This window comes from Microcaecilia unicolor, chromosome 1 (genome assembly GCF_901765095.1).
Source record: "Microcaecilia unicolor chromosome 1, aMicUni1.1, whole genome shotgun sequence".
Taxonomy (NCBI): domain Eukaryota; kingdom Metazoa; phylum Chordata; class Amphibia; order Gymnophiona; family Siphonopidae; genus Microcaecilia; species Microcaecilia unicolor.
This window is the reverse complement of record NC_044031.1, coordinates 601,215,404-601,702,098: the sequence shown is the minus strand read 5'-3', so window position 1 is coordinate 601,702,098 and position 486,695 is coordinate 601,215,404. Positions and strand designations below refer to the sequence as shown.

Genomic DNA, 486,695 nt, shown 5'->3' with positions numbered 1-486,695 from the left:
TGAATCCAGAGTCTGCTGGGGTTTGTTTACAAATTCTCTGAGTTTTCTTGAGTCCAAATGATTTCCAACATTCATCTCCAGAGCACAGGCACAGTCGAAGACCAGTCACGGGCGTTCCAAGCATTTCTGGACAATCCAGCATCCATGAAGACTAATGAGTTTCAAATGTTAAGGCATGCTTTCTATTATTCAGTCCCCAGAATTTGTACATATAGGCTTTAGCTGGAGCATGCTACATACACATCCATGTTCTTCTTTTATTTACTGTACTGTATGGTATAATTATGACTGTATTGGTAGGTGAACACATTGTAAACCCACTTATTGTGCTGTAGTTTTTCAGTAGAGAGAAGAATAAATAAACATCTTCATATAATATACTTGTGTATTTATCTGAATTTCTTGTCCTTGCTGTGTATGATATGTTTGTGTATTGCCAGAAAAGACTTTAACAAATCTGAAATGAAAAGACCAATTTTGTAGGAAGTGAAAGCTTTATGAGAGACTATTTATAGTCTTAATACAGCAGGCTTTGAAGAGCATCCGCAAAGAGATAATCTCAAATAAACCAATTTGAATCTATTTGTTTAAGGGTGCTTCTGCCAATTTGACTGTTCAGTGCAGTGAGGGTTCAACAAAATGTTTGTGTGTGTGTGTGTGTGAGGAAATTACTATAACGATTCAATCCATCTTCATCTATCCAGAGGCAAGATAGTTCTGCTAAACTGCACCCTTGCCCTACTTTGGGGGGAAGCTCCAGCATGAGTCATGCTAATTATACTACTAAGAATGGCAGTAACTGAAAATCTCTGGGGTTGAAACTTCTCTTCCATGCAGATGACCACAAAAGCAGTGGTACCACTGCTTTTATGAGCTGAAACGCCTCTATGCAGGTTACCTTTTATTTTCTTCCCCTCCTCTTGCCTCCAGGAACCATTTGTGCTTTTTCCCACTGTTTTAAATTCTACTACTAATATGTGATTATTACTACCTCTTCTGGAAGGGCATTCCAGGTATCCATTCTCTCTGTAAAAAAAAAAAAATACTTCCACAGAACTGCAACCACCCAAGCTAATTTAACATTTATTCCCTTAATGTTTTCATATCTAACTGTAAATGAGTCATAAAAGTTCACCTTTGGGTTTTATATCTGGAGTTCTGATGTCACCATATTGTGATGTTAAGTGGAACGTGTGGTTACAGCAAAAAGATGGGCATTATCCAAATGAATAAAAGGACTACTAACTCTATTCTGAAAGCAGAATACAAATTTCTAGTCTTAAGGAAAATAAAACATGATTAGAATATATATCTATATATATAAATATATAGATATAGGGTAAGACAAAAAAACAAGTAACTCCCTAGAGTTTTTTGTCATTTTCTCTGTAACCGTTTTGAATTTGAACAAGAAATGGTATGTACTTATTTAGTCATCACACTTATTTATTACTATTAAACAACATTTAATTATCTTAAGCTATATTGATGATACTGACATTTTAGCATTACTACCTAGCGATTTTTGCGCATTAAAAATGTTCGAGCTAAAACACAGTAAAATAGCATCATTCAAATGATACAATTAAACAATGGGTCAGAATTTTGCAGTCATTGTGAATGCTCAAAGTGTCCACCCCCAGCTTTAACACAGGCTTTCAGTGGCTTTGAGAAGTTCTTAGCAGCCTTGTCAATTTGTCCCTATGGCTGGCTGTCCTAGATCATCTACAGCACTTCCTTGAGTTCGGTGATTGACTGTGGGTGGAGCTTCTGATAGGCCTCCAACATTACTGCTCAGACAAAAGTCTACATCATTGTGATGTCATTAACAGTAAGCTGGTATCCCATTTTTTCCCAAATAATGGTTGTTTTACAGTGCAAACATTTTTGAACATGCGAAAATCACTGGGTGGTCATGCCAAAAAGTCTATAACTTCCACTCAGCACATAAATGTAGATACAAGAAATAAAGATGTAAAATTTCATGTTGATACTCCAAGCAGTTTATTTATTTACTAGGATTTATTTACCGCCTTTGAAGGAATTCACGCAGGGGTCCATTTACCAAGCTGCGGTAAAAAGGGCCGTGTGCTAGTAGCAAGGGCTGTTTTTGCAGTGGGCTGCAGCCCTTTTTACCGCAGCCAGGGCCACTGAGAGGCCGGGCCTGGGACAAGGCCGCCCCCTGGGCCCCGCCCCCACTGCCCCTCCAGGTTGTTGTCACACCCCCCTCTGAGGGGGGCCCAGTGCCACAGTCCCACCCGCCTCCGCCACCGGGCTGGGCCCCTTCCACCCAAACCCCTGCCAGCAGAAGTGCTGCCTTCTGACTCCGGCGTGCGCGGCCCACACAGACGCGCTCCTCTCAGCTTATCTTCGCTGCACTCTGCAGGGCTTCTGTGTGTGTTAGGGATCAGTCCAGCACCTCTCTCCCTTCCCTTCAGACCCCTCCTCCCCCAGCACATCTCTCCCCTCCAGCCACTCTGGAGACCCAGTATCTCTCTCTCTTCTCTCTAGCACGCCCTTCTAGAAGTCTAGCATCTTCCATCCAGTCCCCCTTCCCGTGGGTCAGCACCTCTATCCTTTCCCTCCAGCCCCCCTCCTTCTCCTGCAGGTACAGAACTTCTCTCCCTTTTCTCCGGTACAGCACCCTTTTATCTTCTTCCAGCTCCCTCCCTCTTCCCAAGAGTCTGACATTTCTCTGCCTTTTTCCCCTCTCTAACCCCTGCCGTGGTACTTCTACCTCATATTACTGGGCTGCCCAGCAGTGATTCACACAGGCCTGCTCTGGGGCCTTCTCTCTGCCGCATCCTGCCCTCTCTGATGCAATTTCCTGTTTATGTGAGGACCCTGTCTATGTAAGTTTGCGGATACATTGGAACCTACCAATGTCCTTCCTAAGCTCCATCCCTGTGTAAGTCTCCTTTGCATTTATGAACTAGGTAAGTTTGGTGCACTGTTGCATAAACTATTAGGAGTTCTGATTGATTCAGGTTTAAAATTTTGAGCTACATGTGAAGACTTTGTCTAACAAAAATGTTTTCGGATTACAGCAGCTAAAGCAATTCATTCTAAGCTCCAAGATAATTTTAGAATAGTGGCACAGACAGTTTTACGTCCATACTTGGATTACTGCAAATCACTATTTATGGGTCTTACAAAGGCTGCAGTTTTTGCAGAACACAGCTGCAAGATTGATCTATGGTGGTTGGGAAAAATATGAAAGAGCATCCCCCTTATTAAAAGAATTACGTGGAGGGGCATAATCGAAAGGGACGTCCAAGTTTTGATGAGCATGTCCTCGCAAAACGTCCCGATGAAGGAGCGGAGAAACCCGTATTATAGAAAAAAGATGGACGTCCATCTTTTGTTTCGATAATACAGTCAGGGACGTCCAGATCTTGAAATTTGGGTCATCCATAGAGATGGTCATCCCTAGACTTGGTTGTTTCTGATTTTCAGCGATAATGGAAACCAAGGACGTCCATCTCATAAACGACCAAATGCAAGCCATTTGGTCATGGGAGGAGCCAGCATTTGTAGTGCACTGGTCCCCCTGACATGCCAGGACACCAACCGGGCACCCTAGGGGGCACTGCAGTGGACTTCATAAATTGCTCCCAGGTACAAGCTCCCTTACCTGTGTGCTGAGCCCCCAACCCCCCCTAAAACCCACTACCCACAACTGTACACCACTACCATCCCCTTTCCATGTGCAATGATGAAGATAGTGTTAAACTATTATAGGAAGAAAGCTTTTCAATAATATCACAATACAACCAAAAAGAGGAGAAAAACCATGTGCTCATATCTCTGCGGCAACTGTTACATTTTGGGTTATTTATATTGTTCAAGTCTTTTGCATTTTTGATTTTCATTTTAATATATACATGCTAATGTCTTCTGACACCAGTTCAGTGTGCGTGCTAAACCATGATTCTATTTTTAGTACATGATAAACTGTTGTATCATATGCGCTAAACTTTATTGCATAGGAGACTTGTAAGGCAAATCCAACTCATTTTTATGATCAAAAATCAAGGGGTCAGTATTCAAAGACTTAGCTAGTGCATAAAGATAAGTGCAAATTTTATCCATTTATGTTTATGTCTGTGGTCCTAAATATAAATGGATAACTTACACATTTAAAGTTAGAACTGCTATTTGTGTGATGTCTCTAAATAGATAAATTGATCTAGACATTGGCTGAATTTTACCACCACAAGCATAAGCATAGGCCCCATCCCCACAATGCTCTTGGCCGTTCTGTTTCATAAATGGAAAACATTTGGACAGATACTGAGTTGTATGTCTAAAATGTATCCATTTTGTGGCTTCTAATATTTTTAGAAAAACATTTCTGAAGTCAGCATCTACATCGTGACTCTGCCTGTGCTCTGATACTCTTTGCTGAACAGACTTGACAGGAATGCTAGAGGCCATGAGCTTGTACCAGAAAGGCTCAGCATAAAGATATCTAATGAGTTATAATCCTAGTGCTCTGACTGACAGTAAGAGAATATTAATAGAACCACATTTAGAACTTATATCTTTCAACTCACCTTTATTGCAAGGATGACACATAGGAAGACACCTTCAGCAATTCATCTCTACAGATCACAATGGCTTTATCTTCTTACTGATCTGAATTTTTCCATTACTCTTATTGATAGGAATGCCCATTAATTTGAAAACAAAAGAAAAATGCAACAGAAAAGGCTGCTATGTTTTGTTTCATTTTCTTTTTTTTTTTTAGTTCTCACATTTTATTGAACATTTTTATATAATGACAACAGAACAAATAAAAAAAAAAACAACAATCAGCCAACTTCGATAGATGAACCATTGAGAGGCAAACTGCAGGAGGGATCCACAATCAAACTGAATCATACAATTCTAAGCACGGAAACAAAGAAAGCAATAACAAATAAGTTACAGTTAGCTCATTTATAGCCTACTAATAACAATAAAATAGTTCACATTGGGTTACAACAGAGATACTAGATTAAGAAAAAATAAATCTAGGATGTAACAATTTTGTTAAGTTTGTCATAAACCAAAATAACCAGATCAATAATAATCTTAACATAACAGCTTGCATTGTACTGTGATTACTTTCTTAGTACCTATTTATAAAATGACTTCAGATCTTTCTTAAAGCTAGCATAACTAGGAATGCGCCTTAATATGGGTGACAAAATGGGCCATAGGCTTGCAGCCTGATATGAAAACAAGTATGTAAACAAGTCCTTTGAAGTAATTCCTGGAGGACTAGGAAAAGAAAAGGAAAATGAATTATGATATTGTTGAACCGAATTTGAGTAGCATACTAAGGAAAACATATAGGGCCTCTTTTCCTAAGCTGTGTAGGCACCTAAGCGCACTCAACGTGCACCAAATTGGAGTTACCGCCCGGTTACCGCATCACCCTTGCGGTAATTTCAATTTTGACGTGCACCCACTACACGTGTCTGGAAAATAATTTTTATTTTCTGGTGCATGTAGCGGACACGCACCAAGCGGCATCTGACACACGTAGGTCATTACCGCCCAAATTCTTTACCGTTAGGTCTTTGGCTGGTGGTAAGGTCTCAGACCCAAAATGGACACACGGCAATTTTGATTTTGCTGCACGTCCATTTTTGGCAAAACTTTTTAAAAAAGGCCTTTTTTACAGGTGTGCTGAAAAATGATTCTGTGTGAGCCCAAATCCCGTGCCTACACTTCCACAGGCCATTTTTCAGCACGCCTTTGTAAAAGGCCCCCTTATTGAGGGATTAAACCATAGACAATCTTATATAATAAGCACCCAATTTAAACAGCACCCCCTAGCCTCTAAAGGAAGCTGATGCAACTTGATAAAGAATTGAGTGGTTCAATCTGATTTCTTAAGAGAGATTAGATGTACAGCTACATTTTGAATAGGTTGAATCTTTCTCAGAATCTGTTTCGATAAGCCCAAGCACCATACAATGTTGCAGTAGTCCAATTTACTAAGAATCAGTGACTATACTACCAGTCTAAACAGATCTTCTGATAGATATTTTCAAATACTTCTCAGTTTTCTCAACACATGGAAAGAACTTCTTACTAATGAATTGATCTTTTTTTTCCATGGTTACCGTAATTTCTCATCCAATACAACACCCAAGATTTTGATTGAATGAACTAACAAGATTCTCCATCAACAGTAAACTTTAAATCCATAATTAAACTGCCTAGTTCCCAACAGAAATGTAGTTTTTTCTTTACTTCATTTAAGATAATGAGAAGCCATCTGATCTGCAATGATTGTGACACAATGAGAGATAGTATTATGTATATCCCTCAGATCTACCATAATTGGGAAAATTATTGTTATATTGTCAGCATAAATATAAACAGAATAGCCTTCCTTTCCCAAACATGAGAACATTAAACAGAACTGAGGCACACATGAAGGCAAAGATCAACTTTCTGAAAGCAAATCATGCATCTTTACACGATAATATCTAAACATCAAGAAACCCTTAATCCATGATAGAACTTTACCAGTAATACCAAAACCATCTAGAATTTCAAGTTAAACTTTATTATCAACCAGAAAAAAAGAGGGATCTAGTTGCATGATAAGAGCTTTCTGGTATTTGCTCATAAGATGTCTAATATGGTTCAAAAGTGTAGCCAGCAAAGTTTCTATTTTATGGTTAGCACAAAATCCAGATTGGGACACATGCAGCAATTCAAACTGTTCCAAATAACTAATAGCCTTGTCACCAAGGCCTCCATTATCTTAACAAAATAAGGTATTGAAGCAACATGTCAATAATTAGCTGTATCACATTTAGAGAGTTTTTCAATGTTGGAGTAAGAATAATCTCGGAAAAGTCCTTAGGAAAAATACCAAAAATAAAAGAATCTTCGATCCAGCAAAGCAAAGACTCCTTAAATGCGTTGGGCACTGTTTTCATTAAGTATGTGAGACAATAATCAAGATAGTAATGTGAATTAGCAAACTTTATACACAATAAATTTAATTCATCCACTGAAACTCTAGAGATGGAGATCAAGAACATCAACCATCATGAATGTGCTGCCTGACATGAGATCAAATGTTATCAACAGAGTATTGTCTACGAGTAGATTCAGGCGATCTTCCATTCAAATTTATGCTCCATTAAAATAGTGCCACCAAAAAGTGATGATCAACTGAGAAGCAGATTTCCAATTTGAAAAACCATTTGAATAGTTAGCGCAATTAAAATATTAAACAGACAAGAGACAAGGATCAAAAAATGAAAATTTCACCTGATTCTATATATGTGCCAATATTTGGGCACCAATCCAAGGTGCACCCAACTAATTGGCACCAATTTGAATTTGCTCAGACATCTTGATATGTGCTATTCTATAACAGTGTGCACCCAAATCCCATAGCGCACAACTCAAAAGAATGTGTGGCCATCGGTGGGTCAGGTTCATTCCTAAAATGTGCAGTTTTATTGACTAACAGGGATGTGTGCCCAAATTGGGTGCTGGGAATTACACCAAGTTTCAGCAGGTGTAAGTTCTGGCACCCAAATTTGGGCACTGTCCAGCATTTGACCCAGTGGATGGATCATCTCCAGCACACTGGCGCACCACAGGTTGTGGCTTCTAAACCTGCCATAGCTCCACCTGGTTTTGTCACTGCTTCTGGAGCCTTGGGATTCCGTATAGCACCCCCTTCAAGGTTCAATGGGAACACAAAATCCTGATCCACTACCAAATAATCTTCAAGTAAAGGACTTTGTTTGTGATAGAGCCAGAGTGGCATACATCATCTCACTGTTCACTGGTCCTGCTGTCACTTGGACTTTGCTTATCTGGGAACTAAATGACCCAATATTGAATATCTCAAATGAGTTCCTGGGTCAGTTTCAAAGAATCTTCAAGGAACCAGGGAAGGCATCCTCTACAGGTTCTGAGTTGCTTAATCTGCGGCAGTCGCAAACATTGGGCAATTATGCCATTTGGTTTCAGACCTTAGTCTCCAAGCTGGAGTGGAACAATGAGAGCTTAGTTGCTGTCTTCTGACAGGGCTTGTCCTCCAAGATCAAAGATGAATTAATGGGGCAAGACCTCCTGAGGAGCCTAGATTACCTCATTCTTCTCTGCACCTGAGTGGACATCTGCTTCCGAGAGCAAGCACAGGAGCAACAAGCCAGCCACAAGCTACTTCAGTCAGGTCCCAGTTTCCAGCACAGTTCTTTATCTCCCTCTAAGCCCTCCAACTCAGCTGCGGATAGGGAACTTATGCAGCTTTACTGATCAACCATCTTGGATCAAGAAAAGCAGTGGAGGTGAACCCAGAACCTATGTCTACTCTGTGGGGAAAAAAGTCATTACTCCCTCAGGTGTCCTAAGAAACTGAGAAACCATCAAGACTAGCTCTGGCTGTGGAAGCAGGACTAGGTTCTTCCATATGAGTTCCCCAAACACAACTGTTGGTTCCTGCCACTATAGAATTAGACCAAGAGTTTTCCACTGAAGCTTTTATCCACTCTGGAGGCAGAGGAGACCCTTGTCTGGCACCACAACATCCCTGTTAAAAGGAAGTGGGAAGTGGACCAATGACTCCAGGGAGACAGGATACTGATGTATAAAGTACCATTTTATTCACAGACTCGACACAGTATCGTGTTTCGGCCACAGGCCTGCCTCAGGAGTCTTAAATTATTCTGATACTAGGAATCGTCTGAAAGTTAGGTGGTCTTGAAAAAGACCTTTGAATGATTGAAACAGATACAGTACTTTAAAGTCTCTGTGTAGTCTGTCAAAAGTAAAACAGCGTATGACTGCTTGTGACTCCCTGGAGTCATTGGTCCACTTCCCACTTCCTTTTAACTGTTGTTTTCTCGTGGGAGTTAGTGTTCATCCACCTCGGTGGATCACCTCCACCACAACATCCCTGTCCAGGAACTATCAAAGCCTGTACCAGTTTTATCTGTATATGGGAACACACAAGGGCACATAAGACAAAGATGGTTCCCCTATGTTTGAGGATTGGGGTCCTTTGTAGAGAACCCATAGTTCTGTATGTTCTCCAGACGGCAGGCCATCATACTAGGCCTCTGGTTACAGAAGCACAATCCCCAAATTGACTGGGAGCAGCTGGAGCCATTTGCCTGGAGTAAACTTTGTCTACATCATTGTTTGACTCTGTGCTTCCCTCCATCCCAGTGGCTGCTATCAAACTAGAGGGGATGGGGGATCTACCCCAGGCCTACCATGATTATGCTGATGTATTCTCCAAGAAATAGGCTGAGAATCTACCTCCACACCAGAACTATGATTGCCCTATTAATTTGATACCCAGGAAGATGCCCCCGAGGGGTAGAGTCTACCCCATGTCTCACCCCGAGACCAAGGCAATGTCAGCTTACATTAAAGATAAATTACAGAGGGAGTTCATCTGTCCTTCCATATCTCCCACTGGGGCGAGCTTCTTCATAGGCAAGAAGGATGGGGGCCTATTAAACTCTATCACCATCAAATACAAGTATCCACTTCCACTCATTTCTGAATTATTTGACCGGCTTCAAGGAGCTCGCATATTCACCAAATTGAATCTTCAGGGAGCTTATAATTTGATCTGCATCCGGGACAGTGATGAGTAGAGGACAGCCTTCAATACCAGGGATGGACATTATGAATATCTAGTCAAGCCCTATGGTCTTGCCAATACCCTCACTGTCTTTCAAAACTTTGTCAATGACATCTTTTATGACTTACTGTTCAAATGCATTCTGGTATATCTAGATGACATCCTGATATTCCCCTGCACACTAGAACAACATCGAGAACATGTCAAGGTGGTACTACAATGCCTACACCAAAACCAGCTATGTGCCAAGTTGAAAAAATGCGCCTTCAAATGCATTGAATTACCTTTTTTGGGGTTTATCATCTCTGTCTAAGAAAAGACAGCTGAGGGGAGATATGATAGAGTTCTATAAAAGAGTGAAGTGGAATGGGTAGACATGAATCACATGTGGATAAAGGTGAGCCAGTTGATATTGTGTCAGGGGCGTAGCCAGGCACCCAATTTTGGGTGGGCCTTGGCCCAACATGGGTGGGCAGAACTCCGCCCTGTCCCACAAGTGATTTGGTCTCTCCCTCTCTTGCCTGCATGCCATATGGTCTCTCAAACATTCCTCCTCCCCCGCATACCTTTTAAGTAGCAGATTTTCACCGGCAGCGAGCAGCAACTAATACACACTGCTCATATTGGCCCCACATCCTTCCCTCTGATGCAACTTCCTGTTTCTGCATAGGTGGGAATATATCAGAGGGAAGGCTGTAGGATCGGTGTGAACAACATGTATCAGTCGCTGCTCGCTGCAGGTGAACATCTGCTATTTACAAGGTATGCAGGAGGGACAGTTGTTGGGAGTTTTTGGCTGGTAGGGCTTGGGGATCCCTGCCAGCCACTTCATAGGTGTGCTGCTACTGGGTGGGCCCAAGCCCACCCTTGGCTATGCCACTGTATTGTGTATCTAGATTTTTACAGAAGGCGTTTGACAAAGTACCTCATGAAAGACTCGAGGAAATTGGAAAGTCATGGGATAGGAGGTAGTGTTCTATTGTGGATTAAAAACTGGTTAAAAGATAGAAAACAGAGAGTAGGTCAGTATTCTCAATGGAGAAGGGTAGTTAGTGGTGTTCCCCAGGGGTCTGGGCTCGGACCGCTGCTTTTTAACATATTTATAAATGACCTAGAGATGGGAGTAACTAGTGAGGTAATTAAATTTGCTGATGACACAAAGTTATTCAAAGTCGTTAAATCGCAGGAGGATTGTGAAAAATGACAAGAGGACCTTACAAGACTGGGAGACTGGGTGTTTAAATGGCAGATGATGTTTAATGTGAGCAAGTACAAAGTGATGCATGTGGGAAAGAGGAACCCGAATTATAGCTACGTCATGCAAGGTTCCACGTTAGGAGTCACAGACCAAGAAAGGGATCTAGGTGTCGTCATTGATGATATGTTGAAACCTTCTGCTCAGTGTGCTGCTGCGGCTAAGTAAGCAAATAGAATGTTAGGTATTATTAGGAAAGGAATGGAAAACAAAAATGAGGATGTTATAATGCCTTTGTATCGCACCATGGTGCGATCACACCTCGAATATTGTGTTCAATTCTGGTCGCCGTATCTCAAAAAAGATATAGTGGAATTAGAAAAGGTGCAGAGAAGGGCGACGAAAATGATAAAGGGGTTGGGACGACTTCCCTAGGTGCCCCCTTCACCCCTTAGGGCTATGGTAGTGGTGTACAGTTGTGGGGAGTGGTTTTTTTTTTTTTGGGGGGGGGGGGGGTTGGGGAGCTCAGCAGACAAGGTAAGGGAGCTATGCACCTGGGAGCAATTTGTGAAGTCCACTGCAGTGCCCCCTAGGGTGCTCGGTTGGTGTCCTGGCATGTGAGGGGGACCAGTGCACTACGAATGCTGGCTCCTCCCATGACCAAATGGCTTGGATTTGGTCATTTCTGAGATGGGTGTCCTCGGTTTCCATTATCGCTGAAAACCGGGGGTGACCATCTCTAAGGACGCCCTAAGGACGACCATCTCTAAGGTCGACCTAAATGTTGAAATTTGGGCATCCCTGACCATATTATCGAAACGAAAGATGGGTTTCCCCACCCCTTCACGGAGCCATCCTGCGAGGATGGCCCCAGCAAGAATTGGGCGTCCCGTTCGATTATGCCCCTCCATGCCTCCCTAGTCACAAGTGCAACCAGCCTTCCCAAATCAAAAACTGGCGGCACCACAGCAACAGAGAATTTGAGAAGCCCTTCTATCTTTGCAGTGGTTTCTTCTCCTTCCTTCCACTCATTTTGGGGTTGGCTTCTCTCCTGCTTCCTTGATTGCTGCCAGTAGCGGTACTGCAGTGATTATAGCAATCTGCCTCAGAGCCTCGGCCTTCCATACCACGAGTCCCACCTATGTGGAACAGGAAGTTGCATCAGAGGAAGTGGGACACATGGTAGGGAAGGCAGAGACTCTGAGGCAGATTGCTATAATCGCTGCAGTGCTGCTATCAGTAGCGATCTTGGCAAATGTATGCAAGGAATGATTGGACCATGGGGAGGCAGGGAACGGGAGAGATGCTGGAATCATGTTGGGGGGGAGAAGGGGAGAGATGCAGGATTTGCAGGATGGCGGGAGAGAGGTGTAGGTACTACTCTGCTGGACCATGTGGGGAGTGGGATGGACAGCAAGGAAGAAGTGCTGGAGGGGGAGGGGAGTAATAGATGTGGACCAACTGGTGGGAAGTTAGAGAGAGAGAGTGTGTGGCTGGACAGGGGAAGGGAAAGAGAGGCGAAGAGACACTGGACCATGAATGGGTGTTGGGAATTGAGAGAGAGAGACAGTGACCCCAGGATAGGGGATGCAGGAGAAAAGGAAGAGAAAGAGAGTGTCAGGTAGACAGAGAAGAGATACAGAGCATGGAGGGAGCATAGGGACAGTGACACAAAGGAGCTGTATTGGACAGAGAGGTGATAGGGACAGAGGGGCAATGCTGAGCATGGGGGGGGGGGGGGCAGATAGAGACAGAGAGGCAATGCTGAGCCTGGGGGGGATAGAGATATAGGGACAATGCTGAGCATGGGGGAGGGGGATAAGGACATGAAGCAGTGCTGATTACAGGGGAGGAAAGGGTCATGGGGCAATGCTGAGCACAGGGTGAGGGAAAGGGACACAGGGGCAATGCTGATCATGGGGGGTTGGGACACAGGGACAATGCTGATCAGATGAGGAGGATTAGGGACATGGGGGGGATGCAGGATAGGTGAAGGTAGGAACATAGAGGGGAAATTCTAAATATAGGGGGGATAGGGACACTGATAGGGCAGATGCTGAACGTAGAGAAAGGGATAGGGACAGAGTCACAGAGGGAAGATGTGGATGGACAGGATGGATAGGGACTTAGAGAAAAGATAGATGGTGGACATAGATAGAGAGGAAATGTCAAATGGACAGGAGATCCTGCAAAGACGGAAAGGAAAGCAGACGAGAGATACTGGGCCCAAAGCAAATAGAAAAATAAAATGCTCAGGCAACAAAGGTAGAAAAAGGTATTTTATTTTGAATTTTTAATTGGATTATGTTAGCTTTTGGACATATGCATCTCTGATATTTTGCATTTAAGTTTCTCTCTGTTAGTGCTGTTTGCAGTTCATTTTCTTGCCTTCATATCATTTGTTGAGGATCTGTCAATGTTTTGTGTTTGTGCCAAGGAGCAGTATTCTGCTATCATGAAGAGCCTGTGTAGAGACCTTGTTGCAGTCCTGCTCCCCCCCCCCCCCAATAGGTAATGCATTAGTGCTTTAGGGCTTGAGGTAATATTTACAATACTGCATTTTCTTGTATAAGGTTGTTGCTGTTTCAGTCCTGAAAGTTAGTGCTTTCATGGTATGGTTCCAAGTGTATTATTGCACAAAATATGGATATAGCGTTTTGCAGTGGAGGGATTGTGTGATGGCCTTACTGAGGTGACACCCTTATGGTTAGAGTGCAGTGGTCAGAATACCTGGGAAACCAGGTTCAATTCCCACTGCAGCTCCTTATGACCCATGATAAGTCACTTAACTCTCTATTGCCCAGGTAAAGAAATTACAAAATAAACCACCTTTGATTGCGAGCCCAACAGGGACAGAAAAAGTAAACTGTTTTGATTGTACCACAGAAAGGCAGTATATTAAATCCATTTCCCCCTTTATAACAGTGCTACTTCCTACATATCCTAAATATATATTTATGAACATGTCCTGAATATACCCTATTATCACAGTAGCTGTTCAGCAAAGCCTGCGTATCTTGAAATATTCACCCTCCAGGATCATAAATGACAGAATCCAGTTCAATACTATTAAAATACTAATTCTGAGTACCAATGTGAACTTTGAGACTAATTATATGCAAAGTAATTCATTGGGAACTGTTTTGTAGGCCCGAACCATTACCAATGAAGCCTGTAATACTGTATATGCAATCAGGGTAGCTAGAACCGAAGAGATATATAGCACTGCAAAGGTTAACTTGAAAATCTCAGCTCTTACAATAATTTACATTGAAATTCTGAGCAAACTGCAGCATCATCGTTTCTTGTATCATCCTGAGCAGCAACATAAGGCACTGTTCGCTTCATGGTTGACTTTGTGCCACCTGGAACTTTCACCTTGATTAGAGAAAGTGAATCCACATTGTTCAAGCCTGGTCAAAGACATCAGTATCTTACACACACAAACCACTGTTCTGCTGGCTATAATGAATATAGAAGCAAGTTATAATGATTCATCTGGCAAGCAATAAAATATATGTGGATGTAAGCAAATGCTTCACACACAAACTAATCTGGTTGTTTAATGCAGCGTATTAATGTACTCAAACAGCTGCCTGTGCTAAAATGTTTTGTTATGAATATGTGGAAATGTGTATAAGGTCCCAAGAATCAGGCAGGCATGTGGTCTGCTAGGTCCTGAAGGAAGGACACTGTGGAAACAGACACACAGGAACCTCCCCCCCCCCCCCCCCCCCTCCGGAGCTAGGAGGTCCTGTATTGCTCACCATTAAGGTCTTTTTAAAGACCTGTTTTATAATCACTGTAGCAACCTGATAAGTGTTATACCTCAATATATCTTGGATACATCTATATCTTATGACCCCTGAAGAAGGCACTCCATGTCGAAACATGGTGCCATGTTGGGCTTCATATATGTTTACAGGTACCAGAAATAAAAGTGGTTTTGTCATTGATGGCCATCTTGTGTCCTTGGCTCATGTCAAGTCTTCTCCACCTACCCACTGTCGTTTGCTGACTAGGCTCTATGTTGGATTCCTTTCAGTTTTCTTTTTGTTTGATGTAAATCCCTGACATGATATGGTCAAGATTAAGCCCCTGAAACAGCCCATGTAGGGTGAAACACAGCTATGTCAGGCATTATTTTAAACTACTACTAATAAAGATTGTTAAGATTTCATCTACTCTTGATCATGTCTGCCTCCACAATTTCTTTCCTTCAGAAATGTGTATAAGGACAGTTGTAGTCTGTGAGGCACATTGCAATCTCCTGCCTCACACTTGCGTACCTTTATCATTATCTTTATTAAAACTTTTCTGTACCACTTAACGAAACAAAAAATGCCTGTTCAAAGCAGTTTGGATAAATCACACTCACAAATATAAAAACAAACAAAACACACTATAATTCATTTATTTATCACAAAATTTCTATTCCACGTACACCTAGGCAGATCACAAATCACAGAGGTATTACCACTGCCTTTTTTCTGTTGGTTATGCTCTCTCTCTCTCTCTCTCTCTCTCTCTCTCTCTCTCTATATATATATATATATATATATATATATATATATATATATATATATATATATATGCAGACTAGCATCCTTCTGGCTTTGGCCATTGCCTTGTCCCATTCTTTCACTACCTTGAGATCCTCTGACAGTATCACCCCAAGGTCTGTGTCCTCATCCATGCATATCATCCTTTCACACCCCCCCCCCATCACATGCAGCTCCTTTGGATTTCTGCACCCCAAGTGCATCACTACTTATCATTTCATTAATGATACTAGACATACATCAGGTGTGGATGCTATTAAAAAATACCATCCTGGGAGCCCATGCCAAATATATTCCATGTATTAAAAAAGGCGGAAGGAAGACCAAACGACAGCCAGCATGGTTAAAATGTGAGGTGAAGGAAGCTATTAGAGCTAAAAGAAAATCCTTCAGAAAATGCAAGAAGGAACTGACTGAAAATAATAAGAAACAGTATAAGGAATGGCAAGTCAAATGCAAAGCGCTGATAAGGAAGGCAAAGAGAGACTTCGAAAAAAAGATTGTGTTGGAGGCAAAAACACATAGTAAAACTTTTTTTTAGGTATGTTAAAAGCAAGAAGCTGGCAAAAGAATTGGTTGGACTGCTAGATGACTGAGGGGTAAAAGGGGCAATCAGGGAAGACAAAGCCATAGCGGAGAAATGAAATGAATTCTTTGCTTCGGTCTTCACCAAGGAAAATGTGGGAGAGATACTGGTGCCAGAAATGGTATTCAAAGCTGATGAGTCAGAGAAATAGAATGAAGTCTCTATAAAGTTGGAGGATATCATGGTGCAATTTGACAAATTGAAGAGTAGCAAATCTCCTGGACCGGATGGTATTCATCCCCAAGTACTGATAGAATTGAAAAATGAACTTGTGGAACTATTGTTAGTAATATGTAATTTATCTTTAAAATCAAGCATGGTTCCGGAAGATTGCTGGGTGGCCAATGCAATGCCGATTTTAAAAAAAGGTTCCAGAGGTGATCCGTGAAATTATAGACCGGTGAGCTTGACATTGGTGCTGGGCAAAATGGTAGAGACTAATATAAAGAACAAAATTACTGAGTATATTCAAAAGCATAGATCAATGAGACAAAGCCAACATGGATTTAGTGAAGGGAAATCTTGCCTCACGAAGCTATTACTTTTCTTTGAAGGGGTGAACAAACATGTGGATAAAGGTCAGCTGGTCGATATTGTGTATCTGAATTTTCAAACGGCATTTGACAAAGTACCTCATGAAAGACTGCAGAGGAAATTGGAAAGTCATGGGATAGGAGGTAGTGTCTGCATTACTGTGAAATGAGTTACCTCTTCAAGTTCATTTGCAATACATTTACAGTTCTTTCAGAAAACATTTGAAAACTTATTTTTTTTAGCAAATATCTTAACATTCAAATTATTTTATATTATTTTTATTGTATATTATATCATATATTTGTCAATTCCTTGTGAAACTTTTGTAATCTGCTTTAAACTAAGGTGTTTGCAGAATGTAAGTTCTATATTCTTCTTCTTATAATTATTATCATTATGATGATGATGATGATGATTAAATGGATCTGGCACAAGGAGGGCAATGGGAAGAGCTGAAGACAGACCTAATCTTGTGGAAAAGGAGTTAGAAAGGCTGGTTCAAGCAGAGCCACATACTCTGATGTGGGCAGATTGTCACTTGATCATAACCCATCCTACACATCCCATCCCCCACATGAACAGCAGTGACTTATAGGCTGAGTCAATGTCCTATGCCATCAGCCCTGAAGCTTGCTTGGAAACAGAGTCCATGAGGTGACGATCTGCAGCATTGGAGAGGCAATCTGCTGAGGGACCCAGTGGAGGCCGGCAACAGGGCAACAGGGTGGAGGCCGGCAACAGGGTCCTACCCTATTCAGGACTATCTGAGTGAATCGCAGCCCTTTAAAGTCAGGCAGTGGTCAGCATCTTATATCATATGAGAGAACATAATCAGTTACCACTCATTTGTGGTGCTTGCCAATATGCTGCAGACAAATATGGAAAATCATAAAGTGGTACCAGGAAATCCCATAATTGATCCATTACTTTCAGTAAGCTCTTTGAGCAGGGAATGTCTTTTTTTTGTGTGTATGGTGTACAGCACTGCGTATGCCTTGTAGCGCTATAGAAATATAAGTAGTAGTAGTAGTAGTAGTGGAAAAAAAACCTTCCTTAGGCTCCTGCAGTTTGTTGGCAATTGGCACTGTGCCCTGTTACAACGGTGACAACTTTGGAAGAAATTTCTAGTAAACTACCATCCTGGCACCCTTCATTAGTTTGAAACAATTCCCAGCCTAGGAGGAATGAAAATAGAGTTCTTAGCACATTTTATATTTATGTGGGCAGCCAGTAATATGCTATGAAATAAACATTACTGCTGAGATTTGCTTTAGCAGAACAAAAGTAAAAGGAAAAAAATTCTAGCTAGAACTTGTCACCAAGCCACAAAATATATTAATGTTTTTAATATTCCCAGTTTTTATATTTTATTATGCATCAGTTTATCCAATTTTCTGTCCCCAAACTATATCAGGGCTGCCGATAGGCTAGTGAGAATTCTACAATTGCACCAAGGAGGAGATGGGTTACCAGTGGAAGGAGAGGGTACAGCCGTAGCAGGAATGAGTAGCTGCTGTACAGTTGACTCCCATGTAGGGCTCTTACAGGAGTCTCCATTAAGAAACTGAGGGGCTCTTATACTAACAGGGTTATTTTCGAAAGAGAAGGGTGCCCATCTTCTGATACAAATCGGGAGATGGGCGTCCTCTCAGGGTCGCCGAAATCGGCATAATTGAAAGCCAATTTTGGGCGTCCTCAACTGCTTTCTGTAGCGGGAATGACCAAAGTTCTCGGGGGCATGTCGACACCGTAGCGAAGGCTGGACTGGGGCGTGATTAAGAGATGGGCGTCCTCGAGCAATAATGGAAAAAAGAAGGGCGGCCCTGACAAGCACTTGGCCGACTTTACTTGGTCTATTTTTTCTTGCGACCAAGCCGTGAAAAGATGCCCGAACTGACCAGATGACCACCAGAGGGAATCGGAGATGACCTCCCCTTACTCCCCCTGTGGTCTCCCTCTCACCCTAAAAAAAAATTTTTTAAATTTTTGCCAGCCTTTATGCCAGCCTCAAATGTCATACCCAGCTCCATGACAGCAGTATGCAGGTCCCTGGAGCAGTTTTAGTGGGTGCAGTGCACTTCAGGCAGGCAGGCAGGCAGGCAAACCCAGGCCCATACCCCCCCCCCCACACCTGTTACACTTATGGTGGTAAATGTGAGCCCTCCAAAACCCACCCGAAACCCACTGTACTCACATGTAGGTGCCCCCTTCACCCCTTAGGGCTATGGTAGTGGTGTACAGTTGTGGGGAGTGGGTTTTTGGGGAGGTTTGGGGGGCTCAGCTCCCAAGGTAAGGGAGCTATGCACCTGGGAGCAATTTGTGCCCCCTAGGGTGCCCGGTTGGTGTCCTGGCATGTCAGGGGGACCAGTGCACTACGAATTCTGGCTCCTCCCACGACCAAAGGGCTTGGATTTAGTCATTTTTGAGAAGGGGGTCCTCGGTTTCCATTATGGCCGAAAACCGGGGTCGACCATCTCTAAGGTCGGCTTAAATGTTGCGATTTGGGCGTCCCCGAACGTATTATCGAAACGAAAGATGGATGCCCATCTTGTTTCGATAATACAGGTTTCCCCGCCCCTTCGTGGGGCCATCCTGAGAGGATGCCTTCATGAAAACCTGGGCGCCCCGTTCGATTATGTGCCTCCATGCCGTGTAAGCGTCTATGCATGACCAACACACGCCAAAATGGAGTTACCACATGGCTAGCTCTTGCGGTAATTTCATTTTTGCCACACATCCGATACGCATGGCCGAAAAATAATTTTTATTTTCTGACGCGCATATCTGACGCGCATCAAGTGGCATTTGGCGCACATAGGTCATTACCGCCCAGTTACCAAGTGAGACTTTACCACTAGGTCAATGGCTGGCGGTAAGGTCTCAGACCCAAAATGGATGTGTGACAATTTTCATTTTGCTGCACGTCCATTTTTGACAAAAATGAAAAAAGGCCTTTTTTACAGGTGCATTGAAAAATGATTCTGCGTGCACCCAAACCCACGCCTACAGTACCGCAGGCCATTTTTCAATGCACCTTAGTAAAAGGACCCATGAAATTCTTAATGGAGACTCCTGTAAGATACCTGTATTTTATACACTCCCTAAGCTACATAAGACTTTGGTGGATCCTCCAGGGCGGCATATCATCTCGAATCGAGGGTCGCTTTTGGAGCCACCGTCAATCTATGTGGATACCATTTTGCATCCTTTGGTGTCCCATGTAGGGCTGACAGGACGCTTTCAGAGATGCCAAGTTACCCAGGTCCAGGCTGGAGACTTTTGGCCAGTTCTGATTTTGAACTTATATTCCAAACCTGTGTGGAATTTGTAGTGCCTGATTCTGCCCATTGCAATCAGTGCTACAAGTCCCAATTTTAGCAAGAAAATATCTTGGAATGCCAGCAGCAACTGTGCCTTGCTAACATCTATTTTCTGTGGCCATTCACATTATAGACAAATGCAGGGCAACCCTTACTCCAGAAAATGCTAATGAACTGCAATGTTCGAATAACTGGTTGAATCATGATTAGAATAGAGGCTGCTTTGTGCTGCTATTTTTTTAGTTTAGTATATTCTACATTTTTTAAGCAGCAAATTTAGGGGCTCTTTTACTAAGCCGCATAGAGCGGCATAATTGAATGGGGGCGCCCCTCTCTAAGGGCGGCCATCTCCGGGGATGGCCCTGGGAAGGGGCGGAGCCAACCATATTATCGAACAAGATGGGCGGCCATCTTTCGATAATACGGTCGGAGCCGGCCAAATCTCAACATTTAGGTCAACCTTAGAGATGGTCGACCTAAATGTTGAGATTGCCGGACTTAGAGATGGCCGGCCTCGGTTCTCGCCAATTATGGAAACCGAGGCTGGCCATCTCAAAACTGGCCAAATCCAAGTCGTGGGAGGAGCCAGCATTTGTACTGCACTGGTCCCCCTCACATGCCAGGACACCAACCGGGCACCCTAGGGGGCACTGCAGTGGACTTCATGAATTGCTCCCAGGTACATAGCTCCCTTACCTTGGGTGCTGAGTCCCCCAAATCCCCCCCAAAACCCACTCCCCACAACTGTACACCACTACCATAGCCCTTATGGGTGAAGGGGGGCACCTACATGTAGGTACAGTGAGTTTTGGGTGGGTTTTGGAGGGCTCCCATTTACCACCATAAGTGTAACAGGTAGGGGGGGTATGGGCCTGGGTCCGCCTGCCTGAAGTGCACTGCACCCACTAAAACTGCTCCAGGGACCTGCATACTGCTGTCATGGAGCTGGGTATGACATTTCAGGCTGGCATAGAGGCTGGCAAAAAATGTTTTAAATATTTTTTGAGGGTGGGAGGGGGTTAGTGACCACTGGGGGAGTACGGGGAGATCATACCCGATTCCCTCCGGTTGCCATCTGGTCAGTTCGGGCACCTTTTTGAGGCTTGGTTCTGAAAATAAATGGACCAAGTAAAGTCGGCCAAATGCTTGTCAGGGCCGCCCTTCTTTTTTCCATTATCGGCCGAGGGCGGCCATGTGTTAACCACGCCCCCATCCCACCTTTGCTATGCCTCTGACACGCCCCTTTAAACTATGGTCGCTCCTGCAATGGACTGCAGTTGAGGGCGGCCAAAATTGGCTTTCGATTATGCCGGCCGCACCTGAGAGAAGGGCGCCCATCTCCCAATTTGTGTCAGAAGATGGGCACCCTTTTCCTTCAAAAATAAGCAGGATAAGCACCTACACGTGCCCAACGCGTGCTAATTCGGAACTACCGCCCAGCTACCACATGGCCTGGGTGGTAATTGGCATTGTAAGCACACTGACAATTACCACCCAGTTAACGCTAAGTGAATCAGTGGTGGTAAGGTCTCCGGCCCAAAATGGACGCGTGCTGATTTTCATTTTGCTGCATGTCCATTTTCGGCCAAAAAAGGCCTTTTTTTGTAGGTGTGCTGAAAAATGGACCTGCACACATCCAATACGCACATCTACACCAGCGCAGGCCACTTTTTGGTGTACCTTAGTAAAAGGACCCCTTAAGATTTATCAACTGCATTTGATGGAAGAGAGGCAGAAGGATAAAGCTGTGATGGGAGGGAGGTGAGGGAGGGAGGGAGGGAGAGGGCTAGGATTGTGATGGGAGGGAGGATGGGGGCTGGGGCTGTAATGGGAGAGAGGGAGGGAGAGGTGTAAGGCTGGAGGTGTGATGGGGGGGGGGGGGGGAGAGAGGAGCCAGGACCTTCAGGGAAAGAGTTTTTGGATACAATACTGTAACTAATCCCCCCCCCCCCCCCCCCCCCAGACAGGGTTATTTCCCAGAAATGTGGTTCCAGGACAGCGTTGTTATAGTCGTGACTGCTGTCAGGAAATACACTCAGGAATAGGGGACTAGTGCAGGATACTATCCTCGTCTTCCGCTCTCAAAGAACGGAAGAGGAATTAAAGCTTAAGTTTAGGATTTTTCTGATAAAGGAGAACAAACTCAGTTTTTCTTTTAAATATAGTTAAACAATTTTAATATTTCAGCTTAAACTTTTAAATTAAACATTAACTTAACTCACTATTAAAGATAAACAACCTTTGGTTACTACCCTTTTAACAAAACACCTAAAACCTTCTCTGTAATATACCTTTTGTTAAAACAAACATCAACTTTTATCTATAGCACTATCAGATAAGTGTCCATTTTCTTTAACTTCTTTTTACGGTAGTACTAGAGTTACTGCGTGTCATGAGTATGTATTTTACCAAGAATTTGATTCTTTGCTCTGTTTTTTTTCCTCTCTCTCCACAGGTTTCCAGTAACATCTTCTTCACAAGGATGGTAAGTATATGTACAACCTTATAATCGAAAGAGAAAAACGCCTATATTGCGACCCAAATCGGGAGATGGGCATCTTTCTCCCGTGGGCGCACAAGTCGGTATAATCGAAAGCCAATTTTGGGCATTTCCAACTGCAATCCATCGTGGAACGGGTAAAGTTGATGGGGGCGTGTTGGAGGCGTGGTGAAGGTGGAACTTGGGCGTGGTTATCGGCCGAGGAGAGATGGGCGTCTTTAGCTGATAATAAAAAAAAAAGGCGTTTCACCGTGATTTTGGGTCACTTTTTTTGGACCCTTTTTTTTCACGAACAGGTCCCAAAAAAGTGCCCCAACTGACCAGATGATCACTGGAGGGAATCGGGGATGACCTCCCCGGATTCCCCCAGTGGTCACTAACCCCCTCCCACCAAAAAACCCCCCACTTTACAAACTTTTTTTCCAGCCTCTATGCCAGCCTCAAATGCCTACCCACCTCCATGACAGCAGAATGTGTTCTATCCTGTGACAGCCTTTCCCTGGTTCTGATGTGGCTCTCGGGTGAATGTGACACCTTTTCTGTTATGCGCACTGCAGTCACATCAGCAATGCATTGTGGTGGGTGTAGTGTATTGGGCTCCGTGATTCCACTAGCTTGTGGCAAATGCTCACGATTTTGGTAGTTGGTAGGCTCTACTCCCATGGTGCTTTTCCCTCTGCTTACTGGGTCAGAGTGTGCCCTGTTTTGTTTCCGGTAGTCCATGAGGTAGTGGCCATTTTTGTAAGCCAGTTTTAGATCCCTTTCACGTGTTAGCCACGTTACAGAACTTAGTTCTTCCCTTGAATGTGGCTGAAAGAGGGCATTGTACACCATTCTGCCAGCTCTGACCTACTGCTAATCTCAGTACCAGAGAGACTCGTTGCCAGTGGGGCACAACCTCTGATCTGCAGTTAACTGTGAGTAAGCGTGCTTATTCCAATAAAGGACGTTTTCGGAGAGATTAGTCTTCAGGTGTCAACTGGTGTGCCAATGTTACATAGCAGCAACAAGTCCTAGAGGCCTGCATGTATGCAGGTCCCTGGAGCACTTTTAGTGGGTACCGCAGTGCACTTCAGCCAGGTGGACCCAGGCCCATCCCCCCTACCTGTAACACTTGTGCTGGTAAATGGGAGGCCTCCAAAACCCACTGTACCCACATGTAGGTGTCCCGTTCACCCCTAACAGCTATGGTAGTGTTGTACATTTGTGGGTAGTGGGTTTTGGGGGAGGGGGGTTGGGTGCTCAGCACCCATGGTAAGGGAGCTATGCATGTGGGAACATTGTCTGATAGCCACCGCACTGACCTCTAGGGTGCCCAGTTGGTGTCCTGGCATGTCAGGGGGGCGAGTGTACTACGAATCGTGGCCCCTCCCACGACCAAATGGCTTGGATTAGGACATTTTTTAGCTGGGCGTTTTTAGTTTCCATTATCGCTAAAAAAAAAAACCGCCCAGCTGAAAAACGTCCATTTTTTTGAAAATACTGTCTGTCCCGCCTCTTCACGTACCTGTTTTCGGACATAGACGCCCATGGAGATAGGCGTTCACGTTCGATTATGCCCCTCTTTGTAACCTTCACTCATGTATGATAGTGTGAGTTTCTTACTAATTTTCTTTTGCTTAAAGTCACCAGTTACTTAACTGTCGTGGTTTCCTCTTTCCTTTTTCCCGGGTGCAGACTTGCTTGCATTGGAGCTCGTGAGTTGTCCGGTTTTCTTCACTTTTTCTATGGTCTTCCTCCTACACCTCTCTCTTAATTAAAATAATTGGAAGGAAAACCTTACTCTTCCTACTTTCTTCTTTTAATAATCTTTAACAGGGAGTTCTGTCAACAGCAGAACTGTGGGCTCTATTTAAATAAAATCAAAATAAATAAAGGGCCCTTACTTTCCAGCGCCTATGCTATTGATTTCTCTTCCCTACTCTTAATCAGTGCGTTTGGTCTCTCTCAGTGGTGCAGCACAGCTTCAACATTCCACCAGCAGCACAGCTCTCAACATTCCACTCACTGTTCCCACCTTACATACAGTTTTTTTTTTAAATTCTTTTTCCCTTACAATGTATAATTTTCCCCCAAAATGTATTAAACCTACTCCCCCTCTACCTAACCTCCCTCTCACATTCATTAAATTTTAACTAACCTCTTACACAAATCTTTCACACACTAACCCCACCAAAAACACTTCCCTCTTAAAACAGACATTTCTCCTAGTTCTCTCCCCACCTTCAATTATCCCAACTACCTTTAAAATTATTTTTCCTTTCTTTTTCCACTCACATTACTCCTCTCTCACTCACACACAACCAGTGCAGCGCTTCCTTTCCCTCTGAGACCCAAACTCACTCTCTCAACTCCCAACTGACCAGCAAGCCGTTGCCAAGGCGACCAGGACTCAGCTTGCTCAGCTGTTGTCCCGGGGTGATGTCACTATAGAACCTTGATGTCACTATAGAACTCTTATTGTTTTTCTCTGGAGGAGCTCAGGAAAGATTATTTTAACCCCTTAGGGTTACAATACACCACTTATGCTTGTTCATAAGAGTTGTTGTAGTAAATAAATATTAACTTCCTAGACCAGAGAATGGTTTTGAATTATATGTTATGGCCCAAATGCATGCCATAGTAAAGAGCGCTTAATCACGTGATTAAAATTTTTTTATTGCTGCTCATCCCTAATACAGTTATTAAGAATAAAGGAAACCACTCTAAATACTGACATCTAGCACAAAATGGCTGCAGACAATGACTTTAGATGCTAAATACAACATAGACAATCTGTAGCTTTAAAATCTGTTTTGTTTCATGTGTGTGTTATTAAATATCAGTCAAAAAATAATGAAACAGTGGTTACAAACTTTTGACCATGACTGTAATGCGGTTGACTGAATCCTTTTTGCTTTAGCCATGTGTTGAATATGGTTGTGAAGGGGAATTCCATTTCATTTCAATCTGGATTGAACATTTTAAACCTATGGGAGATTTCCAGATTTTGAGCAATGGTTGTATACTTTTTGCACAATTTTTTCAATGTGGAACTCTTTTTGATATCCTCTGTCTGGAAACTTAGCTATTGATATGTGATGGAGTTTTATTCAAAAGAGTCGTTTTTTAGTCCATTCCATTTTGTTCTTTTTTTTTTCTCCATATTTAATGGGAAACTGGTGATATGAAAGGTGTCTCCATAAAGGATTATCTTACCATACCATATCTTATTGTTGCTTGAATTTTGCATTATTCCACTTGTAACCACTCGCCTCCAACTACCCTCCTCTCTTCCTTCCCGTACACATTAATTGATTTGATTTGCTTACTTTATTTTTTGTCTATTAGATTGTAAGCTCTTTGAGCAGGGACTATCTTTCTTCTATGTTTGTGCAGCGCTACGTACGCCTTGTAGCGCTATAGAAATGCTAAATAGTAGTAGTAGTAATTCCACGGAGGATTCAACATGGATAACAATAGGATAGTATCTAAAAAACTAAGAGAATTACAAAACAGACAAAATAACATAAGAAAAGTTATTCTATATCATACTTAGGTGGCCCTTTAACTAAGCCACGGTAGACACTAGCATGTGCCTACCATGTGCCAAGAAGCACTGTCACAGGATGCGCTAAGGCATCTCATGCAGGGGCAGACTGACCATTCAGGCAACTGGGCAGTGCCCGAGGGACCAGAGGCTCTAGGGACCCAGAGGCTCTGCCCAGATGCCTGCCCTCCCCGGTCCTACCTTTAAATGTGTGCCACTGGTGATCTATTGGCCTCTGCGGGGGGAATATGTTCTTTCCTGCCCATTGTGCTGTTGCTATTCCCCCTGCCCAGCACCGCCATACTGTAAAAAATGGAGGCTGAGAGTCCCTGCGGAAGTCTCGTGAGACTGTCGAGAACCACAAGACTACTGCGGGAAGCCTTGGCCGCCATTTTGAAAACATGGCACGCTGGCAGGCAGGGGAATAGCGGCAGCACAGGGGGCAGGAAAGAACATGCCCCTCCCCTGTAGAGACCATAAGACCACCAGGGCCCTTCAGGTAGGATCAGGGCAGTGGGAGGCGTCTGCTATGGTGGTAGAGGGGGCAGCAGCACGGCAGTAGAGGGGTGTCGGGCAGTAGCTGGGCAGGGGGCCCAGACCACTCTCAGTCTGTCCCTGGTCCCATAGTAGTGTTCCGATTTACATGTGCTAATCCCGTGCTATTTTTTAGTGGGGAAGGTGTGTTTATAGGTGGAGAGTAGGACTGCCCTGTGTTAATCGGGTAGCACAGGCATATTGCTGTGCACTGCCTGATTAGCGTGGGATTAGTGTGGGAGCCCTTACCGCCTAGTAAATAGGTGGGGGTAAGGGCTCCTGTGATAATGGCCAAGGTGCTAATTGGGAAATTAGCATGTGGCCATTATAGAACAAAATACAAATGCGGTCATTTTAACGAATGCTAAAAGTGGTTGCAGCATATGGTAAACCCACATGCTACAAGCAGCACTGGCCACGTTTTAGCCCAGCTTAGTAAAAGGGCCCCTTAGTAAATGGATGTATTTTAAAATTTTTGTGAAAAAGAAAATAAGAACTACATTTCTGAAGATGAAGAGGCAAGTTATTCCACATTTTTACCCTATAATACCTACAAGATTGTACCAAGTATTTCTGTGTAGTCATTTCCTTCAAAGAGAGGAAAGCCAATATCAGATTACATACACTATGAAAATCAATTTGTTTATTTAAAAGATTGCAATGCAAGATAGAACTATCACCATTTTGCCCTGACAGCGATTTAAAAGTCAGACAGTGATTTTAAATTATATCCTAAGGTTCATTTTCAACCAGTGGAGATCTTTTATATGAGGAGAGATTCTCTCAAATCTGTTCACCCTACAAATCAATCTAACCACAGTGTTCTGAAGAAGCTGCAATTTCTTTTATAAATTTTACTGAGTCCACTATATAGTGCGATTCCATAATCTTGATAAGGTAATAAATTTGCTTGAGCAATCATCCAAAAGCTTAAAGAACTTAGGGGCCCTTTTACTAAAGGGTTGCCATGCAGCAACCCCGAACTACTGCCGGCCCAACATGGGTGCCTGTGTCAGTTCCACCTCCAGTGCGTGCCATTTCCAATGCTAGCGAAAATATTTTAAAAATGAAACCACTGGGGTTACCTGGCGGTAATCAGGCAGCATCATGCACTACCCAGTTTCTGCCACCTCAGTGGGTGTGGTAAGTGCTCCATCCCCAAAAGGCCAAGCAGCAAGTGCGAACTTACTGCACGGCCATTTTGTTTCTTTTTTACTTGCTGCTGTAAAAGGGGCCTGGCATGCAGCAAAAACAGCCTCTGCCACTAGCGCAGGGCCCCTTTAACCACAGCTTTGTAAAAGAGCCCCTCGAAGAGGATCATATTGCATTTTTTAAATTAAAGAATTCATTTGAGCCTCAAACATTAATCCCGAGTCTAGAATCATTCGCAAAAATTTTGATTTATTTTCAGTTTGCAAGGTCTCTTCTGTAGACAGTTTAAAACTCTTATGCGGAATTGAGTTATAGTTGCCGAATCAAACAACTTTAGTCTTTTGTATATTCAATTGTAAAAAATTACTTGCCTCCCCATCTCATCTGCTCGCAACCTCGGTGTCATCTTCGACTTCTCCCTCTCCTCTGCACATATCCAGCAGATAGCCAAGACCTATCGCTTCTTCCTCTATAACATTAGCAAAATTCACCCTTTCCTCTCTGAGCACACCACCCGAACTCTTATCCACTCTCTCATTACCTCTCACCTTGACTACTGCAACCTACTCCTTACTGGCCTCCCACTTAACCACCTATCCCCCCTTCAGTCCATTCAGAACTCTGCTGCACGTCTTATCTTCCGCCTCGACTGATATACTCATATCACCCCTCTCCTCAAGTCACTTCACTGGCTTCCGATCAGGTACTGCATACAGTTCAAGCTTCTCCTACTAACCTACAAATGCACTCGATCTGCAGCCCCTCCTTACCTCTCTACCCTCATCTCCCCTTACGTTCCTACTCGTAACCTCTGCTCTCAAGACAAATCCCTCCTTTCAGTACCCTTCTCCACAACTGCCAACTCCAGGCTCCGCTCTTTCTGCCTCGCCTCTCCCCATGCTTGGAATAAACTCCCTGAGCCCATACGCCAGGCCCCCTCCCTGCCCATCTTCAAATCATTGCTCAAAGCCCACCTCTTCAGTGTCGCCTTCGGCACCTAACCACTACACCTCTACTCAGGAAATCTAGACTGCCCCAACTTGACATTTCGTCCATTAGATTGTAAGCTCCTTTGAGCAGGGACCGTCCTTCTTTGTTAATTTGTACAGCGCTGCGTAACCCTAGTAGCGCTCTAGAAATGTTAAGTAGTAGTAGTAGTAGTAAATATCAACCAAAAGGATATTATTATTTAATAGTTTTAAGGTTCTATCAAAACTATCTTGTGCAGGAGAGAAGAGAAAGATGTCTTCTACTTAAGTCAGTACAAATACTCCTAATTTAGTCAAAACATCGCCTAGAGATTTCATATAAATGTTAAATAGCAAAGCGGATAATGGTGGACCTTGAGGAACACTACATAAAAAGTGCCAGGAAGCTGAGGTACAACCATTTTTTGCACTTTATAAGACCTTTTCCTTAAACCCCCACCCACAAACCATTTAATAACTGTGCCAGTAATTCCTAACTCACTAAGCCTAAATAACAACAGGGAATGATCTATTGCATCAAATGCGGCTGAGATATCAAACTGAAGGAGTATTTCTGTTTCCCCTTTCTTAAAAATGTTTTAATTTCAGGTGTCAGGGTTAACAATAATGTCTGTGTGCTATGTGATGGTTGAAAAACATGCTGTGAAAAACGTAAATAGTCATGAGAGAAGAGGAACTACTACTACTTATCACTTCTATAGCGCTACAAGGCAAACGCAGCGCTGTAACTGAGAAAGTTGATCATGTACTATAAACTTCAAAAGCTTGGCCATCCAAGCCACTGGTCTACAATTGTCTACCATTGTGAGAACAGCTCCGACCAAAAAGGTTTAATGACAGGAGATAGGCAAGATGTCACAAGACTGAAGCTGGTCTCCACTAACTCTATCCAAGGAGGTTTTAATTCTCCCCAATGCAGCCTCCACCATCTTGGTATACCCAAAACAATATAATTGATAGGACAACAAGCTCCATCTACTGGCTTCAGCCCACGTAATGGGCCAGATAAGCTCATGCTGTCTCCTGTCATTAAACCTTCTTGGCTCTGACCACTTTAGGGATAGGGGTCAATGCAATTTCTGTGATATCATCTGGATAACATCCTTCTATCATTGTGGAATTAACAAATCCTGTTAGCCAGTGTATCATATCACTTGGGTTTGTTTTATGTAAAAAAAAAATCTCAACTAATTGATTCCTTTGATAGACCAGACAAAATAGTTCTTAGTGAATCATTTGTTATTAACGCAAATTTATCCCACAATCTATCTCCTGGAATTCCCTCTTTACAACGTTAGCTGGTAAATACAGACTGATATACTCTGTCAATGCAGGGTTGAATGACTGCCTAGTTTCATTTACTTTATGTTGGAAAAAACGGCAAGGCTATTAACTTTTGCAGTTCATTAGAAACTGAACGAATATTATTAGTTTTACTTAGATTATTAAAAATCTAAATAATATTTTAAGAAAATTTTCTGCTTCTGATATGTGCTTTTTAAAATAAGCTTTTTTCAACCTAATGAACCTGGAAGTTGTGCTTGATGTGACAGGAAAGGCGAGTCCCTTCGTGTTTGATCTCTGAACTAAACACGAAGGGACTCGCCTTTCCTGTCACATCGAGCACAACTTGCTTTGAATCTATACAGATTGTTATTCAACTTGATAGGAAAGAAGTTTCTGTCTTGAAAAACACCAGACCCCTGACACAGGCGCTAGGCGCCAAAACACGGCCCGTGTCGGGTCTATCTTGGAATATCAACAGTTGCTAATAAAGAATCGTGTCCCATTTTCCTAAGGCTCTTTATTTATTTATTTATTTATTTATTTATTTATTTATTTATTTATTTATTTATTTATTTGTTGCATTTGTATCCCACATTTTCCCACCAATTTGCAGGCTCAATGTGGCTTACATTTGCCGTAATGGCGGTTGCCATTTCCGGGTAGCAGAATTACAAATGGTATTGCATTAAGGTGCGTACATACGTGGTAGTAGGCATGGAACATAATATATATGGAACAGATCATGGTATCTATATACAACATGTGCATACATTCATGGTAAAGAGAAATAAGTTATGGTAGTGCATGAAGGTTCTTGTGTAGTAAATTGGATAGTAACATACATTAGGTCATCGACTAAAGAGAGACCCTATTCAGCATAAGGTTTAAAGTAGTATTGCTTAATCATTAATATCAAAGAGGTTAATCAGTCATGTGATAAGAGTTCGGTTTTGTATAGGTCGTGTATAGTTTTGTTACTTAGTATTAAGATGGATGCTTATGGTATGCCTTCTTGAAAAGATCTGTTTTCAGTAACCTTCGGAAAATGGTTAGGTCTTGCGTTGTTTTTATGGCCTTCGGTAGTGTGTTCCATAGCTGCGTGCAGACGTATGAGAACCTGATCGCTTATGTGGATTTATATTTTAGTTAGGATAATGGAGATTAAGGAATGTGCATGATGATCTTTTTGCATTCCTGATAGGCAAGTCTATTAGGTCTGACATGTAGGTCGGAGCTTCTCCGTGAACGATTTTGTGGACCAGGGTGCAAACTTTGAACACAATACGTTCTTTTAGTGGGAGCCAATGTAGTTTTTCTCTTAGGGGTTTGGCGCTTTTGTATTTCGCTTTCCCAAATATGAGTCTGGCTGCTGTGTTTTGAGCGGTTTGAAGCTTCTTAATGATTTGTTCTTTGCATCTGGCATAAATTGCATCTGGCATAAATGGCATTGCAGTAGTCTAGGTGACTGAGCACCATTGATTGTACTAGGCTACGGAATACTTCCCTTGGGAAGAAAGGTTTGATTCTTTTGAGTTTCCACATTGAGTAGAACATTTTCTTTGCTGTGTTTTTCGCATTGGTCTTCGAATGTGAGATTTCGGTCAATTGTGACTCCCAGAATTTTCAGGCTATCTGAGATTGGAAGGGTGTAGTCTGGGGTGTTTATGGTATTGGGTTTGTTTGTGTTGCATTGTGAGGACAGGATGAGACATTGTGTTTTTTCTGCGTTTAGCTTTAGTTGGAATGCATTCGCCCATGAGTTCATTATTTGGAGGCTGTGTGTGATTTCATTTGTGATTTCAGCTATGTCTTGTTTGAACGGGATGTATATCGTGACATCGTCTGCGTAGATGTACGGGTTGAGTCCTTGGTTGGATAATGATTTGGCTAGAGGTGTCATCATTAAGTTAAAAAGGGTTAGTGAGAGCGGTGATCCTTGTGGTACTCCGCATTCAGGTTTCCATGGTGTTGACGTTTTTGAGTTAGAAATCACTTGATAAGTTCTTGCTGTTAGGAAGCCTTTAAACCATCTTAGTACGTTTCCTCTGATCCCGAAGTAGTCTAGGATGTTCGAGAGTATTTGGTGGCTGACCATGTCGAACGTGCTGGACATATCGAATTGTAGGAGTAGCACATTGTTTCCAGTTGCAATTAGTTGTTTAAATTTGGATATGAGAGTGGTTAGCACTGTTTCAGTGCTATGGTTGGATCGAAATCCTGACTGTGAATCATGTAGTATTGTGAATTTGTTTAGGTAGTTGGTGAATTGTTTGGTTACCATACTTTCCATTAGTTTTACTATCAGGGGGATGGGTGCTACTGGTTGATAGTTGGTTGTGTCATTTAGTTTTTTCTTTAAGTCCTTGGGTATGGGTGTGAGTAATATATTTCCTTTGTCCTTGGGGAAAAGTCCATGTTGTAGCATGTAGTTCAGGTGTGATGTGAGGTCTGTTATGAAGCATTTGCGGGCAGACCTTATTAGGGTGCTGGGGCAAATATCCAGTTAGGAGTGGGTTTTGGAGAATTTGTTGAGTGCTTGAGTTATGGTTTCTTCGGTTAGCAGGTCGAAGTCATTCCAGGTTCGATCTACTGGGTATTCCCCGGGAGTGGGGTCCAGGCAATCCATACATTTTTCGTGATCAGTGGTGATGAGTGGTAATGTGGATCGAAGTTTTATAATTTTCTCATTGAAGTATTTGGCAAGTTGATCTGCCGATGGGGTGTCTGTGCTGGCTGTGGTAATCGGTGTGGTGTCTATTAGTTTATTCACGAGTTGGTAGAGTTTATGTACGTCTTTGTAGTCTGGTTCTATTTTGGTTTTGTAGTATGCTCTTTTGGTTTGTCTTGGTGCTTCTGTGGTTTTCTGGACAAATACTCAAAACATGGGAGAAGTTTAAATCTGGAATCCAAGTTTCCAAAATAACAGCAACCCCAACCTTAGAATCACTAATCAATTCTTCAACTATCAATGATCTGTTACATACAGAATGGGCATCTGAGTAATAACATTCAATATACATGAAGGTATCATCCTTAGGATGAACCTCTAATGGAACTTGTATACATTTCTAATTACATTTGTTGTCTGAACAATTCATTTCTTGTATTGAGTAGGTCTATTGCCTACAATAACTTTGGGGATAAGAGAGAGGAGGGAAGTGCAATCTAGCAAATTACTAACATTATGAGAATTAGTAGAATAAAATTTATGTCACTGGTAATGATCAGTAGGATTTGAAATGTAGGATGCTATTAATAAATTCAAATCATCTGTTAAATGTGGTTTTTTTTTATTGTTCTAACTTGCAGTCTTTATTAACAGCAAGAGAATCTTGGCATCCTCCTGCATGGGTCCCTCAGGAGGACATGTATTCACTGACACGAGTTTGAACTTGGCTCACATTATTGCTTGATGTGTTATGTCTGCATACTGTTTTCTTTTCATAATCTCTTTGGAGCCACATCCTAATCTTGGGGAATTTATGTTATCTGGCAGTTGACTTTTCTGATGTATATTGCTATTTTCTATTTTTCATTTCTATACCTTGATACTTTTCTATACAAATGATTTACTTGATTATTTCATGTTAAAAATAATCTGGGAAAAGAAGAGCATCAGAATATCTAGAAATAAGGCACTAACCACCCTGTTTACAAAGCCACACTAGTGGCTGTCGGTGTGGTAAGGCCGACATAGCCTATTCAGTTTGAATGGAGTGTGTCTGCACTGCCGCACAGCTGCTAGTGCAACTTTGTAAATAGGGGGTAAGGCAATTCTAAAACTGGGTGCCTCCATTTAGATGCCCAATGGCTAGCAATAGGAGCCTATTTATTTATTTATTTGCAGTATTTGTATCCCACATTTTCCCACACACAAGCAGGCTCAATGTGGCTTACAAGTCAATAAGAAGTAGGGTCAGCTAAGGGAGGGGGGTACATGTGTAAAATAAGGTACAAAATAATAAGGAATAAAATGGTCCTTTGAGTCAATATAATGCAGAGTCTATTGAGTAGTATTAGTAGGGTAGGACTTACAAAACAGATACAGTGGTGGAAATAAGTATTTGATCCCTTGCTGATTTTGTAAGTTTGCCCACTGACAAAGACATGAGCAGCCCATAATTGAAGGGTAGGTTATTGGTAACAGTGAGAGATAGCACATCACAAATTAAATCCGGAAAATCACATTGTGGAAAGTATATGAATTTATTTGCATTCTGCAGAGGGAAATAAGTATTTGATCCCCCACCAACCAGTAAGAGATCTGGCCCCTACAGACCAGGTAGATGCTCCAAATCAACTCGTTACCTGCATGACAGACAGCTGTCGGCAATGGTCACCTGTATGAAAGACACCTGTCCACAGACTCAGTGAATCAGTCAGACTCTAACCTCTACAAAATGGCCAAGAGCAAGGAGCTGTCTAAGGATGTCAGGGACAAGATCATACACCTGCACAAGGCTGGAATGGGCTACAAAACCATCAGTAAGACGCTGGGCGAGAAGGAGACAACTGTTGGTGCCATAGTAAGAAAATGGAAGAAGTACAAAATGACTGTCAATCGACAAAGATCTGGGGCTCCACGCAAAATCTCACCTCGTGGGGTATCCTTGATCATGAGGAAGGTTAGAAATCAGCCTACAACTACAAGGGGGGAACTTGTCAATGATCTCAAGGCAGCTGGGACCACTGTCACCACGAAAACCATTGGTAACACATTACGACATAACGGATTGCAATCCTGCAGTGCCCGCAAGGTCCCCCTGCTCCGGAAGGCACATGTGACGGCCCGTCTGAAGTTTGCCAGTGAACACCTGGATGATGCCGAGAGTGATTGGGAGAAGGTGCTGTGGTCAGATGAGACAAAAATTGAGCTCTTTGGCATGAACTCAACTCGCCGTGTTTGGAGGAAGAGAAATGCTGCCTATGACCCAAAGAACACCGTCCCCACTGTCAAGCATGGAGGTGGAAATGTTATGTTTTGGGGGTGTTTCTCTGCTAAGGGCACAGGACTACTTCACCGCATCAATGGGAGAATGGATGGGGCCATGTACCGTACAATTCTGAGTGACAACCTCCTTCCCTCCGCCAGGGCCTTAAAAATGGGTCGTGGCTGGGTCTTCCAGCACGACAATGACCCAAAACATACAGCCAAGGCAACAAAGGAGTGGCTCAGGAAGAAGCACATTAGGGTCATGGAGTGGCCTAGCCAGTCACCAGACCTTAATCCCATTGAAAACTTATGGAGGGAGCTGAAGCTGCGAGTTGCCAAGCGACAGCCCAGAACTCTTAATGATTTAGAGATGATCTGCAAAGAGGAGTGGACCAAAATTCCTCCTGACATGTGTGCAAACCTCATCATCAACTACAGAAGACGTCTGACCGCTGTGCTTGCCAACAAGGGTTTTGCCACCAAGTATTAGGTCTTGTTTGCCAGAGGGATTAAATACTTATTTCCCTCTGCAGAATGCAAATAAATTCATATACTTTCCACAATGTGATTTTCCGGATTTAATTTGTGATGTGCTATCTCTCACTGTTACCAATAACCTACCCTTCAATTATGGGCTGCTCATGTCTTTGTCAGTGGGCAAACTTACAAAATCAGCAAGGGATCAAATACTTATTTCCACCACTGTAGGTCTTTAAAGAGCGCCTAAAGTCTTGATGATCATGCAGCATTTTCACTCAGTTCAGTGATGCATTCCACATCAGCGTTCCTAAGTAGGAGAAATTAGACGCGTAGGTGGTTTTATATTTAAGACCAATGCAACTGAGATAATGACAAGCCTAAGTGCCTAGGTTCCATTGCAAAATAACCCAGTATTGGCATGCCTAACATCTAGTTGGCCACACCAATAGCAGCCATAGAGATAGTGTAAGTACAGGTGTCTAAATATGGCAGGGATGTGCTTCACTTAGAGTGTTATTTAAGTTATGTACATAAATAGGAGATGCACCTATGTCTCACCCATGCTGCTCCCTTGCAAATACTCGTTATGTAAGTTAAGAAGTTATAGACAGAATAACACTTAGGAGTGATGCTGCACCCGGGGGTGGGGGAAGGGAGAGATTGATGCTGGGTACAGGACACCGTGGTTCATCAGCAGGTGGCCCACTACCATAAGTACAAAAGTACATAAGTATTGCCATACTGGGAAAGACCAAAGGTCCATTGAGCCCAGCATCCTGTTTCCAACAGTGGCCAATCCAAGTCACAAATACCCGGCAAGATCCCCAAAATGTACAAAACATTTTATACTGCTTATCCTAGAAATAGTGGATTTTCCCCAAGTCCATTTAATAACGGTCTATGGACTTTTCCTTCAGGAAGCTGTCCAAACCTTTTTTAAAACTCCGCTAAGATAACCGCCTTTACCACATTCTCTGTCAACGAATTCCAGAGTTTCATTACACATTGAGTGAAGAAACATTTTCTCTGATTCATTTTAAATTTACTACATTGTAGCTTCATCGCATGCCATTGGGCTGCCCCTGTTTATCATAATACTTCTCCAAGTTAGGAGACTAAATCTTTGAATATCAGGTCCTAGATTCATACCTGTGTTAGTACCTCTTATAGATGGCAGAATAGGCTCTAGGTGCTCACACGTTACATGTGTAAATATTTTGACTACAAGCAGTTATATGCATATGTGTGCCCATACCCATCAGAGTGTTCACAGGGTGCCTAGGTGCAATTCTGCAAATACCAGCACAACTTATATAGCAGGATTTGCAAGGAGGTGTGCACAGGGGAGGAACCTGGACAGGACATAGGCAGGTCTCAAAGTTACACATGTAACTTGTATAACACAGTAAAGAGTCCTTTTACAAAGGCGCACTAGCATTTTTAGTGCATGCTAATAATTAAGCATGCACTAAATGCTAGAGACACCCATATATTCCATGGCTGTCTCTAGCTTTTAGCATGTGCTAAAAACGCTACTGCGCCTTTGTAAAAGTCCCCCTCAGTTACCCGAATCCCTGCCACATAAGTACATAAGTATTGCCTTACTGGGACAGACTGAAGGTTCATCAAGCCCAGCATCCTGTTTCCAACAGTGGTCAATCCAGGTTACTAGTATCTGGCAAGATCCCCAAAAAAGTAGAATACATTTTATGCTGCTTATCCTAGAAACAAGCAATGGATTTTCCTTAAGTCCATTTTAATAATGGTCTATGCACTTTTCCTTTAGGAAGCCATCCAACCTTTCCTGGTTGGTGACTACTAATGTGGAACTTTGCATTACGAAGCTATAATTCGGGTTCCTCTTTCCCACATGCATTACTTCGCACCTGCTCACATTAAAAGTCATCTGCCATTTAGATGCCCAGTCTCCCAGTCTCATAAGGTCCTCTTGTAATTTTTCACAATCCTTTTACGATGTAGCAACTTTGAATAACTGTGTATCGTCAACAAATTTAATGACCTCACTAGTTACTCCCATCTCTCGATCATTTATAAATATATTAAAAAGCAACAGTCCCAGCACAGACCCCTGGGCAACCCCACTATCTACCCTTCTCCATTGAGACTATTGACCATTTAGCCCTACTCTCTGTTTTCTATCTTTTAACCAGTTTTCAATCCACAATACAATATTGTCTCTTATCCCATGACTCTCCAATTTCCTCTGGAGTCTTTCATGAGGTACTTTGTCAAACACCTTTTGAAAATTCAGGTACACAATATCGACCGGCTCACCTTTATCCACATGTTTGTTCACCCCTTCAAAGAAATGTAATAGATCTTCACTAAATCCATGATGGCTTTGTCTCATTAATCCATGCTTTTGAATATGCTCTGTAATTTTGTCACAGACTCCATCCAACCCTGGGTAATAACCCCATTCACATTCACTTGCTTCTCTCTTAGCAGTTCTACCTTCTTCAGTGCATGCAATCCCTGGGCATCTACAGGATGCAAATTTCTGAGCTATGGCCATTCCTTGCTTCCCTAGGACTTCCCCACAGGTACTGGAGCTCAGCCACCACTTTGGGAGAACTCCTTCCCTTGGAGCTTCTCTTCTGGGGACACCTTCACTTTGGACCTCTCCCCCTCAAGGTCTCCTTCCTCGGGGCCTCTCTGAACTGCTCTGCCCCAGGGTATTTAACCACCTCTTTGCCTGAGCCCTGCCCCTTTGACTCAGATGATAGCGCCACCTGCCATAAGGTGGTTTAACTTCCACAACAGTGAGGGAGTGTTCTTAGGAGCACCTGCCACTATTCCACTCACTCCCTCACAACATTTGATCATGGGGCCAATTCAAATTCTGTCAGACAGTATATTATATGGAACTCATCTTCAGGGCACTCCCTATGGTTAGAAGGTTTCATTTACTTTTTAATTTCACAATTTATTATACTGCATTACATTCTCGGTTGGAGGAAGAGCGATATGGTTTACAATCATAACATTGACAGAAAATGGAAAAGAAAGAAACAGTTACCATTTAAAAAGAGGAAATTAGGAAAACAGACTAGTCTGTGGTTCTTAGACAGTGTTGCCTATGTCTTTAAAGGCCTGGGGAAATAGAACTGTTTTCAAATACGTCTTAAAGGAATCATATGATTTGAGGTTCCCTCTCCCCTGAGCTTGTGGGAAAACTTGACATGGATTCTCGCATGGGGGAGGGGGATTAATTTACTCCGAGATGTAGTAATTCTTTTTCACAAAGACACTATGGACATGAGTATGCTGTTCTAAACACAAAATTATCTATTGAATAAATTGTTTTCAACTCAGAATGATAATATATGAGCTCCAGATGCAGTAACAGCAGCATGCACCAGAAAAGAAGATTAAGATTAGACCCTTAACTTTTCTTATGTCCTTTGCCTCAGGGACACTCTTCTTCCATTGCAAATGACTTTGCACTCTCTTTAACTCTCTGAATGAGTTATCTGAACCCCAAGGACCTTTTTTGGTACCAGATTCTTCCAGTCATTGAGTCTCTCCTGAGCATTCGTCCCCTTCTTTTGGAGTCTTGGATTAGCAGCAATGGGTTGTTTTAGCAATTTTTCTCTGCATAGACAAATACATCAACACACAGTTCTGCAGGACAACAGCAGCCTCAGGCAGACACTTCTGCTAGGTTCTCCACTTCCTTGATCTATATGCCTATTAGGAGTTGGAACCAGAGTAAGGATGCTTCCTTCTGAACTCTAATCACTTAAGACTGACATGTTCAGTGTGGGGCATACACAGATAACAGCTTTTGGGGGTGTTATTGGGGGAACCTGACACTTAGTATACATTATAAAAGAACTAGTAAAAAAGCCCCGTTTCATTTGCATCAGAAACGGGGGCTAGCAAGGTTTTCTTCTGTGTGCATGTGGGAGTGTGTGTGTCCCTGCCCTCTGCCCTCTCTCCCTTCCCCTGTGCTGTCTGTCCCCTCTGCTCTCTGTCCCCTCCCCCCTTGGAGTCGAGTCCTTCAGTGTTAAGTTTCCTGCTGTGCTGTGTTTGTGTTGCAGAGATAGTGAGGGCTTCTGCCCTCTCTCCCCTCCCCCCTCGGAGTCCTTCACTGTTACAGAGAGAGCGATTTGATTTTGTGCTTTGCTGTGTTTTCCTTCACTGTTTGTGTTACAGAGAGAGTGAGGGTGGGGCAGACACTCATGAGGAAACCGGATATCTCTCCCCCTTCACACTTCCGGCTGGAGGCTTCATTTAGAACGTTGGTGGTGCCTTTTATATATAGAGATGAGTCTCTAGCAATACCAGCATTAGTCAGTGAAGTGTCAGAAGCAAATGTGTTCTCTCTGATCTTTATATGTGATCTCACAACACCCAACTAATAAAGAACTAACTTATTTATTTACAATAGCAGCAAAGAAGACAAGAATAAAGACATGGGAAGTCTTATCATAGAAACATCTCAGAGTAAACGCACATTTCCCTAGTTGGAGTTCTACTACAGTCCGGCTATTCTATCCCCACACAGCACTACACAAGCACATGGCACATACAACCTGATGCAGACTTCTAGCAGGTGGAAACGTGTTCATCAGATAGTCAAATGCAATGCAGGTATGCTCCTCAGATTGAATGTCAACACATTTTCCTCAGATAAGAGCCCCTTTATATATAGAAATCACGAGCTGCAGCTGGGCTAATTCTTATTTATTATTATTATTTGTTGCATTTGTATCCCACATTTTCCCACCTATTTGCAGGCTCAATGTGGCTTACATAATACCTTGGTGGCAGATGCCACTTCCGGTATGAGAAATACAGAGTGGTAATTGATTCAAAGTACATGAGTTATAGAGTGAATTAAGTGGTTAGGAGGAGAATTTAAATGTCCTGGTTTGGTAGCAAGTTTCGTTGTGTTGCATGATTTGGGTGTTTAGGTTGGATTGTTGGTATGCCTTCTTGAATAAATTGGTCTTTAGTGATTTCTGAAAGATTGTTATGTCATATTGATTTCAGGCCGTTTGGTAATGCATTCCATAGTTGTGTGCTTATATAGGAGAAGCTGGTTGCATATGTTGATGTGCATTCTGGTCTTGGGGTTGATGCACACATAACCTGGTTTATCCCTAAACGTTGTAGCTTCAAGGGACCCAAGATCATCTCACTGACACCACATTGAAGGGGTCAGCTTGACAAGTAGTCGAGGTTTCTTAAACAATGTGCAATTTTGCCAGCCACAGCATCTTTCCAGCTGCAAGGGAGATTCCAAGAGTCCTTGGCTAATCTGGCCATGAAGTCGGTGAGGATCACTCTTGTTCTGGTACACTGATGTCCTTGGCAGCATTATTTTGTTTGCATGCAAGGTCGAGGCTCATTAAACAGTAGGCTTTGCATTGAAAGATGGGATAAGTTTGACTGTGCATGTTTGAAGTCAGGTAATTAATGTTGGATATTGCCATGCACTATAATCCCACATATCTTTGTTATATAGGAACATATATAGTGCTGTATATAGTGCTTGGATTGCTCCTACATTCAGGAACCAGGATTTAGACTGTTTGGCCCAAATCACCCTCTTGGGATGGCATGCTAGAGGGACAGAAGCTCACCTTGCTTCTTCTTTCTCTTTCAAACTGACTGAAACTTCATGTGGACACTCTATAACTATCCCTAAAACTGGAAACAGTCCTAGAGGGGAGTCTCCTGACAGAGTTGAGCCCAGAATCTATAATCTCCTACACTTCCATGATCCTTGTACTGCTCTGTGGGGAATCACAGATTCTGTTCCTTCCATTTGCACCCTTACATAGAAATCCTACATCCATGATGTGTTAGAGGGGGTTCCTGGGAACTTCTAGGAACTCCTTATTCACCTGTTCACCCCTTATTCACCTGCTCAATACCAATGTAAATGTAACTCCCTAATCCCTCATTTCTCCTGTTTTTCTATCTGATAATAGCGTGCACTGTCGAGAAAGACGGTACACGATGTGCAAATAGTGCAAAAGAAAAGTGCACACCTAACAGTATCTATTTTGAAATGAAAACACCAAAAAAAAAACTATATAAATTTCTGGCTGTCCTTGTCTTGAATAAAATGTAAGCTTTATTAAACAGGGACAGTCTCTCATGTGTTCATCTTTATATGTCTACTGGTGCTATAGAAATTATGGGGTCCTTTTACTAAGGTGCGATTTAGCATGCACTAATGAATTAGTGTGTATTAAGAGGCCCTTTAACAAAGCAGCATTAAGCCCAATGTGGGCTTACTGTGTGCCAGTGCATGCCATTTCTCCTGCCGGGGGAAGTAGGGCTCAATTTTTTTTGCATGGTGGTTAACTGGTGGTAATTGGGCACCACCGAGCACTACCCAGTTACTGCTGGGTTAGTGCGGGAGCCCTTAATACCACCTCAATGGGTTGCGGTAAGTGCTCCCCCTCTGCATGGCCATGCGATAACAACAATCTTACCGTATGGTCATGTATTTTTGCAGTCTTTATACATGCTGCGGTAAAAAGGGCTTCAGTTCATGGCCAAAACAGCCGCTGCCACTACCATAATGCCCTCTTTACTGCAGCATGGTAAAAGGGTCCCTAAGTGCCATGCACACAATAGGTATATATTGGACTGCGCAGCATTTAGTGTGCACTAAATCTGTTACAACATTTTGGTAAAAGGACCCATGTAAGTATCAGTAGTAGAAGATTGTTTTCTGATCATAATTTTGGGTTCCTTTTGCAAAGGCATGCTAGCATTTTTAGCATGTGCTAAACGCTGGAGACACCCATAGGAATATATGGGTGTCTCTAATGTTTATCATGCGCTAAAAACGTTAACACGCCTTTGTAAAAAAAAAACTTAGTTTTGCATCTAGGGGAGCAGAACTGACCAAGCTCCTTCAATAGAATATTATCGTATCACTGAACCACAGGGAAGAGGGAGATATTGGTAATAAAAGCTAAATTAGCCAATCAGGTTGATTGATTTGAACATTTCTGGCACTTAATTTGATTATTAATAGGATTAGATCCACTAGTTTTGCACCATGCTTTTATCCACAGTGTTGTAAGGGGTAAATTATGCAGTGAACAATATGAGCTTAATGGAGGCCCTTTAGTTCACCATTAGAAAGATGAATTTCTCCCACACACCAGCTCTGCGCAGAAGAATATCCAAAACGCCAGATGTGAGGGAGAAGTGAAGAGCAGAGACAATGGGAGAGAAGGGCAGGGTCAGGAAAAAGGATAGATGTTTAACAAAAAAAAAAAAAAGCTAAACGCTAAGACTCAAAAAAGATTGTGTGTGAATATGTGTGCATGACGGAGGAGGGGAGATCATATACTGCGTATTGACTAACTGGAGACAGGTGTTATTTTCCACTTAAAAAAAAAAATCAGTGTAACAGGATCTAAATAATGAAGTCTGAACTCCCAGAGCACTAACCACGAACAGGCTACAGAAAGAAAAAAAATGTCATCAGATTGAACCAGGCACAAAATAGAACTCTGCAGTAATGTGCTCATACTCCCTCCTCATCCCCCCCTGCTCTTTGTCATGATTAATTTGAATATAAATTATGAATGAATGGATGGTAGGTAGCACAGTGTTTCATCCCTGGATGGACACCCCCTCCCACACACCTCAAAGGTAATCAAAAGTATTGTGGTTCTATGGAAGTTCATTATAAAAATTCATTATAAAACAAGCGTTTTGCAAGAGCACGTACAATCCGTTCTCCCCTCCCCCAGCACAGACTCCCAGTAGGCTGCAGCACATTGAATAATGCATGCACATTGGCAACCCAGTGGGCTCCGGCAGTGGAAATGGGAATGAACCATGCTGTATGCCTGGATTCCTTTGTTCATTCATCTTCTTGCTTTACTCATTCAGTCAGCCTGTTCATTCATTCATTTACTCATTCATTCTTTCAGTTCTCCATTCACTGTGTTGAGGGGAAGCTTGCTTTTCTGTGTGTGTGTGTGTGTGTTTCATTTCTTTAAATGAAAGCCAGATTGCTGGCAACGCTGGTGTGGGGGATGCTGTGTTTTGTGTCTGTGCTCAATGCCTTAGACCTCAGAAGATCCATGGATGCGGCGTTGTGCTTTCATTTTGCTTTCATAATTCCTTAGGGCAACCAACTGCATTCATACAATTCAGAAAACAAATTTGTCAATGAGCCCTTTTTTATACAAAGAGTTACTGAGCACATACAGTATGAGGGGCTCATATGACCCCTTTTTATATAATTCTGCTTAAATAAGGCAGGATGTGGGTTGACTGTTGCTGAATGAAGCATTATAAAATGTCTTATATGGACAGAAAAGAATAGTAAATGTGATTAAATAGATATCTATGCTGTATCAAGCACCCAACTATTATGGACAATATTGCATTATTGATTAGAACATGAGAACATAAATGTTGCCATACTGGGACAGACCAAAGATCCATCAGTATCCTGTTTCCAACAATGGGAAATCCAGGTCACAAGTACCTGGCAAGATCCCAGAACAATATAAGAGATTTTATGTTGTTCATCCTAGAAATAAGCTGTGGATTTTCCCAAGTCTATCTTAGCGATGGCTTAATGACTTTTCTTTTAGGAAATTATCCAAACCTTTTTAAAACCCTGCTAAGCTAACTGATTTTACCATATACTCTGACAACAAATTCCAGAATTTAATTACATATTTAGTGAAGAAATATTTTCTCCGTTTTGTTTTAAATGTAGCTTCAACACATTTCCCCTAGTCCTAGTATTTTTGGAAAGAATAAACAAGCAATTCATGTATATCCGTTCCACTCCAGTCACTATTCTATTAGACCTCTACCATATCTCCCCTCAGCTGTCTCTTCTCCAAGCTGAAGAGCCCTAGCAGCTTTAGACTTTCTTTATAGGGAAGTCGTCCCATCCCCTTTATCATTATCGTTGCACTTCGCTGTACGTTTTCTAATTCCACTACATCTTTTTTGAGAAGGGGTAACCAGAATTGCGCACAGTATTCAAGGTGCAGTCGCATCATGGAGTGATACAAAGGCATTACAGCATTCTCATTTTTGTTTTCCAATCCTTTCTTAATAATTCCTAAAATTCTATTTGCTTTCTTCGCTGCAGCTGCACACTGAGCAGAAGGTTTCAACGTATCATCAACGACAACACCTAGATCCTTTTCCTGAGCGTTGATTCCTAATGTGGAACCTTGCATCATGTAGCTATAGTTTAGGTTCCTCTTTCTCACATGCATCACTTTGTACTAACGTTAAACATCGTCTGCTATTTGGATACCCAGTCTTCCAGTCTTGTAAGGTCCTCTTGCAATATTTTACAATTCTTTTGTGATTTAACAACTTTGAATAACTTTGGGCACATTTTACGAAGCTGTGGCAAAAGGGGGCCTGCGCTGGTGTCAGCGCATGTTTTTGATGCAGACCGAGGCCCCTTTTTACCATAGCGGGTAAAAGGCAAGTCTTTGCTTTTTTCAGAAATGGCTATGCGGCAAGTGAAATGCTGCACAGCCATTTTGTGGGGAGCACTTACTGCAACCCATTGAGGTGGCAGTAAAGGCTCCTGCTCTAACCTGGTGGTAACTGGTCAGCGTGCAGCACTGCCTGATTACCGCCGGATACACACCGGTGCTACAAAAATAAAAATATGTTTGTAGCACTGGAAATGACTCGTGCCGGGGGTGGGAACTACTGCCGGGCTGCTGCAGTAGCCTAGCACTACTTTCCTTTTTAGCGAGCGTCGGTTTGTAAAAGGACCACTTTGCGTCAGCAGCAAATTTAATTATCTCACTAGTTATTCCCATTTCTAGATTATTTATAAATATGTTAAAAAGCAGCAGTCCCAGCGCAGACCCCTGGGGAACCCCACTATCTACCCTTCCCCATTAATAATACTGACCATTTAACTCTACTCTCTGTTTTCTATCTTTTAACCAGTTTTTAATTCACAATAGGACATTACCTCCTAGCCCATTACTTTCCAATTTCCTCTTGAGTCTTTCAAGAGGTACTTTGTCAAATGCCTTTTGAAAATACAGATACACAATATCGACTGGTTCTCCTTTATTCACCCCTTCAAAGAAATGTATTAGATTGGTGATGCAAGATTTCCTGTCACTAAATCCATGTTGGTTTTGTCTCATTAATCCATGCTTATGTATATGCGCTGTAATTTTGTTCTCTTCCACAGGAGATACCACAGGAGTCACCAACCAGTGGTATCTCTGTGCTACAGGTTTCTGACCCCTGTGGTAAAGGACTAATGTTGCCTATGAGCCACCTAGTACACAAAGTTAGTCCATCAGTCTGGGAGCATTGGCCCACCATGCCAAGGCCCGATACTCCTGGGATGCTTCTGAAAGGGGACTGTGGTGTTGTCTCCCTCCCGGTAGCACCTATACCCCTGATCTATGATCCACTGCCCAATCAAAAGATCCCTTGATCAAAGATTCTCCCACCCCAAATGACCCCTTCCCAAACACCAGCTCCTTGTGACTCTGGGCAAGTCACTTAAGCCTCCAAATACCTGAATATATGTAACCGCTTTGAATGTAGTTACAAAAACCTCAGGCGGTATATCAAGTCCCATTTCCCATTCCCTATTTGAGATTCTACATGGAATGTTGTTACTATTGGAGATTCTGTTGCTACTATTTGAGATTCTACATGGAATGTTGCTATTCCACTGGCAACATTCCATGTAGAAGCCTGCCCTTGCAGATCAGCAACGCGGCCAGGCTGGCTTCTGTTTCTGTGAGTCTGAAGTCTGCGCGGCCGCACTGCTGATCTGCAAGGGCATGCTTCTACATGGACTGTTGCTAGTGGAGGAGTAGCCTAGTGGTTAGTGCAGTGGACTTTGATTCTGGGGAACTGAGTTTGATTCCCACTGCAGCTCCTTGTGACTCTGGGCAAGTCACTTAACCCTCCATTGCCCCTGGTACAAAATAAGTACCTGAATATATGTAAACCGCTTTGAATGTAGTTGCAAAAACCTCAGAAAGGTGGTATATCATGTCCCATTTCCCTTTCCCCTTCCCTTTCCTTCCCAAGTACTGGAGTTACTGTTTAAGTACCGCTAAGTTTTGTTTTGACTCCATTCTCTTTCCATATAGGCATCCTTTGTGTTTATCCCACATATTTTAAAGTTTGGTTACTGTTTTTGTTTCCACTATTTCCAGAGGGAGGACATTCCAACTTACACCTATGGCCTTGTCCTCCCTTAGAGCTCCTTTTTACGCTTTAATCATGTAATGGTTCACCTAACTCCCTCACAGGCTTCTTGTTTTGAATGTACCTGAATAAGTTTTTATTGCAAATTTTTGCCATTACAGTAGGCTTCTTCTCAAATTCACTTTTATCCGTGTTTTGCATCTAATTTGCCAGTGCTTATGCAGTTTCAAATTTCTCTTCATTTGGATCATTTCCAATTTTTGAAAGATGTTCTTTTGGTTCTAACAGCATCTTTCACCTCACCTTTAACCATGCCGGCTGTCATTTCATTTTCCTTCTGCTTTTTTTAAATGAATGGAGCACACTTTCACGATGGTATTTTTAAACAACATCCATGCCTGATGTAACCCATTAACCTTTGCAGCTGCTCCTTTTGTTTTTAATCATTTTTTTCCATAATTTTTCTTTTGAAAGTCATGTGCAGTGCAGTAGATTTCCTGAGTCCTCATTCCAGTTAGTGAGTCATATTTGCTCATGAAGACAAGAGAGAGAAAGGAAAGATAAAGAGGAAGGATAAAAGGAGAAGGGACAGAAAAGAAGAAAGGGGAAAAAAGAAAAGAAAAAGGAAAATTATTTTCCATTAAAAAAAATTATTAGTTAGTGAGTGATTGATTCTTTTCTTCTTTGATGATTGTGTTCTTTTCTGTCATAAATGAAATTCCTTTCTTATGTAATTATTTTATTAATTTTTAAACTGTGCACCGCTCTGACATTTTCGAAGAAAGGGCAGTATATCAAGTCTTGATTAAATTTAAACTCACGTTATGACTATTATTCTCAAGTGGTTCCAGTACCATTATCTCTCACACCAAAACTTATGTTGCACTAAGGACTAGGTCTAAAATTACTCCCCTTCTTGTCTGTTCCTGAACCAGCTGTATGTTCTGGCCAGACAGATGGTTGTATACTGCCCCCCCCCCCCCCCAAGAATGAGTTTGATTTTTTACATATGGACCATACCATTGTACTTGTAGAAGGAAATTCTATAAACTGGTGCCTCAGTCTAGGTATCCCAATGTTGAGCGCATACCCCTAATTCTATTGAATAATGAGTTAATTAGCACCATTAATTGGCTTTTTAACAAGCAATTATTGGCACTAATTAGATTTAATTGAAATGAACATGTGTAAATTTAGGCACCAGTGAAAAAAGGGAATGTGGAAATAGGAGGGTTATGGGCCGCTCGGGGATGTTCCTTTAAGTTATGCAAGAGAAATTGAGAAGTAGTCATTCTGTGGTTGTAGATTGTGATACGGGATTAGATGGAAATGAAGATTTAGTCTTCTGTTTCTGAAGTAATTATATATGTAATAGAGTTATTGAGTACAAAGGATAACTGACCGTATATTAAAGTTGATAAAGATATTATATCGAATCATAGTGGATAGCAGGATGATAGTGAATAGTTTTGTTTTGAGTGAGCTCTAAGGAATTTGTTCTCTTATTTTTATTATAGGTTTTTAAATAAAAGTATTTAAGAAGGGGAATTCCATCACCCCTTGTTTTTTAGGTATGTACATATATATATATATATATATTTTTTTGTTACATTTGTACCCCGTGCTTTCCCACTCATGGCAGGCTCATTGCGGCTTACATGGGGCAATGGAGGGTTAAGTGACTTGCCCAGAGTCACAAGGAGCTGCCTGTGCCTGAAGTGGGAATTGAACTCAGTTCCTCAGGACCAAAGTCCACCACCCTAACCACTAGGCCACTCCTCCACTATTTTGATCATTCACCTCCTTTCTCCATTAGTTTTTTTGACATTTGTGTTTTGATTATGCATGTTTTGATGAATTTTTACATGTGTTTGATTTTATATGTTATAACATGACAAATTTCAATTTTTTAAATTTGATTAACTTAGTTGAATATTCATGTATATTTTGATATCAGTTCATTTATATATATTTTAAATTATTTATTGTCATGTATTTTTGAGCTAATTTTTGCAATAATTTATGACATACATGAATGTTTATCATGATTGACACATATGAGTTTTTTATATAATTATTTGATATTCATGGTTGACTGTATATCTATATAGATGTTGTTTGTTATTTATTTGAAATTATAATGATTCATAATGAAAGCTGATATATATGAAGTATGTTTGATGATTTGATATCTATGTTTTTATTTCTTAGTTTTGACCCCTGACGCAGCCTGAAGGTGAAACGTGGCCACGTTGGGTTTGTTTTTTGATTCACACCAATAAATTACTTCATATGTTTGTTTTCTATTAGTCTACCTTTTTTACTATTATTCTATCATAGTAAGGAGACTGTTGCCTTTTTTGTTTGTTTTTGTGCCCTGTGTTATGCCATGTCAATAGCAGGTGTAAGTTGGTGTGTCTAGGAGTGCCAAATGTGGCGCATAATTTATAGAGTTCAATAAACTACAAGCGTAACTGGAAGGCATGCCTTTGGCCCACCTCTGCTCCGCTCACATTAAGCCCCCTAGCAGTTGGGCTCTATGGCAGTTAGGTGCTTTTCTAAGCCCTGTCAAGCGAGCAGCACCCCCTGCTGCCTGGGAGTGAGTTTGACGCTGTCGATCCTGTTCCCCATACCTCAGTGTAGGTGGATGGGAGTTGCAGAGAGGGAGTTCAACTTCGGCTATGACTGAATTTATTTTGCTAGTTTTCAAGGGAGGCCTTCACCACATTAATTTAACCTCCAGTGCTGCGTTTAATATATATATTCAGCACCACAACATGTATGCCTAGTAGCATTGAATATATGTAACATAGTAGATGATGGCAGAAAAAGACCTGCATGGTCCATCCAGTCTGCCCAACAAGATAAACTCATGTGTGCTACTTTTTTTGTATACCTTACCTTGATTTGTATCTGTCATTTTCAGGGCACAGACCGCATAAGTCTGCCCAGCACTATCCCTGCCTCCCAACCACCAGCCCCACTTCCCACCATCAGCTCTGGCACAGACCGTATAAGTCTGCCCAGCACTATCTCCGCCTCCCAACCACCAGCCCCGCCTCCCACCACCGGCTATGCCACCCAATCTCAGCTAAGCTTCTGAGGATCCATTCCCTCGGAACAGGATTCCTTTATATTTATCCCACGCATGTTTGAATTCTGTTACCGTTTTCCTCTCCACCACCTCCCGTGGGAGGGCATTCCAAGCATCCACCACTCTCTCTGTGAAATGATACGGCCTCCAGAACTGAACACAATACTCCAGGTGGGGCCTCACCAACAACTTATACAGGGACATTAAAACCTCTTTTCTTCTGCTGGTCACTCCCCTCTCTATACAGCCTAGCAACCTTTTACTTAGGGCCACCGCCTTGTCACACTGTTTTGTTGCCTTCAGATCCTCAGATACTATCACCCCAAGATCCCTCTCCCCTTCGGTACCTATCAGACTTTCACCACCTAACACATACGTCTCCCGTGGATTTCTACTCCCTAAGTGCATCACTTTGCCAAACCTTAGACCATTCTTCTAGCTTCCGCAGATCCTTTTTTATGTTTTCCACTCCCTCCCGGGTGTCCACTCGGGTGGTTAATGTGGTAACTGCTGCCATTTCTATACCTTTATTTTAGGCTATTCAACAGCCCTGAACTAAATGCACTGCTTTTCCAAACTGTGGCTGAAAATGGCCTCTGTCTAGATAATTTTGTCAGCTTGCCCCAAACCCAACACCTCACTATGGGGTCCTTTTAGAGAGTGGTGGTAAGCCCAACATGGGCTTACGGCGTGCTCTTCTGGGACTGCCACCGGCCCAATGTGGCCATTGGCGAAAGTCCCGCCCTGAGCATGTGCCATTTCTGGGGGGAAAAGAAAACCCTTAGAAATGACTTGTGTAACGATAACCTGGCAGTAATCAGGCATCGCTGCATGGTTTACCACCAGGTTAGTGCGGGAGGCCTTATCGCCACCTCAATGGGTAAAAATGGCCCTGGTGCATAGGAAAAACAGCCCCTGCTTCTAGCATAGGGCCTTTTTCCCTGCAGCTTGGTAAAAGGACCGCTATATGAATAGTAGTGACCCTGCTAGAAGGATATTCAGCACAATGCTATCCATACAGAGGGTAATTTTAGAGCAGTTCTCCTATGCATGAAGGCCAAATAAGCATCTCTTTCAATCCTATTTTATAAAGGATCATTGATGCCTATGTCTATAAAATTACCCCACCAAACCCACAGAAATCATGGCTAAAAAGAAACCACGGACATTTATACCTGCTCAGCATCAGATGTAAATGTTTCTGTGTCGTGCGTATATATGAGCATAAATTGTTCCCCAAATACATAAGTACACAAGTACATAAGTATGTAAGTATTGCCATACTAGGACAGACCAAAGGTCCATCAAGCCCAGCATCCTGTTGCCAACAGTGGCCAATCCAGGTCACATATACCTGGCAAGATCCCAAAGAAGTACTAAACATTTTATGCTGCTTATCCCAGAAATAGTGGATTTCCCCCACTATTACACCTACACCTCAGTTGCATAGTATAAGCACATTCTTGTAATCATGGGTAGCCCAGGGCTAATTACATAAAAAGCATTTCCTTCTAATTCTATAAATTGAGTGTGCAAGTTAATTGAATAACAAGCTAATTAGTACCACTAATTGGCTTTTCAACAAGCAATTATTGGCACTAATTAGATTTAACTGGCTTTCACGCTCATAAACTTAGGCAAAAGTTCGTGCCTAAAATGTACATATGATCTGAAAAACGGGGTGTGGAAATGAGGGGGTCATGGGTATAACGGGGGTGTTCCTAAAATTAACACGTGTTGTTATAGAATAATGGGGATATGCACCTACTGTGGGCATGTACTTTTGCACCATATTTCTTTCAGTGCAAATGGCCTTGCCTAAAGTTAGATGCGATTCCCAGACGTAAGCGCTATTCTATAAACCGTGCCTAACTTTAAGCATAGCTTATAGAGTAGCACTTTTTTTGTGCCTTATATAGAATCTAGCCCTTTATGTGCATAACACAGGATTTCCATTAGAGTTGTGTATGAGAAATCCACAGGAATCTGCAGTATTGGTGACCAGTGATCCATTTATGCTAGAGATGGGGTGGGGGTGGAAAAGCATCGACTGGGGATGGGTGGAGATGCACCTAAATTATATCCTGAACTTTCACAAATAATTTCAAAAAGCATTTATGTGAATGAAGCGCATCCCCGCCCGAGCATTCCTATTAGGTAGGCATGAGGTAGGAAAGGAGCAGACAAACAATGACAGGAGTCAAGGAAGAAAGAAAATACATCCAGAATTGTCTTATAATATCTGCTTGTTATACTACTATCATGTTTTATTACTATAATGTTACCCAAGATCCTTCTGTAATACTAAATGTCTATTTTCTTATATAATTCCACTATTCATGATGTATTGTAAGCCACATTGAGCCTGCAAAGAGGTGGGAAAATGTGGGATACAAATGCAATAAATAAATAAAATATAAAACAAACTAAAACAATCCCAAAACATTAAATTCTCGTTCCCTCTCAGGATCAAGAAGTCATAAATAGCAACAAACATCTTAATGATTAGATTATTCCAAGTGCTGACTTGAATTGCCTGAAAAATATTTATGGCAACTTCTGTCACCTGAAACAAAACCTAGAAGCAATGGCTAAGAGTGGAGAAAGTGACAGCAGTGTGATGACCTGAAGGTGTCTCCAGCAGACTGCGTGCCTAAAGCCCCGATGTGGGATGACAAGCATGTTCATTTTATTTTGTTGTGGTGGCAGCTTATAAATAATTAAAACAAAGGAAAGAAAAACAGGTTTTCATTTCCAATTGCTGATATCTTTCTTTCTTTGGAAAGGAAAAAAAAAATCAAAGCTTGGAACATTTATTGGGCTTATTTTTTTTTTAAGTTGTTCCAAACGTGTGGCTAATGTGCCAATTTATTTTTCTTTTGTTTTTGAAGGTCTGGAGCCATAGGAGCTCTGCACATTTACTGGTAGAGGGTAAAGTACTCTCTGCATCTATTAGAAAAGCATTGTGTACAAATGTTGATACATTTTGGGGTTTTTTATATAGGAGCTTTCATCTAGTACAGTTTCATACTGCAGAAATATACAGGCAGCCTTCCAGTATGCTTTGAACTGAAATTTAGGGATGTAATACATTAAAGAGGCATGGCTCAATATTCAGCCGCAGTGGTCAGCGTTTTTATTAACAAGCCAGCTGTGCTTGGCACTGGACAAAAAAAATATCCAGATATTTAGCACCACTATCCAGTTAGTGGCAGGAGCTGAATGTCTGGCTAAGAAGTGCCGGAACTTATCTGGAGAGTGGCAATATGCAGTCTGCTGTCTGAATAAATGATTGGGATAGCAAATTGAACATTACCACTATGCAGGTAGGTTCTGTCTCCAGCCCTGCTCTGCCCTGGCACTGTCTGCATGGAGGGCAATTAGATGAAGAGGTGGTTACATTTAAGTGCCTAAAGGGCTCTTATCTGGAGCCTATTCTATAAAGGAAAGGTACCTACTTTCATTTCTAGAATGCTAGCATAACCAGGTATATGCATATATGTGTTTAGGTGCACTTATGGCAGCTATAGAACTGATGTAAATGTTGATGCCTAAATGTAGGAGATATATGTGCAAAGACTTTATCATAAAGACACTTAAGTTCTAACTTGCTGAGCCTGCAAATGCAGGATAAGTAGTCGCTTGGAGGCCCTTTTACTAAGCCGCGTAGGCATCTATGCGCGCTCAACGCATGTCAATTTGTAGTTACAGCCCCTCCCCCCCCCCCACTGATCTCAGTATTGGCAGTAGCTCCCCACATTATTACAATAATGTCAGTCACTGCAAACCCTACCCACCTCCAGAAAAGGCTCACCCATTGCCAGTTAAACCCTGCCCCCATGCCTAACCCTCTATCAATCTATTACTTTTCTTTGAAGGGGTGAACAAACATGCGGATAAAGGTGAACCGGTTGATATTGTGTACCTGGATTTCCAAAAGGCGTTTGACAATGTACCTCATGATAGACTCCAGAGGGAATTGGAGAGTCATAGAATAGGATGCAGTGTCCTAGTGTGGAATAAAAACTTGTTAAAAGATAGAAAACAGAGAGTAGGGATAAATGGTCAGTATTCTCAATGAAGAAGGGTAGATAGTGGGGTTCCCAGGGATCTATTCTGGGACTGCTGCTTTTTAACATATTTATAAATGATCTAGAGATGGGAGTAACTAGTGAGGTAATTAAGTACAAATCCACGTATGCATCATCCTTCAACTTTGGAATTCTCTGCCGAAATCCATAAAAACCATCTACAACCACCTAGCTTTCAGGAAATTGCTTAAGACCTTGTTATTTGGATAAGCTTATCCCAAGGACTCAACATGTGTCTCCTCTGCTGGACACTCATCAATCTAGAGACAAATTTTGGACATATTTACCTTTCCCTCCTCTCTCCTGGTTTCCCTACTCCTTCCGTCCCTTCCTCATCCTCCCCACTATTTCTTGTGTAGGTTTTCTGCTGTATTAGCTTTACTTTACTACATTGGCGTCTACCTCTGTGGTGCGTTGTAAGCCACACTGAGCCTGACGCTGTTGGGAAACTGTGGAGTATAAATGAGATAATTAATTAATTAATTACATTTGCTGACAAGGCAGAGTTATTCAAAGTTGTTAAATCATAAGAGGATTGTGAAAAATTACAAGTTAAGAGACTGGGAGACTGGGCATCCAAATGGCAGATGACGTTTAAAGTGAGCAAGTGCAAAGTGATGTATGTGGGAAAGAGGAACCCGAACTATAGCTATGTAATACAAGGTTCCACATTAGGAGTCAACAAATGGATCTAGGCTTCATTGTTGATGATATGTTGAAACCCTCTGCTCAGTGTGCGGCGGCGGCGGCCGCTAAGAAAGCAAAATGGAATGTTAGGTATTATTCAGAAAGGAATGGAAAACAAAAATGAGGATGTTATAATGCCTTTGTATTGCTCTGTGGTGCGACTGCATCTCGAATATTGTTTGCAATTCTGGTCATTGCATCTCAAAAAAGATATAGTGGAATTACACAAAAAAGATACAGTGGAATTAGACATGATAAAGGGGATGGGATGACTTTCCTATGAGGAAAAGCTAAAGCAGCTAGAGCTGTTCAGCTTGGAGAAAAGACAGCTGAGGGGAGATATAATAGAGGTCTATATAATAATGTGTGGAATGGGTAGACGTGAATTGATTGTTTACTCTTTATAAAAATACTAGGACTAGGAGTCATGCAATGAAGCTACAAAGTAGAAATTTAAAACAAATCAGAGAAAATATTTCTTCACTCAACGTGTAATTAAACTGTGGAATTCATTGCTAGAGAATGTAGTAAAAGCAGTTAGCTTAGCAGAGTTTAAAAAAGGTTTGGATAGCTTCCTAAAAGAAAAGTCCACAAGCCATTATTAAAATGGACTTGGGGAAAATCCACTGTCTATTTCTAGGATAAGCAGCATAAAATGTATTGTACTGTTTTGAGATCTTGCCAGGTACTTGTAATCTGAATTGGCCACCGTTGGAAACAGGATGCTGGGCTTGATAGACCTTCAGTCTGTCCCAGTATGGCGATACTTGTGACCTAAGAACTAGGAGAACTGTGATTGATTCCCACTGCAGCTCCTCGTGACTCTGGGCAAGTCACTTAACCCTCCATTGCCCCAGGTATAGAATAAGTACCTGTATATAATAAGTAAACCACATTTGAACATGAAGAGACAATCCCTGCTTGAAAGAGCTTACAATCTAATTAGGACAAACAGGACAAATAGGAGATAGGGAATTACTAAGGTGGGAATGAAAAGTATGGGTACTGAACAAGTGAGTAAGGATTAGAAGTTAAAAGCAGCATCGAAAAGGTGGGCTTTTAGCCTAGATTTGAAGATGGCCAGAGATGGAGCTTGAAGTACTGGCTCAGGGAGTCTATTCCAGGCATATGGTGCAGCAAGATAAAAGGAACGGAGTCTGGAGTTAGCGGTGGAGGAGAAAGGTGTAGATAAGAGAGATTTACCCAGTGAACAGAGTTCCCAGGGAGGAGTGGAGAGGTACTGAGGAGCTGCAGAGTGAATGCACTTGTAAGTCAATAAGAGGAGTTTGAACTGTATGCGGAAACTGATAGGAAGCCAGTGAAGTGACTTGAGGAGAGGGCTAATATGAGCATAACGACACTGGCGGAATATAAGTCGTGCGGTAGAATTTTGAACAGATTGAAGAGGATAGAGATGGCTAAGTGGGAGACCTGTGAGAAGCAAGTTGCAATAGTCTAAGCGAGAGGTGATAAGAATGTGGATAAGGGTTCTGGTAGTGTGCTCAGAAAGGAAAGGGCAAATTTTGGTGATATTATAGAAAAAGAAATGACAGGTTTTAGCAGTTTGTTGAATATGTGCAGAGAAGGAGAGGGAGGAGTTGAAGATGACCCCAAGGTTACGAACTGATGAGACAGGGAGGATGAGAGTGTTATCCACAGAAATAGAGAATGCGGGAAGAGGAGAGGTTGAACTACCACCGGAGGCTGTGTTGGGCCAGTGGTAGTTCCGGTTTGCAGCGTGACAACCCTTTAGTAAAAGGGCCCCTTAGTTAGCAAAAGTCAGTTTAGAATGGTTTAGACAATAGCCTTTTAAGTCTCTTTTGGGGTTTTATATAAATTGTGTTTTAGAGTCTAGTTTAGTATTTTTGATTGCATTTTAGGAGTGGCCTAGTGGTTAGGGTGGTGGACTTTGGTCCTGGGGAACTGAGGAACTGAGTTCAATTCCCACTTCAGGCACAGGCAGCTCCTTGTGACTCTGAGCAAGTCACTTAACCCTCCATTGCCCCATGTAAGCTGCATTGAGCCTGCCATGAGTGGGAAAGCGCGAGGTACAAATGTAGCAAAAAAAAAAATTTAGAGCTTGGCATTACATTAGTTTAGAAGAGTGTTTCCCAAGTCTGGTCCTGGAGTACCTCTTGCTAGTCAGATTTTCAGGATATCCACAATGAATATGCTTGAGAGAGATTTGCATATAATGGAGGCAGTGCATGCAAATCAGATTCATGCATATTCATTGTGGATATCCTGAAAACCTGACTGGCAAGGGCTACTACAGGTCAGGACTGGACTTTGGAAACACTGCTTTAGAGTACAGATACCAGTTGAGGGAAGCTTCTGTTTAGTGTTTAATTCCTTCCCTTCCATCAACCCCAAGGCTGATCTTTGATTTATAGATTCTCCAGCCAATTAAGAGGTAGGCATTGTAGATTGAAGTAGATTTTATTTTTTATTTTTTGCAACAAGTGCTGTGCCTGATTTTTTTTTTTTTTAAGAAACAGGTTTATTTAAATTCTAATTTTATATTGGTGGGGAAACTGTTGCATTATTTTTTTTCTTATCTTAGTAGACAGGACTTGTTTAATTTTCTCTTTTAGGAGCTTCTTTACTTGGTTGCTCCAAGATTTCTTTTTTACCTCTATTTCAAAAGGAGAGGTAACCTAAATAATCTCTTTTGAAGTCCCCGCACTTCTGAGGGTTAGACCTTACACAAAAGAAGACAGCTGCTACTTTTAGCCTACATGACAGCTGATGAAGTTAGGGACTTTGGTAGGGCTTTTTCTGTTTTCTTTCTACAGGTGCAAATACTTCTGCAACTGCAGTATGATTGAGGAACATCATGTCACCAAAGCTGTTGCCCCAGTTACAGCTTTTGCCTTTGTGCAGATGGAAAATGTGATCTCAGGAGAGGGGCTGGTTGCAAGGTTGAGAAGCATCCACAAAAATGAGAAAAACATTGATGAAATGCTTCATGAAGCATCAAAGATTTCCAGCAGTGAGGAAGAAGAAGCTGTGCTGAAAGAGGACAACTGGACTCAGATCACGAGACCTTGCAGGGTCGACACCATAACTCCACCAGCCCTTGAACTGAAGAACTGATATGCAGCCCTGAAAGTGGAGGAGGTGAAAGCATCCCCAAGAGAGAAGGAATTGGAGCTTGAAATCCCCACAGTTGCTGAGACTCATCAAGCCTAATGACTATTATCCAGTGCTGCTCATCCATGTTGGCACAAATGATACTGCTGGGTACCCCTCTAACCATATCAAAAGTGACTTCATGGCTCTGGAAGAGAAGGTGAAGCAGACAGGTGTGCAGGTGGTTTCTCGTCAATCCTATATGTTGAGGGTAAAGGCCAAGGCAGAGAAGCTTGCATCCTGGAGATGAATATGTGGCTGTGCAGATCAGGGGCGTAGCCAGACAACAGATTTTGGGTGGGCCTAGGCAAGAATTGGGTGGGCACCAAGTGTTCTACCCCCGCCCCCCCCCAAAAAAAAAATTATCTCAGCTGGTGGGAAAACGCTTCTTTCCACCTTGGCAGCAGGCATGCACTGAAAACTGAGCATGCGCAGGTGCTGTTGTCATGGAGAGTAGTGTTTTTGTTACCATCAGGGGAAAATCTTCAGCTGGCAGAGCTTGGGATTCCCTCCAGTTACCACTAAACATGTGCTACTGTTGGGTGGGCCTGAGCCATAAATGGGTGGGCCCTGGCCCACCCAAGCCCACCTGTGGCTACGCCACTGGTGCAGATGGTGTCATCAAGAGCATCTTGTCATCCTGGACCATGGGATATTTTTCCAAGGGCTGCTGATCAGAGATGTTGTCCATCTATTAAAGAAGGGTTTTGCATCAGCAGACTGGCTAACCTACTGAACAGGGCTTTAAACTAGAATCATTGGGGCAAGGTGATCAAAGCCTCCAGGTAAGTAAAAGCCCTCAGGTAAATGAAGCATTAAATAGTTCTACACAAATGGGAAAAAGGAACAACATCTGGAAATCAGTATCCATTAAAGCCTGAAGTATGGGAAATAAGGTTTTAGATTTTGAGGCTGTGATGGAAGAGGCTGATTTGGATTTAGTGGCAATCACAGAGACATGGTTCACGAAAACCATGACAGGGATATAGTTATACCGGGATATAATGTGTTCAGGAAAGACAGGGTAGGAAGAAAGGGAGGGGAAGTGGCAATATATGTTGAAGAAAATATTAAAGCCACACAATTTCAGGACCCATAGGGCAAGGAAGAGGCACTGTGAGTCAATCTGGAAAGAGGGAATGGCAAATGCATTTACATTGGTGTGATATACAGGCCTCCTTCACAGACAGAAGAAATGGACAGAGATTTAATTGAAGACATTCAAAATATAGCAACGAAAGGTAATTTTAATATATGCCTGATGTTGATTGTGGTATCCTTATTGTGGGGTCTTTTAGAAGCAGGGAGATCCTGAATTCTCTACAAGGGGAACTATTCCAGCGATTGGTAATGAAACTCATGTGGGATGGGGTCATACTGGACTTATTGCTTACTAATGGAGAGAGTGTTTCTGATGTTATAGAAAGTGATCATCTCGCAACCAGTGATCACCAGATGGCGTGGTTTAATATTAAGGGGTCCTTTTACTAAGGTATGCTAATGGATTTAGCATGCGCTAAACAATAAGATGCCCATTATATTCCTATGGGTGTCATCATTTAGCGCATGCTAATGATTAGCACACACTAAATCTGTTAGCACGCCTTAGTAAAAGGACCCCCAAGATAGGTATGGAAAAGGCTTATTCAAAAGTGAAGGTTCTAGACTTTAAAAAAAACTTTGTTCAGGTGGGGAATTACCTCATGGAACTGCTGTCTGGATGGGATCATCTGGAAGAAGTTGGAAAGCAGTGGTCAAAACTGAAAGGAGCTATTGTAAGGGCATCAAACCGTTTTGTAAGGAAAGTAAATAAAAGTAAGAGGAAAAGGAGATTGCTTTGGCTCTCAAAAGTATTAGATGAAAAGGTAAGGAAAAATAGGTTAGCCTTTATAAACTACAAGAGATTGCAGAAAGAGGAAGACAGGCAACAATATCCAGAAAAGCTAAGAGAAGTTGTTAGAGTAGTCAGGAAGGCAAAGATGCAAATGGAAGAAAAAATAGCCAATATGGGGGACGAGACAATTTTTTTAGATATGTTAGTGATAGGAGGAAGTGCAAAAGTGGCATTTCGAGACCTAAAGGTGAAGGGGAGGAATAGGTAGAAGGTGATAAAGATAAATATTTCTATTCTCTGTTCACATCTGAAGTGCCAGATGCAGGACTGCAGAAGACAAACATAGATAGGAATGGAGGGGTGGTAGTACCTGAACGATTTTCCAAGGACTGTGTTCGTGAGGAGCTGGCTAAACTAAAGGTGGACAAAGCGATGGAGCTGGATGGCATACATCCAAGGGTACTGAATAAACTTAGGAAAGTTCTAGCAGCTCCACTGGTTGGCCTATTCAATGCTTCTCTGGAGTTGGGAATAATCCCGGAGGACTGGAAAAGATTTGGTCCCTCTCCACAAAAGTGGAAGTAAAGAAGAGGTTGGGAACTGTAGGCCAGTAAGTCTGACTTCTGTGGTAAGTAAATTAATGGAAACCCATTGGATTCCAAACACTTTACTACTATCTGCTTTAAATGTATTATAGGACCCAAGGTAACATGGTTTCACTAGAAGCAGGACTTGTCAGACAAATCTGATCAATTTCTTTGACTGGGTGACCAGAGAGTTGGATCGAGTAAAGGCTTTGACACGGTTCTGCATAGATGACTAATAAATAAACTGAGTGCCCTCGGTATGGGCCTTAAAGTGACAGACTGGGTTAGGAACTGGTTGAATGGAAGGTGACAGAGGGTAAAAGTAAATAGAGCTCATTCTGAGGAAAAGGATGTTACCAGTGGTGTGCTGCAAGGTTCGGCTTTTGTCCCAGTTCTTTTTAACATTTTCGTAAGTGATATTGCTGAAGGGTTGTCTGTTAAGGTTTGTCTCTTTGTGAATGACACCACAATCTGCAATAGGATAGACACTCCTCAAGGTGTAGAAGACATGAGGAAGGACTTAGCAAAGCTAGTGGAATGGTCTGGAATTTGAGAGATGAGATTTAATGCTAAAAAAATGCAGGGTCATGCATTTGGGTACAAAAACATGAGGGAATGGTACAGTTTAGGGGGTGAAGAAATTTTGTGCACGAAAAAGGAGCAGGATTTGGGTGTGATCATATGTGATGATCTTAATGTAGCTAAACTGGTAGAAAAGGTGACAGTGAAAACTAGAAGAATGCTTGGGTGCATAGGGAGAGGATTGGCCAGTAGAAAAAGGAAGTGATGATGCCCCTGTATAAGACTCTGGTGAAACCTAATTTAGAATATTGTGTAGCCCATTGGGTTATATATATTTTTTCCTTTTTTCTTTAGTACCTGGGATCCAGGGGCAGATGCATTGGTGGCCAGTGCTGTGGCTCTGGAAGTGGTCCTGGGCTTGTGGAGTAGAGCCGCACTGCCCAGCCAGAGTGTGACCTTTCCCAGCTGGGCATGAGCTGAAAAATGGCTGGTGTCAGCCTGTGCAGGAGGCTCCAAGCATGCACAGCTTTTCCTGCATACATGGTAGTGCTCCAGGACCAGCACTAGGCCTGAAATGAAGTCGGGGCCTTGATTTTTGAGGTGCCCCGGCAGGAGTTCCACGGCTAGTGCAGTAATTCATGGTGGTTTTTCTTGGCTGCAGAGGGACCTCCAGGACCTGGACTGGAGGTGGAGGTCAAGTGAGGACCCTTCTGGGGACAAGGTAAGGGGTCTGGTGGCCCAAGAAATTGCTTAGTTTATTTTTTAAATGTATTTTTTGTCCCATTGGGCTAGCATTTAAGGGGTTACCTTTTGAGGGATTCTAATGGCAGTTTTGGATCCCTGAGAACCTCTTTAGGTGGCCTAGTACTTTGAATTTTTTAAAAATTATTTTTATGATTAAATGATATCATCCAAAAAAATTGGGACATCATTCAATCTCATGATGTTTTTAGGAACTCTGGCTTGCAGATAACCTTTTCTAGGGACCGCAATCTTAAACAAATATTGTGTCTGGTAAGCAAATATTGTCAGGAGATTTTCCCTTGAAAATGGTGCTCACAGAAAGTGTGGGTCGTGTACTTATTGTGCCATGATGGTTGAATGTGATGAATTCTCCTACCGGGTGGATGGGAAGATTTATAAGCTTAGGCATCAGACAACATGCAAATCAGATCACGTAGTTTATGTTCTTCAATGTCCGTGCAGGAAGCTATATGTGGGCAAAACGGATAGACGACGATTAAGTGTACGTTTTAGTGAGCACAAATCTTGTGTTTTCATTTTAAAGTTGGGGGCACCTTTGGTATCTCACTGCAAAGAATTTCAGCATGGTTTTGATTCGCTCAAGTGTTGGACGATTGACAGTGTAAAGGACCATATACGCAGGGGAGACCGCAGCAGGAGGTTATTGCAAGTGGAACAGTGGTGGATCTATCGTCTAAAATCGCTGGAACCTTATGGTCTTAATTCCACAATGCATTGGGCTGCCTTCCTATAATTCAACTATGATTTTATTTGTTTTTGTTGCATTTTTGGACACTTTTTTGATTGACATCCACCGCAGAGTTGTGTGGTTGCTGCACGATTGGTTATCTTGTCATCAGCTGAGGATGATGTGATCATCTGTGATTGGATGACTAACGTCTTAAAGCTAACTTTCTTCCCTGCCCCGATGTTTGTGAGTGGGGCAGTAGGAAGCTTACTCTCCAGCGCTTTAGAAGTTAGTATGAATTATAGTGACTGTTGCAATTGAAGGTTTTTGGAATTCATGTATTAAGTTATGTGTTTTTGTTTTTATTGTTTTTATAGCTTCAAGGTTTTGCGGTGTGGTTCCCTGAAGAAGCAGTGCGAAACGGGACCGTTGGGACCGCACTTTAACTGTTTTACAAGCTGGAACCTACCATTCTGCACATAACTGAACAAACGAGTCTAAGATAAGTCCAAAAATTTTTCCTTCACCTGAAGTACGTTGTTATATAAAGAATATTAAACAGAGAAGTTGATATTTTAATGTATATATATTTTTTGTTTTTGGCTCAAATTCGTATAAAAAAATTAAAAAACAATTTTTGGGTTTTTTTTTTGCCTATGATTACTTTTTGTACTGTGTGCATTGAATAATTGATCCTTGCCACAGATTGATGAGACATTTTCCCCTTATTGACCAGCCACTTTTCACTGTGTGTGGTTCTTAAATTAAAGTTTGCCAGTGATTTCCTGCACTCTCCTTTTTTTCACTGATCCCTCAATGGGTTTGTCATCCTGATAACATATTGTTTGTAGCTGAATGCTGTAATGTGACGTGCTGTATGTAAACAGGTGTGACAAGTCATCAGAGGAGGCCAATTTCAGCATTAGAAACAGATGGCAGTTAGGTACTTTAGAAAGATTGTTTTCTGATGGCTCAACAGAATATGCAAACAGGTTATGTTAACCCCGTGAAACCCACTGTGTGAAAAAAAATGACTACTGTATACATTCATGTAGCCAAATTTCTCTTCCTAGTTTATATCATATTCATTTTACAAAATATGAAGCACTATTTTATACAGAATTTGGGGATTGAGATGTCCAGGTTGAGACATACTACTACTACTACTTAACATTTCTAGAGCGCTACTAGGGTTATGCAGCGCTGTACAGTTTAACAAAGAAGGACAGTCCCTGCTCGAAGGAGCTTACAATCTAAAGGACGAATGTCAAGTTGGGGCAGTCTAGATTTCCTGAATAGTGGTTAGGTGCAGAAGGCGACATTGAAGAGGTGGGCTTTGAGCAAGGATTTGAAGATGGGCAGGGAGGGGGCCTGGCGTATGGGCTCAGGGAGTTTATTCCAAGCATGGGGTGAGGCGAGGCAGAAAGGGCGGAGCCTGGAGTTGGCGGTGGTGGAGAAGGGTACTTAATTCTGGTGGTAATTTAGAAATGATTTGCCAGCGTAGAACCTTTTCTGAAATACAAGTCCCTCCCTGGTGTATCTTACAGGTGTCCCCAGCACCTGTAGTGATTCAATTATTGCTGCCTGCACCAGCCAGAGGCGTAGCCAGACTCAGTATTTTGGATGGGCCCTTCTATACACATGTGCCCCCTCCCCCCAACCACACACTACAAATATCTTACTGCCCCCCCTCGGCGCAACACCCAAGCCCCTCCGCCCCGGCGCAGCACCCAAGCCCCTACCTCCCCCCTCTCGGGCACATCAACTCCCTTGCCACCCGCAGCTGCCAATACTAACGCTGTCCAGCTGCTGCTGCTTCTCCTGTGGAGCAGCAGCAGCCGGTACAAAAAGAAAAAAGCCAAAAAAAGATTTTTAACTTGAAACGCGGCTACATAGACAGCCATCTGGCATTGGCTGTCGTCACTGCAGCCGCTCCTCCTCTCCCCTCCACTACTACTACTACTACTATTTAGCATTTCTATAGCGCTACAAGGCATACGCAGCGCTGTACAAACATAGAAGAAAGACAGTCCCTGCTCAAAGAGCTTACAATCTAATAGACAAAAAATAAATAAAGTAAGCAAATCAAATCAATTAATGTGAACGGGAAGGAAGAGAGGAGGGTAGGTGGAGGCGAGTGGTTACAAGTGGATACGAGTCAAAAGCAATGTTAAAGAGGTGGGTTTTCAGTCTAGATTTAAAGGTGGCCAAGGATGGGGCAAGACGTAGGGGCTCAGGAAGTTTATTCCAGGCGTAGGGTGCAGCGAGATAGAAGGCGCGAAGTCTGGAGTTGGCAGTAGTGGAGAAGGGAACAGATAAGAAGGATTTATCCATGGAGCGGAGTGCACGGGAAGGGGTGTAGGGAAGGACGAGTGTGGAGAGATACTGGGGAGCAGCAGAGTGAATACATTTATAGGTTAGTAGAAGAAGTTTGAACAGGATGCGAAAACGGATAGGGAGCCAGTGAAGGGTCTTGAGGAGAGGGGTAGTATGAGTAAAGCGACCCTGGCGGAAGATGAGACGGGCAGCAGAGTTTTGAACCGACTGGAGAGGGGAGAGGTGACTAAGTGGGAGGCCAGCAAGAAGCAGATTGCAGTAGTCTAAACGAGAGGTGACAAGGGTGAGGATGAGGGTTTTGGTAGAGTGCTCGGAAAGAAAGGGGCGGATTTTACGGATGTTGTAAAGAAAGAAACGACAGGTCTTGGCGGTCTGCTGGATATGAGCAGAGAAGGAGAGAGAAGAGTCAAAGATGACCCCAAGGTTTCGAGCTGAGGAGACAGGGAGAATGAGAGAGCCATCAACAGAAATAGAAAACGGGGGGAGCGGGGAGGTGGGTTTGGGGGGGAAAATGAGAGGGGAGAGGAGGAGCGGCTGCAGAGATGACAGCCAATGCCAGATGGCTGTCTACGGAGCCGTGTTTCAGGTTTAAAATCTTTTTTTGGCTTTTTTCTTTTTGTACCAGCCGCTGCTACTCAACAGGAGACGCAGCAGCGGCCGGACAGCGTTAGTACTGGCGCCTGTGGGTGGCGAGGGGGTTGATGTGCCCGAGGGGGGAGTAGGGGCTTGGGTGAAGCGCTGGGGGGGGAGGGGTTTGGGTGATGCGCTGAGGGGGGAGGGGAGGGTTGCTGGACAAGGGTGGCTGGAGGGGGGCAGGGGGAGGGGAGGGTTGCTGGACATGGGTGGCTGCAGGGGGAGAGGAGAGTTGCTGGACATGGATGGCTGCGGGGGGGGGCAGGGAAGAGGGAGGTGGGGAGGGGGTCCTGAGACCAGATGGGTGGCTGCAGGGGAGGGCAGGGGAGACAGAAGGGATGCTGCAGGGGGGGCAGGGGGAGAGGAGGGTCGCTGGACATGGGTGGCTGCAGGGGGGCAGGGGAGAGGAGGGTCGCTGGACATGGGTAGCTGCAGGGGGAGAGGAGGGTTGCTGGACATGGGTGGCTGCAGGGGGGGCAGGAGAGAGAGGTGGGTCGCTGGACATGGGTGGCTACGGGGGGCAAGGGGAAAGGAGAAGAGGGTCATTGGACATGGGTGGCTGCAGGGGGGCAGGGGAGAGGAGGGTCGCTGGACATGGGTAGCTGCAGGGGGAGAGGAGGGTTGCTGGACATGGGTGGCTGCAGGGGGGGCAGGGGGAGAGGAGAGTCGCTGGACATGGGTGGCTGCAGGGGGAGCAGGAGAGAGAGGAGGGCCGCTGCACATGCGTGGCTACAGGTGCAGAGGAGGGTTGGTGGGGAGGGGGTCCTTAGACCAGATGGGTGGCTGCAGGGGGGGCAGGGGAGACAGGAAGGACGCTGCGGGGGGGGGGGATTACCTTGCTAGCGCCCGTTTCATTGCCTACCGAAACGGGCCTTTTATACTAGTTTTTCTATAAAACTCACCATTCAAAATATGGATGATTCTGATTTCATCTCTGTGTCAAAGAAATACAATGAAGTAATAGAAAACCCTATAAAATCACTCATGACCAGAATTCACAGGAGGAGTTTTACCATAAAAGGGCAGACCCTTGAGTATTGCAATGGGCTGTAGAACATCATAAACCTACTGGAAAACTGAACAGACTGGATTACTTGAGATCCCTACATAGAAACTCCATGGTAACAGAACAGCTGGCCTTAGAACATAAGAATAGCCATACTGGGTCAGACCAATGGTTCATCTAGTCCAGTATCCTGCTTCCAACAGTGGCCAATTCAGGTCACAAATACCTGCCAGATTCTCAAATAGTAGCAAGATTCATGCTTCTGATCTCAGGGACAAACAATGACTTCCCCCATGTCTATCTCAATAGCAGACTATGGACGTTTCCTCCAGCAACTTATCCAAACCTTTTTTAAACTCAGATACACTAACCGCTGATACCACATCCTCTGGCAATGAGTTCCAGAGCTTAACTATTCGTTGAGTGAAAAAATATTTCCTCCTGTTTTAAAAGTAGTGCCATGTAACTAGTCTTTGTATTTTTTGAAAGAGTAAAAAATCAATATATGTTGACCCATTCTACACCATAAGTAATTTCTAGACCTCTATCATATCCCCCCTAAGCTGTCTCTTTTCCAAGCTGAAAAGTCCTAACCTCTTAAGTATTTCCTCATATGAGAGGAGTTCCATCCCCTTAATCATTTTAGTTGCCCTTCTTTGAACCTTTTCTAATTCTGCTATATCTTTTTTAATATACATGCAGCGACCAGAATTGCACACAATATTCAAGGTATGGTCACACCATGGAACGATATAGAGGCAATGAAACAATGAACACAGATAGACTTCTATCAAGTACAGAGTAAATTACCACAAACTATCTGTCTGTCTGTCTGTCTCTCTCTATATATATACATATATCTACTTCTATATAGATATAGATATCTATAGATATATTTTTAAATATATAGATATACGCACCCAGGTACTGATATATAGATATAGATATATATAGATATAGATATATATAGGTACCCAGGTACTGCTTTCTAAACATGCAAAGCAGAAACCTTAAGAGACTCTACCAGGTTAGGAGAGTGTGAACTTTTGACAGAATACTCTCATAGCTTCTAGAACAGAAGCCTTGCTATACTGCGTCTGATGGACAGTGGTGGGTGGAGACATCCTTTGGAGGGAAATTGTGTTGTGTTGGTATAAATTGCAAACCCAGTGGGAGTAGCCTTGGCTGTGTTTCAGGCTTTCACAGCTATTGCAAGTTTACTTTACTATCATCCCCAGTACCTCTCCATCTGATGAAGAGAAAGATGATCTTTGGCTACTGTGGCCAACTTATTTAGAAAGAGTAGGAGAGTAATGCATTTAACAGAGCCCACACAGCTGCTGCATTTGTACAAAGTGAGAACTGGAATGGGGAACTAGCACTGCGCCCTTCCTATACAGAAGTGAGGGGAGACAGATCAAGATCAAGCCTGAAAAAACAGGAGAAGACCAGAAGAAGGACTCCGGTGAATCCACAGGACAGAGGACCATAGCAGTATACCCACTGGGAAGGGACCATTTACATGAAGCTCAGAGAACCCTACTCCCGATAGAGATTTACAGAGCAGATCTCCTCTGGAGAATGGGTCCTGGGAGAGTAAAGATGTAAAGGATTTCTATCAAGAACCTCTACCAACCTACTCTCGGGGGGGGGGGGGGGGGGGGGAGGTGCTCTCAGAGAGCAAAGAATTTCCCAGGCAAAAAAATTCTTTAGGCTGTCTCGGGATCAGGCTGGAACTCAGGGGAATATGGAAGATCTGGCCTGGCCCTATGAAGGGAATGGTGTTCAGCACTCAATATTCCCCCCCCCCCCAAGGCCAAGGATCAATCTGCAGGCATGGGAAAGAGTACAGAGGAGGCTCAGTTTTCCTGGTTACCATGCAGCAAGGAAGTTTGATTGAGTACAGAAAACGGCATGACGTCAAAACGTTGAAGCACTTAGGTTAGTCTATGTTTCCCCTTCCCCGCGCAGCTGTCATTCTGCGTACACTCAAAACAAAGCAAACAAACCTATGAGTTGCTGCATCCACATTGTCATTATTTATTGTTGGTAGCATTTTTATTTAATCTCACATATTTTTAAACATGCCAGCTTGTGCAGCATACTCCTGCTGCCTCGGGTTCATGTACAAAGCTGCCCATCGGCCTAGATGATACTGAGGCTGAGGCTTTCAACAACAGATGCTGCACTCCTTTGTGTTTCTTCGCCATATAGTAGGAGAGGTAAGGAAATGAATAATCGAAGGAAAACAACACTGTGACGGAGCTCAACATCAGAGGTCCGCCATCTTGGAACGCCCCCCCTTAAGATTGATTTTTTTTCCTTGAAACATTCTGATCATTTATCTGTTTATTATTCTAAAGTTCATTGGTTGTCAGTGACTGCAAGGGTCTTATTTAAATTTTCATGCCTAATGTATACAGTTTGTTGAGGTTTGACTCCTTTTTATTTAACATGTTTTATCATTTCTAAAACAATTCGGGTTTTTCGAATGTTTAACCTTTTTTCCTTTCCATCTCTGAAGGGCAAAATATGAAAGAGGTGTATAGACTCTTTGCTTTCTTTCAAGGCTGCTAAAATAGGCAAGGAAATTTCTTCCTTGATAGTTCAGGCATCAAGCTATGTACACTTTAGAGACGCCTGCTTAAAACATACTTGTTTCAGAATTATGGAAGGAGATGAACATACTAGTTTTAATTGATGATAATGTTATGCTGTAATTCCTGGTTTGTCCAGTCTCTTGTATGTAACCTGCATAGAACTGCAAGGTATTGCGGGCTATAAAAACAAAATGTTATGTTATGTTACCCAGAATGAAAATCCTGGCAAGTGGGTGGCAGACTGTGGGCATATCTATATACCAACCTGTGACCAAACACTTGTCTGCTTTGAATTGCTACTGCAAGGAAGAACTGTGAGACATTATTTAGAAAATGGAGGGAAAAGGACCCAGTGACTGAGTTTTATCCTTCCTCAAAAACTGTATTCCTAGCCCTAGGACTGTGGACTTTATTACACTCTCTATCTGGATTTGGAGGAGTCTTTGATTGTTTGGACTGTATGATTTTTGCAAGCTGCTTAGAACCTGAAAACCCAGACCGGATTGGGAGATTGATTTATATTTTGTGTTGTTTGAGTGGTGAAGCAGCCAACCCAAGTAACCCAGACCATGCCAAATTCCCACGTGACACCACACTATTAAAGATTGTAAGTGATTGAACTACTTTATTCTACTACTGACCCTATATAGTTTAAACAGAAGTTGCCTCATATGTTTAGCTTGCCTCATTCATGTTTAACTTAACCTTTTGGGCCAGAACTGTAAATTCTAGCCTGGACTGGCTTATTGGATAAAAGAAGAATGCTGAGAGGGTGGGTTGCTGTGCCTTTGGCCTTCCAGCTCTATCTAGATCTTGACCTGACCCCACAAACTCTACACATTACTAAAAATAACCCATCTAATGCTCACTAGACAAACAAGGATAAAATATAGATAAAAACTGAAATCTCAAGAAGCCACTCTATTAATGCAGCGCAACATTTGCAAAATATAAATTGTACAGGGGTAAATGTATTGCTAAATATAAAAATAACATATGTAAATTCCAAAAACTGGCATATTCTAATCACTTAATTGAAAATAAAATTCTTACTTTTTGTTATCTCTCTGTCTTCTAAAAGTGCCTTGAGATCTTGAGTGCCATTAGACATTTCCTCTGTCCCTTCCTGTTTTCATTTCTTGTCTTACACCCATTTCAGATATTGATCTTTTACTTTCAATCTTCTTCCATTTATTTGTCTGCTTCTCTGTCCACTCAGATTTCATCTTTCTTCACCATTCAGTCCTTAATCTCCCTCTTTTTGACTGAATCTACTTGCAGTTTTCCATTTCCCATATCCAAAGCCCTCCAATTTCCCATCTCTGTCCCTGTTTCCCCATCCTCTCATTAACTATTTCTCTCTCTCCATCACTCATATGCCCCATGTTCAACATTTACCCTTCTCTTCATCTTCCTCGATAGTCCATCTCTCCTTCCTTTCGTAGTCCCTTTATGTCCAGCATCTTTTCTCTCCTTCCATCCCTAGGCCTTCTCCATGTCCAGTATCTCTACTCTGCTTCCCTTCCTCCCCTTGGGCCAAGCATCTCTCCTTCCCTTTTCTTCCCCTTCTTCTAGGTTCAGAATCTCCCCTTTCTCTTTTCCTTACCCCTCCTAATGTCCAGCATCTTCCTTCTTCCTTCACCCATACCAGGCCTAACTCCTTCTTTTGCTAATGCCACCTTAAAGCACTTAGCACAGTGTGGGGCCTTTCAGCACATGCACATACTCAAGGCTTGCCATGTCCCACTCCTGATGAAAGCTTCCTGTGCTGGACAGAGCAGGACAGAGCAGGCCTTGAATGTACACATGTGCTCAGAAGTCTCTGTGCCATGTTGGGAGATTTTCTGCACTGCTCAGTTGTTCTGTGATGCTGGAGCTTAATTATACTGTACCTAGTGGTAGAGTCTGCCCCGGGCATTTTATTTCAAAATCAGGCCTTATACCTTCTCTTTGCTATTCTGTAAGTTATTTCTATTCTTTCCGCCCCTTTACAGTAAATAATTAAAAACCAGGGTTGCAATTCAACTCAACTTTACATAATAAGATATAGAACAGTTAACATGAAACATGTGTCCAATAAACACAAATACAACCAAACAGATATAAAAATATAAAGAACCCTTAACTTAAAATGCAGTCCCTATGGTGACTAAGAAAAAAATAGATCACGTTATTTCCAGTAAAAAGTTTAGAATGAATCCAAGGGAAAAAAAAGAACAGATTCGAAAAGCTCTGTCATTGATGGGCTTTTATCCCTGGTTCCAAGAAGTAAAGCTTGTAGTACAAATTTTAGTCTTTAGTTACAGATTTAGATAGGAAAAATCTAAATCACTGGCTTCTGGGTGAAACTAGTAATTCATCGTTTTTACAGTCCTCTGAAGAAAAGGTTCCTTTCAGTCCTAGAGTTAGAGACACTTAGAGAGGTCACACAGCTATGCAACTTCCTGTGGGGGTTAGATGCAGCACATGCAGCACATGGAGCACATGGAGCTCATGTTCTCTCCTAACCTGAGAGAATCTATGGTGGTGTGAGCATCCATTACCATCTAAGCACATGGAAGGAGCTGATAATACAAATGTATAGTAATATGTATATATAAGCCTGTCTGATTATAATCTAACTGCAAACTGTGAGTAAACAGATGTTTTGTTACTTCAACTTTAAAGTGACTCAGCAGTGAATTATTCAGGGGTGAATGAGAGAGAGATGAAGAAAGAAATTAACATTTCTAAAGCTGAAGCTGTGTGTACTAAAATCTGCTAATTATTTACTACAAATAATCCAACAAAAAGGGTTATGGGCCCAGGGCTCAGGAATTGAAAAAGAAGAGAAATATTACCAGGCAGAAAAAAAGGCCACATTTTTCTCTTAAGTTTTAAAGGAAAGATTCAGTCTGTCTCTCTCTCCCCCCACACAGCAGACAGAAGGCTAAGAAAATGGCTGAGGGAAGAAATTCACCATTGTTCTATTCTCTCAAGGTGCCTAGATTAACTGAGTTTAATTATCAACAGTGGGAACTAAGATTCATATGTCTCCTTCGAGCAAAAAGATTAAATATATGCTTAGACCAAGACAGAACAGCTGAAAATATGGCTGAATGGGACAATGCAAACTATTATGTGAAGTGCATGCTTTTGGAAGCTCTCTCAGAGAAACAAGCCATATTAGTGGAGGGAAAAGATACACCAAAGGACATTTTATGTAAGCTGAGAACTATGTATGCAACTACATATGCAAAGCAGCAACCAATTTGGTTAGCAGAGTTGAATGAAACCAAATTAAGGGATAAAAGTAAATGTAATGATCACATTATGCATCTTATGTCTTCATTTCAAAAGCTAGAACTTTCTGGAATTCCCATGTGTGATGCATTGAAAAGAGCATTTCTTTTTACCTCACTATCAAAAAAGTTTGATGTTTTTAGGTCTGTAAATGAGGCCATTGAAGGGCAATCTTTGAACAGGCAACATCAAAACTAAGGCAGGAATGCATAATAAATGATTCTGAGGAGATGTGTTCTCAAAGCAAGTCAGAGAGAAATGAAACAAATTTCTTGGCAAAGAACAGAGGAAGGCGGAGCTATGGGAAAACTCCACCCAAGGGCAAGCTGATTTGCTACTCATGTGGAAAGGAGGGACATGTATCTAAATGGTGTAAGGAAACACAAAACACTCCCTCTAGCTCACCTAAGCCAATGGAACTAAAGAATTTTCAAACCAGGAAATGTATGAAGGACAAAGATAAACACAAGGGCTTTCTAATGGCAGAAAAATCTTTGACTATGGTAAATAATAATTCAAATGAAAGTACTTGGATTTTGGATTCAGGGAGCACATGCCATTTAACCAATTGTAAGAATTTCTTTCAGGAAATGTGTCCAGAGGAAGGTATTCTTAAAACTGCAAACGCAGGGACTGCTCAGATCCAAGCAAAAGGTATTGGATTCTTAAAATGCAAAGTGTCTAATGAAGTTAAAGAAATTCCTGTAAGTGATGTCTTGTATATTCCCCAAGCAGTTTGCAATATGCTTAGTGTATCTACATTAGATAAGAAGGGATTTGTGATTCATTTTGAAAACAGTAAGTGCACAATCTCTAAAAATGATGAAGTGTATGCTGAAGCTTTATGCATAATGATGTTTATAAGCTGAACATTTCAGGTGAAGCCTCACATATGGCGCAAGTAAGGAAGAATGATGGTAAATGTAGTCTGGAAATCTGGCATCGCCGCCTGGGACATCGTGATTCTAAGGTGATCCAGGATCTTTACAGTAAGCAACTAGCCACCGGCATTCAGATAAGTGCAGATGCTGGTAAAATGGAGAAATGCATAGACTGTGTTACTCAAAAAGGTGTGAGACCCTCATTTCCTGCATACACAGGAAATAGGAGTAATAAAGTACTGGACTTAATACACAGTGACTTATGTGGACCGTTTAATATCCCATCATTGGGAAATAACAGATTTGTGCTAATATTCTTGGATGATTTCTCTAGATACTGTGTGGCCTATTTGCTGAAAGAAAAAAGTCAAGTCACAGACATGCTGAAGAAATACGTAGCCATGGTGAGCAATAAATTTGAAAGAAAACCAAAGGTTCTTCAGACCGACAATGGTGGTGAGTTCACTTCACAAAGCATGCGCACATTTCTAGAACAAGAAGGCATTCAGCATATCACAACAGTAGCTTATACACCAGAGCAAAATTCTGTTGCAGAGAGAAAATTTAGGTCACTTGTGGAAATGACCAGATGTATGCTGTCAGATAGCAATCTCCCTAAAAGACTATGGGGGGAAGCAATTCTCACAGCAGTGTACCTACAAAACAGAATGCCAACTAAAGGCGCTGAGCGCACACCACATGAGACATGGCATGGTAGGAAGCCAAACCTGTCACACATAAGAACATTTGGAAGTACAGCATATGCTCATATACCAAAGCAAAGAAGGCGTAAGCTGGATTCCACAACAGAAAGGGGCATTTTAGTTGGCTATGCTCCAGGACACAAAGGATATAGAATTTTGAATCTGAAAACTGGCATTGTTGGCATAAGACATGTTACATATTTTGATGAAAACAAAAGGGTTGATAAAGGCTGGATTATCCCAGATGAGCCTTATCATCCAGAATATGAAACTAGAACCATAATAGACATGCCAGTGTATATAAATGCCATACCAAGGCAGATGTCTGAAAGCAACTCATCTGTATCTAACGAGGAACAGGCAGAGGAAACAGACACAGAAAGGATCATTGAAGAAGACAGTACAGTTGGAGAAGGGGAATCAATTGGAGAAGGACTCTCAGATATAGAGGATGCAGAAAGGTCAGACCAACCTGTTGTCAGACGCTCATCCAGGGAAAACAAAGGTGTTCCACCCCCAAGACTGTCTTACCTAACAAAGTCAGCAGAAGCTCAAGAGCCCTTAACATGGGATGAGATTGAGAAAATGCCAGCAGAAGAAGCTGCTGAATGGCATAAAGCTGCACAAGAAGAAATTGATGCATTGGATAAAAATGATACTTGGATTCTTACAAAATTACCTCCTGGCAAGAAAGCTATAGGATGCAAATGGGTATTCAAGTTAAAAAGGAATGCACAAGGAAAAGTGGAAAGGTATAAAGCCAGATTAGTGGCAAAGGGATATCTTCAAAAATATGGAGAAGATTTTGATGAAGTGTTTGCACCTGTAGTGAAACACACGACAATCAGAACACTTCTGAGCATTGCAGTCTCAAAAGGCATGCAAGTCAACCACATTGATGTGAAAACAGCGTTTCTTCACGGAGATATAACTGAAGACTTGTACATGGAACAGCCAACAGGTTTCATAAATACAAAACAAAGACAGCTAGTGTGTAAATTAAACAAAGGTCTTTATGGATTAAAGCAAAGTGCAAAATGTTGGAATGATAAATTGCATGAAATATTGACAAATTTAGGATTTAAGCAAGGTGAAGCAGATAAATGTTTGTACACTAGGTGCACAAATGGACAATATGCATACATTTTAGCTTTTGTTGATGATCTGCTCATTGCAAGCAAAAGTGAGCAAGAGTACAAGGACATTGTAAAGTGTTTAAACCTGAATGTTGAGATAAAAGAACTTGGTAATGTGTCATACTATCTTGGTATAGAAATTGAGAAACAAAATGATGGTTCTTATCTTCTAAGCCAGAAGCAGAAAATAAATGAGCTTATTGAAAGTTTAGGTATGCAAGATGCCCAAGTTGTAAGCACTCCCATGATCACTGATTTTCTGAAGGATGAAACAGTAAGAGAACCTTTACCAGATAACATCCAATATAGATCAGCCATAGGTAAGCTTTTATATCTAGCTACCACATACAGGGCTGATATAGCAAATGCAGTAGGAATTTTGAGCAGAAGGGTCAGCTCACCTACCAAATCAGATTGGACTGCAGTTAAAAGGATGGTAAGGTATTTAAAGGGTACCATTGATTGTAAATTAAAGATTTCAGCCAATAGTAATCCAGAACTAATATGTTACTGTGATTCAGATTGGGCAGGGGATCATTCTGATTATAAATCCACAAGTGGATATGTGTTTATGTATGGAAATGTACAAATTTCATGGGCCAGTCATAAACAAAGTATTGTGAGTTTGTCTTCTACAGAAGCTGAATATGTGGCAGTATCGGAAGCGTGCAGAGAACTGATGTGGATTGAAAAACTTTTGCTGGATTTTGGAATAGCTGAAAAGAGACCAATCCAGATAATGGAAGATAATCAGAGCTGCATCCGACTGTCACAGAATGACAAGGTTCAGTCACGCACCAAGCACATCGCAACGAAATACCACAACGTGCGAGAGTTGGCAAAAGAAGGGGTCATCAGTCTACACTATTGTCACACCAGTGAGATGACAGCTGACATCATGACCAAACCGTTACACAGAGAACATTTTGTGAATCTGCGTATAAAGCTTGGACTTTGTATGAATAAATAATTGCATGACAGTTATGCATGAGAAGGGGTTTGTTGGAATGTAATTGTATTTTACATGCATTGCCTGTCACCTATTATTTCTCTGTGATTACTCTGTGACCTCTGATGTGAATTACTTAGAGAGGTCACACAGCTATGCAACTTCCTGTGGGGGTTAGATGCAGCACATGCAGCACATGGAGCACATGGAGCTCATGTTCTCTCCTAACCTGAGAGAATCTATGGTGGTGTGAGCATCCATTACCATCTAAGCACATGGAAGGAGCTGATAATACAAATGTATAGTAATATGTATATATAAGCCTGTCTGATTATAATCTAACTGCAAACTGTGAGTAAACAGATGTTTTGTTACTTCAACTTTAAAGTGACTCAGCAGTGAATTATTCAGGGGTGAATGAGAGAGAGATGAAGAAAGAAATTAACATTTCTAAAGCTGAAGCTGTGTGTACTAAAATCTGCTAATTATTTACTACAAATAATCCAACAGAGACACCATCTCCTTCCCTTCCACATGTGTTATTTAGTTCTGATCTGAACAGGGGCAATGGGGCTCAAAGCAGTTTCCAACCTTCCTGCCAGGGAAGTTGCACATAACCTGGATTTAAAAGTGCAGCAAATCTCTGATGTTTTTAAGGACTTGAACTGGAAGAGATTCAGACTAACATATTTGCTTCTTGCGGATGTAAGTGAATTATTTAGCAGCATAGCTGTACAGACAGAATAGACAGTTATCCCCTGCTGAATATTTCCAGTTAGCGCCCAGGAGATAACCAGCTATATCGGGCAATACAGCTGGCTAACCCCAAATATTCAATTCATATCCAGCTATTGTAAGTGGCCACTTAGGGGTGCTTTAATAGCTGGTATATCTTTAGCCAGTTTAAAGTTAACTGGCTATCTTCAAATATCGACCAAGCTGGTTAATTTTAAACCGGCTAAAATAAAGCAGATATTCTATGCCTGCCAGTCACCGGAAACGGCCTAGCTTGCTGGCAGTAGGCGGAGTCACAAGTACACTCAAAACAATAGCAAATGCTATTGAAAGCAATAGTAAAAGATTATTAGAAATAATGGAATGCCTATGCATGATCCATCTGTAAAAAGTCAAAAGCTGTTCCAGTTGGATAGGCAGTGCCTTAAAAGGTGGAGGATGAAAGATATTTATTTTAATTTTTACTTATTTGGCAGCTTTTTAATTTATTTGAAAGCATCTCATATGTAGATATAAATATTATGAAATCAAAACTGAATATCACTAAAACAACTTCAAAAATGATTGTAGCTGATGGAAACAGCACTAATAAAGGCTGTATTTTGTGCTCATTTTTCTGACCGCAGGACTTAGCCGGTCCCAGTATTATATATTATGTCATCTGCCTCCATGCAAATTGGGGGCAGAACACTCACCCTGTATAGCACCAATATACCTTCTACTGAGAAACAAGAACAAGATGGACTGTTAAAGATTCCTACACAGGCACTACATGCTAGCAGAATCCTTCACCCCAGTTGCATATGCAGAACATGGGCAAACTCTCAACTGCTGTAAAATAAGGAACTACAAAAAACATGTAGATGAAAACTATAATGGAGACTCCCCTCCCTTCCCTCTGCCTAAGAAAGCCAGACTCTATAAGTTGTGCAATGCTGGTAAAAGGAAACGGAAATGTGTTTTCTTCTGTAGTAAAAAAAAAAGAAAAGAATTGAAAAGATGTATATTTCCCAAACCAGGTGCACTTCAATCTTTAAAAAATATTAAATAATATTTTTGTGTTCTATTTTTGTTTTTCTTCCTAATTGGGCTGGTCCCAGTTTCTTTTCCACTTTCCTTGTGTTAGCCTATACCAGGTTTGCCTTTCCATTCCTTCTCTCTCTCTTCTTGTCCTTCTTCCTTTAGTTCTCTACATCTTCTTCCACTGATCTTTCCTTTTTATGTGTTTTTTTTACAGTTTTCTTTTGTCTGTGTTTATATCTGCCCATTTGATTTTACCCTTATTCGTCCTTTCTCTCACCCTCTAGTCCTTAGTCCCCTTTTTACTTCATCTATCTACCAGCTTTTCCAATCTCCCTCTGTTTCCTCTCTAGCACTCCTATTGCCGCATTTGTCCCTCTCCTTCCCCAGTTTCCTATCATCCCACCTCATCTTTCACCCACTCCCTAGTCCTGCATTTCCATTCTCTCAACAGTCACTTATTCTCCACTGCCTTTCATCTCCTCAGCAGCCCCAGCTCCATTCCTGTCTCTCATTCCTTCCCTTGCCTCCAGGCCATTTTTCTTACCTTCTCTCCCATCTCCTATTGTCTCTCTTCCACCCTTACTCAACCCCTTCAGAGACCCATCTCTTTTCAATGCCTTTCATCCTCCCTCAGTATCATAATATTGGCACTTGCATCGCATCCGTTCCTGACACACACATGAACAAAGAATACTATGACAACCTTATAAATTGGAAAAATATTTTTGACCACAGCTTTATTAACCAATTCAAAAATTCATAACCAACACAAATAAAAATGTTATTATCAATATTTCAATGCAACCTTCACTTTTCTTATTACCTTTTATAAAGCTAGTCGGTGCCAACCTGGCTGCACACATTTATTTCATCAAATGTGTTAATACTCCATGAACTATCTTGTAAAGTGAGACCTGCGGTGACGTCAAGGCCTTCTGCTTTTGGCGGTTTTGCACACAAGCAGATTGCACTGTAAAATCCATAAAGCCAGTAAATTCATTGTCCTTAAATGAAGGCTGCTTGAAAAATTCTCATTTAAATTATCGCAGCTGCGACTAAAACTACCCCTTTTAATATCCCTAACCATCACTATCCCAACTAAAAAATTACCCAAGATTCCAATCTCAACCCTCACTCTTCTAAATTGCGTTCAAAATCTGTACCCTGGTTCATAAAATTATTCACGGTGAGGCCCCGGTATACATGGCAGACCTCATAGATTTATCAATCAGAAACACAAAAAGGTCAACACGCACATACCTAAACCTCCACTTCCCAAGCTTCAAAGGACTAAAATATAAATCAACCTATGCATCCAGCTTCTCCTACATAAGCACACAACTATGGAATGCACTACCAAACGTCATGAAAACAATGAATGACCTAACAACTTCCGGAAATCATTAAAAATGAACTTTTTCAAAAAGGCATACCATAACGATCCAACTTAAACACCTGAACACTGAAACACAACAAAATTTATACCAGAACTGGACAAAACTTAACTCTTCCTCCTTGATTACCTATCTACTCTGTCACTCATGAACTCTAACGCAATGCCACAATGTATTTCTCATACTGGAATTGGCGATCACCATCACGGTAATATGTAAGCCACATTGAGCCTGCAAATAGATGGGAAAATGTGGGATACAAATGCAACAAATAAATAAATAAATACATTTTAGGTGGGATTAAATTTCTTGCTTCAGTTCCCTCAACTAGCTTTCCTCCTTGTTGCCCATCAATTCTCCTCAGCCCAAGCCCACCAATTTTCCGACATTCTCATGCTCTTTTGCTCTGCCCCCAACCTTAAAAGAAAATCAAACCAAAATTTGCATACCCTTTGAAGTCACCATTCTTTCTGCTCTAATTTGAATGCCTTACTAATCCTCAACATCTCTTCCCAGTAATGCCTTCTTATATTGTTTACCCATTTTTGCTAATTAATTTGTTAATTAATTTAATTACATCAATATTTCATTAATTTTAATTTTAATTTCCTAAGTCTTTATAAGACTCCCATTGCAAAATAATTAAATTACCTTCTTAATAAGTATATATCTCCCTCGCTACCACCCATTTTTCTTTTATCCCTTCACCATACCAAATATATATAGTCACTACTGCAGCAATACCAATATTAACCACCCGTAATTGATTTTATTTATTTATTAGGATTTATTTACCATCTTTTTGAAGAAATTCACTCAAGGTGGTGTACAGTAAGAATAGATCAAATGAGCAATAGGCAATTACAGCAGTAAAAATATTCAAATAACAATACAAAGTTTGGCATGGTAAACTACTTACAATGTCAACACAATATGTAATAGAACATTTTAATTGGTAGTGAACGGTAAAGCAAAGATGTAACATATAGATAGGTAAGAGAGTAAGAAGAATTAGAAAGTATGGTGACTGATTTAAAGAAAGTTGCACACGAGGTCAGAGAGATGGTTAAATATTATCTCAGCTAGGGTAGGAGTGGATAAACATGTCCTGCTGCAGTATGTGCAACCCGAGTCACTCCTTGTGTGTGTGAGTGAGACTAACAAGTTAGTTACTTCTTCCACTAAAAGGCCTGGTTGAAGAGCCAAGCTTTCACCTTATCGGATTTCTGTATCAATTTATTGTTTATATACTGCTGTATCCCCCAAGAGGATTCACCACAGTTTACAACAATTCAATACAAAACATCCTCATTATAAGATAGAACAAAGAAACAGTAACATGAATAAATCATTAATCATCAAACAAAAAAGTTTTCAATCTCTTCCTAAAAAACAATATAAAATATCTGTAAATGTAATATAGGATGTAGGGAATTCCAAATCATTAATCATCAAATAAAAACTTGTCAATCATCTCCTAAAGACACTATAAGATGTCTCTAATATAGGCAATCCTAATAACAAATATGGTGTCTCAAACAATAATAGTCAACTTTAGACATAATACTACAACATGACTTATCAATAATATATCATATAATATAAAATCATATAATATAAAAAATTAACAAAATATGAACATTGATAAAAACTCTGTTCCAATAACAAATGATGCTATCTCCCTTGAAATCAATCATTAAGTACCATGAATCTGACACTCCTCATGCTGATGTAGACATAAAAATTACTAAACTATACTTCTAGCACCTTTTCATCATTGTCCATTAGGTGCATAATCACAGTTCTTTCCAACAATGTCCCTGAAGAACTGTTCTGATGTGATATACAAAGAGTTTGCATCTCCGTGGATATTGCAATTGTATAGATTAAGCAATGAAGGACAGAAAATGATTCTATGAGACTGAGTATTGTGGAAAGTATATGTCAATTTAACAGAGCAACATTTGGTGTGCTTTAATTGGAAAAAGCTGGTTTGGAAGAGCATCATCCATCTAAAGTCATGTTATTTTGATAGCACCTGGGACATTGTTGGAAGAATCTGTGATTAAGCACCTAATGGACAATGATTAAAAGGTGTTAGTAGTATTAAAAGATGTTGTAGTATTAAACATCATATAGAAGGTAAGGCATTCCAAAATGGAATGACCATAAAAGAAAATAAAGAATTAAAATATTTAAAAAAGCAAACACCCTTTGCTCTCTCTAGTCTTCCAGGTCACTCAGACCATATCTCAACCTTTCTCCCTACTTCATTCCCTTCTCTTACCCCCATTTCACACCCTCATTTATTCTCCCAACTCATCAACACACCCTACTCATATCTACCAATTGCAAAGTCTTCACTATCTCCGCAAAATTCTCATCTTCTCTCCCATCCATAATTCTCTGTTCTGCCCCCAACATTTTCTCATTTAATTATCATGTCCTAGCCATCTTCTGCTCTGTTCTCCTTCTCGCCCACCCCTAGTCTTTTTTCTGCTTTGTTCCCCCATTCTTGAATGCCATCAATCTTCTGCTCTTTCCAGAGTTTCCTGTTCATTTGACGTTTTTTTCTCTCCATGTCCACCATCATTTCGTCTGCATCCTTAGCTTTCCTGTCCAGCATCTCCTCTCTGTGCCTCTGACCCCCTTCCAATGTTCAGCATCTGTGTCCATATCCCTCTGCTTTGTCTAGCATCACCCCTCTTGTCCCTGCACCTCCCCATATACAGCTTTTCCCTTTCCCTAACCCTCACTTCAGGGCTAGCATCTCTCTCCCTCTCTCCCATGCCCCCTCCCCATGGTACTGCAAATCTTTATTCCTCCATCCGGGAATTCAGGACCTCTCCCCCTATATTCCTCACCCATCCGAGTTCTCTCTCTTTCTTTCACTTCCTCTCCAGGATAAGGGCAGAGCCAGTGCTAGCAGAGCTAGAAGCTCAGCTGACACAGAATCCATTCACACCACACTCTTCTTGCAGTCAATAAACTATGACCTGCAACATTTCCAGCTGGAGCTGATGACAGGAGTAGGGACTAGTTATGGAGATTAAGTATTTGACTTCCTGGTTCTCATTTCTCCCCAACCCACCATACACTACTACTACTACAAATCATTTCTATAGCGCTACCAGTTGTACGCAGCGCATACACATGTTAAGAAAGGCACAAGGGTTCTGTCTGCTAAATTTTGGGTGACATACCTCCCAGGTTTTGGTGGAGGGATTTCTGGTATGGATTTGGAGAGCTTTACTCTGTAGCTCCTGCTGGATAATATAACATTTTTTTGTCTCTTTCCTTTCTTTGCTCCAGTCAAGCAGTTGTGGAACATAGGGTCCCCATACTTCTCCCTGAAACTGTCCAGCAGCTTTGAGTTTTGAGGCTGAATCACACTCCTGACTCTTTAGGGTCAGAGAATGTGCTAGTCCAAGACCTTTTACTGGATTAGAAAAATGCTGTAGCTTGCAGGTTGGAACATATTAATCTCATTGCATTGATGTTAGGGAAATGGCCAAGGACCTGATACCAAACCCTGGTTCCCTTGCATAGATGGTGCACTGGCCAGAGAGCTGAACCAAAGACAATGACCCTCATCCTGAGCTATTTTGTACTAGCTTTGTTTGACTGGCAAGGTAGGAGGATCCAACCCTTGGAGGAACAGTCATGGAAGATGCAGCCCATATTCTAGAAAATACAGGGGTTAGTAAATATAGAAAGATAGAAAATGATGGCAGATAAAGGCCATATGGCTTATTCAGTCTGCCTATCCATATCATCTGCTATCTCTTCTCTCCCTAAGAGATTCCACATGCCTTTTCCCATGCCTTCTTGAATTCAGATACAGCAAGTAAAAGATCTGAAGTGTCTTTTTCTGGTAGGTTGTTGAATGTTCTGGTACTGCTGCTCAAATAGAACTTTCGCTATCTCTATGCTTTCAATATAGGAAATATTCTTATTATAAAATAGGGAAATACCCTGATGATTACAAGTGAAAGCTTATGGTGGCACAGACCAGTAGAAGCTGTTTCTTATTAAACTGGAAGCCCAAAGAAGCAGGCAGAAATTGTTGAGCCTAAAAGAAAAAAACAACAACTTTTTTTTCATGTCTTGTTTTCATAATCTTATTTCAGTGATCCTGCAGCAGAAAGCTTTTTAAAGCCCCTTCCCTGACTGGCAAATCTGGTGAATGCCCTCTGCATTTCTTTACACCATTTGCTTCAGTACTCAGTCTTTCATTTCCTCTCTTTTCACCACGTTACACTAAAACTAGATCTTCTAAACTTATGGCACATTTAAAGATTGAGCTTGTTTTGAATGGTGGAAATAAATCAGGCACAATGTATGAGAAAGAAGTAAATGAACACTGGGAATGTGGCAAGCTGACGGGGCTGGAGATTCACCTGAGGGTGCACATACAAAGTGGCAGCACAAAACAGTATTAGATTTTAATAAGGTTGGCTGTGGGTGAAGTGCAGAATATTGGATGGAAAACTGATTGAAAAACTGGCACCAAATAAGCAAAGGTATATATGGGATAATTAGGCAACAAATAGTCCTCATTTATCCCAATGAAATGTGAAAGTCAAGAACAAATGATCATGTAAGAGTAACAACAGAATACAAAAGAGTAATAAATGTAACAAATTGTTATAGAAATAACATATTTAGGAGGGAATTCTAGAACAAGGTGCCACAATAACATGGGTAATGCGCCCCTTCTATAAGGATACTTAGGGCTAGATTCTATATATGGTACCTGAAAATTCCATGTGGAAAAAAACCACACTTAGGCGTATTCTGTAAAGTTTGCCTAAATTTTATAGAATAGGCTTATAATTCCACGTGATATATAGAATGTGCCAAGCGCTGGTTCACATGACTAAATTTAGTTGCAGTCAATTACGCCAACTAAAACCTGGTATAAATCCCAACACCTAAATTAGGTGTGGAGAGGATATATTCTATAAACACACATTCAGTTTAGAAATGTCCATGACCTGCCCATTCTATGCTTATAACCATGCCTACTTTTCAACTATGCAACTTAGAATTTATGCATACCACATTACAGAATACACAGTAGTGCATGTAAATTCTAATTAATGCCAATTAGTGCTCATAATTGCTTGTTAACATCCAATTATAGGCACTGATTAGCTTGTTAACTAATTAAGTTATGCACATTGTTATGTACATAAGGACATAAGCGGTGCCATACTGGGACAGACTGAAGGTCCATCCAGCCCAGTATCCTGTTTCCAACAGTGGGCAATCCAGGCCACAAATATCTGGCAAGATCCCAGAACAGTACCATACATTTTATGCTGCTTATCCTAGAAAATGCAGTGGATTTTCCTAAGTCCATCTTAATAATGGCTTATGGACTTTTAGGAAATTATCCAAACCTTTTTTAAACACTGTTATGCTAAATGCTTTTATCACATTCTCTGGCAATGAATTCCAGAGTTTAATTACACATGGAGTGAAGAAATATTTTCTCCAATTCGTTTTACATTTACTAATTAGTAGCTTCTTTGCGTGCCCCCTACTCCTAGTATTTTTGGAAAGAGTAAACAAGCGATTGATGTCTACCTTCCACTCAGTATTTTATATACCTCTATCATATCTCCTCTAAAATTAAACAAGGGATAAGAATGTGAGTGTTTGCAACAGACACATAGCTTAAAGATGCAGATAGTTTGATTGTAATACAATTGCCATTACAGGTTTTTGGTATTCTTAACAACCTGGAATGAATAAAAATGGTGGTGGTGGGAGGGTTGATTTTATAGATATATTATTAGTTTCTTAAAAGTGACAATAAAAAGACCTCCAGAATATATATTAATTAAAGTCCCTGAGGCTAGAATGCCACCTTTTTCAGTGATTTATCAACCTACACAGTGCAAGACAATGAAGGGCGATGCATTAAGTGATTTTTTTTCACTGATTTATTTCTTAAGTAGCCCAATTTAGTCATGATAGAAAATATGAATACACATTTGGATATACAGGAATATCTGTTTACTATTACATTGCATTCATTATTCAGGACACTGGATCTTTCTCTTTTGATTTCAGATACAACATATTTAAAGTGTTACCTGTTGGATATGCTTTTAATTAATTGATGTCATCAAATGTTAGTCCCTCAATATGATGAATTATAAATAGATTTTATAAGCAGTTGATAATTGAATCAATTAAGACGTCATTCACCTGCCTGACTATACAATGTTATAATGTATTTGTGTCGACTCACTTATACAGTTTAAATCTTATTTGCATAGTTGCATCTGATAGGGACACGTCAGCTGGTCTTTAAAAATTAGCCTTTGAATGCTCACCTGCCATCTTGACGACTTTGAACTATAACAGTCAGCAACCATGGCAGGCATCTAAAAATGGTGTTTTACAAAATTATTTTTAAGATAAGTTAAAAGATATTATTTTTTCATTGAATGCTGATGTGAAAATTTGTTTTCTGTCCAGGAGGCTATCTTTGAAAAAGCCACTTGATGGCGAAACATGTTGGACTGAAGAACCCTCTGCAGCCAACTTTGTTTAACATTAAGCTAAGTAACATTTTACAATATTATATTTAAAATTCAAATAATGAGTTATTCATTCAAGAAATTGACATGATTTAATGTATAAAATGACAATACACTATCCCCCCCAAAAAGGGCTAGTGATGACATTGGGTATGCTATTAGTGGCATTTGAACTTACTGACTGCTAAACACCCAAACTGAGGTCCATTTAATTAATTGATGGCATCAGTGCACACCCAGTACCCTGGTTGGATCATAATCTAAGGGTTATCTGTTATAAAAAGTAATATAGTGTCTTGTACTATTAGGGGAAGGGGAAGATTTTCAGGGATTTTATGGGATGCAGTCTTTGGTTTTGGATCAGATGTTGATCATAATGGAATGAAAAATGCCTTGAGGTAATAACTCATAAATCAATATACTGCAAAAATGTCACAATTGTTTTTAATCAAACTATATGAGGAACCATCATAAAGTCCCAAACATTCTCTTTAATCCCAACAGGGAACCCCTCTCATGAACTTTAATCATTGCACATATTTAGGTAACAATATTTTCCACTTTAATATATATTTAAACAATTTCAGCTATTGTACATAAAAAATGTACTTATCTGAAAAAACTCACAACTTGCCCAGCTTCCAGGTCCCAACAGATACATTATGCATTAGAAGTCTGTCGGCATTGGCCTTTTAGTTGAAAATGAATGCCAATGCCAGCCAAACCTCTACAGTCTGTGTAGATTTGGCAACTCCAGAAGTTAAGAACAAAGGCCAGATAGACTTCTATGATCTGGCAAAAGACAGATGAAGATCATGTCTGCATATTGTAGATCACGTTATTATCATATGCTTCAAGTCAGGGTGCTATGCATCTCAAGGGGGAAGGGAAGACATCTTAATGGACCTTAGGCCAACATTCCACAAGAAGCAGCTGTTCATATTATTCAACAACACCTTATACAGTTATCCATTACAGGACCACATGCACAGTTTATTGTTAGTATAGCTAGGTTGGCCCTGTTTTGTGTTTGATCAATGTTTTTTTCATGCAGGTTATGGGCATAGCAATGGGGACCATTATGTACCTTTTTGTGTCGCTTTTTGGACACCCTTCTCTTTCGAAAATGAGCCTGATTTTAACATAGTAAATGATGGCAGATAAAGACCTGAATAGTCCATCCAGTCTGCCCAACAAGACAAACTCATTTTACATGGTATGTAATACTTTATATGTACAAAATTCACTATTAGGCTAAAATTCTTAAATTGGTTGCACTTAACTTTTATACCCCATCTTAAACAACCGTTTCAATTAATTGGCTATCTTTATTCAATAATATATATCAAAAAATCACAATGTTATCCATCACTCTTTTAAAACATTTACCAATTAAGGCATATCACACCCACACTCTCTCACTTCACTATCTCACACATACCCACACACTCAAAAATTAATACAAAAAGTATTTTCCAAAACAATATCTTAAACACTTTATAGTTCAAATGATATATGGTCGTTATTCAAAGGGAAAGTTCAATCTCTAATATCAATCTTCTGTTCATTAACCCATATAATCAAATGTTCATTTAGTAAACATAGTCCACATAGTGGCAGTCAGGGCTCAGGACATAAATAGGCATGTGCTAGTTTTAATATTAGTGCAGACCCATTTCCCAGCCCTTTAAAAAAATTGCCTTTTTCCCAGCCATAGTAATTATGGCCCAACACACACCTAAAAGATACACCCAGACTACTGTAGGCCATTTTCACTGCGGCTTTGTAAAAGGACCCCTGAATGATATGCTGGCATCGGCCATTTTGAAAAAATCTTGAAAGAGAGGGAGTATGGCATTTTCAGAGAGTTCAAAGTGATTGAAAGTTTGAGATACCCTCTGTTTTGATGTCTCCAGTTATTTTGAGTGGAATAGTGTGTGCATATGTATACTGTTTTAAGTAAGGAATGCTTGTGTTCATATTATATAGTATGAGCTTGTCCCCTTTTTTCTGAAATTTTAACTTTTGTAAGTACAATAGTTGAAATTGTTTAAATATGTATTAAAATTGAAAATATTGTTACTTGGATATGTGCAATGATGAAAGCTTATGAGAGTGGTTCCCTGTTGGGATTAAAGAGAATCTTTCGGGGATTTATCATGGTCCCTCTATTATCTATGAGCACATATCTGTATGCATAACTTTTGTTAAAGATTTTTGTGACATTTTTACAGTATATTGATTCATGAGTTATTACACTGTGGGTTTTTGAGGTAGAAGTTATATGACTGTATCCCCCAGTAATTAATGCAGTATACCCCTTGATTTAGTTTGGTTAAGGTAATAGAAGACATAGCATCTTTCAAAACAATTAGAGATTATAGAAATAGGCTTGACATTGTTTTATCAACGGAGAAAAAAAATTAATGTGGCCAGTTTGTAAATTTGAATGGCAAAGGCAAAACATGGGTTTGCAGGAAGTTAAAGACCTGTGGCAAGAGAAAATAAGGATATAGACAAAGGATTAGTGCAAGAAACCAACTCTTTTAAAGAGCTGCTGGCAATGATAGAAGATTCAGGCTGCCCTGGGAAATAAGATCTGAAAATGTTGGCAAAACCTGCTGACAGTTTATTTCCAGGAGAAAACTGATGTGCTTCTCAGTTTGCTTAACAGGTTTTCAAGCTCTGCAGTTGCTAAGGGTAGGATTACAAGTAGTTAGGCAGAAAGTTTTGGATGAATTTTTCCCATCAGATTTGGGTAAGGTGAAGAAACCGTTACAGCAGTTTGGTAAAAGGAAATGTATATTTGATCCATGGGATGCTTGGTTATGTAACATTCTTCAGGTGTAAGTCTTTCATTTTTAACAGAATTGGTAGGTCTTTTATTAGCTAAGGAAAAATTCCCACAAGTGTTAAAACAAGCACAAACCCTCCTCCATGCATGAGTTGGTGGACCCAAGTTTGGCAGCAAGTTATCATCCAGCTTTAAATTACTAGTACTTTCAAAAAGCATTGGAGCTTGGTTTACTGTCCAAATTTCTGATCCTTTAGAATTTTGGGAATGGTTAGATCCATGCAATTAGGATTCAAGCTGGGATTTAGTACATCCACTTGGCATAGCTTGATGGGTGGATCACGGGAGATCAGGTTTCCTATTAGACATTTCAGCAACATAGTAACATAGTAGATGACGGCAGAAAAAGACCTGCACGGTCCATCTAGTCTGCCCAACAAGACAAACTCCTATGTGCTACTTTTTGTGTATATCTTACCTTGATTTGTAACTGTCATTTTCAGGGCACAGACCGTACAAGTCTGCCCAGCACTATCCCCGCCTCCCACCCACCAGCCCCGCCTCCCACCACCGGCTCTGGCATAGACCGTATAAGTCTGCCCAGCACTATCCCCGCCTCCCAACCACCAGCCCTGCCTCCCACCACCGGCTCTGGCACAGACCGTATAAGTCTGCCCAGCACTATCCCCGCCTCCCAACCACCAGCCCCGCCTCCCACCACCGGCTCTGCCACCCAATCTCGGCTAAGCTCCTGAGGATCCTTTTGTTCTAAACAGGATTCCTTTATGTTTATCCCACGCATGTTTGAATTCCGTTACCGTTTTCCTCTCCACCACCTCCTGCGGGAGGGCATTCCAAGCATCCACCACTCTTGCCGTGAAAAAATACTTCCTGACATTTTTTTTGAGTCTGCTCCCCTTCAATCTAATTTCATGCCCTCTAGTTCTGCCACCTTCCCATCTCCGGAAAAGGTTCGTTTGCGGATTAATACCTTTCAAATATTTGAACGTCTGTATTATATCACCCCTGTTTCTCCTTTCCTCCAGGGTATACATGTTCAGATCAGCAAGTCTCTCCTCATACGTCTTGTAACGCAAATCCCATACCATCCTCGTAGCTTTTCTTTGTACCGCGTCGATTCTTTTTACATCCTTAGCAAGATATGGCCTCCAAAACTGAACACAGTACTCCAGGTGGGGCCTCATCAACGATTTGTACAGGGGCATTAGCACCTCTTTTCTCCTGCTGGTCACTCCCCTCTTTATACAGCCTAGCAAACTTCTACTTACGGCCACCGCCTTGTCACACTGTTTCATCGCCTTCAGATCCTCAGATACTATCACCCCAAGATCTCTCTCCCCGTCAGTACCTATCAGATTCTCACTAACATTTCATATGGTTAAGTGCAACATTCTGCTTCTCATTGTCAGAAGTGTGTGTAAACATCAGTATCCACACCTAGGCACTATTTCTAGTATTTAATATAATAACACAATAACTGATGACAAATAAAGACTAGCATGGTCATTCTAGTCTGCCCAGCAAGGTGCCTAGAGTTGCACCTGCTGCTCTGTGCGTAACATGCAGGCTACCTCCTCCATGTCTTTATTTAGGATTGTACCTGCCATTCCATGCAGGTTATACTTCTCTCTGTCATTTGTTTTGCTTTGATCCCATCCTCTTGCTAGATAGGGTTCCTCTGAGTTTATCCCATGCCTTTTTGAATTCCATCACTGTTTTGGTCCCATCTACCCCCACAGGCATGCACTACCCTTTCTGTGAGATTATGGGGCATGCAGCAGGCCAGAAAGATGTTACATGCTTTTTTACTGGGGTGTAGGGAAGTTCTCCCAAACATGTCCAAATACCTGAAGTGGGATTTTAACATGTCAAATGTCCACTCTATGACAGCTCTGGTCTTCCTATGTGCCTCTTTGTATCTCTCTTCTGTTGAGTCCTCCGTGGACTATGGGGGTGTGACCTCACTCTCAGTAGTTTAAACTCACCCTACTATACCCGATAAATTACCTCAGATGAGTTTAAGCCAAAACAGGAGAAAAGACACAGTTAGTACACTAACTCCGTACTTCTGTTTCTAAAATAGAGTAGGAAAAATTCTAAATTAACAGAAACATCAGTTGACTAATAAGAAAAATCTAAACTTTAATACATGTTTGTTTTAGATAGAATCACAGGCAAACTACTACTACTTTCAGATAAGTATTAACACTCTATACTAAAAAAACATATGAATTCTATCTCTAATCTCATAAAACTTCAGAATCTAACAAGTAGTTGATTCTTTGCATTCATATTTTATTTCACAGAATTCCTTTGGAAAACTCACACCAAAGGAATTCAGGTAAGTTCTCCAGTTTATTTATTATATATTTTTTTTCTTAGCTGAGGTTGAAAATTTTCTTTTCTACTCACGACCAGATTTGCAGCTTTACTTCTAGCGTGGGGGCTGGCCCAAGGTTGATTTTTTTTCTTTTTCTTTGATGCTGACAACGTCTCCTCAGGAATCTTGTTTCTTCTTCCTACACCTCTCTTACTTAAAATAAATGAGGAAGGGAAACCCTGTCTTCCTGCCTGTTCATAAGTACTAAATAAGTGTCATTAATAGAACGCAATACTGTGGCCCAACTCACTAATAAAAATAAAATTAACCTGTAGGTTTCTAAACTTCCAGGCCTAAGCTTCAACTTTCACTTCCCTAACCTAAAGGGCACCTGAGCATGCACTAGTACTTGCTTCCACTACAGTACTCAGTCAATATTGCAGTTATCATTCCAACATACAGACTCACAATCCATTCCCACCCGTTAGCACTCACACTCTTTAAATGCTTTCTGATACTATATCAAAATTTACTGTTGATTTAATATTATAAATAGTATCAGTTTGTTTTTATTTTTATCACTATGTTTAGAATTCACAATTCCTTTTTTTTTTAATGCACTCAGCACTTTCACTAATCAGTGATACAGAACTTTACCTAGCCCTGCTCCTAGGATCTTTCATCCAATCACACTGGATACACAAACTTTTGTTCAGTACACTCAGCCTAACTTATTTCCCAAACGTTTACTGACTTCTTTGAAATTAGCTTTACTGAAGCTTCACTTTCCCAGGCAGTCATAGTGATCAAATCCACAAACATTTTTTTCCCCTTTACCTGAACTCATTCATGCCGCTGTTCCCACTTAAAACAATCTTGCTCCTCTAATTAGTACACAAATCCCTTTCAGGATTCTTTCAAACTTTTTTTTTCTTTTACCACCTTCTGACCACTCTCACACTCAAAAACACATATTCTCTCTTCATCTGCTTCTGCCCAACTCTCAAATGACCAGCAAGCCGTTGCCAAGGCAACCAGGTCTCAGCTTGCTCAGCTGTTGTCCCATAGTGATGTCACTATAGAACCCTTATTTTTTTCCTCTCTCTGGAGGAGCCCAGTTAAGATTATTTTAACCCCTTAGGGTTACAGGGGTCATCAGTCATATTCTGGAAAGATAACCTTTGCCACCTGCAGTGGAGAGTTAAGAGGGTACATGAGTTACATCACAGCCTTGATAATTCCAAAGAAATATAGGGCTGGTTGTTGCATGTGGAGGGAGACATCTGTAGGTACAGCAAGAACAAAAGTTGTGAACTCATCTAGCAGCCATCTCCCAGTGATCTTCCCACTCTCAAAGCAGTCATGGATGCCAGACTGTGACACAATATAGGAATCATGACAGGAGCCCGAGTAAGAGGCACATACATCAGATATTATATCTGAAGCATTACAAACCTATATCCTACCATTACAAATGTTTATCCTACCATTACCTGCTTATTAAGGGAATGGTAGGATATACATTGCCTGTAAATCACATCCTTCCCAGCAGGTGGTCTGATGGCAATGCATGTGAAGTCCTAGTACTGAAGGGAAATGTTCCAGCTGTTGCTCTTGTTCAGCGAAAACAATGCACTGAGTGTCTCTCCTTAGAACAGCTTGTAGAAATTGAGCTATACAGTGTGAAGTGGCTGGCTGATACCTGCTGTTGCCCTGGGTGTCTCAAATGTTCTGGTGGCCAAAAAAGCTAGGGCTGTGCTGACTTTCGAGTGGAAAGGCAGGGCTTGTCCTCTCCATACAGTGGACTCTAGATCCTCCTCTAACAGATTGCACAGGTACACTATAGTCTCCTTATCAAACCTGCACTTGCACATTGCTCTTCTGTCATGTCCGTGAACTGGGTTCTGAGACTGTATATAATCAGCACAGGGAGCCTCCACAGGAACATCAATGCTTGTACTCACCACCAATTGCACCCTGTCATCACAAACAATGGCATTCAGTGACAACCACTGATTGTGGTACAAGACTACACCCAAACATGCAGCAGAGGCATGGCTAGGTGGGTCACCAGGAGAGTGGCCATTCCCTCAAATGGACTTCCGATGGCGACAGAGCCTATTTTTAATGTGATCTGTCACATTTAAAATACGCGTCGGTGCTGTCGGCAGTCTGTTTTCCGCTCCCCCTGCTCTGTCAATCTGGCTACACTACTGACATGCAGACATGCATAGAGGCACGTGTGTGCGCGCACACACACACACACACACACACACACACACACAGAGGGTTGGATAGACATAGTTAGTTACAGACACATCGATAGTGGTAGATGTACACTCCCAGTCACTTCATTGTCAAATGCACAGAGGTCTGCGGTGATGGGGCTGAGACAGGAGGGGGATTGAAGAGAGGACAGGTGTTTACAGGGTTGGAGAGAATGTTTGGACAAAATGGAGCAGAGTTGAAGGCACTGTGGCTGTAGAAGGTTAGGTGAAAGCAGAGAGGTAGCAAGTTAGAGGAAGGATGAAGATTGACCATGCATGAGGTGTCAACCAACACATTAACCAGTGTTTCAGGTCAAAATAGACATTTTCTTTGCCATTTGGTGGCCATTTATTGAGATATACATTTGGGCACTTTTTTTTGCCCTATTTGCAAACTCATTTATTGAATACTTCCTGTACACTTGGATGATGGTCCCACCCCACACCCTAAATGTGCTTTCAGGGCATGTACATGTATGCAACATGCTGAACAAACAGTATAACTAGTGTACAAATTCTGGAGTCCAAATCACAATCTGTCTTATATCCCTCTAAAAGGTTTTTTGTAGACTTCAGTAGTGCAACTCAAGCTTTAACTCTTACGTTATGAGAATTAAGCACTCATTTTTGTTATCGGTCTATTTCATCTTATTACTTTAGTTGAGAGAAGAGTGTGCCTGATGTAGTATTTCAAGTTGGACATACAGTCCTGTATATGCATCTGTTTTAGCTTTATAGAATACCGCTAAGTGCATTGCTGGCTTTAGGGCAGCCTGATGTTGGTTTTGCACATTTGAATGGTACTTAACTATTATAGAATTAGGGAGTCAACATTTTAGGTATCTGTTGCTTTCCTGAATGGTGAATGTGGCCTACTAAGTAGACTTGGCTATATGAGTGCCTCTGTTTCTGCAGGATTTCTGTTTCCACAGTACTTGCAAAATCCAGTTGATAGTGTTATTGATTCACCTTTTTTTTTTTGCTACTAAGGATTCTCTGTGCTTATCCCTGCTCTCCTGAAGTCAGTAATGGACTTCAAAGAGGTTGAGAGATCAGCGCAGAAAAAAAGTGAAGAGGTAGCAGAGGAATTGTGAGCTGCACTTGTTTGTCAGGCTGCTCTTTCACCCTTCTCTTCCTCTCTGTCCTCTAGCTACTTGGCAGAAATCTGAGGCATATGATTTTGGTCTGGCCTTTTATCTCCCGAAAGACACCCCTCTTTAACTTCCTCTTGGGTTGGGATTCTTGTAGTGTTTCAGCACTCAGGGGAAGAAGTAGTAAGTATACTTAGTGTATATACACTATTCACTGCAGCTTCGTCAAAGCAACACAATCTGTTCATGCTATTTAGTCATTGCATTTCTGAGTTAATGTGCGTGAAAATAGCAGGAAAATACTGCATAGTCTGTTAAGTGGAATTTTAACATGCATTTTAAATGTCTACTCTGCCCGATATTTAAGACCATTTTACCAGCCAGGAACAGCTCCTGGCCTGTTAAATGGCACTTAACCGGCTATCTGGCAATATTCAGCAGCAGATCACTGGCTATCTCCTGCTGAATATTGCTGGTTAGCGTTTAGTGGATAACCAGTTATATTGCTCAATATAACTAGCTATCTACTAATAATCAACACATTGAGGGGCATAATTGAACGGGGATGACCATCTCTAAGGGCACCCATCTCTAAGGACATCCCGGTGAAGGGGTGGGGAAACCTGTATTATCGAAACAAGATGGGCGTCCAACTTTCATTTCAATAATACGGTCGGGGACGCCCAAATCTCAACATTTAGGTCATCCCCGGTTTTCAGCGATAATGGAAACCGAGGACGCCCATCTAAAAAATGACCAAATCCAAGTCATTTGGTCGTGGGAGGAGCCAGCATTCGTAGTGCACTGGTCCCCCTGACATGCCAGAACACCAACCGGGCACCCTAAGGGGCACTGAAGTGGACTAACTGGTGCACTAACTGAATGGAAAAAGGCATGTAGTGGTCACTAACCACCTCCCACCCTAAAAAAAAGAACTTTAAAAACTTTTGTCTTTTTTTTTTTAGAGTATGGGTGAAGGATGTCCTTCGCTATGTCTCCACAACGGCAGTTGAGGACGTCCTTTGCTATTTATTTATTTATTTAGATTTTGAAGATGTCCAAAATGTGGATGTTTGTGAGAAGGATGTCCATGCCTAGATGTTGTGAGCAGGACGTCCATGCCTGCTATGCCTCCGACACCCCCTTTATTTATTTGGATTTTGGATCACAAGTAGTAACAGTGGGATTTGAACCGGCCACCTCTGGATTGCAATACCAGTGCTCTAACCACTAGGCCACTCTTCCACTCCAAGCCACTCCCTTGAAATTTGGCCATCCCTGTGGGGTGGGGGGCAGTTGAGGACGTCCAAAATGTTTGAAAGAAGGACGTCCATGCCCTCTTTATGCCTCCGCTGACACACACATACCTCCCCCCCAGGGACCTGCATACTGCCCCCCCCCCAGGAATGACCAAATTTCAAGGGCGTAGAGTGGAGGAGTGGCCTAGTGGTTAGAGCACTGGTCTTGCAATCCAGAGGTGGCCAGTTCAAATCCCACTGCTGCTACTTGTGATCCAAAATCCAAATAAATAAAGGGGGTGTCAGAGGCATAGCAAGCATGGACGTCCTTCTCATAGAAACATCCAGGCATGGATGTCCTTCTCACAAACATCCACATTTTGAACGTCTTCAACTGCCGTCGTACGGACAGAGGCATATTGAAGGATGTCCTCAACTGCCGTTGCAGGGACGGAGGCATAGAAATATCCAGTGTACTTGAATGTAACTCACCTTGAGCTACTACTGAAAAAGGTGTGAACAAAATCTAAATAAATAAATAGCGAAGGATGTCCTCAACTGCCATCGCAGGGACGGAGGCATAATGAAGGAGGTCCTTCACCCATACTCTAAAAAAAAAAAAGACAAAAGTTTTTAAAGTTGTTTTTTTTCAGGGTGGGAGGTGGTTAGTGACCACTGGGGGAGTAAGGGGAGGTCATCCCCGATTCCCTCCGGTGGTCATCTGGTCATTTAGGGCACATTTTTGTGGCTTGGTCATAAAAAAAAGACCAAGTAAAGTCAGCCAAGTGTTCGTCAGGGACGCCCTTCTTTTTTCCATTATCACTTGAGGACGCCCCTCTGTTAGGCACGCCCCAGTCCCGTCTTCGCTATGCCTCTGACACACCCTCTGGAACTTTGGTCGTCCCCACGACGGGAAGCAGTTGGGGACACCCAAAATCAGCTTTCGATTACGCCAATTTGGGCGACTCTGAGAGAAGGACGCCCAGCTCCCGATTTGTGTCGGAAGATGGACGTCCTTCCCTTTCGAAAATAAGCTAGATTGCCAGCTAAGTTTGGCAGCCAAATTAGGCCACCCAAATTGCAGGTATATCTTTGGCTGGTTTAAACAACGCTGAATATTGGCTTGGCTGGTTATGTTTACACCAGCCAAAAATAAACCGTGTATTCATCAGAAATGGCCAGGCATTTAATATCTGGGCTCAGTGCCGACTACAGAAACCCAGCTAACTCCTGCAGTCTGAATATCAGCCCCTACTGACTCATATGATACACTTTTTATAGTTGCACAGAGCCCTAAGGGTATCTTCCCGTCTAGATACAAAATTCACACGGCCTCGTTAGCATTAATGAGGGTAATTTTATAAAGGAGGTTTTGCATGCAAAGCCTGCCTTACATGTATAAAATAGGATGGCTATATACTACATATAAGTATATGTGCCATACAACATAGAGATCAGAATAGAGACGTCCAGGTTAGGAGGTTTTTAATTCCAGTGGTTTATTAGAAAAGAGGAAGAGCCTTTTCTAAGATACTTGCAGGAGTGCATGTGTATTTGCCAGCAAGTACTGCGAGGGCAGCCATTTTACAAAGATACATGTTGAAAAAATGAGAATCCCGGGCCCTGTGGCTTCCATCTCCCTATACCTATGAAAAGGCCCTCTGAGGGGGTTGACTGATGTAATACTTGGTCTGGAATTGGAGGAATTAACTGCCTTCCTAGAAGACACATAAGATGCTGTTGCCTCTCATGCTACCTTATTAGTAACTACCTTATTAGTAACTTTTTTGCAAGTGAGAGAGAAACGTTGTTAGTATCTAGGCTGTAACTTAAAGTTAAAAAAGATTTGTGGGCAACTGATACAAATTTTTCCAGATGTCACACGGGCTACTCAAGAGCGTAGGAAACAAATTTTGGCATTGGGGGCTACTTTACTTCAGTTCCCATGTAGATGCCTTGTGCACTATAATGGGAAGAAGTATATTTTCTTTGAATGTATGCATTTGGAGAAAATTTGTTAAAAGAACAGGAAAAACATTACGATTTAGGGGTTTTGTAGTGATATAAACATGGGTTATGAGAGTATTATTTCCCGTAATTGTCGTTAAGTATTTTTCTTCTAGATAGACTTTTGACTTCTTCTCTTGATGTGGACTTCAGGATTCGATATTGTTTCTGTTAATTGCTTTACATAATGTTGACTGCAGGATTACTTATTTTTTTCTTTGGTTATGTTTATGTACATATAGGACTTAAGGGCCCTTTTACTAAGGCACGTAGGCACCTACGTGCATCCAACATGCATCAGATTGGAAGTACTGTCTGGCTACCGCATGCCGCAGGCGGTAATTCCATTTTTGATGTGCATCCAAAACGCATGGCAGAAATGTTTTTCTATTTTCTACTGAATGGCGCTAACCGGTCGGTAATCGGCAGTATACGTGCACTGATGCTTACCACTCAGTTAGCGTGTGAGACCTTACTGCCAAGTTAGTGGGTGGCTGTAAGGTCTCAGGCTGAAAATTGACACGTGCTCATTTTCATTTTGCCGCACGTCCATTTTCAGCTACAAAAAATGCCTTTTTTTCCAGGCACGCTGAAAAATGGACCTGTGTGCGTCCAAAACACGTGCCTACACCAGCACAGGCCACTTTTTGGCACACCTCAGTAAAAGGACCCATTAATTCTGTAAATATGCCCAAATTTGGGTGCCCAATAAAAATGCATTCTAAGTGCTATTCAATAAATGGCATTCGAAGTTGGGTGCTGATTAGGATCCGTGCCCAATTTTGGGCATTAGGATTTAAGCCATTTGAACACTAGTGTAAATCCCTACACCTAAATTAGGCATGGATCCCCTGAATTCCAATTCTATAACACTGTGTGCAAATCCTAGAAATGCCCTGGACCCGCCCATGCCCCCCATGCCCCCCATACCCATGCCCCATTTCAGATCTGCACAGAAAAGTTTACGCTTGCATCTTTACAGAATAGCGACTATAAAGATGCATGTGTAAATTCCAATTATTGCCAATATTTATTTATTATGATTTATTTACTGCCTTTTTGAAGAAATTCACTCAAGGCAGTGCACAGTAAGAATAAATCAAACATAAGCAATAGACAATTACAGCAGTAAAATAGTCATATAACAATACAAAGTATAGCATAGTATGCTACATTACAGTGTCTACACAATCTGTAATAAAACGTTTTAATAGACAGCGTAGGGCATAAGCAAAAATAGAACACATAGATAGGTAAGATAGAGTATCAGGAGTAAGAAAATAAGGGGGCTAAATTAAAGAGAATTGCACATGAGGTCAGAGAGGTGATTAACTATTATCTCAGCTAGCGTAGAAGTGGATAAGCATGTCCTGCTGCAGTATGTTCAGCCCGTGTCACTCCTTGTGTGTGTGTGTGTGTGTGTGTGAGACTAACAAGTTAGTTACTTCCTCCATTAAAGGGCTGGTTGAAGAGCCAAGCTTTCACCCAATTATTGGTGCTAATTGACTTAAGTAATTAAATTGTGCACATAATTTTGAGCACTGTATATAGAAATAGTGGGATAAAGTCTAAATTTTCACTAATAAAAAAAAATAATAAAGTACATGCATATACACATTTTATAAAAATGTGTAAAATGTGACTCTGCCCATGCTCTGCCCATATTTTGCCCCTGAATATACCTACATGTGGGTCACTTGCACAGTGCATAATTTTACACCTATAATCTCTGGAATAATTTTATAAAAACCATTTTACTCATGTAAAAAGGCCTTTATACACTACAAATCCTTTATAAAATTACACCAAAGTGGGCAATTTTCAAGTAGACCCTTTTCATAGGTAAATCTATGGAATGGCTTTGAGTGGCCTAGTGGTTAGGGTAGTGGACTTTGGTCCTGGGGAACTGAGGAACTGAGTTCGATTCCCACTGCAGGCACAGGCAGCTCCTTGTGACTCTGGGCAAGTCACTTAACCCTCCATTGCCCCAGGTACAAATAAGTACCTGTATACAATATGTAAGCCGCATTGAGCCTGCCATGAGTGGGAAAGCGCGGGGTACAAATGTAACAAAAAACAAAAATTGCCCTCTATTGGAACACCCAAGAAACTTGGCTATTATATCCATCACACCCACTTGTTGAGACTGTAATGATTCTGGACACATTTATATCTACTTGGGATTTAGGAAGAACTAAATCACATGGGCTTTGTGGAATTATACATATAGCCTCAGTGGGTCGCGGCTCTGAGATGCAATACTTGAACAAATGAAACCTAAGTACTCCGGAAATTTTCTGGACCAAGTCTGGGTCTATAGACTGCTCCATGTTACATCATCTCAGCCTTGTTCCTAAGTGTAGGGCCAGTCTCTCATCCACAGAGCAATGATGGGTCTACAGTACTGTGGCAATTGAAAGGAAATATAATAAATATTCTCTGAACTGTCTTTTGTACAATGAGCTTAATTAGAAACCATGCCTCAGTGATATAAAATAAGAATGCTGAATTGATATAATTAGACAAGGACCTAGAAGGAAAGGGGAGTCTGATGTTCTTAACGAGTCCTTATCTAATTAGATCAATTCAGCATACTTCATTCATATTATTGAGCTATGGTTTATAATTAAGCCCATTGTACAAAAGACATTTCAAAGAAAATGTTTCATATTTCCTTTCAATTACATACCACAGCCTGAGGTATGTGCAATTCTTCATTGCTCGACTTGCAGTGACTAAGATGAAAATTATAACTTCTTTCTAACGCTTATTTTCTTCAGGCAATGTTACCATGCCAAGTTTGGAAACCCAGTAACTTCCTTTGAAGGTGGATATTCCAGACCACTTGAAGTATTAACAACTTATCGTAATAGAAATAGATTTATTTATTAGGATTTATTTACCGCCTTTTTGAAGGAGTTCACTCAAGGCGGTAACATAAAGATAGGTAAGAAAGTAGGAAGAGTTAGAAAGTAAGGTGACTGATTTAAAGAAAGTTGCACATGAGGTCAGAGAGATGGTTAAATATTATCTCAGCTAGGGTAGGAGTGGATAAACATGTCCTGCTGCAGATTGAAATGTGAGAGGAAAATGGTGAGACACTTGTGGGAAAAGGGGATGAATATATGTGGGAAAAGACAGGGTAATAAAAGATAAAGGAGGAAAAAAGGAGAAGCTCCTCTGAAAATCATGGGAAGTTTTAGTTGTTCTAACCTTCCTGGTAACCAAGGGAGCAAAACAGCCTTACGAGCCTGATCCCAGTGACGTTTGATAGAATTATTAGAAACATCAGATAATAACATATCGGCCATCGTAGGCCAAAACATTTCATTATTAACTTTACCAAGGGAACAAATGACTTTGGAGTATCTCTTAGATGTAACTTTAGTTAGATAGATATTCAAAGAAAAATCTAAGAGAAAGATGATCATACCATGGAATCTGCCAAACTGGAAGGAAAAACAGCCAAAAAAATTCTAAGGAGTGACCCTTCTCATGAGTGAGTTTCTCCCCTAGCAGGGTTAAATCATAAGAATTTTAAAACAATTTGAATGTTATTCATATCCAAATCATCTTCTAAATGAGGATTCAAATCTTCAATTATTAATAAACTTGAAAACTAACTGCCAGGGAAAATGCTTCCATTAATAAATGTACTATGTTAGACCGGAAACCTGGAGGTCTATAAATAAGCATCATGCTTACAGAATCGGGAGAAGGTAAGAAATCATCCTAAAGTTTACATATCATAAATTCTAAATCTGAACACATACAAAGAAAGCTTAAAGAAAGTCCTATACATCACAGCCAGGCCTCCACCCCTTTTGCCCAATCTAGGAGCCTGAATAATATAATAACCAGATGGGCATAGGTGAGAAAACAAAGGACTATCTTGTTCAGTCAACTAGATTTCAGAGATAAACATAAAGGGCTAGATTCTATATATGACGTCTGAAAAATCATACCCGAATAAATTTCCGCCTAAGAGTATTCTATATGTGGTGCCTAGGTATAGGCGAGGTATATAGAATATGCTTAGTTGATTTCCCAGTGCTTAGCACTACATGAATCCATTTACACCAAGGGAAATGTGGCATAAATAACGTCACGTAGCTTTAGGCACAGAGGAGCATATTTTATAACAGTGCACATCAAGGGCTCTGTTTACTAAGCCGCATTATAGGCATGTTAGCATTTTTAACGTGTGTTAAACATGTATGTGCGTTGTTTACATGCCTACAATATCCCTATAGGCGCCTACACGGTTAGCACGCACACTAATTGTAGGTGCATTAAAAATGCTAAAGAGCCTTAGTAAACGGTGCCCCACATTTGGAATGCCTACAAAACACCCATTTCCGTGGCTATAACCATGTCCCTTTTTGGCTCCGCACATTAGAATTTAGGTGCTGTGCATTACAGAATATGCTTAGCAAGTTATGCACACAAATTCTAATTATTGCCAATTAATATTCATTATTGCTTCTTAAGTGCTGTTAAAAATGCTTATTGGCTTGTTAAGCCAATTAAGATACACACATTGTTATAGAATATGCTTGGATTTCTGCACGGAACACTAGGCGTGATATATAGAACCCGGCAGAAAATCTACATCAGGATTAACTGAAAGATCATTCCATAATAATAGCTTGTTCTTTATTGATCTGGCATTAACATATATCGAAGGAATGGGCATGAGATCATTACTAACTCCTAACAATAAGTCAATCTTTATTGGTTGAACATAAGAATGACCTTTATTTTTAGGAAATGATTGCGATTTTGTTAATTTTGTATAAAAAGGACTTCTATAACATAACCACTGGTAATACGCTCCATTATCTGAAATTACCTCAATCGTCTGTAAATCTAATAAGGAACAATCCAATAGACACTTATTATTGAGGGAATGTACTTGCTGGTTTTTAGGTTTCCATGAGGACAAAACATAAAAACAATAGCCAAAACATGATAGCAATTTAAAAATACAAGTTTAAAATCCAATCCCAAGTTGCTCCCAGTTGCGTACAAAGGGGCGGAGCGTGCCTCATTGGCTCTATGCCTGAGGCGCAATATCTCAGGATCTGGTGTTGATTTTATAGCCGAAAGGTGAATCATCAGCATCACACACACAGACACATATGACATGCATGCAGATCACTGGACTCTCCACGGTATATGAGTGCTTACATTTTTTACAGTATACATGCCTATTCTGTAAAGGGCATGGCTGCCTGTTCACCCCTAGTTGAATATATAGATACTGCTATTTAGACACACCCCTATTTAACTGAGTGCCCTTTATAGAATTTCCCTTTATCTCCCTCATTCCATAACAGGTCACTTGATTTATGCACCAATTGCATTTGTAAATTTATAGAATACTGCCATCCATCGGGGTAAGTGTACACCTAGCTGCATTAATGGCAACATTGCTCCTAAATGGTAAAAATTCATGCCTATTTTTAGCTCGCTGATGCCGGGTTATGCTAGTATTATGGAAAAAGCACAGAAGATCTGTAAGGGAGAGGAAAAGGTTGGGCAGCCTGGATAGGTGATATGACCTTTATCTGCTGTCCTTTGCTGTTTCTATGACTTATTGTGTGTCTTTTGTGGTGACAGAGGATGTAGAAATTGCTGCTGGTTTTTTTTTTTTTTGCTCTAGCTGCTTCTGTTCTGTCATCTGTTTAGGTATTTTTCCAAACTCTCTGCTCTTCCCCTAAGAAGACAGAATGAGACCCTCCAAGTGTGGCTTAAAAGCATCAGTCCTTCATCTACCTCCCCCCCCCCCAACCTACAAAAATGCAAGGGAGCAGTATGGTGCAGTAATTGTGGTAAGTTTATTTGGAAGCCCATAGTAAAGCATCCACTTTGGTGTAAATAAGTAAATAGTACACAAGTATATAGCTTCTTCCATAGAAAATGGGATAGTTCTGACCCACAGAGCTAAGCTAGAGAGTCCAGCCTGTGAGATCTACCCAGCAAAAGGATCTTGGAGTCACTGTGCATAATACGTTGAAATCCTCAGCTCAATGTGTGGCAACTTAAAAAAAAGCAAATAAAATGCTAGGAATTATTTGGCAAGGGTGGAGAATAAAACATAGTACTATAATGCCTCTTTATCGATCTGTTGAATAACTGTACATTGAGTCCTATGTGAGCTTTAGGTTGCCTCATTTCAAACATGGTATAGTGGAGCTACAAGAAGTACATAAAAGGGATGAAATGACTCCCCTATGAAGAGTATCTAAACAGGTTATGGTTCTTCTGCTTGGAGAAGAGATGGCTGGGATATAAGTCTATAATAAGATCACGAGTAAATTAAAATGGATAAAATGGCCAAAGAAAGGACTGCTATTTAGGTGGTCTGATTTGGCCACTAAACTTAGCCATCAAAGCACTGAATGATCACAGCTAGCCAGTTATATTGCACAATATAGACAGCTAGCCACTAAGGGGGGGGGGGGGGGTATTCTATATATGGTGCCTAAAACATCTATGCGGAAATCATTTTTGCCTAAGTGTATTTTATAAGCGGTAGCTAGATTTAGGCATGGTATATAGAATACTCTTAACTGATATCTCAGTGCCATTCATTTACACCAACAAAAACATGGCGTAAATCCTGGTGTGTAAATTTAGGTGCAGAGGGCCATATTTTATAACCATATGTATAAATTTCAGAACACCCATGAAATGCCCATTTCCCCACCCATAACCATGCCCCTTTTTGTCTGTGCACATTAGAAGTTAGGTGCAGTGCATTATGGAATACGCCTAGCGACTTAGGCGCCCCGTATAAAGAGGCTTGGGGAGCCTAAGCCTCCCCAGCCCGCCACTGCCCCCCCCTGCCGTACCTTTAAATATTATATTTTTGCTGGAGTCGCGGGCAGCGCCGGCATTGAAGGCGGTTCCAGCAGCCTTCCCTCGCAAGTCGGATGATGGCTCCGCCCTCTTCTGACATATTTCCTGTTTCTACGAGGGCGGAGCCATCATCCAACTTGCATAGTGTTTTGCAGTTGAGCGATTGTGGTTAGTATATGCTTTGAGCAACCACTTTATTCTTTGACATATGATACATAACTAATATCTAAATTTAATAAAAGGTATTAATTGTGACATTTATTTATTTATTTTCTGTGTGTGATCAGACAATTATGGATTTAAGCTCCACCCCTGGCCCCACCCCTAACCCCGCCCCCTTTAGCCTCCCCAAACAGTTGGGCCACAGACTGCCTAAGCCTAGCGAGTTGTGCATGTAAATTCTAGTTATTGCCAATTAGTACTCATTATTGCTTGTTGAGTGCTGTTATGGTAATTAGCTTGTTAAGCCAATTAAGTTATGTTATGTGTGTTGTCATAGAATATGCTTGGATTTTGGCACAGATCTCTAGGCGCACTATATAGAATCCGGGGGTAAGTGCTAATATTCAACAGGGGATAACCAGTTATCCCATGCTGAATATCATCACTTAGCCAGCGAAATGCTACTTAACCAGCCAGGAGCCATTTCTGGATGATTAAATAGCGCTGAATATCGGCCAGTATGTCTTCATGCATACATCTAGGTATGGGCATGTACACTAGTTAGATGGCTAGTGTAAGTGGTCAAACCTAGACTTAGGTGTGTTCCCTACTTTCTTTATAGAACAGGTATAAAATAGGCACCATAACTATGGGAACTTTTACCCACAGAGCTGCCAAAGAGTATTCAGAAGTGCAACATATGCTTGTGCCAATGTTTGCACTCATGGAAAATGTGTAAAATGTGGAAATCATTTCAGTTGTATTTCTCTTTTAATTGTGATCAAAGTTTTGGATAAGATATTGAGAACAAAGCCTACAGACCTGAAAAGACAGTGCAAACATTTTTTTGAATGTGACTAAAATAGCTGCCAATATGAAAAACTAGTATATTGTTTGCATGGGATAGTATACCGGGTACAAGTGAGCACCTGCAGCTAATTGTCAGTGAGAATATAAAAAATGTTTCTGGTCCTACAATCAGAATGGGATCAGCACAATAGTCATCATGAGTGCTGACCTAGAAAGATGGGGCATAAAATTGAGTTAATAAATAATAAACAAATACATTTTACACAACAGTGTTCACTGGTAAAGTGTACAACAGAAATAGGGTGGAGAGGGCCCAATGTCAAGAGATCAGTCACCACACACAAGGGTAAGATGCTCCAAAAAACCTTTAATCAGGACCCAACACAGTCCGTGTTTCGGCAATATCAGCCTTCCTCAGGGGTCAATCAATTAAGATTCAGCAATACATCAACTGAAGGAGCACTTAATAATTAGTAATGATCACAAAAACCCTGACTAGCACTCCATATATTGCACACTGACAAAGCTTGAAAAAAATGGAAAACAGACGCAGAGAAGTAACTGGTCTGCTCTGTGAGCGTCCTCAACTGCTCCAAAGTCAAGTCTGACAACTGGTTCCCAAAATCTTCCCCCACTAGTGACCCAGCGTGAAAACTGGGTCACTAGTGGGGGAAGATTTTGGGAACCAGTTGTCAGACTTGATTTTGGAGCAGTTGAGGATGCTCACAGAGCAGACCAGTTACTTCTCGGCGTCTGTTTTCCATTTTTTTTCAAGCTTTGTCAGTGTGCGTTATATGGAGTGCTAGTCAGGGTTTTTGTGATCATTACTAATTATTAAGTGCTCCTTCAGTTGATGTATTGCTGAATCTTAATTGATTGACCCCTGAGGAAGGCTGATATAGCCGAAACACGGACCGTGTTGGGTCCTGATTAAAGGTTTTTTGGAGCATCTTACCCTTGTGTGTGGTGACTGATCTCTTGACATTGGGCCCTCTCCACCCTATTTCTGTTGTGTCCGATTGCTGTGGAGAGTGTGAACCCCGCTTTGTCTCACTGGTAAAGTGTTCCACACGTTGATGCTTACTAAAAACAAAAATCACTACTATAAAGAAGGTGGAAGTCAATGGCCCAATATTCAAAGGATATGCTCTTTGAAAATTATGCTCATAAATTGACCTCTTTAAAAAATTTACTAAGGCTGGGTGTACAAATTTTTACTCAAAATTTCACTAAACTCTTAAATTTAGGAGCATAAAACGTGGGTGGCAACAGGAGTAGATTTGGGGCAGGGAAAAGAAGCTAGGAGCATAGTACTGATTTTCAATACTAGGCTCTTAAATCTAGGCAAATGAATGAAGTGCTATCCTAAAAAAGCTATACGGCAATCTTATCTGTGGGCATGAATTGCACAAAGGGAGTTGCTGCTTAGGGAAACAGAAATTCAGAAGAGTTATGAATGTGTCCTCCCACTTTCTAATTTGGCACATAAATGTGTTAATATCATAAAGAATCATTGGCATGTGATTCAACTTCACCCAATGTTTATTGATTTAATAATAGCATATCAGAGGGGGAAGACTATATGGGAAACTTTGGCATGATATCATTATGACCCAGGTCCCATGGGTTTTGAAGAGTTTGCCCATGGGGAATGTGGCCATTGTCAATGGTGCCAATATGCAATAGTGGCGGCAGTTTGGAAGGACATCAATACACTAGTGACAGTGACTTCTAGTCATAACACTGCTTGTGCTAGCTCAAATGTGGTATATATTATTTTACGCCCTTGTAATTTAGTATATGTGGGGCGTAGTAGTCGGCCTGCTCATTTAAGGGTAAATGAGAATAAGTGCCATACAGTGACAGGAAATGTACAGGCTCTATTGGTTCAGCATGGGGTGAATGAAGGATATACAGTTCAGGATTTGCACTGGAGAGTAATAGATCAGGTCATAGTAGGGTGGGAAGGTATTGAGAGATGTTTGAATTATAAGAAGAACAATAGATTTTTCTATTTAATTCAGTAATTCCATTGGGGCTTAATGCTGTGATAGAATGGATGGCCTCAGTTTGAACCAGGGAATGTGATTGGAGGTTTAGAGTCAGGTGGCTTGTGTCAATGTTATATAATGTGGAGCATAACACTGTTATTATTTTTGAACAATGAAAGTTAGCTGGCCAGGAATGATGGCATCAACATTGTGAGGTAAACTCTATTTATTTTTTATTTGTTACATTTGTATCCCACATTTTCCCACCTTTTGTAGGCTCAATGTGGCTTACATATAACCGTTAACGGCATAAGCCGATTATGGGCTGAACAAATACATAGTATAAATGAGTACAAAGTGATATTGAGGTATAATGAGGTATACGTATGGTAGGAAACAGTTGGGGGGGAACTTAAAGAGGGAGAGGGGGAAGAAGAGTCGAGTAATGTCCGTTATGGTCCTTGGTTGTATTGTGTCGCAAGTGACCGATATTTTTATGTTGGGTCAGTGAGGTATGCTCTTCTGAACAGGTCTGTCTTTAGTGCCAGGAATGATGGCATCAACATTGTGAGGTAAACTCTATATTATATGACAGAAGTTTATACCATGCCATTTGTTTTAGAGAATTATTTTTATATGGGGAAGAGTGCATTATAAATAGAATGTTTTTATTATAGGGGAGACTCCTTGAGACAGCCTATTCAGCAAAACATGAGTCCTATCCGATGTTTCACCCACCTAGCTGATTGAAGTTAAGTCTGTGTTGCCAACACAGTAGAGATGAGTATTTTTCAAAAATGTTTTGAGTGGTAAAATGTTTTCAATTATTATGCTATCAAGTTATAATTTGTTCTTAAAAAAATTCATAATTGGACCAGTGATGAGGTGGGTGTGAAAATCTCATTAGTGATCAAGTGTAAGCACTTCAAGTGGCACCACTGAGATCCATTTTTTGACCATTGAAATAAATGGGAATGTGGAGTGGTTATGATATTGGCCTAAATTTATGAGCATAACTTTTAAGCTCCTAAATTAAGATGAATTTTCAGCTGAAATGTAATGTTCCTAAGTTTGAATGAAAATAAGGAATACATTTGGGAAGCTAATTTCTAAGAGGAATATGTAGTTGAATAACTGTACAACATCTATATGAAGAAACATACACTCAAAAAAAAATCCTCTTTCCCCTTAATTACATTCTTCAAACTTCATATCAAATATATGGGATCGATGGCAATTTTTAATGGAAGATGAAAGCCTGACATAGGTGGCTAGGTGCCAAGCATTAGGTACATTTTTAATCAAACTGGTACCTAAAGCCTGATTTACTAAGCTTGTTCCCCATAGACACAGAATCGGAGACTAGTGTTAGTAAATTAGGTCCTCAGTGGCTTCAATCTGCGTGGAATGCCTAACTTACCTTCCTGACCTCACCCCACACCTGGTCCATTCAATTTTTAGCTACCTAGTAAAAATAGGTTATTAAATATAGGTGCACAGTAGGGGGAAAACTTTCATTTAGGGAAATCAGGGCGCATGAATAATAAAGTTAGGTGCCTCAGTTTGTCCTGTGAGTCTTACAGGAGCATAACTTTGGAAAGCTACTTTTAAGAGACAAACAAATTGTTTGCAAATTATTGCTGTTAGTTGGACAGGTGAGTTAAAGCAAAACACATCATCTGACTCAAAACTGTGTCTTGTATACTTTCCTTCCAGAAATCATAGAGAATATATTTCTCTGGGAAACCCTATGCAACATCCTTTAGGTACAGTACTTCAGGACCATGGCCAGCTCTAAAGTACTAGGCAGAGTGCACATTCTGTTTTTTTTCCATTGGTACATATATGCAATGCGAATCCTTTACATATATATGAGTAGGCTAGACAAGTTTTGCTGCATATATGCTCACTATTCTGTGTACTACATGGTATCTGTTTTTAAAATAGTGACTGATCCTGACTTTTCCTTCACACTAGTAGGTTTTAGTGATTTATTAAAATGCACATTTTAAAATGCACAATATTCTTTGTCCCAGGCAACTATTTCTTGAAACACAATGCAACAGCAGAGTTCTCACTTCAGAGAAACTTTCATAGATAGTTCAGCATACTCCCAACATATTTTCACACATTTTCATAAATTTTTATAAGGATCATCAGAATTCACAGCATCAAAGTTGCTATCCAGAGTTTCAGAGCTTAACTATTCATTGAGTGAAAAAAATATTTCCTCCTACTTGTTTCCATTTAAATTCATTGAGTGTCCCCTAGTCTTTGTTCTTTTTGAAACAGTAAAAAATTGATTCACTTTTACCTGTTCTACACCACTCAGTGAGAAACTGGATGATGAATGGTGATGATAGTGGGTAGAAGTGGGCAGGATGCATTGCCTGAAAGGATTAGTCTGGGTGTCGAGATTATTCCAATACAAAAGGAGATGAGGCTGTTAGGAGTTCATTTAGATAGTGCACTCAATATGAGTGTTCAGTTATGTAAGGTCCAGGGGAGTGCATAGAGCGAGATATGTGACTGCAGGATAGATGACTGTATTCAAGCTAAGCACGCTATTTTTTGAAGCTTTGCACTGAGTTGAGCACATGGAGGGGCATTTTCAAATGGGGATGACCATCACTAAGGGCACCCATCTCTAAGCACATCCCGGTGAAGGAGCAGGGAAACTCATATTATCAAAACAAGATGGGCGTCAATTCTTTCGTTTTGATAATACGGTCGGGGATGCCCAAATCTCAACATTTAGGTCGACCTTAGAGATGGTCGATCTAAATGTTGAGATAGTCAACCTTAGAGATGGTCATCCCTGGTTTTCGGCCATAATGGAAACCCAGGACGCCCATCTCAAAAATGACCAAATCCAAGGCATTTGGTCATGGGAGGAGCCAGCATTCGTAATGCACTGGTCCCCCTCACATGCCAAAACACCAACTGGGCACCCTAGGGGGCACTGCAGTGGACTTCACAAATTGCTCCCAGGTGCATAGCTCCCTTACCTTCAGTGCTGAGCCCCCAAAACCCACTCCCCACAACTGTACACCACTACCATAGCCCTTAGGGGTGAAGGGGGGCACCTACATGTGAGTACAGTGGGTTTCGGGTGGGTTTTGAAGGGCTCACATTTACCAGCACAAGTGTAACAGGTAGGGGGGATGGGCCTGGGTCCGCCTGCCTGAAGTGCACTGCACCCACTAAAAACTGCTCCAGGGACCTGCATACTGCTGTGATGGAGCTGGGTATGACATTTCAGGCTGGCATAGAGGCTGGCAAAAAATATTTTTAAATTTTTTTTTTTGGGTGGGAGGGGGTTGGTGACCACTGGGGGAATAAGGGGAGGTCATCCCCGGTTCCCATTCGGTGGTCATCTGGTCAGTTCGGGCACCTTTTCGAGGCTTGGTTGTGAAAAAAAATGGACCAAGTAAAGTCGACCAAATGCTCATCAGGGACGCACTTCTTTTTTCCATTATCGGCCGAGGATGCCCATCTCTTAATCACGCCCCAGTCCCACCTTCAATATGGTGCTGACACCCCCCGTGAACCTTGGTCGTCCCCATGATGGAAAGCAGTTGAGGGCACCCAAAATTGGCTTTCGATTATGTCGATTTGGGCGACCCTGAGAGAAGGACGCCCATCTCCCGATTTGTGTCGGAAGATGGGCGTCCTTCTCTTTCGAAAATTCCCCTGATAATGTGTCTGCAGAATAGACAACTATAGTACCTTGAAGCTTGGAGCTGAGGATGTGTTTGGGAACATGGATAGTTGCACATTTTTGCATCTTTTGAAATTGAATATGGAAGGATACAAGAAGGTTTTTTAGCCGATGATGAGGAACAGATCATATTGATCATAGTACAGGTCATTTGATCGACCGCAGCTGTCTAGACTCCTTGAGGCTTTTCCCTTCTATTAATTATAACGTGTTTTGGTTTCACATACACTTGCTTGCTGTTATTGTGGGTCATTTATATTTAAAAATTGTTATGTAAGGTAGTTCAGGCTGTCTTTTTTCACCTTCATCTTTTACACAGGCTAAAACCGATATTGACTGCTTGTGATTTTAGACTTGTGCCCTGTGTCTTGATATAGCATCTCCAAGACTTAGGGCATTGCAAGTGGTCCAAAACATGGCAGCACAATTGATTGTAGGTATGAATAACTTTTCTCATGTATTGCCAATTCTTAAGACTCTACATTGGCTGCCAATTGCTCAGCAAATTCAGTAAATGGTACTAACCATTATTCATCAAACTATCTATGCTGTGGCTGCTTTTTACTTTCAACAAGTCATAAGCACATAAGCATTGTCATACTGGGACAGATCAAAGCTCCATTAAGCCTAGCATCCTGTTTCCTACAGTGGACAATCTAGGTTACAAGTATCTGGAAATATCCCAAATCAGTATAATACATTTTATACTGCTTATCCTAGAAATATACACAACGTCAATTTAGACAAAAACTGTTATATTGCAAATAACATCGAGAATAACTTATATAGGCTGTAGAGGTAATCTCATATCATTTTAGGACATTGCATATCAACCTATACAGTGGCTCCCAGGTCAATGCAAATTTCTAATCATCGAATACCTCCAGCCAACCGGTAGTGTTTTATACTGATACTCTAATTGCGTTTCAGCTGTAAATAGCTTCAAACATCCTACCGTTCAAAAAATCAACATTATTGCAATGTAAAAGCAAATAATGCACAGGTATAACTTAGCTTAAATGCTCCCGCCTTGGTATATTGTCTTCCGTGGCTGGGACTTAGCTGGTTCCATCAAAATTCTAGTGAAACCTCATTGGCAACACCGATACTGTGATTAGCCCGACAGGACCCTGTTTCGCGGTCTCATGCTTTGTCAAGGGCATCAATCTAGCAACAGTACTTCATCCCTAAGGTATCCTAGAAATAAGCAGTGTATTTTTCCCAAGTCCATCTTAATAATGGCTTATTGACTTTTCTTTTAGGAAGTTATCCAAACCTTTTTAAAACCCTGCTAAGTGCTTTTACCAAAGAGATCATTGAGATCTCAAAATGATATGCGGCTGTCTCTAGACTCACTAGTGCAGGAGCATTATATAGAGACCAGAATTTCATCATTTAATGTTGCTGGCATGCAGTTGTGGGGTGCCCTTAAAAGATAGCTGCACCTATGTGGCAATGTGATCCAATTTAAGAAGCTTCTCAAGACTCAGTTGTTTGTAGCATTGTTTTATTAATATTTTGACAATGTAATACCGGTTTGGTCTTATTCTAGTATAACCTAAGAGTTTAAATGTAGAGCTGTGACTGTTGTATGTTAGGTGCTGTTTTATTGTTGTTATGTATGTTGATTGGAAACCACCTAGGTGATTAGGTGGTATATAAATTATTTAAAATAAATAAAATTTTGTAGACCTCAATCATATCTCCTCTCAGCCATCTCTTTTCCAAGCTGAAGAGCCTTAATCTCTTTAGCCTTTCCTCATATGGGAGGAGTTCCATCCCCTTTATCATTTTGGTCATTCTTCTTTGAACCTTTGCTGCTATATCTTTTTTTGAAATAAGGTGACCAGAATTGAACACAGTACTCAAGGTGAGATAACACCATGGAATGATAGAGAGGCATTGTAGTATTCTCAATCTTAGTTACCCTCCCTTTCCAAATAATTCCTAGCATCCTGTCTGCTTTTTTTGGCTGCCACCGTACACCGGGCAGCCAAAAAAATTTAAAGATTTACGTATATTGTCTACAGTGACACTTAGATCTTTTTCTTGGGTGAGGACTCTCAAGATGGATCCCAGCATCAGGTACCTATGATTTGGAATATCCTTCCCAATGTGCATCAGTAATTTATCTTTGGCAATATGAATGCATGGCTTGTGCAGATGTAAGCTGTCTTATGACTACATTCAATGTGATTTCTTTTCTAATACTTAGAGATGCATGGAACTATAAGCAAAGCTGTATCCACTGAAACACCAGGTCACCATGGTGACTTGAAATTTCCCTAGTGCTTGAGATTTTTGTGCTTTACTTTTTGTTGCCACTCCTGCTGCCTCTGGAACCACTGCTACCAGAGCAGGAGGTTCCTCCTCTTTGCACTGTGCAGCTCAGTGGCTTAGCCACAGGGGGGGGGGGGGGGGGGAGTGTCCTTGGGGACCTGGGACACCAAATTGGATTCATGCTCCCAAGGTCTGCTGGCTTGGCTGGTGGGTGTCCCTAACCCCCGCCAGCAGAAGCCTTCCTCCAGCGCTGTTCTCCACCGCTTTGCATGCTCTGCCTCCTCATCCCCCGCATGCATGCTTGGTTTTAGTGAAATTGAGCATGCACAACACGTTGCGCATACTCATTGCACATACTCAATTTCATTAAAACTGAGCGTGCAGGACACGAGGGGAAGCAGGGCAGGCAGAGTGGGAGTGAACAGCATTGGAGGAAGGCTTCTGCTGGCGAGGCTTGGGGACCCCCACCAGCCAAGGTATGTGGGGTTGCAGTGGGGAGATGGGGCAGAAAGTTCCCCCACCCACTTTGGGCTCTGCCCCCCCCCCCAAACATTGAAGTCTGACTACACATCTGGTGCAGGTCTGTGTGAGTTTCGGGCCTACACTGCAAGAACTCTCATGTTGGTCTCAACTGAGGTAAGACCAACATGAGAGTTCCTGTACTACAAAACAACTAAAAGCTGTGTGGTGTAGAGAGGAGGAAGCTCCTATTCTGGCAGTGACCTCAGGAAGCAAGGTAAGGTTTAAGATCAGCTGACCTAAGGGGATGGAAGGGAAGTGGCTTACTCGCTTGTGGGTAGGAGGTCTGGTGAATCTGACTGGTTTGCTAGGGTGTAGAAAGGGGGTGGGAGTAGGGTCTGGAGGGGCTTATTGGCTTCCTAATTAGTGAGGACTAGCTGGGCCAGTTGGGGTTGGCTGACTGACTTGGTTGGGGGCTGACTGCCTTTCTGGATATTGAGAGGTAGGTGATCAGCTTGCTGGGTGATGGTAGGGATTGGGGAGGAAGGCACTGGCCTGCTACAGGGGGGGTGGGGTAGCTGAGGTGGGGTGGCTGATTTAAGGGAGGGATGGAATGGTGGAATAGAGGAGGGAGACTGTTAGGGAGGAACAGGATAAAAGAGAGAGACTGGGTAATGACATGGTGTTGTAAGAGAGAGCAAGACTGGGTGATAACAGGCTGGAATGGGGTAAGAGAGAGACTGGGTGGGAAGGAGGGCTGCTGGCTGTGTATTTCTGCCAGCAGGCTGCAGCAGTGTATTAAGTGGGTAATATCTTTTTTCTCACATGTGACCACATACTCATGTAAAAAGACCTTTAAAAAAATACTGACGTGCATACTTTAGCGGTAGGCATAGTCAGGGCTGCTGTCTGGGTTGACAATGAACAGAGTTCACAAGCACACATGATTATGAAATATTTTAATTGGTGCCAATTAACATCAATAATTGGTAGTTGGCCTCTAATTTTTGCTCGTTAATAGCTCATTATCCCGTTAACTTGCACACACACATCTTGGACCAGCGCACAAATCTGTTGTGCCATTTATAGAATCCAGGAGATAGTGACATGTTGAAAAAATACAGAGGGATAAACCCATTTGTCTTCAAAGTCAGACATAAACAAATTTGCTAAATTCAGAGCAAAAGAAGCTTCGATAGTGATTCCAGATTGCTGCAAATTCATTTGATTGTCAAAAACAAATGATTGAATTGAATTGCAAAGCAATAGCAGTAAGCTCTAATATGAAAGAAAATAAAATAACATGTGGATGCAGGCATTATTTCATTTTTTTCTGTGCACTGTGTCCAATGTGTCATCATGTGATATATTTTTGTACAGTGCTTTAACATCTAATGTCACCAACTAAGAGGAGGAAGGAACATTCATAATTTCTTATATGTGGTTCAAAAAATGAAAAGTGTCATGCATGTATGATTTCATATGTACCATCAGAGGTTATAAATAATAATCTATAAGCTGTCTCACTCTTTCTAATAAAGACCCTCTCACCGAGATGATTGGACATCCTGGAGGGATCTGGAGATTTTTATGTATCTTGGGCAATATATACAAAATTGGAAGCTTAGGACATTTCAAATTCAAAAACTTAAATTCAGAGACTATAAGAAATTTCATTTCTCTACCTCTTTTTATTGGGATTTCTGAAGGATCATCTTCCAGTTTCAAATACATGGAGGACTGTGAAAGCTGTCTATACACTTCTTCCATGTATTGTTCCTTGCTAACAAAACATTAGCTCCTCCTGTATCAAATTTTTAAAAGTAAGCAATGCTGAATCCAAGGGTCCTGAAGGTACCCAAGCTGATTTGTCTTTCACTATAGATTATCTAAACATTCCTCTTCCACATTAGAAAAATGTAACTGAAGCTGTAACTTGTTAAAAAAATGTCATAATCCACTCAAACTTGCTGGGATGCAACAAAAGGTAAACATAAGACAGACATTTCAGCATTGGATAATGTGATAAGGGGGAGTGGACAAGATGGCGACATGAAACTGGATGGCTGAGCTTGGCTTAATTCGGAACTGCATTTCGAAGGTGTTACTTTTTCTTTTTTCCTCCCTAGGATCAATGTCACATATGGAGAGGAAGGGGATGGTTAAGACTGCACCCTCAGTGGCCAAAGCGACTTCCCACATGCAGCAGCACAATAATCAGGTATGCTGCCAGACCCTCATCCGGAACCAGAGATGTTTGCCCCTACTGTTGCCATAGGTGAAGGAGTGTTGGAGGCCGAGGGATTGGAAGTAACACTATCTCCTCCGGCATTCAATCATCTGCCATGTCCGGCAGACCCCGTGGGAGAGACAGGATTTCCCTATTTTGCGGAAGTTACTGGTCAGAGGGGACCAAACAAGGGCATTCAACCCATGGGCGGAGCTGTGCAAGAGAGGGGAAGGGAAAGCCACTGCTTACCCTAGGATTGGTAGCATGGAATATTGCTACAGTTTGGGTTTCTGCCAGGTACTTGTGACCTGGAATGGTCACTGTCGGAAACAGGATACTGGGCTAGAAGGGCCATTGGTCTGACTCAGTATGGCTATTCTTATGTTCTTATGCAACAATTCCGGAGTAAGCACAGGAATGGCTGCTGGTGTTAAAAGAGCATTTGGCAGGCACTCAGAAAACTGGATTCAATGGTTGCAAATTGCTACATTACTGAGTAAAGTTGTTACATTAGTGAGTAAAGCTGACTGATTTTCTAAGAATTTGAATGAGCTAAAACTTGAACATTCTGCTCAAAATTCAACATATTCAAGGAGAGGTTCAAACTTTGCAAGACCTTACATCATCTATTGTTTAGGATAAATTAGTGTTACATTGTCAGATTGAACAGACAGAAAACTACAATAGAAGACATGGAAGCTCATTTTCAAAGCACATAGACTTACAAAGTTACATAGGTTACTATGGAGCCCATTTTCGAAAAAAGAAAAAAATGTTTAAAAAGTGCCATAAAGAAGCATTTGGACAAAAATCTTCTTAAAATGCCCAAATTGGTATTTTCAAACCTGTTTTGCAAATGTCTATCCAAAATGAAATTCATATGCAGTGCATCCATATCACAAGGGAACATATTGACGTGTTTTGAAGGTGGGATTAAGGCAGACCTAGGGCGTGCCTAACACTTGGACATTTTACAGCCATAATGGAACAAAATGATAATGTCCAGGGTGAAAATCTAAGCGCTTGGGTCTAGACCTGTTTTTAGAATAAATAAGGCACAAAAGGTGCCCTAAATGTCAAGATCACAACTGGAGAGATTCAGGGATGACCCCCCCCCCTTACACCCTCAGTGGTCAGTAACCCCCCCACCCCAATAGGGTAAATAAAATGGTACTTACCAACCTCTACGACACCCTCAGATGTTATAACCAGGTCTAATAGAGCAGCATGCAGATCCCTGGAGTAGTCTAGCGGGCAGTGCAGTGCACTTTAAACAGGTGGACCCAGGTCCATACCTTCCCCTACCTGTTACACTTGTGGTGGAAACTGTGAGCCCTCAAAAACTCACCAGAAACCCACTGTACCCACATATAGGTGCCCTCTTCACCCATATACACCCCAGGATACATGACAGACCTCATAGGCCTGCCAACCAGAAACATTACAAGATCAGCACGATCATACTTAAATCTCCATTACCCAAGCACCAAAGGACTCAAATATAAATCTTATATAAGCGCACAACTATGAAACACACTTCCAAAAGCAGTAAAAACTACGTTTGACCACCTAAATTTCCGTAAACTACTAAAAACCAACCTGTTCAGAAAGGCAAACCCCACCCCGACCCAACATAAAAACCTGGACACCTGCGACATAATAAAACCAAAGACTGAAATGGACATTTATATCTTTTCCTCTTCCTTCCCTAAGTTCCCCCACTATACTTAACATACATGAACACTTACCATACATGAACCTATTCTACCACAATATCATCTTGCATGTGTTCATACCGGAACTGGCAAAGACCGTAACGGTATTATGTAAGCCACATTGAGCCTGCAAATAGGTGGGAAAATGTGGGATACAAATGTAACAAATAAATAAATAAATAAGGTATATTATATGTGCTTATTCTAATATACGAACAGAGTTCACTCAAAAGGTTAATTTAGAAATAGCACTTATGAGAGGTTTTTTACAGACTCATGAGGACGCCCACCAGCAGCAGTACAGAAATCTAGTTAAACAGCGGCTGAGTGGAGCGGTACTTTTCACTAACTGAATGAAATAGTACCGGGTATCTGAAGTGTGTGTGTGCGCATTCGCGCGCAATGTGCGCAAACTGGTATACCTGGAGCTCCGGTAGGCCTCGCGAAGGCCTGAGGCTAGATTTTTGAATGGTCCAGCCAGAGCTCCAGAGAATCGGCGGTTTTTGGGCTGGTTTTTATTTCAGCTCCATTTTTGTATCCAGACCTCCGGAACAAGGTAAGGGGTTATTTGCCCAAACTTTTATTTAGTTTTTATTAAAATTGTGGAAGTTGGGATTTTGATTTTTAAAAAATAAAGGGTTAATGGAATTTGAATTTTGTTTGTGGATTTGGGTTCTGGGAATTTTACTGAATTTTTCTAGAGGGTTAAATTTAAGATTTAAGTATTTTTAGTGGGAGTTTTGGAAGGGGAGCTAAAAAGGAGTCTAAATTGGGGTTTAAATTGTAAATTTGACGCTGTAAGTAGAGGATGGGTTCATTTAATTTTTGATATTTATTTTCATTAAATTTGGGATTTTTAAAGGGGTTTATTGGAGTTTATTATGGGGTCAGCCATTAACAATAATTATTTTTGAAAACTAAAATCATAATTCAGTAGGGAGTAATGGTAATGGAAAATTTGGTGTAGTTTAGGTTAAGTATGTATGTTTTTTTGGGAAGTAATTCATTTTCTCCATTATTTCCTATGGGAAAAATTAAATAAAAATGGAGATTCAGTTTGGCTTGGCAGGATTCCGTAGGTCAGTGGAAAAAAAAGGAATTCTGAAAGTGTTTTTTATTGGCTGAGGGACCTCTGATGCACCAGCCATGGTTCCGTTGCCTGGGCAACGTTGCTGCTGGCAGTTGCCAGAAGGAGCTACAGCTGAGAGAGAGAGAGAGAGAGAGAGAGAGAGAGAGGATGTGAGAGCTGGGTGTCTGTGGCGGATGGATTGAGGGATTAAGATTTGGTAATCTAATAGGGGAGGGAAAGAGTTTAGAATAAAAAGGAAGAATTTTAAATAGGGTTGGAGTGAAAATCTTGAACTAAAAGGGGAGTAGTAGTTTGGTATGTATGGCAGAAGTGTGACAGGTGAATTAACTGTTTGGTTGTAAGGTCTTGTTACTGCTGGGAATAAGAAGATAATCAGAGGCCTATATGTAAGAGTGGAGAGGGAAGTAAAGCTAAACAAATGGAATGCTCTATGTGTGAGTGAGTTGTGGGACCGCTCCTTTAGATTAGGGACACAATAAAATAGCATAGGATGTAAAGAGAGGGAATTTTGTTTATATTTTGTTTCAGTTGAAGCTGGGCCACAGTCTTGATGTTATTAAATGTCACTGAATAAAGGTAACCTGGAACTGTAGGGAGTTAGGGTTTTGCCTCCCATTTTATTTATTTAAGGAAGGTGTAGGGAGAAGAGAAAGCCTGAAGATTACCGTCTGGACAAATTTCCGGGCCCCCATGCAAGCAAGACTTTGTTATGTGCGTCCAGGGACACTGAATAATAATTTCATGGAGCTAAGTGATGTTGAGACTGGATTTGTTTTAGAGGGGGAGGGAAAAAGAAAAGAGAATACACTGATCCGAGTTCTCAATTTCCTGAGAAGAGCTGAAGTTCTGTAAAACAAAAAAGTTGTGGACAAAGGATCAAATTCTTCACATGGTTAAAACAAACAGAAGTGAAGAGGTCCTAAATTTGTGGACATAGATGAAAATGCATGATACCAAAAAGGTACTTATCTGATAGAGATGAAGGGTTGAGTAGGATCCTGCAAAAAGGAATGCATAGGCACTCAAATCGCTACATTCTGAATCTCCATTATTATGCACAGAGAATTGTTAGTCAAAGATTAGAAACATTGTTGTTCATTCACGGTTTAGACATAAATGCTAATGAGTGACAGATTCTAGTACTGAATATATAAAGTTAAGTATTTAAACATTAAATGTTTCTTATTTAACTGAAGTGTGAGCTGGTGTGTTTTTATAAAAATCTGGGAAAAATCTACTACTACTTAGCATTTCTATAGCGCTGCCAGGGTTACGCAGCGCTGTACAAGTTTAACATGGGGAAGGACAGTCCCTGCTCAAGAGAGCTTACAATCTAAAGGTTACAAACTATGTAGTCAGTTTAGGTATCAAGAATGGGGAAGGTGGTTAGGCACCAAAAGCAAGGGAGAAGAGATGGGCTTTGAGTAAGGACTTGAAAATGGGGAAGAGATGGGGTTAGTTTTTTTGTTCCCTCTCCACTCCTGGATACTGAGTTCCTGGTAGCCTGCCACGACTACTAACAACGGGCGAATTAGAACCCAGTGCTTACCATACATCTAACCTAGGCGTGAGGGAGGGGCAACAAAATTGGCATGGTTGGCAGGATTTTTTCCTGATTTGGGGGGACTCAAAAGGTTTTATTGTGAAATTTATTTAAGCAACCTTTGATTTGGAGGGTTTATTACAGGTTATTGAATTCTGTTTGAAAAAAAAAATCTGCTGATAAAGGCGGCTGTACAAATAAAAATTTACTGAAGAAGGATTGGGGTTTATTTTGGAGTGTCACAAGGGTACTTGCATTTGTGTCTTCCTGAGAATTTTGTTTACGGGGGGATACCAGCTTTCCTTTCGTACAAGAGGATGGACGGTGAAGCTTCAGGAAGTCATGTGGTTCCTCAGATTCTAACTCATACCGTGGTAAGCCCTCAAGACCGAACAGTTCCTGACTTCCATGGGTTTCCGAAGGGTCCAGAAGATCTTAAAGTGGAGGATTAGATCGATAAGATGAAGTCGCAGCTGAGAATTCTATGGGTTCCGGTGGAAGATCAGGTAGAGGTAGTTAGAGACCATCTAAGAGGATGATGGTTGGATACAATTACTCACTTCCAAGAGACTGTTCTGTGGAGGCAATATATGACCTACTGAGGCAAGTTTATGGAGACAAAGTTGCTTTAGGGATCCGGATTCAAAAATTCTATAATTATCGTCAAGGGGAAAGGGAGACCATTCAGGGTTTTGCATACAAGCTGCAGGAGAAATTGGAGGCTATAATGAAAAGAGACAGAAAAAGAATGGGAAACCCGGATGAAACCCTGAAAGAGCAATTTATTATTGGGTTATGCGACGAAGTCCTGAAGCGTGAAGTTTCAAAAGGAAGCGAGGACAACCCAGTGATGTCATTTGCTGAGTTGATTCAGGCAGCAATTTGGTGGGCTGGAGAGGAAAGGGGGTTAGCTCAGTGGGAATCTTCTCCTAAAAAGATTTTGCAAAGGAATAGAGAAGATGCAGGTGATCACGGGAGATCTGAAGAACCTGTCACCGTGGCAATGCTGCATCAGATTACTAGCATGTTCACCAGAATGTGTGAACGGCAGGAAGAAGAATGGGAGCGACAAAGGAGGGAAAGAAATAGTGTGAGATATCCCAGTTCTCGGGGAGGATATTCAGGATACAATCAGAATTGGAAAGCTTCAAGAACTCCTGCAGGGGAATTGATTTGTTTTAGATGTCAAGAACCGGGACACATAGCACGTAATTTTCAGAGCGAGAAGTTAAATCATAGCTACTCTGGAGGAGATCGGGATGATTCAGAAGATTTAAGGGCTCATGGAAGTTATCAGAAGAATGGGGACACGCGTGCAGAGATGGCGGGACCTTCAAAGGGAAATGATCCCAAGACTGTAATACGATTGCAAAAACATATTAACCAGGAAGAATCTCAGGAAGAGGAACTTTTTGGAGAAAGTGCAATTGGAGCAAGTCCATTGTTAAAGGTTAAAATAGAAGGTGTTGAAACACTCTGTACAGTGGATACGGGCTCCAATGTGTCGACCATTTTGACCAGCTTCTTTTATAAAAATTTTGAAAATTCTGATTGCTTAAAGGATGCCAGTAGACTGACCCTAGTAGCGGTGAATGGTACCGAGCTTCCAGTATTAGGATACATCGAAGCTGACGTGCAGTGTCTGGGACAGGTGGTACCTAAGCATTGTATCTTTATAGTGAAAGATAATTTTTGGGATGGACAAGTTGAAAACGTTTCTATATAGGGAATCATTGGGATGAACGTTTTACAGCACTTAGAAGGATTATTTAGAGATCTTTCTTGCTTCACTTTAGAGCCTATGAAGATTGCTGGTATCCTAATGAAAATTTCTCAGAAACATGTTGCCAGGTCCAGGGAGTCCGAAGGTTTCGTGAAACTGCAAGGAAGCGTGGGTCAAATTATACCGGCCATGTCAGAGAGGATATTAGTAGGAAAATGCCAAAAAGTTAGGAAAACGTCCGAGGCTCTTTTAGTATCTGCGTCCAGGAAAATTAATCTACCGATTAAGATAACGGTAGCTAATACTTTGGTTACTCAACAGCAGGGAAATGTATTAGTGAGAATGATTAATATAGGAGTGCGAGATGTGATCATTCCTGGAAGAAACCAAATCGCGGAGATACATAAGCTGGAATCGATAGTGCATTCTAAGAATTATGAGGTGTCCAGAGAGATGGAGGATAACTGGGAAAAATATTATCAAAAATGAAAATAGATTGGGAAAATTTATTACCCAAACAAGTCAGAAACTAAGAGAACTTTTATGGAAACATAAATCGGTATTATTGGCTGACGATTCTGACATCGGCTATTCAAGCCTCGTGTCTCATAAGATTAATACTGGGAATGTGAACTCCATCAAATAACCTTTTAGAAGAGTCTCCCCACACTTATTTGAGCAATTGAAAGCTCATGTAAACGACTTAGTGGGTCAAGGTATTTTAAGAAGACGTCATAGTCCGTGGGCCTCACCCGCAGTCGTGATACGGAAGAAGGATGGGAGTCTGAGATTTTGTTGCAACTACTGGAAGTTAAACGCTGTAACCATCAGAGATGCATATCCGCTACCTAGAATCGATGAATCATTGGATGCTCTGGGATCCTCGAAGTGGTTCTTTTCCTTGGATATGACCTCTGGGTATTTCCAAATGGGAATGTTCCCTAAGGACATGGAGAAAGCTGCTGTCACAACTCCTTTCGGCCTTTTCAAATGGACACGCATGCCATTTGGCTTGTGTAACGCGGGGATGAACTACAGGTCGTGGTGCCGAATGAGTTAAAGAATGAACTTTTAAAGACTTATCACGATCGAATGGGTCATTATGCCATGGAAACTACATTTAAGAACTTGCGGAGACATCATTTTGGGTCAATATGAGAAAAAACGTGGAACAGTGGATCAGGAGATGTAAAAGATGCTGCTACTCCAAAGAGTTATTCCCGAGGGAGAAGGCTGAACTTGGTTGTTTCAATGTGGTACGTCCACAAGAAGTATTGGCGATAGATTACACAGTGTTGGAGAAGGACAGTGCGGGATTTGAAAACGTACTCATGATGACGGATATGTTCTTCAGATTCATGGTAGCAGTGCCAACTAAGAATCAGACAGTGAAAAGGATAGCCAGGGTTTTAGTTGACAAGAGGTTTGCAGCTTATAGGGCACCTGAGAAGTTACATTCTGACCAGGGTTTAGCGTTTGAATCGTCCTTAATTAAGAAGTTATGTAACTGGTATGGGATTAAGAAGACTTGAACAACCCCTTATCATCCTCAGGGGAATGGAAGGTGTGAGAGATTCAATCGGACTGAACATCAGATACTCCGTACCTTCCCTGAGCAAAAGAAAAAATGTTGGTCGAAGTTTCTCCCGGAGCTAAATCAAATTTATAATAGCTCCATACATCTCGCAACTGGTTTCACGCCTGCATTACTCTTCCTAGGTAGAGAAAGTCTTGTGCTGTATGATCAGTTTGTGAAGGAAGATGAGGATGGAAGAGATTAAGGTTTAATTGGGAATTTAGAAGACTGGATGACTTCCCATCAAGAGAAAATAAAATTTTCTTATGAATTGGCGAGAAGAACAATGGAGCAACAAAGCGAGAAAATGAGGAAACAGTATAACCAGAAGACGGGGACTGAGCTACTCTGAGTGGGGGATTGGGTGATACTTCGGAGGCAGAGGTTCTCCGGGAGGCACAAATTGCAAGATTTATGGGAAACGCAGCCATATGAGATAATAGAAATCTTTGGTAACACCTCCAATGTGATAAAAATTAGGAATTTAATGAATGGAGAAAAAACTGTGCATCAAAATTTGGTAAAAAGATATGACTTAGAGGTGTTGGAACCTGTAATAAATCAATTTCAGGATAGGGTGACAACAAAAGAAAAAGGGTCTTATGTTTGTCAAGTGGATACTGATAATAATAAATGTGGATATACATTATTTACGGAAGTCATCATAGATCCTGTTAATTTAGAACATAATGTGTTGAATGCTGAAAATGTTAGAAGTTCTAACCGATGTAACAAGGGTATCTGTGCTACCTTTCTTAAAGAAAATTTTGTTTTGGATGACTTTACCTGGTCCCTTTTCTCTAATGACCAAGCCACAAAAATGTGCCCTAAATGACCAGATGACCATTGGAGGGAATTGGGGATGACCTCCCCTTACTCCCCCAGTGGTCACTAATACCCTCCCACCCTCAAAACAAATAAAAAAATATTTTTCCAGCCTTTATGCCAGCCTCAAATATCATACCCAGCTCCATGACAGCAGTATACAAGTCCCTGGAGCAGTTTTAGTGGGTGCAGTGCACTTCAGGCAGGCAGACCCAGGCCCATCCCTCCCCCACCTGTTACACTTGTGATGGTAAATGTGAGCCCTCCAAAACCCACCAGAAACCCACTGTACCCACATGTAGGTGCCCCCTTCACTCCTAAGGGCTATGGTAGTGGTGTACAGTTGTGGGTAGTGGGTTTTGGGGGGGGGGGTTGGGGGCTCAGTACACAAGGGAAGGGAGCTATGCACCTGGGAGCAATTTGTAAAGTCCACTGCAGTGCCCCCTAGGGTGCCCGGTTGGTGTCTTGGCATGTCAGGGGGACCAGTGCACTATGAATGCTGACTCCTTCCATGACCAAATGGCTTGGATTTGGTCGTTTCTTAGATGGGTGTCCTCGGTTTCCATTATCGCTGAAAATCGGGGATGACCATCTCTAAGGATGACCATCTCTAAGGTCGACCTAAATTTCGCAATTTGGGCGTCTCCGACTGTATTATCAAAACGAAAGATGGACACTCATCTTGTTTTGATAATACAGGTTTTCCCGCCCCTTCACCGGGACGTCCTGTGAGGACGTCCTCAGGAAAACTTGGGCTCCCCTTTTGATTATGCCCCTCTTAGTGTGTTATGGTGAAATAATGTGCTTTTAGGTGCAATTAATACCATATAGGGTTTCAGCATATGTCAATTGCTCTTTTATATATGCTGTTGCCATAATGCAGCTTAGTAAATAGACTTCTAAGTGTATTGAGATTGGAGGAGGGGAGTTATAAATAAGGAGAACATCTCGTATAGTGGTAAATGAAGGCTTTTATCACCAAATCTCAGACATGGTTCTGATTGAGTGGGGGGGGGGGGGGGGGGGGGGAAGAACAAACAAAACTGTGTAAATAGTGGCCAAGTACCTTTTTTCTTAATAATAAGAGAATTTCAGAAAATCCTGCTTTTTAAAAAAATTCTTATTTTTATTAATTACAATATGCTTGCAACATATTTTCAAATGTTGTGGGGGGGGGGGGGGGGGTGGTGAATTGACCCTTAAATATGTTTATGCTGTAAGATGTACCAGATCTTGTGTCCTTAATCAAACACAGTGGGTTTTTTGTTGTTTTTTTTAAAGGAAGTGCTGTGCTCTTGATCAATAATAATTTACAGGCAAGCATTTGCTGTCAGGTAAACCATTCCTCTAAAAATAGCTGCAAAGATGAATGATTCCTGGGGACATTTTCATCAAAGCTAAGTTGGGGTTGAAGACCTGTCTGAGTTCTAATTTTAGAACAGCTTATTTGCTGTTATTGATCTCAGTCACCCGCTGTTAATTGGATGCAAAGCGCACAGCACTTGCAACTCATTTATCAGTCCCCTTCACTATCATCCACTGCCGCTCCTCCCCTCTACCCTAACTGGAGAGGAGTAGCCTAGTGGTTAAAGCAGTGGGCAAATAACCACATAAACCACTGCTTGTGATCATAGACAAATCAGTCAACCCTCCATTGCCTTAGGGATTTATATAATAGGTATGCACGACTGCTTATATCTAGAGTTGTCTTTCTTTTCTGATTTTAACTTTAGATTGTAAACCACTTTGACCTGTTTTTGGAAAGAAGGTATAGCAAACCTCGTAATAAATCATAAACCATACAAAATTAGGATTCCTTTTACTTAAGTGTGATAACGAGATTAGTGCATTCCAAATGCTAAGAATTCCATTTTATAGCTATAGGCTTCTTAGCATTTACCGCACGCTAAATCCATTAATGCACCTTAGTAAAAGGACCCATTAGATTGCAAGCTTTATGGGGTTAGGAAATATGTACATGAATGCAACTTGGTGTGACCCACTAGTGAAAAGTGTGGGCTAAACCCTAAGTAAACACCCTTCAACTTTTCCTAGCTACTTGGAACCTTGCTGGAATCACTTTATTGTTTTATGCAATCAAACTTATTATGTTCCATAAGATTTCCTACTGCAAACTATTATGTGTATATAAATAGATGTTCTACCCCGGAGGTCCTGGGAATAGTGAGAGTGAGACCAAATGACCTATTTATAAGTGTGAAATTAATGAATGAGCAGGGCTGGCTCAACCCTTAAGAGAGTGCAGCAGTACAGACTGCTCTTCTGCTGGTTTTGGAGGACATAAATCAGACACAAAAGTCCTTTCTTATCTTTGTCGTCAGACACAAAAATGCAAAATTGCCTGATATATCAAGGGCAGAGAGGAGCATCATTTCAACCTCAACACTGAGAAGGTAAATGCTAAAGTAGAAGGAAATTGAGGGGTTGCCAATGGCAGCAGCTTCTTGGGGGGGGGGGGGAGTTAAAACAAAATCATAGGTCCTGACAGCCATCACGATTGTTCTGGGAGGGGGCTGTGTTGGGGTGATCATGATTGATGAGGGGGGGGGGGTTTAAGGGGCATAACAGTTAATAGGAGGGGTCAAGGTTTACCTTGGGCATCTCATATCCTTGTACTGGCCTGAGAATGAAGCAGTAGAATGTGAGATTTTCTCTGGGCCCCCCCGTCTGCAGGTGCTACCAATACCAGACATGGTGCTTTTACCAAGCCGGGAGCCTTCCTACTTTTGCTGTGCTACCCAGAAGGCTCATTTCTCTGCACCCAGTATCAGGGTACATCAGTGCAAGGTACTGGAAAGACACCAATTACCTCTTGATGATTATATTGAGAGTCTGCCATTATTATATTTGTAAGGAAGGGAAGGGAATGGGGCTTGATACACCGCCTTTCTGTGGTTACATTCAAAGCTGTTTACATATTATATACAGGCGCTTATTTTGTACCTGGGACAATGGAGGGTTAAGTGACTTGTCCAGGGTCCCAAGGAGCTGCAGTGGGAATTGAACCCAATTCACCAGGATCAAAGCCCACTGAACTAACCAGAAGGCTACTCCTCCACTGTCAGGGTACCATACTGAAACTAGAGCATCAGGGGGTTAATTTACAAGGTCCACCTTGACGGAATGACAAATTATAGAGCCAGCTCTCCTCCTTTGCTTCACCCCCCCTCTACAAAGGGTCCCGTGTCTTCCGGTAATAATAGGAAGCTCCTAATCCCTTTCTAAAGATGGTAGGAATGGTGTGCTAAATATAGCAACAGCAGGGCTGGCTTACAGCAGCTGGAAAGAGGAGCTTATTAAATAACTGTCTGGAGGAAGAAGGATACGTTTTTCCAACACATGGATTTCCTCTAGCCTTCTCTGACCGTGTCCTGCAAAGAGTTAAACTCAAAGCCGTCCAATACTGTCACCGGCCAGCTGCCCTGGAAGAAAGTTTGGTCTCGACAAGGGAGCTGCCCAACCACTTCACCCCTTCCTGCTGAATTCTATCCTCTTGCAATGTGAGGACGGGTGCTAGAGGATGATCTGTCTCTTTGCTTGTTTGCCTGAGATCTCCTTGGAGACAAGGGCAGAAATCTGAACAGAGTCTCATCCCAGGGCTAAAAACTGTCCGCTAGATACAACACACATGGAAACAAGTGGCTGCTTGACCTCCCCCACTCTCTTACTTTCCCTTCCCTGGATTAGCACCCTAACTATGGGAGAGGAAACTGAATCTTGGGGTGTGTGTGTGTGTGTGTGTGGGGGGGGGGGGTGATTAAGTGTTAAGGTTTACAATTGTCCTAATGTCATATTTTTCTAGCGTTCCTCTGTTTAACAATAAATGTCTGGAGTCACTGTATTTATAGGAGGTCGGGATCTCAGGCGAGCCCGAGACGTAATATTTCAACCTAGCTGATTTCTTGGAGAGAGAAAATTGCCGACTTCTGCCCTGATCTATTATTTCACTCGGAGCCGTATACAATTAGCGCACAGGGGGGAAACGTTCCATTTCAATACTCGTGTTTGCTCACTTCCCTGCTAAGTTGTGCTGAGTTACTGAACACATCCATTACCTCGCTGCAAAACCCAAACAAGTACCCAGTGATTCCTCCCCCCCTCCCCTTCCCTTCCCCACACTCCTCTTTGTTCTTAGCAGGTGCTTAAACGAATGGAAATATTAGTAAAGTACTCCAGGTGGAAAAGCAGAGCTGCAGCCAAAAGGGAAAGAATTAATTACAAAAAAAAAAAGTGTGTGTGTTTGTGTGGGTAATATAAAGAGCTAGTATTGTTACCAGCAACGCCATTATGTTCTATCAACCGTACTTTAGTAACAACTGCAGGAGGTAAGGACTTAACTTTCCATCTTCCCTTCTGTCTCTGCTACTTGAAGCCAGATTCTGCCGTTCAAAAAGGGCAAATACCCCAGCAGCAAATTAGATGCATTTCACTCCAGCACCTCATGCCAGAGAGACAGGGAACCGCAGCCTACTGCAGATAAAGTGGAAGGATTTTTTTTCTTGCTTAATTTGTCCCCCCCCCCCCCCCCCCCCGATGCCATTTAAAAAAATCTCATATTGCTTAGTGGCTATTTTAGAAGGTATGTGACACAGATCCTTTAAAGTGACCTCTTCCCCCCCCCCCCCCCACTTCTTTCGCTCTTGATGGTCACAGATTACACAAGGGACCAAAACCTGCCTGCCCTTCAACCACGTGGTATAATGGCTCCCAGAAGAATGTCAATATTCTTCCAGGTGGGCGTGGCCTTGGGAGGGGGCGGGGCGGCTGGCAGAGCTAGCCGGAGGGAGTTTGTGAAAGGGGTAGTAGTGGGGGATATATTTGTTAAGAAAGAGACCCGCGGGGAAGGAGGGAGAGAGGAAGAGAGGAAGAAAGAGGGGGAGGGGATGGGCAGAGAGACAAAGCGAGAGGGAAAGGGAAATCCGAGCAAGGCGTCAGAAGATCGAACATGCATTCAGCAACAGAAAGTGCCATGGGGAGGATCAGGTTAAAAAAAATAGAACATGCAGCAGCTCTGTCTAAAACTACCCACTGCAGGATCCTAAATTAGGACTACCGTACCCTGTTGAGATGATGATCTGGCACACTGCTTGTGCCTGATTTCTTCCAAGGATGCTAAGTGCTTTTGCGATTTTTTTTTTTTTTTTGATTCATTGCTTCTTATCGGTAGTTGAACATATCTGCCCAGGTTCAGGCAAACTATAGTGTAAACTGGTTGGCAACCTCTTGCTTTCCTCTCTGCTTTTATCTTGTACCTTCTCAGCGCAAAGGTTGGAATGAGGCTCCTCCGTGCATTGACGCATCCAGTCCAGGACCTAGACAATTTTGCATTCTTGTGTTTGATGACAAAGATAAAGAAAGATATTCTTTTTGGTCTGATTTTTTCCCCAACACCTACAGGAGAACAGTCTGTACTTCTGCACGCTCTTATCCGGGCTAATGTTCTACTTCTCCCACCCTCTTTCACGGTATTTTGGGAGAAATCAGCGTCTGTACTCGGAAGCACAATCCTTCAGTTTCTGGTATGCTACCTAAAACTCACAGATTAACGTTTGACAGGGTGCCACTCACAATCGGACCCGACTTGCAAAGATTTGTAATGAGCATCGCCAATATAACAGCAGCCACGTTTAAGACTGTTTATTTGTTTTTAAAGGAAGTGGTTTTATCCTGAAGAACAATTAGAACTGTCTCGTTTTACCGTATTCAGCATCCTGCAATCCATATATGATGTTTGTTTATTTTTTTTAACGCCTGCGTCTAAATACATGCACATATATCCAGTATACAAATATATATATATATATATATATGCATGCATGTATAGTATATATTTAGCCATGAACTTCGTTTAGAAGAAAGATCAGGGTCTGCTCCAAGCCATTCGTTCATTTGAGTCCAGTTCTGGGTGTTTTTAAACTACAAATCTTCAGGAGACATTGGGATGATACTCGTGGCTATGAAAGAAGAGTTCCAGTTATCATGTTTTTAAAATCGGTTTTATTTGATTTCATACCTCATCTCACAAGTTGTTTTTCCATCAATGTTTGGAAACCCTCGTTCTCCTTCGGCGTCTGATCACTGTTGCCCTGTTTTCAGGAGCCCGTGGTTCTTCACGTTCCCCTCCTAGCTGAAAATCAAATGCTGGAAAAACTTACAAAGGGAAACTAGAAAGAGTGAAAACCCAAGAGGCGAAAAAGGAAACTAGAAAGAGAAAACCAAGAGGCGACAAGGGTCCTCCTCAAGATCTGTGTATGTGCTTGCCTCGGCTTCAGTTACGAACACAATAGGGGGAGCTAGCAGGGCTCCAAACTTTTGGGAATCTGGACCCCCTCCAGTGTTTCCAAGAGTCAGCACTGAGGGAATTATCTGTTTCTTTTCCCTAACCCTCCATTTGTGTGTGTGTGTGTGTTTTTTGAAGGGGGGAGGAGGGGACGTTGTTGGGTTGAATCCCCATTCTTGGATGAGTTTGGCCAAGAGGAAAGACCAGCGGCAGGAAGGGAAGGCGTTTTGTCAACAGGGGGGGTGTTGTTGATGGCACTGCGCACCGGGGCGACTTGGCTTGGGCAAGTCTTGCGCAGAGTCTCCAGGCTGCAGGGCACCTGCTCCAGGCGCTCCAGTAGCCTCCTGTGCCTGTCTTCCTCCCAGGAGCACGAACAAGGCGTGGGGAGAGGAGAGCACCTCTGTATCGCCCATCACCACCTCCAGCACCCTTCCAGCGCCCAGTCCAGCCACTGCTGTCTGCAACTCCCCAGCTGCTGCTGCGCCCTCTTGGACAGGACGGGGGGACATGATCCCGTCACTAGCCGGTTGCTGGCGGCCATGAAGCGGCAGAACGTGCGGACCCTGTCCCTCATTATCTGCACGTTCACCTATCTGCTGGTTGGGGCGGCCGTTTTCGATGCCCTGGAGTCTGATTTCGAAATGCGAGAGGAAGAGAAGCTGAAAGCCGAGGAGATCCTTCTCAAGGGGAAGTACAATATCAGCACCGAGGACTACCGGAAGCTGGAGCAGGTGATCATGGAGTCAGAACCCCACCGGGCCGGGGTCCAGTGGAAATTTGCTGGCTCTTTTTACTTTGCAATCACTGTCATCACAACTATAGGTAAGTTTGTCCTCCCCCATCTCCCCGCCCCTTCTCCCGACTGGGTAAAGAGGAGGATTCTTGGGGGGGGGGGGGGGGGTGAAAGAAGGACGGTGATCACGCTGTCTCTTGTGCCAGGTTCTGCAAAGGGGCCAATGTGACGTAAACTGTAGACCCGGTAGTAGGTTCCGAGTTGCAGTCCAAAGATCACGTGCGCCACGGAACGCAAAGAGCGGCAGCTCCGATCTCAAACGTGTTATATAACTTCTTCAGCTTAGTTTTCTTTGGACTCTTAACACGTATGTGCAGGGGGGTCTGAGGCTATTTTAAACTGCTGGACAGGATGGACGACTGCTGAAAGGGTGAAAAACCCAGATATATGCAAAATGTACGATTTATGGGCAGGGGCTCAACAACTGGGCTAACTATAAAAGTAATTGAAAAGCCCCGGGATAGTGTGGTTGGGGGTCTTGTCTTTTTATCGGCTCGCATGCTTGTTCCCTGCATGAATAATATACTAATGTACACGTGTGTCTATATACACAGTCTTCGTTCTAAAAACCTGCTGGAGGCACAATATGGGACCAGGGATTAGCCATGAAATATCAGCAAATGTTCATCAAATGATGGGTAGATTAAACCCCCATCAAACACTAACCTCAGATTGACTAGAGAGAAAATGCTAGAGCAAGTGGTAGGAAGATGACAAAAACGTGCATAAAAAGCTAGGTCAGCACATTTGGAAGCCCCCCTCCTCCTCCCCAACATCCTTGCCACTGCAACTGATAACTTTTTATAATAGAATCTATTCCTGGTACATGAAAGGTTAATCTTTCCTTCCACTCCAGGTGAGGTTAACCTTAAAAGAAAAAAAAACCCATCACCAAAAAAAAAAACTTTAAATCATTTCCTCATATTGTGTTTAACCAGCAAATGGGCATATCTGCAATATTAAAGATAGAAAGGTCGCCCTTTTCCTGTGTGCTTTGACGTCCTAGATTCATAGATAGAAGTGTTTAACAGGTGTTCCTCTTGCATATAGCAAAGTCACTCAGTAAGCAAAACAACCCCTTACAGTTTTTCTCTCTGTATTTATCCATATGCATCTCTTCATATATATATATATATATATATATATATATATATATATATATATATATATATATATATAGACAGATAGTGACGTGTATGTGTGAGTGTATGTGTGTGTGTATATATATATATATATATATATATATATATATATACACGTCACTATCTGTCTATAGTTAGGTAATGATGCATATATAAAGAGATATATCGTACGATCGGAGTATATCTTCATTTACTTTGGGATATTACAGGTATAGCTCCTTACATCTTTGGTGACCAGCCCAGTTTTGCTTACGTCAGCTTCTGTGGAATCGAATTAAGGAGACCCAGCTAATAGATATTTTTCAAAGGCTTGATTGATTTTTTTTTCCCCCTCTAACATTTGTACAGATCTGAAGATGGCATTTTACAAGCAGGTACACTGGTGGTATGGCCTACGGAACGTGACCAAAAGCCAGTAATCCTAATGCAGGCTTGTTGCCATCCTAAGTGGAGGTACAAATCATTGATACACAGCGAGCCGCTTAGTGACATCCTGTTTAATTTGATTAAAAAATAATAAAAAAAAGGATGGCAACTTATACTTAACTTTTTGACTTTTTTTAAATATACACGACTTTGAGGCATATTTTCAAAGCATTTTGGGAGGCTAAGTTCCATAGGTTTCTATGGAACTTTGGGAGGCTAAGTGCTTTGAAAATGAGCCTCCAGGTGTACCAACACGTCTAAAGATCTGTGCCTAGGCTGTGACTAAGTGTTTTTACAGTGGAAATGATCATAATACCTCTATGTTACATTTTAGTAGTAGCACAGTCTATCCATGTGTTGCATGTGATCTATATTTGTCATGCATGTGCATGCATAGGACAAGACCCACCACACAAGTATCATAAGAACAAAACTTTGAAAACCCCTCTGGGAGCAGTGAAATTACACTGGTGTGGTGTGAATGGCCAGGTATCTGAAAGGTAATTTAAACACACACATGTTATAAATAATTACAAGCCCCACATATTGCACTTAATAGAATTCTTACTCACTTGAATATTTTTTTCTAGTGGTTTAGCAAAAGGCAGAACAAATCCTTACCTAGAATCACAAAAGAGCCAGCGTTATTAAAGAGGGAGCTCGATTTGTGCTCAGAAAAAGGTCTTATGTTTTCATCCTCTCAGAAAATATGAATTGGACACGATGAAAAACTTTCTTGGGTCTTTGCTTGGAACTTTCGGGGCTTCTGTAATTTTTGAAATAAGAAAACATTTCGAATAGCAAATAACATTAGCTGTATTCACAGGAAAGTAAGACTTAAAATGTCCACCTCACTGAAAGTTTTTTTTTCCCGGTATTGCCTGCGGCAACATTTTTTAAAAACCCCACAAAGCAGAAAGGGGGACTACTTTTGATTAAGAGATTGATGTCATACCACATATGTGCATTTCTTTTAAATAATTCTGAATTGTCTGATTTCTGTGAACTTTATGGCCCAAGTAGTGATGCTTTAACTCAGATTTAATGCTAATGTGCTCACGGCTTAGCTTGAAGAGCAGAAATAGATCTGATAGTTATTCTCTCCTGTTGCTAAAGCGAATGTAGTCCATCTGGCAAAGCAACAGAAAACAACTTGAGCTCTCTGGTTTTGACTGATGCATTCACGTAAGGGGTTCGAAAGCACTGAAAGTAAAGCGGGTATTAGTACTAAGTACGTCTTTGTGCCTCCCGAAAAAAGGGTAAAAAGCTGTCATGTAAGGGAAATAGATAAAAATTCTGATGTGGTTCTGAGTGTAACGTCTCTTGAGCGCTGATTTTGTGTTTGCTGGTAACCTATTTCTATTTCTTTCACATTTCCTTTACCCAGATGATCTTTATGCATGGATATTCTTTTATGATCTGTCACTATAGTTCTTTATTATTTTTCTGTTTTCTTACATAATCCAAGGCGATTATTTTAATTATAAAAAAAAGCCTGTTGCTTCTTCAGGGAGGACATACACACCAGTCAGTGCACCTGTCAAGTACTCAGGCCATGTGTGGTATTGCTCCGCAGGTAGAAGCTGATTATTAAGTACTCTCTAACTTTATTTGTTGGCGTACCTGTGTTCCTAGTACTTCAGAAGAGTTTTGCAACTATAAGGATTAGAAATAATCTAATGTATTTGCTGAAAGCTTTCAACCAAGAGCTAGTATAAACCCGTTGCAGAATGGACTAATTAAAAATATGAAAGACCTTATTTTTCTCTTCTTTCAGTTTAGTAGGAAACTGTTCTAAGCTTTCTCCCCCCCCCCCCCCACCATTATAGATACAATTAAGAGACAAGCCCTAATCGTGAAGTCTCTTAAAATATGTTTCTGAGGTTATTTTCGGTTAAGAACATGGTGCTGAAGGGACAGCTCCCGGGAGCACGCTGCCTTGCCAACTGCTCGCCTAAGCAGAAACCACCCAGAACGGATTATTTACTGCAAATTGGCTGAATGGCCCTTAACTCCCTTTTCATCCGGGCCATGTACAGGCCTGATTCTAAGAGCAGTCAGAATGTACAAATGAAGATGGTTCTAAAGGGTATATATATATCTCCTGATAATGGTTATTGTGGACAGGCTGTAAATCAGTAATGTGTGGAAGACTTCATGGACAGTGGGTTTGAGAACCTCTGCCTTAGGGTACTAAAATTTGTAGGGCAATGCTAAGATACAAGATGCAGGGGCCCTTTCCCCTATGAACTGATACTCATGTGTATTATGTATATGTGTGTGGTCGTAGTGATGGAAAGGAAATGGGCACATTCAATGACATGTGGATTGTCATGCATTCAGTGGCAAAGATTTTAGTCAAACCTTTGTCTCCAAGATCCACCTCTGTCCACTGGGTTACACTGCTACTAGATGTGAATATAAACTGGTAAACAATAATGATTGGTCTAGTTTTTAATGTAATCCAGTTATTACTACTAGTAATCATTTTAATACCACCACTACACCTATGCAGTGCTGTACATATTATATGCAGGTACTTTCTCTGTCACTAGCATGTTCACAATATAAAAAATATATTTTTGTACCTGGGGCAATGGAGGGTAAAGTGGCTTGCCCAATGTCACCAAGAGCTGCAATGGGAATCAAACCCAATGCCCCAGGATCTCAGCCTGCTGTACTAAACATTAGGCTACTCGTCCACTTCAATTTTCAGCCTTATTTCAGGCTGCCAACTGGATCCAGATTCACAGGACAGAGTTGATCCCATCCTGGGTTTACCCCATTGCATGCAAGGACTTGCCCTGAGAAAAGCAAAACTACAAGACCCAGCATGCTCAGGGTAAACCCAGGACTGGATCAACCCTGTCCTGTGAATCTGGATCCAATTGTCTTCTTCCTCTGATTAGACAGAAGTCTATTTTCAGTCAGGAATGTGCATGAGAAAGTAACATAAAAATACGCAATAGACGTGACTGAAAATGTGCTCTCTCATGCTGGGAACAGTAAACCTTTTATGCAAACATTTATAACAGGTAATCCATTGTTTCTTGCTAAAGGTGTATGTTAAAATTCTTGCAGTAATAATGATCACTTTTCAGAGGCCACACTTGTATAAGGGTGAGATTAAGGAACTTTATTAGTAATTCATATGATAAGATAGCCTAATGATTTATTACCAAATCTTAAAGTATTGTTAAGACATCATACATTTCAGTTACTGACCACTATATAGCATCTTGTGCAAACATTCCTTTTTCACAACCATGTCTAGAAACACTTGCAGGCCCCCAAATCCTGCCTTTATCTGTGTAAGCCTTCCAATAGTTTCTGGCCATCCTATTAAGGTGGTATAAGTATGACATGGAAGCTTGAATTTTGGATAAGTTCATAGCCACAAATTTATTTCTTAACCTCAGTTCATTCATTATGCATCTCTGGGATTCATCCTGGTTTCTGCATGCAATTATATTTCCTTGATTAATGTCTTATTGTGGGAGGTGACATCCCACCTACTGAAGGGGAGAAGTGGACCCATCCTCTCTTTGACTTTTCAAATGAACAGTGATTGCTTTTTGCTGATAAGGAGGACTCATTTAGCTGTTGGAGCTATGATTGACCAGTATTCCCTCAATTCATATTTCCTTTACAATGTAAGAAAGTTTTGCCTAAGCCATGATAGCAGGTGATGAGGTTGTTCACTTTAGTGATTCACAGTGTGTCCAATCCTCCCAGAAAAGTGCAAGAACATGTTCTCATTGCCTTATACCATCAAAAATATTTTTTTATTGGAAATTAAGAGGCAGTATCATAATAAAAGCTACTGTACTGAACTATACATATACTCAGATGAACCTCAAGTGTTTGTGAGAATGCATTATCTGTGCCTGACTTCCCAAGCCATTCCTACCTATGGGGACCCTAGTTCTCTCCTGCCAAGTGTCATGAGTGGGATATTGTAATAGTAGGCAAAGAAGAAAAAGGCCAAGTTTGTACATGATAGCCCCTTTAAATATACCATTTCCTCAGCTTTAGCCAGCAAGTTCCCCAGGCCACCATAGTTCACCCCAGCCAGTTTAATCTTTTACAACCTCTTGCAAGAGTCATCAAATTGGTTGTGGATTGTGAACTGTATGGTGCTATTTTATCAATGTGAGTTTGTTATTGTTGCTGTCGTAAGTGTTTTAATTGCTATGTTGCTCATGACTGAGAACACTTTTAGCCATGATATAAGCAGCCATGGTGTTCTGTTAGCTATGGGATAGATGGAGCTTTGGAGTCTTTGTCACTAGAACTTTGCAAGTGTACGGCTAGTGCTATCATGGCGTGCTTGCATTATTTCAGCTATGTGAGGAGTGTCTGGTTTTGGTCTCCTTTTTAACAATAACAACAACAACAACAACACATTTTTATGTTTATTTTCAAAACAGAGCAAAATAGATGCTTGTGTAATTGGCAGTAATATGCACATATCTCAGTTATGTATGCATTTAGTTTTTCACATGGCATGAAGGGGCACTAATAAAACCAAGCATTTTATGATCTGAAATAGAGCCTAGATAAGGTTAGAACAATTGTCTTATAAAGATTTACAATTCAACCTGCTAAAAACTCCTTGACCAGTGGAGCCATGGTAGTTGCAAAGTTGCCTATATGCAAATTGCTGGAAATTCTCATCAGACAGAGTCTTGGGGGGGGGGGGGGGTCAATATTCAAAGGATTTATGCTCCTAAATTGGCCTCTGAAAATTTACTAGGACTGAGGGGTCCTTTTATTAAGCCATGGTTAAAAGTGGCCTGTGGTAGTGTGGGTGCACGTTTTGGGCATGCGCTGGGCCATTCTTTTAAAATGGCTGGGAAAAAGAGCGCTTTTTTTTTTAATGGGCTGGGAAATGGGCATATGCTGAAATGAAAACTAGCATGCACCTATTTACGGCCTGATCCCTTACTGCCACCCATTGACCTAGCAGTAAGGGCTCACGTGCTACCCAGGCGGTAACCATGCAGCACGAGACAACTGCTGGTTACTGCCGGGAACGCCCTCCAGTGGAAAATAGCAAATGTTTTATCTACCATGGGATTTGGTGAATGCCAAACTCAGAATTACCACCAGGTTCACACACTAGCCCGGCGGTAGTGCCAATTTGGCACATGCTACCCATGTGTTAGCCCTCCCATGCCTTAGTAAAAATGCTCCTTAGTGCCTAAACTCAGTGGGTTGACAACAGGAGTGGATTTAGGGTGAGGAAAAGATTTAGGAGCTTAGCTCTGATTTTCAGCACCAGACTCAAACTAAACTCATAAATATGGGCAAATGAATGGCCGTCCTAACTATATAATTATAATGTTTAAGCTCCTAAAGTAAGACGAATGTTCAGCTGAAAACATAGAAGGGCATTTCTGATATGACATCCAAATCTGATTTTGGATGTTTTGCAAAAAATGTCCAAAAAATCCAGTGCCAAACATGGTCATTTTTGGACCAGAAAAACAACTATTATCTTTCTGGTTTGAAAATAACCTATTTTAGATGTTTTTGTGCTTAGCGTGTATTTCTTTAAGGGTCATTTTCAAACAAAAAATGTCCAAGGGGAAAAATGCACAGAATCAGGCACTGGGATGTCTGGGAGCCAGCAGTCTTACTAGACTGGCCACACAGACATCCCAGCAGAGTTGTGGGGCAGCCTAGGAGGCACTGAAGTAAACTTCACATAAAAGGTCCCAGGTACACATCACATCATAACTCCCTTATATTGTATTGTGAGCCCTCCAGGAATTGCAAAAAATATACTGTGCCCAACTGTACATGCCTGTGGATATCACTTATATGTGGGTTCAGTAGGTATTTTGTGGGTTTTGAGTCACACTTTCCAACACAAATATACCAGTTATGGTGGGATATGGGCCTGGGGCGCCATCTCTACAGTCCACCGCACCTACCACTAGGCTATTCTAAGGACCTGCTTGCTGCTCTATGAGGAATAGCCATCTGCAGCTGTCATAGAGCCTTGTATGTACTATAATTTTCACCTGGGAGGGGGTCAATGACCACTAGGGGATTAAGGGGGGGAATCATGCCTTTATCTCTCCAGTGGTCACCTGATCAGTTTGGGCATATTTTGGCACTTAGTCATTATTGAAACAGATCTAACTAAAAACATTCTATTTTTTTCCCTTGGACATTTTAACAATGTTCCATTATTGTAGAAAACCATCCAAATTGTAAGGCCACCCTAGTCCCGCCCAAAACATGCCTCCAAGAAGACCCCTTTGAGATTTAGACAAATTGCATTGAAAAACATATTAAGAAATCAGTTTAAAAATAGTGATTTTGATGTTTTTGTGAAAAAAGGTTCATCTGCTTGCTTTGTAATATTTTTTCTGTTTTGAAAATAAGCCCCTTAGGTTCTAAATTTAGCTGAAAATAGCTCTCAAATTTAGAAGCCTAACTTTGGAACTCAGCTTTGTTGAACATTGTGCCCTTGGTCTTCACTACCAGTCCTCAAGGGCTGCCAACAGATTAAGTTTTCATCCTAATCTCTCTAATGAATATTCATTAGGGGTATCCTGAAAAATTGCCATGCTGGTGGTGACCAGGAGTGAAGACCATGCAGTTAGTGTTTCCTATCATGCACAGGTATCACATAATAAGTTATGAAGGTAGTGTAACCCAGGGGAAAAACAAGCATTTGTAATGAATTAATGAAATATAAATTTTATTTAGATTACAGCAAATACAGTTTTTCAACTGAGAAACCAATAATGAGCAATGACCGTACTTCAATACCTCTTATCAGACCAACCAAAGACCTATCCAGAGATGTCATTGCATATCACCTTTTGAGATGATGTAAGTCCATCATTCACACTGAAGCTGCTATTTGAAGAAGGCACCCATGTGAAGCTTATGCACAGTTACATCTTTGGGCAATTATTATACCGACCTATTGAAATCTTTTATAAGCTTCAAAGAATCCAGTTTTCCCCAGGACTAACATAGCTACTTTGCACTCGTGGAAGTGAAAATGAAGGAACCGATTCACAGTAGTAGAGCCAAATAGAGAACTCCAGTTACTTAGGGGCTCTTTTTCAAAGGCAATGCAAGGGCCTACGTTGCATCCAGCATGTGCCAAATTGACATTATTGCTCAGATACCGGCATGCCCCAGGCAGTAATTCTGAAATTGGCATGACAGAAAAATACACAGTAGAAAATATTTTCTATTTTCTACCGTGGGGCGCCTACCCGGCAGTAAATGGCGGTGGCGTGTGCTGCATGCTTACTGCTCAGGTAGCGCATGAGACCTAAGTCAATGGGTGATGGTAAGGTCTCAGGTCAAAGGTGGACATGTGTCGCTTTTTTATTTTGCCGCACGTCCATTTTCTGGTTCATTAAAATAATAATTCCTTTTTTCCAGATGCAGTACAATAAGGGTCTGGTGCATGCCAAAAACATGCGCCCAGGCTGCCACAGGCCAGTTTTTGGCACACCTTTGTAAAAGGGCCCCTTAGAACCTTGAGAAAAACACCACATGCCCTTGTCCTTCTTATCCTTTCCCAGCAATGATAAAAGTCCTAGCTGCTGACTGGACAACATGCAAGTATCCTAAGCTCATCAAAATGCAGCTTTTCAATAATAATACAAGGGATAACTAGCAGTGTACCGCAGAAGTGTAACCCATTTTGTGAAACATGCCTGATCTCACAGCATTTGGTATAAAAAAAAAGCCATATCATTAGAAAGGCACTGAGTGGTTGAATGGCCTCCTGCTTTGTCAATAACCATTTTGGCTTCTCCTTGACATTTATTTCCCCAATAAAAGCTTTGGCTTTGCCTTGGCATTTTACTTTACAGCAAGATAGCATTATCCTGCCACAGCCTGCTGTTCTGCTGACACTAGCCCTTAATAATATAATAAGAAAAAACATTTTGAACTGGGAAACACAATTCCTGCAAGCGTTGGAAGAAATGAAAGAGAGAAAGTATAGTACTGTCTGCATTTAAATTATGGTTGGCTATTGCTGTACCCCAGTGTCCTGTGGCTAGTGGTGGGTAATCCAAAGAGGCACATGGCTGTTTTCAGTGGATGGCATTTGTGTTCTTAATTAGGTTTATTTGCTACTTAATAATGATGGATGGGTAGGCAATTAATGCCTGCTTGCAATAGTGTGCCTGGAGCCTTTCACCCAGACAGGGCATTAACTGCCAGTTAATGACCAGGGGGATGATGATGATTATTGTTTTAAGTTAAAATGTATTAGTTAAAAACAAAAGTGCGAAAACTTAAAAAATTGACTTTACCTGTTGCTCCTTTGGACACCCAGGCTCCGCTATGTTATCTAAGCTTTCATTCAGGGCCAGCTGGTGGTTTTTCTCCCCTTGCCTTTAACCTTCTTTCCACTGCTGTCTAATCCAGTGGCGTAGCGAGGGGGGCTGCCACCCGGGGCGGGGCGATTCGCTGTTGCATCCCCCCCGGGTGCAGCACGATGACATACCCCCCTTCTCGGCGCATCGACACCCCCCCAACCCAGTGCCCACCCTCTTCCATCCAACCAGCTCCCTACCTTTAAAAAATATTGGAATCCGAAGCGAGGCGCAGTGCCTCGCGCCTGCACGTAAAAGAAATGTGCACCATCTCATCGGGCTTTCCCTCGCTCTGTTTGTCCCGCCCTCCGCTGACGCAACTTCCTATTTCCGCAAGGGTGGGACAGACAGAGCGAGAGAAGGCCTGATGAAATGGTGCACATTTCCTTTACGTGCAGGCGCGAGGCGCTGCGCCTCGCTTTGGATTCGATATTTTTTTAAAGGTAGGGAGCTGATTGGACGGAGGAGGGTGGGCACTGGGGGGGGGGGGGGGTGTCGATGCGCCGAGGGGGAAGGAGCTGGCAGTGAGCACCCCCCTCCGAGCTGACACCCGGGGCGGACCGCCCCTCCCGCCCCCCCTTGCTACACCACTGGTCTAATCCTACCATCACAGTGGCAGACCTGGGTCAAAGATCACAGACTGCAGCTCTCTCTGAAACCCAGTATGCATGCACGTTATTTATTAGGATTTATTTACTGCCTTTTTGAAGAAATTCACTCAAGGCTGTATACAGCAAGAATAAGTCAAATATAAGCAATAGACAATTATAACAGTAAAAATATTCAAATAACAATACAAAGTATGGTATAGTATACTACTTACAATGTCAACATAATATGCAATAAAACATTTTAATAAACAGCATATGGTGTAAGCAAAGTTGGAACATATAGATAGATAAGGTAGAGTAACAGGAATGAGAAAATAAGGGAATTAATTTAAGAAAGTTGCACAGGAGGTCAGAAAGGTGCTTGAATTTGATCTTGGTTAGAGTAAGAGTTGATAAGCATGTCCTGATATAGTATGTGCAGCTGTACCTTGTACAAGACTGATGAAAGGCTATTGATCATCCTACATAAATCTTCAGTTCCCTCGCCTCATGAACTTTCAGGACCCTAATCCTTCACCTTCTTGGGTTTTGATATTAAGGGGAGAAGTTATCAACATGGGTTGTTGCTAAGTCCGGTTATTTGAGCACAGGTCTCATTGCATAAAATGGGACCCTGTGCTAATAGAACTCGACTTATAAAATAACCTGACTTAAAAGTAGCTCACTTTGATAAACTTCTTCCCTTAAACTCAACAATTGTGGCGCATCTATCACTATAATCAGACAAACAAGTGTCTAGTTTGGGAGAAATACTGGATGCAGTCCTCAATCTGTGACCACAAATGAGGTTAAATGTTCAATCTCCCTTTTACCATCTGAGAATGCTTAGTAAACTTAAACCAGTTCTGTGTGGGACTGATTTCTGGGTTGTCACTCAGGCCCAGATGCACAAAAATTACCAGTTCCAGCTGGTTCAATGAGCTCGGTATTCAGCAGACAATGCACAACGGGGCTCTGCATTTTTTTTTTACCATTCAAGGCAACAAACAATGACAATCCTATGCAAACGTATTTAAATGAGCAGATTAGTATTTAAATGTGCATTCCGAGCAATGCACAGCCGTTTAAGAGTGATGCACAAAAAGCAGCCCTTACATTCACTGAGGAAAGTTTAATTGGAGGTTAGAAACTGTCGGAATTGTTGCCTGCATACTTCCTGAAGTCCAGAATCCTGTCTTTTCTGTGATCACCCTCTGCTTTTGCACTTTTTGAAGTGAGATTTGCAAAAGGATCTGGGGAGCAATGGCTGGAGGAGAGCAACTGAGCGACCTTGGGCACAGTGACACACAATAACAGACCTGATGCCAAATTAGCAGGCAGAAGAGGCAAGAAGGGGGGGGGGGGGGGGGGACAAGGAAAAAGTGACTGGCTCATCAGTGCTTGTGCCATCATTATTGGCGAGTTCCAGGGGGAAACACTGCAGCCAGGACAACTTTTTTTTAATGCAATGTTTTCTTCCTGTATACTTTATATCTTGGAGGACTTTGAGCATTTGTTCTAATTCTTCCCAATGCTTGTTGACAGATCAGTGTTTGTTTTCACTTTCAAAGCCTGCATAATCTTGCAAAATCCAGGCCAGAGCAGGTGATGAGGATCCAAAAACAGCAGCCGGGTCTAGATTTTGCTCTGATGTGAGTCCGGCTTTATACGCAGCTTGTATGCATGTAAAGCCATGGGTAGCACACTGAGCATGTGCAGAGAAGCCACACTTAGCAATTGACTGTCCTATGCATGCACAGCTTAGTGACTGCATTGTACCCTACCGAGCTACTCGTTTTTGTGAGCAGCTCATTTGCATGTGATTTCCTTTGGAAATTGCTCTGTAATTTTTACTGAGGTAGAAATACCGAGTGGCTCATTCCAGGGATCTTTGTGCATCAACCCTTCAGAGTATGGTTTTGACAACGTTTAGTGCAAAATGCTGGGGCCGGTCATTTTAATGATGTTCCAAAAACTCATTGGTTACCTGTTGGTTTTGGGTGAAGTTCAAGATGTTACTTCTGATCCACAAGGCCCTGTAAATGAGGCTCCATTTTATTTGTCACAAGTTTTAAAGATCTATCGGCCTTTCAAGGCCTTTCAATCAGAGGGAACCTTATGGTTGACTATTCTGGCAGTATCAAAGATCCATTTAGCAGAACTAAGAGTATCATCATCATCATTATCTATATTTGATTTATTGTTTATCACACACTTGATATACCGCCTAATCTGATGAGCAGTGTATATATATATATATATATATATATATATATATATATATATATATATATATATATATATATATATATATATTTTTTTTTTTTTATTTGTTGCATTTGTATCCCACATTTCCCACCATTTTGCAGGCTCAATGTGGCTTACATATTACCTTTAATGGCGTTAGCCAATTCCGGTCTGAACAAATACATGGTGTGAATGAATACAAGGTGATATTGTGGTAGAAAAGGTACATGTATAAGGTACAAGAGTACCAGAGGAGTAGACAGGAAAGGTAAAATCATGCACTCAAACAGAGAAAATGAATAAGAGTGCGTCAATCTGTTCAGGCCTTGAAATTCAGAACTTTTAAACTTTCAGACCCTGGATGCCAGAAGCGTCACCACATCTGAAGGCCATATTGAAGAAATGGGTCTTCAGAGCAGCTTTGAATTTTGTATAGGATTGTTCTGATCAAATACTTGGGTGGGTGTAGGGGTGGGGAGGTCATTCCACAATTTGAAGGGCAAAATGTAAAAACAGAGCTTCTAGTTAATATATGGAGGCATATTTTCATAGCACTTAGACTTATAAAGTTACGTGCAACCTATGGAATTTTGTAAGTCTAAGTGCTTTGAAAATGATCCCCATAGAGAACTTGCCTAAGATTAGGGAAGGCCAAGTGGGTGGGAGTCAAGGGTCCTAAAAACCCAGGATGGGGTATAGGGTATTGTAAGGGTCAAAAAGTATGATGGTTGTCCTATATGATAAAGCTTATGAGTTTGACACAGAATTTTGAAAGGAATGCGGTATTGGACCAGCAACCAGTATAAACAGAGGAACAGAGGAGTGAGTCGGTCAAATTTACAGGCATGGCAGAGAAGTCTAGCGGCAGTGTTGTGGAGTGTTTGGAGATGTTTTATCTGCAGAGAGGAAATTCTTGCATAAATTGGGTTCTAGTAATCCAGTCTAGATATCAGAAATATATGAATAAGAGTGAGGAATGAATCAAAATCAATGAAAGAACACGATGATGTAGTCTGCACAGGGCAAGAAAGCCTAGCTTGCTCAGATGGGAGACATGAGGTTGAAAGGAAAGTTTTGAGTCAAGAATGACTCTCAAGTAGTGAATGGAGGTAACTAGTAATTTGGAGACCAAAAAGAACAGAGACAAGAGATGGCTGGGGTAAAGAACCAGTCATCCAGCAGGCAACTGTTTTGTCAGGATTAAGGACAAGTTTGGGCTCTTACAGCTAGGAAATGAGAGTCAAGACAGATCTGCAACGGGGTAAGGTTGATTTGAATTGGTGAGCACTGAAAAATGAGCAAAACATTGTCAGCATAGAAAAAAGTTTTAATATTGTGGGTGTGGATGAAGATAGCTAGGTGGCTACGATCAATATTGAACAAGATAGGCAACAAAATAGACCTAGGGGCTCATTATGGAAGAGTAGCCTAGTGGTTAGTGCAGCAGACTTTGATCCGGGGAACTGGGTTCAATTTCCACAGTAGCTCCTTGTGACTCTGGGCAAGTCACTTAACCCTAAATTGCCCCAGGTACAAATAAGTACCTGTATATACTATGTAAACCGCTTTGAATGTAGTTGCAAAAACCACAAAACGGCAGTTTATCAAGTCCCATTTCCCTTTCCCGTTTTCAAAGCACTTAGACTTATAAAGTTCCATAGGTTACTCATGTGTATCGAAGAGTAGGCACCTAAAAGCCTATCTGGTCTACCAGGCTTTTGAAGTGGGATGAGGGCATGAGTAAAGGCAGCTGTGTGTGGACAGGGAGGTGGAATATGGAGCATGGTTGTGTATTGTAAATTGTATGGTGCTATTTTATCAATGTGATTTTATTTTATTGTTGCTATCTTAAGTGTTTTAATTGATTATTTCCCTCATTCTATAAATTGCTTGCACAGTTTCAGTTTCTCTACACTTGATTGCTTAATCTACTCTGTCACTTAAGAACCATTTTGTATTTTTCAATCCGGAAATGGCTATCGCCATTATGGCATTATGTAAGCCACATTGAGCCTGCAAATAGGTGGGAAAATGTGGGATACAAATGCAACAAATAAATAAATAAATAATCATGCAAAATTGCTCACAGAGGTGTTAGAATAGTGCCAGTTACATGCTTAACTTAATTGTTAAACTGGGTGTTAATTGGCTTTAGGATTAATAATGGTCTTTAATTGGGATTAATTGGTTCTAATTGGCAATGGTTTGCAGTTATGTACATAACTACACTTAAATGCTATTCTATAAACACCCCTGGATTCTATATATGGCACAGAGAAATTTGGGCACACAAGTTGAATAAAGAACCAATTAACACCTATAATTGGGTGTTAATAATCAGTTATCAATGCTAATTGGCAATAATTAGAATTTACGCACTCATTTTGCTAGGCACATTCTATAAAGATGCATGGGTAAATTCTAGTGTATGGATCAGAAAAGGGAGAATGGCCATGTGCGGGTTAAGGGCATTCCAAGAATTTTCATTACTGTTACAGAGTATGCCTGATCTGTACTGAAAATTCACACCAGGTTTCAGTTGATGTAAAAGTTAGGTGCAGATCCTGGCAGTAGGTGTTATTCTATAAATGGTGCCCAACCTGGAGCACCATTTATACAATAGCGCTTAACACTTATTTTTTTGGCGTCAATTTTTCGATGCCATAGATAGAATTTGGTCCATAGTGCCTAAATGATATAGCATACAAATGCAAAGGGGGTATGCATATGAGTAGGTTCAGGGTGTGTCTTGCAGTTGTGTATGTAAGATAAAATAATGAGTGGAGTGGAACGGGTAGACATGAATCATTTGTTTACTCTTTTCAAAAATATTAGGACTAGGGGGAACACAATGAAGCTACAAAGTAGTAAATTTAAAACAAGTCAGAGAAAATATTTCTTCACTCAATGTGTAATTAAACTCTGGAATTCATTGCCAGAGAATGTATTAAAAGCAGCTAGCTTAGCGGGGTTTAAAAAAGGTTTAGCTAGTTTCCTAAAAGAAAAATCCATAAGTCATTATTAAAATGGACTTGGGGAAAATCCACTGCATATTTTTCTACGATAGGCAACATAAAATGTATTGTACTGTTTTGGGATCTTGCCAGATACTTATGACTTGGATTGGCCACTGTTGGAAACAGGATGATGGGCTTGATGGACATTCGGTGTCTCAGTATGGCAATGCTTATGTTCTTAAGTTGTAGAATACTATCACTTATGCAACAGTTAGGTGCAAGCATTTACACCAGCCTTTGACCTGGTGTATTTGCTTGTGCATAAAGTTAGATGCATGAATGCCGACATGTTAGTATTCTATAATAACAATTCTGAATATAATAGAATTGCTGCTTAGTGCCCAAATATTTGGTGAATAACTTTAGGTGACCTTTCTTGAATTTGCCCCATGTGCATAATATCCATGCAATAAATAAAATATAAAATAAATAATGATCATCCCATTACCACACCTTCTAGAATGATCCTTAAAAAATGCATGCTTGGGTATGATACCTTTTAAATAAAAAAACCCCCGTTGAATCATCTACATATGTGCTCCTACTCACAGGGATGATAAGCTATTTTTAAAGTCCACTTGCATGGGTAAATGGCTTTGGAGATTTGTCACACATGGATGGTTGAGTTTGTGTTGCTGTCAAGATCTATTGTTTTGCTTTGACTGCAGCTGCTCTTTGCCGCCTCCAGAAGTTGCTCTCCTAGTCACCCGAATGGCACTGACCAGCAGGTGTCACTGTTGTTTAATCCCTGGGATTGCCTATACCTCAGAGCCTGTGATTACTGCCTGCTTGACATCTCTGGTTTTGAACAGTTTAAGGAGCAGAAACTGAGCTCCAACTTCTTGCATGGCAATGCGGAACATCACATTCAAGTCATTGGGCGGTCTCTAGTTCAAGTTCAATTTATGCATGTATGCATTTCTTTTATTATTTATTGGTTTTCACTGCTGAATTAACCATTCCAAAGATTTAAGTTGGTAAAAGAGGGCATTAATAGCAACTTATCATCCAATGGCCCTTGGGATGAAAATGAAAAAAAATAAATATTCTTTCTTTACAAGGAAGATATAGGTGCTTACTTTAGAAGCCCTGTGTTTATTTTAGACACACATGGCCTGACATTTAGACATGTCTAAATCCTGAGTTTGCAAAACTGGGATTATACACATCTAAAACTCAAAAATGTGCATTTGACAAGAGGGCGTGGTCTGGGTGTGTTTGAGGAGGCACTAGGGCAGAACAAAGAATTATTATTCCCCTTTTCAGAAAGTGAATGCATGTCTATGTCCCCACCTGCTCCCCAGGACATTTACAGGAGCATTTATGATAAAACGTCTAAGTCTGATTTTGGACGTTTTGCTAAAAATGTCCAAACATCGAGTGGCAAATATAGCCTTTTTTGAAACTGAAAAACATCTATCTCTTTGGTTCAGAAATCATCTTTTCTAGAAGTTTTGTGCCCAGTGTGCTTTTTCTTTTGGGACCATTTTGGAAAACAAAACGTCCAAGAGAAAAATGCCCAAAAACCAGCCAGTGGGATGTCTGGGGATCATCATTCTTAGTAGACTGGCCACGTAGACATCCCAGCAGAGCAGTGGGGCAGTCTAGATGCCACTGCAGCGGACTTCACATAAAAGGTCCCAGGTACACATCTCACCATAACCCCCTTATATTGTATGGTGAGCCCCCAGGAACAGAGAAAAACCTACAGTACCTCACCCTACACCACTACAATAGCCCCTCAAGCTTGCAGGTGTCACCTACATGTAGGCACAGTAGGTATTTGGGGCTAGATTCTATATATGGTGCCTGAAAAATCTGTGTGGAAAATATTTCTGCCTAAGCATATTTTGTAAGTGGCACCCCCTTAGTTCATATCCTAGTACCTAAAGCTACGTGCACCCAATTACACCAATGAAAACGTGTCGTAAATCCTGGTGTGTAGATTTAGGTGCAGTGGGCCATATTCTATTCTATAACAGTGTGCATAAATTTCAGAACACCCACAAACACCCATTTCCTTGCTCATAACAGTGCCCCTTTTTGCCTGCATGCATTAAAATTTAGGCTTATTGCACTACAGAATATTCTTAGTGAGTTGTGTACGTGTAAATACAAATTATTGACAATTAGTGTTCATTATTGCTTTTTAAGTGCTGTTAACAATGCTGATTGGCTTGTTAAGCCAATTAAGTCACGTGCATTGTTATAGAATACACTTGATTTTTGGTGCAGAACACTAGGAGTGCTTTATAGAATCTGGAGGTTAGTGTTTTTTGGAGGGCTACACATTCCACCACAAGTGTACCAGTTAGAGTGGGATATGGGCCTGGATCCCCTTATCTACAGTCCACTGTACTGACCACTAGGTTACTCCTGGGACCTCCTTGCTGCTCTAACAAGAATTTCCATCATATCTGAAGTTGTCATAGAGCCTGATATCATAGGAGCCAACTTTTCAAAATTATTGGGGGTGCTAAGCCCAATGAAAATAACCCCTCCTTGGACACATACAAGGAATTTTCTCAATATTGGGGGTGCTCAAGCACCCACAGCACCCACAGAGTCGGCTCCAATGCCTGGTATATATACTGTCACTGTCACATCTTAGGGGGGGGGGTCTGTGACCACTGGGGGAGTAAGGGGGTTATGCCTTAATTCCTCAGTGGTCATTTGGTCTTTTAGAGCATCTTGTGATCACTTATTTATGATTGAAACAAAAATTCTTAATTTTGGCCCTAGACGTTGTCATTGTGTTTCATTATTGCAGAAAAATGTCTATCTGTTGGTGCCACCCATGTCTTGCCCAAAGCATGTCCCTTGAAATTTGGACATAAAGGAAGAGATTCTATATATGGTGCTTAAAAAATCAGCCCTGAAATCAGTGCCTACTAAACGTATTCTATAATCGCCTAAATCTATGTGCTGATTATAGAATATTCTTCGTTGATATCTCAGCGCCTAAATCTACGTGCATCCATTTATACCAATGAAAATGTGGTGTAAATCCCAGCATGTAGATTTATGTGCACTGGGCCACATTCTATAACTATATGTGTACATTTTGGAATGCCCATGAAACACCCATTTCCCTGCACATAACCATGTCCCTTTTTGCCTGTGCACATTAGAAGTTTGGCACACTTTGTAATAGAATACACTTAGTGAATTCTGTGCCCAAATTTTAATTAGTGCCAATTAGTGCTCATTATTGCTTAAGTGCTATTATCAGCGCTCATTAACTTATTAAGCCAATTAAGGGGTCCTTTTACTAAGGTGCGCTGAAAAATGGCCTGCGGTAGTGTAGCCATGTGTTTTGGGTGCGCGCAGATCCATTTTTCAGTGCACCTGCCTTTTATTTATTTTGGCTGAAAATGGACGTGTGGCAAAATCAAAATTGGTGTGCATCCATTTTGGGTCAGAGACCTCACCGCCAGCCATTGACCTACGGTAAATTCTCACGTGGTAACTGGGCAGTAATGACCCACGCACATCAAATACCACTTGGCGTGCATCCAATATATGTGTTTGAAGATAAAAAATTATTTTTCGGACACAAGCATCGGATATATGCCGAAAATGAAATTACTGCAAGAGCCATGCGGTAGCCAGGCGGCAACTCCATTTTGGCACACATTGGGCATGCCTAGATGCTTACGCAGCTTAGTAAAAGGGCCCCTATGTTGGGCACGTTGTTATAGAATCTGCATCAATTTTGGTGCAGATCTCTAGGCGCTTTATAGAATCTTGGGGGAACCGTCTAAAATCAGTGTTAAAAATTTGCAACTTGGATGTTTTTGAGAGAAAAACATCCATCTACCACCTTATGAGTTTTGTGATTTTTTTTAATTTTGAAAATGAGCCCTTTTGGTTTTTGAAAAGCACTTGTGAGTAGTGCTACCCTGGAGACATTAGCGGAGGCCACTCCTTAATCCCCCAGTGCTTCTCGACTCCCTGGCTAAGGATAGTGGGCTCTTTGACGTTGCTGGAAGACATAGACGTTTATGTTGCCGTGTTGTGCCTTTTGATATTTAAGAAATGTATTTATCTACAATGGATGCTCCTACTGCACATAACCAGCACACCCATTTCTCCGTGTATTTTAGAACAGGCTATACCTCGGCAGATCCAATTCTCAAATACTAGTGGAACTTAAGACCTCAATGCCTCGGTTATGATTTGTGATCTCTCCATCGCCTTTCTTTCCGGAGTGATATTTATAGTTGATTTAACGCTAAAGAATTCTAGTAAACATTGAACATTTCTGGAGGCTTGTGTAAAATCTAAAGGGCTGAACTGTTTTCTTATGCTGTGCTAAAAATAACTGCACTAACGGGAATGTATTACAGAAAAAAAGAGCAGCAGAATGTACTGAGGCAAAAACAGAGGACTGGAATTCAGAAATGGTAGAGAAAAAGACTGAGGGAGGGAGTGGGAGGTGAGATAGAGCTTGCAAAAGAGGACTGTGCAGAAACATATTTTGTCTTTGACTGAAGGGATGTTTATAATCTACTTTATGGTTAAGGTGAAGCATTTAAATCAGTAATCAGAAGATGCATACATAAATGTTTGTGTACTTACTGGCTTTTGCATAAAAACTAGAATTATGCATGATGTGAATGGCATGCATGTCGTCTACATATTAATCACACACAATTTATTTCCCATATGCAGAGGGGTGCAGGATGAGGCCATGTGTTGGACAGGCATGGGCATTAAACCACTGTGTGAAAATATGCATTCAGCTCCTGGGAATCACAAATACCATTGGCCATCTGGAAGGTGAAGATAAATATAGAAGTTTATTATCGTTGTGGGCAGAGAGAATGATAACACCTGATGCTGAAGGAGAAAGGAATTATTGCATCTGAAAGTCAAAGTTTTAGCCATTGTTGGCTGGCAAAGTTGAGTCTACAGTTCATGAACTGGGGAAAAAAGTAATTCAAAGTCTGTGTGCGGCTGCTGGTTGACAAAATTGTTACCTAGCAACCAGAGATCTACTAGTGTAACAAGGTGATCAAAATCAGGAATTAAAAAGCTGCTAGAAGTAAAACGTAGGGATTTTTAAAAAGAAACAGAGAGCAAGACCCTGAAATGTAGCAAAAGCAAAGAGACAAGTTGATGTTTTCTGCTTCTCAAAGACTTTTCTGGTCTGCTAAGTAGGGAGAAGTGAGGGAACATGCTAATTATGTCAGCAAATGAACATGTTAGCTATTTTTCAGCTTGCATATACATGGTAGTATCAATTAAGATCATAAACCTCCCTCCTAAACTTGATTTCTTCCAATAAAACTAAGATCAACCACACTTTCCCTTCTCCTATTTCCACTTCTTTTCTTGAGAATTCTTAAAGGACCAGTGTTTGTTGAATATACTTGGTCAGTTGGCATTGTACAATGGAGTAACAATAATAAATCCTCAAATATATGCCTAGTCATAAAAATTGTGAAAAATTGCGTGCACGTAATTTAATAGAATAATGAACCAATTAGTGCCAACAATTGGCTTTTTAGGAAGTAATTATTGGCATTAATTAGATTTAATTGGGACCTATGCATGTAAAGTTAGGCATGGGATCTGCACCTAAAAGTTAAACATGACCTGAAAAAGGGGGCACAGAAATGGGAGGGTCATGGGCATTACGGGGTAGATTGTGGTGTGGATTTCAGTTACGCATGTAATTGTAGAATAACGGTGCTCTGTGCAAACCATGCTGAATTGTAGGTCCAGCTTATAGAATACTGCTTAAGTGGGGGTTTTTGGCACCAGTTTTATAGGTGCCATATTTAGAGAATCTAGCTCATATTGTGGATTGTTTGGCTTGTAATTCAATAGAGCACATTTTGATGTCTAATACTAATAAAGGTTCACTTGTTGCTCAGGTTTTAAAATAACAAGGACTATAATTGTTTTGAAATGAATAAGTAATGATACCTCTGATCACAGGGCTATAAAAAGTAGTGGTAAATGAAAGGAGGGTTTGGAAGGAATTCAGAAATAATTCTATATGTCTTTTCTTCATGTTCAACTGTGATGCGCTGCGTACGACTGGTAGCGCTATAGAAATGATTTGTAGTAGTAGTAGTATATATATTTTTTACTTTGCTTTTTTTATTATTTACAATACATTGAGAAATCATCTCAAATCATAGAACAGATAATTTCCTCCAGTATAAATATTAAATCAACATCAAAATTGCATAGTTAATTCAAAAATAATGTAGTGTAGTTTGGTTGCCATGTTTAGTCCTCTAGGATATATAGAAGTAAATGTCTACCAAAATGTCATAGACAATACCAAAAAACCCCATTCATCTACAATTTGCTTGTTAACATTTTTCTACTTATTTCAATAGAAAATGAAAACATCAGAACATACAAAGATGCAAGCTAAAAGGATCAAAGCAGGGTCATTCAAAGAGTGTACAATATACCTATTACTCAAGAGAAGTCATGAAAAAATAGAGTAAAATTATCTGGATTCATACCATAATAAAATATACATATCCCTTAATTCTATAAAAGTTGTGCACACAAATTTGGGCATGTGCCTAATATGTGTGTGCAATTTAATTGAATAATGAGCTAAATAGCACTAATAATTGAATTTTTAACAAGCAATTATTGGCACAAATAAGATTTAATAGAAATGTAAGCATTTAAATTTAGGTGCAGAATTTGCACCTAAATTTTACACGAGAGTAAAAAAAAAAAGGGGGTGTGGAAATGGGAGAGTCATGGGCAGACTGGGGGTGTTCTTTTAAGTTAAATAGGGTGTCTTTTACTAAAGCTTAGCTTGAGTTACCTGTAGCAGGGCCCATTTTATTCCTATGGGCCCTGCTGCAGATAACTCGAGCTAAGCTTTAGTAAAAGACCCCCATACATAGTTAGAGAATAAGGGCATCCATGCCATTCACACATGGTTTGGCGTTTGATCACTAGTCTTGGTTTGATCTCTGTGAATCAGACAACCTGGAAGATTTTGGTGTTTGAATACTGCCTTTGTGTATTTTTAGTGAATTTCTTTTTTTTTAATATGTTTTTTACACTGCTCTGACCTGTCCATCAGAAGAAGAGGTATAGCAGATTTTTTAATTAACATAAACTTCTAGATAGGAATTGGGACATCCAGGACAGAACTCAGGCCTCTCCTGCCTGCATAAACTATGCTAAATATCAATCCCATATTTTTGAAGACTGCCCAAAGCATTCCCAGAACAATCCACATTAAAATCTATACATCTTGTGGCCTCCACATTTGTAAATAGTGGCATAGTAAATGTTGCAGTTTTACATGTGTAGATGCACAACTATTCTAAAATGACCTCTTAAGAGTGATAACCTGACCAGTCTTCAGGCGTAGACTTCTCTTTCTGGATCTTATCCATTGAAAAACCCAAAATATAATTTTTTTATTCAGCAAGGATTTCAGGTTAAGAGTCAAAACATGCTCAACTTCTGTTATTGTCTTTAGTAACAGACTCCAGAGTGATTTTTATTGGGAGCTGGCACAATATCAATATTCACTGAGTGGTAGACTTTAAGGACGAGAGTCAGTAAATAGTATCCAACTTTGCCCCCCCCCCCCCAGTCTATCCTGACCCCCCCAATCAACTTCTGTCTACACCCCTGGTGTACCCCAACCCCACTCTACCATGATACTTCACCACTTCACCATGAGTATCCAACTACAAAGCATTTGTTTACACTTTCAAAAAATAATAGAACCAGGGGACACAAGATGAAGCTAGAATATGGTAGATTTAAAACAAATAGGAGAAAGTTTTTCTTTACTCAGCGTGTAGTTGGACTCTGGAACTCGTTACCGGAGAATGTAGTGACAGCAGCTGGCCTTATGGAGTTTAAGGGGGGTTTGGACAGATTCCTGAAGGAAAAGTCCATTGAACATTATTAATATATATATATATATATATATATATATATATATATATATAAATACAATTTTGGGTTTTGCCAGGTTCTTGAAGCCTGCATTGGCCGCTGTCAGAGACAGGATGCTGGGCTTGATGGACCCTTGGTCTTTTCCCAATATGGCGGTGCTTATGTGCTTATGCTTGTGTTTATATATATGCATAAATGATTAGAATACCAGCATTTACGTGTATACGGATGCAACTATTTATAGAATTACATCTTAACTATCTCATGCTTCACACTATTTCCTTCCACTGACACAGTTCCCAAAGATAACAATTTACCCTACAGAGCATGGGTATATGGCTGAAGCTCACCACCGCTTTAGTATCTGACACCTGAAAATAAGGTACTTGTACTTAAGGATCCATATACTCACGAAAAACATATTCAGGCTTAATGTTTTTGCTGGTGGGAGAAATGTCCCTGTGCTGAGTGACTGCTTTCACACTGCCAAGGACTCCATAAACCCTGCAGTTCTTTCTGCCCACAATGAAGTAGCTGTCTGATCCAGCCCTTCCGTTGTGTTTGGAAAAAATCCATCTGGCCAACAACTGCCAACTTCAGAGGCTCATGAGACCAGCAAACTCCTGACCTCCCATTTTCTTTTGCCATAGGCATGTTCAAGGGAGGCTGAACAAATATAAAAAGAATCAAAGGTTGCTCCCCCAGGAGAAATATGACTCCAGCTGAACGCTTTCAGGGACATCTAGCTGCAGGATGCTGTCTTATGTCACCCCAAAATGGAGGAAGGTTTGAAACCTTTGTGATCTCATTTACCTTGCTTGTCAGCAAGTGTAAATTTGGAGGGCAAAGAAAGTGTAGGCAGGTGCAATTTTCTTTTGTAAATTGCTTCAGACAGCCTGCCTGCTTTGCCTTCCTGGTGCTAACACTGTTAGGAATGGGTCATACATGGAATTTGATTTTATGCACCAGTGTTCTATCTTTAATGATGAATCATTGAGAGCATCTGTACTTGATGGTAGTGAACAGTATTAATTAGACTTTTTGTTAATTAATGGGTACTATATATTCTTGTGAATGTATGACCCTCCGGCCCCTTCTGCTAATGATCAGTTTGAGTCTTTAGGACAGTGATCTGCAACCTCAGCCAGCTGGGTGCAGTGCTTTATTGTGAAAGGTGGTTTATCAAATGCCACTATAATTAACTAAATAAATTTAGCTATGATGGAGGTAGTGTAGGGGCTAAGAACCTGGACAACTAGGTTTGATTCCCACTGCAGCTCCTTGTGACTTTGGGCAAGTCAGTTAGGGCTCCTTTTACAAAGTGGCAAGCCCAATGCGGGCTTACTGCTTGCTAAACAGGAAGTACCACCGGGTAGGGTTACCATATGTCTGGTTTTACCCGAACATGTCTTCTTTTTGTGGACATGGCCAGGCAACCAGGCGGGTTTTGCCAGCCTGCCCGTTTGTCCGGATTTCCAGACAAACGGGCAGGCGGATGGGCCTAGTGGTGTCCTATCCTCTACTCCCCTTACCTTACTATACTGCCCTAGTGGTCTAGTGACTTCTTTGGGGCAGGAAAGAGCCCCCTCTTTCCTGCCCCCAGCACCTGCGTACTGTTCCTTGCTGATGGTCCTGGTGCCGATTCAAAATGGCCGCCGAGAGTTGAAGTCTTGCGAGGCCGCTTCAACTCTTGGCCATTTTGGATCGGCGCCGCGACTCGAGTCAGCAAGGAGCAGTATGCAGGCATGGGGGGCAGGAAAGAGGGGGCTCTTTCCTGCCCTGAAGAGGCCACTAGACCACCAGGGCAGTATAGTAAGGTAAGGGGAGGGGAGGATAGGACACTGTTAGGGTGTGTGATGGGGGTGTGTGTGTGAAAGGGGTGGGGCAGTATGTGACAGGGGGAGAGATGGGATGTGTGAAAGGGGAGGGGCATGGTGGGGTGGGGGCGGGGCATGTGTCCTATTTTTTTTGGGAGCAAATATGGTAACTCTACCACTGCGCTATTGCAGCAGCCTGTAGGTACTTCCCACCCCCAGTACGCTGTCATTTTTGTAGCACCCGTGTGTACCCAGCTTTACTTGCTAAATGGCCATTTCCTGCTGAAAAGAAAGACCTACCCTTTTACCTGCTGCAGTAAAAGAGGGCCTCAGCTCGTCTCAAAAACATGTTCTGACACCAGCGTAGGCCCCCTTTTGCTGCAACTGGGTAAAAGGGGCCCTTAACCCTCTATTGTCCCAGGTAGAATATTTAGATTGTGGGCCCACTAGGGACAGAGAAAGCACCTGCATATAATAATTGTAAACCATTTTGATTGTACCACAGAAAGGAGGTATGTCAAATCCCATTACCATTATCCCATATATATTTTGATTAGGACTATCTTGTGGATCTGACCAACTAGGGGTGGTGTGGGGATGGGGGACATCCTGAAGACAGATTTGAGAAAGTAGTCATTTTATGCTTACCAGTAGGGGTAATTTCAAATGGCCACAGCTTCTTCATCACTCTTCCTCAGTCTTTCCTGTCTGGTATTTACTACCCATCAACCTGCATTTCCTGCCACAATAGAGCTCCACACAGCTGCAAGCCAGTGTTGTAATATGGGTCTCTAGTGCCGGGGTGTCCACCCAATAATACCACATCACAAAAGTTCCATGCTTTGTTTTTTGATCATCTAGCTAGTCCTCCAGTGCCGTTCCTCTGAGGCTGGTGCCTGGGAGCCATGACCCATGACCACCTAACTCTCCTGTTGGTACATCACTGCTGGGAGCAATAAACTATGCTGTGGATTCTGAACTAATTACCACCCTGATCTCACAGGCCAGCAGGGGAGGGGTTGGACTTTGATGGTTCACTTCCATCATGGAAAGTCTAGCTTGAAACTGAGTTGAAAGGAGCTGTTGTTGCATCATGATAATAGATAAGAGAAAAAAAGGCCATATATAAACCAGGGGGGGGGGGATGGGGGTATCATGTAGACAATACACTGAAATCTTCTGCCGAGTGTGCTGCGGTGGCCAAAAAAAGCAACAGGATGCTAGGAATTATTAGGAATGGGATGCAAAATATGACCAAGAATATTATAATGCCTCTGTATCGCTTCATGGTACGACTTCATCTTGAGTATTGCATTCAATTCTGGTCATTGTATCTCGAAAAGATATAGCTGAATAAGAAAAGGTTCAAAGAAGAGCGACAAAAATGATAAAGGGGATGGAACTGCTCCAATATGAAGAAAGGCTAAAGAGGTTAGAGCTCTTCAGCTTGGAAAAGAGATGGCTGTGGGGGATATGATTGAGGTCTACAAAATCCTGAGTGGTATAGAATGGGTAGAAGTGAATCGATTTTTTACTATTTCAAAAAATACAAAGACCAGGGGACACTCAATGAAATTATATAGAAATACTTTTAAAATAAATAGGAGAAAATATTTTTTCACTCAAAGAATAAGCTCTGGAACTTGTTGCCGGAGGATGTAGTAACAGCGTTTAATGTATCTGGGTTTAAAAAAGGTTTGAACAAGTTCCTGGAGGAAAAGTCCATAGCCTGTTATTGAGATGGACATGGGGGAAGATACTGTTTGCCCTGGGATTGGTAGCGTGGAGTTTTGCTACTATTTGGGTTTCAGCCAGGTACTTGTGACCTGACTTGGCCACTGTTGGAACCAGAATACTGGGCTAGATGGATCATTGGTCTGACCTGGTATGGGCTTATTCTTATGTTCTTAAGTTGAGGATGATAACATGCATAATGTTTATCATTATTCAAAGCCAGCAGAATTATTTAATCTTAATATGGCACGATGACAGGTCTGGACCCTGACTCCTAGTAGGCAGGTTGCCTTTGTTTCCCACTTAAAAAAAATTAATTAATTAATTAATCATTACTTTTCATAATTAAAAGTAATTGAATGAAATTCTCTTTTTTCCTTCTTTTAATAAAATATTGGTGGTCATTTTAGAAGCATTTATGCTCATAAGCGTGCAAATAGCATCATTTACAGATGTAAATTGGATCCATATTTAATTAGATTGAAACCCAAGATGTTAATAGCATGAACAGCTGTATTACATGCTCAGTCTTTCCTCTCTTATTGTAAAGATACCATAAAAACGTATGTAACTCATAGTTTAGAAATCATTCTGAGTTGTTTATATATTTCAATCAGCTATTGAGACAACTCCTGAGAAAATGAGGTTGACATGTTATTGAAGTTGTATAGGATTAAAATAATCAAGAGTCTTCCATTCTTCCAGGGGAGAAAACCTTGTGAATTAGGACCACCATGCTGTTCTTAAAGTGAGTTTTCTCTGGGGCAGTTTGTCTGGGTTAGTTTTGTGTGTAGAGTCCAAATGAAGCCAGACACACAAACAAGTAGAAGCCTCTACGCTAAATTAACAGGAAAAAACAACTGCTGGAGGAAAAGTCCATAGTCTTCAATTGAGACAGACATGGAGAAGCAACTACTTGCCCTGGGATTTGGGTTTCTGTCAGGTATTTGTGACAGAACTTTGAACTGTCTTGGCCACTGTTGGAAACAGGATACTGGGCTAGAAGGACCATTGGTCTGACCCAGTATGGTTACTCTTAAAAACAAACCAAACCAACAAACAAACAAACAAGATCAACCAGGGAGATGAAATAAAGAGTCTTTTAATATAAGCACCAGAGTATGGACCCAACACGGTCCGTGTTTCGGTGGATGCAACCATCTGCCTCAGAGATCACAATCAAACTTTCCAGATAAGTCAAAATAAGATGTTCCCGGTGCAGAGCTACAGCACTGCTAATGAGTTCTGACTGCTGGGTGTTAGGTCAAACAATGATAGGATCCCTGGGGCAGGCAACTGCGTCCACTGAAACACGGACCATGTTGGATCCATACTCTAGTGCTTATATTAAGACCTTTTATTTCATGTCCCTGGTTGGTCATTGTTTGTGGCATTCTCTACTACTGCTCTGTTTTTTTTTTGTTACATTTGTACCCCATGCTTTCCCACTCATGGCAGGCTCAATGTGGCTTACATTGGGCAATGGAGGGTTAAGTGACTTGCCCAGAGTCACAAGGAGCTGCCTGTGCCTGAAGTGGGAATCAAACTCAGTTCCCCAGGACCAAAGTCCACCACCCTAACCACTAGGCCACTTCTCCACTTATAGTGTTCCTGTTAGTTTTGTGCATACCATAACAGTAATGAACCTCACTCCTATGCCAGGGTATTTGGAGTATGATCTCAAGCTCTCAAATTTACTACTAGCATTTACTGTATTATTTGCATTGTGCCAAGGAGAGCTTCCCTCTGGAGTTTGTAAGATGTAACACGTATAGGCAACCTATTCAGATGTGCTTGGAAATTCTTTTTGATCAAGCATCTGGCACCTAAAATGATGGGAAATATTTCTATATCTATCTGCCACATTTTCTTGGTCTCAGACTGCATTTCTTGATAGTTGAGGTTCTTCTTTCTCTCCGCACAATTCACAGAATAAGTGCTTGGATTGTCACCTCTAGGATCAATGCTGTTCTGGTCTTCTTTTCTTTTATAATTGTCTAGTTTTCTTGCATCCAGATTTTTCTTACTCATTATAGGGATGTCCCAGGCGATCATAACCTCTTTGTTTTCCACAGTTCTCTTAGGGTCATGATCCCAATGCTTTTCTAGTACATTGATGTAATGTTTACAGAGTTTCCAATGAATGAGACATGCAACCTTGTTGTGCCTTTCAGTATAAATTTTTTCCATTATCAGCACATTGAAGCCAGTCATGAGATGAGTAACTCTTTCCAGCTCTTTCTTACAGAATCTACAAATGTCAGTTGTACCAGTTTTTTCTATGCTCGCTGTGAACCATCTTGTCCATAATCTGCTGACCTGAGCTGCAGCTATCACTCTTAACCTTAGGTATAAGTTAGCCATTTCTGTGTCCAGGCTTGATCCACGTATGGTTCCAGGAGGAACACTTTATGTTTCCTACTGTATTTGTGCATCTGCCACTTCTTTGCTGATCAACCTCTTTAATGATCTTTTTCTCCTGCTTTCATTGCATATTTGTATGAGGGTGTTATATTCTGCAGAGCTGCCAGATAGCATCAAAATATGTAGGGCTAAATACTCAAAATGTCATCATACTCCCAATTTAGGAGCATGAAAAGTGGGCATAAACAGGCAGATTTAGGGTAGAGAAAAAGTGTTGATTTTCAGAACGAGGCTCATAAATATAGGCAAATGAATGGCAGGCCTACGTTCATAAGCATAACTTTTAAGCTCCTAAATTGAGATACATTTTCAATTGAAATTTATGCTCCTACGTTTGGCCAAAAAGAGGGCACAAATATGAGCTTAGCTTTTTTTGAATATCAAGCCTTTGATTTAAATTTTAAACAGAGAGAGAGAGAGAATGGGGGAGAGAAAATATATTTGGAATAGCATGACACAAGGTATTCCGTGAACCAGGAAAAAAGGCTTCCATAGACACTTCAATAATGCTTTCTTCTCTGCTTACAGACTTGCCCGTATACCTGTCTTCTATTTGTTCTTCTATTTGTTTCTGAAAGCTATCAGATCTCAACGTGTTTATTCCCATCCAGAACGGAATAACTCCAGGCCAATATAGTGAATGTTTATGATGATGTGAGAGATTTTTGACATGAAAAAAAAAACCTTGTCTTGCTTAGGGGAACATAGGAAGGAATCAGCTTTTACACTGACCTAAAAATCTCTCCCCTTCCCCTCGCCCCCCCCCCCCAAAACACTCATAAAAAGGATTGAGAATCATCTCTTCACAGAAAGGGTGGTGGATGCATGGAATAGCTTACCAGTAGAGGTGGTACAGAAAACAGTATTCATAAAGCATGAAATGAGGTTATGGTAAACTTAGGAGTAATACCAGGAAATTCTTTTTCATGGAGAGAGTAGTTGATGCCTGGAATGCTGTCCCGAGGGAGGTGGTGAAGACAAAAACAGTGACAGAATATAAAAAGGTGTGAGATGAACACAGAGGATCCCTACTTAGAAAAAGGATGATATAAAGAATAAGTTAAGTGACTGCATAATTGTTGATGTGTTGAGTGGTGCTTATACTGCGACTGGCTGTGAAGAACTAAGGCCAGTGCTGGGCAAACACCTACGGTCTGTGTCCTTTATATGGCAAGACAATTTAGAATATGCTGGAGTGGGCTTTGATGGCAATTCTAGTATGTGGAATGTAAGAACAGTGCCGGACAGACTTCTATGGCAAAAGAAAGATCACGATCAAATATTTTATACCACATTCATTGTTGGTTTAATCATGAATTAATAATGAGTGTGTCTGTTGGGCAGGCTAGATGGACCATTCAGGTCGTTATCTGCTATCATCTACTAAGATCCCTTGTGAAAAAGTGAAGAAAAAAAAATAGAATATCTGGAGTCTATGGATAGGAAGTAACTTGAAAAGACTATGAATCATTCTTATAATCATTATCTGCTATTATACTTGGGGAAATATTCAAAACAGTTTTGGATATTTGCAAAGTGCTAGTGCCCTTACTGGTGGACTTTGAACCAGTTCTGAAAAGGAAAGTGTGAGTACACTTTCTCTTTGAAAATGTTTTAAGGAAAGTGTATCCATAAAGAGATGCATCTGTGGTAGAGGCTGACTGAATGTCAGTTTTGGATTCGGCACCGAAACTGACCCGAAATCTGGGTTCAGGATTGGCCAGAAATACCTGTGCATTTTTGGCAAAAACTGAAACCATAGTCTTACCCCCATCACTGCAACCCCGTCTTCCCCAGATCCATCCCCCCCCCCCCCCGACAGAAAACCCATCCTTCCCCTTGGGCCATCCACCAGCTCTGTCCCCCCTCATCGACCCTCTTGGGCTTACCTTCTTGAAGCCCTGGCAGTTTAGTGGCCTCTTCAGGGCAGGTGTAGCCTGAGATGCTCCTGCCCTCACTGACTGCTTTTTGAAAATGGTGGCCGCAACTTCCCTCAGCAACTTTGTGAGACTGCCCTGGGAGGTTATAGCTGCCATTTTCAGAACACAGCCAGTGGGTGCAGGAGCAACTCGTGCTGCTCCTGTCCCAAAGATGCCACTAGACCACCAGGGGTTTTAAAAAATAGACCTGGGGAGGGCCTATGGAATGGAGGAGGACAGAGTTGGTGTGCGGCCCAAGGAGGGAATAGGCCTTCTGTTGGGGGAGGGGGAGGATGGTTCTAAGTGACGAGCTTGCGGCTGTGGTGGGGGCAGGGTCACGGTTTTGTTTTTGGTTCTGGTTCCGGCCAAAACGAAGTGGCAGATTTCAGCCGTGGTTTAGTTTCGGCTGGAACCAAAGCTACTGGTTTCAGTCAGCCTCTAATCTGCGGGTAGTTTTTTCCTTCAAAGAATGCGCATAGTTTCGACAATGCAAAACAAGAGTTAGTGCCTCATCTAACCAAAACCCAACCCAGCTTTGAGCTTTCCTACTTTCTTTCTAGGTAAAAGCACATTGTTGATTCCTATGTGTACTTTTAGTTGCATGCAAAGTAAGTGATTTTCAGATAGCCATTTTCCTGGGTAAATGGCTTTTAGAACTTGCTCTTCCTATGTGATTCTATGTTTCCTTTTTACAATATTTACCATAAAAGGGTGCTTTCAACGGACTAAAGATACTTTTCTAGGCCATTATAATGGGGCTCATTTCTTCAAGCATTGTTATATCTTTAACGCCTATTTGGGCTCATTTTGCAAGTAACCACATGTGTAAATAGTGACATTTACATTGTATAGACTGCCTACACGTGTAAATGATAATTTCAGAAAACCACTATTTACCAGAGAAGGCTGTTACTTACGATGAAATGTTATTTGTTAACAATAGTGCTAGAGGGCAACTGAAATCGGTTTTTCTTTTTGGTTTTGGCTGAAACCAAATCTGCAGATGAAATCTGCTGCTCAGAATCTGATCCCAAAACAAAAACTAGCCCTGCCCCTGAACTGTAGCAACCTTTGCTCCCTCTCCCCTAGAACAATAACAGTCTCCACTTCCTCCTTCATCCCTCTCCCTCCTGAACAAAGGTAGCCCCCACTCCCTCTATCTGAACTGCTTCCATCTATGCTACCTGTTACTTGTTTGTTACATTTGTACCCCGCGCTTTCCCACTCATGGCAGGCTCAATGCGGCTTACATGGGGCAATGGAGGGTTAAGCGACTTGCCCAGAGTCACAAGGAGCTGCCTGTGCCTGAAGTGGGAATTGAACTCAGTTCCTCAGTTCCCCAGGACCAAAGTCCACCACCCTAACCACTAGGCCACTCCTCCACTCGCTCTGTCCTCCCCCCCAAAAAAAACAACTGGAGCAGATCTGACCTCTTTCACACTCCCTTTTCTCCCGAACAGGAGCCCCCTCCAACCTGGACCCACTCATAGGTCTCTCTGGGCCTACCTTAAAGCTCTTGGTGGTCCAGTGGCTAGTTAGAGCAGGAATCATCCCCATCACCCATCACTCCTGCCCATGCCACCTTCACAATTAAAATGACTGTTACAGTTCCCCTGTAAGTGTATAGTAAGTTTAACTACTATACATTATCTATATTTCAATCCAAGTCAGTTAGAAATGTTATTGCTTAAATAGGAAAGTTCTGTAGAGGGATGAATTAGTGGGAGTTTATTGTTAATGGAAAGAAAGTGATGGATTTAATGTTATTTGCTAAATTCTGGCTTAAATACATTTTCTGGATATGTACATCTGTTCTTGATTAATGTGGACTATGATTTCTTTTGTATTTCACTTGAAATATGTATAAACATTTTTTTTAAATGGCTGTTGCAGAAGGTCACGGCAGCCATTTTGAGATTGGAGCCAGCATGTGCAGGAGTGAGCTTTGGTGGCTCCATGTTGGCTCCAACCTTAAAATGGCTGCTGTGACCTCACACTGCAATCTCATGAGGCTGCTGTGGGAAGTCAAGGTAGCTATTTTGATGGCAGAGATGGCATGGACAGGCACAATGGGAGATCACTCCTGTCCTGACTAGCGACTAGACCACCAGGGACTCTAAGGTAGGCCTGGGGGGCCTACAGATGGGTCTGGGATGGAGGAGTGCTCCTGTTTGGCGGGAGGGAAACGGGGAAGGGGTTGGACCCACTCCTGATTTGGGGGTTGGGAGCATGGAATGTGGTTGGAAGCACTATGGGCACATGTGACAGAGCTTTGGTGTCAGCCACAAATGCACTGGTATTTTTGGCCAAAACTGAAACAAGGTCAAATTTGGATTTTGGCCTGGTTTTAGAGCTGAAACCAAAGCTGAAATTCAGTGCATTCAGTGAATATAGTGCATTCTTCCTAAAGAATAGTGCACACATGTGTGATAGATCATGCATGTGTGCACTATCGGGAAATGAGTGTGCCTTTTTTAAGAAGAGTGCACCCTCTTTCACATAGACCCAGATTCAGTCAATGGGGCACCAGAAAAAATTGGCATGAAGCGCTAGCCTATAAAAGGGTACATCAAGTTGAACGTTCTTTATAGAAAAGTGCTTAGAGCCCATTCCCATGCCCAAATTTGGGCGCTGGTATTTACTCCAGCTGAAAGCTGGTGTAAACGCTGGCATCCAATTCTTGATAAATCCAATAAATAAGACAAAAAATGTTAATGTGCAGTGACATATATTACTCATCAATCTCCTTCCAGCAACTAGATCATTTCTTCTGTCACCATACTCAGAACCATTCTAAAACATCTTTGTTCAGAATTTGCAACCCATAAACATTTTTTTTGAAAAGGATCTTCAGGTATCATACCACATGTACTGCAACTCAAAAGTGTCTTAAGCAGTACTGTGAAAATCATCATCCATCCACATTTTTAACTTTTTTGTGCTGCATTGCAGATTTAAAATCATTAAAGATACTTAGTTTCAGACAGCAACTGGAACCTCTGCTGACATGGCAAAGTTTCGCTTTCTTCCTCAGGTTATTTGTTCCATCCAGTCACCTTCTCAACATAGGAAAAGATGTTGAGAAATCTGTGCGGAATGACCTTTACAGAATAGTAGCCTAGTACACTGCCTGTGTCCAACTAATGGCAGATATGTGTACAAATGCAGGTATTCTATAACATCACGTCTAAATTCTGGGAATGACCTTGATCTGTCCATGCCCCCACTATGGCCATGCCCCTTTTGGAGTTGCATACTACAAAATTTAGGGCACGCAGGTTATAGAATAGGATCTAGGGCAGATGTGCATGTAATTCTTAATTACTGCCAGGGATCTGCAACCAAACTTTGAACACCCAACTTTGAGCGATCTATGCAGAATCCGACGGAAATGCACACTTTTTTTGCAAAGAGTGTGCACTTGACAGCATTTATTCTGACCCCTCCCCCCCAAAAATAGAAGAAAATGACATGCAAAATTTTGACATGCATAGATAGCCAGGACACATAAATTTCAAAGGGGCATTTGCGTGTGGTCTATGAGTGCAAAAATATCTATCTATCTATCTATCTATCTATCTATCTATCTATCTATCTATCTATCTATCTATCTATGATGTTACAATGGGAATGTGCAAAGCAAGATTAGAGGATGCCACAAAACACAACCAGCCAACGGGTCCAGTTACTGGTGCTTTGAATAAAGGACTCTTTGACTTCATCCCATTGGCTGGTTGTGTTTTGTAGCATCCTCTACTTTTGCTTTGGACTTTGGACTACACATAGAGATTTCTACATGTTTGTGTTTTTTTGGATTTACAATGGGAATGTGCCCATATTTTCCAAAATTTCACTGTCCATCTTTTGTGCCTGCTCTAAGGCAGGCATAGGTTTCATAAAAGTGCTCATTTTGGCCAGGACTTTAAATAAGAGATTTTGAAATTCATTTCCCTTAATCCTTCATTTGTTTGTTTTTGCCTTAAAAGTAATTAAAATTCAAAAAGAAAAGCTTTTGGCTTTACTAATCGGTGCTACTTAAATATATAGTTTTTGAAATTGGGGCATTATACATTTACCTGTTATCATTTAACACAGAAGCTGCAAAATGCCCATTTCCACACACATGTTCCAGAAATTTATATGTGAAAGTTGCTCAGTGAAGCCACACGTTTTGTTTTTTTACATATATTTTTTAAAAAAATTGATTTTCCTACTGTATGTTCCAACAAATATACATGTATTTGCTGGCATTATTGTATGTATTTTACAAAAAGGCTCTGTGTTCGACAGATTCTGTTCTAAAATACTGAGGAAGTATGAGTATGGTATCCTAATTTGGACATCTTGGGCCCAATATTCAGTGATGGCGATTAGTGTTTTGCAGATCACCACCGGCATATCCCGTAAATATTCAATACCGGGCCATGTCCGGTCTCCGACATTGAATTTCTGGGTACACAGAGCTGGCAAAAACATGACCAGTCGAGTACTATATTCAACATTTATCCGGCTATGGTAAACCACATAAAGCTAGGATTAACTTTTATGTGGTCCTATTTATGTGGTTACCTTGGCTGGTTAAGGGGCCCTTTTACCATGCTGTGGTAAAAAGGGCCCTGCGGTAGCGGCAGTGGCCATCTTTGCTGCATGCTGCAGCCCTTTTTACTGCAGCGGGTAAAAGGCTGAAAAAAACCATGGCCATGTGGTAAGATTGCTCTTACCGTGTGGCCATGCGGAGGAGGGGGGAGCACTTACCGCCACCCATTGAGGTGGTAGTAATGGGTCCTGCGCTAACCCAGTGGTAACTGGGCTGCGCACAGTACTGCCTGATTATCGCTGAGTAACCCCTGCACTAGAAAATTAGGTCTGATTTTCTGTAGCATGGGAGATGGTGTGTGCTGGAGCTGAAACTACCACCGGCGCCCATGCTGGGCTGGCAGTAGCACCAGATTTAGCATGCAGTTAGCCTGCTTGGGCTTATTGATGCTTCGTAAAAGGGCCCCTAAGTGCTGAGTCTGCTGCCTGAATGCTCCAAAATAGCCAGTTTCGTGTTGCACGCTAACTGCACATTTTCAGAAGCACTATCTGGTTAAGAGCCACTGAATATGACCGGTTAGCTCCATACAAGTGATCTAACTGGCTAGGGGCCATTTCTAGCTGGTTACATTGATTTGAATCTGCCCCATCCCCCAATGTTCTACATTGAACCTGTAAACAAAATTGGGCTCCACAATGCTCAACAACTCTTATCATAGAGGCAAATTGGAGGACTCACTCAAGTTAGCTGATTGGCTGCAGGTTGGTGGGGGATTCAGACAGGATCAGCTGATAGGCTCCCAGCAACACGTACGTGGAAATGGAAAGCAGTCAATTCCCAACCTACATAGAGATGCAGAAGCTGTGAATGGGAGGGATTAAAGTTGTTTATGGTTGTGCACCTAGAGGGAATATTAATTGTCACCCAAGCTAGATAACTGTTGTCTATCCTCTGGATTTTATATATGGTACTGAGATTGTGGTGCTGAAATTTACAAATTAATTAGCTTACAAGCCAATTGAGTGCCATTAATTGATGTTAATTAATTATTGCAGTAAATTGTCAATAATTGAAATTTGTGCATCTTCCCACACCCTATTCTATAAGTCCACTTGCCTAAATCCCTTAATGTGCAGCTCAAAAGGGAGTGTGCACAGGGGAGTGGCAGGGCTGTTCTTAAAAGTTGTGCACAGGGTTATAGAATAGTCCAGTGGTTCCCAAATCTGATCCTGGAGGCACTCCGGCCAGTCAGGTTTTCAGGATACCCACAATAAATATTTATGCGTGAGATTTCCATGAACTGCCTCCACTGCATGCAAATCTTTTTCATGAATATTCATTGTGGGTATCCTGAAACCCTGACTGGCCGGGGTGCCTCCAGGATCAGGTTTGGGACCACTGGAATAGTCCCATTTCTGTGCCAAAACGTTCAGAGTTGGATGCTGCCATTTATAGCAGGTTTCAGCTGGCATAAATACTGGCACCCAACATTTTATTTAATTTTATTTGCATTTATTTTCAACTATAACATCACAAGTACATACTTGTTACAGCAGTACAAAATTAGATTACTTAAAATAGAAAAAAAAAAGGTAACAGCATGAAAGATATATATAGGCAATCTAAATTCTTCCTTAGACCCCCACCTGGGGAGAGTGGTGAAAAGAAATACAGGGAGTAAAGAAAGGAAAAATGCTATTTAAAGAAAAGGCCTAACCAGATTTTCATCCTGCTTTAATACACTAGCCAGCTTATTTTTGAAAGAGAAAGACGCCCATATTTTGACCCAAATCAGGAGATGGGCGCCTTTCTCTCATGGATGCCCAAATCGGTATAATCGAAAGCCAATTTTGGGCGCCTCCAACTGCAGTCTGTCGCGGGAACGGACAAAGTTAACGGGGGCATGTTGGAGGCATGGTGAAGGCGGGACTGGGGCATGTTTATCAGCCGAGGAGAGATGGGCGCGCTTGGCCGATAATGGAAAAAAGAAGGGCACCAGAAGCGAGAATTTGGATTTTTTGGACCCTTTTTTGTCATGAACAAGTCCCCAAAAAGTGCCCCAACTGCCCAGATGACCACCGGAGGGAATCGGGGATGACCTCCCCTGACTCCCCCAGTGGTCACTAACCCCTTCCCACCAAAAAAAAAGAACTTTTAAAACCTTTTTTCCAGCCTGTATGCCAGCCTCAAATGTCATACCCATCTCCATCACAGCAGTATGCAGGTCCCTGGAGCAGTTGTTAGTGGGTGCAGTGGACTTCAGGCAGGTGGACCCAGGCCCATCTCCCCCTACCTGTTACACTTGTGCTGCTAAATGGGAGTGCTCCAAACCGCCCCCAAAACCCACTGTACCCACATCTAGGTGCCCCCTTCAGCCAAAAGTGCTATGGTAATGGTGTAGAGTTGTGGTAAGGGAGTTATGGACTTGGGAGGTATTTACATTTTTAAAAACAAATTGTTACAAATGCCCCCTAGGGTGCCCGGTTGGTGTCCTGGCATGTGAGGGAGACCAGTGCATTACGAATCCTGGCCCCTCCCACGACCAAATGCCTTGGATTTGTGCATTTTTGAGCTGGGCGCCTTCGGTAACCATTATCGCTGAAAACCGATACCGCCCAGCTCAAATCCGCCCAAATGCGATGCATTTGCCCGGCACAAACCGTATTATCGAAACAAAAGATGGACACCCATCTTTTTCGAAAATATGGTCTGGCCCGCCCCTTCGCGGACCCGTCCTCGGAGTTAAACGCCCATGGAGATGGGCGTTCGCGTTCGATTATGCCCCTCAGTGTCAGCTAACTAGATAGACCTATGCTGGATATCTTCTTGAGGTCCAAGAAAGATCTAAGATGTTCCGGAATAAAGAAAACATATTCAATTCCCAGATGTTTAATAACACATTTACAAGGATATACCAAAAGATATGTTGCCCCTAAACATTTAGTCTCTTCCCTCATTGCAAATAACTACTTTCTTTGCTCCTGACTTGATTTTGTTACAACAGGGTACAGCCAAATTCTCTGCCCTCAAAATGAAAGGCCAGAGTTCCTAAAATATAGTCTCATGATAGCATTTAAGACCTGCTTAAAAATGAATGAGACCAATACTGTAGCCATATCCGATCTAATATAGCAGAAATATCATGCAGACCAGTTTCATGTACTAGGATCTGTGATTGAAAATCTTGTCCAGTTTCCCCAGTAGGATTTTTAAATCATAAAAGGTAAATAATGTATTTTATTAAATGGGGGAATTGCTTCTGAGGGAACCTTCAACATTTCCAGAAGAAACCTTTTAAATAAGTCCACTGGGGAAACCTCAACAGTTCTTGGAAAATTCAAGACTCTAAGATTTAGTCTTCTATTATAATTCTCCAACTGTTCTAATTTTCGATGAATACATTTCTGGTCTGTAACTATAACGGAAACAGTCTCCTTAAGAGACTGCACTTCTTGCTTATCTGAGAAACCTTCTCCAAACATTCCTTTTTTAACATTATCCAATGACTGAGATAATTTACTCATAAGAGTTGTAGTTGTTTGTGCTGATTTTTCCAAAGTTGAGTCCAGTTTTTAAATCGCCTTCCAAAGAACATGCAGCATCACCACTGAGGGGGAAGTTTCCTTTTCAGCCCCAAAGTTCTTTACTGTGACTGGTTCAGACATGGGCGTGGTCTTGCGGCCTCAAGCTTCAGCTCCTGCAACTTTGGCACAATGCAGTCCTGAGGCCTCAACCCAGTCTCAGAGGAGCACCTAACCCCATCGGTGGAGGGGACAACTCTGTGTCCTTATTCCTTAAGGGGTTAGGTGCTACCTTGCCCAGCTCCAACGCAGGACTCTCTCCAGTGCTCAATGGCAGGGGTTTGGCTGCATACTGATCGAGCTTCTGCTGGATCGGGGACTACATAGTCAGCAGCAGTACAGCTATCTTAGCCCCTCTCCTTCTAGTATGTGGCATACCTTCTCAGAAAAAAGAAAGCACGGAGATAGGAGACACTCCAGCTCCGCTCAGAGCGACAGACAGCCTAACTGCTGGCAGCCATCTTGAGCTACTCCCTCCCCCCCACCAGCATCCAACTTTTGCTGTGGAAATGGGCTCTAAGTGCTATACTATAAACAGCACTCAAATCAGAGTGCCATTTTTTCTGGTGCTGAAATCTCAGCACCATTATTAGAATGCACTCCTGTGTGTCTACTTGTAGGTAGGCTAGACTCTAACCCCCTGATTCTGTAAAGGTTGTTAAAAATTGCATGTGCAAATTTAGGTGTGGGTACAATTTGTGTACACAATTTAATTGAATAACAATCAATTATTGGCACTAATTAGATTTAATTGGATGTTATGCATGTAAAGCTAGGCATGAGATCCATGCCTAAAATGTATGCATGGCCTGAAAAAGGGGACGCGGAAAGGGGACAGTCATGAGTGTTTGGGGCGAAATGGGCATGGTTTTGAGTTACACATGTAATTACAGAATAAGGGTGCTCCATGTGTAAATTTAGGCGTGGGCATTTGTACTACATTTTCATTGGTGTAAATGGTGAAGCCTAAATTTACATGTGACCATTATGCTTAAGTGCTATTCTATAAACTGCACTGAACTTTTGGCACAGCTTATAGAATACCACTTAAGCGGGTTTTTTTGGCATTGCTTTGGTAGGTGCCATTTACTGAATCTAGTCCTAAGTGTGAGCCCACTATCAAAGTCAAGAAGGCTGACAAAATGGTATAGAATAAAATGCACAAGGTAGAAAAAAAAATGAGAATTCTAGAATAGAATGTGCGGAAGAAGGCAGGGAAGTAAGCAGGGAGATTGAAGAGATAATAGTGCAGGAAACATGGCTCAACCAAAGGTCTGCTGAAAAAGCCAGGTTCTTAATTGCTTCTTAAGTTTATGGTAGGTCAATTCTAGGGAGAGATCAATAGGTAGAGAATTCCATAGGTAGGTATGAGAAAGCAAAATCCCTACAATTTCAACACGAAATCTTGATGGTGGTGGGAATGTAAGTATGGACTCTGTTTATTTATTTAAAAATTTATATACCACCTATAACTAGGTGGTTTACAAGATAACAATCACATTATTAGAAAAAAAACCGACATACATGCATCACAAAATCAGTATTAAAAATAATGAACTTCATAAAAAATTTAAAAGGCAGATACAAACAATTGTGTTTTCAACAACTTTCTAAACTATGTTTTACTACTACATTGCCGAAGCTGTCCAGACAATGCATTCCACAAATTAATACCAGCTGGAACAAAGACTGAGGTTTGGGTGTCTACATAGTGCTATTATCCAATCACATCAGTTGAAAGATGCATGGCAGCTTCAGACCTCAGAAAGGAACCCAGCAGCCACTGAAGTCACATTGGGACTGAAGAACGATATGGAGGCTCATTTTCAAAACATATAGACTTACAAAGTTACATAGTGTCATGGACACAAAACAGTGAACCCTTGGACCGCAGCTGGAGCTGCAGCAGACAAGTCTCCCGGGCTGCCACAAGGCAGGAATCAAGGCAAGGTGAACCAAGACAGGAACTGAAGCAGGGCTAGAACCTAGGCAGGAATTGAAGCCAGACAGGAACTTGGACTGGAACTGAGGCCAGGCTGGAACCATAGCAGGAAGAAACCTAGGGCAGACAGAACTAGACAGAACAATTTAGATGGGACAAGGCAGACCCGAATAAGCAGGGCAGCAGGACAAGAACTGGATCTGGACAAGGCAAGGCAAGACAAGACAGGAATTGGAGCAGACAAGGCAGACAGGCTAGGCAGGACAAGTCGAACAAGGCAAAAGCAAGGCAGGACAAAACAGACAGGACTGGGCAGGAGAAAGGAATACAAGGAACTGGACAAGGCAAGGAAAGGCAAGACAGGAACTGGATCTAGATGAGGCAAGGCAAAGCAAGGGAACAGGGCTAGAAGTGTACCCAGACAGGACAAGGCAAGGCAAAATTCAAGTGGGGAATATAGCCATTTTTGAAACAGAAAAACCTTTATTTTTTCTATGAAAATGGCTATTTTCTTGATGTTTTGTAGTTAAAATGTTTATCATTTTGGTCAATTTTTGAAAAAAAAAAATGTCCAAGTGAAAAACAGAGAAAATCAAGCCATTGGGATGTAGGAGGGGCCAGCATTTTTAGTAGACTGGTCCACCAGACATCCCAGGAGAGCAGTGGGGCACTTTAGGGGGCATTATGTTGGACTTCATATAAATGCTTCATTGTACATATCTCACTGTTGCTCCCTTATCTTGCCCGTTGAGCCCTCTAAAACCCACTGCCCCCAACTGTACACCACTACAATATACCTTATGGGTAAAGGGGACACATATGTGGGTACACTAGTTTCTGGTGAGTTTGAGAGGGTTCACAGTTTCTACCACAAGTATAACAGGTAGAGGGAGGTATGTGCCTAGGTCCACCTGTCTACAGACTACTAGACTACTTCAGGGACCTGCATGCTGCTCTAGTAGACCTGGTCATAACATCTGAAGTTGTCAAAGAGGCTGGTAAATCATATTTTATTCACATTTTTGGGGCGAGGGTGGGGGTGGGAAGGGGCCAGTGAACACTGGGGGACCACTGATTCCCTCCAGTGGTCAACTTGTCTTTTAGGGCACCTTTATGTGCCTTATTTGTTCTAAAAACAGGTCTAGACCAAATGTTGAAGTTTCAGCCCTAGACATTTCTGTTTTGTTCCATTATGGCTGTAAAACATCCAAGTGTTAGGAACACCCTAATCCTACTCCTGAAATACCCCTGACATGCCCTCTTGTGATTTGAATGAACTGAAGATGAATTGCATTGCTAAATGTCTCACAGCAACATGCAACTGAGAGGGTCAAAGTACACAGCACAATCAGTCCACAAAATTAAGTACAAAGGGCTCTCAAGAATGGAATAAGTGTGCTTTATTGATGACCCAATACGGGCCGTGTTTCAGCGTGACTAACGCATGCTTCAGGGGTCTTCAAGCAACACTATATATGTGAGTTGTTGCTTAAATTATAGATTTGTGGCTCAATACAATAATAGTTTGCTCTTGAGAAAGGCAGCACATGACTGCAGCGGTTCCAAACGCCAAGATAAATGTCTGCAAAACAGGTTTTAAAAATATTGATTTGGAAGTTTTTGTGAGGGAAACTGTCCAAATGCTGCTTTATGCCACGTTTTAGATGTTTCCCCCTTTTTAAAATGAGCCCTCATAGAAGAAGGAAGGCAAAGAGAGACTTTGAAAAAAAGATTGGGTTGGAGGCAAAAATACATAGTAAAAACGTGTTTAGAAGTAAGAAGCTAGCAAAAAATGAGTTGGACCGCTAGATGACCGAGGGGTAAAAGGGGCACTCAAGGAAGACAAAGCCATAGTGGAGAGATTAAATAAACGGTCTTCACTGAGGAAGATTTGGGAGAGATACCGGTGCCAGAAATGGTATTCAAAGCTGAAGAGTCAGACAATCTGAATACAATCTCTATAAAGTCTCTGGAAGACGTAATGGGGTAATTTGACAAATTAGAGTAGCAAATTGCCTGGACCAGATGGCATTCAACCCAGAGTATGGATAGAATTGAAAAATGAAATTGCAGAACTATTGTTAGTAATATGTAATTTATCTTTCAAATCAAGCATGGTTCTGTTCCATAAGATTGGAGGGTGGCCAATGTAATGCTGATTTAAAAAAAAAAAGATTCACGAGATGATCCGGGAAATTATAGACTGGTGAGCCTGACATTGGTGCTCGGCAAAATGGTACAGACTATTATAAAGAACAAAATTACAGAGATTATTCAAAAGCATGGATTAATGAGACAAAGCCAACATGGATTCTTGAAGGGGTGAACAAACGTGGATAAAGCTGAGCTGGTCGATATTGTATATCTGGATTTTCAAAAGGCATTTGAAAAAATACCTCATGAAAGACTCCAGAGGAAATTGGAGTCATGGCATAGGAGATAGTGGTCTCTTGTGGATTAAAAATTGGTTAAAAGATAGAAAACAGAGAGTAGGGTTAAATGATCAGTATTCTCAATGGAGAATGATAGTGGGGTTCTACAGGGGTCTGTGATGGAACCGCTGCTTTTTAATATATTTATAAATTATCTAGAGATGGGAGTAACTAGTGAGGTAATTAAATTTGCTGATGACACAAAGTTATTCAAAGTTGTTAAATCTCAAGATGATTGTGAAAAAATTACAAAAGGACCTTACAAGACTGGGAGATTGGGCATCTAAATGGCAGATGATGTTTCATGTGAGCAAGTGAGAAATACAATCTATAGCTACTTGATGCAAGATTTCACATTGGGAGTTACCGACTAGGAAAGGTTTTCAACGTTGATGATACGTTGAAAACCTCTGCTTAGTATGTGGCGGTGGCTAAGAAAGCAAATAGAATGCTAGGTAATATTAAGAAAGGAATGGAAAACAAAATTGAGGACATTATAATGCCTTTGTTTTGCTCCATGGTACGACCGCACCTCAAATATTGCGTATAATTCTGGTCACCGCATCTCAAAAAAGATATAGTGGAATTAGAAAAGGCACAGAGAAGGGTGACGAAAATGATAAAGGGGATGGGATGACTTCTCTATGAATAAAGGCTAAAATAGCTAGGGCTCTTCAGCTTGGAGAGAAGACGGCTGAGGGGAGATATGAAAGAGGTCTATAAAAATGAGTGGAGTGGAACGGGTAGACATGAATCACCTGTTTGATGTTTCCTAAAATACTAGGACTAGGGGGCACGCAATGAAGCTGCAAAGTAGTAAATTTAAAACAAATTGGAGAAAATATTCTTCACTTAACGTGTAATTAAACTCTGGAATTCATTGCCAGGGAATGTCGTAAAAGCAGTTACTGGGGTTTAAAAAAGGTTTGGATAACTTCATAAGTACATAAGTAATGCCATACTGGGAAAAGACCAAAGGTCCATCGAGCCCAGCATCCTGTCCCCGACAGTGGGCAATCCAGGTCAAGGGCACCTGGTAAGCTACCCAAACGTACAAACATTTCATACAAGTTATTCCCGAAATTGTGGATTTTTCCCAAGTCCATTTAGTAGCGGTCTATGGACTTGTCCTTTAGGAAACCGTCCAACCCCATTTTAAACTCTGCCAAGCTAACCGCCTTCACTACGTTCTCCGGCAATGAATTCCAGAGTTTAATTATGCGTTGGGTGAAGAAACATTTTCTCCTATTTGTTTTAAATTTACTACACTGTAGTTTCATCGCATGCCGCCTAGTCCTAGTATATTTGGAAAGTGTGAACAGACGCTTCACACCCACCTGTTCCACTCCACTCATTATTTTATATACCTCTATCATGTCTCCCCTCAGCCTTTTCTTCTCCAAGCTGAAAGAGACAGCTGAGGGGAGACATGATAGAGGTATATAAAAGAAAAGTCTATAAGCCATTATTAAAATGGATTTGTGGAAAATCTACTGCTTATTTCTAGGATAAGCAGCATAAAATGTATTGTACTGTTTTGGAATCTTGCTAGGTACTTTTAACCTGGATTGGCCACTGTTGGAAACAGGATGCTGGGTTTGATGGACCTTCGGTCTGTCCCAGTATGGCAATGCTTATGTTCTTATGTTCGTAGTAACCTATGTAACTTTGTAAGTCTATGAAAATGAGCTCCAAAGTATACCACATAAGACATAATTCAATTACTTGCAATTGTTGGGGTAAACATTTCTGATGATCCCTATTAATTACATTAATTATCAGTGCAGTTTTCATAGTTGATTTATTACAGAGCCTTTATAAAATAGGCATAAAATATGTGCCTTTTTTGATATTTCAGCTTGGTGTCCCCTTATGAAATTACCCTATAAATATGATCAGAATTTATGCATCTCAGTTGCAGCATGGCCGAACCAGAGGGAAAATGTTTTATGGAAAGTAGCAAAATTTAGCTGCTCTCCACATAATTTAAATGTCCAAGTGCTGATGACCAAATACCAAGTTTCGAATGGGTCAGTTATTCAGTTAAAGTAATTTATTGAAAGTGATCCATGAGCATTCACTGGCAGCACTTATCTGTTTACTATTGCTAGCTATCTATATAAATACATAACTTATCCATTTAAAATTATACAGTCAACCCTCTGCTGAATATTTACCTCAGAATGTAATTACTTAAAATTGCCAAAATTGATGAATATCTTTCTGTTGCAAATTTTTCTAAGTCCACAAGTTGGGTTAATCAAGCTTCTTGCTTTAAACTGTGCCCCAGAGGCCCAGGCAGATAAAGTGATTTATACAGATTTAATAGGAGATGAGAATCTTGAATTCATTCTGACGGAACATATTCCAGTTCTGTAACCACTAAAACATATTTCCATATTTCATCTTGTAAGACCACTTTTGGGACTAAGCCCAAATGTTCTTTGTAAGCAAATAGTTCTATGAATAGATTTTACTTATTGCTAGGTACAGAAGAAAAGCACAGGCTGAAACTTTGGTAAGTGTGAGGTTCTCATAAAGAATATTTTTATTAGAATAAAGTATATTTAACAGAGTTTTAGAAATGCATACTTATTCTAGCTATTTTCATTGTGACTTCCTCAACAACTGCTCTTGTGAGTTGTAAATGCCATCAAAATCTATTGATAAAAGAGCACAAAACATATATCTTAACTCACCAGTGGCACACAGGTAACGATAGGCCTCTCTCTAAAGGAGGATCCACACTCAGTTTAACAAACTGATGAAAAAACTATGGGCTACCAAACATCAAATAATGCAAAAGCTACATTTGTGGCAAAATCCACAAGAGATCTGTGGAAAATTTCAATCCAGTGCTGGCCCCAATCATTAAGATGAACAAGCCAAAAGTGAAAATTCTGTGAAGTGGTCCTCCTGACACTTTACCAATAGGATTTCCATTGAGTTACTTCTGGTAGAAAAACCATCAAAAGTGACTCTTCCTTATCTGTGGAATATAAAGTGAATGGCTTATTTAGGGGAATCTTCTTTAAGCTCAGTGAGGTTAAGTAGGTCTTATTTTTGTTCAAGCTTTAATATTTCCACAGCTAGATTATTGTAATTCTGTTATACTCTAGGGTTTCTGTTAAATTTCTCAAAAGCCTTCAGCTTTTGCAAAATACCATTGCTAAGTTTAATGCCTGCTAATATGATAAGACTTCTTTATTGGTTCATCTGCATCAGTTACTGATCTAAGCACTCATTGCATTCAAAACAGCTTGTGTGGTCTTTAAAATTTTGAATGGTTCTGCTCCAGAATACCTACATTAATTAATTGTTTTCCCAGATGCTAGGGGATACTCCTGTTTTTTGAATCACGCTTGCTTAGCTTTTCTTCAGCAAAAGAGTATTTGCAATAAGCATATCTTGGATTGCTCATTGTCTTTTCAAGCAAGCAGCACTTGGAAAGGCTTATTTTTGCAGAACAGATGGCATTCTTTTCTTGTCACAGACATTTGAAAACCTTTTCATGTTATGAATGTTTGATAGAACAAAATAAGTGTTAGATTGTAATTTGGTATGTCTGTGTTAATAGTTTTTGTACAGTTTGGTAGGCTTTTTGATGATTTCTTCCAGTAATATTTAGCTGGTTTTCTTTTTCTATCTAAGCCGCCTTGGACTGTTTTGGGAGTAGGTGTGTTATAAATATCAAGATTAGATTCAATTAGATCAGGCAAACTAGGCGGTCTTCTAGGGCAGAAACTTCTAGGGGACACCAAAGAGCAACTACAATGGAAGCAATGCTCATTTCAAAAGTCAACAACATCGTTTTTTTTTTTATTATTTTTTTACCAGCAGGGAGACTTTGCAGTTTTAAACAGCCTATATATCCAGATTAAACTGAGAGGGGTGGAGTTGTGATGATCATGATCTCTTCGGGTAGGGGCTCAAGGGGACTGAAAGTTAATTTTTGGTGTAGAGGTGAAGATTTGCCATAGGGTACCTAATACCCTTGTACAGGTCCTGCCTGAACCATATTCAAGGAAATCGTTGTCAGATTTCTACAGTTTGATAGATGTGATTTGAGTATTCTTGAATAGAATTTTGATTTCCATGGCATCAGGTTTAGCAAGGGGAACATGAGGAAGTCCATACTTTCCATTGACCTCAAACAAGATTGAAATATATCTGTTTTCAGTTTGACCTTCAAGTTTTAAGTTTCTTTATCACTTGATATACCACCCATCAAATCTAGCCGAGCGGTTTACACATATAATAATATATAGATAATCAAAAGAATATGAAGCAGAATTCCATTTGGGTAGGAATGGAGGGAGAAGTAATAGTATTACAGAGCTACAGTGTCCTCCAGAGCAGGGGCGTAGCCAGACAGCAGATTTTGGGTGGGCCTAGGAAAGAAGTGGGTGGGCATCAAGTGTTCTCCCCCCCCCCCAAAAAAAATATCTAAGCTGGTGGGAAAATGTTTCTCTCCACCTTGGCAGTCTGCAGCAGGCATGCACTGAAAACTGAGCATTCACAGGTGCCAGTAACTTGGAGCACACCATATTCATTACCATCAGGGGGAAGTCTTCAGCTGGTAGAGCTTGGAATCCCCATCAGCTACTGCTAAACATGTGCTACTGTTGGGTGGGCCTGAGCCCTAAGTGGGTGGGCCCCAGCCCACCCAGGCCCACCTGTGGCTACGCCACTGCAGAGCATCCCACCACAATCGCAGCTTCACTCTCCCACTGTATGCAAAAGATTTATGGAAGAGCTTCCATAAACAAATAAGTCTTCAAGTCAGTTTTAAATGTAGGTAAAGACTCCTGTAATCTTAGGGATAAGGGGATGGCATTCCAAACACTGGGGGCTATTACACTAAAAATCCTTTTCCTAATATACTCAAATTTTATCTGTCTAAAAGTTGCACATTGAGGAGTTTCTGATGGCTGGATCGAAGGGCTCACTGAGGGGAATAAAATTGAAGCAACTGGGACAGAAAAAGGGAGAGATTAACATCCAGGAGCTTACGAACTGGAAGCAAAATTTTGTAAGAAATTCAATGCATGAGTGGCAACCAATGTGCATTATGCAAAAGCGGGGTTACATGTTCACATTTCTGTGCGCCCTTGATGAGCTTACCAGCAACATTTTTAATTGATTGAAGGTGATGAATATCTGTGATCCTAAGGCCCTAATATAGGGGGTTATAGTAATCAATATTACTAATTATGAAGGCATGAACAAGCATATATAGTGCTGCAGGATGGAATAAACGTCTCACAGATCTAATTTGTCGTAATCTATAAAAACAGCACTGTACTACAGATATGATTTAGTGAGTAGATGGGGGAATGTGAGTGTGGGTGGCAGGTGTGGACTGATAATGAGAGCAGGGAAAGGTGATTGCGGTGGGTTGAGTCAATTGGGTCAACTCTTCATCCTTTCATTTCACTTCTGGCTCTTATCATATTCCCCTTTCTATTTCCTGCTCTCACCCCTCTTATTTTTGCTCTTCTCTTGTCTCCTTTTCTCCTCAGTCCATTCTCTCAACTCTCCTTCAACACCTGCTTTCTTTTCTTCTTTTTCTGAAATCACTGAAGAGGAAACTGCACCTTTTCTTTCTTCTCCTGACTGACTACCGGTTCCACTGATCCTATTCCCACCTATCTACTTAGCACTATCTCTCCTACTGTCATCCCTTCTATCCCTTCTATTTGTCATAGCCTCAATCTTTTATTTTCCATTTCAATTGCTCCTGATGCCTTCAAATAGTTATACCACTCCTCAAAAAACCTTCATTGGATCCAACCTGTCCTTCCAACTATCGCCACTTCTCCCTCCTCCATTTCCTATCCAAGACATTAGAATGTGCTGTTCATCACCATTGTCTTGACTTTCTTTCATCTCAAGCTATCCTTGATCCACTTCAATCTGGCTTTCGCCCTCTTCATTCAACTGAAACAGCCCTTGCAAAAGTCTCCAATGACCTGTTCCTGGCCAGATCCAAAGATCTCTATTCTATCCTCATCCTTCTCGATCTATTTGCTGCTTTTGACACTGTTGATCACTGCCTAATACTTGATACGCTTTCCTCACTTGGATTTCAGGGCTCTGTTCTTTCATGGTTTTCTTCTTATATCTCCCATTGCACATTTAGTGTATACTCTGGTGGATCCTCCTCCACTTCTATCCCACTATCAATTGGTGTACCTCAGGGCTCTGCCTTTGGACCTCATCTTTTCTCTATCTATACTTCTTCCCTTGGTGCTCTGATCTGATCCCATGGTTTTCAATTTTCAGTATCACCTTTATGCTGATGACTTCCAGATCTACCTCTCCACACCAGAAATTTCAGCAGAAATCCAGGCCAAAGTATCAGCCTGCCTGTTTGACATTGCTGCCTGGATGTATCACTGCCATCTGAAACTGAATATGACCAAGAATGAGATTCTATACCCACCTCTCCTTTTCACCTATTCTCTCTCTGTGGATAACACTCTAATCCTCCCTGTAACATAGTAACATAGTAAATTATGGCAGAAAAAGACCTGCATGGTCCATCCGGTCTGCCCAACAAGACAAACTCATATGTGCTACTTTTTGTGTATACCCTACTTTGATTTGTACCTGTCCTCTTCAGGGCACAGACCGTACAAGTCTGTCCAGCACTATCCTCATCTCCCACCACCGGCTGGCTCTGCCACCCAATCTCGGCTAAGTTCCTTAGGATCCATTCCTTCTGAATAGGATTCCTTTATGTTTATCCCACGCGTGTTTGAATTCTTTTACCGTTTTCATTTCCCTGTCTCATTAGCTCATAACCTTGGGGTTATCTTTGACTCCTTTCTCTGCACATATCCAACAGACAGCTAAAACCTGTTTCTTTCTCTATAATATCACTAAAATTCATCCTTTCCTTTCTGAGCACACTGCCAAAACCCTTATCCACACTCTTATCACCTCTCGCTTAGACAATTGCAACTTGCTTCTCACAGGTCTCCCACTAAGCCATCTCTCTCTCCTTCAATCTGTTCAAAATTCTGTTGCACGACTTATATTCCGCCAGTGTCACTATGCTCATATTAGCCCTCTCCTCAAGTCACTTCATTGGCTCCCTATCTGTTTCCGCATACAGTTCAAACTCCTCTTATTGACTTAAAAGTGCATTCACTCTGTAGCTCTCCACTCTTATCTTTTCTTACACTCCTCCCCGGGAACTCCGTTCATTGGATTAATCTCTCTTATCTGTACACTTCTTCTCTACTGCCAACTCCAGACTCCATTCCTTTTATCTTGCTGCACCATATATGCCTGGAATAGACTTCCTGAGCCAGTACATCAAGCTCCATCTTTGGCCGTCTTCAAATCTAGGCTAAAAACCCACCTTTTTGATACTGCTTTTAACATGTATGCTTTGTCATTTTCACCTTAGTATTTCCCTTATCCCTTATTTGCCCTGTTTGTCTGTCCTGATTACATTATAAGCTCTTTTGAGCAGGGACTGTCTTTTTATGTTCAAGTGTACAGTGCTGCGTATGTCTAGTAGCTCTATAGAAATGATAGTAGTAGTAGTCATAGATCCAGGTCTTCTTCAGCAGGATGGTGTTGGGGAAACTCCTTGATCAGTGGCATAAATTCCACTCAAGCTGCCCTTGGGGAGTAAGGAGGGGGCCTGATTGAGGGAAGTGGCCCACTTGTAGCTTCTTCTGAGGTGGATCCCCACTGCTCTGGGAGCACTTTGATATTTTGCTTGAGACCCTCTAATTTGAATGTTTGCCATTGCCCCTGGTATTCCAGATGCTGTTTTAGTAAATCATGCACACACAAGAAATACATATGGATAGACATACATAGCCATAGGCTCTCTTGCTTTTGTGAAACATGCTTAGATGTGTGGTGGAGGAGACAAGTGCAATGGAACAAATTAACTGGTTTAACTTGTGTCTGATGATCCTGATCCATCTGGTTCTTCCATTAAAAGGAGTCTTTTTAAGCTAACTGGGTCAAAAAGTCAATGGCATTGAAACGGAATGGAACTCAATCCACCCTCAGAATGGAAAGACAGTTTGTAGATTAAAATGCATTATCCCTGTAATAGCTGGCCCTGGTTTCCAGGTATTCATGAAAGTTTCCGAGAAATACTGAAATGATAAGTTCTACATTGATGAAGATTTACTGTATCCTAAAATTTGGCTTCTTGCATATTTCTTTCTGAAAGCGGCACACAAGTGGATTGCATTTTAGCACTGCAACACCCTTGAGTAGCATTCAACCTAGCTTATCTTTTCAGTCAATCTGATTGATGTCCTTGTGACAGTAATTAGTGTGGGCAGAGCCATGGTTACCATGTGAATTACCTGTCATAGTGCTGTGCACATGGAATATATATTAAATACAAATGACAATGATGATAGCACTACAGTGAATTGTAGCCATTAGGAATATAGTAAATGCAGCTTCTTTCATACTGGTAAGTGCAAATCTTGCAAATGCTGCTTTTAGGTGCATGTCTCATGGTTAACCCTCCCTCCCCTCCCCCTGCAACACACATTTACATCCATGCTTATTTATGCATTTGTTCTTATGCTTAAATATCTTCGATATGGGGATTAAGCTCCCAATGTTAATGTACATGAGCAGGGACTGAATGGAAGTACTTTCATGTCTTTGCTTTCATTCTGCTTCTTTTTCTGCAAGACATTAGTATTCTAGTTTCCTGCTGGGCATGTCTTCTGAGGATCATTTTCTCTCTCACTACTTTAAACAGATTTTTAAAAGACTCACTGTGCATGTTTCTACTGCTTGTTTTCAAAAAGAAAAATGGATCTTTAAGAATGTGATTGCATGGAAATTGCTTAAACATGTTGTGAATTCAGTAAAAATATGAAAACATGCAAAAAAATACTGTGGCAGCATTTTATTCACTGGATTTTGAAGATAGTAACATGACAATAGGGATGGGCAGCCAGAAAATTTTTATTTCTTTTTTTTTTGTGCACTCTGGAACGAGTGTCATCAAGAGTGCACGTTATCCCCAGGATTCTAAATATGGCACCCAAATTTGAGAATGCTGATGAGATGTGTGTGCAAGTTAATTGGTTAATGAGCTCTTAACCATCAACAATTGGATGCCAACAGCCAATTATTGATGTTAATTGGCAACCATTAAAATTTCTGGTGCATCAGGCTGTGCACTATTCTATAAGGCAGGGTGGCCAACTACCATAGCTCGTATCCCGAAAGGGCGCATGGCAATGAGAGGGACATGGGTGTGTCAGCGGCATTCCAAAAGGCTTTGTGCATAGTTACAGAATGCTGTCTCAGTGCACCTAACTTAGGTGCAAGTATTTACACCAGGTTTCAGCAGGCTTAAGTCTGGCGCCCAAATTTAGCAGGCACATGCCCTTTATAGAATTGTGCTTAGCAATGGGTTTTTTTTTCAGTGTCCATTTTTGAGTGCTGTTTAAAGAATTCCCCCCTATGTGCACATACCCCCAGATTCTATATATGATGCCTTAAGCTGTGTGCACTGATTTGGCTGCATGGCCAAATTGCATGCACAACTTAATTGATTAACAAGACAATCAGTGCTGATAATTGGTACTTAACCAATAGTGACACTAATTGGCTTTAATTAGAATTTATGCGCACAACTTTCTAGGCATATTCTATAATGCGGTGTGTGTAAATTCTCACACTCACAGTCGAAAAAGGTTGTGGCCATGGGCTTGGAATAGGCAGTTCAAAAAACGAAGTGAGCTATTATGGAATACATCCAACCTGTGCCTAACTTAGGCACAGTTATTTAGACCTGGTTTTAGGTGGCCTAAATGGGTGTGCTTAAATTTTAGTCTCACAAACTATACGTGAGCATATTCTATAAACTATGCGTAACTTTAGGTGGCATTTATAGAATCACATTAACTACATTGTTTTTCAGCACCGATTTTTAAGGTGCCATTTATAGTATTTGGCCTATAGTGCACACAGGCATGAACCATCATGGGTGCACGAACCATTGTGCATGCGACACTATTGGTAAAAGTTGTGCACTCGAAGAGTGTGCTGTAAGTGCATACAGTGCAAACTCTTTAAGAAGAGGGATTACTATTATTAATAAATGGCATTCATTGCATGGCAACATTTCAGACATATTAATGGGGACAATTCTATAAAGTGGCGCTTAGTGGTAGGTGTTACTGAGGTGCGTCAAAGGTACCAAAAAATTGATAGGTGCCTATCAGGCTTATTTTCAAAAGAGAAGGGCGCCCATCTTTCAACACAAATCGGAAGATGGGTGTCCTTATCTAAGGGTCACCCAAATCAGCATAATTGAGAGCCGATTTTGGGCATCCCCAACTGCTTTCCATCGCGGGGATGACTAAAGTTCACGGGGGCGTGTCGGAGGCGGGACTTGGGCGTGCCTAACACATGGGCGTCCTCGACCCATAATGGAAAAAAAGGGTGTCCCTGACGAGCACTTGGATGACTTTACCTGGTCCTATTTTTCTTACAACCAAGTCACAAAAAGGTGCCCAAATCACCTCCCCTTACTCCCCCAGTGGTCACTAACCCCCTCCCACTCTCAAAAAACTCTTTAAAGATTTTTTGTGCCAGCCTCAAATGTCATACTCAGGTCCATCACAGCAGTATGCAGGTCCCTGGAGCAGTTTTAGTGGGTGCAGTGCACTTCAGGCAAGCGGACCCAGGCCCATCCCCCCCATCTGTTACACTTGTGGTGGTAAATGTGAGCCCTCCAAAATCCACCACAAACCCACTGTACCCACATCTAGGTGCCTCCTTCGCCCGTAAGGGCTATGGTAGTGGTGTACAGTGGTGGATAGTGGGTTTTGGGGGGGGGGGTTGGGGGGGGGCTCAGCACACAAGGTAAGGGACCTGTGTTCCTGGGAGCAATTTATGAAGTCCACTGCAGTGCCCCCTAGGGTGCCTGGTTGAGTAAAAAATTAAGGGCTTCTTTTACTAAGCCGTGGTAGTGATTCCTGGTGTGGCAAATGCGACGAAGCCCATAACAATTGAATAGCTAGCAGGGCATTGTTTTGTGTCAGCTGGGTGGGCTCGCAGTTGGTGACGTGAATCTGGTGGTCAGTGCTGTGATCTTGTTTCCTACTGCCTGAGTGCTTTATGTCTGTGCCTTTTAAGGACTTTTATGCTCCCTGCATTGCTGTTGTACCTTTAAGTATTTTGACCCCTGAGGATGGCTTGTTGCCAAAACACGGACCGTGTAGGGTCCCAATAAACTTGTTTTGACGCTCTTACTTCCTGTTTGGTCTGGTCATTTGGACTTGGTTTTGCCTCCACCCTTGTGTGTTGGGCAAAGATTCTATTTCATGGATATTAGGTGGAAGCTGATGAGAGAGAGAGATGGGCTAGATGGACCATTGGCCTGACCCAGTATGGCTACTCTTATGTTTTTAAGTTAAGTTTTGAATATCTGGTCCAATTGTGTTGTCAGTAATTTTGATTAGAGTTCCCAGAACATCAATGTGCTTGTTTCTTGCCTAGATTTTGTGTTTATAGTCCCATTCTATTTTATCCCATATTTTATTTTAGAATACTGTGTTTGCACCTTTTATTATCACCCTGCTGTTTGCTTTTAAAAATCCTTCTCCCTGAATGTGCTCTCCAGCTGTACTGAGTATAAGCTTCGCAGATATTACAGTGCTTTTATGGGATTCCGGTAAAGTTCAGCACAGTAATTCAGTGTACTATACTTAGATACAGAACATTGGGAGTAAGTATGTGGAATAAGCTTGCAAAGAGTAATATTTTTATAAGAGAGATCTAAGATTTAGAAGAAATATGGTATGATTGTAATTCTTTTCTTGGCTTTAATTGCCAACTAAATATTCTGAATGTATCAGTGTATGAAGTAAGAATCCTATTGTTAGAGAAGAGCCCATGGCACACTAGCCAGTCTGAGCTGAAGATAAGAACAGCAACGGTTTCCCAAGGACTCTTCCACTGTTACAAAACATGATTTTGCCTGTGTTTTAAATCCTTTTCTGAAATGTAGAGAGTTAGGAGTCACAACAACCTAGAGAAACTTGTGGCTGTATATTCAAACACACTTAGGGGTCCTTTTAGTAAGATGCGTTGAAAAATGGCCTGTGCTAGTGTAGGCGTATGTTTTGGGCATGAGCAGATTCATTTTTTAGCGCGCCTGAAAAAAAGCCTTTTAAAAACATTTTTCTGAAAATGGCCATGCGGCATAATAAAAATTGGTGCGTGTCCATTTTGGGTCTGAGACCTTACCGCCACCCATTGACTTAGCAGTAAGGTCTCACGTGGTAACTGGGCGGTAATGGTTTATGTGTGCCAAATGCCGATTACCGTTGGTTTTTGCCGTGCATCAGAAAATAAAATTATTTTTTGGACGTGCGTACAAAATGAATGTACTGCCCGGACCATGCGGTAGCCGGGCGGTAACCCTAATTGGCATGCGTTGGGCGCATGTAGGTACCTAAGCAGCTTAGTAAAAGGGCCCCTTATCCATACAATGGCAATGGTTATACAGATAAGCATCATATCTGCCAATATTCAGAAGCAATATGGGGGTAATTCCCTACTGGTCATCTAAGGTTAGGCACTGGGATGATGTGAGCTAAGTGTAAATTCTATATCGGCAATTAGGTGTGTAATTGCTGTTATAGAATAGTAGCATAAGTCTGCATTTATCCCCTGGATTCTATATATCATGCCTAGATTTCCGCACAGAAATTTAAGCATATTACATAACAGTGCATAACAAGCCAATTAGCACTGTTAATTGGATGTTAACAAGCAATTATCAGCACTAATTGGTATTAATTAGAACTCACGCACACAAATCAATAAGCGCATTCTATAAAATGGTGTGCGTACATTCTAATGCATGCTGTCAAAAGGGGGGCATAGCAATGGGCATGGAATGGGCCAGCTGTGGGTGTTCAGAAAGGTTACACACATAGTTATAGAATATAATTGCTCTGCGTCTTAGATGCCAGTACTTATGCCAGGTTTTACTTGGTGTAATTGCTTTTGACTAAATATAGTCACACGGACAGACCACAAACATATTCTATAAACTGCACGGAAATGTTATAGAAAACACTTAAGCGGAAATGTTTTCAGCGTGGATTTTCCAGACACCTTATATAGAATCTAGCCCTGTCTCCCGGATTCTATATATAGGTTTACATTAAGATGCAAATGGGGGAATTTCCTTCAAAAATCTTGGTGTAGTAAAATATGCATGTCGGATTATGAACCCCCTGACCGGCATATTATCGTCTATAGAAAACGAGTTACTTCCATAAGAAGTTATAAGAAAATAAGAAGCTAAGTTATTCTTTATTAATAAGTTATTATTTCCATTGAGTGATTACAAGATATTAAATTATCTAATTTTGGTCTGCTGATGAGGAGGTAGGTGCTGTCAAATCTGATTGAAAAATTTATATCAATGAGTTGCACTGCTGAGGTGACCACATGTTAGTTTCTAGCATAAAATCTTCTGGTGGTTAGTCATACTATAGTTATAGAATAGTGCCAGTTGTGCTCCTAATTTAATTGTTAAATTAGGTGCCAATTGAAGGACCAATAATAGCCCTAAAGTGATGTTAATTGGTGCTGCTTGGCACCATTAATTTGTAGTTATGCATGAAACTGCACTTAGGCGCTATTCTATAAACATACCCCCTACTTCAACAAAAGTCGCCAAAAATTGTGCACACAAATTTGGGTATATGTCCATTTGCACATGCAATTTAATTGAAGAACGAGCCAATTAGTGTCAATAATTGGCTTTTTAACAAGCAATTGCTGCCACTAATTAGATTTAATTGGTACTTATGCAGGTAAATTTAGGTGCAGGATCTGTACCTAAATTGTATGCATGAGTAAAAAAAAGGGTGCAGAAATGGGAGGGTCATGGGCAGAATGGGGGCGTTCCTAATATGTACGGACGGGGAGAGGGATTTTGGGGTGATAGTATCTGAGGATCTGAAGGCGACGAAACAATGTGACAAGGTGGTGGCCGTAACTATTTATTTTTTGTCTATTAGATTGTAAGCTGTTTGAGCAGGAACTGTCTTTCTTCTATGTTTGTGCAGCGCTGCGTATGCTTTGTAGCGCTATAGAAATGCTAAATAGTAGTAGTAGTAGTAGTGTATAGAGAGAGGTGTGACCAGCAGAAGAAAAGAGGTTTTAATGCCCCTGTATAAGTCGTTGGTGAGGCCCCACCTGGAGTATTGTGTTCAGTTTTGGAGGCCATATCTTGCTAAGGATGTAAAAAGAATTGAAGCGGTGCAAAGAAACGCTCCGAGAATGGTATGGGATTTGCGTTACAAGACGTATGAGGAGAGACTTGCTGACCTGAACATGTATACCCTGGAGGAAAGGAGAAACAGGAGTGATATGATACAGACGTTCAAATATTTGAAAGGTATTAATCCACAAACGAACCTTTTCCATAGATGGGAAAGCGGTAGAATTAGAGGACATGAAATGAAATTGAAGGGGGGCAGACTCAAGAAAAATGTCAGGAAGTATTTTTTCATGGAGAGAGTGGTGGATCATTAGAATGCCCTCCCGCGGGAAGTGGTGGAGATGAAAACGGTAACGGAATTCAGACATGCGTGGGATAAACATAAAGGAATCCTGCTCAGAAGGAATGGATCCTCAGCAGCTTAGCCGAGATTGGGTGGCAGAGCCGGTGGGGGGAGGCGGGGCTAGTGCTGGGCAAGACTTCTACGGTCTGTGCCCTAAAAAGGCAGATACAAATCAAGGTAAGGTATATACAAAAAGTAGCACATATGAGTTTATCTTGTTGGGCAGACTAGATGGACCATGCAGGTCTTTTTCTGCTGTCATCTACTATGTTATAATGTAATAGAATATGGGGGCTATGCATCTAATTTAGGCACGTACATTTGCACCACGTTTCAGTTGGTGCAAATGGACATGCCTAAAGTTAGGCAAGATTCCTGGGCATAAGCGATATTCTATAAACCCAAGCTTATAGAATCACACTTTTTTAGATACCAAGTTTTTTGGGGGCCATATATAGAATCTAGCCCGTAGGGCCAAATTCTATAAGTAGTGCCTAAAGATTGGTGCTGAAAATGAAACACGCTTAGTACAATTCTATAAAGAGTATGCATCCTGTATAGAATCATGCAACACGGATAAAATCTGGGAGCGCCCTCAGGAACACCCCTAAACCTGCCCCCAAATTGTTAGCCACAGTAGGATTTAGGCGCATTCCATTATAGAATTGGATAAGTGTGTAAATTATTATTGCCAATTAGTGCTGATAATTGGTTGTTAATTGCCAATTATTGGCGCTGATTGGCTTGTTCAATTAAGTTGTGCTCACAATTTGGCCATTCAGACAAATTAGCACCCACAGCTTCAGGCGCCATTTACAGAATTTGGCCGGCAGTGAGATGCTGTAGTGTGCAACTACAAAGGGGGTGTGCCCATGGGCAGTCAGGGGCATGTCTTACGGTTGTGTGTATACGTTACAGAATACTATCACTTACGTGCAAAACTGTGAACTTCAGGTGCCAGCATTTACACCTAAAGTTGACTTGGCATTAGTGTTCACACCTAAAGTTAAGCATGCACATACTGACTTGGAGTGGCCTAGTGGTTAGGGTGGTGGACTTTGGTCCTGGGGAACTGAGTTCAATTCCCACTTCAGGCGCAGGCAGCTCCTTGTGACTCTGGGCAAGTCACTTAACCCTCCATTGCCCAATGTAAGCCGCATTGAGCCTGCTATGAGTGGGAAAGCACGGGGTACAAATGTAACAACAACAACTTATGCTCTATTCTATATCAGTAATTTTGCGTGCAATTGCCATTACAGAATTGGTGCTTAGCACCCATACTTTTGGCATCCTTTGTAGAAACTACCCCTAAGCGTCAAATTGTGTATGCAAGTTTATAGAATTAGGGGGAATCTGGATAGTGCCTCGGAATATTGTCAGCACTATCTGGTTAGTGTCGGGGCCAACTATGGGTAGTTGGCCATATTCAACCGCTAATGTAGTTAAAGTTAGGCCAGCAAAAAAACTGTCCTAGCTTAAGCCACGTTCTAGATGCTGAATATGTATATTTAGCACTACCACTTCTGCAGATAGCAGTGCTGAATATGTGGAAGTAAGCTAAACACCATGGCTGACATTGAAAAGTGACCTATGGATTCTAGCCAGGCTAGTGCTTATTGATATTTTTGTACCTGTTACACACAATAATTGTGGCCAAATAATATTGTATGACTCCAGGAGGTGCAGAATAATGATAAATTTACTGAAAGCCCACCAAGGTTGCAACCCCAAATGCAACCTGGATGGAGCCTAGATCGGAGCTTCCCACAATTTGGGAAGCTCCAATCTGGGCTGTGATAGCTTTTAAAGAAATGATGGATAGATGTTGTACTAGGAGAGCCTTCCAGACCTCAGATGCCTCTTCTTCAGATGGGGCTGAAGAATTAAAAGGAAGAATTTTATAATTAGAGATGATTGTGAAGCAGAAATTCCCACGATAGGCCTCAGCTGAAAATGTGCCAAAGAAAACTGGATTAGCACCAATTAGAGACGATTAGCAGAATGTTAGTGAGTGGAGGCTTCGGCATTCTTGTGCACAGAGAGTTAAAGTAACACCTCATCAGGACGGAGATTAACAGATTCATAATGATCCTGAATCCTGTATCTTCTTTCAGTTCCTTTCTTTGTGACTTTCTTTGTAGTATGTTTTTAAATTACCTCCAAGGACAAGTAGAGACAAGTCAGTGACTGACCTTGATGGACTCTGCTGATGAGGCAGTTTTGTCTCTGGGTACTTGTATCATGTGTTCTGTTGTCTATTATTAGTCTGGCAAAGCGGGCATGTCGGATAAAAGCTTTGCACAATATTTTACCCCTGAGAAATAGTGTGAGAAAAATTCATGCCATGGGGCAGAAACTACTCATGAAATGCCCACAACCGGACCATTCCACATCCATTAGAATTCATTCACACTGTGCTGTAGATTACACTTAGAAAGTTATGCATTTGCAATCTATTTAAAGCCAATTAGTGCTGCTAATTAAGTACCAATTATCAGCACTGATTGGCTTGTTAATTAAGTTGGGTGCACAATTTAGCCATGTGGCCCATCCATGTGGCCAATGTGGTCAAATTAGTATGCACAAGTTAAGGGGTAATGTACAGAATTTGGAGGTAAGCTTATTCTATAATGCAGTCTGTGTAAATTCTACCACACAGATCCCAAAGGGGGCGTGGCTATGGGAGGAGCATGGGTGGGTCACGGGCATTCCTATAATCTATGTGCAGTGTTATAGAATAACCCATTCCATGCCTAAAGTTAGGCGTGGGCATTTACACCAGGTTTTATTTGCCTTGAATAGCAATGACTAAATTTAGTTGCAGGAACAGCCACTAAGCGTATTCTATAAACCGCACCTAACTTTAGGTACAATTTGTGAATACACCTAAGCATGTTTATGATTGGCGTCAATTTTTTAGAATTAGGGCCTATGTGCATGTGTGTGTGTGTTATGTGAGTTTATTTTACATAGACATGCAATTTCCATGCACTATGGGCTGGATTTAGCAAATGGCACCCACAGTTAGGCACCGTTAAGATCCGTCCTAAGCGAACTTTATAGAATAGCGCTTAGAGTGGATTCAGCTTTGGACACAAGTAGTTATGCCTGCTGAAACCTGGTGTAAATTCTTGCATTCTGCTGATGGCTGTTATAAGTATATAAGTAATGCCACACTGGGAAAACACCAAGGGTCCATCAAGCCCAGCATCCTGTCCATGACAGCGGCCAATCCAGGCCAAGGGCACCTGGCAAGCTTCCCAAACGTACAAACATTCTATACATGTTATTCCCGGAATTGTGGATTTTTCCCAAGTCCATTTAGTAGCGGTTTATGGACTTGTCCTTTAGGAAACCGTCTAACCCCTTTTTAAACTCTGCCAAGCTAACCGCCTTCACCACGTTCTCCGGCAACGAATTCCGAAGTTTAATTACGCGTTGGGTGAAAAAACATTTTCTCCAATTTGTTTTAAATTTACTACACTGTAGTTTCATCGCATGCCCCCTAGTCCTAGTATTTTTGGAAAGCGTGAACAGACGCTTCACATCCACCTGTTCCACTCCACTCATTATTTTATATACCTCTATCATGTCTCCCCTCAGCTGTCTCTTCTCCAAGCTGAAAAGCCCTAGCCTCCTTAGTTTTTCTTCATAGGGAAGTCGTCCCATCCCCACTATCATTTTAGTCGCCCTTCGCTGCACCTTTTCCAATTCCACTATATCTTTCTTGAGATGCGGCGACCAGAATTGAACACAATACTCAAGGTATGGTCGCACCATGGAGCGATATAACGGCATTATAACATCCTCACACCTGTTTTCCATACCTTTCCTAATAATACCCAACATTCTATTCGCTTTCCGAGCCGCAGCAGCACACTGAGCAGAAGGTTTCAGTGTATTATCGACGACGACACCCAGATCCCTTTCTTGGTCTGTAACTCCTAACGTGGAAGCTTGCATGACGTAGCTATAATTCGGGTTCTTTTTTCCCACATGCATCACCTTGCACTTGCTCACATTAAACATCATCTGCCATTTAGCCGCCCAGTCTCGTAAGGTCCTTCTGTAATTTTTCACAATCCTGTCGCGAGTTAACAACTTTGAATAACTTTGTGTCATCAGCAAATTTAATTACCTCGCTAGTTACTCCCATCTCTAAATCATTTATAAATATATTAAAAAGCAGCGGTCCTAGCACAGACCCCTGAGGAACCCCACTAACTACCCTTCTCCATTGTGAATACTGCCCATTTAACCCCACTCTCTGTTTCCTATCCTTCAACCACGTTGGGCAAGTTAATCCAAGTACTCTACAACATGTCTAATTTCTGGGAATGCCATTGACCTGCCCATGCCCCTCCCATGGCCATGCCATGCCCCATTTTGAGTTGCATGCTATGAAATTTAGACATGCTTATTATTTTTTTTGTTACATTTGTACCCCGCGCTTTCCCACTCATGGCAGGCTCAATGCGGCTTACATGGGGCAATGGAGGGTTAAGTGACTTGCCCAAAGTCACAAAGAGCTGCTGTGCCTGAAGTGGGAATCGAACTCAGTTCCTCAGTTCCCCAGGACCAAAGTCCACCACCCTAACCACTAGGCCACTAGAATAGCGACTAGGGCAGATGTGCATGCAAATCCAAATTAGTGCCAATTAATTGTCAATTACTCCAATTAACCCCCTTAGGTAATAGCACTTAATTGAATTGTTTGTGCACTAGTTTGGGAGCCGTGCCTACATTTGGGTACACAACTTTTGGCAATCTATATAGAATCTGGATAGGCACCGAATTTGCATGTGCAATTTAATTGAATAATGAGCCAATTGTTGATAATTGAGTGCTAATATCAATTATTGACACTAATTGGCCTTAATTTAAATTTACATGCACATTTTAAATTGTGTGGATCTGTGTGAAAATTATACACATGGCTCCGAAAAGGGGATCTGGCCATGGGAGGGTCATGGGCAGATCAAGGGCGTTCCTAGAATTTATGTGTGGTTATAGAATAAGGGGGATCTGCACTTAATTTAGATGCAGTGATTTACACCAGGGTTTATCTGGTGTAAATCCTTAAGTCTAAAGTTAGGCGCTAAGCATATTCTATAAATGGCACCCGACTTTCAGCACTGTTTATAGAGAATAGTGTTTCACGCGTTATTTTTTCGGTACTGATTTTTTGGCACTGTTTATAGAATTTGGTCCTATATGCGTAGGAGCATTGTGGACTAGATTCAGTAAATGACACCCAAATTTGGGTGCTGAAAAAATCCACACGGAGCGCCATTCTATAAATTGTGATCTGAGTTGCATGCCATTTATAGAATAGCGCTTAGAGCCAATTATTTATTTATTTATTTATTTTATTTTTATTTGTTGCATTTGTACCCCACATTTTCCCGCCTATTTGCAGGCTCAATGTGGCTTACATAGTACCGTCAAAGTTGTATAGTGATCGTATGAGATATAAGTGGAGGGTCGGAATGGATGAAGATTGCGTGTTGTCCTGTTCGATCATAGTCATGCTGTATTGGTAGGTGAGGAGGGTCACGTGGGGTTGTTGGGGTAGGCCTTTTTGAAGAGGTTGGTTTTTAGTGATTTCCTGAAGTTCAAGTGGTCGTGGATTGTTTTCACAGCTTTTGGGAGCCCATTCCATAGTTGTGCACTTATGTAGGCGAAGCCGGCTGCGTAAGTTGTTTTGTATTTCAGTCCTTTGCAATTTGGGTAGTGTAGGTTTAAGTAGGATCTTGATGATCTGACTTTGCTTTTATTGGTAAGTCTATGAGGTCTGTCATGTATTCTGGGACTACGCCTTATATGATTTTGTGGACTAAGGTGCAGATTTTGAAGATGATCCGTTCTTTGATTGGGAGCCAATGCAACTTTTCTCAGAGGGGTTTGGCACTTTTGAAGCGTGTTTTGCTGAATATCAGCCTGGCTGCTGTATTTTGGGCGATCTGGAGTTTTTTTTAATGAGTTCTTTGCAGCCCGCGTAGATTTCCACACCAAACTTTGGGTATGAGGTTTTACACCAACTGAAAGCTGGTATAAATCCTGACAAGTAAGTAAGGTGCAGATCCCTCAAATTCCGTAATACTGCGTGCATCTTTTGTGAATGCCACTCCCATGACCACCCCCCCTTTTGAGTTGCACACTAAAAGATTTGCACGTGGATCTTTATAGAATAGCGCTTAGCAAGATGCATGTGCAAATCCTAATCTGAGCCAATTTACTGCAATAATTGGCTGCTAGAGCCCAATCATTGCTAGCTAACAGCTCATTACTCAATTATGATGCATACAGAACTTGGGTGCACAATTTTGGGCGATATATATAGAATCTAGGGTTATAGGGGAGATTCTATATATGGAAAATCTGCGCAGAAATCATTTTTGCCTAAGCATATTCTATAAGATTTAGGCACAGTTGATATCCCAGCGCCTAAAACTAAGTGCATCCATTTACACCAACAAAAATATAACGTAAATCCCTACACATACATTTAGGTGGACTGGGCCATATTTTATAACAACATGCGTAGATTTTGTAATGCCCACGAGATGCACATTTCCCCACCCATAACCATGCCCCTTTTTGCCCCGCACATTAGAATTTAAGCACAGTGAGTTACCGCATACGCTTAGTGAGTTGTGTGTAAATTCTAATTATTGCCAATTAGTGTTCATTATTGCTTGTTAAGTGCTGTTAACGCTGATTGCCTTGTTAAGTCAATTAAGGTACACGCATTGCTATGAAATATGCTTAGGTTTAGGTGCAGAATGCTAGACGCGATGTGTAGAATCCGGCAGTATATGCATAAAAATATGGCATTTCCATTGGTTTGAGAACAACAAAGTGGTTTACAATTCAAATTAAAATAGAAAAAAGAAAAAAAGAAAAAAATGCAGCCAGTGCCTCCCCACCCAAGCTACAACTAAAATGCCAATAGCACCAGCAGAACAGAAAATCACCCTTCCTCAAAAGCTAAAGAGAAGACAGGGCCGGTCTTAGGCAGAGGCGACCAAGGCGGCCGCATAGGGCCCCGCGCCTAAGGGGGCCCCGCTCAGCGTGCCTCAACTCTGCCTCGTGCCTCCGCTCCGACCTGGACCGGGACCGCATCCATAGGCAGATAAAGCATTCCTGGCATACCTTGTACACTGTAGCACTGTGCTGGATCTTTTCTTAATATTTTTCCTTATTTTCTCCTTTGTTATGAGAATTGAAACTACTAATTGTAGTGGACTTGAACTGAATAATTTCTGGGGAGGGGAGGTTTCATGATGATAGCATTGTGCTTATTATTTCAATCAGTTTTTTTGTACAAGTTTAGCTTCATTTGTCTTTATTTGAAATTTCATAAATAAAAATAATGTCTAAAAATGGAATAATCTTATCAATGAGGTGGATCTAGGGTGGGGCGGAGCTAGGGTGGGGGTGGGGCTAGGATGGGGCCCCACCAAATTGGTCTGCACAGGGCCCCGCACTTGCTAAGACCGGCCCTGAGAGAAGACATAGGTCAGAAGGAGTTTTATGTTTAAATCATTTTTATTAGAAAGTACAGAAACACATATTTCAAAGACATCTGGAACAACATGTCTGGAACAAAGTCGTGTATAACAAGCATTAAACAGTGGTAGATGTTTTATAATGAATCCCCCCTCCCCCCCCCCTTTTGCCCCTGTTCCTCAGATTCGTTGCCTATCTTGCTACAGAATCCTATAAGCCTTACCTCTATTCCCTCTCCCTGTCCCCTCTTTCTTCCCATAATCCCATTCCCTCCCCCCTTCCCCCCTATCCCAATTCTAAACATTTCACATGAAAGAACAGTCAGTTCACAGAGAGGAAGAAGTCTCCAATTGTTGTTGTATTCTGGTTAACTTGTTTAGTATCTGTCGTTTTATAGTGGGTTGTAGTGTAGTCCAATATCTTTGCCACACTCTACGAAATGCCAGCACATCACTATGTCTGCGTGCCGAGGCGGCTATCCCACAAAGTTCTAAGTTCAGAAGTTCTGTCATTTTTGTCTTCCATAACTCTCTTGTGGGGGCAAGGGCCTCCCTCCATTGCAGCAGAATCACTTTTTTCCCGACCACTGTTACTCGCTGAAGAAACCCCACTAGCCCTGCAGGGATGGGTTTTTTCAATGCAAAGTTATCAAATAAGATCAATGGGTGAACGTTCATTTTCCGCCTCCAGCACAGACCCACCTCTGTCAGGACCCGGGTCCAAAACTGGAAGATGAGCGGGCAGAGCCAGAACATATGTCCCAATGTCGCCACGGATGCTCCGCATTTAAGGCAAGTTCCTGTTCCAAAACCCGCTTTCAGCGCTCTGGCCGGTGCCATGTAAGATCGCAATGTAAATTTGTACTGTTGCTCCCATTGTCTAATGAAATGGGTTCTATGCTGGATAGCCAATAGAAACCTCTGTAGCATTTCAGCCGTAAATGTTGTTCCCAGATCTTGCGCCCAATCTGCTGCAATTTTTATGTAATCAATATCTTCTGTTGTATCCAGGAGGGATCTGTGGTGGAACCGCAACGGCACAACCCCCTGTGCTCCCAACGTAAGCGCAGCAGACAGAATATCCTGCACGTCTTCGCTGAGGTTTAATGCTCCTAATGCATGGGCGTAGTGTCTCACTTGGGTGTGTGCATAAAAATCACAGTTGGGGATTCCATATTCCCGTTGTAGGTCTTCAAAGGCTTTAATCTGTCCTTCTTCATCAAGCAGCTGATATAGGTAGTGTAGTCCTTTCTGTCTCCAGCGGACAAATGCTGTGGCGGAAGTGCCGTCTGGGAAATCCGGGTTCAAGTTCAAAGAGAGAAAAGGGGTTGCAGCCGCAGAAAACCCATGCCTGCGACACAACCATCTCCACGCTGCTCTCGCCGAGAGCACAAAACAGTTTAACAGTGGTGTGTCCACTGATCTCTTTCTTGTGGTATGAAGCAGGCAGCTCAAGTGAGTCTCTGGTGTCAGTGAGGCCTCTAAACTCGTATTCGTGAAATGCTGAGTCCCTATAAGCCAGTCTCTAACATGCCGCATGGTGCAAGAGACAGTTAAATAACGAACATTAAGTAACCCCATGCCCCCATGATCTTTGGGTTTATATAACACATCTAATGTTATTCGGGGTCGTCTATTATTCCACAAAAACTTTCTTAATGCTCCCTTCAATTTCTTCTCCTCTCTCCCCCGCAGGTACAACGGCAGCATCTGAAACTTATACAGCCACTTAGGGGCTATCATCATATTATATAACGCAATCCGCCCCGCTAAAGAGAGAGGACAAGAACCCCAAATCTCCAGCAGTCGTTCAGTCTCCCCCAGCAAAGGCAATACATTCTCCTTGTATAACTCATGCATCTGGACTGGGACCTTCACCCCTAGGTACTTCAACTGCCCCTCTGCCCAGCTGAAAGGAAAAGGGCCTACCCACTTCTGCTGAGTTGCATGTGATATGGGAAGTGCTAGAGATTTTGAAAGATTTAAACTAAACCCCGACAGGTCCCCATATTTTTTTATCTCCGCTAACAGGCCTGGTACCGAGGCATGCGGATCATCCACCAAGAGCAGCAAGTCATCTGCGTATGCCAAGAGCTTCACTATATCTTTGCCCACCTTCATCCCCTTAATTTGTGGGTTGGCCCTAATAGAGCACAGCAATGGCTCCAGTGTAATTAGAAAAAGCAGCGGCGACAGGGGACAACCCTACCTCGTGCCCTTCTCTATCGCGAAATCCGTGGTTTTCACCCCATTTACCAGCAGTCTCGCCCGCGGGTCTGTATACAGTGTTATAACTGTCTGTAGGAACCACCCCTGAATTCCGACCCACTTTAGGGCCCTCAAACATAAATGGCCATAATACCCTGTCAAAGGCACGTTCTGCATCTAAGCTAATCACCAGACCTCCGGGAGCTTTTTCCGGCGCCTCTATCATGGCTGCAATTAGTTTTCTCACATTTAGTACTGAGTGGCGACCCCTAACAAAGCCTACTTGGTCCCCCCCAATAATGGAGGGGAGCACCTGTGCTAATCTCTCTGCCAATATCCGTGACAAAATCTTAATGTCCACATTTATGAGAGAGATAGGCCTGTATGCTACTGGGTCCGCTAGATCCCTTCCCGGCTTAGGGAGTAGACTAATCAGGGCTTCATTGGCATATTTGGGGAAATGGCCTCTCTTGATCGCCTCTTCATACAGTCCCATCAAGGGTCCCACCAATTGCAGTTTAAGGATTTTGAAAAATTCCCCCGAAAACCCGTCTGGGCCAGGCGCCGAATATTGCTTCAGCGCCTGTATCGCCTCCAGAATTTCCTTTGCACGTAGGGGAGCGTTCAGGGAATCTACCTGACCCATCTGTAACTGTGGCATCTGAACCTGTTTCAGATATTCTCGGATCTGCTCGCTCAGATCCGTTTCTACTCTCTCTCCTTTATATAGGGCCTTAAAGTGTGCTTGAAAAATTTTTGCTATGTGTTCTGGGTTCGAGGTACTGACTCCCTCCCTATTTCGGAGTTGCGTTACCACATGCGGTTTGCGGGCCCCTTTAATAAGCCGCGCCAGCATACCCCCTGGTCTATCTCCAAATCTACTCAGATTATACTTGCGTACCACCGTCGCCCGCCCATGTCTCTCATGCAGTAAACTATTTAGCTCCGTCCGTGTGGCTATCAAGACTTCTAACAGGGCCTGAGTGGGGTTCCCCGCGTACCTCCTTCTAGCTTTCCTCACCCTCCGCTCTAGCTCCACCACCTTCTGTGCTATTTGGCGATTCCTCCTGCTGACATATGCTATCACCTCTCCCCTGATGACAGCCTTAGCAGTGGACCAATAAAGTCCCGGGTGATCTGCATGCTGCGCATTTGTCGTCGCAAAATCTTCCCACTTTTGGGTAAGGTATTTGGTGAATTCCGGTGAGGGGTAAAGGTACGCCGGGAATCTCCAGCCCCCCGCCCCTTGATAGTAGGGCTGAGGCTCAAGGTCTACCCAGATCATGGCATGATCCGAGATTTCCTCAGGACCAATTACCGCCTCCACAACCTGAGGAAACAACCCCTGTGACACCAAAATATAATCCAACCTTGACTGGGTCCCATGGGCCCTCGAGGTATGCGTATAGTCTCGCTCCTCTTCATGTAACAGTCTCCAGGGGTCCACTACCCCCAGTCCTCCACAAAAGGTCTCCAGGACTCTACGCCCATGTCCCCCCTCTTCTGCAAGTCGCCCAGTTCTATCTAGCCGCGGATCTAGTACCTGATTCATATCCCCCGCCACTATTATTGGATCTGTCCCATATTGTTGGCATTTTGCAAACAAATCTGCAAAGAATTTTTTCCCTCCAGTTTGCGGGGCATACACTGCTACCAGCAGTCTAGTCTGCCCCTGTAAATTCAGCCGCACTCCTACATAATGCCCTTCTTTATCTGCGAACAACAATCTCGCCCCCACCGCCACAGCTTTATTAAGTAAAATGGCTACCCCTCCACGTCTCCCGGAGGCTGGGGAACATAATACCTCTCCCACCCAGTGCCTCTTCAGTTTTTTACTCTCTTCTGATGATAGTCTAGTTTCCTGGATGCATGCAATTCCTACCCCATGTCTCTTCAGCGCGCCCAGTATTTTTGTCCGCTTAGCCGGCGATGTAATGCCGCCTACATTCCAGGAGATTAATCTAACATTTTTCCCCGGCCGGTTAACCATCGTAATCTATCCCATCATGCTCAAAGGTCTCCATCCATTTTGTCTTCCCCGAGGGTCCCAGCCTCCCCCCAGGAATTGTATCAAGTGCAATACTTCCTCTGACCCATTGGCCTCCCTGGACAAGTGTCAAGTTCACCAGGGGCCCTTGTTTTCCCTTCTTGCTCTTCCATTCTTATGTTCCGCTTAAGAATTCTACCCCCCCCCTTCCACCTCCTCCCCTCCCAATCATCCTCCCTCCCAACTGCCCATCCCATCCCCCCTGAGTACCTTCCCGGTTATCCCTGCCCATTATGCTATAATGGGTATGAAGGGCTTCCCGTACCTCCCGGTTCCCGCTCCATCCCAAATTTACCGTATATTGAATACCAAGAAAATCACACTATTTTATCTCCCAAGGCATACCTTTGCACATGTATTGACTCATATTACATTTAAAGCTTTTAATTACAGCTCAGTTGGTCTCTGCATCTCCAGATTGCGCATTTTCCTTCAGTTCATTTACAAATTTTCCCGCTTTCTGGGCATCGTCAAACTGTTTCCATCGTCCCTCGTGCCTGATCTTTAAGATTGCAGGGTAGATTAACATGAAAGTAACTTGTTTCTCATGCAACGCTTTGCAGATCGGGGTGAATTTCTTTCTCTTCTCCTGCAATGCCTCTGAGTAATCTTGAAATATGCGTATCATGTGCCCATCGTATCGGAGCTCATTTCTTTTTTGGCGGGACCCTCTCAGGATTTCTTCCTTGTGCACGTAATTGTGCACTTTGATGATCACTGTTCGTGGAGACTGCCGTCCATCTTGTTTTTGGCCTATGCGGTGTGCCCGTTCGAGACAGAGCCTCCCCGCGCTATCTGACAGGGCAAATTCATCCGTCAGCCACTTTTCAAGGACCGACGAGAGGACCCTGTCCGTCACCGTTTCCGGCAGCCCCACAAGTCGTAGATTCCCTCGTTGGGATCTGTTCTCAAGATCATCTAGCTTTGTCGACATCGCTTGTAATGTGCTAGCCATAGATTTCACTTGTTGTGCAGTAGGGCCCACCAGGTCTTCCACCTCCGACACCCGTCTTTCAAGCTCTCCTGTTCTCTGGGTGGTCTCCGTTATGAGCGCCTCTAGGCTCGACACCTTGGCATACAGCTTTTCTAATTTGGGATCCAAAGCGGCGCTCATCGCTTCAGTAAGTTGCTGTAGTTGCTCTGTTGTGAACGAGGCGTTCCCGCCCGACGTCAGGCTTTCTGCCATGCTGCCCGGCGTCTTCAGCTTGTCTTTATCTTTTTTCCCCCCTCTGCTCGTCATTGTTCTCGCTGGCGAGTTTAAGTATTTGTCCATGGGGTATTTATCTTTCTGTTGGTATGTCTCTTGGGTCTCGATCATAAGAGATTTCGGTATTCAATCCAGTTTAAAGGGAGCTTGGGCCCGGGAGAGCGCGAGACCACGTCTTCTCTCTTCAGAGCATCACGTGACCCCCCCTCAGAAGGAGTTTTAAAAAATGAACTCTAAAGATCTCACTCATTATCCAAGAAGATAACTTATTCCACAGCAGTGGAGTGGAATATGAAAAGGTAGTGTGCCTAGTAGAATCAAACTAAATCTAGGCAAAGAAAGCTGATTAATGTATTGAGAATGCAGGGGACTTTGAGAGTGATGGGATCAGGATATTGGAAAGATTATCAACAGTGAGTATATGTTTTGAATATTTGTTCCTTAGAATATCATCTTGACAGTGTCTTGGGTCCCTTCCTTCATCTCATGCCATTATTCCTTTGTCCAGTTTACTTTTTTAAGCCGGACGTATTTTGGGGTCCTTTTACTAAGTTGCAGCATAAAGTTGCCATAGCACATCTTTATGGGAGTCTTTTACTCATGCTAAGGTCAATTTTTGTTGCATCCAGAAAATGGCCAATTGTCCATTTTCTGATTTCATGGCCATGCACTGATGCTGCCATTAACAAAAATGAGCACAAAAGCCCTTACTACAGCTTATTTTGTAGATGATAAGGACTGATGCACTAATCCTGCGCTAATCAGTTAGCATGCAGTAATGTAGCTGTGCTGACTGATTAGCGCATAGCAAAATAATACATATTTTTTTATTTTTTAGCTTGCCAGTAGCATGCACACATGTCAAAAGTACTGTGGGACACCTCAGCATACTCCATATGCTTGCTAAAAGATCCCCTTTATGATTAATTTGAAAACTTTTGATAAGAAAGATGCAGTTTTAGAGTGGTCATAGTTTATTTAAAATAATTTAGTTAATATTGAATGCAATGACACCCAGCTTTACTAAAACTTCATCAAGGTAGGCACTGAAAGTTTTCAAATCTTCAATCTCTTATTTGTTAATGACATGGCAAGACATTGAGAGACAATTCTCAAAATATCTGTATTAGGGCAAAGTCTGTGAGTACGTTTGATCTGCTAGTTTGCTCTAAGTTTCATAAGGAAAGCATACACAGGCTTACACATTTGAAAATAGCTGTGGTTACTTTGACTGGAAATAATGTCTGTGGATTTGAAAATGCTAGGGTAATATTCAACCAGCGGCAGTCAGTGTTTCTTTAAATGATGGTTGCTGCCAGCTGTGTTGTGCCTGGATATCCAAGCATTTGGTGGCCTCCCGGGCTTTATCTAGGTATTGCCTATATTCGGCCTATTTGTTGTCCTAAGTTAACCAGATATTTATCCAAGTATTGCTGCTGAGTACTGATTGTGCCCAAGCAACCCCAGGCTCCGCCCCGACAACACCCCTGTTCTGCTCCAGTACTAACCAGATAGTGCTACAACAGTATCCCTACATTTTCAGCAGCACTGTCCAATTATGTACTTTGGAAGGCTAAGTGCTTTGAAAATGAGCCCCTAAGTATTTTTTAGCCAAGTAGATAGCATCAAAATCATCCTCTAACAGAATAACAAAAGTGATCCTAGATTTCAGTTAAGCATGTGGCCCTCAAGATATTCCTCTAGAGATATTAAAAGATGCTATATATGAAAAATCACTGAACATCAATCATTCTTTCAGTTTTGTATATGAGACGGAGTTCATGAGCAATCAAGTCTGTAGTATGTATGTGAGGAACATTAGAGAGGCCATTATGTCAATCACTAATACTAGAAGTTTCCTCCTAATGACCATGCAAGCTTGCATTTATGTGATGTCAGCAAAGTACTATTGTAATGTACTCCATTTCAGGTGAAGTTAGACCCTCTTGGAAAGAATGTTTGTAATCGTGGCCAACTCAGGAGCCCAAATCTGACCCTGAGCAGAGCAGTACAAATCACTAGCCCCATCCACAGAATCCTGGATAAAGTGGAAGGAATGAAGCTGAATTTCAGAATTTGTCATTGAAGGACAAGTCACATGTAAGAATAATTTTATTTGGATATTCAGATGTGATTGTTCACAACACGTTCTAATTCTGAACAGCAGTAGTTTTCCCAAACTTTGCACTAATTTCTAAGTAATTCAGCTGATTCCAAATATTGATCAAACTTGTGTTTAACTTTCAGAATAACAGCACCAACCGTTCAACAAAGCCACAAGAAATTATTTCAGCAACTATCACCAAGGAAATAAAGCCAGATAAGTACTTGCATACCCTTTGTTTCTTCTTAACACCCTTGTTTCTTTCCTTACACCTCCCTTCCCAAAGAATTGATTCTCTGTGTTCTTGTTTGTAGGTACCCTGGATTCTGGAGAACTACTGAATACTCAGGTAAGTGTATAACCCCAAATTTAGTGTACTTTACCCCTCCCCTTTTAGTGTCCTAGCAAGAGTCACTGGGTTCACTTAGCTCTGCAGTGGTGGCTTCCTTCTTGGGGTGGGGCCCTGCAGTGCCTCCACTGATGCATTGTCTTCAGGAAGCCTCAGGAAGATGCTACTTCTCTAACTTTAAAACTCAATAAAATAAAAACCTAACTACCTTAACTCTCATGTTTTTCTGTTTAAACTGGGACTTAATTTAGTAAACTTTGTGGGTTTTCTATCTACATAAAAGAAAAGGTTAATTAAATACCCTAATTATTGGAGCCTATTCTGAATACTGGCCCTACACTAAGCTGTTTTTTGGTGTAGGCTCAGCAACCCTCTTAGCATAACAGTAATACAGGCTTCTCTGTTTACTTAAGCTGGAACTAGTTTTTCAATCACTATGCTGTCACATTAACCCCAGTTGCCAATGTTTCCAAGCTTCAGCTCATACAGTCAGGCTCCAGGTCACACAATACAGACCCAATCACCACAGGCCTGAAACCAAGCAAATTCTTAACACAAGTATGATCCCCCCCCTGAAAAGTGCACCTGTATTAGACAGTGGGAGGTAGGATTTTCACGGAGGTCATTAAGACAACAAGGACTGGGATTACCAGCCTGGTGGGCGGACTTGGGAAGGGCCAGCCCTAATGGGTAGGGCCAGGAGTCCTGGTCTTTAGTTGCCCCCCCCCCCTCCCGCTGAGACCCATTGTACCAAGGGGGAAGTCTTGGAAGTAAAAGGGAAAGATTTGCAGTGTGGAGTGATTGGAGCCTCTGCCACAGGGCAGACAGTGCCTGCATTTGATTTTCCAAAGTGGGGAATCTTAAGGAAAAGGAGTGCCTAAGAATAAGAATACCTCAGGTGGGAGAAGTTGAAGCAGAGGAGCCCCCATTTCTGGCAGGACTTTTACTGACGCTCAAAGAAACCCTGATACAGGATGGGACAGGGATAGAGAAGATCATGATGATACTGATTTGAGACTGTTCAACATCCCTGGAGAAATAGGAGGTTATGTCTGAATCTGTTCTGTGACCATCAAATGCCCTGAACTGCACATATTAAGTTGTGTTTTATGAACTATTTTTTCCTCAACTTATTGTTCAGTAAATAAAAGTTAAAATGCAGCCTGGAGTCTTTTGGTTGTTTGTGTGAGAAACTGTACCTGAGGAAAGACACCCTTTTGGCCTACCAGAATTCTGGCCCCAGCATGTGCTCGGCTCATCAAAACTTCTGAACTTGTTATGTGTACCCTGGTACTGCGTATCTGACTCCGGCTAAGCTTGGCAGCCCTGATTGAGGGGTAAGACAAGGTTACACAAGATTTTAAGAAAAATTTCTCCCAGCTCACTCTAAGGTGTCAGACTCACAGTAACCTGTTATTTAACATTTCATGACCAAAAACAAACTCCACAGTCAGCACTGTCAGAATTTAAAGGGAAAAACATTTTTCCCCAAATTTTCTCGGAACCCGTTTAGCCAGTCACTCTCACACAGCAGTGACTCAGTGGCTATTCCATATTAAACCTTTTGAGGAAATTCTCTATTGCCACACAGTCACACACCTGCAGTTCCTCACTCTCTCAGGGTCACAGGTCTTCTGAGCAACTGCCACACCTGACCTAACTGGGTAACAGTGACTCAGATGACACCAGAACACCCACCCATGGCCTTGGGCACCAATCAGAAGCATGCACTCAAACACATTCTAAAACTTTTGCATGCAAGCAGTTCTATTCTGCAACTTTAATCTCCCTGTAAGGAAAGGCTAAAATGGCTAGGGCTCTTTAGCTTGGAGAAAAGACGGCTGAGGGGAGATATGATAGAGGTCTATAAAATGATGAGTGGAGTGGAATGGATCGACGTGAATCACTTGTTTACTCTTTCCAAAAATATTGGACTAGGGGGCACGCAATGAAGTTACAAAGTAGTACATTTAAAACAAATTGGAGAAAATATTTATTCACTCAACGTATAATTAAACTCCAGAATTTGTTGCCAGAGAATTTGGTAAAAGTGGTTAGCTTATTGGGATTTTAAAAAGGTTTGGATAACTTCTAAAAAAGAAAAGTCCATAAGCCACTATTAAGATGGACTTGGGGAAAATCCATTGCTTATTTCTAGGATAAGCAGCATAAAATGTATTGTTTTGTGATCTTGCCAGGTACTTACGACCTGAATTGACCAATGTTGGAAAAAGAATATTAGGCTTGATGGACCTTCAGTCTGTCCCAGTATGGCACCACTTATGTTCTTAATTTGAAAGTGTAAAATCCCATTGAAATAAATGGGAAATAAACTTTTAAGTGAAATACCACAAAAATCATCACATATTTTAATAAAAACTATATCAACATCCCACTTTATCTTGTATCAACTGCACACTTTTTGTCAAATTTAAATTAACATTCTGTACAAGATATTACCAAATTTCTTCACAAAAAATATCTAAAATCCACCCCAAACCCCCAAACATCACTCTTAAAAATTAAAACATGACCTCAGCCACTGGCACAAGTGATGGGAGTCCGAATCATGTACCGAAAAACCCATAAGCCTGCCCACATGTAAAACTGTCACAAAACTAGGGTTACCATATGTCCGGATTTACCCGGACATGTCCCCTTTTTGAGGGCATGTCCGGGTAACCGGACGGGTTTTGCCAATCTGCCCGTTTGTCCGAATTTCTGGACAAATGGGCAGATTGCTAGCCTCCCCTCCCGTTACTTACTAGTGCCCTGGTGGTCTAGTGACCTCTTCCGCCTTCGGGACAGGAAAGAGCACTCTGAAGGGCACTCTGCTCTAGTGTTACTGTTTTGAAATGGCAAATAATCAGTTCAAACCAAAGATACATTTGGGAAGTCGAACTTGTGTTTGTAGCATCACTTTTCCTGCCAGTAGGTCCAGATTGGTCATGCTGTCGTTATGCCAGCTTTTAAATAGATTGAGAAATCTTACGAAAAAGATTTCTAATGACTTAAGGTCTCCTTTACAGCTGTGGTGAAGCCTGCCAAGTCTGACCGCTATGGGGCTCTACATTTCAGCTAGAAAAGCAAACAGAAGGAAACAAGATAAAGAGGCCAGAAGAGGTGGATGAAAAGGGAAGGACAAAAAGATCAACACTGGGCTTCACCCTGGCAGATGCCTAGTCATACTGCGGAGCTGAACTTGTAGCTACGTTTGTGCTTTATCTTTTTTTCTTTTGGATTTAAGCTCATGCTTTTTCAGTAGTAGGTCAAAGCTAGCTGCATTCAGGGCTCACAGTCTGAAGCCAGTGTAAAAAAGTGTGTGGGACTTAGGCCTCCCCATTGCTCAAAGCTTACCATGCTTGCAACGTTTTATTTAAACTGGCTGTAGCCAGTCTAGTGTGCACATTATTCAGCGTCTAGGGCCTGATTCTATATATGGTGCCTACAATTAACGTGCGGTAGGCAAGTCATGCCTAAGTGTAGTCTAAATACTGCATATAAATCTATGCACGGTATTTAGAATATGCTTAGGCATAGTTAATGCGACTAAATCTATGTGTGTCCATTTATGCCAATGAAAAGGTAGCGTAAATCCCTGTGCCTAGATTTACACGCACTGGCCCATATTTCATAACAACGCGCATAGATTTTGGAATGGCCATGAAATGCCCGTTTCCACACCCTAAGTAAATCCCTTTTTACCTGCGTGCATTAGAGTTTAGGCACAGTACATTACAGAATACGCATAGCAATGTACACGCATAAATTCTAATTTTTGACAATTAGTGCTCGTTATTGCTTGTTAAGAGCTGTTAACAACACTTAACAGCTTGTTAAAACAATCTATGGAAAATTCAACAAAGTAATTTATACTGCTTATCCTTTCAAAAATCTGATTTAACTAATTTTGCACTAAAGCATCACCATAATGTAATCCTTTACTTACAAAGGTAATCACATTCTATGTAGGCTAGATAATTTAGGATTACATGTATTGCATTTCAGTTAGCGTAATAGGAACAATAGGCCTCCGACCTATCCTCCTGTGTTTGATTTGATGGCTGTTGACCTGATTAAGCAGTCTAACATGGCTTAGCCCATTGCTGAAACCCCCATGATGGCCCTTGGAAGAACGAGAGGGCAGGTATTGACTTTGCCAGATGGGAGGTGGAATTATCTTTAAGTTCAGGGGAGCAAGTTCCCAGTAACCCTTTTGCTGCCTTGTGCATGTATTGTTGGAAGATTTTGTTGTTGTTGTTACTGTCTCTTACAGTTATTGTATGATTTGCTGTTTTAAATTGTAGCTTGCCTCGGGCTTGTTGGTGAGATGTACCATTAAATAAAATTAAACTGGTAAACTTTTTCTGACACTGTATCAGTTGAACTAAGTGTGTTGCCTGCTATTTTTCACTGCAGGCATAATGAGGAAATTGTTCCCACCCACCCCAGTAGGACCTCACCCCCCAGTGGTCCTGGGTGCAGTGATCCTCCTCTTCTGCCCCCAGGTCAGGGCTGACATCCAAAATGGCATTGATGACCCATATTAGTAGTCTCACAGTACTACTGCTAGGGGTCATCCTTCCATGTTTAGTATCATAAGACTACAGTTAGGGGTCATCAGCACCATTTTGGGTGTTGGTTCCTACCTGGGGAGCAGTATAGGGGAATTGCTGCCACTAGGGACCACTGATTCATCAATGCTGATCCTTGGGTCAGTCCAAGGGATGTTGGGGATGGATGGGAGGAAGGTATATAAGGGGTGGAGTTTGCTGTTGAGGTGGGTGAGATGTATTGAAAGGGGTGGGGATTGTTGACCGTGGGGTCAGCTGGTATTGAGAGTTTGGGTTTATCAGTGGGGTGGTTGGAGTTGGCCACAGGGGGTGTGTGTAAATAAATAAATAATTTATAAAAATTCAATACAAACAACCATGTAGCGCACATCTTTTTACTGACAGGACCTGTTTCACCATCAGGCTTCCTCAGGGATCTGGCACTACAAAACAAAGTAAAGAAGTTTTTAAAAAATGGTTAAATATTTAGCTTTTAAATGCTTAGTATCTGATTCCAGCTACTCCTGTAACAAACCTCTAACTTTCCACCACCATCTTAGCATCCTTGTTGACGTCAACACGCTATGTTCCCCACAATATATGCCTCCACCACTTAACCAGCAATCTACATCAATCAAAGGCACATGCCAAATTAGTAGATGTAAACAACGGGTCAGAGGAAAACTGCTCATTCTACTGCATTGGGAGAAGCAGCAGCGGCAGTGAAAAAAAAACAGCGATTCCTCATCACAGCGGGAGACTATCCCGCTTTGATGGGAGATGACCACCAAAGTGGGAGTCTCCTGCTGAATGTGGGAGACTTGGCAGGTCTGCTTCTGGCTGGACTTTTGCTGGCACTCAAAAGGATCCTGATGACACTCATTTAAGAGTGTTACATGCCTGGAGAAATAGGAGATTATGCTTGAAACTGTTCTGTGACCATCAAATGCCCTGAACTGTACGTGGAGAGTTGTGGGTTTCTTTTTCATGCACTGTTTTCCCAAGTTGTTATTCAGTAAAAAGAGTTAGAAATTCACCCTGAAGACTCCTGGTCTTTTGTGTGAGAGTGAACTATGACTTGTCCCAGAAGGAAACTAACCTTCGGCCTGCTGGAGTTAATCCAGCCCCTGCCTGTGCCCAGCTGACCTGGAGAGCTTTGCTGGCAGGCCTGACACTTACTTACTGTTTTTACAGGGACATGTCATGATGGAGAGTGGGCATTCCCGCATTTTCCTACTAGTGTCTTCTCATTAGTGCACGCTAAATGGATAATGCAAGGTTAACACAAGAGCACATACCCCCAGATTCCATATATCATGCTCAAATTTGCATGTCCAACTTTGCGCTCTCATCAGAAACCGTGAACACAAATAAATTGACTAATGAGAGGATGTTACCAGTGGTGTTCCGCAGGGATCAGTCCTTGGCCTGGTTTTTTAAACATCTTTGTGTCGTGATCGATATTGCGGAAGGGCTGTGAGTAAAATTTGCCTCCTTGTGGATGACACACAACTCTGTAATAGGATAGATACCCCTGCTGGTGTGGATAGCATGAGGAGGAATCTAGCTAAGCTAGAAGAATGGTCCAGAAATTGACAACTAAAATTTAATACTAAAAATTGCAGGGTCATGCACTTGGGCTACAGAAATCCGAGGGAGCACTACCAATTAGGGTAAGTACTTCTGTGCTTAAAAGGAGAGCGAGACTTGGGGGTGATTGTTTCTGATGATTTTAAGGTGGCCAAACAGGTAGGGCGATGGCCAAAGCCAGGATGCTTGGGTGCGTAGGAAGAGGAATGGCCAACAGGAAAAAAGAGGTGATAGTGCCTCTGTATAAGTCTCTGGTGAGACTCCATGTAGAGTACTGTGTGCAGTTCTGGGGACCTACTACTACTATTACTAATAATTTCAATAGCACTACTAGACGTACACTATGCTGTACACATTATATACAAATATTTTCTCTGTCCCTAGAGGGCTCACAACCTAAGCTGTTGTATGTTCAAAAAGATATAACCAGGATGAAGTTGGTCCAGAGGGCTGCTTCTAAAATGGTCAGTAGTTTTCATCATACAGTATATATAGATAGACCTCACTATGTATACCTGGGAAGAAAGACAAGAGTGAGGAGATATGATGAGACATTTAAATATCTCTATGGCATACAAACACAGGAGGCAGGTCTCTTTGAACTGAAAGGAAGCACTGGAATGAGAGGGCATAAGATGAAGTTAAAGAGGGGTAGACTCAAAAGTAATCTAAGGAAATACTTCTTTACAGAATGGGTGGTGGATGCGTGGAACGACTTCCCGGTTGAGATAGTGGAGACAAGGATTGTATCTGTATTCAAGGAAGCATGGGATCTCATAGGGGAAGGAAGAAATAGCAGATGATATGGATGGGCAGACTGGATTGGCCACATGGCCTTTATCTGCTGACATTTTCTCTGTTTCTATGAAATGTCATTAATCGGATGCTAACAACCAATTACTGATGTTACTTGGCAGTCTTAAAAATTTGCACACATGTCTCACTGTGTACTAGTCTATAAAGAATGGTACCTAAGTTCAATCATGCATATCTGAAAAGGAGTGTGGCCAGGGGCGTATCAGGAGTGTTCCTAAAAGTTGTATGCGAATGTATAGAACTTGCCTGAAGTGCGCCTAAGTTGGGTGCTGGCATTTACACCTGCTTCTAGCAGGCATAAGTACAGTACCCAAAAGTTAGGTACGGGATCCACGCCAAACACTATTCTATAAAGAGTGTGCTCCCTTGATAGAATAGCGCTTAACCATTAAGATTTTCAGGGGCCCTTTTACAAAGGTGAGTAAGGGCCTACGCACATCCAGCGCATGCCAAATCAGCATTACCGCCCGGCTACCGCACGCCCCAGGTGGTAACTCTGAATTTGGCACACACCAAAAACATGCGGTAGAAAATATTTTCTATTTTCTGCTGCAGGGTGCTTACCTGGCAGCAGGGGCATAGCTACATGGGGCCACGGGGGCATGGACCCCCGTAGATTTGCCCCTGGCCCCCCCACTGCCAACCCCTTCGACCCCCCCCTCCCGCAGGACGGCAGACTCACAGAAACAGAAGCCTGTCCTTGCAGATCAGCAACGTGGCTGTGCCAGAGAAGAGGACTTCAGCTGGCAGGGGTTGGGGACCCCTGCCAGCAAAGGTACCCGACAGTGGCAGCGGGGGAGGGTTGGCGGCAGCGGGAAGAGTGGGTCGAAAGGTGGGCGGGGGGGGGTCAAAGGTGTTGGTGGCGGCGGGATGGGTAAAACATGGTGTGTGTGTGTGTGTGTGGGGGGGGGGGGGTTAAAAATGGCAGGGGGGGTTGGTGGCACCGGGGGGGGGAGGGGCTAAAATGTGCCCCTCACCTCAGGTTCTGGATCCCCCTCCTGCCAAAGTCTGGCTACGCCCCTGCCTGGCAGTAAATGGCAGTGGGCGCCTGCTGCATGCTTACTACCTGGGTAGAGTGTGAGACCTTACCACTTAGTCAATGGGTGGTGGTAAGGTCTCAGGCCAAAAATGGACAAGCGCTGGTTTTCATTTTGATGCACGTCCATTTTATGGCCCTTAAAATAGGTCCTTTTTCCAGGACATGGTAAAAAAAGACGCGCTCGCACTGCCGCAAGCCACTTTCTGCCACGGCTTAGTAAAAGGACCCCTCAGTGCTGAATTTTTGGTGCCATTTATTGAATTTCCTCCTTAGCGCCCCCTAAACAGGAGTCAGTACCTGCTCCTATGTTAGTTTTTTCCAGGTGCCATGCGCTAATATTGCTATTAATGCATAGCCTGCAAAAAAAAAAAAAAAAAGGAAAAGATCCAACTTTCATGTCACAGTAAATCTGGGCTTAGCGAGCAGGAAAGTCCTGTGTTAGAACACAATTGCTGTTTTATAAAATTTTCAAAAATTCATAGTCCCACTTTTGGGCTTGTTTAGAAGATATTTTTTAATAGATATTTTTAAGGAAACTGAGGGGCCCTATTCATCTACCCTTCAAAGTGTAGTTTCTCTTGGCAGTGATGTATTAGCATATTGACCATAATAGTAGTGGAGATGGGTTTAATTTAAAAAAAATCATTAATGGGAGAGAATTTGACTCTAATGAATTCCTTTTTTTTCCATAAAGCTAGAAAACTGCCAGTAAGGGCATCCACTTCTTGGTCATAGAATACATACATTCTTTGATTTGAGTAACACAATCCAGGTTAACTCTAAAGAATTTCTTGGGTTATGTACGCAAACTGTAGCTACTGAAGCTGAATTTCCTTGCAAATGTTTAATTGTGTTGCAGGGGATGTGTTATCAAGGCAGCTTAAAATAGTCCATAGCATTCAAGGGCATATGTGCACTCGAGTATATGCATAACTGTTACCTAATTTTCAAAGGGAGATCACCAAAGACATTTGCACATGGTATTTCGAGGGTACAATTGCATACGTACTGTTGAAAATGTTAAAGTACATACGCTGTTTATTCCTCCAACCTAAACACATCTTCAGGAATGTGTCTTAATAAATCACCTAAAAGCATGTGTGATATGAAAGTCCTCAGGGAACAATTTTTAACTCCAGCAGTCAATCCAGGTAAATTTACTCAGGTAAATCACTCTTAAAATTGTTCTCTCTCTGTTCTATGACCCTCAACAGCTGGTGTCATTTTTAAACAAACAGACCCTGATGGGAGTAATATTTTCTTTTCCCTTTTTTGGTAAAATCTCTTATTTGCAGTTAGAGGATTGGGTTTAGGTTTTAACCTAAAAGGATTTCTTATCTTTGCATCTCGTAATGCATTGATTGAAATTTTATTACAAATCGTTGCTTTTTCTTTTCCTTATTTTATTTGATTGTGTTTGAGAAATAGATTCAGGTTATTTCACTGTGTTGATCTCTTTTGGTCATCTTATGATCCTACCCTTCTCTTTTATTTTGTAGTATGATTTCTTTTTCAAGCTGTTAGTTTGAAATTCTAATTAAATCTTCTATGAAATATTAGTATTGAAAAGGTAGAAGGGAATCTCAGAAAGAAGCAGTCAAGGAAGAATATTTGGAAAAGCAGAAGGAAGCAAGGAAAGGTAGTCAGATCAGGGAAGTTGTGAATAGATTAATAAATAGCTGCTGGTAGTCCAGTAAAACATAGTGACAAGACCTTTTCATAAACACAAGTGAAAGCAGGAAGTGCAGAAGTAAAATTCTAAGGCTGACAAGTGAAAATCAGAAAGAATCTTTGGTGACAGAGAAAACCAAGAAATACTGAGGGAATACTTTAGCATTGTTTAAAAAAGGTTTGGATGGCTTCCTAAAGGAAAAGTCCATAGACCATAATTAAATGGATTTGGGGAAAATCCACTATTTCTGGGATAAGCAGTATAAAATGTTTTGTACTTTTTTGGGATCTTGCCAGGTATTTGTGACCTGGATTGGCCACAGGATGCTGGGCTCGATGTATTTGGCTGTTGGCCTAATAGAATCCACTGAACCAAGAGGATGGGCAGCAGTAATGAGTGGTAATTAGCAAAACCATGATAAGACAGTGAGGGGTATGTTTACTAAGGTGCGTTAGCGTTTTTAATGCGCCTGTAAATTTAAGGCGCATTGTACATTTCTATGGGCATGTTAGCGTTTAACACGCATACACCATTAACACGTTAAAAATGCTAACATGCCCATAATGCCACTTAGTGGGGAATAATCAAATGGCGCTGGCAAAATAGATTGCCGGTGATCTATTTTGGCGGTGCCGCAAACAGCTGGCCGAACCGTACTATCAAAAAAGATGGCCGGCCATCTTTTCTTTCGATAATACGGTTTGGCCCGGCCAAATGCCAGAGTTCACCGGGTTTGAGATGGCTGGTTTTGTTTTTCAACGATAATGGAAAAAAAATGCCGGTGATCTCAAATCCAGCGAAATCCAAGGCATTTGGTTGTGGGAGGAGCCAGCATTTGTAGTGCACTGGTCCCCCTGACATGTCAGGACACCAACCGGGCACCCTAGGGGGCACTTCTAAAAATTAAAAAAATATATACAAATAGCTCCCAGGTGCATAGCTCTCTTCCCTTGGGTGCTGAGACCCCCAAATCCCCCCCAAACCCACTCCCCACAACTCTACACCACTACCATAACCCTTATGGGTGAATGGGGGCACCTACATGTGGGTACAGTTGGTCTTGGGGGGGTTTGGAGGGCTCAACACTTACCACCACAAGTGCAACAGGTAGGGGGGGATGGGCCTGGGTCCACCTGCCTGAAGTCCACTGCAACCAACAAAAACTGTTCCAGGGACCTGCATACTGCTGTCAGGGAGCTGGGTATGACATTTGAGGCTGGCATACAGGCTGGCAAAAAAGGTTTTTATTTTTATTTGTTTAGTGTGGGAGGGGGGTCATCTGGTGAGTTCGGGCACCTTTTTGAGGCTTGGTCATGAAAATAAAAGGACCAAGTAAACCCGGCGAAATACTGATTAACTTCGCTTTTTTTTTCCATTATGCGCTGAAGCCGGCCATCTGGTAGCCACACCCATGCCCGCCTGCCTTCGCTATGCCACCAACATGCCCCCTTGAACTTTTGCCAGCTTGGCGACAGGAAATTGGCGATGGTGTAAAAAAAGCAGCTTTTGATTAAACCGATTTCGCCGCTTTTGAGATATCGCCGGCCATCTCCTGATTTATGTCAGAAGATGGCCGGTGATCACTTTCGAAAATAAGCCCGGTTAGTAAATCTAGCCCTTAGGGCAAATAGGGCCAGCTCAGATATTAGGCAGGACTAAGTGGTCATCTAGGGCGGCAGCTTCTGGGGAGAGGGGACAGCAAGGCGCAGCTGCAGTCAGAGCAATACATTAGATCTAGACAGCCACACAAACTGAAAGGACCATCAGGGTGCACTATTACCTGCAGGAAAGGTGTGCAGTTTTCAAATAGCCCATTTATCTGGGTAAATTATTTTTGAAAACTGCCCTCATTCTGAATCTGTGTGTGTGATTACCCCCCCCCCCCCACCAAGACACACAACAAAGTTTAATATTTAAAAACATATCTTTGGGAAAGGGGGCTGAGTAGTGTCCTGAAAGGGTCATAAGACTGAAAGTTCATCTGTGGTACCCAATACCCTTGTACCAGCCCTGAGGAGAAGGATTATGGGTAGCTGGGCACACATTGCTTCAGTGCTGTTGTGCAATCAATCCTTCTGCTTGCATGGAAATTCAGGAAACTATGGACTCAGATATCCCCTGCCTTAAGAATCTGTTCATTGGGTCCACTGTTTGGCATGCACACTATTATTGGCAAGTGTCAAAACGTGAAATATTGTGCTTTTTCTGCTTGTTTTCATTTGATAACAACATGCAATGACATAGGGTATTTGTTCACATTTTATATACTGTTGCAAATGACAGCTCATCCCTAATTGTTAACACAGTGGTGAAAATAAACCTGTTGTTAATCAATAACTTCACCACTGCCTCACTTGGACTCCTGCCCAGATAAGAGATTTTTAGAAATGATTCTCTGCGCTGTACTGTTTGGGTTCCACTTCTCTCTGACTATAGTCTGACAGGATCCTGGACCTACAGAGACTGAAAGATTTTTAAAGTCAATTGCTCTGATACTAAGATGGAAACATTGAAAGCTGAAGATGAGGTTGTTCTGTTCTAACCTTTCTCTGCTGGGTTCTTTGACTTTTCTCTTCTTTCCTCTCTCTCTTGCAAATTGGTTGGAAATTAGAAATGCATGTAGAATGGTGAGAGCCCTCTCCGAGTCTGTGAATTGATCTTACTTGCTGTTACTTAGAAAACTAATGTTGTGAAGCCTGTACATAACTGCTGGAAAACTCAATAATTTGTTACTAGAGCTATGTGGACTCTTTGTTATATCATGATTGATGAGTTCTAACCCTGAATTTATAAGATGTGTACAAAAGAAAATAAAAATAAACCAATCAATATTCATCTGGTGGCAGTGTATTTTTAAAGGCTGACAGTCACTGTCTATATTAGACTCAGATATTCAATGCTGGGCCATCTCCGGGCATTAGCACTGAATATCCAGAACTGACCGGACTGCTCCTGGCTATCGCATGTATGTGGGTCCCGGACTGGTCGATATTAAGCATCCATGCACCGTTGTTCAAAATGGCAGCGCCTGACCCCGTACATTGCATCTTTGGACCCCATGCAAAGTGAGTCTGACAAATAAGGGAATTTTGCCCTTATTTGGAAGTCTGGGCAAAGACTACAAAATAAGGGAAAAGTTCCCTTATTTGACAGACTGATCACACATAATGCATCCCAGGAAGCACTGGGCAGGGTCAGGTACTAACATTTTGGCACTGCCCAGGTCTTGGATGTCACAGGGTGGGTCATATTCAGGGTCCAATAGACTACCATGGATTTTTTAGGGTGTTGGGAGGCTTGGGGGCATTCTCATTGGCATAGTGGAATTGAGGGTAGTGGTGAAATAGGATACCAGAGATATTTTTGGTTAGTCTCTGGGGTGAAATGGGGGCATTACTGGGGAGTAGGTCTCTTCTGGGAGGGGTGGATTAGGGCATCAGGAGGCCCCGTTCTGTGATGGAGGATGGGAGGGTAATAAAGCCATTAGCTAACATTTCTATGCCTGCTCTGACATGGTACTCTCATTCTTGTGCCGTGCTAACCTTAAGGTCCTCTGCAGCAGTTCTCTGCATTGGGGCATAATATCTAAGAGACTAATTTCCATCCATTTTAATTTGATATATGCAGTTGCCTAACTTGGGGTTTTGCACAAGGTTAGCTTCTGCAGAAACCTCTTTTACATAAGTACATAAGTAATGCCAAACTGGGAAAAGACCAAGGGTCCATCGAGCCCAGCATCTTGTCCACGACAGCAGCCAATCCAGGCCAAGGGCACCTGGCAAGCTTCCCAAACGTACAAACATTCTATACATGTTATTCCTGGGATTTTGGATTTTTCCAAGTCCGTTTAGTAGCGGTTTATGGACTTGTCCTTTAGGAAACCGTCGAACCCCTTTTTAAACTCTGCTAAGCTAACCGCCTTCACCACATTTTCCGGCAATGAATTCCAGAGTTTAATTACACGTTGGGTGAAGAAAAGTTTTCTCCGATTTGTTTTAAATTTACTACACTGTAGTTTAATCGCATGCCCCCTATTCCTAGTATTTTTGGAAAGCGTGAACAGACGCTTCACATCCACCTGTTCCACTCCACTCATTATTTTATATACCTGTATCATGTCTCCCCTCAAACGTCTCTTCTCCAAGCTGAATAGCCCTAGCCTCCTTAGTCTTTCTTCATAGGGAAGTCGTCCCATCCCCGCTATCATTTTAGTCGCCCTTCGCTGCACCTTTTCCAATTCTACTATATCTTTCTTGAGATGCGGCGACCAGAATTGAACACAATACTCAAGGTGCGGTCGCACCATGGAGCGATACAACGGCATTATAACATCCTCACACCTGTTTTCCATACCTTTCCTAATAATACCCAACATTCTATTCGCTTTCCTAGCCGCAGCAGCACACTGAGCAGAAGGTTTCAGTGTATTATCGACGACGACACCCAGATCCCTTTCTTGGTCCGTAACTCCTAACGTGGAACCTTGCATGATGTAGCTATAATTCGGGTTCTTTTTTCCCACATGCATCACCTTGCACTTGCTCACATTAAACATCATCTGCCATTTAGCCGCCCAGTCTCCCAGTCTCTTAAGGTCCTCTTGTAATTTTTCACAATCCTGTCGCGATTTAACGACTTTGAATAACTTTGTGTCATCAGCAAATTTAATTACCTCACTAGTTACTCCCATCTCTAAATCATTTATAAATATATTAAAAAGCAGCGGTCCTAGCACGGACCCCTGAGGAACCCCACTAACTACCCTTCTCCATTGTGAATACTGCCCATTTCACCCCACTCTCTGTTTCCTATCCTTCAACCAGTTTTTAATCCACAATAGGACATTTCCTCCTATCCCATGACCCTCCAATTTGCTCTGTAGCCTTTCATGAGGTACCTTATCAAACGCCTTTTGAAAATCCAGATACACAATATCAACCAGCTCCCCTTTGTCCACATGTTTGTTTACTCCTTCAAAGAATTGAAGTAAATTGGTCAGGCAAGATTTCCCCACTCAAAAGCCGTGCTGACTCGGTCTCAGTAATCCATGTCCTCGGATGTGCTCTGTAATTTTGTTTTTAATAATAGCCTCTACCATTTTCCCTGGCACCGACGTCAGACTCACTGGTCTATAATTTCCCGGATCTCCCCTGGATCCTTTTTTAAAAATGGGCGTTACATTGGCCACCCTCCTCTGCATTGCATACCCAGAAAGCTGAGCAGATGTCATGCGAAACACACGCTTCCAACTGCTCTAGGTTCTACGTCAGCCCCTGACTGTGAAGCCTGTTTGGCCCTAGACCCCAAAGAGCCTGAGAGATTTTCAAAAGTAATTTTTCTTTCAGAGTATTGTCTGTGCCCTTTGGATTCATTCTCTATTTTTGTACCTTTTTTTAAATTTAGAAAACCCTCTCTGGTTCATTGAGAGGAAATGAAGCTTTTAGGGGGGTCTTTTGCAAAAGCATGTGCTAAATGCTAGATACACCCATAGGAATATATAGGTGTCTCTAGTGTTCAGCACCTACTTATTTTTAACGTGCACTAAAAACGCTAGTGTGCCTTTGTAAAAGGACCCCTTAGTTTCTTTTGGAGTTGCTGACATCATGAGCCATGGGATTTGGAAGAAGACAGGCAGGGATAAGCTTGCTTGGCTTCTTATTTTATTTGTTACATTTGTATCCCACATTTTCCCACCTTTTTGCTGGCTCAGTGGCTTACATAGTACCGTAAAGGCATTTGCCAATTTCGGTAGTGAAACAAACACAAGATGATATTGTGGTCGAATAAAGGTACATGTGTTTCTGGTAAAATGGGAATAGAGGGGCATAATCGAAAGGGAACGCCCATCTCCATGGGCGTCTATCTCTGAGAACGGGTATGTGAAGGGGCAGGACAAACCGTATTTTTGAAAAAAATGGGCGTCCATCTTTTTTCCAATAATACGGTTTGTGCCAGCCAAATGCATCAGATTTGTGCGGATTTGAGCTGGGCAGTTTCGTTTTTCAGCGATAATGGAAACCAAAGGCACCCAGCTCAAAAACAACCAAATCCAAGGCATTGGGTTGTGGGAGGGGCCAGGATTCTTAGTGCACTGGTCCCCTGACATGCCAGGACACCAAACGGGCACCCTAGGGCATAGGAGCCAACTTTTCAAAATTATTGGGGGTGCTAAGCCCAATGGAAATAATCCCTCCCTGGACACATACAAGAATTTTTTCCAATATTGGGTGTGCTCAAGCACCCACAGCACCCACAGAGTCGGCTCCAATGCCCTAGGGGGCACTTGTAACAATTAAAAAACACAAAGCAAACTACCTCTAAAGTCCATAGCTCCCTTCCCTTGGGTGCTGAGCCCCTCAAATCCCCCCCAAAACCCACTGCCCACAACTCTACACCACTATCATAGCACTTATGACTGAAGGGGGCACCTAGATGTGGGTACAGTGGGTTTTGGGGGAAGTTTGGAGCACTCCCATTTACCACCACAAGTGTAACAGGTAGGTGGGGATAGGCCTGGGTCCACCTGCCTGAAGTCCACTGCACCCACTAACAACTGCTCCAGGGACCTGCATACTGCTGTGATGGAGCTGGGTATGACATTTGAGGCTGGCATACAGGCTGGAAAAAAAAGTTTTTTAAGTTGTTTTTTTGGGTGGGAGGGGGTTAGTGACCACTGGGGGAGTCAGGGGTGATCATCCTCGATTCCCTCTGGTGGTCATCTGGTCATTTAGGGCACTTTTTGGGACTTGTTTGTGAAAAAAAAGGGTCCAAAAAAAGTGACCCAAATTTGCACTAAAACGCCTTTCTTTTTTGATTATCAGCTGAGGACGCTCATCTCTCCTTGGCGAATAAACATGCCCCAGTCCCGCCTTCACCACACCTCCAACACGCCCCTGTCAACTTTGGCCGTTTCCGCGACAGATTGTAGTTGAAGATGCCCAAAATCAGCTTTCGATTATACCAATTTGGATGCCCACGGGAGAAAGACGCCCATCTCCCGATTTGGGTTGAAATATGGGCGTCTTTCTCTTTCGAAAAATAAGCTGGATAGTGTCCATTACTAGCTTTGGGTTTGCTGTGTTGAGGAGTGTAAGTGTTTATGTTGGGTCGATGGGGTATGCCTTTTTGAACAGGTTGGTTTTTAGTGCTTTCCTGAAGTTTAGGTGGTCGTAGGTTGTTTTCACGGCTTTTGGCAATGCGTTCCATAGTTGTGTGCTTATATAGGAGGAACTGGATGCATAGGTTGCTTTGCATTTAAGTCCTTTGCAGTTTGGGTAGTGAAGGTTTAGGTACGTTCGAGATGATCTGGTTATGTTTCTCAGTGGTAGGTCTATGAGGTCTGTCATGTATCCTGGGACTTGGCCGTAGATAATTTTGTGGACCAGAGTGAAGATTTTGAAGGTAATGCGTTCTTTGATTGGAAACCAGTGCAGTTTTTCTCGGAGGGGTTTGGCACTATCGAATCGCGATTTACCAAATATCAGTCTGGCTGCTGTGTTTTGAGTGGTCTGGAGTTTCTTTGTGAGTTGTTCTTTGCATCCCGTGTAGATTCCATTAGTCTGTATGGCTTAATACCATTGATTGTATTAGACTGTGAAATATTTCCCTCTGGAAGAAAGGTTTTACAAGTTTAAGTTTCCACATTGAGTGGAGCATTTTCTTTATTGTGGAGTTCACTTGGCTCTCGAGTGTGAGGTTGCGGTTGATTGTGACTCCGAGTAGTTTCAGGCTGTCTGAGATAGGGAGTGAGTGTTCTTGGGTGATTAAAGTTGTGGGTTGGTGAACAGACTACTCTTTCTTTCTTCATTCCCCGTCCCCCTGGCCTGTCTTTTAGTTAATGGTTCCAGAAACAAATGGATACAATGATTTTCACCTTATTTTGATTCCATAGCCTTTGATTCCAATCAAAGGAAATGAACTGAAACCATCTTCATTTGTCATGTGTTGCCACTCATTTTGAAACAAATGCATAACACTGCTACTTACAGAGTAGATTAAAAAAAGAAGTGATCTTTAAAAAAGCTCAATGAGTGGTCAAGTGCTTGGCAGTTAAAATTCAATATACAAAGTGTAGAGTGGTGAATTTGTAATTTAAAAATCTAAAGGAACAATTAGACAATGGGGGTTAGGATATAAACATACACCAATCAGGAAAAAAAATCATGGAATGGTTATATTTGATCACCTCAAAGTTTCAAAACAGCGCGAGCAGGCAGTGGCCAGAGCCAGAGCCAGAAAAATGCAAGCGTAAATAAGAAAAGGTATTACTAGTAGGAAATGAGGAGGCAATAATGCCTTTGTAAACATGAATGGTGATATCTCTTCTTGAGTATTGGGCCAGATTCAGTAAATGGCACTGAAAATTAGGTGCTGGGAAAAATGCATGTTCAGCGCTATTCTATAAAGGATGCTCCAGGCTGAGCACTCTAGTGCTTAGGGCTAGATTCTGTATATGGTGCCTGAAAATTCTGTATGGAAAAAAATATGCCTAGGGGTTTTCTCTACGGTACGACTAACTTTTATTGAATAGGGTTAAATCTTCACGTGGTATATAGAATTACGCTGAGCACCCCTCCGCATGACCAAATTTAGTTGCAGCCATTTATGCCATGTTTTACTTGGCGTAAATTCCGATGCCTAAATTAGGCACAGAGTGGGTTTATTCTATAACAATACGCATAGATTTTAGAAACGCCCATGTTCCGCCTATGGCCACGCCCTTTTTCAATTATGCGACTTAGAATTTACACACATCGCATTACACAATATGCTTAGCGTGTAAATCTTAGTTAAACAATTAAGTTATGTGCATTAATATAGAATATGCTTTGATTTCTGCATGAAAATTAAGGTCCGATATATAGAATTCTGCGGTTTGTGTGTATTCCGGTGCCCAACTTTGGGTGTCATGAATTACCTCAACTGAAACCTGGTGTAAATCCTGAAGGGCAAATTGGGTGTACTGCTCCCAGATTTTATAACACTGCGCACAATTCTTTGGAACGATGCTGACCTGCCCATATCCCTCCCATAGATTTGGACACAGACCCTCATTGAATCGTGCATAGCTAGATCTCATGTGCAAATCCAAATTAGAGTCAATTAACATCAATTAACATCAATAATTATTAGCTGATTATTATCAGGAGAGGTTCATGATTTGACCTTCGGAGGGTTTATGAGAGGGTGGTACAGTTTTTTTTTCTCTCTCAGAATGATAGAGGGGGGTGGGTTGATGGGTGTGGTGAAGTGGTCTGTGTCGGTGTTGGGCTTGTATTGGGATTCCAAAGTGTTCATTATCTGTGTTGATTTCTCCAAGGAGGGGTCAGTGTGTGTGTCTATGAGACAGACAGTGATTGTGTATGTGAGAGAGTTAGTGTGTGTGTGTGTGTGTGTGACAGTGCCAAAGGTGGGGGTTACATTTTTTTTCTCTGTCAGAATGACAGAGGGGGGGGGGGAGGTTTTAGATGTCACATGAGTGTGTATGTGTGTGTGTGTGTGTGTGTGTGTGTGTGTGTGTGTGTGTGTGTGTGAGTCACGGAGAGGGTGGTTGATGCCTGGACTGCCCTCCCAAGGCAGGTGGTGGAGAAAAAACTGTGGCAGAATTCAAAAAGCGTGGAACAAACAGAGGATCTCTAATTAGAAAATGAATAGTCTAAAAAACAAAACTTAAAGGGTTGCATATGTGTTTGCATGTCAAGTGGTGCTTAGATGGCACCTATGGCTGTAAAAACTAAGGCCAGTGCTGGGCTGGCTTGTATGGTCTATGTCCTGCATATAGCAATTCAGTTTAGGCCGGAAAGGGCTTTGACAGAGACTCCGGTAATTTTGAACTTGAGGATCAGGTAGACTTATATGGTCTTTGTCCCACAAATGACAAGACAGATTCAGATAGGCTGGACTGGACAGAGCTGGGTGTACTTCTACATCCTATATCCCAGATACACCAAAGAAAGACCACCATGATCAAGTATATAATCTCATATTCATTGTTGATTTAATCTTGAATTGAGAATGAATGTGACTGTTGGGCAGATTGGATGGACCATTCAGGTCTTTATCTGCCATCACTTGCTGTGTTACTATATATAGAATCCAGGCCTAATTCAATAGCAACCATGCCTGACACGGGGTTTTTTAAAAAAATGCTTTTTCTATGCTTAGGAAACCAGAGGTATCTTCCCAACCCCTGATAGAATAGTTCCACTGCAAGTTTATAATGTGATTATGGGTTCAAAATCTAGAGTTTTTTCCATTATTATCCTTTCAGATGGTATCCAGTGTACCACAAACCTAAGCCCACATCCATGTTTTCACAGTTTTATGCTGGATCATAAGCATTTTTTGGCATTTTATTTGTCTGTTTGATGCTACTCACTGCTAGATGTGTTTGGCCCCAGTCATTTTGTACTTAAGTGTCATCCAATTACAATTAATTAAAGTACTAATTTCAGACATGGTTGATGAGGATGTTTAGTTTGTGAAATTAGAACTTATATTTTAGGCAAAACGAGATGATTATAACAGATACAATATTATGAAATAAAATCACAAGAATGTAACTTAGTGTCTCTAGTACAACAAAAGAAAATAAATTTAGGTACTTAATTAAAAATACATTTACAGCTACTATTCAAATCATAAATCAAATTAAAATAATGAAAATCCTGTAAGAGCATAATAAATTGTTATATGAGCTCCCAAATCTGAATAGAAAACATGACCATTTTTGAAACCGCAAAGGGTCTGTCTTTTTTTTTTTTCAAAAATACCATTTCTAACAAGGTTTTGTGCTCTGTGCGTTTATCTTTTCAGGCCATTAAAAAAAAGGGTACAAGTGAAAAATGTAGAAAATCAAGCCATTGGGATGTAGGAGGGGCCAGCAGGTTTAGTAGACTAGTCCCTCAGACATCCCAGGAGAGCAATGGGGCACCCTAGAGGGGACTGCTGTGGCTGTGGACTTCATATAAATGCTCCCAGGTACACATCTCATCATTGTTCCCTTATCTTCTCTGCTGAGCCCTCCAAAACCCACCCAAAATCCACTACCCTTAACTGTACACCACTACAATAGCCCTTAAGGGTGAAGGGGGCACCTATATGTGGGTATAGTGGGTTTCTGTTGAGTTTTGGAGGGCTCACAGCTTCGACCACAAGTGTAACAGGTAGGGGGAGTTATGGGCCTGGGTCCAGCTGTCTACAGTGCACTGCACCCACCACTCTCTGGGGTCCAACATGCTGCTCTAGTGGACCTGAGTATAACATCTGAGGCTGTCTTAGAGGCTGGTGAGTACTATTTTTGAGAGGTAGGAGGGGGTCAGTGATCACAGGGGGAGTAAAGGGGGTCACTCCTAATTCCCTCCAGTGGTCATTAGGCCACCTTTTTGTGCCTTATTCGTTCTGAAAACAGGTGCAGACCAAAACATTGAAGTTTTCGCCCTAGTCTTTTAGGTTTCATTCCATTATGGCTATAAAATGTACAATTAGGCATGCCTCAAACCCACCCTAATCCCACCTTCACAACACCCCTGCCTTGTGATTTGGATGCCCTGCAGATGAAAAGCATAGATAGACCTGTAAAACAGGTGTCAAAAATACCGATTTGGAAGTTTTGAGAAGAAATCCGTCCATATGGTGCTTTATGACTCTTTTTGGATGTTTTTTCTCTTTCAAAATGAACCCCAGAGCATTTTATACTTCAAGTATAATACTTTAAAAAATATGCCCAGATTACTTCACTATTAACTAGAGAAGTCTAAGATTTCAAAGATCCACTCCCTACGCTAATGGAATTAATTCATGCCAAAGGCAAGGTTCAATATATGGTGCCCGAAAAAGTCTGTGTAGTGCTATTCTATAAGCCATGCCTAAAGTCAAGTGCAGTTTTAAGAATTAGCGCTTATAGCCAGGAAGGTGTGGCCATTTGTACCAACTGAAATGTGGTGCAAATTATTGTATCTATATTTGGCATACTTCCCCCTTATTCTATAAAGTCTCAGAATGCCCCTGATCTGCCCATGACCCTCTCATTTCCAAGCCCCTATTTCTGATCCCACGCCTAAATTTACACATGTACATTTCAATTAAAACCAATTAACACTAATAATTGCTTGTTAGGATGTCCAAAAACAAAACTCACGCAATTCAAAAAGTCAAAATGTGTGGGTTTCCAAATTTATTCTAATAAATATATTACTTTTATTTTCAAATTAAGTGGGAGGACTTTCATAGTCAAGGGTCTCTCATATAATCCTTCTGAACTGAATGCAGCTTGGCCTTTAGTAACTGCTCATTAGTTCATCATCAAGCTTACCCACCGCTGAACACAAGCTGAGAAGGCTCCTTAGACACACTTTTTGGGAGAGATGCATCCATTGTCTATGTCTGTACTAATTCTTTACTCCTCTGACCCGGCTGATGTCACTGGTGGGTGGAGCTATGAAAACAGCACTGACAAAATAAAGTCTGGAGATGTGCTAGAAATACACACCCTAGGAGCAGAGTAGCTCAGAGAGATGTACCATTCATTGGAGCTAGTCTTGTTGAGATGGTTATGGACAGTTTGTAATGTATTTGCTTACAGAGAAAGTTTTCTGGGAGACCTTTGAGAGTGGTAACATATTAATCCAGTGTAACAAAATGACAGAGGCAGGTGGCACCTTATAGACTACCCAATTTTATTGCGATATGAGTTGTCAAGGACTAGAAGTTACTGAACTGATGGTCTAGAGCTAAAATCACTTCCAATTTTATTCTGTGAGCGCTTTATTAATAAAATGGTTTTGTATATGGAATACTCAGCTTTTCTCATCTGTATTTGCATGCGTATTACATTGCAGCATGTATTTTTATTGGTGACTATGATGGGGAGTGTTAATTTATACACCGAAGACTGGGCAAAAGTAATTTTGTTTCTGTAATTGCTTTATTAATCTCCATACTTCATGGTGTTTTCTTAACTTGTCATGGCACGAGAGGGAAACATATATCAAAACTTTCCCTAAAAGGAGCAGAGCCTTTACTAATATAGGGTAACACTGAGGCATGTTTTCAAATTACTTAGACTTACAAAGTTCCGTACGTTACTTTGAAGGGCATGTTCGTTATTATGACTAAGTCTGACTTTGGACATTTCATACTGAGGGGGTCTTTTACTAAAGCTTAGCTCGAGTTATCTACAGGAGGGCCTATTTTATTCCTATTGGCCCTGCTGCAGATAACTTGAGCTAAGCTTTAGTAATAGACCACCTAAATGTCCCAAATCCGAATTGGAAATATAGGCATTTTTGAAAAAGCAAAACATCTATTTTTTTTCTAAAATGGCCACATGCTAGATGTTTTGTGCTCTGTGCATTTATCTTTTTGGTCCATTAAAAAAAAAAAAAGTACAAGTGAAAGCGCACATAATCAAGCCATTGGGATGTAGGAGGAGCCAGCATTCTTAGTAGACTGGCCACACAGACATTCCAGCAGAGCAGTGGGACACCCTAGGGCAGTGATGGCGAACCTTTCAGAGACCGAGTGCCCAAACAGCAACCCAAAATCTAATTATCTATCGCAAAGTGCCAGTACTCATTATGGGCGTGGTCACCACATATGACTCCACCCTTATGATAGCCACACCCCTTACACCAGCCATGGCGCATATAAACAGAAATCATTGAAAATATTATACTAGTATAGGAGAAAAAAATAACATGATTTTTTTTCATTATAAATCATTTCTGTAAGCTGTTACAACTCCAGTATACCCAGTGCAAAATAAGACAGCAGATGTAAGTTCTCAAATTGGACATATTCCAAACACTAAAATGAAAATAAAATGATTTTTTCTACCTTTGTTATCTGGTGATTTTGTTTTTCTATCCATATTGGTCCTAGTCTCTGTTTCTGCTGCTCTCTATCTGTTCTCTTAACTCCGTTTCCAGGGCTTTCTTTCCATGTATTTCTTTACTTTCCTCCTTTCTTCTTCATTTCTTGCCCTCCATCCATGTCCAGCAACCCTCCTCTCCCCTCCAGCCACCCATGTCCAGCCACCCTCCTCTCCCCCCTGCCCTCCCTCCCAGCACCAGGCAGCCATCCCTCCCACCAAGCACCAGGCCGCCCTCCCTCCCACCCAGCAGCACCCAGCATCAGGCCTCCCTCCCACCCAGCACCAGGTCTGCCTCCCTCCCTCTCAGCACCAGGTCACCCTGCCTCCCTCCCTTCTACCAACCAAGTACCAGGCCACCCGCCCTCGCTCCCTCCAACCAACCAACCAAGGAAGCACCAGGCCGCCCACCCGCGCACCCTCCCAGCACCAGGTCTGCCTGCGCTCCCTCCCTCTCTCCCACCAACCAAGCACCAGGCTGTTCACCCTCACTCCCTCCAACCAACCAAGGAAGCACCAGGCTGCCCGCCCGCAAGCCCTCCCAGCACCAGGGCCCCCCTCCTCCGAAATTTAAAAGGCGTACCTCCGGGTTAAGGCGGCGTCAGCAGCGGCAAGCGTGTTTGCGTGTTCTTTGCTCGGCGCACCTTCGGCCTTCCCTTCTGTCTCTCAAGTTCTGGTCCCGCCTATGAAGGCTAAATAATAGTAGTAGTAATACTTATCATTTCGATAGTGCTGCTAGATGTATTTTTATTTATTTAATTTAAAATGTATATACCACCTTAAAACCTAGGTGGTTTCCAAAATTATGTATATAATAAAAACAATATTTTTAGTTTTTGGGACCCAGCTTCTTACTCATATGTTCTTTTAAATGACAAATTCAGCATTACTCATTCCCTCTTCCTCGTGTTACCACAACTAAATTCACTTTTTTAGGGGACCTCAGTAGCGTTAACTGCCAAAAACATGTTAATATGGTAGTATCAATAATGCAAACTTCATCATCGGTACACCCGATTAATATAATATACATAAACTTTTCTTTTCTTTCTTATATCTAATAGTGAAACTTATCTTCAACAATCAGATCCAGGGGCTCTGACACAAAAAATACAAACCAGCCCAATTATTACCCATTAGACTAAATCAAATAAACAGTATAGTAATCACTACTCAATAGAATACTGCCACAAAAAGTTATGTTTTAAGCTGTTTCTTAAATCGAAACACATCGTTACATAAAACATAAGTGACCGTTGAGTGCATTCCATAGCTGTGTACCAGCTACTGTAAATAATGAGGACCTTGCTGTACACTAAACATGTAAGAGACAGTCCCTGCTTGACACATCTTACAATTTAATCAAGAGAGACTATCAGGACAAATAAGGGATAAGGGAATTACCTAAGATGAGAATGATAAAACAGACATGAGTACTGAGAAAGTTAATAAGAGTTAGGAGTTAAAAGCAGCCTCAAAAAGGTGGGCCAACTCTACAACACCATACAATAGGTCTTATGGCTGAAAGGGTCACTTATATGAGGGTACAGTAGGTATTCAGTGAGTGTGGGAGGGCTCACAGTTTCCACCACAAGTGTAACAGCTAGAGTGTGATATAGGCCTGAGTCCTCCTCTCTACAGTGCACTGCACCAATCATTACACTACTCCAGGGACTTGCATGCTGCTCTAATGGACCTGGCTATAACTTTTTGAAGCTGGTATGTAATGTTTTTTTTCACATCTTTGGGGGTGGGTGGGTGGGTGGTAGGAGGGGGTCAGTGACTACTGGGGGAGTAATGGGGTCATGCCTGGTTCCCTCCAGTGGTCATTTAAGTCCAGATCAAAACATTGAAATTATAGCCTTAGACTCATTCATTTTGTTCCATTATGGCTGCAAAATGTCCAAGTCAAATGCAAAGCTCTGATAAGGAAGGCAAAGAGGGACATTGAAAAAAAGATTGCATTGGAGGCAAAAACACATAGTACAAATTTTTTTAGGTACATTAAAAGCAAGATACTGGCAAAAGAATCAGTTGGACCGCTAGATGACCGAGGTGTAAAAGGGGCACTCAGGGAAGACAAAGTCATAGCAGAGAGATTAAATGAATTCTTTGCTTTGGAGTTCACTGAGGAAGATTTGGGAGAGATACCAGTACCAGAAAAGATATTCAAAGCTGACGAGTCAGAGAAACTGATTGAAATCTTTATAAATCTGGAAGATGTAATGGTACGGTTTGTCAAATTGAAGAGTAACAAATCATCTGGAACAGATGGTACTCATCCCAGAATACTGATAGAATTGAAAAATGAACTTGCAGAACTATTGCTAGTAATATGTAATTTATCTTTAAAATCCAGCATGGTTCCGGAAGATTGTAGGGTGTCCAATGTAACGCCAATTTTTTAAATAGGTTCCAGAGATGATCAGGGAAATTATAGACCGGTGAACCTGATATCAGTGCCAGACAAAATAGTAGAGGCTATTATAAAGAACAAAATTACAGAACATATTGAAAAGCATGGATTAATGAGACAAAGCCAACATGGATTTAGTGAAGGGAAATCTTGCCTCACCAATCTATTATATTTCTCTGACGGGGTGAACGAACATGTGGATAAAGGTGAGCCAGTTGATATTGGGTATCTGGATTTTCAAAAGGCATTTGACAAAGTACCTCATGAAAGACTCCAGAGGAAATTGGAGAGTCATGGGATAGGTGGATTAAAAACTGGTTAAAACATAAAAAACAGTAAGGTTAAATGGTCAGTATTCACAATGGAGAATGGTTGATAGTGGAGTTCCCCAGGGGTCTGTGCTGGAACCATTGCTTTTTAACATATTTATAAATGATCTAGAGATGAGCGTAACTAGTGAGGTTATTACATTTGCTGATGACACAAAGTTATTCAAAGTTGTTAAACTGCAAGAGGATTGTGAAAAATTACAAGAGGACCTTACAAGACTGGGAGACTGGACATCCAAGTGGTAGATGACATTTAATGTGAGCAAGTGCAAAGTGATGCATATGGGAAAAAGGAACCCAAACTATAGCTATGTCATGCAAGGTTGCACATTAGGAGTTACCGACCAGGAAAGGGATCTGGGTGTCATTGTTGATGATACTTTGAAACCCTCTGCTCAGTGTGAGGTGGCGGCTAAGAAAGCAAATAGAATGTTAGGTATTATTAGGAAAAGAATGAAAAATAAAAATGAGGATGTTATAATGCCTTTGTATTTCTCCATGATGCAACCACACCTCAATTATTGTGTGCAATTCTGGTCATCACATCTCAAAAAAGATGTAGTGGAATTAGAAACGGTACAGAAAAGGGCGATGAAAATGATAAAGGGGATGGGATGACTTCCCTATGAGGAAAGGCTAAAGTGGCTAGGGCTGAGGGGAGATATGATAAAGGTCTATAAAATAATGAGTGGAATGGAATGGGTAGACGTGAATCACTTGATTACTCCTCCCAAAAATTCTAGGACTACGGGGCATGCAATGAAGCTACAAAGTAGTAAATGTAAAATGAATCAGAGAAAATATTTATTCACTCAATGTTAATTAAACTCTGGAATTTGTTGACAGAGAATGCAATAAAAGCAGTTAGCTTATTGAATTTAAAAAAGGTTTGGATAGCTTCCTAAAAGAAAAGTCCATAAGCCATTATTAAAATGACTTGGGGAAAATCCACTGCTTATTTCTAGGTCGAAGAAACCAGAGTTGTTACGAGCGAACATGAGGTGAAGCGCTCCGGGGTTTGTGAGCACACCCGTTAGAAACAAGCTCAGATAAGTAACATATTGCCTAACCTTTACACATAATGTTAAAAATAAAAAATGAATAGTAAAGTACTTAGGCATTGGTAGGTCGGAGGGTAAGAGTCTATGATTATAATATTGTACGGCAATAGGTTCACCGAGGAGTGAAGTGACATTAGCCGTCAAGCATATATGAGACTTACCCACGTATAAGATTGTGACATATTGCATTTCTTGTGTATCCTCTACTATTTTTATTAGTTTTGAGTTTTATTTCTAGGATAAGCAGCATGAAATGTATTGCACTGTTCTGGGATCTTGCCAGGTACTTGTGGCCTGGATTGGCCACTTTTGAAAACAGGATGCTAGGCTTGATCAACCTTCGGTCTGTCCCTGTATGGAAATACTAATGTACTGCTATTTACACCTGGAGATCCACACCACGTAGAGATTTCAAAGGGATATCGTGGGACCATTGTGTGGGTGTTGCTTCGGAGATCACAAAAAATCTATTTCACTATTGGGTTTTACACCAGCTGAAAGGCAAGCATAGAATTTTTTTTAAATGCTCATTTTTGGCCAGGGCTTTAAGGGGCCTTTATACTAAGGTGTGGTAGGGCTACTGTGCACCAAATCAATCCTACTGCTGAGGTAGCACGTGTGCCTTGCAGTAGTTCCGAAGTTGGCGCATGCAGTTTCCCAAGGTAGAAAATAATTTCTTATTTTCTACTGCAGGGGGCATTCCCAGCTGTAATCAGTGCAGCCACATTGCCACTTGCTGCTTCATTACCGCACAAGTAGTACGTGAGACCTTACCGCCTTCTAAATAGGTGGCGTAAGGGCTCTGCAGGGCCGCCAAGAGGGGGGCAGGGGTGGCAAAATTACCCGGGCCCAGGCCTCCAAGGGGGTCCCGGCACCGGGGTCAGGCCGCCGGTGCTGCAGTCCCCGGTCTCACCTGCCTACCTCCACGGCTCCGGGCCTCTCTTTTGGCCTTCCCTCCCTGTGTCCCGCCCTCACGGAAACCGGAAGTTACATCAGACGAGGATGGGACACAGGGAGGGAAGGCCAGAAGAGACGCGATTTGTGAATGCCGCTTTGAATGAAGGAGGCCCAGAGCCGTGGAGGCAGGCAGGTGAGACCGCAGACTGCAGAGGCGGGGGGAGCGACGGCAGCGGCAGGGGGAGCGACGGGGTGGCAGCGACGGGGGCAGAGGTGGGGCAACGGGGGGGGGGGGGGGGGGGGGGGAGGCGGGGCGGCCTTGCACCGGGCCCGGCCTAGTCTCTCGGCGGCCCTGGGCTCAGGCAGTAAATAATCGCGTGCTAATTTTAATATTAGTGCACAGCGATTTACTTCCCCATTTATAAAAAGGCTTTTTTCCTGCTGTGGTAAAAAATAGCCCAGCGCATGCCAATTTCACTTGCCAGAACTAGCGTAGGCCACTTTTTACTTCAGCTTTTTAAAAGGGGTCCCTAAATGAGGGATTAAGGAAGTCATTCTGCTTAATCTCCTGTTGTTTATTTCCACCTTCAAAATGAAGAAAAATAAAAATAATGTGGCCTCATTACTTAGTTGGCTGCATTTACACGTCTGGACAGTGTATAATTATAGTACAGCAAGAGACCCTCACTGGATCCACCGGAAGGGTGGAAGGCCGGATTTTAGGACTCAGGCTGTAAAAATACCAGCTAGGTTTAAAAATCTATGACTGGCTGAGCAAGGACTTGCTTTTCCTGTAAGTTAATATGTGTCCCCGCTTGGGATCCATCCACTGGAATAGTGATGGGTCAATTTACATACCTTTAACAGCTAAAATAACTGAAGAAGTACTGACTAGGCCAAATAACAGGTACATGATTTAATATTTCAGAATCTGTAAAAAAAACAGGTCTGAACAATGAGTCCTGACACAAACTGGTACAACTGTCACTTTAAATCAGATGAACAAAATGGAGTTTATTAGTTTTGTATAGAAGGCTACAGAGGTTATACAGAGTTCTTAAAAGTATTGCGACACAAACAGATGTGGAACTGTTATCTCAACGCTTCCCAAAACATGCTGATAAGATTGCGTGGGAAAGTATCATCTCAGAAATTGAGAGCTAGGTATCTCACCATAGACTTCTATGGAGAGGTTTGTGTATAAAAGAAGGGACAATTTGCCATAGCTTTGGACTCCTCCCCAACGCTTATCTCAGACGGCGAAGCTCTGTCCGGTTGTACCCAGAATCTGTCTGCTGAATGTACCTGATTAAAGTCTGATGTCTGCATTTGTACCAACTTGAAGACTTGTCTTTGGGTAAGAAATAAAATGTATCTATCTATTTAAACCTATCTCTGTCTTTATTCTATCTTCTCTTTACCTTACATTTAGCTTACAAGGCACATCACATACACTCAGTCTCTGGAGAAACTTAGACAGTTTTTTAATAGGCATTATCTGGGAACATAAATAGCCCAGAGTATACCTAGATCCAGGAAGACAGAAAGCAGTAGTTATGAGAATTAGAATTCGATTACAGCCCCTAATGCAGACCCAGAGCAGACCTCCTTGTGATTGGGTGACAATGGAGGTTGGAGAAACCATACAGAACCTGTTAGGTAAAATAGGTATCTTTAGTCCCCCGTGTGATCTGGAGTCAGAAAGAGGTCCAAGAGGGGGGAATTAAAACAACAGCTACATGTGGAAGCAGTACCACTTACACGTGGCGGTTTCATGTACAAGTGATGACAAAAGACTAAATTGCATTAAACATAGCCTGTTATAAAATAGGGCAGAATCACACGCTTCCTGATCTGGGTGAATGAATTCCAATCTGTGTTTTATGTAAAATAGACCTAAGAATCTTGCCTTTTAGTGAGATAAATAGCCTGATTTTATCCATATACTGTAATATACAGATAAGCAAGTTAAGGGGTCCTTTTACTAAGGTGCGCTGAAAAATGGCTTGTGGTACTGTAGGCACGGATTTTGGGCACGCACTGATCCATTTTTCAGCAAGTCTGTAAAAAAGGTCTTTTAAAATTTTTTGCCAAAAATGGACATGCGGCAAAATAAAAATTGCTGCGCGTGCATTTTGAGTCTGTAACCTTACTGCCAGCCATTGACCTAATGGTAAAGCCTCATGCGTAAAACGGGCGGTAATTACCTATGCGCGTCAAATGCCACTTGGCGCGTGCCTGATACGTGCATTAGAAAATAAAAATTATTTTTCAGACGCGTGTATCGGACGTGCACCAAAAATAAAATTACCACAAGAGCCACTCGGTAGTAGGGCGGTAACTACATTTTGGTGTATGTTGGGTGCGCATAGATGTTTAAGTGGCTTAGTAAAAGAGCCCCTATGTGTTTGCCACCTGCCGGCAAATTCAGAACTTGCTTTGAATATTAGACCCAAATTGAATATGCAGTAGTGACTACTCCCTGGAAAAGACCAAGGGTAAGGTTCATGAATCCTGTTAAAATGGGGATAAAAAGTGCATGGAAAGACAGTCATTTTCCATGGAATTCTTTCCTCACAACATCTGGAAAGAATTCCATGGAAAATAAAGGTGCAAAGAATGGATTATTTCAGAGATATGCAAGCCTGAGGCATAGACACGGGTGGGCCTGAGCTGGCCTGGGCCCATTAACTTTTGCAGCAGGCTCACCCAACATGTTGCCAGGCAGACCAATTGTGTAGCTGGCAGGGATCCCCAAACTCTGTCAGCTGAATAAATTCAGAGCCACCCCAAGTCAGGTAAAGCATGGCAGGCAATGGTAGCAGATTGAGATGTTGATGCTTGCACCGTGAGAATGCCCAGTTTTCACTCCTGCTCAGTTCAAGTGCAAGAACTGAGCATGCTTGTGATGAGACATCAGTGGCTTAACTTGGGGGCAGCTCTGAATTTCTTCAACTGGCAGGGCTTGGGAATATTCATCAGCTCAAGTATTTTTAATTCTGAATATTTTTTTTTGGGGGGGAGGGGGAAAGAAGGTGGGAAGATGAAAGGGGAGACAGAGAAAATGGGGTACCTACTGCCTATCCATATTAACTGTTGTCTTCCCCAAAATGTGGTTCCCTCTATGCTATTGGTGCAAGCTAAATGCCTTAAGTCTTGCAACTTGAAGCAGATGTCACCTTTAACCCCGAGGTAAATTTATCGCCATTGATACGGCACAGAGAGAAGTGGTCAGAAGGATCTTTACCTCTCTGGAAGAATTGGGGGTGGTTCCCTCTTTGAGGGCTGATTGTGGAAGGAAACTGTATCATCTGAGGCTCAGGGTACTGATGGCGTGTCAGTTGGTGGCCTTAATGGAGGAGTTGACCCAGCACAGATGGATTCTGTAATACAAGAAATGCTGACCAAACTGGTTCTACCTACCAAGCCTGCAAGTATTACAACGGATTTAATTTGGGACACTTTGGTGAGATTGGAGAACTCATTTTCTACCAAATTTTCAGCTTTACCTTCTCAGATAGATCAGTACTTGACTTCAATGAAAAATACAGAACAGGGCATTTCTGCTCTTGAGAAAAAGGCAGAAGTAGCAGATAAAATTTATCAGACTTTATAAACAGCTTTGTCTTATGAAGGATAATCCTTCAATTCATAACAAGTTAGAAAATTTGGAAAATGCACTCAGAAGAAAAATGTTGAGGGTTATAAATTTTCCAAAAATACCTTCAGTTGCTTCTCTTATAATTTTGAAATGTTATTTTTTAGAAGTTTTAAAACTTTTGAGCAATCTTTTCCTCCTGTTGCAAAAATGTATTATGTTCCATCTTTTGATAAGAAAGATTCTTCTTAACCTGCTGCTGAGTCTGAAGTTTCCTTTGATCAGCTGATTGTGACTCAAACTTTGGAGGATGAAACTTATGGCATAAAACCTGCAACTTTGATAGTAACTTTGGTTTTGGATCCAGACCGAGACTGGCTACTTAGATTGTTATTTTGCCACTGAGACATCTTATTTCTGAATTGTAAGGTTAGAGTTTTCTCTGATGTGGCAAGGTCAACTCAGGAGTGACATCAGCAATTCTTGAAACTGAGACCTAGAGTACAACAGTTGGGAACACATTTTGACTAAATGTTTCTTGTAAATGTGTTATAAAGTTGAACTTGGTGAAATATATGTTTTTTGATCTGGGTCACTTTTTTGGACTGTGCTATATCTCCTCCTCCTTCGTCTCCTAGGCCAGTAACATGCACTCCGTAGTGTAGTGTAAATAAGCCTGATGTTTGCTCTCTTACTTTTTCCATTGGTGTGTTTTCATTGCCTTGAATTGTACCTTGCTCTCTCTTTTTAATATGGACTTTAAATTTGAGACAAGTTAATTTTCTTATTTAAGAAGTTTTGCCTATTGTACTTAGTTTATAAGTACAATGTGATTTTCTTCAGATTTTTTCTGTATCAAGAGTATTCTTGGAATTTGTTTTCAAAATGTTGAAAGTAAAAAATACAAAAATATATATCTCCTATCAAAGATAGTCAGGCAAGGAATTCTAAAACATAGGTGCTGTAACATTAAATATAGAGGTCCTTGTGAAATCAAAACAAACAAACAAACCAGAATAAGGGAACAGCCAATAAAGATTTGTGAAGAAATAGGGAGTCAATGCTCAACTCTCATAAGAGGGGTCACATGATCATACTTATGAGATCCAGTGAGATGTTAAACAAGTATTTGCAAACACCTAATATCAAGAGCATGGACACCCTGTAGGATGCCATGACAGTTTGCTCACAACAGGCATTTGTGTGAGGGTAGCAGTAGACTTCTTTGTTATAAGGGGCATATTGAACACTTCATGCATATAGTATAAAAACATCTTTAACCTCAGTTTGATATTTGTAATTTAAAGTTGAGCTGATCATCTAATATGAATCCCTAAGATCCCGGTGGACTTAACTATTAGGGTCTTGCATCCTGCTAAAGATAAGGATGGAAACGATATAACATGCTTTGACCTGGAAAAAAGTCCCTTTTACTTTTGTTTATTTGTTATTATTGCTATTTTTATTTTGATGTAACCATTGAACAAATTTATCAAGTTTAGCTTTTAATAATATAGATTCAGTTGGTTTACAAATGACTGTAGTTGATATCTGGATATTGTGGTGTAAGTTCCAAGGTCTAAATGAGAGTGGCAATTTAAATAAAATAGGGGCCAAAATAGAGGCCTGGGGTACTCCACAATTAAGATTCAGGGAATTTTGCCATTGGACAACGAAGGAACGGTTAGATATGTAAGAGTGAAACTATCAAGAGCACTGTTCATTGACCCAATATCTTCTAATCTTGCTAGGAAGACAGAATAATCCCTCAGATTAAGGGGTCCTTTTACTAAAGGGCAGTAGGACTATCGCCGTATTGGCACATGATAAATCAGGCCTACTCCCAGGCTTCTGCGTGTCAACTCCGGTGCTAGAAAATACATTTTTATTTTCTAGTTTGGGGGCTTACCCAACGGTAATCAGGCAGTGCGAGACCCTTACTGCCTCCTTAATGGGTGGTGGTAAGGGCTCCCCCAGGAAATGGCCACATGGCAAGTGGTTCACTTACCACAGGGCCATTTCTGTTTAAATAAAGCCTTTTACCCACTGTGATAAAAGGGGTCCTTGGCATGGCAAATCCACATGCCAACGCTACCGCAGGGCCCCTTTGACCGCAGTTTAGTAAAAGGGAAAGGGAAATGGGACTTGATATACTGCCTTTCTGAGGTTTTTGTAACTACATTCAAAGTGGTTTACATATATTCAGGTACTTATTTTGTACCAGGGGCAATGGAGGGTTAAGTGACTTGCCCAGAGTCACAAGGAGCTGCAGTGGGAATTGAACTCAGTTCCCCAAGATCAAAGTCCACTGCACTAACCACTAAGCTACTCCTCTATCCTAAAAGTGGCTGATAGTCTTAATCTTGATCAAGATGTTGTTGAATGAAAATCAAAATACCTTTCAGAGTGGTTTCTGTGCTTTCTCTGGTGGACTGGTCTAGCAATGAACCATATAATCCATTCAGAAGTTAAAACAGTTGCATATAGAAAGTGTGGTAAAAGCGTCATTGAGGACAGCCTCACAGTCCACCAGAGAATCCATATTGCAGTGAAACAATATACATGCCCTGAGTGTGGTAAAGGCTTTAGGCAGAATGCAGACCTCACAATACACAAGAAAATCCACAATAGAGTGAAACCATTTACATGTTCTGAGTGTGGTAAAAACTTTGGTTGGAAAGAAAGCCTCACACGGCATCAGAGAATCCACACAGGGATGAAATCATTTGCATGCACTGAGGAGGTAAAAGCTTCAGTTGCATTGGGACAGGTAATTAGGGAATGTACACTCTTGCTATGAAGTATGGAAAATTGCATTCTGGTATTTAGATATATGTAATGAGATCTCCTTTTCATCTATAGATCTGAATTCAAAGCCCAAATCTACTGAAACAATAGATGTTATAAAAATAGAAAGCTTGGCATCAGTTAGAATAATGGAAAAGTGACATCCCAGGAAAGCAATAGGGCATCCTAGGGGGCACTGCAGTGGACTTCGTAAAATGCTCCCAGGTACACATCTTACCATTGCTCCCTTACCTTGTCTGCTAAGCCCCCTAAAACCCACTACCCCCAACTGTACACCACTACCATAGCCCTTACGGGTGAAGGGGGCACCTATATGTGGGTACAGTGGGTTTCTGATGAGTTTTGGAGGGTTCACAGTTTCCTCCACAAGTTTAACAGGACTGATTCTACAGCAGTTTGAACTTTGTTATCCTCTATGAATGTTTTCCTGTGACTGAAACATTTCTTATGGTCTGTATCCTAATGGCTTGATTTTGTGCATTTTGCATTTGGACATTTTTTTGTTTGAAAATGGACTGAAAAACAAAACATCCAAATCACAAAACGTTTTTCAAAACAGTATTTTTGAAAGAAAGATAGACGTTTTTGTTTGTTGAAAATGACCTTCTTTCCTGTTCAGAATAATTCAGATTTAGATGTCATATCGAAAATGCCTTCCACATCACTAAAAGAGGGAGTGACCTAATGAATGAATGAAGTGCTGTGTCACCCGATAGTGGTCTTACTGGATTACCACATGGGTGTTTGAATCTCTGAGGGTGCTCCTCTTAACACATTAATATAATTAATATATTTAATTAGTTTTGATTGCATGAGTACATTTTTCTGGTTTTTGTTTTGTATCCATATAACTAACACTGTTTTTTTTGTGTATGGTGTACAGCGCTGCGCATGCCTTGTAGCGCTATAGAAATGATAAGTAGTAGAACTGGGCATGTTGGACTGCTGGCTGTATTTTTCCAAGAATAATTGTTGCCTTATTCAATTTACATAGTAATGAGCTGTTTTTCATGAACCTGCGTGTTTTGCCTTTCATTACTGTGTAACCCATGGTACATATTAACATGTGTTACTGTAATGTAAAACATGTTACCTATTTATTTATTTAAAATCTTTACAGACTCTCTTATTGGGAGAAAATAAAAACCTCACTCAGATAACCCATTATGACTTTCATACTCAGTGGTATAAACAGCATGAAATGCTGTTGTGTGACCTGTGGATTCTGGCTTCCATCCAGGATGGAGTTTGTTGCTACAGATATTATGTATTTCCAGCATGCTTTAGCAGTGCTCTGAGTTAGGTTTCCCCTCCTCAGTGCTGCCACTCACTAGATTTTCTTCATTTTTGTGATTAATTGCTATGATGGATTCCACCTCCAAAGCTGGACAAATTATTAGCAAAGACTCTGTAGAAAAGCTTCTCTGCTGAATTCAGAGAGAAAGCAGAAGATACCCACTTCCATATACACTGTGTTGCCTGGTATGATTTTGTTATTTTAAATCTTTTTGTAATTCACCTCTACCTGTTTGAGAGAGTGGTGAGCTATCAAATGTAACAACCCCCCCCCCCCCCCCATAAACCTCCAGTCCCATGGGCAACAATCTGCTCTGCTTTCCAGGATATCCATCATGGAGGTTTTTCTGGACCAATGAATGATGTACGTGATAAATCTCCAAGAGACGCTGTGCAGTGGGGCTATTAAGGGAATCTGAGGTCTATTGTATTGAATTAAAATATAGAAAAATAAAAGCAATTACTGATTTTTTAAGGGTATGAAGTTTATCTTTTGATCTTTGGCTGTTTGTATTGTATACAGCATTGTTGGGATCAAAATTTTTCTCTGGCTTTGGTTTGTGTGGTTCACATGTAAAAACAGAAAATATAAACAACCAGTCCCATGGGCAACTATCTGCTCTGCTTTTTAGGATATCCATAATGAATATGCATGAGATGGATTTGCATACAATTGAAGCAGTACATGTACACTCATCTTATACAGGGGCATTGCCAAAACTCCTTTTTTGAGGAGGGGGATGGGGGCACATATTTCCTCTCAGTTTACCCCCCACCCACTTGCCCGCACTGCACCAGCCCCCACTGCCCGCTGCTGCTGCAGCTCCCTTCCTTCACTGCTGCTGCATCATACCTTTGCTGGTGGGAATGCTCAGGCCCCGCCAGCCAAAATGATTCTCTGCCTGAGCCCTCATCCATGCTGCCTGAGCAGCAAGGAAGTCTGCAAGGTGCTCCAGTCGTTTGGCACTTCCATGCATGAACTGAGCATGTATGGAAGTGCTGGCATCAGTGGTTGGAGCAACCCACCGACTTCCTGCTGCTCAGGCAGCATGGGTAAGGGTATGGGTAGCAAATTTCTTTGTCTGGCAGGGCTTGGACATCCCCACCAGCCATGGATCTGGTGCTGCAATTTTGGAGGGGGCTTGAGCCTAAAGTATAGGGGTGCAGGCCCCTTCCCCCATGGCTATGCTTTTGCTATGCATACTCAATATGGAAATCCAGAAAAACTGAGTGGGTTTGTACCCATGGGGACTAAAGATTTCCTCCTGCTGATTACATTGATTTTTAGCTTTGGGTAATGCAGGAGTGCACAAATCCAAGGGCCACCAATAAGTCTGTTTTTTTAAAGCTATCTGCATCAAATATTTAGGAGATATATATCGGGTTGCCAGTGTCGTTATGCTCATATTAGCCCTTTCCTCAAGTCACTTCACTGGCTTCCTATCCTTTTCTGCATACAGTTCAAACTCCTCTTATTGACCTATAAGTGCATTCACTCTGCAGCTCCTCAGTACCTCTTCACTCTCATCTCTTCCTTCATTCCTCTCCAGGAACTTCGTTCACTGGGTAAATCTCTCTTATCTGCACCCTTCTCCTCCACCGCTAACTCCAGACTCTGTTCCTTTTGTCTTGCTGCACCATATGCCTGGAATTGACTTCCTGAGCCAGTCAAGCTCCATCTCTGGCTGTCTTCAAATCTAAGCTAAAAGCCCACCTTTTTGATGCTGCCTTTAATTCCTAACCCTTATTCACTTGTTCAAAACCCTTATTTTATCATCCTCACTTTAATATTCCCTTATCTCTTGTTTGTCCTGTTTGTCTGTGCTAATTAGATTGTAAGCTCTGTCGAGCAGGGACTGTCTCTTCATGTTCAAGTGTACAGCGCTTTAGAAATGATAAGTAGTAGTAGTAGTAGTACGGTTCCCAATTGGGTCTGTCTGCATGATGATCTACAGGAAAGGCGTTCAGACTTCTCTGATGGTAGAGGATCCATTATAGTCTTTCAGATTCAGGGCTGACCCAAGTGCAGGTGTGGAAATAACAGGATTCATCATATTATGGTATCCAAAGGCAAGTCAAAATAGTATGAATTCAAAGCAAAGGCATAGCTGGGGATTCTATAGTGTGGCTGGGAAATCTACACGTTGCTGGGTTCAATTGCCTTGTTCCCAGCAACCCATGTTTTCAGGTACAGGCCCAGAATGTTTATCTGAAGGGAGTAGTTTTAGCTCTGGCACAAGGTTCATTCCCTGCAGGACTTCAGGTTTCTTTGTTCTGAAGCAAGGGCCAGACAAGGTCCATGAAGTCCAGTGTTCTGTTTCCAACAGTGGTCAATTCAGATCACAAACACTTGTCAGGATCCCAAAGGGTAGATAGGTTCCATGCTACCGACCCCCCAGGATATGCAGTGGCATTCTCAAATTTAGCTTAATAATGGTTTCTCCAGTAATTTGTCCAAACCTTTTTTTATACCCAGTTAAAGTGTTCATTTAGTTAAAAAAACACTATTTTCTCTGATTTGTTGTAGATGTCCTGTTTATGACACCCCCCCAGGCTTTTTACGTTTTGAGTTTACCCATACCTATCCACTCAGGATTTTGTAAAATGCTATCATATCTTCCTTCAGCTACCTGAGAACATAAGAATAACCACTCTGTGTCAGACCAATGGTTCTTCTAGCCCAGTATTCTGTTTCCAACAGTGGGCAATTCAGGTCTACTACTTAACATTTCTAAAGCGCTACTAGGGTTACGCAGCGCTGCCTGGCAGAAATCCAGATAGTAGCAACATTCCATGTTACCAATCCCAGGGCAAGCAGTAGCTTCCCTAGGTCGTTTTCAATAGCAAACTATGGATTTTTCCTCCAGCAGTGGCGTACCAAGGGGGGGGGGGGGCGGTGGGGGCGGTCCGCCCCGGGTGTCAGTGGGTGTGTGTGTGGGGGGGGGGGTGATCCGCTGCTCCCACTTTACCTTTAAAAATTTTTTTTGAAGCGTCATTGCAGGCAGCGCCTTGCGTCTGCCCTGCTTGTTGTAAAAAGTAAATCTCTTTGCTTCGTCGTCGTCGGGCCTCACTATGTCCCGCCCTCCTCTGAGGTAATTTCCGCGAGGGCAGGACATAGTGAGGCCCGACGACGACGAAGCGAAGAGATTTACTTCTTTTACAAGCAGGGCAGACGCAAGGCGCTGCCTGCAACGACGCTTCAAATTTTTTTTTTAAAAAGTAGGGTGGGAGCAGGAGAGTCGGGTCGGGGTGGGGTCCTCAGATGGGAGAGGGGTATTGTGGGGGTTCTCACATGCTGGGAGAGGAGGGGGTTTTCATATGGGAGAAGGGGACTGAGTGGGGAGGGGGTTCTCAGATGGGAGAGGGGTGTTCTGGGGGTTCTCACATGGGGGGAAGGGGTTTTTATATGGGAAAAGGGGACTGGGGTGGGGAGGGGGTTCTCAGATGGGAGAAGGGTGTTCTCACATGGGGAGGGGAGGGGGTTTTTATATGGGAGAAGGGGACGGGTGGGGAGGGGGTTCTCAGATAGGAGAAGGGTGTTGTGGGGGTTCTTAGATGGGGAGGGGGTTTTCAGATGGGAGAAGGGGACTGGAGTGGGGAGGGGTTTCCAGATGGGAGAAGGGGACTGTGGAGGGGGGGGTTCTCTGATGGGAGAGGAGAGGGGTGTTCTGGGGATTCTCAGATGGGAGAAGGACTGGGGTGGGGAGGGGGTTCTCAGATGGGAGAAGGGGGCTCTCAAATGGGAGAAGGGGGCTGGAACTGGGGTCTGAGAAGGGATCATGACGGAAAATGGGGCATGCCTGGGTCAGGTGGGAGAATGGGTCGGGCTGAAAAGGGGGGCAAGGCATGTAGATGAAGGGGGCTGAAACTGGGGGCTGAAGGAGGGTAGGTGGGATAAGGGGGCTAGTACTGGGACTGGGAGCTGAAAGGCGGCAGGGGCTGAAATTGTGGGGACTGGGGGCTGAAAAGGAGACAGGGAGAAGTGGCTGGGGCTGAAGCTCAGGACTGGTGACAGAAAAGGGCTGGGGTTGAAACTGGGGGCTAAAAAGGGGACAGGGAGAAGTGGCTGGGGGCTAAAGCTCGGGACTGGTGGGAGAAAAGGACTGGGGCTGAAACTGGGGACTGGTGGGATAGTGGGGCTGGAACTGGGGGCTGAAAAAAGGGGAAGAGAGAGGGGACAATTCCTGGATGGAAGGGGGAGGAGAGGGAGGGCAGACCCTGGATGGATGGGAGAGGGAGGGCAAATGATGGATTGAAGGGGCAGAGAGAAAGGGCAGACAGTGGATGGAAGGGATAGAAAGGGCAGACAGTGAATGGAAGGGGGAGAGAGAGAGGGCAGACAGGGGCAGATGGTGGATGGAAGGGGCAGAGATAGAGGGCAGATGTAGATGGAAGGGGCAGGGAGAGAGGGCAGACGTTGGATGGAGGCGACAGCAGAGAGGGCAGACAGGGGCAGATGGTGGATGGAAGGGACAGAGATAGAGGGCAGATGTAGATGGAAGGGGCAGGGAGAGAGGGCAGACATTGGATGGAGGCGACAGCAGAGAGGGCAGACACTGGATGGCAGAGAGAGAACAAAGACAGATGCTGGATGGAAGGAAGACAGTGAAAAGAAGATGAGGAAAGCAGAAACCAGAGACGACAAACTGTAAATAAAATATATATTTTTATTTTTTTTTGCTTTAGGATAAAGTAGTATTGTAGCTGTGTTAATGTTTATAATAGAACATGTAAACAAGGTAATCTTTTTATTGGACTAATTTTAATACATTTTGGCTAACTTTCGGAGAACAAAACCCCCTTCCTCAGGTCCGGATGGGATATTGTAACAGCACTATACTGTATTGACCTGAGGAAGGATGTTTTGGCCTCTGAAAGCTAAATGTATTAGTCCGATAAAATGGTATTATTTTATTTTCTATATTTGTTTTATTTCTATTTGTTAATTTGTAAAGTGGTGATTGGTACTTGTTAGTTTTTTCAAATTTACATCTGCTGTCTTTATGTTTTGCACAGTACTAGGGGACATTTTCTGTTTCTGTGGTGTTGCATTGTATGCAGAGTCTGGCATCTTGGGGGTTCAGTTTAATTTTTGTCTAAATAGAAAGGTTATTGCTTATTCTATAGTGGATTAGGGTGTATCTGTGTTTGTGAAAAAGACATGGCTTTCGGTTGGCATTGACTGTGCAAGATGGACGATCTGTGTTATTCTGCCTGGTTTCGTTTTACAGTAGGTGAATTGATGTTCTAGTGCTCACTGTAGTGTTTAAGATGCTTTCCTTTTCCTTGTGTGACTTTTAGAAATTACTGCTTATGGTATGCTAGAATTGCTCTATAGGTCCTGAGTGTTTTGTATTCTCGGCATGCCTAGTACTAGATTTTGGAGGGGGGGTGTTAAAAAATGACCGGCCCCGGGTGTCAACTACCCTAGGTACGCCACTGTCCTCCAGTAACTTGTCCAAACCTTTTTTAAACCCAGATATGCTAACTATTGTTACCACATCCTCTGGCAACATGTTTCAGAACTTAACTATTCATTGAGTGAAAAAATATTTCCTCCTATTTGTTCTAAAAGTATTTCCATGTAATTTCATTGAGTGTACCCTAGTCTTTGTGCTTTTTGAAAGAGTAAAAAATTGATTCACTTTTACCCACTCTACACCACTCAGGATTTTGCAGATCTCAATCATATATTACCTCAGTTTAATGATGCATGAAAACATGTTGTGAGAACATCACAAGAGCTTTTCCAAAAGAAGTTTCATCTTTGTTAAACAAAATGCAGTATCATTTAACCATTCTGGTAAGCTGTTGATGTCCAAAGGTTAAAGTATTCATATAAGATGGAGTAGTGACTCAGTATTTATCAAACACAGACCATCCTTGCAATTCATGGTCTGGAATTCTTTTAACTTAATACTACTCAAAACGGGAAATATTTTATCCGTATGATTGCATGTCTGCTTAATAAAATGAAGAATGGAAACTGTGTTAACAGGAAAACTGAAAGATGACAACAATTTTATGGTTATCTCAAATTTCTTCTAGTTGTTCCTATCAAACAATTTCCTTTAATAGATTTTCTGTTCCTATTCTTGGTAAAATTCATGACTTGGGCATTATATTGGATTTTAATCTCTCTCTCTCAAACCACAATTAAAGCAAATTATGAAGGCAGTATTCTACTACTACTACTACTATTTGACATTTCTAAAGCGCTACTAGGGTTACGCAGCGCTGTACAATATGACATAGAAGGACAGTCCCTGCTCGAAGAGCTTACAATCTAATGGACAAATGTACAGACAATCAAGTAGTGGCAGTCAAATTGGGGCAGTCTAAGGTTAGGTGCCGAAGGCAACATTGAAGAGGTGGGCTTTGAGCAAGGATTTGAAGATGGGTAGGGAGGGGGCTTGGCGTAGGGCCACAGGAAGTTGATTCCACGCATAGGGTGAGGCGAGGCAGAATGGGTGGAGCCTGGAGTTGGCGGTGGTGGAGAAGGGTGCTGAGAGGAGGGATTTGTCCTGTGAGCGGAGGTTTCGGGCGGGAACGTAAGGGGAGATGAGGGTGGAGAGGTAATGAGGGGCTGCAGACTGAGTGCATTTGTAGGTGAGAAAGAGAAGCTTGAACTGAATGCAGTATCTGATCGGAAGCCAGTGAAGCGACCTGAGGAGGGGGGTAATATGAGTGTATCGGTTCAGGCGGAATATAAGACGAGCAGCAGAGTTCTGGATGGATTGAAGTGGGGATAGATGGCTAAGTGGGAGGCCAGTGAGGAGAAGGTTGCAGTAGTCAAGGCGAGAGGTAATGAGGGCGTGGATGAGAGTTCGGGTGGTGTGTTCAGAGAGGAAAGGGCGAATTTTGCTGATGTTAAAGAGGAAGAAGCGACAGGTCTTGGCTGTCTGCTGGATATGCGCAGAGAATGAGAGGGAGGAGTCGAAGATGACTCCAAGGTTGCGGGCAGATGAGACGGGGAGGATGAAGGTGTTATCAACTGAGATCGAGAGAGGAGGAAGAGGAGAGGTGGGCTTTGGTGGAAAGACTATAAGCTCGGTCTTGGACATGTTCAGTTTCAGGTGGCGGTTGGACATCCATGCAGCAATGTCAGACAAGCAGGCCGATACCTTGGTCTGGGTCTCCACAGTGATGTCTGGTGTGGAGAGATACAACTGGGTGTCATCAGCATAAAGATGATAGTGGAAACCATGAGATGAGATCAGTGAGCCCAGGGAAGAGGTGTAGATTGAAAAAAGAAGGGGTCCAAGGACAGATCCCTGGGGAACTCCTACAGAGAGTGGGATGGGGGTGGAGGAAGAACCGTGAGAGTGTACTCTGAAGGTACGATGGGAGAGATAGGAGGAGAACCAAGAGAGGACAGAGCCCTGGAATCCAAATGAGGACAGTGTGGCAAGAAGTAAATCGTGATTGACAGTGTCAAACGCAGCGGATAGATCAAGGAGGATAAGGATGGAGTAGTGGCCTCTGGACTTGGCAAGGAACAGGTCATTACAGACTTTAGAGAGTGCTGTTTCTGTCGAGTGTAGAGGGCGAAAACCGGATTGAAGTGGATCGAGGATGGCCTGAGAGGAGAGGAAATCGAGGCAGCGGCTGTGAACGGCGCGCTCAAGTAGTTTGGAGAGGAAGGGTAGGAGGGAGATGGGGCGGTAGTTGGAGGGACAGGTAGGGTCAAGTGATGGTTTTTTGAGGAGAGGTGTGACTACGGCATGCTTGAAGGTGTCAGGGACAGTTGCAGTGGATAGAGATAGGTTGAGGATATGACAGATGGAGGGGGTGACAGTATGAGAGATGGTGTTAAGTAAGTTGGTGGGGATGGGATCAGAGGAACAAGTTCTATCAAATAAAAATGATATTGAGATTGAAAAAAAAAACTGTTGAATGGTGTTAACTTTTGAACAGTCATTCAGAGCATAATTATGGCTTCTTTTGATTATTGTAATTTTTTTTTTTTTACAAAAGAACATGAGAATAGCTATATTGGGTCAGACCAATGGTTCATCTAGCCCAGGATTCTATTTCCAACAGTGGCCAATCCAGGTCACAAGTACCTAGCAGAATCACAAATAGTAGCAGCGTTCCAGAACCCCAAAGAGTAGCAAGATTCTGGAATCCCAAATAGTGGCAACATTCAATGCTACCAATCCAGGGCAAACAGTTTGAGAACTTTACAAATTATAGGGTACATAATGTGGCGTGATGGACCCTGTTACATTTGTACATTCTTCATTAGTAAAGTGATTGATAAGTTTAGGGGGGGGGGGCTAAAAATGTTTTAAAAAAATATATAGCTCATTTATAGTATCTACTCTGTGCTTATATTAATTAGTAACCACAATTATACATACTCAAGATGCAGTTGCTCCATGGAGTCTTTCAGAGGTGTCTTGAAATTTCAGTTTTATTCTCCAATCCTTTCCTAATAATTTCTAATATTCTGTTTGTTATTTTGACTGCCACTACACACTGATCTGAAAATTTCAATGTCCACAGTCATGACTAGATCCTTTGGATTATTTTTTTCCTATCTGCATCACTTTGCATATGACCACATTACATTTCATTTGTCATTTGAACATCTCAGACTCCAAAGGTCCCCCTGCAATTTTCTACAATCTGTGATTTATCATCTTTGAATAATTCTGGGCCAGCTACAAATCTTATCACCTTACTCATTGTTCCCTTTTTCAGGTCATTTATAAATATGCTAATGAATGCTGGTCCCAGTACAGATCCATGGGGCATTCCAGTACTTACCTTTCTTTGAAAAAATTGACCACTTAGTCCTTCTCTGTTTCCTATCATTTAGCCAGTTCCCGATCCAGAATAGGACATTCCCTCCTAACCCATGACATTTTAATTTCTTCAAGGGTCTCTCATAAGAGACTATGGGGCCCTTTTACTAAGCCACGTAAGCGTCTACATGCGCCCAACGTGTGCCAAAATGGAGTTACCGCATGGCTCTTGCGGTAATTTCATTTTTGGCACGTGTCCGATACATGTGTCCAAAAATTAATTTTTATTTTCTGGTGCGCATCTGCTATGTGCGCCAAGTGGCATTTGACATGCATATGTCATTACCGCCCAGTTACCATGTGACACTTTACTGCTAGGTCAATGGGTGGTGGTAAGGTCTCAGACCCAAAATGGACATGCACCAATTTTTATTTTGCCACACATCCATTTTCAACAAAAATTTTAAAAAGGCATTTTTTTGAAAAATGGATCTTCGAATGCCGAAAACACGCACCTACACTACTGGCCATTTTTCAGCCACCTTAGTAAAAGGACCCCTATGCCCTTTTCAGAGACCAACAGGATTCCAATACACTTTAACATTCTAGAACAAATGTGCAGCCATCTCCAGTTTGAATGATCTGACAGCATATTTCAGTGCTTGGACTAGTTGAAAGTCTCAATAGGGCTGAGGGTAAAAGGATCAAAAGACAAGAAATATGTAGAAACATTGAAGAAATATTCATGTTCAGTGTTTACTGAAAAAAGCACTGATAGACTTTAGGGTTACACAGTGTAGAAGATCAGAGGTCACTGATTTTTAAAAAAGGTTCCAGAGGAAATCCGGGAAATTATAGACTGGTGAGTCTGACGTCGGTGCCGGGCAAAATGGTAGAGACTATTATTAAGAACAAAATTACAAAGCATATTCAAAAGCATGGATTAATGAGACAAAGTCAACATGGATTTAGTGAAGGGAAATCTTGCCTCACCAATCTACTACATTTCTTTGAAGGGGTGAACAAACATGTGGATAAAGGGGGGGCCGGTTGATATTGTGTATCTGGATTTTCAGAAGGCGTTTGACAAAGCACCTCAGGAAAGACTCCAGGGGAAATTGGAGAGTCATGGGATAGGAGGTAGTGTTCTATTGTGGATTAGAAACTGGTTAAAAGATAGAAAACAGAGAGTGGGGTTAAATGGTCAGTATTCTCAATGGAGAAGGGTAGTTAGTGGGGTTCCCCAGGGCTCTGTGCTGGGACCGTTGCTTTTTAGCATATTTATAAATGACCTAGAGATGGGAGTAACTAGTGAGGTAATTAAATTTGCCGATGACACAAAGTTATTCAAAGTCGTTAAATCACGGGGGGATTGTGAAAAATTACAAACGGACCTTACGAGACTGGGAGACTGGGCGTCTAAATGGCAGATGACGTTTAATGTGAGCAAGTGCAAAGTGATGCATGTGGGAAAGAGGAACCCGAATTATAGCTATGTCTTGCAAGGTTCCACGTTAAGAGTCACGGACCAAGAAAGGGATCTAGGTGTCTTCGTTGATGATACGTTGAAACCTTCTGCTCAGTGTGCTGCTGCAGCTAAGAAAGCAAATAGAATGTTAGGTATTATTAGGAAAGGAATGAAAAACAAAATGAGGATGTTATAATGTCTTTGTATCGCTCCATGGTGCGACCGCACCTCGAATATTGTGTTTAATTCTGGTCTCCGCATCTCAAAAAAGATATAGTGGAATTAGAAAAGGTGCAGAGAAGGGCGACAAATATGATAATAGGGATGGGACGACTTCCCTATGGGAAAGGCTAAAGCGGCTAGGGCTCTTCAGCTTGGAGAAAAGGCGGCTGAGGGGAGATATGATAGAGGTCTATAAAATAATGAGTGGAGTTGAACGGGTAGATGTGAAGCGTCTGTTCATGCTTTCCAAAAATACTAGGACTAGGGGGCATGCGATGAAGCTACAATGTGGTAAATTTAAAACGAATCAGAGAAAATGTTTCTTCACTCAACGTGTAATTAAACTCTGGCATTCGTTGCCAGAGAATGAGGTAAAGGTGGTTAGCTTAACGAAGTTTAAAAAAGGTTTGGACAGCTTCCTAAAGGAAAAGTCCATAGACCATTATTAAAAGGACTTGGGGAAAATCCACTATTTCTGGGATAAGCAGCCAGTTTCCTCAACAATGAAACGGGCCCTAGAAAGGCTCTCTGGTAAGCGATTTTTTGCCTATCCCCTGCCCTCCCCTCCATGTCCATTGATTCTTCCCTTCCCTCCCTTCCCCTCCATGTCCAGCGATTCTCCTCTTCCCTGCCCTCCCATCCCATCCGTGTCCCGTGATTTTCTCCTCTACTGTCCTCCCATCCCATCCATGTCCATCAATTCTCCTCTGCCCTGCCCTCCCCTTCCCCCTTCCTTCCTCCCTCCCTCCCCTCGATGTCCCGCGATTCTCTCCTCCCTTCGATTTGTACCTGAATGTTCTCTGGCTGGCTGGCGCTGGCTTCCGTTCCGTTCATAACATCCCTCCTGACGTCAGCTCGCCTCCAGCGTTCCCTTCTCTCTCACTGTTCTGCCCTCTGACGTCATTACGTTTTGACGCGAGGGTGGGGCAGTGAGGGGGAATGGAACGCTGGAGGCTGGCTGATGTCATCAGATGTTACGAACCCAGGCAGCCAGACAGCGATGGAAAGTTGGAGGTGCAAATTATTATATAAGATATGGAATTGAAAGGATGAATTGAGAATCAAGATAAACTCTGAGATAATGAAATGAGGTTGATAGGGGAATAAAAAGATTAATTAAGTGAAGAGGTTGAGTAGGTGAAAGAAGATCTCCAGAGATCCAGCATGCCCCAGTTTTATCTCTATTCAACACAAGTTTGTTTGTGGAAAGCCATGTGGCAACTTGTGATAAATAGTTCTGTAAATGGGTGATATCTGGGTGTACAGGTAAAGTTGGATAGAGAAGGAGAATATTATCTGGAAGCCCAGACCAGATATATTCCATGTGTTATAAACAGGAGGAAGGAAGGCCAAACAAAAGACTGCATCGTTTAAAAATGAGGTAGAGGAAACTATTAGAGCTAAAAGAAAACACTTCAGAAAATGGAAGAAGGATCAGACTGAAAATAATAGGAAACAGCATATGGAATGACAAGTCAAATGCAAAGTACAGATAAGGAAGGCAAACAGAGACTTTGAAAAGAAGATTGTGTTGGAAGCAAAAACACAAAGCAGAAACTGTTTTAGGTATATTAGAAGCAAGAAGCCAGTAAAAGAATCAGTTAGACCACTAGATGACCAAGAGGTAAAAGCGGCACTCAGGGAAGACAAGGCCATAGCAGAGAGATTTAAATGAATCGTTTGCGCTGGTTTGCACTGAGGAGGATGTGGGAGAGATACCAGTGTCAGAAATGGTATTCAAAGCTGATGAGTCAGAGAAGCTGAAATAAATCTCTGTAAACCTGGAAGATGTAATGAGGCAATTTGACAAATTGAAGAATATCAAATCGTCTGGACTAGATGGAATACGTGCCAGAGTACTGATAGAACTGAAAAATGAACTTGCATAGCTATTGTTAGTAACATGTAATTTATCTTTAAAATCCGGCATGGTACCAGAAGATTGGAGGGTGGCCAATGCAACATGTGACATAGATGGTTAAGTGTGGATGTTTAGCACCAAAAGGCTACATTTAGTGGTTAAAACAGGCCGCATGAATAGCAGGCCTTTCTTTAACCGCTAAGCACTTAAACGGTTAGCACTGAATATCTGGTTAACTAGTTAAACTGCTGCAGTCAAAAGTGAAACAGATATTCAATGCAGGTTTCCGGATGCGAGCTGGCATTGAATATCTGGTCTGCGTGCTGGCATCAGGCAGCCACCACGTAGTCTGACACCGGCTGAATATCAGGGGGCTAGGACTAAGGGGCACACAATGAAGCTATTAAGTAGTAAATTTAAAACAAACTGGGAAAAATATTTCTTCAATCAATGTGTAATTAAACTCTGGAATTCATTGCCAGAGAATATGATAAAAGTAGTTAGCTTAGCGGGGTTTAAAAAAGGGTTGGATAATTTCCTAAAAGTAAAGTCCATAAGCCATTATAAAGATAGACTTGTGAAAATCCGCTTTTTATTGCTAGGATAAGCAGCATAAAATGTATTGTACTGTTTTGGGATCTTGCCAGGTACTTGTGACTTGGATTGGCCATTGTTGGAAACAGGATGCTGGGCTTGATGAATCTTCAGTCTGTCCCAGAATGGGAACACTTATGTTCTTATGTGATCTCTGACTAGTGGTTTAGGTTTGCAAAGTTGATCATCTTAAACTCAGTATGATTTTACCAGAGGGAGCTCATGTTAAACAAATGAGATCAATTTTATGTCAAGCAGATCAAGGACTTAGATTAGGGTGAGCACTAAGGGGTTAATTCTATATATGGCACTGAAAAAACACTGAACACTTATTCTATAAGCTGTGTCTAAAGTTAAGCATGGTTTATAGAATAGCACTTAAACGCAGGGATCATGCCTGCATTTAGGTGCATCCATTTGCACCAACGAAAATGTGGTAACCGAAATCCATGCTCTGCCCTTCATCACCTATGACCATCCCATTGCTACACCACTTTTTCTAGAATGTGCATAAAATTTACAGATCATACGCCTAAATTTGCATGTACATGTTTAATTGAGTCCATTTAGCACCAATAATTGCTTGTTAAAAAAACACTTATTGACGCTTATTGACTTATTATTCAATTATTATTATTCAATTATTATTCAATTCAAATTTGTGCATGAATCTTTTTTTTTTAATTTTTATTTATAAGATTTGCCAATTTCTTACAAGCATATTACTTGTTACAGAAAAACAGCATAATACAAATGTTAAAGAAATAGGTAATAAGAAAAATTATAAATGCTTCCTTAGACCTCAAATTGAGGGGGGTGTTACAGTTTAGTGGAGTTTTATACAGACGTGTAACTTAAATATATAGAAAATGCGGTTTATGTGTGTAATTCGTCACATATCATTTAACTAATTCTAGGTTAAGCTGTTTCATGTCCAGAAAGGATTTTAGCTGTTCTGAGTCATAGAATACATACTTTATTCCACTAAACCTGACCAAGCATTTGCAAGGGTAAACTAACAAAAAAGAACCACCCAATTTAATAACATCCTGTTTCAATGCCAAAAATAATTTTCTACGTTCTTGCGTTACTTTAGTAACATCTGGAAATATCCATACTTTTGTTCCATAAAAAGGAACCTTTGAGAATTTAAAGTATAATTTCAATATTGCATTGAGATCTTGTTCAAATACCAACGAAACCAAAAGAGTGGCTTTTTGCGGAACTATTTCAATGGATTGTTCTAGAATTTCAGACAGTTTGTTAAAGTCTATAACATCCAAACCTTCTTTCTTTTCTTCTTTTCAACTTAATCTTGTTGGAAGATAGTAAATCTTATTTATAGGAGGAATAAGTTCTTGAGGCATTTTCAAATTTTCTTGCAGGTATTTTTTAAATAACTCAATAGGTGTCTTGACAGGAATTTTAGGAAAATTCAATCCTCGAAGGTTCAATCTTTTATTAAAATTCTCAATCTGTTCAATTTTTCTATGCATTGTCAAATTATCTTTTATCACCATCACGTTAAATTCTTGCAATTGATCCATATCTTTTTAAAAATCTTTTAGTTGTGTAGTCAGGTCTTCTTTAACCGTTCCTAAATTTTTTGCCATGTCCTCAATTCTCAGAGATAAAGTATTTACCTTGTCTGAAGCATTTTGAAGCGTGGAATCAATCTTACTCAACTTCAGCCAGATCCTCTCTAGATTAACCTCAGGAGTTGTTTCGGGTCCTTTAAACCCAAGGACCTCTCTCTCCTGGCTACTTTTCTGTGGCGTGGGTCCTCCGTCTGCTGGCTCCTTATTCCCCTTATCGGGTTCTCGGATACCTGCTCCCCTCACCGCTTCTGTAGCCGGGCACGGAGGGCATCTAGAATCGAGGGGCGGGGATAAAGATGTCTCCAAGCCCATCAGGGGCTCCGCTCCACCGGATGCCCCTGCAGCAGGCAACCCCATCCCTACATTCTGCGACGGGCGGGTCAGGAAGCGCTCCATGCTACCCTGGAGTGGAGAGGAGGAAGCTGCGGGCGACGGTGGAAGCCTCACGGCTACTTTTCGTTTTGTATGCGGCATTGGCAAAGAAGAAAAATGCTTCACTTTCGAGCAGCAGGGAGCGATCTCATCAAACACGCTCACACATCCGCCATCTTGGTAACGCCCCCCACATCTTGTGCATGAATCTTGAGGCACATTTTATAGAATTAGGGGGTAAATGTGGTTTGCTTAACACCACTAATGCTATTCCACACAGGAACATAACAGATGAATTGTGCAGTTCAGGGGTGGACCTTAAAGTTACAGTTTAGATTAGAAAAATATTGATTGATAAGTAATGGGGTTATTGACTAAAGAAATGCATTACAAAGAAACAAGAGGTTAGGTTACATGAGGAGAGGCATAATTAGTATGAAAAAAAGGGACAATGCTTCTATAGAGGTCATGGTAGGACCTCACCTAGAATATTTTGTTCAGTTCTAAAAATCCTGGATCTTATGGTGTTCAATATTTTCATGAGTGGTAGTGAGTAGAAGAAAATGTTTTCCTTTTTTTTTTGCACATGATACTAGTCTCTGCAATGAACCAGACCCTATAGACGAAATAGAGAAACTGACACTGACTTAAGAAAGCTTAAGATGGGATCAAGAGCGTAATATCTAAAATTAAGGACTGATTCACTAAAACTGCATTAAGGTTGAAAGGTATTGGATAACCTTTCCAAACTATAGAACACAGTAAAGATTTATATACTGCATCATTCGTGAAGGAATAAAGGCACAACAAGTCATTCTTTAGAATCCAGAGCATGTTACCTGAGGGAGAGCATGTCAAAAACTCTGATCAATATCTTAGTTTAGGTGATTAGAAAATTTCATCAAGGGTATGCACTGAATGTGATATACCTGGATTTCATCAAAGCCTATGATGCTATCATGCATAGGAGGCTCATAAGTAAACTGATTAGCTTAGGGTTACGTTAGAAACTGGATTATTTATTTATCTAACTCAATTTTAAAGCACCTTTTCATCAAGAAACCCTAAGGCGCACTACAAAATCTTTTCATATTGAAGACTAGCAGAGGATGGTGAAAAATGGCATTTACTTCCAGGATAGAATGGCAGGGCTGTCCCAACCAGTAGACAAAACTTGACAGGCAGCAGCTTATTGGGGGCAGCACAGATCAGTCAAAGCAAAATAGTATGTCCTGACAGCCTCAGAAACTCAAAGAACCATCAATGCATAGTTTAGCCTGCCTTTCCATTTAATCTTATCACGATTGTTCGCTTTCATAATCAAACTCTTGGGCGATTGGAAGGAGAATACTAGGATTTACAACAGAATGAGCATCATCAAGGGAGTCATATTATATTTTATCTAGAGCTTTACCAAATAGCATACTTTACGGCCAAATACAAATAATGAAAAATATTATTCGGTCAAATACGAATATCGAATACGAATAATGAACATTGAGTTTTAACATAACAAATAATAAAAGAAGCAATGTGAAATCAGAGATCAAGTGTATATTTCAGTAGGATTTAGCACAATAGAATCCCGGATTATTCATATTCGAATTTAAATCACTATCGATTTAAATCGAATACGAATATATGAAACAGCCATAAATTTGTCAAATTTATGAATCACCTTTATCAACAGACCCAAGGCAACTTAGATACACATAAAAGAATCCATATACCGTATTGACTGTTTAGAGGCACAAACGTGTTAATTATTAGAGAAAAATGAATGCAGATAAAGACCATATGGCCTATCCAGTGTGCACGTCCATACTATCTACTCCCTTTCACTCCCTTAGAGATCCTATACTTTTCCCAAGCTCTTTTGAATTCAGATACAGTTTTTGTCTCCACTTCTTCCACCGGGAGGCCGTTCCATGAATTCAACTCCCTTTCCGTGAAGAAGTATTTGTTCAGGTTACTTCTGAGTCTACCACCTTTCACCTTCATCTTATGCCCCCTCACTCCAGAGCTTCCTTTCAACTGAAAGGCATTCACCTCCTGTGCATTTACACTGTGTAGGTAGAACTGGTAATGGAATTCAAAAATCTGTGTTATAAACACAAATGTTCCCTTAATGGCATGTGCATAGAAATAAAGCAACGAAGTAACTTGCTCAGAGCAGAACTTTAGTCTAAACAGCAGCAGAATGATTGTATTAGGCTTCCAAAAGGCCGCGAGGATAGACTGCATGGCACATCAGTTACAACCCTAAGGAATTTAGTAAACAGACTAGATGGCCCAGTTTAATCTTTATCTGCCATCATTGCTACATTACTATCCAGCTTATTTTCGAAGGAGAAGGGCACCCATCTTCCGACAGAAATCGGGAGGTGGGTGCCCTTCTCCTAAGGGCGGCCAAATCGGTATAATCAAAAGCCAATTTTGGCCAGCCTCATCTGCTTTCCGTTGCGGGGATGGCCAAAGTTCAAGGGGGCGTGTTGGCAGTGTACCGAAGGCGGTACGGGGGGCTTGGTTAAGAGATGGCCGTCCTCGGCCAATAATGGAAAAAAGAAGGGCGGCCCTGATGAGCATTTGGCCGACTTTATTTGGTCCATTTTTGTTAATGACCAAGCCTTGAAAAGGTGCCTGAACTGACCAGATGACCACCGGAGGGAATAGGGGATCACCTCCCCTTACTCCCCCCAGTGGTCACTAACCCCCTTCCACCCAAAAACAAAAATGTAAAAACATTTTTTGCCAGCCTCTATGCTAGCCTCAAATGTCATACCCAGCTGCATCACAGCACTATGCAGGTCCCTGGAACAGTTTTAGTGAGTACTGCAGTGTGCTTCAGACAGGTGGACCCAGGCCCATCCCCCCTACCTGTTACACGTGGTGGTAAATGGGAGCCCTCCAAAACCCACCACAAACCCACTGTACCCACAGGTAGGTGCCCCCTTTTACCCTTTAAGGGATATGGTAGTGTTGTACAGTTGTGGGTAGTGGGTTTTGGGGGGGGTTTGGGGGCTCAGCACCCAAGGTAAGGGAGCTATGCACCTGGGAGCAATTTATGAAGTCCACTGCAGTGCCCCCTAGGGTGCCCGTTTGGTGTCCTGGCATGTGATGGGGACCAGTGCACTACAAATGCTGGCTCCTCCCATGACCAAATGGCTTGGATTTGGCCGTTTTTGAGATGGCTGGCCTCGGTTTCCATTATCGGCGAAACCGAGGTCAGCCATCTCTAAGTCCAGCAATTTCAACATTTAGGTTGACCATCTCTAAGGTTGACCTAAATGTTGAGATTTGGCCGGCTCCGACCGTATTATCGAAACGAAAGATGGACGCCCATCTTATTCGATAATACGGTTGGCTCCACCCCTTCCCGGGGCCATCCCCGGAGATGGGCGCCCCCTTTCGATTATGCCCCTCCATATTAACTAGTAGAGATCCCTTCCCAAAAGTGCATGCTGATACAGTTTATGAATGTTATGACTAAATAGATCCCATTGCATAAAACGGGACATGTAGTAACTAGCATTCATTATTCGGAGTATTCCGAGTCGGAATTACATAGTAACACAGTAATATAGTAAGTGATGGCAAATAAAGACCTGAATGGTCCATCCAGTTTGCCCAACAGTTACATTCATTATCAATTCAAGATTTAAATCAACAATGAATGGAATATTACATACTTGATCATGGTCTTTCTTTGGTGTTTCTGGGATATAGACCGTAGAAGTCTACACGGCTCTAGTCTTATGTTCCAACTACTGGAGTAGCTGTCAAAGCCCACGCCAGCTTATCCAAATCCATCTTGTCATTTGTGGGATGAAGACCATAAAAGTCTGCCCAGCACTGTCTTCACATTCCAACCCACTGAAGTTTCCACTGAAGCTCTCTCCAGCCCACCCTAAACCAGATTGCCACATGTGGGACTCAGACTGTACAAGCAAGCCCAGCACCGGCTTTAGTTGATGCAGCCAGAGTCACCATCTAAGCACCACTTGACATGTAAACCCGCCACAGTTTTTTTCCATCACCTCCCTCAGAAGGTCATTCCAGGCATCCACCACCCTCTCTGAGAAAAAGAAATGCTGCCTAACACCTCTGCCTCACCCGCTATACCACAGCCACCGTAGGGGAGACAATAGATGGGGAGCGATTTTTGCACTCTGATCTCCCTTGCTCCCTGAAACTGCACCACTTGCACAGCACTCAGGATGACCCTGCTCCTTAATGCATGCTAATACATGGTAACAGAGTAGTTACTACCTTTCAGGAAATCTAGCCTTATTGCTGTTATTATGCAGTATCTTTTACAATCTCCACTAAATAAAATGAGCCCTGCAACAGGCATTAGCTCATACTAACCATTAGTAAATGCACATCTTTAATCAGAAGAATGGACAACAGTACAAGATTTAGGGACCCTTTTACTAAGCCGCATTAAGCCCTCACTCCTGGATTTTATATAGTGCACCTAGAGATCTGTGCTGACATCAGTGCGGATTCCATAACAATGTGCATAACTTAATTGGCTTAACAAGTTAATCAGCGTTGATAACAGCTCTTAACAAGCAATAATAAGCACTAATTGGCACTGATTAGAATTTATGCGCACAGACCACTAAGTGTATTCTGTACGAAATGCGTTGAACTTCTAACACATGCAGGCAAAAAAGGGCATGGTTATAGGCGGAGACTGAGCATTTTGTGGGCGTTCCAAAATTTATGCACATAGTTATAGAATATGGCTCAGTGTGGCTAAATCTACGCACTGGGATTTACGCCACGTTTTCATTGGTGTAAGTGGATGTGCATAGTTTTAGGCACTGAGATATCAACTAAGCGTGTTCTTTAATCGGCACCTAAATCTAGGCACCAATTACAGAATACGCTTGCCTTAAGCTGCGCAGCAGTAAATCTGGGTTTAAGGCACAGGAAAGTCCCGTGTTAGCATGCGCTGTGCCCAGATTTCAGCAAACCTTAGAGAAGGCCCCTTAATTAGTTGGGGTTGTAGTAGATGGGGTGATATGGGTTTCACTGAGAGGCATATTTTCAAAGCACTTAGCCTTCCAAAGTTCCATAGAAACCTATGGAACTTTGGAAGGCTAAGTGCTTTGAAAATATGCCTCTGAGTCTCCCATATGCATAGGCTGAGGAACTTTTTCTTCAATAAGCTGTACCAAGGTACCTCACAGGGACAAAGCAATGCCTGTAGGCTGATGTGTGCTAAATTACTAGCCTTCTGCTAAACAGTCTCATGTGTGCATACAATTTCTTGCACTTCTTAGTAAACAGCTATTTATTTTCAACATGTAACAATTACACCTTTCAAAGTTGCACAGCATGTTACAAAAAAAAAAAAAATCCCTACTCTTTTCAAAGAGCTTTTTACCTCGGCAGTCTTGGAAAGTGAAACGTACTGCTAATTGCTGTGCCAGCATTGTTTAAAACCTCAAATGCCAGGGCTGACAAGTAAAGGCTGCTGGGACCTAGTGCTGATAAGAGGCAGAAGTACTGCAAGCAGTTTATAAAATCCATTATAAGTCAATGTTTCCTGGCGGTGACAGGAAACTTCAAAGCCACAGAGGAAACTAGCAGTGACCCACATGTTCCTGCTGCTGCCTTTGCAGGGAGATAGTACAGATGACTGGCATCTGGGTGGTCCATGTTAACTTCTTACCTTGGCAGTTGAGTTGAAATGTTGACTGGCAGCTTCCTGCCTTTCTTACTCCATCCTTGATTCAAACACTCCAGCAGAATAAAAACTCAAAGCATGGGAAGGCGATTTCTTGCTTGGATAATAGAATATGTGCAGGAACAGGCGTTAAGGTTCAGCAGTAGATTGTCTCCTGTTCAATCCATAACAGGTTGCTGAAATGTACATGCATGCAGTTATAGAAAACAGACATCCATGTGGGTAAACATAAATGGCAGGATCATGCCTAATTGGAATTCTGTAATCACGCGATCAAATTGCTAGTGGGTAAGTGTTAGAGGTGTGTTCACAGGGGAGGAGCATGGGCGGGGCATAGGCTGGACTGACATTTACATGGACACATTAATGTGACATTTAGTTGCAAACATTAACATGATCCATAAATGTGTCATAAACGTACGCATCTAGATTTTGGTACGCAGATGCTAGATTTCACCAATAATCTATAAAGACACTTGTACGTGAAGTTCTAGGTGGAATATAGTAAAAACATACATAAAAGCAATAAGAACCTATACAATCAGATAAACAACTATACATCAATGTTCAATTCTGGTCGCTGCCTCTCAAAAAACATATAGTGGAATTAGAAAAGGTACAGAGAAGGGCGACGAAAATGATAAAGAGGATGGGACGACTTCCCTATGAGGAAAAGCTAAAGCGGCTAGGGCTCTTTAGCTGGGAGAAAAGGCGGCTGAGGGGAGATAGGATAGAGGTCTATAAAATAATGAGTGGAGTTGAATGGGTAGATGTGAAGCATCTGTTTACGTTTTCCAAAAATACTAGGACTAGGGGGCATGCGGTGAAGCTACAATGTAGTAAATTTAAAACGAATCAGAGAAAATTTGTCATCACTCAACGTGTAATTAAACTCTGAAATTCATTGCCAGAGAATGGAGTGGAGTTTAAAAAAAAGGTTTGGGTGGCTTCCTAAAGAAAAAGTCCATAGACCATAATTAAATGGACTTGGGGAAAAGCCACTATTTCTGGGATAAGCAGTATAGAATGTTTTGTACTTTTTTGGGATCTTGCCAGGTATTTGTGACCTGGATTGGCCACTGTTGAAAACAGGATGCTGGGCTTGATGGACCTCTGGTCTTTCCCAGTATGGCAATACTTATGTACTTATCACTGCCATACCCTAACTGAATACTGATAAATATATCATTCTCTAAATACCACTGGCAATCAATTAGTTTTTTTACAAGTAGCAAATGTTGTAAGCATTCTGACAGCTGGTCTCAAATTGTTCTACAAAATTCTACGTTAGGTGCTTAACATGCGATTCTGGACTTTTGCCGCACATTTAAGGATTTTTGAACCCATGTTAAGGGATAGATTCAATAAATGGTGCCCAAAGTTATGCACCTGGATGATCCATGCTAAGCTAGTATTTTGTAAAGGGCACTCTGCGCAGAGCGCCTATTACAGAATACTAGCTTTAGTGCGCATTTCCCTCCGGATTCTATATACTGTGCTTAGATTTAGGTGCCAAAATCGGTGCAGATTCTATAACAGTGCGCATAACTTAATTGGCTTAACAAGCTAATGAGCACTGATAACAGCGTTTAACAAGCAATAATGAGCACTAATTGGAGCTGACTAGAATTTAAGCGCGCAACTCGCTAAGCATATTCTATAATGATGTGCGCTGAACTTCTAACCCATGGCAGCAAAAGAGGTGTGGTTATGGGTGGGGAAACTTGAGTTTCATGGATGTTCCAAAATTTAGTCGCCCAGTTGTAGAACATGGCCCAGTACGCCTAAATTTATGCACTGAGATTTACACCAAGTTTTTGTTGGCTTAAATGGATACGCGCAGATATAGGCGCTGAAATGTCAACTAAGCATATTCTATAATTGGCACCTAAATCTAGGTGCCAATTATAGAATACGCTTAGTTGGCACTGATTCCGGCGCTGATTTTTTAAGTGCCATATATAGAATCTCCTCCTTTGTGCCTAATTTTGGAGCTCTTATGCCTGCCAAAGGCTGCTGTAAATGTGGCTGCCCAACTAATACCAGTTAGGTGCGCAAATATAGGGCAGCGAACAGGGGCGCATGGGGGCAAGATTCCCCGGCCTGGCCTCCAAGGGGGTTCTGGCACCAGCAAAACTTCTGGAGGCAGGCAGAAGGTTCTCCTTCCTTGGTCTGTTTCTCTCCTACTCCTGTGTGTCGGGACCCGGGTGATTATGTTAATGTGATAGCCGGGTCCTGGCACACAGAAGCAGGAGAAAGACTGAGGGAGGAGCAGACACAAGAAGGCAAGAGGGGCAGAGGGCTATGGCAGTGGCCCAAGTGATGAGGGTATTGGCAGCAGCCTGAGTGTGTGTGTGGGGGGGGGGGCAATGGTAGCAGCTCAAGGGGGGCAGCAGCTGTGGCCCAAATGGGGGGGGGGGGGGCAGTGGTTGCGGCAGCCCTGACCCTGACCTGGCTCTGTCTCTCGGTGGTCCTGATTACATTGCACCTACATTCTGGGAATGCCCCTGACCTGCCCATGCCCCCCTCATGGTCATGCCCGTTTGGATTTGCACAGTATGAAATTTAGGCATGCATGTTATAGAGTATGATGTATGGCAGATTGTTGTGTGATTCCTAATTATTGCCAATTAAGTGCTTGATATCTCAATAATTGATTTTTAGTACCTAATTGACTATTCACTGATCTAGGATTTGAACCCAAATTTGGGCAATGTATAGAGATTTGGGGGTAAGTGCTCTCAGTCTACCAGAGTAATTCCTGCCCCAGCCTGCACCCAGGTTGAGTGATTCAGCCCATGGGAGCTGTGTGTGTGTGCAGAAGTGATATCGTTTGTATGGCTCCTGCACGTGGGTGGATGTGAATGATCCCCGGGAGTAGGAGCTGAGCCGGAAGTGTGCCTGGGGTTACTGTAACATGGAATGTGTCTACTATTTGGGTTTCTGCCAGGTACTTGTGACCTGGATTGGCCACTGTTGGAAGCAGGATACTGGGCTAGATGAACCACTGGTCTGACCTAGTATGGCTATTTTTATGTTCTTTCTTTCTTTCTTTCTTGGTGCTTATATCCCACATAATCTGAATGTTAATTATTTAGTTCTATGTGGCTTACAATAATTAAGACTAGAAATGCATACAATATGAAGAAAACATAAACAATGGAGATTTTGAAAAGAGCAAACAAAATAAAGATATAACAATTGCTGTTTAGTTCATTGTCTAACAATGCAAAAATTTGTTTAAAAGGAATGCCTTGAGAAATTTGCAAAATATTAGATGGTTCCACCATTTTGAACCCGTATGTGAGAAATCTCTGTTCAATATGGATTGATATCTTATGTTTTTTTATAGCTAGGAAAATGTAGTGAGAGATACTTTTTAGATCTAGTAGACATATTGAAGGTAGGAAAATCTATCAGCTTCATCATAGTAACATAGTAGATGATGGCAGAAAAAGACCAGCACGGTTCATCCAGTCTGCCCAACAAGATAAATTCATATGTGCTACTTTTTATTTGTACCTGTCCTCTTCAGGGCACAGACCATATAAGTCTGGCCAGCACTATCCCCGTCTCCCAACCACCAGCCCCGCCTTCCACCACCAGCTCTGGCACAGACCGTATAAGTCTGCCCAGCACTATCTCCGCCTCCGAACCACCAGCCCCGCCTCCCACCACCGGCTCTGGCACAGACCGTATAAGTCTGCCCAGCACTATCCCTGCCTCCCAACCAATATCCCCGCCTCCCACCACCGGCTCTGCCACCTAAACACGGCTAAGCTCCCAAGGATACATTCCTTCTGAACAGGATTCCTTTATGTTTATCCCACGCATGTTTGAATTCTGTTACTGTTTTCATCTCCACCACCTCCCGAGGGAGGGCATTCCAAGTATCCACCACTCTCTCTGTGAAAAAGTACTTCCTGACATTTTTCCTGAGTCTGCCCCCCTTCAATCTCATTTCATGTCCTCTCGTTCTACCGCCTTCACATCTCCGGAAAAGATTCGTTTGCGGATTAATACCTTTCAAATATTTGAACATCTGTATAATCTGGATTCATGCCACAGATAATTTTGTAGATGAATGTACATGTTTTAAAGATGATTCTGACTTTAATTGGTAGCCAATGTAATTTAGATATTAGTGGGGATGCCCTATTGAATTTTGAAGCTTTGCATATGAGTCTAGCAGCAGTATTTAGGGTAGCTTGAAGTTTTTTGATGAGGGATTCCTTATTCCCTATATTGACTTAGTTGTAGTAATCCAATTGTGAAATGACTAATGTTTGTACAAGCGATCAAAAAGTTAAAAGATCTGATTCTTTTCAGCTTCCATAAAGTTCTAAAGATTTTGGTTACTATGGAATTAACTTGATCTTCACATGATAGGAATTGGTTGATGATGATCCCAAGAATTTTGAAATTATGTTCTAATCTTCTGATTGATGATAAAACCAGTCTTTGATTGTGGAAGCTGTTAGGACTAGAAATGATGAGAAACTTAGTTTTCTCCCTGTTTAATTTTAGATGGAAGGATGTTGCCCAATTCTTCATGAGATCTAAGATTGATTGAATGTTGGAGAGGATATCCTGAATTTGAGAGTCAAAGGGAAGATAAATAGTTATGTCATCAGCTTATATAAAAGACTGCAAATCTTTAGCCTGTAGGAGGCAAGCTAGGGGTTCCATCCTGATGTTAAAGAGAATGGGAAATATTGGAGATCCCTGTAGAACTCCACAGTCTGGGAACCAGGCTGGAGAGGCGGATCCTCCCATTTTGACTTTGTATGTTCTGGATTTGAGGAACCCCATGAACCACTTATGAACATCTCCACAGATGCCCATTGCATCAAGAATTGTAGATTCTTGATGCAATGGGCATCAAGAATTGTAGATAAGATGTTGTGATTTACCATGTCGAATGCACTAGACATATCAAATTGTAGTAAGATAATTTTCCTAATGCAATGAGAACCGTTTTGGTACTGTAGTTGGATCTAAATCTTGATTGTGTTTAGTGAAGTAAAGAGAAGTGTGATATGTATTCCATTAGTTGTTTTCCTCCCGAGCTTTCCATTACCATCACAAACAGGGGTATTGAAGCCACCGGTCTTTAATTGGATGTTTCATTCAATTTATCTAAAGGATTTTTTAGGAATAGGAGTTAAAATAATATTTCCCTTCTCAGTTGGAAAGGAGCCACTTTTTAATATAGAGCATTTGTAATTATGTAGAATATTGATGAAACAGTCAGAGGATTTTGAGAGAATGTAGATAGGGCATGTTTCAAGAGTACAATGCAAGCATATTTGCTAAGGAAGGATCTGACCTCTGTGGTAGAAGGAGGATTGAAATAGGACCAAATCCTATCAATTTTTATGCCTTTGTATTGATGTGTGATATTCAAGTAGTTGATATAATTGCTATAAGGATTGGAGCTAGTTAGACTTGTTCTAATTTTGGTAATTTTTTCCTCAAAGAATGTTGCTAGGTTAAGGGCAGATGGAACACATGATAGTTGGCGGTCTTTGGTATCAAGTAGATTATTAACTAAACCATAAAGTCTAGTTACAGATTTTTGAGCCTCACCAATGAATTTTTCAGAATATTCGAATTTGGCAGATTTTATAGCTGATTTGTATTTTGTGAGTGCTTTCCTCCATTCAGTTTTGTTTTCCTCAGTTTTGTGTTTGCACCATTTCCTTTCAAGTTTTCTGCATAATCTTTTTGCATTCATAGTGTTAGTATCAAACCATAGTAATGATTTCGTTTTCTTTTTCATTTTTATTTGATCAGAAACTATGCAGACTAAGGTCTTTTTTGTTGTTTCATCCCAGAGTCAGCTAATGTTCTCAGCATGAATTAAAAGCCATGTTAAATACCAAATGCAGCCTAGTGAATAACTCTTGAATTTGGTCCTTAGTATTGGTCTTATAGGACATGGCAACAAGAAAATAGAGATGAACGTTCACTAATGTGTGGTACCATAATAGCAGTTGCTAACACTGTTAACACTCATTATATTAGTAAGTAGGACCCATTGCATAAAATGGACCCTTTAGTAAAACAATGCACATTAACAGTGGTAGTGCACTTTAATTATTCTGGCTCAGAGCTTCCCAAACTGTGAGCTATGATGGCAAATAGAGTCTGAAAACCTGCTTTTGGGGTTGCAACTTGGCTAGACATTCCATAAGACTTCATGGGCCTGTGCCAGCTGGGTTCACGCACTTTCTATTGCTGCGCAAATGGGCTTAAGGCCACAGAATGATTGATAAGCACGTGGAGGGGCATTTTTGAAAGGGACATCCAAGTTTTGATGAGGACGTCCTCGCAAAACGTCCCCATCCAGGGGCGAAGAAACCTGTATTTTTGAAACAAAATGGATGTCCATCTTTCATTTCGATAATATGGTCAGGGACACCCAAATCCTGAAATTTGGTCATCCTTAGAGATGGTCGTCCCTAGACTAGATCGTTTCTGATTTTTGGCGATAATCGAAACCAAGGAAGTCCATCTTAGAAACGACCAAATGCAAGCCATTTGGTCGTGGGAGGAGCCAGCATTTCTAGTACACTGGTCCCCCTGATATTTCAGGACACCAACCGGGCACCCTAGGGGGCACTGCAGTGGACTTCATAAATTGCTCCCAGGTACATAGCTCCCTTACCTTGTCTGTTGAGCCCCCCAATCTCCCCCTAAAGCCCACTACCCACAACTGTACACCACTACCATAGCCCTTACAGGTGAAGGGGGACACCTAAATGTGGGTATAATGGGCTTGTGGTGGTTTTGGAGGGCTCGCTGTTTCCTCCACAAATGTAACAGGTAGGGGGAGGGGCTGGGTCCGCTTGCTTGAAGTGCACTGTACCTACTAAAACTGCTCCAGGGACCTGCATACTGCTGTGATGGACCTGAGCATGACATCCGAGGCTGGCATAGAGGCTGGTAAACAATATTTTTAAAGATGTTTTTTGAGGGTGGGAGGGGGTTAGTGACCACTGGAGAAGTAAGGGAGGTCATCCCCGATTCTCTCTGGTGGTCATCTGGTCATTTTGGGCACCTTTTTGTGCCTTGGTTGTAAGAAAAATAGGACCAGGTAAACTCATCCAAGTGTTCATTGGGGACGTCCTTGTTTTTTTCAATTTTGGGTCGAGGATGTCCTAGTGTTAGGCATGCCCAAGTCCTGCCTTCGCAATGCCTCCGATACGCCCCCTTGAACTTTGGCTGTCCCTGCGATGGAAAGCAGTTGGGGACGTCCAAAATCAGGTTTTGATTATACCGATTTGGACGACCCTGTGAGGACGCCCAAATTCCGATTTATGTCAAATGATGGGCATCCTTCGCTTTCGAAAATGAGCCCATAAGTGTAAGTTTGTAAATAAACATGTAGAGGTTCATGCAGCCCCTACTGGATTATTAGTTTTGCTTTTAATTTTTTCTCACTATGGATCTTCTGTACTTTTACCCCACCTCCCTCATGAGGAATGGAGGGAGGGTTTGCATAGTCCATTTAGCCTTCTGACAATGCTTCCTATTATCATACTTGACAAGTTTGTGATTATAATACAGTTTACACATATTGTATTGGATTGAAAGTGGGAGATTGATTAGTATTCATGAATATGCATGAGAGAGATTTGCACATAATAGGGGTGTCAGGCATACACATCTGTCTCATGCATCTTCATGAGGGATATCCTGAAAACCCGAGTGGCTGGTGGTCCCTCAGGAATAGCACCGAAAAGCTGAAGCAAACTGTAACACCACTTTTGCTGGCTTAACATTTCTAGTTCATAACTTTTCCCAATGTTCCAAACATAACTTCTTTATCACCTCAACGTAGCACAACTTTCCGAAGAGCAGTGAACCAACCTATAGGTAAATTTCTGGATGACTCCATATAAAGAAAAGGACTTATCACAAACACCTACAATTGTCCAGGAAATTCTGCACATTTTTAATGATTTACAGTATATCTGAATAAGACCACTGTCCACGCTTAGAAGTTTAGATTAAGTTATAGGAACAGTTTTTTCAACAATTTCTCACTTGCATTTCATTTGCAGCTACAGGAGTATGCAATATTATTTTTTCTTTTTCAGAAACTAACCAAATTTACTCTGCAGACATTTGGAATGGCAATTTATTCTCAAATAATTTGATCTGGGGCATACATCCTTCCCAGTTCAGCTTTTAAGATAAAATTTTTTACAGGTTTAATTAAAAATGTTAAAAGACACAGGCATAAAATTTAATCTCGGTTTCATATTTGTAATTCCATTTTGCTTTGATCCCAAATGCTTTGTACATAAAAAATCAAGAGAGCCATAAAGGAACCAAACTGCTTTCTTAGGGGCCTTTTTATTAAAGTGCAGTTACTGCGGCTTAGGGCCCCTTTTACCAAGCTGTGGCAAAAGGGGGACGATGCTGGCATTGGCGCATTTTTTTACACGCGTGCTGAGGCTCCCTTTTACTGCAGCTGGTGAAAGGGAAGTCTCGCCTTCCTGCAGGAAATGGCTGTGTGGCAAGTAAAGCACTTGCCTTGCGGCCAGTTCAGGGGGGAGCCCTTACTGCCACCCATTGAGGTGGCAGTAAGGGCTCCTGCATTAACCCAGTGGTAACTGGGCAGCGAGCGGCACTGCCCGATTACTGCTGGGTGCTCTCTGGTGCTACAAAAATAAATAATTTTTGTAGCGCCGGAAATGATGGTACCCTAGGGATGGGAAGTACCGCTGGGCTGCTGTGGTAGCCCGGCAGTGCTTCCTCTATAGCGAGCAGTAAGCCTGCATTGGGCTTACCACCGCTTAGTAAAAGGAGTCCTTAATGCGGGAAATTACCACACCATATCTGAAAATCAAACACAGCCATTATTGGGGAATTGCCTGAATTTTGTTTTACAGGTACTGTGTTAAAATGCCAGGTAGCATATGGTACCAAGATTGGAGTGCTAAGTGCTAAGCTAGTATTCTATAATGGCAAAATTGTGCACTGAACCATTATAGAATACTCTATCTATCTATCTATCTATCTATCTATCTATCTATCTATCTATCTATCTATCTATCTATCTATCTATCATTTCTATAGTGCTACAAGGCATACGCAGCACTGTACAACATACACAGAAGACAGTCCCTGCTCAAAGAACTTACAATCTAGATAAGACAGGTAAACAGACAGAACAATTAAGGGTAAGGGAATAAAGAGGTGAGGATAAAGGACAGGGTAAGTGAGTTAGGAGTCCAAAGCAGTGGTAAAGAGGTGGGTTTTGAGTTTGGACTTGAAAACGGCTAAAGACGGGGCTAACATAAACTATACTAGCATAAACTTGTATTTACGTGCCAAAATTTAGGCACAAGCTTTTACGCCATGCCAAAGGCTGGTGTAAATGCTCATGCCTGAACACTGTCAGTTGGGCATGTGACTGACCCACCCATGCCCCTCCCATGTTAACACCCTTTGCAGATATGCGCTATAGAACTTAGGCACTATCCCCAGGATTCCACATAATGCAACTTAAGTTGTGCATGCAAATCTAGTCATATTTTGGATTTCCACACACAGCTTAATTACTTATAAGCCAATCAGCACCAATAATTGCCACTTAACAGTTATTGACACTAACTGGTATTAAATAGAATTTACGCTCAGAGGGCTATGCTGAAGGGTTACCCATATCAGACAGGCCTCTGAGGAGAAACCAGTCAAAGAGTGTCCCGAACTGGGAGAGTGGTAAGATTGCGACCTGTAGTTCATATGCCCAACGGCCTAGCTGCCCTCTGAAGTTTTGTCTTCTCTATGTAAATTTCCTCTCTGCAATTGCAGTTACCTTAACTGAGAGGAAGGGGACAACCGGTGGTCAGCCGCCGATGGCCAGTGTTTTGTCCCCTGAGCAGCAAGTGCGGGACCGCTGCGTGACGAACTGCCCACAGATGAAAGGTTTGGCGAGTCCTTTGATTAGGGCTGGCGAAGGAGCGTCAACGCTCTTGGACCTGGAAAAAACAACTCCATCGCTCCCGAATTATTCAACCACCATGTCCAAAGGAGTGGAGGAGTGAGTTAGAGGCATATGCTGAAACGGAGGACGTTTACAGCAGAACCTGAATCGGCGGAACCACTCCTCCTTATTTCCAACACCAACTGCCGCCTTAACCCTAGTCCCTGAAGAAAGAAGAGTGAAACTCGCGGTATCGGGCGCGTTCAGGGGAAGGCGAAGGACTAAAACGTGATTCCCAGTTATATGGTGGAATAAGGAGATATATATTGCGACAACAATGCAGCCATGATAAGAAGCTCCAGATGCATGACTCGGATACGTGTTTGCTTATGTTTAAATAGTAGCTGCCTTATACCATCATACATGTTGAGATAACAGCATTAATCAATGAGGCAGTGAGTACGTGAGCAGTGAGCATATATTTTGGACTGGTGGGGTATAAGAATTTCTTACAAGAAAAAACATATATATAATAAAATAATAAAAAAAGCAGAGCAACCCGATAAATGAAGTGCTACACCACTAAGCTACAGAGATATACTGTGTGCTTATCATAGTGGGAATATCTGAGGGTGCTCTTCAACAAAAATAGAAACTAAGTACAATATTAACGGTAGGCTAATGTTTTCCTGGTTTTGATGAGATAGTTAAGCGTATTCTGGAACATGATGTGTGTAAATTCTAAGTTGCATAGATGAAAAGAGGGTGTGACCAGGGGTGTGGAATGGGTGGGTTGTGGACATTTCAAAAATCTATTCGTGTTTATTTATTTATTTATTGGGATTTATTAACCATCTTTATGATGAGATCCACCCAAGGCGGTGTACAGCAGGTATGGATTAACATAAAACTTACAATTTTTTTAACATCATTAAATGACCAAGTATAAACATAAATGCAAAAAAATGAGGTAAACATGAAAACAGCAAACTGAAACCTAATGATAGGACTACCGTTGGGATAAATAGATGGGTGGATAAACTCAAGGCAAGTTCTTTGTAGAGTTAAACAAGATATAAGGAACTGATCTAACTTACAGTGTGTGTAGCAAGCGAGTCCAGCTGCAGAATAATGAGTGTATAGTCAGTCACCGTATGTATTAAAGGCTTGAGAGAAGAATTTAGATTGTAAGCTCTTTTGAGAAGGGACTGTCTTTTCTTCATGTTCAATTGTGAAGTGCTGCGTATGACTAGTAGCGCTATAGAAATGATTTGTAGTAGAAGAGTCAGGCTTTCACCTACTTCCTGAAGTAGAGGTGGTCTCAAGTTACGCCATTGTGTCAGAGTGGGCACCTGTGGGGACCTCCATTTAGACAAAATAGCTTTATAGGCTAAAGTCATCAAGTGAAATAATATCCTGGCATGTTTCTTAAATGAGCGAGGTAGGACTGTGACATCAGTTACAGAATACACCCGGTCCACGCATTATTTAGGCGTCAGCATTTACACTGGGTTTTACTTGGTGTAACTGCCCATGACTAAATTTAGTCATGCAGATATACTGCGCAGAAATTTAGGCTTATTCTATAAAGCAGAGGCGTAGCTACGTGGGGCCATGGGGGCCTGGGCCCCCATAGATTTGGCCCTGGACCCCCCTGCCAACGACCCTCTCTACCCCCTTCCTGCCGCCAATCCACCATCAACCCGCCGTCTGCTACCTTTGCTGGCGGGGGACCCCAACCCCCGCCAGCCGAGGTCCTCTTCTTCCTTCATTCTGTTTCTGAGTCTGACATGCAACGTGCAGGACGTCAGGCTCAGAAACAGAACAAAGGAAGAAGAGGACCTCAGCTGGTGGGGGTTGGAGTCCCCTGCCAGCAAAGGTAGGCAACGGCGATGGTGGGGGAGGGGGGGTCAAGAGGGTCGTCGGCAGGAGGGTCCAGGGCCAAATCTACAGGGGCCCAGGCCAATATTCAGCGCTTAACTGGATCAATTAACTGAATAAATAGAATGACATAAAACACAGTCCTCTCTTTATCTGATTTAACATCAGATTGAATGCTGAATATCACACCTAACCGGTTAAGTGTTATCTAGCTATGAGTAACCAGATAGTGTCCGGACATGTCCTAGCATTGAATATCCAATATATCAGACCACTGCCAGATGAATATTGATCCCTAAGTGACAGATGAAATTTAATGTGGACTACTGGAGAATGATGCACTAAGTGAAAATAATCCTAATTATGTTGGGTTCTGTATTTAGAAATTGTTACACTGTTAAAAAGGCTTTGGAGTCATTTTTATCATTTTGAGTTATTTTTTCTCCTTTCCAAGTCAAGTTAAATTATATTTAATTATGTGTTCAGCTGTTCACTGCCTAGATGTACCAGGATAGGCAGAAATGAAAATGCATATGTAAAGCAATAAGTATACCACCATAATATAATTTTGCTCTAACCTCTAACGGTAACCCATGAGAACAAGAACCACTTTATGAGTAGCACCAGATTTGCTGCTCATGAAGTGGAACCCGGGTTGAGATTATAAGTGCAGTTCGTCACATAATCATCCGGATTAAGAAGCTAAGTAGTACAAAACTTTTTTTTGTTATACCTGCAGCATGTGTTTGGACTTCTTTTCAGTGTTTTGATTACTGGTGGTTGGGAGGTGGGGATAGTGCTGGGCAGACTTATACGGTCTGTGCCAGAGCCGGTGGTGGGAGGCGGGGCTGGTGGTTGGGAGGCGGGGATAGTGCTGGGCAGACTTATACGGTCTGTGCCAGAGCCGGTGGTGGGAGGCGGGGCTGGCGGTTGGGAGGCAGGGATAGCGCTGGGCAGATTTATACGGTCTGTGCCCTGAAAATGACAGTTACAAATCAAGGTAAGATATACACAAAAAGTAGCACATATGAGTTTGTCTTGTTGGGCAGACTGGATGGACCGTGCAGGTCTTTTTCTGCCATCATCTACTATGTTACCCTGACACTAATCCTTGAGAACCTTGATCGTTATAGCTCCTTCTCTGTGTTTTTGGCTTCAGCGTTTTTTTTCTCTGTATAGAGTTGTTTTCCGCTGGAGTTTGTTTTCAGAGACGTGAGAGAAACCAGTGATGAGAAGCCATTTCAGGGAATGACCATCGATGTAGGCACCCTGGGCTATTGAGGTTTCATTTTGTTAATATATTTATATTATTTCTCGGTTCTCCTGGGTTAGAGCGAAATTATATTATGCTGGTGTACTTTTGACTTTTTTGCTCTTCAGTATTTGTGATTTTTGAGTTTATATGTAAAGCAATGAATTGAAATTAAATAGAGTAAAATAACTAGGGGATGGAAGCACACAGGAATTTGTGTACCCACTAAATTTGGCTATTGCTAGTGGTGGAAGAGGCATGATGCCTCAGATAGGGGAGCTGGCAATCCAGCCAGGGAAAGAGCATCACAATAAAATGCTAGTGGTTTGTTTGTGTTCTCAGCTGTTGTAAATGGAATTAGATTTGGACCTAATCAGTATTAACTGCTGCTCTCTATGTATTCTATTCAGCAATCAATGACTTCCCCCTGGGGAGTGTTCTGATCTGCTTGAAATAATTTATTTGTGTCTACATTTGGGTATTTTACAGCACATGGCATAGTGATAGGAGGACTAACTGGTTTATTGAATTAAAAGAATGAAACAGTTTTCTCTCTTGCTGTTCATTTAGATTTTGCTCACACCTTTTTCAATAGTAGCTCAAGGTGAGTTACATTCAGGTACTCTGGATATTTCTCTGTCCCATGAGGGCTCACAATCTAAGTTTGTACCTGAGGCAATGGAGAGTTAAGTGACTTGCCCAAGATCATAAGGAGTAGCAGTGGGATTTGAACCAGCCACCTCTGGATTGCAAGACCGGTGTTCTAACCACTAGGCCACTCCTCCACTCATCTTCCAGTCCCAGGTCACTAGTGAATCAGGGGGCCTTGCTACCTGGAAGCCTCTCACAGGCAAATACTCAGAAGTAAACTAGAGGCCATTAGTGCTGGACTGGAGTCCAAATTTATGAGTGCTCTATGGTCATAGGCCCTCACTGCGGGAAACAATGAGCGCAGAAGAAACCGCGTAAATAGTATGCAAATGTAGGCAGAAAGATGTATATGAAGTCATCTCCTGTTCTGTAATCCCGTCACCAGCTCGGAGCTGGCGTTAGCGTGTCTGGGGTATCCAACTGGCTGGAATCCGCCAGAAAAGAACAGGCTTGCTAGCAGTTCCTCAAGGTACAGACAGTCCCTGCACACACTGCCAATCCCCCTGTAGGTTTCTCCCACCAGTCAAGCCAACTGGTGAGCAACCAGCCCCCACATTCTGCAGCAGCATTTCCCCAGCCCTTGCACTAAATTCCTGGCTCTGGCTAGGACTTGTTGAGGGGCATAATCGAACGGGGCACCCAAGTTTTCCTGAGGATGTCCTCACAGGATGTACCCGCGAAGGGGCGGGGAAACCCGTATTATTGAAATAAGATGGGCGTCCATCTTTTGTTTCGATAATATGGTCAGGGATGCCCAAATCTCAACATTTAGGTCGAACTTAATGGTCGTCCCCGGTTTTCGGCGATAATGGAAACCGAGGACGCCCATCTCAGAAATGACCAAATCCAAGCCATTTGGTCATGGAAGGAGCCAGCATTCGTAGTGCTCTGGTCCCCTGACATGCCAGGACACCAACCGGGCACCCTAGGTAGCACTGCAGTGGACTTCAGATATAGCTCCCAGGTGCATAGCTCCCTTACCTGGTGTGCTGAGCCCCCCAAACCCCACTCCCCATAACTGTACACCACTACCATAGCCCTTAGGGATGAAGGGGGCACCTAGATGTGGGTACAGTGGGTTTCTGGTGGGTTTTGGAGGGCTTGCTGTTTCCTCCACAAGTGTAACAGGTAGGGGGGGATGGGCCTGGGTCCGCCAGCCTGAAGTGCACTGCAGTACCCACTAAAACTGCTCCAGGGACCTGCATACTTCTGTCATGGAGCTGGGTATGATATTTGAGGCTGGCATAGAGGCTGGAAAAAATATTTAAACATTTTGTTTAGGGTGGGAGGGGGTTAGGGACTACTGGGGGAGTAAGGGGAGGTCATCCCCGATTTCGTCCGGTGGTCATCTGTTCATTTAGGGCACATTTTTGAGGCTTGGTTGTAAAAAAAAAAAGAACCAAGTAAAGTCGCTCAAGTGTTCGTCAGGGACGACCTTCTTTTTTCCATTATCGGTCGAGGACGCACATGTGTAAAGCACACCCCAGTCCTGCCTTCGCTATGCTTCCGACACGCCGCCGTGAACGTTGGTCATCCCCGCAATGGAAAACAGTTGCAGACACCCAAAACCAGCTTTCGATTATGGCGATTTAGGCGACCCTGTGAGAAGGATGCCCATCTTCCGATTTGTGTCGAAAGATGGGCGCCTTTCTCTTTCAAAAATAAGCCTGATAGTCAGCAGTGAGTGGCTTCCTCTTGTTAGAATACCTTCATCTCCTCTTTACTGCTGGGCAACCAGCACTTCTTCCTTCTCCTTCCCTCCTTCCCTTCTGGCATTCTAGGCATGTGCTCAAGAGCTGTGCTTAATGCACAACTCTTGAGGGCATATGCCAGGCACTATCCTCTCCTTAGCTTCCAAACAACTTCCTAATGCTCAACACTAAGAGTGCAAATGTGTTTGAATCTCATTAGCATTGAACATTAGGGAGTTGCTCTGATGCACTGTTCCAGTGCTATTTCTCCGGAGCTGTTCAGTAATGTGCCAGAGTTTTGAGCATCGGGGCCACAGGAGTGCTGCCAAGTTATCCAGTTCCAGGAAGGAGACTTCTTGGACACTCTTGGTTTTAAACTTATGTCCCAAAGCAGTGTGGGATTTCTAGTCCCTGATTTAAATCAGTGGTGCAGGTCCCATAAAGCACCAGAATGAGGTTGTCAGCAATCCAGGACTGGCCTACAGTCTCCCCCCCCCCCTGGAACTGGGTAACTTGGAAGCTCTGGTGGCACTGTATGCTAAGCTGGCTGTCTCAGTCTACTTCCCAGTAAATCAATGTCTATTCACATCCTTAAAATCCAGGTTTCAGAACAGACCAAGGATAAATAGATGCTTTTTGCCTGGTATATAAAATACTGAGTGGAGTAGAATGGGTAGATGTGAATCGTTTGTTTACTCTTTCCAAAAATACTAGGACTAGGGGGCAAACAATGAAGCTACAAAATAGTAAATTTAAAATGAATCGGAGAAATATTTAGTTTACTGGGGTTTTAAAAAGGTTTGGATAGTTTCCTAAGGGCCCTGTTTACTAAGGTGTGCTAGCGTTTTTAGCGCATGCACAAAATTAGCGCACGCTGTGTAGGCGCCCATAGGAATATTGTGGGTGCCTAACAGTTAGTGCGTGCTAATGGTTTACTAAACAAGGCCCTAAAAGAAAAGTCCATAGACAATTATCCACTGCTTATTTCTGAGATAAGCAACATAAAATGTACTGTACTGTTTTGGGATCTTGCTAGGTACTTGTGACCTAGATTGGCCACTGTTGGAAACAGGATACTGGGCTTGATGGACCTTCTGTCTGTCCCAGTATGGCAATACTTATGTACTTATATACAAGGTTTGCAGTGTAGTCTAGGTAACCAAAAGTTTGTAAACCTGTTGTCCAGGTTTTTTGAATAAATGGAAACCTTAAGTTTCTACATCTATCGATCTATAGTACAGAGGCTGTGAGACCTTACTAAAAAAATGATCCAAAGATGCCATACATGTGCTTCTGAGAACAGATGTGTAGATATGACACTGTTCATGTGCATTGCATTCTCTACATTTATATTTAAAGTTGTAGTCACAGAAGTGGACTGAGATGCTGCTGTAGGAATTCTGTGACATATGTGTGCAATATTGTATAACATTAAACAAAGTTGACTTGAAAAAAAAGAATGTGTCCCTTGATATACAGTTATATATCACAGATTGCTGCTGCATTTGATTCACTTCAGTGCTACACAGAAAGCACTTTCTTCCCTGGTTATTTAAGATGCACTTGGTAGTCTATAGTTTATTTCGATTCGGAAGACTGCTCTAGCTGCTAAAGTAGTACAGAGCGATGTACAGGCTAAAAAAAAATTTTGAAACAGGAAAGGAACTCCAATTAAAAATAGTAAAGGTCAGCAATCACACCATACAGTTTAGACAGACAAGCAAGGAGAACAGATAAGGAAGATCTCTAGCTAGTGAAGCTCATGCCATCTAATCAGTCTGACCCTCCATGAGCCTGCCTAAAAAGCCAGGCCTTCAGGTTGGCCTTGAAAGTTTTAAAGGGAGATTCACTGTGAAGGGGAAGTAGGAGATTGTTCCATATATGTAGTGATAGAACGAAGAAAGCATTATGCCTAGTAGATTCATAGTGGGCTGTCCTGGGACCAGGAAGGACAAGACGATGGTCATTAAGAGAGCAAAGGGTGTGAGCAGGTGAGTAAAGGATGGGTGATACATAATTCTAACTTCCTTATTAGCCCTGGAGAGACTAGATTATCTGTTGGATGCGATACCTTTTTGGATCAACATAAACCTCATACGCATCTTTGGAGAACATGGAAATTCTTTCATCAGATAAACAAGGGACCCATGTGGGGCTGAAAACTCACACACAACATCATGATCCGGGGGCTGGGCATAATGCCGGCCGAAGTGTGACCCGCCCCTTACCAATGTAGTGTTCTTCAGGAAGGTTTTCTAGGAGAACTTGTCTTTCTTCTATGTTTGTGCAGCGCTGCGTATGCCTTGTAGCGCTATAGAAATGCTAAATAGTAGTAGTAGTAGTAGAACTAATGAAAGCATACTTGTCAATCAGCTTAATCACATTAGTAGACAATCTTCACCATACTGGGACAGAACAAATGTCCATCAAGCCCAGATCCTATTTCTAATGTAAATATAGAAAAAAAGAAGCCTTTACCTTGCCCCCCCTTTCTCTGAGAGGGGGGCATCTTGCAGAGCACAGGGAGGTACAGAGGGCTCAGGGCAGCCCAGAAACAGCACTGATACCTTTTAGTTAAAATGTTTAAAGTGCTCCAACACTGTTATAAAACTAAGAACTCAGGTGCCCATAGATGCCAGAGGTGTGCTCTGACTTTCTTTGTTGAAGTTTTAACTATAAAATTTTACAAGTTTCCTGATTGGCTGTCTGAGGCCCCATGGAAAGCTGGGAGCCTGAGGGGCATGTGAGGCAAGTATGAGGGGCAGTGTGGAAGGTGGCCAATAGAAGCCAGGACCTAGTAAAGGGCATGAATTTGGACCAATGAGGTGGCAGAAGGCAGCCTGACCCATAGATTGGCATGTACTTTGTTACAGTACTTAAGTACAACTGGTGGCATTTTTATTTGTAACGAGTTACATTTTTTTGCAATACTTTTTACTTGTAATGAGTTACATTTGAACTGTACTTTTGTACTTAGTAACAAAGTACACATTTGAAAATTAGTTAAAAAAAACTATTTCCATCCCTCTGCTTCTCCTCCTCTACAGGCTTTCCAAGCCGTGTCAAATGTGGCTTGCAGCTGATTGGGCCTGAACCTCTGGTTCCAAAAACAGCTGAGCTGGGACCAGTTGTTTGGGCCCAATCAGATGCAAGCCAGGGTCTGACATCACCTGGAAACCCTAGTCCCTGCCCTCTACACTTGCCCAGAACAGCAGTTGATTGGTTATTACTTTGTTGTTGTCAGGCTCAGCTGCCTCCTCAGTCTGAACCGCACCTTCACTGCATGCAGATCCTGCTTCCTCTCCCCTCGCCATCCACCATGGCCCTGTAGCACAGTCTTACTCCCTCCATCCTGTTGCACCTCTTCTGGGAGAAGGCATTTGGCTACTTATTGAAGGTGTCTGTTTCTAGTTCAATGATAAAGAGAGTAGATATAAATTATTATACCACTGGTACTATACCCCCCACAAACTGGCAAAGATGTATGGTCAGGGTCCCGGCTATTGCTGGAGGTGATGTACAGTTGTGGGGGATATGTTACATATTTGATGGTCCTGCCCCAAGACTAAGGGCTACTGGGTAGAATCACTTTGTACTTTTCACCAATTTACTGAGGTGGACTACCCAGTTGCATTGGAACATTGCATATTGCATTTTAGGCCGCTGGGGGATAATCCAGACATACATAAATTAGCCACAAATTTTATGGTGGTGGGCAAAATTGTATTGGCGGTGGCCTGGAAGAGTTCTTTGCCACCTCTGACGGTGAAGGTTGTTCATAAGATGGACTTTTCTTACCAAATGTCCAAGTGGATGGCTTTGAAAACTGGACAGATTTTCTGTTTTCATAAATATTGGGATCATTGTGCCACCCGGGGGCTCCAGTTTGGAGTGAACCTTAATGCCCCATGGCTGATTATTGCTCTTACATAGATCTACACACTTGTGCTATGGTTTTCTGGCTTCTCCAGGGAGCCTTCCTATTGACCTCGTTGTGCCTTGGGGAGGGTTAGGAGTGGGATGGTGGCGAGGGTTGGACGGGGTTTCATTTGTATTGTTTTGCACTTATTTATAGCTGTATATTTGCTTCTCTTTATATCATAATAAAATAAAAGTTAAAAAAAAGATTGGCACTAATTCTATAAAGGCCACTTAGTGCTTAGCAAAGTTTATAGAATAATACTTAGTGTGGACTTCAGTGACCAATTTTGTTTATGAGGCCTTATGTCTGCTGAAGTCTGGTGTAAATCCTCATGCCCAACTAATTTCAGTTGGGTACATAAATCCAAGTATTCTATAACATTGTCTCTAATTTCTGGGAATGCCCCTGGCCTGTCCATGCAGCTCTCATGGCCAATGCCCCCTTTTGAGTTGTATGCTGTTAAATTTAGGCACACATGTTATAGAATAGGAGGTACGGGAGATGCAAGAATAACTCTTAATTACTGCCAATTAAGTGCCAATGAAATCCAATTAACTCCAATAACTGAACGTTGCCTAAGGGGTCCTTTTGCAAAGGTGCGCTAGCATTTTTAGCACGTGCTAAAAATAAGCATGCACTATGGACCGTACAGGTCTTTATCTGCAGTCATTTACTATGTTACTATCAGGCTTATTTTTGAAAGAGAAGGGCGCCCATCTTTCGACACAAATCGGGAGATGGGCGTCCTTCTCCCAGGGTCACCCAAATCGGCATAAATGGTGAACTTATATTTCAAGGAACCCAAGGTGCCATGAAAGATAAGTTTGCCAAATATGATGGCAATAAATATATTGAGCTCATTATCTATCAGCATATTGTATAAGTGCAATAAGTGTTATTAGTCATTATAGTTGCTTAGCATATTGGTGAGAGGCCACTACAATTGTTTTGAATGTTTGTGTGAAGATAATAGTGTGATTTAACAGGGTATATGTATAAAAATATAAGGGGAGGGGTTTTAGACCAATGATGAAGGTGTTATTGTAAGGCTAATAAGCTATGAAGCCACTAAGGTCTTTTCCCCTGTAATGCAATGATTATCTTTATGGCGGGTAAGAAAGGACCTGGATTAGCAGAGTGTGTATTATTACAAAATTGAATTGGGTTCTCAGTATCATTTTAGTAGAGTGTGCTACTTTTAAATCGAACAGGAAGAAATATTTTTTTTTCACTGAACAAACAGTTAAGCTCTGAAACTTGTTGCCAGAGGATGTGGTATCAGTGTTTAGTGTATATGAGTTTATAAAAGGTTTGGACAAGTTCCTGGAGGAAACGTCCATAGATTGCTATTGAAAGAGACATAGAGAAAGCCACTGCTTGTCCCTGGGATCAGTAGCATGAATCTTGCTACTGTTTGGGATTCTGTCAGGTACTTGTGTCTTGAACTGGCCACTGTTGGAAGCAGGATACTGGGCTAGATGGACCATTGGTCTGACCCAGTATGGCTATTCTTATGTACATTTAGGTGTCTATAGAGCATCTACTTGAAGTAGGCACTCACTACCGATGTAAGATGTCAAAAATTCACCTAGAATTAAGGCACAATCATGTACACTAGCCATAGATCTGGCATAAATGATCATGCTTAAATCACAAAACAACATGTATGGATTGTATTTATTTATTTATTTAACACATTTATACCCCACATTTTCCCACTTAGTTGCAGGCTCAATGTGGCTTACACAATACCATAGAGGCAGGCTCCGGTTCGGTAAAATACAAATACACAATATAGTAGTAGGCATATAAGAAACATAAATAAAAGCAACAAAGAAATAAAGAGGGGGTGGTGATAGAAGTCCAATACGGTCCATAGTTTTGCTGTGTCGCAGGAAGTAGAAAGTTAATTTGGGTCAGGGGGGTAGGCCTTCTTAAACAAGTTGGTTTTCAGTGACAAGATGGTTGTGGATAGATTTCACGGTTTTGGGCAAAGTATTCCACAGTTGTGTACTTATGTAAGAAAAGCTGGATGCATAAATTGATTTGTATAATCTATGGACCAGATATTCAGCCAGTGGCGATCAGCATTTTGCTGACCCCCATCGGCATTAAACTGGAACACTCAATGCCAGTGCACTATTCAGCACTTAACCTGCTAAGAGTTACTGCATAAAGATAAGATTGACTTTTATGCTGTCTTATTTATGGGCTTAATCTGTCTGGTTAATTGCTGAATAGCTGGTTTTCAGTTTGGTGCTAACAGGTTATTTTTAGTGGCACTAACCAGTTAAGTGCCACTGAAAATCACTAGTTATCCCCGGACAAGTGATTTAACCGGTCAGGAGCCATTTGTGGCTGGTTAAATCACTTTGAATATTGACCCCGACATGTGTAAATTTATACCAGGAAGGTGACTAGACACTCAATTTTGGTTGGGCCTGAGCCCAAAGTGGGTGGGCATGAGAACCCTGCTCCCTGCCCAGCATCTCTCGCCCTCCCCGCACAGACAATCGGGCATCTCTCAACTCTCCCTACACACCCCTCTGTACTTTTTAAGGGCTTTATTTCATTGCTGGCAGTGAGCAGCAACTCATACTCACTGTTTGCTCCAGCCCTGAGCTTTCCCTCTGACCTGGTCCCGCCTATGTGGAAGTTGTGTCAGAGGGAAGGCTTGGGGCTGGTGCGAGCAGCAGTATGAGCTGCCATTCTCTGCCAGCATAGAAATTGTTAGGTTTTCAAGGCAGAAACTAGGTTTGTGAGCCCTTGGGCCACTGCCGTGGAGCAGCAGTGACAGGCAAATCCACCCCACACCAGAGACAAGGCAGAACTCAGACAGGAACAGCAAGACTTCACCCGCACTTAGCCGCCCTTCCCCAGGAGTTGAGCCCCTGGCTGCAGAAGGCCAGCAGGACTTACAGGACAGGGCAGGCTGATGAGGGACTGAGGGTCAGAGGGGAAAGGAATATACATGGACAGCAAGGCAGGAAACTGGGCTAGGACTCACAGACAGACAATACCACACAAGGCAGGGAATGGACAAGCTAAAGGACGGGAACTGAAAGCTGCAAGCAGCCACAGAAACAGGGAACAAACACTGACAGACAAGAGACAGAATTGAAAGCTGCCAGGCAGCCACTGAACAAGAAACACAGACAAACAGTAACTAAACACAAAAAGACAAGCAAGGAACAAGACAAGGAAACAAACAATAACCCTAAGCTAAACTACACACAGACTAACTAGAATCAGACAAGGAACTCGAATAAAAACCAAACTAGGCAGAAGTGCAACAAGCACCAACAAACCAGGGCCTTAGGCGATGCAAAGGCAAAGGTAGAAGCTTCCAGGTGGCTAATAAAGGCCACATACAAGGGAGTTCACCAGGTAAGGGTGCTGTTTCCAAAACTCCCAAGACAATCTGGGAGGCTGGAAGGTTCGGACTGGACCGACCTGACTTCTGGAACCTGGGAAACAGCACACAGACAATCCAATGCAGCCACCAGGTCTGGCCACCAGGTGGCGATATGACTGAGAGCCTGAAACATGGGCACGATCGTGACAGAAATGAAGGCTTTAAAAGGTACAGGGGTAGAGGGGTGGAGCTGAGATGCCATTATTATATTTATTTATTATCTCATTTATACCCCACATTTTCCCAACTGTGTCTGGCCCAATGTGGCTTACATTGCACTACAATGGCGGCCGCTAATACTTCATTAAACCTGCATAAGAAATAAAAGAGAGGATGGGGAAGGAAAGAAAGGAACAGGAAACCAGGGGAGAGAAGAGAAGGGTGGATGAGTCCTAAATTGTCATTATATTGATGTGAATCAAGAGGTGGAGACACATGCTGAGTCTTTGGGGTAGGCTTTTCCAAATAACAAAGTCTTAAGAGATTTCCTGAAATGTAGATGATTGTGAATTGTTTTTATAGCTTTTGGTAAGGAGTTCCATAATTGTGAGCTGATGAAGGAGAAGGATGAAACATATGTGGATTTATACTTTAGCCTGTTGCAGGTTGGATAATGAAGGTTAAGGTATGAACGGGATAGTCTTAATGCATTCCTGGGTGGCAGGCTGATTAGGTTAATCATGTAATCAGGGACTTCACCATAGATAATTTTGTGTACCAGGGAGCTGATTTTAAATGCGATTCGATCCTTGACAGGAAGCCAATGCAATTTCTCTCGGAGTAGTTTTGCACTTTCAAATTTGTTTTTTCCATAAATTAATCTTGCCTTTGTGTTTTGGGCGGTCTGCAATTTCTTAATAAGTTGCTCTTTACATCCTGCGTATACTCCATTACAATAATCCAAGTGACATAAAACGATAAACTGTATTAGATGACGAAATACCTCTCTCGGGAAAAAAGGTTTAATCCGTTTTAGTTTCCACATCGAAAGACTCCTGAAGAAATTGCAGAGTCATGGAATCGGAGGTAGGGTATTATTATGGATTAAGAACTGGTTGAAAGATAGGAAGCAGAGAGTAGGATTGCGTGGCCAGTATTCTCAGTGGAGGAGGGTAGTTAGTGGGGTCCCGCAGGGGTCTGTGCTGGGTCCGTTGCTTTTTAATGTATTTATAAATGACCTAGAGATGGGAATAACTAGTGAGGTAATTAAATTCGCCGATGACACAAAATTATTCAGGGTCGTCAAGTCGCAGGAGGAATGTGAACGATTACAGGAGGACCTTGCGAGACTGGGAGAATGGGCGTGCAAGTGGCAGATGAAGTTCAATGTTGACAAGTGCAAAGTGATGCATGTGGGTAAGAGGAACCCGAATTATAGCTACGTCTTGCAAGGTTCCGCGTTAGGAGTTACGGATCAAGAAAGGGATCTGGGTGTCGTCGTCGATGATACGCTGAAACCTTCTGCTCAGTGTGCTGCTGCGGCTAGGAAAGCGAATAGAATGTTGGGTGTTATTAGGAAGGGTATGGAGTCCAGGTGTGCGGATGTTATAATGCCGTTGTATCGCTCCATGGTGCGACCGCACCTGGAGTATTGTGTTCAGTACTGGTCTCCGTATCTCAAAAAAGATATAGTAGAATTGGAAAAGGTACAGCGAAGGGCGACGAAAATGATAGTGGGGATGGGACGACTTTCCTATGAAGAGAGGCTGAGAAGGCTAGGGCTTTTCAGCTTGGAGAAGAGACGGCTGAGGGGAGATATGATAGAAGTGTATAAAATAATGAGTGGAATGGATCGGGTGGATGTGAAGCGACTGTTCACGCTATCCAAAAATACTAGGACTAGAGGGCATGAGTTGAAGCTACAGTGTGGTAAATTTAAAACGAATCGGAGAAAATTTTTCTTCACCCAACGTGTAATTAGACTCTGGAATTCATTGCCGGAGAACGTGGTACGGGCGGTTAGCTTGACGGAGTTTAAAAAGGGGTTAGATAGATTCCTAAAGGACAAGTCCATAGACCGCTATTAAATGGACTGGAAAAATTCCTCATTTTTAGGTATAACTTGTCTGGAATGTTTTTACGTTTGGGGAGCGTGCCAGGTGCCCTTGACCTGGATTGGCCACTGTCGGTGACAGGATGCTGGGCTAGATGGACCTTTGGTCTTTCCCAGTATGGCACTACTTATGTACTTATGTACTTATGTATTTGTAGTGGAGTTTATTTGGCTTTCTAGTGTAAGGTTGCGATCAAGGGTGACTCCCAATATTTTTAGGCATAACCTAGTAGCGTTCACCTATAATGCTAGATCTGTTATGAGAGTGAGCCTGTGAAATAATTCTTCTTTGCCTCATGTGTGGAGATGGCAACCACCATAGTTTTCCCCTTTAGGGTTCTTTTATTGTGGTCTATGATCCCAATCTATAGGTTGTCTTTGCTAGTGTGAAAATCTCTAACTATAGATCAAGGATTAGGGATTATGTATTCTTCTCTATTGTTGCAGCTTCATTAGTGCTTTTTTCCAGATATATGGTCCTATAGAAAGTTGAGACTGTTCAGAGCAAGTATAACTCAAAAAATGTCCATCCCAAACAATCCGGCAGCCCAAATCATAAACACAAAAGGGTCCACGTAACAAATTTAGCCTCATTCAAATAGAAACATGATGGCAAATAAGAGCCAAATGGCCCATCCAGTCTGCCCATCCACACCAACTACTATCTTCTCCTTTCCCTATGAGTTTCCACATGCCTGTTCCATGCTTTCTTAAATTCAGACACAGTCCTTATCTCCACCTTCTTCATTGGGAGGCGATAGGCTGAAAACACCATCGCTGAAAACTTATCTGTTTTAATTAATGCATGCTGATGTTGATGTAGATATGAAGGGCAAGTCTATAAATTGGTACGTAATGATAGGTACTGATTGTGCACCTACGTTATAAAATAATAGCATTTGCGCATGTGATTAGTGCCACAAATGGGAAATTGCACACATAAGTATGTCAGTTGTGTGACCTTACCTTTCCATTTAAATTTGCCATTTTTTACATATTCGTCTTCCTTATGTTATGCGGTTATGTATTATGTCAGAAATTATTCCCATGGTTTCCCTATACTTTTTATGTGTATTTCTACTTATGTGGTTGTTATTACACCTCTGTTCAATATCACCATAGTTTACATATGTATATTATTCTATTTTAGCACATACATAGATGTATTGACATACATATTTTATTATTAAATTTAATTTTAAACATTTGTCATTATAATTCGTCACTTGGTCTCACCATTCATTATGTATGCACATTTTTTATTATTCAGATTTACATTCATATATACATTGTTGATTTTTAACAGTTATTTTTTATAAAAGACATGTTCTTGTACTTTACAAACTTATATATAGCATTTTTTATTAATTTATTATATGTATGTTGTTCATTTTCATTATTATTATATATATTTTTTAATATGTTTTTTATTATTTCCTCATATCAAATTATCATTTGTACCATTTTATGAGTTTATATAATTTACTGTATTTATTGATTTAACTTTTTTATTTGAAATATTTTTTCTGTTCCTTTATTACACATATCATATATAAATGTACTTTTTATAGACTCCTGATGCAGGCCTGACGGCCGAAACACGACGTGTTTAGTCTTCTAACCTTTAATAAAGCCTTTTTTAAGAACATCTTCCAGTTTCTGGTCTCCTTGGTCGTACTCCCACTTTTTTATACATTTTTGTTTTTTCTCGTGGGGTGCTTGAGTTTTCCACCTGTTGGTGGATCTTCTCTTACAGGTGTTATTCTGTAACATGTGTACCGACATCGCTTTGAGCCAAATTCTTAAATGGCGTCTTAAAAATCGGCGCTGAAAAACCACGGGGTTAGCGTGATTCTATAAACTATGCCTAAAGTTAGGAGTAATTTATAGAATATAATCACGCACCATTCTTGTGACTAAAATTTAGATGCTCCCATTTAGGCCACCTAAAACCAGGCCTGAATACCTGCGCCTAACTTAGGCGCAGATTGGGTATATTCCATAATAGTGTGCATAGTTTATTGAAACACCCACAACCTACTCATTCCATGCTCATGGGCACGCCCCCCCTTTCTGAATGTGCACATTAGAATTTATGCGTACTGCATTGTAGAATACGCCTAGAAAGTTGGCATGTAAATTCTAATTAAAGCCAATTAGTGCTGCTAATTGGTTAAGTACCAATTATTGGCGCTGATTGGATTGTTAATCAATTAAGTTGCGTGCACAGTTTTGGCATGGATCCAAATTAGCATGCACAACTTAAGGCACCATATATATAATTTGGGGGTTAGCATATAAGTGTGAGGGGCATAAACATGAGTGGAGTATGGGCGGGTCATGAATGTATCTCTTGAAATGCACATAACTTATAGAATATTGTAAGTTACAAGCACTTTAGGATACAATTATTTTTATGCTTGTTTACTGAGGGGGTCTTTTAGTAAGGCACTAGCATTTTTAGCACGCACTAATACTTAGGGCATATAGACGTCGCTAACATTTATCATTCCCTAAATATTAGAGTGCGCTAAAAATGCTAGCACACCTCAGTAAAAGAGACCCTGAATTTGCAATACTGCTTAGCTTTATATAAGATCACAGTGGTGTACATTAAAAAACATAATATATTTTTTAAATTTTAGACCAAAATTTGTCATGGGAGATTCAGAAAAATGGTCTTGTAAAAAGATATTTCTGGCTTATGAATAATTTAAGACGTGTATGGAGACACTTTACTCAACAGAAATTCAGGCTACTGATATAAACCTTAAACCTGACCAAACTTGATTATTTCAATATTATGGGGTCCTTTTACAATAGGACTTTAGGGGTAGTGTTGGCTTGGCGCACTGTGATTCAGCCCTACCACCAGGCTTCTGGAGGAGCCCGGTGGTAGTTCTGATTCCTGACGCACACCAATTCTGGTGCTAGAAAATATATTTAAGTTTTCTAGTGCTGGGGGCTTGCCTGGCACTGCCCGGTTACTGCTGGGCTGGAGCCCCTACCACCTCCTAAATAGGAGGCAGTAAGTGCTCCCCCAGGACATGGCTGTGCAGCAAGTGTTTAACTTACTGCTCGGCCATTTATTTCTTTAAAAGAAAAAAGTCTTTAACCGGCAGCAGTAACAGGGGGCCTCGGTGGGCAGCAAACCCACGTATCGATGCTACCACAGGGCCCCTTTTATTGCTGTTTGGTAAAAGGGGTCCTATATATCTTTACTGTGCAAAAAACCTGATTGGAAAATTAAGAATTACTCTGAATTTGGCTTTTCATCTCATATGTGGCCTGAGAAAATTTGATAGCTTCTCTCCTTATTATGGAAAGTTTCATTGATTGCCAGTAGAGGCTTGAATACTTTTTAAACTATGTTGCTCTGTTTTTAAAATTATTCAGGGCTTTGCCCCAGCCTATATTATTATTATTATTATTTGTTACATTTGTATCCCACATTTTCCCACATATTTGCAGGCTTAATGTGGCTTACATAATACCGTGAAGGCATTCGCCAAATCTGGTACAGGATAGGTACAAAATGTTGTATAGGGTTAGGGAAGATAAGATTACACATGTGTTCAATGGTCACTATACTATCTTCAAAATATGACACTCAAAGTTATTTATGATCATTTCCGTCATATAAAGAATTGCCCTCCAAGAGAATTTTACAGGACTATTTTCCTTTCAGGCAACAAAAATTTGGAATTCTTTGCCGATTTCTGTGATCTCTCATTCTCAGTATTCACGTTTTTGTAAACTACTTAAGGCAGCTCTATTTAGAAAATATGTGCTTTCATGTTAAACTTTGATTAATGATTCTTGCTTTATTACTTTAGGGTTATATTTCTTGTTTTCTTTGCTTTGTAAGCTCCCAGTTTATTGGACTGTGTTTTTCTTATAATATAATCCACTCTGAACTAAGTTTGGGCGTGAGTAGAATATAAATTGATGGTAATGTAGTGAATATGGCTTCTCTACAGCCGATGACCTAATGTATGTTACAATCCTATCTATCACGCAGGAACCAATACACACTACCACAATGTATTCTTCTTTACCATGTATTTATGCACCTTAATGTAATGCCTTTTGTACTCTGTTACCCAGAAATGGCAACCGCCATTACGGCAAATGTAAGCCACATTGAGCCTGCAAATCAGTGGGAAAATGTGGGATACAAATGCTACAAATAAATAAATAAATAAATAAATAAAATAAAATAAATAATATAATATAAGAAAGGAGCTACAACAAATGATAGTAAAGCTCATACACACAAGATCAGTCACCCATAAAAACAAAAAAGGCTATCCTGGGAACAAAACCATCAACATTTGGGAAGAGCAAAATTAAAAATGGCCATAAAATAGTGGGTCTTAAGAAGGCGTCTAAATCGAAGCAATGACTTTTCCTCCTATAACTGTTGCAGATGTGCATTTCACAAGTAGGAGGTTATATAAAAATAATCCCTTTCTAGCAGACACTAGATGGGCTCTGTGCAAAGGAGGAATAACCAAATAGATGTTGTTGAGAACCATAATGTCCTCATTGGGCTATAAGGGGTAATCAAACCTGCAAGTGTAGAGGGAACCCGCTTATTATAGGCCCTATGAGTTACCATTATCTTAAACCAAATCCTTTACTACACCAGTAATCAATTATAGTGTATATATAATGGGGTGATATGACTACACATATCTATCTCTTTGGCACACTCATCTCGCCAGTTGATTCCTTTCAATATTTAGGAGTCATCCTAGATTCTCACTTGACCTTCTCTTCTCATATATCTTACCTATCCTAGTTTTTTTGTGCTTTGACAGTTACGCACTATATGCTGTTATTTTGATCAGAATACCTTCCACTCCTTGATCTTGTCCCTCCTAGTCTCAAGACTAGATTACTGCAATATCATTTACCTGGGCTGTTCTTGTACAAACATTAAGAAGCTCCAGACAATTGAGAATGTAGCTGTTAAATTGATTTGTCATTCTAAAAAATATGATCATGTCACTCCCCTCTTGCAAAAATGTCATTCAAACTTCTCACATTGACTTTTAGGGCCTTTAGAGCTGGAACTCCTGACTATCTGGCATCTCTGACCATTCTGTATTCTCCTATATATTTACTACATTCCATCAATGATTTTTGCCTTGTACTTCCAGGCCCTAAATCTGTCTAACTTTAATTTACCCGTCGCCATGCTTCCTTCTTTTCCATACCTTTCTTTTGAAATCCTCTTCCTCTGTCTGTTAGGGCTGAATCATCTTTTAGAATTTTTAAGATTGCATTAAAAACCTGTCTATACCATATATAACACAAACTTCTGAGGGGGGTTGTTGCTCACAGGTCTATCGCTGACCCTTTTTACCTTTTACTTTCTATCTTCCCTTTCCCTTTTTTCCTCCCCTCCTCCCAGTTATGTCCTTCCTGTTCCTGCTCTCCCTAGTTTGTATGTTTGATTCTTTGTTTGTATGGTATGAATGAGGTACATCTGTCCTGTCTAATTAACAGAGTTCCTTTTTTTATACTTTTTTAAAAATTGTACATTGCTCAGGTCTGCCAGATAGTTCAAGAGGTTAGTTAAATTCTAATAAATAAATAAATATAGAATTGGCACTAAGTCTTGTTATTGTTGTTTAAATAGCTGAAGAGCCTTTATACTATACAACACTGATTCTGAACATGAAGCTTATGTAAAATCAGGTTGAGGTCAGATAAATATTGAATAAAACAGCAAACAGGGCAGAGCCCTGTTGACCTCCAGCCTTAAAAGGCTGCACAGAGGAATAGTCTATTCTGTTTTATTCCATGATGTGCCTTATGGAGTCTGGATATCTGTTGGATGATAGAATGATTTATTAACATGTAAGTATTTGCAATTTACATGTTGTCCTTTTATTTCTTGTTCCGAGCGCTGCAGTTTAGGACAGTGCATCTGTGTTAAGATTTTACGGAACTCAGATCAGTATGAAGCTGACATTAGCCTCCTGCTAAACTTCCTGGTGGGTGCACGAGTTATTCACTCAGCAGCTGGGTTTTCCTTGCCAGGCTTCTGATTAGTGGATACAGTGCAGCATATAAATATACAGCCAGGCAATGTGAAACACTACTTATAAAAAGTGTGGTGTGAAGTGTTTTTCTGCTGGGGCAAGTGTAAAGGCTGGATGAGTTACTGTACATTGGTATTCTCCATATGCTACTGAGAATTGATTTACTGTGCTGAAGGGCTTCCAGATTTAATCAGGATGTAGCAAAACCAAGCTTCATCTTGTGAATGAGAATAGAAACAAAGAACCTTGACGCAGAGATAGCTACAGTTAAAGGAGCTGGATTTCTTTTACAGCAAAACTCAGTAAACAAAACAAATTGAATTCTTATGAAATGGAGACAGAGAGATAGTGGTTGTACTGCACATTTCCATATGGAAGACCTGGATTTGATTCCTGGTCTGTCCATGTGTGGCAGACACAGCATTCATAGCCCCTCTTCCAATGATTGTGCAATGGTGACATCTAGAGGACAGTTCAATAAAGGGCATTAAATATTGAGGTGTGCCCAAATATGGCCCTGCCCAGATATATGCCTTTATATTCTAAAGTAAATATAGGTGGGCATGCACTTTACAGAATAGGCATACATGCGGGGACAGAAGTAGGTACGCACCAGCAGTAGGGTACATGGATATCTCTGCATGTAGTTGTCCATGCCATGTGTGCTGACATCACAGGCACAGGGAGATTCCCAAAATGGTGACCCATGGGGAAAAAAAAGCTATTTTGGCATCCACGACACTCTACTCCTGGTCAGGCTGTTCCTAGATAGGAACACTGTCTGTCCCTTGTACTTGGCCAGAGGAGGGACTCCAGCAGAATGGGCAAGGCCTGGGAAAGGCTGGCCAGGCACACTAATAGGGCATCCTCCTACTATATCCCAGAAACGTAAGTACTAACAGAGGGCAGATCTGGGAAGGGTGAATTAGGCCAGAATTGCATGGTAAATTGTGAGATGTATCTGACAGTGTCTCCATGATAGCAAAAGGTCCACATGCTCTCTAGTTGGTAATGCTCTGTTGGACAAACTATTGTTCCCGTGGCCTACCCCATGTCATGCTCGACTCTCGCTCTTCAACCATTAGCACCTCTACCAAGCGGACATTTCTGGAAACCCATCCCCTGCACTTGACCACACAGTTCATACTTCTGTGAGATAGGCCTCACAGTATACAATTCCATTACCCTAGGATCACATCTTCAACCTATCCCATCTCCACAATATCAAAAGCCTCTCCAACATCACCTCTGCCCAACCACCCTGAGTTTCCTGGGAAATCTGTCTAGTGAGTAGTCACAAGAAAGCAAAATCTTTTTTTTAATCCATCTAGTTCATACATCCAACCTGCTAGGGTGGTACCACTAAGAGGGTAACCTGGATCAGGGATAGATAATGATGGCAACAATCAAGCAAAGAACAGCTGTTTCTGTGTTTCATACTCACAGCCCAGCAGCAAGCTGCAGGACCTCCTATAGGACCTCCACACAATGCAGCCATGGCCCCAGCACCCCTGGATCGCTATAAGCCAACTAGGCACCAGATATCATTCCCTCCCAGCAATCCCTCAGTGCTCCTACCATGTTCTCTTACACCCATTCCTCAAAATCACACTTCTCAGTCCCTACCACATCTTCTTCCACATCTCCCAACCACCCCTCTCTGCCCATTCCCATATGACACTCAAGGAACAAGGGCATGAGGTTTAGGAGGTGGTGATGTTGTCAGATAGCATTGAGGTCCTTAATGTCCAGCTGCTGACATTGGCTGCTGCTCAGCTAGGGTGCCTTGATTAGCCAAGCCTTAGTAGAGATATTTAAGGAGAGCTCTGATCATTTATTTATTTATTTGTTTGTTGCATTTGTATCCCACATTTTCCCACCTTTTTGAAAGCTCGATGCGGCTTACAGTATGCTGTAGTGGTGATCGCCATTTCTGGAATGAGAAATACAAAGTGGTATTGCATTAAGTACATAGATGGTAGAGTAAATTATAGATTAAATTATCCGTTTGGCTACATTTGCATCCATTAACATCAGTTTGGCTACATTTGCATGCCATTTGCATTAATCTTTGTTGCACACATAATTCAGAGATGCTTGGTTCCTCACAGCAATGTCTACAGAAAGCATCTAGCAACACATCCCCTAAGCATTTACTGCTTGTTACTAAGACTTCATACTGAGTTTAATGAACCTTTGGTCTGAACCGGGTTAGCAGTTCATTTATTCTTATGACTGTAATGTACAGAATATGATGTTCATCCAACGATGTGTATAGGTAGCTTACTGTTGGCAATGGGTTTACTCACGAGTGCTCTTTTTGTTGATGAATACCCATCAGTTTTAATGGAGTGGACTGTGAGTAGATACCTTTTTAGCATTTCAATCTGCTGGATGTTGATTGAGAGATCCCAGATGTGGTGTTTTCTAGAAACAGGATAATTCTGGATTCTGAAAGAACAGTCCTGGCAACTGGTAAAAGAAACCACATGAAGGGTGTAGAAATGAACCTAGTACTTACAAATAGAGTGTTTCCTATGTCATAGCAGGGGATCATCTGGGATCCAGTGATCATTGGATGGTGTGGTTCAGAATTAGAGCACAGGCAATGATGTTCAATGATATTCAAAGGTGATGGTACTAGACATCAGGAAAACTAACTTTGTCAAGAGAGGAGAATACCTCAAGGAGTCATTAGTTGGATGGAAAAATCTAGGGCAGGGGTTCTTAACCAGTGTTGCCTATGCTCCCAAAGGGTGCAAGAAGAGGGCAAATGGGGTATGGAGAAGGGTCTTGAAACAAGTTTGAAGTTTATTATTCATTTACTATCCCACCCTTTGGAAGGCCTTCTGGGTGGCTTAAAATCTAAAATAAAGGAGAAACAAGAAAGTAGAGAAATGAAGCTTAGACATGACTTACAGCTCTTGAAGTTTATGAAGGCTAATCTTTTTTTCCTTACTTTTTTTTAGCTACTTTTTTGGAAAATCACAGTGGCCTCTTTTTCTTCTGAATTTGTTGCCTTTATAATAATTTAGTTTGGTTCGGTGCTGTGTCATTGCCTGAAGCCTGATTGGGAGTTGTAGAGTATTGAGAATTTGGACAGATGTTCCGTGAGTTTGGCTATTAGGGGTATGGAAGCTACCGGTCTATAATTTTTGATGTCGCTTTTGCTTAGTTTCATATTTTTTGATATTGGTGTCAGGATAATATTGCCTTTCAATTTGGGGAAGATGCTTTCCGATAACATAGTTGCTGTTGTTCGTTGTACTTTGTGGGTGCTGCTTTCAATAGATAGTTTGAGCAAATGTCCAGTATACAGATTGTTTCCTAATGAGTCCTATGACCTTTTTCAATAGTCCAAAGTAGAGGGTGACCCAAACCAGTTTTTTTTCAGTTTCGGCCAAAACCGAGTCTGCGACTGAAATTTGCTGCTCGGTTTTCACCAAAGCCAAAACTGAAACCAAGCAGGAACATCGCCTTTACTTTACTTTATTTCTTATATTCCGCATCTACCCATAGAGTTCAGTGCAGATTACAACAAGAAGCAAGCAAGCAGACTCTGCAAATTAACAGCCAGCCATTAAACACATGTAAATATAAAGAAAGTTAACATATTCTAATCGTAGAATATCTGAAAGAGAAAAGTTTTTAGAGCTTTCCTAAAAATAAATAGGCTCTGAATTTTTCTCAGTTATATAGGGAGAGAATTCCATAACAAAGGAGCTTGATACATGAGACAAGCAGAGTAAATAGTCTTATTTTTCAATTTACTAGGACCAGAATAGTGAAATAGGACAGTATCTATTGGCCATTTGAACCCAACCAAGCAAGTATTCTGGGGTTAGTCCATGTGGAGGGGCATAATCGAACGCGAACGCCTATCTCAATGGGCGTCTATGTCTGAAAACGGGTACGTGAAGCGGCAGGACAGACCGTATTTTTGAAAAAATGGACGTTTTTCAGCTGGGCGTTTGCTTTTTTTAGCGATAATGGAAACTAAAAACGCCCAGCTCAAAAACGTCCTAATCCGAGCCATTTGGTCATGGGAGGGGCCAGGATTCGTAGTACACTCGCCCCCCTGACATGCCAGGACACCAACTGGGCACCCTAGAGGTCAGTGCGGCGGACTTCAGAAAAAGCTCCCACATGCATAGCTCCCTTACCACGGGTGCTGAGTACCCAACCCCCTCCTCCAAAACCCACTACCCACAAATGTACAACACTACCATAGCTCTTAGGGGTGAAGGGGGCACCTAAATGTAGGTACAGTGGGTTTTGGAGATCTCCCATTTACTAGCACAAGTGTTACAGGTAGGGGGGGATGGGCCTGGGTCCACCTGGCTGAAGTGCACTGTGGTACCCACTAAAAGTGCTCCAGGGACCTGCATACACGCAGGCCTCTAGGACTTGTTGCTGCTATATAACATTAGCACACCAGTTGACACCTGAAGACTAATCTCTCCGAAAACGTCCTTTATTGGAATAAGCACGCTTACTCACAGTTAACTGCAGATCAGAGGTTGTGCCCCACTGGCAATGAGTCTCCCTTGTACTGAGATGAGCAGTAGGTCAGAGCTGGCAGAATGGTGTACAATGCCCTCTTTCAGCCACATTCAAGGTAAGAACTAAGTTCTGTAACGTGGCTAACACGTGAAACGAGATCTAAAACTGGCTTACAAAAATGGCCACTACCTCATGGACTACCGGAAACAAAACAGGGCACACTCTGACCCAGTAAGCAGGGGGAAAAGCACCATGGGAGTAGAGCCTACCAACTACCAACATCGTGAGCATTTAACACAAGCTAGTGGAATCACAGAGCCCAATACCCTACACCCACCACAATGCATTGCTGATGTGACTCTGCAGTGCGCATAACAGAAAAGGTGTCACACTCACCCGAGAGCCACATCAGAACCAGGGAAAGGCTGTCACAGGATAGAACACATTCTGCTGTCATGGAGGTGGGTACGGCATTTGAGGCTGGCATAGAGGCTGGAAAAAAGTTTTTAAAGTGGGGTTTTTTTGGTGGGAGGGGGTTAGTGACCACTGGGGGAGTCCGGGGAGGTCATCCCCGTTTCCCTCCAGTGGTCATCTGGTCAGTTGGGGCACTTTTTTGGGACTTGTTCGTGAAAAAAAAGGGTCCACAAAAAGTGACCCAAAATCGCGGTAAAAACGCCTTTTTTTTCGATTATCAGCTAAAGACACCCATCTCTCCTCGGCTAATAACCACGCCCCAGTTCCGCCTTCACCATGCCTCCGACACGCCCCCGTCAACTTTATTCGTTTCCGCGATGGATTGCAGTTGGAAACGCCCAAAATCGGCGTTCGATTATACCGATTTGGGTGCCCAAGGGAGAAAGACGCCCATATCCCGATTTGGGTCGCAATATAGGCGTTTTTCTCTTTCGATTATAAGCAGGATAGACTCTTATGGACTATAATGCAAACCTTAAATTAAATTCGAGCCTCCACTGGTAACTATCATGCGCAGAAAAAATAATAATCATGCAGCCATATTTTGAATAGTCTGAATCTTCCTCAGAAGACCTTTTTGACAGCATACATAAATGAAATGACATTACTATAATCTAAAACAGATAAAAGTAAACTTTGAACAACCAATCTAAAAGTGTGGGTATCAAAACAATTACGTATTCTTCAAAGTTTTCTCATTTAAAAAAATGATTTCTTAATGAGTAAATTCACCTATGAATCTAAAGACAAAGATCCTGATATAGTAACACCACGGATCCTAATATTTTCTGCCCTGAACAGAAGGAGCCCCTTCTCTACCCACCCCGAATAGAAAGAGCACCTCACCCTCCACATGCAGTCCCCCCCAGCCTACCCTATCATTGGTGGTCTAGTGGTTAGTCAGAGAAGGAGGGTCCCGACCCCAGTAACTCCTGCCCATGCTGGCTCTGCTGACAAAATGGCTGCCATGACCTCCCGTTCTGCTAGTTGTCTGTCATTTTTCTTTCCTCCCTGTTATGGCAGAAGTGAACATATGGGGGAGGGGGGATTTTTGGTATCCCACCTTGCTGCAAAGCACGCAGGTGTTTTTAGCCCCTTGTAGATAATTTTCAAAGGGAAACTGCTTAGTAGCTTTCCTTTAAAACCTGCCTAATGGTATTGTATGTGGATAAAATGTGCCAGCATACATCATACTTGCTATTTCTGTAGGTGGCAGAATGGGAGCAAAGCAACATGTAGATTTGAAATGTCAAATCTACGTACATTATTTCCTCCTCTGACCTAACCATGCACTCAGAAACATCTCTTTCTAAAATCTGGATTAAAAGCACATGTATTATAAAAATCTGCAAGCAATTTTAGCCACTGTACTGTCCCCTTCACAGGGACCTAGTTTAGTTACCTAGTTAAAATCCCTTTGAAAATCCTTCCCCAGTGTGCAAGCAGTGGAATCACCAGAAGGTGTCCAGTAAGAGAGAGAGAGCTCCTTTCATGCCTCAGAAGTGCTCTAATTTAAGAGCCTGTTCAGTGGCAAGATGATACACAAAACATAGCATCATAAGAACTCAGTGCTCCCTTCCTTTTGGCTGAAGTTCATTCTCTGAAGATGCACCATTTTAACAGAAAAGTGAATTGTAAAACATATACTCTAAAACAGAGATCTATAGGATTCTTCCAGTAGATACTATTTTATTATACATTTCAACAAGCATCACAGGAGCCTTGATCTAATCCTCCTCATTCCATAAAGTTACACACTCAAATTTCTGACTAGTGCACAAATTTGCACGCATACTTGATGGACTAGTGCCAATTGCGTACCTAACGTAATTATTAAATTAGGCACCAAGTGGCCTTAAGTACCAATAATAGCCCTTATGTTGTATTAATTGGTGCAAAGTTGGATTTTATGTGCAACTGCACTTATTTATTTATATTTTGCTCACACCTTTTTCAGTAGTAGCTCAAGGTGAGTTACATGTGGGTACTCTGGACATTTCTCTGTCCCAGGAGGGCTCATAATCTAAGTTTTTACCTGAGCAATGGAGGGTTAAGTGACTTGCCCAAGATCACAAGGAGCCCAAGATCACAAAGAGCACCAGTGGGATTTGAACAGGCCACCGCTGGATTGCAAGACCAGTGCTCTAACCACTAGGCCACTCCTCCACTCCTTAAATGTATAAATTTAGCACCTAAATTCTATAGGACACAACTGCAAAGGGGACATGCACATGGGTGGAGCAGGAGCATGGCTTACAGGTATGCACAAAAGTTATAGAATACTATCACACATACACAACTGCCTACCACTTTCTGTGGGTCAACCAAAGTGGCTTTTGTACCTGGGGCAATGGAGGGTTAAGTGACTTGGCCAGGGTCACATGGAGCTGCAGTGGGAACTGAACTCTGCTCCCCAGGTTCTTAAGCCATTGCACTAGCCATTAGGCTACTCCTCCACTACCATTTATACCAGCGTTTGACATGTCTTAAGTGCTCATGCCTAAACTTAGACATGCACATGCTGACTTAGCTTTATAATGCTCTGTGCCTGCCATGTAGCTAATGGGGTTAATTGGGCAGAAAGGAGATAATACAGCTATGACAAAACAGTGGGTTTTAAGCCTGTAAACTGTATTATTTCTTGAAGTGTATTTCTGTAGTTTGGCCAGCAGGTGGTGCATGTTTATTTTTAAAGGTGTTAGTGAAAAATGACTGTTCCCTCTTTAGTTAACACAGATAAGAGGTAATCTGGAGTGATGTGGCCAGCTATTTTTACAACTTTTTGTTGGCCCAGGAGCTCAAATTCATCTAGAAAATACTGGATTTTTCTCCAGTCTCAGTTTGAGAGAGAGAGAGAGAGAGAGAGAGAGAGAGAGAGAGAGAAAGAGAGAGAGAAGCTACATTTCCTATACGTTCTTGGCACTATCAGGTAGTTTTATAATTGATCCATATTCAGTCACCTGTTATTATGTATTGTATTTGTTCCATCTGTTTTTATGGTTCACTGTTCATCATTTTTCATCACAATAAACATTTTTTAGTTTATTGCCTCTGCTTGTCTGGACTGACTAAGAATCCTGGTGATTTGTGTGTTGGATCTGTGAGTGCTTTCTGGGAACTGTGGGGCCACTGGGATTATGGCCTCCAGTAACCTAGAAATCACTGGGGATAATTTGAGAGTGGGAGATTTGCCCAGAGGCGGTTGGGACCCAGTCAGTGGGAGGAGGGTGCTAGTGTAGACCATAAGTGACAGGTGCAGTTGGACCTGAGCTATGCTGGGGATAGACCCTCTAAGTAGCCACGGGGTAGCCCCAGGCATGTGGCTAGGTATTTCGTGACAACAGCATTTTTACCCTCTTTCCCCATCTCCTTTGGCTTTTCTGTCTTGCCCCGTAACAAATACAGTCAGGCTTCTTGGAGCCAGCAGCATGCCAAATTCTCAAACGATGCCTGTGGTTTGCTTAGGCTGAGAGTAAAGAATGCATTCCTTATTTATGAACAACCTCCCGGATTCTATATATGGCAACTAAATTTAAGTGCAAAAATTAATTGATTAATGAGCCAATCAGCTCCAATAATTGTCTGCTAACAACCAATTGTTCACTAAAATAAAATACCCAGCATGTACTAAAGTAGTCGCAATTTTTAAACTCTTCAATTTTCAAACAGACTCTTCGCTTTATCACTTATGAAGCCACATTACAAACAATTGCTATAGTCTTAAGCAGGCAGCATTATGTATCATCCCCTAGATTCTATATAGCATGCTTAGAGAAATTAAGTTGGGCACCATTTATGTGCTTAGTCGTCGCTTTTCTATAAAGGGCTCATATCCTTTATATAATGGTGCTTACTAATTGGATTCTATAACAGCGCGCATTACATAATTGGCTTAACAAGCTGATCAGCATTGATAACAACACTTAACAAGCAATAATGAGCACTAGTAGAATTGGAAAAGGTACAGCGAAGGGCGACGAAAATGATAGTGGGGATGGGACGACTTTCCTATGAAGAGAGGCTGAGAAGGCTAGGGCTTTTCAGCTTGGAGAAGAGACGGCTGAGGGGAGATATGATAGAAGTGTATAAAATAATGAGTGGAATGGATCGGGTGGATGTGAAGCGACTGTTCACGCTATCCAAAAATACTAGGACTAGAGGGCATGAGTTGAAGCTACAGTGTGGTAAATTTAAAACGAATCGGAGAAAATTTTTCTTCACCCAACGTGTAATTAGACTCTGGAATTCATTGCCGGAGAACGTGGTATGGGCGGTTAGCTTGACGGAGTTTAAAAAGGGGTTAGATAGATTCCTAAAGGACAAGTCCATAGACCGCTATTAAATGGACTGGAAAAATTCCTCATTTTTAGGTATAACTTGTCTGGAATGTTTTTACGTTTGGGGAGCGTGCCAGGTGCCCTTGACCTGGATTGGCCACTGTCGGTGACAGGATGCTGGGCTAGATGGACCTTTGGTCTTTCCCAGTATGGCACTACTTATGTACTTATGTACTTATGTAGTTGACAATAATGGGAAAGGGAAATGGGACTTGATATACCGTCTTTCTGAGGTTTTTGCAACTACATTCAAAGAGGTTTACATATATTCAGGTACTTATTTTGCACCAGGGGCAATGGAGGGTTAAGTAACTTGTCCAGTGTCACAAGGAGCTCCAGTGGGAATTGAACTCAGCTCCCCAGGATCAAAGTCCACTGCACTAATTAGAATTTATGTGCACAATTCACTGTGTGTATTCCATAATGCACTGTGCCTAACTTCTAACGCATGCGGGCAAAAAGGGGCATGGTTATAGGTGGGGAAATGGGTGTTTTGTGGGCATTCTGAAATTTACATGCATGGTTATAGATTATGGCCCAGTGTGTCTAAATCTATGCACCAGGATTTACACCATGTTTTTGTTGGCGTAAATGGACACGCATAGTTTTAGACACTGGAACATCAACTATACACCATTCCTAAATATAGGCACTGCTTATAGAATATGCTTAGGCAGAAATGTTTTCTGTGCGGATTTTTTAGGCACCATATATTGAATCCCGCCTTACCCCCAGATTCTATATAGTTTACGTAGAGATCTGCATCAATTTTGGCATGGATTCTATAACAATGCATGTAACTTAACAAGCTAATGAGCGCTGATAACAGCACTTAACAAGAAATAATGAGCACTAATTGGCACTGATTAGAATTTAGGCGCACAAGTCGCTAATGATGTTCACCGAACTTCTAATGTACACAGGCAAAATGAGGCGTGGGTATGGGCAAGGAAATGGGCATTTCGTGGGTGTTCTGAAATTTATGCTCCTAGTTATAGAATATGGCCCGGTGTGTGCCTAAATCTACATGCTTGAATTTACACCACTTTTTTGTTGGTGTAAATGGATGTGCGTAGATTTAGATGCTGAAATATCAACTAAGCATATTCTATAATTGGCGCCTAAATCTAGGCACCGATTATAGAATACGCTTAGTTGGCACTGATTTCCATGCCAATATTTTAGGTGCCATATAAAGAATCTCCCCCTTAACGCTTAAATTTTGTTGGCACCAATTTCTCGGCGCCATTTATAGAATCTAGTCCTATATTTGTGTTCAAATAGTGAATAGAAAATACAGCAAAGAAAAAGAAAGACCATAAATTGCACAATTATAATCAAATGTTGTCTTTAAAAATATCTCTCTATAAGCACTTTTATTTGATATAACACATAACTAATAGCCAGAATAAGTAATCATTCAAACAGTTAAAGTCTTCCTGACATAAGCTCTGTGATCAGTGAAACCACGAAACACAGGGTAAATTGTCCTGAGGGCCTGTAGCTCACTAGATCCTTGATTGACAACTAAAGCCCTAACTGTAGAAGTGATGACTGTTACAATGACACCCAAACCCTTGTTCTTTCCCTGTTGTTGTTGGTACTATTGCAAAATAGCTATTGACTTTTCTTAAAAAAGCCATATTGCAAACATGGACCACAGCAGCAACCTCTGCCACGGAGTTAGTATCTAGTATAATAACCAATCAAAGAAAAGTGATTTGTGCTGAACTATCTATTCAGGTTTCTAATGCAAGATACACCCGATAGTGCTTTTTCTGAGACTCTTTTCAATAGACCATAACTGTTGGGTCAAACAATAAATTTATTTTATTGTTATTGCTACATAGATCATTGTTATGTGCCATCCAGGGCACTGCTTGAATGCAGTTAAGTACAGCAGTGAATCTGCCAGTATGGTCTCTTCATATATTATCCACAAAAAATGTGAGAAAAAATACACTTGTATAATACAGTGTTCAATAGAGAACCATTCATTTAAATGAATCTCTCTATATATACATACATTTTTATCATTGATTGCTCGAGAGGAAAAAAGGCTTCGGCAGCAGTCAAAGGTTAACACTGCAACTGTGGTTTAAGCATAAAGCAATACCTTTACCACATTCACAAATGTTGCAGTTCCTTCTGACTTAGACCAATCATCAACCACAAACCTCTCACACCCCAGGACATACAATTAGTGGCAAATCGTAAATGATATACCCTCCCATCAACAGGCTTCTTAAAGTCACTGCATTCTCTGGTGATATTACATTTGTAATGGTCAATAGGCTGTTCACTTGGCAGTCAAATAGATGCCTATTTTAAGCCAATTTTATAAAAACACATATGCACCTATGTGTCTTTAGAAAACAGCCCTCCAAAAGTGGCCAAAATCAGCTCTATAATGAAGCCATGTACATGTGCGTGTAGTCAATACATGTGAGCATCATACTAGACTATGAGTTCCAAAGACTATCAAGTTTCATATGAAATATAATCTTAAATAAACAATTATGCTCAGCCATATTCAGTGCTGGCACTCGCTTAGCTAAGTGACTTCATTAATAAGGCTGCTTAGCTATGCGGGTGCTGGCTCTGAATATCGGGCCGGCACCCACATAACTTTTCATTTTTTAATTTCTTTTTCTTCTTTTATTGAAGCCCCTGATACCCCTCAAGCCCCCCCCCATCAATGTCTCCTTCTTTCCCTCCCCCCTCTCAGCCCGCATTAAGACCCTCCGCCCCCTTCAGCTCTGCAGGAAGGCCCTTCCTCCGGGCCTACCTGTATCCCTAGTGGTCCAGCAGGGTTGTTGGGGGCAGGAGTACAGCCTTCTTGCTCCTGCCCCTTGCAGTGCGGGTCTAAAATGGCTGCCACGACCTCTCGCTGTAACTTTCATGCGGCCCTAGCTGAATATCGTCCGGGCCTGGATAAGTGCCGGGTGCCCAGCCTGCCCATAAAAATCCCCAATATTCACTGTAAGAGTCTGGACATGTCCCGCCACTGAATAGCGGGGGATAAATTAGCTGACGACGATCAACTGATTGCCGCCAGCTGAATATCGGGGGGAGTGTCTCCAGCCACAGTGTTTAAATATATTCCGCAGAATATTTGCCAAATAGCAGTTAACATACTAGTGTATACATGTGTAAGTGGACACATAGATAACTGTATGCCAATAATCCAAATATTTGCACCTGTAACAAAAATAAAGCACCTCTTGCCCAAACAGGCCCATCAATCTGAATCAGAGTCAATCAGGGGAAGGGTGGGGGAATACAAGAGTGCTGATCAACATTACCCCCACCCTACCTTAGCACTAACTCGAATAAAACATGAATATAAGGAAGTAGATAAAATCCAAATACCCCAAATCCAATTTATATCACCTTAAAGCCAGAGGATCAGGTTTTAAGCCAGTCAGCCATATCCCTGGCTTATCCTGTCCATTTTTTTCCTCCACATTAAAGGTGGATCTGAAACTCTCCTCCAGATCTCACTTTATTGCTAAGAATCAACCTGGCTGGGGATGTTCAGAGACAGCCCGAAGCAGGATCCAGAGACCTCCAGATCCAATTTTAATGTGAAGAGAACAAAATGCTTACGTTCCTGAGCAGAAAAAGCCAGCGAAAAGCAGGTGGCCACAGCAACAGAGGATTTGGGGACACAACTGAGCAAAGCACAGGGAAAAAGCCAGATCCTTCAGCGTTAAGGCGTTATAGACTGGATCAGGTGAATTCTGGAGATCTGGCATTTACCCTGCCCCTAAATACTGCACCCAAACAGCAGAGGAGGTGTTCTGTAAAGCCATGAGCAGGTACACATAAGAAACTAAAAAAGGTAGCAGGAAGATACAGAAATTGTCCTGTAGCCCAGCATCATCCCTGCTCTTCCATACTCCCACCCCTCATGTAAAGCCTGCCATCTTCCCTGCCCTTCTCTATACCTCACCCCCCCTCATATCAAAGCCTAGCATCTCCTCTGCCACTCCACTCTCCCACCCCCACAACCCAGCATCCATTCTGCTTTTCTCTGCCCTCCCCACCCCTACCAACCCCCCACCCCTGCCTACCTCAATCCTCATCCCCGAAGCCCAGGATAAGGCATCCAAAGGTGAGTTGGGCGTGAGTCACAGCAGGGGCCATGACAAATCTTGTCCCATATGGGTACCATACTTGGAAGACAAACTTAAATAAACCCAACAGTATGACAACTTCATGCTAGCGATTTGTGGTCAAAATGAACAAGGGATAAAATCTACCTCTTCAACTCTTGTGTTAGGCCTTCCATGCCCACATATCTTTCAGCCATCCATTTGACATTCACACTGTATCAAACTTCTCCCACTATTTTACTATCCATATTATTTGACTAATATTTGCTCAAATATTAACACCACACATATACATTCAATAATATCAACTATAACATTTGTTGTATTTATTGAACTTTAACTCATCACATTCATGCACACCCGATAAAGTCCCTCCTAAGATTTTTCCATGAACAAAATCCCCCAAACCAGCTGCATTAACCAAAGAGAGATATTGAGTTGTTGTTGGAACGTGTGAAAGCATCCAGATGGAGTCCGACTATGAGACGTGCCTTTGAGGGACTTTGTCTCAGCTGCTGTAAAAGAACATAGGATAACATGGATGTGGCAGTGCATTTAGAGTACAAGATTGTCACCCATTGAATATACAGGATTTATCATTGCTCCTTGGACAAATGATTGGGCAGCATAAGTTGAACACGCAGTTACGTTAAGATTACAAGATCATCTTCGGGTGGACATACAGCGTTGGATATTATTGCAGCTGGTTTTGGGGATTTTGTTCATGGAAAAATCTTAGGAGGGACTTTATCGGGTGTGCATGAATGTGATTATTATTATTATTAACATTTGTATAGCGCTACCAGACGCATGCAGTGCTGAACACCTGACACAGAGAGACAGTCCCTGCTCGATAGAGCTTACAATCTAAAAATGAGTTAAAGTTCAATAAATACAACAAATGTTATAGTTGATATTATTGAATGCATATGTGTGATGTTAATATTTGAGCAAATATTAGTCAAATAATATGGAAAGTTGATATACTGTGACTAAATAATGAATGTTTAACCCATTTACTAGCAGTAAGAAAGCTACTCTTTTACTAGGGATAGAAGCATGGATGTGTATATTCCACAAATCCTTCCAATAAGGATTGTGGTGCACTAAACTTATGACTATCTAGAGAGTCCTTTTACTAAGCTACGGAAAAATCTGAGTGCCGCATATGCTAACGTGGGACTTACCTGTGGCTGAGACCAGATTTACCATGGCAGTATATTAAAGATTTTTCTATTTGTATTTTGCAGGTCCTGCGCTGGCTTCTCCAATAGCACATTGGACTTTCAAAAGAATGACATGGGATAACTTACCACCTCCTATTTAGGAGGCACTAACACCCTAATTCTATATCTGGCACTAAAAATTGCATGCACAAAGATGGGTGCACACCCAATTTGTGGATGCAATTTAATTGATAAACAAGCCAATTAGCGCCGACAATTGGGCATTAATATTCAATCATTGGCAAGAATTGGCATTAATTTAAATTTGCGTGTGCATCTTTAGGTGCTGGGATCAGCACAGATCTGAAAAGAGGCTGCGGACAAGGGAGGAATATGGGCGGGTCAGGGAAGTTCCTGGAATTTGTACATGGTTGTACTGAATAAGGGAAATCTGCACCTAATTTAGACGTGAGATTTTACACCAAGTTATAGTTGGTGTAAATCTTCGCATCCAAAATTGGACATGGATCCTTGTGCCAAATGTTCTTCTATAAACGGCATCCAAATCTGAGTACCATTTATAGAATAACGCTTAATGCTTATTTATATCAGTGCCGATTTTTCAGCACCATGTACAGAATTTAGTCCTAAGGACTCCTGTATTAAATCCACATTATCCAGTTCCAGGTTCCGGAAGCTAGCTGTCCTGCTGCTCCCTCCCTCCCTCCCTCCCCTGCAACCCCAATACCTCCCCCCGCACACATTATAACTTGACCTGAGGCCCTGCCTGCCCACCCTCCACCCCTGTAAGTTTCCTTGAGCCTACCTGTAGATACGTGGTGGTCCAGTGGGTTATCATGGACAGGAGCAATGCCCACCCTCTATACTATCACAATTGTAGTTCTACCCTTCCTTCCCTCTTGTATCTCGTCCTGAGTACATTACTTCCCCTTTTTATTGTATTTCAGATTGTAAACCACCCTGAAGGTTTCCAAAGAGCGAGGTAGCAAATTTAAATAAAACTTGAAACTTGAGGTACCCTGGGATGGAGCTGAGAAGGGGGATCTTGCTCATTGGGGGGATGGGAAGGAGGATCAGAGTGGAGCTTCATCTTATTTTGGGAGCGGGGAGACCACAATCATGGGGAGCAGAGAGCATTAGGGGTACCTGCATTTGACTGGTGCTGGCTGAATAGTAACTGGACAAATATTATGTGCCCCCTTCTGTTCCCTCTTGCTCTTCCCCACCCGACTCTCTTAGGCATATTTTTAATTGGAGTTCCTTTCTGACATGTTTTATGTAAACATTATTTATTGTTAACCACTTTGACCTCTTTTTAAGTTAAAGTGGTATATCAAGTCAAAAATAAACATAAATATATTTACCATCTTTTAAATTTGCCAAACTAGAAAAGCTTCGCTGAACAAATATTTCCCAAAAGTACGAAAATTATCAATCAGTTGAGTTCCCTTGGTAATTCGTTTCATTCAATGATGCTTGCTATTATAAATGACCTATTACATGTCCATTAGTTGCTTCAGTACGGTTTTTTTTGAAGTACCTTTGCAAGAAAGAGCAATAAAGAGATCAGTTGAAATTTATATGAATCATTACAATCGACACAGCCATTTATAGGAACAGGATGAATAATTTAATTTTTAAATTGCTGTGGAACTTTTCCTCTTTGTAGGGCTGTATTAGTCATAGTAGTTAAAGTTGGAGCTATATTATTTTTCATATTTAACAATTGAAAGTGAACAAACATTGAAGGAAGATGTTTTTGAGTTAAGGGATCATATGGTACCTGGTACAAACAATGTCTGATACAGCTGACAACAAAAATTTATACCACAGGTTAGTTTTTGATGTTTGTGATGTAGATGACATTGTATTTGGAAAACATTTTTTTGTAGTTTTTGTAGGGTTGCATTTCAGTTAAATATTTTTTTTTACTGCAATTAATCACATCACACAATTAAAAGTATTTTATGTATGTATGTATAAATTCTACCAAAACATTACTGTATTTGTTCATACAGGAATTGGTGAACGCCTTTACGGTACTATGTAAGCAGGGCTTTTTTTTGAGGGGGTACTTGGGGGTACTGAGTACCGGCACTCTTTCCATTGTCTGCCAAAATTGACCCATGGTCCCCAAGTTTTATCTCCAAGTTTTAATGAAAGCGCTCAGGCTCTACACACCAATTTTGCCTTGACATACATTCTGTGACTGGTTGCAGGGGGCCTGGCTATTGTGGGGGTGGGTCCCTCAGTGATCACGCCACCCCTGAAGAGTGGCCTAGCATTTGAGTACCGGCACCTTTTTTGCTAGAAAAAATGCACTGTATGTAAGCCACATTGAGCCTGCAAATAGGTAGGAAAATGTGGGATACAAATGTAACAAATAAATACATTTATTTGCTTATTTCCCACTGCAGGTCCTTGTAACTCTGGGCAAATCGCTCAACCCTCCTTTGTACAAAATAAGTACCTGTATATATTGAGTGTAACCACAGAAAGGTGGTATATCAAATCCCTTTCCCTTTCCCTTCCCTAAAGGACTGATAATCTCTCTCTTTTTCCCCCAGGTCCATTATCTTCCTTTCTTTCTCGGGATGCATTCTCTCTCTCCCTCCCCTTCTCTCCCTCCCATTGCCCAGCACCTCTCCTTCCCTCCTCTCTACCCCCACAAGCAGCAGCACAAACTTAGTAGGGAGCAACACCAAGCTCTTTGTTATACTTCAGGGTAGTGAGTCCTTGGTTCGTAGTGGAAGTCTACGATGCATTGATCCCCAGTAAGCAGAAATTGTGACTGTCCCCAGACAGGGTCTGCATCCGGAACAGGACAGGAGCTAGAGTAGGCTGGCACAAGCAAAGCCACAGAAACTGAAGAACCCATTCACACCCAGAAGTTAGTGGCTTGTCAGGAACCTACTCACACACAGAAGCTGGCAGCTTCTCAGGAACCCACTCATGCACAGAGACTCGAAGCAGCATACCCAGAACCCACACAAATGGAGCATCTCAGGACCCACAGGTAGCTGAAGCTACAGGGAGACTAATGACATAAAGGCATCTAGGCCTGGGCCTGATGTGTTAAATGCATCGTGGGAGTGCACTGATAGCTGCTGATACAGGTCCCGGGATCATTGTTGGACTGTGATGGATGACTCCTCCCTGCCAGCACCATTGTCCTGACTCCAGTGTCATGGTAAGACCATGACACTTTTTTTGTGGCCACTGGAGCTTACCGCCTTGGCTGTAGTTTCCATCGGTGGTCCCTCCAGTTCTGCTCATGGGTCTGCAACTCACTCCCTTCCCCCACCCAGGGTTCAGCATCTGTCCCCTTCATTTCTTCCCTCCCTCGTCAGTCTACTTTAAAGGTTGTGTTCTGATGGTCCCTGACAGCAACAGTGTTGCACATATACCCCCAAATTTTGCATAGTGTGACTTAAGTTGCACACAAATCTAGTCGTATTCTGGATTTGCATGCACAACTTAATTGACTTAAGCCAATAATAAGCACTGAAAATTGCCACTTAAGCAATTATTAATACTATTTGGCTTTAATTAGAATTTACGTGCACAACTGTTTAAGCATATTCTATAAAGTGATGCACATAATTTCTAAGATGCAAGATCTGAAAAAGGGGTGTGACCATGGGTGGGTCGTGGGCATTCCTAGCATTTATGCACAGTTATAAAAGATGTCCAGTCTGTGCATTGTTTAGGCATAAGCATTTACACCAGGTCTTCCTTGGTGTACATGGCCACAACTAAATGTAGTTGCAGAAAATGGGCATTGGGTGTATTCTGTAAACTATGCCTAGAGTTAGAGGTATTCTCCCTCTGACCCTTCTTGACTGCTTCCTGTTTCTGCATAGGCGGGACCAGGGATGCCGAGAGGAAGGGCAGGGGGGACAAAATTCCCTGGGCTCGGGCCTCCAAGAGGGGCTCAGCGCCGCAGTCCCACCCACCTTCCTTCGGCTCCGTCGACCGTCTGCCACCGGGCCGGGCCCCCTGCATTCAAATCACAGTGCCTTAGTCACCTCCATGTGAAAGCACAGCAGCGGCAGATCACCTCCCTTCAGGCCTTCCCTCCCTGTGTTCTGCCCTCACGGAAGTTACATCAGACGAGGGTGGGACACAGGGAGGGAAGACCCGAAGGGAGGCGATCTGCCGCTGCTGCGCTTTCATACGGAGATGAGGTGCTGTGATTTGAATGCAGGGGGCCTGGCCCGGTGGCAGACGGAGGGTGGTGGCAGCGCGGCTGTGGGGCCCTGGGCCTGGCCCAGTTTCTCGGCGGCCCTGGGCAGGACAGGTCAGAGGGAAAAGCTTCACACCAAGCCACAGAAGACCATCTTTAAGGTAGACCAACGTGGGGGGAGTGATATTGAATCGCAGGTAGGGGGAAAGATGCTGGATCACGCCGAGGACAGGGGTTGTGCATGGAAGAGAGCAGAAGAGATGTTTGGAGGAGACAGGAGACACTGAAATGTGATTAATCTTTTTAATTACGACTAATTTTTAAAATTGCAATGAATAATTAATGTATTCATTGTTGAGTTAACTGCGATTAACTTGCAGCCCTATTTTTTGTATTAATGGCCATGCACTAATGTTGTCCACAGCAAAAACAGGAAAACAACCTCTATGAAAATCCAAAGGAAAACAAATAAGGAGTAGAGGATGACACAACAGCTGCCAAACGGAGAGAGAGGAGACTTTATTGAAGAACCAGAAAAGGATTCGACATGGGGTTCTGTTTTCGGCAGATGTAGCTGCCTGCATCAGGGGTCCCAAAGGACACTGTGCATAAATCCAAACATTGTATGTTCATAAGTAATATAAATAAATACAGGCGTTACAAAGCACTAATTCCATCGTATTTATCAAATCTTATCCTGCCATATTCGCCCAGGCGAACTCTTCGTTCACTTACCGATAACAGACTGATTATCCCATCACCACAGAAGGCTAGATGGGAGTCCACTAGAAATTCAGCATTTTTTTCTTGCCCCCCTCTCTATGGAATTGTCTCCCAAAACATCTTAGATTGGAAGAGTCCTACATTCAATTTCGAAAATTTTTGAAGACGTATTTATTCCAGGAGACGGTCGAAAATAATCTGTGATAAAACGGCAACACTAAGTAGTATTGATTATGCAGTACAATTTATATGTTAGTCATGTATTTGTTATGAATGGCTGTTTAGTAAAATTGGTGTTTTATCTTTTAAGAATGGCTGTTTTAGTTTGCTTTCCTATCAATTTGATGGAGTTCTTTTATGTTTTTTATTTCTACTTTTATATTAATATGTAAACAGTTTTTGTCTTGTAACTACAATTTGAGACGGTATAGTAAAATGAATAAACAATAAACGATAAAAGTATTTAAAGTATTGAAATTATAAAAGTATACAGTCAATAATTAATTATTAATTAAAAAGTGGACTGCATTGTAAAAAGATAAACTGCAAGATGAAAAGATGAACTCCATAAAAAACATAATAGTAAATACAATATCTAAAGTTATATTTTTATTTATTTATTTATTTGTTGCATTTGTATCCCACATTTTCCCACCTATTTGCATGCTCAATGTGGCTTACATAGTACCGTGATGGCGATCGCCAATTCCGGTATGAGAAATACAGGGTGGTATTGCATTAAAGTTCATGAGTGACAGAGTGCATTAGGTTGTCAGGAGAAAAAGTTAAGTTTTGTCCAGATCTGGTTTGAGTTTCGTTTTGTTGCAGGGTTCATTCAGGTGTTTAACTTGGATCATTATGGTATGCCTTTTTGAACAAGTTGGTTTTTAATGATTCCCGGACATTTTTTAGGTCGTGCATTGTTTTCATGACGTTTGGTAGTGCATTCCATATTTGTGTGCTTATGTAGGAGAAGCTGGATGCATATGTTGATTTATATTTTAGCCCTTTGCAGCTAGGGTAGTGGAGACTTAGGTATGTGCGTGCTGATGTTTTTGAGTTCCTGGTTGGTAAGTTAGTGAGGTCTGTCATGTATACCGGGGCCTCGCCGTGAATGATTTTATGAACCAGGGTACAGATTCGTTCTTTGATTGGGAGCCAGTGTAATTTTTCTCTCAAGGGTTTGGCACATTTGTATTTCGTTTTTCCAAATATGAGTCTGGCTGCGATGTTTTGGGCAGTTTGGAGTTTCTTAATGATCTGTTCTTTGCATCTGGCATAGATTGCATTGCAGTAGTCTAGGTGACTTAACACCATTGATTGTACCAGGCTACAAAATATTTCCCTCGGGAAGAAGGGTTTTACTCGTTTGAGTTTCCACATTGATTGGAACATTTTCAAGCTTGACATCAAATGCAGGTGATCACTCATGCTTACAGTATAAAGAGAAACAACATGAATGAGTCTGATAATGCAGTGTTGATGTCTGCTTATATGATGTCCTTGATATTTCTGTGAAGTTCTTTTTATGCATAGTGTCTCTTGTGACCCCTGAGGCAGGCGGCTGCGTCCGCCAAAACATGGCCCTGTGTTGGGTCCTTTTCTGGTGCTTCAATAAAGAATTCTCAAATCTTTTCTCCTTGTTTGGCAGTTGTTGTGTCATCCTCTACTTCTTATTTGGTTCCCTTGTGCTAATGTTGTCATTAGCGCGTGGCCATTTTGAAAAATTACCGCGTGTGCACTTACTGCTACCCAGTTTGTAGATGGTAAGGGCTCGCGTGCTATCTGTGCACTAATCAGTTAGGGGCCCTTTTACTAAAGGGTTGCTGCGTGGCAACCTAGAACTACTGCTGGCCCAACGCGGCCTCCAGCGGTAATTCTGCCTTGAGTGCGAACCAGTGTTCCCCGCCGCATGACCACATGGTAAGAATAATCTTACTGCATGGCCATTTCTTAAGTGGCTTTTTACCAGCTGAAGCAAAAAGGGCCCTGGTGAGTGGGAAAAATGCCCCCCCCCCCCACCACTACCACAGGGCCCTTTTTACCGCAGCTTGGTAAAAGGACCCTTTGTGCAGTAATGTAGCTGTGCTCGTTGATTAGCTCAGGAATGTCCATTCTCTATGCATTGCACATTTGGCAGTTACTTCAGGATGCCTAAGTATGTCCACGGTACACTATTTTAAGTTACGTTAGGTGCACATTAGCATCTAACACAACTTAGTAAAAGGCTCCTTAGTAAAATGTTTATGTTTATTTCTTGTTATACTGCCCTTGAACAAAATTAATCTTGCAGCAGTATTTTGAATTAATTGTAAATGCAAAAGTGAATTTTGTGATAACCCTAAATAGAGAACATTGAAATAATCAATTTCTGCAAGTCATCTCGAGCAAAGGAAGACGGAATCTTATGGAAAACTCATAGCTTTGCGAATGACATTGCAGCTTAGATCATGGGCAAAAAGTCATGAACGTACCTTTTTGCTTCCTTATTTTCCTCTTTTCCAGCTTAGAATTGATGGTAAAATACTTTTCCTGTTCTTCATTGGAACTGTGAATCAGTGTACTGTGGTCAAATCTTTCCTATCCAAAACTGGCCAAAGTTGGCACAACTGACACAAAAAATAAAAGGAAGTCTTAATTACCTACAAAAAATAAAAGGAAGTCATAATCACCTAGTGGTTAGTGCAGTAGGCTTTGATCCTGGTGAACTATGTTCAATTCCCACTGCAGCTCCTTATGACTCTGGGCAAGTCACTTAACCCTCCATTGCCCCAGGTACAAAATAAGTACCTGTATATAATATGTAAACCGCTTTGATTGTAACCACAGAAAGGTGATATATCAAGTCCCATCCCATCCTTATTTGGCTGTGCACATTCAAGTGGGCATCTAGTTCAACGTTTTAGCTACAGACTATCTCTTTGGGTGCATTTGGACTCCTGAAATAGTCCGAAGTACTGAGTGTGGCCTTCCTTTCCTTTTAACCCTCAGTATTTCTGATCGTAGTTCCCTTTAAGCTGCATGGGTCCAGACACTGTTATGTCATAGCACATGTCATTTTATAATGGTTCACAGAGGAGGCCATTCACACACTTCCTCTCCTCTAAAGCGGGGGCAGAGCCAGAACTTGGGGGGGAGGGGGGCATTTTCTTTCTCCCCCCTGGCCGCCGCTATCACCGTCATATCATACCTTTGTTGGCAGGGGTGCTCAAGTCCTGACAGCCGAAGAGATTTGTTGCTGGAGCCCCGCCTGTGCTGCTTCAGCAGCAAGGAAGTCGGCAGGTGCTGTAGCCTCAGACGCCAACACTTCCATAGAAAAATAGAAAAATGTAGGCAGAGAAAGATCATATGGCCTTTCCAGTCTGCCCATCCATGCCATTTATTCTCTCTATCATTCCCTTAGAGATCCTATGTACTTGTCCCAAGCTCTCTTGAATTCAGATACCATTCTCATCTCTATGATCACTTCCACCAGGAGGCCATTCTATGAATTAATCACCATTTCCGTGAAGGAATATTTTATCAAGCTACTTCATAGACCCTTCGTAGCAATGCTTCCTTTCAGGTTGAAAGAGACTCACCTCCTGTGCATATATGCCTCATAAGTATTTAAATGTCTCTATCATATCTCCCCTCTCCCACCTTTCTTCCATATTGAGATCTTTAAGTTTGTCCCCTTACACTTTCCCCCTAATTCTATAAAAGTTGCCAAAAATTGCATGCGCAAAATTTGGGTGCACATTCAATTTCTGCACACAATTTAATTGAATATTGAGCCAATTAGCACCAATAATTGGCTTTTTAACAAACAGTTATTGGCACTAATTAAATTTAATTGGCATTTACACATGATCAGAAAAAGAGGGCACAGAAATGGGAAGGGCATGGATGTATCGGAGGTGATCCTAAAATTAATGTGTGTTGTTTTATAATAACAGGGATACATGCCTTATGTAGGTGTGTACATTTGCACCATAATTCAGTTGGTGCAAATGGCCATGCCTAATGTTAGGTGCAATTGCCGGGCTTAAGCACTATTCTATAAACTGCGCCTAACTTTAAGCGTGGCTTAATAGCATGTTTTCAGCACCTTTATGATGAAGACCATTGACTCTTTTAGTAGTCGCCCTCTGGACTGACTCCATCCTGTTTATAGCTTTTTGAAGATGTGGTGTCTAGAATTGTACACAATATTCTAAGGTTCCCTTTTACAAAGTGGCAGAACCCATACCTCTGCCTTGCTGTGTGCCAATCTGACAATAACACCAGGCAAGCAATCATTGTCTAGGGTTGGTCCCGGGGTCCAGTTCACAGAGGCAGTGGGTTCCCAAAGAATACGCAATCCACACGGATTTGGATATAAAGTATATTATATTTGCATATATGTATTGGCTCACAGCACTTAGTACAGGTAACTGGTAGAGGGCTGTATCTGTGTGTGTTTAGGGAGAGAAAGAAAGGATAGGGTGTTTATTCAGAGGAAGAAAGAAACCTTGGAATAGGGCTGTCTGAGAATGGGGGGAGCAGAGCCAGGTGCTCTGGTGGCTAAAGATGGAGGTGTGCAGAGAAAGAAGAAGAAGAAACAAAGACAGCCCAGCAGAGTCCCATGCCCTGCGGGCTCAGAGACCGAGAGAGAGAGAGAGAGAGAGAGAGAGAGAGGGGCAGTGCTTGGCCCCATTATGTGCCATTTTCAGCGCTGAAAAAATGCTTTAAATTTTTTTGCACCAGGGGCTTACCCAGCGGTAATCAGGCAGCCCTTCATGCTGCCCGGTTACCACTGGGTTAGCATGGGAGCCCTTACCACCTCCTAACTTGGTGGCGGTAAGGGCTCCCCTGGGAAATGGCAATGCAGCAAGTGTTCACCTTACTGCATGGTCATTTCCTGTTTTTTAAAACATTTTAATGACCGCAGTAAAAGGGGGCCTTGGCACATAGCAAACCTGCACGTTGATTCCACCGCAGGGCCCCTATTACCGCCGCTTGGAAAAAGGGGCACTAAATGAGGTTTCATCAGAGTCTTATACGGGGGCATGATCACCTCCTTTTTTTTACTGGCCAGTCCTCTCTATATGCACCCAAGCATCTTTCTAGCTTTCACGATCGCCTTTTCTACCTGTTTGGCCACCTCAAGATCATCACATATGATCACACCTGAGTCTCGCTGCTCTTTCATGCACAAAAGTTCTTCACCCCCTAAATTATACCGTTCATTCAGGTTTTTGCAGCCCAAATGCATGATCCTGCATTTTTTAGCATTAAATCTGCCAGATTCTAGACCATTCCTCTAGCTTTACTAAGTCCTTCCGCATGTTTTCTGCACCATCAGGTGCATGCTCAGTTTAGTTCATAAACTGAGCATGCATGGTAGTGCTGGCATTGGTGGCTGGAGCACCCTGCTGAATTCCTGCTGTCCAGGCAGCATGGGCAGGGGCTCCAGTGGTGAATCTCTTCAGCTGGTGGGGCCTGAGCAACCCTGCCAGCCATGCATCTGGTGCCATAATTTTGAAGGGGGCTTGACTCTCAAACTGAAGGAGGGCCTAGGCCCCCAAGGCTCTCCCTCCCCATGGCTATGCCACTGCTCTAAGGCCCAGGAAAAGGAGACCAGAAAAAGCCATGTTTGACCTGCAAAATTCTTTTTCAACTTCCGGATCATGAGCAACATCTGTTTGGCTTCATGCAAGAGGTAATCGCTGTTATTTGTGAGCAGCACTCAATTTGAATGTGTTATACCACTAAAAATGTTTAAACACAAAGCTGATGATGAACAATTTGGCATTCTTACAAAGATAAAATGCTTAAACTTCAATAAAGAATGATTGACTGATCATTCAATTGAGACTAATATGCCAGGCGTGACAGCAGGTCTTCACAAACTGTGACTCAGAGACATTTTCAAACACCTTGAAACTAGTGATGATATCTATGGAATATGCTTGAAAACAGGAGTCAACGGGGAGCAGAGTACAGGCAAAAATAGAGTGAATGGAAATTGGATTATCTAAAATGTCATGTCAGAGATAGAGCCCACGTGGATGCTGTCAGAAAGCTCTGAAATCTGGACTGAGGACTTTTGAAATATCTATTGATCAAATCACTTGAAATTCAAAACAGGAAAGAATTTGTGCAATGGAATAAATCAACTGCTGATGAGGTAAAGGTTTTAATTGATAATGTCCTGCTGGTTGTCAAGTTAAATTCATCTCTGTTGTCTGTGCAGGAAATCCATGATTGCTGGACAGCTAGAGAAGCAAAAATTACACGTTTGAATTCATTCAATGCATAAATAACTTTATTACATCTGAAGTATTCATTGCAATTCGGCAGTCAGCTTTCCACACCCTCATAGTTGACAAAAGTATGGATATTTGTTTTCAAAATATTGATGTTATAAATTAAATTTAAGAAAGCTGGTGGTCCTAAACATGCCACTGTGTTTGCTGTAATTATCAAGTTACTAGCTTCTGACAGTGCTGCAACAGTTTCAGCAATTAAGCAGTTTTACTATGATTTAAAAATGAACTGAATGTTGATGTTTACATCAGGGTTTATTAGTGATGCTTTGAAGATGTAGATGGGCATTTTTGAACGGGGACGACCATCTCTAAGGGCGCCCAACTCTAAGGACGGTGCTGCGAAGGGGCTGGGGAATGCGTATTATCGAAACAAGGTGGATGTCTATCTTTCGTTTAGATAATACAGTCGGGGACACCCAAATCTTGACATTTAGGTCAACCTTAGAGATAGTCGTACTCGGTTTTCGGCAATAATGGAAACCAAAGACGTCTATCTCAAAAACGTCCAAATCCAAGCCCTTTGGTCATGGGAGGAGCCAGCATTTGTAGTGCACTGGTCCCTCTGACATGCCAGGACACCAACTGGGCACTCTAGGGGGCACTGCAGTGGACTTCAGAAATTGCTTCTAGGTGCATAGCTCCTTTACCTTGGGTGCTGAGCCCCCCAACCCCCCCCCCCCAGGCCCGCCTACCTGAAGTACACTGCACCCACTACAACTGCTCCAGGGACCTGTATACTGCTGCGATGGACCTCAGTATGGCATTTGAGGCTGGCATAGAGGCTGGCAAAAAAGTATTTTTAAACTTGTTTTTTATGGTGGGAGGGGGTTAGTGACCACTGGGGGAGTAAGGGGAGGTCATCCCCGATTCCCTCTGGTGGTCATCTGGTCAGTGGGGGCACCTTTTTGAGGCTTGTTCGTGAAAAAAAATGGATCAAGTAAAGTCGGCCAAGTGCTCGTCAGGGATGCCCTTCTTTTTTCTATTATCGGCTGAGGACGACCATCTTCTAATCACTCCCCAGTCCCGCCTTCGCTACCCTGCCGACACGCCCCCGTGAACTTTGGTCATCCCCACGATGGAAAGCAGTCAAGGGTGTAAAAAAATCGGCTTTCGATTATGCCGATTTGGACGACCTTGCGAGAAGAATGCCCATCTCCCAATTTGTGTCGAAAGATGGGCGTCCTTCTCTTTCGAAAATAAGTGTGATAGTGTTGTTGCAGTATTTGGGTGAATCCATTCTTCATCTATGTGGCACATTGTGAGGATTTGGGACTTGATGATGCTGGCGTCAGTGTGAGGGTTTGCTGTGTGCTGAGGCCCCCTTTTACCACAGCGGTTAAAAGGATTTTTTAAAAATGGAAATGGCTATGCGGTAAGTTAAGCACTTAGGGGGAGATTCTATATATGGTGCCTAAATAATTGGTGTACAAATCAGTGACAACTAAGCATATTCTATAAGTGGCGCCTAGATTTAGGCCCAGCATATAGAATACGCTTAGTTGATATCTCTGCGCCTAAAACTTTGTGCATCCAATTACACCAATGAAAATGTGGCATAAATCCCAGTGCATAGATTTACATGCACTGGGCCATATTCTATAACTACATGCATAAATTTCAGAACTCCCATGAAAAGCTCATTTTCCTATCTATAACCATGATCCTTTCTGCCTGCGCATGTTAGAAGTTTGGCGCATTTCATTACAGAATATGCTTAGCAAGTTATGTGTGTAAATTATAATTATTGCCAATTAGTGCTCATTAGGGAGAAAAGCTGGAAACATCTCAGAGACAGGAGGAAACAACAATCAAACTTCCCCAAGCTGCTGGATCAGTGGCAAATAAGAAGTGAAATGTAGTGGTGATTGGCGATTCTCTTGTCAGGGGTACTGAGGCAACCATCTGCTGACAAGACATCATGTCCAGGGAGGTGTGCTGTCTGCTTGGTGCCAAGATTTGATAAATGGCAGAAAGATTGCCTTGATTCATGAGGCCTATTGACCACTATCCTATGCTACTCATACATGTTGGCACAAATGATACTGCTAGGTATCCTACTGAACATATCAAACATGACTTCATAGCTCTAGGTCAGAAGGTGAAGCATTAAGGTGCATAGCTGGTGTTTTCATCAATCCTTCCTGTTGAAGGTAAAGGCCAAATGAGGGAAGCTCGCATCCTGGAGTTAAATGTGTGGCTTCATGGATGGTGCCAACGAGAGCACTTTGGTTTCCTTGACCATGGGATGATTTTACAAGAACTACTGAGCGGTGATGGTGTCCATCTTACAAGAAAGGAATGAAGTGTCTTCAGCAACAGACTGGCTAAAGTATTAAAGAGAGCTTTAAACTAGATTTGCAGGGGATGGGCAAGAAAAGCCCTCAAATCATTAATAACCCTCAGGAAGGTAAGACACCAAATACGCTTATACAAAAAGGGAAAAAAGAGTAACATCTGGAGAGCCTTGTTTACCAATGCCCGTAATATGGGAAACAAATGTCTAGATCTAGAGACTATAATGATAGAAGCCGACTTAGATATAATGGTGGTCATGGAGATGTGGCTTACAGAAGACCATGACTGGGATATAGTTAAACCTGGCTAGAATCTATTCAGGAAGGACAGGGTAGGGAAAAAGGGTAGAGGAGTGGCATTATATGTTAAGAATAATATTCAAGTGACAGAACTGCAGGACATACAGGGTAAGGAAGAAGTGCTGTGGGTTAAACTGCTAAGAGGGAAAGGAAAGTATATTTACAATGGTGTAATAAACAGATCACCTCCTCACTCGGAAGAAATGGATAGAGACTTAATTGAAGACATCCACAAGATAGATAGGAAAGGGGAAAGTACGGCTGCGAGGTCATCTAGAAGCAAAGGTATCTTGGATTCTTTACAGGAAGAATTGTTTCAGCAGTGGGTAACAGAACTGATGAAGGATGGAGCTATTCTTGACCTGGTGCTTACAAATGGTGACAATGTTTCTGAAGTTGTGGTGGGAGATGATTTGGCATTTAGTGATCACTGAATGGTGTATTTTAATATTAAGACAAAGGAGGAGAGGGCTTATTTGAGATTGAAGGTCCTAGATTTCAAAAAACCTAACTGCAAAGATGGGGAATTTCTCAATGAAGAGTTAGTTGGATGGGAACAGATGAAAGGAGTAGAACAGCAGTGGGCAAAACTGAAAGGTGCTATTTTAAAAGCGACAAACCTTAATGTTAGAAAATCACATAAAAGTAAGAGGAAAAGGCCACTCTGGTTCTCAAATGTAGTACCTGAAAAGGTAAGGGAAAGAAGATTAGCATTCATATGTTACAAGAGAATTCAGAAAGAGAAAGACAGGCAAAAATATCTGGAAAAGCTAAGAGAATCTGGAAAAGTTGTCAGGAACGCAAAGAGGCAAATGGAGGAAAAGATGGCTGATAGGGTACAATTGGGGGACAAGACGTTTTTCAGATATGTAAGTGACAAGAGGAAGTGCTATAATAGCATTTTAAGACTCAAAGCTGAGGGGGAGGAATATGTAGAAGCCGATAAGGATAAAGCTGAATTGCTTAACAGTTATTTCTGTTCTGTGTTCACAGATGAAAGGCCGTGGGTAGGATCTCAGAAAACATATGCTAAGGAGGATGGATGTATGGGTAGACCAGGACCGATTCTCAGAAGACTTTGCTCATGATGAGCTAGCTAAACTAATAGTGGACAAAACGATGGGGCCTGATGGGATACATCTGAGAGTACTTAAGGAACTTGGAGATGTTCTGGTGACTCCGCTGTCTGACCTCTTCAATGTTTCCTTAGAGATTGGAATGGTCTCGGAGGACTAGAGAAGGGCGGATGTAGTCCCTCTGCACAAGAGCGGAAGCAAGGAGGAGGTTGGGAATTACAGACCTGTCAGGCTGACCTCAGTGGTGAGTAAACTAATGGAAATGCTTCTAAAGCGGAGGATCATGAGGTTTCTCTAATCAGACAGACTGCAGGACCTGAGGCAGCATAGCTTCACTAGAGGCAGGTCATGTCAGATGAATCTGATTGATTTATTTGACTGGGTGACCAAACAGTTGGATGTGGGAGGGGCGCTAGATGTGGTGTACTTGGATTTTAGCAAAGCTTTTGACACAATCCCACACAGGTGACTGATAAATAAACTGAGTGCCCTAGGTATGGGACCTAAAACTTAACGCTTCCTCCTTTCTATTCCCTTATGTGTCTGTCACACATGCACCTTATTATACGATAATATCACTCTGTATTTGTCATACCGGAAGGCGAGCGCCTCACGGTACTATGTAAGCCATATTGAGCCTGCAAATAAGTGGGAAAATGTGGGATACAAATGCAACAAATAAAATAAATAACTGACTGACTGGTTTAAAAACTGGTTACATGGGAGGAGACAGAGGGTAGTAGTAAATGGAGCTTGCTCTGAGGAAAAGGATGTTATCAGTGGTGTACCACGGGGGTCGGTCCTTGGGCTGGCTCCTTTAAACATCTCTGGTAAGGTTTGTCTCTTTGCAGATGATACCAAGGTCTGTAATAGGTTGTACACCCCTGATGGTGTGAATGGCATGAGGAAGGATCTAGTGAAGTTTTAAGAATGGTCCAAAAATTGGCAACTAAGATTTAATGCTAAGAAGTACAAGGTCATGCACTTGGGTTTCAAGAATCCAAGGGAACGGAAAAAGGGGGTGAAGTACTTCTGTGTAGGAAAGAAGAGCAAGACTTGGGGATGACTGTGTCTGATGACCTTAAGGTGGCCAAACAGGTAGAAAAGGCGACGGCCGAAGCCAGAAGGATGGGATTTGTGACCTGGCTTAGCCACTGTTTGGAAAACAGGATACTGGGCTGGATGGACCATTGGTCTGAACCAGTATGGCTACTCTTATGTTCTTATGTTCTAGGATGCTTGGGTGCATAAGTAGAGGGATGACCAGCAGGAAAAAAAAGACGTGATAGTGCCCTTGTATGTCTGTGGTGAGACCCCCATTTAGAGTACTGCGTGCAATTCTGGTTCCACACCTACAGAAAGATATAAACAGGATGGAGTCAGTCCAGAGGGCAACTACAAAATTGGTAAGAGGTCTCTGCCATAAAATGTATGGGGACAGGCTTATAAATCTAAACTTGTATACACTGGAAGAGAGGCTAGAGAGAGAGGGGATATGATAGAAACATTTAAATACCTCAGTGGCATTAATGTACAGAAAATGAGCCTTTTTCAAATGAAGGAAAACTCTGGAATGAGAAGGCATAAGATGACTATAAGAGGAAAATAGGCTTAGGAGTCTAAGGAAATACTTTTCATTGAAAGGGTGGTGGAAGCATGGAATTGCCTCCCAGTGGAGATTCTGGAGACGAGGACAGTGTCAGAATTTTAAAAAGCGTGGGACAGGCATGTGGGATCCCTTAGGAAAAGGAGGAGTTAATGGGTGCTGAGGAAAGGCAGACTAGACGGGCCTTTTAGCCCTTATCTGCCATCACGTTTCTATGTTTCTTTATTTCTATTGCTTGTTAAGTGCTGTTATCAGTGGTCATTAGCTTATTAAGTTTGTTAAGTTACATGCGTTGTTATAGAATCCACTTGGATTTCAATGCATATCTCTAGGATAGCCTTTATAGAATAAGGCCCAGAGGACCCCTTGTACTAAACTGCTGCAAAAGGGGGCCTGTGCTGGCATCGGCGTGTGTTTTTGAGGTGTGCCGAGGCCCCCTTTTACCGTAGCTGGTAAAAGGGTAGTCTTTTTTTTATGCCAGAAACGGCCGTGTGGCAAGCAATGCACTTGCCGTGCGGCCATTTCGAGGCAGAGGCCTTACTGCCACCCATTCAGGTGGTGGTAAGGGCTCTCGCGCTAACCCAGTGGTAACCAGGCAGAACATGGCACTGCTCGATTACCACTGGGTACATACGAGCGCTACAAAAATAAATATATTTTTGTAGTGCCAGATATGAAGGCGCGCTGGGGGTGGGAAGTACCACTGGGCTGCTGCGGTAGCCTAGCAGTACTTCCTGTTTAGTGAGCAGTAAGCCCACGCTGGGCTTACCGCCACTTTGTAAAAGGAGCCCATAGTGCCGTATTCTATAAAAGTTATACTCCTAAATTTATGCTCCTAATATATATATATATATATATATATATATATATATATATATATATATATATATATATATATATATTACAGGTGTAACCTATGTTCCTATATACATAAATTACGCTCATAAATTTATGAGCATAGATCATGCTTATAAATTTAGGAGTGTAAATTTAGGAGCAGAATCTTTATAGAATAAGGCCTATAGTGCTTCATAGTGCTTGTTTTGCTCGTACAGTAAGGTCTCGGGCAGTAAATGGCTGCACGCTAATTTTGGTATTAGCACATGGCCGTTAATGATGCCAAAACAAAAAAATGTCTTTTTTCCCACCATGGGAAAAATTGGCTTTGGTGCATGGCAATTTCACGCACCAACATTACTGCGAGTCAATTTATACCATCATTTGGTAAAACGACTCCTTAGTAAGTTTCAACTTTTGGCTTATACTTGACTATGGGTAGTTATTGGCTCACCATCTTACTCATATTACTTATGTTCTGACAATTGCAATATTTTTCTTTATTTAAATAAGGTGGAATTACTGCCACTAAAATTTGGGGTACAAATGCTTGTTCCATTTTTTGGATTGGTCAACTTTGTGTTTCTATTTTTCATGCACTCATATGATTTATAAATGCTGCTTCACATTGGCATATCACTTTTCAATTTGTTATCTGCATTTTGGGGCCCTTTTACTAAAGGGCACGACAAATTGGTCCTACAGCAGGGCTACCGCAGGAGCCTGGTGGTAGTCCGGCCTCAGCTGAATGCCAACTCATGCTGGGGGTGTGCACAGAGGTAATTGTACCGCTGAGCTCCTTCAGTAAATGGCTCCACACGGGTTACCATATGGCTCCAGAAAAAGGAGGACGGATTGAGCCAGCCGGGTTTTACTTCCATTGCTTTCAATGGAAGTAATTGTGCCAGCGGGGTTTTACTTCCATTGCTTTCAATGGAAAGCAATGGAAGTAAAACCCGGCTGGCTCAATCCGTCCTCCTTTTTCTGGAGCCATATGGTAACCCTTAGCGCATGGCCATTTACTACTTAAAAATCCTTTCATTGGGCAGTGGTAAAAGGGGGCCTCAGCACATGGCAAACCCATGTGCCAATTCCACCGCAGGGCCCCTTTTACTGCAGCTTGTAAAAGGGGCCATTTATTTTTTCATTGTATTTATTTTATGACTCACAAATGCATTTCACATTGGTTTGTATATTCAATTCAATGTTTTCTTTTTTCTTTCTTCTTTTTTCCTCTTTTCTTGTTCTTCTCCTTTTTCATGCCCTCTCCCCTTTCTTTTTGCTTTCTTTTTTCAATCCTTTCCTTTTTACATCTTTTCCCATTTCCTCTTCTCCCTTTTCCTTGTTTCTTTGTTTCCTTGTCTTTCCTCCTTCTTCCCTTGGTTTCTCCCTTTCCTTCTTCCTCTCTTTTTCCTATACATATACCACCGGGCTCCTGCAGTAGGGCCGATTTGCAGCCATAGTCTTACAGACCTTTAGTAAAAGGGCCACCTAGTTTTTTGATTGTTACTCACTTATTTATGGATATTTGCCTCTTTCCTCTACACATTAATTGATTTGTTTGCTTTATTTTTTGTCTACTAGATTGTAAGCTCTTTGAGCAGGGACTGTCTTTCTTCTATGTTTGTGCAGCGCTGCGTACGCTTTGTAGCGCTATAGAAATGCTAAATAGTAGTAGTAGTACTCTGGTCTAGATCTTTATTTCAGAGAATAGGTCCCTTAGAGTGTGTTTGTTGAATCTGAGCTTTCTAAACCTAAATGTTACCACAAGGTGTTCTATTGTCACCATTGCTTTTTAATGTTTATGTACATCCAGTTATTGGCATTGCATTGAGATATGGAATCCAAATTCTCTCATTTGCTGATGACATTCAGTTATTTATTTCATTGTGATCAGTCTGAGAGGGCCAGCTGAAGAAACTGCAGACTTGTCTGACTGAAATAAAAAAAAAATTGGATGATGCTGAATAAGTTGCAATTGAATATGTCCAAAAATGAATTTGTATGGATTTGTAGAGGTTTTCTCGTCTATTTTTTTTTTTTTATCATGGGAAGGGTCTAGTATAGTGGTGAAAGAACAAGTATGGAAGTTTTGCTAGATGCTGGATTAACTTTTGATAACCATACCTCTCAGTTGGCCTCTTCTTCATTTTACTATCTATATCAATTATGCAGGATTTCTACTTAATGTACAGAGTCTGATTTTGCTCAGCTGCTTTATGCTTATGAAGTTCACGCATTGATTACTGCAATGCATTGTGGGGTTTTTTGATAAGAGTTTAAAAAGACTTCAGCGTGTTCAAAATGCAGGTGCTCAACTTTTGAAGAATTTAGGTTTATGAGATGATATCTCACTTTTCTTCTTTCCATTGGCTTCCAAAAAAACATTGCATTTTCAAAATGCAGGTGTTGACGTTTAAAGTGTTTCATGGCATGGCACCAAGATATGTTTCTGATAAGCTGTCAGTTTATACTTCTAAGCAATCATTATGCTCTCAGAGTGAAAGGCATTTTCTTTTAACTCCTGCCAGACCCTTTCAGTTAGAGTGCACTCGCTCTCGAGCTTACTCGTATTTTATGACCTGGTTATGGAACAAGGTTCCTCCCTTTGTCAGATCTATTAATGATCTTTTGGGATTTCATAAGGCTGTTAAAACATACTTGTTTTAATCTAGCAATTTGATGAGTTGAAATGGAAATTGTCAGGCTGGAACCGTTGTTTAATCCTTCCTCTCTGTCCCCTTCTCCACCATCGCCAACTCCAGGCTCCGCCCTTTCTGCCTTGCCTCTCCCTATGCTTGGAATAAACGTCCTCAGCCCATACGCCAAGCCCCCTCCCTGCCCATCTTCAAATCCTTGCTCAAAGCCCATCTCTTCAATGTCACCTTCGGCACCTAACCATTTCAACTCTACCCAGGAATCTAGACTGCCCCAATTTGTCTGTCCGCACATACTGTCCATTAGATTGTAAGCTGACTTCACATGTTGTCCATTAGATTGTAAGCTCCTTTGAGCAGGGACTGTCCTTCTTTGTTAACTGTACAGCGCTGCGTAACCCTAGTAGTGCGTTAGAAATGTTAAATAGTAGTAGTAGTAGTTATTATATGTTGTTCTCTTTTATTACATTATGAATGCAATTCTGTAGCCCATTCTGGGTGTTGTTGGGAGGGTGGCTAAATAGTGGAATAAATAAATGCGAAGTAACTGTAGAAATGGATTCTGAATTATTGTAGAGGTGGAAGCTAAACCTTAGTGAAAAAAGGGAGGTCTGTCTGTTGACTGGATAGATGCAGGGTTCAGTGTAGGAAGGATGTTGGCCTCTTTGTAGTGAAAAAAATGGTGCTTTCTCCAGAGGAGAGAGAGGGTAGAGGACTGGAGACAGTTTGAGCCAAAGGTAGAAGGTTTTGCTCTGCAGGGAGGGGTGAAGAAAGTAAGACTAGGAAACTGAAGAAATGACCAATAGAATCGGAGCATGTCCTCGGGGGTGGGCAGGTGCAAGAACATGACAGGCTTCTCGGTGACTAGAAAAAATGGATCATATGTAAAGCTGACCTATGAAAAACAGAGATTACAGATCAGTAGCATAGCCAGACCTCCAGTTTTGGGTGGGCCTAAATAGTGAGCATAATGTCCAGTCTGCAGCCCACTCCCCGATCTCCCCCCACCCCTCCAATCGACCTTAACTTAAAATGCTAAATACCTGAGCTGAAGGGGATCCCAAAGCCCCTAGTAAGTGAAAAGATCCTGGTCAGCGTCCCGAACTTTCTCCCCTGTAGTTTGGCAGTTGGCAGCACCTTTAGTGAGCAACCCAATGCAGACACCTAGCACATACCCAGGCCCACTCATGGCTACAGATCGTATTAAGAAATAGAGGCTATCTTGAATTATATAATACAAATACAATAAATGTAAACATGCGCACACAACTTTGGGGCCAGGACAACTCTGTGAACCCTTAATTATATCTGAGGAAATGAAAAGTGGACTAGTAAAAATGCTTCCGGACATACAAAAAAAAGCAACAGGAACAGTTTACTGAACTAAGGGGCCCTTTTACTAAGCTGTAGTAAGCCTTCCTCAGCCTACCACATACTAAAAGTGCACTACCACGAGACATGCTGATGCGTCCTGTGGTAGTGTTCCATTTAGCGCACACTAATCCCACACTGGGAAATATTTTTTATTTTCAGGCACAGGAGACGTGTCTGGGGGGCGGAGAGTAGGCGTGCTTGTGCTAATTGGGTAGCCAAGCACATTACCATGCACTATCCAATTAGTGCAGGAGTAGTGCGGGAGCCCTTACCGCCATCTAAATAAGTGGCAGTAAGGGTTGCCAGTGGTAATGGGGGAAATTTGTGTAAAAAAAAAAATAAATACCGCCCGCGGCCATTTTTTATCTGTATTAGAAAGTGGCTGGACTGTGCGGCAAACCCATGTTCTAATTGCAGTGCTGGCCACTTTCTAGCATGCCTTAGTGAAAGGGCCCCCCTATATCATTTACTAGAAGTTTGTGGACTTGTTTTTAAAGCTTCCAGTGCTGATTCTGAAAGGGGATTCAGTTTAATGAATGCAATTAAAAGTAAGATGAGAAAGCGACTAGAAACTGAACCCCTTAGTAATTAGATTAGGATTGAAAAATACATCTACACTCTGGACAGTGTTTATAATTTGTGGAGAACTGAAAGGAATAGAGGAAACAGTTTTCGTTCTGTAACTTGTATATATATATCCAGTTTTTTTTCCGTAAATGGAAATATTTTTATTTTATAATCTCGTGGTGTCTGAATTATTTAAATAAACATGCCATTTCAAATAAATACATTTTCTAATGCATTCTGCAATGCATGAAATTTCAGCTTATTTCACATAAATGAAATAGTATATTGCATATTAGTAAATATCACTCATAGGGTAACGTAATTGAAAATGTTTGCCCACCAGTCCTTAAAGAGAACTATGGATTCACTTTTAGTCCATACTGAAGGAAGAAACTCTTCCATTGCCTTCAAACAAGTATTTAATCTTGCAACGTTGGCAGGCTGATCTGAGCCAACACAAAACTTTTGCTTTTTACATGATTTGCAACATATAGGGCAGACCTAGCTTTCCAAACTCAGGGATCCTCTTACAAAACCGTACTAGCATTTTTAACATGTACGAAAAATAAGCACACACTAAATGGTAGACACGCCCATGTAGTCCTATGTGCATCTCTAGTGTTTAGTGTATGCTAATCAGCGTGCGCTAAAAACACTAGCATGAGGCAATTTGTATGAGGCCTGGTTGAAAAAAAAAAAGTATGTCTTTGCATACCTCAGTAACCAAAACCAGCTCTCAAAACTATAGTAAAACTTTGTGTGTGGTGGATTATCCCCTGGATTCTATATAAATCGTCCAAAGTTGGGTGCTGGAATTTGTGCATGGATCTGAGATCCAAGTGCAACTCAGTTGATTAATGGGTGATAACCACCACCAAGTGGGCACTTGATTGGTGTTCACAAGCACTTAATTGGAGTAGTGCATGGATTTCCTCTGCATGCTGTTCTATAACATGGCACCTAACTTTTCTTGCACGGAACCAAAAAAGGGGGCGTGGCCTTGGGAGAGGCCTTGGCAGGTCGTGGACATTCCCAGAAGTTAGGCGCCATGTTATAGAATAATGCCTGTCTACGCCTAACTTTGAGCCCCGGACTTATGCCTGATAGAACCAGGCATAAGTCCGGCGCCCAAAGGTAGGCACAACCTAGTATTCTATGCTAGTATTCTATAAGGTCCTAGGTACAGTTTAGTTGAGTGCTAATGCTGACTTTGTTGGTTTCTGTGAAGGGTGCCGGCGGTAGTCATCTATTGAAGTGTTTCCCAAGTCTGGTCTTGGAGTACCCCTTACCAGTTAGGTTTTCAGGATATCCACAATGAATATGCATGAAAGACATTTGCATATAATAGAGGCAGTGTATGCAAATCAAGTTCATGCATATTCATTGTGGATATCCTGAAAACCTGACTGGCGGGGGGTACTCCAGGACTGGACTTGGGAAACTCTGGTTTATTGTGAATGCATATGGATTTTGTAGTTTGCCATTGACCCCTCTCTGAACATAGATTGTCACATTGATTTCCACAGATATTTTGAACCCCTGATGAAGGTCATTAGGTCAAAACTCAACCATGCTGGGTCCTGGCTTAATTCTATTAAAGGTTTTTATATGACTGCACTCCACACTGTATTTTTGGTTTGTTTGTTGTCTGCCCTCACTGTTTGATGTTTTGGACTTACTTGTGGAGTTGGATCTTACATGTGAAAGACATGCAAAAGCCCCAAATACTGGTATGTTTGCATATTTTAACAAGTGCAGGCACCTGTTCTGTCTGTGAAAAAATTCTCAGTTTACTATGAGGCCCTTTTACTGAGCCGTGTAAGGCTCTACGCATGCCCAAAATGGAGTTACTGCCTGTTTGGCACACTTAGGTCATTACCACCCAGTTACCATGTGAGACTTTACTGCTAGGTCAATGGCTAGTGGTAAGGTCGCAAATCCAAAATGGACGAGCGGCAATTTTGATTTTCCTGCACGTCCATTTTCAGCAAAAATTAAAAAAGGCTTTTTTTTACAGACGCACTGAAAAATGGATCAGCACGCACCCAAAACACTACCGCAAGCCATTTTTCAGCGCACCTTTGTAAAAGGACCCCTATGTTACTACTTTGACCGCCTAATGAGAGTAGGGACTGAGCTTAGTAGGGTATTGGGAGGTTTTAAAATCATTGTTGGAGGCATAGCCTAGTGGTTAGTGCAGTGGACTTTGGTCCTGGGGAACTGAGTTTGATTCCCACTGCAGCTCCTTGTGACTCTGGGCAAGTCACTTAACCCTTCATTGCCCCTGGTACAAAATAAGTACCTGAATATATGTAAACCGCTTTGAATGTAGTTGCAAAAAACCTCAGAAATGCGGTATTTCCCTTATATATATTTTTTTTACATTATGTGTTAAATTAACTGCTTTGGTCTATATGAATAGTATTCTATGTGCTGTCTTCTACCTTGCTTTTATGAAATGTTCTGTAAACCACTTTGGGCAAATCTTTGGAGTTGAAAAGGCATGGTATAAGTATAAAACAGAACCTTTTGTTGCTAGAAAAAATGCACTGGTCACAAGTAAAGTTGAACAACTTCACTTTACTTGTGACCAGTGCGTTTTTTCTAGCAAAAAAGGTGCCGGTACTCAAATGCCAGGGCATCCTTCAGGGGTGGGGTGATCACTGAGGGACCCACCCCACAATAGCCAGGCCCCCTGCAACCAGTCACAGAATCTATGACAAGACAGAATTGGTGTGTAGAGCCTGAGCTCTTTCATTAAGACTAGGGGACCATGGGTCAATTTTAGCAGACAATGGACAAGGTGCCGGTACTCAGTACCCCTAAGTACCCCCTCAAAAAAAGCCCTGCTTGTGACCATCTAGAAGGTGAGAAGTGTACACTCTACTTCCAGTCTAACCTTGCTTATTTTATGCAGTATATGCTTGATGTAAGCAACATCTTCATCTCTTACCTTCCCCTGTGCTCCATAATTACAGCCCCTTCTCTCACCTGCCATTCGAACATAATAAGCAACATGTTTGACTTTTAAAAAGGGTGCTTCAGTGATTCACTCTGTTTTACAGAGAAGAAAAGACGGATAAAATACTAAACAAATCTGCCTGCCTACCTAAAAATAAGATATTTTTGGCACCTTCAAAGGAATTATGCTCTTTTGCATCGAAGTGCTTTCTGGAGCCTGCTGCTCACTATAAATTCTGTACAAGATTAGCGTCTTGAGTCAGAAGGGAGGGATGTTGTTAGGATCTCTATCTTTAAATGAAGACTTTAGGCAGAGAAGCCTTTGACTTAGTATTGAAAGTGCTGTGTACACATGTTGACTTGAAGCTCCCCAAAGCCTGAAAAGCCTCGACAAGTGTACTAACATTATATAAGGCAGAGAAAGAAAATTACATAGTATGCTGGTGTTAACAAAGACAGACAGAACTTGCTCCTGGGTCTCATCAAAGCCCTTGTCTTCTGTGATATATTAAGGTTGACTAGTGTAAAGTGTCCAGCCTACAGGCTACTATTTCAGTTTATATCATTCCCGAGCCCTCTCTGTCGGGGGGGGGGGGGGGGTGAGTCCGGTTTGCCTCTGTTGGGGGGTGTGTGTGTCTGGTTTGCCTCTGTTGGGGGGGTCGCTCTGTCAGGGGGGATTGGGGAGTGCTAGACCACCAGGGAAGTGTTGGGTGCTGTGTTGGGGGTCTGGGGGGGGGGGGGGGGGGTCAGGTGCTTTTTTTGGGGGGGGGGGGGGCGGTGATTAAATTTGCGAATCACACAAAACTTTTCAAGGTTGTTAAAACACATCCGGACTGTGAAAACTTTCAGGAAGATCTTAGGAAACTAGAAGACTGGGCATCTAAATAGCAGATTAAAATTAATGTGGACAAATGCAAAGTGATGCACAATGGGAAGAACAATCCAAATCATAGTCACCTGATGCTAGGGTCCACCTTTGGGGCCAGCACCCAAGAAAGCCTGGTTAAACCTTGGTTGGTTGCTGGTATGGTGGCCACATTCATTAGACTCACTCTCTTTGCATTGCTATTCTAAGGAGTTGGTCTATATAGCATTCCCCTTATTTTTGTTTTTCTGTTTTACTATTTGGGTTTCTGCCAGGTACTTTTGACCTGGACTAGTCAGTGTTGGAAACAGGATACAGGGCTAGATGGACCATTGGTCTGACCCAGTATGGCTATTCTTATATTCATCCTGTGAATAAATGGGTAGCAGAAGGCAGGGTTTTCTTAAGAACACTGAAGCAAAGCCACATTAAGAATAGCTGGGTTAGCCTGTCTAGCCAGGGGGGTGGGGCTCAAGGGGAGAACAGGAACACAGAAGCCCTTTGGCAGAACAGAGAGGCCCTGAGCAAGGATCCTCCCAGAGTGTTCTGGCTTGGCTGCAGTACCTGAGGGGAAGAGGAGTGGCCCTAGCTCAGGCACTTACACTCTGTGTTATGAGAAGCCTCAGGTTTATGCCTCAAGGGATTCCCCAGTGTTGTGGCTTGGCTGACTTAGGTATCTTTAAAGGATACTATCAAAGCAGTAGAACATCTCAATAGAAACGTTGCAATAAAAGCAATAATAGCCCAGGTGCCTTTAAGCAAAGAAAAGACAGAATTGAAAGATTGCAAATTATTCCCATCAGCTGCTAAGCAGGTTACAAACATAAACATAACATCTACTTTGAAATGTCTGTATACAACTGCTAGAAGCCTAAAAAAATGGAGGATTAACACCAAATGAAGAGGTAGGTATAATAGGCAACTCAGACGATTTTAATGACAGGCTACAGATCACTAACACCAGATCTGCAATTTCATATTTGAGTTCTTTCATTACCTTGGGGTATAGACCATCCAGTCGAGGTGATTTACTACTCTTCAATTTGTCGAATTGGCTCAGAACATCTTCCAAGTTCACCAAGATTTCTTTCAGTTCCTCTGCATCATCACCCTTGAAAACCATCTCTGGTACAGGTAGATCTGTTCCATCATTCATCCTCTCTGCTATGGCCTTATCCCCCCAAAGTGCCCCTTTTTACTCCTTGATGATCTAACAGTCCTATGGATCCCTACTACTACTACTATTTAGCATTTCTATAGCGCTACAAGGCGTATGCAGCGCTGCACAAACATAGAAGAAAGACAGTCCCTGCTCAAAGAGCTTACAATCTAATAGACAAAAAATAAATAAAGTAAGCAAATCACATCAATTAATGTGAATGGGAAGGAAGAGAGGAGGGTAGGTGGAGGCGAGTGGTTACAAGTGGTTACGAGTCAAAAGCAATGTTAAAGAGGTGGGCTTTCAGTCTAGATTTAAAGGTGGCCAAGGATGGGGCAAGACGTAGGGGCTCAGGAAGTTTATTCCAGGCGTAGGGTGCAGCAAGACAGAAGGCGCGAAGTCTGGAGTTGGCAGTAGTGGAGAAGGGAACAGATAAGAAGGATTTATCCATGGAGCGGAGTGCACGGGAAGGGGTGTAGGGAAGGACGAGTGTGGAGAGATACTGGGGAGCAGCAGAGTGAGTACATTTATAGGTTAGTAGAAGAAGTTTGAACAGGATGCGAAAACGGATAGGGAGCCAGTGAAGGGTCTTGAGGAGAGGGGTAGTATGAGTAAAGCGACCCTGGCGGAAGACGAGACGGGCAGCAGAGTTTTGAACCGACTGGAGAGGGGAGAGGTGACTAAGTGGGAGGCCAGCAAGAAGCAGATTGCAGTAGTCTAAACGAGAGGTGACAAGGGTGTGGATGAGGGTTTTGGTAGAGTGCTCGGAAAGAAAGGGGCGGATTTTACGGATGTTGTAAAGAAAGAAATGACAAGTCTTGGCAATCTGCTGGATATGAGCAGAGAAGGAGAGAGAAGAGTCAAAGATGACCACAAGGTTTGGAGCTGAGGAGACAGGGAGAATGAGAGAGCCATCAACAGAAATAGAAAACGGGGGGAGCGGGGAGGTGGGTTTTGGGGGGGGGGAAATGAGAAGCTCGGTTTTGGTCATATTTAATTTCAGGTGGCGTTGAGACATCCAGACAGCAATGTCAGACAAGCATGCTGAAACTTTGGTTTGGATGCAAGGTGAGATATCAGGGGTAGAAAGGTAGATTTGGGAGTCATCAGCATAGAGATGGTAGGAAAAGCCATGGGATGAGATTAATGAACCAAGGGAAGAAGTGTAGATAGAAAAGAGGAGGGGACCAAGAACAGAACCCTGAGGTACGCCGACAGGCAGAGGGATAGAAGTAGAAGAGGATCCACCAGAGTGAACACTAATGGTGCGGAGGGAGAAGTAGGAAGAGAACCAGGAAAGGACAGAGCCCTGGAATCCAAGTGAGGACAGGGCATCGAGAAGTATGCTGGGATCAACAGTGTCAAAAGCAGCGGAAAGATCAAGAAGAATGAGGATGGAATATTGACCTCTGGATTTAGCCAGTAATAGGTCATTGGAGACTTTAGTAAGCGCAGTTTCGGTTGAGTGGAGAGGGCGAAAACCAGATTGTAGTGGGTCAAGAATAGCATGTGAGGAGAGAAACTCAAGGCAGCGGCGGTGAACAGCACACTCAAGTAATTTGGAGAGAAAAGGAAGGAGGGAGATGGGTCGGTAATTAGAGGGACAAGTAGGGTCGAGTGAAGGCTTCTTAAGGAGAGGTGTGACCACAGCATGTTTAAAGGCAGCAGGGACAGTCGCAGTGGAAAGTGAGAGGTTGAGAATGTGACAGATAAAAGGAATAAGAGCAGGAGAGATGGCATTAAGAAGGTGGGTGGGAATGGGATCAGAGGAACAGGTGGTACATTTTGAGGAAGAAAGGAGAAGTGTAGTTTCCTCTATAGTAACTTCAAGAAAGGAGGAAAGGGAATGAGGGGAAGGAGAGAGAGGGGAACGGACTAGTGGAGGGAGAGGTGGTGAGGTAGAGAAAGCAAGGTTTATCTTTTGAACCTTGTTGTGAAAGAATTCAGCAAGGGTCTGAGAGGATAATGAAGGGGGAGTTGGGGGAGGGGGCACCTTGAGGAGAGAGTTCAATGTGGTGAAGAGAAGTCAAGGATTAGAGCCAAGAGAGTTGGTCAGTTGGATATAATAATCCTGTTTGGCACATAAAAGAGCAGATTGGAAGGAGGTCAGCATGAACTTAAAGTGTAAGAAATCAGCAAGGGCCCGAGATTTCCGCCAGAGGCGTTCGGCAGAGCGGGTACAGGAACGTAGGTAGCGGATATTAGAAGTCAGCCAAGGTTGGGGTTTTGTACGCCTTACAGGGCGGGTCATCAAAGGTGCAAGAGTGTCTAAGGCAGAGGATAGAGTATTGTTGTAAGAAGAAACAGCCTCGTTGACAGACGTGGATGGTGCCACAGTAGAGAGGAAGTTTGAAACATGGGAGGATAGAGATGAAGGGTCAATATCGTGAAGATTCCTAGATAAATGAGATAAGATAGGACGGGACTGGGAGGGAGGAGATTTAAGTGTGAAAGTTATAAGATGGTGATCAGAGGAGGGAAGATCAGAGGCAAGGAAACTAGAGGGTGAACAGTTGGAGGAGAAGATGAGATCAAGACAGTGACCATTTTGATGAGTGGGGGAGGTGGAGCATAGTTGGAGATTAAAGGAGGACGTTAAAGCGAGTAACTTGGAAATATAAGAGTTGGAAGGATCATTAGCAGGAATATTAAAGTCACCAAGGATGAGAGAGGGGGAGGAAGGATCATGGAAGAAGGCAAGCCAGGCATCAAAGTCACTGAGAAAGGATGAAAGGGACTTATCAGGGGGACGATAAATGACCGCTATTCGAAGAGGCAGAGGAGAGAAAAGGCGGATAGAGTGGACTTCAAAGGAGGAAAAACAGTGAGATTGAGGTGGAAGAAGGGGTTGAAATCTGGAGGAGGGAGAGAGAAGTAGTCCAACACTGCCCCCACAGTCAGCAGGGCGAGGAGTATGTGAAAATAGATAACCGCCATGGCACAGGGCTGCGACTGAAGCAGAGTCATCAGGGCAGAGCCAGGTTTCTGTTAAGGCGAGCAGATGGAGGTGACGCGAGATAAAGAGGTCCTGGATATAGGCTTTCTGCTTCTGATGTACCTGAAAAAGTTATTACTATGAGTTCTTGCCTCTGAGGCAAGTTTCTTTTCGTATTATCTTTTGGCCATCTGTATCAATGTTTTGCTTATGTTGTTCTTGTTTTCTCCATTTGGACATTTTTTCCATATTCATGTTCTTTTGGCCTCTAATAGTTTCTTTTACGTCTCCCTTTAACCATGCTGGCTGTCGTTTGTTCATCTTTCCACCTTGATTAATATATAGAATGCACCTGGTCTGAACTTCTAAAATGGTATTTTTAAACAATGTCCATGCCCAATTTAAGTTCTAACCATTGCAGCTGAGCCTTTCAGCTTTTTTTAAAACCATTTTCCTCATTTTATCATTGTTACCCTTTCAAACATTAAATGCTGCTATAGTAAATTTCCTTAGTGACTGCACTCCAGTTATTAAGTGTCTTATCTGGGAAGAAAATGAGCCCTTAGGTCCTGTAAGGCCCCGAAGGACCTCAGAGGACAGCCGTGCAACCCCAAGTCTTCACCCGCGGCGACCACCATTCACCGAGGGTTGAGCCCCCAGCTGCAGGCGGCCAACGGGACTTCCGGAACTGCGGGGTTGATGGACTGACCCAGCACTGGAACCGGGAGCGGAGGGAGCAGGTGAAAGTCAGAGAAATCCAGGAACAGGCAGCAGGTCGAGGTAGGCAGCTAACAGAGTCGTCCAAAAACAGGCAACAAGTCAGGGCAGGTAGCTATCAGGGTTGTCCAGTAACAGTCCAAAGGTCAAACCAGGAAAACAAGGGAACGCACAGAGAACAGGAGCAAATGAAGACTGGCCTCGGGAAACAGAACCTGAAGCAACGTCCTGTTTCAGCCCCACTCCTTAAATACTGTCAACATTCAGCCTCCCAGCCCCAGCCGACATGGCTGGCCAATCAGAACCCGGCTACTGAAGAGATCCCTCTGGTTGGTTCCGTCTGGCCTCTCAGGCGGAGCTACAGCACCGGCATCCCAATCTGGTCCCTCTGAGGCGGAGCTTCGGGTTCCCATGCCCGAAAATGGAGAAGACGCCGGCCATCGCGTCTCAGTGCCATTTTCCCTGCTAGTGCAAACGCGGACTCCGTAGCCGGCGACTGAGAGCCTGGAAGCCGCAATCGCTGGCTACGTGCCCGGCCACGGACAGGGCGGCTATCGCCCTGACGGGTCCTGGCTTTTGGCCGCAGTTCTAAAAAGGCCAGCCATCGCCGCAAGGAATACCGGCTCAGCAAGGAATACCGGCTCGGCCCCGACTGTACTCGAGATAGCCGGCCATCCGGGGAACCGTCGGGTAAGTCCTCTCTGGCTGCAGAACTCTCCTCCCGGCCCTTGCTTCCCGCAGAGGAGCAGCCTGAGGGAGCGAAGGTTGTGACATTAAGTCCAATTTGATCATGTTGTTATGATCACTTTTTCCCAGTGGACCCAACACTGTTACTTCTTGTATTAAGTCCTGCATTCCACTAAGGACTAGATATAAAATAGCTTCCCCTTATGTCAATTCCTGGACTAGTTGCTCTAAGAAGCAGTGATTTATTACATCTAGGAATTTTACTTCCCTAGCATTTCCTGATGTGGCATTAACCAGGCAACATTGGGATAACTGAAATCAATCAACACACACACAATTCTACCAGTTCTTATGTAAAGAAAGGGATCAAGAAGAAATAAGATCTCGGTAGAAAGCAAGTCTAACCCTACCGGCAACAGTCATACATATAAGGATAGCTCTCAATAATCATTGGCCAAAAAAACTCCACTAAAAGTTCAATATTCTCCACTAAAGGTTATTCATCTGTGATTATATAAAATTCATCACTTGTCCCTAAAAAGTACATAAAAATGTAGGAAAAATGCATATAACCCAGGCAAATCAGTCAACTTGATTTTAAAGACAATGGCCCAAATTCTATAAATGATGCCTTAAAAATAGGTGCTGAAAAAACCACGCACTTAGTGTGATTGTATAAACCACGCCTAAATTTAGGCATACTTTATAGAATATGCTTAGTGACTGTTCTTGTGACTACAATTTAGGTGCATTTAGTCCACCTAAAACCAAGCCTATATACCTGCACACAACTTAGGTGCAGATCGGGTGTGCTCTATAAAAGTGCACACACATTTTTGAAATGCTCATGACCCACCTATTCCATGCCCATGACCTTGCCACCTTTTTGGGTGTGCACTTTAGAACTGACGTGGAACACTTTATAAAATATGCCTAGAAAGTTGTGTGCGTAAATTCTAATTATTGCCAATTAGTGCTATCAATTGATTTTAAGTACCAATTACCAATTAAAGTTGTGCACACAATTTGGCCATGCAACCAAATTGGCACACACAATTTATGTCACCATTTATAGAATTTGCCAGAATGTGCTCAACAAAATACACATATAGTCTTCAGATATTTTCACAATCTTCACATCTTCAGATATGTTCACAAACATTTTACATTCCCGACAGGTGTTCTCTGTTTTGCAAAAAGCTGCTTTAGGAGATGATTGAAACTTGACTGGAGCTCACATGGCAACTTTCTATTGCAAATGCAAATGCTTGTTCAGTTTGTCACATAATGTTCAAGTGTCTGAGTTTGTTGATTTACATTCCAATAAGAAATATTCTCTGCATTCCTGCACTACTTGCACATCTTGACTGTTTCTGACACAAATGAAATGAGCGCTAGCAAGGTTTTCCTCGGCTCCCCTGCAGCCACCCATGTCCAGTGACCCTCCTCTCCCCCAGCGCCCACTGCAGCCACCCATGTCCAGTGAACCTCCTCTCTCCCTGCCCCTCCTCCAGCCACCCATGTCCAGCGACCCCCTGTCCCCCCTGCAGCCACCCATGTCCAGGGACCCTCCTCTCTCTCCTGCCCCCCTTCCAGCCACCCAGCGACCCTCCTCTCTCCCCTGCCCCCCCTCCAGCCACCCATGTCCAGCGACCCTCCTCTGGACATAGATCAGCTGTGAGGCATGTTTTTTTCTCCCAGGGTTCTGAAGTTGACATCATAATGGCTATGGTGATGTCAGCCTGATCTGTGGAGCCTAGCAGACCAACTCGGAATGAGCCACGGTCCCAGGCAAGTCAGAACGTTGGAGGTGAGAATTATTATATAGGATATGTCCATGCAATCTTTATTATGCTGGTCTGAGTTCCAGTCAATTATGTTTGCAATGTTGATGCTCAATAAGCCTAGACTTCAATTGTCTGGAGGTATGATCACTCCAAACCATGCGCTCCTGAGTGATTGTTGGCTTTCCTCCCGTTCTAATTTAAAACCTGTTCTTTCTCCTTTTTAAACATCAGTGCCAGCAGCCTGGTTCCATCCTTTTGGAATAGGCTCTCTCTTCCCCAGAACGTTGCCCAGTTCTTAACAAATCTAAATCCCTCCTCCCTGTACCATCGTCTGATCCACACATTGAGACTTTGCAGCTCTGCCTGCCTCTTGGGTCCTGCTCGTGGAACGGAGAGCACGTCTGAAAATGCTACTCTGGAGGTTCTGGATTTTAGCTTCCTACCTTAGAGGGTCTTTTACTAAGGCGCGCTCACGTTTTTGGCGAGCACTAAAATTGTGGGCACGCTAAATGTTAGAGATGCCCATGCATTCCTATTGGCGTCTCTAACGTTTAGCGCGCCCACAATTTTAGTGTGCGCTAAAAACGTGAGTGCACCTTAGTAAAAGATGCCCTAAGAGCATAAATTTGGCTAACAGAACATTCCTCCCATATTTCCCTACATCATTGGCACTCACATATACCAAAACAGTCAGGTCATCCCCAGCACTGTCTAGAATTTTATCTGGCTTCCTCTGGCCTCTTTCTTAGTTCCTGCTCTGTTCTCAGCCTGAGCTCTTGATGCTTCATGATTCTGTGTTTTGGGAAAGTTTAGCTCCTAAAGCCTCATATATGGGGTGTGTTTGAATCCATCAGTCCATACAATACTTTTACATACAGGGAGAGTGATGAATTGTTAAATAATCCCTTTAACAGGCTAATAGCTATTCATCTGGACAAATTACTTTTAAAAATCGCCTTCTTCATGTACACATATGTAAAACAATGTTGCATATTTAAAATCTGATACCCAGTAATGCATTATTACTATGTGCGTAATTTAATTGAATTATGAGCCAATAAGCACTGATAATTGGGTGCTAATAATCAATGTTCTGAATAGTTTGTAAACATTTTAAGCTAAACTTAGTAATGCCTGCATAAATAATATTACAGTAATCAAAACATGTTGTAATGTAGGCATAGGCGAAGATACATAAGGAGTCTTTATCTATAGAGTTTCTGATAGAGCATAATTGCCACAGGTGATAGAAAGATTTTTTTTACTACATCGAATATCTGATCATTGAAAGAGAGAGAGCAGAATCTATGATTACACCTAGATATTTAAAAGACTGCACCAGAACAATTTGCCTGTCAAACAATGTAGGAATTAAGGATGGCACGAGACTATGACCCGTTACCCAGGAAGCTATTGACTTATCGGGGTTTAATATCAGATGATGTTTGGAGAGCCAACTGGCAACCTCACCAAGACACTCCTGCACTGGCTTTAAATCTATATTTGATGGATTTACATAATGAATCAAAAGGAAATCATCTGCATAGGAGTATGAGCTATTACGCAAGGATTGAATGAGCAATGCCAATGGACTGACAAATAGATTAAACAATAGTTGTGATAAAACTGATCCTTGTGGAACCCCACAAGAGATGGGATAAGAATGACTGCTAAGAAAAGAGGAAAATCATTTGTAGACAGTGCCAGAGACACCAAGTGACCGCAAACGTTTGAGTAATAAGCTATGGTCAATCAGATCAAACACTGCAGATAGGTCATATTGCTCTGATTATCTCACTTGACATAAGTACATAAATACTTATGTACTTATGTCAAGTGAGATAATCAGAGCAATATTACCTTGTTCAAGTCTTGAATGTATTTCACTTAGAAGGGCTGTTAGTACTGCCTTTGTGCTATAACCTCGCCTCAAACCTGACTGTCTAGGATGTAATGCATTTATAGATTCTGAGTACGATTGAAACTGTGAGAACACAATGGTTTCCAATATTTTTGCTAAAAATGGAAGATTGGAAACTGGGCAATAGTTACTTGGAGACAGAGGGTCAAGTGAGGGTTTCTTTAGACTGGGTTTAACCAAAGCTTTTTTAAGAGCTTTCAGAACAACTCCTTCTGTGAGACTTTTTACTATCATTGAGTATTTCATTCATACGGCAGAGTTGTTTTGATTTGACACTGCTTGTGCTACTCTACTAATAGCTAATCTACATTATGTAAATGTTTCATGTTACCAGATGCACAAAATTCAAACAGTTGATTTTTCTAATGGCAATTTATGTGATTTGGTTGTATTAAATGCTTACAGTTGCTTAACGTTTAGTTCAATTAATTCAGTATGTAAATGCTTTATGTAATCAGTTAGTTATAACAGTTCTGTAAGATTTCTTAATTGTATCTGATGCTACACTCATTATTGTAAAATGTATATATTTAATGAGTACAAAAAAGAAGAAGCTGGAGAAAACATCCTGGTACCGTTTCTTGTCTAGACCTTTCTTGGCTTTCTTGACCAAGACGGAGAACCTGTTCAATATGGAGCGTTGTGCCATAACCGGGGGAGTCATCCTGTTTTCACTTCTCAGCATTTGCTCAGTTAAGAGCAAGAAAAGAGGCTGATGTATAAAGCCATGAAAAAATTTCATGGCTTAGCAGACGTTTTTACAAAATTTAAGTTCCATAGCTAATTTCACAAGAAAATTTTTGTATGTTCCTGGCTGTGTCAATACTTGAAAAATCATTTTTTAAAAATTCCCCCCACTTGTAGAGCAGCAGCATCAATTGAAAGGCGCACCAAACTGTCCCTTATAGCCCCAGTGTAGGGCTTGATGATCAATATTATCTCGCCTGCTTCTTGCAAGCATTCTCTCTTCCAAGCCACTCCACCTTGGCCAAATCTGTTTCTAGCAATCATCTTAAAGGGCCCATCTCTGATGTTATGGTCCCCTGATCCTGACCTCACCTCTCCTGGTCAAGGCATCTCCCAATCAAAGCATCCCCTAAACCAGAACCTCTGTGCAGAGTGCCCTTTATAGAATGCTATTTTAGCGCAGATTATAATGGTGCCTAACTTTGGGGTGCTATAGTCTAAAGAGAATCCACATATAGTGGAGAACTCAATAGATCCCACGGGTCGTGAAACAAGAAATAAAGAGGTCAATTTTAATGTGTTATTATTATATCATTATTTGTTTAAAGATTAATAAATTTTGTTTTTTAACAAAAAAACATTTGGTTCCATCCTTTGGATAGCCTGACTTTTTTTCCCACCTCTTTATTTCTTGCCTAACTTTGGGGGCCATTTAATGAATCTGGCCCATATTGTGCACTCTTTTAGGTGAATGACAGTCGTTTGAAATGAATGTTCAGCCCTAATATTGTATTCTGCCTACAGCAGTACTCTTCTTATTCAGATTTATAGTAAAGCTCAGACTTGGAAAGGTCAAGTACAGTACAGTCTCAATTATTCGACCTTCGCTAATCTGACCACCTGGCATATCCGACAGACCCCATCGGTGATGTCATCGTGTTGCAGTTAAGAAATGATCAGGTTCTCTTCCTGTTTTCCAGCTTCACATTCTGATGATTAGTGTTAATAAACAATACTGTATTTTAAATACAGATACCCTGTGCCTGTTCTGTATGCATAAAGTATATTTTCCATACATTTTTTAAGGGGTTGCCATTGTTTTCTGTATTATTCGACTTTTCACTTATCCGACAACAGCTCGGTTCCATTTACACCAGATAATCAAGACTGTTCTGTAATTTATTTATTTATTTATTAGGATTTATTTACTACCTTTCTGAAGAAATTCACCCAAGGTGGTGTACAGCAAATATAACCTGGACATAGGCATTAAACAATTACAGCAGTAAAATATTCAAATAACAATACACATTATAGGACAGTATGCTACCTATAATGTCAGTGAGGTACACATTAGAACATCTTTAGAAACAGCAAAGGGGACAAGCAGAGGCAGAACATATAGACAGGAGTGTAGAGAGATTACGAGGGTGAATAACAAGTTAAAACTGCAGAAAAGGTACATTCAACTGATAGCAGGTAGTGTGTGGTTAGCAAGTCTTGCTACAGTATGTGCAGCCCCTGTGTGTATGTCTGGCTAATTAGATGCCTTTTAAAATATAAAATCTATCTATCTATCTATCTATCTATCTATCTATCTATCTATCTATCTATCTATCTATCTATCTATCTATCTATCTATCTATCTATCTATCTATCTATCTATCTATCTATCGTGGATGTGGCTAAGTAGATGTTTCTATAAAATTTGTAAACACTTTTATATCTTATGAAATCAGGCCCTCATGGTGCTTACTAAATCCAGTCTCTCAATTAGAGATGCTATGGTGTTGTCTGGTCCGATGCACCCCAAAATATTAAGGGTTTTTTTTTGTATTTCCTTGCCAAAAAGTTTGAGTACCCTTAGAAAGATAGGGGTCCTTTTACAAAGGTGCGATAGCGTTTTTAGCGCATGCTATAAATAAGCACATGCTAAATGTTACAGTTGCTGATATATTTCTATGGGTGTCGCTAGATTTTAGTGCGTGCTAATGATTAGCACACCCTAAAACCGCTAGCGTGCCTTTGTAAAAGGACCCCTTAGTGAGCAGTGTCCAATCACGGAGGGGAGAAGGAGGACCTCAAGGTGGTGTCTTAACTTGTCTCAGAAGGAGTTAAAGAGTTAATTATCTCAAAACTCATTCATTGTTTCTGCTGCAACAAAAGAAGAAACTTACCTGCAAGTGGGTAGTGTAAGTCCTTTGTTAGAAGGAATTTAATTTTAATTTAATTTAATCTGGTTACTTTAAGCCCACTTTACTAACTAGAGTTCAAAGACAAAGACCATAAAGAGTAAGGAGTTGATATTCAGCCAGCACCATTGGGCTCCATCATTGAATTCCTGGGTTTATGGCATTGGGCTCCAGCATTGAATTCAACACTGTGAGCACTCTGTAGTGCTGGGATGAGAACAGGGGGGTAGCTGTTCCTTTAAATGTCAGCGTCCTTCCTCAGTTATCCCTGCTAAGCGAGCAGTTCGCCTTCTGGTGGCCAAACTGCCGGTGAAATCTCTAGTTCAGGGGAAAAACTACTCTCCCCAGAAGCCATTGCGGGATCAGCTGGACTCTCAGGAGGGGGGGAGGGGGGAAGTGAATGATTGGGAGATGAGTTCTGATCCGGGGAATGAGGAGCAGCTAGGGGAGCTTGGGGAGGAGGAGGATATGGAGTGCAATAAAGAGGAAGTGGAGGAAGAAGAAGGGGTAGAGTGTATGGAGGTGGCTGGTTTGACTCAAACTTGAGGGGAAAAGGTAAAAGCTTTTGTGGCCGCTGTATTGCCTAGACTGTGTATGTTGGGGGAGGCAAAAGTGAGCCAGTGGAGAGGAGGCTGGTGGAAGCAACTAACCCAGAAACTGTCTGCTCATAAAAGATAGTGCTGCTGAGGGTTAGGTGGTGTTTGTAAGCAGAATCAGCAACTGTCATGTTGGAAACAGGACTGAACTATGTGAAATGATGACTGTTAATAATGAGCTGAACTATTCATGCTGAAGGAGGTGATTCAAGTCAAGACTAATACTATGTTAAAAGAACTTGAGCAATAAAGCCTGTGACTTTTCTAAGAACTTTGAGTGTGTTGGAGTCTCTGGAAGCGTGTGGAGAGAGAGAGACGGAGGGTTTTAACTGGCTCAGACTAGCGGAGAGAGAGACAGAGTGGGAAGAAGCCAGTCTTAACAAAGAGGTGAACTGGATGGCCCAGGGCGCTAGAGTCAGCCGAAGCTAAGCAGCAACAGCCTCGGTCCCACCTGGAAGGGTGACCTGGTTACAACACTTAACTGACTATGGCAAACCGCATAAAGGTAGGACTAACTTTTATACCATCCTATTTATGCAGTTACCTCGGCCGGTTAAGTGCTGAATATCAGAATGTAACCAGCCAAGTGCTGACTCCGCCCCTGGAACGCTTCTAATATACCTGGCTTTGAGTTTGGTGCTAACCAAACATTTTTAGCAGTATTAACCAGTTAAGTGCTGCTGAGAATGAGCAGTTAGCTCTGATCAAGTGATTTAGCTGGCCAGGAGCCATTTCTGGCTTCTTAAATTGCTTTGAATATTGACCTAACAGTACACATACAGTATATTAAATTAATACTCTCAGACATATCTGCATCCTCTATCAAAATAACTTAATAAGAACAGGATATATTACTCTTGGGATACTTGCTTCCCACCTGATTTCAAATGTTGGGAGCAATTTTCTGGTGATCAAACTTTAAATCAAAACACTGAGCTAAGAGCAAGTCATAGACTGCATCCAGGTATCTGTTTTCCTCTAAATCATTACTGACAAGAAGCTGAAGGGCCAATTATACTGAAAGCCTTCTGTAGCACATTTAATTCAGAATTATGATCCAGGGCTGAGGCTGAAAGTGATGATCTTAGTATCCTATTATAGAACAAGCCGCACGGGCCAGAATTGTTTCAGTTTGTTTTCCTCTGCAACCAGTAAGAGAGATTGTGTTTGAAAGTGATATATGTTGGAGAGTAATTTTATATATCATAAAAAAAACCCTTACAGATACTGGTTATAATATACACTGTTTAACTACAAGGAAATCACAGCTACAGAGTATGATAAAAGGTGGAGGAATAAGCCTCAGAACCCCCCCCCCCCCCATCTTAGATTTCTTTCTTATTGGTAATAGGTTCAATGGGGTGATCACTGGCATAAACAAACCTCTGCCTGAAATCATTAAAACTCTGTGCTTAAAAAACTGTTAAACGGTGAACCAAAGCAAACTGTGACTCAAATCAAAAAACAGCTTTCAAACTGAGGTGCTTGACTATAGACTTCCCACTGACTAAGACCAAACTTTTGCCCATTGGCTGCTTCAAGATGTGCAAGTCAATTCTGTGACCATGAAACCACTTGTCAAAATTCAAAATAAAATAACAAGTTTCATGTGCATATGTACAAAATCTACTAGTGATCATGAACAATTTCAGTTCAAATACTACTTTAAATTCCATATTGTACTTGCCTGCTCATTCACACTGCTTTACATTTTAATGTCTCAGGGTTCCCTTCAACATGGCCACGGAATGCTAAGATTTGAAAATTACAAACTGATGACATCACTTCTGGAAAAACCTCCACATTCATTTAAAGAATTTCGGTAAAGGCCGTTCCATTCCATTTAATAAAAGCTGCTCAGTTCTGTTTTCAAATTTAAACCTTTAGGTCCTTCTATGTCTAAATTGAAAATCCATACTTGTTCCTTTTGCAAAAGATATCTAGATCGGTTAGCGATATTTGTATTAACCCAATCCACAGCGCAACACCGGAGTGAAGAAAAAGACTGTCTCATCAATACACAATGCTCAACAAGAGGTGCCTGCACCCTTTTATTTTCCAAACAGCTCTTGTGCTCATCTATTCTTACCTTCAAAGGTTGAATAGTTTGTCCAACGTATAATATCATGTGGAATCTTGCATTATATAGCTGTCATTCAGATTCCTCTTTCCTACATGCATCATTTTGCACTTGCTCACGATAAACATCATCTGCCATTTAGATGCCCAGTCTCCCAGGGTCCTCTTGTAATTTCTGAAGGAGTTCTGCAAGAAGAAGAAGTCATTCTGGGACGGTGGGCACACAATGAAATTACTAAGTAGTAAATTTAAAACAAACCGGAGAAAATATTTTCTTAATGTATAATTAAACTCTGGGAGTCGTTCACAGAGAATGTGGTAAAAGCAGTTAGCTTAGCAGGGTTTTAAAAAAGTTTGGCTAATTTCCTTAAAAAAAATCCATAAGCAATTATTAAGGTGGACTTGGGAAAGTCCACTACCTTTTTCTAGGATAAGCAGCAAAAAATCTGTTTTACTGATCTGGGATCTTGGCAGGTACTTGTGACCTGGATTGACCACTGTTGGAAACAGGATACTTGGGCTTGATGAACCTTCGATCTGTCTCAGTATGACTATGTTTAGTTCTTATATGTTCCTACTTTGCTTTGTGATTTGGTGGCATAGAGCTTGGTATAGAAGACAGTTTGTAGGTTTATTGATAAAATCTTCTTGAATTTCATAAAAAAAGTCAACATTATTAGCTCATTTAAATAGTCTAAAATCTTTTGGCTATAGTTTTACAATTAACTGTTATAGCCTAGAGCAGAAGTTCTCAACCCAGTCCTTGGGACGCACCCAGCCAGTCAGGTTTTCATTATATACAAAGTTACCTCTGACTGGCTAGATGTATCCCGAGGACGGGGTTGAGAACCATTGGCCTAGAGCATTAAAAGGTAGCTATTAAATAGCTCAGCAGAGTTTATTGCAATCCTTTTCTCCAGCCACCCTGCCCATATCAGGTACATTTCTTAATTTATTGTCAGTTATCCCAATTAAGAAGATAAGACAGAAATTTTTATCACAACTTGCAATTCACCCTAATTATTTGATGTTCATTTAAAAACAAAGACAAATAAAAGCATAAACCCCGTACCAATTGCGCATATAAGATATAACATACTAGCATCTATGCATGTGACTGTACAGTTATTCAAGTGTTAACTGCATTTCAGCCGTATTCTATGATATACATGCACAACTCCCTTAGGATTAAATTTTTAAAATGGCACCCACATTTGGGCGCTGAAAAAAATGAGCCTTGGGCGCTATTCTACAAACAGCGTTCCTAGTTGGGTTCTCTTTATAGAATAGCGCTTAGCATCAGGATCCACACACAATTCTGGGTGTGAGGATTTACACTAATGGAAACCTGGTGTAAATCCTTGCGCCTAAATTAGGCTAAGATCCCCCAAATTCTATAATAGTGTGTGCATCTTTAGTGAACACCCTTGACCCACCCAAGCCCTTCCCCTGGCCACAGCGCCTCTTTGGTTCGTAATATATCAGTTTCATGATCCCTTTAAAACTGTCCCTGAGGACCTGGAACTATCTGATAGCTGAGACACATATGTTAAAGATCATCACAACTCGGGCATTCGGCACACACTCAGACGTATCAACCCCCGCCCCCTTCAATACCACACTACAAGCCGTATCTTCGATAGAATTGGATTTATTTTGGCCGCAGCCAGGAACATCAAAATTGTTACAACTTAAACAAATTACATTACATCTTCTACTAATCATTATGCCAGCATGCATTTCAACCCGGGTACACAGCTTCTACACGTAGTTGCATATTCTGGGCCACAGGTCAAGCCGTACCAAGCCCCTGTGGCCCCCTGTGCTGTTTTCCAAGCACCCGATGTCACTTGGTGTCTCCCGTTGAAGGAGGCACCTACCACATTTACAAAATGACGTTCTAGGCCTCCCGGCCGCCCAAGCCAGGAGACAAGCTGTATACACATTGTTTCCCGTTGAAGGAGGCACCTACCACATTTACAAAATGACGTTCTAGGCCTCCCGGCCGCCCAAGCCAGGAGACAAGCTGTATACACGTTGTTTCCTTATAACAAGGCTGCTCACATGCAAGCCTACCATTTGCATCAACTTGATAATTTTCCACACAACTCTTTCTGCAGCAGTAGTTACCCCAAACTTGTAACTGTTATGTGTCAAGCTGCTGTGTACCCATTGCTGGCTGTGCGTAAACATTGTAGTCTAACGCCACAGGCCATGGCAACGACACCTCGTTTGCCGTGGTCCCCCACCCCTCCTGGCTGCGGCCATGCCATAACGCTATGGCTTGTATCTATTCGCAAGTCATGTGGGATCGTATGACTTTTAATGCACACAAGAATGCCTGAAGCCTCCCTCCCTTACCTATACCCTGCTATGGCTCCTCTATCGCCCTGGCTCCTCTATCGCCCTGACAACCCAGGCTCTCACTGTTCGGTCTCACTGCTGCCCTTCTATGCGCCCACCGCCTTTCCCTGTGCCCAATGTACATACAAGTGATGAGTGACCGCATATCCAAATCCGCTGCAGCTCATTCTGGATATGGATACCTGTAATAGAATATAATGGGAAGCGACATGTTAGCACAGTGCAAGCAACCATTATCACTTTGCTGTGGATGCCTTAATGGGTCCAATGTACCGCTTGTATACACTAGATGGGTCTGATGTAGCGCTTATATACATTAGGTCGCCATCGGCCCAGTCTTTTGATGGCCTCTATGGACACTCCTAGCGCTGCCACTGCCGTAGCTGCCCTAATCCTAAATGAGTGGGTACTGTACATAGTGTATGAATCAGCAGGCTGGTCTTTGGTCTTTGTTTTAAGTCGGCTTAAAGGTTCAGGACAGGGCATGTCCGTTCCGATCCATTTTGATTTGTGAATAAGTAGGTCAGTTGCCGCGGCTGTAATGGCCGCGTCACGTATTAAGAGGGACATGCCATGGTGGGCATGCTTGTACGTAGCCACCAACTCACTGACTCGCAGAGCACCATGCAAAGCTAATGAGAATGCGCATTTGACTCGACGGCCCTCAAACTCAGTGTCACTTATCTCCTCTAATGATGCAAAGAGACGGCCCATTTCCCTGCCGGTACTGGGTTTTCTTTTACCTGGGTAGGGTACTCCCGGCCTGCCCCATCCTTTCATCAGTCTTGTGACAACAAATGACCTAGATGGATTTTGGACAGCCACCGCTTTGGCGAGAAAACTGATGGCTGCGAACATGATTGAGACCTGGTTTCTGCTAATTCCCTTCATACATGCCGGGGGCCGGGAATATATCAGTACCACCCTTCTCTTCTAAGTGTTGACTATATGTGCGGTTGTGTATCTTGTCCGCGAGATATCTGTTAACTATCGCAGCATCGGGTCCCATTTCTGGGTCTGCGCTCTAAAAACGAGAAAGAGCATCCACTATAACCATTCTCCCTGCCTGGTATATGTTTAGCTGTAATCACTGCGGAACTATCTGTCTGCACACATAACTTGTGGGAAGTGCATGGCAGACAACTACTGCCATATTGTCTGAGGGAATTACAATTGACTTGTGAGATATGCCAGGTCCCCCCAGGAAACATGATATCCTACGTGGTCCCTGCTGAAACCCGAGCTTGCTGCGCACCATGCTCCCTGGAAGTAAATCTGCCGCATCTGTAAAGAAAATGCAGGGCTTCCGTGAGAGTGGGTGAATCGTGCCAAAATGAAATCCCATGGGCCAAGAACCTGCTAAATCTCGCTTGATGTCCTGTGTACGTCTGAGATGAAAATGCGCTTTGTTTGTTCCCGATGTTGCTAAAGCTATTGGGAATCACCCTTATTGCAAAGCCTACTGGACCCAGGAGTTCCTGTACCTGCTTCAGCCTTGCTTTTTTACAGTGCCACCTCGTATTCGCCGCTCTGGCAAGCTTATCAATTTTGTCAGCCGGCAGTCTGGAACATCTAGTTCTAATTCAATACCTATAATGTAAGGATTCGCCGTGGGTCTACTGTTTTTTCAACGGCTAATGGGATGTCCAATTTCTGTGCCAAGTGGATAAAGACCTGTAACACATCCGTCCACTCTTGTGATTCCCGGTCTTTGAACAGGAAGTCCTCCAGATGAGGACCAGAGACCTAGCGGGGGCTAGTTGCTCCACTACCCCGTGCACAAACATGCTAAGCTCTTTGAAGTATGCGCACTAGATGTGGCCACACATGGGGACACATTTATTGCAATAAAACCTCTCCTGGAACCTGACACCTAACAAGGGAAAGGGCTGTGGGTGTAAAGGCAAGGTGCGAAAAGCCGAATCTCCGTCCACCTTAGCCCAATGTGCCTAGTTGCCTTGCCGCCGAATTATTTGAATGGCATTGTCTACAGATGCATATTGTACTGTACAGCTGCTATGGTCAATGTAGTCATTTACTGATGTTCCTATGTGGCGGGACAAATTACGACTGGGCCTACCTTTCCCCAGCTCCTTCCTTGGTATTATGCCTAGCGGAGACACTGTTGTTGCCTTGAAGGGCGGGTCCTCAAACAGCCCCGCTATGCAGCCTAGCAATAGTTCTTTGGTAATCTTGCCTGCAGCTATCTGTCGATGCATGTGAATCGAGGATGCATTGTTGGGGTAGTGTTGTCACTGTGGTGTTGTCCTCTAATATGGAATCATGCAACCTGATTGGAAACCTGTGGTGATGCACCCGTTCTGTCAGGGTAACGGGCTAACCTTGAAGCTTGATGGCTTCCGGACCCTGTCCTGAGTTAATAGGTTGCTTTCTCCTGTCTCATAAGCTTGATGGGGGGAGCACTAGCTCCCTCAGTACCCCATCCCGTGTTACTAGATTGCTGTTCCCTGTCTCTGGGGAGCCTGCCTTGCCCTGCAGCATGCCTGCCCGCACGGGCGTGTCGGGTGCTAGGTGCAGTGTCCGCTGCCTTTGTCCTGACGGCATTGCCTGACAGGACTACCACTGGCGCTGACCCGATATGAATGGATTGTCTGCACTGCTTTCTTGTAAATTTAATATCTTAGTTAAGCCATGCCCGTCCCCTAAATATCTCATGCGCTTTTAAAATTATATTCCATATCCCACACCAAGTCCGGGCCCCTTTCCGTTTCCTTCACTATAGTGAGTGTCCTGAGTATGTGAACAGCTGAGTGTCCTAAGTATGTGAACAGCCTCCGACCAGCCCATGAAGGACCCAAATATCTTGGGCTTCTTATCTGTTACGCTATCCCTGCCTACGGTACCCTCCTCATGCAACTCCCACACAAGGAGGGAGAAGATATCGATCCACCTGTATTGTGAGAACGGTACCTAATGCATCGCTCCTGTGATTAAGTACTCCCACATCCTGACTGGTCCCCTGTGCACCGACCGGTGCCACAACCGCATTCTGTCCTGCCATATTGGGCTCCGTTACCCGTTCTTATCGTCCCATACTGCATATCTAGTTGTGTCATGTGTCTGCGCTGGAAGGAGTGTGGTGCTGTCATTAGACTTACCCCTTGCCGGACTGGCGGTAGCCCCGCAACTAGGGAGGTGGAGTCTGCGGTGCTGCTACCTCCCTTGCAGGCCCCCGCACCGTCTGTGCTTGTGGTGTAGGTCCACTGTGACTTCTAAGGTCTGGGGCCACAGCACTCCGCGTCTTAGCTGGCGGAGTTTTGGTGGGCCGCTTGGCTGGCCTTGCTGGTGCATAGGTCTCCTTCGCACACAACAATGACATTACTGCAATGGAGAGACTAAAAGAATAGACAATTTAAAGCAAAATGACCTCATAATAACTGATTGTGGTGACGCCGGCTTCCCCAAGCGCTGCGTGCATCCTATGGTGCCTGTGTAAACTGTACCCTCCTTGCTCACAGCTACATATCCGACTGCGTGCTGTCTGCGCAGTGCGCCCTTCCTTAAATGGCTGGCCTAAAGCCCCACGGGCGATGGCTGTTACATTCAAATTTGGCCTGGTAGTCAAAACGGCTGCCGTATGCAAAATGGGCCGCTAAAATTAAAATGGCCAGGCCCCTGTAAATCCGGCAGATAAATCAGTAAGACTGGTGGTCCTTCTATCAAAATGGCCACCGTTTTCAAATTAGCTGCTTTAGTCCACGTGGCCGCTCTAGTCAAAATGGCCGCTAAGTGCACATGGCCCTCTAGGACTAACACTGTTGTACCAACCCTTCCCCCCGTGGACCTGGTCCTAACGGCAGCTGAGAGTAGCATACTGTAACCGATATGTTTGTCCGACGCCCCTAAGAACTGTATCCCGCTATGCTGGCACCAACGATATGATATCATTAGTTCCGGCCTATGCAGTGTGTCAAAGACACAAATGCGTGCGGTATCCAAGGTGGCCGCTGCGGTTAAATTTGTATTTGGAATGTCCATTCTAGTGAATTTTAGCGCCATAAAACTGGCTGCCTTTTCCAAATTTTACTGCTAGTCAGAATGGGCGGTGTATTGAAAGTGGCCACCGTTTTTACAATCGGCACTCATGCAAATGGCCACCCTATCGAAATTCACTGCTGCCGTACGTGCCTCTGTAGGTTAATGGCCGACTGTATGGGCGGGCAATTACAACGCGTAGCAAAGCGCATGTCCCGCCAATTTGGGACTCCCCCTAAGTGGCCCGCAAGAGAAGACCCTGACTAGCGAGGATCGCAATGTGGACATTTCTGCAAAAACCCGCATCTCAAATATCGCATGGCAGGCCAATCATACAGACATGGCGCCGGTAAGTAACGTTTAGGATGAAGCATAGTCAACCGAGTAGAAAACACAGCATGGCCGTAGTGCTGCATGACATGGGCAGCTTATACAACATGGGCAACTTATACCGCACTAAATTTTACCGAATTAGATAACACGGCGTGGCAGACCACAATGGGGCTTGTATAGCTCTGCGTGGCCTGGGCGGCTTATACAGCATGAGCGATTTATACTGCACTCATTTTTGCCGCATTACATCGAAAATCTGGTGTGGCCGGCCATAACAGGGCTTAAGGTCCGTCGCCGTAATGGCATGGACGGCTTATACCGCATTAATTTATCGAATTTGATAACACGGCGTGGCCAGCCACAACGGGGCTCAAAGGTCCATTGCCGTATAGCGCGTAACTGTCGACCAAGTATTATTGGTCGGCCATCACCGCATCTTAACATGCGGTGTGCCGCTGAGGCAGGAGAAGAGCAAAAATGACGTACCATTAAAGATGTTTTCGTCTCCCTGAGATCGTTTGCGTTTTGGTTCAGTGCTGTGCACAAGGTCTTCCAAGTCGTGCCTCAGTGCCGTGCTATGCACTAGGTCTGCCGGATCAACCGAAATGGGCCTAGACACGTGTGCCTGTAGAACAATCAATGGCCATAACGGGTTTTAAGGTCCGTCGCCGTATTGGCATGGACAGCTTATAACGCAGTAATTTTTCAAATTAGATAACACGGCGTGGCCAGCCACAACGGGGCTCGAAGGTCCGTTGCTCCTCCGTTGCTCCTCCCCTTTTTTCCTGCCCCCTCCCCTTGCTACCCCTTGTTTCCCTCCCACTACTACCTCTACTCTCTAGCTAGGCCCTCCCTGTACCCTCCCCCACACTTCTGTCTTTGCTGGCCTTCAGCCCGGTTGTGGTCGGCCCCCCTTTAATGGGTGTGCCTGGTTCTTTCCCATTGGATCATTGAATCAGAAAGAAAACTGCAATAGCATGTACAAATCCTTTGAACCTACCTTGGGTAGGAATGTGTGTTGTACTGCATATGTGTTATTCTACATGCCATCAGGGCATGTATGTGTATATTGCACATGTTCATTTCTGTAAGCAACTTCTAATTAATTTTACTTTATTGAACAGCCTAACCTTAACACATTTCCCTTCTTTACTATTTCATTTTCCAAGAATCATAGCCTGCTGTGGACCTATTTTCTTCTCTTGCTAACAGGTTAGGGGGGAGGGGGGGAAAAAGAAAAACAAAGAAAATACCCACACCACTATGCTCTCAAAATATATTCTGCAATTCAAGGAAACCCTAATAGTTCACTGCTAACAACTACGTTACTATTATTAAGAATACCCATTTTGTGAGTGCAATTCTTAGCCAATAGTCAGATGGGAGAAGCAATAGATCATTAGGAAAACAATAAAAGTTCAGCTTAATGACAGTGAGGGCCTCATTTGCTCTCCAGTTAATTAAATAGAAACACAGATGATGATGATGCCTTTAATAATATCATTCAATTACAGAGCTGGTAAGTATTATGGTCCCTGGGAAACCATTACCCAATGTAGATTGAGAAGGGAAAACAGCTATTTAAGGGCCACTAATCAGCAGTTGCTTTCAAAGTGGTACCTGAATGCGTCCTTAATCCCTGTGGTCGAGCGATTTCAGAGAAATAAGAAGGGGCAGCGATCAGAGAGTTCTTGAGAGAAAAGAAAAACTCTCTGAGGGCATAAAAATGTGGCATTGACATAGAGTGTACGTAAAAAGGATAAGTGATTTGGGATAAGAGTTAGCGATATACCTGTCATTTGTGAAGATTATTCCTTAATTCAAAGAGCATTGGATAAATAAGGATCCTCACAAATGACCTGAGTTGAGTGTGCACTAAGAGGTTCAATGGCACTACAACATCTAAGATTTTTGGCCAAGCAGCTTTTATGTTACCAAATGCCAACATGACTAGACAGTGGTAGGTCAATGGAAACAGACTGGATTCTTTGTCCCATTGCATTCATGGATTTGTAGGCCTCATTTCCTTAAGCAAAGTGGGATTAAAGATTGTCTGCCCTCAGTGGGATAAGAACGTAAAAATTGCCCTACTGGGTAAGACCAAGGATCTATTAAGCCCAGCATTCTGTTATTAACTATGTCTGGTTCAGATTACCAGTATGTGGCAGAATCCCCCCAAATAGCAAGATTCCATGCTACTTAACCTCAGGGATAAGCAGTGGCATTCCCATGACTACATTAATAACAGCTTATGGACTTTTCTTCCAGGAATTTGTTTTAACCTTTTGTAAACTCAGTTACATTAAGTGCCTTTACCACTTGCCCTGTCAATGAGCTTTAGAGCTTAACTATACATTGAGTGAAAAAAAATATTTTTCTCCTATTTGTTTTTAAACATGTTAAAATGTTATTATGTAACTTCATGGAAAATCCCTAGAACATAAAATCATAAGTGTTGCAATACTGGGACAGACCAAAGTTCCATCAAACCCAGCATCCTGTTTCCAACAGTGGCCAATCCAGGTTACAAGTGCCTGGCAAGATCCCAAAACAGTACAATACATTTTATGCTGCTTATCCTAGAAATAAGCAGTGGATTTTCCCCAAGTCTATCTTAATTATGGCTTATGGAAATTATTTTAGGAAGTTATACAAACCTTTTTTAAACCCTACTAAGCTAGCCGCTTTTACCACATTGTCTGGCAACAAATTCCAGAGTTTAATTACATGGTAAATACTAGGACTAGGGGGCACCCAATGAAGCTACAAAGTAGTACATTTAAAACAAATCGGAGAAAATGTTTCTTCACTCAATGTGTAATTAATCTCTGTTTTTCGTTGTCAGAGAATGTAGTAAACGCAGTTAGCTTAGCGGGGTTTAAAAAAAGGTTTGGACAGCTTCCTAAAGGAAAAGTCCATAGACCATTATTAAAATGGACTTGGACAAAATCTACTGCTTATTTCTAGAATAAGCAGCATAAATGTATCTTGCCAGGTACTTGTGACCTAGATTGGTCACTGTTGGAAACAGGATGCTGGGCTTGATGGACCTTCAGTCTGTCCCAGTATGGCAATACTTATGTAAGAAATATTTTCTCTGAATTGTTTTAAATTTACTACTTTGTAGCTTTATTGCGTGCCCCCTAGTCCTAGTATTTTTAGAAAGAGTAAACAAGTGATTCACGTCTACCCGTTCCACTCTACTCATTATTTTATGGACCTCTATTATATCTCTCCTCAGCAGTCTCTTCTCCAAGCTGAAGAGCCCTAGCTGCTTTAGCCTTTCCTCATAGGGAAGTCATTCCATCCCCTTTATCATTTTCATTGCCTTTCTCTGTACCTTTTCTAATTCCACTATATCTTTTTTGAGATGCGATGACCAGAATTGCACATATTATTCGAGGTGTAGTCGCATCATGGAGTGATACAAAAGCACTATAACATCCTCATTTTTGTTTTCCATTGCTTTCCTAATAATACCTAATGTTCTATTTGCTTTCTGAGCCGCCGCTGCACACTGAGCAGTGGGTTTCAAAGCATCATCAATGATGTCACCTCGATCCATTTCCTGGTTGGTGACTCCTAATGTAGATTCTATAACAGGCAATCAAAAAACCCCAAACAGCCCAGAATACAGCCGTTAGACTCATATCTGGAAAAACTAAATATGAAAGCGCAAAGCCCTAAGAGAGAAACTTCACTGGCTTCCACTTAAGAAACTTATTGCGTTCAAGATCTGCACGATTGTACACAAAATCATTCATGCAGACGCCCCAATCTACATGCTGAACCTTGTAGACTTACCTCCCAGAAACGCCACAAGATCATCCCGCAAATTTCTCAACCTGCACTACCCCAGCTGCAAAGGACTCAAGTACAAGCTGATGCACACCGCTACCTTCTCGTACCAGAGCACGCAGTTATGGAATGCATTACCTACTAACTTGAAAGTAATCAAAGAAACAACTATCTTCCGAAAATCTCTGAAAACATTCTTCTTCAACAAGGCCTACAATGAGAACCTATAACCCCACCAAGCCACCTCACTACCCACTCAATAATGAACGCCCACCATATACAACTACCCTAACAACTCTCCTCCTTCTTCCCTCTTCCCTTCCTTAATCGCTACACATTATTAACTGTATCTGGTCTCCCTTCCTTAATCGCTACACATTACTAACTGTATCTGATTTCCTTATTTAACAATGTTAACAAATCTATGTAAGCCACATTGAGCCTGCAAATAGGTGGGGGAATGTGGGATACAAATGCAATAAATAATAATAATAAATAACAGTGTGCATAATGTAGGGGTTCTTTTAGCAAGCTGCGGGAATAAGGGCCCTGCGCTAGTGGCGGGCGGGGGGGGGGGGATGGGACATTTTTCCCATGTGCCAGGGCCTTTTTTAGTGCAGTGGGTAAAATAGCCCCCAGACACATATGACCATGCGGTAGGAGAACTCGTACCGCATGGCCATGTGGCGGGGAGCCCTTACTGCCACCCATTGAGGTGGCAATAAGGGCTTCCACGCTAACCCAGCGGTAACCGTGCAGTGCACGGCAATGCCCGATTACTGCCAGGTTATCTCTGGGCAAGCCATTTCCGGAGGTTTTCTTTTTCCCCCAGAAATGGTGCACGCTTAGGGTGGGACTACCGCCGGCAGCCGCATAGGGCTAACGGTAGTCCCAGAAGAGCAGGTGTTACGCCCGCATTTGGTTTACCACTGCATTGTAAAAGGGCCTCTTAATTAGCTTAACAAGGCAATTGGCATTAACAGCACTTAACAAGCAATAATAAGCATTAATTGGCAATAATTAGAATTTATGCTCACATATTGCTAAACGTATTCTGTAATGCAGAGCGCCTAAATTTTAATGTGTGCAGGCAAAAAGGGGAGTGGTTATGGGCATTTCATGCGCACTCCAAAATTTACACACACTGTTATAGAATATGGCCTTCTGCACCTAAATCTACGTGCCAGGATTTATGTCATGTTTTCGTTTGGTTAAATGGAAGCATGTAGATTTAAGCATTAGGATATCAACTAAGCATATTCTATATACCAAGCCTAAATCTAGGTGCCGCTTATAGAATATGCTTAGGCGGAAATGTTTTCCACGCAGAGTTTTTAGGTGCCCTATTTAGAATATGGCTCATGATGGGCTAGATTCTATATATGGCGCCTGAAAAATCCACGCAAAATAAATTTCCACCTATGTGTATCCTTTAAGCAGCGCCTAGACTTAGGCACGGTATATACAATATGCTTAGTTGATATCCCAGCACCTAGAACTACGCATATCCATTTACACCGACAGAAATGTGGCATAAATACCCGAGTATAGATTTAGGAGCTTAAATTTTGGAACGCCCATTTCCCTGGTCATAACCATGCCCCTTTTTGGCTCCGCACATTAGAATGTAGGCGCTGTGCATTACAGAATTTGCTTACTGAGTTATGCACGGAAACTCTTATTTTTGCCAATTAGTGCTCATTATTGCTTGTTAACTGCTGTTAGAAATGCTGATTGGCTTGTTAAGCCAATTAAGTTACGCGTGTTGTTATAGAATACGCATGGATTTCAGCACGAAATGCTAGGCGCAATATAGAAAATCCAACAGAATATATGTGAACCACTTTGGTTGTACCAGAGAAAGGTGGTATGGAATATCAAATCCATGACCCTTTCTCAGGAGACCCTAGCTTTTACCGTTACTATTATCAAAGTAAGAAAACAGCAGTAAGGCCTGTTCTTCCAACAGATTCTTTGCTTTTCAGCTTTCAGATTAGTAAAGCTGTTGAAAATAGCCACAGTGGGAACTTCTGTCTGCATCTGGTTTGTTCCCTCAGTTGATACGGAAGGAGGAGGTAGAGGGTTGTGGATATTCCCTGAAATGTCCTTGCGGGGCTGAAGCTATTTGTATTTTCTTACATTGTTTGCATGTCATGTTGCAGTGGACAGAAGTCCGCATTGTTTTCATTAGAAGTACAGTTTCTTAAATATGTACTGGCCTACCTCAGCAATTTCTCTCTGTGCTAAAGTGCATTCTACAAAATGGAACAGACTCAGTCCTGGCAAAAGGCCAACTACCCAAAAAGTAATACAGGAAGTAATGAAAGGATGGCCAATTAAACTAAAAGCATTTCAGGCTGTAATTCAAATTTTCTTATCAATAATCCAAAAAGCATAATCTTTCAAATTGATTGAACACCTTTTGCACCACTCAGTCACTAATAAGACAGATTAAATGACATTTTTACTGTCCAATCTCCATTTTATGGTCATGGAGGCAGATCCTGCAGGGCTTTCTATTTCAGGAGATTTTGGAAGAATTATTCATTAGGAGCACTTGTTTGTAAACAATGCTTAGTGACTGGAAGTCACTAATGTCTTCTCTTGGCTTATGAGATCTCTGTATGTGTATTTTCCCCCCTAGTAACTTTTGTGTTTGGCAGTTGCTTTTTTTCTAACGAAAAAGGTACCGGTACTCAAACGCCAGGCCACCCTTCAAGGGTGGAGTGATCACTGAGAGACCCACCCCACAATAACCAGGCCCCCTGCAACCAGTCACAGAATCTATGACAAGGCAGAATTGGTGTGTAGAGCCTGAGCTCTTTCATGAAAACTTGGGGACCATGGGTCAATTTTGGCAGACAATGGAAAAGGTGCAGGTACTCAGTACCCCCAAGTACCCCCTCAAAAAAAAAGCCCTGGTGTTTGGTATCCTATCCACACTAGGTCTTGCCCCTTTTTTTGGAGGGGGCTAGCTCCGGTATGACCCGGGTCACAGGGAAAACAAACACAGTTTATTTATTTACTCTCTCAGATGCTCTATTCTTTCTCCATTCATCTCCTCATTCGTCTAACCACAGCTTTCATCCATCGAGCTTGGGAATGGGTAAACCAGTCTGGAATAGAGATCCGGGGTTTTGGGAATACTTAGAGTCTCAGGGTGTCACTTTGCTCAGTCCACAGCTCCTGCTCTCACTCTCTTACCAATAATCATGCTGCACTCTGAGGGTTTTTGTCGAATGCAACACAACTTTTTACTTTAACTGCTACAACTGCCAAATAAACATGTCAACTCTTCTCATAGTTACAATACTGTTCAAGATCATTAGCAATGCTCTTGCTCTTTTCTCCACTCTTCCAATATTTTATTTATTTATTTATTTGCTGCATTTGTATCCCACATTTTCCAACCTATTTGCAGGCTCAATGTGGCTTACATTATTTAGCAATGACATCACCATTAACAGAGTAAGAGGTTCAGCATATTGTTACAAGTAATGTACAGTTTTAGCTGTACATATTTATACCTGTCCTTTTACTCCTCCCGTTGTGCCACCAATAAATCCAAAGCAGCTTTGTTACTCCTGACTCCAATCCACCACATTCAGGCACAGACCCTTCAGACTGTCCATCTTCCAGCAGTGCACCTTACAGGGCTACACTCTGGCCTTGAACAGGCATCCCCTGTCCTGGTCCTGCTCCTAGGCTGGACTCCTTTGTCCACTTGAAGCTCTCACACCCTTTCCAACTGCTCCTTTAGTCAGCTTGTATTTATTCCTTCACTCCAGGAGACCTTAATGCTCCCAAGGGTCCTGGCGGGGGTACAGTTAATCAAAGATCTCTTGTACCTCACCGTAGGTAAAACCCAAATTCCATCCCTGCAGTCACTCTCTACAGGGAACCCACTTTCTTTCTGCATCTTATTTCAACACCACTCCCCCTTGGGCTGGGCAGTCTCCCACCCAGAGACATCCTACTACTCCAGCCCTGTGGCAGGGACTCCCCCTCCCCCCAGGTCTCTGGAAAAAAATCTAATACCATTGCACTAGTAATACCCATTCCATGGGGTATTGCAATAAGAACAGAGAACATAAGAAAAGCCAGGATGAGTCAGACCAAGATCTGTCAAGACTAACATTCTGTGTCTGCCCAGGTTACAAGCAGGGGCGTATCTGGAATCCGGCGGTAGGGGGGGCCAGAGCCAGAGAGGGGGGGCACATTTTTGCCTCCCTCCCCCCCCCCGCCGCCGCCGCCGCCGCCTCTCTCCACCCCCTCCCCGCCGTCAACCCTCCCCCGCTGCTTACTTTTGCTGGCGCCGAGGTCCCGACCCGCAGTCTCCGTTTTTCGTCTTCCTCCGTGGCCATGCTTCCAGGAAGTAACGCTGCAGTGCTGATTCGTTGACCCCAGTTCGACGTCTGACGTCAGACGCCGAACTGGATTCAACGAATCAGCACTGCAGCGTTACTTCCTGGAAGCATGGCCACGGAGGAAGACGAAAAACGGAGATTGCGGGTCGGACCTCGGCGCCAGCAAAAGTAAGCAGCGGGGGAGGGTTGACGGCGGGGAGGGGGGCCAGGGCGAAATCTGCGGGGGCCCAGGCCCCTGTGGCCCCACGCAGATACGCCCCTGGTTACAAGTACTGAGCAAATATGAAAAAGTAGGTTTAATTCCCATGTTTAATTTCCAGGGATGAACAATGGTTCTCAACCTGGCTAATAATTTTTCATAAAAGGATTGGACTTTTCCTCTAGGTACTTGCCCAATCCTTCCAAGTACCTGGTAAGATCCCAGAACAGTAAAACAGTTTATATTGTTGAGCAGACTGGATGGACCATGCATGTCTTCATCTGCCAACATACTACTACTACTACTTAACATTTCTAGAGCGCTACTAGGGTTACGCAGCGCTGTACAATTTAACAAAGAGAGACAGTCCCTGCTCAAAGAGCTTACAATCTAATAGACAAGTGAACGGTCGGTCCGATAGGGGCAGTCAAATTGGGGCAGTCTGGATTCACTGAACGGTAAGGGTTAGGTGCCGAACGCAGCATCATCTATCATATTAATATAAATACAATATAATGCAATACAATACAATAAGGACTAGATTCAGTAAATGACACCTGAATTTGGATGCAGAAAAAAATGAGCACTGAGTGCCATTCCATGAATGGCAGGATTTAAAAAAGGTTTGGATAATTTCCTAAAAGAAAAGTCCATAAGCCATTATTAGGATGGGCTTGGGAAAATCCCCTGCTTATTCCTTGGATAAACAGCATAAAATCTGTCTAACTGTTCTGTGATCTTGCCAGGTACTTGTGACCTGGATTGGCCAATGTTGGAAACAGGATACTGGGCTTGATGGACTTTCAGTCTGTCCCAGCATGACAACACTTATGTTCTTATGAATTGGGTGCCTTTTATAGAACAGCACTAACTGTGAGATCCATCCCCAACTTTGGATTTGAGGATTTACACCAACTGAAACCTGGTGTAAATCCTTGTGCATAAATTAGGTGCGGTTTCTGCAAATTCTATAATACGGTGCACACCTTTAGTGAATGCCCCTGTCCTGTCCCTCCCATGGCCACACCCCCTTTTTCAGTTACAAACTAAAATATTTGCAAACACATCTTTATAGGAAGATGTGTATGGAAATCCAAATTGTTGCCAATTAACATCAATAATTGATTGCTAGTGTCCAATTATTGTCACTAATTGGGTCATTACTCAGTTACATTGCGTGTACAAATTGGGTGAACACCCAAATTTGAGCGTGCAATTTTGAGTGCCATGTATAGAATTTGGGGGTAAATGTTATATTCTCCTGCAAACCAAAAAAAACAACAGCTCAGCATGGATTACAATCAAGAGGACAAATTCTATATCTAGGGAAATTACATACACAGAATAAAATACTAGCAACAATAATAACTCATATGCCCCTGCATTTCACAGACATACAAACAGTGACTGTTGAGTCTCTAAAACCACTAAAGCTACTGAGAGGATTCTTCTTCCCCCTTTACATTTGTGCTAATTCAAAACCTTTGTTTATATGCTACTATGTGTTCATTAACCATGCATGTGGGGGGTGGGAGGAATAACATTTTAAAGCAAAGCATATGTCTAAGTAGCACAAAAACACCTATTTCAAGCCTATTTATAAAGCCAACTTAGGGGCCCTTTTACTAAGCTACGTAAGGTCTACACGTGCCCAACGTGCGCCAAAATGGAGTTACCGCCCAGCTACCATGTGGCTTTTGCAGTAATTTAATTTTTGCTTATCGAACACGCGCCAAGTGGCATTTGATGTGCGTAGGTCATTACCGCCCGGTTACTGCATGAGATTTTACTGCTAGGTCAATGGCTGGCGGTAAGGTCTCAGACCCAAAATGGACGTGTGCCAATTTTGATTTTGCCGCACGTCCATTTTTGGCAAAAATAAAATAAGGCCTATTTTACAGGTGCGCTGAAAAATGGACCTGCACACGCCCAAAACCCATGCCTGCTCTACCGTAGGCCATTTTTCAGTGCACCTTAGTAAAAGGACCCCTTAGGCACTTATGTGCCTTTATAAACTAGCCCTAGTATCATGCGACTGCCACTTACATATTCACACTGGCTTTAAAGATGGTATAAATGAAAGAATGGTTGTATAAGAGGCTGGGACCAACAAACTGAACAGACTGCCGATTCACTTTTTCCTTATCGGTACCAGTACTGGTCCGGTGGATTTGGGACCCTCCAATCTTTTTAAGCTAAGTACTACTTGCTTAGATTATATATATATATAAACCTTTGGAGTTGCTAGCATGGACTGTTGTGGCTAGGAGGGTCTCTTTAGGGGGTTGTTGATGCAGGCTTCAATTTATACTTGAGTTTGATTCAGTCTTAGGTAGTTTAGTGTCCCTCACTAGGTGATTAATAAGGTGGTAAGGGTTTTTTTTTTTTAATCAATCGATTTTCTCACTTACTATGAGTTTTTGCAATTGATTGGTTTTTCTCCCTTTCCCCTTTTTGGAACCAATGATATGAACGGACTCCTATATAGATAGGGGCTTTTTGATATACTGGTATTACCCCTTTTCTGGAGATTTGAGGTTCCGATTTGTTTAATAATAATATATCAGATGAGAGACACCCACAAACTAATAAGTTCAAACTTTCTAGGTAGATAGAATTGTACATGAAAGAATGTAATCAGTGCAACCCCATCTCCGCTCCACCCAAACAATGACCTCAGGGAAAAACGTTTTAAAAATTACCCGTTAATGTATGGACTGTTCTCTGTAACACCTACTACCACACTGCATGGTAGATCACTATACATGAAGTGGAGGAGTAGCCTAGTGGTTAGTGCAGTGGATTTTGATCCTGGGGAACTGTGGGTTTAATTCCCACTGCAGCCCCTTGTGGCCCTGGGCAAGTCACTTAAACCTCCATTGCCCCAGGTACAAATAAGTACCTGTATATACTATATAGTTGTAAAAACCACAGAAAGGCAGTATATCAAGTCCAATTCCTTTACATAAGGGGTATTTTTAGAGCAGGGCATTGAAAAAAACCCCGTTTAGAGGTCCTTTTACCAAGCTGCAGGAAAAAGGGCCCTGCACTAGTGGTTGGGGGCCAGTTTTACTGCTGCGGGTTAAAAAAGCCCCCATCACACATGGCCATGTGGTAGAAGAACTCTTACTGCATGGCTATGCGACAGGGAGACCCTTACTTCCACCCACTGAGGTGGCAATAAGGGCTCCCATGCTAACCCAGCGGTAACTGGGAAACACGTGGCGATGCCCAATTACTGCTGGGTTATCACCGTACAAGCCATTTTCAGGGGTTTTCTTTCCCCCCCCTGGCACTGGGGCGTGCTCAGGGTAGGAATACCGCCAGCAGCCGCATCTGGCCAGCGGTAGTCCTGGAAGAGTGAGCAGTAAGACTGCATTGGGCTTACCACCACACTGTAAAAGGGTCCAAGTGCATATTTTATGCTTTATTTTATAAAGGGCTCCTTCAAACTGAGATATCAAAAATTAGTCCTCACTATGAGAAACAATGTCAAACACACTTATTAGATGATCTCAAAGAAGAGAAAGAAATACAGATGTGTTAGATTGTGGTAATAAAGACCATCAGAATAGAGAGTATTAAAAATTTGCCTCGATACACAGTATATCAACTCTCAAAAATCAATTATCAGTCCAATAAATGTGCTATCAATCGAACATCTACTTAATTCTATGTCAATATAAAAATTCAAAACTTATTTCAAAACAACTTGATTGAAGCAAAATCTTTTAATATTCAACAGAGCTTTTTTGAGGGGGTACTTAGGGGTACTGAGTACCAGCACCTTTTCCATTGTCTGCTAAAATTGACCCATAGTCCCCAAGTTTTAATGAAACAGCTCAGGCTCTACACACCAATTCTGCTTTGTTATAGATTCTGTGACTGGTTGCAGGGGGCCTGGCTAGTATGGGGTGGGTCCCTCAGTGATCACTCCCACCCTTGAAGGGTGGCCTGGCATTTGAGTACCGGCATCTGTTTTGCTAGAAAAAAATGTACTGATATTCAAACTCCACATGCAGAGAATACATCCAACACAATCATGTTTCAGGATAATAGCCTGCAACAGGGACAAATCATTAATATTACTGATCCCTTCTGCAATATCCACAGTCTTATATCATAAATACCAGGGGAGGCAGGAGTAAATGCTGTGAATACTGTTAGACTGGTAAAAACCTGGTTATTTACAGTAGCTTGAAAGGGGAGTATGCAACAGATACAGCAAAGTTAGCTTACAGTTATTAGAAAACCATGCTGCAGACATACTCTGAACCTCAAAATGGAAAAAGAAGGGGCGGGCTGTAGTCCACACACACAGGGACAAGGGCCATCCAATAGGAAAAGTCCCACAAGGCCTAGGGAACAAGGACAGGTGCTCAGAAAGAGCCTATCACAAAAAGAACTACAATTACATCCCGCTGTTGTCCTATCCTACTTAAAGAGCACAAAACACATACAGACACAAGCACTCTGCCTCCATAAATATGAGGGAAGAACATTTTCTACATGTGTTTTAAAAAGGGTACATCAGAAGAGTATAGAATAGAGTATAAATTGGCATTTTCTTGGTACCTAAGTATAGGCCCCCTTTTATAGAATTTCCTTCTTAGAAGACAATTCTATGAAGGCATCTATGTGGTGCCTATTCTGTAAAGAAATGTAGGTGCTTGTTTTCTTTTATAGACTATCCCCCAAATTCTATAAAGGGCGCCTTAAGTTGTGTGTGCTAATTTGGTCACATGGGGTGAGGCCATGGGAGGGGCATGGGTGGGCCAAGGACGTTCACTAAAGATGTGTGCAGTATTATAGAATTCAGGAGATCTGCACCTAATTTACACGTGAGGATGTACACCGGGTTTCGGTTGGTGTAAATCCTTGCACCCAAAGTTGGGAGCAGATCCTGGCACTATGCACTGTTCTATAAATGGTGCCCAACTAAGAGCCCAAAGAGGAAATAGAACAAAAATCTCTACGCAAACTAAAGGAAGCCAATAAAGGAGGAGTGGTTGACACAACGACTATCCAATAGAGAGTAGAAACTTAAAAATCTTTACTGACGACTGACAGTGCATAACCTACCTTTGGTAGTTAGAACGCTTTCTGTAGCATCTGGTGTAGCAGCTAAATGCTTCACAACAAAAGGCACAACACTATGTACTGTTTAAAAAGAAACACTTGTGATAGCGGGGATGGGATGACTTCCCTATGAAGAAAGACTAAGGAGGCTAGGGCTATACAGCTTGGAGAAGAGACGGCTGAGGGGAGACATGATAGAGGTATATAAAATAATGAGTGGAGTGGAACAGGTGGATGTGAAGCTTCTGTTCACGCTTTCCAAAAATACTAGGACTAGAGGGCATGCGATGAAACTACAGTGTAGTAAATTTAAAACAAATCGGATAAATTTTTCTTCACCCAACGTGTAATTAAACGCTGGAATTCGTTGCCGGAGAAAGTGGTGAAGGCGGTTAGCTTAGCAGAGTTTAAAAAGGGGTTGGACGGTTTCCTAAAGGACAAGTCCATAAACCGCTACTAAACGGACTTGGAAAAATCCAAAATTCCAGGAATAACATGTATAGAATGTTTGTACGTTTGGGAAGCTTGCCAGGTGCCCTTGGCCTGGATTGGCCGCTGTCGTGGACAGGATGCTGGGCTCGATGGACCCTTGGTCTTTTCCCAGTATGGCATTACTTATGTACTTATGGTGGTCAACACACCTAATAGGATAATAATAGTGATATCTAAAAAAGGAAAAAATAACATCAATCTCAATAAGGATGCTAAAAAAAACCCAGAAAGGGGACTTGATATATACCTTTCTGTGGTATTTTGCAACTACATTCAAAGTGGTTTACATATGGCAAGTCACTTAACCCTCCATTGCCCCATGTAAGCCGCATTGAGCCTGCCATGAGTGGGAAAGCGCGGGGTACAAATGTAACAAAAAAATATATAAGTACTTATTTTGTACCTGGGGCAATGGAGGGTTAAGTGATTTGCCCACAGTCACAAGGAGATGCAGTGGGAATTGAACCCAGTTCCCCAGGATCAATGTCCACTGCGCTAACCACTAGGCTACTCCTCCACTCTAGCTGCTTACAAAACATTAAAACATAGCAGGAGAGGATGTGGGGAGTTGGTGACTATGGGTCATATTTGGTGGCTGTGCCCTAAGACGAGGGCCTATTGGAGAGGGGTGCAGTCTCGTATTCAAGTTTGGGTGGGTAGAGCTGTGCAGTGGCACCCTGCAGTCTTCTTACTTGGGCAGAGACCTGAGGGACTTACAGCTCCTCAATTTATGTTGGTAAAGGGAGTCTTGCATGCCGCCCATGTTAACTTGGCGAGGAGTTGGAAATCATCTCAGGTTCCTTCAGTGGTGGGTTGGATATATAAGGTTTGGTATATATGTGAGATGGAGCGTTTGACTGCGGTGAAAAAGAAAACGTTGTCTAAGTGGGATATGGTGTGGGATCCCTTTGTGTCAGCCTGTTCAGCATGATTGGGGCTTGTTTGTATGTCTATTTGTTTGGACAAGGATGGCGTTTTGGGAGGGGTGTGGGGGTTTGAGGATCGTTGGGGGGGGGGGTATAGGGGGTAGGGGGTTTTGTCTGAAAATACTGTAAAAAATTTGAGGTTCAATTGGTATTTATTGCAGCATTGATTATCTTTTATGTGTGTTCTTCTACAATATGCCTTATGTATCTAGCTTGTGTATACATTGCATTGTATTTAGCCATCACTATTTTGTTTCATTGGCTGATGTATTGTTTTCTCAATGCTTAATAAAGACCTTTATAAATTAAAAAAACATAGCAGGCAATCAAGAATAGCTGGTAAAAAAGGGGAGAAAACCTAAATTGGTTAAAATGCTAAGACCGGTTAAGTTATTAAGAATGGTGCCAAACAGATTAACAACAGCATGGTGTGTTGCGATTATAAATGCAACAAAGGCTTAAAGACTTAAAACAATTCAAAACACCTGAGAAAAAAAAGAATTTTCAAGTTCCTACCCCCTGTTGGGTAGTCATCGTGCCATCCTGTGCGCAACTCAGAGCACCATATAAAGAATAGCACTCAGTCACATTTTTTTGGTGCCTACCATTAACTGAATCTAGCACTTTACAGCTATAAAATTTCCCACTAAACAGATTTAGAGACCCTTTTAGTGAAGGGTGTTACACCCTAATGTGCACCTAGTATGTGAAAAACAGGCTAACGCAAAAAGCGTTAAAAGCTTTTTGTGGTATTTGTCTGTTTTGCACATGCTAATCCCTGCCTTACTTATTTTTTCTACATATTTTTTTCTAGGGGCGTGTCATGGGCAGAAAATGGGCATAGAAGCATTAACTAGCTGGTGCATTCAGATTATCATGCATTAAATGGTAAACGCAGGGTTAACGCAGGAGCTCCCACATTATCTTTTTGCAGGTCCTGCATACTAATGGCAATGTTTATTTATTTATTGCATTTGCATCCCACATTTTCCCACAGTATGGTAGGTTCAATGTGGCTTACATATTGCTAAAAAGGCGGTTACAAAATTTAGATTTCTAGAAGTCTAGTACATAATACAGAAGTACAATAAACACTTAGGTTGGTATATTAGATATTGTGAGAGAGGTTAATATTATTGTTTTCCATTTCTGAACTTTTCGTGATGTAAGGTGGTGTGGGATTAGGCAGTTCTAGGAGGGAAAGACTTCTCGAAAAGATGTGTTTTCAGGTTTTTTCTGAATTGTAGGTAGTTTTCTGTGAGATTCAGGTCTTTGGGTAGTGAGTTCCAAAGTTGTGTGCCTATAAACGAGAGGCTGGCAGCATGTGAAGATTTGTATTTTATACCTTTGCAATTGGGATAGTGAAGGGTAAGGTAGGTTCTTGCTGTTCTCATCACGTTTCTTATTGGTAGATCGATAAGTTCCGTCATGTAATCTGGTGCGAGTCCGTAGATGATTCTGTGGACTATTGTGCATATTTTGAATGTTATGCGAGCATTAATAGGAAGCCAATGTAAGCTTCATAGGAGGGGTTTTGCGCTTTCGAAGCATGTTTTTCCGAAGATGAGTCTGGCAGCCGTGTTTTGTGCTGTTTGTAGTTTTCTTTGATCTTGGAGAATGAGCCAGTAGATCAATATAACATCAAAAAATATTTTTTGAAGACGTGTTATATACTTTTTTTTAGGACGTTGTATACATCTATGCCTGTCAGTTGTCAGACACAGCAATAATATACATAGAGATAAATCGGAATGCTTTTTAAATCTCTGTAACTATTGTTGGCAATACAATTGCTATAAATATTTAGATTAGATTAACAACACATCGTTTTTATGATTTAATAGTTTTAGATTTTTTCTGATCAATGTGGCTTATACACGTTTTAAATAGATGTTAGCCCCGGGTAAGATTATCAATCCCGGTTCCTGCAATAGTCAACACACTCTTGTATCTGACGATGCTGCAAAATTTAGTTTAAATGTATATTCACATGTCATGACGTCTTATAACCAATACAATTTATTATGGACATCACAATAAAGATTATATTCAAGGCATTTTGATGGTTCTTTCTTGGCCATTCAAATGTGATATACGTATATACCTAAAATTTATCACATAAGTTCATATGAGATCAGCATTTGGCATCTGGGTGTTCTAACAACCTGTATGCTTTTTACAATCATTTTCCATTTTTCACTCACTTTAATTTTTTAATTTATTTAGGTACATGCTGTTTGTGCTGGTTTTTTATACATATTTTTATTCTGATATGCAAATTATAAGTATTATATATTTTACATACTTTTTGCATTTTTTGTCTTATTTTTTATTTCTTAATGTTAATTTATTTAATTTTTCATGTTTCTTATTCTTCACCGTTTTAAATGGTATAACAATTTATTTTCAAATTACTTTTCATTTTTTGAATGGCATAACGAAATGTTTTTGTTTTGTAGTTGTTCTTTTTTAGAAAGATACAGACTAGGTACGTGTCCTTTTATAATTTCATGTCATTATCATTTCATGATTTTATTCAATTTTTCATAAATTAAATTTGGTTTTCACATATATATACATGTTTGGTTTGCATAAGTGCCCTTTCTTTGCTGTTAACACATATTTATATGTACTTACATACTTTTTTAAAATGTATATATTTTTTTTATGTTAAGATGTGTGTTATCGTATTAGATCATTATATTAGTATATAGATAAATGCATCTTATATGATTTATATGTTGGTTTTTATTTATATTTATTTTTATGTAATTTTATTTATATGGAGTTGAATTCCGAAAGCAATTTTTATTATTGATGATTCATGTCGATGCTTCACATGTATATTTTATATTTTTATGTTTTCTAATTTTTAATATTGTACATGATTTATTTGGGTATAATTTATGATTTAATATATTTGTTTATTCTAGCCCCTGACGCAGCCCTTTGTTGGGCGAAACACGGCCTGTGTCGGGCATTTGTCTTATATACGGTATCTTGAATAAAAATTTTTTTGATGTTATATTGATCTGCTGGCTCATTCTCCACGTTGGATTTTGCAGATCGTTTGCCTTGTTGTGTTTTAGTTTTCTTTGATCTTTGCAGCTTACGTAAATACTATTGCTGTAGTCTACATGGGTTAGCACCATGGTTTGGATCATGTTGTAGAATGAATCCCTGGGAAAGTATGGTTTTATACATTTGAGCTTCCACATAGTGTGGAACATTTTCTTGGTCATGTTATTAGCTTGGCTTTCTAGCGTTAGGTTGCGGTCAATTGTTATGCCTAAGATTTTCAAGTGGTCTGAGATTGGGAGGGATGACCCCTGTGCGTTAATTGCCGAGGGGGGAACATTATTGTATTGGGACGAGAGAATGAGACATTGGGTTTTATCTCTATTAAGTTTTAACTTGAATGCCAATGCCCAGGATTCCATGATGGTCATGCTGTTTATCATTTCCTTGGTGATTTCTGTGGGGTTCTGTTTGAAGGGAATATAGATGGTGATTCCATCTATGTAGAGAAATGGATTGAGGCCTTATTTGGATAGAGATTTAGCCAGTGGTGTCATCATTAGGTTGAATAATATAGGTGAGAGTGGTGATCCTTGTGGTACTCCACATTCCGCTTTCCAAGGTGGAGATATATCTGAATTTGATTTGACTTGGTATGTTCTGGATGTCATACATCCCTTGATTCAGGAGAGTACTTTTCCTGTAATTCCTGTTGGATTATTTGTAGTAAATAATTAGCAGATTTTAGTATACACAGCTTCAGCTTTAGAAATGTTAATTTCTTTCTTCATCTCTCTCTCATTCATCCCTGAATAATTCACTGCTGAGTCACTTTAAAGTTGAAATAACAAAACATCTGTTTACTCACAGTTTGTAGTTAGATTATAATCAGACAGGCTTATATATACATATTACTATACATTTGTATTATCAGCTCCTTCCATGTGCTTAGATGGTAATGGATGCTCACACCACCATAGATCCTCTCAGGTTAGGAGAGATCATGAGCTCCATGTGCTCCATGTGCTGCATGTGCTGCATCTGATGTGTCTAACCCCCACAGGAAGTTGCATAGCTGTGTGACCTCTCTAAGTAATTCACATCAGAGGTCACAGAGTAATCACAGAGAAATAATAGGTGACAGGCAATGCATGTAAAATACAATTACATTCCAACAAACCCCTTCTCATGCATAACTGTCATGCAATTATTTATTCATACAAAGTCCAAGCTTTATACGCAGATTCACAAAATGTTCTCTGGGTAACGGTTTGGTCATGATGTCAGCTGTCATCTCACTGGTGTGACAATAGTGTAGACTGATGACCCCTTCTTTTGCCAACTCTCGCACGTTGTGGTATTTCGTTGCGATGTGCTTGGTGCGTGACTGAACCTTGTCATTCTGTGACAGTCGGATGCAGCTCTGATTATCTTCCATTATCTGGATTGGTCTCTGTTCAGCTATTCCGAAATCCAGCAAAAGTTTTTCAATCCACATCAGTTCTCTGCACGCTTCCGATACTGCCACATATTCAGCTTCTGTAGAAGACAAACTCACAATACTTTGTTTATGACTGGCCCATGAAATTTGTACATTTCCATACATAAACACATATCCACTTGTGGATTTATAATTAGAATGATCCCCTGCCCAATCTGAATCACAGTAACATATTAGTTTTGGATTACTATTGGCTGAAATCTTTAATTTACAATCAATGGTACCCTTTAAATACCTTACCATCCTTTTAACTGCAGTCCAATCTGATTTGGTAGGTGAGCTGACCCTTCTGCTCAAAATTCCTACTGCATTTGCTAGATCAGCCCTGTATGTGGTAGCTAGATATAAAAGTTTACCTATGGCTGATCTATATTGGATGTTATCTGGTAAAGGTTCTCTTACTGTTTCATCCTTCAGAAAATCAGTGATCATGGGAGTGCTTACAACTTGGGCATCTTGCATACCTAAACTTTCAATAAGCTCATTTATTTTCTGCTTCTGGCTTAGAAGATAAGAACCATCATTTTGTTTCTCAATTTCTATACCAAGATAGTATGACACATTTCCAAGTTCTTTTATCTCAACATTGTGGTTTAAACACTTTACAATGTCCTTGTACTCTTGCTCACTTTCGCTTGCAATGAGCAGATCATCAACAAAAGCTAAAATGTATGCATATTGTCCATTTGTGCACCTAGTGTACAAGCATTTATCTGCTTCACCTTGCTTAAATCCTAAATTTGTCAATATTTCATGCAATTTATCATTCCAACATTTTGCACTTTGCTTTAATCCATAAAGACCTTTGTTTAATTTTACACACTAGCTGTCTTTGTTTTGTATTTATGAAACCTGTTGGTTGTTCCATGTACAAGTCTTCAGTTATTTCTCCATGAAGAAACGCTGTTTTCACATCAATGTGGTTGACTTGCATGCCTTTTGAGACTGCAATGCTCAGAAGTGTTCTAATTGTCGTGTGTTTCACTACAGGTGCAAACACTTCATCAAAATCTTCTCCATATTTTTGAAGATATCCCTTTGCCACTAATCTGGCTTTATACCTTTCCACTTTTCCTTGTGCATTCCTTTTTAACTTGAATACCCATTTGCATCCTATAGCTTTCTTGCCAGGAGGTAATTTTGTAAGAATCCAAGTATTATTTTTATCCAATGCATCAATTTCTTCTTGTGCAGCTTTATGCCATTCAGCAGCTTCTTCTGCTGGCATTTTCTCAATCTCATCCCATGTTAAGGGCTCTTGAGCTTCTGCTGACTTTGTTAGGTAAGACAGTCTTGGGGGTGGAACACCTTTGTTTTCCCTGGATGAGCGTCTGACAACAGGTTGGTCTGACCTTTCCGCATCCTCTAAATCTGAGAGTCCTTCTCCAATTGATTCCCCTTCTCCAACTGTACTGTCTTCTTCAATGATCCTTTCTGTGTCTGCTTCCTCTGCCTGTTCCTCGTTAGATACAGATGAGTTGCTTTCAGACATCTGCCTTGGTATGGCATTTATATACACTGGCATGTCTATTATGGTTCTATTTTCATATTCTGGATGATAAGGCTCATCTGGGATAATCCAGCCTTTATCAACCCTTTTGTTTTCATCAAAATATGTAACATGTCTTATGCCAACAATGCCAGTTTTCAGATTCAAAATTCTATATCCTTTGTGTCCTGGAGCATAGCCAACTAAAATGCCCCTTTCTGTTGTGGAATCCAGCTTATGCCTTCTTTGCTTTGGTACATGAGCATATGCTGTACTTCCAAATGTTCTTATGTGTGACAGGTTTGGCTTCCTACCATGCCATGTCTCATGTGGTGTGCGCTCAGCGCCTTTAGTTGGCATTCTGTTTTGTAGGTACACTGCTGTGAGAATGGCTTCCCCCCATAGTCTTTTAGGGAGATTGCTATCTGACAGCATACACCTGGTCATTTCCACAAGTGACCTAAATTTTCTCTCTGCAACAGAATTTTGCTCTGGTGTATAAGCTACTGTTGTGATAAGCTGAATGCCTTCTTGTTCTAGAAATGTGCGCATGCTTTGTGAAGTGAACTCACCACCATTGTCGGTCTGAAGAACCTTTGGTTTTCTTTCAAATTTATTGCTCACCATGGCTACGTATTTCTTCAGCATGTCTGTGACTTGACTTTTTTCTTTCAGCAAATAGGCCACACAATATCTAGAGAAATCATCCAAGAATATTAGCACAAATCTGTTATTTCCCAATGATGGGATATTAAACGGTCCACATAAGTCACTGTGTATTAAGTCCAGTACTTTATTACTCCTATTTCCTGTGTATGCAGGAAATGAGGGTCTCACACCTTTTTGAGTAACACAGTCTATGCATTTCTCCATTTTACCAGCATCTGCACTTATCTGAATGCCTGTGGCTAGTTGCCCACTGTAAAGATCCTGGATCACCTTAGAATCACAATGTCCCAGGCGGCGGTGCCAGATTTCCGGACTACATTTACCATCATTCTTCCTTACTTGCGCCATATGTGAGGCTTCACCTGAAATGTTCAGCTTATAAACATCATTATGCATAAAAGCTTCAGCATACACTTCATCATTTTTAGAGATTGTGCACTTACTGTTTTCAAAATGAATCACAAATCCCTTCTTATCTAATGTAGATACACTAAGCATATTGCAAACTGCTTGGGGAATATACAAGACATCACTTACAGGAATTTCTTTAACTTCATTAGACACTTTGCATTTTAAGAATCCAATACCTTTTGCTTGGATCTTAGCAGTTCCTGCGTTTGCAGTTTTAAGAATACCTTCCTCTGGACACATTTCCTGAAAGAAATCCTTACAATTGGTTAAATGGCATGTGCTCCCTGAATCCAAAATCCAAGTACTTTCATTTGAATTATTATTTACCATAGTCAAAGATTTTTCTGCCATTAGAAAGCCCTTGTGTTTATCTTTGTCCTTCATACATTTCCTGGTTTGAAAATTCTTTAATTCCATTGGCTTAGGTGAGCTAGAGGGAGTGTTTTGTGTTTCCTTACACCATTTAGATACATGTCCCTCCTTTCCACATGAGTAGCAAATCAGCTTGCCCTTGGGTGGAGTTTTCCCATAGCTCCGCCTTCCTCTGTTCTTTGCCAAGAAATTTGTTTCATTTCTCTCTGACTTGCTTTGAGAACACATCTCCTCAGAATCATTTATTATGCATTCCTGCCTTAGTTTTGATGTTGTCTGTTCAAAAGATTGCCCTTCAATGGCCTCATTTACAGACCTAAAAACATCAAACTTCTTTGATAGTGAGGTAAAAAGAAATGCTCTTTTCAATGCATCACACATGGGAATTCCAGAAAGTTCTAACTTTTGAAATGAAGACATAAGATGCATAATGTGATCATTACATTTACTTTTATCCCTTAATTTGGTTTCATTCAACTCTGCTAACCAAATTGGTTGCTGCTTTGCATATGTAGTTGCATACATAGTTCTCAGTTTATATAAAATGTCCTTTGGTGTATCTTTTCCCTCCACTAATATGGCTTGTTTCTCTGAGAGAGCTTCCAAAAGCATGCACTTCACATAATAGTTTGCATTGTCCCATTCAGCCATATTTTCAGCTGTTCTGTCTTGGTCTAAGCATATATTTAATCCTTTTGCTCGAAGGAGACATATGAATCTTAGTTCCCACTGCTGATAATTAAACTCAGTTAATTTAGGCACCTTGAGAGAATAGAACAATGGTGAATTTCTTCCCTCAGCCATTTTCCTAGCCTTCTGTCTGCTGTGTGGGGGGAGAGAGAGACAGACTGAATCTTTCCTTTAAAACTTAAGAGAAAAATGTGGCCTTTTTTTCTGCCTGGTAATATTTCTCTTCTTTTTCAATTCCTGGCCCTGGGCCCATAACCCTTTTGTTGGATTATTTGTAGTAAATAATTAGCAGATTTTAGTATACACAGCTTCAGCTTTAGAAATGTTAATTTCTTTCTTCATCTCTCTCTCATTCATCCCTGAATAATTCACTGCTGAGTCACTTTAAAGTTGAAGTAACAAAACATCTGTTTACTCACAGTTTGTAGTTAGATTATAATCAGACAGGCTTATATATACATATTACTATACATTTGTATTATCAGCTCCTTCCATGTGCTTAGATGGTAATGGATGCTCACACCACCATAGATCCTCTCAGGTTAGGAGAGATCATGAGCTCCATGTGCTCCATGTGCTGCATGTGCTGCATCTGATGTGTCTAACCCCCACAGGAAGTTGCATAGCTGTGTGACCTCTCTAAGTAATTCACATCAGAGGTCACAGAGTAATCACAGAGAAATAATAGGTGACAGGCAATGCATGTAAAATACAATTACATTCCAACAATTCCTATCTTGCCCTGGATTCTCAGTAGTATGTGGTGGTCGACCATATTGAATGCCCTTGATAGGTCAATTTGGAGTAGGAGGATGTTTTTACCCCTTGCTATTTCCTGCTTGAATCTGGTCAGGAGTGTGGCTAGTATTGTTTCTGTACTGTGCTGAGGTCTGAAGCCAGATTGAGATTCGTGCAATATGTTGAAATCAGTGAGGTATTCTGTTAGTTGTTTGGCGACTATGCCTTCTGTCAATTTGATTGTTAGGGGTATGGATGATATTGGTCTATAATTCGAGGTGTCTTCTGCTTTTTTTGGTGTCTTTTGGGATGGGAGTTAGTAGGATACTTCCTCTGTCCTGTGGGAATAGGCCTTTTTTGAATAGATAATTAAGGTGGTCTGTGACGTATTGATTAGGGGGGTTTTTCATTATATAGTTGGGGCAGGTGTCTAGTTGGCAGTGGGCAGAGGAGAATTTTCTGAGTGTGTGAGCTATTATTTCGGTGCTTAGATGAGTGAAGTTATTCCAAATACGATCTGCCGGGTATTCCCTTGGATTCGGATCTAGTTGGTTTATGAAGGTTTCTGGATTAATATTTTCCTGATGCAGGTTCTTGCATAGATTGGTAATTTTTTTCTTCAAAGTATTTGGCAAGATTGTCTGCATGTGGGACGTTTGCATTCGGTGTAGTTACCATTTTGGTGTTAAGTAATTTATTAGTTTGTATAATTTCTTTGTGTCTTTGAAACCTGTGCCTACTTGTTCTCTGTAGAAGTTTCTTTTGGATTGTCTTATTTTATATTTGTATTTTGTTTGACTTTCTTTCCAGGCCTTTAGTGATTGTTCGTTTTTTTTTTTTTCAGTTTCGTTCTAATTTTCTAGTTTGCGTTTTTAGAATTTTTAGTTCTTCATTAAACCAGAGTATTTTATTGCGTTTTTATGCTGATTATGTAAGTATGGGCGCTATTTTGTTGAGGATTTTGTTGCATCGTTCGTCCCAAACAGGGAAGAAGTCAGTTGAATCAGTTTTTGGTGCCCACTTGTTATCGTATATTTCTTGCCGAAATGTTTTGGGGTCTATTTTACCTCTTGTTTTATACAAGGCCCGTTGATGCATTTGGGGAAGACCTTTCTTTCTTTCCTTATCACATTTGTATCCCACCTTTTCCCACTGATTACAGTCTCAAAGTGGCTTACAATAATACTGTAGTAAGTTACAATGCAAGAAATACAATTTTTTCAAATTGAGCAGAATAGAAATGACAGTTGAACAGCGATTGGTATTGAAGTAGAATACAATTAACAATTAATCAGTAGTAAATAAGAAAATAGTAAGGTGTAGTTAGAGTCCATTGGATCATATAATAGTAAGGGAATAATTCTGATTATGTTGAACCTGGGGAATAAGCCTTCTTAAACAATACTGTTTTCAATGATTTCCTAAAGTTTAGGTAGTTCTGGGTAGTTTTTGTTAATTTGGGCAAGGCAATCCATAGTTGAGTGCCAATGTAAGTGAAGTTTGAAGCATAAATTGATTTATACTTTAAGCCATTACAGTCTGGGTAATGTAAGTTCAGATATGATTGTGAGGAACTGGTTCTGTTTCTGCGTGGTAAGTCAACCAATTCAAGCATGTATTCTGGTACCTCACCGTAGATTATTCTGTGGATTAATGTACATATTTTAAAGGCTATTTGTTCTTTCATAGGGAGCCAATGCAGAATTTTTCTGAGTGGTTTTGCAGATTCAAATTTAGATTTTCCAAATATCAGTCTTGCCGCAGTATTTTGGGCCATTTGTAATTTCTTCTTCCAACATAAGGTCATAGTTAATTTAAAGTGGTCAGACCAAGGTACGCTTTTCCATTGCTGTTCCATTACCGAAAAGGTTCAGTCATTGGATGGTTTGTATGTTAATAGATCCAGTGCATGGCCTTTTATGTGTGTGGGGTTGACTTGTGGCCATGGAAGTCCCACATGTGTCATTCGAGGTTGTGTCCGCAAGGTGAAGGTTTATATTGCTATTATTATTACATTAGGATTTGCTAGGCATGTGTTTGATATAAAGTCTAAGAGAGTTGGTTGGGCATCTTTCCAATTTCCTGGTGGTCGATATAATATGTCGCAAGTCAGGTGAGCTGGGAGGATTTGTTTTGTAACCTGATTGCGGTGATTTCAATTTGTGTATTAATGGATTCTGCAATGGGTTCTGAAATGAATTCGTCTTTGTAGATTAGGGCTATGCCTCCTCCTCTTTTACCTGTTCTGGTCCAATGGTTGATTTTATATCCTGGAGGGCAGATGTCAAGGACTATGGGGTCATCTTGGTTATGAATCCAAGTTTCACTGATGAATATTAGGTCAGTGTGCTGCTGCGGCTAGGAAAGCGAATAGAATGTTGGGTGTTATTAGGAAGGGTATGGAGTCCAGGTGTGCGGATGTTATAATGCCGTTGTATCGCTCCATGGTGCGACCGCACCTGGAGTATTGTGTTCAGTACTGGTCTCCGTATCTCAAAAAAGATATAGTAGAATTGGAAAAGGTACAGCGAAGGGCGACGAAAATGATAGTGGGGATGGGACGACTTTCCTATGAAGAGAGGCTGAGAAGGCTAGGGCTTTTTAGCTTGGAGAAGAGACGGCTGAGGGGAGATATGATAGAAGTGTATAAAATAATGAGTGGAATGGATCGGGTGGATGTGAAGCGACTGTTCACGCTATCCAAAAATACTAGGACTAGAGGGCATGAGTTGAAGCTACAGTGTGGTAAATTTAAAACGAATCGGAGAAAATTTTTCTTCACCCAACGTGTAATTAGACTCTGGAATTCGTTGCCGGAGAACGTGGTATGGGCGGTTAGCTTGACGGAGTTTAAAAAGGGGTTAGATAGATTCCTAAAGGACAAGTCCATAGACCGCTATTAAATGGACTTGGAAAAATTCCGCATTTTTAGGTATAACTTGTCTGGAATGTTTTTACGTTTGGGGAGCGTGCCAGGTGCCCTTGACCTGGATTGGCCACTGTCTGTGACAGGATGCTGGGCTAGATGGACCTTTGGTCTTTCCCAGTATGGCACTACTTATGTACTTATGTTGTCCTGAGTAATCCAGTCTGTTAAGATTTCCGTGATTTCTGTTTTGTTTATTACTGATCTAGCATTTATATATCCTATTTGGATCTGTTTAAAGGTTTCGTCTAAGGCGGGTATTAATGGAATGTTTAATAGTTGACGTGTGATCGATGTGTTGGGTGGGTATGGGTTCTTTTCTCCTGTTTTCTGTTTTTGTTTGTGTGATGACGATTTTCCATGGTAAGGTCTGGTTTTGATCTGATGACAGTAATTTAATCTGTTCGTCCTATGTTGGGAGTGTATTATGAGGATGATATTCTGTTCTTCTTGGGCTAGGGCATCTAATGTACTAGGGCCAGGATGTGTACTCCTAGGATTTGTTTTGTATGGTTCATTTTTTTTTTAATGAATTCTGATTTATGGCCGGTTCCGATCTGTGACACTGAAGTTGGGGAGAGGTAGGATAATCTCTGGCTCCTTTTTGTTTGCAGTTTAAAGATTAGATCTGTTTCTCTGGCTGCAGTGTCTTGCCTGCCTTGTTTGCTTGAAGCACTTTTAGCTTGCCTTTTTTGCCTTTTCTTTGGTGTTTTGCTTGTAGCACTGTTTAGGTTAAAGATTAGATCTGTTTCTCTGGCTGCAGTGTTTTGGCTACCTTGTTTGCCTGCTGCCTTCTGTGTTGTTGGTAGTTCAGAATTTGGGGTGATGGCTTCTGGTTGTCGTATACACGCAGTGGTTTCTATATTATTTCCGGTTAGCTCCTACCTCTTTGTTTGTCATATGTCCTGCAGATGCTTGATCTTTGGTTTGCGTTGATGCTGGGGTACAGAGAGCTGGTTTTCCAGGTCAGCGGGCTGGAGGGGTCGGTTGCTGTTTGTTCTGTGGTGCTGCGATAATGATGTCAGCTGGTCCTCCTCGTTAACGGCTTCTGCTGCTGTTCTCCCTCAATCCAGTAAAGGGAAAGTGTGGAAAAGTTGTGTGAGGATGATTTGAGCTCCTTTGATAGTGGTCTCAGTGGTCGCACGTCCCGTGTTCGCTCAGGAGTTCTTCTCATGTGGAATCCCACTGTGATTCCTGGGGTACTCAGCTCAGTATGAGCTGGAGGCCATGTCTGGTAGGTCCATGGACCCAATCCAGCATTTCCCTAAGGTCTGTGAGAGTGGTGGATTGTGGTCTGGTGGTGTCGATACTCAGAGCTCCCAGTTTGACATAAGTTGAGGGGTGCAGTCCAGCAGATCCAAGACCCAGTGTCTGGTTTAGATAGGCCACTTTCTCCCTGTCCTGAGTGCTGGAAACTGCTTTCCCAATGTACAAAGGAGCAGACAGAGGACTTCGAGCAGGTGAGGAACTCAGGAAGCAGCACACATTCAAATAATAATACAGTTAGTGATGTCACCCACCAGTATCTGGTTCACAGAGGCCACTTTCTCCCTGTTCTGAGTGCTAGCGCACAACCTGCAAAAAAAAAAAAAAAAAAAAATTGAAAAGCTTTAAAAATAGTGTGTGTAAAATCTGGGCTTAGTATGTTTCATGTTAGAAAGCACTATGCTCAGATTTTACTGCCCTTTAGTAAAAGGGCCCCTTATTGAGTTGTAAGTTTTAGGAGAAGAGTTCACTTTGTCAAATGAGAGCCCTAAATATGCCCCACCTATGAGAATGTGAAGAGGGGAAGTCACATGCTCAATTTATGCTCTGCCCACATCTACACCGACTTGAATATATATACGCTAACCTCCAGATTTTCTAAGAGTTCCTCATACTGGATCAGACCAATGGTCTATCTAGCCCACTATCCTGCTTCCAACAGTGGCCAATCCAGGTCACAAGTACCTGGCAGAAACCTAAATAGTAGCAACATTCCATGCTACCAATCCCAGGGCATGCAGTGGCTTCCCCATGTCTGTCTCAATAGCAGACTATGGACTTTTCCTCCAGGAACTTGTCCAAACCTTTTTTAAACCCAGATACACAGACTGCTGTTACCACATCCTTCGGCAATGATTTCCAGAGCTAAAAAGTAAGCAGTGTACTGTGCATTGTTATATTCCTGATTGTATTGGTCAGCTGTTCCTGGGGCAGTGCAGGGTAAGGTGTAAGGTGACAGGAACCAGTGCTGAGATTTGAGCTAACCACCCCTGAATAATAAGTCAAGTGTTCTAACCACTAGGCTACCTCCTCCCATTCGAATAAGCTAATTAGTGAATTAGGTGTGAGCAATCAATAATTAGAGTTAACAGCCCATAACTGGCAGTCATTAGGAGTTACACGCAGGTATGCCCTACATCCTATTCTATAGCATGCGTGTCTAAATTTCATAGCATGGAACTCCAAAGGGGATGTGGCCATGGCAGGAGCATGGGTGAGATGGGGTGTTCAAAGAATTTAGGTGTGCGCCTAACTCCCATAAGCTGGGCATCAGCATTTACACCAGTCTTTGGCAATCAGAAGTGCTCACGGCCAAAGTTAGGGGTGAAATGCATGCTATGCTAGCATTCTATAAAGGATGATCCATGCAGAGCACGCTTTACAGAATACTAGCTCAGTATAAATCATCCCAGTGCCTAACTTTGGGTTTCATTTATTGAATCTAGCAAGTCAGTTGCACGCGTGATAATAGAATAGCACTTAGGGCCTTATCCTGTAAAGGTTATGCTCCTAAATGTATGTTAAATCTATGAGCTTAATAGGCCCTAAATTAAGAGCATAAATTTAGGAGTATAAATCATGCTCATAATTTAGGAGTGTAAATTTTAAGAGTGTAAAATTAAGAATGTAACCTTTATAGAATAAGGCCAACTGCACTTATGCATATAAGTGGACCAATCATGCTCGTGCCAATATTCTATAATTTTAATGCAGAAATAGGGGGTGATTCTATATATGGTGCCTATAAAATCGGCGTGGAAATCAGTGCAGACTAAGCATATTCTATAAGCGATGCCTAGATTTAGGTACGGAATATAGAATATGCTAAGTTGATGTCTCAGTGCCTAAATCAATGCACATCCATTTATACCAGTGAAAACGTGGCATAAATCCCCACATGTAGATTTAGGTGCAGAGGGCCATATTCTATAACTACGCACATAAATTTCGGAACACCCACAAAACACCCAATTCCCTGCCAACAACCATGCCCCTTTTTGCCTGTGTTAGTTCGGCGCACCTTGTTAAGTTAGCTTACAGTTATTAGAAAAACCATGCACTTCGTAAGTTAGCTTAGTGAGTTGTGCACGTAAATTCTAGTCAGTGCCAATTAGTGCTCATTATTGCTTGTCAAGTGCTGTTAGCAGCGCTCATTAGCATGTTAAGCTTGTTAAGTTATGTGCGTTGTTATAGAATTAGGGTTACCATATGTCCGGATTTACCTGGACATGTCCTCTTTTTCAGGGCATGTCCGGGCAACCAGACAGGTTTTGCCAATCTGCCCGTTTGTCTGGATTTCTTGACAAACGGGCAGATTGCTAGCCTCCCCTCCCCTTACTTACTAGTGCCCTGGTGGTCTAGTGACCTCTTCCGCCTTCGGGACAGGAAAGAGCCCCCTCTTTCCTGCCCAGAGCACTGCCCTGCATGCATCCTTCCTGTTGCTGATCCTTGGAGCCGATTCAAAATTGCCACCGAGAGTTGAAGTGACCTCGCAAGACTTCAACTCTCAGTGGCCATTTTGACTCGGCACCGAGGATCAGCAACAGGAAGAATGCATGTAGGGCAGTCGTAAGGTAAGGGGAGGGGAGTGACGGGGAGGGGAGTGACGGGGAGGGGGGGAAACGGGGTATGTGACAGGGAGGAGGGGAAAATGTGACAGGGGGCGGAACGAGGGCGTGACAGGGGGAGGGGCGCGGGGTATGTGGTGGGGGCGGTATATGTGTCCTCCTTTTTGGGGGACAAAATATGGTAACCCTATATAGAATCCACTTGGATTTTGACACAGATCTCTAGGCGCGCTATAAAGAATCTGGGGGTATGCTCGTAATTTCGGAGCGTAACATTTATAGAATAAGGCCAGCTAGCACTTATACACATAAGTGAACCAATCGTACTTGTGCTAGTATTCTATCATTTTAGTGCACAAATGGTGCTTACATTTAGGTGCTAAAGTTATGAATGAGGGGATTAATGTGTGTTATGATCACTGTTCTTCTAAGCTGAGTAGGATTCCTTCAAATGCATTGCTGCCAGTGAGGGGTGGTGCTTCAGTATTATGTTTTCCATCTTTAGGGACAGGCTAGTTCCCTGGAGTCCTGCAGAGCTTGTCTGTCCCTCACTATTGAAATGGGATAGTGAAACAGCTGCCCCCAGTGGGAGGACTGTAGGTGGCGCACTCCTGCTCAGCTTAGAGGGAACAGCAATTATGATTAAAATGACAGGACGTGACAATGGAAAGCCATCTATGTTGCTCTTCTGAATCTAAATTTATTCATTAATTTGATCCAATAATAGGCTGATGCCATTGTCTTAGTATTCTTAATGCTTTATGGATTTTTATTTGGTTTGTAGTTTCATTTTAGTTGTTTACTAGTGAATAAAAGTTTGATTTTTCTCTTCATATTATATAACTTTTTTTTATAACCCTTGGCATCATAGAACAGTGTGCTATGCAATATAGCTGCTGGACAGCTTATGAAAAAAAGGCAAAACTGTCAGCGGGTAGCTAAAAGATGGAATTATGTGCAGCTCCCTATATATAAAAAAAGAGAGATACACAAAAGTTTAGAAAGATCATGGGCCATGGGAGGGCAATGAAAAAGTGAGAGCTTCTTTGTAAACAGGATTTCAGAGTTGCACTAGAGAAGGAAAGATTAAAAGTGGAGAATGCATCATTGCATGGATGTGCCCTTTCCAGCTCACTGTTCTGTCTGTATTATACCCCATTCAGAAGAGCAAACCAAAACAGATTAACCACATTCAAAGGGAGTAAGACGGGGATTTATAAACCTCAAACCAGGCAGTTTTTTTTAGGAAATACACAATGAATATGCATGAGATAAATTTTCATGTTAGAGACCTGGTACACACAGATTTAGCCTAGTGGTTAGTACAGTGGACTTGATCCTGGGGAACTGAGTTCGATTCCCACTGTAGCTCCTTGTGACTCTGGGCAAGTCACTTAACCCTCCATTGCCCCGGTACAAAATAAGTACCTGAATATATGTAAACCGCTTTGAATGTAGTTGCAAAAACCTCAGAAAGGTGGTATATCAAGTCCCATTTCCCTTTCCCTATTTGTAGATTCTACATGGAATGTTGCTACTATTGGAGATTCTGTTGCTACTATTTGAGATTCTACATGGAATGTTGCTATTCCACTAGCAACATTCCATGTAGAAGCCTGCCCTTGCAGATCAGCAACGCGGCTGCGCAGGCTTCTGTTTGTCATCAGTGGTACTAAGAATGGGGGTGTTTAGTGGTGTGTAGAATAATCCAATTTTATATTTGTTTTACATGTTTCTAGATTTTTACATTTTTAATTTCCTGCATTGTATAATGTTTTTTTAGTTTTTATTGTAACATTTTTATTTAGATGTGTAATCAAGTTGAATTAATAAATATATGCAAAGAGAAAACATAGAGGCCCTTAGCGGACATTAGCATGCACTTAAGGCCACGTAGACCATAGGTATAAAACAGGACACACAGCATTTAGCGCATGCTAATGTCCATTAGTACACGCCTCTTAGTGATCTCTCCATCTTCTTCTCGTTTCTAATGATTTGCTGTCTTTGCAATGCTACATTTTTATTGCTGTCCTTGGTTTCTCTGAATCTCTTATATCTCCGTCTAATATTAATGTAAGTTGATTATAACCCTGGGACTCGTGTTTGGAAGGCTAAATACTGAAATCACTTTTTAAAAAAAAATAATCAATCAAGACTTTTTAAACAAAATTATTCATTTTCTTAGAGTCAGCCCTTCTGGTATCTAGGACACATGTTGTAATTTGGGTCTGATCCACTTTTTACTTCAAACGACAAGCTATGGTAATCATTTGACCCCAAGCTGACCTGTGTCACTTGAAACCCTATCCAGTACATAATAAATAAACTATGTATCGATCAGAAGGAACCAATTTAAGAGGGAAAAAAAAGGCTGCAGAAATGATGTAATATAACCAGTCCATAGCTGGCACTCACAGTTTGTCACTGTGCTATAAAAAAACTTCAATATGTGCAAAAAGATAGTGTTTTGCTGTTCTTCTGATACAAAAGTAAGCATGCCATCTGCTTTCTTGTCACATATCTGCTAGCTTCAGTAAATGTGGTGGAAAAAAAATAGTGGAATTCAAATGACAAAATTTGACAAGAGCAAACCTACAGCACTAAGCAGTTGTATGGAATCTCTCCTATGTGGCACTCTCAAATCCAGCAGTACATTTGGGGGTTAATTTTATAAACATGTTTTCAGGCCCCAGTAACCTAGAAATCACTGGAGATAATTTGAGAGCGGGAGACTCACCCAGAGGCAGTTGTGATGCAGTCAGTGGGAGGAGGGTGCTAGAGTAGAGCACAAACAGCAGGTGCAGGCGGACCTGACCTGAGCCGGGAATAGACCCTCTAAGTGGCCACGGGCTAACCCCAGGCAGGTGGCTAGACATTTCATTACACAAGCCTTTTTCTGTTTGAGATGAGTGTTTTTTGAATTCTCTTGGGCACTATTGTAAAGGAAATAAATGTAGAGTTCCATGAGGTTTTTATACCTATGATTGGTAAGCGCCATAACAGGTTGTATACCTGGGTGTTCTGAGGCTTTTCCTCCTATTTTTAGATACATTTTCTATTGTGGTATTACTATTGTGTTACTCCAGGGTTTCTCATACCTGACCTGATGGTCTGCAACCAACTGGATTTTCAGCATTTCCACAACGGGTATGTATGTGATAAAGGGAAAGGGAAGGGAAATGGGACTTGATATACCACCTTTCTGAGGATTTTGCTACTACATTCAAAGCGGTTTACATATTTTTAGGTACTTATTTTGTACCAGGGGCAATGGAGGGTTAAGTGACTTGCCCAGAGTCACAAGGAGCTGCAGTGTGAATCGAACTCAGTTCCCCAGGATCAAAGTCCACTGCACTAACCACTAGGCTACTCCTCCACTAGCAACAGTCCATCTAGAAGCCTGCCCTTGCAGATTAGCAGTGCGGCACCTGTGCAGCCGCGTTGCTGATCTGCAAGGGCAGGCTTCTACATGGAATGTTGCTAGTGGAATAGCAACATTCCATGTAGAATCTCAAATAGTAGCAACAGAATCTCCAATAGTAGCAACATTCCATGTAGAATCTCAAATAGGGAAAGGGAAATGGGACTTGATATACTGCCTTTCTGAGGTTTTTGCAACTACATTCAAAGCGGTTTACATGTATTCAGGTAGTTATTTTGTACCAGGGGCAATGGAGGGTTAAGTGACTTGCCCAGAGTCACAAGGAGCTGCAGTGGGAATTGAACTCAGTTCCCCAGGATCAAAGTCCACTGCACTAACCACTAGGCTACTCCTCCACTAGCAACAGTCCATGTAGAAGCCTGCCCTTGCAGATCAGCAGTGCGGCCACGCAGGCTTCTGTTTCTGTGAGTCTGACGTCCTGCACATACGTGGTTGGAAACAATGCAATTTTGCTAACTTCTGAAACCTCAGATAATCTATTCTCAATGGATAAATAATGATAAAGAGTTCCATAGTGAAGGATCAGCATATGTAAAAGCTCTCGGATGGATACAGAGGAAAGAGCACATTCAGTAATGCTTGCTGTGGTGAATGAAGTAGCCTTTGCTGGACATAAGGGAGTAGAAATTCAGCTACTCCCTTATGTCTCACAAAGGGACTGTAATAATAATCAAGAAGGGTAGTGATTAAAAGATGCAGGCTGGGAACCAGAAGGCCTATGTTCAAATCCCTTGACCCAACTGTCTATTAACTTGGCCCCAGTAGCCTCACCACACTTGCACCCCCCCCCCAGCGGCATGCACACTGCAGGCAAGAATGCATTCGGGGGGGGGGGGGCTTGGGTGATGCGCTAAGGGGGGGTTGATGCACTGAGGGGGGTGTCATGCTGCACCCGGGGGGGGGGGGGTGTGCGCAGCGGCGAACTGCCCCAGGTGGCAGCCGCCCTCGCGACGCCACTGCTTGCACCTGCAATGAAAACCATCACTCTTGTGGCAGCCCCCATAATCCATTCATAGTTGCATGCATGTGAATAGAAGATAATTGGGGGGGGGGGGGGTTAAGATAGAGTAATTAAAGCATGTATCAAAGAAGCAAAATCATCCCTCTCAGAAAAAATGACCAAACTCTCTTTAACAACTGCAAATTTGTTAAGCATGTCTGAACAACAGTTGAAATCTGTTCCTCTAAATTCAGAGTACAATCCAAATACCATCTTAAACTTCAGACAACTGTATCCATTGCAGATTCAGAGTAGAATTCAAATACCATTCTAAACTTCAGACAACTGTACTCATTGCAAATTCACAAAGTATGCCTGAATAACAGTTGAAATCTGTTTCTCCTAATTTAAAGTACAATCCAAATACCATCTTAAACTTTGGACAATTGTACAAATCTTGAATGGAATATCAGCTAAACAAGGCTTAAACCTCTGATGCTTGTGAGCCCTTGGCCCAGAGGCGGCTGCATGAGGATCACTCAACCACCTCTGGGTAGACGGAGTCCCAAGAGTATCCCAAAGAACTGGGCTGGATTGCAAGTGGAGGTGAGCTAAGGTAGCTTTAATGGCAACAAAAGAACACAGGTCAAAAAGGCAAACAAACAGCTCAGCAATAATGTAAGAGAAGAAAGGTCAATAAGCAGCCTAGCTGCACATCCTAACACTAGCTAAAGCAAAACAAAACCTTAAGTATAGAATACTGGCAAACAGCAAGACAGCCTAGCTGTACAAGAAAAGCAAACATGAGAGCACAAGAGACTAGTCAAAGGCCCGACCAGGTGGGGCGACAGAAAGCAATAGCACTTAACTGAAAGCGGTGAGACCGCTGGCAGTCAGATAAAGGTCCATTCTGTCAGGACTCTCATGTAAGCCACAGGACCTCCGCAGCAAGCTCTCTCGGAAGCAGGAGACGAGCAGCAGCAGCAAAGCAAACAAATTCAAAATAGTCTCTTGTAGAAACAGTCTCTGAACTGCCTGAGCCGGACACTCCCAAGGCCAGGAAAAGACACACTGGTACAGCGCAGCAAACAGGAACCAGGAACAGCCCACGAGGAACCCTCTGCACTACGAGCACAGACAGTCCAAAACACAGTACAGAGCCTACTCACTTCAGCCAGTGACCAGGGACTCACTGTGGATGACTGCAGACTCAGCTGAAGGGCAAGAAGCTCTCAGGACTCCACGATATGGAAGCAGGCTTCACTGGAACACAGCAAGAAGGAGAAAGCTGCTGCGTACAACTGGTAGTGCTATAGAAATGATTTATAGTAGTAGTAGTAGCAATGCTTCAGGCCACAGCCTGCCAATGGAACTAGCAGAGCCTCAGGCAGGCCTGAGCTCAATCGGGAGTTATTGCCAGAACACTGAGTGCACACAGAAGCCAGCTTAAGAAGGGCTCAACACTGATGACATCACTTGCTTGGCTTTTACCACTCTACAGTGACCCCACAGGTCACTGGCTAGAACTACAAGTAAAACTAATGGGTCTAGAATAGGGCACTGACAAGCAAGGCATGGACGTCTACGACTGTGACAAAACCCTTATGTTACTTTACTCCAGTTCTTATATTCTACCTATACATACACAGTTCAAGGATGGATTCATTGAAAACAGGAACCAGACCAGTTTGTCCTGATATTATAAAACAAATTATAGCAATGTACAGATCCACTTAATTAAACAGCAGATAATCCAGCTTTACAGAACAAAACAAGTTTTAAAATTCTTTCTAAACCTACGATAATGATAGCATGATCTTAAATAGAAGGGTAGTTGATTCCACAAATTGGCTAGCTGGTATTGAATAGAGGAAGAAAGGTGTTTTGCTGATCAAGTCCCCTAAACACTGGATATCTGAGTTGAAAAAGACTATGAGTTCTGTATCTTGTAGTGGAGCCTTGTAATAAAGTCAGTAGATCTAACATACAAGCAGCTGTGTCCATTTTGAAAATGGTGACACCTAGTTTAATTTAAATTCTTGTGACAACAGGTAACCAGTGAAGTTTAGAATAAAAAGGCTGGAGTGATTCAAATTTTGATAGAGCAAAAATCAATCTTACTGCCGAATTTTGGATTAGCTATAACCAATGGATTAATGATTTAGAGCAAATAGGTAAACTAAGGTTACAGTAGTCTAGTCTAGAGAGGATTAATGATTCTACCAGAATCCTGAAAGTCTCAGAACTAAAATATTTTCTAATAGCTCAGAGTTTTCTTAAAGTAATAAAAGACTGTTTAATAGTTAATAGTACATGATCGTGCATAGATAATAGATTGTCAACTTGTACCCGACACAGTTTAGAATGAAGAATCAAAGGAAAACTATTCCCATCAAGGGATATGATTTCAGTATAATATAAATCTGTTTTTGGACTAAGCCATAAAAACTTAGTTTTATTCTTATTAAGTCTGAGTCTGTGAGTTGAAATCCAATCATCTGTTGTGTTATCACAAACTCTGATAGAGGATAGTGTATCAAACCACAATTTGGAAACAGGCAGTATCCTGGTAATATCTGCATAGATGAAGTGTTTTTTCCCACTTTGGGTTAGGACTACTCCTTCGTAAGTAAATTAAAGAGATCAAAGAAAGTGGGGAGCCCTGCGGCACCCCACTTAAATGACACCAGCTTTCTGAAAAAAATCCTATCCTTTTAAACTGGCTGACCAGACAAGAAACCTCTAAACCAAGACAAAACTTGACCCTGAATCCCAAAATGTCTAAGGTTTTCTATAAACAGGGTCCTTTCTTTTCAATTAAACCAAGATAATTCATGAAAAACCACCTATCCAAGCCTCTAAACAGGCATTTATATTCTTCAATCTTGCAGAAAATCTATCAAAGTGGACCACAATCCAAATAGGTGGCATTTAAATCCAAACTTCTGCATCTCAAAGATAACAGGGCCCAGAAAAATATTAAATAAAAGGGGTAAAGTATAGATCCCTGGGAAAGTCCACGCTTTAGTAGATTAGGAGCTACAAACTGTTCATTCCAAAAACCCTTCTGGATTTGCTCAGCCAAATAAGAGCTGAACCAGCTGAGCATTGTATCTTTTATTCCAATAGTTCTTTTTTGATAGAATATTCATTCATATTGCTGGTGCCAGTATAGTTTTGTGTATTATAATTTATGAAACTCATAAACAATAAAAAAGACAAAAGCAATAATTGGCAAGAGTAGCTGAGAGGTTATGGTTTAAATCTCAGTCTTGTTCCACAAATCATGTCAGGTTTGTCACTCAGGAGCCCTTTTACTAAGCCGCGTAGGCTCGTACGCACGTCCTATGCGCGTCAATTTGAACTACCACTTGGCTACTGCGTGGCTTGGGTTGGGTTGTAATTTTATTTTTTATGCACATCCGTTAAGCGTGCAGGAAACCGGGCAGTAATTGGCATTGTACACGGGCTGACAATTACCGCCCAGTTAACGCATAAGACCTTACCACTAAGTCAATGGGTGGCGGTAAGGTGTCAGGCCCAAAATGGACACCCGCTAATTTTCATTTAGCTGCACGTCCATTTTCAGCCAAAAAAAGGCCTTTCTTGCAGGTGCGCTGAAAAATACACCTGCACACGTCCAATATACGTGTCTACACCAGCACAGGCCATTTTTTTGGTGCACCTTATTAAAAGGACCCCTCAGTCTCCTTTAAAGGCATGAGTGGGTCTTACCAGTGAAGACTTCTCAGACACATTCTCTCTCTTGTCCCTGCTGCCCACAAGCAGCAGACTATGAATGGCTCATGGGGGCTCCCCCAGTGTGATCGTTTCAATATCAGACCCTAAGCAGGGTGAGGTTGCTAGCACCACCCCAAGGCAATAAAGGATAAAGTAGCTTGCCTAGGTCAAAATGGAGCCACATGGGAGTTGAACCTGAGCGCTGTCGTTTCCAGCCTACTGCTATAACCATTGGCCACTCCTCAGTGGGCTCAAATACATTACTCTTCCTGAAATGTAGCTGTGTCAAAGTGTTCCAAAAGAAGGTGATAGTTAGTAGCACAGCATGAATCCACTGAATTACCATTTCTTTAGTAATGTGTAGCACAGATTTTCCTGCCCAAAATCTTAGCAAGAAGAAAGATTAGTGAAAAAAGAGATAATGATTTTGCAGATTTCCAGCTGTCTTTTTCCAAAAATTGTGAACCAGACTGCAGTGTATGATTTCTTTTTAACATTTCTAAGGTGCTACTAGACGTATACAGTGCTATACAGATACACATGAGACAGTCCCTGCTTTATGGAGCTATGACACACAGGGAAGACAAATGAATGTCAAATAATCATGTAACTATTAAAGTGAGGGCATTTAAAGAAATCTATATGTGGCATAATCAGGGATCGGTGGTGGTGGTGGTGGTGGGGGGGGGGGGGGGGGGGGGGGGGGGGGAGGGGTGAAGCAAGTCTTGACTATGAACTGAGAAGAAGCCAAATGCACCAGCTGAGGAACATCTCCAAAATAAACATCACCAAAATGGGTATACAGATAAATGAGAACTCGAAGGTAAACATTAAATTGCTCACATCCCTTCTAGCACAGAAGACCAGAATTACTGCACTTAGAGAACAGGACGGGGAGGGAGCTATGGAAGTGTGGTGAAGAAGCTGATACATCAGTTCTGGATCTTCACAGCAAACTGGTAATTTCCATGTGACATGACAAATGGATGCCATTCATTAGAGATTAGCTTGATCCCGAGATAAGTGTGCTATTTTGTTTTTTTAAAGAGTAGGTAAGGTCTCAATTTCCTGTTCTTCCAAACAGTGATACATGTGAGAGCCAATTTTAGAAGCAGGGAGATGATAAGATCAGAATGATGCAGAGATCAACTTCACCTGGCAAATCAAGTTAACTCACTCAGCTGTCATAAGCATTCACAATACACTAATGACTGTAACATCCACTGCTCATAAGTTTTGTATGTGTTGCTTCAATTTTTTGTATACCATGTATCCAATCTATGGATATAGAACTAACAGATGCCCGTAGATTTCCCTCCCAGGCACTTTCTCTCCTTCCCCTCAAGGCATGACCTCTGTCTCTTTCTCTCTCTCTTCTTTACCTCTTTCCCTCCACATAGCATTCTTCCTCTTCCTTTCTTTGCATCTCTCCCTTCCTGTCTCCCCCCCAAGGCACTCCTTCTTTCGTCTTTCCCCTCAAGGCATTCTCTCTCTCCCAACTCCATCCCCCCTTCAAGGACTCTCTTTCTTCCGTTTCCTTCCCAGGCCTTTTCTCTCTTCCTCCATCAAGGCATGAACTCTCTCTCTCCTTTGCATTCTTCCTCTCCTTTTTTTCCGTCTCCTGCTCAGCTTCCATAGCTCTCCTACTCCTATGGCACAACAGCTTTGTAGCAACCATGGCTGTATGGCACTCCTGCTCGCTTGGCATGTTCTTTGGCTGCCACTTGCTACATCTGCTAGGTTCAAGGTTCATCTTTATTTAATGTACCGCAAATAAACAAATTATTTAAGTGGTTTACAAAGTTATATTAAATAAGCATAAAAAGTAATTAAAATTAAGGAATAAAATCAAGGAAGAAAAAGGGAGAACCACACAAGGATGCTAGATTATAAACGTTCATAATGATAAAGAATGGGAGTCAGGAAAGAAATCATTATACCCTTGTAGAAACAGGAGGAAGGGAGGGAATAACAGAGACAGACATGCACTGATAAGGTACTCTCCAGGCCCACAAACCAGGCTGACTTATCAGTGAACATAAGAATAGCCATAATGGGTCAGACCAATAGTCCATAAAGCCCAGATCCTGCTTCCAGCAGTGGCCAATTCAGGTCACAAGTACCTGACAGAATCTCAAATAGTAGCAAGATTCATGCTACTGATCCCAGGGACAAGCAGTGGCTTTCCCCATGTCTCTCTCAATAGCAGACCATAGACCTTTCCTCCAGGAACTTGTCCAAACCTTTTTTTTAAACTCAGATACACTAACTGCTGATACTACATCCTCTGGTAACAAGTTCCAGAGCTTAACTATTTGTTGAGTGAAAAGATATTTCCTCCTGTTCATTATAAAAGTAGTACCATGTAACTTCCTTGAGAGTCCCCTAGTCTTTGAACTTTTTGTAAGAGTAAAAAAAAAAAAAGATTTACGTTGACCCGTTATACACCACTAAGTATATTGTAGACCTCTATCATATCCCTTCTCAGCCATCTTAACATCTTAAGCCTTTCCTCATATGAGAGGAGTACCATCTCCTTAATCATTTTAGTTGCCCTTCTTTGAACCTTTTCTAATTCTGCTATATCTTTGTTAAGATACGGCGACCAGAATTGCATACAGTACTCAAGGTGTGGTCGCACCATGGAGTGATACAGAGTCATTATAATATTCTTTGTCTTATTTTCTATCCCTTTCCTAATCATTCCTAGCATTCTGTTTGTTTGTTTGGCCGCCATCACACACTGGGCAGAAGATTTCAGTTTCTTGTCTGTGATGACACCTAGATCTTTTTCTTGGGTTCTGACTCCCAAGGCGGATCTTAGCATCAAGTAATTATAATTTGGATTATTCTCCCAATGTGCATCACTTTGCATTTGTCCACATTAAATTTCAGCTGCTGTTTGGATGCCCTGTCTTTGAACTTCATAGGTCTTCCTGCAATTTTTGTGTCATCTGCAAATTTAATCACCTTACTTGCTGTTCCAATTTCCAGGTCATTAATAAATATATTAAATAGCACAGGTCCTTTAGAGAAAATATATGCTTTAAGTGCAGTCTTGACTGTTCAATATAAAGATTAAGAGGGATTCAATTCCAGTTGGTAGGTGCCATAACAGAAAAACAGGTCAATCTGTCATGATGGGAATGGATCTGCAGATGGGTAGATACTATCAGCAGGTGTTGATTAGCAGAGCACAATGAACGCTCAGGAATGCCCAAGAACAAGTGTGTCCTTTGCTAGTGCTCTTTTGACTCTAGTTAAGCACTTTGTATATATAGATTGTGGATGCCAATTGACTTGCAAGGTTTTTGCATCCTTTTTGTTTGCCTGGAACTTAATATAGTCCTAAGAATCTGCAGCCATAGTGCAGATGTACATTATTGTATCTCATGCATCAATCTATCAAGCACCTTGGACTATTAAATACCCAAAATAAAATCACACCTTGCTTCCCAGACTAATATCAGTAGTAAGCGAGTCCATATTATTATTTTGTTTAATTACTACTACTACTATTTAGCATTTCTATAGAGCTACAAGGCGTACGCAGCGCTGCACAAATTACTTTTATTTGTCTCTCTTGAGGCACCAGGGCCTAGAGTGATCAGACCCATGGCATATTTTACTTGTCATCCTTAAATTTTTGGAAAGGTTTTCAGAAAATCCTTCCTACCTGCTGTTATTCCTCCAAATCCACCCCCCCCCCCCCCATAATATAAAGGCACAGAACAACTGGTACAGTGTTAAAGGATTACGACTTACGCTGCTGCTGTGTGAGTTTCGCATTACATCTTATCCGGAGGAATATATCACACAAAATTTTGGAAAGCATCAGCCTTTTGAAATTAGTCTATTGAAGCCTCCTTTGTCATTGGTATGACCCCTGACGCAGGTGCGGTAGCACCGAAACATGGCCCGTGTCGGGTCTCTCTTCAATCAAAGTTCACTATTAAAGGTTTATTTTAATGAAAAAACTGTGTTCCCTTTTGTTTTTAAAGGCTTGGTCTTCTTTTTTTGTACTTGGTTCCCTCTCTTTGTTACATCACAGTGTTAAAGGATGGCATAAATCAAATTAAGTAATAATGGTGGGAAAATAATAAAGGAATGTAGACCAAAACATTGGATTGGCCTCTGTTGGAAGCAGTATACTGGGCTAGATGGACCATCGGTCTTCCCCAGTATGGATATTTTTATGTTCTTAGTATGTTTTTTTGTCTCACATTTTCCCTAGCTTGCACTTATGCTATAGGAATAATGAACATTTTCAAATTTACTCCAGTTTTGAACGCTATTCAGTACTGCTCATTGGCCTGACTTCCTCAATAGAACATTATATTGACCCCAATATGTATAAAGCAGACCTATGCAAACATAATTTCCCAGCTGACTCCAAGATTCCCTTTCTCATTTGGGTAAGAATACGGCACAGTGAATAACAAACACAAAATAATGACAAAAGACACTGGAGCAGATGAAAAGGCTGCTGATATCATGCACCATGCAAGAACCAGAGCTCAAGTACCTTTTTAATGTCAACAGACCCCTTGATGAATTGCTTTCTGCAATCTGCATTGATAGGATGGGATGTATCCATTCTATTTTTGATAAAAGAGGTTATGTTGAGAAGCAGGGACCCGTTAAGCACATCACCGAACAATCAGAATCACTTGCAAAAGGGCTTCCACTGCCACCAAAACTGCCCACAGCATAATTAAAAAATCAGTCATACAGACAGGGAAAGAAACTTGTCAAATGCATAAAAAGTTGACGGTAAGGGGGAATATGATATAAGCATTTGAGTATTTGGTAGAATTTAATAGATGAAAACATTTGTCTTGAAGGAAGATAATTATGGACAAGACACTGTGATATAAATTTGGAGAAAGGCTCTGAAAAAAAATATTTCTTTTCTGAAAGGGTGGTGGATAACTGGAATAGATGATGGTAACAAAAATGTGACCAAATGTGATCATACTTGGAACAGATAGAAGGACAGAAGAAAAAGAAGGAGTGGAGCAGTAGGTAAAAGACATGAGGTGTCCAGTGTGTTGGGCTAATTATAATAACCTATATGCCTATCAGCTATTTATTTATTTTACAGTTTTATATCTTCCATTATCTAAACGTTTAAGGGGTTCTTTTACTAAGGTGTACAAATGGATTTAACACGCGCTAACGAATCAGTGTGTATTAAGTGCAGCCCTTAGGTATATAATGGACTGTGTGTGCTAAATCCATTAGTGTTCCTTAGTAAAAGGACCCCTAAGTAGGTTACAAAATAATTAATAAAATCAATAAACAATTTTAAAAACTAGGTAGAACATAGGGCACAATGATAATATGGCTGCATCAATCTTTTTCTAAAAAGAAGGCGAGCTCATAGCTCAACCAAAATGACTTTATTACATTTTCAAGTGTAACTGAGGGGATTGTAAATTTTGTAGCAAGGGCTGCAGACTGACCCGACTAGGCTTCCCAGCTAACAGAACAAATGCTTTCCTACATGCAGTCAAGTCTGCAGAGTTGATAGTAGAGAAATGTTCTTAGCAGCGTGGGTAGGGGTAAGAATAAGGAAACAAAAACAGAGAAAATAATGGCAGATAAAGACCATGGGGACCTTTTACAAAGCTGCATTAAAAAGCGGCCTGTGCTCTTTTTAGCACATGGATTTCTGCGTACTGAGGCCACTTTTAGTACGGCTGTACAATGCATGGCCATCACAGCATGAGCCCTTACCACCACCTATGTTGTAGGCAGGGCGTAGCCAGACCTCAACGTTTGGGGGGTCTGGTGCCCAAAGTGTGTGTGTGTGTGTGTGTGTGTGGGGGGGGGGGTACAGTTTGGCCTGCCTCCCTGCTGCAATCCCCGCATACCTTGGCTGATGGGGGTCCTCAACCCTCACCGGCTGAAGCCTTTCTCCAGTGCTGTTCTCTGCCTGCTTTCTCTCACATCGCGTGCATGCTCTGTTTTAGTGCTGCAGCTTAGTAAAAGGACCCTTCAGTTCTCCCGAGCCTGCCTCCTCTGTCCCGTTCTGCTGTGCTGCTGCCTCATGTCCCTCTTCCCTGATGCACAGCCTCCCTGCGCAGAATCTGTCCAATCCTGAGCTCTCTCTTAGCACAGCAGCACATGACTCCCCTCCCACCTCTGTCCCTGCCCCCCAAGCATGACATCACCACAGAAGAGGACCATGATGGCTTCTTTTTCTGAAACATTTTGCACCATTGCCACCACACAGTTAAATAGCGTGCCACAATGGCACATCGTTGTGTGGGTTTCAGTGTGGTGGTAGTGGCGAGTTAGGAGTAGTGAGGGTAGCCAGGAGCGAGAGAAGTGAAAAGAGCAGGAGTGAGGAGTAGCGAGTAAGGAGTAGGCATAGGAGTGAGGCGCAAAGAGGGAGTAGGGAGCAGGTAGTGAGGAGCAGGCAAGGAGAGAGTGGCAGCATGTATTAGCTGAAAGGAACATGGTCTGAAACCAAGGTAAGGTGCCCCTCAGCCCTGCCTCACACTGTGAGCTTCCAAAAATTAAAATCATTGCCCGACGACTGGCTGCGTGCTGTCTTCCCTCTCTAGCCATCTCTCTGTCCCTCCCTTTCTCTGTACCTGGGAATGCCTCACTCAGTCAGTATCTCTCACTCAAGACAGAAGACTGTCTTGAGTAAGAAAGTGACTCAGTCTCTCTTACTCAAGACAGTTTTCTTACTAAGAAGACTTTCTTGAGTGAGAGAGACTGACTAAGAGGCATATCCTATGGAACTTTCTAAGACTAAGCACTTTGAAAATGAGCCCCTAGGTGAGACATTCCCAGGTGCAGAGAAGGGGAGGGTCAGAGAGATGATTGAAGAGGAAAGACATTAGGTATGTTGTTTTCCCCGAAGGAACTAGGCAATCACCAATAGGAAGCCAGTTTTAAAAATGCTCAGTCAGGCAATAGCAGTGCAGCTTTAAAAATGTTCAATAACAGAATAGAATAGTGTGTGGCCTATCTAAAATTTCAACTGAACTGAACTGGCCTGACCTGTTTCCCTATCACCGAGGAAGATTTGGGTGGGATACCGGTGTCGGAAATGGTATTTCAAGCGGACGAGTCGGAGAAACTTACTGACTTCACGGTAAACCTGGAGGACGTAATGGGGCAGTTCAGCAAACTGAAGAGTAGCAAATCTTCTGGACCGGATGGTATTCATCCTAGAGTACTGATAGAACTGAAAAATGAGCTTGCGGAGCTACTGCTAGTGATATGCAATTTATCCTTAGAATCGAGCGTGGTACCGGAAGATTGGAGGGTGGCCAATGTAACGCCGATTTTTAAAAAAGGCTCCAGGGGAGATCCGGGAAATTATAGACCGGTGAGTCTGATGTCAGTGCTGGGGAAAATGGTAGAGGCTATTATTACAAACAAAATTACAGAGCACATCCGAGGACATGGATTACTGAGACCGAGTCAGCACGGCTTTTGTGTGGGGAAATCTTGCCTGACCAATTTACTTCAATTCTTTGAAGGAGTAAACAAACATGTGGACAAAGGGGAACCGGTTGATATTGTGTATCTGGATTTTCAAAAGGCGTTTGACAAGGTACCTCATGAAAGGCTACAGAGGAAATTGGAGGGTCATGGGATAGGAGGAAATGTCCTATTGTGGATTAAAAACTGGTTGAAGGATAGGAAACAGAGAGTGGGGTTAAATGATAGTTAGTGGGGTTCCTCAGGGGTCTGTGCTAGGACCGCTGCTTTTTAATATATTTATAAATGATTTAGAGATGGGAGTAACTAGCGAGGTAATTAAATTTGCTGATGACACAAAGTTATTCAAAGTTGTTAAATCGCGACAGGATTGTGAAAAATTACAAGAGGACCTTACGAGACTGGGAGACTGGGTGGCTAAATGGCAGATGACGTTTAATGTGAGCAAGTGCAAGGTGATGCATGTGGGAAAAAAGAACCCGAATTATAGCTACGTCATGCAAGGTTCCACGTTAGGAGTTATGGACCAAGAAAGGGATCTGGGTGTCGTCGTCGATAATACGCTGAAACCTTCTGCTTAGTGTGCTGCTGCGACTAGGAAAGCGAATAGAATGTTGTGTATTATTAGGAAAGGTATGGAAAACAGGTGTGAGGATGTTATAATGCCGTTGTATCGCTCCATGGTGCGCCCGCACCTTGAGTATTGTGTTCAATTCTGGTCGCCGCATCTCAAGAAAGATATAGTAGAATTGGAAAAGGTGCAGCGAAGGGCGACTAAAATGATAGCAGGGATGGGACGACTTCCCTATGAAGAAAGATTAAGGAGGCTAAGACTATTGAGCTTGGAGAAGAGACGGTTGAGGGGAGACATGATAGAGGTATATAAAATAATGAGTGGAGTGGAACAGGTGGATGTGAAGCGTCTGTTCAAGCTTTCCAAAAATACTAGGACTAGGGGACATGCGATGAAACTACAGTGTAGTAAATTTAAAACAAATCGGAGAAAATGTTTCTTCACCCAACGTATAATTAAACTCTGGAATTCGTTGCCAGAGAAAGTGGTGAAGGCGGTTAGCTTAGCAGAGTTTAAAAAGGGGTTGGATGGTTTCCTAAAGGACAAGTCCATAAACCGCTACTAAATGGACTGGGGAAAAATTCACAGTTCCAGGAATAACATGTATAGAATGTTTGTACGTTTGGGCAGCTTGCCAGGTGCCCTTGGCCTGGATTGGCCGCTGTCGTGGACAGGATGCTGGGCTCGATGGACCCTTGGTCTTTTCCCAGTGTGGCATTACTTATGTACTTATGTACTTAGATGGAGTCTATATTCAGTGTGTGTGGCGGGTGGGGTTATCCACATAAAGATATATATTTACCAGTATATCTTTATGCATAATCCAGCCATCTTATCTGTAAAAGTCAGACTGCTGCAGCTATTTGTGTGGTCTGCTTATAACTGTTTACAAATGTATCTCCATGGAGGCTGAGTATTGCCATGTCATGGATGGATAAATTTACACTCTGCCCCAGTCATCCTTGGTCCCTCCTAAACAGCTTTGCAGTTAAGCATGTAAACAACTGTGCTATCGGGAAGGTGCTTCATAGGGCATATTTCTTCCCCACTAGGGTATACAGAGGGGGTTGTATTTTGTCCCCCTGGACATTTTAACAGGGTGGATGAGTTCGTAGGGATGGGCATGGGGACAGAGCTCTCAGGGTTGAGAACAAACTTTGTCCCCATGTCATTCTTTAATACAATCTACACAACATTCTCAACTTAAAAAATGAACTTTGAATAACCTTTCTAATATGTGGTTTGAAGGTAGGCTGTGCATCTAAGGTCATCCCCAATTTACAGATGAAACCAGTTGGACCAGATGAACTGCTTTATCACACAATTTGGAACTTGTTCCTCAAATATGTCTCCTATCAACATAAATTCTGTTTTATCCACATTCAAAACTAACTTGTTGCATATAACCAATCCACAATAGTAACAAAAATAGATTGTAATTGAGAGACTGCACTGACAATTTGAAAGTCAAAGGAAAAGAAGAACTGAATGTCATCCACGTAGACTTTATAATGGACATTCAGAAAATTCAGCAAATGACATAAAGGTACAAGATCAGTATTGAATAAAACAGGAGACAATGAAGAACCTTATACAATTGAATGAATAATATAATTCTAACATATTAGTTCTGCCCCAAAAAACATAGATCCTCATATTCAAAACAATTGAACTGGGCAGTGCCACTGAATATCCCCTCTGACCACCATGGCACTGTCTGGACAGTGCCAGGGCAGTCCATGGAGAGAGTCTGGGCAGAGCCAGGAGTTATGCTGGCACCAGCAATAATCAGTGCCATTGTTTGCAAAGTTAACTGGGCAGGTCGGACCCTTAGAGGGGCATTTTCGCTATGACATCTAAGTCCAACTTTGGACGTTTTGCAAAAAACGTCCAAAATCTGAATAATAAAGAAGGTCATTTTCAAAAAAGAAAAACATCTATATTTTATTTTTGAAAAAAACATGTCCAAGTGCAAAACGCACAAAATCAAGCCATTGGGATGTAGGAGGAGCCAGCAATTTTAGTACGCTGGCCCCCCTGACATCTCAGAAAAGCAATAGGGCACCCTAGGGGGCACCTCAGTCGATTTCATAAAATGTTCCCAGGTACACTTCTCACTATTGCTCCCTTACCTTGTCTGCTGAGCCCCCCAAAACCCACTACCCCCAACTGTACACCACTACCATAGCCATTATGGATGAAGGGGGCACCTCTATGTGGTTATAGTGGGTTTCTGGTGAGTTTTGGAGGGCTCGCAGTTTCCTCAACAAGTGTAACAGGTAGGGGGAGGTAGGAGCCTGGGTCCACCTGTCCGCAGTGCACAGCACCAACTACTAGACTACTCCAGGGACCTGCATGCTAGGCTGATGGCCGTGAGTATAACATCTGAGGGTGGCACAGAGGCTGGCAAGTAATGTTTTTCATCACATTTGGTGTGTGTGGGGGGGGGGGGGGTGGAAGAGGGTTAGTGACCACTGGGGGAATAAGGGGAGGTCATTCCTGATTCCCTCCAATGGTCATCTGGTTATTTATGGCACCTTTTTGTGCCTTATTCATTATAAAAACAGGTCTAGCTCAAAATGTCTTTGTTTTAGTCAGGGACAGTTTTGTTTTCTTCCATTATGGCTGAAAAACGTCTAAGTCTCAGGAACGCCTAAGTTCTGCCCAGAACATGCTCCTGGCACACCCCCTTGAAAATTGGACACACTTCTGATGGACTTCAGAGAAAAACATCTAAAAATAGGTTTCGAAAATACTGATTTGGATGTTTTTGTGAGAAAAATGTACAAAAGCAGACTTATGCCACTTTTTGGATGTTTTTCTCTTTTGAAAATGAGCCCATTAAATAGCAATTCTATTTTTGCCCAGTTATTTATGCAGGGCAGTACTGAATATTGATCATATTAGCATAACTCCTGGGTACCACCACTGACTGGATGTTCAGTGCTGGTGACTGGATATGGCCCGACATTGAATATTTGGGTCTAAATTAGCCAGCCAGATGAATATGTTGTGTTTCTCTACTTAATAAAAAAAAACATTATAAAAAAACCTGATAATTGTCTAACATTTATTTGTGTGTCTGCAGATATTTTTGCTTATGTTTTTCATATTGTACATTTTGGGGAGAAAATACATGCAGGGTTCATGCATTGAATTCTAGTCTGGTACACGCCATACTAATCTCTATTATAACAGAGTGCAACAACATTAGATTGTAAGCTCTGTCGAGCAGGGACTTTCTCTTACATGTTCAATTGTACAGCACTGCGTATGTCTAGTAGTACTATAGAAATGATAATTAGTAATAGTGTTTGGGATTCTGCAAGGAATCTTGCTACTCTTTGGGATTCCGAAATCTTGCTACTCTTTGGGATTCTGCATGGAATCTTGCTAATCTTTGGGATTCTAGAATCTTGCTACTCTTTGTCCTTATCCCTTTTTTGTCCTGTTTGTCTGTCTTGATTAGGTTGTAAGTTCTGTTGAGCAGGGACTATCTCTTACATGTTTAGTGTACAGCACTGCATACGTCTAGTAGCACTATAGAAATGATAAGTAGTAGTAGTAGTACATTTACATGCCTGATTTGTGCATACAATTTAATTGAATAACAAGCTAATTAACACCAATAATTGACTTTTTAACAAGCAACAATTGACACCAATTTTATTTAACTGGAATTTACACATGTAAATTTAGGTGTGGGATCTGCGCCTAAATTTTACATGTGAGTAAAAAAAAGGGGCGTGGAAATGGGAGGGTCATGGGCAGAATGAGGGCATTCTCTGCATTTATGCACGCTCTTATAGCATAAGGGGGGATACACACCTAATTTAGGTTTGTATATTTGCACCACATTTCAGTTGATGCAAATGGTCGCACCTAAAGTTAGGCACAATTCCTGGGCATAAATGCTATTCTCTAAATCATGACTAACTTTAAGCACAGCTTATAGAATAGTACATTTTGGTGCCATATATAGAATTTACCCCTAAGTATGGATTCTATAATGGCAATTGTGCATGCAGTTGACATTATAGAATACCAGCGTAAGTCTGTATCTACGAGCCAAACTTTAGGTGTGAGCACTTACGTTATGTCAAAGGCTGGTATAAGTGTTAGACATGTAAATGTTAGAATTGTATAAAATGCACACCACTGATCCACCCATACTCCTTCCATGGCCACACCTCCTAGGAGGTACTCAAGATAGAATTTGCATGCATATATTAAAGAATACTGACTAAGGGCAGTTGCACGAGTAACTGCTAATTCGTGCCAATTGTATCCTATTATTGCTCATTAACACCGATTATCAACTTATTATTAAATTAATTTAGGCAAGCAACTAATTCTGCTACTTGCATGCACAACTTTGCGAGGTAAGCGTAAAGTTGGGCACCCAGGTTTATAGAGTCCAGGGTCAGTTCATATTATCACAGTCTTTTGATTCAGTTTTAGAAAAGTATCTGCTTGGATTTCCCTAAGTACTTTTGTAGCCATGCTCAAGATTACAAGACCTAATGCAATAGAAGAATGCATGAAGGCAGGGAAATCAGCATCACTTGCATGGGTCATAATAAAGTTTGCTGTAGCACTATATTACTAAGCTTTAACCAAAAAAGGACACCAACAGAGTATACAGCACAGCCTGATCCAAGCTGCTGGGTCATCACTGAAAGCATTCATTAATCAGGAATTGGCCTTGAGCAACGAAGCATAAAAGCACAACACTGTTTCTGTTGCCATGTACACAAAGCAGTGGTACGCTCAAATGCCAGAAAGCCACGACATTAAAAAAAGAAACTCTCTAACAAAAGATCCAGAAAGTACGCAATGTACATAAGTACATACGTATTGTCATACTGGGAAAGACCAAAGGTCCATCGAGCCCAGCATCCTGTTTCCAACAGTGGCCAATCCAGGTCACAGATACCCGGCAAGATCCCAAAAATGTACAAAACATTTTATACTGCTTATCCCAGAAATAGTGTTTTTTTCTGAATTTGGACATACATTATGATCCTTAATTTACAAGCCCTATTCGAATTTGATACGTGCATACACCTAAATGTTTATCTTGCATGAACGTCTAAGTCCCCATTTTACAAAGTTGGAATATGCATTATCAAACTCAAGATGTTTATTCAGAAGGAAGCAAAGAGCTGGGTTCAGTAAATGGTGCTCAAAATTTGGTGCCAAAAAAATCGACGCTGAATAGTATTCTATAATTGATGTTCTGGGATCAGCACCCTTTATAGAATAGTGTGTATTGCTGAGATCTGCACCCAACTTTGGGCGCAAGGATTTACACCAACTGAAATCTGTTATAAGCACATAAGCACCGCCATACTGGGAAAAGACCAAGGGTCCATCAAGCCCAGTATCCTGTCTCTGACAGCGGCCAAGCCAGGCTTCAAGAACCTGGTAACCCCCCCCCAAAAAAAAAAAAAAAAAAATTAATAATGTTTAATGGACTTTTCCTTTAGGAATCTGTCCAAACCCCCCTTAAACTCTGTAAGGCCAGCTGCTGCCACCACATTCTCCGGCAACGAGTTCCAGAGTCCAACTACACGCTGAGTAAAGAAAAACTTTCTCCTATTTGTTTTAAATCTACCATATTTTAGCTTCATCTTGTGTCACCTGGTTCTATTATTGTTTGAAAGTGTAAACAAATGCTTCACATCTGTCCGCTCTACTCCACTCATTATTTTGTAGACTTCTATCATATCACCCCTCAGCCACCTTTTCTCGAAGCTGAAGAGCCCTAACCTTCTTAGCCTTTCCTCATAGGGAAGTTGTTCCATCTCTTTTATCATTTTTGTCTCCCTTCCCTGCACCTTCTCCAATTCCTTTATAATTTTTTTGAGATGCGGTGACCAGACTTGGACACAATATTCGAGGTGCGGTCGCACCATGGAGCAATACAATAGCATTATAACATTCTCGTGTTTGTTTACCATCCCTTTCCTAATTATTCTCCACATTCTGTGTGCGTTTGTGGCCGCCGCAGCACACTGAGCAGAAGTTTTCAACGTCTTGTCAACGATGACTCCCAGATCCCTTTCTAGGTCTGTGACTCCTAACGCGGAACCTTGCATGACATAGCCGTAATTTGGGTTCCTTTTACCTACATGCATCATGGTGTGTAAGTTAGATGCGGATCCCAGGTATTCAGTAATATTGTATGCATATTTTGTGACCCCCCCCCCCTTCTCTGAAGGAGTGAACAAACATGTGGATAAAGGTGAGCTGGTCAATATTGTGCATCTGAATTTTGAAAAGGCATTTGACAAAGTACCTCATGAAAGACTCCTGAGGAAATTAGAAAGTCATAGGATAGGAGGTAATGTCCTATTGAGGTTTAAAAACTGATTAAAAGAGAGAAAACAGAGAGTAGGGTTAAATGGTCGGTATTCTCAATGGAGAAAGGTAGATAGTGGGGTTCCACAGGTGTTTGTTCTAGAACCACTGTTTTTAAAACATATTTATAAATGATCTAGAGAGGGGACTAACTAGTGAGGTAATTACATTTGCTGATGACAAAAAGTTATTTAAAGTTTTTAAATCCCAAGAGGATTGTGAAAAATTGCAAGAGGATCTTACGAGACTGGGAGACTGGGCATCTAAATGGCAGATGACGTTTAATGTGAGCAAGTGCAAAGTGATGCATGTGGGAAAGAGGAACCTGAATTATAGCGATGTCATGCAAGGGTCCATGTTAAGAGTCACGGACCAAGAAAGGGATCTAGTTGTCATGGTTGATAATACTTTGAAACTCTCTGCTCAGTGTGTACAGTGGCTAAGAAAGCAAATAAATCAGCTAGAGCTCTTCAGCATGGAGAAAAGACGGCTGAGGGGAGATATGATAGAGGTCTATAAAATAATGAGTGGAATGGAATGGGTGGACATGAATCACTTATTTACTCTCTCCAAATATACTAGGACTAGGGGACATGCAATGAAGTAGTAAATTTAAAACAAATCGTAGAAAATATTTCTTCACTCAACATGTAATTAAAAAAGGTTTGGATAAATTCCTAAAAGAAAAGTCCATAAGCCATTTATTAAGATGGAAAATCCACTGCTTATTTCTAGGGTAAACAGCGTAAAATGTGCTGTATTGTTTTGGGCTCTTGCCAGGTACTTGTAACCTACACTGACCACTGTTGGAAACAGGATACTGGCTTGATGGACCTTCAGTCTGTTCCAGTATTATTTATTTGGATTTTGCTCACACCTTTTTCAGTAGTAGCTCAAGGTGAGTTACATTCAGGTACACTGGATATTTCTCTGTCCGAGGAGGGCTCACAATCTAAGTTTGTACCTGAAGCAATGGAGAGTTAAGTGACTTGCCCAAGATCACAAGGAGCAGCAGCATAGGCGGTCGGTGGCCCAACTATTTGGGGAGGCAAAAGGGGGTGGAGTTAGGGGTGGGGCTTACATCCATAATTGTCTGACAACACACAGAAAAAAAATAAGTAAAAATAAAAGTCATCACAAACAAAATATAAGAAAACCAATGGACTGCATTAGAGGCTTATAGCCCATTTAGTTATGTTTAAACAAAAGAGATCTGCATGACACAAAATATTTATTTTTTTTATTTTGACTTATAATATAAAACCTGCCTCAGAGTCAGCACCTCTCCTGAAATCCAAGTACGGCGTGCCACAATTTAGGTCTGGGAACACTAGTATCAGACAGCCACACTGGGTGGATAGTATTCACAAAATTGAGCTCCTTTTATTAACGACCAGATAGAGATAGATTGATAAGTTTTCAAATTTCAATTTTGGCACAAACAAAATATAAGAAAACCAATGGACTGCATTAGGGGCTTATAGCCCATTAGTTATGTTTAAACAAAAGAGACTCTTTTGTTTAAACATAACTAAATGGGCTGAGATCTGCATGAAACAAAATATTCATTTTTTTATTTTGACTTAAAACCTGCCTCAGAGTCAGCACTTACCTCTCAATGTGCGCTGCGTGCCACAATTTTCTTTTGAATTTATTATGGTCTTCTACCATCGAAGCGAAGGAAATGGATGGAAACTCTTAGCCAGCCTTGCCTTCTCAGTGATGGCCCCGCCCACGCGTTCTCAACTTTGCGGAAGTTGCATCATGATGGGAGCACCCTCGTAGGGAAGGCTGACTGGCTGAGGGCTGAAGGCAGCAGATGAGTCAGCATGAATCGACGATCGCTATTCGCTACTACTGTAGCGAATAGCGATTAAGGCGGGAGCACTCAGGAGTCGGGACTCGATCATGTCGGCAGGGCAGCAGCCACCAGCCCTGAAGGCTGAAGAGACTGAGGCGCGTGGGGGAGGGAAAGAGGAGAAACGGGGCGCAGGCACTGGCAGCACTGCAAAGAAGAGAGAGGAGTCGGTCGGGACTGGTTGGAGGAGGAAAATGGAACAGAGAAGAATAAAGATGAAGAAACAGCTGATCCATTCTGCTCCTGTTGTTGAGAACTTGTGGCTGCCGGCTGGGGAAGCTTTGCCTCCCCAAGCCTCTTATACCAGGCGCCTATGAGGCAGCAGTAGGATTTGAACTAGCCACCTCTGGATTTCAGAAACAGTGTTCTAACCACTAGGCCACTACTCCACTCTAACAAATATGGCAACACTTATGTTTTTATGTTCTTATGTAACCTGTCCATGTTCCTCCCATGACCTCATCCCCTTTTGATATGGATTCTATAAGCTTTGCACTCGTATCTTTATAGAATAGTGCTTAGCAAGATGTGTGCACAAATCAAAAATTATTAGCACAAATTTGCTCATTAGCCAATTTAGTTGGCCATGCATTTCAGGATAGTGCGCAATTTTGTGCATGGAAATTTTGCACACCATTTATAAAATACGTCCTAAAAGATAGACATCAGGAGTTACATTTGCTACCAAGCATGTTTAGTATTTGGTAAACAGCTGCAACTGAGCAGCACTTCACTGAGGGACTGGAGGGATCAAAGGAGGAGCCCCCTTAATCTCTCAGTAGTTTTTGTCCCCTCCAAGTGCCAAACTGGCAAGGGAAACTGCAGCAGGTTAATAACGAGTTGTATTTCTAAGGGTCCCATTTCTCCTGTATTTTAGAACAGGCTTTACAGCAGCAGATTCTGTTCTAAAATACTGGTGACACTTGAGATGCACAGACCAACATCCCTGTCCCTACTTCTATGACCTGTATACTATTTGCACACTATATAGAGGGTAATTCTCTAAAATAGGCACTGACATTTACACACCGATTACATGCATAAATGTTCAGACTAATGGTATATGTACCCATACATGGGACATACACACATAAATGTCAAAAATCTGCCTAAGTAAATTTGCAAATATCTTACACAGGTGGGTGCACACAAGGGCATAGTCTGGGCCCTTCTCTTTGGAACTGTCTTCCAAAACACCTTAGACTGGAAGAATCACACATTCAGTTTCGAAAATTTTAAAAAACACACTTGTTCCAGGATACATTTGAAAATAATTTGTGACAAATGGCAACATTAGATAGGCAGCATTAAATATGCAGAACTTTATATGTGTCTCATGTACTTGTTATGAATGGCTGTTTTAGTAAGAATTGGTGTTTTCTATTTTTAAGAATGATTGTTTTAGTTTGCTTTCCTATCTATTCAATGGAGTACTTGTATGATTGTTTTATTATGATTTTACATTACCATGTAAACCGTTTTTGTTTTGTAACCACAATTTGAAACGGTATAGTAAAATGAATAAACGATAAATGAAAAACAATAAACAATGGTCTGGGAACTGGGAGAACCAGGTTTGATCTCAACTGTGGCTCCTTGTGACCCTGGAGAAATCATTTAACCCTCCAGGTACAAAACAAGATTGTGATCAACTAGGGACAGAGGAAGTACCTGTATGTAATATGTAAATCACTTTGGTTGTACCACAGAAAATCAGTCTATCAAGTATCTGATAAACAATCAAAATAATATAATTTGCATAAGGATCTTTAGTATTTAGGTGCATGCACTTACACCAGCTCTATGACTAATATATATCTACTATAATAAAACTCACCCTCAACGTTCTGAAGACAACGTTCTGAAGTCACTCAGTCACTCCCTGAAGGGTTCATGGATTCATGGTGGTGAAGCCACAACACTGACCATGTCTTTCTGCCCCGCCCTCACATGACGGACCAATCAGAAAAAACACACTCAACATTCTGAAACACAAAGGACCATCACAACACCGTTCCCAGGCAACACTAGGCAACGTAAGACGGACCAATCAGAGGAAACTACGTGACAATAAGGGAGGAGCATTCCCCAGCAGAATGGCTCATTATCTGTGCAGCACGGAGAGCACAGAACCACCGCTGGAACGAGAGAAGAATATTCCTGCTGTGGGTATGTGCAAAAATAGACCGGGGGAGAGGGGGGGCGCGGAAATTTTTAAATGCCTAATGCCAGTACTGAAGAGTGCCAGAGGGCCTATAGCACAGACTATATTTGGGATCGCTTGACATGGAGTCAGAGGAGCCGGAAAACAACGTGCCCGTCACCATCTGGGACGTGGGCGAACAGGACAAGCTGCGGCCCAGCTGGAAGGATTACCCGCGACCCAGCCAGCAGCAAACAGCGACCAAGGAAGGGGGAGGAATCGCTGGAGACTGGCTGCCAAACTAACGAAACAACCGCACACCGACGCACCACCTCCATCATTCGAAAGGCATCCACTCTTTCTTCAACAGAAATGCAAACTAATAATACAAAACAAACAAAGAATACATGGTTTCTCAGGTGGCTGCAGGTAACTCCCCACCCCCTTCCTCTTCCCCTTTTGCCGAAGCAGCCAAGGACGTGCCCAACCATCCCCAGCCTCAGGCAAGCTGTCTCCCACCTCAGGGATTCCCCGAGCACCCGGAAAAAGACGGCGCTGATTCCTGCAGCGCATAAATGTTCCAGCATTCCCCTGCAGCCGGCCTGAAATGGACCAAACATATCGGATCACCCCCCCGACGGCCCGAGACTGTGCTCTTCTCCCTTCCGCCAACTTAAAACAACCATCCACGTCCTCAGGCAAGCCGTCACCCACCTCCAGGATGCCCAGAACCCCAGCCCAATGGAAAAAGATGGCGCTGCTTCCAACAGCACATTTCTCTTCCAGCATTCCCCTACAGCAGCCCTAAAACGGCCAAAAAATACTGACAGTCAAAGAACGTGCTCCTCTACCTTCCGCCCATCTAAAACAACACTGCTGCCTCAGCACAACACAAAAAAAAACATGGAAAAAAACCACTCAACAAAGGCTGACCCCCCTACAACCACATTTACATTTCACCAACAGAAAGACCCCCCTCCACAAACCTCCTTGACAGACAAAACCACACACACACAATTTCAACAGAAACACACCCTCAAAGCCACACACCAATCCAACCCACTTTGCCAGCACAGCACAGCACATCCCCCAACCCCCAACAAAAAACAAAATAAAACAAAAAAAGACACACATCAACAACCTGCACACACACCGCACCCTCACACACTCACACACACACACAATAACTCCGTGACACATACACACACACAAAAAAAAACACATGCTAGCGCCCGTTTCATTGGTTTCGGAAACGGGCCTTTTTTACTAGTATATATATATATATATATATATACACTCAGTTTTTCTATTAAGGAATGTTTGCACCTAACAAGCCAAATAAAGCACCGAGGGCTGCCAAAGAAAGGTGAACAATGGAACTTTAATGAAGCACCCGACATGAGAAGCAATAAATCTAGTGGAAAAACTTTTATTTGGCCTACCTGCAGGCAGAGACAATCCTCCTAGCTCAGGATAAGGTCTCTAGGGGCATGAAAGTACTGCTAACAACAGTGTATCCCCAAAGCAGCTCAGCAGTCACTAGGAATCCTTTTACCAAGGTATGCTGAAAAATGGCCTGCGCTAGTGTAGGCACGTTTTGGACGCACACAGATCCATTTTTCATTGCACCTGTAAAAAAAGGCCTTTTTAAAATTTTGGTGAAAACGGATGTGCGGCAAAATCAAAATTTTGGGTCTGAGACCTTACCACCATCCGTTCACTTAGCAGTAAGGTCTCACGTGTTCACTGAGCCTACACTGCCGATTACTGTGTGGTTTTCGCCGTACGCCGGAAAATAAAATATATTTTCCGACGCACGGAGAAAATGAAATCGACGCCCGGGCCACGTGGTAGCCGGGCGGTAACTCAGAATTGATGCGCATTGGGCACGTGTAGGCACCGACGCGGCTTAGTAAAAGGGCACCTAGATGCTTACTGCCACTTAAACTCTCTTTGTTCAGATTTTGACTTTATAGTTCATAATAGTAATTTTTAACCCTCCACCTGGACTCTCTGACCAGTTCACAATAAATATGCATACCAGGGGCATAGCTATGGGGGGCCATGGGGGCCTGGGCCCCCGCAAATTTCATCCGGGCCCCTGGTTTGGCTGCTGGGGGTCCCCAACCCCCGCCAGCCGAAGCCTTCCTCAGTGCCGGTGTCTGGTGTAGCCGCATTCACTGCCTGCCCCCTGCTCTTCTTTCTTCTTGCTCCTCCTGTGCACGCTGACAATGTCTCATTGAAAGCTCATCTGCTCAGGCAGTCGACTGGGTTGAAAACTGGGGTCTGGAGATTTCAGTCTTACAATTTACCTTGTATGCTGATGGCACTAAAAAAACCCCACCCATTATTACAATTAAAGGGACCTTTTACTAAGCAGCGGTAAGCCCACTGTGGGCTTGCCGAGTGGCAATTTGGAACTACAACAACAACAACAACAACCATTTCTAAAGCGCTACTAGGGTTACGCAGCGCTGTACAATTCAAACATAGAAGGACAGTCCCTGCTCAAAGAGCTTACAATCTAAAAGACAAGAGAACAATCTAAAGACAAGTGAACAATCTAGAGGATGAGTGAACAGTTAATCTGATAGGGTGGATAGATTGGTGTATTTTATATTTCTCGAGCGGTTACCGGCCTAATGTGGGTACTGGCAGTAGTTCCTCACCCAGAAAAAAGCACAACTGGGCCTTCAAGACTGAGACAACAGGAGCCCTTTATTGAAAAGAGACCCGACACGGGTCCAATTTTAATTGTGAAGTGTGAAACCATTTTTTATCTGACTGACGGCGTTTTCACAGGAGCTTAACGAATTATTTGGCTGTTGTAGCTGAGATAACGCTTTTGCAACAATACCTTATTTCTTCTGATTGGGGAAGTGAATTTCCAACTTTTCACACTTCACAATTAAAATTGGACCCCTGAGGCAGGTGTCGTTATCGCCGAAACACGGCCCGTGTTGGGTCTCTTTTCAATAAAGGACTCCTGTTGTCTCAGTCTTGAAGGCCCAGTTGTGCTTTTTTCTTTGTATACTTTCTGTGTATGCTGTATTTCCCTCTCTGTTTGCTTAGTAGCTCCTCACCCAACATGTGGCATTTCCAGTGCTAGAGGAAATATTTGAAAGATATTTCTGCAGGGGGTTATCCGGCGGTAATTGAGCACCACCAAGCGCTGCCTGGTTACTGTTGGGTTAGTGTGGGAGCCCTTACCGCCACCTCAGTGGGTAGAGGTAAGTGCCCCCCCCCCCCACCGCAAAAAAATGGCTGCACAGTAAGTGTGAACTTATCGCACAGCTATTTCATTTCTGGCCATTTTTACCCGCTGCGGTTAAAGGGGCCCTAGCTCTCGGCAAAAACAGCTACTGTTGCTAGCGCAGGGCCCTTTTTACCACAGCTTAGTAAAAGAGCCCTTAAATAAATAGGGCCATCAGTGACTCTACTTCTACCAAATCCCCGCTCAAAGCAGGGCCGCTGAGAGGGGGGGACAGGGGGGACAAAAGTCCCCGGGCCCGGGCCTCCAGAGGGGGCCCGGTGACACCGCAGTCCGACCCGCCCTCCCTCCGTCGCTCCCAGCACTAACCTTAAATGCCTCCTTTCAGCACGTTTGCAGCAAGCAGCAGCAGGGCAGGTCACTCCTTCCTTCTGTGTCCCGTCCTCGCCTGACATAACGTCCGCGAGGGCGGGGCATGGAAGGAAGGAGAGATCTGCCCTGCTGCTGCTTGCTGCAAACGTGCTGAAAGGAGGCATTTAAGGTTAGTGCAGGGCCTGGCCCGGTAGCGGGTGGAGGGGGGCCGGCGATCTCGGGTGGGGGGGCCCGGCGGCGACTACGACGACGACCTCGGGTGGTGGTGGGGGCCCAGGGGCGGCCTTGTTCTGGGCCCGGCTCTGGCTCTCGGCGGCCCTGGCTCAAAGACATCAGGGTCATGTTGTTGAATCAGCCCTACCTTACTGCTGTCTACCGCAGAACATTCCGGGGATTGGTTACGTGAGATTTTATAAGGGCACCACTAGAAATACAAACCCCAAAATGGATGCTTATATGAAGTTTCAAACACTAAGATATGCTAAAAATGTTCTGGTTCTTTTGGAGTTTGTTATTAGGATACAGTCAAAGAAAGGAATATACTTTCGGTAGTTCACGTTAATCTCTAGTGACCTGGAACCATCTGGTAATCATATCAAAATCAGAATTGTATTTATCAAGCTATGATCTGGCACTGAGATGAATAAATATTTGAATACGATTTTGATGGACAACCAGAGAGGCACAATTTATTATTATTGTACCTGCAGTTATTTAGCTGTTAGCTGTCTGGTGTGTACTGTAATTTAACTACCATGATATTCCCAGGGATAATAGCTATTTAGAAAAGTTGGACTCAAAGCCCACAGTATGCAGCAAAAATAATAGCACAGAAAACCATGTGAGTCATAGTAAATATAGAGTCAGAACAAAAAGAGAGACAGATTCAGGGAATGAAACCCCCCCAACCCTTGTTTATGGAAAAATTGCAAACAGCAAGATCATTTTTTGAACAGAATGCTACCAGCTGAGCGTGAAGGTTGCTGATTTCGAGAAGAATTGATTGGGCGAGCTTTATTACTATTATTTGAGGTACACTATGTATTTATTAAGTGCTTTTGGGAGAGAATTCTACCTGCTGTAGTCAAGCTAAATAATATAATCAGTGCAATAGTTCTTGTGGGGAAGGAGGGGAAACAGAACTGCTTTTCCATATGGGAAATGCATTAAGAATGCACACATAGAGAATCTTTGTCATGAGGACACTAATGGTCCTTCTGTATTTACTTGTTCAAGATTTGGCTGAGTAAAACCACTTTTCCCTCCTCTGAAAGTCACAAAATGCAGTTCCAGTAACCATCTAGGTCCTAGAGAAAATTGGGATCCTAGTCAACTTGAATCACTGGAATTCGTTGCCAGAGGATGTGATAAAAGCAGTTAGCTTAGTGGGGTTTAAAAAAGGTTTGGATAGCTTCCTAAAAGAAAAATCCATAAATCATTATTAAAATAGACTTGGGAAAATCCACTGCTTATTTCTAGAATAAGCAGCATAAAATGTACTGTTTTGGGATCTTGCCAGGTACTTGTGACCTGGATTGGCCACTGTTGGAAACAGGATACTGGGCTTGATGGACCTTTGGTCTGTTCCAGTATGTGTTTTCAGACCCTGTCTGTTTCAGAAAATGTATTTGAGTAACATAAAAGCAAAACAAAAACAAACACACAAACAAACAAACAAACAAACAGGAGATTAAAAATGTAGGGATCGATAGGGTGATTTAACAGCCAGAAACGGCTCCTGGACAGTTAAATTGTCTGTTTGGGGCTAACCATTCATTGTCAGCGGCACTTAACTGGTTAATACCACTGAAAATGACTGGTTAACCCCAAACTGCCGATATTCATCACTTAACCAGTCAGGTTAACCACATAAAAGGCTGTCCTATCTTTATGCAGTAATCCATAACTGGTTAAGGGGCCCTTTTACAAAGCGGTGGTAAGCCCGAAATGGGCTTACCACACACTAATCTGGAACTACCTCCGGCCCAATGTGGGTGCCGGGGTTAGTTCCAGCCCCAGCACGCACCATTTGCCGCACTAGGGAAAATAGCTGGCTATTTTCTATAGCGGCACTAACCCGGCGGTAGCCAGGCAGCACTGCGTGCTACTCAGTTACTGCTGGATTAGCGTGGGAGCCCTTACCGCCATCTGAATGGGTGGTTAAGTGCTCCCCCTCTCATAGCTGCATGGTGAGTGCAATCTTACTTCATGGCCATGGCTGCTATTTTCACAAATAGAAAATATCCCACAAACAAAATAGGGATGAAAGTAAAACTAGTAGAACTATAAATAAAGTGAGGAAAATAGTGGCTCTCAGTTATCTAAGCTATGACGCATCCAGCGTCTAAAGCTTACAAAGGCAACAAGATCTCTGAGCACACTTATTTATGCTCTGTCATTTGATGCCCAGATGCATCCTTGGGCTCACCATGTCCGTATGTGTGCTAGTATGCGTGCTAGTACATAGTCAATGAATAAACACCCGAACCATAAAAGAAAGTGTCCCCAAAGGTCTTTCAATAATATTAGAACAAATGAGTTTTCATTTGGAGAGTTTTGCCTACAAATTTTTTGAACTTTCAAATAAGTGATTTTGTTCTAATATTATTGAAAGACCTTTGGGGACACTTTCTTTTATGGCTGGGATGCTTTTTCATTGCAACATGTTGCAGCTTGGGTCTGAGTGGGCTTTGAGAGAGTTTCCAGTGCACCGAGTTGCTGCTTCTGTCTGTGGGGCTTGTCCCTTGCCTTGTGCTCTGTGTGGGTTTCCAGCGCTGTCCTGTGCTGTGTGTGTGTGTGTGTGTGTGATCCTAAGCCTGGATGAGGAGTTCTGATCTGTGGCCTGTCTTGTCCGGCCTTGTTTCATTTGTTGTGTCTTTGACACCCTTGTATTTGGGTTGTATGCCCGCCTGGTTTCTGTACTCCTGTGCTGCAGTCCATGTCCTACACGTTCTTTTTTCCTTTCATGCTTGCTGTTTGGTTTCAAGTTCGGCCTTGTGACCCAAGAGAGTGAACTCTGTTACGCATGGGTTCCAGTTCAGGCTTGCGGCCCATTGAAGTGTCTTGCTTTTTCCTTCTGTTCCTTGTGTTCTGGTCCGGGCGTGTTGGGTTTTGCTGCTTTTTAACAAGCCAATCAGCATTGTTAACAGCACTTAACAAGCAAAAATGAGAACTAATTGGCAATAATTAGAATTTACACGCAAAACTCCCTAAGTGCATTCTATTACACACTGTGACAAAATTTTAATGCACAGGCATAAAGGTGTGTGGTTATGGGCGGCGAAACTGGCATTTTGTGGGTGTTCCAAAATTTACACGCATTGTTTTAGAATATGGCCCTCTGTGTCTAAATCTACATGCTTGGATTTATGCCACATTTTCACTGGTGCAAATGGATGCGCATAGTTTTAGGCGCTAGTATATCGACTAAGCGTATTCTATATACTGCACCTAAATCTAGGCTCCTCTTATAGAATACGCTTAGACAGAAATGTTTTTTGTATGTTTTTTTTTTTTTTTTACATGCCATATATAGAATCCCTCCAAGTGACCAGGTTTACTGCATAAATGGGACCACATAAAAGTCTATCCTATTTTCATTTGGTAACCCATGGGCATTTAAGGGCTGAATATTAGCTTAAGAGGCTATCAGGCTTATTTTCGAACGAGAAGGGCGCCCATCTTCCGACACAAATCGGGAGATGGGCGTCCTTCTCCCAGGGTCCCCCAAATTGGCATAATTGAAAGCCGATTTTGGGCGTCCTCAAACTGCTTTCCATCACGGGGACAACTGAAGTTCCCGGGGGCGTGTCGGAAGCATAGGGAAGGCGGGACTGGGGTGTGCTTAACACATGGGCGTCCTCAGCCGATAATGGAAAAAAGAAGGATGTCCCTGACGAGCACTTGGATGACTTTACTTGGTCCATTTTTTCTTGCGACCAAGCCTCAAAAAGGTGCCTGAACTGACCAGATGACCACCGTAGGGAATCGGGGATGACCTCCCCTTACTCCCCCAGTTGTCACTAACCCCCTCCCACCCTAAAAAAACCCTTTAAAAATATTTTTTGCCAGCCTCTATGCCAGCCTCAGATGTTATATTCAGGTCCATTAGAGTAGCATACAGATCCCTGGAGTAGTCTAGTGGTGGATGCAGTGCACTCTAGACAGGACCCAAACCCATACTTCCTCTTACCTGTTACACTTGTGGTAGAAACTGTGAGCCCTCCAAAACTCACCAGAAATCCACCGTATCTATATAGAGGTGCCATTCACCCATATCATATTCAGCCCAGAACACAGCAGCAAGACTCATATTTGGAAAACCAAAATACGAAAGTGCAAAACCCCTACGAGAAAAACTACACTGTTTACCACTCAAAGAACGCATCATGTTCAAAGTATGTACCTTAGTACATAAAATCATCCACGGCGAAGCCCCAGCTTACATGTCTGACCTGATTGACCTACCACCCAGGAATGCCAAAAGATCATCTCGCACATTCCTCAATCTTCACTTCCCAAATTGCAAAGACCTAAAATATAAACTAATGCATGCATCAACCTTTTCCTACATGAGTACGCAATTCTGGAACGCATTGCCACGTAACCTAAAAGCGACCTATGAACTGACCAACTTCCGAAAACTCCTGAAGACACATCTTTTCGACAAGACATACCACAATGACTAAAACATATGAAAAACCCACATATATTTAGTAAGCATTGTTAACATGCCCCTTATCATATCTTCATCATACTTTCCATTACCCAATATACTTCTGTAACACTAATATTAACTCTCCTCTCATTTCCACTTTCTACTATATACTGTAAGCCACATTGAGCCTGCAAAGAGGTGGGATAATGTGGGATACAAATGCAATAAAAAAATTTAAATAAAATATGGGCTATTGTAGTGGTGTACAGTTGGGGGTAGTGTTTTTGGATGGGTTTCAGGGGGCTCAACAGACAAGATAAGAGAGCAATGGTGAGATGTTACCTGGGAGCATTTATTTCAAGTCCATTCCAATGTCTCCTAGGGTGCCCCATTTCTCTCCTTTGATGTCTAATAAGAATGCTGGCTTCTCCTATATCCCAATGGCTTGATTTGGTGTGTTTTTCATTTGGACATTTTTTTTCCAAAAATGGACCAAATAGATAAACATACAGAGCATAAAAACATCTAGCAAATAGCGATTAAAATTTTTCTGTTTTGAAAATGGCTATATTGCCTACTTGAATTTTGGATGTTTTTAGCAAAACATCCAAAGTTGGATTTAGACGTCATATCGAAAATGCTCCTCTATGCCATACTTTGTATTGTTTGAATATTTTTATTGTTGTAATTGTCTATTGCTTATGTTTGACTTATTCTTGCTGTACGCTGCCTTGAGTGAATTCCTTCAAAAAGATGGTAAATAAATCCTAATAAATAATAAATAAACTTGAGGTGTCCCATTATAGAATTGTCCTCATAATTTCTGGCACTTTCTCCATTGAAGGTGCTGGGTGATGCTTTTTTTTTTCCTATGCTCAACTGGATGTAGAGGCAAGTATACATATATTCACCAATGTCCTACATATTTTACAAAAGGTTCCACATTCAGCAGAGCCTGTTGTAAAATACTGAGGAAAGTATGAATATCCCTCAACCTGGGCATTCAAATTCCTCCTTCAAGGTCGTATGCAAAATGGGGATCAGGAATAATAGTCTCAGGTATAGACAGAGCCATCAGTTAAGGTCAAGTCAAGGACATCTAGTGGAAATTCCAGCAGCATAAAGGATAAGGGTGAAGATGCAGGATGTTCTCCATGATGGCCCCCATTTATCTTGGATGCTTGATATACCATGTGGAGGGACATAATTGAAAGGGGCACCCAAGTTTTCCTGAGGACATCCTCGCAGGACGTCCTGGCGAAGGGCGGGGAAACTCGTATTATCGAAACAAGATGGGCGGCCAAAATGTAGGTCGACCTTAGAGATGGTCATCCTTAGAGATGGTCATCCCCGATTTTCGGCGATAATGGAAACCAAGGATGCCCATCTGAGAAACGACCAAATCCAAGCCATTTGGTCATGGGAGGAGCCAGCATTCATAGTGCATTGGTCCCCCTCACATGCCAGGACACCAACTGGGCACCCTAGGAGGCATTGTAGTGGACTTCAGAAATTGCTCCCAGATGCATAGCTCCCTTACTTTGTGTGCTGAGCCCCCTAACCCCCCCCCCCAAAAAAAAAAAACACCCACTCCCAACAACTGTACACCACTACCATAGCCCTAAGGGATGAAGGGGGTACAGTGGGTTTCTGGTGGGTTTTGGAGGGCTCACATTTACCACCACAAGTGTAACAGGTAGGGGGATTGGGCCTGGGTCCGCCTGCCTGAATTGCACTGCACCCACTAAAACTGCTCCAGGGACCTGCATACTGCTGTCATGGATCTGGGTATGACATTTGAGGCTGGCATAGAGGCTGGCAAAAAATATTTAAAATGTTTTTTTTTTAGGGCGGGAGGGGGTTGGTGACCACACAGGAGTAAGGGGAGGTCATCCCCCATTCCCTCTGGTGGTCATCTGGTCAGTTCGGGCACCTTTTTGAGGCTTGGTCATAACAAAAAATGGACCAAGTAAAGTCGTCCAAGTGCTCGTCAGGGATGCCCTTCTTTTTTCCCTTATCGGTCGAGGACGCCCATGTGTTAGGCATGCCTCAGTCCTGCTTTCGCTACGCTTCCGACATGCCCCTGTGAACTTGGGTCGTCCCCGCGACGGAAAGCAGTTGAGGATGCCCAAAATCGGCTTTCGATTATGTCGATTTGGGCGACCCTGGGAGAAGGATGCCCATCTCCCGATTTGTGTCGAAAGATGGGCGCCCTTCTCTTTCGAAAATAAGCCTGCAAGTGTCTCAAAAGGCCAACTAGGTGGTTTGGTGGAATTAATGACCTAGAGATTTAAAGATGGAATCCGATGTAAGATGATATAGAAAATCACTGAAAGCTCAGCTATTCCCAGTTTAAAGTGTGGGATTTGGAAAATTAGCATACATTTAGACGGACCTACTGATTTATTAAGGGATGACTGCTATTATTTTAGAAGTCTGTTTGTTAATTTGATATTATGTTGTTTGGTTATAAAATGAATATTTGTATTATAAGCCACAGTGAACAGTTGTTAGTAATGACAGTATATAAATTTTAAAGATTTCCTTATTCAAATTTTTGCTTGCACATGAATGCATGCATACACTTCTGTTACTGCATATGTACTGGTGCCCCTCAGGATGGGACATTTTAAGTCAGTCCACCGCTGTTCTTGATCATATGTGCTTATGTTCTCTTGAATCTCAGCATCCCTGTGTAAAATTTATCTGGACAAATGTAATCATGTTGGTATTCTTTCTCCATGCAATTAATTTGTATGCAGTTGTCCATAATACTCCAAAACAATGGTCTTCTTTTTTCTTTTTGTTCTTTCTGCAGGTTATGGACATGCTGCTCCAGGGACCGATGCGGGAAAGGCTTTCTGCATGTTCTATGCAGTTCTGGGAATCCCCCTAACCCTGGTCATGTTCCAGAGCTTGGGTGAGCGCATGAACACCTTCGTCAAGTACCTGTTGAAGCGCATCAAGAAGTGTTGTGGGATGAGGAGCACAGAGGTGTCCATGGAAAACATGGTCACAGTGGGCTTCTTCTCCTGTATGGGCACCCTCTGCATTGGAGCTGCAGCTTTTTCCCACTATGAGGAGTGGAGCTTTTTCCAAGCTTATTATTACTGCTTTATAACATTGACTACAATAGGGTTTGGGGACTACGTGGCACTGCAGAAAAATAGGGCCTTGCAAAAGAAGCCATTGTACGTGGCTTTTAGCTTTATGTACATTCTGGTGGGATTGACAGTCATCGGGGCATTTCTCAATCTGGTAGTTCTCAGGTTCTTGACCATGAACAGTGAGGATGAGAGAAGAGATGCGGAGGAGAGAGCATCCTTGGCAGGGAATCGCAACAGTATGATTATCCATATCCAGGAAGATTCTCAGCATGGGCGGCCGCGGTACAAGGCAGAAGTAACGGACCTCCAGTCGGTGTGTTCTTGCATGTGTTACAGGTCCCAGGAGTACACCAGCCGGGTGGTCTCCCACCAAAATTCCTTTAGCTCCAAGCTGAACCCTCAGTACTTTCACTCCATCTCTTACAAGATCGAGGAGATCTCACCAAGCACATTAAAGAACAGCCTTTTCCCCTCCCCGGTTAGCTCCATCTCACCTGGGTTGCACAGCTTTACAGATTGCCACAGGTTGATGAGAAGGCGAAAGTCAATTTAAAGCCTTTTGGTTTGACTTATTTTTTAAATGTTGTTTTGGGGAAAGCGGAAAGGGGAGCAATCTCTTTGAGATTTTATTACCTTAATTGAGATGGAGTGAGGCAAAAGAAAAAAAAAATATATATATATTGTAAGCCTGCCCTCCTCTGAGACTCCAAACTGAGCATGAAGCATGGATCATTACTGCTCCAGCAGAGTATGCCTTACATTACCCCATCAGTTGAGTTAAGAGGATTTTCTGGTGAAGTGAGATGAAAAGACGTGGGTATCAAAAATCCAAAGTTGCACATGTGCTGAGGGCATTAATTATGCCACTGCCACTTTTGGCCTACAAAGCTTTTCTTTTATTTTCTCTTAGTTACTTTTATTTTTTTATTTTAAAGAGCAGGTCAAGAAATTGTATTATGCGTGTGTGAGTGTGTGCCTGCGTATGTGTATGCAGTCCCTATAGCTAGTGCCATGTGGCAAATCTAAGCCAGCCATTGTTTTTTTCCTTAAGGCAACTACATAATGGCCTGCTTTTAACGTTTATATTGCTTCCAAAGAAAAAATAATTCAAAATTTATGTTTATATTATTATGATTACTATTACGTTGCTAGATCTAGCATGTGCATTAGCAGTCACTATACCAGGGGTGTCATAATACACATTTTTTTAAATGCTAGATTCTAGATTGTATAAAATAATGCTAATACTAATAAAAAAAGAAACAGGAAAACACTGGATTTTTTTTTTTTTTAGCTTGCCAGCTCAAAAAACAAACAAACAAACACAAAAACAAACAAAAATAAAGCATGCACTTTGTATACTGGTATGCATTATAAACACACACACAGACACACACACACACTAGCAATTGAATTATTAATCAACAGCAAATAATCTTTTTGACCTTATTCTTCACATTCTTTTCTTTTCCCTATTAAGATCTCAACAATTTTCCCTGCCGCTGGGAATCCTATCTGGCAAAGTGGAAAACTGTTGAAACTCAAAGGAACCGATCCGGACTGCACACTGATTAGGCATGGTGGGGGTGAGGGGGCATATTTTCTGGTAAACTCCATACTCAGTCCATCTGACAGGCCGAATTGGTCATTCCTCCTTCTATGCAGACTGTGTGCAAAGGTTTGAATTGATCCTTAAGTGTTTGTTATTATTTTGTTTATATTTATGAAATATGTATTTTTGTTTTGTATTTACCTGCATGGATAGGAATTCTATTTTTGGAATGCTTTGGTAATGATGGGTATACATTGACAGATATATGCTTCTTTCAATAAATAATGCTGGGGCATGTATATCTATCTCTCTATATACACACATATATAGACAGATATATATATATATATATATATATATATATATATATATATATATATATATATATATATATATATATATATATAACCTCAAATTGCTTTTAATTTGCAAATAATGGAAAGCCTTCTGTTGGTCTCAGGAAGAGTTCATGGGACAGTATCCTCTATTGACCTACAGGGAGAGCTAAAATAGTAAGTATCATGCCTGACTTGCAAAACCTTTCTGTATAAACACAGCAGAACAGCAAACCCCTGGTACAAGTGACCCATTGCCAATATACAATCTTAGAGCATGCTGAGTCAAAGGATGAGATGCAAAACCTTGTAGCATTCCATTTTACATAATAAGGCCTACCACTTGCTATAACTGTATGAAGCAGGTGCACAAGCATCAAGAATCTTTTTGCATCATTGTAAGAGTTGCTGCTATCACTGAGTTGTGGGATGAACGCAAATTGAGAATTACAGTAAAGAGGCAGCAACAGTTGTGTTAGTTTGTGGATAATGGATGTTGGTAGAACTCTTGACTAGTCCTTATGAAGGAGTAGCCATAACTTAGTTGTCCTCACAAACCTTTGCCCCCTCTTGTTTTAGGTTGTCTTTACATTTGTCTGTTGACAACATGCCTCAGCATCATTGGGAGCAGACTGAGTGAGCTTTTTACTCCACCCAAGTAGGTGGGACTTCCTGTAGTTATGTTTTCTTTAAGAAATTATGGCTACCAATCCCAGAATGCTACATGATGAAAGTACAAAATTAAATAGAGGACTTAATTCAGCCTGTCAATTTGGAATCATCTCCCACATTTAGGGGTAATTCTATAACGAAGGCGCTAAGATTTATATAACAAATAAGTATGTAAATGGCTAGATAGATACTAACATTTTTACTAGCTCTGTGGCTGGTGTAAGTGCTTGTATCTAACTGCATATGTGGGTATTTGACCTGTTATGCCAGTATTCTACAAAAGAAATTAGCTGCCTACTTTTCTTTGTACTCGTAGACCGGGGCGGACTGGCAGTGATCTGTGCCTCAGGAAATAAGGGTCATGGGTCCCTAACCACCTATCAAAAGTGATTAAACTCAATGGAGGCTAGTAGAGAATGGACCCCCTACTGCTGTGGGCCCTCAGGCGCTGCCCTATTGTCCCAATGGTCAGTCCATTCCTGCCCATAGAACAGGCTCTCCATAGATGCCTAAATATAGGTGCCCTTTTATAGAATTGCCCTCATATCCCCTGATTTTATACAGGTCACCCACAGTCAGGTGCTCAAATTTGGGCACAGAGTTCAGATGTGAATGTAAACTAATTACATTACATCATATCTTATATTCCACTGTTAGCCTTCTGGTTCTCTATAGATTACAGCAAAAGGAAGCCAGACATTATTCAGGAAGTTACAAAGGAGAGAATTATGGTCAGAAATCAAACATTATCCAGGAAATTACAATAAAAAGAGTTATCATCAGAGAGCCTAGGCTACCTAAACCCTTTAGATAATAATATAAACTGGAAAATAATACTAATGCTAAACAACAAAAGTAGCTTCTTTAAAGGTATCATCCTAATTCAGAACTAATTTCCTGAATAAGTGCGTTTTAAGATTATTTCTAGAATGCATATCATTTTCAGCCGATAATAACAAGACAAGAAATGCTTTATCTCATCTTGTTGCTTGAAATGAAAGTAAAAGATCAACCAACCTAAACCTCTTTTTATTTTTCAGTGAAGGATACGCAAATAGATTAGAATTCCTAATTAGTCTAGATGGTACCTTGATTGTAAAATGGTCAGATTAGTATGGAGGCGCAATTCCAAAAATAGTTTTGGAAATGAAACAGAGAAGTTTGAAGATAACTCTCACTTATATTGGCATATATTGGTAACCAATGGATCTTTTGGTACTAAGATGATAAACTATCCCCTTTCTTTAAAGAATACATCGGACGTAAAGCAGTGTTTTGTATAGTCTGTAGCTTTTTAAAATATTTGCTTAGAACAGCCCAGATAAATGATGTTGCAATAATCTAAAAGACTCAGAACAAGGGACTGGACTAATAACTGAATATGTCCTTGATCAAAATATTTGCGCACCCATCAAAGATTGTGCATGACAAAAAGAAGCCTAGGTTAGAGTGTTAAATTGCGCTTTGCGCTTGAAATGATAATCTAGAATCCAGGAGTAAGCCTAGAATTCTAATAGTTGGAGAAAAAGTATAAGTTATCTGAATAATTATTACATCATAGTCTTCTTCTTTCAAAGGATTGCTAATAAGGAGAAGACTTGTTTTTTCTGCATTAAGTTTCAATTTGTGTGATTCCATCCAGTTTTGCAAAGTATTCATCACATCCTGTAATAAACTAGAGTGTAAAGAAACTGCGGTGTCAATAGGAATGAACACTGTTATGTCATCCGCTTAACTGTAAAAATGAACCCCAGGTATTCCAAACAATAACCTAGAGAACGCATGTAAACATTGAAAATATTAGGAACAAAGGGGTAACTCTGAGGGACACCACATGAATTGATCTATCTGTTTAACAGTTTGTCATCCATTTTTACTCTATATGAACGTTATGTAAGGAATCCCAGAAACCATTTATGAACCTGACCAACAATGCCCATGTTCTCCATAATGTGTAATAAAATGTTGTGATCCACTAAATCAAAGGCAATTGGGTGCTAACAACCAATTATTAGTCTTAATTGGCAATTGGCACTAATTTGCAGTTATGCACACATCTGCCTATGCGTTAGTCTATAATGCCCAAAGCGTCTCGTGCAGAACCCAAAAAGGGGTGTGGCCATGGAAAGTGCATGAAGGGCTCTCATGATGGAATGAGTGTGCTTTATTATGATCTGAAACGGGCTGTGTTTGGCGCATTTTCATGGCGGTTTGCTCCGCACCAGGAACTTATTCTCCCGTCTTCAGAGTAGACATTCACTGTGCGGAGCCACTGCTTCTTGTGCAACAACTTATGTACTGAGTGCTGCTAGGTTGAATTGATCACTGAGGCAGGCATTAGTTCATGCCGAAACACGGCCCATGTCGGGTCATAATAAAGCACACTTATTCCACTCTTCAGAGACCTTTGTGCTTTTTCTGGATTGCTTGTGTTGTGTACTCTGACTGTCTCCATTGTATGTTGCATGGGAGGGGCATGGGCAGCTCAGGGGCATTCCAAATATTTAATTGCTGTGTTATAAAATACTAGGGTTACATGCTCAACTTGCGCACCAGGATTTATACAAGGTATAGGTCCTTGTGTGAGTCATGGGATAGGCAGTAATGTTCTATTGTGGATTAGAAACTGGTTAAAAGAGAGTAGGGTTAAATGGTCAATATTCTCAATGGAGAAGGGTAGATGGGTTCCCCTGGGGTCTGTCCTGGGACCGTTAATTTTTAACATATTTATAAATGATGTAGAGATGGGAGTAACTAGTGAGGTAATTAAATTTGCTGATGATACAAAGTTATTCAAAGTTGTTAAATCGCAAGAAGATTGTGAAAAATTACAAGAGGACCTTATGAGACTGGGAGACTGGGCATCTAAATGGCAGATGACACTTGATATGAGCAATTGCAAAGTGATGCATGTGGGAAAGAGGAACCCGAACTATAGCTACGTGATGCAAGGTTCCCAATTAGGAGTCACCAACCAGGAAATGGATTTAGTTGTCATCATTGATGATACGTTGAAACCCTCTGGTCAGTGTGCGGTGGCGACGGCTAAGAAAGGAAATAGAATGTTAGGTATTATTAGGAAAGGAATGGAAAACAACATTATAATGCCTTTCCAGCTTATTTTCGAAAGAGAAAAACGCCTATAGTGCGACCTAAATCGGGAGATAGACGTTTGTCTCACAAAGGCGCCCAAATCAGTATAATCGAAAGCCGATTTTGGGCGTTTCGGAGGCGTGGTGGAGGCGGAACTGGGGCGTGGTTATCAGCCGAGGAGAGATGGGCGTCTTTAGCTGATAATCGAAAAAAAAGGCGTTTTTACCGTGATTTTGGGTCACTTTTTTTGGACCCTTTTTTTTCACAAACAAGTCTCAAAAAGTGCCCCAACTGCCCAGATGACCACTGGAGGGAATCGGGGATGACCTCCCCGGACTCCACCAGTGGTCACTAACCCCCTCCCACCAAAAAAAACCCCCACTTTAAAAACTTTTTTCCCAGCCTGTATGCCAGCCTCAAATGCCGTACCCACCTCCATGACAGCAGAATGTGTTCGATCCTGTCACAGCCTTTCCCTGGGTCAGATGTGGCTTTTGGATGCAGTACAGGGTCACATCAGCATTGCATTGTGGTGGGTGTAGGGTATTGGGCTCTGTGATTTCATTAGCTTGTGTTACAGTCTCACAATGTTGGTAGTTGGTAGGCTCTTCTCCCATGGTGCTTTTCCCCCTGCCTACTAGGTCAGAATGTGCCCTGTTGTGTTTCCTGTTGTAGTCCATGTGGTAGTGGCCATTTTTGTAAGCCAGTTTTAGTTCCCTTTCCTGTATTAGCCACGTTAGACAACTTAGTTCTTCTCTTGAATGTGGCTGAATGAGGGCATTCTGCCAGTTCTGACCTACTGCTCATCTCAGTACCAGGGAGACTCGTTGCCAGTGGGGCACAACCTCTGATCTGCAGTTAACTGTGAGTAAAGGCGGTTATTCCAATAAAGGACGTTTTCGTAGAGATTAGTCTTCAGGTGTCAACTGGTGTGCCAAGGTTATATAGCAGCAACCAGTCCTAGAGGCCTGCGTGTATGCAGGTTCCTGGAGCACTTTTAGTGGGTACCGCAGTGCATTTCAGCCAGGTGGCCCCAGGCCCATCCCCCCCCCCACCTGTAACACTTGTGCTGGTAAATGGGAGGACTCCAAAACCCACTGTACCCACATGTAGGTGCCCCCTTCACCCCTAAGAGCTGTGGTAGTGTTGTACATTTGTGGGTTTTGGGGGAGGGGGGTTGGGTGTTCAGCACCCTTGGTAAGGGAGCTATGCATGTGGGAGCTTTTTCTGAAGTCCACCGCACTGACGTAGGGTGCCCAGTTGGTGTCCTGGCATGTCAGGGGGGCGAGTGTACTACGAATCGTGGCCCCTCCCATGACCAAATGGCTCGGATTAGTACGTTTTTGAGCTGGGCGTTTTTAGTTTCCATTATCGCTAAAAAAAACAAATGCCCAGCTCAAAAACGTCCATTTTTTCGAAAATACGGTTTGGCCCGCCCCTTCACGGACCCGTTCTCGGAGATAAATGCCCATGGAGATAGGCATTTCCGTTCGATTATGCCCCTCCACGTATACCTCCATGTTGTGACCGCACCTCGAACATTGTGTGCAATTCTGGTCACCACATCTCAAAAAAGATATATTAGAATTAGAAAAGGTACAGAGAAGGGCGATGAAAATGATAAAGGGGATGGGATGACTTCCCTATGAGGAAAGGCTAAAGTGGCTAGGGCTCTTCAGCTTGGAGAAAAGACAGCTGTGGGGAGATATGATAGAGGTCTCTAAAATGAGTGCAGTGGAACGGGTAGACGTGAATCGCTTGTTTACTCTTTCCAAAAATACTAGGGCTAGAGGGTACACAATAAAGCTATAAAGTAGTAAATTTAAAACAAATCACTGAAAATATTTCTTAACTCAACATGCAATTAAACTCTGGAATTCGTTGCCAGAGAATGTAGTAAAAGCATTTAGCTTAGCAGAGTTTAAAAAAGGTTTGGATAGCTTCCTAAAAGAAAAGTCCATAAGCCATTATTAAAATGGACTTGGGGAAAATCCACTGCTTATTTATAGAATGGCGCTTAGTGATTATTTTTCATAGTGCCTAAATTTGAGCTCCATTAGTAGAATTTATCTCATAATGTTTCAAAACCAGTTTTGAAAAAAAATGTTTTCACAGAACTTTGAACCTAGTATGTATACAACTTTCTTATTACTTCTACTTAAACTTCAAAGTGGAGTGAAATTTGTGGAGAAACTTCCTACCCTGACAGAGACACTCCCAATTTGGTTTAGTGAATGCTAGAGTATTATGCATATCACATGTACAGGATTTCAGAATGACTTATCAGTAGGAATATATTCAGAGCCATCATTTACTCAGGCCTCAGGATTTATAGCTCTTTTCCTCTGATTCTTTCATCCCAGTCCGGGTCTACTTTACATACCTTTGTACCATGTTTACAACAGCAGCAGCAGCAGCTAGGTATGAGATTTTGGAGCCCAGTGGCCAATGTTGATTTTGCCTTGTGTTGCAGCAGTTCAGACATTACCATGACAGACTTTTTTGCTGGGGAACATTAACTTAACTCCCTCCAGAGCCCACAGCTAATACACCTTTCATGCAGCCAGAAAGTATCACTGTTGAATGATGCTGGCATCCTCCTGCACTCTGAGGCCTATGGGCAGTGCCTCTGTTGAGCTTCTCACTCCTGTCTGTCTAGGAAGAGGATCAGGATTTTGCCACTGAACCCTGGCCTTGGGTCTTCTGCTTTAGGCATGTGCTAAAGCATGTATAACAGAGGAATCACAAAGAGGATACAATAGATGTAATCATTTATTTAATTACTGTATTTATATGGTGATCTGCCTTTCAGTAGTATGAATGCAACAGCATTTCCTAATGGAAATGGAGAGGAATAGAAAGCAAAGATTCAGGGCTTGGGTTGGCCAGTGTTAATAGACATGCCCTTAAGTTACTTCATAAGTGGGAGGAAGTTCCATAGAAAGGGAATGAAAAGAGAAGAGATAATTGAGTAAGATGAAGTCTATTTAGTACAGGAACACATAAGAAAGCAAAAGACATAGAAGCCTATCCACAAATGCATTTAGCATGTACCAAAAATAGCATGCTATGCACTAAGGGGGAAATTCTGTGGCTCTATTTAGGTGCCCTATTGCTGCGTAGTGAAAGCCTATTCTATAATGGTGTCTGAGTGCCCAGAGAGTAACCCGTTATCGACACTATACATTGACGCAACAGCAGTTATATCAGTCATAGCAATGGCATAACTGCGGGCACCTAATTGAGGCAGGGAGGCACATAACTTACAGTATTCTCTAAGATATGCATGTTTTCCTTGCGTTTATTCTCTATGGGGCCCTTTTACCAAGCTGCGGTAAAAAAAGGCCCTGTGCTAGCGGCAGAGGCCATTTTTGCTACACGCTAAGGGCCTTTTTACTGCATTGGGTAAAAAGGCCAGAAATAAGACATGACCATGCGGTAAGTTTGCTCTTACTATGTGGCCATGCGGGGGGGGGGGGGGCGCACTTACCACCACGCCTTGAGATTGCGGCAAGGGCTCCTGTGCTAACCTGATTACTGTCGGGTTAGTACAATGCGAAAAAATACAGGACTATTTTCCCTAGAATGGGAAATGGCGCATGCCAGGGCTGGAGCTACCACCGGTGCCCACATTGGGCCGGCGGTGGCTCTAGATTAGCGTGTGGTAAGCCTGTGTTGGGCTTACCACTGCTTTGTAAAAAGGTCGCTCATGTTACTTCTGTGCGCCCTGCTGGCACTTTTGAGAGTAAGTGTACGTTAGTGCATTTATGTATGCAAAAAGCATGCAGATTCAGGTGCCCAGTTGTAGAATTGAATTTCGTGGCTCTAGCCTTCATGTTAAACCAGGGTCAGAAGCCATTATTGTGTAACCACTAAAATTAGTTCCTACATACATTCTATTAGGTTTTAGGGGTACATTTTGGATAATATTTATTTATTTATTTATTTATTATTAAGACTTGCTATACCACTGTTTCTAGCCAGTAGTTCACAGCGGTTTACAATAAAAAGTAATAACATAGAACATGTAGAAAAAGAACTACATTGGTTGACAGGAAAGAAAAGACAATCACACATTCAAAAGGAACAACAAAAACGAGACAAATATAGATCAAAAGACGACAGGAACTAGGTCTTAGGTCTTTAGTCACAGTGAGAGAGCCGAGAGCAACGTCATATTAAGCAGAGAGGAAGGCTTGTTGGAAAAGCCAGGACTTAAAATCTTCAGGGATGCTTTGGCTGTAATGGGAGTTCCAAAGGGCTGGTGCTGCAAAGAAAAATGCCTGTTGTCTGGTTGATTCTAGGGTGACTTGTTTTGGGTTTGGGAGAACGAGATATTGATTGTTAAGAGAACGGAGTGTGTGAGGGGGGCGATAAGGGATAGTGAGGGATGAGAGTTAAAGTGGTAGGCCACTACGGAAGGCTTTGAAAGCAAGAACTTTAAAGCTAATACGTTGTTCTACAGGAATCCAATGATGAGATTTAAGGAGTGGAGAGATATGGTCGGTACGATGGGCATTACAGAGGAGTCTCATGGTAGTGTTTTGTAAGGTTTTAATCTTTTAAAATGAGAAACAATTACAGCCCAGGGAGACCACATTACAATAGTTCAGCTTGGAGGTGAATAAGAAAAGGATACTGTTTATCTCTATTTAGTGCGATGTTAGTACAGTCTAAAGTTTAACACTTTTCATGGAATGGGTGTTAATGTTTTATTAGATATGATGTTAAAAGGGCTCAGCCAGCAGCCACTGTGGCTAAAGGATGAAAAACATGTACAAGACACAACACTGTATAAATCTACCTCAAGGCCCTTGATTTGGAACACATATTCCCACGCTTCTATTTTGAGAAGGAAAATACACCCTCACATATTTTTTCTAGACTGCAATTTCCTGCACAAAACTACATTTTTTATATACACCACAAATAATTAAGTCAGGATAACTGCTCTTCAGTTGTTGTACATTCCACAGGGAAAAAAGCATGGAGGTTTTACTGTCTCTAATAATTGCAAGAGGTCATATAAAATGATAGAAGTGAGGTGTTCATCGCTGTTACTAATGTGGTCAGTCCATTGAAAGAACATTCAAACACTTGTCTTGGAGCAGTGTAGTTAGGTCTTATTAATGATCCAAATAGCAAAAGAAAGCACAGTCTTCAAAATCGGGACAGAATTCCTTTAATCTGCATCAGGGGTCGTAAAAGTTGTAGTATCTAAATGCTCAGTAGCGAAACGTGTTGCTTCGCATAAAGGGACTGCCTTTTACTCTAATACATGTGCAAAGGAGCAAGTTTCACTACTGCAAATAAAATTAGTACATAAGACCTCAAGGTAACAAAGTTCAATTAAAATAAACTGCCTTCCAGAGACCTGATTCAATCAAAAAACGAATCCCTCTCATTTGCAATTACTCTCCCACCCAAATGATATCTAGATACATGAATTCCACTCCTCCCTCCTTATCACCAAAACATTCCCAAAAGTTCCCAGTGCAGAGAAGGCAGGAAGACACAGCCTTAACTTCCTCTATCCTGTGGTCCAGTATTATTGTGATACCACCTACCTTGAAATTTGTCCTACACCTCTTTTTATTCAATTATTATTGAGGGTAAGATTGAGGACATAATCTCCCTCTACTAGTAAAAACTGCTAGGACCCGGATCAGCACAACAGCTGGTTGCTACCGCCCCTAGATAGAGGCAAAATTGAAAGCATTACAAGCTTATTTTAAGTTTTGCTTCTACTCAGGGAATTGCAGTAAATAATGTGCTAATGAGGTCATTAGCCAGCTATGCACCTGCTTAGCATATGCTGGTGTGTTAACATTTAATGCATCAACATTAGCTAAATGGCACAGCAAATCAGAGGCTTTAATACGTAGCAGGTTAATTATTGCACGTGAAAGCACGCTTGTTAATTTTAACACACTTTTATTACACCAGCTCACTATCTCCCTAGTTTAGTAATTTTCTGCTTTTGGTGTCTTCACTACCTAACACTAACAGAAACTGAATTATAGCATTAATGAGGGAAACATTTTCAGTGAGGTTTGGAACTTCTCGACTGTAGCCGAAAGTTGTGCACTTGCAGTATGATTATGATAATAATTATGACATGCACCTTTCCTTCCAAATCAAACCCCCAGTTACTTTGTGGTTGGAATGCTTCAAACACATTTCATACTGTGGTCTAACAGCCATGTTGGCTGCCTGATAACTCTCAAACACGACAGGGATTACGAAGCTTTAACATTTTTAATGTTCCTACTAATATTCCATCACAGTTGGACAACCTGAGGCACATGGGATTTGGATTTAGCTCATCCTTTTTTCAGTACTAGCTCAAGGTGAGGTACATTCAGGAATACTAGATACTTCCCTGTCCCTGACGGGGTTACAATTTAAGTTTTTATCTAGGCAACAGAGGGGGCGAGTGACTTGCCCAAGATCACAAAAAGTTGTAATATGATTTGAAAGCTGGCTTTTGCTCTAACCATTAGGTTATTCCTCCACAAGGAGATAAATGGGCTGATTAGCAAAGGGTGTTAACTTGCGTTGTATACTGAAACACTTGTGCTATAATTGAATAAACCCTATTAGAAATACCATATAGTAACATAGTAGATGATGGCAGAGAAAGACCTGTATGGTCCATCCAGTCTGCCCAACAAGAGAAACTCATATGTGCTACTTTATGTGTATACCTGACCTTGATTTACATCTGTCATTTTCAGGGCACAGACCATGAAGGTTATTGTAATATTAGTGAATCATCCCCAAAGTGACTTGCCTAAGAACACATAAAGACTCAGTGAGAGCTTCAGTGCTCACCACTTAAAAGACAGAGACCCTCATGGATAGGAAACTTTGTCTCTCCCTTCCTGTGCCTGAGGTCTCACTCCTTGCCAAACCAAATGTACAGCTGCATATATCTCATTACAGGGAAGCTAATGTTTCTTTTTCTTTCATGTATCTATTTACCTTTTCTTTCTATTGGGTTTCAAGTAGCACTGATTATGTCCATATCGCTAGATGGAATAAACTGTCATGCATTGTAGCTGAGGATGCCATAAATAGGATGAATGAAGTTCATTGGGAACCTGAGCATAGAAGCAAACAAAATATCAATCTAAATTCCCAAAATAAATCACAAATCCTAATAAAAATGTTAACGGAGCATCAAATGTGGAGATGGTGGCTGTATGAAACATACACAGCACGTATTCCATACAATATCAGCATTAGTCCATAAATGCTAGTAGTGTTGCAAAACTCCCTTTCAGTGCACATCAAAAATCTATATATATAAGTATAATTTCATTTATCTCAAATCAAAATTGTTCTGTTCTTCTTTGATGCTATGAGACATCTGACATGATAGCATGTTTCATCCTCTGAGTCAGGGAACTCACAGCAAACACATCCGTACACATTCAAAGCTGATATTGTATTTGTGGTATCTTTAGGGGGTTTTGCTTGTTTATTTTGAAAGGGAAGCCAACAAAGGCATAACAATCCCATGAGATATTGTGTTATCAAACGGGTTTGTTGCTACAGGATAAGGAAAGGTGGTGCCATTTCCCTACCATACAGAACAGTTAATAGAAATATTCACATAAGGCCCAAGCCTAACCTTAATTTGTTGTTTGCAAGACTTTCAGAATCGGACTGGCTGGGACTGTGCTTCAGTGGTTCGCTTCCTTTCTGTTCTGATAGGCACTTCATTTTCCTCTACTTTTAAATTATCATGTGGTGTTTCTCAGGGGCCTGTGTTTTCCCCACTACTCTAATATCTTCCTTAGTCCCTTAGATACCACCATACAGTGCTTTCTTCTATGAAGTTTTCATTTTATTAATTGCCTACATGGACCCCTACAATCCCAGCTTATCACAGTACATTACATTGCATGTCTTATAGCCCGCCATTAGCTTCAAAGTTCAAGGCAGGTTACAAAATGAGTAACTGGAACATAATCCAGGAATTGCATAACATAACGTCTAAACAATCTATTAGTTCTAATTCAGAAAATAAAGTACAGTTTCTTCTTGTTTAGACAGGATATACTTTCCAATTAGAAAAGTTTTCAACGCTTTCCTAAATAAAAAAAACTTCCCTGGAGCAGTGTCTTAATGAGGCTGCAGCTTGCCTAATTTTTCACAGTCTTGCTCTCAACCCCTCTAAGGCAGTGGCATTCTGGTTTATGAGTCTTGCCCATCAATTGCACCTTTTTTGTTTGATTAGCCTATCATCTTAAATTAATTCTTTCAAGTATATAAGTGTCCTGATTGACCATCAGCTTTTCTTGTACCTCCATGTGTCTTCTCTTGCAAGGACTTTTTTTGTTAACACTTCAGACAGTTTCACTTGGTGAGATCCTGTCTAGATATGGCAGCCCATACCCTGATTCGTGTCACTTTGATCTCATAGCTAGACTACTGCAATATTGTCTATGCTGGAATCTGTTCTACCAAGATAAAACACCTACAGGTGGTTCAAAACATGGCTATCAAAAGTCTGTGCCATACTCGTATGATTATATCAAGCCCCTTCTAGTCAAACACCACTGTCTGCTAATGGATTCCGGGATTCATTTTGAGACTTTGATCTTGGTCTGCAAAGCTCTCCACAATGCCACCCCTTCTTATCTGTCCTCTGATTATTCCAAGAACCCCAACTTGAATCATTCATCTATACATGAGCATCGATTGTCATTACCCTTACCTGCATGTGCCAGGCTGCAGACTAGTAGCCATTCTGCTTTTTTCTTTTTGGCACCATTTTATGGAAAACATTGCCTCTTAGTCACTGGGCTAAGATGTCTTACAAGAAATTCTGGGAAGGCTTCAAAACCCATCTGTTTTCCCTTTCACTGCCTTTTAGCCACCTCCTGATTACAGCACTGTGGGTTTTACCTGTATCTCATTCTTCTTGAACTTTGTAGCTGACTTGTACTGCTTGGTTCTATATCTGTTCTGTTTTCCTCTCAATTGGATGGAGCTCTTTTCTTCCTTTGTCACAATATTTTAATTTTTCCAACTGCCTTGAGATTTTTTTTTGTTACATTTGTACCCCGCGCTATCCCACTCATGGCAGGCTCAATGCGGCTTACATGGGGCAATGGAGGGTTAAGTGACTTGCCCAGAGTCACAAGGAGCTGCCTGTGCCTGAAGTGGGAATCAAACTCAGTTCCTCAGTTCCCCAGGACCAAAGTCCACCACCCTAACCACTTTGGCAATGAAAGGCAGTATAGCAAATCACATTAAACAAAATATTTAGAAATTATACAGGATACTTTGCATAGCTGACCAGGAACGTTGGCTGATCTGAGTGTTTTCTGGATTAGGCCAGGGTTGAATTTTCCTTTAGGTGTAGTAGGCACATGCCTAGGGTTACCATATGGCTCCAGAAAAAGGAAGACAGATTAAGCCAGTCCGGATTTTACTTCCATTGCTTTCAATGGAAGTAAAATCCAAACTGGCTCAATCTATCCTCTGTTTTCTGGAGCCATATGGTAACCAGACACATGCCTAGACAGCCAGTGCCACAGGGCACTGTGAAGTTAAAAGTGGGTTGGCTAGTATATTTTAAAATTACAAACACATCTATGATTCTATTGAATGTGAATCTGTTGTAAGTTTGAGGTCCCTTGCTTAGACATTATGTTCACTTTTGAAGCAATTCCCTCTCCCTTCTTTCTGCTGCTGGGGTGGATTGAGAAGAAGGCGCTGAGGATCTTGACAGGAATTTTTAATAGTGTCATACCACATTTTTCTACTCAGTAAGACACTTAAATAACGAGCTGAGTCTGAAAGAACAAGACTAATTTTTGCCAATCTTAACTATTCATGTCCAAGATTCATTTTATTTGGTGGTGTAAAGGAAGCATATTAATAACCTTTATAGAATTACTTGTGACTTCCCAAGTCTTGGAAGAACTAGCACAAATCCTAGTGGGAAAAAAAATCATATAATTCAACTTGAATGTTTTAAAAGTCTCAGTCTAATGAGCAGTGTCTTTGCTTTTCATTATTGATTGTGCTGAACTTAATCGGACATATTCTCTGGTGACGACGATATATTTTTATAACCTCTTTTTCAAGTACCATAGACCATGATTGATCTTTGGCCTTCCCTTCTCTGTGCTTGTCCCATAATGTCCTGTGCTTTCTTGGGATATATATTTATTTAGATTTTGCTCACACCTTTTTCAGTAGTAGCTCAAGGTGAGTTACATTCAGGTACACTGGATATTTCTCTGTCGCAGGAGGGTTCACAATCTAAGTTTGTACCTGAGCTAATGGAGGGTTAAATGAGTTACTCAAGATCACAAGGAGCAGCAGTGGGATTTGAATTGGCCACCTCTGGATTGCAAGACTGGTGCTCTAACTACTCCTCCACTCCACTATTATAATTTGCCTTTTTTAATCTACTGTAGTCAGGGGTGTTCTGAGCCAGAATCATGCCCTGTACGACACTCCCTCTAGCGCTCCACCCTCCCCACTTTGCCACAGCCACAACAGGGGAGACAATGGACAGGAAGTAATTTTGTGCCCGTTTCCCTTGCGCTCTATGCATCTGCTCTGCTTGCACGGCCCTTGGGACAGCTCTGCATGCACTTATCAAAGTGAGCTACTGTTAAGATGTATTATTTTACTATTTGCTGTTGTAGCACAGGTCCTATTTTATGCAATGAGATCTAGTTACTAACAACTGTAGTTAACAATAAAATAGCATGTCTTAATGGTAGCCCACATTGATAACTTCCCTCTTAATTACAAAAAACACAAAAAACGTTAATTTGAAATCACTGCTATATGTAATATTAGTAAAAAAAGGCCCGTTTCCGAAACCAATGAAACGGGCGCTAGCATGTGGCTTTTTTGTGTGTGTGTATGTGTCACAGAGTTATTTTGTGTGTGTGTGAGGGTGCGGTGTATGTGCAGGTTGTTGATGTGTGTCTTTTTTTGTTTTGTTTTGTTTTTTGCTTGGGGGTTGGGGGATGTGCTGTGCTGTCCTTGGTCGCTGTTTGCTGCTGGCTGGGTCGCGGGTAATCCTTCCAGCTGGGCCACAGCTTGTCCTGTTCGCCCACGTCCCAGATGGTGACGGGCACGTTGTTTTCCGGCTCCTCTGACTCCATGTCAAGCGATCCCAAATATAGTCTGTGCTATAGGCCCTCTGGCACTCTTCAGTACTGGCATTATGCATTTAAAAATTTCCCCCCCCCCCCGGTCTATTTTTGCACATACCCACAGCAGGAATATTCTTCTCTCGTTCCAGCGGTGGTTCTGTGCTCTCCGTGCTGCACAGATAATGAGCCATTCTGCTGGGGAATGCTCCTCCCTTATTGTCACGTAGTTTCCTCTGATTGGTCCGTCTTACGTTGCCTAGTGTTGCCTGGGAACGGTGTTGTGATGGTCCTTTGTGTTTCAGAATGTTGAGGGTGTTTTTTCTGATTGGTCCGTCATGCGAGGGCGGGGCAGAGAGACATGGTCAGTGTTGTGGCTTCACCACCATGAATCCATGAACCCTTTGAGTGGCTTCAGAACGTTGTCTTCAGAACGTTGAGGGTGAGTTTTATTATAGTAGATAAGTGAGCCAAGTATAGGGCAGTCAAGTCATTGTGACATCACTGATGAGGTTGGTTGTTAGGCATTGGTAGAATGTGACATTATGGCATCACAATATCAGCTCTGGTTACCAGAGAGTGAAACGTTTCACACTAAGGGGGGAAGTTATGAAAGTGAGCTACCACTGCATTATTTTTCCACTAACATTCTATTTTAGCACAGGTCCTGTTTAATGCAATGAGAACTAATTACAAATAACTGGGGTTAACAATAAAATAACACCTCTTAATGGTAGCCAACATTGATAGTTTCCCCCCTTAAAGTTGTAGTCCCTGTCTTCTAGTGATGGCAGAATTGATTACTTTCTTTTTTCAAGTCTCCCACATTCACAGAGTAAGAGAATCAGCTGTAGCTGCAATAGAATAGCACACCTCTGTTTACAATGTAACATGGAAATATTAGCAAATCGAGAACCTGGAATTCTTTGCAAAACATGAGCTGACTTGCTGGAACCTGTTTGCAATAGCAGTTGTGCATTCTCAACACAGAGCGTAAGCCCCAGGTCAATCTTCCTGTGGTTTTCATTTGTATCTCTAGCCCGTAAGCACTGGGAATAAATGAGAACCCTGCTAGGTTGCAGAATATAAGCCACACTAACATGCTTCTTCTCAGAACAGCACGAGTTTACTTCCCTCTGGTATTCTCTGATTATTTATAACACCCCTATTATCCTATTATATTACTTGCTGTTGTCAAAGGGCAAAGAAAAAAATTGAGTTTGATCAGGCAGAACGAAAATAGCTCTGGGGTATGCTGTGATAGAGAAGAGATGAAATTCAGTAGATGGATACAGGCATAGCTGCTCTCTGTTAGAGAAATGTATAGTGTGCTAAGTAAGAACATTTTTGCCATTCAGGTCATGCACACAAGTTTTGCCTGGCCTCTTTGGTCTCCTACAGCGATTGAAATGAAGAGGGTGGGTAGAGTAAATGTAACATCAACCCAGCACAGACTAGTCTTTTTTGTTTGTTTGTTTTACTTCAAAATTAGTTATCACTTTTGATCTATTTACTCTTTTTTTTTTTTGATCCAACAGTTCCTTTTCGGCATTCAACTGAACCGAAGCCAGGACTAGGATTCGGCCTGTGAACTTTCAATTCTCCATTTTATTTCCCCATTTTATACACTTCCCTTGCCCTCACTCACCTAGTTCAATCATTGCATTGAGAGTCAGGGGGCCATGCACTGGGTCTCCCTCGTGAACTCTGAAATCTTGCACTGTATATCCTGTCATAAAGTATCCTTGTTGTGCAATAACTGGGACTCCATCCTTCCTAGAGGCTGTGAATGGTGCCATTCTACCTCCCCAACATTCCCAGTGGGCTGGCCTGGCTCATTGCTTTTTTATTTCTTACGCAGTAGTATCTGATGATTTTTAGGGGTGGGGGAGGCTTGACTTACCACAGTTTCCTTTAGCTTCTGGAGAGTGAGCATCTGAAAAAAACTTGAATAACAACTTTCATAAAACAAGGAAGTTCAGTAAAGAAAATAATTAAAAAAGATATTCAATATGTTTTATTAACCCCGTCCACTGTGCTTACAGAACTGCCTAAAAAGATCTATTCACCCAAATACAAATGTGACTTTTAATTTGTCTCTGTAGCCCTCAGAATTTAATATATTTATTCTCGCTTTCAGCCAGAGTAAATCCAGCCTGGAGTACTGCTCTAGTCATTTTGCATTGCTTCTAATTGGAAATAGCATACGGAATGGCAAGTCAAATGCAAAGCGCTGATAAGGAAGGCAAACAGGGACTTTAAAAAGAAGATTATGTTGGAGGCAAAAACACATAATACATTTTTTTTAGGTATATTAGAAGCAAGAGGCTGGCAAAAGAATCAGTTGGTCTGCTAGATGTAAAAGGGGCACTCAGGGAACACAAGGCCATAGCAGAGAAATTAAATGAATTCTTTGCTTTGGTTTTCACCAAGGAAGATGTGGGAAAGACACCAGTGCCAGAAACGGTATTCATTGCTGATGAGACAGAGCAACTAAAACTAATCTCTAAACTTGAAAGATGTAATGGGGAAATTTGACAAACTGAAGAGTTGCAAATTGCTTGGACTGGATGGTATACATCCCAGAGTACTGATAGAATTGAAGAATGAACTTGCAGAGCTATTTATCTTGTTAATCAAGCATGGTACTGGAAGATTGGAGGGTGGCCAATGTAGCGCCAATTTTTTAAAAAGGTTTCAGAGGTGACCTGGGAAATTATGGACTAGTGAGCCTGACATTGGTGCCAGGCAAAATGGTAGAGGCTATTAGAAAGAACAAAATTACAGAGCATATACACAAGCATGGATTAATGAGACAAAGCTAACATGGATTTAGTCAAGGGAAATCTTGCCTCACCGATCTTCTACATTTCTTTGAAGGGGTAAAAAAACAAACCATGTGGATAAAGGAGAGCCAGTCAATATTGTGTATCTGAATTTTCAAAAGGCATTTAACAAAGTATCTCATGAAGACGCCCGAGGAAATTAGAAAGTCAAAGGATAGGAAGTAATGTCCTATTGTGGATTAAAGACTGGTTAAAAGATAGAAAACAGGAGAGTAGGGTTTAATGGTCTGTATTCTCAATGGATAATGGTAGATAGTGGGATTCCCCAGGGGTCTGTGCTGGGACCGCTGATTTTTTAAAATTTATAAATGATCTAGAAATGGGAATCTAGTGAATTAATTATATTTTGAAAAAAATTTGAAAGAATGAGAGTATGGCAGTTTTAGAGAGTTCAATGTGTTTAAAAGTTTGAGATTGCTGAGCTGGCCCTTGTTTCTGAAATTTAAATTTTGGGGAAACATGGTCCATATCAGGACCTGGAACCTGGGCAAGTTGCTGTGTTTTTCAGATAAGTACATTTTTAAGTACAATGGTTGAAATTGTTTAAATATATTTTAAAGTGGAGAACATTGTTACATAGATATATGCAATCATTAACGTTTTTCCCACAGTGACGTAGCGCCATATGAAGGATGTGCTTGACCAAAACCTTTTCAGTTTTCAAAATTTTCAGAAGTTTTGCCCGATTGTTGGGTGTTTCTTTGATTTGTTTCAGACAATCATTATAATAGCTTTTTTTGTCCATGTATTAAAACATGTTAATGTAAACAAATCATAGGTGTACATGCATACAATCGAGTTTGCTTGCACTATAATTAAAAAAAAAAAAAAAAAACCAAACTGAATATGTGCTAATAAATGTGCATTCATATTCTATACCTTTATTGCTTGAGTTAGGTCAAGGCATTAGAGAGCTGCATGGGAATGGGGTTAGTGAGAATCCTGAGGTTTCTGCGGGGATCTCTTCAAGATCCACGGGACTCCTTCGGGGATGGACGCAGGTCCTGCGGAGTTCCCACAGAAGTGTAGTGCCAGGCCAGCCTACCTATTCATTCCTTGGGCCATGGCAATTATAATAGTACTAAAAAAAAAAATGGATATGGTTGATAGCATTGAAATCCCCATAAGCACTGAGAGGGTAAGTTATCAACATGGGCTACTGTTAAGTTGAGTTATTTTATCACACCACAAGTCAGGTTATTTTAGCACAGGGGTATAGGCAGGGATGGAGGAGATTACTTGCAGGGACGGATGGGGATGGAGGAGATTCCAATGGGGATGGATAAGGACGGGTGAAATTTCTGTCCCTGTGCAACTCTCTATAAGGGATTGAAAGGGAAGGGAAATGGGACTTGATATACTGCCTTTCTGAGGTTTTTGCAACTACATTCAAAGCGGTTTATTTATTTATTTGTAGCATTTGTATCCCACATTTTCCCACCTATTTGCAGGCTCAATGTGGCTTACAATTGTTCCATAATGGTGATCACCAATTCTGGAAAAAGAGAAATACATAGTTAAAAATATGGAGGTGACAGAGTGGAATTAGGTAGTCAAATAAATAAAGTTCATTTTCATAATAAGAAATAAAAGATAATTGGATAAAACTTCAATCGTAGTAGATTAGACTTGAACAACCAGGAATAAAGAGTTATGTGTAGTTCTGGTGTAAATTTTGTTAGTGGCATTTAGGATGGATCTTTGTGGTATTCCTTCTTGAATGTTAGTTTTCAGAAATTATTTATGTTGTGTGTTGTTTACATATATTCAGGTAGTTATTTTGTACCAGGGGCAATGGAGGGTTAAGTGACTTGCCCAGGATCACAAGGAGCTGCAGTGGGAAGTGAACTTAGTTCCCCAGGATCAAAGTCCACTGCACTAACCACTAGGCTACTCCTCCACTCCAGTAAGAACAGTGGCATACTTATGCACCTCTCAACGACAGAAACTATAACACACTCAAAGAATGTGATCAGCCTCTTTTCATGATAGACTCTGATTAAAAATAGCCTTTAAAAGAGGAGGGTACAGCCTTGTAAGAGCTGAATGGCAAAGAAAAAAATAAGAAAGCTTGTGCATATAGGGGTCCTTTTACTAAGCTGCGGTAAAAGGGGGCCAACGCTAGGGTCGGCACGTGCTTTTGACGCACACAGAGAGTAAAAAGCTGTCATTTTCTGGAGTCATTTCATGGGGGAGCACTTACCGCCACCCGCTGAGGTGGCAGTAAGGGGCTCCTGCGCTAACTCGACAGTAACCGGGCAGTGTGTGGCACTGCCCGATTAGCACCGGGTAAGCCCGGGCACTACAAAAACAAAAAATAGCGCCGGAAATGGCGCACACTGGAGGCGGGAACTACCGCCAGGCTCATGTGGTAGGCCGGAGGTAGTTCCAGATTGGCATGCAGCAAGCCTGTTGCTACACACCAACCCTTTAGTAAAAGGGCCCCATTAGATCAAGAGGGTGTAAAAATTTACAAAGAACAGTCAAATGAATTGCTGAAGGTTACTGAATGAACACGTAGATGGGGGAGCAGGGAGGCTTCAGAATTTGGGTTTCCTGTATGCTCTGACCATGACAGTTCTATACAGTTCCCAAAGCAGTCTTTCCTTTCCTGGTGTGCTGTCTTATTAGGACAGCATCAATATAGGAGCAACTAAGCAAACAAGTCTTGCTAACTGCATCTCTCAATAACTCAACTGAAAGTGAAGCTGGAGAGAAGCCAAGGGATCCAGGGATGAAGTCCCAGCCCAGCAGTTTATTCTTCCTCATTATGGATTTGAAAGTATTTGTTGCAAACAGCACAATACTGGAGCTCTCACCCTGGCTGTTAAAAGCTAATGAATGCAGTAAGTGAAATTAAAATCGGACACTGTGAAATATTTTGGCAGCTAGGTGCTAGAGGAAGTTCTGATGAAAATGGCCTCAAGTGGAGGTTTATGGCTTTATTTTGTAATGTATGGTACTCTTACTAACAACATGGACTAATTAAGATGTCCATTAAGAGCCTTTAGTGTAAGTAGCTAAGTCGAGGTACATTGGAATATAATCATTAAGGTATCATTGAGGGTCTTTACTGCTTGCTTTAAAGGGACACTCTAACTGGAAAAATATGTGCATTTTAATTAGACTGTTTTTCCAAATGTTTCAAATGAACAATAGAGGTGGTTACTGAAGCTGAGAGAAACAATGTGCAGTTTAGTATCTGTATTTCCTCTGCAATGATACTACTCTGAAACTTTGATTATAACAAACCATGCAAATTAACACTTGAATAGACACCAGGAAAAGACAAGGAAGGATACAACATGAAAGACTGCTGGTTTTTGTGGGAAATCTTCAGGCTCCCACAGCACCATTTGCTTTACACCACTGCACAGAGACTGCTCATGGACATATAGAAATGCCCACAGAACCCTCAGCAGCTTGTTCTACAAGATGGCATGAGTAAGCAATAGTCGTGGTCAACCTTTGGTGCGCAGGAGGTCCAGATATCAAAGAACCACATTCAACTGTTCTCTTCATTTCCAACCTTTTATTCCAATCCGTGTGATATTGAGCTGTTTCCAAAGCTATGTAAAAAAGGCAGTACTATCACTGAAGCCCATGGAGGGGCTGATTACAGGTGTAGTGCAGTCAAGCGTTTCCGATGGCAGGATTGAAATTCTGAAAGTGAGCTAGAACATTAAACTGGATGTTCTCGGCAGTCATCATGCTTCTTAACCTGGATAAATAGAACCAAAATATACTTTAAATTGAAAATAGTGCTGGAGAATCAGTTGGGAGAGATTCTGTTAAATTAAAAATGTGCCATGGACCTCTTACCACTTCACATCACTGATAATTTCAGAAAGGGTGGCTCAAACCCCAGTTTCTGAAAGGAAGTAAAGAGTTGCATGCTAGTGGCATCTCCATTCCTTAGTTGCTTGGAAGTCAACACAGGAAAACAAACTATGACAAGAGATAGGGATGACCAACCTTTTGGAGTTGGGACAACAACGTTTCAACATTTGGCAGCACTGAGCTTAGTTGTGCCAGTGTCAGAGAGATTCACTTTAAGTGAAGAACTAGGTCTCTTGTGTGCCAGTAGATTTATCTATGCGTACCCACTTGGGCAAAAACAAAATGCTCCTGCACCATTACGAGATTATTACAGTATCAACAATTTAGCAGATTTAATAGTTTCACAGGGAAACCATAATTCCACAGAATAAATGCACATGATTAAAGGTAATTTGAACTCTATGTGATGTGTAGTTTCCTCAGATCCACTAGCAACATGTTTGACACAAGAATGTCTACAGATTGGTTCCATTTACCTAGAGAATATAATGATGATGACCATATTGATTGCTAGTCTTGCTCTGTATTTTGTTGTTGTTGTCATTTTCTTTTTTAGTGGCATACAGATTTTTCTCATTAGTTTTGTTGCTTTGTCAGTTAGCAGTTACATTTTTTCAATACACATCAAGACTTTTGTAACGGATCATCATATGTCAGATATACATATAAAATAGCACGTATGAGTCCATCTTGTTGGGCAGACTGGATGGACTGTACAGGTCTGTCTCTGCCGTCATCTACTATGTTACTATCGCGGAACCTTAGCAGAGATTGGGTGGCATCCAATGGCGTTCCTAGGGCAGCTGACACCCAGGGCGGATCGCTGATGCGCCTCTCCTGGGTGCAGCGCCCCCCACCCCCGGCGAAAGGCCACCCCCCCGGGTGCATTTTTACCTGCTGGGGAGGTGCCGCGCACCTGTCTGCTTCGCTCGTTCCATGCTCCCTCTTCCCCGGAACAAACCTGTTCCGGGGCAGAGGGAGCATGGAACAATCGGAGTAGACAGGCGCGCGGCACCCCCCTAGCGTCGTGCACCCAGAGCGGACCGCCACCACCGCCCCCCCTTGGTACGCCACTGGTGGCATCACTGGTGGTTGGGAGGCGGGACTAGTGGTTGGGATGTGGGGCTAGTGCTGGGCAGACTTCTACGGTCAGTGCCCTGAAAATGGCAGGGACAAATCAAGGTCAGGTATACATATAAAGTAGCACATCCAATATGCCAACTCTAAATTTGTGAACGGAATTTAAACTAATCCCTGCACATTTTGACTCATGAGATGCCAGAGCATAGTACTTGTTCTTAATATCACTTCCTCACAGATAAGAATTCTTATATAGTTATATGGCATGATTTTCAAAGCTACTTATTCGTGTAGCTGTACTTGCTATCCAGACAAGTAATGCTGGCTAGGGCCATCCACAAATTTTTAATGGTATTATCTGGATAATGCCACTGAAAATCACTACAGACTGCCTCTGCACCACCTGGATAGCCTGACAGACCCTGGGTAGAGCTGAGATTTATTCAGAGACTGGTGATATTCAGCATTGGTATCTAGCTAGATCAGGGGTGGACAACCTCAGCCCTCAAGGGTCCCAACCCAGTTAGTTTTCAGGACTTCTCCAATGAATACAAATGAGATCTATTTGCATTCACTGCATCTATTGTTTGCAAATAGATCTCATGTATAAACCTCAGTGACTATAAAAACTAATATATATCTGAAAATCTTTATTCACTTATCATTAAAAAAAATCAATAAAAATCATTACACTTGCATTGTGCTAATCTTGCAACTAATTTCTTCTCATGTGCAGGAAGTGACTTAAGCTAACTGATAACAATATCACAGTTCCATACTCTTCTGTTCATACTTTTCATATCAGATCATAACTTTAATAACCACCTAGCTCAGGCAGTACAATCTTTAGTGGCTAAACCGTAATCTATAAGTTGCTGGGCCATGTTCGGACACCAGCATTGAATATCCCAGTTTATGTGGCCGGCTCTCTCTTATGCAATTAAGTGCGATCTTCAGCACTTAACTGCATAAGTGATACAGCATAAAGATAGCACTGAATTTTATATGGTCCAATTTCACCATTACATTTAGGTGGTGAAGTGCTGAACATTGGTACTTTACTGCATAAGTGCTGAATTCAATCCATCCCTGGACTGCCCACAAAATAGCCAGCTTTAACTTCTGCAGTCTGTGGTGGTATTTAGCAGCACAAACTGGTTAAGTGCCATTGAATATCACCAGATTGCCCAGCACGGTGGTCGGCAAACCGCGGCTCTCTTTGGCCCCTTGAGTGTGGCTCTTCCCGTGAGTCCGCTCCCCGCCACTGTCCGGCGCTCACAGTCAGTCCATAGGCGCCCGCCCTCAACTCCCCGACAGCCCTCTGTCCTTTTTCCGTTCCTGCCGGTGGCCGCCCAGTGTTTAAACCTCTTTATTTTAAGTTGCAGCGATGGGCCGACGGCTCACCTCCTCCAGCCTTTCACTTCCCGCTCAATGCCTCGCCTTCCTGATGAGGTATTTCCTGTTTCCGTGAGGGCGGGCTGGAGTCACTGAATGGGAAAGGAAAAGCTGGAGCCTGGAAGTGAGCAGTTGGTCGCTGCAACTTAAAATAAAAAGGTAAGGTTTAAACCCTGGGTGGCCACTGCCGGCAGGAATGGAGAGAGGAGGGCTGTTGGGGAGCTGAGGTGGTGGGCAGGTGGGGGTGGGACTGGGTAGCAGTGCACTTCAAATTCATGCTGCGTGGGGTGGGGGTGGAGTTATACAGTTTCCTTGAATGGTTGGTTTTAATGCTGTAATTCTATTAAAAGTAGTGAATGGTAGATACTGTTTGCACAAGTTCCTTGCACTTTGAAATAGCCAAGACAACTGAGTGAGTTCAGTCCTACTGCACAATGCTGGCCAGGACTGAGTTTTTAGCAAAGGCCAGCTTAGTAGTATCCTAATTAAGTTAATAACAATGTACCTACCTAAATAGTTTAAGTTTAAAAAATTTGGCTCTCAAAAGAAATTTCAATCGTTCTACTGTTGATATTTGGCTCTGTTGACTAATGAGTTTGCCGAGCACTGGCCCAGTACAAGTGATTTAACCCAACCATTTAAATAGCTTTGCATATCAACCCCTATATACCTAGAATGTAAACCACACTGAACCCTGGAAAGGGGATATTAGCGGTATACAAGAATTGAATTATGACCCGGTCAGGTACTTCCAGTTTCTAATCAAGGGGCACTTTCTGATTTTGTTCCTCCGTGAATTCCAGGAGCCTATAGCTGAGATGACTCAGCAGGAGAACATTGTCTAAGTGAGGAAAATTCCTCCTCTCTTCTTTTGTTATATCTGCTCCTATCATATTAAGTAATTGTAGCTTTATTCATCTCCAGAGATGACTTTAATCCAACTTCTTGTTGCGTTTAGAAAGCTCTTTGCAACGCACAGACGTATGAAAGCCATTTCGATTTCTGAATACATGTTGTTTTTGCCATTATCATATAGCAAAAGAGAGGGAACGAAGTACAACTAAAGTCCAAACAAAAAAACAGCACCACGGGCCTTTAAAAATGGAACACAGTTCTTTAATGAATAAGCCTTGACAAAAAGACCCGACACGGGCCGTGGTTCGGTGACTAGCACCTGAGTCAGGGGTCACAGTAATGACGTGGAAAACTCGGGGAATAACTCGAATATATTGCTCTACAATATATTATTCCTTACCCCACATCTTATATAGTAAAAGCTACAAAGCAACAAGGCACTTTCACTTTCTGTCTTATGGTCCTCTGATTGCGCTGACTCATTATCAGGTACATTCTTTGAGATAGTGAATTTGACATTTGAGAAATGCAGTTCTCAATGTGTTCCCATGTTAATTTGAATTTGAACAATGTCTTACATTCAACCATGATCCCAACGCAATTTCGTAACATAAATTAACTCTTCTCCAATTATATGCATGAACACATCTACGTAGACATCTTCCAAACAGAAGAGTAAACAGTTCTATTCCGTTATTGCCTGCAGTTCCTCTCAGCATGAGCCAGGGCACCATCCAATAGAGCCTGTATAGATTTGCAGTTTAGCACACCAACGTGCCGATCCCAGTAAAGCCTCAGAACAAATAGGGTACCGTGTGTCATGTGACCTGAGTGTAGTTTTGTTCTAGAGCAGAGTATGGGCAGAGTTGCAATTTATGTGCATAATTTATAAAATATGCACATATGCATGTACTTTTTTCACAACCATTTCTGCCTGCTGTGGAACAGGCGTAAGTATTCACAGCTTTAACATAGGTGCACACCAGGACTCCCATCAGCATCTCTTGCAATCCTGCTTCTTCAGCAAAGCATGCCTATGACTCAATTACAAATGTGGAGTCAAGTGAGGCAGGGGGAGTAAAGACAGTTGCACAGGCTCCCACCAAGGGTCAGCATTAGAGGGTGTATGAATGCACCATCCAGGCCTTTTCCCGCTTTGTAGTTCACGCCTTAACCACCAGACCACAGCACTCTCCATGGTGCCTTCATTTATCTTGTCAGAGCCTCCTCTACCCACTCGCCTGGTCGTGCTATAGAAAAACAAGGTTCAGCACACTGCCATACATCAACACCTACTGCCTTTCTTTAAACAGCCTCATGGTGTGATTTTATTTGCAATTAATATTCAGAGCTGGAGGCTGTATGATCAGGACTCAATTTCAGACAGGCGGAAAAAAACAGCTGAGATGGGAAATTCATCATTGCCAGTCATTCACAAACAGATGCTATAGTGTGAGGAGCTGAAGCTCAGAGCCATACTGCCTCTCTTTCATGCATGGTTTCCATTTCTGGAAGCCTGGCTTTGATGAACGCTTCCTCCTTGGGTGCTTAATGCAAATTTTCAGTCCTCTCCAAAAGCTGAAAGGAAGGGGACTGTAGTGGAGGCAAGGATAAATATGAAAGTAAATATTTGGGGGGGATTCTTTTCCTCTCTCTTTTAGTCTGTCTGTTTCTATTTTCCTCTTCGATACCTCTACTACTGTGTATAGGGACAGTTATCATATTTCTCCAATTTTATGCTGTTTTTCAAGTTGAACGCCTCCCTCCAGCATTTATATGACAGGCCTGGAATTATTTTAGAGAAACCATTGCAGCATCAAATGCAGCAAAACTATTTTTCTTGATTGGATAAAATGTGCAACTTAATACAATGAGAATGCATTATCAGAGAAAGAAGTGGCAAGGGGAATAAGCAGGATAAACAGACTGAGACAGTCAAACAGTGAAAAGCAGCATAGAATACTGTGACACAGAGACTCTTTCTGCCCGTCTACAGAATGAACACCTCACTATTTGCTCATACCTTTTTCCATACATAATTTTTTTTTTTTCGAGGCTCATTCTGTTGTGATTTATCTTGTAATAAACCTTATGACGAAAAGCAAAAATAATGAATACCATATCTGCGTCTGAACAGCTTTCCATCACTTGGGGCATGAATTCAGTGGATTACATTTTAATGGAAGACTATTAATGGATGTAATCCCTATGCTCTGCTCTCATAATTTTTGTGTTAACGAATAGCATTATGTTTTATAAAACCACCCCAGCAGAAGAGAATGTTCCACTCCAATTACTGCTAACAAAGAACTGTACAGATTGTTGTTTTCTAATCAATCTCCCCCAAGCAAATAGAGCGGGATGTTTAATCTATAGAGTCCTGGACATGTTTCAAATGTGGCATGTCTATTGAAAACTAGTGCCATTAAAGTATGCTGGAGTCAGTAGCCTATTGGACGTTTCAAGACCAAATAGTTCCCTTATTTAGAAGGGTCAATGCTATAATGCTAAGACTGTACATTCATTAATACCCTGTCCTAATTTATGTTTGATGGGGGGAGGGGGGAGACATTATTTTGAATTACCATGAAACAATGTAATCTATCGCCCTCTAAGAACCCAACTTCTGGGTAACACCAACCAATGTAGCTCATCAGTACAACAGGTAGACTTTTCAATTCATCTTGGTCATCACTGTCACAAAACAGATATGCTAATGGTGATGAAAGATTATTAAAATTAAGTAGAAATTGTAATTGCTTGCATTGCTACCTATTTCTATTACACTACTGGGTATGACAGCACTGTACAGATGCCCATGAGACATAGTCCTAGCTCCTTGGAGCTTACAATCTAGTTAAGACACATAAACAAGAAAATTAGTCATTTTAGTACATTTATTTATTTATTTATTTTACTGCTAGATGGGAAGGCAAAACAATCACATTAAGGAGGTAGATGCAAACTGGATGTTATTCATATGAATATGAGCAAAGTTTTTCATACTGTGCCATACTGGGGTTTATTAGTAAACATAAAGAGCTTAAGCTGGATGGGATAGAAAAATGAGAATGTTCTAAAATGGAAGTCAGGGACATATCATGATAGTAATGAACCTCACTTCTAAGCCAGGGTATGTGGAGTATGATCTCAGTCTTCTAAATTTACTGTGAACGTTCACTGTAGTACTTGTATTGTTCCAGAGAGCTTCCTTCTGGACTTCAGAAGATGTAGCATGTATGGCCAACTTATGAAGGTTTGCTTGAATATTCTTTTTAATCAAACCTGTAGCACCTAATGTGATGGTAAACATTTCTGTATTTTTATGCCAGATTTTCTTGGTCTCTGACTATATTTCTTGGTACTTAAGAATATACTCTAGTACCAAGAAATTCTTTATCTCCACATGATTCACAGAATAATCATGTGGCACTGATATCTCTATTATCAGTGTATTTCATATGTTTTTCTCTTTCGCCACCCTGTCTGTATTTTTGTATGCAGTTCATTAGTTGGAATAGGAATGTCCCAAGTGATCATAACCTCTTCATGCATCATAATTTTGTTTGAATTATGATCCCAGTACTTTTCCAGTACAGCAATGTTGTAATATTTACAATGTTTACAATGTGTCACCTTATAGTGCCTTCCAGTATATAAATGTTCTGCCATCAGAATTTTGTACTTAGTTACAAGATGAGAAATCATTTCCAGCTCTTTCTTGAAGAATGTAGATGTCTGTTCCATCAGTTGTTTTTCTATACTTGCCTTGAACCATCTCATCAGTAATCTACAGTCTTGGGATGAAACTCTCAGTTACTCATCCTTAGGTTTCAGTTCACCTCTGCTGAACTATTTGTGTCTGGTTTTGGTCAACAAATGGTCCATGGAATAACGCTTCATATTTCCCACTGTACTTATACATCTGCCACTTGTTTTTCCTCATTTGCTATTCTAATTGTTTGAGGAGTTACTTCTCTTCTTTTGCAAATTCTGTTACTTCCATTCCCATGCATATCAGTGCATTCTCACTTATTTCTTCTGCTCATCGGAACACTTGTCCAGGTTTAATGAAGGAGATGGATTCTGGATGTTTATTTTGAGAAGACAGAAGTGATTAATGGGATACCATTGGGTTCAGTCCTGGGGTCAAATACAGCCAATATCTTTTTGAGAGATATTGTGGAAGAAATGGGAGAAAAAATGGATCACTTTGCAGATGATGTTAGATATGCTATGTACTGGAGATGCCTGAAGAGCAGGTACTATGTAAAGTAAAGAAAGCTTGAAGGGTGGTTGATTAGCTATGTAGCAATACAAATAAATGCAGAAATTCAAAAGTGTGGTACACAATAAGGGATGAAACACTGATGTCTATGACACAGCAAAGAGATCTTGGAGGAGGCATATCCAGTGATTTCAAAGTATGGAGATAGTTCAAGAAGGCTGTGGATTGAGCCAGAGGAATTCTATGATATATAAGGACTGGTATAAATACTCGAAGAAAGGAGATTATGATTATGCTGTGAGACCTCACCTGCAATAATGTGCCAAATTCTGGAGGCATTGCTTCTAGAAGGAGATAGGTAGAATTGAGATTTTTCCCAAGAAGGTCTCCCAGACTTGTGTGGGGTATGTAGCAGAAGACCTACAAGATGAAGATTAGAAGTATATCTCTATATACCCTAGAAGAGGCTATACAAGGGAGATATGATGGGCACATTTAAATACCTAAAAATATTAATAATGCACAAGAATCAAACTTGTTTTAAAAGAAAGGATATTCTAGAACAGTGGATGATAGTATGAGGCCATGATTTGATATATTGAAAAGAAATGTACGGAAAAAGCTTTGTATAGAAAGGATGGTAAAATTTTCAAATACCTTCCAAGTGTGCCTAGTGGTAAATAAAAGAATAATGAAGTTTAAGAAGACATGGGCAAGCACAGAAGATTTTTAGTTGCTAATTGATAAAAGTGGAAAGGCAGAAAGCACAACCTAGTGGCAGTGTTCATAGTATCTGTTGTCGCAGTTCTTTCTCACCTCGTTAGGCTAGAAGTACTGACCACAGATTGTGTCTTCTTTAATGTGACTAGTTGTTGTCACATTTTTCAGCATTACTTTTTATTACACCATTGATAAGAGCAGAATCTGTTTGGATTCCTGAGGAAGGTGGGAAAGCCGAAACACGGCCCGTGTTGAATATAGTCTTGTCTGGGACCTTGGAATGATACCCAGTTCTGTTTAGGACAGTGCACCAATATAAACTTTATTGTGATTTTGGTTCTTCCTGCACTTTTTTCACCTCCACTCATATGCGTATTTGTTGTTTGTTTGTAGAAGTGTTGGTTTTCTCATCTTTTTGTGGACTACAAAGGAAGAAGACCACAAAGACTTCTGAATAAAGATAAATCTTGTAAGAGGTCACATTCTGCACTTGGCAGCTGGGGTGAATTTTTAGTAGAGTAACTTGTCAGCCTAGATGGGCAAGATATTTTTTCTGCTTTCATTTTTTTTGTATTGCTATGATAGGATATGAGGATCTGCTTTGTAAAGCAGAGGCTTGATCTGAAGATCCCCCCGAAGTTTGAGATATACCTTGTAGATAGCACATAAGGGCATGACTCTGAAAAAATCCTGGTATTTATTTCAAGACTCCCCTCCCCCAACTTACTCTCTCACTGTCCTTCAAAAAGTTTTTATATCATGCTGCACCTCAGTTTATCCAGCTACAGTTGGAGAATAATAATAATACGTAATGCTCTTCCAACTGGAAGTTTTTATGATATCCAGTTGCCAAAAATGTGCTGTCAGTTTAAAACTAATAATTGATTAGTTCATAAAACCTCTTTTCCCCCATTCTGAATCCATGGGAAGTTAATGAATCAGGCATGGATGAAAGATGCCATAGGTCACTGGTTCCCATTCCTCTCCTGAAGACGTACATAACAGGTCTGCTTTTCAGAATATGAGTCATGAAAATGCATGTAATAGGTAGATTTCCATAGACTGGAGATCAAATGTATGCAAACCTACCACATGCATATTCATTTTGGCTACCCAGAATTTCAGATTGGATAGATATGTCTCAAGGGTTGGGTTGAGAATCTTTTAAGAAACCTCCAGTACTTAAAACTGCAACTTTCAGGGCAGCAGAACATGCAACAGTGAAATGTATCATCTATACCAGAAAACTGGAGCATAGTGGGCACTGATATCTCATGTTCTGTGTGGTCATCAAATAATCATATCACACACTAAAGGGGAAACGCACTTGCATACTGACAATTAGTATAGTTCAATTAAAAACATGGCTTATTTGCATAAGTATTACCTATCAATGGTATCTAGAGGTCAGGTTTTAATAGTCTTGAACACTCTTCTGCTGTCCTCCTTCCCAGGCCCTATTGCTTTGAAATAGAAGGGGGTGGGAAGGAAACACGGCTCGATGATTCACCCTTTTTTGTCAAAGAGTCACAGCTAAAAATAATCACACTGCATATCATTGAAAAATGGAATCAGAGAAGCTATTTTTCATCAGTTTGCAGAGCATTGTTTTGTTTTTGGGTTAAAGACCACCAAACAAAACGAGACTCAAATTAGCAAGAAGAACCATCATCACAATGATACATGAGGCACAATTTGCTTGTTTCAAATTTATTTTTGTGGAGTGAAATGACATAGAAGTGAAGATTTTAAAGGCTTCATGAAAACAGCAGCTGTAAAGAAGTCACTCCAAACAGGAAATGGCTAATGGTTGGCAAATACAGATCAGACCTTTTTTTTTTTTTTTCAAATTCTCATGGTCTGTAACAGTGGACCAGATTAGCACTTAGGGGGAAAGTTATCCACATGGGTTACTGTTCTGATGGTTTCGTTTACTGTTAACCCCAGATATTAGTAACTAGGTATCATTGCATAACATGGGACCGATGCTAAAATAGCACAAGTTAGTGGTAAAATAACATGTCTTAATGGCAGCCCCCATGTTGATAACTACTCCCCTTAGGGGGAATTGTGGCATTTATGTGCATTTGTACTCATATACACACACACACAAATGCCATTATTCTATACATATACAATGGACATGTAAATGTTAGTGTCTATAGAATTGCCTCCTATGTGTACAAAAACTAACAAAAGCCCGAAATGTTGGTTTTACTATGCTTTAAATTTTGTTTGTTTGGGGTTTTGTTTTTATTTTTAGTATTTCTTTATTGTTGGTTGCTGCTTTTTAAAAAATATTTAGACCCTTGTCAGTGAACATTTGTGCACTTTATTACATCAACCTCTGAACTATTTACTATTTAAAAAAAATATATTGCTCCAGACATTTAGAAGATGTGCTCTCTTTTCTTATTGCTGCGTATTAGGACACTAACCAAAAATAGATATAGTTCCTGTGTAATTTCACTGATAACTCACGGTAGCCTTTTTATAGAAAACTGTTGTAGAGCTACTGACAACTTTGATAGCTTTCCTGATTTCATTCCATATTACTTCTCTTTCTACTACAAAGTAATTCACATCTCTCTTTTTTATTGTTCTCCATCATGAAAGAGTTATAAGATAGAGGAAAGGGAAAGCAGAAGGAGTCTTAATCCCTCCAGGATTCTGTTGAGTTAGAACTTTTCATTTTACATATATTTTGTCTGCTCCATGCCTCTTTCAGAAAGCTCACACAAGCATAGGCAATAGGGAGGGAGTGTAATAGCCAATGGATGGAAATAGGTATAAGTGAAACTAAGAAATTAAGGGGTTCTTTTACAAAGGTGCGCTGAAAAATGGCTTGCGGTATTGTAGGCACGGGTTTTGGGTGCGCCGATCCATTTTTTAGCGCGCCTGTAAAAAAGGCCTTTTTAAAATTTTGGCCAAAAATGGACGTGCGGCAAAATGAAAATTGCTGCTCGTCCATTTTGGGTCTGAGACCTTACCACCAGCCATTGACCTAGTGGTAAAGACCCATGTGGCAACCAGACAGTAATGACCTATGTGCCAAATGCCACTTGGCACGTGCCCGTTACGTGTGCCCAAAAATAAAAAATGTTTTTCAGACTCGTGTATCGGATGCACGCTAAAAATGAAATTACCACAAGAGCCACACGGTGGGCATGTGTAGATGCTTACGTGGCTTAGTAAAAGGGCCCCTAATATACCAACCAGAAAGCCCCTAAAGGATATTCCAACCTCCACCCCAGCTCTGCAATATGGGCTGAAGATTCAATGCAAGAAAGAAAAGAAGTTTTCTTTAATCAGTATGCTCTCCTTTTTTTGATTTCCATTTTATAAACAATTTATATGACATATATTGTTGCTGAAATAAGATATAGGCTCTTATTTTACATAAATGCAAGAACATGTATCTTATTCTGCCCAAATAGTTTGTTTCACCTGGTGACACCCCTAAGTTTCTTTGATTCTAGTATTGAAGGTTCAGATGTGACACATGTAAATTGACAATCTAATGTAGCATTCTTTGAATTATCACATAATGCATCTACTGAAAGCATTTATTCTCTTGAAAAACAATTCATTCCTATTTTGCTATCGTGTGGTAGCCATATCACAAAAATTGTGACAACCTTGCAGTTAGTAAGCTGCTATTCCTTAATTAACTAGGGTATTTCAGTCAAAAGTGGTCATTATGGCTAACTTACAACTGTTTACAAATGGTCAATAGAGCATGGATACTGTCCCTTCAAGATGCAATATCTTCTTTCACAGAACTGTTGTTCAGTTGACAAGAAAGGATAAAGTGACTCATACCTACTGACAATAAAGGAAATAGCATTAAATCAAACATCCATCCTTGCTGAAGTGTAACCTTCTTTCTATGGGCTTTTTGAAGCTTTCAGCATATTTTCATACCATTTCAATGCACAGAAAAAGATTTAACTAGTTAGACGATGAATTCTCTAGGACTTTGATATGTTTATTAAATGTGATAGTTTATTTTAAGAACAATAAGAGGATAATTTACCAACATTTAAAATAGACCAGCAACTCAATGTGGCAATAAAAGAACATATACTGTACATCTTGTTCTTTGTGTACTGCAGTGAAAGCTAACGCTAACAGGTTTACCAAAAGAAATAGGTACATTGTCAACCTTTGAACAGTATGGACTAAGCTGTGCAGTTTCGCATGTGTACATTAATGCCTATGTTTACTAAGGTGCGCTATAGGTTTATTAGCAGTTTTAACGCACGTTAATGGTTTATGCGCGTTAAACACCTACGCGCCCATAGAAATGTATGCCTATTACCAACCACAGGGTAAATTCACAATAATTAGTCACAAATGTTACATACCACTACCACCTGACTAATACATTACTTTGTTCTTTTAAACATACTCCAAACACATTGTTAGCGTGCATTACATTTTTTTACAATCTTTATTATGAAAACCTCACTATCTAACAATAAAACACTCTCTATCCACTCACAGTATTCTGTCCATGTCACTGGAGCCGACTCTGTGGGTGCTGTGGGTGCTTGAGCACCCCCAATATTGAGAAAATTCCTTGTATATGTCCAAGGAGGGGTTATTTTCATTGGGCTTGGCACCCTCAATAATTTTGAAAAGTTGGCTCCTATGGTCCATGTAATATATTTCACAAATCGCTCATCCCCAGTACCACTAATCAAAATCAGCTGTAGCTCATTTCACAGTGTTCCAAATGTTCCAAATTGATGACCCGTTCCACCGCACACTGTTTTTCACTGTTCTCCTAAATCGGAGACAGCACACATCAATGAACAAAAAATTTCTTTCAGCTTTCTTTCAGATCCTTATTGGTTTCTAAGAACAACTCATCAATCCAAGAATAAAAACTGTGGATTGCTTGGCGTCTATTCCATCCAATTATACTAAATATCTTCTGGTCCCATAACTTTTTCTGGTCCCGACACTGGCCGTGTTTCTTTTTGTCACTTCATCAGGAGACCTTATACAATGCACACTAACAATGTGTTTGGAGTATGTTTAAAAGAGCAAAGTAATGTATTAGTCAGGTGGTAATGGCATAGAAATGTGTAGGCATGTTAGCGTTTAATGTGCCTTAACTTTAAAGGTGAATTAAAAATGCTAACGCACCTTAGTAAACATACACCTAATTGTGTAAGGTGGTGATCGCTGCTAGCTGTGGAGAAACCAATCATCCTGTTTTCTAAAGGGACTTTGCCATAGGTTTGGAGGGGGATGAGCCCTTTAAGTAGCAGAACCTCATCTATTTTCACTCAACATTTTCAGTATCTAGCACTGCCCTGAAGAGATAGGCATGGTTCCCTATTTCGCCATATTGAATATCATGTCTTTTTATTTTTTGGTGACTTGTGATGGTTCAGCTCAATGAAACACAGCAGCACTATGCTTTAGAAGAGTGTTTCCCAAGATGGTCCTGGAGTACCCCCTTGCCAGTCAGGCTTTCAGGATATCCACAATGAATATGCATGAGATTTATTTGTATACTCTGTCTCCATTGTATACAAAACTCTTTCAGGCATATTCATTGTGGATATCCTGAAAACCTCACTGACAAGGGGTTACTCCAGGACTGACTTGGGAAACACTGCTTTACAAAGAGTGACTACCATGGTAACTGAGGTGATATTGACCTTATTGCAAGACAGTAGTTTTCATATTAATGTTAACAGTTGTAAGAAACACAAACTGTATCACAGTGCAATACACGTTTAACCTATATTTTTCACATGCTGTTCCAGCAGATCTGCTGAAGCTTGATTATAATTGGTAAGGTTTTGCTACCTGCTGGTGTCTGTCTATGTTGTAGTGCAGTCCTCATGGCAATAGATGGTGCATGATTAGCTCAAAAGTAGATACAAAATCCAGTCAACCATGGAAGAGTGTGCATAACAGATCACACAAACATCCATTCTTCCCAAAATAAACAAAATAATTATTTATAATAGGATCATTAATTCTGAATTCAATTATCTATATGGATATCTTCATGACACAAAGAAGAATTCAAATTTTCATCATCGGCCTCACATGTTCAAAAAACAAATTTTCAAAAAAAATGCTATCTTCAAACATAGTCATCAAAAAAGTCAAATAAGTTTTATAACAAAATATTCAATTTATATGAAAGATCGCAGCAGATGCTCTGCTCATAAAGTCACATGGATATTCAATAATAGTCCATCCTATAATAGATAAAGGTCCAGCAGATAAAAATCTGATATGATATGTTTCGACAAACCATCCCAATTTGAAAAACAGGATTTTCCCCTAATGGTCCTATTATATATTTTTATTATTTTGGTTATGATGGTTTGTTTTAGCAATTGATGTAGTATTAGTACAATCAGGAGAAAACCATGTAAGCAATGCTATTAGCATCATATAATCCATGTTACCTTTGCCAATAAATTATTAGAACATAATACAAGAACATGAGAACTCACTTCCATATAACATAGAACTAAAACCAAAAGCACTTTTGGGAATGGTTCAATGTATAAAACATTTCTAGAGGAAAAAAATTGATAGGGTTTAAAATAGATCAAAGCCCAACAGAAGAATGTCAAATGTTGGTTATTAGCTACAGTTGAATACAAGTGTGACCTTCCACCCACAAAATTTGTCTAACAGTTCTATCTTCCTGTTCTTGTATATTGCTCATAATCTGTATTTGGTTATTAATTTTGGGGCCTTGTACTAAGCTACACCAAAATTTGGCCTGCAGTAGCCCCACACGGGGCTTTCCCGTGCACTGAGACAACTTGAAGCGTAGCCGTAAAATGGCCCCATGTTCCATTTGGCCTATTATTTTATTTATTTGTTGCATTTGTATCCCACATTTTCCCAACTATTTGCAGGCTCAATGTGGCTTTCGCCATTTCCGGAGTGAGAAATACAAAGTGGTATTGCATTAAAGTTCATAAGTATGCATTATATATTCAAATAACTGTCCACACACATGGCCATGATCTCCGAACATGCGGCACCATCAAAAGACACAGTCGATGGAGATAGGCACCGACACACACACACTCACCGCAAAAGCAAACAACAACGTCCACAGAGCACACCCAAAACTCAAACCTCACCTTCTCACCTCCATCCTCCAAAACTCCAGACAGCAGACGCAGACCAGCAGGATGCAAAGCAGTCCAAATCAACACAGAATCAGGCCAGAATCAACAGCAGGCCAGAATCAACACAGTCCACACCCAGGATTCACCCCTGGGTCTAAAAAGCAAAACCATGAGCTAATTTCCCCATAAGCATATGGCCATTAGTGTGTGAGCCCTTACTGACACCTATTTTCTAGGTGGAAAGGGCTTGCTAACCATGTACTAATTGGTTAGCGCATGGCAATGTGCCCTCAGCTCTAAAAATTATTTTCTATTTTTTAGCATATAGGTAGAGCACACTGAACACAAAATTACCAAGAGATACCTGAGTTTGCCCCGTGGTAGTGCCTTTTATCCTGTGGTAAACACGCGTTAGTGCTTACCTCAGCTTAGTAAAAGGGCCCCTTTGTTTTCTTGCTAAATATTTGTTGGCACTGAATACATATTCATGAAGTAGAAAGGATGACAGCCTAGGCCTCAACAGATATAAGGGAAGATTCTATATAGGGCGCTTAAAAATCAGCATGGAAATCAATGTCGACTAAGCGTATTCTATAAGTGGCGCCTAGATTTAGGCACAGTATATAGAATACAATTAGTTGATATCTCAGCGCCTAAAACTACCTTGTTAAACCAATTAAGTTATGCGCATTGTTTTAGAATACACTTGGATTTGGATGCAGATCTCTAGGTGCTATATAGAATCCGGGGGATAGCGCATTGCGATTTGTTAATACCCTGAAATCTGCATTCACTGCAGCTATAGTAACATCCATCACCATTTCTTGGGGTAGCAGTTTGAGTGATGGTGCTAGAAGTGGAATGATGCAATATGCTAATTGTGTCACATGGTCTCTGAAAGAGGGAGATGATGTCATCTCATGCTATTCGTAGGCCTGTGACAGAAAACAAAATGTCTATTGACTACTGTACCTTATATTGTCTTAAACCACCTTAAGTGGGTGATTATAATAGGATTATAGTGCTAATGAGCCAAATTAATCAATTTTGTTCCATCTTCTCCCACCACTGGGTTCTGATCTTAAATGAAAAGGTTTTATAATACCATCCATGTTACTACACGATAACAGTCCGATGAAAATAGGAGGTATTGCAGCTTAACCTAATTGAAAATTATAACACAAATGTTTACAAGTCCATGTAGACATGTAACCGACGTATATTATTGAATTTATACAAGGGACTGCATCTTTCTTTTGTAATGAATGCACTAAATAACCTTGTACATATTTTGCAAAATGTCTTTACAAAACCAAGAAAAAAAAATGAAAAGAGTCATCTATTATTGTGTTGTAAAATAATGCACTTTTCTAAATTTTTCATTAAAAATCCAATGGCACGTTTTCAAATGTATATTGTTTCTTTTATATTAAGAATGTAGAAATGTTATCTTCCTGTATAATTGCACCACTAAATAATAAAATACTTTATTAGGACTTATTTTGTAAAATAAAAATAAGTTTAAAATACAAATTATAGATGTTTATGAATATACAGTATATATACAGTATATATAAATATGTATATATATATATATAAATACAGGATATATATTCATATTTATATATGAATATGTTGATATATCTATAGACTGATAGATACTGTATACATTTATGTATATACATGCAAGAATAACATTGTATAGAAACATTTTATCCTGCAAATGTATGGAATAAGACAGATGTCTTACACAGAGGATATTTTCCATTGCAATAAAGGCTTTTTTGACAAAACAAAAACTGTGCAGTGTGAATTAGTGCTCAGAAGATGATGGTGTAAAATGGTATAAGTTCCCTTCTTTTTTCTTGAAAAACATATATCTTTTTTTTAATACTATTTCGAACAAGGTTTTGTGCTTTGTGCATTTATCTTTTTAAGCCATTTTTGAAAAAAAATGCATAAGTTAAAAATTGCCAAAATCAAGCCATTGAGATGTAGGAAAGCTCAGCATTTTTAGCAGATTGGTTTCCCAGACATCCCAGGACAGCAATAGGGCATCCTAGGGGGCACTGCTGTGGACTTCATGTAAATGCTCCCAGGCACACATCTCACCATTGCTCCCTTATCTTGTCTGCTGAGCCCTCCAAATCCCACCACAAACCCACTACCCCCAACTGTACACCACTACAATAGCCCTTATGGGTGAAGGGGGCACCTATATGTAGGTACAGTGGGGTCTTAATGAGCTTTGGTGGGAGGAGGTATGGGCCTGGGCCCACCTGTCTACAATGCACTGCACCCACCACTACATTACTCCAGGTACTTGCATACTGCTCTAATGGACCTGGCTATATAACATCTGAGGCTGTAATAGAGGCTGATGAGTACTATTTTTATTCACATTTTTTGGGGGGTGGGGGAGGTCAGTGCAGTGGCGTTCCTAGGGGGGCTGACACCCGGGGTGGATCGCCGATGCGCCCCAGGGTGCAGCGCCCCCCCCGGAACAATGTGACGCCCCCCCCGGCAAAAGAACCCCCGATCCCCCGGCGAAAGAACCCCCCGGGTGCACGCCGCTGGGGGGGGGGGGGGGTGCCGCGCGCCTGCTGGCTCTTCATTTTCATGCCTATTAGCAGCAATAATTGATTATTAGTGCCCAATTATCAGCACTAATTGGCTCATTTACCACTTAAATTGTGTGTGGAAATTGGGTCCATGAGGCACAACCTGTATTTGAATGGTCTGGAGTCCTGTCCCACCTTCTGCTTAGGACTCCCACCTCGGAAGCCCTTTCAACAAATGTTTTTTTCCCCAACAGGAAAATCTATGTTTTATTTTCTCCTGGGGTGGTGGAAGGTGGGGAATTATTGCTTTTATGCTTGAACATCAATTTTCTGCCATTTTGGCTTTCATGAAAAAAGGAACTCATCTCCAATAACTTCAATGGTTTTCCCTTGGGGCTACAAAACTCATAATTCTCTCTTCCTGGTTTCTCTCAACTTCAGTTACAGTGTCCTGTGACTGACATTTCTATTGACTATGACTCTGAATCATGTTTCTTGACGACAGTGAAGATTTAGTCGGCATGTATGGCTAGGCATTAAACTTGGGGGGGGGGGGGGGGGGGGTTCCTTGATACATGATTAATGTCGGGATTGAAGAGACCCTCCATAGCCAACACTACTACAAAGCTAAGTTGAGTAGCATAAAGCAATAATAATTGTCATTTTTTGACTAGTGAAGATTTGAAAGAAGGAAGATTCTTCCAATATGAACAACATGGATAATAGCTTCAATGCAAAATGATCGTACAATTATTAATAAGGACCACTGTCAACATTGGGTGATTTGATAAGGCATCAAAGTTTAATAGCCATTTGATCCCCACACTGAGGCCCACAAAAAAAACTAATTTGTTATATTAATATAATGTGGTATTTTAGGTTGCCACAGGTTATATAGTATGAGATGAAAAACATGCAAATGCTTGCAAAATACCTCTTTACTATGTAATTCTATATTGTGGCTTGAGGTGATTACCACAAGTTGTGTTATAGCTGGAAAAATAATGCCAGCAAAAAAAAAACAGGTCATTTTACCATCCCAGGAACCTTTGCCCTTATAAGAAAATGACCCCTAGCGGTAGAACTGCAAGACTACTGCTAGAAGTTGCCGGCAGTATTTTAAACCTGGTGCTGACAAGAGCAACTGTGAGTGGAGATTGTTTCTGGCCAACCCCACTAGAGATCAGGGGTTTTTTAAAGTAAACCTGGGACTATTTTCTAGAGCTGTAGAGGAATTTCAGAAGAGGGTTTGCCATTGAGGGAAGATCAGCACAGTACCCCAAAGCTATTTTACAAGGGGAGGGGGCACTTTCTCTTGCTGAATAGTAACTGCTTTAAGATGGAGCCCAATGAGCATTGGAAGGTAGAATGACACTGGTTGCAAGATTGATCACAAGCAGCATTATTATTCAAATGCCATGGGAATAAGCTACTGCCAGTTGGTGACTCTGTTAAATTAAGATGCATTAAAAGTTTACATTTTATCACACTTTGATAATCTCACCTCAAGGAGGTTTAATGACAGGAGATGGCATGAGCCTATCTTGCCCATTATCTGGGCTGAAGCCAGTAGGTGGAACTTACTGCCATATTGGTTAGTCCAAAACAAAACAACAGCAAACTTGTGAGGTTTATATTATTTTGCATTCTTTCTTTTAGGAGGGGATGGGGGGGGGGGGGGGGGGGTTGGGGAGTTTTTGAGGGGTCTTTGAAGGGAGGGAGGGTTCTTGGTCATCAACAAGCAAGGAACTGTCAAAAAGCCTGCCATGCTGTTTGTGGATTATACTTGGGGAACAGAAAAGAAATAGAAAGTCAAACGTTTTAAGCTATGATGGGTTCATAAACAGATGGCCTCTTGAAGGGACATTTTCAAAAGGGACATCCACGTTTCGATTTGGACGCCCTTGCAAAACATCCCAATCCAGGGGCGGAGAAACCCATATTTTCAAAACAAGATGGGCGTCCATCTTTTGTTTCGAAAATACCGTCAGGAACGTCCATATCCTTAAATTTGGTCATCCTTAGAGATGGACGTCCCTAGACATGGTCGTTTCTGATTTTCAGCGATTTTCAAAACCAAGGATATCCATCTCAGAAATGACCAAATGCAAGCCATTTGGTCGTGGGAGGAGCCAGCATTTGTAGTGCACTGGTCCCCCTCGCATGCCAAGACACCAACCGGCCACCCTAGGGGGCACTGCAGTGGACTTCATAAATTGCTCCCAGGTACATAGCTCCCTTACCTTGTGTGCTGAGCTCCCCAACCCCCCCCCCCCCAAACCCACTACCCCCAACTGTACACCACTACCATAGCCCTTATGGGTGAAGGGGGGCACCTAGATGTGGGTACAGTGGGTTTGTGGTGGGTTTTGGAAGGCTCGCTGTTTCCTCCACAAACTTCACAGGTAGGGGGGATGGGCCTGGGTCTGCCTGTCTGTAGTGCGCTCACCCACTAAAACTGCTCCAGGGACCTGCATACTGCTGTCATGGACCTGAGTATGACATCTGAGGCTGACATCGAGGCTGTTTACCTTCCAGGTTTGAGTTTTATTGAAATTTGTTATTCCTTTGGTAAGAAAAATACATATTCAGTCCTGTTTATCAGTGCATACAGCCAGATTGCACTGATGGAATAAAACCTTTTAAAAACAATAGCAAATACATTGGGTTAACTTTAGTCCACTAGGACTAATTTAATGCCATGTAAAATTTTCACACCTTGTATACACTTCGTTTTGTAGTTTTAAAAATTGCATTTTTAATTGCATTAAATCAGATGTTTTTCTACTGATCTACACAACCTACTCTACACTTTCAGTTTGAAAGAACAAGTATAGAAACATTCAAATAGTAATTATAAAGAAATCAAGAAGTCTTGATTGCGTACCCAAGACTTCACGCACATTGACTCAATACTTGTAGAAACTCCTTTTGCAACAATAACAGCCACAAGTCATTTAGGATAAGCGTCTACAAAATTACACATCAGGATAGTGTAATTTTTGTTTATTCTTCTTTGAAGAATAGCTCAAGCTCTTTCAGATTGGCTAGGAGATTGATTGATTGTGGACTATGGTCTATCTATAAAAAAAAATCTAAAGCTGTTCAAAGTGGAGGATAAAGAATTTAGAAATGTGACAGTCAAAATCTGGAGAGCGGTATGGCTGCAGTGGAAGGGTAGCTGAGTGCTTTAGTGCTCTTGAGGAGAGGCTCATGGGCTAACTGCTGTTGAAGTGACAGCAACAGCAGCAACCCATGGCATGGGTGCCTCTGTCTATCCCAGCATTAGACTCCAACCATCCAAAACAAAGCGATTTAACTGGGCAGGATAGACTACTGCCAGGTTAAATTGCTTGTGGCAACTTAAGTACAGGCTGAATATTGACCTGCAAGTGTCTGTCTTCCTCTCTCTCTACGACTCTGCTCATTGTCTCGTACACAGAACCCCTTTCCTCCTGGAAGACTTTCACTGCTCCATGTGCTCTCTTACAGCTTTTTTTTTAGTTATTTGAACATGTAGTTCCTCTGTGTACATCCGTTTGTTGCACAAGCCGGCGAGTTTCTAACTATAACTGAGATAAATTAACAATGAACAACAACAAAGTGGATGCAGCAGCTGGAAATACCAAGATGGTGGCTGCTGGGGGAAACCAGCTTCAACCTTGTGATGTTATGCCTCCTCCCATCTTATTAAGCTTCCTTGCTTCACCCCTCCCCCCTAAATAATTTCTCTCTCCCTTTTCTCTTCCATGAATCTCTTTTTTTTTTTTGGGGGGGGGGGGGAATCTATGTTTAGGATCCAATAAAGCTCAGCCATGAGTCAATACCTGCATGGAAAAGGATTACTGTTCTGGTAGTAAAACTTTAAGAGGTTGTGATTGGAATGCCATAAAAAGGTGTAAATAAGATTTTAAGACCACATAGGCCCCTTCTTTCAGATTGCAAAACATGATTATTCAGCCCATCTCTAATAGCAACCCATCAGAATGCAGAGCTCACCTTCCAGCATCCCACATCCCACATGTGCACTTTATAATATGCTAATTAATCTGTATTAATTTAGTAAAGAAAGAAATTTAGCATTAATCAGTGGATTTATATTCATAAAAGCAGATGTCAATGGGGAAGAGTTTCGACATCTTCAGATAAACTTTTTCCAAAGGATTATAAATACTAAACAAATTATATTAATATCAATTCTAAATAGCTAGTTTTTCTGATTTTAATAACACAAATTGTATAGCTTCCAAAAACAAGAGCTCTTTGAGTTAACCTGACCAATTCATTTATTAATCTACAGACAGAAAAAAATAGTTAATATTTTTCCACTGCATCTATTTTTGGTACCACACTTGGATATTGCCATGGCAACAGCAATAGTCTGAAATAAAGAAAAATATGTTTGATTTACTTATTTTTCAGTGGGGACCATATAATTTCCAAAGATGTAAAGCAGCTTCATACCATCTGCTTACTGAACCTGGAATTCTAACGTTCATTTACTACTAGGGATGGCCAAACGTTCTCCAACTCCATTTGAACCAAAGGTTTTGGATATTTAAATAATTGATTCACATAATCAGATTCAACCTTGACACACATAAGTACATAAGCATCGCCATGCTGGGACAGACCAAGGGTCCATCGAACCCAGCACCCTGTCACTGATAGCGGCCAAAAGAACAAGCAATCTGTCCCACCCATCCTAGAAATACTGTATTATTCCCTTATCCATTCAATAACATTCTATGGCTTTTTCCTCCAGGAAGCCGTCCAACCCTTTTTTGAAGTCCGCTAAGTTAACTGCCTTAACCACCTTTGCCGGCAGCGAATTCCAGAGTTTAACTACGCGTTCAGTGAAGAAAGGTTTCCTCCGATTCATTTTAAATTTACCACACTGCAGCTTCATCGCATGCCCCCTTGTCCTAGTATTTTTGGAAAGCGTAAACAGATGCTCCACAACGACCCATTCCATTCCACTCATTATCTTATAGACCTCTCCTCAGTCGCCTTTTCTCCAAGCTGAAGAGCCCCAGCCTCTTTAGCCTATCCTGATAGGGAAGTCGTCCCATCCCCTGTATCATTTTTGTCGCCCTTCTCTGCACCTTTTCCAATTTCACTATGTCTTTTTTGAGGTGCGGCGACCAGAACTGAACACAATACTCGAGGTGCGGTCGCACCATGGAGCGATACAACGGCAGAATAATAACCTTATTTTTGTTTTCAATCCCTTTCCTAATAATACCCAACATTCTATTTGCTTTCCTAGCCGCAGCAGCACATTGAGCAGAAGGTTTCAACGTATCATCGATGACACCTAGATCCCTTTCTCGGTTCTTGACTCCCAAAGCTGAAGCTTGCATGACATAGTTATAGTTTGGGTTCCTCTTTCCCACATGCATCACTTTGCACTTGTTCATATTAAACATCATCTGCCATTTAGACGTCCAGTCTCCCAGTCTCGTAAGGTCCTCTTGTAGTTTTTCACAATCTTCCCGCGATTTGACTACTTTGAATAACTTTGTGTCATCGTCAAATTTGATTACCTCACTAGTTATCTCTAGGTCATTTATGAATATGTTAAAAAGCAGAGGTCCCAGCACCGATTCCTGAGGGACCCCGCTAACTACCCTTCTCCATTGCGAATATTGACCTTTTAATCCTACTCTCTGTTTCCTATCTTTCAACCAGTTTTTAATCCACAGTAAGACACTACCTCCGATCCCATGTCCCTCTAATTTCCTCTGTAGTCTTTAATGAGGGACCTTATCAAATGCCTTCTGAAAATCTAGATACACAATATCAACCGGCTCACCTTTGTCCACATGTTTGTTTACCCCTTCAAAGAAATGCAGCAGATTGGTGAGGCAAGACTTCCCTTCACTAAATCCATGTTGACTTTGTCCCATTAGTCCATGCTTTTGAATGTGCTCTGTAATTTTGTTCTTGATTATAGTCTCTACCATTTTGCCCAGCACCGATGTCAGACTCACTGGTCTATAATTTCCAGGGTCTCCTCTGGAACCTTTTTAAAATATTGGCGTTACATTGGCCACCCTCCAATCTTTCAGTACCATGCTCGATTTTAAGGATAAATTACAAATCAATAACATTTAAATCAGGAATATATTTTTAATCTGGATTCATTCAGATGAATTCAGATTTACGCAAACATTTACAGATCTAAACTGTTCAAAGTAATTCTCATGGAAGCACAAGGTACATTACAAGTTCAAGAACTTTTCAGTATGCAAATTAGCTTCCCAGAGCTCCTCCCAGGCTCTGGCATATTTCAATCTAACAACATTTTGGGGTGGTTTTCTTTCCAGTATTTTCTTAAAGTACAACAAGAAAAGCTCTATTTTAGCTAACGCTAGGAGAAGTCATTTCACTTCCGGATAGTATCAAAATTCACCAGCACTTTAACAGTACTATCTTCCACCTCCAGCAATTATATTAGGCCAATATGGTACCACTTCCTTCCCAGGTTTCAGGCTTCTCTGCCTTCACTCTTCTGGGACACACCTCCCATTTATCCTTCAGCTTGATCTAGAGCTTTCCTAGATTATCCTCTTCCTTTCTGGGCTTTGGAGTTTCCCGCTATAGTACCAGGCTTTATGGGAGTTGTAGTCTTTCCTTTTCTTAAAAGGAAACACCTTTTCTATCAGCTTTGTTTAAAGTAACAAACTGGGTTCAGCAGCTCTCACTTACTATATCCTGCTGACAAGACCTACCCTAATTCTGAAATCCAGCAACTAGGGTTTTGTAGCTCTCACCTACAGCCCTTCCATGAAAAAACAGACTTTATACCTGTCACAGTCTGGATCATTATATAACTTGGTGGCAAAATATAGTAGGAAGCCTGGGTGTTGGATTAAATAAATATACCAAAGGCCTGCAATAGCTTACCAGTACTGTAACAGAATTAAAACATTTCTTGGGGCAGATTTAAAAGGCAGTGGTAGGAACAGGGCTAAGAGGTCAGGTAAAAGATACAGTAAGGAGCTGATCCTGATTTAAATATGGAAATGTATATGCTCCTCTATCTAAAGTGATAGAAAAACAGACAGGAATGCAGCTGGGCATAGTAGAATGTGTTGATAAATCCTAAGATTGCCTTTAGTTTAGTTGATTTGACTTTTGCTACACCACCATTTACGTAACAGATACAAGAAAGTGCTTTACACTTTCTGATATTGCATCAGGAATAAGCAGGCCAAATATATTTTACATTGCTTATTTGCATCTTTATCTGTATTGTTATTAATTTATTTATGCAAAACATATGAGTGTGTGTGTGTGTGTGTGTAAGCACATACACACACATACACAAGTACCCTTGGATTTAATATAAACTGGGTTTTAGCCTCTCATGTGCAGTTAAAATGAAAAAAAAATATCCTTATACCCTCATATACAAAGCATCATAAATGTGCAAATGTACTTTGGTAAGAGACAAAACCAAGAAATATAAGTAGCAGAATGGAATAAATCTCTTGGGCCATGGCCTCACCAATATTTTGCCTGGCACAGCAACAGAAACTAGAGAGCTTGGGGATGAGGCCAGAGATTGGCTTGTTTGGCTTCACCAGCCAAAAAGTGTTCTAAATCTTTGTCGAACTCAGACAAGCTTGGAAGCATCTCAGGTTTTACTTGGGATCCATCTTTGAATCTGATTTCTCTTCTTTCCGTCTCCCTGTATTGTCAGTCTATCAGATTTTGCTATTTCGGTTCCCAGCATCCAAATCTTCTTTCTCACACAGAGATTTGCAAGTGGCTGCATTATATTCCCAATAGTTTCTTTTTGTAAGGGGGGTGGGGGGAGAAGGAGAGAACCTGCCAACATGCACAGTAGTAAATGTTACCAAGTAAAATCATTTAGGGACAAGAATAATAGAACTGTTGTCAATCATGTATATTCTTTATAATGTAATAACCTCTACCCATGCAGTCTTTTCTTTAGGGGCAGCAATGAAATGTTGAGTTTGCACAGCAATGACCTTGACTTGGATTTTTAGATATTGAAAATCATTCTTTGCTGATAGGCATTTTTTGAATACCACCAGGACTAAGAGATAGAGAAATGCTTGGTCTTGTATAAGGCACATCTTCCATTGTGGCAATGGCCAGTATTTGTTCTGCAATGATGATGTTTGATTACTATACAAACAGAGAAAAATATGTGTATGCATAACAGTGTCCCTATAGAGCTGACGTAAGTGTGTAAGTCTATATTCCAGAGATATGTAAAAAATGTGGAGGGACATTTTCGATATGACGTCTATGTCCGACTTTGGACGTTTTGCAAAAAATGTCTAAAATCTGAATAGCAAAGAAGGTCGTTTTCAAAAAAGAAAAAAGTCTTTTGTTTTTGAAAATAAAAGGTTTTGTGATTTGAACATTTTATTTTTTGTTCCATTAAAAAAAATGTCCAAGTGCAAAACACACAAAATGAAGCCGTTGGGATGTAGGAGAAGCCAGCATTTTTAGTAAACTGGTCCCCCTGATATCCCAGGAAAGCAATAGGGCACCCTAAGGGGCACTGCAGTGGACTTCATAAAATGCTCCCAGGTACACATCTCACCATTGCTCCCTTACCTTGTCTGCTGAGCCCCCCAACCCCCCCAAACCCCACTACCCCCAACTATACACCACTACCATAGCCCTTACAGGTGAAGGGGGCACCTATATGTGGGTACAGTGGGTTTCTGGTGAGTTTTAGAGGGCTCACAGTTTCCTCCACAAGTGTAACAGGTATGCTGCATACAGTATGCTTCGGGATTCAAGCCAGGGGGGCTAAACTCTATTTTTCAGTGATAGGTGGGTCTCGGTCTTAAAATAATGGAACAATTAATAATTGATAAGGATCTCATACCTTTTGCAGCCATACCACATGAGTTTGGCTTAGAGGCTCATGGCTATTTTTATTATTGCCAACTCAAACCCCCGGATATTCAAAAGCATTTAACCGGCCAGGACCTGCACCTGGCCAGTTAAATGCCTCATAATCAGCTTTCTGGCAATATTCATCTGGGATAGCCGGCTGAATATTGCTGAATAACAGCTAGCGGATAGCCAGTTATATCAGCCGATATAACCATCTATGCTGATTTTGAGCTCCACTTTAGCAGCTATATTTAACTGCGTGAATACATAGGATATCTTTGGCCGGTTGTAGCATAACCAGCTAAGTCTGAATATTGACGTAGCCGATTATGTTAAAACTGCTACAAAGTAACCGGATATTCAATGTCAGTCACCAGAAATGGCCCAGCATTAGATATTTGGGTTTAGCGCTGACCATGGGAGTTAGCCCAGTCTGAATTTCGGCCCCAAAGACTTTATGATTACGAAAGTATTGCCTCATTGGGAGCAAGAGAACTTTCCTTTGTTGAAAGTTTTTCACATGGGGATAGGAAGTGGACTTATCTCTCCACTTTAAAAGGCCCTTCTTTTGTGTGTACCTTTAGTGTGTATTTATGAGGAGAAATGGGAGTCCCTAAACGGGCAACAACTGGATAGTGTACAATAGCAGGCTATCAATAGGAATCTTTTAAAACCATAAATATTGACTAACCTGATAAAACATGGCTATAAAATTATTTTTCACTGGTGTTATACCCCTGCATGACTACAGCAAATTTTTAAGTCAGGCCATGGTGCTTGTTGGAGAGGATGTGGTCAGCTAGGCACATTTGCCCCTATTTGGTGGGATTGTTCTAAAGCTCAGAAGTATTGGCAAATGGTTACAGAACTGTTGAAAGGTGTGTTAAATGTTATGATACCTATGGCAATGTATACGTTGTTATTGAATGGAGCCACACAAGGGATTGCCATGAACACCCAGAAATATGAGGTTTTAGTTGCTACAGCAGTCAATATGTGCCTGGTGTCATAATGGACACAAAAGGGAAATGGGACTTGATATACTGCCTTTCTGTGGTATTTTGCAACTACATTTAAAGCAGTTTACATATATACAGATACTTATTTTGTACCTGGGGCGATGAAGGGTTAAGTGACTTGCCCACAGTCACAAGGAGCTGCAGTGGGAATTGAACCCAGTTCCCCAGGATCAAAGTCCACTGCACTAACCACTAGGCTACTCCTCCACCAAGAAAGTAAGCAGCTCCAGATGAAGCTCAACTGCTTTGAAGAATGATAGCATGGGTGCCTTTTGGCGGGTATGGCATCCATATAAAGCCTGGAGGAACCTCCCATCTTGACTTAGTTTTTGTAACTGGTTCTAGCTACCTTGAAATGGGTAGTGGTGTTTATATTTTTGTCTTCAACTATACTCTGGGATCCTTTAGTTTTGTAAGTATTAAGGGGGATGGGTGGGTGGGAGGTTTTCACTGTATATGATTTGGACTTTTGGTTATTATAATGTTCTGATGTTCTTTTATGACTCCTCCCTCAGTGTGAGACTGAGAGGGGTTTACTTCAGCTTTGATGTTATGTATCATGTTAGCTTATTCTGTAGTTCATACTAATAAAATACAATGATTTATAATGGGATCCTGAAAAAAATTTTAAGACTGGACTGAAAACATGTTTTTTTGACAAAACCCTTAATGGCGGAGTTTCTTTATCATAAGGAACATGTATATGGTGGTACATGACTGTAGCACTATAAAAACAGAAGTATGTTTTTCCCTTCTTTCACTATTATTAATGGTGTTCCTGCTTTTTATATATTTAATGACTACTTTGAAATTATTTTGTACACTTCATAGATGTTCGACTATATGTGGTATATCAAGCTTGGAAATACTATTACTCTATAACAGAAACTGGGTCTGATACATGTGCCCAAAAATAAAAATGATTTTTCGGCTGTGCATATCAGAGGCATACCAAAAATGAAATTACCGCAACAGCCATGCGGTAGCCAGGCGGTAACTCCATTTTGGCGTGCGTTGGGCATGCGTAGAGCCTTATGCGGCTTAGTTAAAGGGCCCCTAAGTTAGTAATTCATTTATAAATCCTAAGGTATTTACCTATTTACAGCTCCTCCAGTCCATTACCCATCCTTTTGGGAAGAATAATCCAAGGCTGTGCCTGCAGCACTTTTGCAACAAGCTGTCTCTACTTAGGACCAGACCTCTCTGTCTGACCTTCTCTCCAAAGGTACACTTCTCTGAACTGCTGCCTCTGGTACCAAAAAGGCTCTTTCTTGTTCTGCTCCTGGACTGGGTTAACTCTTTTACCCCCCCCCCCCCCTCCCGGAGCACTTGTCTCACTCCACAGTTAATGCTTTTACTTGCAAAAACCTCCTCTTAGTCCAGCCTTAACTTATTGGGCCTATCCAGGATACCCCCTGTCCTAATGGGTCCTGGTGGGGGTAGAGGCAACCAAAGACTATGTGCTCTGTGCAACAACTTTTATTAACTCTTAAATACCACCTCCCTGTCATTAGTAACCAAAACCATTTTCCTCAGCACTTTTCCATAACTGCTCCCCCTTGGGGTTGGGCTTCTCACTCTCCCTTTCCAACTAGTTCCCTCCTCCCAGTAACTCAAGGGAGGGGTTGCTCGATAGATTAATAATCCTCATTATAATAGGGGATTGCACTATTATTAAGGTGGATTTGACAAAATGCAGTGATATCTACTTTATTCTTTTGAGATCACCAGGCATCGTTGAACTAGATTGGTCACTGTTGCAAACCAGATCCTGGGCTTGATGGACCTTTAGTCTGTCCCAGTATGATAATGCATATATACCTATGTAGATATATATAGGTCGTTGTCTGCCATAGCTGGGCCTCTTCTTGGGCTGTGGGCTTCTGGATCTCCACAGACCCAACTTACCTTCAGGTTGTGGGGCCTGATCTCGCCGGCAGCCCATAGCTTCCTCACATCTCCTTCTTTGCTTTACACACAGATTTGTAAACACTGCCTAGAAGTTCCAATGTGTGCTGAAAGCTCAAACTACCAAGAAGAAGCTGATGAGCAATAATACATTCTGAAACAGGGCAATTTTCCATTCCCCCACTCACATCCTCCTCTTCACTATTTTCATTTCTGCTGTTAAACTGAGATTAATGTACTTGTCACTACACTGCTTTACTTCTAGTTGAAAGTGTGATGAAAACGACATTCATTTTATAGAGTTTTATGAATAAAAAAGCAGATACATTATTCAATATTTTGAAGACTGCTAATACATAAGGGAGTGAATTTTAGAAGTCTAGTGTACCATTTCCACATACAGGAGTCAATATTCAAAGCGATTTTAACAGGCAGGAGAGGCTTCAGCCTGGTTAAATCATTTGTGACTACTATCCACTGATATGCAGCGGCACGTAACCAGACAGTGCTGCTGAATATTACCACTAATTGCCCTTGCACTGTCTGGTTCAAGGAGGCTTTATGATAGCAGATGGCATGATGTCAAAAAGCTGAAGCCATCTCCCCCAGGTTGCCACCATATTGGTGTACTTTAAACAAACTATCAGCTAACAGTTACCGAGAAGAAAAATCCAAATACCTGACTCCGCAAACATGACGAATAGGTAAAAAAAGAGAAGACGTCTATAACTTCTTAGACAAAATACTGCCTTCATTTACTGCCACTTAAGCACTTTCCTACCCACTTCTTCTTAACTCCAATTCGGTGCAAGACACCTTCCTGCTTATAATCGAAAGAGAAAAACGCCTATATTGCGACCCAAATCGGGAGATGGGCATTTTTTTCCCGTAGGCGCCCAAATTGGTATAATTGAAAGCCGATTTTGGGCGTTTCCAACTGCAATCCGTCGTGGAAACGGGTAAAGTTGACGGGGGCGTGTCGGAGGTGTGGTGAAGGCAGAACTGGGGCCTGGTTATCAGCCGAGGAGAGATGGGCGTCTTTAGCTGATAATCGGAAAAAAAAGGCGTTTTTACCGCGATTTTGGGTCACTTTTTGTGGACCCTTTTTTTTCACGAACAAGACCCAAAAAAGTGCCCCAACTGACCAAATGACCACCGGAGAGAATGGGGGATGACCTCCCCTGACTCCCCCAGTGGTCACTAACCCCCTCCCACCAAAAAACCCCCACTTTAAAAACTTTTTTTCCAGCCTGTATGCCAGCCTCAAATGCCATACCCACCTCCATGACAGCAGAATGTGTTCTATCCTGTGACAGCCTTTCCCTGGTTCTGATATGGCTCTCGGGTGAGTGTGACACCTTTTCTGTTATGCGCACTGCAGAGTCACATCAGCAATGCATTGTCGTGGGTGTATGGTATTGGGCTCCGTGATTCCACTAGCTTGTGTTAAATGCTCACGATGTTGGTAGTTGGTAGGCTCTACTCCCATGGTGCTTTTCCCCCTGCTTACTGGGTCAGAGTGTGCCCTGTTTTGTTTCCGGTAGTCCATGAGGTAGTGGCCATTTTTTAAAGCCAGTTTTAGATCCCTTTCACGTGTTAGCCACGTTACAGAACTTAGTCCTTACCTTGAATGTGGCTGAAAGAGGGCATTATACACCATTCTGCCAGCTCTGACCTACTGCTAATCTCAGTACCAGGGAGACTCGTTGCCAGTGGGGCACAACCTCTGATCTGCAGTTAACTGTGAGTAAGTGTGCTTATTCCAATAAAGGACGTTTTCGGAGAGATTAGTCTTCAGGTGTCAACTGGTGTGCCAATGTTATATAGCAGCAACAAGTCCTAGAGGCCTGCGTGTATGCAGGTCCCTGGAGCACTTTTAGTGGGTACCACAGTGCACTTCAGCCAGGTGGACCCAGGCCCATCCCCCTTACCTGTAACACTTGTGCTGGTAAATGGGAGGCCTCCAAAACCCACTATTCCCACATGTAGGTGCCCCCTTCACCCGTAAGAGCTATGGTAGTGTTGTACATTTGTGGGTAGTGGGTTTTGGGGGAGGGGGGTTGGGTGCTCAGCACCCATGGTAAGGGAGCTATGCATGTGGGAGTGTTGTCTGAAGTCCACCGCACTGACCTTTAGGGTGCCCAGTTGGTGTCCTGGCATGTCAGGGGGGCGAGTGTACTATGAATCGTGGCCCCTCACACGACCAAATGGCTCGGATTAGGACGTTTTTGAGCTGGGCGTTTTTAGTTTCCATCATCGCTAAAAAAAACAAACACCCAGCTGAAAAACATCCATTTTTTCGAAAATACGGTCTGTCCCGCCTCTTCACGTACCCATTTTCGGACATAGACGCCCATGGAGATAGGCGTTCGTGTTCGATTATGCCCCTCCTTGTCTGGTTCAAAACTCATCTCTCCTGGGTGCTCGGATTATAACTGAAGCACTGAAAATAAATATTATGCTGTTTTAGTGTTTTAAAATTGTATTTCATGATATCTATGTATAGGAAGCTTTCAAGTAAATTAAATAAGCTGTCAAAAAAACCCCACAGGCAGTCATAAGCATTTGCTATTATTTTTATATAGAAATATCTTTATTATCATCATAAGCAAAAATAAAGGCACATAGTGCAGCACTGAAATCCACAATACAGCATTGCAACTAACAAAGCAAGCTCGAGAACTGACAAATACATTGTGAATATAACCCTTCTCCATCACAGACACCTTGAAAACTCCCCAAATCCCTTCAACTCCCTTTACAGCCCCCGATGATCCCCTTCTAACAGAAATAATGAAAAAAACAAGGAGGATTACTAAAACAATATAAACCTCAAATCTGCTATTGTTTTCAATAGTGTCACTCAATATGGCGGCAAGTTCCGCCCACTGACTTCAGCCCTGATAATAGACCAGATAGGCTCATGCCGTCTTCTGTCATAAAACCTCCTTGGTACAGTTAGTGCAGGGGCAGTTCATAGGAGGAGCTTGGGTGGAGCTGGTACTAACTGGCTAAGTACGGGATAAAGCTAAGACAGCAAAAAGGCTTTATCCACTGAACTAACCAGGTACTGATCTGAATACCGTCCAGTGCCCAGTTAACTTCTAGATGACTAACAGGCATATTTTCGAAAGAGAAGGGCGATGATCTTCCGACACAATTCGCAAGATGGGCGTCCTTCTCACAGGGTCTCCCAAATCAGCATAATCAAAAGCCAGTTTTGGGCATCCTCAACTGCTTTCCTTCATGGGGACAATCAAAGTTCACGGGGGCATGTCAGAAGCTTTGCGAAGGTGGGACTGGGGCATGCCTAACACATGGGCATTCTTGACCGATAATGGAAAAAAGAAGGGTGTCCCTGATGAACACTTGGACAACTTTATCTGGTCCTTTTTTTCTTCCGACCAAACCACAAAAATGTGCCCTAAATGACCACTGGAGGGAATCGGGGATGACCTCCCTTTACTCCCCCAGGGGTCACTAACCCCCTCCCACCATCAAAAAATCATCTTTCAAAATATTTTTTGCCGGCCTCTATGCCAGCCTCAGATGTCATACTCAGGTCCATGACAGCAGTATGCAGGTCCCTGGAGCAGTTTTAGTAGGTGCAGTGCACTTCAGGCAGGTGGACCCAGGCCCATCCCCCCTACCTGTTACACTTGTGGTGGTAAATGTGAGCCCTTCAAAACCCACCCAAAACCCACTGTACCCACATCTAGGTGCCCCCCTTCACCCACAAGGGCTATGGTAGTGGTGTACAGTTGGGGGTAGTGGGTTTGGGGGGGGGGGGTGGGGGTCTCAGCACACAAGGGGGCTATGCACCTGGGATCAATTTCTGAAGTCCATTGCAGTGCCCCCTAGGGTGCCTGGTTGGTGTCTTGGCATGTGAGGGGGACCAGTGCACTATGAATGCTGGCTCCTCCCACAACCAAATGGCTTGGATTTGGTCGTATCTGAGATGGGCATCCTCGGTTTCCATTATGGCCGAAAATCGGGGACGACCATCTCTAAGGTCGACCTAAATTTTGCGATTTGGGCGCCTATCTTGTTTCGATAATACGGGTTTCCCCGCCCCTTCGCCGGGACATCCTGCGAGGACGTTCTTAGGAAAACTTGGACGCCCCTTTCGATTATGCCCCTCCACATATACCTGGATATTCAATGCCAGAGCCCAGACATGGCCTGGCATTGAATATCCTGGCTCAGTTCTGGCCATGGCTGTCAATGGCTTAAAAAAACACTGACTACTGCAGGCTAAATAATACCCTCATTTACACATATAAAATGCAGATTTATGTCTCTATATTCTAGGCTAGAAAAGTCCAGCTGCATTCTCTGTCTGTAGCTTTCTTTTTGATATTAATCCACCATATGTCTTCTAGTGTCTACTATATTCATCGTGATCACAGTATATCAGTTATATTTCTCAGTTCATGGTGCATTTCATGTGAAAATACTATGCAATCTGCAGACCTCAAATTGTCAGGAATTGGATGAACAAATGACTTGGTGACCCACTTGACAGTTTTGACTTGGCTTCTTCCACTCTTGTGGTTTGTTTGGTTAATTTTGTGGAAGACAATTTTCCTCATTTGTACTGTCATTAGATTCTCATACCATACCATCTTACTCTTTCTTTCCACATACTGAACAAAAAATATTTTCCCTCTGCCTGATTTATAGCTTTATAGTATTTGAATGTTTCTCTTCTGTACCGTATGAAGCATAAAATAAAACGGAGATATAATGGGAATGATACACAAGTGTCAGATCCAACCAAAACAAATTCTCAAATGCAAAAATCTTTTTTGGTTTGAGAAAATATTTTCCAAGACCGTGTGCACTAAAGACTGTAACCTCCTATTAAAGGAAATAAGACCTCAGAAAGATTCAAACAGCCATTATTTCATACCAGTTATATCCTCTCTCCCTCTCTTGAATGATAGCGCTTACTAGGTATGGTCTCTGTCTGTCCATCATTACACAGAGGTTTGTTTGCACTGCACAAACACACTTATATGTATAGCAGAATAGGAGGAGCAAGGAAACAGTGAGGTAGCGAGGAGATCAGATCCCAATCCTCCAAAATGATTGGGGGGGGGGGGGACCCAAAACCCCACAGGACAAGAAGAGGCCCTTTTGTGGCAGTGATGATGACTGGTGGAGTGTGGTTGGGGGTTTCCAATCTGTGCAGTACAAAAAGGATATCTCTTCTGTGGCAGCAATGAAGAGAAGAGTAGCTGTCATGGAAGACATTTGCAAAGTGTGGTACAGGGATCCCAAATACTGTTCACTCTAAGATAAGCTCTAACTGCATTGCCGGAAGTATTGGGTGGTACTTCAATATTGTGTTTTCAATCGTTAGGGACAGGTAGGTGGAGCACTTCCACTCAGCTTAGAGGGAACACATTGAAGCAGAGAAAAATGTAGGCAGATTTAAAAAACACATGGCCTACCAAGTCTGCCCATCCATGCCATCTATTCTCCCTATTACTCCCTGATAGATTGTATGTACTTGTCCCAAGCTCTCTTGAATTCAGATACTGTTTTTGTGTCCACCACTTCCACCGGGAGGCAGTTCCACAAACTCACCACACTTTTTCGTGAAGAAGCAGCATAAGAAACAATATAAGGAATGCAAGTCAAATGCAAAGTGCTGAAAAGGAAGGCAAAGAGAGACTTTGAAAAAACAATTGTGTTGGAGGCAAAAGCACATAGTAAATTTTTTTTAGGTATATTAAAAGCAAGAAGACGGCAAAACAATCGATTGGACCACTAGATGACCGAGGGGTAAAAAGGGCACTCAGGGAAGAAAAAGCCATAGCAGAGAGATAAAATGAATTCTTTGCTTTGGTCTTCACTGAGAAAGATTTGGGAGAAATACTGGTGTAGAAATGATATTGAAAGCTGACAAGTCAGAGAAACTGAATAAAATTGCTATAAACCTGGAGGATGTAATGCTGCAATTTGACAAACTGAAAAGTAGTCAATCTCCTGGACCAGATGGTATTCATCCCCGAGTACTCATAGAATTGAAAAATGAACTTGCCGAACTAGTGTTAGTAATATATAATTTATCTTTAAAATCAAGTGTGGTTCCAGAAGATTGAAGGGTGGCCAATGTAATGATGATTTTTAAAAAAGGTTCCAGAGGAGATCCAGGAAATTATAGACCGGTGAGCCTGACATCAGTGCCGGGCAAAATGGTAGACACTATTAAAAAGAACAAAATTACAGAGCATATTCAAAAGCATGAATTAATGAGAGAACACCAACATGGATTTAGTGAAGGGAAAGCTTGCCTCACCAATCTATTACATTTCTTTGAAGAGGTGAACAAACATGTGGATAAAGGTGAGCCAGTCGATATTGTGTATCTGGATTTTCAAAAGGCATTTGACAAAGTAACTCATGAAAAACTGCAGAAAAAAATTGGAGAGTCATGGGATTGGAGGTAGTGTTCTATTGTGGATTAAAAACTGGTTAAAAGATAGAAAACAGAGAGTAGGGTTAAATGGTCATTATTCTTAATGGAGGAGGGTAGATAGTGGGGTTCCCCGGGGTATGTGTTGGGACCGCTGCTTTTTAACATATTTATAAATGATCTAGAGATGGGAGAAACTAGGGAAGTAATTAAATTTTTTGATGACACAAAGTTATTCAAAGTTAATAAATCACAAGAGGATTGTGAAAAATTACAAGAGGACCTTACAAGACTGGGAGACTGGGCCTCTAAATGGCAGATGACATTTAATATGAGCAAGTGCAAAGTGATGTATGTGGGAAAGAGGAACCCGAATTAAAGTTATGTAATGCAAGATTCCACATTAGGAGTAACTGACCAGGAACGGACACACGTATCGGATGTGTGTCAAGCGGCACTTGACACGCATAGGTCATTACCGCCCGATTACTGCATGAGTCTTACCTGGCAGTAAAGTCTCAGACACAAAATAGAAGCACAGCAATTTTGATTTTGCCACATGTCCATTTTTGGCAAAAAAAAAAAAGGCCTTTTGTACAGGCTTGCTGAAAAATGGATCGGTGTGTACCCAAACCCGCGCCTATACTACCGCAAGCCATTTTTCAGTGCAGCTTAGTAAAAGGATCCCTTAGAATTTTAAAAAAGCAAACTTTATTAACTAGTCTCCATACTCTTTTCCCTATAGTTTTAAAACTTGAACTTTCTGCCACAGATTATAGCATTAACAGATAGCCTCTAGAAGGCACAGCAGGACCTAGTTCTGTAGTATGAACATGAATGGTTCCGATAGGGTGATCAATGGAGTGGAGGAGTAGCCTAATGGTTAGTGCAAGCGGTCTTTGATCCTGGAGACCTAGGTTCATATTCCCACTGCAGCTGTTTGTGATCTTGGGTAAATCACTTAACCCTCCATTGCCCCAGGTACAATAAAACTTAGATTGTGAGCCCTCTAGGGACAGAGAAAGTACCTACATATAATTTGTACAGCATTGCATACATCTAGTAGCACTATAGAAATGAGTAGTAGTAGTAATGTATAATTTTGGCCAGCGGCACATCATCATATATACTATACATGTAAACATTGCAATGTGTGTCAATATGCAAGAAATATTCATACAGTGCAACATCCGACATAGAACAATGTATAGTATATATGATAATATGCCCGTGCCCAAAGTTATACATCGGTCACACTATCAGAACCATTTGTGCTCATTTTACAGAACATCTTAGCTGCAATAGAAATGTGGTAGTGGAAGTTCCCCTGGTACAACATTGGATCACCCAAACACATGGTTTAAATGCTTATATATTTGTGGTTTTGGGAGCTCCCAGTTTTCTGAGGGTGGAGACTGTGCTCAATATCTCTGGAGACAAGAACAGAAATGGATATACAACTGGTGTACTATGTAGCCAGAAGATCTTAATCAAGAAATAGAGTGGTGGGCATTTTTGTGCTCATTTTTCTAATACACATTTTCTGTTTTAAAATATTCTCTCTCTTTTAGTCTCCACTAGCAGAGCACTGGAAGGGTCATGTGCTCCTGGGAGCTGGTTTAAAATGGGGCCGCGCCCATTTCTGGATTGCTTGCCTTCTTTTAAATGTTACGAAAGTGAAGTGAGGTATTGTTTCTATTTCCTCGGTTTGCCTGAAATAGTTTACATTGTTGGTAAAAATGACAGTTTCAAACATTTGCAAGAACAAATGACTAAAAAATTTTTGGCCTAGATTCTCTATGTAGCGCTTGAAAATTCTGTGCAGAAAATATACGCCTAGGTGTATTCTCTAAAGTATGACTAAGTTTTATACAAAATGTCCACGCGGTATATAGAACACGTCGAGCACCTCTCCAAGTTACCAAATTTAGTCGTGGACATTTACACCATATTTTACTTGGCGTAAATCCTGATGCATAAATTAAGTGCAGAGTGGGTGTATTCTACAACAATTTGCATAGATTTTTGAAATACCTACACCTTGCCCATAGCCACACCCCCTTTTCAACTATGCGACTTAGAATTTACTCACACCATGTTACAGAATATGCTTTGCTAGTTGTGCAAGTAAATATTAATTAATGCCAATTAATGCTGAATAATTGCTTGTTAACATCCAATTGACAGTGCTGATTAGCTAGTTAACCAATTAAGTTATGCGCATTGTTAAAGAATACGCTTCAATGTCCGTGCAGAAATTAAGGCACAATATATAGTATCCAGAAATTTCTGTTTTCAGAGATTTGCACAGCAATTTTGAAGTGTTTCGGGTTCCTTGAAGCAGCTTTTTAGCAAAACGTGGTCCACGTCGGGACCTAAGAGAACTTATAAGTTAACAAGTTAAGAATTTTTTTTTTTTGATAATGCAATACTTTTGTTTTGAGCATAGTGTGGCACTGCAAATAAATATTAGAAAATGTTTTAAATCCTAGTGTGCGATAATTAAATTTTGGACAAATATTAGACCTGATGGTCAGTGACAGCCCTGAGAGAACCTATGAGCTCACTATTTTTATATCCATGGGTTTATTGAGTAAGATAAAGTATGGTATGCGATACAATAGCACTCGGTGGGAATTTGTTATTTACTTTTGAAGTGGACCTTTCTCCCAGAGGGACATGAACTTGCATTCCGCTCTTTAGTTTTGGTCATACCACACTGCGGACATGCCTGTTTTCTACATGGAACTATCTGAACGCAGATCTGGTGTACATTCAGGCATTTCCCTGTCCCTGGAAGGCTCATAATCTAAGGGGTCCTTTTACTACGCCATGGTAAAAAGGGACCTGCAGTTGTGTGGGCACATGTTTTTGGCACGCTGGGCCATTTTTTACCGCAGCTGGGAAAAAAGGCTTTTTTAAAATGGGGGCAGTAAATGGCCATGTGCTAAACTTAAAAGTAGCGCATGTCTAATTACTGCCTGAACCCTTACCGCCACCCATTCACCTAGTTTGGTACTCACGCAGTGTGCAGCAAAGTGGCTGTGCTGCCAATTACTGCTGGGAACACCCCCCCCCCCCTCCGCAGTAGAAAATAGAAAAATATTTTCTACCGTGTGAAACAGTGCATGCCAATTTCAAAATGTGCAGCTACTCATACCCACTGAACCTGACTTACCTATAGCCTTGAATAAACCGATTATCTGCTTAACATCATTCAAGAATGGGCCAAACACAACAAACTTTGCCTGAACCCAAGTAAAACCGAGCTTCTCTGGGTCCCTAACACAAGTGGATACATACCTGACATCAAAATCCCTTTTGGGAAGTACGAACTCCCCCTCAAGTCACAAGTCAGGAACCTTGAAATACAGTTAGATTCAACACTTACCCCAAATCCAAGCAACCTTCAACAGCTGCTTCTACTATTAGCTACGCTGCCTCTCTCCTTACATCGAGAAGGTAAATCTTATCCCAGTTGTGCATGCCATGATAACATCAACACTGGATTACTGCAATGCACTATACAATGGTCTGACTACAAAGACTCTGCACCAGCTCCAGTTGATTCAGAATACAGCAGCAAGACTCATAGAAGGTTGTAAGCAACGTGACCACATCACACCATTTTTGCAAAAACTTCACCGGCTACCAGTACAATACAGGGCTAAATTTAAAACTCTATGTCTGATCTTCAAGGCCCTGAAAGGAAATGGCCCTGAGTACCTGAAAAATAGGATGATCCTCCACACACCGCCAAGGACTTTCACTAACCACACCCTCTCCAAAAGACATTACACGATGTGATACTCGCAAGCGAGTCTTCTCCGGAGTAGCCCCCACACTCTGGAATGCATTGCCTGAAAGGCTCCGCTTAACACAAGACTCTCTCTACATGAGGAAGCAAGTGAAAGCTTGTACACGGCCTTGAGTGAATTCCTTCAAAAAGGCGGTAAATAAATCCTAATAAATAAATAAATAAAATTACCACTGGGTGGGCATGCTAACTGCGTAGTAGTGTCGATTTGGCATGCACCACTTTGTAAAAGAGCCTCTAATTTGTAGTAAGGGAGAAATTACAGGCAACTGCCTAGTCTGGCAGTGGTGGGGTGCAATAAGGTGTAATGGTACATATTTTTGTTCATCACTTTGGAATAAACATTTAGGGCCCCATTTACTAAGGTGTACTAGTGTTTTTAGCACTTGTTAAAAAATAGCGCGCATGGGAATATCATGGGCATCTACACAGTTAAAAGACTCCCTTAGTAAACTTATGACACCCCCCCCCCCCCAATGTTTTATGGAGATCTGAATTCTTAGCTCCTAAGTTATGGTGACAAGCATAGAAATAGACCAGTTATTATAAAAATAAAGCTATTTATTGCAAGCAAATAAAACTACTAAAAGTGCAAACATGAATAACTAGCTTCTATGAGTTATGTACAAATGTGAGGTAACTCAGTAAGAAGTAATAAAGACAGATATTCTTATCAGAAAAATTAGTCAGTGAAATCACACAACCCTGGACTAGGCCCTGAAATTATGT

General features: G+C 41.8%; 1 protein-coding gene across 1 annotated transcript; it reads left to right on the top strand.

Moving 5' to 3' along the window:
- The first annotated feature begins 130,290 nt into the window (after positions 1-130,290).
- Positions 130,291-423,066, top strand: KCNK9 (potassium two pore domain channel subfamily K member 9). Its single transcript, XM_030190216.1, has 2 exons — positions 130,291-130,861; positions 422,197-423,066. The coding sequence occupies exons 1-2, from the start codon at positions 130,291-130,293 to the stop codon at positions 423,036-423,038; spliced, it is 1,413 nt and encodes a 470-aa protein (XP_030046076.1). The 3' UTR covers positions 423,039-423,066.
- The last annotated feature ends 63,629 nt before the right edge of the window (positions 423,067-486,695 follow it).

Bases quoted from the DNA above. Each gene is read 5' to 3' on its own strand.
- KCNK9 (XM_030190216.1), top strand. From the start codon at position 130,291: ATGGCACTGCGCACCGGGGCGACTTGGCTTGGGCAAGTCTTGCGCAGA. The intron at 130,862-422,196 runs GTAAGTTTGTCC...TTCTTTCTGCAG, and splicing joins CACTGTCATCACAACTATAG to GTTATGGACATGCTGCTCCA.